The 451181-nt window shown below is 51.5% G+C and overlaps 11 protein-coding genes and 2 long non-coding RNA genes across 34 annotated transcripts; 5 read left to right on the forward strand and 8 right to left on the reverse strand.

The window, feature by feature from the left end:
- Positions 1–2136: 2136 nt before the first annotated feature.
- On the reverse strand, positions 2137–6601 carry LOC310880500 (uncharacterized protein). Its single transcript, XM_083796374.1, is given in 6 exon segments — positions 2137–2583; positions 2664–2753; positions 2914–4497; positions 4499–4903; positions 5035–5124; positions 5482–6601. Coding segments are annotated over 6 exon segments (3414 nt in total). The 5' UTR covers positions 6409–6601; the 3' UTR covers positions 2137–2265.
- Positions 6602–9275: 2674 nt separating this feature from the next.
- LOC310880000 (uncharacterized protein) lies at positions 9276–11219 on the reverse strand. The gene is made up of 2 exons (XM_083795109.1): positions 11080–11219; positions 9276–10200 (listed from the first exon to the last, which is right to left on the reverse strand). Exons 1-2 carry the CDS (start codon positions 11173–11175, stop codon positions 9394–9396), a joined length of 903 nt encoding a protein of 300 aa, XP_083651235.1. The 5' UTR covers positions 11176–11219; the 3' UTR covers positions 9276–9393.
- On the reverse strand, positions 9276–13968 carry TUSC2 (tumor suppressor 2, mitochondrial calcium regulator). Its single transcript, XM_083795114.1, has 3 exons — positions 13622–13968; positions 13132–13252; positions 9276–11530 (listed from the first exon to the last, which is right to left on the reverse strand). The coding sequence occupies exons 1-3, from the start codon at positions 13771–13773 to the stop codon at positions 11465–11467; spliced, it is 339 nt and encodes a 112-aa protein (XP_083651240.1). The 5' UTR covers positions 13774–13968; the 3' UTR covers positions 9276–11464.
- Positions 13969–14135: 167 nt separating this feature from the next.
- On the reverse strand, positions 14136–18551 carry RASSF1 (Ras association domain family member 1). 2 transcript variants are annotated; one of them, XM_083795102.1, is made up of 6 exons: positions 18279–18551; positions 17179–17300; positions 15504–15608; positions 15132–15417; positions 14460–14575; positions 14140–14370 (listed from the first exon to the last, which is right to left on the reverse strand). In XM_083795102.1, the coding sequence occupies exons 1-6, from the start codon at positions 18526–18528 to the stop codon at positions 14224–14226; spliced, it is 1026 nt and encodes a 341-aa protein (XP_083651228.1). In that variant the 5' UTR covers positions 18529–18551; the 3' UTR covers positions 14140–14223. The 2 variants fall into 2 exon arrangements, with proteins under 2 accessions (XP_083651227.1, XP_083651228.1); XM_083795101.1 differs by lacking the exons at positions 17179–17300; positions 18279–18551 and adding an exon at positions 16264–17026 and having other exon boundaries at positions 14136–14370.
- Positions 18552–19425: 874 nt separating this feature from the next.
- Positions 19426–32881, reverse strand: NPRL2 (NPR2 like, GATOR1 complex subunit). Of its 5 annotated transcripts, XM_083795104.1 has the most exons (18): positions 30477–30613; positions 30167–30264; positions 30037–30073; positions 29847–29940; positions 29655–29772; positions 29401–29543; positions 29082–29179; positions 28283–28391; positions 27176–27292; positions 25991–26044; positions 25748–25900; positions 23646–23734; positions 23254–23354; positions 22141–22313; positions 21765–21890; positions 20220–20341; positions 19988–20113; positions 19426–19754 (listed from the first exon to the last, which is right to left on the reverse strand). In XM_083795104.1, exons 7-18 carry the CDS (start codon positions 29156–29158, stop codon positions 19670–19672), a joined length of 1332 nt encoding a protein of 443 aa, XP_083651230.1. In that variant the 5' UTR covers positions 29159–29179; positions 29401–29543; positions 29655–29772; positions 29847–29940; positions 30037–30073; positions 30167–30264; positions 30477–30613; the 3' UTR covers positions 19426–19669. The 5 variants fall into 5 exon arrangements, with proteins under 5 accessions (XP_083651230.1, XP_083651231.1, XP_083651229.1 ...); XM_083795105.1 differs by lacking the exons at positions 29401–29543; positions 29655–29772; positions 29847–29940; ... (1 more) ...; positions 30167–30264; positions 30477–30613 and having other exon boundaries at positions 29084–29180; XM_083795103.1 differs by lacking the exons at positions 29082–29179; positions 29401–29543; positions 29655–29772; ... (2 more) ...; positions 30167–30264; positions 30477–30613 and adding an exon at positions 28836–29075.
- Positions 32882–32929: 48 nt separating this feature from the next.
- On the forward strand, positions 32930–34507 carry CYB561D2 (cytochrome b561 family member D2). Its single transcript, XM_083795110.1, has 3 exons — positions 32930–33134; positions 33226–33263; positions 33343–34507. The coding sequence occupies exons 1-3, from the start codon at positions 32945–32947 to the stop codon at positions 33844–33846; spliced, it is 732 nt and encodes a 243-aa protein (XP_083651236.1). The 5' UTR covers positions 32930–32944; the 3' UTR covers positions 33847–34507.
- A 256-nt stretch (positions 34508–34763) lies between these two features.
- TMEM115 (transmembrane protein 115) lies at positions 34764–37522 on the reverse strand. Its single transcript, XM_083795108.1, has 2 exons — positions 36539–37522; positions 34764–35904 (listed from the first exon to the last, which is right to left on the reverse strand). Exons 1-2 carry the CDS (start codon positions 37390–37392, stop codon positions 35703–35705), a joined length of 1056 nt encoding a protein of 351 aa, XP_083651234.1. The 5' UTR covers positions 37393–37522; the 3' UTR covers positions 34764–35702.
- A 2237-nt stretch (positions 37523–39759) lies between these two features.
- CACNA2D2 (calcium voltage-gated channel auxiliary subunit alpha2delta 2) lies at positions 39760–233451 on the reverse strand. Of its 4 annotated transcripts, none has more exons than XM_083795828.1 (39): positions 233224–233451; positions 207831–207912; positions 151247–151363; positions 80141–80200; positions 69925–69969; positions 63237–63375; positions 60295–60426; positions 60133–60190; positions 58034–58084; positions 57841–57940; positions 56722–56880; positions 56454–56561; positions 55857–55935; positions 55644–55693; positions 55039–55128; positions 54868–54936; positions 54683–54757; positions 54175–54249; positions 53582–53653; positions 53351–53422; positions 53142–53203; positions 51586–51662; positions 50496–50516; positions 48537–48597; positions 43538–43635; positions 43336–43426; positions 43113–43175; positions 42913–43016; positions 42737–42835; positions 42543–42637; positions 42220–42267; positions 42028–42099; positions 41692–41844; positions 41555–41607; positions 41395–41450; positions 41164–41287; positions 40936–41045; positions 40698–40786; positions 39760–40299 (listed from the first exon to the last, which is right to left on the reverse strand). In XM_083795828.1, exons 1-39 carry the CDS (start codon positions 233346–233348, stop codon positions 40171–40173), a joined length of 3363 nt encoding a protein of 1120 aa, XP_083651954.1. In that variant the 5' UTR covers positions 233349–233451; the 3' UTR covers positions 39760–40170. The 4 variants fall into 4 exon arrangements, with proteins under 4 accessions (XP_083651954.1, XP_083651953.1, XP_083651956.1 ...); XM_083795827.1 differs by having other exon boundaries at positions 69916–69969; XM_083795830.1 differs by lacking the exon at positions 50496–50516.
- Positions 233452–233779: 328 nt separating this feature from the next.
- On the forward strand, positions 233780–244118 carry LOC310880253. Its single transcript, XR_014571572.1, has 4 exons — positions 233780–236380; positions 236552–236696; positions 237993–238062; positions 243577–244118. It is a non-coding gene; the product is annotated as an uncharacterized lncRNA (long non-coding RNA).
- Positions 244119–279911: 35793 nt separating this feature from the next.
- On the forward strand, positions 279912–297736 carry LOC310880255. The gene is made up of 3 exons (XR_014571574.1): positions 279912–280477; positions 294975–295090; positions 297346–297736. It is a non-coding gene; the product is annotated as an uncharacterized lncRNA (long non-coding RNA).
- Positions 297737–352017: 54281 nt separating this feature from the next.
- Positions 352018–396148, forward strand: LOC310880246 (uncharacterized protein). Of its 5 annotated transcripts, XM_083795782.1 has the most exons (7): positions 352029–352118; positions 370543–370686; positions 385132–385343; positions 385870–385956; positions 386425–386472; positions 390536–390626; positions 393080–396148. In XM_083795782.1, exons 3-7 carry the CDS (start codon positions 385254–385256, stop codon positions 393163–393165), a joined length of 402 nt encoding a protein of 133 aa, XP_083651908.1. In that variant the 5' UTR covers positions 352029–352118; positions 370543–370686; positions 385132–385253; the 3' UTR covers positions 393166–396148. The 5 variants fall into 5 exon arrangements, with proteins under 5 accessions (XP_083651906.1, XP_083651908.1, XP_083651910.1 ...); XM_083795780.1 differs by lacking the exon at positions 370543–370686 and having other exon boundaries at positions 352018–352118; XM_083795784.1 differs by lacking the exons at positions 352029–352118; positions 370543–370686 and adding an exon at positions 352528–352551.
- Positions 396149–396776: 628 nt separating this feature from the next.
- LOC310880244 (uncharacterized protein C3orf18 homolog) lies at positions 396777–408820 on the reverse strand. Of its 7 annotated transcripts, none has more exons than XM_083795775.1 (6): positions 408725–408820; positions 408259–408428; positions 405474–405876; positions 404031–404056; positions 402237–402366; positions 396777–399824 (listed from the first exon to the last, which is right to left on the reverse strand). In XM_083795775.1, the coding sequence occupies exons 3-6, from the start codon at positions 405705–405707 to the stop codon at positions 399744–399746; spliced, it is 471 nt and encodes a 156-aa protein (XP_083651901.1). In that variant the 5' UTR covers positions 405708–405876; positions 408259–408428; positions 408725–408820; the 3' UTR covers positions 396777–399743. The 7 variants fall into 7 exon arrangements, with proteins under 7 accessions (XP_083651901.1, XP_083651903.1, XP_083651904.1 ...); XM_083795777.1 differs by having other exon boundaries at positions 405474–405880; XM_083795778.1 differs by having other exon boundaries at positions 408219–408428.
- A 15-nt stretch (positions 408821–408835) lies between these two features.
- On the forward strand, positions 408836–440592 carry HEMK1 (HemK methyltransferase 1, mitochondrial release factors N(5)-glutamine). 4 transcript variants are annotated; one of them, XM_083795769.1, is made up of 12 exons: positions 408986–409096; positions 409716–409753; positions 410057–410496; positions 410971–411062; positions 411859–411952; positions 427955–428110; positions 430185–430249; positions 433654–433703; positions 435071–435176; positions 436185–436280; positions 438084–438197; positions 439466–440592. In XM_083795769.1, the coding sequence occupies exons 3-12, from the start codon at positions 410242–410244 to the stop codon at positions 439500–439502; spliced, it is 1065 nt and encodes a 354-aa protein (XP_083651895.1). In that variant the 5' UTR covers positions 408986–409096; positions 409716–409753; positions 410057–410241; the 3' UTR covers positions 439503–440592. The 4 variants fall into 4 exon arrangements, with proteins under 4 accessions (XP_083651892.1, XP_083651893.1, XP_083651895.1 ...); XM_083795766.1 differs by lacking the exons at positions 408986–409096; positions 409716–409753 and adding an exon at positions 408836–408977; XM_083795767.1 differs by lacking the exon at positions 409716–409753 and having other exon boundaries at positions 408983–409096.
- Positions 440593–451181: the final 10589 nt, after the last annotated feature.

Consider the following 451181-nt stretch of genomic DNA (forward strand, 5'->3'; position numbering starts at 1 on the left):
CGGTGCCTGACACCCGTGCGAGCGCTGCGGGCAGCAAAGTGAAGCTCACGGCGCCCGGGTGGATTTGCAGAGCGCTGTGCGTTTACAAAGCGCTGCGCATTTTTCAGACCACCACCCCCTCCCCTTCCCCAAAACCAGCAGTCCAGTAGCTGTTCAGTGCTTCTAAGCTGTCTGTGTACGGTGTACCTACTTGCAGCTGCTCCTTGGAGCCAGAAGCTGGTTTCGGGCCATCCAGTGTCAGGTGTCTCTGGCTACCCCGCAAGCTGTCCTCCAAGGACGGAGGAACAGCTACCGTAAGGATGACTAAAACGAATCCTTTTCAACACACTGAAAACTACTACTTGAAGGTGACAAACCTTGTTGGAGCCCAGGCTTACGTTATTTCAACACCAAGAAAAAGAGCTCGTCCACCTTGCCAGCCTGGCTTTTGCTTCAGGCGAGCCACGAGCCGGCACCTGGAGGCAGGGTTCTCGCGGCGCTCATGCAGCTCCTGGCAGTGTTAAGACACTTCTGCAGCTCGAGAGGCAGCGTCTCATTCCTGGTGCCCTTTTCAGTGGTAATGGGCTGAGTTAGCCTAAACTTCCATGCCCGTGAGACTCCCCAAAGCAGCCCCTAACACCGCACCAGGTATCCAGAAGCCAAACACTTGAAGCACATCGAATGACAAGAAGCTCCAAGCACGGAGCTGTGACACCTTCCAGGCATAACAAGGACATGGACATCACAGTCTTTTTCCTTCTGTGAATAGAAAGGTGAACTTTGAAACAAATATCAAATTCTTAGTAGCTCGGGAAGGACGCATTTGGAGCATTCATTGAGTTGAATCACATTCTGCATACAAAAAATACTAAGATAATATTGTTTCCAATATTTACACACAGCATTTGTCAAGTTCTTGCTGTAAGAATTAGATTAGACAATTCTTTCCGGGCCAAAATCCAATTATGACTAAGTTTTTCGGAGGCAAAGAGCTTGGCAATCAGGTGGTACATGTTTCTGAAGCCTGTGGCTAGGGAACCAAAGGGTCCAATCGCACCTCCATCGTTACCTTGTCCGATTCCTATTCAAACTAATAAGAAGATGTGAGCAGGTTGGATACCTACGCTGTCTCTGCAGGAATCAAATGGTGGTCGTTATTGGGGTGCACACAAGGACGGGGGTATTGGCAGCCAGCCCCAACTTATTTCAGATGGGAGGCTGCTGTCGCCAACTGCTTTGTAAAAGACACTCATGCTCTGGAGAGAGCATCTTGTAAAGGGATGTTTGGAAATGTTTCTATGTCGGTGGTGTTCCGTTGCCAAAATGATGCCTGCTATCCACAGGCGAGCTTTTATCACTGCATTTGAAAGACTTGTAAAGAAAAATTTCTAAACTGTTTCAAAATCTTCCAAAGTACTTCAGTGGGTTTTGAACTCATAAGCTGAAAAATATAAAAATGCAACCCTTTGAGAGTGGGTTGTGAGGCCAAGGAAGGGGCATCAGAGACGCACAGCAGCTTTAGAGCAGGAGGTAATAGGAAAAGGACTCCCCAAGTTGTAGATGTCGCTTCTGTAGCGCATCACCACGGTGCAGCCATGAGCTGATGCCTGACCTGGCCCTGGAGCAAACAGAAGTATCAAGCCCCTGCCTAGCAGTTCTCCTTCCTTCTTTATGTCTGCTTTTAAGAAACCATTGTCATCCTGCATTGCTTTGTAATTCTAGGCCTCTTCAAAATATGCCGATTCAAAATCGAACTAATTCTCTTCCTAACATTCAGCTACAGATTTATTGACTCCTCAACCCTGCAGTCATAACACTCGGCGTGCCCTCTGCCCACGGCGCCCTTGTGCATCGTGTCGTCTCCTGCAGGGACAATTCCCCACGTGGGGAGGTGCCTGGGGAGAGGGGCAGGGAAGTGGCACCCAGCGCTCTCCTGCGCCTGCAGCACTCCGTGTGGGCCGGAGCAAATCAGAGGGGATGGGTGCAGCGTGCCAAGCCTGCTGCGGGGCATGGGGGGGTGCTGCCAGACCCCATGTCCCGATGCCAGGCCTTTTGCAGCATCCTGCAGTGTCACGGGTGGCCCTGGGTGGCCCTCCACCCCCAACCCTGCCACCACCAGCAGCCGGGGCCACAACGGAAGGACGTAGCGACACTGAGTTGTGCAGAGCGGTTTTATTTTCAGCCTGGGCTTTGCTTCCCCTCCTTCCCAGCTGGGAGCGAGGCGGTGCCACCCTCCCCACCTTGTGTGTCCCCAGCACGGGGGTGGGGACAGGATCTGGGCACGGCTCACTCGGAGGCACGCTGGGTGTCGCAGCGCTCTCCCTGCCAGCCGCTGTAGCACTGGCAGCTGAAGCCTTCGGCCAGCTGGGACGCGTCCATGCCAGCAGCCAGGGTGCGCACCATGGGCTGGGGCTTTGTGGCTGTCAGGTCGATGGCGAAGCGGAGGGGGTCGAGTTGCAGGAAGCTCTCCGTGTCCCCGCTGCGCACGCAGCGGCCGTGGCCGGAGCACAGGCTCTGGCTGCACAGCTGGGCGCTGGTCGTCACGTTGACGATGTAGTGGCCCAGGGTCCCGTCCACGTAGTCCTTCAGCTTCAGGCACATCTCCTGCACGGGGAGGCGGCGTCACAGCCCCACTGTGGCGGCAGTGGGGGTCCTGCAGTCCCCGACCCCCCTCCCCAACTCACCTTGGAGGTGCTGTAGTTGGAGCTTCCCCAGAGCACGATGCCCGCAGCACCCTGAGCCGCGCTCTCCCCGATGGTGTTCACCAGGTCCTCCTGCGCCCGAGGGGAGAGGAGAGGTCATCTGGGCACGCTGCCACCCCACACCCCACCGAAAGCCACCTGGCGCCGAGCCATCGGCCACCTTCTCCCGGCACGGTGCCGCAAAGCCCCAGAGCGCCCTCGGTGCCCCGCACCCCGTCCCCACCAGCCCCACCTCGGAGAGGAAGTCAACGGTGTTGTCGAAGGCGATCTGGGCATAGGGCAGGACAGGGACGGCGGTGGCGAGGACGCCGTTCTGGACGGCGAAGGCCTCGGCCACGCGGTAGCGGACGTAGCTGAGCACCTTGCCGGTGCCCTTGAGCTGGGGGGGCAAGTAGATGCTGGGGTAGAGCGCCCGGCTGCTGTTCCAGAGCCACCCCAGCTCCTGGTTGCGCTGGCGCTCCACCGCCGGGCAGGTGCCGTTGTAGTTCGGGCTGCCGAAGTCGTTGTTGTAGCAGTCGGGGAAGCCGTAGAAGCCCCAGTAGCCGCCGGGCCGCAGGCGCTCGCCCAGCTGCAGCGTCTGCTCCATGAAGTCGCGGGCGCCCTCCTCGTACTGCTGCTGGGCCACCTCCTCCACCAGGTCGGAGGGCCACTCCGGGTGCTGCTGCCGCACCAGCTCCTCCGACTTCTCGCGGTAGATGTCCATGGAGCCCCAGTCGCGGGCCCAGAGCGGGCGCCAGCTCTCCCAGTCGACGACGGCCAGCCCGCCGTAGGTGGCGTTGGGCAGGGCGTCCTGCACGTCGCGGGTGGCCTGGCGGAGGTGGGCGGGCAGGCTGGCGTTCTGCGGCAGCCCCCCGTCCACCGGCACCCCCTGCGCGGAGTAGTGCGGGTAGAGCCCCAGGCGCTGGCTGTAGAAGAGCGTGACGTCCTGCCCCACGAAGGCCTGCTGCGCGTTGGCCAGCACGTCGAAGACCCCGAGGGGCAGCGTGACGTTGTGCCACCGGGCGCACGGCTCGCTGGGCACGTTCCACACCGTGACGAAGGGGCGGCCGGTGAGGACGGGGCCGGGGCCGGTGGCGGGGGTCGGGGCGGGCAGGAGCAGCAGGGCCCAGCAGTGCCACCACCGCCACATGGTGCCCGGGGACGGCGGCGTGGGGGCACGCGGGGCTTTTATGGGCAGCCCGCAGGGACGCGGGGCCGCCGCCCGCCGCGGGTCGCAGTCACGGGCGGCCGGGGCCTGGCACGGCGGCGGGCCCTGGTTAATGAGTGACGGGGGGGGGGACGGGACGGGGACAAGGTCGGGCTGCGGATGGGGCCGGCGCCGCCCGGTGCCCTCCGTGCCACCCCCGGGGCCTCCCCCCCCACCGGCCACGCTCGCGGGGCGTGGCCACGGCTGGGTGTGGGCGTGGCCCAATCCGGGCGTGGCCCAATCCGGGCGTGGGCGTGGCCCCGCCCTGGGGCACGCCCCCGGCGCTCCACGTGTGCCGCCCCCCGCCCCCCCCCGGCAAGGAGCCGCTGTCGCTCGGCGCCGCTTCGGCTTTAATCGCGGTGCGGCCGCGGGGGCTCGGCTCGGCGCCACGCCGCGCCCCGTCCCTCCCCTTACAACAGGAGAGGCCCCCCCCCCGTGCCCTCCCCCTCCGTCCCCAGCCCCCCGGTGGGCAGCAGCCCCCAGCACCCGGGGCAGGGGAGGGGTGACCCCCCAGCCCCCCCCCACCCCAAAAAGCTGCCGAGCAGGCGATTTAGGGCCAGTGTCCCACGGGTCCGCTACACCGCTGCAGAAAGGGGGTGCCGGGGGGCCCCGTCGCAGTCCGGCGAGGCTAGAGCCAGCCCAGGAGCAGCAGCAGCAGCAGCACCCCCCCCAGTCCCACGGGCGTCGGGGGGCCGGGGGCTCCCCCACGAGGTCCCACTGGCTGCTGGCAGCCGCTGCCCTGCCAGCCCTGGTAGCAGTGGCAGCGGAAGTTGGTCCGTAGGAAGCGGGTGTCGGCGGGGGACAGGCGGCCCTCGGCCCAGAGGAGGGGGCGCTGGGGTTGCTCCACGTCCCGGCGCCGCAGCTGGAAGCTGGTGGGGTTGAGGTGCAGGAAGACGTCGGCGGCGCTGTCCTGGCGCAGGCAGCGGCCCTGACCCTGGCACAGCACCGTGCTGCAGAGCTGCGCTGCCGTCGTGACATTGACGATGTAGCGGCCCAGGTCCCCCTCCAGGTAGTTCTTGATGGTCTGGCACGACTCCTAGGGGAAAGAAAAGGGGTCATCAGGGGCGTGCTGGGGTGCCCCAGGGTGCATCCCAGGTGGAGAGGACACCCCTGTCCTCGAGCTGTCAGTGCCCCCCCACCCCTCACCCAGGCGGACCCCAAACCTACCCGGTTTTTGGTGTAGTCTGCGTCACCCCAGAAGATGACCCCGGCCGCACCCAGTGCCGCGCTCTCACCGATGGTGGAGATCAGGTCCGGCTGCAGGGACAGAGCCTGGTTAGCGCCCACGGGCCCCATGAAGCACAGGGTGTCCCAAAGAGACCCGTGCCATGGGGCGAGGGGACTGTCCCAGCTCCTCAGAGAGGAGCCTGCTCCCAGACCCTCCTCCCTGGGGCTGGGCCGACCAGCGCAGGAGCTGTGGGCTCTCGCACCTCAGGGTCCCGGCTGCAAGGACCCACGCGTCCAGTGACACCTCCCAGGGGAGGGGACGTGGGGACAGCAGCCAGCACCCTGGCCAGCCCAGAACCTCTTTTCTTCATGGGTTGAGGCCACCCATGGATGGGATGAGGACAGCCCAACAGCACAGCCACAGGGCAGTCCCGCCATCAGCCCTACCTGGCTGAGCACGTCCATCTTGCGGATGTAGGTGGGCCGGGTGTAGACGAAGACAGGCAGGCTGTAGCCGTCGTGGTGCTGCTGCGAGATGCGCATGGCCTCCATCACCCGCGCCCGCACGAACTTGCGGCTGTTGGGGGTGGAGGCCAGGAGGGGGTCGAGGTAGATGGACGGGTAGAGCGCCATGCTCTCCTTCCACAGCCACGCCAGCTGGTCGTTGCGCGTCTTCTCCACGTCCGGGCACTGCCCCGTGTAGCTCTCCTTGTTCTTGCTGTAGTCGTGGTTGTAGCAGTCGGGGAAGAGGTAGAAGCCCCAGAGCTGCTTGGGGCGGAAGCTCTTGGCCGAGCGCAGCGTGCTCACCATGAACTGCCGCGCCGCCGACTCGAACTCGAAGACGGCCTGCTTGTTCACCTCCTCGAGGGACCGGTGGGGCTGCCGCTGCACCACCAGCTGCCGCGACACCTCCTGGTAGACGTCCTTGGGCTTCCAGTTGCGCACCCAGATGGGCCGCCACTCCTCCCAGTCGATGACGGCCAGCCCCTCCTTGGCGGGCGAGCGGATGTACTTGCCGATGCCCTCCTGGAGCCGGGCGAGGTGCTCGGCCAGGCTGCTGCGCTGGGGCACGCCGCCGTTGACGGCCACGCGCTGGCTGGTGTAGTAGGGGTAGAGCCCCAGGCGCTCCTTGTAGAAGATGGTGAGGTTCTGGTCCACGAAGCCCTCGTTGGGCGACGCCTGCAGGTCGAAGATGCTGAAGTCCAGGGCCACCTGGAAGCGGGGCTTGCAGTCCTGCGTGGGCACGTTCCAGGCCACCAGGAACGGCCGCCGGGTCAGCAGCGGGGCCGCCGACGGCTTCTCGGGGGGCTGCCGGGCCAGGGCCAGCAGCGCCAGCCAGGGCAGCGGCAGCGCCGCCGCGCAGCCCCCGCGCATCGTGCGGGCACCGGGCGGGGGGCGAGCCCGGCCCCGCTCCCCTCCCTCCGCCTCCGCCGCCTTTGTCCGGGACAAAGCGACCGGGGCGCGGCCGGCGCGGGGCAGCCACGTGCGGCGGGGCCGCCCGCTCCCGCTCCCGGTGCGGGCCCGGCGCCGGGACCCGCCGCCGCCCCGCGCCCCCTCCCCGCCCGCGGTGCCGGTGCCGGCGCCCGGTCCCCGCCGCCCGCCCGCCGCCGGCCCCGCTCCGGCCCCGCTCCCGCCGCGCTGCCCGGGCGCCGCCCCCCCGCCGCCCGCTTTAAGCCGCCCGGCGCGCACCACGCCCGCCGCCGCGGGGGAGCCGCCCCCCGCCGCCCGCCCGGCCCGGCCCGGCCCGGCCCCGCCCGCGGCCCAGCCCCGGGCCCGGGGGCGCCGCTGACCGGGAGGTGCCGGCGGCGCGGAGCGGGGCGGCCAGGCCGCGGCTGCGGGGGGGCAGCGCCCCGGGAACGGCCCGGCCCCCCCCCCGCACGCCGCGCTTGGTACGGCCCGGCCGGCCTCGCGCGGCGGGGGGCGGGGCCCGGGCGAGGGGCGGGGCCGCCGGCAGGGGGCGCCAGGGGGCGGGGGTGGCCCCGGGGCGGTGTCACCGCGGCGGTGCGGGTGGCCCCGGGGTGGTGGCGGCCCCACAGAGGTGTCCCCAGGGCCGTGGCGTCCCCAGGGCCATGGTGTCCCCAAGGCGGTGGTGTCCCCACGGTGGTGTCCCCAGGGCCGTGGTGTCCCCAGGGCCATGGTGTCCCCCCATAGCGGTGTCCCCAGGGAGGCGGTGTCCCCACAGAGGTGTCCCCACAGAGGTGTCCCCACAGAGGTGTCCCCAGGGCGGGGACCTGTGTGCCCAGCAGGAGCCAGGCCGCCCTGAGCAGGCCACTCGGTGCTGGGGACGGGGACAGGGAGCGGCGGACGCGGCGGTGGCTGTCCCCACGTCCTGCCCGCGCCCGGCGAGCGAGGGTGGCAGGAGGGAAGGCAGCGCCCGAGCGTCACCGCCAGCGGGGATGAAGTCAGCCCCAAGGCAGCTGGGGAGAGGCTGGGCCACCGCAGCCCCGCCGCCATCTGCTCCCGGAGCGACACGGCGGGGACAAACAGTCCTGTGCCGGGACCCTCCCTGCCCCGGTGTCCCCTCGGCAGGCAGCAGGGACAGCGCCCGACCGGCCTCGGCGCCCTCCAAGAGCCCTGGCTGCTGGGGACACGGGGACGGCCGCTCCCCGCGGTGTCCCCGTCCCTGCCGGTGCCAGCTCACCCCCTGTCCCCGTCCCCGGGAATGAATGCGCCACGAGGACAGGAACGTCACCCAGCAGTAGCGGTGGCCCCCACCCGCCCGCCGCCGCCAGGACGGGGACTGCGGGGACAGGAGCCACCCAGCCCGGACAAGGGTGGGGAGCCCAGGGCGAGCCCGGCCGGCGCGGGGAAGGAAGCGGGGCTGAATCTCCGGAAGCGCTCCCCGGGGACGGGAGCGCCATCGTGTCACCACCCCGAGGCCGTCCCCGTTCCCTCTGTGGGGTCCAGCCCGGGCTGTCTCCCGCGGGTGGCTTTGGGGCTCCGTCCGCGTCTGGCCTGGGATCCCGCAGCGCCCACGGTGCCGCCGGGGCTGCCAGCAGAGCTGCCGCTGCCCTGCCAAAGAACCTCCGCCAAGAGCCAAGAACTCTGCGCGCCGGCGGGCACTGCCCTTCCCCTCCGTGCCGCCTGCTGGGGCCGTAAACAGGCGCAAGGAACGCCTCAAATTTTCCATCCCCGTGTGCCGGAGGCCGGGTGGCACCCGTGGTGGCCGCGGGGTCAGGGCCGGGCGGGCTGCGGGGGCTCAGGAGCGGGGCCCGGCCGCGCGTCGCAGCGGGACGCGGAGCTGCCCGGGGCCGAGCCAGGGCGGCCGCATTGTTCTGCCGCGCCCGGCCGTGACGCCCGCCGCTGGGACGCCGCGAGCCGTCCCCGCCGGGGTCGGTCCCCACGGGACAGCAGGCAGAGCCGGTGCTCCGGGGCCCGGCCCGGTGGCAGCATCCCCACGAGCCGCGCCGGCTGCTCTCATTAAACCCTTCGTCAGCGGCTCGTTTTGCAGCCGGCCGGCGTGGAGGAAATGATGCGAGGCACATGCGGTGGCAGGAAAACGCTCGCGGGGCTGCGGGGTCGAGCAGGATGCAGGGCTGCGCTGAGATCATGCTCGCTCCGTCCGGCGGGGCCGGGACAGCAGGCGGCATCCCGGCGTGGGGTCACGGCGGCGATGAGAAACTCGTCAGCTGGGCGCAACTGACGAGGCCCCGATTTGTCAGGCGGGTGATTAAGGAGCGGACGCACAGATCCTGTCCCCGCGGGGCTCCAGCGCAGGGGTGGGAAGAGGTCGGCCTGAGTCAGCGCGGCCCGGCCGCACGCAGCTCAGGGCAGGATTTTCACTCGGTTTGGGAAGAGGAGCTGGCTCCAGCAGCTCGTTAAGCGGCAGGTCCCAAATCCCAAGCAGGGGCACCAAAGGTGTCGCCACTAACGGCCCCGGCGTGTGCGGCACGGTGGCAGGACCCTCCCTGCTGGCGCTCGCGCTCGCCCGAGCGGCCTTCTCCGAGCGCTCCTGCCCACTTGGGAAAAAATCCGCGAGCAGGCAGAGAGCCCAGCAGCTCGGACTCACCGAGCACCGCGTTACCGAGCCCCCACCCGCCCGTGTCCCCGCGGCCCCCCCCAGGCACGGCACCGTGCCGGAGGACGCCGGGAGCCGCTGGGTTTCGCCACCGCTTTGGCGCCAGGCAGCGGGAGGCGGCTGCGGTTTCGCAGAGGAGAAGCCGAGATCCCTCGGGTCCCTGAAACCTCCCTCCTCACGCGGGCTCCCGGCCCCAGCCCTCCCCAGTGAGCCGCTCCCAACCTTGCGGGATCTACAAACAATTTTATTGAAATTTAACAAAAGTAGACAGATGCACTCGGAGGCAGAGGAAGGACCACGAATAGTGTACGTTTCTCAACCCCCCGCTTCCTATCCACACGCTAGAGGAGCAGGAACCCTGGTGTCGGTGAGGACGCTTCGGCTGCACATCCACACGGGAAAGCACAAAGTTGCACAGAGGTGGTAAAAAAAAAAAAAAAACAACACACGGCAAGGAAACCTTCCTTTTTTTCGCTTGCTCCAACGACACAGGGGACACAGGTACTATTTACAGCGATCTTCACATTTTTCCGGGTGCCTTCAGACGCTCCCGAGGACCCTCCAGGCCGGGGAGGAGAAGCAGGGCGAGGCAGATCGGCGCCTGCCCACGCGGCTTCGCCGCCGAGACTCTCCTCGGCGGGGAGAAGAGGGTGGGAGAAGGCGAGTTTCTGGGGGAAGCGCGGCTCGCTGCCCTGGGGGGAGGGAGGAGGGGCAGGGCAGCCTCTCAGCGAGAACAAAGCGGCCCCAGAGAGGCGGTTTTCGAGGAGATTGCGGTCTGAGCCCGACTCGGAGCAGGTGGCGTGAATAAAAAACTCTTCGGGGGGGGGGATTGTCTGAAGACAGACCCTTTCAAGCAAGCGGGAGAACAAAAGATGTCGAGAGAGGCGCCCAGCATCACAGTGTAGACCAGCTCCCCGCTGGAGCCCTGCCCGGCACAGCCGCCTCGCCCTCCGTGCCCGCCCTGTCACTGGAACAGCGGGTGGGGGACGCGGAGGGAAGAGGTGGTGACAGGAAGACGGCAACAGCCACGCCGCGGTTATCTCCCCGAAGCCAGGAATGTGGCCCCGCGCCCGGGCCGCCCCGGCTGGGCACGGGGATGGATACATCCAACGCAGACGCCGATAGGGCCGGCAGCCAAGCGCCAGCAGCTTAAATCAAAAAAAAATCGAGGTAGCGAACGTCTGAAGTGCTCAGAAAGTAAATAAGTTCTGGGACGAAAGAGCGGGGAAGCCGGGCGGGCTGCTGCCGGGCGGGCTGCTGCGGGAGCGGGCTCGGGGCAGGCTGACACGCGGCTCCTGGGGCCACCGCTGGTCCCGCAGCAGCCGGCCCGGAGCCCCGGGGCCCGCTGGCAGGGGCGGGAGATTTTCGGGTGCGGCTGAGGGGCCCCCGGCCTCGAGCAGGAAGGGAGAGGAGAAGAGAGCAGGACCTTCCGGAATGGAGCAGAGAGCCTCCCGTTAAAGTGCATCGCGTTTCTCCTCCTGCCGCCAGCTGGGGCGCGGGGGGAACCGTAGTTCACATCGCCAGGGAGATTTCCAAGCCGGGGCAGGCCCAGCGGCCGATTGTTTGTGAGGGACGGGGAGGGAAGCGATGATTTCCTTCCTGCCGGGCTCTGCCGAGGCCGATCCCATCGGGAGGTACCGGCGAGAGGGAGGGCGAAGCTGAGGCGATGCCTGGCCCCGCGGCAGCGAGGGGCCGTGCCCTGCAGGAGCCAACTTGCTCCCGCGGCGCAGGCGGCGCTGCCGGGGAGGAACCCGGGGGGCCCCGCGGCGCTGGCAGCGGCGGGGCCCAGCTCCCCAGGGCCAGCGGGCAGCGCGAGCGGGGAACGCGTGCGTGGAAGGGACGGGGGTCCGAGGGAACGGCACCCGATCTCCGCCCTGCGAGGAGCGCAGCACCCACCGGGCGTGCGGCCAGCCCGGCTCCCGGTCACCCTCCGTCAGAGCCAGCGGGGAGCTCCGCGCAGCGCCGCGGCGCCGGCCACCGGGCCACCGGGCAGCGGGTCACCTTGCCCTGGCTCTCCCGGGGCATACCTGAGAAGCAGGGGGCTTTGTCTGGTGAGAAGTGCAGGCTCGCTCTCCCTCCGACAGCTCAAACGCAGCAGCTCGCGCGCAGTTCCAGTTACCCATCCAACCGTCGGCTAGAGGCTACAAAAGAGATTTCAAGTCTTCTGACTCAAGCAGGGATGTTTGTAAGCAGTCGTTGCGCAAGGCCACCCATCTCCTGCGAGGAGCAGCAGCCGAGCACAGCCCGGCCGAGCCCGCTCCGTCCCGCCTTGCCCCCGGGCGAGGGGAGAGCCACAATCCACGCCTGAGCGTCCTCCTTCGTCCGAGCGCCCTCCGCTTCGCCGGGAACTCGGGGCAGCCTCGTGCGGTGACACTCGGGGCAGTCCCGCCCGTGGGCAGCAGCACCCGGCGGTCACACCTCGCAGATGATCACGGGGAAATCCACATGGATGCGAGGGTGCTCCAGTTTCACTATACCCTGAAAGAAGAGGCAGGGTGGTGGGCAAGGGGCAGCACGGGGACACAGCAAGCGCTCCGGAGGCAGGCAAAGCTCCGCGAGTCGCCCCGCGCGGTGTCGGCAGCACGGAGGCCATCGTGCCCCCGAGGAGCCGGGCCAGGAACCGGTCCCCGAAGCCGCCGCGGCACCGGGTACCCGCGAGCGGCCGCGCGCGACGCAGAAGCGCTCTGCCCTTTGCCCTCATCCCTGGGGAGCCAACGAGGCGCGGCCGCTGCCGCCCACGGCGGGTCTGGAGCGCAGCCGGGCGCGGGAGGAGGGAGCCGCTCCGCCAGGCACTGCCCGTGCGGCAGCTGAGGCGTGACTGGCAGAGAGCGGCTGCCTGGGCTGCTGCCCCGGCACCTCGCATCCACGGGATTTAAAAGACTGAAAAGAGCTCTCTGAGAGAATGCAGCGAGGGCAGCTGGCACGCAAGAAAAGCGGCTTTCTGTCCAGAGGGGGTGCTGCTGAATGCACGCTCCGTCCGCGCCAGCTACAGGCGCCTTTCCCATGCTCCGGGGCAAGCGTCCTCCTGTCCCGGCACCGCCAGGACCCAGTCGCCGGGCGGCAGCGGGAGCGGGGCTCCATGCCCGCCGGGGCGAGAAGCGCGTGCCTGCTTGGCAGGAGCAGGATAAAGGCCCACAGAAAAACCTGGCCCAGCGAAGAGCCGCTCTGTGCCCTCTCCAGCTGGGCCAAGCTCTCCCACTGGGCGGGTTTTAACCCGCACCGAGGAGGGCTGGGACGCAGCTCCCCATTCCACGCCCCGCCGCTGTCCTGAGGACAGCAGAGCCTGTCCTGCCGGGGGCTGCCCACCCCTGGAGCACACCAACAGCTCCCCCTGGGCTCACGCTCGAGCCCTGCCTTTCTGTGTACCTCAGAGAGACTCCTGCAGGGTGCTCTGCAGCCAGGCTTCCTCCTCCCTTCTTGCCACTTACGCCCCGGAGAAGCTTCCCTACACTTCAGTCATCTTTCTCCCGCACCCCGATTAGCGTCCCACCCCCTGCCTGGCTTCACCACATTCCCTTATTTTGAGGGAGCGCTGAATCCTGAGCACCTCCGAGGAGGGAAAAACATCACTGGCAGCACCGTTGTCACCACCGAGCTGCAAGGGGGATGGGCACGCTCGTGTCAGCATGTGACTGGCTTCGGCTGCTGCGCCCAAACCCTCCGCAGCGATGTGACAGCTGCGCGAACACCTGCGCCTCAGGGAAGGTGTTTGGTGATGGGATGCCACGGCCTGGCGTTGCACCCTGCCGCGCACGCCTACGTGAGCCACCTCCCGGCCTGGTGGCTCTGAAGGACTGGGGCTCTGCTCCTCCCTGGAAAGGGAGCCTGGAGGGTGTTACTGTCTCCCCCTCCTCTGCCACAGCCTGGCAAGGTGCCGTGGGGGAGCTGGGACACCCAGCAGCCACACCTCGGGAGTAGGAGCTGTGGGAATAGCAGAAAGCCAACGCTCCCCCTGCAGTAGGGTGCCCCGAGGTTTCCCCCTAACCCCGAGGCGTGCAGGAGCTGCTGCAAGGCCAGGACCGCGGGCGCAAGCAGGACGTTTTGGCACCTGCCTTCCCCCAGCCCTCTGCTCAGGCTACCTGAGGTATCAGGTTCTTGTGGATCCTCTTCAGCTTGGCACGCTTCCTCCCGTTCTTGGTAACGATTGTCTCCTCATAGAACTCGTGGGCAAGGTCCCCGTCCTCGTCGTAGTACATGGAGCTGCGGGAAGGCACAGGGCGGGGGGGGGGCATCAGAGAGGCAGCAGCGCCAACGGCCCCAGCGCTCGGTGGCTGCTCCGGGCCGGCCGCGGGGCCCGGCGGGGAGGCGGTGGCAGGGGCGGCCCCTCCCGTTCCGTCCAGCCCGCTCCCGGCTCCAGGCGCTGCTGGCGGGCCTGGGGCCGCCGCGTCCCGGCCACTGCCGCGGGGATGCGCCGCGGGCCCGCTCCGGGAGGGACACAGCGGCGGCCGCGTTGCCACGGCAACGGCCCCATAGCAACGGCCCCATAGCAACCGCCCCATGGCAACCCCCCCCCGCCCACTCACTCCCCCGTTGCCACGGCAACGCCCCCCCTCCCCTCCCCTCTCTCACCCGCGGCGCGTGAAGACGAAGGGGGTGGCGGCGCGCGCTCCCCGCGGCCGGGCCAGGGCCTGCTGCCCGCCGGGGCCCTCGGCGCCGCCGCCGCCCGCCGCCGAGGAGGCGAAGGGCCACAGCCCCCGCGACTTGGAGCCGCTGGCGCCCATGGCGGCGGCGGCGGCGGCGGGGCCCCGAGGCGGCGAGGGGAAGGGGCGGGGCGGGGCGGGGCGGGGCGGGGCGGGCGGCGGCACCGACGAGCTCCCGGCCGCCTCCTGCCTGCGCCGCCGCCGCTGCGTTGCGACACTTCCGGCGCGCGGCGGCGCCCCCCGCACGTGACAGGGAGGCCACGTGACAGCGAGGCCACGTGACAGCGGAGCCCGCCCCCCCACCCCACCCCACCCCTTCCCTCCCCGTCGCACCGCGAAGCGCGAGGCCGCGGGTTCGAGTCCCGGCGCCGCCCCTCCCCCGCTCGCACAGAGACGCCTCAGGCGGGTGGATCCAGGCGCTTTATTCCTGCCCCAGCCCCAGCCCCGCGCCCGGCCCCCCCCCCCGCCCAGCCCCAACGACGTCCCCCCGCCGGCAGGCGTCAGTCGTGGTGGCGGCGGCGGCGGCGGCGGTCACCGCGGCGTGCGCGTGGCCAGGGCCTCCTGCATCTCGCGGCGGCAGCGGGCGTAGCGGTGGCGGACGCGTCGCACCTGCTCGTCCTCCTCGCGCTGCAGGATGCGCAGGAAGTTGTGCAGCTCGGGCAGCGTGAAGGCGTCCCACTGCGGGGCACAGCACGCCTCGCACCGGGCACGGCACGGAGCGGGGTGCCCCGCAGCGCCCCGCAGCGCCCCGCCGGCCCCGCACTCACGTTCACCTCCCCGGTGTCGTTCTCCTTCAGCACGAAGCTCAGCGCCTTCTCGCTGGGGCCGGCCAGCAGGCGCAGCCGCAGCGGCTGCTCCTCGTCGGACAGCTTGCGCAGGTACACTGCGGGCGGGCGGCCGCGGGTCACCACCGCGGGGACGCCACCGCCACCACGGGGATGCCACCACCATGGGGACACAGTCACCATCATGGGGACACCACCACCATGGGGACGCAGCCACCATCATGGGGATACAATCACCACTATGGGGACACTGCCACCACCATCACGGGGACACCACCACCATGGGGACACAGTCACCATCATGGGGACACAGTCACTACCATGAGGACACCACCACCACAGGGACACAATCACCACGGGGACACAATCACCTTGGGGACACAATCACCACCATGGACGGGGACACCACCACCACCACCATGGGGACACCGCCACCATCATGGGGACACCGCCACCACTAGAGGGACACACCACCCACCACCACTGGGGACACTGCCACTGTGGGGACGCTGATGCAATGGGGCCACCACTGGCAGGGGGGCCACCACCGTACAGGGACGCTGCTGCCAGGGGAGTGCTGCCACCACAGGGCCACCACCACCACCACAAGGCCGGTGCCGCTATGGGGACACCACCGGGACCCCCAGGCACTACCTTGCTCATCCTTCTCGGACCTCTCGAAGAGGGCGAACTTGCGGGGGTCGTCCACCACGGTGAACTTCCTGAGCAGGGCGCTGATGACCTCGCTGGCACGGGTGTGCGAGAGGACGTGCAGGTGCTTGACGGTGCCGCGGGGCAGGTAGAAGGAGGTGCGGCGCTTCACCCCCGGGCCGCGCTGCCCCGGCCGCCCCCCGGGACCCCGCTTGACAGCTGGCACGGAGACGGGGCGCACCAGCTTCAGCTGCACCTTGATGAAGCCGGTGTAGGAGCCGTCCTTGTTCTGCCGCGGGGGAGATGCAGGGGTGGTGAGTGGGGGACCCAGGGCAGGGCGCCGCGGTCCCCGACGTCCCCCCGATGTCCCCGTACCAGGCTCATGAAGAGGTTGCTGTTGATCTGGCTGTTGTACTCCTTGATGCGCTGCTCCACCTGCGCCGGGTCCAGCTCCGCCGTGTCCCAGCCGCTGGGCTCATCCTGCGGGAGGGCAGCAGGGCTGAGCAGCCACGCCGGGGGGACACCGCACGCACAGACACGGCCCTGCCCCGTGAAGTGCGGACGGGGCGTGCGGGGTTGCATCAGCCCCGGCGCTCAGCCGCCGGCTGGGTGTCCCCTCCCGGCGCCCCAGATCACGGCGGTGTCCCCGAGGCAGCCGCCAGCCCGGCACCGGGGCGGGCTGGGCGCCCGATGGGGACGCCCCGGGGGTTTGGGGCAGCCCGCCTGGAGCTGCTAATGAGTATTTGCGGGGTGCCGCTGGGCTGGGGCGCAGCCGGGGGGGGGGCTGCTGGGGGTGCTGACGGACCCTGCTTGGGCATGGGGACAGCTCGCCGCCGTGCTCGGCGTGCGGCAAGCCACGCGCACCCCGTGGGCGCCCCGCAGCCAGCCGTGGGCACCCCGCGGGCACCCCGCAGACACCCCCGCGGGCACCCCGCAGACACCCCCGTGGGCACCCCGTGGGCACCCCGCCCCGAGCCATGCGCCCCCCCCCCCGCGCTGCCCCGGCACGCAGCCAGCTGCCCCAGGACCAACCCCCCCCGACACCCCTCGCCGTGCCCCCCCCGTGACGTCACCCCCGTGACGTCACCCCCGTGACGTCACCCCCCCGTGACGTCAGAGGCGGCCCGGGACCGACCTGGCGGCGGCGCGGGCGGCGGCCGAGGGAGGTGCGGGCGGTGTAGAAGAGCTCGGGCTCGGAGTCGGAGTCCTCCTGGCTGCAGTAGCCGCTGCTGGCCGCGCTGCCCCCCGTGCCCCCCGCGCCGCCCCAGCGCAGCGCCAGCGCCGCCGCCGCCGCCCCGCAGCCCCCGGCCGCCGCCCCCGGCCCGGCCCCGGCCCCGGCCACGGCCCCGGCCACGGCTGCGGCCCCGGCCCGGGCACAGGGGCTCGCCCGGCCCCGCGCCAGCCCGGCCGCTCCGGCTCGGCTCCGCACGGCCCCGCTGCGCCCCGAGCGCTTCGGCTGCGGCTCGGCGCGGCTCGGTGCCGCCGCTCGGCCCGGCGCGGCGCGGCTCGGCTCGGTCCCCGCTCGGCGCGGCACCGTGGCCCGGTCCCGGCGCGGCTCGGCTCGGCCCGGTCCCTGTCGCAGCCCCAGCCTCGGCTCGGCGCTCCCCGCTGCCCGCTGCCCGGCTCGGCGCGGCCCCGCTCGCTGTCCCGGCTCGGCTCGGCCCGGCCCCGCCCCGCCGCGGCCGTTGGGCTGACGCGGGCCGGGGGCGGCGCGGCGCGGCCCCGTTTCCGGCGGTGATTTCACCCGGGCCGGGCGCCCGCGGGGTCCGGGGCTGCGGGGGGGGCACGGCACGGCACGGCATTGTACAGCATAGCATCCCGTGGCACGGCACGGCACGCCTTGGCACGGCACGGCACGGCATGGCACGGCATTGTACAGCATAGCATCCCGTGGCACGGCACGGCACCGCACTGTACAGCACACCTTGGCATGGCACGGCACAGCACAGCACAGCGTGCCTCGGCACGGCACGGCACGGCACGGCACGGCATGGCATGGCACAGCCCAGCCTGGGCTGCCTCCCCCCCCCCGTGCGCCCGCGTCCCCTACCACATTCGTGTCCTTCTCCAGCTCCTGCTCGGTGCCATCGTCCTCGTCCCCGGTGCCCAGGGGGCCGCTGCAGTCCAGCCGCACCAGGGCCCGGCACCGGTAGTGGCAGGTGAAGCTGCAGTCTGGGGACAGGGACAGGGCCACACTGGGGACACCGGCACCGCCAGACCCCCAGCACCGGCCGGGGGATTTGGGGGTGCTGCCCGCCCGCGCTGCGCTGGGGCACCCAGGGCCAGCACCCATGCGGAACCCGGTGCTGTGCCGCGCTGCCCGCAGGGACCGGGGTGCCCCTGTCCCCTCCTCGGGCTGCCTGGGGGGGATGCTCGGGACCAGGACCCTCGGTTTGGGGGTGCTTGGTGCCGGGACACCCATGCCCAGGGAGGATGCTCAGTGCAGGGACTCCCGGTGCCCAAGGGGGGGGATGCTCTGTGTCAGGATGCCCGTGCCCTGGAGGAGTGCCCAGTACTGGGACACCCACTGCCCGGGGGGGGGGGGGTCACTACTGGGATGCTCGATATGGGGAGGCTCAGTACCGGGGTGCCCACTGCCCGGGGTGGTGCTTGGTACAGGGACCCTTGGTACTGGGATACTCGGTACGGGGATGGTCGGTACCGGGATGCTCGGTACCGGGACGCCCGCTGCCCCGGGGGATGCTCAGTACCGGGATGCCCACTGCCCAGGGGGACACTCGGTGCTGGGATGCTCGGTACCGGGATGCTCGGTCCCAGGGTGCCCGCTGCCCTGAGGGATGCTCAGTACCGGGATGCTCGGTATGGGGACGCCCGCTGCCTGGGGGAATGCTCGGTCCCGGGGTGCCCGCTGCCCAGGGTGCCCGCTGCCCGGGGGATGCTCGGTACGGGGACGTTCGGTATGGGGTTGCTTGGTACCGGGATGCTCGGTACCGGGACGCCCGCTGCCTGGGGGGATGCTCAGTACGGGGATGCTTGGTCCCATCGTGCCCGCTGCCCAGGGTGCCCCCTGCCCGGGGGGACTCTCGGTACCGGGACGCTCGGTCCCGGGGTGCCCGCTGCCCGGGGGATGCTCGGTCCCGGGACGCCGTGCCCGGCGGCGGGCGGCCGGGCTGGGGAAGCGCTACTCACGGCGGCACTGGAGGCTCTTCCTGCCGCCCCCCCAGACGAAGTCCCCGCAGAGGTCGCACCAGGTGTGGAGCCCGCGGCGCCGCGGCTCGAAGCGGTGCCCGGTGCCCGGTGCCGCCGCCAGCCGGGGCTCGGGCCGCGCCGCGGGGCCGTGCCGGCGGGCCGGGCTGATGCGCAGCGCGTTGGCCCGCTCCAGGCGGCCCCGGCCCGGCCGCGGCTCCGGCTGCAGCTCCCGCAGCTCGATCAGCTCCATGGCCCCGGGCGGCACCGCGGGGGAAACTGAGGCACGGCCGGGCCCCCGCCCACCCCCCTCCCCCGGCCCCGGCGAGCGGCGGCTGAACCGGCGGCGGCTCCGCTGGCTGCGGCCGGCGGGGCGGGCTGGAGGCGGGGTCGGGGCGGGGGGCCCGGGGCGGCCCCGTTCCCTGCGGCCCCGGGACCGGAGCGGCCCCGCTCCGTGCCTCGGTTTCCCCGACGGGCGCCGTGGGGCAGCCCCGAAGCTGCCGCGGTCGGCCCGGGGCCAACTCCTCACCCCGCCGCCCCACGGAGCGGCCCCGGGAGCACCCCCGGGGGCAACCCCGGGAGCACCCCCCGGGTCCTGGCTGCAGCGGCACCCCCGAGCCATGCCCGGGGGCTGCCAGGTGGCACCGCTCCGGGGCCACCCGGTGAGCAAACGCGGCCCGTGGCACTGTGGCACCGCCACCTCCGCCACCGTGGCCGCGGGGGAGCAAAGCCAAGCTCCCAGCCGAGCTGCTGCAGGCCCCAGTGACACCAGTGACACCACTGGGATCCCCCCCCCAGTGCTCTGGGGCCCACGGCGCCCTGGGACCAAGCCCTTGGTGCTGACGTCCCAGGAGAGGGAGCGTCTTCCTCGGAGCCTGGGAGATGGCAGGCGCTGAACACCCCAGAAACTCGACTGCTCGCTCAGGTCCTCGTGCTAACCACATCCTCTGCCTCCTGCCCCTGCTGCTCTAACGACACGAGGTGGCCTGGGGGCCTCTTCGCCCCGCTCACCGCAGGGACGGGCCCACGCCCTGCCTGCCTGGGGGGGGGCTTGACTTTTTTGGTAACCACACAGCTATCAGCTCTTTTTCGGGTTTTCCAGGATTTCTGGTGTTGCACGGAGTAAAAAAATAACACACGAACCTGCCCCTGGGTGCAAGGGAGGGGAGGAAGTGGTTTATTACATTCAGCGAGGAGAAAAGAGGGGGTGCCGAGCCCCGGCGGGGTGCCGAAGGAGGGGGGGTGGTTAGCAGTGGGGAGAGGGAGGCTGAGGCTGCCGGGGGCTCGGAGAGCAGCAGGGGGGTTGGTGCTGCTGTCAGCCCTCCCAGGCGGTACCGAGGGGCTTCTCCTCCCTGGCGGCTGGGCTGCAGGCTGCAGGCCGGGCCCTGCCCCGCTCACGGGGCACCCGCTGTCCCCGGCGCCTGTGCCAGCAGGCCGCAGGCCGTGCGGTGCTTCTGCCAGTGCTGGACCTGGCACGCCCTGCGAGGGGGAGCCGCGGCTCAGGGCTGCGCCCGCTCTGCCGAACCGAGCAGGGACGCAGCCCGTCCCCGTGAGCCGAGCGGTGCCACCGCCAACCCGCAGCGCTGCCGGGACACGCCGACCCCGCGGCAGTAGCACAGCGCTCGCCAGCATCCCCTCCGCCAGCGCTTCGGTGCCGCGTTCCCCCCGCAGGGCGCAGAGCGGGGTGAGCAGGGGGCTCCGGGCTGCCTTACCGCGTGCAGTACCACTCGTTCCGGCAGCGAGAGCACCGCTTGGCCGCCTCCGCGCCGCACACCCGGCATCGGGGCTTGTCGGGGGCGAGAGCCTCCAGCATGTCCAGGCTGTATGTCTGCGCCCACCTGCAGCGGGGTGCAAAGGGGAGAGGCGGCAAGCAGCGAGCTGCCCTGGTGCCGGTCCCTGCTTACTGGGACAACTGGTCACGCCGGGCACGGAGCAGGGCCTCACCTGCGTGCCTGGTGCTTCAGCTCCTCCTCGGTGGGGCTGAAGGCGTGCTTCACCTGGTGCTTGGCGAGGGCTTCCCACTTGCCCGCGTTTTTCCTGAGGAGGTGGTCCCAGATGACGGGCACCTGGCGGGAGAGGCAGAGCTGGAGGGTGGCAGCACAGGGACGGGCAGGGGACAGGAGGGCAGCTGGCCCAGGGGGCAAGGAGCAGAGTGAGCAGAGGCAGCACGCAGAGGTGCAGGCACAGCGCGTGTTTTCGGTTACCCGGAGGGGACGGATCCCCTTTCCCAACAGAGGTGAGGGGCGTTAGGTGAAACGGGCGCAACCTTCGGGAGCAGGAGCTCGGCTGCGAGGCCGCGGCTCCCAAACGGAGCCCCGTGCTCTCAGCGCTGTGAACCCAGCGCTCCGGAGCCGTTTGCCTGAGCAGATTTTTCCACTCGTCACTTCCCCGAATGCGAACACCAGGGGAAGGGCTGGTTTTTGCAAAAGGGAAAGCGCCAGCCCAGAGCGGCGCTCGGAGAGGAGGAGGATGCTTCAAATGGCGCTGGCATCTCCAGCCAAGTAAAAATAGCCAGGCCTGGGAGGGGAGGAGGCTGCTCTGGGAGAAACCAAATGGAAAAGACTTTTCTCAGCTTGGCTCGGTGACAGGGAGTGAGTTCATTGCTTGCTGGGCAGAGCGGGGAGCCCGTGCGTGCGCTTCCAGCTGGCTCCCCCTGGCTGCCCTTGGCAGAGGCAGGAGCAACACAAGCCCAAAAGCGGAGCTGTGGTGAAGAGCAGCAGCCCGGACAAGGGCTGGACGAGGTCCCCAGCGTGACAGATGCCTGTCTCTGCCCCACTGACACGTTGGCAGTTAAGCTAGGGTGCACAGAGATGCTTTAGAGATCTGCCCTCCTCTTCACACACAGAGTTTCTCCCCCTCAGCTCACGAGAAGGCATCAGAAACACTTTTATCCAGGAGTTACCACTGCCCAGACTGGGAGACCCAAGGACCCCACGATGTCTGAAGACCCTCAGCGCCCATCTGCCAAGCCCCAGGCACCAGCAGGGAATCGGGCTGACTCCAGCCTCTCTCCTCAGACCACTGCCTTGGCGTTTTTCCGTAGGCAGCGTGCCAAGCAGCCCTCGGCCAGGGCTGTAGAAGGGGCTCTTCCTAGGGAAGGCCAGAATCCAGCAGGAAAACAACGATAAATGTCAAACAAAGAGTTAATTGTTAAAATGAGCCGGTGGTTGTCTCTGCCCCGTGGAGCCACCACCCCGACGATTCAGTGCAGTCTCGATAGCTGTTTATAGCCCAGCATTTACGCCTTTAGGAGTGACTGCTTGGCCACAGCTGTGGCAGACGAAGGGCAGGAGAAGCAGATGAAGTGGGAGCCAACTGAGCCGGCAGTAATGGTGTCACAGTGAAACGGGTGCTTGACTGCTCCCCTGTGCCACCACCTCTCCAGAGCCGAGTTTGGCAGCAGGAAAAAAGGGGAAGGGAGCGACAAAGTTCAAAGCGGAGCAGCTGGAGAGAAGAGCTGGGAGAAGAGCTGGAAGAGCCACCCGATACCTGCTCCAGCACGAGATCCTTCTTTGGGGGAGCCGGCTCTGTCACCGCGAGGTGGCTCAGAAATCTCTGCATCTCCACCAGGTTGGGCAGCTGGTCCAGGAGGACGTCTGTCAGGAACGCCCGGAGCTGCGGCCACGCAGGGGGTGAGAAGAGTGAAGGGAGAGAGGTCAGGAAAAGGGAGCCAGAGCCGGGTTATGGGGCTGAGGAGTCAGAGGGCTCCGGCTGTGTGCTGGGCATCGGCGGGGAAGGTCTACGGGGCACCGTCAGAGCGACTCACGGGGGCCCCAAGCGGTGCCCCAGCAAACGCAGCCCTCGCTGCCGCTGGCACGGTGTCGGACCCCGCCGCTCTCACACCGCTGTGCCCTAGAGAGCCTACCTTGAGGAGCTGGCTCTTGTTGAAGCTGTCGAAGTGGTATTTGCGCTGGCATTCGGGGCTGAGCAGAAGGTTGAGGAGGGCAAGCCACACCTGCCCATCGAGCTTGGTCATCTTCACCTGATCCTCAGGGGGCACCACGTGCCACGCACCGTTCTCAAACTTCTTGAGCTTGCCTGAGGGAGAGATAAACATGGGGCTCCAGGGAGAGAGCTGCCTCGGGAAAGACAGCTCGGAGGTGGGGCGCTGCCCTGCGCTCACCTCCTGGCTCTGGCTCAGGCGAGCCCCTCAGTTTCTGCCTGCCTCAGCTTCCCCACCCCTTTGCTTGGCACAGCGGCCTTCTTGGTACAAAACTAATATACTTGAGATCATGAAAAGCACAAAGAACACATCTTAAAGCAATAGGGCTGTGGCAGGAACTAAAAGATCCCTGTGGTATCACCTTCTGTACTCGGCCAGGTGCTGAAGAACACCAGCAGATGGTGGGGGAGCCCACCAGCGCGGCTGCAGAGGCACGTTGTGGGGTATCAGCAGGGCCAGTACCTGCTCTTCCTGAGGTTCTTCTGCCAGTGAAAGCCAGAAGAAGCACGACCATAAGTGATGTGACAGGACAAGCGACCGTGCTGCTCTGGGGGGGTGGAGGAGGATGTAACCCTGCATCTGCACAGCCTGGAAATGCCTTTGCGCTCTGGTTCTTTCCCATCCCTCCCTCGGGGCCCTGGATCAAAGCTCCTCTGACACCCCAAGCTTGCAGGCGGAGAGAAGGGACGCGTTTCCTGTCCGGAGGAAGGAGGAAAGCTCCCGCATCCAGCTGGGCTCCTCTCAGCAGGCCTGGAGCCACGTGCTTCCCCCAATCTCTTCCTCTCTTGCCCTCGCTGTGAACCCCTGCTGAGGCACCTTCCCCTCGCAGGGCCGCAGCGGGGAGCGCCGCTTCCCACAGGCTGTGCCCGCTCAGAGGGAGGCGGCGAGGAAGCTGGGGGGCGGCGGGGGGCGGCGGGGGGCCGTGCCTGGCTGCAGAGCTGCAGGGCTGCGAGGGCTCCCGCAGAAGACCCGTCACAGACGCAGGTCTCAGCAAGACACCACGGCGCCCCAGGTGCCGCGGGGCACGCTCTGTACCTGCTTCGTGGCAGCTCCACGGGCAGTGCTCCACCAGCTCGACGAGGAGGCAGGGCAGGTTGTGGGTGTTCAGCATCCGTGTCAGCGCGCTCAGGGGCAAACTGGAGATAGAACGGGTGAAATGGTGCGCTCAGACAAAGGCCAGAACAGATACAAACGCTCCCGGAGGCGACTGGGAGAGGCAGCAGAAAAACAATGACAGTCAGACAGAGCAGCTCCTGTTCCCACAAGTACCACAGAGCAGGGTGGAGTGCTGCTGTATTCGCCTCCCGGGGCGTAGTGCTGCCGCCACCACCGAGGCAGCCAGCTGCTGAAGGGGGCCCAGGCCGCCAACCCGCAGGAACCTCCAAAGGACCGCTCAGGGCACGTCCTCTGCCGCCCTGGGCACCCACCTGTCCACCTGGTCAGTGATGAACCGCAGCACGGACAGGGCTTTCAGGGAAATTTCAAACTCCATCGCCTCCGCCTGCTTCTGCAGCTCCTGCGGAGGGGCAAGCACAGACTCAGGATTTCAGGCCCCATTTCCCAGGAGCTACGAGGAGGCAGCTTGTTGGCTGCACATCAGCAACCACGGGCTGGGGAGGAAACCGAAACCCTGTGAAACGAACTCTGGTTCTCATCTGGACTGCAGCAGCGCTGCCTGTTTGCCAGAGCTGGGACAGGAGTGCCTGCAGCCTGCTGTAGCTCGTCCCTCATCTCCCTGCCCGTTACAGGCCACGGGGGGGTACCGGTGGTGTCAGGAGTGCCACCCCCTGGAAGCAGACAGTCCCAGACTGCTGCTCTCCCTCCCTGGCATCACCTCGTGGCCCGGCAGAGACACGCGAGGCTGCAGGAGAGGGGAGCTGCATCATCACGAGGACGAGGAGGAGAATCTTGGCCCAGGCACGGCAGCAGTCCTGATCTGACCCTTTTCTGGGGCTGCCTTTCCCCTCCAGCTCGCTTAGGGCCAGCAGAGTATGTCCCTGTGGCTAACCCAGCCCACAGCTACGCAACCCGGCCTCCAGTCAGCGGGGACACCACCTCCATCCTCCACGCGCCCAGGCTAGCAGCCTGAACGTCCTCTGAGTCAGCCTCTTTTGAGACCATTGCGATGTCAGGGCTGAGAGGTGCCAATTCCTTCTCTGCTCCCGTCCCAGACGCTCGCCAGCTCACGGCCGTGCGTGCAGAGCACTGACCTCAGCAGCTCCCATCGGACACCGCTCGCGTTCCTCTAAAGCTTCCAGGAGAGCATTTTGGGCTCTCCCCCTCGCACAGGTCACCACCTCCCTCTCCAAACTCTCCCGGCAGAGTGGCAGAGCTCGTGGGGCTGCCCACAGGAGCCCCGCTTCCCCACGGCTCCCGCTGGTGGCTGGACCTCATCCCTGCTACCGCGGCGCAGGGACCATCGGTGCTGCTGGGTGCCAGCGGAGCGGAGTGCCCCAGGGTCACCGCAGCACGCAGCCCTAACAGACAGCAGGCCCCGCGATGCAGGAGAGGGCAGGAACTGCTTTTTTAGCACGGGGTTGCTGTATGCAGAGTCAGGAGAGGCTGGGATAAATCGGAGGAAGCCAGGCTTCTTGGGAGGCGAGCGCTTTTCAGAACCCAAGTAGCTAGAGAGGACTGTTCTTCCTCGAGTTGTGTCAAAGCACAAACTGAGAGCCCTTGCCCCCCACCCCAGCTCAAGCTGGGAAAGCATTTCCTGGAAAACATCCCTATTGTGCTCAGGAGCCCTCCACTTCCTTCCCCTTTCTGGGAGAGGAGCACGTGCTCAGGCAGCAAGCCAAACGATGGACGCAGAGGGGAGGTGCCGCCAAGTTTGCAGGCTATCGCTTTAACTCCATTTCTCCAGACGCTCCTCGTGATCTGCACAGCTCAAGGAAAAGATTTAGGTGCTGGGAAGCAAAAAGAGCTCCCACCGCAGAAAGCTGTGCGCAGCCACCCTGAAACACCCCACCGGCAACAGCCCTGGACTCGCCGCTGGCCCAGACCAGCGAGGAGAGGAGGTGTTTTCTCGGAGAGCAGAGGAAGTTAGAGGGAAATGCATTAGGGCAATCCCTAGTTGTGTCATACGTGGATTTACGGATGGGATTTCTCTCACGGTTAACCCTGGCTGGCTCCAGTGGCAGCCTGAGATCAGGTGGTTTCGTAAGCTCCATGGAGACGTACCCACACAGCTTTCAAGAGCAGCAGCAAATGGCCGAACCCCCTGCACTGATTACTTTGCCTAATTATCAACTCCCCAGGTGCCCCCCAACTCAAAAATCTGTCCTGCTGGCAGCCTGAAGCTGGCACTGTCACGAGACAGGGAGGAAGCGCAGCTGTGGGGTGGAGGGAGGAGCATGCAGCCTGTCCGAGCTGGGCGCAGATGATCTCTAACACCAGACCGCCTCGGAAAGGGCAGGAGGTGCCAGTGCTGCAGCCGAGGCTTTCTCTGTAAGACCTCTCTGGGCTCCTTCAGGCTGCCTGCTGCCTCTGTCACTTGTGTCCCCAGCAAGCTACAGGACTTTCTCCTCACCTGCATGGACGACAGGCTGGCCAGGTCCTTGGGATCAAGTTCTTTCTGGGTCACTGCCTGTCCGCTGGTGCTTCGAGCTGCAAGCAGGGTCAGTTTTCGGTGGCAGTAATCGATTAAATCCAGAATGCTGTCCTCTGCCGACTCGCAGATCTCCTTCGCAACGACAAGAGGTTCACAGCGAGCCTGCCCCCACAGCCGTGACCTCCCACCTTCACGCTACAGAAAGCCGAACGCGCCGCTCACCTTGTAAAAAAACACCGTCTCCAAGAGGTTGATGATGGAGGCTTCGTGATGCAGCTGTGGGGGGAAAACAGCAAGTGGGAGTTAACGGAGCGGGGGGCTGCCAGCCCCGGGGACACCGGCAATGGGATGAGGCGCAGCGCTCCTCTCCCGAGAAGCTGCTTCTACAGCTGTGGCCAAACGCCAGCATGGACAGCGCTGTCCTGAGACCAGGACCCATGAGATAACTGCCTTAAGGCAACGCTGCAGACAAGCAGCTGCTCAGGGAAGACACCGCCTTTCCCCAGCAAGGTGTCACTCTGGAATGAAAATTGGCTAAAACTTCAGAGTTTTGGGGCAGATTTGCCTTAGAGCAAGGGCTGCGTCCCTCCACAGGGAAGCCAAGTTGCCCAGATCACTCTCTTGCCAAGAGTGGCCCGAGGGATGTCTGCTCTCAGTAAGAAAAGCTACTTTTTCTGTTTTTTTTTAACGAGGAGGCACGTAAGCTGTGGTTAGAAACACCAGAGAAAAAACAGTGCTCAAAGAGGGGCAAATATCCCCGGGGCATAGCTGCTCAGGAGCCAGGGTGGGAAAAAGGGTCTAGAAGGGTGTGTGTGGGGGAGCACTTCTGACGGTTTTCCAGGCACTGATCTGCTCCTGGTCACAGAAAAGGCAAGGACATCACAGGGACTGCCAAAATCCCAGGGGCTGTGTTTTTCTTTACCAGACAAAACGCAGTCCTGCAGGGTCTGTTAACCAGCAGGTACAGAACCTGCTGTCAGGAGTGACTTCTCAGCCTGCTGAGAGGTAAAATCACAGCTCTGAGACCTTCAGCGCAGGATTTATTTTTAAATATAGCAGTGTCGGCCCAATTTCCAGGCTGGTCAACTAACTCTGCTGCTTGCCCAGCTCTCCTGCAGCTTCAGGAAATGGGTGATTCCTCGGTTTCTGTTCCGAGCCGAGGTGCTGTTTCACGACGCAGCCCCAGCACTGCGTGCCAGAGCTGGCAGGGGCAACCCGAGCACCTGCCTGGGTTTCTCAGGATGGCTGCGACTGGCCGAGGCTGTCACTGACCGAGGCTGTCACTGACAAAGGCTGTCACGCCACGGGTGACAGGCTGAGCGAGCACTTTGCCACCAGCCCCTCCTGCCTGCCCGGGGCTGCCCCATCACACCCCCGGTTCCTATCCCTGCTGCTCCCTCCACTCACCACCACGTAGATGGGAAAGGTGCTTCTCGGGTGGAAGTCCTCCAGCCGGCACAGCACGGGGAAGACCTTGTGCTTCCAGACCTCCGCTGAGATCAGCTCCCCAATGAGAACGGGAATCTGGACGGGAGTGGAGCCTTTCAGACCGGCGCGAGGCAGAGGGGCCAGGCTGGTGCCCAGCGCCCCGCGGCCATTTCGGTCCTGGGGCACGCCACGCAGCACCAATTTGCTTTCTTACACCACCAGTTTTTGAGCCTTCCCTTCGCAGCAGATATTGCACGAGTGGGAAAGCCTGGGAAGCCAGGGGACCAGGCAGAACCGCTATTTCCCAACACAACTGCCACGGTTCGAAAAGGAAGAGCACTTTTATCACCCGTGTTCAGTTGGACAGACTTTGGAGAGGCATCACAAACCAACAGCTTTTCAGCGAGCCTCTGGCCTCAGAGACCAGAGGGCAGAGAGTGCTGCTGGGGTTACAAAGGGGAAAACGTCCCTGAGGTCTGGGCAGAGCCAGGGCCCCACACGTCCCCATGCAGCCCAGGCTGTTCTGTGGCTGAGCCACCGCGGGTACGGGGCAGGGACCTGCAGCCAGAGGGGCCAGCGCAAACCAGCACCTAGAGAGGAACCGGAGACCAACAGGCAGGAGTACCGCAGCTTGGCTTTTAATTTTTTTTTTTTAAAAAAAAAGCAACAATGGCAAACCACCAGTCAAATATCTTTGCCAGCAGATTCTTCGCCATCGACAGTTTATCCCCAAACTGGACCTTGTCCAAAAGCCGACCCCAGCTGGAGGCTGAGGGCCTGGCACAGGGATCGCTGCTGCCCCCACCCACTGCCCTGCCTTACACCGTCCCTCCCGACCACGCAGTTCGTGATTTTGTCACAGACCAAGAAACCCGGGGAGGAGTACCAGGGCCACAGCACCTGCGTGGGGCAAGCCACGAGCACCCGCACTCCTCCGGCGGGGAACACCCGGCTCCTGCAGCCGGGCGCAGGACGAAGCGGGTTGCTCGCCACCACCTTTCCTGACAGACCGGGGACGGGCGAGAGCTCGGGGAGCAGGGACGGGGCTGGGCAGAGCCGGGTGCCCCCCGGACACCCAGGGCTCACCTTGCCGTGGGTGACGAGCAGCTCGGTGAGGAGCTGCTCCTGGCCGGCGGCGGCGCTCAGGATGGCGTGCATGTTGAGCTTCTCCACGCTCTCGTGCTGCCGAAGCCACCTGCGGGGCAGCCGGGTCATCCCGCAGCTGGGGCCCTTTCTCACCCCCTCTCCCCAGTCCTCAGGGGACACCTCAGAGCCATCCCCCCTCGGGGGCGACACCCCAAATTTACAGCCCCCCCAGTCCCACCACCCTCTGCCCCCCCCCCCCCCGACAGGGGCAGCCCCAGACCTGGTGCCCCCTGCTACCCCTCTCCCAGACCCTCTGGAGACCCCCTAAAACTGCTGGGGGGGACACACCCCACATTTACAGCCCCTGTTCACCCCCCTCCCAGAGCCCCTGGGGACCCCAAACCCCACCGACCCGCAGAGGGGACACCGCAAGCTTACACCCCTCAGACCCCCTGGGCCCCCTCCCCATCCCCTCAGGAGACTCCCAATGCCCCCCAAATTGGAGACACCCCAAATTTTCACCCCCCCCTCACCCCTAGGGACCCCCCCGCACCCCTGCCCGCCGGCGTCCCGCAGCTCGGTGCCCCGCAGGGCCTGCACCAGCGCCTCGGCCTCGGCGGGCAGCAGCGGCCCCGCGGCGGCCATGGCGGTGTCGGCGTCGCTATGGCAACGGCGGCCATGATGGCGGCTGGGGCCTCCGCCGCACCCTGGAGGCGCCCAGGACCGTGTGGGGACACAACGGGGGGCACCGGGGGGGACAGGGGGCACCGGGACAAGGGGGGACAACTTGGGAACACACACGGCGCACGCCCCGGCCGGCCCGGCTCCGTCACTTCCAGCACACGATGATGTTGGGGTCGTTCTCCAGGCGCTCATCCAGCTCCTTGTAACTCATGCCTGGGGGGAAAAACGGGGTGCCCGGCGTCAGTGCTGCGTGTTCCCTCCTCACACCTCATAAACCATCCCCCCCCGACCTCCTCCATCCCCGCCTGGCCGCCCTGCTGCGACTGGACCCCGTGCGCTGCTCCTCTGGGGTTTAATGGCTCCCGAAAGGTGAGGGGGGAACACCCCAAAACCACCCCCGGGCACGCAGCACCCCCTGCCCCACGGCTCCTCACCCGTCTTGCAGCAGATCTCGTCGTAGCTGTGGCAGCCCGTGTAGAGCCGCGCCGGGTGGCTGCGCTCGTCCCGGGCCACCTTGACGGGGTATTTCTGGAGCCGCCGGATGAGCCCCTTCATCAAACCGAACTGGATGAGCCTCCTGGGGGGGGCAGGGGAGAGAGGGACGCGATGCTCAGCCCCCAGATGTCCCCTCCACCCCCTGCCTGTTGCCCCAGCCCTCCCGCATCACGCCCCCGGATGGGGCTCCGACCTCTCGTCCACCCGCTGCAGCTGCAGGGTGTAGCGGGAGATGAGGTCTCGCACCGTCGTGCCAGGGCTGAGGCCGCAGTACAGCTGGAAAACGTCACGGAGGCTGGCTCGTTTGTGCCCTGCGGGGACGAGACGCTGTCAGCTGCCACGGATGGGTCCCCGGGCACCAGGACGCCACACGGGAGCAGCGTACCCGGCTTGGTGACGTAGGACAGGCACTCCTCCTGGAGGCACTTGTCGTCCACCAGGTCCTGGACCTTCGGTGTGGTGCAGTAGACGTTGGAGTACTGGGGAGCAAGGGACGAGCAGCTTGGTTTTGCCGCGACTCAGGAGGACGACGGGTGTCCCCCGTGTGGCCACGCCACCTGTGGCTGCCACCTCACCTGGAGGATGGAGACGAGCGTGACGACCCCGTAGTACCTGCAGGGCAAGGGGAAAGGTGAGAGGGGCAGAAGTCCTGGCCAGTCCCTTCCACCCCGAGTCGGGGCCGGCCTCATCCCCCCGCGCACTCACAGCAGGTTCTGCACAGCGATGCGCACCAGGTTCAGCTCCACGTCGGCTTCAGCGGAAATCTTCTGGACGTGCCGAAATCCGTCGATGTAGGGCAGGATCTGGGAGGGGGAACAGGAGGTAATGGGTAGCGGGGGGCAAAATCCTGAAGGAACCGCCCATAGCATCACCCCACTGCCCACGAGACTCCCTGGCGTGCTGAGCGAACAGGTCACCTGCAGCACCGAGCACAAAAGGTGGGGAGCACTGAGCTGTGCTGGGGACCATGGAGCTCTGGGGCAGCTCATGCCCTAAGCACCCTCCCCGTGCGGACCTGCTGCGTGGTGAGGTCCCACTGGGAGTTGAAGAAGTCGTCCTTGTCCTGGGTGAAGACGGGCACGTCGTACTCCTGCACAATGGGGGGGTCTGGCCGCTGCTCGATCACCTTCAGGTGGATGGTGTTCGACTCATCTGGAGGGGAAGAAGGAGCCTGAGTTCTCACAGGAGCCTCCGGAGCTTGCAGTCAGCAGTCCCAGAACGCCTCAAAGCTACGTGGAGGAAGGTGTCTGTGGCCAAAAACCTCACCCCTTTGAGCCAGGCTGGCTCAGGCAGGCCCCAGCGGCGAGCACAAAGTGCCAGAAGCAGCGCAGGGACGGCTGCTGCCCCTCAGCCCCGCTCCGCCCTCACTGCCTGGCTGGGCGAGCAGAGCTGCAGTACCTACCTATGGGCAGGGTGCACTTTCCTTTGGCGTTCAGCTCCTCCAGCAGGATGGTCATGATGGGCACCAGCTTCTGTTTGCTCTCCTCGTTGGAGATGAAGCCACTTTCCAGCTAAAGAAGGCAGGAAGGAGGTCGAGTCAGCTCCTCCCAGAGGGGTCACTGACTGACTAAGGAGCCGCACGGCCCAGATGCTGCCTTCTGTCAGCCTCAGTGAGCCTTCCTTCTAGCAGAGCAGCAAACTGAGCCGGGCTGCCACTGGAATGCGCTGTAGCAACAGCGAAGACCCCGTACCACCACCAAAGCAAGAATCTTCCCGAGAAAAAAACAAAACAAAACTGCAGAGCAAGAAAGAAGCAGGAGGCTGGGGAGTCCCCTGCTTGATTCAAGATCCACAAGAGGAGAGGCCTGCTGAATGCTCAGGGAGAAGTTTGGGGACATGTGTAACCCTTACAATTCAGAATGGAACAGAACAGAACAGAATAGAACACAGTAGTTCAGTTGGAGGGGACCTACATCAAGTCCATGTGTGTGAGCACCTCAGGGCTAACCCAAAGTGAAAGCACATTACTGAGGGCATTATCCAAATGCCTCTTGAGCACTGACAGCCATGGGGCATCCAGCACCTCTCCAGGAAGCCTGTCCCAGTGTTCGGCCACCCTCATGGTAAAGAATTTTTCCTAATGTCCAGTTTGAGCCTCCCCTGCTGCAGCTTTGTGCCGTTCCCATGCGTCCTGACATCCGTTACTGGGGGGAAGAGACCGGCGCCTGCCTCTGCGTTTCCCCTCCCCAGGGAGCTGCAGAGAGCCATGAGGTCGCCCCCGGCCTCCTTTTCCCCAAACCAGACAACCGGAGTGTCCTCAGCCTCTCCTCACAGGACATGCCCTCCAGCCCTTCTACCACTTTCATTGCCTCTTCTGGATGCTTTCATGCCCCTTTACATCCCTGGAGCCCAGAACTGCATGCAATATGCAAGGTGAGGTTGCGCCAGCACTAAACATAACGGGACAATCACCTCTTTTGACCGTCCGGCCATGCTGCGTTTAACACGCCCCAAGACGCGGTGTGCACTCCTGGCTGCCAGGGCACGCCGCTGGCTCACGGCGAGCCTGCTGCCACCAGCACCCCCAGGCCCCTCTCTGCGGAACTGTGCGTGGGTGACAGCCCCACGACGCCCTCCTCGGCCGCAAACCTGCCCCTGGCCCCGCGGGGCAGGCCGGGGAGGAGGCGCCGTGGGGCTCACCTCCAGGGTGGTGAGGTAGCCGGCCAGCTTCTTGACGATGGGCTCCAGGGCGCAGGCCTTGGCCCGCGCGTCGCAGACGAAGCCGAGGTTGAAGAGCAGGGCGTTGCGGCTGTACTTCTTGTGCTCGATGCAGACGGGGCAGCCGATCAGCTTCTTCTCCATGGCCGTCCTGCGGGGAGGCAGCGGAGCCTGCGCCCGGGGCCGGCGGGGAGCGGGTGGGCGCCGCGCCCCCCGCGCCGCGGGCACTCACACGGTGATGAGCTTGTTCTGCAGCTCGGGCTTGGTGATGACGTACACCTGCACCGTGTCGAACAGCTCCCGGGAGATGAAGTCCTCGGGCACCTGCGGCGACACCGCCATGGCCGCCGCGGAACCGCCGCGCCCCGGCACCGTTCCCGCGCGGCGCGCGTTTCCCCCCGGCGACATTTCTCCGCGGCACCGGGGTCCGGCCCCGCCGCCGGCCCCCCTGCGGCACCGGCGTCCCCTCGCCGCGGGTCCCCCCCCGGTGCCGCTGCCCCGCAGAACCGTTCCGCCCCGCTGCCGTTCCCCCCCTCGGCGCCGCTCTACCTCCCCGCCCGCTGCCGCCGCCCCCGGTGCCGGTACCGCCGCCGCCGCCCCGCCGCACCTGGTAGGTGATCTTGGGCCCCAGCGTGGGGTGGAACTCGCTGAAGAACACGCACTCGATCCTGCCCCCCATGGCCGCCCGCTCCCGTTCCGCACCGCGCGCACCCCCCGCCCCCCGCCGGCCCCGGCCGCGTCACGGGGGGCGGGCCTCAGCGGCGGGCGGCACCCCTCGCAGCCAATCGGCGCGGCGGGCGGGCGGACGGACGGCCGCTCGGACCAATGGCGGCCCGCCGCTCGCCCTCCGCTCCGGCTCCCGCAGCGGCGCGCCCGCCCGGCGCCGCCATGTCGCTGCCGGCCGAGGGGGAGCCGCGGCTGCTCCGCTCGCTGCGCGCCGCCGCCGCCGCCGCCGCTCACGCCGCGTCCCTGGGGCTGCCGGCGGGGGTGGCCGCGCTGGCCCGGCCGGGCTCCAGTGAGTGCGGGCGGGGGGGGGTGGGGCCGCGGGGCCGCACCGTGCCCCCCCCCCGCTCCCCTCCCTCACCCCCCCCCCCCGCTCCCCGCAGGCCTCTTCTCGTGGCACCCGGTGCTGATGGCGCTGGCGGTGAGTGCGGGGCCGCGGGGCCGGGCGCCGCCGGGTGCCGCCGGACCCCCGCTGAGCGCCCGGTGCCGCCCGCCCGCAGTTCTCGCTGCTGCTGACCCAGGCGCTGCTCGTCTTCTCGCCCGAGGCCTCGCCGCTGCGCGCCCTGTCCCGCAAGGCCAAGGTGCGGGCGCACTGGGCCCTGCAGGTGCTGGCGCTGCTCTGCGCCCTGCTGGGGCTGGCGCTGGTGGCCTACAACAAGCACCTGCAGGGCAAGGGGCACTTCCACACCTGGCACGGCCGCGCCGGGCTGCTGGCCGTGCTCTACGCCGGCGGGCAGAGCCTGGGCGGGCTGCTGCTGCTCTACCCGAAGCTGGCCAGGGGCTGGCCGCCGGGCAAGCTGCGGCTGTACCACGCCACGGCGGGGCTGGTGGGCTACCTGCTGGGCTGCGCCAGCCTGGTGCTGGGCATGTGCTCGCTCTGGTTCACCGCCGCCGTCAGCGGCGCCGCCTGGTACCTCGCCGTGCTCTGCCCGCTCCTCAGCAGCCTGGTGGTGATGAACCAGGTGAGCAACGCCTACCTGTACCGCAAGCGGAGCCAGCACTGAGCGCCCGCACGACGGCCCGCCGCCGGGGGAAGCTCCGCGGAGCCGCGCTCCCGCCCGCTCGCCTCTCTCGTGAGTCCCGGAGCGCCTGCGGCGGCGGCCCCGCGGGCTGTGCGCCGGCTGGGACGCGCCCCGGTGCCGGGGATGCCGCCGGTCCCCGGCCCTGGGAAGGGGAGGGTGGGGGATCCCTGCCCCTTCCCGCTCCCTTCCCATCTGCGCGCAAATTCCCGTGCCGCCGGGTTAACGGCGGCGAGGTTTCAGCCTGGCGGGGGCCAGGGGGTGTTTTGCAGCCTGCCGGGGGCCGGTTCGTCCTCCGAGGGGTGCACGGAACAGCGCGAGCGCAGGAGGAACCTCGGCGGGCAGCCGCACGGGCTCCTGTCCTCAGCACGGCCCTGGCCGGGAGCTGGCGGCAGGGCCCGGGGACGGTTCCTGGAGCAGAGCGACCCTCGGGACGGCTGGAAGCCGCCGCAGCACCTCTCCTCGCGCCGCAGCCTGCCGCCTTCCCGGCCCCGGCGTCGCGGGGCTCCGCGGGCCGCGCCGGGATGGCCCTGGGGCTGCTCCCCATCGTGCTCCTGGCAGGGCCGGAGAGCTGGGAACAGCGCCCGAGCTGGGAAACTCTTCTGTATCCAGAGCTTTTATTCAATAAAGTTTTCAGGCAGCTACAGCATGGCACGGCCTCCTTACTGCCCGGGGCTGGGTCTGGCCCCGGAGAACGCGGACCTCCTGAAGCCACCGAAGGTTTGGTTTTCCAGCCAAGGACCTGAAGCGGCACCAGCCCCGGGCAGGCGGTCGGCAGGGCCCCTCAGCCCCCGGGGACCTCCGTGGCTCCCTGGCACCGAGCAGCCCCCCGTTCGGGGGGAATACTCCTCCTCGTGGCACGGCTCGGTGCCCTGGCTGCGGCGCGGAGAAGCCACCGAGCGCTCTTTCAAAGAACTGTTTATTGATACCGAAACGTCTGTGTTTTCCCTGGGTGACAAAACCTTCCCGCGTGGGCCTTTAGAAAAATAAACTCACGACGCCACGGGCTGCGTCCCAGAGCCCAGGGGCGAGGAGCTCTGGGGAGCAGCCTCTCCCTCCCTCGCAAAGGACGGCCCGGCCACGCAGAGGGAGCAGGACAGAAGGGGGAGCCCGTTTCTACTTGAAGGAGAGGAACCCGGTGCCAGAGGAAGCAGCTTGTGCCCCGCTGTAAAAATTAATTCCAGCTTCTAGGATAATCTGGCAAACGGATTAGCTGAGCGGCAGCTGAGGGCACCAGCCCCTTCTGGGGCGCTGCTGCAGCAGGAGAGGAAAAAAAAAGAGAGCCAACGCCACGGAATGAAGCCCGGGGGGGTCCGGGCGCTCGTGGCAGAGCCGGAAGCGGGCGCTGGCCCCACGCCGGAGCTCCGTCGGCCTCCTGCTGGGGCAGAGGGAGGGAGGGCGGGAACGGGCAGAGGGCGCTGAAAAGACCCACGAGCCTTCCCGTTCCCGAGATCGGAAACAAAACTAAGTCGAGAAAGGAGAAAACGGAGTTTCGAGTGCAGAGAAGCGAGGAAGCGCGGTGCCACTCGCTGACTTGGCTCCCGGGGTGCCGTGAGGTCCCTTCGTGGCCTCGGAGCAGGGGGCCAGCCTGCGCGGACCAGCCCAAGGTCTCCCTCCGGAGCAAAGCTCCCGGCGCAGGCATCCACCTCCCCGCGGGAGCCCCCGTCCGCGCCGGGGGGGCCGCGAGAGGCAGAGCCCCGCAGTGGTCAGGCCCTCGGTGCCGGGCTGAGGCAGCCCCTGTCCCCGGGCCAGGAGCGTCCCTGCAGGCAGTGTCCCCGTGCGGGCGTTGGCGGCTCTCCCGCGGAGCTGGGCAGGGAGGACGGGGCCGGCACGGCCGCAGCTCACGGCTGGGACGGGGCGTCCTCAAAGGTGATCAGGCTGCTCTCGTGGCCGGCCGCCTTCCCCGCTGCGGCAGCGGCGGCCTCGGTGGGCACCACCTCGCTCTTCACCACCACCTCCTCCTCCTCATCCTCCATGCTGGGCCACGCCGTCTGGTCCTCCACGCGCTTCAGCCGCTCGTTCAGCGCCTTCAGGGCCAGCTGCCTGCGGGGCAAAGGCAGGTGGACAGCGGGGTGAGGGGATGGATGCGGAGCCCGTTACCTGCTCTTCCTCTCTGCTCTCACCCCGCGCACAGCCCCGTGGCAGGAGGGCCAGCGACCAGCACCCACGGGCTGCCCGAGCGGGGGCTATGGCAGAGGCGGTGAAGCCAAACGGAGCCACCGAGACATGACGTGCAGAGCTCCCTCGCCACGTGGTGTGCTCGGATGCCGCTGGTTAGCACGGGGGCCGCTCCAGAAGTGGAGGGCAGCGAGGCGAGCAGCGAGCTGGCGCCTCGCCCCGTGACCGAGCCGCTGCCGCACGTGCGGGAGGGCCGGGTCGGGTCGCGGCGCTGACTCAGCTCGCCTCCCGCTGCGCCACGGTGGCGGGGAGGACACGGCAGCAGGAACCGCGCCCCGCTCCCCGACACACCCCTTCCCCGGGACCCCCCACTCGGCCCCAGCCCCGTGATTTCGGCTTGGGAAGCGGGCGGGCAGCCTGCAGCGGGTGTGCGCCAGCTGGAGGCCCCGTGGAGGAGGCTCCCCTCAGCGCCCTGACCCCACATCCCCCCCAGACGGAGAGCGGCGGGTTTACAAGCCGCCCGCAAATGTGCCCTGCAGCGGCGCGGGGCGGGTGGTACCTTCTCCTCTCGGCGTCCTGGGGGTCCGTTCCCGGCAGGCTGATGGTGATGGACGAGGGGGCGCCCACGTCGTAGCGCTTCACCGTCTTCCGGCAGACCCTCACCTTCACCAGCAGGCCGTACACCAGGTTGGCCGCCAGCCCCACCACCGGCTGCAGGATCTCGGGGAAGAACGTGGCGAAGGCGAAGTGGTCGGACATATCCCCGCGGCCCCTGCTGTGCCGCTGGTAGAAGCGCAGGTAGACCCAGCTGGAGAGCAGCCCGAAGCCGTAGGAGACCAGCACGTTGCTCTCGACGAGGGCGGCGAGCCGCAGCGCGGCCAGCACCAGCAGCAGCAGCATGGGCACGGCCTTCACCCTCACCTGCGGCACCCGCAGCACCGTGCTGTCGCCCATCGTCTGCTTGAGGGCCACCAGCACGCCCGCCAGGAAGCCCAGCGTGCCGTGGATGCGCACCTCGAACAGGTAGGCGAGGCGGAAGGTGGCGGCGTAGGCCAGGCAGTAGGCGCAGGCCCCCAGCAGCCCCACGGCCGCGTTCACGGCCGCGAAGAAGACCAGCAGCTCCAGGGCCCCCCAGAGCGGCTCCAGCAGCCGCCCGGCCGCCGCCACCGTGCCCAGGCTGAGCGCCACGGCGGCCGCACGCTGCTCCACCAGCCCGTGGGTCAGCAGCGTCCAGAGCCAGCAGCCGGGCGGCAGCAGGAAGCCGGGCGTCACGGCCAGCCCGTAGGCCGTGTCCAGGCCGAAGGACAGCGCGTACAGCAGCACCACGGCGCCGCTCAGCGCCTTCACCACCACGCTGCTGCCGCCCAGCGCCCGCGCCAGCTGCTGCCGGGACACCGGCACGTACCGCCGCATGGCGGGGCCGCCCCGAAGCGGCTCCGGGCCCCCGGGCACCGGCCGCGGCCCCCCGGCCCCGGCCCCGGCCCTGCCCCGCTCCGCTCCGCCCCGGCCCGGCCCCGGCGCCGCTCGGCCCCCGTCAGGCCCCGCCGCTGGGCCCAGGCCGGGCGCGGACAAACAGCGGCGCTGCGCATGCGCGGCGGGGGGAGGGGCGGGGCGGGGCGAAAGGGGGCGGGGCGAGCGGGGAGGGGAGGGGCGGGGCCACGCCCACTGGTGCCGCTGGGGGGGGGGGCGGGGGGGGGCGTGTGAGGTGCGGGGACGTGGGGGGGGCACGGGCACGGGGACAGCACACGGGCACGGGGACGTGGGCACGGGGACATGGACACGGGGGACACGGACACGGGGGGCATGGACGTATGGGGGATGCAGGCGTGGGGGACACGGGGGATGTGGACACGGGGGATGTGGACACGGGGGATGTGGACACGGGGGATGTGGACACGGGGGACACGGACACGGGGGACACGGGACAAGTACGACATGAACATGGGGGACACGGGACGTAGACACGGGGGATGTGGATATGGGGGACACGGACACAGGACACGGACACGGGACCCAGGGGACACGGGACAAGCATGACACGGACATGGGGGCACGGGACGCAGATACGGGGGGTGCGGACACAGGGGACGTGGATGTGGGGGACATGAGGGACACAGGGGACACGGACACGGGGGACATGGGGGGGTCACAAGGGACGTGGGCATGGGACGGGGAGAGGGGACAGACAGGGGACATGGACACGGCGGGGCACAAACCCCAGGGCACGCGGACACAGGCATGAGGGTGGCATATGGGGACACGGACTGGGGGACGCGCTCACCACGGGACACGGCCCCACGGGACACGGGGACGAGGGGACACAGGGCTGGGGGGAGCCCGGGGGCCCTGCCCACGGCCGCACGAACCCACCCGTGCCCTGCCCGTGTCCCAGCTGTGTCCCCCAGGCCCCCGGCACAGCGAGGGGACACGCCGGGGTCCTTGTCCCCAACCCCCCCCCCCCCCCCGGGAAATGACGCAGCCACCGCCTGTGAAGTGAAAATATGAACATTATTTAATAACTGAGTCTCTGTAATAAACCATTCGAAAATATTTTACAAGGAGTCACACACACGATATCTTACAAATTGTCTTTTTGTTGGTTTTTGGAGTTTTCCAACTCTTCTGTACAAAAAAAAAAAAGAAAGAAAGAAAAAAAAAGAACAAATTAAAAATAAATTAAAGGAAACCAATTAAAAACCCAAAGCCTTTGAATGAGCAGAGAGAAGCTTTCGGGGTGGGGAAGGGGCAGGCCACGACCCCGGTGGCGGGGCAGGGGCCGCGCCGTCCCTCCGTCTCCTTGGTTTTAACGCAAAATAGACTATATATGTATATATTTATAGGTATGTATAGTGGCGGTATTCTCGCGGAGCACCTAACTAGACTACAGCAGTACACACACTCCCGGTAACACAGAGCCATCTGTTCAAACACGGGTCCCAGAGACAGTAACCAAACACACACTGAGAAAGCTACAAGCAGAATGACCATTAATTAACCCCAGCGCTAATTAGCGCCTCCCCAGCCCCCTCCCCACCGTCCCGGGTGGCCGCGGGTCTGCTCCTGTGTCCCCCCCCGAAAAAAAAACCGCCCGTGGGGCTGGAGCTTGGGGCACCCAGCAGGGACCTGGCGGCACCCGGCACGGCCCCGCTGGGGACACGGGCGGCTCGGGGACAGGCGGCGTGTCCCGTCGGGGGACACAGCGTGTCCCTTTGGGGACAGGCAGTGCACCCCATGTGGGGACACACAGCTTGTCCCATCTGGGGACACACGGCGCGTCCTGTTTGGGGACACACAGCACATCCCATGTGGGGTCACATAGCTTGTCCCATCTGGGGACACACGGCGCGTCCCGTTTGGGGACACACAGCGCATCCCTCTGGGGACACACAGCGCATCCCATTTGGGGACAGGTCCCGCTGGCCGGCACGCGGTTTCTTTGGCAGGGCGGGACGGAGGGGCCGAGCAGGGCTGGGGCGGGCAGACGGGAAGGGTTTCACAGTGATCTGCAGAACGGAAAAGAAAAAAAAAATATTTTTTTTCTGTTTTTTTTTTTTTTTTTTCCTCCTTTTTCACCCCAATTTCTGTGCCCAAGGATGAATGAGAGCAGATGAGCTGAGAGCGGGGACCGTGGGCTCGGTCCCGTCCTGGCAAAGGCGATGCCTGGCTCCCCGCGCCCGCAGGGACGCTGCCACCCGCCGCTGTCCTCCCGCACGCCCAGGGGGCCAGGCCCCCCCCCGACAAATCATACCGACCGTCTCCATCACCTTCCCTATCTTCATGTTGTGTTTTTCCCCCCCCTCCTCTTTTTTTTTTTTCCCCACACGTCCTTGTCGCTGACAACAAATACCGTCGTTCTCCAGGCTAAACTAAACGTAGAAAGATCTGGTTTAAAATCTTCAGGCTAAAAAAATAGGCGAGGGACTGGGGGGGGGGGCTGCGGTGGGGGGCACAAGGCGGGGGGGCGGCCGGCGGGGGCTTTCGGAGTCCGAGCGGCCGGGGCGGCTGGACGCCGTCCTGGTTTGGGGGGCCCCTGCCCGCACCCCGGCTCTTCTTTGGATGCGGCCGTGGGGAGCGCGGGGGGGGCGGCCCCGGGGCTGGGGGGGGTCCCCGAGGGGGGTCGCTCCCGTCCCGCTGGGCCTCGGGAGGGGTTGGAGATGGAGGCTGAGAGAACAGGAGGGCGGCAGGCGTGGGTTAAAGGCAGGCGGCCGGGGGCAGCGGGTGCCGGCTGGCGCTGGAGTAGAGGAGCAGCAGCTGCAGGGAGAGCAGGACCCCGAGGGAGGGGGCGAAGGAAGCCCCTCGGCCGCAGTCTGAGGTATCTTCCTGGGGGGGCAAAGGGAGAGCGGCCGTGGGGCACCCCCAGAGCTGCTGCCGAGCCCCAGGGGCACCCGATGTGACCCCGCTGTGCCTCGTCCCTGGGGACCCCCGTGGCGCTGCCCCCACCCCCCAGACCCCCATGGTGCACCCCCCAGACCCCCATGGTGCTGCCCACCAAGACCCCCATGGCTCCGCTCCCCCAGGGTCCCCCCAGGGCTCTGATCTCCCCCAGGGGGTCCCCCCAAAGCTCCATTCCCCCCCCCCCAGCAGGTCACCCCATGGCTCCGTCCCCCCCGGGGATCCCCCAGAGCTCTGCTCCCCTCCCCACGGGGAGCCCCCCGCTCCGATCCCTTCCCGGGGGCCCCCCACGGCTCTGTGCCCCCCCGCCCCCCCCCCCCACGTACGGTTGCATTGTAGTCGAAGCAGATGTGGGGGCCTTTCCGGTAGCGGGGCCTGTCCACCAGCTCGCACTGGTTCGGGTCTCTCGGGGGAGCTTCGCAGGTCAAGGAAACGACGGGGACCAGGGTGGCGGTGGTGGGGACGACAGTGGGGTGCCCCACGGTCCCCACGGCCATGGGGCAGCCCTCCCACCCCTGACCCCACAGCCCCCTGTGCTCCCTCCCCTGGCCCACCAAAGGATACCCCTGACCTCCGCCTGCAGCAGCTTGACGGACTCGCACTGGCTGCAGAGGGGCTTGTCGGCCACCACGAAGAGCAGGTTGGTGTTGGCCAGCCTCTGCGCGTGGAAGAGCCTGGGGGACGCAAGGCTGGTCACCGTCCTGTCCCGTCCCGTCCCTTCCCACCCCGTCCTGCCCCCCCCCACAAAGCCCACGGGGTCACGCAGCCCCCCACCCGTGGGGACAGACCCACCTGGAGCAGTTCCCGCAGTCGATGATGGCGTTGTAGGTGGCGTTGACGGTGCTGAAGTAGTACTGCGTCTGCTTCATGATGCAGCTCGTCTCCCGGGCCTCCATGCTGTCCGCCGTCACGTCCTCTGCGCCCGCACAGTGCCGTGGGACGGGGGCGCGGGCCCCGGGGCCGCGTGTCCCCAGCCAGGGGGATGTCACCCGCCCGCCCCCCCGTGCCCGTCCCTGCACTCACCCGTCTGGAACCAGCTACTGTAGGTGAGGCCGTAGAGGAACTGCTGGAAGAGGGACCTAGGGATGCAGCGTGCGGCCGCGTGAGCTGCGCCGGCCCTGGGGACGCACCGGTGTCCCCCAGCAGCGTCCCGGGGAGGGGACGCGGCACGGACGGCACTCACCAGGCCGCGGCTGAGGTCCACCAGGCGAGGTTCAGCAGGTCGGCCACGGTGGGCTGTGAGCAAAGAGGGGGGCGAAAGTGAGGCAGCGGGTCCCCGCGTGGCGCCGGGGCACCCTGCGGGTCCCGGGGGGCACTCACCACAAAGACGCCGCGGGGCGCAGCGCCCGTGTTGCTCTGGGCCTCGGGGGCGCAGACGGACTGGAAGTCGTAGGACTCCTTGCGGGCGTAGAAGGAGTTGTTGTAGAGGGCGGACATCAGGTTGGCGTCCACCTCGCTGAAGAACTTGCCCACCTGGATGGGGACACCGAAACCGAGTCTGCACCCAGCGGGGACGGCGGGACCGCGCCTCTGGGTCTCCCACGGCAGGGGCTTGCGGGGGTGCGTAACGTCACACGTGGCACGAGGTTAGAGTCCTCAGCTCCCTGCCGGCATCATGCACACCAGGAGGAGCGTTTTGGGGGCTGCAGTGCTCACCTGGTACCAGTGATCCTCCTGGTTGGAGAGCACCAGGAAGCCTCCGTCGTCAATGAGGACACAGATGAGGTCCTGGGGAAGGAGGACAGCGTCACCTACCCGCCACGGCCCCCCGGGGGGGAAGAAGGGGGACAGGGGCCAGCAGGGCCCCCCCAGACCTCCGCTGCGCCCCCAGCCCTGCCCACCACCCACCTTGTTGTTGGCCTCGCAGTCCATCTCGCAGCTGCTCGAGGGGTCGCACTGTCAACCGAAATGGCCGCACACGGAGGGGTTAGGGGCGCCGTCCTCCCCTGCCAGGGCCATCCGTCCCCAGCGGGATGGGGACCGGCGCCACGTGCAGGGTGATGGCTCTGGGGCCGTGAGCCAGAGGGAACACGGGCAGCACAGCCTGGGAGTGCTCCCCAGCCACCTCCCCGGTGAGCAGAGCCCTGCCCCTGCCCCTGTCCCTGCCCCTGTCCCTTCCCCTGCCCCTGTCCCTGCCCCTGTCCCTGTCCCTGTCTCTGTCCCCAGCATACCCGGCGGGTGCCCAGCTGGTCGCGGTCTGTCCGGTTGCTTGCCAGCACCTTGAACTTCTCCGCCCAGGCCTCCAGGTCCAGCTTCACCCCCACCACTGGGGAAGAGCAAGGGGAGCCGCAGGCAGCGGGGGGGGGGACGGGGTCAGCCCCGGCTCAGGGGGGACAGGGATGTCCCCAGCCCAGCCACTGCTCACCTGCTGGCTTCAGCGTCTTGCCCCCGATGCTGAGCTCCACGGCGGTGCTCACCAGGATCCCGATGGTGTTGTTCTCCAGATCCAGCCCCCGGTATCCGGCTGCAGAGGGCAGGGGTGGCATGAGGGGACACGCAGGGCCAGCCTGGGCCACCTCACGGCGCCCCGCTGGCACTCACCGTCCCGGTAGGGCGGTTTGAAGATGTAGCCCTTGTTATCCAGGCTCCTGCGGTAGAAGCTGGCATTGAAGGGCTCCGGTTCCTCCTCCCAGTCATCCGCAGCCCTGGAAGGGAGCAGACATGGTCATGGATATCACTTGTTCCCAGCTCTGCCATCAGATGTGTGGGGCCGGGCACGCAAACCCCGCCAGGACACTCACTTGTTTGGGAAGACGCGGGTGATGCCCCCATCAGTGGCTGCGAAGACAGCCAGGAGACTGTACCTGCAGGGAGAGGGTACAGGGATGCCGGGCGTTGGCAGGGTTTTGCTCACTCCCCTGGCTCTGTCCCTGTCCCCTGTCCCACCCCACAATGTCCCTGAGCCCCTCTGCCCTTGCGTCCCCAGGGGCGGCTGCGGGGAAGGGTCCCCTCGCCCCTGCCTACGTGTTGAGGTCCTGGTCCTTCCAGACGCGCTCCACCAGCTGCTGCGTGATGCCCGTGTCGAGGATCAGGTTGTGCAGGAGGAAATTGTCACCTTGGGAGAGGAGGAGCAGGAGGTGAGGGCCAGTGCCCGCAGGGCCACCCGCGCCCCCGCGCTGCCACCCCACGCCCTGCGATCCCCTGCGAGCCGGCCCTGGCTACTCACACTGCTTGGAGTCTGGGGTCACCTTTTCCATGAGGGCAATAAAGTTCTCCAGGAACTCGGTGTTGTTATCCGACAAGTCGAGGTCTTTGCAATACTCTCTGGGGTTTGGGTGACAACGTTTGTGGTTCGCAAGGATGGAAAAGGTAAGGTCAGTTTTCCCCCCGCGCTGGTCGTGCTCGTGTCCCCTCTCCTGCCGGGCTCCGGCCAGGTGCCCACGGGCCCCGTGTCACCTCCTCGCCCCGTGGAGAGCCACGCCGGGCTGCGGGCAGCTCTGCCGCCCGCGGTGCCCCTGGCTCTGTCACCTCTGTGGGCACTGCGGTGCCACCAAAGTGCTGTCACCTCCCTGGAGGTGCGCGAGCCCCAGGGCTGCCCTCGCAGGTGCTGGATGATGTCTGAAGGCATCCCAGTTTGCCCACTTTGGTACAAACTGATGCACCCCTGCCCCTGGTCTCCCCGTACTGGGAGAGTGCCACCACTTCTGCCACCGCGCCCCGTGTCCCCGCTTGTACCCACCGGCAGCAGTACTTACCTTGGGCGCACGCTGGGGACCCTGGGGACGGGGGGCAGCGACACCATGCCCACCCGGCCCTTTGCTCCCCAGGGCCAGCTGCTGGCACGTCCGGGGCAATTTTGGGGAGGGGGCTGCCTTGGGACCCCCTCCCTGGGTCGCCGCATCCCCGCTCTGGGGGGAGCAGCCACCTGCACGGCCACGCGGACGCGCACGGATACAGGGACTTGCACACCCACGGAGAGAACACGGGATATACGGTTTCTGAAAATGACCACGGCAGCGCCGGCGGCATGTTGTAGGGCACCCACCGGGCCGTGCCGGCGGGGAGGGGGCTCATGGAGCTGCTCCCAGGATGTGGAGCGCTCACCCTGAGTTCCAGACCCTTTTTTTTTTTTGCTCCCAAAGCTCTGCAGATCTAGCTGCAAAAGCCATGCCTGCCCCTGCTGCACCCTGACACAATGCCTTCCTAACTAAACAGCCCCGGGGGGCAGTGTGGGGCAGAGACACTGCTTCCTGCCCCACCTCCGGCACCATCCTGACTGCATCGATGGGCTGGTTTCATAAAAATAGCATTTTTATGTTTCTCGTTAAGATTCCGCTTTGGCTCCCACATTTCTCAGACCTCACTGTCCCGGTGCATTGCACCTGAGACAACCCCAAAGCCACCTCTGACACTGGGGCTGCGATTCAGCTGCACATTTTGAGTGATTTTTGTAATGAATCAGTAAACTGAGCCATGACCTCTGTGGACCCCGAGGGTATGGGGCACCCGTGGGTGCTGCAAGCAGCTGTGCGCTGTAGGATCGACCCGCTGATGTCCCCGCAAATTGCAGTGACAAAGTACCCACCAGGCCACCCGGCTGCTGTGCTGGTGCATAAATGTGAGGCTGGTGCCGTGCCCAAGGTTTGGGGTTCTGCGACTTTGGACGCACTTTTGAGGGAGCAGGCATGTCGGTGCCGGACGGGGCACAGCTGTCCGGGTGGAGAGTGTTCTGGGCAGCAAGCTGGCTGGGCTTATCTGCAGGGCTTTAAACTAGCTGTGGTGGGGAAGGGGATGCACCTCTGAGTGAAGGAAGCGTACCTGAGAACACTGTCACTCTAAGTAACAGCTGGGAAATACTTGTGACCTGTCCCAGTGCGATCAGGAATAGTTCTGGAAACGTGGTGTGACCAATTGCCCCGCTGAAGTGCCTCGACACCAACGCACGCAGCACGGAAAGCAGCCAAGAGGAAGTGCAAACCATGGTGCAGTTAGACAAATCTGACCTGATTGCTATCACGGAAATGTGGTGGGATGGATCACGTAACTGGAGCACTGGGAGAGAGGGCTGCAAACTCTTCAGAAGGGATAGACAGGGAAGGGAGGGGGCGTTGCCCTCTACATTAGGGAAGGGATTGTTTGTGAAGAGATGCCTCTGAGAAACAGCCAGGGGCAGGTGGAGAGCTTGTGGGTGAGAGTAAAGGACCGCACCAATAAAGGACAGCTTGTGGTTGGGGCCTACTCCAGGCCGCCTGATCCATGGAGCCTGTGGACGAGGCCTTCGTGCTCCAACTACAAGAAGCGTCGCGCTCGCACGCCCTCATCCCGACAGGGGACTTCAACCTCCTGGATGTCTGCTGGGAAAGCTGCACAGCAGGCTGTGAGCAACCCAGGAGACTCGAGGATAAGTGCCTGGTCCAGGTACTGGACAAACCACCCAGAGGAGAAGCGTTACTGGACCTGGTGCTCACCAGCGTGGAAGAGCTCACTAAAGGGGTCGAGATTGGAGGCAGTCTGGGCTGCAGTGACCATGCCCTGGTTGAGTTTGTGATCTCGAGGAATACAGGCCTCGCAAAGAGCAAAGTCAGGGCCCTGAACTTCCGGAGGGCAAACTTCAAGCTATTTAAAGATCTAGTAGCTGAGATCCCCTGGAACACCGTCCTTAGGGACAAAGGAGCTGAGCAGAGCTGGAGACTCTTTAAGGATGTTTTCCTTAGCGCACAAGAACTCTCCATCCCCCTGCGTAAAAAAGCAGGCGGGGAGGGCAGATAACTGGGATGGCTGAGCAAGGACCTGCTGGTGGGACTGAGGCACGAGAAGGAAACGCACAGGCAGTGGAAGCAGGGACACGTGGCCTGGGAAGAGTACAGGGATGTGGTACGGATGTGCAGGGACGGGATCAGGAAAGCCAAGGCACAGATGGAACTGAGCTTGGCAAGGGACAACAGGAAGGGATTCTACAGATACATTGCTCTGAAAAGAAAGGCCAGGGCGAGTGTAACCCCCTCTGCTGGATGAGAAGGGTGAACTGGTAACGACAGACATGGAGAAGGCTGAGGGACTCAACAACGTCTTTGCCTCAGTCTTCGCTGCCAGTCAGGCTTCCCAAATCTTTTGTTTACCTGAACCCGTAGACGGAGGCTGGGGGAGCAGAGTCCCACCTGCTGGAAGTGAAGAGCGGGTTCGAGACCACCTGATGAAACTAAACACGTACAAGTCTATGGGGCCTGATAACATTCCCAGTGTCCTGAGGGAACTGGCTAATGTAGCTGTCAAGCCTCTCTCCATCATATTTGAAACGTCCTGGCAGTCGGGTGAAGTCCCTGGTGACTGGAAAACGGGAAACATCACTCCCATTTTTAAAAAGGGTAGACAGGAAAACCCAGAGAACTACAGACGGGTGAGCCTCACCTCTGTGCCTGGCAAGATCATGGAACAGATCCTCCTGGAAACTATGTCGAGGCACATGCAAGACAAAGAGGTGATCTGAGACAGCCAGCACGGCTTCACCAAGGGCAAATCGTGCCTGACCAGTCTGGTGGCCTTCTGTGATGGAGCGACTGCATCAGTCGACAAGCTAAGACCAACCAATGTCATCTGCCTGGACTTCTGCAAGGCCTTTGGCATGGTCCCACATGACACCCTGGCCTCCAAACTGGAGAGGGATGGATTTGGTGGGTGGACCATTCAGTGGATAAGGAGTTGGCTTGAAGGTGGCACCCAGAGCGTGGTGGTCAATGGCTCTGTGTCCAGGTGGAGGCTGGTGACGAGTGGTGTCCCTCAGGGGTCTGTCCTGGGACCGGTACCGTTTAATACCCTTATCAACAGCATGGAAGTGGGATTGAGTGCACTCTCAGCATGTTTGCAGCTGACACCAAGCTGAGTGGTGTGGTTGGTACACCAGAAGGAAGGGATGACATCCAAAGGGACCAGGATAAGCTTGAGAATTGGGCCCGCGTGAACCTACTGAGGTTCAACAAGTCCAAGTGTAAGGTGCTGAACCTGGGCCAGGGCAATCCCAGACAGGAGGACAGACTGGGAGAAGAGCTCATTGAGAACAGCCCTGCAGAGAAGGACTTGGGGGCTCTGGTGGATGAGAAGCTCGACATGAGCCAGCAGTGCGCGCTTGCAGCCCAGAAATCCAACCGTGTCCTGGGCTGTGTCAAAAGCAGTGGCCAGCAGGGGAGGGAGGTGATTGTCCCCCTCTGCTCTGCCCTCATGAGACCCCACCTGGAGTGCTGCATCCACGTCTGGGGCCCCCAGCACAAGAAGGATGTGGGGCTGTTAGAGCGGGTCCAGAGGAGGGCCACAAAGCTGATCAGAGGCTGGATCAGCTCTCCTATGAAGAAAGGCTGAGAGAGCTGGGGATGTTCAGCCTGCAGAAGAGAAGGCTCCGGGGTGACCTCACTGCAACCTTTCAGTACTTGAAGGGGACTGAAAAAGAAGTTGGGGAGCAACTCTTTGCTCAATCGGATAATGACAGGACAAGGGGGAATGGTTTTAAACTAAAGGAGGGGAGATTTAGATTGGATGTTAGGAGGAAATTCTTCACTCAGAGGGTGGTGAGGCACTGGCACAGGTTGCCCAGAGAAGCTGTGGATGCCCCATCCCTGGAGGTGTTCAAGGCCAGGTTGGACGAGACCCTGAGCAACCTGATCTAGTGGGTGGCCTACGGCAGGGGGTTGGAACTGGGGGAACTTTGAGGTCCCTCCCAACCCAAGCCGTTCTGTGATTCTATGATTCTATAAACACACATGTGATTAGCTGGCAGCATTAATTAGGGCTGCTCACGGGTTGTACCATCTCCCCCTGCAGTGGCGTGAGGGACGGGGTGCCGGGGAGCCTGTACACCCCGCGGGGGGACGGGCACTCATCCCCTTGGGGCGACAATCCCGCTCCTGAACGGGTGGCGTGGTGAGGTGGGGGGGGGGTGTGTCTGTCTGTCTGTCTGTCTGTCTGGGATTTTCAGAAACTATACCTATATATGCACGCGCATAGGCGGGGCTACGCCGCGTCCATATATACCGCGTCCATATAAACCGCACCGCACGCGACCGGGTGGGCACGGGCGAGCGCCGCCGCCGCCGTGGGGGACCGGTGCCTCCGTCACCGCGCGGCACGCGGGCACACGACACAGACAGCAGCAGGAGACAGGCACGACATGGCGGGGGGGGGCAGCGGGGCCGGGGAGGGGATGCACACCTCGGCAAGCGCACACACAGAGCTACCTGGGAGCAATGAACACATGTCCCTCCGACTCAAAGCTGTTTGGCAGCAGGTATTCAAAATCTGCAACAGAAAGGCAACGTTATCCGGCGGGGGCTGCAAACGGGGGCGCCGGGGGGCGTAGGAGGGAGAGAGACAGACAGAGAGAGAGGGCAGGGAAAGAGACTGGCTGCGTCGGTAACAAGAGAGAAAGGAGAGGCCGTCGTGCCGGCCGGCCGCCCCCACGTTGGGAGGATTTGGATCGAATTGGCTGGTTGGCGGCGCGAGCGCGCTCGGCTCGGCTGGGCGGCACGCTGGGACACGCGTGCACGCGCACGCACACATATATATGCACGCGTTCACATGTATATATATGCGTGGTTGGTGGCGTCTCTCTCTTATTAGGGTCATCGACAACGGGAGGGAACCGCATGCTGTGCTCGTGGGCGCAGGAGAACCACCGAAACACTTGGTCGTCAGAGAGAAAAGGAGATTTCAGGCATCGGCATGGCCAAACCGGGCACCTTGACGAGGACAGTCCAACCAGCGGCTCGTCCTGGGGCGAGGGGACGTGCAATGCACCGCGGGGTCCTGCTGCAGGCCCCCCCTCCCGTCCCCGGGGCGGCGGGACCCCCGTGGGGACGCAGCCTCCGGCCCTGGGCCACCCCGCTCCATCCCCGTTGGGGCTCAGCTCCAGCGGGGCTCGGGGCTGCGCTGTGCGTGGGGACGTGCTACGGGACATCCCGGGGTCCCCACGGTGTCGCCCCCCCACCTCGGCGGGCACCGCCGCCCCCCAGTGCATTGCGCGGCCCGGCGGGGCGGCACAGCCGGAGGTTGGACTGTTGCTCTCCGAGGGCTGTAGGCAGGGGCTGGGTACAAGCCGATGAGAGGAGGAGGAGGAGAGGAGTACAAAACACTCGTACTGAGCCCATCCGCATCGCCATCGCAGGGGCGCCGGGAGGAGGCAACTCAAGGCTGATGGGACAGGGCTGAGGGGGACGCTCGCGCCTCCGCCTGCTGCCGCCCCCCGCTCTCCTGTCCCCGCTGTCCCCTCCCCGTCCTCCCCCCGGAGCCACGCGGGTGCCGTGCGGGTGGCATCGCGCCGGCTGACCCGGGCCAGGGGATGCACCCCGCTGCTGCGGGCACGGGGACGCGGGCCACGTCCCGCCATGGGCGGCATCGGTGACAACCGCGGGGTGACCGCCCCGAGCCCCCCCCACGCTGGGGGGCTCCAAGTCCCGGGGTGAGAGCTGGTGCCGGGACGGGGCCGCTGCCCTCCCTGTGGAGCAGGGGACACGGGGCCGCCAGCCACGCGGCAGGGTGGCATCGCCCCGCGCTGGGGGGCTGCCCCAAAAAGCCCGTCCCAGAGGATGAAGGTGGTGGCGGGAGCGATGGCAAGGGCACCGCCGGGGTCCCTGGGCCCCGTCCCCCCACCCCGCACCCCCAGCCCCGCTCTGCACAGCCCTATCCCGTTCAGGTTGAGTTGTCTTGGGGGGGAAGCGGAGGAGCCGGGGTTGGGGGGGGAGAAGAGAGCTGGAGGGGTGAGAGCAGGGAGAGGGCGGCAAGAAGAGGGATCGGCGGAGGAGGAAGAGCAGGATCCAGGGCTGGCTACGAAAAACCTCATCAATCAGAAAGGGTTTCGGATGAGACCGGCTCTTGAGCGGTGTCAGGTCGGATTTCGGAGCGATGCACGGGAAGGGAGTGGGGGTAACCGTGGGAAAGCTCTCATGAACATAACAAGACATGTTGCTTCCAAATAAAGGGGGGGGCTGGAGGAGTGGAGGAAGAGGAGGAGGAGGAGGAGGAAGAGGAGGAGGAGGCAGGGGGTCGGTGGTGGTTTGCAGGTTCGGCAAACGGGCAGGGAGATGGGCAAGCAGGGGGGGGGAGAGGTGGGGGAGCCGTGGAGGCAGGGCTGGGGGGGGCCGGACACGGGGCAGGGACGGGGTGGTGAAGGTGAGTGGTCTGAGACTGAAAATACTTGCCCTTCATTTTGATGTTTGGTACTGTGTGAATCCACCATAGAGAGAAAGCAAGAAAAACAACAAACAAAAAAACAACAAACAAAAAAAAAAGGGGTTGGGTGGAAAGGGGGAAGGGGGCACAAACAATATTTTATTCAATCGCCGTTTGAATAAAAATATTGTGTATCATAATCATACCAAAAGGAAACCTCTTGCAAAAAAACGACGTGAAAAGGAAAAGGAAAGAAAAAATAAAACGGTAAAGAAATAAAAAGGCCACAGTGAAATAATAAAAGATGCCAAGATATCACTAGAGAAATATATATATATATATTCAGTACTCCAAAGGAAAATGAGAGTCAGTAGCAAACACTTGCAACAGTCTTGATACAGCAATGCTCTCACTGCGTCATGCAGAAAGTCGAGGCTGGGGGAGGCGGGGGGGGAGCGGGATGTGGGGACCCCCCTCCCGGGACGGGCCCAGCCCGGTCCCCGCGGGGCGCACGGCGGCCGGAGGGGCCGGGGGCGGAGGGCGCCGCTGGGGGCTCCGCGTCAGCCCCGCGACGGGGGGAGAGGGTTCGGGGTCCGGGGTGGGGTGGGGGGGGGAGAGAGAGGGGGGGGCCAGGCTAACACACAAGTACACGGATTAATTCGAAAGGAAAGGAAAAATCGAAACCAACCGAAACCGAACTCATCGAAACAATAAGAATGGTCGAAAGCAAAGAAGAATCGTAATAAAACGAAGGAAATAAAATAAAAAAAAAGACCCATGCAGACTTTCACAGGCTTGCAAGTTCTCTGGCTGCTGCAGCGCTCCCTGACCCCAGCAGGCGCCTGCCCCTCCGGTGCTGGGGGCGCATCGTGCCGGGGTGCAGCCCTGGCACCCCCAGGCGCAGCTGGCCCCTGCCTCAGCGTGTGTGCGCTCACCTCCTCACGCCTCTTTTTCTTTTTTTTTTAACTTCTTTAATTTTTTATTTTGCTTTCCTCTCACAGCTATTCTCATCCCTTTTCTCATCGGGCTTCGCTTCGTTCTGTCCCCCCCGACAGCCGTTTCTGGGGGGGCCGGGGCAGAGGGTGTGCGGGGGGCAGGGGGAGGGCAGGGGCTACTTACACTTCACTTGCAGGATCTGGTCGCTGAGGTTGGCCTGGATGTAGTAGGTGCTGTAGGGCGGCAGGACCAGCCCCAGGCTGCGGAGGGGAAAGCAGACGGGCGGCGTGAGGCTCTGCGCCCGCCCAGCGCCGTCGCGCGTGGGCGCCCACCGACGCCACGCGGCACCCAGGGACAGCCCTGCGGCACCCACGGGTGTCCTGGAGTGCCCGAGGACATCCTGGGCCGTCCATGGACATCCCAGGGCACCCAGGGCTATCCTGGGGCACTCAGGGACATCCTGGGGCTACCCACAGACATCGTGGAGCACCCAGGGATGTTCTGGAGCACCCAGGACCACCATGGGGCACCCAGGAAAATCCCAGAGCACCTAGGGACATCCTCGAGCACTCAGGGACATCCTGGAGCACCCAGGACCACCATGGGGCACGTGGAGCCCCCCCAGGACCATTCCTGGAGCTCCCACAGACATCCTGGAGCTGCCAGTGCCATCCTGAAGCATCCAGGGATGTCCTGGGGCACCCACGGCCACCCCCTGAGCACAGGGAGGTGACAAGCCTGCCCAGCCAAGGCTGAGATGGGTACCAAGGGTACCGAGTGCCTGCCGGGTACCAAGGGAGATGCACGTGGAGGAGGGACCAGCCGTCCCCAAAAGGGAGGAAGCCAGGAAGAGCTGCAGCCCTCGAAGGAAGAGTCAGAAGCTGCCCGGTTTGGGGAGAAAGAAGAAAACTGTTACATGGGCACCAGCTCCGGGTGAATTCGTGCACCAGGAGCGTCTGGTGCATCGGATGCTGGGGTTGGGGTGGGAAAGGAGGAGCCGGGAGGTGGTCCTGGGGCTGCCAAATCCATGGGAGGTGCCGGAGGGAGCCGGGCTGCCAGATGCTGTCTGCTGTGGCGTGGTGGCTTTTGGTGGCAGCGTCTGGTGACAGCACCGAGCTAAGCGAGCATCGGCTCCTGGGGACCGTGCGCTCGCGGGGAGCCCCCAGGCACCGCGTGTCTGACCCTCATCAAACGTCACGCGTGCACTCGCCTCCGTGGTGTGGTGGGGCAGGAGCAGGGCACCGTGGGGGCACCATGGGACGAGCCCCGAGCTTGGGGAGGGGGCTCCAGCGTGCGCCAGTGAGGTGAGGAGGAGGAGGAGGAGGAGGAGGAGGAGAGGACGGACAGGGTGGTGGGGGGGTCATGCATCTGCCAGCCCAAACTGGTGCGAACTTGGCTGAGCTCGGGGCAGTGGTGGAGTCCCCATCCCTGGAGGTATTTGAGCCGTGTGGACGTGGCACTAAGGGATGTGGCCTGGTGACGGGACTTGGCAGGGCAGGTCGGCGGTTGGACGTGGTGATCCTGAAGGTCTCTCCCAACCTAGATGGTTCTGGGGTTCTGTAAATGCGGAGGGAGCTCTGCTCTCCACCTCCAAAGCAACCTCCTGCGCAGTGACCTGCAGCGTGTGTCTGCCAGCCCCCAGTCCGTGGGACACGCTCGTGGTGGCCTCGGGGACCTCCGGAGCTTCGGGCATGAGGCCACGTCCCCCTGCCAGCGCGGGTCCCGCCGAAGCCGCTCACCTGTAGTTGGTGCTTTTGATGGGGGCCCACGTGTAGGTCCTGAACACCTCGTCGATGTATTGCTGCGGACCAGAGGCAGCGAGTCAGGGCTCTGCGGTGCCGGGACCGTGCCGGGGTGGTGGCACGGGACCCGGCTCCGTGCCGGCGGGGTGGCAGTGCCACTCTGCACGGGGGTGGCTCCGGCTGTGACCCCCTCCCCTGCTAATTACCTCGTCCAGGGACTTGATCAGGGTCTTGATGAACCTCTGCCCGTCGTTTCCATCAATCATGCTTCTCCGGATCTGGGGGACACGGAGGAGGTGACTGAGGGCAGCCCGGCTGGGGCGCGCGGGCCACCCAGCATCACTCAGGGGACAGTGACCCAGCTGAGGCTGGCGGGGATCGGCGCCGGAGCAGCGGGTGCCAGCCGTGCCCCGCCACCTGCCCCAGGCTCTGCCCACCTCCTCCTTGTTCTCGTCCTCCAGCTCGGCGTCCAGGAAGTCCAGCGTCACCGGCTCGCGGAAATTGATGATCTGCAGGCAGAGAGGGAGGGACGGGAAGGACTCAGGGTTCCCACAGCCGCCGCTGAGCCCAGACAAACTCATCACAGCCTGCTCGGGGCGGCTCCGCTCCTCCCTGTCCCAGGGTGGGAGAGACCCCGGGGCACGGTGTCCCCTGAAGCCGGATGGGGACAGAAATTCCCCCGTTCCCGCTGACGGGCAGCCCATGAACACCGGTGATGAGCTAAGTGGGACGTTGCTGCCAGCGAGACAGAGCCACCCTGGTCGCTGCTGCTGCCTCGCTCCCCGCTCGTTGCCCAGTGATGAACCCCCGCCATTAGCCGCTCCGTGAGCCGGCTGCCCCAGACAAACAAGCCCTTCTCCGTTTGCCTGACATCCCCAGCAATTCCCATTTCTCGTGGCGCCCGGTAACTCCCGCGTGCTGCCAGCAGCGGGGCACTACCTGCCACGTCGCGCCGCTTCTCCCTGTCTCAGTTTCCCCCCCTCGGGGGCAGAGGCGAGGACCCAGCGGGGGGCAGCGCGCCCCTCCTCACCTGGGGCTGCAGGTTGGGGTGCAGCAGCACGTAGCCGTTCAGGTCGATGGCGAAGACGTAGCCGTTCGCCCCCAGCTGCGGGAGGACAGGAGGGGTGAGCGCAGCCAGGCAGCTCTGCGGCGTGCCGAGCCGTGCCGAGCCCACGCCACCCACCAGCTCTGCAGGCTCGTTTTTTTTTTTTCCTCTCCAACCTCCAAAACTCAGCTCCAAACCCCCTTTTGCAGAGCACTGTGATGGGAACACAGGGGCAAAGAAACCCGGAGCTTTTTCCTCTCTCCCCGCCTATGGATTTTGTCCTCTGGGGCTCTGGGCAGCTCCCACTGACTCTGCTCTGCGTCCCCAAGGGCCACCCAGCCGGATCCCTGCTGCCACCCGCCTGCCACCACGGTCACTGCCCGCAAAGGCTGCTGCTGCAGCTCTGCCGGAGGTGCCGACGCCGCAGCGGGGCCGTGGGGCACCTGGGGAGCCGTGGGGCAGGGATGGATGGGGAACAGCCCCCCCCACGCACGTTGTAACGCGGCGTCAGCTTCTTGATGTCGTTCAGCGCCACGTCGATCCCCATCACGCCCAGGATGAGCTGGTTCTGGAAGGAAGCGTCAGGGCGGCAGCGTCAGGGCTTGGGCTCTGCTCAGAACCCAGCAGGCAGCACCCAAGGGTGCCAGTGCCCCCCCTAGGGCGCGGGGCGGCTCCTACCTTCCTGTCGCTGCTGTCCTCCGTCAGGTTGAACACCGGCAGCGTGCCCGTCACCACCAGCCCCAGCCCCTGCGCGAGCACAGAAGGGTGTCACCCAGCCCCTCGGTGGCGTCGTGCCCCTTTGTAGGGCGTCGTGCCCCTGCGGGGGCTGCGCGGGGCTGGGGTCCTCACCAGGGCGTCCTGGTAGACGTTGGTCCACTGAACCTGCTTGGCTCGGTTCCCGGCCAGCACCATGGGTCTGCCCAGCACGTCCAGGTACTCCTGCGGGGACAGAGGGGACGGCGTGACACAGGGGCCCTGCACCCGGCGGTGACATCTGTGCTCCGTAACACCCCGCTCCCAAATCTCAGCTCAACACCGGGCGCCCCGTGCCCGCCACCCGTGGGTGCTACCACCACGAGCTGCCCCGGGAGCAGCGGCTGCTGCTGGCAATATCCGGGGGGAATTGCTGCAGCAGGAGTCCCCAAGTGGGGGTGCTGATGTGCCAACAAGGCGCTGCTCGCTCTGCTCTATGCTGGGAAAGCAGCAGGGGCAGGGAAGGGGCCTCCAGCCCTGAGTGGCCCCAGGGTCACATCTGTCCCTGAGGGGAGCACGGGGACCCCGCTGGGAACCCCACGCAGTAGCGCCTGCTAAGGGAAAGGGGCAGGGGGTGCTGCAGAGGATGACTTATCCCAGTGGCATCATGCTCTTCGCCAGCATTTTGGGGCTGTGCAGCATTTTGGGGTGCCTGGGGAGGGCGGCTCTGCCTGCTGCCACATGCCGGCACCCTGCCTCACCTGTGTGTTGATGCGGATGGCGCCGATGGAGGGGATTTCGAAGTAGTAACCTTGGAAAAGAAAGAGAAATGCAGGTAGGGAGCCCGCCATCCCGCGGTCCATCTGTCCTGCTGTCCATCCTGCTGTGCACATTGCCTGCACCGTGCTGGGTGGCCCCGCACGCCCCTGGGCACGCTGCCACCCGTGCCCCCCCCGGCGCCAGCCCCCGCTCACCTTTGTTGGCACACGCCATCCACTGCAGAGGGGTCACGTCGTAGTTGTGCTGCCCGACGGAGAAGGTGAAGACACGCACCTGCGGCACAGCGCGGCCGTGAGCTCTCCTGAGTACACCTGGGCAGCACCGGGGGCCCTGCAGGGGTCCCTGGGCCCATCCAGCAGCGCACAGCCCCGTCCCTGCACCCTGGGGTGCGCCCCCACGGGGGCAGGCGCTCAGGGAGCCCGCCGGCCCCATCCCTCCCCGCACACCAAGGTCGGTGCCGGCAGCGGCGCAGCAGCCGCCCCATTACGGGGGCAGTGGCTCGGCGCAGGAGCAGGCGGGCTGGGGAAATAGCTCCTGGCAAATGAGGCGGAAGCCGGCAATAAAGCTGGAGGCAGCCGGCTGCCGGTGAGCGATCCCAGCCGGTCCTGCTGCACGATGCCACGTCCCAGCCGGAGCCAAGCCGGGCTCCGTGCTCAGCGGTGCCAGGTACCTCTGGGTGCATCCCCAGCTGCTGCTGCAGCCCCCCGACGTCTCCTCGGGTGCGCACACGCGTGTGCCCGGCTGTGTGCTGCACACAGGCGTGGCGGGCGGGCGCAGCCGGGGGCGCTCACCGTTTTGTTGGGCCAGTTGTACTTCTCGAAGACGTCCTGCACCCGGTCCTCGCCGCCGTCCGTGAACATCATGATCATCTTGTTGCAGTTGGCCCGCGTGATGTTGGACTGCGAGGCAGGGGGACGGCGCGTGAGGCAAGCTGGGCCGGGTGGGCAGGGGGCAGGAGGGAGGCTGGCTGCTGGGGGCTGCAGCGGCACCCATGGGTGCAGCCTGCCCTCCCCTGCGAGCCCACAGCCCCGCTGCCCTCCCCGCCGGGCCCCAGCTCACGTTCTGCAGCTGGTCGAAGGCGTACTCGAAGCCGGCCTTGTAGTCGGTCGTGCCCTTGGCCACCATCCCCTGCACGTCCTCCTTGAAGACCTTCTTGTTACGGATGTTGGCCTGCACCAGGTGCTTGAAGCACGACACCGGCTTTGCCTTCTCGTTGAACTGGGAGGGAGAAGAGAGGGCGGCGGGTCTCGGAAAGGGGATGGGGACCCAAAGGCAGCCCCGGTGGGCACAAAGCACCTGCGGGCTGGAGCACCCCACGTGCAGTGTCCTGGTGGCACAGGGACAGTGGGACGAGTGGGGACACCGGGGTGACCTCAACCTGCTGCAGTCACTGCAGTCACAGAAGCCAAAGCCATCAGCCACCGATGCCATCGTGCCTCCCTGGCTTTGCTTGTGGCCAGGCTGCACCCAGGGGTGCGGTGTCCCCGGGGTGATGGCCACCACATGCCCAGCGCTCCCCAAACCTCCTGAGACCCCTCGGGGGCATGTGGGGTGAGGGGCAGGGGTCAGCCCAGCACGTCTCCCCCAGCCCTGGAGCCTGGGGCTGCCCTGGCTGGGTTCAGGATCCGACCTCCAGCGCGCCAGGGCTGCGGCTGCTGCTGGGCTGTGGCTCTCCTTGAGCTGCCCTTGAGCTGAAAAGCATCCAGCAGCAGGTTTTGGAGGATTTCTTGTAAAAGGCATCAAAAGAAACAGCACTCGCCAGATCTTCAAGGGATAATTGTGGCAGGGACTGCTCAGCGCAGCCCTCCTCTCCCCCTTGCCCATCAAAAGCCCCTGCAATTCATCCTGCCTGGATTTTGAGGCCAGAAAGGACTTTTCTGATTGTCTTATCTGCCGCGCAGCGCCGGCCCGGCCCTCCCGAAGCCGCGGGCAGCCGACGCCATGTCTCGGCCGCCCGACACCACCGGGGTACCTCCGCCAGGCGCCCTGCGAGCGCGGCGGTTTTTGCCCACCGCCACGTACGGACGAGCCCCTGGGTTCGTCTCGCGGCCGCTCCTGAGCTGGCGAGCGGGCTCTGGGGGTGCTGGCGAAGGAATTGCGCTCCCCTGCCCAGCCCCTGGCGGGGCGCCGGGCTGCAGGCACGGGGCCGCCGGGGGCCCCGCGGGGCGCAGCGCTCACCGAGGCCACGTTGACGTAGTCGTCGTCCGAAAGGGTGTCCAGCATCTCGTACACTGAGGTCTTCATCAGCTTGAGGGTGAGGCCGCTCACGCTGCCGCTCCTGGCCGCAGAGAGGGGAGGTGGGGGCTCGGCAGTGCGGGGTGGAGGGGGCACGGGGGTCCCCGCAGCCCCGCCGCCCGCCCGCCGTACTCACACGTCCACGATGATGACCATGTCCTTCGGGGAGGAGGCGCCTTGGATGTACCTGCGGGGCGCAGAGGGGTCAGTATTGGGGGGGGGGGTCCCGACCCCGCTGCGTGCAGCCCCGAGTGCAGCCGTGCCGCGACCCCGCCGGGGCGAGGACGTGGAGCGGTGCTGCCAACCCGCTGCTCGCTGCCGCGCCAGCCTAACGAGCTCTAAATGCTAAACTCCTCCATCATCGCGGGCCCTTTTCTGCACGCTGATTATGCTGACACACGCATCCATATTAAGATGCTATTTAAACCCCCCCCCAGTAGCTTCAAAGGCCAGGCTGATGAGGTTATTTTTAGCTACGAGGAGGAAAAATAATAATAACACGTACATCATCCCCCCTGCAAACCATGAGGGAAACCTTCCTCGCCCCTCAAAGGCGGCCGGGCGGCTCCCTGCCATGCGGAGGGGTCCTGGGGCTGCCCCCAGCCCGGCGGTGCCACCCGGCACGGGATGGGGACGGGCTCTGCTGCTCGCCCCCGCTCCTGCTGCCCCCGAACCCCAGGCCCTCCCCGCTGGCACTGGTGTCACTGCCGGGTGGCTGCAGCCGGGCTGGGGGCTTGGCGCCCGCCCGCTCCCCCCGCTGGGCTCCCCGCAAACTAAGATGCTGTTCGTAATGGGTTGTGGCAGCGCATTTATCTCCGGGTGCCCCGCTCAGATTAATACCCAGGGCTCCGCAGGAAAAGGCTTTATTTAATGGGGCCATTTATCAAGGGAGGGGAAGGAAAGTGAGCGGCGCTGGCGGTCCTGGGCGATGCGACGGCTCTGCGGTCCCACAGGGGCTGGAGGCAGGCCTGGGGACATGGGGACCTGGGGACCAAGACCTGGGGACCCGCTGTGCCCCACAGAGGGCTCTCGGGGTGGATGCCCACGGGTGTGGTGTGGGCTGCGTGGTGCACCGGAGCCCTGAGCAATGGTGGGGAGCAAAGGGGTGCCCCCACCCCGAGGGGTGCTGCCACTGCTCCGCGGCCAGGCGGGCGAGCACGGCGCCAGCCGGGCAGCTCGTTAGCCCCCACCCTCATCAGCAGCCCCCAGAACACCCAGCCCTCCTCTAACAGCCCCCACGGCTGCCACAGCAGAGAGCAGTTAATATTAATGCCGAGAAATCACAGATAATTAACCTGAATAATGGGACCATTAATTTTCTGACAAGGAGGGGGCCTGGCCAGGGCTGCACCCTGTGCGGAGCCGGGTGCCAGGGCTGCGGGCACCCCCCCGTCCCCAAAGCCCAGCACTGGGCAGGGACCCAGGCGCGGCACGACGGGGCCGTGGGATGCTCCGGCCGGGACGTGCCAGCTCCGTGCTCTGCCCACATCGAGGAGCTGCCGGGGACACGTGGTGGAAACGGGGCGCAGATGAGCACTGAGGGGGACGGATGTTTTTTGGGGAGCAGGGGGACCCCTGGCATCGCTGAGCCCCCAGCCGCAGGCGGGCAGAGCAACAAGTTTTTGGGTGGCCCTTCGGGAGCCCAGGAGTTGGACTCGATGGCCCCGTGGGTCCCTCCGCCTCGGCTGTTCTACGAGCCCGTGGTGCTTGGCGCTGCCAGGCGGGCACGTCCGCCTGGGCTGACGGCGAGTGGCTCCGGCACGCTCAGCTCGGTGCGCAGCTGAATCGGAGCTCGCAGCTATCGCTTCAGCGCCGGCTGGCTCTGTCTCTGCGTTTATCGCGCCGTCCCTTCTGGCTCGGCTCTTCGCGAGCCGCTCGCCTCCCCGTTTAAATGGGTCGCTGCGGGAACGCTCACACCGCGGCGGCGGGGGGCCCCGGGGGTGCAGGGCAGGGGGCAGCTCTACCTGCTTCATCTGGATCTAAGGATTTATCTCTCCATCTCCCTCTGCCTTCCCGGCGCTGGAAGAGGGGAGGGGAGCGGGAGATGAAAGCTGCAGCTTGGATGCCCCTGCCTGTGTTATTGTATCCATTTTCCAATGCCAACGATGTGTGAAATGAAAATTGGACAGAGCTGGCTGCTCCCGGAGCCGGAGTCTGGCGTGCCGGGGGGTGGCAGGGAGGGGGGATTGGGGGGCGGGGGGCCCTTCCTGCCCCCCCTGGCCCTTGTCCCCTTACCAGGGCCGTCTGCGCACATCGTAGAGGTCGATCTTGTTGGGGGCTCTCCACGGGGTGGCTGCGGGCGAAAGGCGGGCGGTGAGCGAGGCGCTGCCATCTCCCCAGGGACGCCGTCCCCGCGCGGGGGGACCCTGGGGACAGAGGGACGCCCCCGCCACGCACCGGGGTAGTAGCGGGTGACGCCGGTGGCGCTGCCGAAAACCTGCCAGAGCAGGGAGGGGTCCTCCTTGCGGTTCTCGATGAAGACGTCCTCCAGCGCCTGCGTCCAGTTCAGCTCGTTGAGGATGACGGTGGCTGCAAGGCACAGAGCGGGCGGCTGGGGGACGGGGACTGCGGCGTGTCCCTTCTGCCCCTTCCCGAGGAGGAGCCCAGAGGGGCCTGGCAGCCGTCACCGCGTCCCCCCTGTCCCCTGCGGGGCTCAGCACCGGTGGCACCAGCCCGCTGCCTTGGTGTCACCCTCCTTCCAGCAAATGCCTCCTGGGACCGTGCCAGCCCAGTGCCAGGGACAGCCACCCATGGGACACGGACGGGCCCTGCTCTGCATTCCCGCTGGCCCCCGCACCTGACGCAAAAGCAATTAAGATGCCAGCAAACAGAGGCTTTAAATTATTCAGCTATTAAAGCAGAAGATAAGCTGCCGGCAGCCTCCGCCCGTGGTTAATTAAACGGGGCCGGTGGAGCGCGGGGAGGCTGCCGGGCAGCACGTGGGGACAGCAGGACGTCCCCGTGGGCACGGGGACCCTCCTGGCACCCCCAGCTCTTGGGGAGCCCCACGGCGTCCCCACATCCCGCTGACCACCCCAGCCAGACGTGCCTCCTGCCACGAGCTCCCAAGCCATTTCCGAGCCCAGGGCCGTGCAGCGCTGGGTTCCCTGGAGCCGCTCCATGGCTCGGGGCCGGCCCTGCCACGGGACGTGCTTTGTGCCACCGGGAGGCTGCCGCGTCCTCCCGGCACGGGGCTGGGCACGGCCACCACAGCTGGGACACGGCCACAGCCCAGGGACTTCTGCGGAGGAGGGCAGCCACCAAGGCTCACGCATTCCTATATATATGTATAGATATATATACACCCTCCCGATATATGCATATTATGTATATACGTACCCTCCCTGTGCACACACAACCCCTATTATCATCCCTGTGCACAAACACAGCCCCTACGTGGGATCTGTGTGCATACTCAGTCTTTACACGGGGACATGGCCACAGCCCCTGTATGCCCTGTCTCCCACACACGGCCCCTGCACCCCTCCGTGCACACACGGCCCCTACACCTCTGTCCATGAGCGCTGCCCCTCTACGCTCCCTGTGCAGGGACGCAGCCCCCACACACACAGACGCAGCCCTCCCGGTGTGTGGACCAACGAGCCTGGGACACCTCCTGTCCCTGTGGGTGAGGGCCGGAGCTGCCACCCCAGGTGACACAGGGTGCAGGGCGCAGGGCTCGGGCGGCTGGAGGTGCTCCGTGGTGCGGCTGCTCTGCGCCCTCCTGTCCCCGTCCCCACCTCGTCCCCGTGCCCAGCAGCGTGAGCCCAGCCCCGCCCCGCCAGAGAGAGATTGCGGCTTTAATTAAAAGTGGCACAGTAAATAAAGCACATATAGGATGTAATTTGTGTGTGTAGCCAGGGGTGACGGCGGAGGGCGTCTCCGCAGGGTTTTCAGCAGCGTGCCAGGCAGCGATAGCGCCTCTCCAGCGGGCCCCACGAGGACGTGTCCCCGGTGTCCCCAGCCCACCCGCCGTCCCTGCAGACCAGTGGCCCTGTGCTGCTCTCCGAGTCGTGTCCCAGCCAGGCAGGGGGGTGGCGTGGCTCTGCCCGGGCATCGGCACCGCACCGGCCGGCGAGCGGGGGGCTCGGGGTAATGGCTAGTTCTTCCCAGCCCTGCCTCCCCCTGCTCTCAGGATTTGCTTCATTAGCTGCCCAGCCTGTGCCGGCTAGCTAATAAAACTAATTGCAATTTCTCATCCGGTGATGCCGACGCGGTGAAACCGTTCCACCCGACGCGGCTCCGAGCGTGCAGGACAGAAGCACGAGCTCGGCCCCTGTCACCTCACCAAGTGTCACCGAGAGGGGCCGGGCGGAGGTGAGGGGGTGCGGAGATGTGTGGGGGTACAGGGGGGGCCCCCCCCGGCAGCAGCAGGGTCTGTGCCTGGGCGCAGGATGCGGGCAGGGGCTGCGGGAGGCCGGGGTCCGGCCGGGAGCGGTGCCCGGCTCTGTGCGGAGCAGCCGCTAGAGGGAAATGCAGACCGACCGTCACCGCGTGCCAGCGCAGCACGGAGAGGCGGCAGAGCTCTAGAAGCTCGGGGACCGTCACCTCCCGGTGGGGACACGCCAGCCCGGCCCGGGACCACAAGGTGGTGTGGCACGTCCGTGTCGTCCTGCACAAGCCCCTCATCCAGCCATCCGTCTGTCCGTGCATCCATCCACGCCCCCGCCACCCTGGTGCACGCCGCTCCCCCCGTCTTGCCCAGCTCCAGGGCTGGACCGCCAACCTCAGCACGGTCTCTGGGGTCCCCAGGGAGCCGCAGGGGCGCTGCCGTGGGACTGCAGACCCCCACCCCATTCTACAATAGCCCTTCTTGCAGGATTTCACCTGCCCTTCCTACCCTTCCAAAGCCTCAGCCCAAAGCAGCCTGAACCCAGCGAGCACCCGTACCTGCTTCTCCCAGTTCCCCCTGCTCAGCCCCGTTTCGCCCCCTTTTAGGAGCTGGGAGCCCCCGCCTCGGGAGCTGCTCCCAGCACGGAGCTGCTCTGTCCCTCTGATCGTCTCAGCTACTGCTCTGAGCCTCCTCCTACGGGGAGGATCACAGCCACGCGTCGGCCGTGTGGGCGCAGCGGGATTTACACCATAATTACCGTTTCTCCTTTGCTTTCCACCCCTTCCCCAAAAACCCCTAACACCTGATGCACCTCTTTGGTCCGCACTGAGCTGCTGCAGCGCAGGGACCCAGCGGGTCCCTAACACTGGGGGACGGCGGCTGAGAGCCACTGGGCCTGGCAGGGACCCCGGGGACACGGTCCCCAGGACTGTGGCACCGAGAGCCGGCCATGTGGAGGCCGTGCCCGGCCTCGCAGCACAGAGCCGAGCGGGTCAAGGGCACTCACAGCCTTTGTAGATGTCCGTGGGGATCTGCACTGCGGCGTACGAGTAGTTAACCTTGGTCTTGAAGTTGGCGTCATCGGTGAACTCCAGCTTCAGGGAGTTGGACTTCTCCCGCTCGATCTCTTCTCCATCAGGATCGTCCTGGGGAAGGAGCAGAGCGCGTGGGGACACCGGGGACGTGTGCGGGGTGCCCCCACCCGAAGCCAGCGCCAGCCCACCCCGCGCAGACCGGCAGCGCTGGCTGGGGCGGCTGAGCTCGCCTTAGCCTTGGCACCGAGCTTGGTAGCACGGCAGGTCTGAAACCAGAAAAAAAACCCACCCGGGCAAAAAAAAAAAAAAAAAAAAAAAGCCTTGAAAATCAATTAGCAGCAAAAGGCAACTATCAAAGAACAAATTAAAACGGAGTGCAGCTTAACGCTCTGTCAATAAGCAATGCAAACAATATTTAATTATGGTGGAGAGATGGCAAATTCCCCACTGCTGGCGCTGGAGCGCGCTCCCTCCGTCACGGCCGCTCCTCTCCCCCGGCACCGAGCGGAGGGGCCCTGGGCTGCCGCATGGGGACGTCCCCTGCCCAAGCCACGAGTGCCCCCGAGGACACAGGGCGGACCTCGGCCCGCGCCTGCAGGACACGGCAATGGGTGGGAGGGGGGGAGAAGAGACGGAGCAACCTCGCTACAGAGCTGCAGAAATCACCTCTGCCATCGTGCCAGGGGCGAGGAAAGCCAGGGGGAGGTGACGGCAGGGGAAGGAGGGCACAGCGGCTGGGACAGCTGCTGGCAACCAGCTGTGAGAGGCTCAGGGCAGGAGGAGGCTGAGGCTGAGGATGCTGCCCCTCATGCTCCCCGGAGCCATCAGCTCTCCCACCAGCGTCTTCCCAAAAAGAGCCGGAGTCACAGGAGGACGCGCAGAGATGCCACCTCCCCCGTGACAGCTTGGGACAGACGCCCAGGCGGTGACATTCCCCTGACATTGTGAGGGTGGCAAAACCATTCGCCACAGCTCGGGTGAATAACAGGATTGATATGCAAGGTTTGGTTTTTAATTCCAGCAGATGCATCGGCAGTGTCAGCACGCCGCAGAGCCGATGCGACCGCGGGGCCGCCGGCCGCCCGGAAAGATGCTGAACTCAATTACGGCTGAGGGAGCCCAGCAGCAGGCAGGGGACGGCTCTGCCTCCCCAGAGCGACGTCGCTGAGATTGAAATCCAGATTACACTCTCCATTTCACGTAAATCCTGAGAAAAAGAATGAACTTGGCTGCCTGACCCACCACAAAGCCCCAGAAGAGTTCGCCTGGTGCCCTCGGCTGAAAAAAGGCCGCGGCCGTGCCGCGTGATACCCAGAGAGCGGGTCCAGCCAAAAACGTGCTCCTGACGTGGGGCTCAGCTCTCTGCTGCGAGCACCGGACTGTCCCTGCCCGCCCGCGAGCACCGGGCCTCATTCAGGGGCTGAGAACGGGCTTTGGAGGGATGCGGCAAATGCTGGACAATGCCATTGCCCCGGGGCGCCTGCAGCACCCGAACCTCTGCTTGGCCACCCAAACATCTCCTCCTGAGCCCTGGCGACCCCCAGCCTCACCCCCGCCAGCAGGAACATCAATTCCCCACTATTCCCCCCTCACTGTCGAGTTTATTCACAACGTCACCAGAGCCGGAACCACTGGATATAATTCCCGGTCCCGTGTTTATCATTATTCCCTTATATCACCCACATCCGAGGGGCTAATTTGTATTCTCCGAGGTTCGGTGCCGTCTGGCTGCTCTCATTCATGTAGCTGTAAAGAGGCATATGTATAGATCTCGGAGACAAATACGCAGCTATCTGTACATAGGACACTTCATGCATCACTGACACCCATACAGCAAGCAGACCCACGGCGAGCTGATGCTATCCGAGCTACATGTACCCTTTATCCATAAATCTCCTGACCCCAACTGAGATATCCCTGTTGAAGCCAGGCGGAATTTGGCTCCTGGGACGGGGACATCGCTGCCCAGATGAAGCTGCCCGAAGCCATCGCCAGCCCAGGCAGGGACAGCAGCACCTCGGTGCTGGATTGGGCTGAAGGAACCACATGAATGGGGCCAGGAGAAGAAATCCCGCACTAAATTGGTATATTAGAACAAAGGAGAAAACGATTCAAGCTCTCCTGGATTTACATCGCTTTAACTGAGAGCACCTCGGCGGGTCCCTAGCCGGATTTTGCAGCATTTCTCATCATTACCTTTCACAAGGACTGCAAAACATCTATTTTATCTTTGAAATGTTACGATACGTCCAACAGAACATAAATAGATGATACGGATCTGAATACCTTATTTGATACACCCCGCTAGAAGCCTTTTCTTTGGCCATGCATCAGTATTACACGTATTTATTGCTTCAGCGAGGAGCCGTCGCGCTGGGAACTTTCACCACCTCCAGCGCTTTAGGAGCTGGGTGGAAAGCCACAGTCTGTTTCTAGTTTTTCTCCCCTATGTTCCCCAGATCAGCGAGGAACACCCGGGAGCCAGCACTTTGTGCAGGTTTTACCCCACATTTTACCGCTGGCGATTCCCTTTCCGTCTGCTCCCGATGGATGGGGGGCACAGAGGAGCGGAGCCCCGGCACTGCCCGAAGCTTTCCCGGGGCTGGGCGGGAGGAAGGGCTGTCGGGGTTGCGGTTACGGCTCTAGGTGTGCCGTGCCGTGCCGTGCTGGCCCTCGGAGGACACCACTGGCCCTCGCTGCAGTTTGGGGTTCGGGGCGCATGACCTGGCACAGCCCCGCCATGCCTCGGCGAGGCAGCTCCAGCGGATGCGAACGCCCCCGTGCATCTCCATGGGAACGAGCCACCGCCGCTAATGATGGCTGTTCAAATGTCAGTGCCGATGACAAACGCCCGGCTGACGCGGCCAGTGGGTTCGGCCCTGCAGCCTCGTCCCTCCTCGCCCTGCCGGGTACCCCGGCACCCCGATCCTATCCGCAGGCTCCCAGCCCCTAGCAAGGGCGGATCACCCCGAAATATCATCTGTGGATATTTCCCACCGATCCGCGTTAAAAGCCAGCGAAATGCGGATCTCCAGGTGCCGTGACTGCTCCGGCTGATGAACACGCCGAGCACGCGGCCGCGGGTCGCCTGCAGGCCCCGCAGCTCCGCGCGGGCCGGGGGCACAGCCGGCCCCGAGCAGCGCCAAGGTCGCGCAAGGTGGCGGGGAGGAGAGGCACGGTGACAGCACGCGCCTCTCCCCCTGGGGCCTGGGAGCGTTTCAGCCTCAGCTAGAAAATGAAGCGGTGTTTTTTTTTTTTTACTTTTGCCAGAAAGGACGGATTCTGGGAGGTGAGATGGGGTGGGGAGGGAGCGAGGTGGGGGCTGCGGGGCTGCCCTCTGGTCCCACAGCAAGGCCTAAGGCACCGGCTGAGGGACCCCAGGCAAGTGCAGAAGCGCCCTTCTCCATCTTAAATTCCTCAGCTTTCCCTGAAATCCAGCTATTTAATGCCAGGGAGAGAGGCAGCGTGTTCTCCAGCCACGTTCCTGCTTTTACAGCAGCACAGGTTATAAATAACAATCAGCCTCTCCTGCTAGCCGGCTCCCCTATCCCCCTTCTCTCTTTTTTTTTTTTTAATCTTTGCCAAAGGTACTGTTTAGAGATCTTTCTAGACCATTTATTTTTAAATTACCAGCCAGAGGAGAGAAGAAGGGGGGGGGGGGGGAGGAAAAAAAAAGAAAAAAAGGCAAAAGAAAGAAACTTCTCGGGCTGATAGCTTATCGGGAGGAAATCCAAATGTCACATGAGTCGAGGAAGTTGGAAGATTAAATTTTCCAACACCCTTCATCTGCTGCTGACATTTCAGGGCTCGTTCCCCCTCCTCCCTCCCCCCTGTGCAGCCGAGGAGCGGTGCCGCGGTGCCGGGGCTGGCAAGGGGCGAGGGAGGAAGGCGGGCAGGGGGTGCTCCGGGTGCCAGGGCAGCAGCCCCACGGTGGAGCAGGCTGACCCCTGCAGCCCCCGGGCACCCCGCGGAGCAGATCCCCACGGCGTGGCCGTGGAGGAGCCCACGCAGGAGCAGGAGGCCCGGGGGGAGCCGTCCCCAGGGGGGGACCCGTGCTGGGGCCGTTTGCTCCCGACAGACAGACCCCGCGGTGCGGGCCCACACCGAGCGGTGCTCGAAGAGCTGCGGGCTGTGGGCAGCCCACGCGGGACCGGCTCGGGAAGGGACCCCACGTGGAGCAGGGCAGGCGGTGAGCGTGAAGGAGCGGCGGGGACGCGGCGCTGGGGACTGAGCGCAGCCCCGCTCCCTGCTGCTGGGGGGAGGCAGCAGAGGGAGGACGAGGGAGGTGGTTTGGGTTGGCCTTCAGCCCTCACTGCTCTCGTCCGTTCGCAACTGGCAATAAATTCCATCGGTCTCCCTACGCTGAGTCTGTTTTGCCCGTGACAGTAACTGGTGAGCGACCTCCCTGTCCTCACCTCAACCCACGAGATTTTTCATCCCATCTTCTCCCCACATCCCACTGAGGAAGGGGAGCAGGAGCGCGGCGTGGTGGAGCCGAGCCCCAGTGCAGCCACCGCACGGACATGGGGCAGTGCTCAGGGTCGTTCTGCAGCAGGGCTGCTGCAGGAAGAGCTGCCTGGAAAACCCAGCTTTAGCTCCCGACTGGCAAAAAACAGTTTTTAGCTTGCTTTTTATCCCTGCCTGTTTATCCCTGCTGTTTATCCCTGCCTAAAAAAAATAAAGTTTTTTTTTTTTTTTTTTTTTTTTTTTCTTAACAAAACAGGAACAAAACGTTTTGGGTCAAGAAGCCCTATCTCCTCTCTTTTTGCAGCCCTCCATCCCCCTGCACCAGCAGACCGGATTGCTGCCTTGGAGAAGTGAAAATATTCTGTTCAGAGGGTGGCAAAAGGAAAACATCCGACTTCTAATTGCTTTAAGCGCTGAATTCTGCTCCCCCCCCAAGGGCATGTTCAGCTGGCACAAATCTGCATTTCCCAGCACAGAAATGACTCCGAGCCCTCTGCGCGGCCGCAGCAAAGACCCCCTCCAGCCCTGCCACCTCTCAGTGCCGCAGGGTCAGCAGAGCCACCCGGCACGAAGCCCAGGTTTGCTCCCAGAGGCACCGCAGGGGGACCGGTCCTGCAGGGGACAGGGATGGGGACGAGGGCTGGGGCTTGCACAGATGTCCCCCCAAGGGCGGACGCCAGGCCCCGATGGGTGCTGCTGTGCCATGGGGACAACTCTGCAACTGCAGCAGCGAAACCCCACTTTACAGCCTGGGAAACCCTTCCAGCAGAGAACGGCACATCCCCGAGGACGCTGGCCTGATTTCAGCATCATCCCCTGCCATACGCGGAATAATAAAAACTGAAAATCGCTTCATTTCTGCGTTGTTCTGCCTGTGATACCCAACGGAGAGTGGCTGCTGATTTCAACGCTTCTCCGTGGATAAATTTTGCATCCCTTGCTAGCAGGAAACGGTGAAAACTTTGCTTCTGTAAACATGTGGAGAGCCTTGTGGTCCCCCAGGAAAATTTTCTGCTATCCCAGTTGTTAAAAACCACTACGAAATCCCAAATCTGTTTAGGAAGATAGTGGAGCCGAGTGCGAGCAAAATGAATAGGAAGCTCATTTCTTCCTCCCCCTTGTTAAACGTGCCATAAGGCTCGTGAATAAGTCCCAGTTACATTGAATAGGCATTGTCTATCAGAACTAACTTCATTTCAGCAAGATCCTACTCAATTTAAATATAAGAATTGAGGCAAAATAAAGAAAAGATGGAAAGACCGCTATTTAGCTCGATTCAGACCTTCTGCTATCATCTCCCTCCTTTTTTTATTTCAGCATCATCTCCTTTTCTCTCCGTTACCTTTGCTGGAAGTAAACTGGCTGGGGTTTCACTGGGCAGCAGCAATGGCACCAGCAGGGAGCTGGTGCCGGGTGACAGCGGCCAGCTGTGGGCAGCGGGGACGTCCAGGTCCCCTGTCCCCTGCCCTGCAGTGACAGCAGAAGCCCTGCCCAGCCTGACAGATGGCTCAGTCCTGCTCTGTGTCTCCTGGGCTCGGAGCTGCCGCCCTCCCTGCTCCCTCCCTCTCCTCGAGTGCCAGCCATTTTTTTCTCCACTTTGACCCAAAATCTGCTTTAATGCACGGGACAGTCGCGGTGGGATGGAGCAAGGATGCAAGACCCCCTGGGCTTGCCCAAGGCCAGGTCAGACATTGCTCCTGGCAGGGCCCGTACAACAGAAGTCAGGATCTGGCCCTGCTGACCCCCACCTGCGAGCCCTGCGACGATGTCCCCAGCGTGCCACCAGCGCGGGCGACGCGGGCAAACGCCAGCCCCCTCGGGAGCATGGGCAGAGCGGAGCTGTCGGGTGTGGATTTAAAGCCCTGATTGCCAGAAATCACAGGACGGCTGTGCCGGGAGGGGGGCAGAGAATTAGCTTCGGTCTCTAATTAAAGATTTGCTCTTCATTTGAATTTCAGATGCCAGCTTTAATTTTAGAAACTTTCGCAGCAGCAGAGGGACCTGCCCACCTGGCTGCTCCTGGGCCCAGCGCCGGGGGTACAGATGGATGAGGACAGCCACGCTGTGCCCATCGTGGAGCTTGGGACCCCCGGGCAGCCCCGCCAGCGGCGTGGGACAGCCCCAGCGAGGGTCACAGGGAGGAGCCCGTGCCCGCGGCGCAGCAGGGGTACTCACGGTACTCACGGTACTCACGTATTCCGTGTCTGCCTTGGAGTCGTAGTACTCGATGTCTTCCTCCTGCAGAGAGAGGGGGCAGCTGGGTTAGTGCCCATCGTGGATGGACCCATGGGGGTCTCCATCACCGCCCCCGTTCCCCCTTACCCATCCCTCTGTGCCTCCACCAGCCACCGCACCGCTGGGGACGCCGCCCTGCCTGCCCCAGGCTGCCATGGGGACAGTGCCGGGACCCTCCATGTCCCGTGCCTGCCCTCCGAGGACCTGGCCGCCTCCTGCGTGGCCAAACAGCCCCGGGACAGTGCCACCGGTGTGACACACGGCTGCGCGTGTCCCCGCACCCGGGGTGCTCCGGTCCCGCTGCGGGAGCTGCGGCAGAGCCGGGCAGAGGAGCGCAGCGGGGTGGCCGTCCCTCCCCTCCTTCCCGTGTGCCTGAAACGGGCGAGCAGCATCCTCGCTTCCACGCAAATGCGCGTCGTTAATTTGGGGTATTTAGAAGCTATTTAGGCAGAAAGGCCTGCTCAGACTCCTCTTCCCTGCCTGCTAGGACGTGAGGCAGCTGATAACATTCATAAAGAGGCAGGCAATTCAGAGAGCAGTAATACTGTCAAAACAGAATTTCATCTCCCATCAAAAGGGGTAATTAAAGGGCACTTGGGGGCTCTCTTCTGCGTGCAGGGATGCGAGCACGAAGGCAGGCGGCGATGGCGGGGTGACATGTCTGCCTGCTGCTCCAGCAGCCCGCAGCGGCCGCCGTGCACAACCACCCCTCTCCCCTGCGCCGCAGAGCCCAGGCAGCGGTCTGCGATGCTCCGTGCTGCTATTATTTAAAGAGGCAAGGCAGCCGCGCTCAGAGCAGCCAAGGAGGGTGGAAACCCAGCTTCAGGAGATCGGGGCAAATCGCTGAGCCACCCAGGAGGGGAGTGAGGCCGGGGCGAAGTCCCTAGTGGCTGCTGGACGAAAGCCTGGGGCGGCCGTGCCACCAGAGCTGGGGACTGGGGACAGCGTGGCCGAGTGGCTGTCCCCAGCACACTCAGCACCCTGGCTCACTGCTCCTGGTGACGCCCCAGCAGGATGGGGACTGCCAACGGTGGCTTCAGCATCCTCCTCTGCAGCCCCTCCGGCTCCGACTGCCGCAATAAGGAAGAGCCGAGAGGGGAAAGTGAAAAAAAAACCACGAAGCAGCATCTTCCAATTTCTGCTATTAAAAAGCCTAGTCATTAAGGGAATGTACTTATTAATTATCTGTGATTTGTTGTGAAATGCTGAGGGGTTTACAACAACAAGAAGAGGGAAAAAATTAATTTCTCTCCGGATGGCCTCCCGGCACCCTCCTCGCACCGCCGCGGCCCCGCGCACGCCCCTGCCCCTTGCCTGCGCCGCGTCCCCCCAGGTCTGCGGCCATCTGCACGCCGTAATTAAAGGAACCCCTGGGAGACCCGTAACACAAACGAGCTAATTTCATGTCTAATGATCTTTAATCAGAAGTGAGTGTGACTAACAACAGCCATCCAGAAGGTGCTTTGTTACTCATTTTATCTCCCACCGGCTCCTCCGAAAAGCTCCGTTCCCCGCTGGCACGCGGTGGCCCCGCTCCTGTGGTGGTGAGGGGAAGAACCGGCCGGTGTCACTGGTACATGGGGAGCAGGGACCTCCTCCATGGCTGGGGAGTCCGAAACCATGGCACTGATGACTCCAGGAGCAGTCGGGTGCCCTCCTGTCCCCGCTCCATGCCTCGGGCGAGGTCTGTGCAGGTGACACAGCACGTGCGGGACAGCCAGCGTCACCGCAACCCCATCCTGGTGCCCCTCGCAGCCATCCCAGGGATGCTGGCGTCTCCCGAGGGGAAGCAGGGAGCCCCACAATTTCCTCTCCCTCATATTTGCCTTTAAAGCCATGCTCTTCTTCACCTAATTCTCTCTTCCTCCTCCTCTGGTCCACGTTAAATCAAGCGCACGGCCTGTGTAAATAGCACTGGTATTTCTGGAGTCTTTCAGAATAAATACCAATAAAGAAAACAAGTGGGTGAAGATATTGAGGGATTTCGGGGCGAGAGCCCCCAAGCAGAGCCCTCGCCTCTTGCAGATGAGCCTGTGCAGGAGCATGTTGCTGGTTTGAACTGGTGGAAGGGAGGCAGGCACTGGGTTAACCACTGCCCCTGTGCTCCCCCGTCATCCCCCCGCAGCAGCTGCGTGACGGCACTGCGAGCATCGCTACAGGAGAAGCACGGGGTAATTTTAGCCTTCAGGTACGTGGAAATCACCTTGGGAGTTAAGTGCAATCACGGAGCAATCTGCAAAAGCTGGTGAAGCCACCCAGGAAGCAGGGTGCCGGCACCAAGCCCTCACATTTTGGGGTCCCCTCCTGGACGGGGCTGTGGGGCTGCCCCGGGCCAGCGCCTCGCTGGGGACCCCAGGCCCCGTGTGTCTCCCCTGGGTCCTCCCGAACAGCCCCAGTGCTCCCGCTCCTCCAGCTCAGCCCCTACACGAGAAGCTAATTAATTAAAGCAGCCTGTGAGCTGCTTGAGAGCTACAAGCCGATTCCTCTCCAGCTGCTCAAGAGGATGCTGTTCCAGCACCGTGATCCATGCTATGCGCTCGGAGATGAGGTTTGAGCTCCGGAACACAAGGACAAGGACCAGGGCTGGAAAGGCTCCGGTGCCAGCACAGTGGAGAGCCCATGGGGAGCAGGCACCATCTCCTCCCCAGCTTCCACAGGCACTGAAATAGGACTTTTTTTTTCACAATTCCAGCAACTAAAAATAACATTAGAAAGGTCAGCGCTCTGATGATGGCAGCGCTGCAGCCCGGCAGGGTTGAAGCCGCGGTGTTACCAGCCCGACGAGGTGGCAAGTGGCGCACGTCCCACGCAGCGCTGCCGCAGCCCCGCAGAAACCTTGGATGGAGGCTGCAGCTGCGGGGCTCGTGTTCGTGGGACGGCTGGCACCGCCCCGGCAGGGACGAGACGTTTTGGACACTTTGCAGCGCGTGCCATGGGCTCCGCCTGCTCCCCAGGGCAGCGGTGCCTGGTCAAAGCGGGTACACTGGGCACCCCACGCTCACTAGGGCAAACTACAGCCTCCACCGTCACTTCTGCAGCAGCTGAGAGCGCGGTCGAAGCCTTTGACACCTGCGCTAATGCTGGGCTCCGTAGCTCTTTTTCTCTCGCTTTTCTCTAAGATCACCTGAGCTGGCTAATCCTTCTCCCGTGGATCTGTTGTCCTCCTCTGGATTTCTTGCTGGTGTCTCGTAAGGGTCATTCTGCTAATCATAAGCCCTAGGGGCACTGCGGCTCCTAAGCGAGACTGTGCAGGTAGCTCCCGCTGCACTGCATTGATTCTGGTCCCTCTCAGCCCCCCAGCCGCGGGTTTCATTTTGCTGAGCAGCACGGGTGACCCCTGCGGCCATGAAATCTCTTTCCAGACTTAATTAGCTTGGGAAGAACCAAATCCTGCAGCGGTTTTCCTCCGAGGCCACTAGGAGCAACTCGGAGGGCGGTGGGGAAGACGGAGCCGGGGGACGGGGATGGGTGGTGCCGTGACCCAGGACACGCCGGGGCCTCACGGGCCCTGTGGCGGCGCGTGGTGGCTGCTCAGACCCGGGCACAGCCCGGCCCTCCTGGCCTGGGGCTGGTGCCACCAGCGCCTGGGGAGAGCAAAAAGGGAGCCGGCGCGCCCGCAAAGCGCCAGCCGCTCTGCTCACACGCAGGTCTTTCCACTGCCATCAGCATTTATAACGGGCAGTAAATATTTACAGAGTTCTTCGTGTCCCTGACCCATTAAGCACACAGAAATAACAACAGAATTTGCTTATAGATGCGCCTTTCCTTTGCAAGCCAGCCCCTGGTGCTTGGCGCAGCTCTCGCCGGTGTGCAGGGCAAGGTAGGGACAGGGGATTATTCAGAGCTGCCACTCATTTTCCACGCTGCGATGAACCTTTCCCTGGCACAGCCACCACAGGCTGTTGGATGCGCCAGAACACGTCTCCCCTCGCAGGCCCCTCCGTGCAGGCCCCCTTAGCGCACTCAGCAGCGCAGACCATACGCACTCCCAAGGACAGGTGGAAACAGTCTTCACAATCCGCCTTGGCATCTTTTTTTTTTTTTTTTTTTTAAAGCAATTTCCTCCCTCTGCCTCTCCGACAGAGCTGGGGAAATATTTAAGTGACCCGTCAACACTTCTCTCATCTCCCCAAGAAGACGCTTTATCTGATCACGCCTCGCCGACCATCCTTCACCACGCGGCGCCTCCCGTCCGCCCGCGCTCGCCCAGGACACGCCTGCCTCTCCCCTCCTGGGCACCACGGGGATGGCAGCGCCCGTGGGTACCAGGACACCCTGCCCCGTGGGGCACAGCAGGGGAAGGCACAGCATGGCACGGCACGGCACGGCACGGCACGGCACGGCACGGCACAGTGTGGTGCAGAGGAGAGCCGGCAGCTGGCGTGCCCCTGGCACCAGCACGGGTCACCCGGTCCATCCCACGCCGACGGGGTGAGAGGAGCCCCTCGAGGCACGTCCACTTCTTTCAAGAGTGAGCAGCACGGCCCCGCGTTTTTTGTGAATGATTTTTCTTGTTCTACTTTCGGCCAGAATGGCTCTACAGCAAGGTTGGTGCTTTAACACAGTAATTCTCAGAGCGTAATGAAAGCTGACATTATATCAAACACAATAAAGACTCTCAGTTGATGGAGATCATTCCTGAACACACAAACCCATTAAACTGAAAAAAAAAATATCAATTCTACACACTCGCCAGCCAAAAGAAAATGTGATTTGTTATCTAAAAGGGGGTTATAAACACAGCTTCAATGCACTTTCTGTGCTGTAATGAAAACTGGGTTTGAAATGGCAAGACGACTGCAAATTAGAGTATTTGATTTTATTTTCTAACTTTTTAGGTAAACCTTCTACAAGGGCAAGTGCAAGGTTACGGCGACGATCTTTCTGTTCTCAGCCGATAAGTAGGATCTGTAATTAAAGGAGGAGAAAAATGAAACGGGGATAAGGAACTTGCATTTGCCCTTCTAAGGATGCTTTGAACGCCAAGCCTGGTGCGGCCCTGTAAAACAGCAAACCGGGGGAGAGAGAAATAGCCAGCAGCATCTCGGCACGGCGCGGCACGGCCGCTGCTCGTGGCGCCGGCACGGAGCGGGGCACCCAGCCGCGCTCCCCCATCACTGTGCTGGGCTCTTCTGCAGTCCCCACCGAGAGCCTGGGAGAGAAATCTCTGTTATTCATCCTGTCCTTCCCCATTTGGCAAACAGTGATCCTGTTTTCCCCTGAGTTTCGTTTCTAATGGAGCTTGAAATTATCTGGGCTTTGTTATTTGCTTCCTTGTTTGCACGTGGGAATTATTGATGGAGGGAGCACCGCGGGGCTGGAGGGAGGCCTGGGCTCCCTCTGCTGCCTCTGTGGCACGGCACGGCACAGCACTGCTTGGCTACCCCAAACCTACCCCGAGCAGAAAGCGCCGTGCTTCACCCCGTGCTTAAAGCCTGCTTTTTGGTTGCCCAAAACCTGGCGTGCCTTTCTGTGGCTGAGCTGCGTGGCGGCTCCTAGCGGGACCATTTTGGGCAGCCCCGTGCTGAGCGCACGTGGCTCCGGAGCTGGTTGAAAGCGGGAAGAAATATTTCCCAAAGCGCGCAGCGTTTCGCCCCCAAACGAGCACCGTGTTCAATCACCCTAACGGCCTCCGCTGCCTTTCAGCTGCAAGACGCGGGCTGTAACGCCGCACCTCCCGCGTCCTCCCACACCGCACGGGGTGTAAATCCTGTGTCATTCCTCTTTCGGCCATCCTGGCACTCCTGCCCGTGGGGACCCGCACGAGGAGATGCTCGGCACCCGCGCCACCTGGGCGAGGACACGTCCCTCCGCACTATCGGCTGGATTCGTTCTCGGGCGAAGCACGTGAGCAGGGAAGCTGCTCTGCGAGGGACCGCCCGGGATCACGGCACCGGACACGCGTCTTGCTCCTTGCAAAGCCCAGAGAAGAAAAACACTGCCGGAAAAATAAAAACGGCATTTCCCGGAGTGACGTTTCTGACAGCCCCTTCTTGCAGCCCGCTCTACCTGCAGCTCAGCGGGTGGCGATTGCTTTTAAATGAGGAAGGGTCTGCAGGGTGCCGACCCTTCAAGCGCCCCGATCGAGGTGGCTGGAGCAGCCCCAGCGTCTCTGTGCCGGCTGCTCCCTGGGCAAGGTGCATGCGGCACAAACCCCCACGTCCCCACCCGCAGCATGTAAATCACTGGGTGTAAATTACGCCATCAAGTCAGCCCAGTGCAGCTCGGTGAGCGTGCTACATGGGAATCTGCTTGGGAAATACGTCCGTCATAAAGGGGTGGCATGTGGGCTTGTTACGGGGAAGCTGCCCCATAAATCGCACGCTCGGAGAAGCAGGTACAAAACAGCAAAGCAGACGTCGTGCTGAAATGTGCCGAGCCCTGGGAGGGGAGTTAAATCCTGAGACGATTTCCCTGCCACTGGGACGGGACCCAAAGAGAAGCACTTTGCATCTGAAACATACGGAGAGAGGGGAGGCAGAGGGGCAGCAGGAGGAAGAGGAGAGCTTTCTGGTGTAGCAATGAAAAAATGAAGTGAGGAAGAAGAACTGGGAGAAAAGCAACAGTAATAAACATTTTATGAAGCAGAAAATGGCTTATAAAGAAGTCAACTTTTAAAGGCAATTTATATAATCCTGCCAAGTGCACATAAATGTGGGCTTGGCTTTCTGCAGTGTCTAAGTGTCCCTTAAAGGGCCAAATAGCTCCGGCCGCCCAGAAAACCGACACGCAGCCACGATGACGCCCTGAGATCTGGCCACGGTCCCCGTGCCCACCGGCTCGGCTGCCACCACTGGCCAGTGGTCACTGCCCTGCGCTCAGGCTGGGGACCCCGAGGCGTGGGCAAGCACCGGCCTTGCATGGTAAAGTGAGAGGAAGAGGCAGATGAGGGAGCAGCGAAAATCAGTCCCAAGCTGTGACTCGTTTTGGGGGGCATCTCCCGCAGGGATGGTGCCGAGCCCTGCCTGCTCCTGTGTGCCGTGGCACGCGCACAGCCGAGATGGGGCTGCCGGTGCTGGGACAGGTTTGAAGGGCTGGAAAAACATCCGAGCCCCGAGGGAAAGCCCTGAGGGAAAGCTGAGTGCGGGGTCGGAGAGGAGGTGGCTGAGCAGGGAGCTGAGGGGCAGCACGCACGGCGGCGTGCTGCAGGGCAGGGTGGGTTGGCACCGCTGCTCCCACGCCTGCTGCCGAGGTCTGGGAGTGGCGCGCAGGGGGGAAAACCGAAAAGCCCAGCAACAGCGAGGAAAAGAAACTTTCCATGCAGAGATCGGTTCTGAGCGACTGCTGGAAACAGCCTAGCAGCCGTTTTCGCTCCTGCTCTTGTTTCATTTTCCCCTGAACTTCCATAGCAACCCATCTGCAGCGAGCGACTCTAATGTTTAATGGTCCTGCCATTAGCACTAATGCATTGCAAACACTCAGCATCTGCCGTCACGCATTCAGATGGAAACACAAAAATAACCACACTCGGTGCAATCTGTCATAAACTCCGGCTTGAGGTTATAAAATGACACGCCGCGAGAGGAAGGGAGAGCTACGGCCAAAGCCAGCAAGCCGCTCGGTGGGGAGGCAGGAGAGCTGCGACGAGCGGTGACGCCGCGGGCGCTGCCGCGGCCCTTGTCACCCGCGGGCGTCCCCGCGGGGCTGCTCCCGCAGCAGGGGCCCGGCACAGCCCCGGCGTGCAGCACGGCAGGAGGCGGAGGGCCAGGAGGTGGCACGCTCTACCTGGTGGCTCGCAAACCGCAACGCAGCCCCTCCACCCGCCAGTCCATCAAGCGTCCCAGCTCTGGGCTGTCCTGATAAAGCCGCGGCAAGCTCCGCGGTGACGCATCGCCGCACATTGTTTCTGGGTGACTCGCTCCTAATTACCTTGATTAAGTGGTAGCAAGCAGTGCTATTAAAAATATTTTTCTGCGAAAGTGGATTTCTGAAAGGTTTGTGCCGCGAATGGCAAAATGAGCCAAGAGCTCCCCAGCGCTGCGGCTGCTCCTGGCGTGGTTTCCATCACCAAGGGCGCCCTGGAAGGAGAGGGAGCGATCTGGGGCTGCGGAGGGGGACCTGCGGCACGGCGGCCGCCCATGGCTCCCGTGGGGATGAGCAGAAGCACCCGGGTGTCCTTGCTCCGGCTCTGCCTGCCCTGAGCACGGGTGGCTCAGGGGACAAACGACCCGACAGAAGGAGCGGCGCCAAATCTTTGTTTCCCAGCAGCCGAGCATCCACCTCGCCTGGACCTGAAGCATCGCGACTCCAAGCCAGCTGTTTCTGTGCAAGATGGGAGGAAATTTGGGCTAAAACCTGCGTAACTGCTGAGGAACAGACCCAGGGGAGGTTTTCTTCCAGGGCTCATGGTCCTGCTGAGCTTGGAGGGGCATCTAACCCCAGCTGCGGTGCTCACCCAACTCTTAATGTCTCCTCCACTTGTCTTCAGGCAAGAAGTGCCAGTAATTCGGCAGCACTTTCACGCAGAAAAGCCTTGGTGAGCGGGGTACCAGTTGTCTGCTGGACAGGACAGCCAGTGGGGACACCTCACCTTTTGTAAGCGAGGCAAGAGACGTTGATGTGGCTGCCTTCACCCAGTTCACCTCCCCTGCCTGCTGCTGTCCTGATGCTCTGCTGCTCTCCGTGGCTCTGCCGAGGACCCGGCGCACCCAGCCAGCCTGCGGCAACCCCGCGCGTTTCACCCTGCAAGTGGCATGGCACGCTCCCTGAAGGCCCTGAGAGATCAGTGTCTGCAGGTGTCTGCAGGACACAGCTCCTGGTGGGACAGGGACTGGCTGTGGGTGCCCATCGCTAGCCAGCCACGTGGCAATCACAAACTGAACAGCTCGACACCTTGCCTTGTTTTCTGCTCGTCCTTTGTCTTCCTCTCCACGTTCAATCTTGTGCTTGGTGATCATCACCAATGGCAGGAGAGTCTACTAGAGCAGGATTTGGCTTCAGGTCCTATTCTCTTCTCCTCCACAACTTCTCTTTCCACCTTTGGTTCTGTTTGCAAGTCCAGTGGAGACATCTGACCACCCTCATTTGGCAACCAAGCACTGCAAAGTAGCCACATCCCCTTTGCTGGTGGACAGGACGGACTAGAAGCACGGGCAGGCGCAAAGCCCCAGCAACACGCAGGGACCGGCGCAATGAAGGAGAAGAGGTTCCTCCTCTGACAAATGCCACTGCTGACCAAGCGCGGGGCTCGTTACACAAAGAAACGTGTTCCGGGAGCCCGGTGGTGACAGCCGTGTCCTTCCCAGGGGCATCACTCACCCCGAGGGCTGGGCTTGCCCCCTGAGCCACGCCACTGCCTCGGACACCGGGGATGGCGAGGGACGGGACAGAGGCCACCGCTGTGGGGATGTCACCGGGGGTACAGCACCGCCTGCACGCAGAGACCTGCCTGTGCTGCAGCCCCGGGCGGATGAGGAATGGCACCCCGGCACCCCGGCACCCCGGCACCCGGCACCCCGCAAGGGCCCAGCAGCAGGGCTGGCCCTGGGCCGGCCCCTCGGCTACTGCAGGGGGGTCCCGCGGCAGGGCAGGATCTGGCCCGGCCTGGAGGAAGGGGTGGGTGGCTCAGACTTTTTTTATTGTAGGCTCCGTTTGCGCCGAAAGGAAAACAATCTTTCCTTCCTTTTGTATTACTGCTAGAATTTGAGAGCATTTCCAGGCAGAATACTTCAGATTCCCGCTGAGCGTTATCACTGCCATAATTACAAAGTCAAATGCAATCATTAAAACAACATCTTCCCTCTCCCAGCCGAGATTGCTCCTTCCCCCAGCAGCAGCCCTGCCTGGCACTGCTGTTGGGTGCTGCAGGCGGGGCTGGCACGTGAGCCGCTGCCCTCCGCCAGCGCCAGGCCGGCTGCTCCCGCCCTGAAAACCCCTCCCTGGAACCCAACGCCAAAATGCTTGACTTTGCTCGACCTTCACCTTCTGCCTGCTCCCACCAGAACTGCTTTGTCGGCTTTCGTTAGGGCTGGGGCTGGGGATGGCAGGGGCGTCCAGGTGGCACGGGCAGCACCCGCCTTAAAAATCATGGGGAGCAAGGTGGGAAGAGCTGAGGGACAGGGAGCAGGAAGGGGACATGGAGAGCGTCACCGTGAGTGTCCCCAGCACCTCGGGGGGTTCAGCGGCCAGGAGGGCAAGCGGAAGGAAGGTTGGGGCGAGCGAGCCGGAGCCTTACCCGGATGTTGTCCTGCCAGTGGTGGGCTTTCTGGAACTTCTCCGCGGCGTTGGCCAGCCTCTGCAAAGCAAGAGAGAGAGGAAAAGTGAGTGTGGAGAGCGTGACACGAGTCGGGCAGTGCCCGTGCCGAGCTGGGGCACCAGTGGCACCAGGGGACGTGGCTGGGGCAGGAGGAGACGGCGTGGGCAGCAGTGCCTGGAGAAGGGCTGCCTGGCACAAGGGGCTGCGCGGCTCCATGTACCCCGGCCCTTCTCGGAGCAAGCCGGCATCCCCGGCAGGACCGCTGCCACTTGAACTCGCTCAGGGCTGTGCCACCTCAGCTCGGCGGCTGCTGGCAACGGTCAGGATCTCATTGGACCGCAGGGGCTGAGCGGCTGATCTGTACGGCATTAATTAGCCAGGAGGCTAGCAAGGCTGTCGCATCGTCCCAGGAAGGCTCCCGAGAGAGCTCATGGGTCGTGGGGAGGCGCAGCCAGCCAAGACGCGCCGTGCTGCCGGCGCTGCTGCAGCGCTAATCCCTCGCTCCCCGGGCACCGCTGTCATCGGCAGGTCCCTGGCTAACGGCTCGCCGTGCTCACACGTCTGCACGTGCTGCCGTGCTCTGTGCTGTGCAAGCCATGCCGGAGCATGGGGAGCAGGGAGCCCAGGTCACCTCCAGCCCCCCGAGTCAGATATGAGGAGGAGGAAGGGGCAGCGGTAGAGCAGAGCACGCACAACCCAGCCCCGCTGGGACCTCTCTTCAACCCCGTCCCCAAGTTACAGACACCCCCTGAGCCCCAGGACCCCACAAGAGCAGGGCAGCAGCCCCGACCCAAGGAGCTCCTGGCACAGCCCTGGGGCTCAGTTGCAGAAACAGCCGAGCCAGACCCAAGCGCGGTGGAGGAGAGAAGCCCCTGGCGTTGCTAATTCATCGTGCCCACAACCAACACCAGGTGCGGCAGCGCCCGCAGCTCAACGCCCCCGCCAGGCACCAAGAGGGCAGCGAAGCGCAGGGAACGAGCGGGCAGAGACGTGAATCTTGCCACGTGCAGAACACGGCTCGTTCTTATCAGGTGCAAGGGAACGCATATTCCATCACAGCGCAATCTCGGCCCAGGCTGGCCAGAACTTCCTCATTTCATCTCTTCTTTTTCCATCTTGATTTCCAAAGCGCCTGCTTTCAACAGCTAGCGGCCACGGGGGGAGAGCAGCTATGGGCTGGGTGCTGAAGTTAAACACCTCCAGCTCGGGGCGCTGAGAGAAGAGGATCGGGGACATCGTGGCCAAACAGAAAAGCCAAGGAATCGCTCCCTTTCGGGGCGGTTTTGCCCCAGGGGGCTGGTGCGTGGTGTGCAAGACACCCTGCAGCTCCAGCTAGCAAAAGCTGCGGCCCAAATCCCACATCCCCTCCCCAGCAGCTTTTGTGCTCTGTTTATACACTGAGATGGCTGATTAAGGGCGAGCATTTATTCCGAGTCGCATTTAAGGCAGCAGTGATGAAATATGCATTTTTCTATACTTGATAAGAGCATGTTTGTTTATTGCGGGCCCGGGGAAGATTTATGGACATCTTTAACTATTCATTGCCTCGTGCGAAGTGCCTGCAGTGTTGCAAATGGTGCACTAAGTGACTGCTGCACCCGCTACAGGCACTTCAGCGGAATATATTTTTCCTCTGGAAAATGTCAATTTGTCAAGTCGATCTGGACAAAACTTTGTTTACGAAAAAAAAATAAATCCAGATGTTCTTTTTTTTGATAACCAGCACATTATAGGGACAGGGGAGCTGGCAGTAGGGTGGCACGGCCATACCAGGGTGCTGTGCCAGCCCTGCACGGGCTCCTTTGGCTCCAGGGGGAGACGAGCACGGTGCTGGAGACCGAGAGCTCGAGGAGGGAAGGGGGAGGCCGGCACTGCCGCTCTGCTGCCCGCTGCCGTCCCCCTCTGGCTCTCCCTCCTGCGAAGGGTGCCCGGTGGGGCCAGCCACGACAGCAGGCTCGGGGAATGGTTCATCGTGAATAATGTGATCGTGATCGATAAAGCTCAAGGATTATTTCTAATCCTTAATAACAATTAAACCATTATTTGTCAAGTGCTGCGGATCAATCAGTCCATCTCCAGCCGCACTGCGTGCAGGGACTGCCAGATGCCCGGGGCGCACGGGCCACCACAAGCTGCTCGCTCGCAGGCACGAAGCGCTGCTGCAGCAAGTGCCATGTGCCCTGGGCTCCCGCGTGGGCTCCCAGCCAGCCCGAGCGCAGCCCTGCCTGCAGACACGGCCAGCGGGCGAATGGAAACTGGCTCCCGAAACAGCAGCAGGGCTCCGGCACCCTGGTGGCACCGCTGCTCCCTGTTGGTGCTCATCCCATGTCCTCCACGGCCAGAAACGTGGCTGTCGATTTTGCGGTTCAAGCAGCAGGAACGATTAGAGGAATTACCAAAAATACCACTCCGGTGCGAAACACCTGCCGGCTTGGCCAGAGGACAGGGCCACACTCCCAGCAGGCTGTACTGCCCTGGCCGTCGCGCTCCGAGGAGCGCGGTTCGTCTCCAAGGACCCACTGAGGGCTAAGGAGAGGAGATTTAGAGACTAAAAACACTGAACCGAAACAACTCTGCCGGTCAGAAAAGGCTAGCAGGAGATTTGCAAGGGATTGCTTTCTCAAGATCCCGACAGTGACTGTCCGTGGGGGGGCCTGCGGGGAGAAGGTGCCGCAGGGTCTCCATCGTGCCCCGGCCGCCTTCGCGCTCGGTGCGGCGCTCCTCCTGCCAGGGCCCCGCTCCCTGTGTCCGAGTGCAGGGCTGCTGCTCGCCCTGTGGTTTTCCAAAGGAGGACGGCCCGATGCTCTCTGCTACATCTCTCTTCCCAGCCCAGACGTGGCACATAAGTATGCCCTGGATGTTCCCGACTCGCTCAGCTCAGCGGATTTAACTCGGGAGGCAGCCGAGCAGAGACTGGAGAGCTATACAGAGAGCCCAAAGGCCAAGGCTGGATTTATAAAACAGGATTACGGCAAACCCTCTGCAATGGGTGGCCAAGCAGCGTAACAGCAGGAGTGCCACCCCGGTGCCCCAAGCGTCCCCAAGGAAATAGAGCACCCACACCTGTGCTGATGCTCCTGGGGAGCTGCGGAGCTGGGGTAGAGCAGGGGGGCTCAGGATGTTTGCTCATTTTGCTGTGCCCTACAAAAATACATCAACTGGAGGCTTAAACAGATTAATATACCCACGCTGTGATCTGCTGTCCAGGGGAAGGGAATGAAACACACTCCAAGCCGGATTTCCTGCTGTTCCAGCTCAGCACCAGCTTAAAGGTGAGCAGAGACTGGGAAATGCGACTTCGCACCCTCTTTACCTCCCCGCCGTGCACGAGGGAGCCTGGTGTGCTTTTCCCAGCTCTGACTTCTCCCCAGAGCCACCGAGGGCGTGCGCAGCGGCTGGTTTTGCTGCGGTGGGGAGCTGCTCCTGCTAAGCCTTCATTTTCCCTTCCGCTCTCTGTTATCACCCTCATCTCAGCGCCTCCCGAGCGGCACGAAGTGCATTAACCTCCAGCACCTGAGCAAACAGCTGGCAGGAGACATCCGTGCTGAGGACGCAAACAGCCCCTCGCTACGGGGCCGCACAGGTCCACACCGCGTCGCGTCATCCCAGTCCTCCTCCAAAAGCGACAAAACACAGGTAAAAGGTTAAAAAGAGAAGGCTCAAAGTAAACAAGCAGGAGGACGCCAAGCAACACACAACCCAGGCAGGAATGTATCCCAGGAACTGGCCTGGCAGCCCTTTCTCCTCCAGGACGGAGGAACAAGCACGGCACAAGCCTCTCCTCCAGCACCAAGCCTCTCCTCCACGCGTGGGACACCCCAAATTGTGACTGTCACCACAACCCCGAGTGACCCATAGCGGCACGGTATGTGCACCATCAGAAATCACCAACCGGCAGAGAAAGACAACCCCCTTATATACACATAGGGAATATAAATCTTCAGTAAACACTGTAAAGCAGCGAAGCATCTCATCCTGTAATAATCTCCGAGACAGTTGATCCCAGGGCTCTTATTACCCCAGCAGCCATCATCTGAAATCCAGTCGGCAGCCGGCTTAGCCATGGCCGAGTATTGATCAAGGAGGCGGCTTCACAAAGCGCTGCAGCATTTCTCTTTCACAGCACTAACTTGTTTGTCAATAACTCTTTCCTCCGCACAGCACGGGCTGCGTTGGTAGGGAACGGGGTGGCTGGAGCCCGTCTCTCCTCCTCTCGCGCCCGGATCCTGCCCACCCCCGCGGGAGGCTGGGGCTGGGGCTGGCTGCCAACGCTCTCCTGCCCATCGGAGGGCGAAGAAAGCCACGGAGCTTAGCAAAGAGCAGGTGGCGAACACCTCAAGGACTTCCAGACCTTGACCCCCAGCCCAGCTGATGCTCACTGCTGGGGCCTGGTGCAGCGGTGAGCCCCTCCTCAGAGCCCACCCGGGCTGGCAGAGAGCCTCCTCGTGCTGCTGCAAGGTCCACAAGCCCAAACCCGGGGCACTGCCAGCCTCGGAGCCGCTGCAGACCTGGCACAGGCAGTCCATGGCACCGGGAGCCCTGAAGACACCGCTGCAGCCACTGCGCTGATCGCCTCAGTACCTCACAAGGCTCCTGCTCCCCTGCTCCCCTTCCTCTAGTGGCACCAAACACCAGCACCGGCCTCACCGGAGCACTGCAGCATCTGGAGCGAGGAGCTGGGCACGGACACCTGCGTGTTTGCAGGGAGCCTGGGGAGGGATGCAAAGGCGCAGTCGTCTCTGTGCTCGTGCCGTGCCGAGGGTGCGGAGCAGGACCCCAGCGCTGGGAAGGAGGAAAGGGAGAGCATCACTGCCCAGTTTTTCCTACCCCAAAAACATCTTCCAGGACTCCAGAACAGAGCTGAACTTCCTGCCAATGGAAAAGCACCAAGGGCAAAGGGGCAGTGCTGCCACACTGCTGTCCCGTGCAGCCGGAGCCTGGCCCACCTTCTCTTTTTTGGCTCTGTCTCCCCTCAAAAGCACCTCTGCTTTATTGCCCTCCTGGTGCTTCCATCCTCCATCAGTGCAGATGTTTGCTTTCCAAAACCAAGGACAGGGAGCAGCCCTGCCTCTGCCCCATCGCCCTGCTTGCTCCCCCTGGAGCTGTGCCCGTGTCCCCGCGGGGATGCACCCGAGCAGGGCAATGTGCCCTGGGGACTGGCAATAGCAGCTGCTATGGATGGATGGACAGACAGGGCCAGGCACAGGCAGGCTTGGACACTGCTCGTCGTCCCAATCCCCTGTGTGGGGGCCAGGGTTTTAGCCCAGGCCATGCTCCAGGTGAGCTGGAGAGGGTCTGCATTAGTGATGCTGGCAGATCTGCTCCATCTCTGTCCCTACGAGCCCTGGAAGAGGAGAGGCCATGCCCAGGAGCTGACACACTAGAAAGGTAGGGGCTAGAAAGCCCTAGCTCTGGGGCTAGAAAGCGATAGAGCTGCTGCAGCAAGCTGCCATGGGGATCCTCGTGTCACTTCAGTGGTGTCCCAAAAAGGAACAGGACTCAGGACTGCAAATTGGGCATCCTTGTTGCCTAAGCCTTGGGGAGTACTTGACGGAGAGAAGGAAACAAAGTTCCCTCGGAAGCTCACCCTCTTCCTTGTAGAGTGCACAGTAATGTGGAGCCCTGGTCCCATTTGCTCCGTGCGCCTGATGGCTGAGCAAGAGCATCGTGAGCCCTGTGCGGCTCTGCAGAGGGGAGAGGGGCTGCAGGAGAGGGTGGCTTATGGCCCGAGGTCCCGCGGTGCCAGTCAGTGTTTCACCCCAGTGCCAGCCCCAGCCCTTCCTTGCTCCAGCTCCAGACCATTCAATCCAGCAATGCTCCCTAAATCACATTCAAATAATCCGCGGAGCTCCAGTTCCTATCATCAAGTAGGACTTGTCACAGTTCAAAATCCATTACAAGAACCACAAGGCATTTCACTGGCAATTATAAAAGATAGTTTCACTTAAAAATCGATTTTACTTAGAGCTCGGGGGAACGGCTGTTTGGGAAAAAAAAAAAAGAAAAGAAAAGGAGGCGATCCAGCTCGCCACTTGGGCAGGAGCACAAGGCGTTCGCCTGGCCGGGTTGCAGCAGACACAAGGAGTCTCAGCAGCCAGCGTTTCCCATGAAAAAACCATCAGTCCTTCCCAGTCTGGGGAAATGCATTTTGTGCTGCGGGTTCCAAGGCTGGTAGGAAGTTTGCACTGGGAGCCATCGACAACGGATCTGCTTTAAGGTATCGCCTCTCGCTGCGCCGTGCTGTGCGGGCTGCAGAAAGCCCCTCTTCTAACGTCTGCTTCTGCACTGGGATTTCCGCACACCACCTCAGGCAGCAGCGCCAGTCCCTCCGTTAGTAAGTTTTTACTGGAGGGCAGATTTCAGCGCGCAGAGATCTCCCCAGGACGCACCAAACCGGCACAGGGCCCTGCAGTTCAGCAGGGCACCAGCCAAAGGGAACCGGCACCAAAACCAGCCCTTCTGACCCCAAATCCCACAGCCGCTTCTGCTTTGCCTGGAGCTGGATGCCAGCCTCGGGATTGCTTTTCGGAATGCAGCACGGCTACGGTGGCCTGTGCTGCTGTGGATTAGCCGAGCTCTGTCTGAAATGACGCTGGTGGCTCCCCTTCGGCGGACTCTGATTGCCAGAACCAGGTTGTACTGCGAACAACGGGAAATATTTGGCCTGGCGCGCGAGATAACAGTCAACAAACCGCCTGTAGCTACGATCAGCCTGCTGACACCCCGCATCTGCTTAAAGCGCGCCGAGGAATATTTTGAGGCATTTTCAAAATAATTGCGAGAGTTTTCTGTCTGTGCCGAGCGGCTAATTAAGTGGTTTGCAAACAAAGCGAAATGGCGAAAATGTGCGGGCTGCGGAAAGCCGGGGCACCCAGCACATGCACGGCTGCCTGCTCGCCACGGGCTGCCCACGGCCGTATCGCGAACATCGCTGGCCTTGCCCTCCACTTGCCCATCCTCTCACCTGCAGCCTAGAACTGAGGTTCTTTGGGTTAACTCTGCCTTTTTACAGCGCAGTGAGTGCAGCCCACGACCAGCTCCTTCGGGGTGCCAGGCCAAGCAGGAGCCAGGCAGGAGCAAACCCCACCGCGGACGGGGCCGGGCCTGACGCGAACACGCAGCCAACACCAAGCAGGGAGCTGCGAGCTCGTGGCTTCGCGCCGGGCCTCTCCATGTTCTGGCTTCCACCGAGCCCTGATGCTCCTCGAATATCATTTCCCCAACAAGCCTCAACACAGACCCACTTCAGAACCTGCGGGGCCCTCCCCTCGGTCCCGCTTCGGGAGCGCGTTTCTGCCTTACTGCTAAGCCTAAAAACACAGGCACCCTGACACTTTTTGCTTTAAAGACCAGGCTGGGGGAGGAGAAAAGAGCAGGAGAGCTCCCCTAGGGGAAAAGCCATCAGCCGGAACAAGATTTCAACAACTACACGTTTCCTGACCTTTTCCACAGCCGTATCTTTAATGTTGCACGGCCGAATGTGATAAAAAGAAAAAATTAATAAAAATGGATTTCATTTTTAAAAAAAGGTCAGGACATGTGTTACAGGGAAAAACTCATTTGGGTGCGTGCCTTCCACCTTGCTGATCCCGGGCCCTCCCCTGCCTCCCACCCGGGCAGCTCTGCGCGGGCCAGCCGGCTCCCTCTGCTTATTGCCATAAATTCATTTTTTTTCTTCCCCTGACAGATGTAAATTTGGGAACCGTAAGCTCAGAGGTGCTGGCAAACGCTTGGGAGCCGCTCATACCTGGTGGGGTTCTGCGTGTCCGACCCAGAGAGGCAGTGGCCCGTTCCTGGAAGCAAAAGCAGCCCAGGCGCAGGCTGCAGACGTTGGTATTATTGAACCTGCTCGGCAATTAGAGCAGACTTCTGTCTAACTTCTTCCTCCTTTCACCATTCCCTGATTTTTTTTTTATACTATTCGTTAAGAACAAAATATAATTCATCAAAGTTAGCAAAAAAAAATGTAACAATTACTGCGATAACATCATACTAAGTTATTAAGTGGTGACAATGGGGGACAATTACAGTGTATAGTCCATTATACAGCACCGCCGTCGGGATGAATCGAGGCAGAACACACGGTGAATGGAGAGGAGCTTATTAACGGGAGCATCGGTGTGCCAGAGCACAATACCTGCCTTTCAGCCGGGGAGTTAGCGCCGTGGGTGCTGGTGGGGACTGGAGAGGGAAGGTGGAAAGGCAGAAAGGAGAGGTGAGGAGCAGCAGAGACCCGGCTCCTTTGTGCCTGACACAAGCACGCTGTGTTTTCTCGGGTCTCTTATCTCAGGTGGCAACTGACAGGATGCGAGGAAATGGCCCCAAGTTGCACCAGAGAGGTTTAGATTGGGTACCAGGATGAATTTGGGCACAGAAGAGCTGCTTAGGCACTGGAAGCGGGTCAGGACAGAGGCACTGTCCCTGCAGGTGTTTAAGGGGTGTGTGGATGTGGTGCTAAGGGACGTGGTTTAGTGGTGGACTTGGCAGCGTTGGGTGATAGCTGGACCCGATGGTCTTACGGGTCTTTTCCAGACTAAATGCTTCTATCCATGATGCAGCGTCCCCACCTAATTCTGCTTCTGCAATGCCCTAAAGATTTTTGCAATGGCTCAGCCAAGCACGAGTGGCCTGAAGAGGACTAGGATTTCCTCCAGCTCCCTCCAGCATCCTGGGGAAGATGTCCTCTGTGCTCAACACCCCGGAGAGCATCTCAGCCCCGTGCCCAGCCTGCAGCCTGCTTTGCAGGGCACAGCCTCGCCTGGCTTCTGAGGGAGCTGCTCCAGAGCATGCAGCAGCTTTCTGCAGGTGGGCCCAGGGGTCCCCATGGGCCAGCACCCAAAAAAGCTGCCCCAGATGTGAGCAGGGAGTGCAGGACACAGCTACCAACTGTGGCGCTTGGGGTCTGCATGAGCTGTGCTGCTGGGGACTGACAGGGGATGCTTGCAAAGCTACGGGCCGGGTCTTCGGCTGGCACTGAGCATCCTGTGCGGCTCAGAAAGGAGTGTGGGTGAGCTCCCTGCACAGGCTCAGCCTGCCCAGTCCTGCCAGCCACTGCTGCCGGCAGCTGGGGACATCGGGGAGCAGCACAGGGACACTGAGCAGTGGAAAGCTCAGAAATGGGTGGCCAGACTGCACAGCTTGGCACACCTGTGAAACCAGTAAGAAAAGGGGCAGCAATGATGGTGCTGAGCAGCACCGAGCACTACCCACTCCCGTGTCCCTTTCAGCGTGCCTGGTGACAGATCCTGCCCGTCCCTTCCCTCCCTGCCGGCCCAGATTTCTCCCCAGCGGTGAAACGCCGCTCTCCTTCGCTGGAGCCAGCGCTGGATTCCCTGCTGCTCCAGCGGCTCCGACTCTCTCCTAAGACGTTATTTTTACACTTCTCTTAAAATACAACACTAAGAGAGGCTTCTTGACTATATTAACATTAGGAATCTAATCAGCAATCAGACAGCTCATAATTTTCTGATTAGCTCTGATTATACTCAATCTTTACGAAAGAAAAAAAAAAAAGAGGAAAGAGAAAGAAAAAAAGAAGGAAAAATATAAAAATATTCTCTGCTCCATTTCCCCACCCCAATTCCCTTGCCAAGGCACAAAGCCATCGCAGCAGCAGGGCTGCGGTCTCTGCCCTGGCCCGACAGTGCCACAGGCACCCACTGAGCTGGAGCTGCCCAGGTGCCACCACGCACCTGCCCTCTGTCCCCCAGGCTCGGGAACCAGCACGTCGCCCCCGGGAAGGGGCCGCTGATGGAGAAAACACCAAGAGCATCAGAGCCCCTGACAGGCATGCAGAGAACTCTGCTCCATGGCCTAACATCTTGGCCAACGCGCTAAAACTCAGTGGGGAAGGATGGCAGGGGGAAGGAGATGATCTGCCTGTGGGGAGCTGGCCTCGGCCGAAGGGAAGAGCTGCAAGGAGGAGCTTCTCCAGGAGCTGAGGAGGAGGAGGAGGAGGCTGAAGTTCGCTGCAGGAGGAGGCGGTGGCCAGGCGCCGGCTTGGTGGGAAATGACAAATGCTTTGAGGCGGCCCACAAAAAAGACCCCAAGGACCCAGGGTATGGGGATGGCCAGAAGGCGGGAGGCAAACGAATGAGAGGCCAGAGGACCTGGCCGGGGGCACACGATGCCACCTGAGCGGATCCACCTGCGGGGCTGCCATCGCGGAGCAGGCTGCTCCTCTGGCACCTCCCGCCTCCAAAAACAGCAGCGGGGAGGACTGGGGAAAGTTGGAGAGGTGTCAGGGCCCCGGGATCAGCTGGCTGGGCTGTCAGGGATGCGCCGGGCAGGCACTGATGGAGAGCACGAGGCAGGCTCATGTGGGCCTGCCTCCGGCCGCACCAGTCCCTGCCGAGGGGCCTCTGCAGCGACCTCTCTCGCTGTGCTTTTGTGAAGGACGAGAGCAGGATCCCTGGGGCTCACTCACGACTGCAGCCAGGAGAAAGGAAGGTGAGGAAGGAGCCCCGAGGGAGGGGAGTGCAGAGCAAGCCCCACGCCTGGAGTTAACCAGGCGCGCACACTCCACGTCGGAGATTCGCTCCCGACTGCAGCAAGTGATCAGCTGACGCCGTGAAGCATGAGATTTAATTATTTGTATCATAGTCATGGCCGGCATAACTACAAATGATATTAATGGTCATAAAATTGTCCAGCTGGCTCTTCAAACCCGCCGCTGCGCTGAAGCCGCCTTACAGGGGCTGCGCAATGCAGGGCAGAGCGTCGCGGCCCCGTCAGACAGACGCCAGCTGGAGGGGCCACCCGACGCCTGCCCGGGATCACTGAGCACCAAACGCGTGCTTCATGTCTTGAAGACAGGCCCGATAATGAGAGTCGCTCCGTAAAAGCTGTGGCCGGCCAGGCGTTTGCATCGGCCTCGCTAAAGCTGCTCGCTCGCAGGCCGGGAAGCCACTTTGCTGGGGGAGAGCGGCAGCCGCAGCTCCCTCCAGCACGGCTGCTCGCTCTCCTTCGCTCAGAGTCGTTGCTCAGATCTGCTGGCACGGCTGCCCAGAGGAAGCCCTACTCCTCGCCCTGCTTGTAGCGACCTGGGTTAGCAAACATCTACACCCAGTGGGCATCGGCCCAGCCTGAGCCCAAAATGGCCCCCGCAGAATTCAGCTGCAAAGCCAATTGCCCCGCCTGCACCAGCCTGCCGCGACAGCAGGCCCAGGCCTTCCCCTGGCTGAGCGCGGTGCTGGTGACTTCCCGGCCCACGTTTACATGGGCTGAGCAGAAAACACCTCGAAACCCCCGCTTGGGCTCAACTGTGGTGAAGGAAAAGGCGCAAACGCCAGGATTTGGCTCCTCCAGCCCTCGCTCACCACACGCCCCAGGTGTCCGCTGCCAGCCCCAAACTTGCCAAGACGAAGCCAGGCAGGAGGTTGTGCCTTCGCTGGAGGGGACGAGGGAGGGGACGGACCCCTTCTGGGTGCTCGTGCTCCAGCCCTGCTGCTCTCGCCTCCCATGGCAGCCGCTGCGCTCCGGCACCCACACAGACCCGACGGCGGTGAGCGGGGCTCTGTTATTAACTGGCCTCAGAGCATGCACGAAAAGCTGCCCGAGTTCACGTGGACGGGGCCTCCCCCCCTCCCCCTGCCAGGAAAGTCTCCTCCTTACACTCCAAACCCTGTAATCACATCCACAGAGCCCTCTTTTGTAAAGCAGCCTCGGAGATGTAATTAGTTTGAGGTGACCTCTGGAAAAAAAAAAAGTTCAAGTTTAAAAAGAAAATCTCTCCGGTTAATGCTATGCAAATTGCCAGAGAGGCAATCAGGCTGACTTTTAAACACTGGCCCCCGTCGGAACGGCTCACAAGACAGCCTTATTGTCTCTCTATCAATTTGCATCTCATTACCCACAATGCGCCGCTCGCTGGAGGTAACCTTTTGGGGAACGCGCCGCAGCGGTGCGGAGGCTGGGGACAATATGGGGACTCGTGTTTACATGGCCTGCGTGTGCCCGGGCAGCTGCCAGGAGGCTGCTGGAAGGCTCAGGCCGTGTCCTCCCTCGGCCTCGCTCCTTCCCGAGGCTGCTGGGGCTCCAGCCCTGCCTGGCAGCATCGCGGGCTTGAGCAGGGGCGCAGAGCAACCATCTCGCAGCGCCAAGAAGCTGGCACATCCTCAGCAAGGGCGTCACCAAGCAGCAGCGGCCAGGGCAGGTTTCTTCTTTCCGATGGAGCCACGCTGTCCTGAGCTCCGTGGCCTCCTCCCCACGGCCCCCACCTGCGGTGCGTGGCCCGACGGGTGCTCGCACGCTGCTGGCGCTCCCCGCGTGCCCGCCAGCCCCTCCTGCACAAGCCCGCGTGGTCCCGCACGCAGCAGCCGCCCGCCTCCGCCCGCCTGCAGAAGATGCTTCTGAGCATCTTCCCGCACTTCCTAACGTCTCTGCCAAGCCTCACCGCCTTGGGGAGATGGGACAAAAATAGCATTTTTCTATAGGAAAGAAATTAAGGAGATGTCGCAAGCACCGCGTGCCAGCAGCAGAACCCAGCCTTTCCTAACCGCTGCGCGGGGGGAACCGCTGCTGCGCGGCACCAGCAAAATGGAGCCGGCCAGCTGCTGCTATTTTAAGCACTCACTGCAACGTTCCCAGCGACAGCTGTATTCCCTGAACACCCACGAGCAGGAACTTTTGCAGGTCTCCTTCGGTGCGTTTGCACGCTGGCACCCTGTGCCAGAAGAGCAGGCGGGCGGCAGCAGCAGGGCAGGCCAGCGGCACCGCTTCCTCCTCCCCGCGGCGAGGAGCCCCGCGGCGGCACAGCACCTTCCTTCGCCGCTCCGCGAAGCTGGGGGCTGCCGAGTTGCTAAGAGCTCGCCAGGGCCCTCCACCAACGTGCCACGCCACCCCCGCCGCCCCGGCCGGAGGTGCCGAGGCAACAAAGGGACTTCTAATAGGCAGGAGAGCACCACTGCGCCGAAGAAAACCCGATCATTTAAAACCCTTCTGAATAATGGTGCTGCATCCCTGCTGCTCAAATCAGCCTCGGCATTTTGTTATTATGATAACTAAATACAGAAGATTTTAACAGCTGGAAATGCAGCAACAATATTTAAAAGAGTTTTTTAAATTGTTGGTATTTTATTCAATAATGGTAATGGGCTTTTTTTCGTTTTTTTCTTTTAAAGGCACAAGGTTTCCCGCTCCGTTGTTTTTGCACGGTGCCGGTCAGGCTGCGAAGCCAGCTCCTGCCTGCTGATGGCAGGCACTTAATACACGGCAGGCCAAGGCTGGGTGAGGGAGCTGCTGGCGGACAGATGCGCAGAAATTGCGGCTCGCTGCTCGGACACCTCGCTCACGCTTCAGCGCTGCCTCCCGAGCCTTGCTGGGAGCTGAGGAAGTGCCAAATGGGGAACTGCTGCCTGGGAGCGGCACAGCCGAAACCACTGCAGCGGCTGCAGCCGCAGAGTCAGCCCGAAGGCGGCTGCAGGCAGGGCAGACCTCCTGATGTCCCCGTGGAGCCTCCCTGCTCCCTCCGGTCCTGAGCGGCCCGTCCCAGGGCGGCTCATCCCACCAGGGGTTCCTGATGCACCGCAATCCACTCGTGGCATCTTACCAAGGAAGTAAAAGAATGCTGGCAGTGTAAATAAAAAGGGATGGTTTGCGCTGTGGTATTTTGGGTTGTTTTGCGGCACTGCATTGTGACAATTTAGGAGACTCGATTGCCAGTGGCTCTCCCAGTCGTCACCACGTGGCACGGCAAATCCGGCTGTGCCCGCGGCGTGCCGTGGCTCTGCCATCCTCCCTCCGCCTCATCCCCCAGTACAGGGCACCGTCACAGGGCTGGGTTTAGCAACCCACGTCAAACCCTTCACCGTGGGAGGAATGGAGGCAGGTAAAGGCATGGAGCCTGGCTCCATCCCACAGCCATGGCCACCCCCTTGGCATCAGCTGAAGCGTCACACCGGAGCAAGGAGAGCGAAGGCTCTCGGGACCCCGAGAGCACCGGGACCAGCCAGAGCCCTTCCCAACCCACTGTAAAATGTGTCCATGCCCTCGCCGTGCCTGGATAAACCCTTTTTCTTGCTTTATACTCATCTCTAAATGTTAATGCCTCCTCCCTCTGAGCCGGGTGGACATGGCAGCTCCTTCCCCAGCTCCCTGGGACAGAGCCACTTGTGTCACCCTGATTTTGGGAACGGTGACCCGTCAGCTCCAGCCAGAGATGGGTGAATCCATGCCGCAGGCAGCCCGGCAGCACCCAGCGGTAAGGTGGGTGCGCCGGGGCCAGCGCTGCACCGTGCCTGGGATGGGGATGGCAGCGGGAGACAGGGCACAGGCAGCTGGGGGAGAGGGCAGAGAGCTGGGATGGGGAGGATTTGGGGGACTACAGGAGAGCGGGGAGTGAGGAACGGGACAAAGAGCAAGGGCAGGGGAAAGCGGAGAGGAGGGGCTGCTGCTGGCGGGGAGGAAAGCACTATTTTAATCCTTCATTCAGAGCCCCAGTGCCCTTCACCCTGATGCCTATTTAATGTCATCCCATTCAGCGAGTGTTCCCATGATCTGGTAATTATCTTTTACTTACAAAAGAGCATCTCTGTGTCACAAATACTCCCCTCTCCGGCTCTGCCACAGATCAATATCTCCTCAAGGCCTTTGCCTTTGTTTGGGGGAATGGAATTGATTTCTCCGAGAAGTGAGGGGAGGAAAAATATATAAATAAGTGCTGCAGATGTGGCTCTGGCCGAGCCCTGCTGAAGGCTGTGCTGGGCAAGTAGCTAAGCAAAAAGAAAGCGCAGGGACCCCACCTCCCGCCGCAGGGATTGCGTCCTGCCTGCTCTGTCTGCCGCTGCTGGACTGACTGCGGGGCCACTCGTGTGTTTCTCGCTCAGAGTGCAAGCATCTGGAAAGCTGGAGCCAGAAGAAACCTCCAGGTCAAGATAGCTCAAAGGTTTCACAGCAAGAGAGGCGTGGGGGTGCCGATTTGACACCACACATGAGGATGTGCGTGTGTCCCACCTTCACGTGGCTGAAAATCTTGGCAGAAAGGAGCACGCATTTATCCAGGTGAAAGCTGAGACCCTCAGACACGGGTGCAGACAGAAAACTGTCCTGCTGGCTGACGCTTAGCAAGTGGAGGATGGAATGAACGTAAAGGAAAACACCAAAAGGTTTAGTGCCACGCAGGAGACACGGCCCATGGAAGCTACAAGACGGTGCTACACGGCAGGACTGACTGTGGCCATGGGCTGCCTGCAGGAACCTCTAACACAGGGCAGGAAGGGCCCTCTGGGGTCCATCCACTGGGCCACAACGTGCCCGAGCGGGACCAAACCCTCCCGGGTATTTTTCCAACCTATTTTCAAGAGACTGCTGGTGATGGAGTTCCCACGGCCTCCCCAGGCAATCTATCCCGGTGCTTAACTACTCTTACAGTTGGCAAGTTTTTCTTAATATCTAAGGCAAATCTCTCCCACTGCAATTTAAGCCTATTACTTCCCATCCCATCTCCAGCGGGCATGGAGAACGGTTCATTACTTTCTCCTTCCCTGCAACAGGAACCTTTTATGTATTTGAAGGCTGTTACCGTGTTTTACCTCAGCCTTCGCCCGACAAAACAAACCTATTATTCTAATATCTGCAAACAGGCCCTTGCTTTCTAATCCTCTGGTTGCTCTCTCTGTCCCTTTGTCATTTCTCCGAGTCCGTCTGGAAGCACGCTGCCAGGAACTGGGCCCAGAGCCAGCAGCAAGGAAGAGCAAGGTTTATGCCACCTCGCCTGGACAAGACACCATCAGGTTGGTGTTCTTCTCTTAAAACACCACAGCAGTGTTGGGCCATGCTGAGTTCACAGTCTTTAGAACCACTTTGATCTATTTCAACCTTCCCCATCATATCCTAATTTGTTGTTGTCCAAATGGGAGGAAAGGAAAAAAAAAAGGCCAAGAATGTGGGGAAGAGTGAAGATTTTCCATGAGGAAACCTGTGGCAATGCCTTTCTTCCAAGGACCTCTAAAACTGCATTTGTTCAGCTCCTCGGACCCAGATTCTTACGGTTATAAAGCACCACTCCGCTGCTGGGGTCTCCTCGTGCCCTGGAGCACGAACGAACCTCGAACCACGCTCTTCCCTGCAGCAGGATGAAATGCAGGGCAAGCACATCCAAGGGAGTGCTTTTTGGGAACAACAATTAGGAGCCATCACGCATGCTGATGGAGCTCAAAATTAACTGCAACCTTTCAAGGAAGAGATCGAGGCACTCTGGAGCACAAAAATCTCAATGGAAGTGATGGTCTAAAGATACTAGCTTGTGCTCAGCAACAGGCGGTAAATAAAAGTGTCATATTAGCCTGTAGGCCTATAAATCAGTGGGTCCCTCATCTGTGACAGCGCGTGGCTCTGCTCGCGCCGAGCAGGGAGAAGAGGCAGACGCGGGGCAAAGAAGAACAACAGCGGTTGCTCGGAGCATGGGGGAACTCAGGTAGCAACAGACAGAAAAGATTCAGGGGATTTGATTCTCTTAAAGGAAAAAGTGATTTTAAAGAGAGGTATAAACCCCCACATAACAGAGAAGATACCTCTGAGCGCAGTTATTGAAACGCTCAAATCTGATGACAAGAAACACAGTTCCCTGTGGAACCCAATGCCTCGAGATGTCAAGGACACGAGACTTTTTTTAAGGAACAAAAATCAGATTAATCAGAGAGCATCATCGGTTATGCGAGCTGAGATCAAAGTACAGAGGAATGTAAGTGCTATCACTCAAGGATTTATACCTCCCAAGTAACTGCTTAGGATTAGAAAGAAATTTCAATAATCTGCCAGCTAAGTATGCATTGCGAGAGTAATAATCCTTCTCTCTCCAAACATCTGCTATCAGCTACTAATGGAGATAGTAATAAGCTAGGTGGATCATAAACCTGACCTGATCTGATTGCTACCTTATAAACTGGAACACGAGGGTGTTATCATTTATCCCGGGGTAACCTGTCACCATCCAGGACCATGCCAAGCAGGAAGCTGCAGGAGCAGAGCACCGGGATGCCTTCTCCTGGAGCTCCTGACCTGCAGAAAGGGTCTTGCAAGCTCTTGCAAGCTCCCGTGCTATTGATTTTTATATTATTTGTTGTAGACGCTTCTACTTGTATCCGAAAATCAGGCAGACAATGTATATACAAAGCAACAGGAGGACGGGAGCTTAAATGTGTGCAGTGTCTCTGTGGTAGGTCTACAATTTCCTACCATGAATTTGAGCTGTTGCTTGATGTAGCGTCAAACCCAAGCAAGCAGAATTAACTCGTGTCTTCGGTTTATCTAAGATAAACCAAACCTCACCATTGCTCTTATCTGCTTTCTCTTTCTCTCTCCGCTTCTTTGAAATGTTCCTCTGGCTCCTGACACCACCTGGATGGGCTGGCCAAAGAGAGAACGTGTGGAAATAACAGCAGAAAGGAGAGACACAAAATGCATGAACAGAGGAAACAGAGGGAGGAGAATTTTAATATCAAAGCATCCAATAAAACTGTTTTCCTCCAACAAGCTTACACTGAAAGGTTACTTCTGTCATTAGAGATGGGTGAGAAATGTCAGTAGTTTTCAGAGAAAAGTGAGTAACATTTTTATTCCCTATCACCTCCCCAGAAAGTAAAACAAGGTTAAACAGGAGCTGAGACCAGCACCTGGCTTGTTTCACCCCCTGTTCTACATCTGCAGTATCAGCACAAAACACATAGGAAAGAAAAAAACATCACAGTATTACTTCCTTCCAAATTCACTACGGTTTGGAATATAATAGCTGCAAAAAATAGCCTTTGCTGAGCCTCTTAGTGGCTCGCCTACCCCAGCAGCTGGTCTGGAGGCAATGCCCTGTCCCCCGACCCTCAGGTCTCGGCAGGGCTGGGACATGTCGGCGGCACGCTCAGCCCCTCGGGAGGTGGCACCCTGGGTGACAGGCAAGGCTGCTCCCTGGTGATCAAGCCGGGCTGCGCCACCTCCAAGGTCACCTGCCTCGTGCCTCCTTGGGGTGATGGCCTCTTTCAGTTCCAGTTTTCAGTTTTACAGGGCCTAAAACGCAGTTTCAGGGAAAGGACGGAAAACAGCTCTTTCTCCAAACTCCGCTCTGGAGGAGCAGGACACGAGCCCAAGCCCCACCACGTGCTCGGCCGCAGGAGCCCTGCTCTCCAGGCGCACCATGGCCAAGCCCGATGAAGCCATCTTCCTCAGCAGAAGAGGAGCATGAGCCACCACAACAGCATCCAACGCAAGCGCTCTGCTATCAGCAGGAAAACACTTGGTCTGTAGCTTAAACAGACCAAGCAGAACCTCCTAGACAGTGGGAAATCCTCCACAAGACACCAACAGTGGCACCGCTCCCAGCTCCCCACCGCTCTCCCTATTCCCCCACGCTGCTGTCATTGGATTTTGATGGCCTCTGGTGGCCGAGTGCTGGAGGGTGACGTGAATGAAGCATTTGCCAGTCATCCCCGTGTCCCATCCGTCGCTATCCCACCAAGCCCTCCCTTTGTAGCCCACATTTCTCTCAACACAAATTAATCCCCTATCGATTGCCGGCTTAGGTGGAGCTGAGCTGCTTATCGCTGCCTGCTGCAACCACCGATGCTTGCGCACCTCCTGGGCCAGCACAGGAAAGCTCAGCCCCGGGGACACCGGGCTCGGCTTCTTCCCACCGACACCTCTCCGTGCACCTGTGTTAGGTTGCCACCTCACCAAGAATCGCCCTGGTGGGTGCCTCCACTGCCGGAGCTGCCCCGGGGGCCGATCCTGTACAAGATGTCGGAGCGTCACTGTCCCTGCCCTGCCTGTCACAGCCAGGCGGCATCAAGGACATCGCCGGAGCTCGTCACGCGTTTCCTCCGCGCATGCTGGGCGCAAGCAGTGGAGGGGAAGCATTGCTATGGGAACAGGATATCTGAGCTGACAGGAGGTGGCCTTTGTGGGGTCCTACGAGGACAGAGACACGGCGGGCGCTGCCTCCTGGTTTAGGAGGCTGCTGTTTGAGCTGTGTTGGGAAAATGTGCTCCGGAGGGGTAAGGAGATGTCTCAAGAGCTGCACCCGGAGCCGCTGCCACATGCACCCAGGACTGCTGGGTTCTGCCTCCCGTGTCTCGTGCTTCATGTCCTGCTCGGAACTAGGCATCAATTCTGGCCGTGGCAGAGTGGAAAAAGCAAGGAGGGAAAAGAAAGAGTTCTGTGAATGGGGAGAGTGAGAAATGGAGCCGAGCAGAGTCCAAATAAGGGGGCTGGGGAAGGCAGAGGCAGGAGCAAGCAGAATGTGGTGTCCTGTCTTTGCTGAGATGGGAAGCCTTGTTCATCAGACAGCTCAGGTTGCCCTACAGCCAGGGGAAAAGCGATAACTGAGGATGCAGCTTGCATCATTTTTCCACCAAAACACCTGGTTTTACGTGAAAGATTTGTGGTCGCCTACCAAACTGCGGGGTACTCGGAGCTGGGTACTTCCAGGTCCAGCCCTGCAAGCTGTGTTCAAGCATGTGAAAACCCTTCTCGGTCATGAGCTTCCAAGACTCACATCCAAAAGCTTTAACATGGCACATGTAGCCCAGAATTAGCAATGAAGCTGCTTGAGCCCCGAGGAAAACGGGCAACAGAAAAAAGCCACTGAGCCCAGCTGGCCGGTTGCCAGTTTGGGGGTTCAAAGCTGTGGCTTCCCATGACCTTCAGCACATCATTTAGTCTCTGTATGTCCCAGCTGGTTTCAAACGAGAACTGCAGAGAGTGCTGCAAGGCACAAGCGGAGATAAGAAGGACAGCACCAATAAGGGGTTTTTGTTACAGAAGTTGACCCAGAAAGTTAGAAAAACAACAAGCAAGCCAAGTCTGCAGTGTGTCAACCTGAACATTTCACTTCATGTTTCCTTCTCCATAAAACACAGTATCATTTCAGAATTATCACAAAGGACACCCGCTGCTTTTTCTTGCCTTATTCTGCTCTTTTTCCTTTTAACGGTGAAATCTGTGCTCTTTTGGAAAACAAAAACATCTGATAAAACATTCCCCCAGCCTGGTAAAAAATACATCAGATAAAACAAAAACATCAGGCTCTAGTGCTGCAGAACTGATGCCAGAGACCTGAACGATGCTCTGGTCAGCTGCACTGGTGAGACCCCAATACCAGAAGGCGTCTGACTTGGGCAGAGAAGATGCAATTGCTTTTTAATTTGCAAATTGTGCATATTTTCCTTATGATGTTTACGATGAGCTACAGATTGGTGCTATGCCAGTGATCAGATAATTGCAGAAGAGTTAGCTCCTGTCTAGGGTACTTTAACCTTGCTGCTCATATGCAGCAGCGCAATGGTTTGAAGTCCGACTCAGAAGCACTTGAGGGTAATAAACGGGAAGGGGGGGAGGGGGTATACACTGCACTGTTATGATTCTGCAAAGGTTTCTGTTTTCTTTCTTGTTATCCTAATAACCCTTTTATAGAGCATGTTGTTGGCAAAGCCCTCTGCTGAGGCAGCCGGTTCTGTGTAGGCACAAGACTATTTGCAAAAGCAATAAACTGACATTCAGCTGAAAAAGCCTGCTAGAAAGATGAGCCATCAGCAAATCCCCCTACACATGCATGGCCTTAAAGACACATTGGGTTTATATTGCGGTTAAAAAAATAAAGCAAAACCAAAAACAAACAGGCGCTGCACTGCAGCGGCACCTGCAAGCTGCACGGGCTCTGCCCTCGCAGCCACAGCGCCTGCTGCTGCGCTCACGGACGGAGGCACGGTGGCCTGGGACGTGCTCCAGCATCACCGAGCACCGGCACCCCTTCAGAAACTGCTAACGAAGCGTCCTGCAGACAGGCTGGTTGCCTCTGCTGCTGCTGCGAGGGCTGCTTTCCAGGTTCTCCTTCCCTGGGTGGTCAGAAGCCTTCAGGTTTCCAGCCTGCAGTGATGCCTTGGAATTTCTCACTTACTCCAGGGCTGACGCTGTGCTTGGGACCCAACATCCCTCTTCCCCTCTGCGCACGTACCATCTTGCAGACGTCCCAGGTGAAGTGGGCACAGCCAGCACCGCGCACTCCCTCCCGGTGCCCACATCTCCTCGTCCCGGCAGCCGCCACCCCATCGCCGGGACGGCTGAGGAGGACAGGCAGCTGCTCCCAAGCTGTTGCAGTTTCCAGGGCACCACACTAACAAATCGCCGCTGCAACCTGCAGCTCACCAGAGCCCCGTGTGATGGCATTTCCACCTAGGGAGCCTCCAGCCCCTGCGAGCCGCATCGTGTCAGCAGCTCGCGGCCATCCTGCAGCCGGCGGTTACAGCTCAGACTGCCTCACCTCTTGTTGGCCAGTCCGCAGCTTGCAGGAGAAGCTCTTGTGCTCACCCTGCTCTTGTCCTTCCACCGAGCCCCTTCATGGCTGTCCAGTCCTCAAGGTCATGGGGCTCCTTGGTGACAGCCAGCTCCCCCACATGCACGCTGCACGTGGCACCCCAATAGATGTGACTAGCACATCCCCTTGTGTGGCCAGGCCGTTAATTAAAAATGAAAAAAAAAAAAAAAAAAGATCGATTTGGAGAATGGAGGACAGCACCAGAACATCCTTCAGTCTTAATAGCGGCACGCATGCTAGTACTTTCTGTAAGGACTTCATTGGCTTCAGAGGAGGCACGCACAAATTTAGCTTTAAAGGGTCTCTGGATAGCCAAGGACACAGGGTTCCAAAGAATAACTCATCAGCTGAGGTGTAAAGAAGAGCAAAATTTATTGCATTCGGAGCCAGGCTGGCTGCAGAAATCAAGTCGGAGAAAATAGAGACATATTACCAGGGCAAAGCCTACCGAAGCCTTCAGCCTGTACTTTTGCACACAGCTAATCCTGCTAACATTTAAGCGGGAGCTGAGCTTTTTTTAATGGGAGAGCTATTCATGGAGAGCTCGCCTAACCGCTTGTCATCTCCCTAAGGTCCTGTTGGAGGAAAAAGCCTCGTGACCCGGAGGCCTGCTGGGCGCGCACGGCAAGCAGATGTCAGCGCGAGCGGGGAGAGGATGGGGCTGGACCTAGCGGCACCTCTGACAGCCCCGCCGATGGCCCCGCTCGCGTGCAGCAAGCACGCTGGGCACGCAGCGTCTCTGCTCCTGCTTTGGTGGTCGCGTTCACAAAGTGCCCGGCTCAAACAGCTCGCTGTGCTGTCACCGTCCTTCCCCATCCCTCCGCAGGGCCTCGTCCCCGAGATCATCAGGGAAGCCTTGCACCGCAGCCAGCCCTCCACGTGAGCAACGAGCAAGGCACCGGCCTCCTTTCTGCACCCACCTTCTCCCCCGGGATCTCCTCCACGCGCTGTGGACCTTTAGAGACAACCACCTGGGATGGGGCCTGTGGCCCGGCCATGCCCAGTGGGCACGGGGGAGCGGTCATTTTTTGGGAAGGCGGGTGGGGAGGGGGAGAGCAGCAGCTTGCTGCATGCTGGAGGCCTGGCAGCCCCACTCAACGGGTTGTCAGCACTCCCTCTGCTTAATCCTCTTTACAGAAGAGCATCTTCTTTAAATAGGATGATTCTTATTAAGATAATTAAATCCTCCAGCGAGAGCCGAACTGACCTCCCTTTCCCTGCTCTCCGCAGCCCGTTCCACCAGAGCCAGGCTGCCTCGTCCCGCGCTGCTCCGTCCTTCCCACGCGCCCCCCGTCCTGACTCAACGCTGCCCCGGCGGTAGACAACCCCCCTCCCCTACGCAGGGACCTGCTGCCCATTTAACCCCCTTTCGGGGCACCTCACTGCCATCCCCAAACAGCCCCGCTCTCCTCCTGCCCCCCTGCCTCCCCGTACGCCCAGTCCCACTTTCCTCGCCAGCATCCCCAGCCTCCCAGCCCCAGCCGCCCCAGCTCCCCATCCTGCTGTCTTCCCACCTTGGCACGGGCTCTTTGCCATCGCCTCCCCAAAAGCACTCTGCTCCTGAAGACACCCACCACGTCTGAGCCTGGGCAAGCAAGGTGTTTTGCTGCTTTAGCTGCTGTGCAGCTCCCAGCAAAGTTTTAATTTCTGTCACCAACCTCAGGAAAAGGGAGAAACCAAATCCCGTCTCACACCACAGCTGCAGGTACACTCGCGCTCCCCCTCCCCACCCACTTCTCAAAATAAGGGCATCTTTCTAGAGCCAAAACTTCAGGGGAAGGGGAGGGTTGAGATTCTTTTCCATGTTTCATGTCCCTTTTATTTAAGAAACGCTTTATGCAGCTGTCAGAAACCAAAATGAGAATTTCTTCTTTTTTTCTTTTTTTTTTTTTTTTAGCAGTCTTTGAAATAAGGATGCTATGTGGGATCAATTTTTTATGGCAGTAAAGTAAAGGGGGAAAATAGCAGCAATTTTCTCTTTTGAACATGGCCTATTTAATGGCATGGATGTCACGGTGCAGCTTTACCCAGAGAGAGGGAGAAAAAGCCACAAAATGGTACTGTGGTCAATCAAAGACTTCTACACTACAATCTGCTTCTCCATCTCTCCTGCAGCCAGCTGAGATTTCCATCACTTCTCCTCTTAGCCTTTATTCCCAGCTCTCCCCTCCCCGCAGCCCTGACAGAAGTTAAAATCAAGCACTCCGGGCCAAGATCCAGGGGCCTCTCCGCGGAAAGCACCGGCACAGCTCTTCAGAAATCACAGAGAAACGCGCCGGCTGCGTGCAGGGGAGCCGGGCAAACGCGGCTGCTCCGTCGGTATTTTGGGTTCTGGAACCCCGGGTACGGGTTTAGTCGCAGCCAAACCTGCCACCCGCCGCAGCCGTGCCAGCAGGCCCCCGGGGGAGCGGGGCAGGGACGGGGGCTGCCGCGGGGAGAAGCCTCCCCCAAACCCGCGGGCTGCCCGCAGCCGCGTCCCGCTCCTCGCGCAGCACCGAGCCTCGGAAATAATTAGCAATTCCGAACTACAAAACGTTGTCCCAGTGGGATAATAAACACCAACATCTGTCAGGAGAGCTGCGCCTATCAAATTGCCAAGAGAAACATTTTTCTTCTCATTCAATTCACAGCTAAATTGAAAACAACCCCGGAAAGTATCCAGTGGCGGCGGCTCGCTATCCATCTCTGCGAGCGCGCAAGCTGTTCGCCATTGCAGGAGCAGCATCGCGGCCACGCAGCGATCGCTCACTCAAATTAACAAATCATTTTATTTAGATATGGAAAGAATGCGTAATTGACTGATGGTGTGCTCCCATATGGCACCATACACCGGAAAAGAAGGAAAATATTCAATCCAGCCCCCGCCCTGGAGCAGGCATGATGCTCGCCGCTTGCTGGGGAGCGCTGGTGGGCTCGCGGGGTCCCCCCAAGGGACGTGACGGAGGGGCCTGGGGACACTCCACCTGAGCGTGCCTCCTGCGGGGTATTTCCGCCCGCGATGTAGGAGCGGTGGTGGTGGGCAACGAGCTCCTAGCTGCTCTAAAGCCAGGTCTTCCTTCTGACAGTGACCTGGAGGCGGTCAGCTCGCGTGTGCGACGGGGGGAATCACCGAAGCGGTACATGTGGAGCCCAGCGGTGCCCCCGTAACCCTGCGGTAATTTAGGGCACCGACACAAAGGGTCGCTCCCGGGGGTCGCCAAGGATGAAACAGTCCCAGGGACGCTCAGAGAGATGGAAACTGGAGTGCAGCGCTCCTCAGCCCGCTTCCCCCTGCGCAGGGCAAATCCACCCGCGGATCCAAGGCGCAGGGGGCGAAGGGCAGGGTCGGAGCGGCCGCCCGGCGGGCAGCGCGCAGCCTGGCAGCCTAGCGGGGCGTCAGGCAGCGGGGGGCTCGCAGCAGCCGCTTTGCTCCCGGGGACGGATGCCCCAGAGCAGCGCGAGACATAAGCGTGATTACGGTCGAGTACACCACCGAATGGAAAGAGGGGAAGCAAAGAGGCGGTCTCTCTGCCAAATCTGGGAAGATTTGGAAAAGCTTTGCTTCAAAACTGATGCCCAGGGTTCCCTCCCCACTTGGACCCGGCAGCACGCGGGGGTGCGCAGGGCCCAAATCCCCGCTGCCACCGCAGCCCCCGAGGCTCTTGGCAAATCCGGGCATGTGCTGTGTTTGTGGGGCAGGAAACAAGCAGTTGCCGAATCCCCAAAAGAGAGCGGTGATGCCGGCAATAATCCCTGTGGGCCGAGGAGGTACCTCACCTTCCTGCTCTGCAGCACACCCAACGCACAGCAACAAGACCCAAATGCCGCTGTAGCTCAGACACGGCTTAATGCGCACAGCCGATTCCCCAAACTGATCTAAGGTTTGCCTACAAGGAACGTGAAAAAGAAATAAATAACCAAGAGAAGCTGACGGAGAGCCGTACACCTTTAGGCACTTTGTCAGTGAGTTTTGCCAACCACGCACAATGCCGGGCAAAACGTCTCTCTTCCCCAAAACGTCGAAACCGTTCTGACCATGTGGTCGGAAGTGTTTCAGCAGCGGAGCAGCAGGGCCACGGGTGCCGGCAGCCCAGCGTGCCCCGGGAGGACGAGCAGAGCAGGGGGAGCTGCTCGCTGCCCCCTCTCCCTCGCTGCCAGCCCCAGGAAGGCCGGCGTCAGAAAGCAGCATGGGCAGCAGAATGGGGTATAGGAAGGAAACGGGTCGGGGACACGCTGCGGAGCGGCCGTCCCCATTCCCCTCACGCAATCCCCTGCGGCTGCTGGCAGTGACAGCAGCCCCAGTGCCCGTCCCGTCCCCTTCTGCCACCCCCCGGTCACAGCGGGGCGGCAGCGGGTGGGATGCGCCTTGTTACCGAGGCGCCTCGCGGAGCGTTTCGGGCTCAGCAGGTACAAAAGACCTTGCAGCCAAAGCCTTGCTCAGGTTTGCAGCAGTCTCGAGAGCATCCTTGTGCTGCGGAATCCGGCGCAGCTGGCAGCCGCGTCACCTCCTGTCACGTTAAACAGGCACTGGTGCAAAGCCTGCGGTTCTGCAGGGGCTGCTCCTCCTGAGCGGCCGCGAAACGGCAGGGAAGCTCACCCTGCGCGCAGAGAGATGGCTCGGGGAGCCGGGTGACATTTTAAGACCTTTGCAGCAAATAAATGAGACAGCGAGACGATTTCATGGAAAGGGAGCCCGCAGCCTTGCCTCTCCTCCAGCACACGCTGCCGGCTGCGGCTCAGCCAGCGCCGGAGCTGTCGCTTCGCACGGCCAGGAGCCTCCAGCAGCACAAACCTGGCGCGAGCTGCCCAGAGGGCGCTTCTGCGAGCGGGCCGACAGCAGGAAGGGGAGCGGGTTCAGGACATTCTCCCTCCTCGTCTCACCCGGCTCACAGCAGGCTGGAAGGCCACGCTGAAAATAACCAAAGCACAAACCCACGTACACCACGCTGCAGGAGGCGTGGAGACATCGCCATCAGGGCCACCTACTGGTGCTCCCCAGCTCCAAGAGAAGGCATGGGCTTGGGGCAAGAATTACTGAGGGAAGTTGGCAGGTCAGACTTGGCAGCTCTAGCTGTCCCTCCTGGCCTTTGTGCCTATGAATCTCTGAGAACCGGGAAAGAAGCAGGGAGAAGCCGCTCCCCGTGTGCTTACCGGAGGGGCGGAGAATGGAGGCAGCTTTGGCACGGCGAGGGAGCTGGCAGGGACGGCGTGTCAGACAGCACGCTGCTACGGAGGGTTCATTGGCCAGCAGGGCAAGGTGGCATCAAGAGGAAAAGGAAAAAAGGAAGAATATGCACAGCCTTGTCCAGCACCAGGATTTCGGAGGGTGCAGACTGATGCTGCAGGTACACCCGTGGGTAACGCAGCCCAAGTCCCGGGTTGGCTCAGGAACCCCGCTGCCCGGGCTGCTCCGCACACCTCCGAGCGCGCTTTGGCACCAACGCTGCGTCTCGCCAATTCTGGCTGACTTAGAAACCCTGGAGATTAATGACCAGAAGAAGGAGTCTGTCTGTCAGATAAAAGCATTATGTTAAAAGCATGACAGCAATTACGCTAGTATTAGTCACAAAACACTGCACACTCGGAGATTTTAAGTTGGGCTCCTTGTTTATTTGCTTTTCTTTTCCCCTCTCTGCCCAGATTCAACGTTCACACTCTCCCCGAAATGGCAGCAGCACGCCAGCCGTGGTGAGAACCTGGCTGCCCACATGCCTGCTTAACGCCCAACGGGATTTCAGGGGCAGGTAACACCCACAGCCACAAAAGGAAGATGCTAATGCGATTTTTTTTCGTTTCCCACCTCTTTTAGCAACTCTACAGGTCCTTCTCGTGAACACAGCAGTCTGACACACCTTCGTGAAGGCAGGAAAGCAGAGCAACGCGACCCGCCTTTCTTCTTGCCCTGAAACTCAGCCAGTGCCTAACAGAGGCGCCGGTGCTGCCCTGGGGAAAGGCAGACCTATCCTTTCCACCCGCCTCAAGCGATGCCTCCAGCCTGGAGCCCAACCCCGTCCCCAGCCCCATGCCCCTAACCCCTACCCTTGCACCCATCCAGCACTGGGATTTTAGGGCCACCATCACCCTGGCCCCAGCGGGACTTGCATGCAGCAACCCGCTGCTCTGCTTCGTGCTCGTGCAATGTGCCCAAATGTCCCCGGCAGAGCAGGGTGAAGCCACCCAAAGAAGAGACGGACCAGTTTCGACCAAAGGCTCCCCCAGCCCAGCACCACCTCCCTGACAGCAGACGCTGGGGATGCCCACGCTGGCATGTGGCAATGCTCCTGCATCCTCCTGCCCTCCGACATCCCATGAGTCAGAGACTGAGTTCATCAACGGCAGTGCCAGCGACAGTCTTGATGGTGTTTTCCTCTTATAAATTTGCCTAATTACTTCTGGAGCCTTTCTAAACTCATCTGGCAGCAAGTTCCACCGTTCTCCTCCCTCATGCCATAGGGGAGCCACTGTTCGTTTGCGCCACTCCTGCCATCTGTTAATTTATTTTGATGCCCCAGCATCTGATTAGCAGAAATGAGACGAGTCATTTCGCGGTGCCCATCCCTGATGCATGGCCCTGTGCTGTGCTCCCCTGGGCCGCCCCCTGCAGCTCAGGACCCGCACCTCCTGCAGACCTCGTCGCCCTTGTCACCTCCTCTGCCCCTGCTCCGGTTCCTTGCTCCTCTCTGCAGCAGGGAGTCGGGGCTGCACGCAGCATTTCTGATGCAGACACTTGGTAAACTTGTGCAATGTCCTGTAACGGTGTCCTGGGTTTTGTTCTCTTTCTTTCCTAAAAATTTGTTATGTCCAATTTGCTTTTTTGATCAGGCACCGTTGCTGTGTTCTCAGCCTCCTTTCCCAGGTTATAAGTGCAGACACCAAACAGCGCCGATCCTCTGGGGAATTCAACAGCAACTTTCCTGCACCAAGAAAACTTACTCCATCCCTTTCAATCTCTCATTTACCCCGTCACCCATCTCCCCCCTTATTCTCGCACAGCAGGTTAATTCCTTAAAAGCCTGCGGGGAGGTACCGTAGCGGTGCTCTCGCAACCCAAGCAGGAACACCCCACCCTGAGCATCCGGCTCCCCCAGCGCACTTCTGCTTGCAGGCACCGTGCGAGCTGCTCCTCGCCGCACCCCGAGCACACGTCCGCCGGCGTCTGCCGGCACTCGCCCTGCGTGGTGCCTGGGGACAACACTGGTGTCCCCAACCCTGGTCCAAGGCAGAGACCTCCAGTGCAGACAGCCTTCCTGGCACGGTAGTGGTGACGCGGAAAATTTGGGAGAGAAAAGAAGGGAGAGGGACCCACGGCCTCCAACAACGAGGCTTTGGGGCGCTGCCTGCGAAACGACCCCAGCCCCGAGGGCGAGGGGGCCAGGAAACGGGGACATCGAATGGGGGCACCACCACGGGGGCACCACCATGGGGGCACCACTGCTGCCGCCTCGCCGCTCTGCAGCAGGTGCAGACCGGCAGCGCCTGCGCCGGGGCTTGCTGTCCGTCCGTTTGCTCCTCGTTAGCGATCTCCAAGGTTACGGTGACTTTAAGTGAAAGCAGCCATCAGGTCTCATTGCAGCCCCAGATGTCAGGCCAGAAAGCAGGTACGCCGCAGGAGTCATCCCCTAATGCTCGCGAACAAGCTGCTGGGCTCATTTCGCTGCTCACTCTTCTATGCCAGCTAATTACTGGATTGTCAGGAACACTGATGCATGCTCCAGTCATGGCAATTCAATTGTCCTCTGCACTCCTTGTGCCTTATCAATATATGTGCAGCTAGATGTTCACTAAAATCTCACAGAGGAGGTGCAAAGAGCTGCCGGCAGGAGATGGATCCTCCCGTAGCACGGAGAAGACAGCGGCCACGGTCCGCGGGAGCCACCCCGGCGCCCTGCCGGTGCTTTGGGGGCTGCTGCAGCCACGTGAGACAAGACGGAGAAGTGCACTTCAGGGAGAGCAGAGGGAGCAGGACAAAAGGTGACGGCAAGTGGCAGGCAGCCTCGGAGAGGCTGGTTGTTAAAGCGAGGGAAGCAGAGATGACAATTTGCAGAGGGAGAGGAGGAAACAGGCAGCAGCCCCAAGGAGCATCACTCCAAAGGGCAATGCCTTGGAGACGTGGGAGAAGCATGGGAAGGGCCCGGGGAGGAGCTCGCAGAATTCAGGCAGGTGAAACGGGGCAGGAACAAGCAGGCAGGGTCTGGAGGTAAACCGGAGAGAAGGTGGAAAGTGAGAACAAAGGAAAACATTTCTTACCACGGGCACGACCGTGCTGCACCGTGGGAAGGAGGCGGAAGACACAGGCAGGGAGGATGCGGTGACCTGCAGGGTGCCCGGTGGCACGTCCCCAGGGGGTGCAGCACCTCGTGCCCCGTGCCGGAGGAGCCCCGCGGCGCGGCAGCCCCGCGATGCAACCGGCAGAGCCTGGCCGGCTTTGCAGCCGCTGGCTCAGCAGTCCCAGAGGCCCATCGCTGCTGCGGAGGCGACTAGTGACCCACCCCAGGTGCTGCAAGGGCACCTCCGTGTGCCCCCACGCCAGGCATGCAACCTGTGAACTCTGCTTCAAGCGTCCCCAGCCAGCCCTCGCGGTGTTACTGCGGCGCTAGAGGCGGCTGCTCACCCCCCGGCGCCCTTCGCAGCGCGGGGTCGGCAGCGGTACGTGAACTTCGCCCAAGTTCAGAGTGCTAAGTCAACACATCCGATGCGTTTGCAGGGCAACGCTTGGGCTGCAGGGAAATTTCACGGCCCTCTCTAAACAGCTCAGTGTTTTGAAAGTGCACAGTCACTAATTTTAGCGTCATGGTTTGCAGCATGCCGAGCGCATCCCGTGAGAACATAAAGCCAGAGCTGCTAGTTTTGCATAATTCTCCCCAGAATTCAAATGCCTGGAAAATCTTTACGCGGAATACATATGAAACAGGAGCAAAAAGTCACCTAAGGAACATTTTTAATTTATGAACTGTCAGACAAAAATGTCTCCGAATTAAAAGATAAGGGGGTTTAGAAGATAAAGGGCTCTGCATCTGACACCCTGCGCAGCCTGGAAGTATCCATGTGATCCCGTTCTTAAATACAGATTTTCACACTGTGCTAGCACGCGGGAGCGATGGGTTGGAAGGCACGGGCAGATGTGCTCCAAGACAGAAGACAGATGTGCTCCCAGACAGAAGTATGGCAGGAGTTTGAAACTGCGGTACTTATTTAAAAGGCAGCAATGCATTATCCCTTGAGGGGAAAAAGAATTTAAATAGTTTAAAGAAAGAAAACAGGATGATTAATTAAACCTGCTATTTCTGGAAAAGACCTGCCAGAGCAGATGCGCTCTGGTCCTTCCCTGGGGACGGTTTACAAAAAGGGAGCCCTGTGGTTCTTTATTCCCCAAAGCTTCACGTTCCTACGGACGGCTGCATGTTCATTTTTTCATTTTAAGACGCGCGTTGCTCGGGGAGCACGGAGGGGCCCTACCCCACGCTGCACAGGCTGCCCACCTCCAGCGCCGGGTCGGCACCACCTCCACCCGTCCTGCAAGCAGCCAGGGAGCCTCCCGGCTCCTGCTCTGGGGAGGCCTGAGAGCTGTTTCCCAGAGGCACAATTCCCCCCGGATTCAGCGGCGGTGCTGGCACCAAGCCCCACACGTGGAGCGAGGTCGGCGTGGACCAGCTCCGCTTTCCATCCGCACCGGGAACTGCGCGGGGAAACGGGATCAGAGCAGCAATCGTGGTGGGGAAATAAACAATCGACCAAACCACAAACCTTCCAAAAAAACCCAAAACACACCACAAAACCACAGCGCACGTTTCCTGCTTGAGGCCACCTCCTCCTGGCCGCCCGCCCGGGCCACCCGCGGTGACGGGGACCAGGGAGGCGACGCCGCTTTGGCAGCACCAGAGCGGCTACAAGCCGGCACCGCGCCGATTGTCACTCCTGTGCCATTCCTGCTCCCTCCTCCCGCAGCTTCTCTGCTCCCCTCTCTCCCTCACCCTCCCTCTGCTCCAAAAGTGGGGAGGGAGAATGACAGATGCAATATTTTACAAAATGAGATAATTATACAGCAGCCACATGGGGAGATTAGATTAGCAAGAGATTTCAATGTGAGGATATTTAATAAGAACGAGACACAGGTACACGGAAACGCAGACAGCAAAAGGTCATCATCATCATCACCACGTTGAGATTATGGAACAAAACGCGTATGACCTACACAGGCTTTGATGCCTACCACAGTAATTCTATTCTTATTGCAACACAAATAGGATTATTCTGAACAGGAGATGTATAGCTGCATGCAGCCGAGAAGAATTAAAAAATAACACTACGGTGACTACAGCAAAGTAACTCGGGCGCAGGGCAGGATCTCTGTCCTATTTCCAGCCCACCCCGCCTCCCCTGGGGTTTGGGTGCTGCCTTCCCATTGCTCGGCTGAACAGCAGGGAACGGCCGAGAGCTGGGGCCCTCAGCCCTGCGGCCGGCAGAAAGGCAGCTCGGCGCCTCGCTGCAGCAGGACGAGAGGCTCCAGAGGCTCGCTGCCATCGCCGCCCAGCACGCAGCTCTCCGCCTCGGAGCAGAGCGTGCACACGCGGGGACGGCTCTGCCGCCAGCGCAGCAAGCCCCAGCGTTGGCACTGCCTTCGTTTATCAGCGCCCCGGCCTTTGTTAGGCTAATGCGAATCCATCTTCACGGATTACCATCTCGTGTCTGTCGAAAAATTCCCTCAATGTTATCCGAAGCGCGAGGGGGGCGCGGGGGGGGCCGGGGGAGCCGGTCCCGGCCGCGCGGCGGAGCTGACACGGCAGTCGCGCTGCTCGGAGGGGTCCGATACGCGCGCGGAGATCGATCGCACAGATGAAGCGATAATTTCACAGCGATTAAGCCACACTCCGTAGGAGCCTTCATTACAGTCTGCTGGGGAGAAGAAGCAAGGCCTTTTTACTCTTTATTTTTTTTCCCTAAGACAGCAGATTATTAACTCTCCGAGCATGTTCCAGACGTGCCTTAAAGAGGGCCCTTCCCCGCGGGAAGGTCTCAGACCCCTCAAGCTCATCCCGGCACACGCAGAAGCTCCTTTCAGGACCGCAGAGAAGAGCTCCCACCTCCCTCCACCACCGGCCTGAGGTCCTCCCGTGCTGCACAGCCCCATCGCAGCGGGCTCCCACCGGGCTCCGGCACAGCCTTTGGGAGCTAAGAGCGCCTGCTGCTCCTTCTTGTGGTCCCCACGGGGCCAGCACCGACTGAACCGGGACGGCCGTGGCTCGCTGCTGCACGCCCGGCCCCGGGAGGAGGTGGCTGGCTGGGAGCTGGCCCCAGAAAGCAGGAGATGGAGGAAGGACGGGCTGCGGGCAGCTCTGTCCCAGCACAGCGCGATGGGCTTGGGCTGAGGGAGCGAGTGGTCTGGAGCCGGGAGCAGCCCCCTGGGAGGGCAGCGCGTGGCTGCAGACACCACGGGATGAGGGATGCACGAGCTCATCTTCTCCATCCCTGGGCAGGGAGAGATTGATTGCACGTGCAGGCTTCACCTCCTCTGCTCTGGGCTCATCCGTGTCGTCGGCCCATCCTCCGTCCCGGCCAGCCACCAGAAGGCTGCCACGAGGGGCACGGGGCTTCACGCGGGCAGCACGGATGCAAGACCTTACGTTTACAGCCCAAGAAATCAGAGACCCAAAATACAGAGGCACGGTTAAATGCAGGCACGGTTAAATGTTCGTCTTCTACAAGACAAATTGCCTTCAATAATCTGGAATTATTTCTCTTGGGCTTTTTAAAGATTTCTCAAACATATTAGGACAGCCAGGAGCACAGATGAACTATTTAGTTTCCTTGATAGGAAAATATTCTCTGCACACACTCGGTGAGACTTACTAGAAGCCCGATGGGGAAATCTGTGCTATCTTCACACAGAGATGCACAGAAATGATTAATCTAAACTTAACTATGATTTATCGTCCCATCCCAGGCAAAAGGCCCCAAACGCTGATAACACCGCTGCGTCCAAAGCTAATCCAGGGAGCGGAACTGCCTCGTGAAAACTGTGCCTTCGCCAGCTCTGCCCACCGCTCGCACCAGCCACCAGCAGGGTGCTCTGCGGGTCGAAGAGGTGGGACCTGGGAGCCCAGGACTTGGTTCTCAGCTGGGTGACCCACCCGCTTCTCTGGGACCTTGCTCCCCTTCTGTGCCAGGGGAAAAGCCGTCCTCCCTCCCTGAGGTTCCCGCCTATGGGAGGATTTGTGTCTGCATAACTTGTGTCTGAGGGAGCTCTGCATTTGGTACCTCATCGCGACTTTACAGCTAGACATTGAAATTTTGTCATTTTTCCCTTTTTAAGCTGTGTAGAAAGGCTGAAATTTGGGATTGGGATCATTTCATCCGAACACCTCAGTAAGCCATTAAAAAAAAAGAAAAAAAAAAACACAAAAAAGCTAAGGCACAGCAACGTACCAACAACAGTGTCTGGTGAGGCTGTACCAGCAGGATTTGGATGGCTTTTTCAGCCCCAGGAGAGTGTGTCAGCATGGCAAACCAGTGCACGCGTACCCCCAGCCTGACAACAGCTGGGAGATTTAATAAGTCCGGGGGCTGCAGTTTGAAAACAAAGCCATTCCCCTCGCGGTCCCGGGTCTTGGCTGGGAGCACCTCCTTGTCCCTCGGGAGGAGGCGACGGAGGGGCGGGTGAGGCTGGAGGACGGACAGGCTGGAGGACAGACGTCCTCCTCCGGCAGCGGCGCCGGCGGCTCCGGCGCTTTCTCCCGGTGCCTCGCGCTCTCCCGGGCGCAGGCGTTGCGGCTCCATCACGTGGATTTGTCGCACGCTGCCGGCGCTGAAACAGATGAGGAGAAGCTCAGGCTGCCGGGGTGATGAACGTGCAGCCGGCACGCCACGATTCCTGCGTGTCACAGCTCTGTTTAAGCCGAACGCAATTATTTTAATTATGACCTGGATCTACATTTCAGCTGGCCACCTAAGGGTGGGTGTTTGTCTGCACGCGGTGATGCCGGAGGGAGTCTCTGCGGGCGCACGCAGGAGTTAGCACGTGCTTCTCCCCGCGGCGGGGAAGCCGACCTTCCTCCGGCTGGAGGAGCCGCGAGATTTCCTCGGGACAGCGCTGAGGGTTTTTCCTTACCGGCTCCTGAAGGGAGAGGGGCTGACGAGCACACGTCTGTGCTAGTGGCCGTGGCAAAACAGTCACCCATCTGCTAGAGTGCTTTGATACTATTACCAGGCTAATGCCAGCCTGCAAAATGATTAAAAATGCTAAGGCTGGCAAAATGTACAAGGCTTTGAAGAGCGTGCATCAGAACAGACTCCGCCGCGCTGAAACAGCCTCGGGCTCTGCAAATCCATTTCTTCCTACAATTGTGTTGGAGCACTAGTTTATCTCCCTTGTTAAGTAACCTGTATCAAAACGATCAGAGGAATATTTTTGAAGTTTCTGGTGACCCAGTTCAAAGTAACGATGTGAAATTTATTTGCCTTCGCCAGGCACATGATGTGGGGAGGCGATGCTTCTCATCTGCACAGGGGCCTATAAATACCCTTATGCAAACCACGGTCAGTCTCTCTCATTAATGCCAACAGGACCTGGAAATAATGTTAAATACCGAAGGGAAAGGGAAATTCAATTACTCTCATTCGGTGCTGAGCAAGAGAGCGCCCTTTAGCAATTCAGCAGCTTATGAACCGCAAGCGGCAGCAAGGTGCTGGGGACACGGAGGGACACGGCCTCGCCGAGCTGGGAGCGGGCACGCCACAGGGACCCTGCGGCCAGGATCTGCTCAGCTCTCACACAGCACGGGTGCCAAACCATCACCTCCGTCGTCCGAAGTTAGAGAGCCTGAGAGCAATCCCGCGCCACCGTCCCCAAAGTGTGCGGGCGCTTCGCTCCCCTCTCGCAGGGCCGGAGCTGCGTTCGGCCCGGTGAGCCCCGCCACCCGCCTGCAAATCCCCCGGGGTTAACAGGAGTTGCGAGGATTGTTCCTGCCTGGGAACGATTCACTGCCAGTAACAGCGGGTGTGCGTTAATCCTCCCCCAACACCCCTCCAAGGCCTCACTGCACGAAATTACAGCCGTCACGGCGCTGTCGGCGGTGGCAGACACCCATCAGAGCAGAGCCGGGCGCCTGCCTCCCCTCTCCCGGGCTGCAGCTCGTCCAGAGATGAGAAGCTGGGGTCTGAGGGAAAGCACAGCAGCAGGTCTGGCTCAGGGCACCCTCCTGGGGCAGAAACTGGGGCCAAACACACTCACTCAGCCCCTGAGCAGTGGAGGGACAGACCCCACCACGTCCTTTAGCACAGCCCGTTTCTGATGTCCTCTCCATGTGCCCTCTGCAAGCAAACCTGTTCGACTCAGGGCCGTAGCTCCAAGGACGGAGGTACCGTCCCTTTGGCGTGCCTTTATATCCCTGTTTGCCTTCCGAGGCAGAAGTAACACAGCAGCACGGCACAGCCAGGATCAGAGCTGGAGGAACGGCACCAGAGCCACAACAACTCATGGGAAGAGGCGAGCGCGCGGTGCCGCCAACGCCTCTCTCACATTAAACCTTTCGGAACGACTCTCATTTCCAATCTTGATGCACCCTATGGAAAAATATGATAGGTTGTTCCTCATCTCTCTAATGTACTTTAAATAGATGATGTTCCAGATGGTATTGACATTGCTAAACAAATTGTGAAACCCACATGCCAAAAATACTGTGGGTAAACATACTAAACCACCCTGTGCAACAAAGGAGGCTAAAAGAACCGCAATCATCATCAACTTTAAATGCTACTCACATCGCGGAACAGGGACTGGGCTTCAATTTTTGTTACTTTTAACAAAAATAAGATAGTACAACACTAATCAGGGATGAGGCTTGCAGCACGCTGCAGCCCGGGCCGGGGGCAGAGCCGCCAGCTGCGGCGCCTTCCACCCTCCGCCGAGGGGCCGGGTGCAGCTCAGGTCAGCGAGCACAACGCCAGGGACACTCGCCCGGGTTTGTGCCTGGCTGAAAAGCTGGCGAGACTCAGTGCAGCTCCTAGCACGCCACCCCCACCAGCACGGCTCATCCTTCCTGCCCCGCTTGTCCCAGCACGGCCAGTTGGGGTTGCGGAGGGAGAAAGGGGGCGCGGGGAGGCTTGGCACAGAGCAGCGCGGTCCCCCCGACTCCATTTCTGTTGTGAGAGCAGTTCTTGTCAAGAAATATGGCTGACTTTAGCATAAAAGAGGGAAATTGAGTTTCAAACCAGAACAGCTGCTTGTAGTTAACTCCAGAAAGAACCACAGAAAGAACCTCTTTGTGCTGTTAATGCTGGCAATAAAACCATACACAGAGTACAAACGGCATTTGGAAAATTATTTGGAGGAACGGCACTTAGCAAAATCCTTTGGGAACTACCTCTGCAAGATCCTCGGAGTGCGTTCTGCCGCTCTGGTGGTGTTCAGACAGGGACTGGCAGAAGAGCAGCGCCCTCCCTGTGTCGCCAGGCACAGGTCATGCTTTGGGCACAAGCTACTTGCCATTAAATACCTTCTCTAGAAAGGGACCGGGGCTTGTTCTCCCAGCAAGAACGATTCCGGCCTCAGGATCAGCTGCTCTCAAGCAGCCAAACGTTTCGGAAAGGAGCTCAGCCACTGCGAGCATGCAGCCCGCGAGGCACGGCCACGCGTGGCACGGAGGCGAGAGCTGCACGGCCGCCCTCCGAGCGCTCTGCTGGCCTGGCTCTCCAGCACAGCCTTGCTATCACGGAATGAAAATAAGGCAGTGAAGAAACGCTGCCATTCCTCGCCCCGACTCTCCCCCACCAAAGCGCCCGTGACTCCCAGATGAGTAGCGGTGCGCGTGCCGCAGTCACAAAAACACAGCGCCAGGCAGGAAGACACTGGTTTAGTAACGAAAGCGGAGGGGAAGGAGAAGCTGTTGTATAAAACCAAACCAAAGTGCCATGGAGCAAAGGCACTTCAGGCTGGATGCTGAGGACCAGACACACCTCCCGCCTCTCCCTGAGGCTGCACGCTGCTTTCTGGCGCTGCTCCAGCTCGGCTCTGTCACCCGGTGCCTTCTGCTGCGGGGAGGGGACAAGCGGCCCTTCGACGGCGATGCATTTGGAGACAACGAGGAATAAGAGGCTCCAGAGAAACGCAGCAGCCACACCACTGCCGCAGAAGTACTGACGGCTCGCCTCTTACAGGGCTGCTCCCAACCTCAGCACCAGCAGCTTCGGCACAGCAAGGGCGTTGGGTTTATGCCGGATGTTGCAGCACGGCTCAGTTGTCATTTATTATTATTGTTACCATTAATTTGTTTCACCTAGCTGCAGAGAGAAGTCCAGAGGAGCTTCTCGAGCAGTTGCCTCACCGGGGGCTGCAGCTGGGCAGCCACGAGCCGCCGGTACCCTGCTGCCGTGCAGCACCAGGGCCGTTTGGGGCTGCCGGGCTTCCCCTGCAATGGGAAGAGGCTGATCTGGCAGCAGCTCCCTCCCAAAACGCTGCTGCTGCTCCATCCCCTTGTGAAAGCATGCTGCTGGCTCGGACACATGTCATCGCACCATTTACACTTGAGCCATGGAGACCAGGACAATTAAGGACAGCTTATATTTCACGTTTATAAACCATGGTCGCACGTTTCTTCCTTTTGGGAGGACACCGAGGTTTGGCGCCAGGTCCCACGGGCTCTGCAGGGGCTGGCGTGCCTCTGACCACGTGCAGCGCGGGTGCAGCTCTCCGGAGACCCCGGCAAGCTCGGAGGAGAGCTGCACTGCTGCAGGGCCGCCTCTCACCGCCCGCTCACGCAGCCCCAGCTGCAGAGCTCTGGCCTTGACAGCTTCTGGCCATGCTCGTGAATGCCCGATGAAAATTCTCCCTCCCAAACCGCAGCAGGGATCTCTCCTTCCCCAAATGGGTTACATGCAGTTTAGGAATCCAGCTGGTCTGTTATCCCGTACTGAGAATAGCAACAAATACAGGGAAAAAAAAAAAAAAAAGGCAGGAAAGGAAAATGCAATCTGTGGAAAGCAACAGCCTGGTGACCTTGAGCTGCACACTGAAGCTGTGGCAAGAAGCAGGAGACACTTCTTCCCTTTCCCTCGCACCAACGGCACCTTGGGTGCCCGAGGAACCGGGGGCAGCACCAGGACCTCAGGTTGGGTTCTCCCCAAAACTCCGGGGAGCATCAGCGTCCCCAGGGAGGATTCGTGGCAGCAAGTCGGTCCAGGAGGCCGCACCTAATGGCAGGGAAGGTCTGGTCTGAGCCACCTCCTGCAGCCCGGAGCTCTTGGATATCTGCCCCAGGAGACCCCCTGGCTGCCAGCAACAGCTCCTCCTCGCTCCCATTCCTGCCCCATGGAGAGGGCAGGGAGGAGGCGGCAGGATTTGGGGAAAGGGCCCTCCCTATAGCCCACCCAGGTGCCTCTGGGGCACAGAGCAGGATCCCAAGGGTCCCTGGCCATCGGTAGCCCCAAACACCACGTGTGATGGGAGAAAAATACAAGAAAGCCTCAAGCGAGCAGACCTGGAACAGCTGCATCCTGCAGTAGCCTATTTCCAGGCTCCAGACAGCACAAAACTTGCCCACACAGAGGATCAGGAAAGGATGACGTGTCTCATCGAGTGGTCTCAGCCCTCCCCACCGCTCTGCTTGTGTCCCCCCGAGGCCACGATCCGCAGCCCCCCCCCTCCCTTTGAGCCTTCTGCCCTCAGCCACAGCAGCTCTGCAGCCAGTGCCGTGCCCCGCACGTAAAAAGCACCAAAACGCTTCCTGTCACCAGCCCGAGCCCCGCTTCCTTCCCGTTTCGCTGCCCACCCTTTGCTCTCGTAGCAAATCAGATTTTCGTATAAAAATTGAATTCTCATAAAAAATTAAATCGTCACGCGGCCGTTTCCTGTAGGTTTGCTGCCGGCCTGCCCACCTCACCCGGCAGCAGGCTCCCTCCCCAGCTGCTGACCCGCTCACGTCAGCGCTGCTTGCGGTGCCCTTGCACGGTGCTGCCCATGTCCAGCACATCAGGGCAGGAGCAGGAGTTTTAAAGAAGGCAGTGATTTTACAAAAATTCAAGAAATGACCAACTCTCCTGGTTCATTGGTCCACAGCCATCCGGGAGAGACTTAAAGAAAAAAAAATATATATATTTTCTGTTGCTCTGCTCTTAACTCAGGTGCGAGGCTAGGATTTTTCTAGGGACCTTTGGTCAGCCAAGTGACTCAGGCACCTGGACTCATCTTATGCTGAAGCTTCAAACAACCCAGGCTTCACGATCACCAGCACCTCTCAGAAATCACCCCAAACCCACGCTCCTCACAGCTCAGGGACCCCAGTAGAGGCGGGTTTGGGGCGGGTGGGCAGGCAGCTCGTTCCCCTCCCGTGCCGGCAGCCCGGTGGCAAGGCTGGCTCCCAGCTCCCCGCGACCCGGTGGCAGCTCCACGTGTGCCGAGGACAGCGGGCTCGCTGCAGCCAGCCAAGCGCGCCGCAAGCACTATAAAAAGCAAGAGATTCCTATTATTTCCTCTTCCACGACGGCTCTTCCAGCGAAGTGCTGGCTGGGGTTCAGGAATCTGTCACGGCAACCAGCAGGCTGGAAATAAATTCCCTAATTGCCGTATGTTAGCAGCCCCACACGCAACCGGCGCTCTCCTCCCGTCCCGTCGCGGCGGGGCGGCATCTCCCTGCCCGCCGGGGCCGGGGCAGCCCCTCGCCCGCCCCACGGCGTGAGGCCCAGCTGCTGCTTCAGGACAGCACGTCTGTGACTCTGACGGCTGCGGTACGGAGCTTTAACACGCGATTCCTGCAACTCGCAAGCCAGCGACGTGGGGCAGGGCCGTATGCAGAAAGCCAGCGGGTTTTGTCTGGGGTCGCGTTGGGACTGCCACGGTCACAGAGACCGAGCTAAGCTGAGCACAGCAGGCCACGCAGCGGCCTCAGGCAGCCTTCCAGCAGGACAAGTGGTAAAGCCAACCCGCTTGACTCATCCAGGCCAAATTACGGGCGTCTCTTGACAGCCCCCCTACCCGGAGGCACTCCCAGCAACCCAGGGATCTCCTAACGTGCTGCTCCATCTCTCCTTCACGGCCAGGGAACGGAGGCACCGGACCACCTGTGGGCGTTTTGTTCAAGGTCACGGGGATGCCATGCAGCCAGGACATAGAGACAAGCACCCGGGGCCACCACGCCACCCACAGGGCCACCTCCTCGTGCCCCGTCCCGGTGGCATGCCGGCCTGGCCCCGCTGCGTGCAGAAGGAGCGAAGGGGCACGGGGCCACGCAGGGCAGCGAACAGACACAGGCTGCTTTTTTATCTTTTCTAAAACAAATTGCTTTTCAGCAGAACGGAGCATCATTCGGAATAAGCAAATAAAAGCGGCAGCAGCTCGTTTAATGAAATATATAGTGACTTATTTTCAGATTAGATACAGATGCCAAGCCTGGATGTGGATGCTGAGAGCCATGCCCTGCAATTACCGCAGCGAGCTTCCGAGAGGTCTCCGCCAGGCAGCGGCTGCTTGTCGCGGACCAGCAGTCCATCCGACTGCAGCGAATCCGAAGAGACAGCATTTTTCCTTTTTTTTTTTTTTCTTTTCAAAATTTATTTTTTACTTTTTAAAGATGCTAACGAATTCTGCCCTCTCCAACCCCGCTCCTGGTTTGAGGCAGCACGCAGCGCTGGAGCCGGGGAGCACGGCCCGCACGCCACGAGCTGTACAGGGAAGCGTGGCGCAAGCCCCGTGGCTTCGCGGCGCGTCCTGCCTCCAGCTGAGCTCCGGAACGAGAGCTCACATGCGGCTCCCACGCACGCACCGGGGCGCGGGGGGGGCTCTGCTGCCTCTGCTCCGCTACATTAGATGTCATCAACAGCACCGCGAGCAGCTCTGCCTCTCGCCTCTGCTCCTTCCCCCGCCTCGAGCAACGCTGCTCCTTCCGTGGCGAGGAGGAACGCGGGCCTGCCGCCCCCGCAGCGCTCGCTGGCCAAGGGAAAGGGCAGGACGCCGGGGTGGGGTGGTGGGACAGGGAAGGGGCCAGAGCTGTGGGCACCCGCCTGTCCCCAGCAGCTCACACGGGCTCACTGGAAGCAGGAGGAGAAATAAAACAGATAATGAATAAATAAAGGACCTTAAAGAGCCATAAAATGTTGTCTCACGTGAACCAGGGGCCGCCACCTCCGGCAGCCTGCAGGGCAGCTCCACGGCTGCGGCTGCGCCAGGCAGAGGGCGAGGGGGCCGAGGGGCCGGGAGGCAGAGCGGGGCGCAGGGCGCGCTCCTCGCCTGCTTCCCAGGGCCGTGACCTGCCTGTCACTGCTCATCGCCGTCGCCTTCGTGGACAGCAAGAAGAAACCGCAGCCGCTGAACGTCCCCGCGTGCAGACAGCGGAGCCAGGGAAGGAGCTCGGGGCGAGGGGGGAAGGCGGGCTCCTGATCCGAGGCTCCCGGGGAGCCTGGGCGACTGAGGACACGCCACCGCCGGTTAGCAGGAAGGATGCTTGCAGACAGACAGCCCCCCCACCCCGCCACCCACCCAAGCGCAGGGGAAAGGCAACGTGCATCCCAGAGACCGTCCTCCAGCACCCGGGCACCCGCACAGGCCTGCTATTCATCGGGACATCCAATTCCTAACGAGTGGAAAGCCACAAAAGAAAGACAAGGAATGAAGTGAAAGAACCGGAGCCGATACAAATAAGATGCTCTAGAAGCCAGCAACACAAATAGCATCCATTGTTTGTGCAGCAGGCTGGAATAATAACGTTTGCTCGCCCAGCCTCACTTGTCACCCTCTCACTGTTGTACCTCCGCAAAGCTAGAGCGAGGCACGGAGGCAGGCTGCTATTGTAACTGGAGTGGGCTGAATACTATTCACAAAATTCAGCAAATTGGGGCTATTTTGGGATTTACTAGGCATTTGCAAACAACTCCAGTTGGTATTTGAAAACATGCACCGAGTACCACAAGCCAACAGCAGTGACAGCCCATGGGCTGTGATCCAAGGAGCATCCCGTAGCGAGAGCCTGCGTTGGAGCTTCCGAACCGGCTGCTCACCCAAAGCATCCAGGGTCATCGAAAAGAGCGGGGCAAGGCTTCCAGGTCCCCGTCACTGGCTCACAACCATCAAAAAGCTCCCGTGTGGCAGAGGGGAACCTCGGCCCCGCAGAACCGTGGCCCCCCCACCCAGCAGCGGGGCTGCTGCACCTCTCGCTCCGTTCCGCTCCTGCCCAGGGCGTGCAGAGCCTGGGCGCTGGGCTCCCACGTGGCCGGATCCCAATCCTGGCTCAGACACCCTATGCCTCAGTTTCCCCACCTGCGAATAAGCCATCACGGTGGGTTTGACCAGCACTGTGAGCCAGGGGAATGAGCTAGGGCCCGATTCGATGCCCGGAACATCTGCTGGAAATCTTCGTCTTGACTTTCACAGACTTTGGGTCAGGTGCCAAATTATCTACTTCCCTCCCCACCTCCCCTTTTATTTATTTATGTCTTTATTTTAAGTGGGCGGCTTTACCAGACTTATTCCAGTATTTCTGGAAGCAGGACTGGTGGGAAAGGTCAGCTGTGATAAAACTTTAGACCAAAATAGGAGAAAAGTCAGAAAATTCACCGAGACAATCAACCCTGTGCTGGTCTGCTGAGGAAGGGCTTGGCAAGCACCACATCTCTGCGCCCTGAGGGTCAGGAGCCCGGTCATGCCAGGCCAGAAATATGAGCTGATTTCCGCCACAACCTGGATGCTGCTTCGAGGTCCTCCAGGAGCAAATCGCACATCCAAACCCTGCCTGATTCCGCCAAAAGAAGAGCGCTAACAAGAACTTTCCAGGGTAAATAATGCAGTCCGTGGAAGCTGTTATCGGCTCCGCTGAAGTATGAGGACTGAAGCGGCTCCTTCGGCTGCCTCGAGATGCAGCTGAGCCCCGGGAAAGCCATGCAGACAGCAGCTGGTGGGACCACAGTGATTCGCACCACTCGTATTGGGAAATAATCTCCCCGAGGAGCCCCAGCTGGGCACCCACAGCAAAATGCCCACCCGAGGCGGGTCTCACACCCACGGCTCAGCCCCGGCTGTCAGGGTGGCTGCTGGTAGAGCCTTGTAACAGGGAACTTGCACCAGCCTCAGGAGCTGGAGGCAACAGGAGCGTGCGAAGGACGCCGCTTTGACGGAGAAAGGAACGAGCCCGTTGGGAGCGTGGGTACGCGCCGGGGCGGCGGCGCCGGCTGTTGGGTGCACGCGGCTGTTTCCCTCCGCAGAGCTGACGGCTGCAGAGCGACACGGGCTGCCTGATGTGGGGAGAACAAATTATTCATGAAAAACACAGTTGTTAAGCCATGTGGCAGCGCGTGTAGAATGAAAGGCAGACGAGAGAGGAACTCAGACCCGGCGTTGCCAGCAAGGCCGCTCCGCCTGGCAAACTGATCAGCGAAACGCATTAGCTGGAAGAGATGAAAGATTAAAAATGTCACCGGGCGTACAGCATCTCCTATAATACCCTTTCACGTTACAATCCCAGGAGCTGCCTGACACATCGAGTCAAACCTGCAAACTGGAAGCGCCTCCGAAGGGTGAAGCTGCCACCGCAGCACGCTCTGCTTTCCAAGCCAGGTCTGCAGGTGTGAGGCGGCGCTCTCCGAAGCGTGCCGGGGCAGCCGCCACCAGCGAGTTGTACGAGCCTGTCACAGAGGCCGCTGGGGGCAGTTTGGGTGTGCAATGCACACCCCAGGCCTATTTCTACTCCAGCCACTGCTCTTTGGTCTTGGCAGCCTGGGAGACGGATCCAGCTGAGGGCCGCCCCTCTGCCATCGCGGCGAGCGCTCAGCGGATGGACACGGGCCGGAGCATCCCTGCTCCTTAAACCCGCTCCAGGTCCCACCAGAGAGGGCTGTCGCACTCCCGGGGCCAGCAGCCAGAGCTCCCACCAGTTCCCAGGGCTGGGATTGCTGGGGGATGCCGGGGCACCCAGGGGTCGGACATATGGAGCACAGAAACGCGGTCTGAAAGGAGGAGAACAAACCGTCGCCAGCAGAGCGAATGCTGGAGTTGCAAAAGAAGCTGTTTTCCTCGCTGTGCTCTTTGAAGGACAAATGGAAGAGCGACTCCAAACCCACAGCACTGCAGTGCAGAGACCATGGAAACCAGCTTAGGTTAAGCGGTGCTCGCAGCTTGGAAATTTATTGTCCTTTCCAGGTATTTCCAAGGGCCTTCGCAGCAGGGCTGGAAATTTTCACAGTCACTTACGAATTTATCCTCACAGCAGAGGACATGGGAGAGCTTTATCCTCCGGGGCCCCTTTACGTATTCAGAAACCCATCCGAGCTCGCCCAGGAGGCAGCAGCAGAGCCAAGACCCACGCTGTGGCTCCCGTGACCGCCCTGCACAGCAGCTGAGGGCCAGGCAGTCCCCGATTAACGGGGCCACCCCCACTCCCCGTTTAATGGGGCCGTCCCCACTCCCCACTTAATGGGGCTGTCCCCGCGGCCATGGTTTTACCTCCACCAGCACCACGGCAATGCTGGCACATGAGCAGCGGGGTGGGCACGACAGCACAACGAGACCTTCCCAGCCCCGAGCGGCGTGCTCGCACGGGGCTGCCCCTTCCCAAACCCCTGCCAGCGCTGCGAAATGGCAGCTTGCGGCTCCTGAACGGCTTGCTCTCTCAGCAACCAGCAACAGAGGATTGTTTGCAGCACCCTCGGGTTCAGAAGAGCTCTAAGACGCTGCCGTACGATCAGCCAAGCTAACGAGTAACTCGCTGAACCGCAGCAAGGGTGTTACCCACGGAACAGCACATCACAAATCCCATAAATCATCGAGCAGCAGCCGGGGGAGAGGGGCCGGGACCCACATCACAACGCTCAGCAGGCTCATAAAAAGCCTCGGAAACTCGCCAGCGGCCAACCCCCCCCGGGGGCTCTGGGTTTCAGGTCTTGCTGCCATCCGAGCCGCCCTGCTCGCTGCACGAGGGCTTTCTGCCCCCGGCCCGGCACTGCCAGCCCCCCGCCTCCTCCGTGCAGCTGCCACGAGGGCACGCTGCTAACGTGGCCCCAGCGCTGTGCCTTGGAGGCTTGCCACGGCTTTGGGTGAAGAATGATTTGTTCTTCCCCATTTACCTGGAAATTGCATTGCACTTGCACAAATTAGGATAAAACAGGCAAAAAAAAAAAGTGGTAATTATTCAAACAGAAGCCACAATTACAAGCATTTATAAAAGATACTGGTGAAGGAATGGAAGATAACCACAATTCATCTCCTGCGACAAAATATGCCTCTCCCTCTACTACACTTATTTGCACTTATCTCCTGTTCTAAGTCGTTTAGGGAGCCTGGAGAGATTTCCTTGCTCTTCCCCAAATTTTTTTCCCTTTTTTCCTCACCCAGGACATAGCCTGGCCTTTCATTATCAGAAGCCTTGTTCACTTCCTTGCGGATGCACATGTGGCTGTTGGAGCAGATGCCATCTCCTTGATTGACCAGTGAAGGGCTCCTTGCTTTAAAAGACAGAGAAAGACTCCTCAAGCCCCTTGGCTGGCCACAGGCACGCGGATGCTTAAAATCTGCTAGGAGGGATGGTCCCGTTCTCTCCCTCCTCTTCTGCTGGCTTCTTCAGGCGATGATCTAGCCAGGGCTACAAGAAAGGCGTCCACACAAAACAGATCGAGGGACTTCTCCGCCTGGTTGGCGAGCCAGGGCTCAGGGAAGGTTCCCCCGGTGCCGAGGAGGGCAGCCCGGTGCCGACCTCACCAGCTCGGGCACGTGGCAAGGGGCAGCCACGAGGTGCCCCGGGCGCAGCTCCCAGCCGTCACTGCCCCAGCCCAGTGACAGACTTCCACAGCTTCCCAGAGCCCAGCTCCCAGCGGGGATTTGCAGGGCTTCGGCGCGCCTGGGAGGATGGAGGCGGCATAAGGGGATGCTGTGTGCGGAGAGCAGGATGCTGAGCGCGCCCCGTGCTGCCCCTCGGCGTTTCATGCAGTCCTTGCTCCGAACACAGCAGCACTCGGGGGCAAAGCGCCTGCCCCCAGACACAAGCGAATGCTCCTAAGAGTGCCCTACTTAGCAGGCAATGCCCCTCGCAAGCCCTCAAGCAGCTCCATTTGTTTTCACAGCGCGGAACACAGATTTATTCAATGTAAATTTGACCTTTTAGCCAAAAAAAAAAAAAAAAAGGCAACAAAAAGGAGGAGACAAAACCACGGGTTCACCCACTCTGGGCTGCCCAGCTGAGCAAACGTTTGACAAACACTCCTCCCGTGCTGTGCAGAGCAGGGCGAGGAGCAGCTCTGGGTGCGGGTCCTGACCCTGGACGGTTCCTCCCGGGCCGCGGCCCCACGCGGGTCGGAGGGCTCCGGCGGCGCTCCGCGACCCCGCACCAGGAGCCAGCCCTCGGAGGGGGGACGCGGGGCTGACACCAGGGACCCCGGAGGTGCAGAGCTGCCAGCGGCGTTGGGCTCGCTCATTTGGGGCCGTGTAGGGATGCTGCCAGAATATTTCTGCCCCAGCCTTTTCCAGACTTTTTTTTTTCTCCCCGATTTACAGACTCCCACCAATTTTCCAGCAGATCCATTTGGTCCAGGTAGGGAATTTAGGCTTAGTAAGACAAGGCATTGACAGGTGAGCGGAAAGGGACTTGGCTGGCACACGGCGTTGCCAGCTCTCCCCCCAGGCTCGCAGCAAAGCAGGGCGCAGCGCTCTTTGTCAGCGCACACCCCACTGCCCGTGGCCGCGTGGCACGTGGCAATGCCTGTGCACATCCAGGAGCCCCCGCCCTGAGCCGCCTGCTCCTGGGGACAGACCCCTCGTGGTGGAAACGCTGCTCTCATTTGTCCTCTTACCCTGCAATGGCAGGATGTGGGCTTTCCGTAGCACGTGTAATCAAAATATTCCCACGCATAATAGCTGAAGGCATTATTGCAGGATATTTTTCATATCTCAATTAGAAACAAACTATTCTCTAGTCTCAGTTTAGCTTCAGTCTCGGATTGGCAGGGATGTGGCATTTTAATTTCCAGAAAAGAAAGAACAAATCTCAATATAAAGAGAGGGGAAAAAGGCAGACATGCTGAAAAACAAGAGCATAAAAGGAAGAAAATCCGGCACAACAGCCCTGCACAAAACTAGCAGCACACAAGGAGAAAAAACAAAACACAAACCCGGCACCAACCATTTTTCTTTGTAATTTGCTTAAGAGATTGAGAGCACAGCCCTAAAACGGCAGCAGCCAGGACGAGCAGAGCCCCGGGCGCAGCTGCCCAGGAGCCTCGCCGCTGCACCAGCGCTGCGGTAGCCGGGGGCCCGCGGCAGCACCCCGAGGTCCCCGCACTGGCCGTGCAGCACAAATACATTTGCACGCGTGTGGGAGAGCTCCTGACTCAGAAACCTGAGCTTCTGCGGCTGTCCCCTTGCTCTCCGCCACACGCCCACGAAAAGCCAGGAGCTGAGCAAGAAGCTGCCAGGGAGCGCTGGGGGCTACGCCTGCCCCTAGCTCCTGAGGAGAGGGCGAAGGCTTTGCTATTGCCCTGCAGCGGTGCTGGCAGCAAAGAAAATCCACAACTGGCACATAACTGGTGCAGTTTGGGAAAGGGGGGGAGGATACTGGGACAAGGAGGCTGAAGGAGCCCCAGGTAACTCCTGGACCCAAGGCATGTTACCGTGATGGGATGTTTACACTGCAAACTGGTTGTGATGGGACCTGTGGTTTTGGGGGGGATTTTATTTTATTTTAGATACTACAAAAAAGAGGCCACCAAGCCAAGACAAGAGCAGGAGGAGGATGCCAGAGACATTGCCCCATGACTTCGTGCATCTGTGAGCTCGTCTCCCCCTGGCACGTGCAGGGGGGCAGAGGCACAGGCAGCCAGGGCAGGGCAAGGGGCGAAGCGGAGGAGCTCCGGCCTCCCGCGGCACGTTCCCAGCTGGCTGGGCTAGCCCTGCTTCCCAGAGCATTAAGCCCACGAGCGCTCACAATGTTGGCAGGTCGTCAGGCCCCCGGGTCCCAGAGGTGAGGCTCCAAGGCACCCACCTTTCGGAGACCTCCAAGCTTCAGTGCTTGTAAAGCAGCACCACGGCGCTCGGCTCGGTGCTGCTCCCCCGACGGCTGGCAGCCTGCAAAGCCCATGTGTACAACTCTTTGGGTTCCACCAAAGACTAAAGAGTTGTTTCTCCTTCGCTCTGTCTGCCTCTGATGACAGATCATTATACTTCCCATAGCACTTTGTGATGTTTGGGTGATTTGAACATAATCAGGCTTAAATGCAGGCAATCAAAGAGAATATGCATTCGTAGACACACTGATTTCCACACACTGACTACCAAATTGACATAACTTACTACTTTTATTCCAGAAAATGGAAATAGAGGGGTCAGGTTCTTTTAATTGACAGGAGGGGTAAAGTGCATGAAAAAAACCCCTACTGTCTACTTAAAAAAAAAAAAAAAAGGTTTCTTTTTAAATGGAGAAGGCTTAGAAAGCAATAATGAAGTGCAGGGAGGGAAGCAATAGCGAAGATGCGCACACACCTCTCGTGCCCAAAATTCCCATTGGAGCAGTGGGCTGATTCATCCTCCCATTACTAATTCAAAAACCTATATTTTATATTCAAACAGCCGACAGAGTTGAAAAAAGCGGAGTAGCTGCTCCTCCTCCCTACAAATCGTACTCTGTAGATACCGGGCAGCTCAGAGCAGCGCAGGAGGTGCCCGCTCGGGAGGCTCTCCCGGCAGCCCCAGTGCTCAGGTCGTCTCAGCCTGCGCTGCACTTGTAAGGCATGACCAGAAAGTTTTCTTTCTGGAAAAACGAAGGGACTGCTGTAGTGGAAGTGGAATGCCACCAACTTTTGCATGCTGCGAACGGCCTGAAGGCAGACCCAGCTCTCCTCTCCACAGCCTGAAAGTTTGCAAATACACGTCTTACAAAATCCACCTGCTGGAAGGGAAATCATTTTCCTGCCCTCACTAATTATCGGCTTAAATCTTCCTAAAGCAAGGAAGAGAGCAACCCTGGTCATTTATCTTCTCCTCAGCTCAATTTACAGATGCTCAAATTGATCTTGAAAACCTCCATCATTCAAGTAAACCCACCGATTACAACGGCAGCATTACACGAGCGAGGATTATTACAGCTACACAATCAGAGCTACCGGTCGCATTCATAGCAAGCTTCCTCTCTTTTTTGCATCTTGCTACATTTCTTGCTCTGACAGCATCTCTGAGCAACAAGTCCCGCACCAGTTATAAGCCGTATTAAAAAAAAACATTACCTTTAACGTGCAGTAGACCCGCTCGCCTTTTAATTACACCACATACCCTGTGCTTTTGCTTCAGAAGCAGGGGCTAACAGGACCACGCGGATGGTCTCTTTCAGCACATTAACACTTCTACCTTATTGTCTTTTTGATTTTCAGGACTCAATAATCTTAATCTGTTTCATCTAAATTTTAAAACTGGAAGAAGAGTGATCTGGGGAATTAGTCTAATTTCAAGCCTTTCTAAAACAGTGGAACAGATATTAAGAGAAAAGCCTAAAAGGATAATGGAATTGAACAATGAGCACCGATAAAATGAGACAAACTTGATTGCTTTCTTTTATAAAATTACAAAATCAGTGATCAGGAGAAAGAGGTAGATGCCACATTCAGATCTTCACGGAGCTTTGATACAGCACCTCAAAACCGTGTTCTCAAGAATAAATTACTGCTGTTTTCAGCAAAAGTGCTGTTACTTTAACTGAAGGACCAGAAACAAAGCACACTGGGTCACTGTTGAGAGCAGAGTCCTATTAATTAACCCTTTATAAATAATCAGCAGAGGTTACGAGCATGCCACAGAAATGAGCGGTATGTATTACAGACGGCTAGCGACACCTCAGCACACCACGTCGCAGACGATAATAAGATACGGCCGCAGGCGACCCGCTGACCCTCCGCTGTGAGGCGGCGCTGAATCATTCATCGCCCCTCGCTCCTACCAGGACCACAACCACAAAGGCGTCGGGGCCGAGGACCGGGCCCTACGAGCCGCAGCCCCTCCGCCACCGCACCAGGAAGAGCGGGAGGTGGGGAGCCCGGCAGGTTGTCCTTAAGGAGCTACCTGGCCTGTCGGAAAGGCTGCCGCTGCAGGGAAAAAGGAAGATCTCATTTTGAAGTTTGCTTAAGCAGGTAACGTAGATGGGAAAGGGCTATCCTGCGCTTCAGTGCTTACAGAGGAGTGAATGCAGCAACGCGATGAGGAGTCTACAGCAAGGAAAGAGAGCCGAAAGCCCTCTTCAGCTGCAGACTCTGTGCAGAGGAACCCTGTCAGGAAACAGGAAAACTCCTCTCTTTACCACCGATCAGGTGCGGCTGCTCCTGGTGTACTCCAGCTTGTGCACAATCCAATTTTACAACCTTTTAAAAAAAATATTAAGTGCCCTTCCTCACTACAGCAAAGGCAGATTTATAAAAGCAGTAAAGGAATCTTAAAAAAATGCCCATGCCTAAAGTGCAGACACTGCCACGGGGGAAAATACCCCAAAATCCCCACCCAGAAGGCCAGGTGAATATCCTACAGGTGTGAAGTTTCAGGCTCCTATGCCCTGCAGGCAGATGTCAAATTTACCCGAAAAGCAAGCCGGATTGATTCTTTCACTTCTCTTACACGCTGTTCTACACACGTTACTGCCCTCGGTTCGGCAGTCCCCGTGCTCCTGTTTAGGTACCCTGCGCTCCCTGTTTTGGCTGCTGGGCGCAGCCCTGCGTGACGTGGTTTCACTGCTCCTGCTCCTCCATCTCCAGCAGCCTGCACAGAGGTGACGTCTGGGCAGAGGCCGGCGCAGCCCACACCGTGGCTGCGGATCTGTGCTCTCTGCCGCTCCAGCTGAACGGCTGGATCGTTTCCTACGACCGTGAAAAAAGCCAGTTTAAGAAATCATGTATTATTTTCGCTCTGGCACATGAAATCCGCACAAGGCCTATAAAAAAAAAAAAAGTGCCGGAGATGTGCTGTTCTCCTGATGACTGCAACAAAGTCATCTGCAAGACTCCCTCCTCCAGCTCGGCTTGGCTAGAGGTCAGGAGCAGGCGTGCTACCTGCGGTGCCCTCGCCTCGCACCGCTCCTGCAGCGCCGGCAGCCCTCCCTGCCCGGTTCCCTGTGAGCAAACCCACCTTGGTTCCTCCCTGACAAAAAGACCATCGTATGTCCGAGCCCGGGTCCCCGTGCTCTAGGTGGCCCTGCTTGGCAGGCGGGCGGGACTGGGTGTTCTCCAGAGGCCCCTTCCCACCCCGGCCGTTCCCCGACTGCGACCCAGCCGCAGCCGCCAGGGACACGAGGCAGGGACGTGTCCCCCCGGCATCAGCAGCGGGCAGGAGCGCCCTGCGCTTGGCTGGCCCGAGCCACCACCCAGGCTCAGAAGGGGTTTGTTCATTCTGGGCTCAAACGGGATTTTGTTACGACAGAGGCTGGGCAAATCCTGCTCGAGGACGTTAGCCTGCCGGTTTCTCCTGAACAAGAGGACGCTGACACGAAGTCTCTGTGGAGCAGAACGGTCGAAGTAAGGGGAGGCACCGCCTACAAAGGCTGTGGGTCCAGGACATGCCAGGAGTGGAAGTACCTGGGCAGAGGGTTATGTTGGCTGCTGTTTCGAAACTGGATGCTTAATGGGGTGAAGGAGGCAAAGAACAAAGGAAGAGGCACCAAGCACGAGATGACCCAAGAGAAAGTCTCCAGCCAGACGATCAGACAGGCTCTGGTACTCACAGAAGCTTTACCCGCTCCTGCACCTGCTGGAAGGGAGATATGGCAGGGTGCAAGCAGTTCAACACGTTGCTAGAGCCTGCTGAAAACAAACTCTTTTTGAAGGCGCAAAGCAGTAGGATGAGAGCCCGTGGGCACAACAGGGCCAATTCTGATTGCATAGCAGAAGAAAAAAAAATCATGGTAAGGTTGGTCAAGACTGGGACAGGGGCCCAGGGGCAGAATCTTCACCCTTGGAGATCTCCAGCACCCAGCAGACCAGGCCGTGAGGAACACAATCCAACTGGCTCTGCTCTGTGTGGGACTGCAACCAGGCTCCTACCGCAACAGCCGGGGCTTTAAGAAGTTTGCTGAGCACTGTTCCAGCACGAATTTCACGTGACTGTGAGCAACGATGTCGTGCCATCAAAACCAGTCTTGGTGTGCCATCCTGGAGGAGAGGAACGCATTACTGGCTGCGCTGTCAGTTCCTCCTTCAAATAAGGCAACCCACAAGCGGCAAGCACTAGCTAAGCAGCTAGCCCAGAGCGATGGCAGTGCCAAGGCCGCTCAGATGCAGGCTGTCGGGAAGCTTTGCCTAGGAGCTGCTCCGCAGCACCGAGTCGCTCCCGTCCCAGCCACCAGCCACAGCACGAAGCTGAAGTCACCATGAGGAAAGGACTGCAGGGACCGACTCCCAGCTCACAAGCTCTGTTTCCAGAGGCGCAGCAAAACTCGGTTTGTTCTGGTTTTCACCACACTCCTCTCTTTCATGAGACGCAGGAGAAGTTGTTAATCTGCCACTGATCAACTGAACAACCCCCAGAGAGCAGATTTCTCAGGCACTTCCACAAGAAGCACAGCAGGGGACTTTGCTTGAGGGAGTCAAATCCAGGCTACAAAAACCTTCCAGGTCCACAGAGGAGGAGGAACACTGGGAATTAGGACACTTGCTTTAAAAAATACCTATGTCCTAAGAGAGAAAGGGTCCTTTAGGAGTGGCTACTGCCACTGAAATTAATTTTCCTGGGAGCCTGCGAATGACGGTCTTACTTGCTAGGAAGTCACTGGTGTCCCTGGAGGTTAATGCTACCCACCCTCAGCAGGGAGAGAAGGAAGAAAACCAGGAGAAAATAGAGCAGAATGCGACACTGCCATTTCTTTTACACCCCCGGTAGGAGGGGAGACCACTGATCCAGGCAGCAAAAAGGAGCCCGCTTCTCCCTGGCGGTGCGCTCCCCCCTTTTCTCTCCCAATGCAAATTGCAGCTGCGGCATGATGAGAGCCGGCACTTCTGCATTTCGGCTGAGCGCTACGGATTAGGTAAATTAGGCAGCAGCCTTCTGCAGTGCCTCCGCCAATCAGCCCCGCGCTCCCTGCCTCATCGCCGCAGCCATCAGGAGGGAGTCTCATCTGGAAGAGGACCCGCGGCTCTCAGACAGATGCAGGAGTTCAGAAGCAAGTGCCTTGCGGTCATTACCTCTTCCCAATGAAAGGGGATGGTTGAAATCCTGCCACGAAAGATTAACCACACACTTCAGATGCTGTCCAGCTGTTTTTAGGACAGAGCTGCCCAGAGGAGCTGTGGCTGCCCCAGCCCTGGCAGTGCCCAAGGCCAGGCTGGATGGGGCTGGGGGCAGCCTGGGCTGGGGGCAGGGGGCCCTGCCCATGGCAGGGATTGGGACTGGGTGGGCTCTGAGGTCCCTTCCAACCCAAACCATCCTGCGATACCCCGGTGGGACACTCATTCCGTACCTGGGGGGAAGAAAACATGGTTAGGCCAGCTTCTAATAGGGTGCCTGGCTATTTGCCTGATTTTTCTGAGTAACCTTGTGGCAGGAGCTGCAGAAGATCTCCGTGGGCAAGGCAGCATGGGCCACGAAGCCAAGCACTCATCAGGGTCTGTGTAACCACCACCAAAGGCTTAACCTCAGCGGAACGCCGGTGGTCTTCCACGTACCAGGAGTCCATGTCACAGGAAATCATGGCAGGAAGGTGACTTCCTCCGGCGACCAGACGGCCAAGGACTCTAGAAGCAGAGTTCGCGGCCTCGTATCCCTCCCTGATCCTTGTTTTCCACTCATCCCTGTACAAAAACATCCAACGGCAAAGGAACCATAGAAAACACGACACACCTCTCAGACGCACGCATGTCCTGGTCCTAAACCTCTCCAAGTTTCATGGAGCCGCAGACGTTCCCTGTGCTGCACCGGCACGCCAGCGCCTGTCCCGCCTGCGGCACGTCGGGGGCAGCTGCACATGTGGGACAGGGCTGGCTCCTCCAGGCTCCGCACCAAAAACCCAGCACCAGAAGCACGGTGGCGCTGATCCGGGCTGCGCAGCACAGAGCTGCCAAACCCGCGTGCACAGCCGTCATTTCCAGCCCGAGACTGAAGCAGCAGAACTCTACCTAATTTGCCTTCATCGAGGATGAATTTTAGATAAAATTCAAACTGATTAATGAAGAGGAGGTTAAGCACTTCCAATCAAGGTGGTGCTAGAACAGTAGAATTGAATCCCATGCTGTCTCCTTTTACACTTCACGGAGGTGCACCGGCAGGGACGGCTCCTGGAGGCAGCACCCCGCACCTCTGCGGTGCGGCTGGATGAGGCCGTCCCTCGGCCAGTGGGGGCTGCAGCACGATCAGGGCACGCTGCCCTGCAGGACGGCAGATGCTGAAGAGCAGGCATTGTCCGCAACGCAGAGAGCTCCCTTTCCAATGATTCCCACTTACATTCCCTGTTCTGAAGAGTTCACGTTCCGATCAGCCGACTGCCAGGACTGTTAATGGCGACAGCACTGCATGACGGGACATCGGTAGAAATGGCTGGGTTTATGCTGGTTGCTGCCTGCAAAGCTTTGCAGCAGCCACATTTTCCAAACCGTGGTGAAAGGGGACGTCACCAGCAGAGGCGCGCTGCCCGGCGGGATGTGGCAGCGCCGAGCAGGTTAACCAACTTGGTAACCCTCTCACCAAGCACACCCGGCAGGGCAGCACCGCTGTTCGTGCAACAGCCTCCACTCCCGGCACCAAGGGCACGCTGGAAGCATTCGTGACAGTGCCACCAGATGCACTAGGGACATCATGGTTGAGAGCAGGGAGCTCAAGGCTGACTCGGCAGCCAGCAAGCACCAAGGTGCCCGCCTCCGTGCCACGCACTGGTTGCGCTCGGGTCCCTCCCTCGGGCACGTGCTGTCCCCCTCCCAGGAGCAGGGACACCACGCTGCTCTGGCCTTTCTGGAGCACAAGGAGGACAGGCATCAGCAGCAGCACTCGCTGCCCTGGCCCCCTTCCCACTCGTGCTGGGGAGCACGGATGGCAGCTCCGCAAACAAGAGAATATTCAACCTGCCTGGGAGGACTCCAGTTCTCCAGGGAGATCACTGAGCCTCTACATCAAGGCTGGAGAAGATCCACTTCTCTGTCTCCCCTCTGGGGGATTCAGTGTCCGCACGTGCACATGGGAGCAGCCACAGCCTTTCCCCTCGCTGCTCTGACACCACTTACTCACCCGACGGTACTGAAGAAGGAAGGAGTGCCGGGAACAGAGCCAAAATCTTCCCATCACTGCTGGCTAAATCCTGCAGCTCAGTTCTGGAAGAATTTACAACCCAGAACTCCAATAGGGTCCCCCTTGCCAAATCATCCTCAAACACAGCTCCAGACACTCCCAAGATTTACGGTGTAATAGCTTAACACAGCAATCTCGGGGGGAGGGGGGGGGTGGAGGATGAAGAAAAGAAAGAGAGAGAGAGAAGACATTTATGGAAGGAGCAAGGAGGAAAAACTTTCAGTAAAGGAAAATGTAGCTACAATACACTGGGCAAAAGTATACTGCCAGCAATCAGATCACAAAGAAATACCATTATTAATGATACACCGAACAGCAGAAAGCTAGTGAGCTTCTGTGCATATCCTGTTCCTTTAGCTCCTATTAAAACTCTGGTGGCAGCAAAGTCCTTCTGAAAATTCTGGTCCTGCCTCTCTGCCTCAACAAGATCTTAAAGGTATGAACAACGGAGTGCACACCCTCAATGCACTATTCCTATTCCCATGCCCTTGGTGAGCAGGCACACATAAAAGAGGTGGTGGGTTTTGTACTGGAGGAGCCAGAAGAATTTCAAAGCCTACAAGATATTTTCTTCTGGATGGATCTCCAAGAAAAAATCACACAACACAACCATCCTCTGTGTCAGGAGAATATCAGTATAAGACACTTCAGTGTCATCTCTACCTCTCCCTTAATCCATGCGAGCAGTCCTAATTCTCCATCTAAGTCCTAGAAGGAACTATAGCGCCAAACATCTGCACCCACAGACAAACAGCAGCAGATGACTTCTACTGGATATTTTAGCAGAACCACCGGGCATCGCGAAATATCCTCTCAAATGTACAAAACAAAAATTTTGAGTCTTCAGGGAAACAACAACGCCTACATGCCACAGCGTGATTCATCTCAAGAGAGTGCCCGTGGTGAAACGAGGACAAAGGCACGGAGCAGCGTCCGGCCCAGGCTCAGCCGTACCCGCCTGTCTGTACGCACCGACACCACGTGCCAACAACTGCGTTTCCAAAAGGTAGCAGTGCCTCCTGCACCGAGAAGACGTGCAGATTCTGAGCGCCCCTGAGCCTGGTGATGTTTTCTGGACAGGTGAGGCAGGTCCCGGGCTTGCAGGCAGCAAAGGGGCAGAAGCCAAGCCGAAACGACGCACGTCCACTCGCCCCGAGGCAGAGCTGGCAGGGATCCTGCCCAGCATCCCCCGACTGCTCTGGTGCTGGATCAGGGAGCCTGTGTCCTCTTTGTTAAGAGATATAATAAGGCAAAATTGCTGTCCTAAATATTACTAAAGCACTGGCTGGCATGTTTAATAAACCTTTCCATTTGGGTAAATTAGCACTCATCTGGACAAGTGCTGAAGTGCTGTTACTTGAAGAAAAAAATCTCAATGCTTGGAGTCTAATTTAAATAATTATCAGCGTATTTCTGCTCTGACTGTTTTGCTGAAATTACCAGGAGACTTGATGCAGTCTGCGTGTAAGTGCCTTTTGTCTGCACATAATTTATTGACCCCATTTCAGTCAAGCTTTTGGCCCGCTCGCTCCCGTGCTGGAGCACTGCTCACCGTAACCAAACAGGACGTTACAGCCAGACACAGTAAAATCGATAACAACTGATCTGCTTTTATGGATTCTGAAAGGGACCTTGATAAGTTACCGCCTCGCCTCCTCCACATCAGCTACGTCTCAGGTCTGAAATCTTCCCTAGGTGGCCGGCTGAGGGCCACCGGGATGCTCGGTGCCCTGCTGTCCCAGCAGGTCAACAAACCTGCGTGGTATCTGGACGTGTTCTGAAATATTGTAATAAATGCAGCAGAAATCCTCCGGAGGGTGGCTATCGGGTCTCCGGCACCAGCCGCCTCCCATCCCGGAGGTGGATGCAGCACCGAGCAGCGGCGAGCCCGGCACACAGGGACAGAACGGCCCTGGAGATCTGGCACCCACCTCCAGCCACGCTCTTAGCACGATGTCTCGGGGTCCAGCACGCCAGCCGCAGAATTTGGTTTCCGGCTAAGAAAACAGAGAAAACGCTCTTTTCCCCCATTTGTTGTTAAAAAGCAGCACCGCCACTTTGTGTTGGCTGCTGCTCGGAGCCCGGGAGGGGGCGAGGGCTGCCCTGCGGAGATAAAGGTGACGCTCCCGACTCGCTCCCCGCTTCCCAGGCTGCATAAGCATTCAGGCAGCGCTCCTGCCATCTGCACCTTATGGCTGCTGTGACTCGGCAAGCTTCCCTCCAGGGCACAGTCTGCGAACCTCACATCCACCAGCTCATCAATCCTCGGCTCTCATCAAAAGGCAAAACTTATAAACAGGCCCAGACGCTTCTCCCAGCTTTAATGGAGGCAGCTAAGGAGCTGTGATCATTCGATGTTTTCCAATGATAGCGGTGATGCCCGAGGCCAGCAATAATATTACCATGAAATAAATCTGCAGTGATATAATTAGCAGGGATGCTATTACTGCGCAGGTTTTAGGGATGCTCAGCACAGAAGGAGCAAAGCAGCTACTCAAATTGGGACCCTGCAGAGGTTCTGGGTTTGAGTGGGAGACGGAGGGTGCGGGAGAAGAACCACCTCAAACAGCGCGACAGTGGGGACTGTCCCCAATAATCCGTACACAAACGAACCCGTCTCTTCAGAGGCCAGACGTTATGGCAAGCATGGTTCCCTGCAAATCTAAGGGTTAAATCCAGCTGACTTTCTCCTCACCACTCCAGACACCGAGTGACTTTGAAGTCCTTGTGCAATGTTCAAGAAAGCCAGGTCCTGATCAAAACCACAAAGAAGCGAGGAGACAGTGGCTTTGTTGCATCCGAACATCCCTGCCAGGCGCAGGCTGCCAGGCTGTTTGCCCCTCCGTGCCGCGCTCACCCTGCGCGCCGCTGGGGACTGCAGCGTTAAGACCACGTTTGCGAATCGCTGCTTCTTACAACCTCTGGCCTGTGGTGCGCTTTGTGGGTGTCTAAACGAGGACAGTAGATGGAGCAGATGGATGTAAAACAACGCAACTCTGAAGTCGGTCTGGTGGGAGGAGGAGATTGCTGTTTTCTCTGGTACGCTGCAGGACAGCCCTGCATCAAACAAACAGCTGAGAGCAACATCCTGCTCGCGCTTCCACTGCTACCTACCAAAGGTAGACAAATACCACCAGAAAAAACTAGGAGGAAAAGACGGAAGCGTCTCAGACAGAGCGACGTTACTGATAACTGCTAAGAGCTGACACCAACCTGGCGGTTTCTCTGCTTTCAGACGCAGCACTAGAAGTAAGAGCATAAAGGATACGACTAAAGCAAAAATGTTTTAGGAGCAATGCTCGTGGAGGAGGGGAAGGGAAAGAAGAAAGGCAACACATGGCTAGGATCGATCCTCGGGACTGACGAGACCTCCCCCGGGCGGTGGTGCTAGAGCAGCACGCGGGCAGTGGGGTGTTCTGCAGAGCTCCCGGAGGGCAGGGACACCCTGGAAGGGTTTCTGTCCCTGAGCAGGACGCAAACTTGGCAGCTGGACCTTCTCTGCCAGTGTCCACACGGCACCGCATTGCTTGGTTTAAAAAGTGACTTGCTGGGGGAGACTGTGCACCGACATCGTCCTTTAAATCAGCTGGGCAGGAGCCGCCAGGGAGGAAAATCCTGAGGCAGGAAGTGTGTCCTCAGCTAAGGCTCGAAGACACTTCATAATTTTCAAGTGTGTTTCCAAATCTGCAGTCAAATCCTAAACCTTCCCTCTTTTTTTGCTACAATAAACTTTATCTTAGAACGTAATCTAGTAATAAAAAATGGTTTTAAAGTGATCTGACAAGCACTGGAAACCCCATTTCTTTTAGAGTGACAACTCTATTTACAGGAGTGCATACATATACTGTTTTATATTCAACATGCACTCCAGGCCCTCAAGGCTCGAGACATATCCATTCCATCCACTTGCAAGAAGCTGCTTCAGCAGTGAGGAGTTCCTCAGCATGCGCAAACTAGGGACAAAGACTGCTTCCAACCTGGGGTCCGTGTGTCTTCCAGGACACGCTGGGGGAGCTCCTGCGTGGGAAAGCTGGCAAAAGCAAACCCCCACAGGGCACTCTTAACCAAAACGCACAAGGAAGTTTCAAGGTGACACAAAACCAGACCTTCTCACTACAGCTGTGGTCTCCGTGGGACACAGAGGTCTTGCAAAGAAAGTTAAAGCAGGTCCCAAACTGGCCAAGTTTTCTTTGAAATTGAATTGAATGATAGGGGAAAGGTTGCACCGCAACCTCGGGGCTCGGAAAAAATCTCGTGGGAGAGAGAAGGGGACCAAGCGAAGCCCAGCCCTGGCAGCCCAGTGCCGAGCTGCAGCAGGCTGGGAGAGGGGCACGGAGGCACGGGCAGGCTCCTTCTGTTCACAGCCACCTTGCTGCACTCGAGTAAGCACCCCAGCTTCAGTCCCCACCTTCCACAAGCTGCAAATGCAACTCCCGAATGGGCCAGAGCACTGTTCTGGTTTAGGGGAGGTACGGAACAGCTGGGCAGCATCCTCCAGAGAGAAGATACAAGAATGAATTCAACTTGCCCTATTTCAGTAGGGCGTATTTCACGTTTTCTGTCAAGAAGTTTCACATTCAAAGCCTGCATGGGCCAGGAAACAATGGTGCCAAACCCAAACAGAGCACGGAGAAAGAGCTTGGAGCTCCAGGGAGATTTTATTGTAGCAACTCAGCATGAAGGACACCTTGTAGCTGACGTCCCAGAAGTTAATTAGGAAGCACAGCTCCTGTTCCCAGCGGAATCAAGGACAAAGCGTGGTATCTCTAGGCCTCAGTTTCCCCGTGCATAAAGCTGGAGCAGTCAAACGTCCTAAGGGAACACACCACTTGCCGCAATGAGCTTGGGAAGCTGAACTACCACCACCTGGAGGTTTGCTTACCTGCCTCCATGCACCTCTAACTGCACAGCCATCTACCTTCCCTTCCCCATCATGGTTTCCCACTGCCCCCCCGGATGTTGCAAAGCTCAGTATCTTCTGCAATCTCACCCGACCTCCTCAATCGGCAGAGACGTCTTCACTTGTGTGAGGAGAGGCAGGCATGGCTAAGACTAGCCACAGAAACCGTTCAGACCCGAGTTTTCTCCCTATATAATTAGCTCATATAAAAGCTGTGCCATCTACTGGTGCGCAACAAGAAGCACTGCTCGCAGCACAACTTGAATAAAGTTGTTGTTGCTACTACCTACCACTTACTCTTCCGAAAAGCAGCAGCACGCAGGATGCAGCAACGGCCAAAGGCGAGCAGCCGCGCTGCAGCGCTGCCCACCAGGGCCTGGAGGAGTCGGTCGGTCCCAGCCCTCGCAGCCCCCTCGAGCTGGGGACCTACCACCTTCTGCTTAAGGAAGTCAGTTAATTCTCGTGTTTGCGGGGAAGAAAAAAAAGCCAGGAATTTAAAATCTGTATTTTTCAATGTTTGGGAAGACGTTTGGGGCAGGTGACAATACCGACCCACGACCGGCAGCCCCGCAGAGAGCTGAGAGCAGTGGAGCCGCCCCCTGCCCACAGCCCCGCCGCGGCCGCCCGCAGCGCTGCCAACACCGGCTGGTTTCTCGCACCAAGGGCTGCCGTGCTGCTTTTACAGGGACCCAAAGGCCGGCAGGCAGGGGCACGTCACTTTTTCAGGGCACGTTATTTTTATGGCAGCGGCAGGAAAGGCTTTCGTTGATGCCAGGAAGCAGACAGCCTTCAGAGCGCTGCGCTGGGCACGGCTCGCACAGGGGGCCCGGGCGCGTTAAGCACTCTGCCTGCTGCTGCAGTCCCACCGGCCCCCGACGGCTGCTCGGCAAAGAGCAGACCACAGACGTTGGCACCAAACCCGCATTAAATTGATACCATCTCTTTAGCGTTATCTCTGGCTCTTTATCACAGTTGTACGTGCAATTTAGGTTCTTGCTGCTTTTTTTTTTTTTTTCATTAAGATTTGCTAGATGCCTGTCACAGCTGTTCTACGCATTGCCACAGCATCACTCGAACACTTGATGGACATCAGCTGCTCTGGGAATCTTACGGCAGCTCCTTGCTGTGGGGCAGGGCCGGACACCGACGTATTTTAGGCTCGCACGGCTGCGCAGAGGGAAAGCCACCCGGGTGCTCGGCAAGTGTCCCCAGCCTGTGCGAGCCGTAGGACACCCGCCGAGATGAGCCACGCCAATGCTGGTCTGTGTTTTGTGGGCTGCAGAAAGGGGCTTTGCCAAATCCGCTTTCTTTAGGAAAAGAAGGTGGGATTTGAAGAGAGCTTTTGAGAGAAAAAAGCCTCACGCAAGCCCATTAACCTGCAGGACCAAGCCTCCGCCCCCTCAGTCATCAGAGCCTTTAACTTCCCTACTTGTCCGTAAACAGAGCCATACAAATAATTGATTTTTTGGTTCAACTAGGGATGAAACCCTTAAAAATCCTCATTCAGCTGGAATTGAATTCAAAATGATTCAGTTTTTCTTCCCAGGTCAATTATTCCCACTCAATACAAGAGCCTTCCATCCCAGATGACGCATTTCAAGCATTCGGGGGAGAAGACATGAGAAGAAACAAGAGAACAAACGGGTGGGAGCCTTTTCTGGCCAAGACCTTGGCTTCAGTGAGCTCTCCAAGGACATGAGCAGCACAGGGGCAGGGGCTGAGCTCCCTGGCACGGGGACCAGACCCACAAATGTGGGGCTGCATGCTCCCGGTAACACTGCCGGTAACCCCAGGGGAACAAAGACCCCCTTGCCCTCTCCAACCACACACAACCTAGTCATGAGGCCACAGGACAGGACACAGAAGCCACTCCAGCTACCAATCCGCCATGGAAATGACTTTTCTCATGCCAAAACTAACCAAGGAAATTCAAATAAATCCCCTTCTCAGTGGCATGGCTTCCTTTACTTTGCTACCATTGCAATCATTTCTTCCCAACTGTGTTCAAAATTTGCTTCACAAAGAATTAAACGATAATTTCCTTCCCTAGCACCAGCAAAAGAGACCCGCTCCTCTATCGCCTCACTCACCATTTTGGCATCTGTCTATAAACCGGTAAGTTTTAGTCATCATCTTTTATCCTTTCAACAACCCTCTCGTGCATGGAATAAGCCAGCCCCAAGGAGCTCGAGGCTCAGGACCAAGCCGATGGATCCGAGCTTTGAGACGGCCAAGGACTGCAAACACTTTGAATTTCCTTGCCAACATCAATGGCTTTGGTTACCTTCACCTCTGCAGAGAGTGCTTCAGAAACCAGGAGAAACTGGAAAACAACACGCGAGCTGCTGTCAGAGACACAACACGGTGTTTTAGGACGGAAAGTAAAACACTCTTTAAGCACAACTCATCGTCACCCGGCCTCGGAGGGCTCCGGGACCTCGATTTCTTCACTGCTTTGGAGAGGTATGCGAGCCGGGCGAGGTGAGGCAAGGCACACGCAGCGATGAAAGCCAGGCAGGAAGGTCCCTTCCCATTGCAGGGAGCTCATGGCCTTCCTCCTCCTCCTCCTCCTCCTCCTCCTCCTGGCTGCAGGAGCTCCCCGCTTGGAGCAGCCCTGCAGTGACCCCACAGCCCCACGTGCAGCTCCCTTCCCTCTGCAGGTAGCGTGTGCCCGAGGGGAGATTTAGCAGGAGTCACGGGGAAGCTCTGCTCTGGGTCGGACAGCTGTGCTAAGAGACGTGAGCCCATTTACGGCCCTGGTTTTGGCTCCCCCACTGCTCCAGCGCTGGGAGGGCGCTGCAAACCCCTGCCCGAGGAGGCCTGAGCTGCAGCTGTGCGAACTTCGCAAAGCGAATACCCAGGGCGGAGGTGAGCGGCAGCCTCAATCTGCCACGGGCAGGGGAGGACAAAAGTTGCTCCGTTCACTCCTTGCCAGCAGCCCAGGGAGCCTGAAGGCTCGCAGCACACACGCAGGGCTCGGACCCGGTGGGGAGACTCGCTGAAGGCTTCAGCAGGAGAGAAGCGCTGCTTTTCAGCCCCCCGCCCGCGGCTCGGGGTGCGTTTGCGCTGCTGAGACCCCGACGGGGTCGGGGTCGTCCCAGCGGGATCGCAGCAGCAGCAGCAGCCCCGGTGCCCCGCGGAGCCCCGCAGCCGCAGAGCGCACCCGGAGCTGTAAGGCACGTGGGGCTGGGCTGCTGCCAGGCACTCGGGGAGGGGAAGAAAGGGAAACGCTCAACATAATCTGCATGAAAGTGCAGGAAGCCCTAAATCGTGTTAGCGCTATTAAGAAAGCTGGTTACGTTGCTCAGCAAACTGGCCCAATACAGTTTTGATAGACTCGTTACAAACATCTGATTGTCCCTGATTAGATTAGACAATAAACCACCATCCTGGTGTGCGGGCATTGTTCGGCTCCCCTCTGCAATCTGTAAATTAGAATTCCAGACCTGGGAGATTGGATTCAAATTGGATTATTGGAGCAGGTCCAGCCCAAGAACAATCATGCGGCAGGAGATGACCCCCCCCCCCAACACACACACACATGTGCAGGAACGAGCGAACAAATAAATACACAAACGGGGACAGTCGGCCAGGATTTGATTAGGAGGGAATTAAAAATAGAATTGGAACAAAAGCCACCACCCAGCAATCAGCAAAGTGGGAAGAGCGAGGGATTTGTCGCTATTAATTACCAAGGTGAAGAGACTACATCTGTGAATGGTTGGTACTTCAGCCGAAGCAAGGTGGATGTCGGTCCTGGTCCCTCCTCCACGAGTGCCAAAGGGACGCAGGACGAAGCCAGGCTCGTGCCCGTCGCTGTGCAGCCGGAACAGCGTGCACGCGTGCCAAGTGTGCATGGTGCAGCCCCCACACCCCCCCAGAACCACAGGCAGCCTCCAGAATGATGGAGGAAGAGAAAGCCAGGGTGCTTCCCACACCACGACAAGGGCAGAGCCTCCTCCGCTGACAGAGGCAGGAGCCGCTCGGAAGAGGGCTGAGAAATGCTTCATTGCATGCCAATTTTTGCAGCTCTTTAGACAAGTGAAACCTTTTATTGTCCCTATCAGGAAGCAGAAGAGCTGATAAAGACTCTGTTCACCACATACCTGCAAGGGAAATCTCAGGGCTATCAGAATTGTTACAGGGATAAACCTGTCCAATTAAATCCCCTCTGCACTTTTGATATATGCTTGTGCCAGCTGTAAATGGAGCTTGGAACCCGTCCCAGCTGAGCAGCAGCGCACCGAGCGCTCAGCTGGGACTGAAACACAACTGCGTGGCCCCGCGGACCGGCTCTCGCCCCGAGAAGCCGCCTCGGGAAGCGCTTTGCAGCCACGCGCCCAGCTCCCTCTTGCCTGCCATCAGAGGATCCTGAAGCACGGCCAAGAGCTGCCTACACCCCCACATCGGAAGGAATAAGCAAGGAAAAAATGCCAGGAAGCGGGAAAACCCAAAACGTGAGGGCGGTAGGTGGAAATCGGAGACTAAACTGAGAGATTAGCTTAAGGCCCTCAGAAAACCCCAGCCTTACTCATCTCCAGATCAACGTCTTCACTGCGCACCGAGTCCCGGCTCTTCCAGCCACCCCTCCTCAGGGTCCCAGGCAAAGGAAGGGGGGAACGCCACAGCCTCCTAAAGCAGTGATCACTCAGACTCCCCAGCCCCAGGAAACCCATCCAGCCACTCCTGCAACATGCTTGCAGAAAAACAGAAAACCCCCAGATTTTTCCCTTGTACTCCTTTGTCCCTGGGGGTGTTTAAGGAAAGGTTGGATGCGGTGCTTAGGGGCATGGTTTAGTGGGTGATAGGTGGACGGTTGGACCAGATGATCTCGGAGGTCTTTTCCAACCTTAATGATTCTGTGATTCATTTCTCTGCAAAAGAAAATCCCAATTGCAGGTTTTCCTACTCTTCTTGCAAGAAAATCTCAAAGCCTCCAGTGAAAAACATTGTGAGCTCTCACACCTCAGCTGAAGGAACAGGAGCGGTGAACCCTCCTACCAAAGCCCTCCTGTTCCCCAAGTGCTCAGCCCACACTGGAGCTAAATACATAGCAACAAAAATAGGCAGTTAAATTCCACAACAACAGAATAAACAAGAGCCGCAAACTTTTCCCCTAACCACTGGTAAGTGCTGTTAGCTCTCCCGTCAGCACGGAGCCACGCTGGGTGTGCCAGACCTGCTGCACGTACACACGTGAGCCATATATACGCACAGACACCATAAATTCTGGGACGTGAAAGGCCACTTTGCTGCCGTTATGCTCAACACGTAGCACAGGTACCTGGATCCTACAGCGAGTCCCTGAATTCTTCTCCAGCCGACGCAAGAGCAGTTACATCCTCAGGCCCTGCAGGTCGGCCCCGGCTCTGCCACGTGCACCGCAGCGGGATGAAGACCTGCTCGCGGCTGCTCCGCTCTCCGGGAGGACGAGGAGTTATTTCCAGTCGTGCCCGGGCACCGCTCCCAAGCGCAGACGCTCACGCAGCCTCCGCAGTGCGAGGAGCGCCGCCGTTCTGCCCAGGGCTGCGGCGCAGGAGGGAAGGGATTGCGGCACCCAGAGCCGGTGAGCTGCACTGCTGGGAGAAATGCCGGCACCGCCAGCCTCACCGCCAGCACCGTGCCGCCAAAAGGCTCTTTGGGAAAAAAGCCGGCACTGCCTCGCCACCCGCGGCACCCGACAAAGGCTTCGACAGGACATCTCGGTTACCAAACGCCAGTGGTAATTGCACTCCCCGCACCCAGGCTGGTGCCCAGGACCGAAGAGCAGTGACAGATGCCACCCGCACGGAGGGACGTGGGGGTCCCCGAGAGCCAGGGCTGGGCCACCCCGAGCCCCTCTGCGGCTCCATCTCTGCCCCAGCGCCCTGCGGTGCCCGACGCCAGAGCGTGCAGGTGTTTGTGCCATGCTTTATGGAGAGGGAGGTCTCCTTCTGGAGATGGGGGAAGAACGCCAACATAGACAGCAGTCTTCAGGCAGGTCACAGCGTATAAATAGCTCGCTTCAGGGCATAACCCACTCGGTAAACTGTGGGATGTGCCGTTCTCAGGAGGCAAGCAAATTGTCTGTGTTTAAATATGTGCAGAATGAAGCAGTCATCATCCCAAGCAGCCTTCACAAGAACTGTATAAAAAGTAGAAACAAGCCTAAAACATAGCCTAGGATCTAAAATTTCCATCTCTCAGCCGCCTCCTCCATCAAATCACTACTCCCTTCTCCCCCAGTCTGCAGAGCTTTGGGAAGGGACAGACTCTGCGGCACAGCTCGTGCACTTCACCTATTTAGACAGACCCGGGGTGTCCCCAGACCTGAAGGAGAGGGGGAGCACTCCGAGATGGCGTGTCATGAACAATGACCTCCTCCTGGGGTTGCTTCCCACCACCAACCTTTTACTGCAGAGATGCTTTTGTAGCAACAGAATTATCTGAGGCATTCAGCTTGTACAGCAGAAATAACGTCAAGCAACTCCTCAGCCACTTGCACTGACACTTTCCGAAGTCTTTCATCACCTCTGTAGCCCCGCTGCCACCCTCTCGCTTTGATCCAAGCCGTGTGAGTTTTCAGGTACGGCGACGAAGCGGGTCCGGGCTGCGGAGATCTCCTCGGTGGTCACGAGCAGCCGATGGAGCTGGGGCCTGCGGGGACACGGTGTGGCACCGAGGAGCCACCTGGGCCCAGGCCCCAGCAGAGCACGAAGCGAGAAGGGCAGCAGCACGCCCTCAGAGGGAGGGAGGGATGGTGGGAAGTGCAGGGAAGGAGAGAGGCACTCGTTCCGGGCATGCGGAGGAGACAAGTGGCTGGATACAGTGGCATGGGAAGCTGGAGAATTGGGGAAAACTAGAAAGGCTGCGCTGAGAGAAGGTAACCAAAGGGCTTGAAGAATGCCCTTCAGGTTTGGGAACACAGAGGTGGCACCCACCCCATGCACCCCCCAAGTGACAGCTTTGCCCTGGCTCAGTCGTGCCCTGCCAGCAGCACACTCCAACGGGGCAGGAGGCACTCCTGCCTCTCCCATGCTCCAAGAGCCATCCGAGCCCACAGTGTTGCTGAAAGCAGGACTCCAGAAAGACAAAAACTAAGGTGGTGGGACTCCTAAAGGAGTTCAGAGAAGTCCTAGCCTGTAGGTACATATCTTTCAGGACACGTAGAAAAGCCAGGATGGCTCCAATACACTGAGAAACCAAAGAAGAGAGAGAAAAATTAAGTTGGAAAAGAGTGGCAAAAGAGCGCGTTTGGCAAACAAACAGCCTGTTGAATTCTAGTCTCAGATGATGTCGAGCCGTGAGCCAGCCAGCTGTGATTCCCAGCACAAGGAAAACACAACAGGGATGACACACAGGCATTAACTCCCCAGTAGTCATTTGGCAATCTGCCACCTCGCTCCTTTCCACAGGGTAAAAGAAGATGCTTTTCTTGGCCCTAACGAGCGCAAACTCATCAGCATGGACAGGAGGAGCCCGTTGAGCTTGTACCCAGGCAGGTACCTACCTGCTCTGCTCTTTCCTTATCCCTCAACCCTGGAACTTCCTCATAATGCAATACTCTGGGTATATTTAACATCGTCTCCTTCAGGAGTTACTCCATTTTAGCAGTACCTTTTATTTCTGTTTCGAAGGAGAGGAGCTGTACTTTTGGCATTGAAGACCACCTCTTCTACCTCCTCTCCTGCTAATGCATGGGAGTAAGGGGGAGCTGGAAGCAGAGACCCTAAAGCAGACTGTGAGGGCAGGCTCAGAGCAATAAAGTCGTTGTGGAGAAAGGACACTGGAGGACATTGGAGAAAAGGAAAGCTAGAGCTGATGCAAATCCCCATTAAGCAGAGGCTGCTGCACGGGACACAAGCTGGTTGTACCCTGGAAACCAGCTGTAGATGCTGTTCTGGAACGGGTGGGAATTGCAAAAAGATCTTCCTAGGAATTTTTCTGTCCTATGATGAGGCCGACATCAGGTACGATGGTCTGGAACAAAAAGGGAAGGGCAGAATCCAAACAACCAGCTCCTCGCAGATGACTTATTTTTTGGAAGCAATCACCCTCGCTGCCACACACGCCTGGCTCCAGCACTCCTCTGAAACGTAGGTGGGAAGGCAGAGGTCCTGCAGTGCCAGACCCACGCCACGGCGCGGCACCACGGCCACCCAGCCGTCACCAAGCGTCGTGGTGTAGTGGCCTTGTGCTTGACTTCTGGTTCTAGAAACGCAACACACAAGGTAAGAAACCAAGTGTTATTAATAAATGCTCTGCACACAGCTGAACTTTCATAATGACGCGTTAATATTTTCACTAAGAAACCGAGGAAAGTGAGCTCTTTGATGGCTGGACTGAATCACCACATAAATCAGAATGCCACTCCTGCACTGAACATCCCTTGTGTGTGCCCAAAGGCTAGCTAGCACTGTCCTACAGAGCCTCATCAAAGCGCAGGAAACATCCCTTCCCTCTTCTGCAGAAAAGGAAGCAGGAAGGCAACTTTTCAGCAGAGCAAGTACACAAGTGACGTGGCAATTTGTACTTGAAGGAGAGGCTCCGTTTCTCCCTCCTCACCTGCCCTCTCTGATACATGGAGTCTCACCTGATTCAGATGCTGAAAAACATATTTCAAGAAGTCATCATCACTTTCATGAGTCATGAGAGAAGGCGAGGAAATGACTCCGTGAGAGATGAATCAACTAAGGGGAGAGTTCAGACAGAGGAAAACACAGGCTGGAGAGGGGAATAAGCTGTGGGAGCCCCTCTCCTTTGGAGAAGCTTAGCACAATGTGGAGGATATTCAGAAGGTCCAAATTCTCACCCATCAACTTCTCCATTTCCAGATGTTGTCAGCACCACCAACCCAAGACACCAAGTATGCACATGCGAGCTGGATGTAAGAGACCGCCCCATCCAGCAGCCGCGCTCTGAAGGAGTCCTCTTGAAAGAACTAATTCAGGTCAAAGGATTCCAACAGCACCGAGTGTGAATTACCCAACAAGTGCTGCCAGAGTCACTCCTTTCGGTTAGGTCCAGCAGCAGGCGAGCCCTTAGCAATGCACCAACCTCTCCTGGCCAAAAACCCAAAGGAAAAGGAAGTCCAACTAGGAGACAAACGAGATTATTTGTAGGCACAGGTCCTAGCACCAGAAGATGCACAAACTCTCTTTAAATCTGTGAGTCATAGCAAAGGGTAAGAAAAAACAGCTGGAATTCAGATGCCACAGGGGAAACCACTCAGCACGGTCGCGCTGCACAGCTCTGCCTTGTTGCCCTGTCCATCACGCCGGAGCCACACGCTGCCCAGGGGCACACCAAGTTTGCAGGCACCTTCAGTCACCCCTGTCTTCCTTGAGTTGGGAAGGGGGTTGGGGACGGGGTTGGGGCTGGGTGGGCTTTGGGGTCCCTTCCAACCCAAAGCATTTTCTGATACTATGAATCCCACGTAGGCCTCATCGTTACCTCCCAAACTCCAGAATTAAACGCACGACAATCTTCACCCGAATCTGTGTGTCAGTCGCTGTGGGCATCCCCGCACCGCCCTGCCAGGCTGGCCTCTGACCGCCTGCGACTCGGACACCGCCAGGGCTCGGCACTCCCCTGGCCTACGCAGGTGTCCTGCGATTCCTCCCGCGTACCCCCTGTGAGCAACCTCTTCTTACCCAAAACACGGCGGGTCACTTACAGCCCCTCACCGCCCTACCTCCGGCTCAGCTGTCGCACCGTTCCTCCCCTCGCCACGGGGCTTTTTCCTCTGCTCCCACTCCTGCCTGTCAGGCCGAAGGGTGACCAGGAGTCTTTCTGGCCGTACCCCATATGCAGACAACAGCCACGCTACCTGCTCCAAGGCCTCCCCGTGTCCCTCACCCCACACAAGCACTTCCAGTTGGCCGCGCTGCCAGACATGCCCTGCACAGCTCCATCCTGCTCGCTGCAGGCAGGTATTTGAGAGGCCACTACGGCTCCTGGATGTGAAAATCCCACGGCTCCCGCACCCCACGGCAGCGGCGAGGGTATCTCCGTTTCTCCAGCAAGGCAATGGCTTGTCTCTGCCCGGCGGTAGAGCAGAACCCTGCTGCTGCCTTGTTACAGCCACTGCCGGGTTTTACTGCGCCGGCACCACGAGCAGATTACCTTGCTCCACTACAGATAAAGTGAACTCATTTTAAAAGGAGTATTACAAAATAGGACAGTAGATTGGAATTGTACGTAGGCACCCATAAGGGCAACTCACACATGCAGTCAATCACAGGATTCAAGTGCCAGGCACCAGCACAAACATTTCAGTTCATGCTCTCCTAAACAGGAAAAAAAAAAAACCCTACTTGTCTGAAACGCTTTCATAAGCATTGTAGGCACACTGGAAGCACCTTTGCTCCCACTTACCACATACCCAGTTAAATGACTGGGTAGAATTTGCTTTTGCTGTCACTCGTATTCTTGTGGCAGCACATTCAGGTGTTAACATGACACTGGGAGAAGATAAAAATCCAGAAAATAAAAATCCAGAAGATGCCTACAGTAGGCCCACACTTCCTCGCATGACAGCTGAGACATATTCCAGAAAACATCCATATGAATAAGTGCAATTGCAGGATGCAGTTCCCAGAAAAGGCCACACAACCATAGAAATTACTTTGAAGCCGAGATCATAACGCTACAACAGCATCAAACACCTTTCTTAAAACTGAATATGTCAGATCAGAGCATTATCACACAGGCCCATCGTCTTACCTTTAAAGCACGGACTTTCTTGGCCAGTAGGCTCTCGATGTCTCCTGCAACCTTCTCCACTAACTTCCTGGGCACATTCTCCTTGACTTCAAAGAGGTTTCTGTTCTCGTTGTAGATCTAAGAAGGAAAATAAAAGGCAGTCAGTATTACAGGGATGTACAGCAGCCTTGCCACAGAAAAGCCAGACCTCTACCACAGAAGAACTTCAGCCACATGGATTAGGCAACAATGCAAGCTGTGGGAATGGCGGTGGAAGGCGGTGGAAGGCTTTGCAACCAACAAAATACAAGGCACCTGCTTTATAGCTTCTCTCCTTCACACGTGCTGGCCACAAGCATCCCCTCGCGGAAAGCCGAGCTGCCCACCTCGCTGCCCTCACCCAGCTCTGCCGGGCCGAACCAGCAGTCCCGCAGAGCCACCACGCTTCCTCCTGTGCTCTTCCACATCTACACACACCCCTAAAGCCACTGACAGCTCCCACGTCCCCTTCCCAAGGGCACTTTCAGCATTTTGCAAATGCAAGTCCAAGGGCACTGAGCCTGCTGGAGTTCAAGAAGTGTTTGGACAACGCCGTCAGACACAGGGTTTGATTTTTGGGTTGTCCTCTGTGGAGCCAGGAGTTGTACTCAGTGATCCTTGAGGGTCCCTTCCCACTCGGGATATTCTGGGGTTCGATGAGCCCCCTGACTGCTGGACCTTTGCACCGCCCGCACGGTTCGGTAGGTACCGATACGGAGCCTGGCAGCCCCGACACAGGCAGCAGCGGGTACCAGGAACTGCAGCAAGGGGAGCACGTGACGTGGGGTAAAACCTCAGCCCTAAGCAAGCCATAATGATGTGGCACCCTCAGAAAGCCAGGATTTTGCCAACTAGTCTAGAACCCAGCCATGCTGTGGTGGGGAAGGCGGGGAGAGGCACGGACACATCTGGGGCAGGTGCAGTTACCCAGATGTGAGTGTTTGCACTCAAAGCCCGCAGCTGAGACCCAGGGGCCTGCCCTCCCAAGCCACGTCCCTCAGCTAGAGGACAGAGTCAGCCCCATAGGAAGCGCGGTGGGCATCAGCACTGCCCCAGCGAGAAGGGATCAGTCCCAGCACAAGACTTCTGAATCACCAAGCTCTCGGTCACCTCCTCTGAGCATTTTCGGATCTGTTAACTCTCCGTCTGCACAATCAGGTGCCACCAATACAGGGAGGAAGAGAAGAGCTTTTTGCAATCATCTGAGATTAGAAAGAAGTCCTCATGATTTATCTTTTCTTAAATAAGATGCATGAAGAAAATCATGCGGCACACATCACAGACCTTCTGCTTCTCTCCGAATATTCCCGGGCTACTTGCAAATATCGGGACTTACAGACATGAAGATGTCCAGCAGCAGAAAGCCCTCCAAGGGGACCTGGGCCTCCCCAGGGACACAGCTGACTCCACACTTCACTGCAACTTCCACGCCACGCACGCCTAGCCCCGGCCCGAGCCTGCATGCTCCTTGGGAGTTGAACCCTTGCGTCCCACCTGCCCGGGGGACACGACGACATTCTTCGCTGGAGCTTCTTTAGAAGGCAAAGGAAGAGACCAGCTGGTACAGAAACCATCCCAGCTCACAAAGCACCTGCCTGACCCTTCCGTGCTCTGCCTCGTCTCTCAGAGCAGCACCAAAATGCAAACAGCTTCCATGAGACCGAGGCCAGCCTTGGAAATCTCCACGGTCAGCCCAGCTGCGAGAAGGAAGGAGCAGGCTCAGGTTTGGCTGGGACCCCAGCAGGTTGGTGCCACCACAGCTGTGTCCCTTGGCTATGGCAGAGGTGAAAGGGACCAAGGTGGTGAGACGGGGTGCTTCATGGGCACGCAGGTGCCCGGGCCCAGGCGGCGGCACAGCACGCAGCTCAGGAACAGGATGGAAACATTACAGAAGATACCGTCCTGATACGTTGTGGAATTACTTATTCCACCCTTTTTTCTTTTCCAGAAAGTAATGCGCTGAGCAGGAAGCAGCCCTGCTCCCTGAAAAGCAAGTGAGTAGGGGTCTGCGCCCCCCCCCCCAGCCTCCACTTGCCTTTTGTGGTTAAACAAAGCGGTTTCAGAGGTTGAAGCCACAGGAGAATGCTCTGAACAAAGCAAAAGGATGCTCTTTTGGCTTTGCATGGTCCCTCCAGACCCGCAGGGTTAATCTGCTGGCTTCAACTGCTTTCTGCAAGTCTTGCTGCAGTCCCTGCTCTGCCCAAGCTCCTCCTTTCTTCTACACCACCACGAAATTCCTAACAAGACTCCTCCCTCATCAGCCTGGTACCCAGGCATACCATCCCTCCATCCTAGCTCAACTCCAGGCACCCAGTTTTCCAAAACCCAAAACCCAACCAAACCCTGCGGGACTCAAGCGATGTCCCCATGCTGCTGGGACCGGTAACCCGGCGCTCCTCCATCAGTGGGACCGCACGCAAAAGGCTCAGGACTGCTCACTTCTGAAGCTGCTGGAGAAAACCGCACTGCCGTAAATTCTCCTGTGGTGACTGACCTGCGGGAGCATCGACGCAGCAAGTCAAACACCCGCGGTCCTCGGCCGACTCCCAGGCCCCCGGGGAGCACTGCTGCGACGCCCCTGGAGGCTCTGCAGGCTTCAGCCCCGGCAGTTCCCCAGGACGGGTCACTCCAAGCACGTTTTTCAGCCAGCCCGACCGCAAGGGCTGCACTCAAACCATTCTGGTCCCCAATCCACCCATGCTCCGCGTCAGTTCGGCACCTCCTGCCTTGTACTGCAGGCGGTCGCTGCGTGAGAGCATCGCCCTGCAGGCGATGCCTTAGCAAGAGGCCACGGCGCAGAGGCACCCGCAGGCTCCAGCAGGGATGGGTTTTAGGTGTCCCACCCCAGCCAAAGCTGCAGGCTGCACAGCACGTCCTGCCAGCAGCAACAGCTCCTGCCCCACAGAAAAGCATCTCGCGTCAGCACACAAAAGGTTAAAGCGGGGAAAACTCCGCACAAAGCAATATTCTCTCATATTCTTTTTTCCCCTTGGTAAGTAACAACACAACAAAATAATGTGTTTGGAAGGCGTGCGCTACCTCCAGCTGAGCCGCGGCAATTAGGAAAGCAAAGAGGAGCAATCTTCAAGGAGAACGCTTTGGGTAAGGAGGGCGTCCTGACATTAGTGCTTTCCTATTATGAAACAGAAAATTGGCTCCTATTGGTTACGGACAGAAATGGTGCCTGTCCGCAAGGGAGGAGAAACAGAAAAAGAAACCAGGAGATGTTCCTCCACGCTCCCTGCAGCTGCGGAGCTCTGCAGTCGTCTTGGCCGAGCAGTTCATCGGCGCTAATTAGAGCAATCCGGCACGAATTAACGGTGACCATACGTGCACAAGAACGTACGGGGCAGGCAGGGGGATGAATGGTGGCGCTCCAGGCAATTAGGGTAGGATGGAAATGCTGCAGTGGAGCAATTTGCTTTGGGTCGCTCGGAACCCGGCCACACTTTACTTATGCAAGGTGACATTTCCCATACTGGGTTTTTCCTCAAGCTGAACGTGAGGGAGAATTTACTGGCCAAAGAAAGCTCAGCTACGAAGGAATCTTTGCTGAGTTGTTTTTGCACCTAGTTTCGTCCATACCAGACAGCCATTCTCATTGAAATTCTCCTCTGACCCGGTGCTCTGGGACACGGGTTTGAAATCTGTACCAGCAGTGACCTTGGGGTCGCGACACCGCCGCTGCTGGCTGCACGCAGAGGGCTCCAACGCAGCCATACCGGAGCTCGTGGGGAGAAGGGCTGGCGGCCCTTCCCCTGAAGTACCCAGGGGAGCCTCAGCACTCGGCTGGCACAGCGGGGATGGGGACCCAGAGCGAGGTCACGGCTGCAGACCTCGGACAGGAGCGTGGGGGGCACTGGGGCTGGATGCGGGAGGCAGGGGGCCAGGCACGGCCGTGGGAAGGGGCCCAGCAGGGGAAGCAGGCTGAGCTGGGACCCGGCAGGACCCGGGGAAATATTAACGTGGGCAAAACAACAGAAACTACTGAGCTGAAATAAAAAAAAAAAAAAAAGAAAAAACAGAAAGAAATGGTGGCAGGTGAGGGGGGCAGGAAAATCAAACACCTCGAGACAACCCATTTTCATTCAAAACGCTTCAAAGTGTAGTGCAATTGTAAGCAGATGAGAAGATCTACAACAGCAAAGTGCTAAGTAGCCTTACTAAAAGGCAGAGCTGGTAACACAACCAATTATCAATACACATTCACAGCAGCAACAGTGTAATCGAAGAAGCAGATCTGATACTGCCTCAGAACATTCATTCTCTAAATTCACTTGTTTGCCTTGCTCCCGAGGCACAACAAACGATGCTCATCTCTGCTATTAATTCCCTCTGAGCCTATACATCCAGCGAGCTGTCAGGGCTTAGAGAAAGCATTTGCCACTTCCCAATTCCCTGCGCGCGCACCCAGCACCGCGACGCCCCGCAGCCCGAGGAAGGCAGCACCGGGCGCAGACACACTCCGTTCCCCCTGGGGCTCCATCGCCGCTCGCTCGGCTGCCGCGAGGGAGACCCAGCGCCTCCCCGCGGGTCGGGGTACCGGATGGTGGAGCATGAAGGCAAGTGAGTTCTGGGGGAGCTCCCTGCACGGCACCGTTACCACGGGTGCCTTTGGGCAGCTCTAGACAGGAAATATTTTGTCTCCAGCCCCAGCCTCCAGCCTCCTTGGCCAGGGCAATGGGGGCGCCAACGGAGAGGCTGATGTGGGAGGGACAGCCTCCATCCAAACCAGACCCCTTCTCCTTCCCTCTCCCGCCCAGCTCCATTTCGCATCCCCCAAGAGGAAGAGGCCCTTCCTCAAATGCAAGCAGAGGGGCAGCACCCTCCTCTACGTGCTCAGCACCACCTCCGTGCCAAGAGCCCCCCTCTGCCCCTCTGAAAGAAGCCACCAACACACAAAAAGCCGAGCCGTGCCAAGGCACCAGGCACAGCCGCTCTGCCAGCACCTCTCAGCCCTGCTGGCCCAGGACACGGGACGTGCCCACGGCTCGAGCCCCGGCCGGGGTCTGCTCAGGGCCAAGCCCGCAGCCCCACCAGGAGAGGCTGCAGTGCTCTGCCTTGTGCTCTGCTGAACAGTCATCTTCCAGATTTTTTTTCCCCTGTATGAGTCCAATACACCTGGTTGGGACAGCTGCAGTCCATACACTGACATTTCATCACAGTGCAAAGCTGGCATGTCGCAAAAAAGCAGAGCACTACATGCAGCAGAGGAGCAGGATGCTCTGCTGCCCCTGGCACGACACACCTACAAGGATGGGTCCTTCAGGGGAGGGAGGCCACAGACCAAAGTGCACCCCTCAAGGCACGACAGCCCTGTCCTCTGCACCCTGCCTGCACCAGAAGTGGGGCTGTGCCATGTCACACCCTACAAAGGCCATATGCCAGAAAAATAAAAGGTTTTTCCCCTGGACATTATTACGGGGGAGCAGGGGACAGCGATATTCTCCTGCTCACAGGGATATTTCAAACTTCTGCAGCCAGACCTGCGCTGATCAGCTTCATGTAGTGACCCAGATACAGTCTCTGCAAAGGGAATTGGTTGCTGCAGCAAAGACTGCAGCAGGACACCCTCCCTTGGAGGCCCTGCCTGCTCGGGCACTCATCCAGTGCCTCTCCTGGGGCTTTGGGATCTGGTGGTCCCCACCAGACAAGCGGCAGCCTGGCCCTTTCCAAGTTTCACCCCACTTCCCGTGGGGTCCTGCCATTTCCTCGCAGTTCGAGGTATTACTGAACAGCAGCAGCGGGAGCCCTGCAGCAAACTGGCTCATGCTTGGGTGCACAGAGCTGACCCCTCCAACAAAGAGCAGCCTAGGGGAGAATTATCCGGCAAGGTAAATGACTGGCAAGAGCAGTTACGTGAGAGCACCGCGAGATGGTCCATGCTGAGCAGGGAGCACTGAGGCTAAGCAAGAGGTGGGGAAAAGGAGCACAAAACCCCACAGATCCTGCTGGAAGAAAAGGACTGCCTGGGGCTGCAGGTAGAGAGCTGAGACAGCACGATTCCCATCTCGCCCCTAGTCCCCTGCTGCACCCACTTCGTTAAATTTCATCGTCTGGTGCTTATATTTCTTGCCCTGATGGTAATCATTGTGGTGTCTATATTGCATTAGCAGGATGTCAGTCTCGGCGTAGCGTCAGGGACGATCAAGCAGGCGGCGATAAGAGTGATGCTGGCCTGGCTGGCAGCCCGCCGGGACGAGTGGTGCTGCCTGCAGCAGGTTAGAGGGGAAGGCGGAGAAGGGGAAGCAGCGGCAGTGAGCAGCGGGGCCGCAGCCCAGCAGGGGCTCTGGGAGCCCACCCCAGCCTCTCCCCGAGGACACCCCGAGGACACAGCTCCGCCAGCACTGTCCCGAGCCCAGGGGCTCCCTGTGCCGCCATCCACGGGCAGCTGGATCCTGCAGAGGCCGCGCTGCCCCTTGCCACCCCCTCTGCCTTGTCCTCAGCGCGAGCCGCTGCTCCCAGCCTGCGGATGTGCTTGAGAGGGAGAGCAGGAAGCAAACAGCTTGACATTTACTAACCCCATCTCCCTCTCCTCGCGCAATGCCACTTCCCTGCTGCGCTCCTTCCTTCCACACACCTAATGAAAAGAAAGCGCCAGCCGAGCAGCTCTTCACTGCTCTCCCGCAGAAGCGGGACAGGGAAACGTGCAGTTAGGCTGCTCCTCAGGGATGGCCGGCTATAATTGGAGCAAACAAACCATAGAACCAATGTCTCCATCCTTCACTAAAGAGCCTGCTAACAGGCAGCGGCAGCACAGAGGAAACCGGGGACAGACGGGAGGGCAGCCACCCACCCAGGGACAAAGGTGGCACCTGCTCCAGCGCTCCCGTCCTGCTTCACGTGGCTCCGGCACCCACAGCTCCCGTCCTCTGCTGGGCTGCTGCTCCCTCCCTCCAGGATCACAAGCCTCTGTGGATGAGACTTCAGGCCTGCCAGCCCCAAAGCGGGCCTGAGACTGCTATGCACAATTTAGCAGCTAGACAGGGATAAAGGGCTACGCGTGGTTAGCCTGGATTATATAAAACCTCTCCTGGCCGGGGAAGCTGCTTTCAGCCTTCAGCAGCCCAAACCCCTGTACAGGGAGCACTCGGACTGACAGACCTGCCTGGGCATCCGCAAAGACTGAAACTTCTGCTGGGTTATTCAGCAACGCTCAACTCCAAATTCGGTCTTCTCCTTTCAGACGAAGCGCCTTGAAAATAAATCATGGTGTCGCTGAGAACGCCAGGTCTCAGTCAGGATGCCCGCTCTGCCCAGGCGTTCCTTGCACACCCAAAGCTGCTCGGATGGCGTGGGTCTGGCTGCCAGGCCAGGGCTCGAGCCCACCGCAGCCTGCTGTGCTAATAGATAAGAGGGACAAAGCAGCTACAGGATCTCCGAGCCATACCCAAATGCGTTCAGAGATCACATGATCTCTAAAAATACACACACGTACAGTAAACCAAAATGTAACAAACAAGCCAAAACAAAAAATAACCTGATCTTTGACTCTAGCTGTTCTCTTGGTGAACCAGCACATAAAAACAAGCTTTAGAAAGGAAAATAAAGTATTTTTAAAATACATCTGAACCGCTTTCCTTCAGGATATATGCAGACGAGTTTAACCGGTTTCATTAAACCACGTCTATACAGAACAGCTGTAAATCTTCAGATCAGCATCACTAAAATTGTACCTAGAATACCCCAGGGGGGACGCTCTCGTGGATAAAGATGTACTGCTCTGCTGTATTTCATCTTTATACTGTTCCTATCAGGACTGGTGCCTCTGCACTATGGATCATACCCCATTTACCCAATTGTCACCATGAGAATAAAATTATGTTGTACCAAAGCAAGGGATATATCAGATCAAAAGGTACATTGATAAAGCAGTGCAAATCCTTCCACGTGAAGCTCTTCCACAAATGCACGCTTGATTTATATCGGTTCGACTCAACTCAATTTCCTGCCGGTTTACCTATAAGCAAGGATTAAAATCAATTTCAGAATGGGTCATCAGTTTAACCAAAAAAAAGTCAAAGAGCTCCTTTGGGCAGGCAGCACACGCCCTGCTGAAGCACCACGCTGGACCCACCAGGACAAGGGGCTCAGGAGGAAGGGGACACCAAAGGAGGGCCAGGAGGAGACGGGGGAACGGGGCAGGAAGCGGGGTTGGGCAGGGGCTGCGCTGGGAACGATGGCTCTGCAGGGCACGAGGATGAGATGAACCAGAGATGAGGAAGATTAGGGAAAGACTGAGCAAGAAACCCCTCTGCTTCTCAGGTGGCCCCCAGGCTCTGCGTGTGGCTGCACCTCTACCTGTCCCCCAGTTGCTGGGCCTTTTACAACTTCTGTTTTCCTTTTTGTTTCTTCTTCATTTCCAAGGTTGTTTAGGACACTGAAATTGCAAAAGCCAATCCACGGCTGAAAAGGGAACTGGCCTGACAGAGTTCCCTGGCAGCAAGAAGGATGAGGAAGGGACCACGCTGCTACAGGAGAAAGCCAGAGGGCACCTTCCCCAGCTGCCCCTCCCGCAGCGCCCTGCGGCCGTGCAGCGGGACGAAGGCTGCTCCTCCTTTCCCGGGAGCACCCCGAATACGTGCAGCTTCCTCGCTTTGCACCGGGCGATCCCAGCCCCGAAGAGCCTCAGATCCTCGGAGACGTGACTTGAAATCAATAACCAGGCCTCTTTCCCAAAACAGCTTCATCTTCTGTGCCAGAGAAGCCGCCGCCTCTCGGAGGGAGGGCTGTGGAAAAAGGCTGTGCAGGCCCCCTCTGCACGAAGGCTCTGGGCCGTATCTTGTAGGCTTTTCTTCTACCTAAACACAAATGAAAGTAACATTCACCCCACATCGCCTTGTCTTCCTAGTGATGGCTACCACAGGCCGAACGCGGCTCTCAGCTGCAGTGATGTAAACTCAGGATAACTCCACTGACATGGAATTAAACTAAATCTCTTATTAGAGGTACAGCGATTGAAATCTAGGCCAGCATACATCAGCAAATAGCAACAGTTACCCCTACAGTTTTCTGCAGTGTAATGATGTATAAAAAAAAAAAAGGCAAAAAAAAAAAAACCAGCACTTTTAAAAATAGCAACTTTGCAATTCTCTTTATTTACCTTTTGATGTAGGTTTTGGGGCTCTCTCTGATCTTCAGGGATTCATGTTTACAAGCTTTTCTCCCTAATCTCCAGCACTAGAAGCATTTCTGTAAATCCACAGACATTTGGGAGCTGGGCTGGAAGAGACCCGTGCCTAATCCATCCCTCCAGCTCATGCAGGACCGACCCAGCCCATGCTGCTCCAAAGCCCTTCTCTTACCCACTGCGAGGCAGAGCCCAGCGACCCAGCTGATCTCCTCCAGCATTTTCCTAGCCGGCCTGTTGGAAAGTTGTTAGCAATGTCTAATATGAAGTCCTCTCTGCTGGGGCAGAGGCTCGTTAAGTTTTGTCGTATCCCCACGGGAAATGGAGAGTATATTTGCAGACAGTTTTCTTCCACGCATTTCCAAGTTTATCCCTTCTCCTGTTGGTGCTCCCTGAGCTAGTGGGGTGGGACGAGAAACTGAGACTTTAACAAAAATACACCAAACACCTAGAGATTACTTAACAAGGTGACCACCTGCTTCAGTTTTCAGCACAGTCATTGGAGAGGTGTGGGGCAGGACGGGCATACACCCACATAGATCCCACAGGATCTCTCTTCTGAAGTCAACCTCCAGGGAGCCAACACCTGAATGGAGAAACTCCATGAAAAGACTTAGAAACCTCCGCAGCATCACAGAAAAGAGGGCTGGAAGGGATCACATCAACCTGCGTAGTCCCAAGCTCCTCACACACCCCAGCTGAAGGCAGTATGGATGTGTCATTTCTAACGTAACTATCACTGTTACTCCTAACATGTTTCTCCGATCTGTTCTTTAGGTCACCCAGTGATGGAGATTCCATCGCTCCACGAGATAAAATGCTCTCCGATGTCCCACGATCTTACTCGAAAACTTCCTATAATGCCTAATTTGAAAATCCCTTGCTGCAATTTAAAACAACGTTCTTGGTGGAAAGATCCAGAATTAATGAAGAGCAGGCACTTCTGCCTCATGCTGCTGTGCCCCATTACATACACAAGGATTTATGTCCCACTTTAGTTCCTACTCTTGCAGGCTAAAAACCTCGATCGCTTTTGTTCTTCCCCCGTAAGGTAGTGTTTTCCATTCAAGTGTCTTGGGTTAAAACAACAGTTAAGGCACAAAGTAGGAAATGCAGCTGATTGATTCTTCGCCAGGGTGCTGTTCAGAGCAGCCCACCGAAACATTATCCAGGCACCCACCGAAGCTGGGCACCTTTGACCAGACGCCCAAGAACAAGACCCTGGGGAAAAGACAGCACAGAGCAGGAGCAAGGTGAAGGGATGAAACAGAGCAGGAGCCCAGGTCATGAGCAGAACAAGGTACAGTACTTTTCGATGGACGGGCAGAGGTGGTACAAGAGCGCTCTGAGCAGGTTTGGGGAATCCGGAGATCCCCGGTCTGGATGTGACTGCTGGCGAGAGCAGCCTGCCGCCTGCCCTGGAGTAACGGAGCGGCAGGTAAGTATCAGCTCTGACTGCATCCCTCTCTGCCATGTCCCACCCTTTCCTGCCCCTCCATCTTCCTCATCTTCACACCCAAAATACGTGACTCTGGCAGTGAAAAACTGCAGTGGTCAGCCAGGGGCAGCTGTGAGCCCCAGCCTGCTGCTGCCGCCCCCTGCTCCAGGCTCGGCCAGCACACGGCCCCGCAGAGCCGTGCGGGTGCAGCTGTCACTTCCCTTCTTTTGAGGAGCCCTTCGAATTAAAGAGAAAATACAGCGGGGACCTCCCAGCCGAGCAGCAGCTCGCCCTCCCCCTGCACCAGCCGCCTTCTCCATGCGCTGCTCGTTTAGCTGCGGCGGTGACAAACCAGTGAGGCCGGGGGCAGGCCCTTCCCCACCGTCACTGCGGCAAGGGCCAGCGGGGGCTCCCCCTCGGTGGCGAGCAGCGGGGTCCCGCGGACCCACCTTTCACAGACCCCAGGTTTCTGGCACACAGGGGCTCAGGCTGCGGGCAAGAAAGTAAGCTGTGCTCGGCTGTGCCGCCTCCTGCCAACGCCGTGCCGAGAGCCCTCCCTCCCAAAGCAGCTGCCACTTGCCTGATCAGCATCTGGGGGGGGTAACGATGGTGCAGGCAAATCCTCCTCCACCAGCCCCGAATGGTGTGGCAGTGGCTCGAGGGCTCTCCCGTCCTCACCCCAGCTCCAGCCAGGTTTCCTCAGTACGAGAGAGGACCGGGCCAGAGGAGAAAACTGTCCCGCTGCCAGCTGTACCCGGTGCACGCAACCAGCGCGGGTGAGCCGCTCACCGGGAGCCACGCTGCGGGGTCGGGACGGGGAACCGAGGGTGGGCTGAGCTTTTCTCCCCGGCGGGGCCGCACGTCCGGGCTTTGCCCTCGGGTACGTGCAGGCTGCGAGGCCAGAGGGGAGGCAGCAGGACGACCCGTAACCCCAGCACCACTCCCGGCGGTCAGTAACTCTGCCTGCGTTTGGTACCAGGATTGCAAGAGGTGGGCAAGGGCTTGGCCCCCAGGTCCCGCTGCAGGCCAGGAGCAGCAGGGTGCAGGGAGGTGCCCGGGGTGCAAAAGGCAGAGCCGGGCCGGGGGCAGCCGGGCTCGCTGACCTACCTGATGGCCTCACATGGGCCCATGTATGCACGTGCATCCTCGCTTGCCTCGTCCTCTCCATCTCCAGTCCCCTCCCAGCACTCGAGGGCTCTGCTCCCCGCTGTCCCAGCCCTCTCCCCCTGCACCCACAGGTGAATACACAGCTGCAGATCTACCTGTTAGCACAGGACGGGCTCCCCACACAGCTCTGCCCGTGCACTTCGCTGCCAACACAACACGCTGTTTTGGCTCCACACCTGCACTCTCCCTACCACGGTGCCGTCTTAATTGAGATTTAGACACAGGCGGGGAGCAATTGTCTGACACTTAGGGAAGAGAGGGGACCCGGTCTGCCTTCCCTTCGCCACGCGCGCAGTACCGCCTTGTCTGTATTATCTCGGGCAAATCATCTTCTTGTGTCTGAACTTCTCAGTGACAACAATCCTGACCTCCCTCTTTGAAAATATCTATCATTAATTTTTGCAAAGCATTGCGGAAGCCTTAGAGGAAAGGCAGCGTATGAACGCAGAGTATTATTATTCCATAGGGAGCCTCCAGGGACCGAAAGGCACAATAAAGCTACGAGCAGAAACAAGGCTCTTGGACGTCTCCAGCCAGACCCACAAAATACCGGCAGATCTTTTCAGTTCTCTCCATCAGCATTAGGGAACGCGCACGTGGCCTCTCATTATGCACCCAGAGCGATGGCCCTGCCACTCGGATCTAAGATAACACGACCAGGGGAGAGCAAGACGGAGGATGGATTCAGATCCACCCTGCGCAGGAAAACGTTTTGGAACTGCATCGGGCAGCATGTACAGAGAAGTATTAGTCTCCTGCTGTTCCAACAGAAAGTTAATCAGGGACAGAAATTAATCCCTCCTGACAGCATGCTGCCAATTTCTGATTTCATCCCCATTTGCTTGTGGCTTATCATCAGGGGAATGGGAAACTTGTAGCACAGACAAGCCTGCCACATGCCTCCTCCTCTGGTAAAGGCTCACGCACGCCAGCCACGGCTTCCCTTGCACTCGAAGCAACACGTACGTGCTCTGTGCGTGCGCTCCCTCGCACCCGTGCAGACTCACCCGCCGCCACGCAGGCAGACACAGGAGGAGAGTTATGTTTGTGCCGCGGGTAACGTGCGTGCCCAGCCATCAGCTTTACTCCAGGACGGTGGGAGGGAGGGGGGAGAACAAGAACCAGAAGAAAGAAATCCTCTCCCTGGAGGGACAGTGCCAGAAGAGCAAAGTGGCATTTACAGATCGTAAGCATTTCCCTCTCCCACTCTCTGCTCCCTTGCCCAGAATGTTAATTAGCGTTACTTAAACAGCAGCAGCGAAAGCTGCAACACAAGCAGCTCCAACCGCTTTAAAGGCAACCTGGTTGTGAATTCTTCCAGACGAGACATTTAAACTAAAACGGGGAGACAGCTGATAGCGATGCAGCAGGTGCCTTTCAATGCCACCTTATAACTTTCCTCCCAAAGCGAAGGAGCGAGCCCTACAACAGACACCGCTGTTTCCCAGGGCCGTGGGACTCAGCCTCCTGCTCACGATGCTTTACCCTACAGCAGCTTCTCCCAAGTCAGCGGATCCTGGATGGGGCCCCGCAGCATGGCACCAGCACCGTGCTCACCCCTGCGCACCCCGAAACGTCGCCGCTGCCGGGCCAGCCCGAGGGCTGCTCTGTAGCAGAGTTTAGCCAAGCACGTAGAGAAAAGCAGGTTGGCAACTCTACTCCTAAACAATAGCGCTGACTGCTTTCGTGTCATAAAACTAGACATTGATATAGACCACAAATATCTTTGTGTGTTCGGATGATCAATAGACATCTTAAAGGATCGCCAAATTTTCACCACAAACATTGCAATGGGAAACGTGCCTCACAATTCACGTCTCCGCTTAATGCCACTCCCTTCTCCACCATTTATAACTCTCCTCACCCAGCTTATCAAAACTACCGTCTCCATCAGAAAAATCCTCTGCCTCGAGCGATCGGCCCCACATCGCAGCACACCCAGGGCCACAGGTTACAAAGGCAGGAGGAACCTTTACAACCGCCAGGACTCTTCTCATCAACAGTGCCTGCGACAGGACTGCTTGAATTAATTTCTGCCAAAATGAGAAACTCGGAAACATCACAGCGCGCCGAATCGGTTCTCAGGCTGCCCAGCAGCAAGCACGGGCGCGTTCGCTGCATGCGCTCGTGGTGGCGCGGTCCTGCAGCCGCAGCACACCCGAGCGATGTGCCCAGGCTCTGTGGCGATGGGCTTAACCTGAGCACCTGGACACACAGACACACGGACAGCACACATGTCGCCATCTCCAAAAAAGGGTGCTGGTACAACCCCGTATCTCAAAAAAAACCCACCATCGGGCTGAGGAATTTCACAAGTAAGTGGTTTTGCATGAGGCTGGCTCGATAGGACATAATTGACTCTTGTTGCAAAGAATTAAGTGCTCTCAGAAGAGATGTCCATTTTTAATGCCACTTCTTTTTTTTTTTCTTTTGTTTCTTTTTTTTTTTTTTTATTCTTGCTAATGAAGTAAGCCAAGATAACACCAAGCAGTTCCCAGATGAGACTGATTGTCAAGCGGATGAGGATTTTATCGATACATTTCTTCCACTTTTCTTTTATGCTCAACTTGGAAAAATAATAATAAAAAAATGCAAGCAACCAGAAATGCCTTTTCCTCCTTGAAAAAGCATAGAGCAATCTCTCCAGGAGATTCCTTTCCCAGCTATATTCATTATTACTGCCTCTGCATGGCTTCTAGTTACGTGTGCATTGGAAGAAAAAGGGGGAAAAACGCCCAAATTCACAGAACTCCTTTATTACAACCTCAGGATGCTTCTGTGAATGTTTTAAGTAAAATGACCCGTAAACCTTTAAAGCGATTAACTTGAAGGGCAAGTCAGAACGACACAGAAAAGCAATGCAGGGTACTCCTAGACAAACCGGGGAGCTCGCTCACAGACACAACGCACTCACGGTTTCCTTTTTCTTTCTCCCCTTCCCTAAACAGAGGAACACCTCCACTTTGTCCTCACCTCCCTGCAAGCCCACCACCCTTCCACTTCATGGACTCATATCCGAGCCTGCCACGGACCTTGCTTCCTGAAGCTCATTTCTCTGAATTGCAGAGAACACGTGCTCTGTATCTCGACTTGCTCCAAAAATCCCTCACGCGCAGCCTGGAAACGTCAGGCTCTGCGGCTCCTACCATCGCTTCGCTGGCTTCCTAACGTTTTTTCAGATCCTCCCGTGCCCTCCTGCTCGAGGGCTCCCTTCTCGTCTCTTCAGCTCGTGGTGCAGAGACCCCAGTGGCTCTGGGGGTGACTGTGCTGGCCCACAGGCTCCTCTCGCTCCCCGGGGAAGGGAAGAAGGGCAGGGGACGTGCTTGCTCCTGAACCATTTGACAGGCCAAGCTCTGCAGCACGTAGGTAGGGAAAGGACAGGAGAACGCAGGGAGAAGGAACGCGGGCTGGGAGGCAGGGCGGAGCTGCTCAGGAATTCAGCACAGTGTGCAGGGCCAGGCTGGACAGATGCTGGGGCCGAGCTGAGGAGCCTCACACAGCAGATGGTCAAGGAGCTGTGATTTGCGGGTAATCTAATAATCAAGTCGTGATAGCAGCGCGGATATGAGCCGCAGGGTCACCAGGGGTTGGCACGCTTCCTCCGTTTCTGTAGGAGTCATTGGACACGGCGAAGCAAGGACGTTAACTGCCCAGCTCTCGGCTCCGGCCGGCAGCAGCTTCTTAAGGAAGAAATTACTGCGGGGCACAACCCGCAGCAGGAGCCACGCCGGTGCCCGTGGACCGAGAGGCGGTGGGACCGCTGCCACCGAGGGGTCGGTCACGTCCTCCCCCTCCCCATCGCCACGGCTCCTCGTGCCCGGGCAAGCCACGGCGCAGCTCTGCAATAAGGCTGCTCAAGCCGCTGATCCAAATAAACAACCCCATAAAAATTGCCAGCTGGACATAAATCACACCACAGTGAGCACGTTGTGCCAGCCCGAATCCCTCACAACAGGGTCAGCTTCTCCAGCCTGCGCCACTGCTCCAGGTACAGGAGACGTGAGGTACCAGAGAGGGAGGAGGCGAGAAGGAAAAAAAACAAAACAAAACAAAAAAAAAAGGGACAAAAGCCCTCCAGTGAAAACAGAAACCACTTTTCTAGAAGTGATGAAATGCCAGCGCTCACTCACTGCAGCCCCAAACAACAAAAAACCCTGTTCAGATATTTTTTTTTATTAACTGTCACAAAATGATGTAATGCATATAGTGTAATTATGCTTAAGTGCTTTCCATGTTAAATGTCATTTCAGTTATCACTTTTTAAATGCAATTTTTATTGAGTGCACAATAATAATTTAGCAAGTAAACAGGCAAGTTACAAGAAAAGAGTGGAAGTGCAGGGGGAGGTGGGAAAGCCTCAAGTGTGACAATGAAATGCACTGGGGTACATGGAGCTGTTACTTCTGAAAGCTTGGAAAGAATTATAAAAAAACCATAAATTACAAGGTTGCAAAATGCAATAAATTACAGCCTCTACAAAAGGCAGATAATGGAAATGAGAAAGGATAGTGGGAAGGGGGAGGAAGCTACATAATTTGTCACCACTGACCCCAGACATCTGCACAGCCTGCACAGCAAAGAGCACCAGCAATATTTTGGTATTTCAGACTCCTCGCACACAACAGTCCTCAGAGGCCAGCAGGGGGTCAGATTTAGGGACGATTCCCTCAACTGGCATAAACGCAGGAGTCTTCCCCACGGAAGATGCGTTTTCCCCAAAACCCGTGCTCTTCCCGGCACCAAACGCACCTAAGGTAAACCAGGAGAACTCCGGGCAGAAGACCACCAGCCCCAGGCTTTGTCGAAGCTAAAAGCAAGCTGTTTGCCCAGCCGACGGGAAGGGGTGCAAGTGCGGAGGTGCTGAGCTGCGAGAGGCAGAAACGCGCTTCATCCAGCTACTGAGCGCGGGCTTTCAGAGACGTGACTCCTTCCCCTCCCTCTTCTAGGCCCCCCCGCCGCTCTCTTTGTAGCAAAGGTCCTGCCGGCCACCGGGCTGTCCCTAAAGCAGCAGCACACCCGAGATGCGGCAGAGGGTGCGCGAGGCACAGCGGGGCCAGCAGGGCGAGGTGACCCTTCCCTGCACACACTGCTGGTGAGGCTGCGTCTAGTGCTGGGCTCCCCGGGGCAACGGAGCCATGGACAGACCAGAGAGAGCCCAAGGAAGGGCCACAAAGATGCTGAAGGCACCGAACACCTCTCCTGGGAGGAGAGGCTGGGAGAGCTGGGACCGAGCCTGGAGAAGAGGCTCAGGGGGATCTCGTCCATGTCTCAAATCACCCGAAGGGAGGGTGCGGGGAGGATGGAGCCAGGCTCTTGGCCCCGGGTGGCCCTGCTGGAGCAGGGGTGGCACCAGGTGGCCCCCAGGGGTCCCTGCCAGCCTTGGCCACGCTGTGAGCCTGCGACCAGCGATTCAACCACCTTCCAAATCCGTACGGCTGACCGCAGCTTTGGCATAAAAGGGTGAAGCCAAGGCAGCAGCAAGCGGAGAAGGCCGACTGCATGGCAAGCCGCGCCGACAACGCCAAAGCCGTTTGGAAGACAACGCCAAGCCACGCTCCAGGAGCGGAGGGCGCGTGCGGGCGCCGCGACGCCAGGTGCACGGAGGCACAGCTCCCTGTCGATTTCACGGCCGGCTGTGTCCCCGGGAATCAACGCGGTTGGGGTTTCAGGCTCTTTGAAAGAAAACCGCTGACAGAAAGGAAAACCCGCCAGAGTAAAACCAACAAACAAAATGAAGGCAGCCAAGTTCTGAGAGTGGAGATGAGCAGGATCTTAATCTCTGGAAAATTAAGTCAGAAGAAAATGGAATAGGCACAGATTTTGGCTGACACAGAGCATCCTCCTTTCAGGACTGCATGTGCCAGGTTTGTTTGATTAGAACTTTTCAGGATGGAGAGATACGGCTGGGAAGGGGAGTGTGTTCATTACCGAAGTGAGAGTGAGGAGGAGGAGGTAGCCCGCTGTTGCTGTAGGACTGTTTTTAGTACTAATGCAAGCAAAGAGTCCCAGCGGATGGGTGTAAAGTGAATTTGCACTATTATTTCACTCCCCAGGGACTGTGCTTTTTTTTTTTTTGCAGGAACTTGATGCAGGGTCCATGGTGTCCATCTGAGCTCTGGGCTTACACCACAAGCTCTGAATAGTGCGGCAGTTGATTGTACCACCTCCAGACGCCAGGGGAGAGGCACTTGGAAGGGCTCACTGAGCCTAAGATGAGGTTTTACAACTGCAGTGGCAAGCCCTGGACGCTCCTCAGCCAACGCTGAAGGGGTAGGACAGGCTGAACGCTGCCAATGGCTCCTCAAGGGCCTTCTTGAAATGAGATTGGCAGGGCTCTGCCTCACTCCCAATCTGTCCACTCTTTTCGCTCCGTCTGATCCAAGCACCACCACCTGAACACCAGCAGCAGAATCGCCCGGGCAGCATCGCGAGCGGCAGCCGGGGGGAAGCGGCTTCTCGCCCCACGCGGACGGAGCGGGCAGCCCGCGTCGTGCCCCCTGTCCAGGAGCAGCGGCTGAAGCAAGCCCCACAGCAGAGCTGGACCCGAAGGCACGCGGAGGCGAGCCGGCAGGGCACGGGCATGCACGCCAAGTGCAGCGAGCGCTGCAGCGCTGACCGCCTCGGCAGCAGCAGTACGCCGGGCAGCAGCCTGCTCGAGACGAGGGCTGCGGGCCCCGCCGTGTGCTGGATGCGAGCCCCTGCCGTGCCCGTGTGCTGGGTGCGAGCCGCTGATCGGGGCAGGGCGAGCAGGTGCCAGGCTCCAGCACTTTTTTCCCCAGCAGGAGCCGAGCACCAGCAGTTGCCCTGAATTTAAAAAAAATATAAAATATGAAAAAAGATGTGTTTCAGAAGAACAGGGGGGAAAAAGGCTTTAAAGGTTTCCAAAAGAAGCAGCAGAAGGTTGAAGGGAACGCAGTTTCCAAGAGAAGGACTGAACCCCGGGGTCTGAGCCGTCCTGCCACCCTCTCCTCCGTCAGAGCGACTCGCTGCCCGCCCCAGTGCCCCTGCCGCAGGGCCCCGCTCCGCTCCTCTGCGCCAGCCCTCCCTCGGCCCTGCTTCCAGGAGAGCAGCGAACAAGGACAGTGCTTTTAGTGTCCCCTCGGCTTGTCGAGTTCATCGGCTCTGTGACGCCAAGTGGAACAGAGTCACTGAACTTTACTGCAGACGCCCAGGGGCGATGCCAGCGCACGCCAGCCTCTCCTGTGGGCAGCCCCGCTGTTGACGCTGGCGGCCACAAGGTCGGGATGCTCCTCTGCTCACAAGTCCCACCAGCGACTGCCTTGAGGCTAACGGGAGCCAAAATGCCAGCCAGGATCCCCCCAGCAGGACCAGTGCCCAAACCCGCCCTGGTCCCTCCACCCCCCACATCTCTGCGCCATCCTTGCCTTCGCCCTCGTGCGCCAAGCACCACGAGATGTCCTGCAGTCCTCCCGGCAATCGACTCCAGCGCTGCTGAAGACACACGGGTTTCTCCCAGGCCTAATGGGCCGGGATAAAGCAAAGCCTGTCTGTTTCCCTCTTGCCCTGCTCTTTGCCTCCATAGCACAGAGACCTCTCTGCGCATGGCCAGAAGACCCCAAGCCTGTCGGAGAAATGTGCTCTGCACCCCTCAGCCTCCAGCTGTAACCCTCAGCCTCCGACCTGTATGGGCAGAAAAAGGAACTGACCGTTTCATTTCAGGGTTCGGCCAGCAGCTACAACAGGGAAAAGAGGAAGACTGGTCTCTGCCGCAGCCTATAAATGCCCTTAATTCCTTCGACTTGCTTTGGTCAAGCTCACGTGCCTGGCACCGCTGCCAGCACCACACTGCCCTCCCAAAGCACTCCTGTACCTCCAGGGAGAGGTTTCCAAGGCTTTGGTACCCACTCTGGGATGGGATTTTTACAAGGTTTCCACATGGACGATGAATCCTAAATAAGGAACAGGGCACAGACAGGTAGAAAACCCACCACATCCCGATAACCCTAAATCTGGCCCCTACCTCATGTCTTCGACCATGACTCGATCCCACAGTGTTACATCAACTAGAAAATGAGGCCAGTTTTGGTTTCTTGTAGGCCTGGCACTACAAATTCCTACCAGCCTCCCCCCAAAGCTGCTAAATTCCTCTCCCCTCTCTTTTTTTCCCTGCCTGTGTCCAACTCTCCCTGAAACATCAAGGAGACAGAATCACCCTAGAGCTCCTGATTTTGGGAGACAGTGAGTGACGGCCCAAAAGCACTCAAAACCGAGGGCACAGGGCAGGAGAGCAGGCGAGTCCCAGTCAGACCGAACAAGGGGCGCCCGCTTCCCAACCGCCCCTCCTGGGACACGCTGCCCCCAGCCGCGGCCGTCGCCTCCGAGCGCCTCCCCAGCACGGGTACAGATTAGGGCTGCCGAACGTCCCCATCAAAGCGAGCAGAAATCAATGATGGGCCATTCGAGCCCTTGAGATAATCCTATCTAATCAAACAGACCCAGAGAAAACAGCATCTTACGGGCCATAAAACACCAGAGGCTTATTCCCCTCATAAATACTGCGCTGACACCACCACTGCAACGGCCCCCGTGGCTCTTCCTTCCTCCTCTCCCATCCTTCCACTTGAACGCTCGGCTGCTGACAGCTCCTAATGACTTGCACTCGGACGTGGCCCCTAACTGCCTAATCAGGGTTACGCTAACGAAGCAGCTGTCCCCCCAGCCTGACCCCCCCCCAGCACCTTCAGCAGAGTGCGCCGGGGAGGCGGGTACCGCCGGTTCTCCTCCGCAGCCCAAACCAGGGCCTTGGGTTTGTACGGCTGGGGGCTGCACCCCGTCCCCAGCCCTCCTCTTGGCAGGATGAGGCCCTGTGAGGATGCAAAGCGACTGCAGCCCCGGCTGCTGGACACCGACACCCTGGTGCCAGCGGGTTTTCTCCACCTGGGAGCATCCTGCGTGGCGCGGGCACAGCAGCTCTCCGACACCCGGGGCCGATCTCATCCTGGCCTCAGACGCTGCAGCTCTCTTCCACACTACTGCAGCTCCTGAAATTAACTTAGGCTGGTGAAGCGGAGCAAAGGGTTAGGCCAAAAGCATCCCGCGGGGCTGAGCTCTTGCTCCCCATGCTGCTGACTTCACCTACAAATTCCCAGGAGCCTCCCAGCGGTGCCCAGTCTTTCACCTGAAGAAAAACCCCCGTACTAAAAAGAAACACAGGTGGCAGTCAGGGGCCTGGGGACCCCTCTGCTCCTCCTGCGGAGCTTCCCCGTGCCCGGACAAGGCGAGGAGGGTGGGAACAGCAAAGCCGAGGGGAAAAACAAACCAACAAAGCAGGGCGTAATCTGCATACTTCGCCATTTGGCGGAGGGGATTTTTTAATCACTTAATAGTTTTAATCCTTTATCAGATGCTCATCTAAGAGGATTTTGCTGCACATACAAGATTTGGTACAAATTCATTTGCAGTAAATATACTCATTTAGGAAGTTTATTTCCCGCCTGGGCATCGAGCGGGGCGAGTTGGCTGCTACTTGACAAATGCGGCGAGACCTTGCTGGAACCCCTCCGTGCCGACTTTCTCCTCGTTTTTCCCAGCCAGCATCTCTGCTAGAGAAGAAAAGCGACATCTGCCAGTGCTGGCCAAAGGCCCCGCAGGTAGCAGGCAGACCCTTGAGCAGCCCCCGTCGCTCGCCCCGTGCCCCAGCCACGGGATCATCTCCTGCCGAGGGGTGGGCGCCCGCCCTGCCCGCCTGGGACCGGGGTAGCCCGGGCTGACTGCAACAGGCTGCGATATTTGGCTGTGAGGGACACCCAGGAAGGCAGCTGAGGCACGGGCTGCCCCTCCAGAACGCTGCCCGAGCCCCTCTAGCCGGTCGCCTGAGGGATAAAAGCAGAGGTGGCACTTGCCAAACAGCTTCGCCTTTCCCCAGAGCAGCAGCAGCGGTGCCCAGCGAGCGGCAGTGGGAGGGGAGCGGGGCCAGGGAGCACCACCTCACCCGCTGCGTGCCAGCAGCAGCACGCACCAGGGACTGTAAGTCTGCTTCCCCGAAGCCAAAGGAGAACAGCAGCACCTAAAACGTCCTCTCTTGTCCACAAAATCTGCTGTGAAAGTAGTTGCCCAGTAACAACCGCGTTCATTACAGCTCAACACCCGAGAGCAAACCACGCAGCTGAAATCTCCGATTCTCAAGCTATCTTTTGGGAAGGAAATGGGAACAAATACTAGGGTGAATTTACACCTTTCTGAGGCTCTTTTAATTTACGAGTGGCCAGAAGATATCGTCTGCGTTATCAGAGCTATGTGCTCCACACACACACAAGGCAATTGTCGCGGTGCAGTAAAGGTTCTCCGACCGGAATACAATTCATGGGATATAATGATGATGCTTTGAGATGGCTTAAAGGTACAGCCTGAGCCTGCTGCAGGGCAGATGGCTTCTGCTTTTCTTTTTTTCCTTTTTCTCCCACCTCAACACCTTTTGCCACTGAGCATCTCAGCCACACAAGGGTTGAGAGCCAAGGGGCAGAGGGGGCGTCCTCGGCTCCTGCAGAGCTGTCGGCAAACCCCAAATCCAAAACATGGGAGCAATTCTGGATGGATTTACGCCAGGAGCTGCCACTCAGCAAGCTACTTTCCCTTCTCTGGGACACTGCTGACACAGTCCCGGATGCACAGTCAGCTTTCCAGACAAATCTCAGAGCAGCTTTTTGTCTCCACAGTACGCAAAGCCTGCTGCAAGCACTGCGGGGCAGAGTACTCCTCCCTGGGCAGCAGAGAGCACCACACATGCTGCAGCCATGCACGGCTCCTACTGGAGCATAAGTAAGTCATAAAAATATTGTGCCCAGTTCGAGCCATAGTTAATTCAAACAAGCCCACCAGTTTTGACAGCTCAGTTCGAGTGCTCTGGTGCTTGAAATGCAAAATACAATATAGTCCATTACCCTGTGTCTGCAGAGAATTATATCTTGGTTTTGTAGTTTATTCAACAAATCCAATAGACTGATCCTATCCTATTCCCTGCGCCTTTAAGACAATCCAAGAATCTATTTACTTTCCTCTTTCCACTTGGATGAGAGCAGTGATAAGTGCTTTGGGAGAGAGTGCCCACTAACATTTATTCACCGTCCAGCCGTGGCTGCAGCGTGCGAGTGCTGCCTGGGGCTCAGCAACACCCCCTGCCCTGCGTGCTCACCCTCCCTAACATTTTCTTAACCTTTACCTTTGCCTTTGGAATGACGAGGGCGTAAGGAGAGATCCCCAGGGGTCGTTACCTTCTGTGCCTCTCCAGCACGTCTCACATTGGCCCTCTGCAAAGCCCAGGCACTGACCCAGGCTGGTGCACCCCAGTGCGGGCAATTCCTACGCTGCATTCTGCAGAAGGCTCATCTCGGGCACCAAAACATGCAAAGCAAGGCCCGTGCTGTCTTAGCCTTTAAAGTACAATTTCTTCCAGAAGCAGATGGACGGATTCAGGTCTCCAGACTCACACTTGACAGCACCCAGGAAGAGGCTGCCCCCAGCACCTGACCAGAACCAGACCCAAGGCACTGTTCTGCTCTTCCCCTGCTGTCCAGCTCCAAACTGCTCGAGGGGCCAAACACTCCTCAGCAACTGGGCTGCCTTTAACCGGCGGCCAGACTGGGACCAGAAGTTGGGAAACCACCGCTGCCCAGGGCAGGCCAAGCCCCAGCCCAGGCTCCAGCCCTGCTCACACGGGCCCTGCAGGTCCAGAAGGCTGACACGAAATCTGCAGTTTGGGGCTTTTACTTCCCTGCACAGATATACCTGATGCATTCCGGTAGCAATGTGCACGTGCCACCTCCAGGGAATTTATTTTCCCCATATTTGCCAAGATAAACAGCATACCAAGCATGAAGGGGGGAGGAGACAAGGCTGATTTAAGTGATTTCACTTTGCAATTTTCTGTGTTCTTTTTAAGTCGCTTATCCATTTCAGTGCTCAATATTCGGCTCTTTCCCTAATTAGAAAATCGCTAATCTGCTCTGAAAAATGTAAAAGTGAGCCTTGCTTACGTGCATTGCTTGGAATATGCGAGTGTGTTGGGTTTTGTGTTGCTTTCAAGCTCTTTTTAAAAAGCTTCTGGTGTCTCCAGCTGGCATCACTTGCTCAGGTTGATCCCTCCCCCGGTCCACACGCACCTAGAGCATCCAAGAAACGACTCCTGCTCTGCTCCTCATGCCCGCACCAAGGCCTTGCATCCTCATCCTCTTCTCTGCCTGGGAGACGACTCCCAAGCAGAACACGACCGGTTTTTCACAGCAGAACCCAAGCACCAGCAGCCCAGCAGCTCTGGGCATGTACAAGGGAGGGCTGTGAAGAGGCACAAGACCAGCAAAGCAGCCTGGCTGACAGCTAAGGATCCAAGCACAGAATTATTGAATTTGCATGCTGTTACACCCTCAGGACCACGTCTGGTGCCGGGCAGCAGTACAAACGGGGCTGCTCTGTGCAGAGCCAGGACCTGGGGGTGCCTGCAGCACAGCAGGGCTGTTGGGGGCAGGTCCCACAAACAGCCTGAGGCACGGTGACAAGTCAGGGGCAGGATGCCCAGCCAAGAAGAGAGAGAGAGAGCTGCAGAGACTACCTGCAACGTGGCTCCAAGGTCCAGGATTTACGCCAGGAGCCCCAGCCAGGGCCTGGTCACCGTCCACCACCTCCTCTCCTGGTGTGCTGCTGCAGGAGGTCCCAGCCTGTGTAAGCAGCGGTGGAGGCAGAGGCAGCCAGATAATTCAATCTAGCATAGGACAGAGAGCAAACTGGGTCTGAGCGATCCCAGCTCAGCACGGCCCCATGCATCAGGAATTCAACGCCTGCTCGGCGGTATAAATCTGGCTGTCCTGAAGGTCAGCATCTGGTGGCCTTAGAGAGCACCGTCTAGCCTGGGTGATCCATCACTACCCTTTCGCAGAAGAAATCCCATTAGCAGGTAACATCGGAAGCCGCGAGGGCCAGGCGCTGGTCAGGAGCAGTTCATCCCGAGCGGCAGCCGAGGGACCAGACCGCGGCCAGCGAGCACGCCCTGACAGCGGCTGCTCCCCAGGGGCCTCCCGGGCAGAAATGGCACCACCCCATCAGAGCACGCAACCCCGAAACAAAACAGATCCACAGCGCTGCTCGGCCAGCAGCTGACATCGTACTGAAGAAAAAACAAAACACCCACGTGCTGCATAACCAGCAATCGGGGAACAAAAAGCCCAAAGAGCTGGGAGTAGCTGGCCTGCAGAGCTCCACGCAGGCACCCCCGGCCCAGAGGAGTGCCCCCAGAAACCTCTTGGTTAGCAACGTGCCTGTGTACGGACCGCTATCTTCTGTCCTTTATCTTGGTTTAATTTTTAATCACTAGCCCGCCAAAGCAAGAAAATTCTGCTGCCTGTGTGTGTATGCAGCACAGAAGAGGAATTAGATGGCCAGGCGCTGTCCTTGCCGGGACACCTGCGCGCCGCTCAGGCACGGCAGCTTCTCCTCGCCCTCTGCACCGCTCCTCCTAGCGCTGTCGCTGCGGTCTGTCATCCTCGGCTGCCTGCACATTAACTCCGGCTTGCCCTGCTCCAGCTTCCTGCTGCCAGCACCGGAGATCTTACGCTGGGCATCTTCAGCTTTTCCCAATGAGCTTCTCGCCGCTCTTCTGCCCAAACCCGCCCTCGTGCTGCAGGAGCTACCCCGGCAGCAGAAGTCATTCAGATACGCTACCAACAGTGCATCCGAGCAACTCGGAGCTACCGTGTCACGCTGTTTTCCTGGGGTGCTACCTGCCCACAAGCTCTTCACAACCCGCTGCTTTGCTGGGAGGATGAGAGCGACTTAAACAGCAGGTAAACAGTCACCCGTCCTGGTGACAGGGTCACCTGAGACATTTTGGGGAAAAGGATGGGAAAGCTAAAATCCAGGCCCAGCGTACACGCGCAGCTACACGGGCAGTTTTCCATGAGTCCTCTCCTGCCCATATTGCTTGCAGGAGAGGAAGGGAACGCAGCTGCTGTCATAAACCTTTCTAGCCAAACCACCCTGCTTCATTATACTTTGTCACCTGCTCAGGGAAATCACTTGTCACAAAAATTTTCTTTTCCACTTAAAGACTTCAAACTCAATTTGTGGGCTGGCTCAGCAGGCTGCCGCCGAGGCGCCTTCCCAGCGCGTTTCCCTTCGGAGCGGAGGGGCCGGGCGCCGAACCGCCGGGTGCAGCTGAAGGCCCGACTCGGCAGGCACGTCAGCCCCACGGCTGCGAGCCCACGCTCAGAGTTCGGCAGGGATGAGGTCTGGTGAGCGGGGCCCGATGAGTCCCGACCGAAGCAAGGGCTGGTCAGGACAAGCGATCTGGAGAGGAGGCGTTTGCACAGCGGGGGCTGCTGCTGGGCTAGGCCGCAGCTACGGCGAGGCTGCAGAGCCTCTCTTGTAGAAGCTGCCCTAAAAAGCAACGCTTCCCCAGCAGAAAGCAGAGGGAGCTCCTTGTCGCAGCCCCGTACTTGACCTGTGCAGCAGAGCCGCAGCGAGGGAACGCCGGTACAGCCGGCGCTGCCACCGCGCTCAGATTAGGACAAGATAGCAGCAGTGGGCACGACAGGCTCGTGGGCCCAGTCACTGTAGCTGTGAAATAAAGCAAATACAGCTCTTGAGAAACAGCAGAAAAACAAATAACATCGTGAGATGAGGGGAGCCATGAGCACAGAGAAGTTTCATGTCTTCCCCACGGTCACCAAGCGAGCTTCAGAGCCAAAGGCAGAAGTCAGAGCACCCGGTGCCCTTCCCACCTCCCCATCCCGCCTTTCAAATGCGACACGCTGTAAACGCCAAGTCTCCCTACCACAGATCTACTCTAAAATTGCTCCTGCTTACTGGAATTGCAAAGAGGGATTAGCAACAGCTACCTCGCTCGGTATCGAGCGGTCTGGTAACACCACACACGTCGGTGCTGCTCAGCCACACGTCAACGTCACGATAGCACAGAGGCAAAATCATCACTAAGACTCAAGAACAGTCCTGATTTATCTAGGCTGCCTTTGCTCTAACTAGCTGCACACGGTGTATTAGGTAAAATTAAACATAAATCTCGTTATTTTGGCATTCCAACAAACTCTTCCTCGAAGACACCACGGGCTCGAAGGCACTGAGTCCTGTGGCAGGGTGAGCTCCACCTCAGCACCCTGCGGCGCTCTGCGTGGCCGGGCACAGACCCCCCCCACCTCCGGGCACCAGCCAGCACCGTCTTTCTCCTCTTCTCCAGAAATCCGGCAAAGGTTTCAGGAAAAAAGGAATTTTAAAAGCACTTCATCATCAAGAGTTAAAACCACTTTCTCCAGCCAAGTGCTCTAGCCAGGCAAGCAGAGGGGACAGCGTTTACTGCAACGTATGGCTGCAAACGAAAGATTCCTCTTTTAGAAGAAGATCTGGTGCTCCCATGGTTCCAACACGTTCTTTAAATCCCCGTAACAGAGACTTACTCCAGCTCCTCTCTCCACAATGGATCTTTAACTTGCTAGTAACCCCACTAAATTAGTTACACAAGCAACCAGTTCCCTTTTAATTGCTTTGTAAGACAGCAGGTCTTCCTTTTAAATGGCTGATTAATTGCCACACTGCCCAATGCAAGGCTGTGATTCACTTGTCTCTGCAGAGATTTCGCAGAGAAGCCCGAGGCTTCCACATAAAGGAAGGGATTGACACCAAAGAAAGTTGACTTGCGATCCAGCCAGGAGTAAAGCAGCCAGCAGCCTTGCCAGGTAGCCCTCCCTCCACCTCCCCCCTGCAAAAGCTAGCAGAAATAACAATAACAACTCTCATTTTTCAGGCAAAATGCACCATCCATCAGGGAGATAGGGCTCATTTAGTTTTTAATTCTTAATTTACCCACAGGTTAAATCCAGGCAGGGAGCCTGATGTTGGAATGAATTGAAACAACTGTTTTAACACAATCCAGCTTCCTCCACAAAACTCTTCCATCTCCTCACCCACTGCCTAGGAGAGGGACCAAACTGGACAAGAATAGGGAGATTAAACAGAAACAAAAGTTGAAGTCAGCACGAGGCTGGGTTAATGCAGGCATGGCTTTCTGCCGTTGTCAGTTTTCTGTTTGTTGTCCACAATCCTTTTAAGGTGGCTGCATCGTGGAGCCAGCATAATCCTGACTTTGTAAGGGTTGTGTTTTTTTTTTCCCCCTCCTTTTTTCACATTGCCAGCAATTGATTTCATTTAACATTTTCATTCCTCTGCCCGCTGTAAATAACCACTTGGCAGTTGAATTTCTCAAGTAGAACAGGCAGCGGCTGCTTACTCTCTTCCTGGCAGCTGGGGGGGAATCTGGCAAGCATTAAAGCAAGAAGCCGTTTCAAGTAGCTCTGCAATGTGCAGGAGATTACACGGGTAGTACTTGGAGTGGAAGAAGTCACAGTATGGAAAGGCCGAGAACTTGGGGCTGAAACGCTTACCCCGCGAGCCTTGCGGCTCAGCCCCCCAGCGAGCAGCGAGCATTTCGCCCCCGGGCACGGCTGCGCCCCACGACCCCAGCACGGGGGCTCCCGGTGCAGGAGCTGCAGAGCCGCGTGTGCCCCCCCAGCCTTTTTATTGCCGCAGCGGTCAGGCGAGGGAATCGGTATTTTCCACCCTGGATGGCTGCGTGCACAGCTAAGTGAGCGCAAAGTATTAACAACGATTAATTTGTAAGGGTGGCTTTTTTGCTTTTGTTCAGGAAGTCAGCATATTCTGAGCGGAGCCATTAACAATACCAACAAGCAGAGCCTGTACCACAGGCTACATGGCCTAATTCCACCCTGCTTATTTTTTTTTTTTTTGCAGGGATGCTGCAAAAAGGGGGGGCAGCGCCGAGCCTGGCCCTCCCCTTCCCTCTACACCCCGCCGGGAGTAGCACAGAGGCAGGCAGGGCTGACCCCCCCCTCCCAGCCTGCAATGCTGAGTACACGGCAGAGGCTGTTCTCCTCTTCTTCTCTTTTATTATATTTATTTTAGCAACTTCACGCCACCCCTTCCTTCCCCCCAGTAGACAAAAAGCGGCGCAGAGCAAGCATGGATAATTCTCATCCCATTTTATTTTATTTCTCTGTGGCGTTTCTGTTTGCTTTGGAGAGGAGGGGGCTGTTGGAGCATGTGTATTGCTTTGCAATTACAAATTAGCTTTTTAAATGAAGTGTGCTGCAAGAGACCTGATATGCCATGTGCAAGCGTGCAACGCAGCCTCTGATGAGACACAGAAGTGGAAAAAAACCCAAACCTACAAACAAGTACCTTGGCACTGCTCGCGCAGCCCGATGCGGCTGGGGAGCTGTGTGCCAGCGCCTGCGCAGGGCAAGACGTGGTCGCAGACACGGGCCCCTCAGGGCCAGCAAGGCAGATTTTTTCACCGAGTAAATAGAAGCAGCTCTTGACAGCAGGAACCAGGTCAAAGCACGGCCCCATGGCCCTCAGGCTTTTGGGGAGAGGCTGAGGGGAGCGGAGCTATGTGCCAAGGGATCGCGTGCAGAGACAAACGTTACCATGGGTGGGTGCTGGGAAGACCTGCCCTTTCCCACCTCCCTCCAGCAGAAACCCAGAATGGCTGCGGCAGCAAGGCCGGGTGCCGCATGCAGCTCCCGAGGACACCAGCACAGCGGGTCACCCCCGGCTGAAATCACGCAGGTCTGTGCTGGATCTGCCGCGGGAAGCACACCTCCGAGAGCAGCTCCGTGGCGGCGATTCAATGTGCTTCGAGTCTGCCCACAGATTCAGGGAACTAGTAATTGCGTATGAAAACTGGAACCACCTCCTCCCCGATGTCTGTTATTAGCAAGCCGAGCCAGTACCTTATTGTTGACAAATGCTCAGTTGCGGATGTGCAGTAGCCATGTCCCAGCCTCTCTTCTTTCATCACCTGCAATTGTTGCCGCAGCTAGTCGAACCAGCATAAGCAGCACGAGTTTTCAGCAAACGCTATCAGATATTCAGCACAAAAGGAAAAGTTGACAAATGATCAAATACGGTTGCATCTACAGTCTGCTGCTCACAGACAACTGACAAACAGAACACAAATGGCGACATTCGCTCTCTGAATTAAAAGGCACTCCGAGAGCAGTCATTCAGCTCAAGAGCTGTAAAAAAAAAAAAAAAAAAAAGGAAAAACAGCAAAACTTAAAAAACCTTGTTTGTTGCTCCCAAAGCTCAGTAAGCTTCAATCCAGAAGTGGTTCCTGAGAACAAGAACACAGCTCGCTCAGATCCCCAGTGTGAACCTTTTGGTACCACTTCAGGGTTTCCCTGCAGCTGATGCTTTATAGACACAAGTGGGCTTTTAGCGTATTTTGGTTTAGGACTGAGCAAAAATCTACTTCAAGCATCTTAACGATAGCTCCTGAGCCCTCCCTCCCAGGTCCTGACCACTGTGCCCTGTCCTAACCCCTTATCTTTTCGTTTCACTGACCTCTGCCTAACTCAACCACCAGGGAACGTTTCAGAGCGCTACCCCGCCATCCGTGGCCTCACGCTGCTGGCGTGCTCCCCTCCGTCCCTCGCCCCGTGCGGGCCCCTGGCTGCTCAGCCCCACGCAGCAGGACGGGCGTTTCTGCCACGTGCCCCCGTTCTGCCCCGCAGAGCCGGGTGCATTTTTAAGGCCCCCTCCTGTCCCTGTTACTGCTGCCAAACTTTTTTCTTAGAGCTGTTAAATCACAAGCCTCTGAACGACCCAGCATTGTGATTTAAGAAAATCAAACTCATGTTTTATGAAATAGTGATGAAGCCCTTCCCCCTGTCCTTCACTAAGCCCGTTTGTTTCAGGTGCCACGTCCCGTCCCCCCATGCAGACTGTAGCAGCAGCTGCGAGCAAGTTCAATGTCGGATGAAAAAAGCTACCTTGAGAGTCACAGCATATTAAAATTAACAGCCACTGCAGTCAAACGCTGTATCTCTCTCCAATCTCATTACGAACAGCTTGTAACATAAAACAGGATCCACTTCACAATATTTCATAGAGAGATCCACAAGGAAATACAGAAGAGACAAATGCATGTCAGAGTTTGCTTTAGCGAAGAACAGGAACATGAAGGAGAGGGGGGGAACCAGGTGGCCCAGCAAACACGAGCCCAGCCCGGCCCTGGTGCGCCGCTCGCTGCCTGGCCTACCACAGACTTCTCGGTCACAAGGAGAGCTCAGATCTGGGCTTTCTGCTCCTAAACCAGAGCAAAACTATGAAAATCAAAGGTAAAATGAATGAAGACACTGAGCCTAGAGCCAACCGAGCAGGCTGCAGCCTCACCTTAGCCAAAAAGCTCACGCTGCCAGTGCCCTAGTTTGTCCTGGTCAACCGTGGTTAATTGAATTCCTCGGGGTGCCCTGACCTCGTTTCAGCAGCTGAGCCACGGCACGCAGCTCCACGCTTGCTGGGCACTGCGCTTCGAGCAGCCCCGCGACCCGCAGGTGTGGCGCACGTGCCCGCCACCCCGCTGCACAGCTCACCACGCCAGCCCCGCCAGACAAAACTACAACGGTATTTTCACTGAATTCGGCGATGGAGGAGGCTGCGGAGGAGGTCAGAGCACCGGAGGGGAGCCACAGCCATGCAGGGATGCGCATCTGAGCCCTCCGGCCCCATACCTGCACCGAGGAGAAGAGGAGCCAAAGCCCACCCAGGCTGCCCACCTCAGCCCAAATCCCCAAGCTACACCTCTGGCATTCCTCTGCTCGAGAGCGTGACTCTCCAAAGCATCCATTTTACGACCTCCTACGCCGTCCTGACCGGCAGCCCACCTCTCCTTTGGCAGCGACTATTTGGAGAACGGAGGAGCGGGCTCGTCCCATCCATCCAGGCCAATTGAGCTTGCTAGACACTCAGCAGCCCAATGCTTCTCGGAGAGAAAGCGGTGCTGTCAGGAACGGCAACAGGGGAAATTGCTCCAGCGGAGCAGCCTGGCAGCACACAGTGCCTGCAAGCCCCCAGAGCCAAGCTGGGAGCAAAAACTGAGAAACCGGGGAGCTCTAGGGAAAAGCTTTCACCCCCATTTCCTCACTGGACACCCATGCCAACAGCAGAGCTCCCCCAGACGCTGCTTTATGGGGGGACGGAACCTGGGGGAACAAAGCAGCTTGCAGAAGGGGAAGCACAGGCATGCAGGGCTCAGTATGCTCCTCTCCCGAAAAAACTCCTGCAAAGCCCCTTGCTAGCGGCACAGACTTTGCAGCACCGTGCTGGGGACGCCAGCTCCCTGCACAGCCCCTCCCTGACCCGACCTCTGCAGGCAGGGGCACCCAGGGGAGCAGCCAGCCACACGCGATTTCTCACAGCTGCCCACCAAAATCTCTGTCCCCTTTTATTCTCAGCTCCTCCCTGCAGCCAGTTTCCTGGGGAAACGCAGAGCTGAAACCCCCCAGCGCGGTTTCCAGCATCCCCAAGTGCTCCGCGCAGCAGCGGCGTTCATCAGGCTGGTAGGCACAGCGTCAGGCCGCCGGGTAGCTGGATGTGCTCGGCCTGGATTCGCTCTCTCCCAGGAAATGATTGTGATTGTCAGAGGAGATTGGTATATGATTATTAATAACAACACCACAAGGAAAAATAGAAGGCAATCAGCTGAGCTGGGCTGGGAGGGGAAACGGGAGGCTTGCAGCGTGAGCACTGGATTCTGCTCCAGGCCCAGCAGGCTGCGAGTACCTGGCTACATGTGTTACGCTGTAATGCAACTTCATTTTGCTTTTCCAATGAACAAATTCCCCAGGTGCCACACAGAGAGCTAATAAACAGCAGCAGAAGCACTGAGGGATAAAGAAATGCAAGCAACAGAGAGAGGTTTTGAACAGGTGATTTGCAGGGAGCAAACACTGGTAGAAGTTGCTCAAGGGAAGTTCTTGCACCAAGATCAGACATGGGAGGCACACAAAGTGATGAAAAGGAGCCCAAAGCTGTATTTTAGGGTATCGTCCATTGCTTGCATGGAAATAAAAAAACAACTATCATACTGCCTCGTCAAGCCCTAAAAGCCCTTTCAGAGCTGTGTTTTTATAGGGACTGCAAGGGTTTCTAGGGCACAAGGCAATGCCTGGTTCGTGGTCAGGCACCTAACAGAAGAGAAAGGTGCATTTGCAGGTACCTAGAGAGCCCCGAGCACCCCCGCAGCCACCCAAAGCCATTCTGCTTCTCTCTGAGGGATGGGGCCGGGTCTCTCCCCACTGCAGAGGTTCACAAGCCTGCGGCACTCACCCCTGCTCCAAAACCCACAGATGGAGGTCCCAGCCACGGCACAGGCTAAATCAGCTGCCCAGGGTCAGGCACGGGGCTGAGCGCACACGAAGGCGATACGCAGCACACGTCAGGTCCCTGCTCAGCGCCTTCACCCCAAAACACCCCCCATACCCTGTTCCCAGCTGATCGTCCCGCCAGGTGACGGAGGCACCCGAGTCCCAACTGCGCGCTGCATGGGGGAGAACGTGTTCCAACAGCGGCAGGAGGGCCAGCGACACCACAAATTAAACCCTCCCCTAAGCGGGTGCAAACCTCTCCCCTCCGCTCCCCTCACACCAGCAGGGTGGCTGCGAGGCGGCAGGAGGAGGAGGAGGAGGAGGAGGAGGAGGAAGGCTCTCCCGCCTATGGGCTCCCTAGGGAAGGAGGCAGGCTGCCAGCCGGGCAGGGGGATGCAGCTCCTGAAGCTGTGGCTGTGCAAACGCTAATACTGCAAAAGCTAATTTTACAGAGTTCCACTCTGCAGACTCCTCTTTGTCCCAGGATTCCTCAGCCTGGGAGATTAGCAGTTTAGAGAAGGAGGAAAAAAGAAAAAGTTATTTTAAAATTTAGCATAAAGTCGCTCAGACTCAATGAGCGAGTCAGCTTGGGAGGGTGGGCTTGGGTGCAGGAGGAAGGGCGCAAATGAACGAGAAATAATTGAAAGACTGGGAAGAAGAAAGAGCCTATCTGCCACCCCAGAAACCTCAATACTCGCTTTCATTTTTATTCTCCCCTTCATGCCCCTCCGCTGCTTACTTTCTATCCTTCCCAAGATTTCTCTGAGCTCTAAACTGTGCTCCTGTCTCTGGCTGCCTTCACCTCCCTCCCCACAGACCCCAAACCGCACTGAGGACCTGCTGCCGTGCCACAGGCCCCCAGGGGGTTGTCCTGAGCCCACCACCGGGATGGGGCCTGCACAAGAAAGGTCAGCAGTGAGCAGAGCCTTGTGCAGCCCCCCAGTGCCCCCAGCCTCACTGGTGCCTGCTCGGACCTCACAGCCACGGCCCCCAGCCGTGTCCCTCTCCAGCGCATTTGTCCTTGCAGCACACGCGAGAGGGATGGAGGAAACTGCTCTTAAAGATAAGAGGCGGAGACACTGCCTGAATTGAAGAGCGCCTGAGAAATCCAGGCCAGCTGGAAAAATTTGCAGAGGCAGCTAAATGGACACGGAGGGGGATGCGGGGCGGAGGAGCCAGGGGTGGGAGCGAGGTTACGAGGCAAGAAGCAGGGCTCCCTGCAGGAAGCCGGGCACGAGCCCTGCGCCTGCGCCCTCCCTCCCACCACCACAGCCAAGCCCCAGGAGCGCAGCACGCTCGGAGCCCGGATCCTGCAAACGAGGTGCCAGCAGCACTTCGCCCCCCCCAGCCTGCACGAAGGAGGCTGTATCCACACACACTTGCAGCAAGGAAAAGACAACAGCGAAACGGCTTCGGCAGGAGTTCATTACACTTGTTTATCTTCATTTTGCCTCTAACAGATGAGCAGCATAATGGCTCTGGCTTTCCTGGATGCCACAAACCCAGAAACATCCTAATGAAAAATAAATGTATTTACAGGGAGACGTCAAAACAGCCCAAGACAAGTCAAAGTAATGTGCCTGTGCCGGGAACGAGTGCTTTTATTTCATCGCCCCTCCATGGCCTTCAAGCAGATCACGCAGCGGAGAGAGATAAATATTTTAAACAGCAACACTTCAGCGATGCACGGTTGTGCAAGACAGGGAATAATTAGAAAATAAATTACATTTTTTTTTTTTAGCATGGTAATTCCAAATGTTGAATGAATTAGATTACTTGACAAACTCCAGACCCACGCAGGGATTCTGTGAATAGCAAGAGTCCTATCCAAGGAGGTAGAGAGAGCTTGGCCTTCAAAAAGAAGCCAAAGTACAGATAAACACAGGTTAGAGAAAGCGTTCAAGATCTGCCTGGCAGCCTTCATACATCTCAAAGATGCAAGGTTTCTTCTGGCCTCACACTGACAGTCTGGTCTAAAGGCAGGCAAATCCTCTCGGGGTGCAGGAGCAACCAGCAGCACGAGGCACCCACCTCCTGCCCCCCCAGCGCAGGCCCACGCAGGCTCTGGACTGACGGGGCTGAGGAGCCAAGCCCCGGCCTCTTCCCATCCCCTAAACATTCCCAGCGCCGTTCGCTGCTGGAACGAGGGAACGGAGGGGTTGGGATTACCTGGGGCTGCTTCTCCTTGCTTCACATGCATAGATGCAAACATTTCCCTCAAATCCTGACGAATTATACAAACGTTGCGGTGATTATACAGGTTGCGGTGAATGTGCGCGTGCACAGTTTATTGTTGTGCTGACAGAGCATATTGCTCATTTGGGGGAAGTAGTGAGATTTTCACTTGTTCCAGTAAGGAGGACTATGACGGCTCTTCCCCAGTCGCTCTCTGAGCCAGGCACCAGAGCGACCAAGGAGCCACGCCAGGCGACAGCCAGCTCTGCATTAAGTGACTTTAAATATATATTGCATATCCGTATTGTACGGTAAGAGCCCAAACTGTGCAGGCATACACGGAGAGGCCTTTAGGCACCTAAAGCTTGGAGGCGGCAGGGACATTTTACTCTCCTGAACCTTGGAGTTACATTAAGTTTATCCTAAGACAGAGCTCAGTGGGAAGAGTACTAACCAATTGCAACATGGAAAAAAAAAAAACAGAAGTCCTAATGAGTTGCCATTAGTCCCACATAAAAGCATTATAAAGTAGAACAGGCATATTAGTAACTCTGAAATATTTAAAAGGCACCACGCAAAAACATGCATGATGAAGTCAGGAAGTTTCATGTTTTACGACTAAACTGGAAACAAATGCCAGCAGTACCTGCAAGCCGAAATGAACAATGAAACCACCCAGAAATTCAATTGCGTGGTGGATATATGATTTGAGACTTTTTAAAATGCATTGTGTTTTAACGTGAATTTAAGTAATATATTTTAAGAACCCAAAGTATCTTAATCATGACTGTTATGTTTTTGCTTAATATTATTAAAAGAACAAGGCAGAAGAGGAACTTTTATGAAGAATATGAAGAATGATGGTTATGAAGAGTAATAATGAAATTTATGAAGAATAATAATGAAATAACCACAGTTTAAAAACCAAACTCACATGATTCAATGAATTTAACAAGTAGATAAATCATACCAGTTTGTTGGAGGGCGGAACTAAGACTTTTGTTTTTACTCTGAGAACTCCTTAGCCTAACAGAACTACACATCATAGCACGCCTTCAAAAAATCAGGCAAACTCAGAGTTCAGAGCTCTAAGTTGGAACTGTAATGCTTCTGCTCAAATTCCGCTGATGCATGCTCCAAAGCATTATTCACCTTAGCACAGTTTTTCTCCCTCAAGGAATTTCCTTTGTTTTCAAAATTGCTAAAAAGTAATCAAGTAGCCCAAGGAGGAATTTGCAATGCAAGATTTGTTAGCACTTTGAAGTTAAGCATCAATCTCTAACCATTTAAAAATGCTTTTAAAGGCAAAGCTACTAACACATAAAAGCCGAATTTGCAGCTGTTTTGTACCGCTAGAGCAGCTGAAGCGAACTCATGAATCTGGCCTTTAATTTGTAATTGATTTTGTGACTTGGCAGTGAGCTCAGGAACACAGGTCGCTGTGTAGGAGATGAGGGAGAGATCAGTCCTCCAGGAGCATCACCCCTGTGTTTGCAGAGCTCCCTGCAAAACCTCTCCCCCAGGGTCACAGCAGCAGCAAGGCAGTGGAGTAACCTCGGAGGATGGTGGACATTTGGTCTACCACTGTAGAAGCGGTCGTGGCCCACACCTCGTCTGCATCAGAACAAGCGCACTTCACGCAAATTGCCTGCAAAGAGGTCTAGTGCGACATTAGACCCCACTTTGTTGGTGCTGTGCAGCTGACTTAACTTTGTATCTAATTACTGGGATACGACAATCATTAATAATTTACGCAAAGTATGACCTGGTTGCCTCCAATACCGCCTGTATCAGGATTGCAATTACATCAATGGAAAACTTGGTCTTCATTATCTTCTTGTTATTATCAACTGGAATGTAGAAAGAACTGTCCGAGATAAATACCTGAAAGGACCTGATAATTAATAGACAAGCTTGTTCAGATTTGCTTGTAGACCTTCAGAAAATTCCTCCACCCGTAATCCTAAGTGCTACAAACGTGGCGAGGTTGCGATGCACACTAAAAACTACGAGCTTAGATTTCAAATGAAAGACTCCATCTACCCCTACAGAAACGATTAGTGTCAGGACAGTGTCCCTTGAAAATAAGCTCACAAAGCAAGTCGGTCACAGGGGCGACCCCCCAGCCCCGCCACGCCAGCTTCCAGGCCCGCAGGCTGGTACATAGACTTGCTGCCTCCCACATGAGGTGAACGCAGGGCTCCTGCGTTCACCCACCGAACGTGGCCGGGAAGCCAGGTGACCTGCCTGTTCCCTTCTCAAACCCAACGCCGCTGGGCTGGACGCCAAAACTGACCATCACATGGCTTCTAACTTCCCGTGGTTTTGGTACAAGCGATCACCACCTGTAGCTGCCCCTAAGGACAGGATGAAGTTCATCTGCACAGCTGGGAGCCCCAGCACTGAGCACGCTTTTAAGTCTTCATGCACTGTCGCCAGCAGCCTGCTGTCCCTGGTGCTAGGTGTGGGGCATACCATGCAGAGCCGGTCGGCAGGATGGTCCTGTCGGTGCCCAGCAGCTACCCCAGGTTTGTCTGAGCCTGCAGCGTGCTTTCTTGGGATGCAGGGAAAGCCTAAGAAAAGCTGCTCTGCTCCTTTTGCTTTAAACAAGTGAGGTATAAATATAGAAGCCTTGGAAAGGTGCCTCGGGTTTGCTGCATTTCAATTGCCACAACAATTGGATTATGATCCTCATTTATCCTCATTGACAAAGTAATCGAGTTTGGTCAGCGGGATCTCTTCCCTTCCTCCTGGAGACCACAGACGGGCGACGCGGCCCCAGGTCTGCGGGAAGGCAGCAGGGCCCGGCTCTGGCTGGCACCCAGCACCTCCAGGGCACCCCAGGACAGCCTGGGCAACCCCGCTGACCCACCACGTCCCTCCGGCTGCAGGAGTTATGGCTGTGAGCAGCTTCTAAGGGAGCGGGGCAGAAACATCTGCCATGGCATAGGGTGCCATGTTTGACCCAAACGTGCCTTTTCCTTTTTCCAGTCGCTTAGGTTGGAAAAGAACTTCAAGATCATTAAGTCCAACATCTTCACATAAATCCAAAGCATGGAAGAAGTATGCAGGAAACAGCAACGACCTATGTGATCAAGCAGTATTAGTCATAAGAAAAACCAGCTGTCTCCTCCCTGAGGTGTTACTCCATTAGGGTATCACCTATATGGCAAATGAGATGCAAAGAAAGAAGTAGGGTCAACAAGATGCCTAAGGTGCCTCCAGACACCTCAAAGCAGCAAGGCACCACTTGCTAGCAGCCAGTGTCGGGACAGGAGAAAAAGTAAATGGGAAGGACTCGCTGGGATGACCCAGGAGGGAAGGAGGTGCTCCGGGACCAAATGCAACAAGCTCAAGTCTGCAGTTACAGCAGTCAAGTTCCCAAGCTTGGACAACAGAAATACCTAAACAGCAGCCACCAGGGAGATTCAGAGGTTACTGAGGCTGTGCCGCTCCTCTCCCCTCCGCTCCTGATGCTGCCAATACCTGCAGCAGGATCTGTAATTGCAATTTGAAGTACCCTCAGCTCAGAGATGCAATGTTCAGAGAAGGACATCTGAGGGAGAAGGCATACAAAAACCTGCTCTAAGGGATAAGGGAGGAACACCACGCATTTAAAAGAGAACAGGTCTGCAATAGATATGTCCTATAAGACCATTACAAAACAGAAAGAAAAAAAACATGGTAAATATTCTACAGCATATAAAAGCAGCCCTAGAGATGTCCCAGAACAAATACAGGGGAAGAAATTATTACATATAGCTAACAGAGATCCACATTAGCAATAGCATTACAAGAAAGATTACCTCCGTCAAAGCCAACCCCTGGAGACCTTCTTAGGCTAATGTTTGTCCTCAACAGCTGCTCCTAAAGTCCTTATGAAACAGGGCCACCTCATATTGCAGCACCAATTTCACTTCTGCTCACTCTTCCAAGGGAGAAGGAACAAGAACTGAGGCAGACCACAACAACCAGAAGCAGCCTGAGCCCTAACCCACCCCATTCAGAAGCTTGGGGAAAAAAATAAGATTTAAGTGAGTTCACGTGTGATTTCTCCAAGGCTTGCTGGTTCTCCATACAGAGGGCTGTAATAGCAGACAAAGAAGCTGAAACCAGACATCTGCCAAAATTCACTTTTCTATGAATCTTAGCAAAGCAGAGCAAAGCCCTGTAGTGCCCGCCTGAAATGATGTGCCCAAAGTTTTTCGTTACATTCAGTTCAGGTTAATTGCTACCTATTGAGTGTCAGCTTCCAAACACAATTACAAAACAATCAGTGTGCTTATTTTTCCTTTGTTTTTTACTTAAAAACAACAAACAGCGGGCAATTTGCCCCTAGATTTTTCTGAGACAGGTGTTGCCAGCTGTCATCAGCTGTGAATTTGGAAGTGCTCACCGCCGGGGGGAAGCTCACCAACCTACTTCTATGGCGGGGAAGCCGCGCAGAGGTGAGGGGCCTTGCCAGGCTCGCAGAACAGGCTCACGGCAGGGACGGGCTCCAAGCACAGATGCCCCGACTGACTGCTTGCTACCTGTGCCACAAAAGCTCTTCTTCCAAGAACATCCTTCCTTCGCCAGCATCCCAGCTCAAGTTTGTGCTCTAGCTGAATTATGTGACTAATTGAAGTTTAGCAGACCTCCCTACCGATCCAGAAATTAGCTTTCACTTTGTCTTGAAACCTGAAACAAAATGCCAAGCTAGGAAAGAAAAAAAGGTCAAAACCCACGTGGTATGTGATTCTCCCAGCCAGAAGCGGCTTACTTGGATAACAACCAGCCTAGAAAGCCTTACACCACACTCACCCCAACTCCAGATCACACCAGAAGTGACTTAACAGATTCCATTTCTGTGCCAAAGAAGTTGGGTTTGGTACACTCGTGGCCTTTACAATTGCCAGTGAGGTCTGCAGAACAACTCCTGGTGATTTCAACAAGAGCTGGGCCTGGCAGACTTTAGTTCCACACCAAGAAACATGGCCTCTCGATCAAAGAGTGAGGGGAAAAACAGCTTTACTGCAAGAAAGTTAAAAAAACAAAAAAGAACAAAAAACACATAACATGCCCCCCCCCAGCCACCATCCTCATGCATTTCACTACTCATCTAGGTAATGTGAATTTAAGCGATCTTAATTATTAAATGTGTGGTCTATGCTTCCTTAAAGCATAGAAACATTCAGATAAACATTACTTCTGATCTAGCTCGCTGCAACAACAATGGGAGAGTTGCTACATGATTTTTTCTTCAGTCTACTGCTAAATATTGGTTAAAGCTAGCCACAAGGTTTAGACAGGGGTGCTCAGGGCTGCTCAGCTAACAAAGGTTTTGTTCGTTTCAGAGTTGGACTTGAGCACACATATTATACACTATAACAGAAGACATTTAATTATAATTTTTTTCTGTATAATCGTTTCCCTTTAAAAACAAAGTTTGCTTTCTGACGAAATATGCAGACATGCACTATAACTATTACTGGTTTCATAAAAAAATAATCCAGCATGGAATATAGAATTTGCAATTTTACAGGGCTTCTTTAAGTTTTTGGTTTTTCCTTTTTAAAAAAAAATCAGTCAACAAGCCATTTCTTAATGAAACAAATCTTGTTAATGAGAAACTCGTGTCAGGGAAGAAAAATTCTACCCTTCTGGATTTTAATATGAGCCTGTTTCTCTTTTGTGCGTGTGCCCCACAATTTTCCCTTGTCCATTTTCAAAAGGATTCATGCACACTCTTGCACTCTGGAAATGGTAGGATGGCATTTAAGTGGAGGATGGACAGTTATTATCACCATCAATATCCACACAACCAGTAATTTTGGTAAATCAGACCTCCAGCCCCACAGCATTGCTTTTTAATCACAGGAACTACCAAGTATTTTTATACTGTCCAACACAGAGGTGACAAACGACTTCTCTGGCTGTTCTCTTTCCTTTGAGGCACAGGACATAAAATATACGCCAGTTGAGAGAGGACTGCATGGATTATCAGACCAGACTGCTTACGTTCTTTTCTCAGCTTCTCTTCCTGCTTTATTTTGGACACGGTCAAGGGACTGCGGGAGATCCTGTGAGCATAGAGCGAGCAACCTGAGACACCACAAAGAGGCTCCTGCATATATGGCATTACAGTGCATTGCCAGAGCAAGCCAGCTGCTGAAGTGAAGAATTTAGCTTTGCCCCAGCACATATTCAAGATTTGCAGATGGATTTTTTGCAGACCGATTTTTTTTTACATGTTTATTTGTTAATCCTATTCATCCAGTAATCTGCTTTTGCCTACGCTTCAGCATACCCCTATCACAAAATACAGTTCTCAGGTGGTTGTGGACCAAGTGGTGAAGGTTTGGAGGTGCCCCAAGGTGTCACACCAGCTCACCTCCACCCCCTTGCTGGAGAAGACCAGCACCCAGCAGCTGACATGCTGGACTCAGCAGAAAATGGACAAACCAACAACGAACCAACCCACCCATGCTGCAGGAAGCAACCGCACCTGGACGCTGATACAGTTGACTTGCAGCTTTAATTCAGGCAGGCGGAGCTTGTTCAAACACCGGGACACACAGATTTGAGCATCTAACTTTCACCACTTCCTGCACAGCAGTGGCACTTGGGAGAAAGCTCATAGTCAAATAGAAATACAGTATCTGCAGTAAAATACATACAAAATCACCAGGAAAGTAATTGCTTTTGGTATAAATGGTCTTTAAAATTTCCTCCAGCATAGCAGTCCCTTCAAAAAGAAAAAGAATAAATTTACTGCATGTGAATTTATTCAAAGCCAGTAGATTCAGTATAATGAAATCCTCCTAAGCAAATATCTGATAAAGAAGCAAACACTTAGCACTTGACCCCAGGAGCTGGGGTTTCGTGACACATGGCTCTAATGCGAAGCAGCAAGAGCCTCGGGACTGCGGGCACAGGGCAGCGGAGCAAGGAGCCTCCAACAGAGGCTCAACTCCAGGGAGGTGCGCAGGGGAGTGCCACCAGAGGTGTTCTTTGTTCTCTTCAGGGGACTGTGAAAGCCCCCTACCTCACCATCTGTGCTGTACCCTTCCTTTTCCAAGAGCCGGGAGACCCAACACAGCTACATCTAGAACAACAGATTTCTGAGATCCCTCCCAATTTGTTTGTCCTGCTGCCCCAGGTGTGAGTGGCAGCACACTTGGGTTTTTCCCTGTGCAGTCAGATGATCCTCGTGAGAACTTTATTAGACGGTTAAACAAGACAAGGAAAAGAAAGTGCCATTCAGTTGCATCAAAAGCTCTCCATTCCCATGACACTCCAAGCTTGCCCAGAGCATTGCCTCTGCTACCACATCCCACCAGCAGCTCCGGAGCTGAAGGCCCTCGTGCCCCACAAGGCTGAGCACGCTGCCAGCCAGCGGACCACCCTCCTGGGGATGGGATCCTCCTAGACCCCAGCTTCAGCGTTTTGTTGCTCACGTAGAGCACCGCAGGAGTCCCACTGGTTCTGAGCGACAGCTGGGTGGCAAACCCTGCTCCTGTAGCAGTAACTGAGGCCAAGGTCAAGCCCGCTGCGAGCACCACCATTATAAGTATGTCGTAGAAGACGTAATGACAAACTGCCCTGAATTCATGCCATCACTGTATACAGCACATCACTTGATTTCCCAGAAAAGCCTGTTGGAGAAGCGTATGGGAAGTTTTTCCATGAAAAACGACAGCGCTCGAAGTCTTTCCTAGCTAGAAACCACTCAACAGTATCTGTCACTACTGGCATCTGGGATACAAGCTTCGAAGCAGTTAATCTACAATTTCAGCTGGAACCAGTTTCCTACAGACACTGATATCCAAAGCAGATAGTTGTTATTCCAGAATGCAGAATTATTAGACAAGGAAAAAAGGAAAGAAGAAGCCCTTGCAGCAGGTCCAAAGAACAGCACTGCCATGCCGCGCATCAGCTCCGAGCACTAGTCCCAGCCGCTCCTCCTGCGAGCCTTCCACACGCTGACCCACCTGCACGACTGCTGGTTCTCCTGCAGCACCCGTCCAGACCTGCCACAGCTGCATTTAGGATCACTGATCACCCCTTCTGTGGCCTCCCTCAATAGCGGACTTTTAAGGGAACAGATAATGCAATGCTTCACAGCCTGCTCATAAACCACCAAGACAAGCCCCAAGCTGGAAAAAAACCACCAAGGCCAGAAGTTTTCACCTGAAAAAAGCCCATCTTTCATTTCTTTTGGGAGGGGGCGGGGGAGGGCAATGACTCCTTGTCTCCTTGAAATTGGAGCTAAGAAGGATGGAGAAAAATAGCATGAACTAGAGAGGAGGAAAGCCAGCCTTTCTGTGCAAGGCCACCAAGATGCCGACTGCGTGACCGTGCCCGCGGAGCAGCAGCATGTAAGCAGGCGGCAGGTATCACACCTGCTGACCCCTCAGCTTCTGCCCTCCGGCAGCAGGCACGAGGCAGAACAGGGTCTGTAAGAGCCCACATCCCCCTCGGGCACCGAGGAGCAGAAGCCACCAGCTCTCTCCCCTGGCGGCAGCTAATGGGCAGGCGGGGACCCAGCGCTGGACACCGCTCCCGCAGCATGGCCAGCAGCCTGCCAGGGCAGCACGTCCCCCAGGTGTGTGTGCAAGCCATGTGTGCAGGTCTGAGTTGGTACAGCTGTACCGTTAGCACTGGGCTCAGGCTTCTCAGCTGCGCTAATTAATTGTTCAAGGAGTTCTCCCCATCTCACCATGGTGCAGAGCGAGCAGCTGCCCGCTGCTCTACCCACTGCCACAGTCATGTTACCTGCGTTGTCTTGAGGAGCTGCTAAAGCTGGTCTCCCCTTCCGTCCCCTTGGCATTCACCACATGCTCCTGCTCTGTCCTTCCAAGTGCTAAGTGAAGAAAGCCAATTCGGGGCGAGACTTGAGAAGCTAGCGCTTCCTTCCTCTGTCCTCATCACCTCCCCATCTCCATCACCCCAACCACCAGCAGGGGCCTCAGCCAGCCTGCAGGGTTTCTGAGAGCAAGGCTGGCTCCTCATCCTGACATCCCAGCACACTGCTGCCAAGAACATGCACGAACCACCTCCCTAACACAGCTTTCCCCTGTACTCAGGTACACCTTAAAGTCCGATAGGGACAGCCCACATAATAATGAAACCAACTGTATTTGGGGACCACAACTGGACAGGAGCTACCTGTTGTTTGAATGAGTGCTTCTTATCTTCCAGGCTTGCCTTCAGAGTCCTGAAGACCACTGCTGGTTATTTTCCAGGGTGAACCACCAGCCTGTGCAGAGCGGACCAGGGAGCTCATGCCTGCATCTGGCAGAAGGGCGCCCAGGTGGCTGTGGGTGCAGGCACCGCAGCACGCCTCTCATGACTGCCGTCTCCTGCAACAAGAACGGTCGCAACTCGCTCTGGGTACCAGCATATGGTTTAGAGATGAATCATATTGTAACCCATATGTTAGGAAGACAGGCCAGACTCCTGAAAGAGTGGGGCTAGGAGATGGTTTCTGCTAGCAGAGGGCTTTCAGTTGGAGGTTTGCATTGAAGTTGTTATATCTACAGCTGCGATGAAAAAAAAAAAATCCTTTCTTAATGCTGTTTTGCAATAGCAGGAGTCTGAGTCCTTACTGAGTTGTATAAGCAGAGAGGCCAAGCTGAGAAGTGCTGAAAAACTGCAATTCCCTTCCCTCCTTTGCGGTGCTGCAGGTCAAGGCAGAAGCACGACAGCAAGGAAGTTTGCCCTGATGCTGCATTTGCTCTGTGGGGTATGCAGAGATCATCTAGTCCCTGGGCCATCATTCTGGCATCTTTTATGACCACTAAACTCTCTTCTAAAAGAAAAAGGTTTTATTAAAAGAGTTAGCAGACAATCCAAATGTCGGAGTGAAAATCCGGAACAAGGTTAAGGATTCCTTTTTTTCCCTTCCATACAGCTGCACTAGAGGTGAATGAACACCAGAGCGTTTTGATTTCCTGCCTGGTTTCAATAAATGTTGCACTCCCAGGCACCCAAGGGACTGCTGTGGTTTGTCAAAACCAATTAATTTTCTTCCACAGAATGCTTCGGGCACCTCAAAATGTCGTTCGAGAGCTAGCACACATCTAAGGAGGAGGGAAAACTAGCAATCGAGCGCTGCTCAGGCACTGCATCAGGAGCACAGCCCTGCAAGCTCTCACTCACCAACAGCAGAGGCGAGGCAAGAACCAAGGCACATCACCTGCTGACGGGAGGGAGCTGAGCGCAGAGTCGCAGAGAAAACACCACGTTATAAACCCCATGAATATAAAAAAGAAGCTGCCACTTGTGAAACATGCCAGAAATAAGTTTCCTAAGGGAGAATTCAAAGCTGAAGGTTTGTCTTTCTCACTTGTATTTACTAGGATCCATTGCTCAGTGCTGATAGATGTAGTAATGAGCCAGAGGTGACAAATTGAACAGTTATTAAGGAAGACAAGTCTTTGAGTCAGGATTCCCAGGTTCCCTTCCCAGCCCTCCATCAGACTCGGTGTGCAGAGTAGGGATTTCCCTCGTCTAAGCCTCAATTTACCTACTTACAGCGTACAGACTGTAATGTTTTCCTTTCCTATATTGGGAAGCGAGAGCAAACTTGTTTGCAAGTAATTTTAATAATCAGCCATGAAATGCACTAGATGTAAGCATGGTATTATCATGCTATGATTTCTTTTTCAATGAACAAGAAGACTCAGAGTATAAGAATATATTGGAGCTATCATTTATGCTCAGAATCAGACATACGCTGTTTTGATGCTGTGAATGCTCTCTATGTATATACCTCATGTCTGTTATCACCAGATGTAAAGCAGCCATCTCTTCCCCCACTACAAAAGGAAGGAAGGAAGAAGGTTATTTTCCAAAATGCTAGTGCTCTGCAGAAGGGGCACAGAACAAAAGACAGGTTGAATTTTAAACACGTTGTCTTGAACACCCCAGGTTCACCCTGCGAGGGCAAGAAACAAGCAGCTGTTGATGCTCCCCACAAGCAGTACCATAAGGCCCAGCCTAATCAGTGCCAGGGGAACCTGGAACTGAGGCTTCTTAGAAGATCCCAGGTCCAGTGTCATTCTTGATGACAGAAACAGAATGAAAGAACTTTCAGAATTTAAAATGACAGCATGCAGAGCAGTGAAGCGAGTTTTTCAGTGTAACTGATCTTTAGAAGAACCAGGAACAAATCCACCTTTCTTTCCTTCTGTTCACCAGCCACAGTATGTTCAACGGCCTATTTGTTTTAAAGAGTAATCCAACATTTATTGTTACAATATTGTGTGCTCCTCAAGCCACATAACCCCCTGCTGTCTCCTCCCTCTCTATTTACCTGGCCTTACAGTCCCAGCAGGGAACAGAAAACCTGCTTCCTTCCTCCTAGCGACAAGCGGAGGCTTTGCTTGGGCATCCAACAGATGAGAATTAATGCTACTGCTTACACAGTCCCTATAGTGGCTTCTCTGACACGTACAAGCACCTACGTCCTGCCACCCATCGTCCAAGGAATCACCTGGGCATTTAGGGAACTGCCCCGGTAGAAACAGCCGTACCTCTAATTCACAGCATCTCTTTGCACAGAGAAATCCCATCATTCAGACCAGGTTTTTCTCAGCACTCTTATTTAATGTGTATACTATGGTCAGTGCCCCCAGAACACGACGCTGTTGGTTGTGGTAGGTGCTGAACAAAGACATCTGTCCCAGATGCTTACAGGTATGAAAGGTCAATTAAGAAACAAAAAGAGTAAAACCAGAAGCCCCATAAGTAACTGAATCAAAAGCATCAGACAAATAAAAATCCGCAAAGGCAAAACAGAACCCTCCCCCCCAAAAAAATGTATCAGAACAAGGAGATGCTGCACTTGTGTCAGTTGGAGCTGCTCAGCCCAAGAGAGCAACAGAAAGAAAACAAGAATCCATAACCTCAGCATCGCCTTCCTGCTTCATCTCCTTCCTTCACCTGCTCACCTTCCTGACATCCTCAGCCTTTGAGTAAAGCTCTCCGATGTAAGCAGATCACCAGGATTTTCAGTGAGAACAGGCTGGTCTAATATCACACTCCACTATCTCTCTCCCCCCTTCTAGCAGTATTTTGACTCTAAATAATTAGAAGGAAATAAGTAACAAAACCAGCAGAATCACTGCGGGCCAATAGGCCAGCACAGCTGGGTGTTTGAAATAAGGGTGCCAGTCAAGTTATTCACATCAGGTGTCAAAGGTAATCTGTTGTAATGAGAAACAGTAAACATGATCACTTAACATGCAAGCCTGCAGCTGCAGTTTACCAGGCTTAAGCCACACTAAAACAAAAACCACAAATGTGCCTTTGAAAGCTCACCTCTGCTGTGTTCTCCCTCACCTTTCCAGCCCTCCTTCATTGCTTCGTACAGAATGACAGAGAAATGACATTGTATTGCTTCCCACATACAGTAACCCCGAATATCTAACAAGTTTCCTTCCCTAAAGCTTTTAGTGCAGCTGCACATTTCAACACAGGCTGCTCTGCAGTCCAGCAGTTGGAAGTGCCAGATCAGCTGCAAGGAGCATGGGATTCGGCAGGGTCTGATCCCAAGTGTTGGCCCCACCAACCTATCAGGGAGAGAACCGCAGGACCACCCGCAGCCTATAAATAATGTCTAAAACCTGAAACTATGATGGAACACACATGCATATTTTCTTTTTATTTTTTATCTTGACCTGTGATGGAGTTACATTTTTGGTTACCAGCTCCACTGAATCCCAGGCTACATCAATTCCCCTGGGAATGAAAGGGAAAAGAACCATCTGGAGAGAACAATAAAACAATTAACTTTCCATTAAAGAATAATCTATGTCTGTTTGTAAAGCAGCAAACTTTGATGATCTCCACCTAATTATTCATTTTCCATTCCAGTAGGGCTGGTCTGGATTTTGCCTGTTGGTTTTGAACAGGTAAGGGTGTGAGGACCACACAGCCTCCTCCGGCTAGGGGCAGGACAACCAGGCCAAGACATCTCTGGAAGTGTTAACCAAGGTCTCATCGTCCCCAAGGCTTCACACGGCTGCATAATGGCAACACCACCAACTGCAGCAGTTTGCTGAATATTCATGAGGATCGCACCCACGTGGCTGCGGACTGGAGAAGTACGTCAGGTGCGTTTTTGGACGCGACGTGCAGAGAAGCACACTCAGGAGCGTGCGCACCTGAACATCAGTCTGTTGAATACTGGGCTCGTTTCACTTGTCGCTGACAGCAGTATAAATCAGAAATGACTCCATAAAACTCAGCAGCAATCCCCTCTGCTTTTGCTAACTCACCAACTAACTGCAAGTATATTATCTTTCCAGAGTAATTCTGTAGAGTGAAAAGGTTCAAAGCGAGGGCTTTAAGGACTGTTTCTGTGCCTGTTACCCCTCCACACGCATCCCCCTCAGGACACATGCTGTACACCTGATGGAGAGCGGTCTGGGCCACACCACACGTTTGTTACGCGGCCTTGGGCAGCTTGACCACCTGCCTCAGTTTCCCGGTGGGTAACACCGACGAGCTAGTACGCATGCGTGCCTGCACCTCCTTCCCCTTTGCACTCTGCTTTCCAGCCAAAGGTTTCAAACAATTGGGAAGGACCAAGTATAGTTTAAACTAAAATTCACTAGAGCATAAATACCCCTTTTCGACCACCCAGGTCGCTCCTTTAGAAAACCCACCTGGCGCTCTCAGCTTTCCAGTCTGAGAACTCGCGCACCTAAGAGCTGGCGAACAGCGGGACGGTGCCTGGGCAATGGTTTGCTGCTGCTACTGACTGCCAGGGTCAGGCTCCATGAAACAGCGTGGGTGAGACTAGCCTGAAGGCCTTTTAGCCTCAGACTTCTAGCCTGCCCTTCCCCTACAACCATAAGCCTCATTTTCCTCTGCCAAGTATGCTTGCTCTCTCAAAACAGGGCTCCCGCATCGGCAGCAGCCCGGCCACGCACAGCACGGGCACGGCGGCTCGGGGCAGGGCCACGTGCAGCTATAAATTATTCATGCACGTTACTCAAATTATGCAAATGTACAAAAAGCTGCAGCATATGTTTCCCTGACATCTTCCCTTCCAGTATGGATGCGACGTGGTTCTCGCAGAGAGGAAGAGGGGAAAAGTAAGACGATGGGTGCATGGGGCTGGCAGTGGAAGGCACCAGCCTGCACAAAGGGTGAGCGAGGATCTCCCTTCCCGAACCGAGCTGCCGCACGGACGAGCACGTTGAAATGCCCCTCCTTGCATGGCCGGTGCTGAGCAGTGCTGAGGCTGCTGAACGGCCCAGGCAGATTAAAATAAACCCAAGCTGTTTGGAACGGGAACGCGTTTATCTGGCATCGCGCACTTCCTCTTATCAAACACGGGGAGAGCACAGCAACAGCGTGCAGAAGTGGGCTGGGGGGAGACGGGGAGAAGAACAGCGAGCACCAGGCAGACACATGCGGGTCCTGCCCTCAGACCCCTCCTCTCTGCCCCAAGCACACAACACAGGCGTGAGGCTCTGCTTCTCCCCAGCCTGCAGCAGGAGGTGGACATCTCAAAAGGAAACAGCCGGGTGTGCTCTGCTGCAGAGTCCTGAAGTCCAGTCTGCACATCGTGGTGCTGGACTGAGTCTCGGGAGGCTGGCATCCCACTCCCAACTCTGCCACGAGGCTCACATGTCCAAGGAGCAGAGCTCTGCCCTCCTCTCAGGGCCTGCCCTACCCAGCAGCTGCACAGAACAGACGCATTCCTCAGTGCATGCAGAGCACAGTGCAGTGACTCTCTAACAGGGTTCATTTAAAAGGTACCATTAACACTGCCCAAATTCTCCATGCCTACTGAACAACTGGGTAACTGTTTCTATACCCAGGGATAACAAGAGTGAGCAGAACAGGCATTACACATCTCCTAGGAAGACCTAGGCTACATTACTATTATGCCAATAGTTAGCCAAGACCAAAAAGGTGAAGAGAAAAGCTTTGCAGCCCCTTTGATAGAAGCATCTTACCTCCCAGTGCTGGCATTAAGACAACGCTAGCTCTGTACCAGCAGTCTTATAGGGGCTGTGCTCCCGCAGCCACGTGAAACACTCGGCACTGCAGAGACCCCATCACAGGAGGGGAGCTACTGCAAGCGACTGCAGCAGTGTTTGGGGTGGATGCTGCTTCAGCTCTTCAGATCCAAGCCAGAACTCTGCTCGTATGTGGTGGGGTTGTGCTTTTGTTTTTTTTTTTTAAACCAAGTTCTTGTTTTTGCAGGGCTCAACCACAGTTCCTCACCTGTGGCTGCCTCAACTCAAAGATGGCCACATATTGAAAACTAGAGGTGAAACATCAGAGGAGCGCTGAGCAGAAGGGACAGGCAGCCGCTGTGAGGCAGACAATGCTGTGGGGACACCTGCACAGATCCTGGTCTCTGTGCCCCCAGCCCCAGCCAGCAGGATTTGTCCTCCCCTTTCACAAGAGACCAGATCAATGAACTGCAGCACTGCTGCCAGGCAGAGATGCCAAACTGGCAAAAACAAAGCTGAGAAAACAGCATAAGGTAGCAAGCGAGAACAGAAGATAGAGAAATGAAAATGCACTCAAGTAAAATGAGATGTTGATTACAAGGACAAAGTCCATCTACTTCTGCCATAGCACTTGCAGCAGAGCCCTGGAGGGCCATCTGGACTTTTACGGACCGGGTGCTCCCTCAGTGCCATCAGAAGCTAAGCCCAGCAACATCCGCACCCCCCTGCCAGCACCCACTCATATGCGGGTAAGGCGGATCCAAGCACTGCCTCTGACCTCCCTAGGGAAAAGGGAACGTGGTTACAGAAACAGCTGGTTGGACTTCAAAGTGGCCCATTAGCTCTGCTCATCCAAGCCACAGACAGACCCAGCTCTGCTACCCACTTGCCCCTGCTAACGCCTTCCTGCAAAACTGGGAAAGGCATAGAAAAGTGGAGAAAGGGAGCTCAGCACTTACACAGCTTAGTTTTTTCCCCGGCTATTGTGAAGTCTTTGGTTTCCTCAGTAATTTTCAAAGAAACTAGCCCATTAACAGGCAGCCACGGATAAAAGATGCTGAGGAGGAGGAGGAGGTCTGACGAGCTAGCTGCTCACTTCAGAAGACAGGATCTAACAATTTAGGTAACGAGCAAGAGGAGACTGGCAGCCTCAGCCCACTCTGCACCAAAGGAAGCTCACAACAACCCCAGGTGGTGGCTCTGGCTGGTCCCACCACAAGCACCAGCACAGTAGGACGCACCAGTAAGTCAGGACATGCTGCACCAGCACAGGATGGAAGCAGCAGAGCTCCAGCATCAGGCCTGTGGATGGATTTGCAAAGGGACAGAGAGAGGCATGGCAACAGCAGTGCAGAGACCCATGCCCAGCACCAGCCCCAAATCTGCACTGCATGTTGTTCATCCCACCTCAGCGCTCTCAAACACAGAGTCTGCCCTGCAGTGGGTTTTAGAATCACAGAATCGTTCAGGTTGGAAAAGACCTCCAAGGTCATCTGGTCTAATCATCACCCTACCACCAGTGTCACCCACTAAATCATGTCCCCACGCACCACGTCCAACCTTTCCTTAAACACCCCCAGGGACAGTGATGCCACCACCTCCCTGGGCAACCCATCCCAATGCCTGACCGCTCTTTCTGAGAAGAAATGTCTCCTCATTTCCAACCTGAACCTCCCCTGACACAATTTGAGGCCAGTCCCTCTAGTGATAGGACTAGTTATCTGTGAGAAGAGGCCGACCAACAGCTCCCCACACCTTCCTTTCAGGTAGCTGCAGAGAGCAATAAGGTCTCCCCTGAGCCTCCTCTTCTCCAGACTAAACGCTCCCAGTGCCCTCAGCCGCTCCCCATAGGACTTGTGTCCCAGGCCCTTCACCAGCTTCGTAGCCCTTCTCTGGACACGCTCCAGGGCCTCGATGTCCTCCTTGTAGCAAGGGGCCCAAAGCTGAACACAGCACTTGAGGTGCGGCCTCACCAGAGCAGAGTAGAGGGGGACAATCACCTCCCTGGCCCTGCTGGCTGCACTATTCCTGACACAAACCAGGATGCCGTTGGCCTTCTTGGCCCCCTGGGCACACTGCCGCCTCATGTCCAGGTGAGCATCAACCAGCACCCCCAGATCCTTTTCCTCTGCACAGCTTTCCAGCCACTCTGCCCCCAGCCTGTAGCACCGCATGGGGTTGTTGTGGCCAAAGTGCAGGACCCGGCACTTGGCCTTGTTGAACCTCATCCCATTGCCCTCTGCCCATCGACCCATCCTGTCCAGGTCCCTCTGCAGGGCCTTCCTACCCTGCGGCAGATCGACACTTCCCCCAGCTTGGTGTTGTCTGCTAACTTACTGAGGGTGCACTCAATTCCCTCATCCAAATCATTAATAAAGATATTAAAGAGGACAGGCCCCAACACCGACCCCTGGGGAACACCACTGGTGACCGGTCACCAGCTGGATTTCACTCTGTTCACCACCACTCTCTGAGCCCGGCCGTGCAGCCAGTTTTTAACCCAGCAAAGCGTGTACCTGTCCAAGCCACGGGCTGCCAGCTTCTCCAGGAGAATGCTGTGGGGAGACCATGCCAAAGGCCTTGCTGAAGTGTAGGTAGACTATGTCAACAGCCTTTCCCTCATCCACCAGGCGAGTCACCTGGTCAAAGAAGGAGACGAGGTTGGTCAGACAGGACTTGCCTTTCATGAACCTATGATGGCTGGGCCTGATCCCCAGGTTGTCCTGAATATGCTGGATGATTACATTCAAGATGACCTGTTCCATCACCTTTCCTGGCACCGAGGTCAGGCTGACAGGCCTGTAGCTCCCCCAGGTCCTCCTTACAACCCTTCTTATAGATGCTGCGTTTTGCAGCATAAGCACTGGAAAAAATAGCAAATTCATTGACTTTGGTCAAAAGTGAACAACATTTACTTGTGCCAAAATACTGGAAGAAACAGAAATTTGGTGCACTGTAGCAGGAAATGCCAAAACCAAACATTTTTTGTCCTACAAAGTAATGAAGAGTCCTCCGCAGCCATGGAGAAGGTCACTAAGAAAAAGATAGAAGTCGGGGAACTGGGTTTTTAGCGTAATATTCTTTACCGTAGAATAAAATTATTTGAAGAATTTCATCCTCTTTAGATAGTAGTTTATGGTTCCACATATCATTGTGCCAGCCAGTTATATTTGTACAGATTTCTGCTCTCTATTTCTGGTGATCCACGAGGGCGGCGAGGACAGGGAGGAAAGGCAGCACGCCCTCATCTCTCCACATGCTGGGATTTGCTTTGAGGCACGCCTGGAGGAACCGGCCAGCCAACGAACACAATGCTGTACCACAAGCACCAACTCCACTGTGCAGGGAATCATTTCAGCAAGGTCACAGTCCTCCCTACAGCATTCAGATGTACGTGTGGCGACATTTGCACTTACACGTTTTCAAGGTCTGGACTTCAAGGAGAGAAGCAAGGAGGTGTCTCACACCTGAAAGGCAAGCCCCCTGGCATGACCCTGTTGCATCTCAGAGCTTCTCACCCTCCTCTAATTGCCACAGAAAAGCACTCTGCTCCAGCAGAGAAATATCTGAAAGGAGTAAGCTTGGATAATCTCCCCAGAAGCACGGGATGACTGCCTCTTCAACCTGCACGAGGGGAGCGAAGCAGTGACATCTGACACTTAGTACCCCAACGCTAAGAAATTACTTCAGAGTTAAAATAAAAACCCTTCCTGGGTGGGCAGCACTCCAGCAAGATAAAATATTCAGCACCATTATGTTCCCGGACACCATATTTCTGACAATAAATTTCATGCCTCATATGCCACAACAGTTATACGATTTCAGTCAATAACCGAAGAACAGGGCCACATCCACTCACAGCAACTCAAGAAAAAGTATAAGTACACCCGAGAAAACCCTAAGGAGGGTATTTCATTATCGTTCACCAGTCTGTCACCATGCCAGCCGGGCCCCAGCTGAGCAGGGAAGCTCCATGCCTGGCACAGCACCATCCCCAGTGCTCCCAGGCTGCCCGAGCGTGTCCCGCTGCCAGCGCCACAGGCTCCTGGCTTCAGAAGGACCAGTTTGGTCTTCTGCGACACCAGAGCTCTGCCCCACTTTTAATACCCCTCCCTATGCACTGCGTACCCCAAGAGACTCTGCAGACACTTAGGATGTCCCAGACTAATGCAGCAAACCAAACAACATGAGCAAGCTTTGGCTAAAATCAGGCTCTGCTTCCAGGATCTACCTGCCCCATTTGCCTTACTCCTCCTTGCCCCAAACAGAGCTATTCCTCCTTTATCATAAACCTTCCTGAGCAATCCCAGTGGGTGCTTCCAGCTAGATCGTTCTTCCAGCTCTTGCTGTTTCTCAGAAAGCAGCTTTGCAGCTTGGTACCCTTCATCCTGCTTGCACGCCTCCACGTCGGTGAAGCTCGTCCAGGTCATGCCCACGCAGTGCCCTTAACAAACACAGACTGAGTTCCAACCCTACAAATTCATTGCCACCCACTAGATTTCCACCATGGTTGCAGCAGAATAGGGATTTATTTTTTTAAATGCATGCCCCCAAGCGGGTTACAGTGCCGCTATGACATTAAGCACTTCCCATACTGCAACCCAGGCACACCTGTGCGGTAAGAGGACTTGCTGTGAGTACAGCTCTGAGTTCTTCAGGATGAAGCACTCCGTGTAATTTCACATTAGCATTAGCAAGTAACGTGGTCTTTATGAGAAGTGTAATTCACTCAATATTCCATTTACGAATCAAACCTGAACTCCACATCCCAAGTTCCCCCGAAGAGACCCACAGAAAGCCTCCACTAGGCTTTACTGGTGTTTTAACAGCTGCATGTTAGAATTTTCAGTAGCTTATTTCTTGGCTTCTGGTGGTTTATGCATTCAACAGGTACAGTAACTGTGCACAGCTCCTCACTTCAGAGGAAGGTTCCAAAAAAAGTTAAAAGAGAAAAAACCAAAAACTTCAGTCCTTCTGATGTCAGTTTATCTTGTGTTAATCCACTACAGTGATGCACTATGTTCTACCAGAAGAATTAAGCAGAAAAAGTGGGAAGCTCTCTTACCTGTAATTGACTGACTGGCCAATAGGAGTCAAGTGCTGGCAAATTGGAGGTGTAATTTCTATTTAATTACAGCATTAAAAAAATTACATGATACACCTATTTAACATGCAAAGGAGCAAAATCAAAGCTAATAAGAATAAATTGTAAGAGAGGACATTTACAAAGTGTAGTAGCTTTTTCTTTTTTTTTAATGTGCTCTGCTAAAGAGTATGGTGCCTGTTGTGCCTATGCACTGCCTGGAAAATTTGCATCCTCGGCTCTGATTCTAACACCTTGCCAACATGCAAACTGCGCTGCGCAAATGCACAAATACAATCAAAAAGATTTGGTAAAACCAAAATGGTGTACATGCTCTCCACGCTGCACATGAAGTTTGTATCAGTTCCAGGGAAACGAATGCAAGCGAAACCCAGATAAACCATTCTGAAGCTCAAATATGAATGTAAATGAACGGATGAATTATGAAGAGTTTTGCAAGCCTTCAATTAAACTCATTTTAAAATGCATTTAAAAGAAACCAGTGCAACTTCTGTGTTTAGACAATGGATTACAACCAACAGTATAGAACATGAACAACTCTCTTGAAACCAGTACAGCTACTGGTGTAAGAAAGCGAGAGGCCCACAAACCACTGGCTTTTAAGAAGAATGTGCCACTGCCATGAGAAAATACAAGTGCCCTCCATGTTTTTTCACCCTAATTTCAACTAATTTTAGTGTTGTCACCCTAATTTCAATTTACTCCATTTCAAAATAGCTAAGCTTGACAACAGTGCTGGGAAGGGGAACCCAGTGGTGGGATCCTAAAGACCCTTTGCACCACAAGTCTCACAGAGCACAACAGAATCCTTCTGTCACTGCCCCAGCCCAGCTCCGAGCCATCACTGCCAGGACGTGCGACAGATCCGGCTCCTGCCACCTGCTGCAGCCAGGCCCCGCGCTAAGCCAGAGGTGGGAGCAGGAGGCAGGGGACGGCATCCATTCTGTTCTGTGGCGCCTGAAGACAGAAGCCAGGAGCTACAGCTTTACCTGCAATCTATATTCAAAAATGCAGAACTTTCAACGGCTAGTCAAAATTATCCTTTGAACGCTTCCTTCTTTGTCAACAAAGTTTGGAACTAAAACACAAATTAAACTACCTTCAGTCCCTGGAGAATGGCTGGGTGGAAGATGCAGTTAGTGTGCCATATAGAAACACAGGTACATGCTCAGATAGCGGTGACATGCAGCCTTAGAGAAACAGACAGATGCAAAACACACGCACAGCCACACGCTTGATGAAGGCGTCGAATCAACTTGCAACCAGAAGCACAGCCAGCCATGCCCCTGCACACGGAGTGAGCTGAGAGGTGACTTGCTGCAAGTATTCACACAGGTGATTTCTGCAGATGAGAATGTTCATTGCTATGAGGAAGGCAGCACAGGTAAAAGACGGACAGCTTACCCCTCTGAGCTGCTGGACTCCACCAAATATCCTCATCACTCCATCAATCTCCTGCTCCAGCCTTCTGGCCCAGTACTGCATACTGCAAGAGACAGAGAGAACGAGAGGAGGAAAGGGAGAGAAAGAAAGAAAGAGAAAGTCAGAGCCCTGACACTCAGTAGATAAGCAAGGTAATTAAAGGGAGAGGGAGGAAATCAGTGCCCTCAGCTAAGGTAACTGCTCTGTTCCTGCAGCACCGGCTGCGGGCAGAATACCAAGAACACGCGGCTTCTGAGAGCTACGGCTGGGGCAGGTTATAAGCTTCAGGACTCCAAAACAACGTATGCAGAAGGCACCGCAGAGAGAAGAGGGAAGAAGCAGTACAACAAAAATTGCAAAGCGTATTTTTTTTCCTTCGTATATTAACGGTTGCAGTAGCTAATTACTTAAGCCCGGAGCGATGAAGGAGGTCAAAGTGCTGCGGCGCCCGCTGCAGAAGACAGCTCGCTGCTGCAGCAGGGATGCGGGACGAGAGGCGCCCGTCCCAGCGCAGCAACAGATCACTGCTGCGGCACGTGGGGGCTGCTTCGGGCCTCGGTGCAGCGCCAGCTGAGCCGGGCAGTGACTGCCAGATCCCCTGTGGGGACCTCCTCGGTCCCTCCACCCCGACCCCTGCACAGCAATCCTTCCGACACGCACGACACCCCCGCGTAGTCGGCCACACAGATTTTCGCTTACAGCAGTGACATCAAGTTAAAGCAACAGCAAACCCACTCTCCTAAAGCCCCAGAACTCGATAACCCTCCTCCTTTTAATGAGATTTCCAGACTCCAGCCCCTGGCCACACAAATGTCAAATCTCCCATCTGGCCTGGAAGAGCGATGCTGGATTGCCTCTACCCTACTTGTTACCACAGCCGGCGCTTTCTCCACAGCAACATTCATCCCTAAACACAGCAACGGACAAAGTAGCGAAGGAATTACAGGGACAGAAGGTAAGGTCAGCATCATGGCAAAGGGATTACATGGGCAAGGAGAAGCTGGGAGGGAGCAGAGCAGCAATTTCCATCGGTTCACAGAATGTTTTCACTCTCCACACCAAGAGAAGTTCCCCAGACAGTGTACGTGCACTCCTCAGCCCTGCGAAGCCACTGGAGAGGCTTTCCTGGAGGTCAAGAAGCAAAGAAACAACTAAGAAGTGAGGACACAGAGGACTCCTAATTACACAGCGTTGTCCCGAAATGGAGCAAGCTAGGCAAAAATACCAGAGCAGAAACAACCGTCAACTTGACACTCGAAGCAGGGCTGAAGCATCACTGGTGGGAAGCGAGGAGACAAAAGGCAGACAGGAGGGACCAGCAGACCGCTACACAGGCCAGTTAATAACAACGGAGGCTACGGATGAAACCAAAATTTAACCGCACGCTCCAAAACTTCAGCATTTACCAGCATAACTTACTTCATTTCTAACATTTCTGCAGAGGTGACGTTGTCTTTTTCCGTTGGAGCTTTACTGGGGAGGAGAGGAAATGCACACAGGATGACGGGTATAGAAGCCAGCTAGCCCACCTTTCATCCAAAGGAGAGAAAGCAAAGCCCAGGGACTGTCAGTGTAAAGACGAAGGGTCACAAACAGAGCTGGGTGAGGTGGATTTTTTTCCCCCTCTCCAGTCAAACATTTTATTTGCTATCCAAGGTTTATTCAGGTTGGCCAAAGTTACTCATAAATCTCCTGAAGTATTTTTCCCCCATATTATTTATTTCTATATAAGTCATTCATTTTAAAATATGCCTTGAAGCACCACAAGTGATTTTATGAGCTCTTTTTTTCCCCAGTTTATCCAGTAAGCCAAAAAAAAAATAAATCAATTATATGCCCACACTCAGCCATGGGTCAAAGAAGCCCTGCTGAGGACTTACGGAGCTGACGCCTTCCCTTCGCTTCCAGCTCTGGGTACGATCCTGCCACTCGGTGACACTTGCCTGTGCCAGCTCCCTCCAGGAACCTACACCACCACGTCACACTACAACTGCAGCCCATCTCGACCTGTATCCATCAACACTAACAACTGCTCACATCCCCACAAGTATCGTGTCCAGCCAAGCCTTCAGAGAAGGTTATGGATGCAGGAAGACAGAGGCATCAGCATTATTCTGCTGGCATATGCAAGACAGACACCGAGTGCTCAACCAGACTGAGATTTAAAATTAAACTTAGTCAGCAGATTTGTTCAAAAATAACGTTACAACTTATTCCGCCCCCTGCCCCCAAAAAAGTAGCACTATTTTAGGGAAAATCCACCAGATTTTTCATTCATGAGAAAGACTGGAACTTGCTTTAACTGTGCAGCCTTACGTTACCTGGCTCTCAGCCTTACTGACCCGTGGTTTCTCAGAGTCCTGGTAAGCCTTTAGAAGCCACTAACCATAAATAAATGTGTACCACCCTGTGAAAAGCATGGGATTTCTGCATGCCAGATTTCTAGAAGCATGGTTATATGACAGCTTTTCAGGTAGGGAGCATTTTTTCCCAGCTAGCACACCCCTTTACCCACACCACTTGCCAAAGGTTTTGCACGTATCTGACCCATTGCCATATCCCCGTAGCCCAAGCAATGTCCATGACTGGAATTCTTCAGGCCACATCCTGAGTTTGCGTTTTCACCTCACTTGCCATATATTGGGTTGAAAACCGCCTTTGCAAAGAAAATAAATACGTAAACCCCGTTATTATTCTGTCGTCGTTGACCTTCTGCCTCTTGTTTCTGTCCCACAGCGTCCGCACTTCAAATTTTATGGAAGAAGACTGTAGCAAGGATGAAGAGGGTAAAGAAATTGATAGCCTATTATGAACATGGAGATTTCGCTTTGAAGCGTGTCTCATATGGAAGCTGTAAGCAATAAGACATGACAGTCATTGCATTCCTGGGCCATTATTGCACGCCTCAGGTGGCATTACAGGGCTCGAGGAGCGATAACTCCTCAGAACACGCAGCCTGGAGTCCCCTACCGCTCCCGTGAAGTGGCATTTACAATAAAGCACCAAGAAAACAGCTGATGCACGTGCTGGGAAGCCGCTGGCCTGGATGCAGTTCCGCTCACAGGAAGCCACGAGGCCCCCTGCATGAGCCACGTGCTCCATCTCCCCTTTAAACTGACAGGTCTTCCAGGTCCCCAGTAGTGAGGAGAGGGTCTCTGAGCTGGAGCCCGTGGCAGGAATGGCGGGCAAGGTGGCCGGGCAGCCCCCCAACCCATCCCCTCCGCAGCGGGGGCCCACACAGCTGATCCATGACCCCATCACACTGTCTGGCTCTGCCTTCGACCAGGCTCTCCAGAGGTCTCCTCCAACCTAGTGCCTCTCCATATGGATAAGCGTGACCACGCACATTCAGGACACACGCTATTATCTCTTGCATTTAAAAAAACTAATAATTGTTTCCTTCCCCTGTATATTTTACAACCTCTTCTGCAACATGTAACAAGGGACAGAAATGATTTCTGGAAACACAACACCATTTATCTCTGTCTCTCCAAAGAGAACTACAAAAATGCTAATTGATTTCATAATTTGCATATTTGATTTTTCCTAAAGATGAGATAAAATGGGCTTAAAAAAAAAAAAGGCAGCAGAGCTTCAAAAATACTTACTGCGGCAAGCATCGCGCAGGAGACACGTCCAGCAGGCAGGAAGCAGTGCATCGCACCCACGGCGCCCGCACCTCACCGCTGCTCACAGAGCCCCTTACTTGTGCTGGGGGTGCCCTGGGTGAGACAAGCGGCTGCGGGGACCCCTGCACGGGGCTCCGCGATCCCCCCATCATCCCGCTGCTGCCGGGGCTGCGTGTGTGGCAGGCCCACAGGTAGGGCCCCTGGAGCAGCGCCTGGCCCCTCACAGGTGCTTCCTGCAGAGGCGCAGGGAAAGGGGAATGGGAGGAAAGAAAACAAGGTATGGGCTCGGAGATTTTTTTTTTTTGTATTTTATTGGAGCAGCCTAAGGAGAGCTTGGCTGTGGGCAAGAGAGAATGTTAAAAAAAAGTCAAATAATAGGAGACACCATCCTTTTCTCTTGCTGCCTTCCTGGCCCAAAGAAGAGACGGATTCATACAAACATGAAAGGACCAGAGGAAAAAGCTACCTGCTCAGTAGATACACTGCCCCAAAGCTTCTCCAGTTATACTCAGAGGGTGTTCTGTGCAAGTGTCTACACTTCACGCAGCGTGTTCAGCCAAGAATGTTTCACTCTGATTCATACATACACTTTGGTTCAGTGCCCAAATATTGCTATCTAATACAGTTATTAATTACTGTGTTGTCTAATTTTTGCTGTGCAGGAACTTCTTATAATGGGCTTAGCCCTTCAAGATGCTTAATCCTTACCTATAACAGCACACGTGTCAGCGCACACAGGTGCACGCGTGTATGTGCACACTTCCTGCCCCCTGTGTTTCCTTCATTTCTTACATACCTAGGCTGTAAAGCCCCCCAGCAGCTAATATTTACGTGATGAGCAAAAACAAGCTTTGTTTTATTTGTATTTTTTTTTAAGATACAACTTCCAGAGACTACCCACTGCCTACAAAACAACCAAATAAATTACCGACCATGCTTCCAGACATTGTCAAGCCACGCACACTGTTATTTTATGACTCCTTTTTAATTTAAAGTATGTGCACAGGTGTTTCTATAAAGGAGAGGTTGGAAAGACAAGACCAGCAGGCAAATTTTCTTAAAATTTGTCAAGATGTTATTCACCCCTGCCATCTGGCCTACCCTGTAATAAGAAAGGATCTTTGGTATTATTATAGGAGGGAAGGAAAGGACATATTAGTATCAAAACTATATCCAAAGGCAGATCTTTAAGAAACACGAAGGGAAAAGACAATAAGAATGTTTTCCACACTCAGCTCTATCACCAAATTACTTTGTTTTCCTCAACTCTGACACGAACCTCTGTGCCTGCTTCTTTGTGCTGTCTGTTGTCTTCCCAATTCTTATAGCAAGGCATGTTTCTAAAACAGTGGCAAACCTCCTACCAGATCCATCCTGATCCCAGTTTGATGCCCCCCAAAGTACTCCAATATAATAAGAAGGGTAACTGGGGAGTTTTCTCAGCCTGAAGGATAGACAGAACTGGGCAAAAAGGGAAGGGAAAGCAGTCTGACAACTGTACAGAAAATTTTTCATCAACAATTTTCGAGCACGAATATTCATGCAGGTACCTGTGACAAAAACAACAGCAACCACCAGCTTGCCACCTATGAGACTTCAGGCAACAGGAAAACCGTTCCTTAAACAGGATTTCTGTATTGGGAAGCAGAAGTATTAAACTTCTAAGGCCAAACTCCCTCTGGAAACAGAACACATGGTCGGTGTTCAGTCAGACACATATGGGATGGCAGGGCCCTTGGGAATTCCTCTTCCACAGTTAGCTGCACTGGGACACGAAGCACTGTCTAGCCTGTTCTTTAAATCCTCCACTGAAGGTGAGCCCAGGATTCCCAGAGTACCTTATTCCAGTTCCATTCTTCACTTTCTCCATCCTAAATCTCAATTCCCTCTTCCACTTACCCCACCTACAGCAGACAGAAAACAATTTTCTTCTGACAAGCTCCTAAGAACTGCAAAGTCATTGTTCTGTTGCATCCTTTGCCCTTTAATTCTCTCCTCCTCCGAACTCAGTTTCCCCCCCCCCCCCCAACTTTCCCTCCTTTGCACTGCTTTATAGACCTCATCCTTTTTGTTGCCCAGCTCTGGATTCCCTACGGCTTGTGCCTATCTCCAAAAGCTCAGGCCAAAAACTGAGATCAGGCACTCTGAGAGGTCCAGCGTGGTGCCACATGGGGAGTCACCCATCGCCTCCCCAGTCCTGTCCGGGAAAGTGCTTTACGCTGCAGAATAAACGTGCCCTGCTGCTGCAGCAGCGCTTTGTCGACTCAGTTTGTGACCCCCTATAACTCTCCAGATCTTTTCTGCCACACTGCTACCCAGACAGATATTTTTTAGTCTGTATTTGTACATTGGATTTCTCCTTAAGTGCAGCACTTTGCATTTGTTTTCACTGAATTTCATTTTTGCTGATATCAGGCTCTCCGTTCAATTTTTCTAAATCATTTTGAATTCTGATAATGCCTTCCGAAGTAGATCCAAACCCTCCCAGCTCAGTGTCGCCTGCAAATTTTATAAGCATATCGCCCATTCCATTGCCTAAGTTATTAGGGAAAATATTGACTAAAACTAGGTCCAAGGCAGATCCCTGCAGGAGCCCACTTGAAATGTCCTCCCAGCAGGAGAGAGAACCACAGTAACCATACTTCGAGAGCTACATGCCCAATTAAAGTATCTTGAATGTTAAACTTTACAAAAAGCTGGTTTTTGAGTACTTGATATGCAAAGAAGCTGTAGGCCAAAGGATAATTCGGTGAATAATTTAAAGCGTAAGAGCAGGATTGAGGAAAATCACAATCTGTTTGTAGATGATTTGCCAAGAGAAAGAGGAAGAAGTCGCTGGATGTGTCAGCTGGCACACGTGCCCCGCAGTGCTGCGTAGGGCCACCACGCAGCCGCTGGATCCTTTTGATCCAACACTTGTGCACGTGCCTCTCATCGACACTGCAATAAAAAGAACAAACAGCAACGCAGTGACAGCAAACACCTCCTGCAGCCAGTGAGGCACACTGCTTTCCCAAGAAGCTCTTTCAGCCACGGACCACCCAGTTCCTCCCACCCGCCCCACGACACAGCCACCCCGTGACGGGCACTCGGGAGGTCAGAGCATCGCACGGCAGCACCTCCGTATCAGGGTCCCCGAGCACGGGAGGATGTGCACGAATCAGTCTTCGCAGTCTCAGGGGGATGAATCTGGTCTCAGCACGTTGCCACCGAGTCCTCCTCCTCTAGGAAGAGGCGGAACCGAGCACCCTGACACGGCTGACTGGTTTGCTGTTTTCAGTCAGGGCAGAGAACAGCCTCAGCAAGAAGTCCTCTGCCGTGCCCGGAGGATGCTCCAGCTGCTTCCCAGCAGCATAAGAAATACTCAATTTGGTGGCCTTACAGCAGGAGTAAATTAGCCATTCGTGGCTGGAGATCCAGACCAGCTGCTCTTGCTGCTGTGAGGATAGTCCTGCGAACAGACACTCCACCGGGCAGTCCAGGTGCTTTGACATTCAGTATGACAGTGGCAAAAGCAGCACGGCCAAGCTGCGGGGCCGTGCCATGAGCAAAGTAAGCCAGAGGCCGTGACTGCCATTGCTGGAGTTGAACTGCTGATACCACCAACGTGCTACCCCGACCAACGGGCAGTTTTCTTTGGAGCCAAAGCAAACCTAAAGTCTTAGTACCCCTGCTTTTTTGAAAGCTATGTTTTCTTGCTCCTCTTTTACATCTGAAACCAGATTTCTATCACTTGCTGATTGTCCTGGTTCCAGTTAGGACAGAGTTAAGTAGCTCATAGTAGCTGGTAGGGTGCTATGTTTTGGATTAGGATGAGAAGAGCGCTGATAACATGCTGATGTTTTAATTGTTGCAGAGCAGTGTTTACACCAGGCCAAGGACTTTTCGGCTTCTTGCTCTGTCCTGCCAGCGAGCAGGCTGGGGGTGCAGCAAGAGCTGGGAGGGGACAGACCCAGGACAGCTGACCCAAACTGGCCAAAGGGGTATTCCATACCATCTGACGTCATGCTAAACAATATATAGGGGTGGCTGGCCGGGGTGGGGGGGCCGGCTGCTCGGGAATAGGCTGGGCATCGGTCAGCGGGTGGTGAGCAATTGCATTGTGCATCACTTGTTTTCTTACACATTATTATTGTTAATACTATTACCATTATCACTATTATTATTATTATTGTTATTATTATTTTCCTGTCTTAATAAACTGTCTTTATCTCAACTCACAGGCTTCACTTTCCCGTTTCTCTCCCCCCATCCCAGAGAGGGAGGGGGGAGGGTGAGCGAACGGCTGTGTGGTGTTTAGCTGCCAGCCGGGTTAAACCACAACACTGATGCACATCAGGAGCACCAGAAGCCCATGGGTTCCACCACAGCTGCACTCTCACCGCACAGGATTAGGACTGGGCTCCTGATCTCAAAGCCTGTCACAAATCTGGACTTGAAACACGATGAATTAATAAAGAAGTGAATAGGTGTCAGTTTTATTAAGCATGCTATCTGCATAAATTTCACCCAGTGCAGCCACTTGTCATTTTCAGAACCCCTTGAGACCCCCCCCATGGCTGATAACTCTGGCACATTTCTTTGCAACCCATTACACAGATGAAGTTTTATCACTAAAACTTTCTCCTCACCGACTCCCTCCCTGTTTTACAGATGCAATCCGAGTAGAGGCTGAAGAGATCCCATCCCCCACTGCAAAGATAAGGTTACAGAGGGTAGGTCTTAGTAAGGATTTTGCAAGCTGCATGAATTATTAAAGTCCTTTATGATATAATGACAGACATATCAGGTTATTTGTTTATTCCGTGTATAATTCATGACTCTCTTGGGAGCTAGACAGAAGTAGGATAGACCGTTGCATCTTCTTGCTCATTCCAGTAAATCCTCATCACCAGATGGGAGGCTGAACCACCCCACAAGACAAAACAGCCGCACCTAGCGGGATTCGCACTTTCAGCTGGGGATAGCAGAGCTTTTTGCACAGCCTGGAGATATAGCGCAGCTGTCAGCTGAGCACATCAGGGACGGCTGGAACAAAAGTCCAGGCGACGTTTCTGTACCGTGCCACCAGAGCACTGTCACCTAAGGCACACGCACACACCTTTGTGAGGAGATGCTACGGGTCATCCCGTGCTCCTCTCTCATTGCTCAGCCACAGGACGACTATCTGAGCTGACCCAGGCCCCTCAGGACTTGAGGATACTTTACAACAACCACCTCCTGGCAAAGCAAATACAAAAAGAGTGGAAAAAGCAAGATGGTTGCCCTCGCTTAGGCCATTTGTTTAAAAGAGTCTGGTCAAGCTACGAAGCTAAGCATGATACAGAAGTGCCATGCCCTGGTTGCTGGAAAGGAGCTTCGAGTACACACATTGTAGTCATCCCATTCTCCAGTGTGCTGCTTAAAGGGTGAGGGAGAGACTGTATGCCACAGCGACAGTCAGGGAATAAAGGACGGACCACAGCCGCTGCCAAGAGCTTCCCAGAGAGCTTTTACTCGCTCGAGGTGCTCCACCCAAAGATGCTGCCAGCAAGAGTCACACTTCTAGGAAGAGCTGCAGCAGAATATAAGTAGGCTGAAAACAGCAAGCTGGGTAACTCTCACTAGCCGCAGGACACTGGAGGACTGCTTTCAGCATCCACCCTTCCCGTCAGATTGCAGCTGCTCAGAAGCAGATTAAGCAGGCGATGATTAATCAGATCACTAAAACACAAGCCACGTTAGGGAGTCTGAACTACTACTGACTTGCCAGACCTATGCCAAATTTGTCTACAACCTCTCTTTATCAAGCAAAGATACTGTTAGCCTCTGCCCCAAGAGCCTCTACTACAAGACAAAAGACAAACTTCCCCTGGGTCTGCCTGGGTGTCACTGTCACTAGATGGCTAGCTAGTTAAATCCCCCACCTTAAACAACCCTCTCCACACCATTCCCCTACCTGAGAGATGCCTGGCTCCTAAGAGAGCGCTGTAATCATTGTTATTATAAAGCACTTAGCGATGCTCACTCATTGCATCCCTCACCAGCCAAACACGCAGAACCCTGTTATTTCACATGCAGTCGCCTTCACTTCCAGAAGCTGTTCATTGTACTGCTTCCTTTCAGCGGTGAAAGGAAAGAAGGGGTGGGGGTGGAAAGCATTAAAAAAATAATAATTTACTGCATTTTATGCCATTACCTCACTACTTTGTGATACACATCTAAAAGCTGTCTGCAGGACCTCCCCGCTTGTAAGGCAGCACCCAGACGTGCTGTGCAGCGGGGACGCTGGAAGCACGAAGCCCAGTTTTGTCCCAGTGCTGCCGCGTCCTTCCAAGCACTACAGCAGCAGGGGGGGACCTGGCAGCTTTCACAGGTCACCTCCTAGCTGGGACAAACGCTCCTCCCTCCATGGGGAAAAGCAAATACAACCTCTCCTTTGTAAAGGCCACAAGTCTATTGAAATTGCAGTTGTGGAAGCACACTGGACTACTCAGAAAGTACTCCCAGGCCTTGCTGTACACGCTCAGGACATTGGTCCACCAGGACCATTTTCCCCATCGCCAGCAGCAGCTAGCTTTTTGTGCCAAAAGGGATGCACCCCCTATCCTGGAGAGCTCTGTGGATGAGGGATGCAGCGCTGGAGCACTTTCGGGCACAAGGATGCTGTGCCAAGCACCTTAGGGGTTCCCACCCCAGCAAGAAAACTCTGCTGTGTGACAAGCTGTCTTCCCTTTGAAAAGGAAAGGGTATCCAGGAAATTCTGCTGGAGCCTAGGCACTGCTGTGTCCCTTTCCTCACCAGATGCCTCAAGCTAATGAAGAAGCAGTGCACCCACGACCGAGCTCCAGTGATCATGGTTACTGCCCACATGCCCTCCCCTCATCACCGCGGTATCACGCTTACAGCGTGGATGGTGCAAGAGCCCAAACGTCACTGTGAGGGGACTGACCAACATCGAACCGTCTAATCCTCCCAACGTGTCTTCCTTTTTTCGGAAAGGGAGAACTGAGCTACAGGGTGAAGCAGTAGTCCCAAAGCCAGACACTTTCAGCAGCAGAGCCAGACGTGAAACTCAACCTCCTGACGCTAAGTGTGATGTCTGTGCTTTGACGATGGCCCTCGAGCACCAGAGCTGGCAGCTCGTCTGCCCATCGGCGTTCCAGAGCCCGTCTCCTCCTGGCCCACATAAACACCAAAACCTAGGACTACGAGATAATTCTCTTCTGCTTTATAAGTGAGTATTGACATTAAAACCCAAACCACCTGACATCCCACCACCCTACTGCCCTGGACTCTTTTCTGTGAGAGACAAAGCCCAGTTGTTACTGCGGTCCTCTCGATAGGGCTTACGACATCACCAACCCCTTTCTATTTAGAATAATGACTTCTGCCACACACCAAGAGATTTGAAATTACCTGTGAAATATATTTCCCTAGACACAGGCTCAAGAAGCATGTAAATTACCCAGCTTAATGGCCTCGAGAATTTCTGAGACACACACGGAGCAGGAAACGTTCAGATGGTCTCTCAGGTACCAAGCAAGGGGATGAATGTCCCAGGGGTGGTCAGGAGCCACTGCCCTACAGTTCCTCCAATACCCAGCTCCACCAGTGAGCATTTGCCTCAAGGAGGCAACAAGCACAAGAGATCCAATCTTAAGTGAGTGCATCATCAGCACAAAAATGCAATTTTAAGGAGAGCATTTCTTGGGAAAGGTGCCTGACCGTAACTCAGATGGGACGTGCAGCCAGCACAGGGCTTATGCAGCAGAGGGCACCCATTTAATTCGCAGAAGCCCAGCGCTGCGGCACAAGGAGCACTCTGCAGCAGGCCCTCTCACCCTCCTGCTAACTATGGAGAACAGCACCATCCAAGCTTCAATTCCCAGGCATCTGCCAGAGAATACTGTCCTTCAGAAGGAAGCCCTTCTGATCCCCAGGGACAGCTCCCACTACCCCAAAACCAAAGAAACGGACAGATGCTCGCTCCCTGGAGTGCAAATCCCCCTGGCCATGTTTCTGTTCTTGTACTTGAACTTGATGTCTTGTTAGTACATTACAGAAGAAACATTTATCCAAAAAAAAAAAAAAGAGCATGGATTCATTTGGAGGAGCAGAAGAGAAGGAATTACGTGATCTGGGTTCCATTTACTGCTCCACTGCTGACATATTTGAGCCTTCGAAGCCTTAGTTTCATCAGCAAGATGAGCAATAGGGAAATGGAAGTGCTATTGCAAAGTGCACGTAAAGACCATTATCAGGAGTGGAAGACAGACAGGACAAGGTGCTCGTGCTGTGGTGGGGAGTGGATGGGGGACAACCCCAAGGGCATCAGGACAGACTTATTGGTCTCCCCAGGGCACAACCCTGAGGCACACAAGCTTTGCTCCTGATGCTAGCCAAGACTGACGGCTGGTCACCTTTTAACGTGTCACGGATGGAAAGTAGGCCAGAAGAGCAACCGGGGATAAGAGAACACCTGGAAGATAGGCCTGGCAATGGAAAAAATGGGACAAATTTGTCTGGTGTAAATCCTCAAAGCAAAGGTGTAAGAGAAGGTCTTTGCTGAGACTCCTCCGAAGGCAGAACCTGCCCTCATTCTCAGCCGAAGCGTCTTGCTAACCCACATGCCAGCAGAAGCCACGGTATCACTAAGATTAACACGGCAGCAATTTTAACAAATACCAGTTTCTGAGATCATTTTGTCGCTCACAAGCACTGCACCAAAGGCTGAAGCCTGTCTGGGCTCCCCGAAGCGACCCGTGCTGCAGGTTACTGACAGCACAGCCCGCTGGGGCTTCACCCGGCAGGTAGCTCGGCTCCGGCCAGCCGCTCGCTCCCCGTCCTGCTGCAGGCTCGGGGGAGAAGCACAAAGGTAGAAGTGTGAGAACCTGGGGCCTGAGGTAAGGACGGCCTGATAGGCAGAGCAAGAGCTGTGCCCAAGCGGAGCAAAACAAGGAATTCATTGCTGCTTCCCATCAGCAGGCAGCGGTTCAGCCCCTTCCAGGACAGCACGGCTCATCACACAACAGCTCCTCGGGAAGACAAACGCCAGCACTCTGAATGCCCTCCCTCCTCCTTTCCCCAGCTTTTTTTGCTGAGCCTGACATCGTATGGTATGGAATAGCTCCTTGGTCAGCCTGGGCCAGCTGTCCTGGCTGTGCCTCCTCCCAGCTCCTGGAGCCTCCTCGCTGGCAGGGCGGCGTGAGGAGCAGAAACGTCCTTGGCTGCGCCCGCACTGCTCTGCAGCAGCTGAACCCCTGGTGTTAATACCACTGATGTTCATCGAAAACCCCAAACATTGCACCGTACCAGCCTCTATGAAGAAAACCTCCATTCCAGCCAAAACCAGGACAATGTCATTGACAGTAATGTAAGTACTCAGCTATTCAGAAACTGTAAGAAGATAAGTATTAAACTAATACTAAAATTTCCCCATCCCTGGAAGTGTTTAAGGCCAGGCTGGATGGGGCTTTGAGCAACCTGTCAGGTGGGAGGTGTCCCTGCACGTAGCGACCAGGTGGAATTAGATGGGCTTTAAGGTCCCGCACAACCCAAACCATTTCAGCGATTCTATGAAACCTGAACAGCATAGCAGAAAAAAAAAAGTGAGGAAGGAATGACATTGTAATAAATAGAGTCAAGCCAAATGAGGAAGCAAGATTAGCTTCATGTTTTTGTCTAATTTTCCACATATTATATACTTGGAACATTGGTTGCTTTGATCATGGGATCTGGAGTTTAGTGCAACGCACCTTGCAAACTTCAGAACATTTCAACAAATTGCGGTTTACCCAGCATTGCAAATTGGCTGCTCTGGTGCAGGACGAAACTTCTCTTTCACCACCTTTCCCAGCCAGCCCCTAGAGCAGTGGGCTGTGAACAGGAGCCTTCCACCCGCCACGGAGCACATTAGGCAGAGGGGTAGCAGTTCTGCCACGCTGCCCCGACAAAGCACGGCCTCAGGTAACGCCTCAGCTGGAGCATCTCACCCGCAGCCCATTCAGCCCCCCACCGCCACGCGGGAACACACAGCACGCCTCTGCAAAGGGACAGATACCATCTGCTAAACCTTCCCCTTCCGCAGCTGCCTGGTTTTCTCCAGAGGAAACTTCTCTTACAAGAACCCTCGTCCTACGTTGTGGGATCCAATAATAACTTCGAAATGGTACAAACACAGCAATAAGTAGATGTAACTAAGAATGAAAGTCAAGTATTACACAAGCTACCACTAAAACACTGCAGCATCTTGTTTTGGCAAGTGGCAAACCTGCTCTTCCATCACACAGCTGTGACTCCAGAACACGGCGGGGGCTGGCAGCCACTTCCTAATGAGAAGAAGGCCACGCATTCAATAGTCACCAAATAAGTGACATTTATTAAGTGGCTCTTATAGAATAAAAAGGGCCGCTTTCAGTACACATAATCACATCCACGAACCAGCACTGCTTTCAGTGCAAGGCTCCACTTGGAGCGGCGCAAAGAGACAAAAGGCAGGAGAAGCAGCTCCGACACGCAGAGCGCCGGCCTCGGGGCGCAGCCTCGCCTGTGCCTCCGTGCCTCCCGGGAAGCGAGGCACAAGCACGGCTGTCAAAGAGGTCCCGTGCGAGAGGGCACGGGGCTCACAGGGAAAAGGGCATAAGCTGGCTCAGCAGCCACAGGGGCAGAACAAGGCCCTGCAGCAAGATGCGCCTTCCAGCCCCAGCCACACCACCCACCTTGTCCTCTCCGTGCCTGGGCACGGGGAAGCGGCGGGACACAGAGCTGCACCCTCTGTGCACACCTCTCGGCTCAGCTGCAGCACCTGAGGACGTGGAAGGAGCCACATCTCACGCCGAGGGCCCCAGCCCACGCAGGCGGTAATGAGAGAGACAGAGACACAGAGCTGGTTCGATTTTTCTCTGAAGACTAGACGAAAACAAATAAACATAGCAAGGAACAGGTGACACAGGAGGCTTCAATTTAGCCGGAAGATGACGGGTAAAAAGGCAGTATTGGTGTCAGAAATGCCAACGCATCATTTTTGTTGCCAGGTCAAACAGGCGGGCACGTGCTAAATGGGGTTATTTAGGAACTGGGACCAAAGCACGAGCAGACAGTAGATGTGTTAGATAAATTTCTTTTCTCCACCTCGCAATAACAATCAAGTCAGAAGCGACCACTACCACCGCCATATGTACAAACTAAGAGACAAAGACCTGAAAGCTATCCCCAGCATAATCCCACAGCACTTGGCACGGTTACATCAGGGGATGAATCTGTCCTGGTATCTCAGAAACGAATGTGATGTTTCACAGTTTTTAAGCCTACCATGGCTGTAACAGGGTACAGCATGCAAGACTGACAATGGCAAATTCTTCAGCATCGTAATAAATCCTGCGTCAGGAAGAATGGCTCAATCATGAGCAGTCCCACAGCACGCAGCCAAGGAGGTGCAGGAAAACATTCATGGCTGTGCACAGAGAGCCCATTTGGGGCTGATGCTCTTTTGGTCTGTGCTCCTGAAAGTGCTGTCATTCTGTAGGAGGCAAAGTAACATCATCAGTTTGGTCACTGATCAACACTTACGATCTCCCAGCAAACAAAAACAGAATAAATAAAAATGAAGAACTGCATGAAGAGAAAATATTGATTTATTTTTTCCCCCCATACTCATGTAATCTACCCTTCTCCCCAGAGCAGGCAGTAGGGGAAAGCAGAGTGCCCACAAAGCTGTGACACTCCTGGCTGGCTGGCAGCTCACCATCCTGAAACTCTTTTCAGCTTGCAGGTCTTGAATAATTAAATACTGTTTCTTCCACCCTTTTTCCCCTGCTACATGTGACACAGTGTTGCAGGTTTATTTTTACATGGGCAGCGAGCTTCCCCTGGCCCCTGCAATGGTCCTAGAAGCACATGAGCCCACACGTTGCCCTTTTTTTTTTTTTTTTTTTACCCTGCCAATCCCGAGAATGAGACATTACAGTGAATGCTCAGAACAGACCTCTAATTTATAAGACTACCTCAGACATGACCAAATGGTACTTCGGCTTCTCCTGGGTCTACTGAGTTTGTTATGGAGCAATAAAAAGATGTTCAACCACTCACAGCCCAGAATCTGACTCAATGTTCAACACTGATAAAGTTGAATATTAGGTGCTTCGCTTGGCTTAAGTCCGTCTCTTTTAGTGTCCGTGTTACAGCTGCCAAAAATTTGACTGAAACCCACTATGTGCTAGCAATGCAAACAGGGCTCTGCATTCACGACCCTCACTGCATCATACTGTTGACAAGTGGCAATACTTGTCTCAATGAAGATACTATTACATAAAATCTAATAGATATGAGAATTCAAATACAAGAATACTTCTGATTCAACAGAAACAAGATCAGTGAGAGATTTAGAATTTACATCTTTTAGGCTGTAAATGGCATATACAAGGTAGGCTCTGAAAAAATATTTACAAATATGCACCTTGTTTTTGTTTCTTATTTGGAAGATGTACAAAGAATGCCGGCCGGGCTGACCAGTGACCTTCTACTGGAGCTTAAGCGCAAAAAAAAATGTACGGCTGCTGGAAGCAGGGTCAGGCAACATGGAAGGAATACAGGAACACTGTTCGTGTTTGTAGGGGAAAAATCCGTGTGGCCACAGCCCAATTAGAGTTGAAACTGGCCAGGTCTGTGGGAGACAATAAAAAGTTCTGTGTTTTTATTTATTTATATTTTATTTTAAGATATGTGAACAGAAAAAGGAGGACCAAAGAAAACATAGGTCCACTACTTGATGGGGAAGGTCACCTCACAGACAAGGACATAGGCAAAGCAGAGACATTTCATGCCTTCTTTGCCTCCGTCTTCAACGCTGATGATGGACTTCAGGACCCGGGGTGCCCTGAGCTGGGGGACCATGACAGTGGGAATGACAAACTCCCAACCAACCCTGAACGTGTGCGGGATTTGCTGCTCCACCTGGATCCATACAAGTCCATGGATCCGGATGGCATTCATCTCAGGGTGCTTAGAGAGCTGGCTCACGTCATCGCAGGACCTCTCTCAATTATTTTTCAAACAGTCTTGGGAATCTGGAGAGGTCCCAATAGACTGGAAGCTGGCAAACGTTGTACCAATTTTCAAGAAGGGCAAGAAAGAAGGCCCTGGCAATTACAGGCCTGTCAGTCTCATGTCAGTGCCTGATAAAATTATGGAGAAGATTATCCTTGAAGTTATTGAAGCACACCTGGGGGACAATGCAGTCATTGGTCCCAGCCAACATGGGTTCCCGAGGGGTAGGTCCTGTTTAACAAATTTGATTTCCTTTTATGATAAGATCACCCATCTAGTCAATCAAGGAAAACTAGCTGATGTGATCTTTTTGGACTTCAGTAAAGCTTTTGACACAGTTTCCCATAGGATCCTACTGGACAAAATGTCCAGCATACAGCGAAACAAAAACATAACATGATGGGTGAGCAATTGGCTGACGGGCAGGGCTCAAAAGGTTGTGGTAAATGGGGCCACATCTGGCTGGCGGATGGTCACTAGTGGGGTCCCTCAAGGCTCCATTTTAGGGCCAGTCCTCTTCAATGTTTTTATAAACGATTTGGATGTAGGACTAGAAGGTGTTTTGAGCAAATTTGCTGAGGACACCAAACTTGGAGTTGTGTGGACTCTGTTGAGGGTGGAAAGGCCTTGCAGAGAGATCTGGGCAATCACCAACCGCATGAAGCTTAACAAGAGCAAGTGCCAGGTCCTGCACCTGGGACGGGGCAACCCTGGCTATACGTACAGACTGGGCGACGAGACGCTGGAGAGCAGCCCCGCAGAGAGGGATCTGGGGGTTGTGGTTGACAGCAAGCTGAATGTGAGCCAGCAGTGTGCCCTGGCAGCCAGGAGGGCCAACCGTATCCTGGGGTGCACCAAGCATGGCATTGCCAGTCGGTCGAGGGAAGGGATTGTCCCACTCTGCTCTGCGCTGTGCGGCCTCACCTCGAGCACTGTGTGCAGTTCTGGGCACCACAGTACAAAAAGGACGTGAAACTGTTGGAGAGTGTCCAGAGGAGGGCTACGAAGATGGTGAAGGGCCTAGACGGGAAGACGAAGAGCGGTTGAGGTCACTGGGCCTGTTCAGCCTGGAGAAGAGGAGGCTGAGGGGAGACCTCATCGCGGCCTACAGCTTCCTCGCGACGGGAGTGGAGGGGCAGGCGCCGATCTATTCTCTTTAGTCACCAGTGATAGGACCTGTGGGAATGGTGTCAAGCTGAGGCAGGGGAGGTTCAGGCTGGACATCAGGAAGAGGTTCTTCACTGAGTGGGTGGTCACACACTGGAACAGGCTCCCCAGGAAAGCAGTCACTGTACCAAGCCTGTCGGAGTTTAAGAAGCGTTTGGACTGTGCACTTAGTCACATGGTCTAAAATTTTGGGTAGACCTGTGTGGTGCTAGAAGTTGGACTCAATGACACTTATGGGTCCCTTCCAACTTGGGATATTCTATGATTCAAACTCGACTCTAGATGATGGATTCTTCTGGACTGCAGAGTACTAAGCACCCACGGCAGAAGAAACAAGAGTCTGGCAGCTTGCTTCAAGAGGAAAGTAGCAGGACCCAGCCCCGTTACAAGCTGAAAGGGGCTAGTATTTATACGGAAAATCATGGTCCTCATTTGTCCATTCAATGGAGATTCAATACTTTCCCAATTCTTTCCACCAATTGAACAGTTTAAGGGTAACTTCATGCTTGGAAGGCCAAGAACTCTGACTGTTACAGCTGGACCGAGGCCAGCCAGCACCCCGACCCTTACTGCCCTCACCTTCCCTGCTTGGAGAACACAGCCTTCATGTTCCCGGGGCCACAGGTCTTCCCAGTCATCCTCTGGCCCACAGCCTCTGCTTGCAGATGGTCAGCAAACATGGGATCTCAAGAAGCAACCCATCACACTAGCATCCCAGACTGAGTTTGGGTCACAGAAGCAGCAACTTTTGTCAGGGCAGCCTGAGCAGCAGACATGGCTGCAACAGCCCCCAGCTCTCGCCTTGCAGGGGCGGCACGCTTGCAAGCCTTTCAGCCACACAGAAAAACTAGGAAATTCTGGTTTGGTCCTTCATTTGGAAGGATTCAGATAAGAAAACCTCACAGAAATGAGCATGTGCTTAAAGGAAGCCACTCCTGTGACTAACATTCCCATGGATGGGAAGCTGACTACTTTGCTTGTGAGATTTCCACCTTCTCTGCCCTTGTGCCTGTACTCCCCATCCTCCCCCCAACCCTTCCCTAAAACACTGACACTGCATCACAGCAAAAACCTGTGTGAAGTATGACCAGTTAATTGGCATTTCATTGCTCTGCACACCCCAATGTGAAAACAGCAGCCTCGCTCCATCCCTCCATCCTTTCCCTATCCCTTCCTCCACCCCCCACCTCCCGCACCTTCTCAGCAAAGCACAGGAAGCTGCAGCAAAGAGGCTCATATTACAGGGACTTCATCGCTTTTACAAAATTTACTAGCATGCTGTGAAGCCTCATAAATAATTCAAGATAGACAACCTTCGTCAGGTAAATGAATGTGCCTTTTGTAATCCATCCCTCAGTCTATCTCAGGGATACACATACTGATGCCTCGGGAATTCCCAAAGCGTCAGCGCAGGACAGGGCAGCAGACCAGCTTCTGGCACCAGCAGTACCCAAGGAAATCCAAAGTCTGCCCAGTGGCTTCAGCAGATTCATAACAGACACCCCCACCACAAGAGCAGCTCCAGCCTAGTGCATGGAAAGCAGCTCCACTCCCACCCCTAATGAGCAGACACAGACCATGGCAGGGGGCAGGAGGCTCCTCCGTTGTAAAGATCTCCTCTTCACTGCAAGAAGTTCAGGAACTTTGACACAAATCAGAGCCAAAAGTGCATTGCATCCCATCCTTCTTGGGTTTAGCTCCACGTGTGCCATTGGTGTTACTGCACAAAAGCACTCGACTCATTAGAGATATGCAAACTCAACTTCTGCTTTGGCAGCTGTGCCCAAGGCTTTATCATCATCATCAGAGCTATTGCTCTAAATGGCTTATATCCCTGCTCATCCCAATCCGATCGCTAGCTGCGCTTACTTCCTCTGGCGCTCTCAGCCTCACCTGGCAGCGCAGGGACGAGGCGTGCTGCTTGTGCCTCCGCACCTGGCTGGCACGTGGCTCCTGAGCAGGCTGCGTGCTTGCCCCACGGTGGGCAAGAATAACAGCTTTGCACAGAGTTAAAGAATAGATACGGAAGCCACAGCCCGTGGAATCTTTGTCTGGCCTGACTTCCATACAGATCCTCATGTTTCCTGCCCTGCGGCCCTTTCACCCACCACCAGCTGATCTGGCTGAACACACTGACCGCTCACACATCGGCCAATATGAGAAACTCTTTGCTTTACAGCTGAAAAACTAATCCTTCGCTCTGGGTAAACGCCTTTTATTCTTGATATTTATGACCAAAAGATAACAACAGACTGAATTTAGATTTGCGGGACTACTGAAAGTTATGAGAAAAATCCACATGCATTCTCCAAAACATCAAATGATTCAGCCTAAAGAAAGCCATGCCAATAGCTTGTTGATACAAAGCAACTCTCCAGTAACAACAGTTCGTACAACCCCACTCCTAATGCAACGCAGCAATAACAAACTTGAGGATGAAGGCTAGATTACAGGAACAGTTCTGAAACAAAGTACTATCAGCACCCCAGACAGGAAAAAATAATTCTGCTAACAAAACACATTTTGCTTTCGAGAGGCTCCTGGAAAAGTAAATATCGAAACATTCAGATACTGTTCTTTCTTGCCGAATATTTCACTTGGTAATGACTTTTTCTTTTATTTCATCCACTTGAATATTTCATCGGCGGAAAAAAAAGTCTAAATTCTACGGTTTGTGCACATGTACAATGTTACAGTGTGCAGATGCCCCAGCACTTCAGCCCTCAAGAGCCTTTCTGATGGCTTTTGAAGCAAAACACCAGGGGGGTTGTTCAAGGATAAACTCAGGTTTCCATTTAGCCTCTACATAACCACCTTCAGCTTTCAAGGGGCTGTTGCACACACACACCCACCCCCCACAGGCACAGCTTCTTTACAACGAAGCTTCTGAACTATGCCTGCCAAGCACTATGCATCAGCCCATTTCTACCCTCAGGTCTACGTGCAGGAGCCTTATTGATTTCAGTAGGAACCCACATGCTCTCCTAAGAATTTATATCAACTATTTTTCGATGTGTACACTGGGTTGAAAAACTCAAATTCCTGAAGCCACAATCTCGAAGGGGATTCTTGCAGGCAGGGTGCAGGGCTGGGGTGTCACAAGGCCAGGAAGAGCGTTGCTGTGCCCAGCTCTGTGCGATGCTCACCTGTGCTGATGGAGCAGGCTTCCTGCCCTGCTGCCCCGGAGAAGTTATCGTGCTGAGGAAAGGACAGGAAGAAAGAAAGCATGGGACCACCTTAAGAATGTCTGAAGTAAGTTGTTAGGCCTCGTTAGCCAGTTATCTCAAGGAATAAGCTTAATAATTGAGCCAGGCTGGTGACAGTGTGCACATTGATATGTTGTGCCATAGCTGCCCACTTCTCCTCAAGGACGCTGTCCCTATTTCCTTCCTTACGCCCAAAAGGGAATTCATATACAGCTGTTCCCAATGTGAGCCCTGAGTAGGAAGCATTCAGAATTGGTAACAGGAGGGGAGAGAAAATGTTTATAATGCCAAAAAAAAAATATTGCAAATTACTTCAAAAGCGGCACACGGCCCTCTCCCAGCTGCTGCCCAGTTCTCTCTGGGCAGCTCTGGGTGCCTCCGTGCACCCCAAAGCAGCCTGCACCACCGAGGCACGGCCTGCAGCGGGTGGCTGCGCCTCCACGGAGGCCGCCCGGCCCTCAGAGAAGGAGCGAGGCTGTCTGTCTGTCTGTCAGTCAGTCCCGCGGGCAGGCCGCCCTCCCTGGGAGCTGTCTCTCTGCTCAGCAGAGTGGAGCTGAAGACAAGCAGGGCCATCTCCCCACTTCCTCTCCGCTCCTTTCCAGACAAGTTCCCTTCCCAAGCATCAAAACCATAATTGGAAGAGATTTTCTGGCTGCACAGCAGGCGGGCAGCAGAACAAGAGACGGGGCTCCCCCTACACAGCATCCTGCAAACCCTGAAACATCCAGTCCTAATAGAGTTATTTATTTCAAGCCCTGCTAGCCCAGATGTGCCATCACTACCAGCATCATTAACCTCATTTGGGGTGAAGTGGCAAGCACAAATCAAAGCCTGCTGAAAGGAAGTGATTAATTTGGTAGAGGCAACCTCAAGCTCACCCTCCAGTGGTGACGGGCGCCCATCAGGCCTCACAGATCTCAGCAGCAGCCTCTGTGGCTCCGCATCTGGCAGAGCACTGGTACCACTTCGAGCTCGCTGCCCAGAACTGCTGTCCGCATCTGACAAGCCCTAACCTCATGCTGGAGGGGCAGGGCTGGACACTAGTCCCCAGGCCAAGGCTTCGCCCCGCAGACACCCCATCGTCCTCGCACCGAGCAGCCAGAGATGTGGCACCGAAGCCAGGCCTCGCCAGCGAGCACGCAGCAATTCTGCGCACGCCTACTTCCTCAGGAGAGGCAAACGGCTCACCACCCTACAGCAGACGGTGATTTTCTTTCAAGTCCAAGTGACAAAAAGCCTTTCTGCAAAGTGAGGAGGGGGTCCTTCCCTCCCCAGGCAGCGACTGCATTCTCTGCCACTTGCTAATATGAGGAGACGGCAATACAGGTGCGTGACTCCCCCAGTTGACCAGGCTTTCGGTCTCCTAACACCAAACCTTTCAAATTCGAGCAGAGGTTGTCGCTGTGCTGCCATGAGAATCCCTCCGTGCAGTATTTACAAGAAAAATTAACAGCCACCACCAGCTTTTCTTTCCACAGCCACTAATCCCATTGACCACACAAAATGTGTATTCTCCTACGTGACCATTCCTAAAAAGAGCCTCGTCAGTCACTGGACATCACCTAACATGCCCGCCCAAGTGGTTTTGTTCCAATCTGGGATTTTGCTTTTTAAATCTCAATGAGAAATTCCCCTTCAGACAACTGGCTGAGCCAAGCCTTCCTTAGCTCGGCATAAGATGATTAAAACCATGCTACCCAGGAGGAGATAATGTGGAACACCAGAGATTTATTGAGGACAAAACCAAGAATCAACGCTCAGACATCACTGACAACAATTAATACAAATGTGGCAAAGCAAAAAAAAAAAAAAATTCCATTAACCCCCCAGCTCCCCCCTAGCAAAATACCCTAATCATTCATTCAGTCAGCAAACTGGCTCCGACGCTGCTCAAAAAAGCAGCCTCATTTTTGAGAGCCCTACAGTAAAACATGACTTAAGTGATTCACATAGAAAAACTCCAAAGACAAACAAGGTTTCTAATCAACGCTCTGTCATTTGCTGTTGTTGCAAGGGTGCATTGTCTAAAGAAGAAGAAAATGGGCTTGTAACTGGAAGATTTTAGCAGCCTATTTCACCAGCACAACTCGGCTTCTGACCGAAAAACCTTTCAAAAATGACTTAAGCTGTATCCAACACTTTTAAAAATAAGTGCACAGAAAGGGAACTACTCAGAGGGGAACAGCCTATTAGAGTGTTATCTGAGCGCTGGTGCCAGCTACCATTGCACTTCTTTCTCCCATTAAATATTTCTTTCCCGAGAAACAATCACTGAAGCCCTAGGGCACAGCGCGCAAGGCATCTCAGCCCACATGTTACAGGCATTAACCTACTGCCCAGCAATTGTGCATCATCATCAAATATCCATTCGTGACTCTTCTTTTTTCTGGGTTCACAAAGCAGGTCACAAGGAGAATAAAGCAAGCAAGAAGATACCAGGTCAAGCTGAGGTCTCACGTCCCTTCTGTGCCTCTTCTCCGCACGCAGTCCGTCAGCATCGCTTCCCACCGAAGGTACACGCAAAATTTGTGGCCTTTTTAGGACCTTTCCTTCCCGTTTGCAAGAAGCTACCAACAGCACATCTTCGCCACCAAGTTTGGTTTTCACGCATCTCGCCTCTCTTAGTACAGGACCAGGCCCGTTTGGACAGCACCACTGATACCAGAGAGCACAACATCTTTTCCTAGTAAGCCCCACCAAATTATCTGAAATAAAACTGCTTTGGCTATAAAGCTGGCACAGTTTATTAGAACAATACAGATAATAATCAGTCTGGGTGAGGGGAAGGCCAATGCATTATTTACAAATTACACGTCTCCTAAGGATGTCTCTCCTGGCACAAGAACCTTCTTTAAAAAAAACTTTCTGCACTTAGAAAAAAAAACACACAACACATTTCTGCTTTGTAAACTGGTACCCAGAAGAGATTTATTCCGCAATATGATTCTGCACTCAGAATTCAAGAGGAAAAAGCAACAGCTTACAACCCCTGAGAAAGCTGCTGAAATATTAAAAGCATCCCACCAACTTCATCTGTGCTTCATCACATACATAATCCCTTCTACTTCTATAGGAATTCTCTTAGAAGTAAGGATTATTCGTATGAGAGACACTGGATCGGGCTGTAAGGCTGTGGTACTTGGCAGAGCACTGGCACGTCCCCTTCCCTTCTCTCCCCCTGTAGGTAGACATTTCTCAGGGTCTTATTCTGAAGAATTTCTGTATTTACCTGACAGCAAGAAAAGGGACCCCATCAGCTCTCAAAGGTCAAAGATATTTAGAAATACGGATATGAGACCCAAAAGAATTCAGAAAGAATCCGATCGAAGGGGAGCTATTTCTGAAGAAAGGAGCGCCAACAACCATGCCTTCCGTGAAGCCAGATACTAACACGGTAAGCTACAGCCCTCCCGGATAAACAACGCCGGTTCTTCTGCTGATAAGCCTTCTTTTCAGAAGGCCTCAATACATGCCTGTAGAGACGCACTTTGCGACGAAAGACGTTCATCTAAAAGGCTCTGGAAAACACTTTTTATGACATACGCACGCATAACATTTCTATTCTCAAGCAAATCAAAACTGACGAGAAAATTGTGACACAAAGCAGCAACTACCCACTGGGGCAGCACGAAGTTAAGGGCGACACCGCTATGATTAACTCCATGTCATTGAAATCTTCCTCCACCTTCAGAAACGCAGCCTGTAAGGACACAGTGTCAGCCTTCACTCGCAATCGGCTGCGTGGTTTGTCCCCCCCCCCCAGTTTTGGGTCAACAAGCGGCATTTCGTAACGGGGCTGACAGCCTCCCGGAACGCACCTCGCCGAGATCCCGCCCGGACGCGCGGCGGGGGCACGGGGCTCCGGGCTCAGCGCCGGCTGCGAGGCGGCAGCGGACCGACTTCCCAAAGGCTCCTTTTCTCCCCAAAGCTATTTATAGCCTCCCCGCAGCGGCTCCCAGCCCGCCGCCCCTCGCCCCGGCGCCGCCGCCTCCCCGCCGGCCGATCCCCGCGGCGGCGAGGGGCAGGGGCAGGGGCCGCGGCTCCGGCCGGGGCACCGCGGGCACGGCGCGGCCGCCCCCCGGCTCTCCCGGCCGGCACTCCGCCGGGCTGCCAACGGCCTGAGGCCGGCGGCCGGCTCCCCCCACCCCCTACACACACACACCCCACGCCGCAACAGCGGCCCGGCGGGGAAGTTTGCGCTCCCCGGCAACTTTGGGAGCCCGGGGCCGAGCCGAGCCGGGCAGCGCCGAGCCGGTCCCGCAGCGGGGCGGCCCCGCTCCCCGTCGGCAGGGCCCCGGGGCGGCCCCCGCGCGGCTCCGGGCCGGGGGTCCCGGGGGCGGCACTTACGTGTGCTGCTGCGGGAAGCTGTAGCCGTGCGCGGCGGGGGCGGCGAGGAGCAGCAGCAGGGCCAGGTGGCCGCAGAGCGCCGGGGCGCCGGGCGCCGCGCTGCCGGTCGGAGCCGCCATCGCCATGTTGCCATGAAAAGCGCGGCGGGGAAGGGGAAGGGGCAGAGGCGGCCCCGCGGGGCGGCTCCCCCCGCCGCCGCCACCCGTGCGGCGAGCGCGGCGGTGCTCCGGGGGGGGGGGGGGGGGGGGCGGGGGGGGAGGGAGGAGGAGGAGGAGGAGGAGGAAAGAGGAGGAGGAGGAGGGACGGGGGGAGGAGGAGGAGGGGAGGGAGGGACGGAGGCGGGCACCGACCGGCGGCCGCTCGCCCGCTGCCTCTCGGCGGCGGCCGGCACTGAGCGCCCGCGCCCCGCTACTTTCCCTCAAATAGGCGGGCGGCCCGGCCCGGCACCGCACGGCCCCGCCGCCGCCCCGCCCCGCTCCGGCCCCGCCGCCAGAGCGCCTGCGCCGCGTCCCCCCCCGAACACCCCCCCCCCGCCCCCCCCGGGCCCTCCCTCAAGCCCCGGGCCCGCTCCCGCAGCCCCCGGGCCGCCGCCGGTACCGGGAGCCCCGGGCGGGCCCGTGTGGGAGGGAGCCCCGCTCCGCCGGGGGCAGCCCCCGGGGGCCGGGCGGCGGGCGGCGGGCTGCCTCCGGGTCGGCGAAGCCCGAGGCTGCTCGGCCTCGCCGGGGCTGGGTGATGCCCCGGAGGCTGCCGCCCCGAAGGCTGCTCGGTCCTGCAGGTTGTGTCCCGGCAGGCGTTCAGAAGCCTTCGGGTTTGGCAAGGGGGCAGCATCCTGATGGGGAGAAGTTGCCTCTCCGAAGGGCTCCGTGCCCTGGTTTAATTTCTGCTGGTGGGTGGGATTGCCTCCATCCCTTCTCTCAGAGGGGCAAAAGAAACGTTTTGCAGTGACAGACGCAGGCTCGGCTTCCCAGTATCCAGGAAGCACCGGGAGTGCTGCCGAAACACATGTGGCCACATCCAGACATGCTACAAATGCCATGCAGCGAGCAGCGCCAGTACAAAAATGGAAACGGGGAGGACCTGATGCAATGACTCCAGCTCGAGCTGGTTCACAGAGCCAATTCTTTTTTAATGAGGTAGAGAAACACTATCGTTTTCCCAAGTTGTGTTGGAAGCCGACAGTAAAACCCACGCTTGAATCCAGAAAACTGAACTTCCAAAAAAGTCAGACACTGACCTGACGTGTTCAACACAGAGATGGATGCGCACAGTAACTTAATGCTTCAATAAAATATTAGCAAATGCTTTGGTATTCCCTCTCCAGCTCCTGCACCGTGTGCAGGCTATGGCTATTCTTTGCACGCCCTTCAGGACATGGCATGTTTTTGCATCCTATATTTCTACTGCAACAGCCACATGTAGCTGAAACATGGCTTGTGTGGGTCATTACAGTTGAAATCACGGTTACCAGAATGTCCAATATACAATCTCCAAGTATGTTTCAGCAGGGGTAAGGTGATCTCTAGTGTATACATGGGAAACAGAGCAACAATATGGTAAACAGTTTGTCCATAGCTGACAGAGTTAGCAGCAGTAAATGCTCTTCATCACACAGAATTTGGATTTCCAAACTTTTGAAAAATAAATTCTGTTGTCTGTCGCACTGGTATTTTCTTTCCCAGATGACCTGAGTTACTATCTGTCCAAAAGATAAAATTTAATTCAAGGTATGGGCCCACAGGGTCCAGATTTCAGGTTCCTGTTCTAACGGGATACCCAAGGTCTACGAGGCAGCACAGCAATTGCCAGACCACCCTTTATAAAATGGGATTTTCTGCACAATGCAATCTGATCCTTTGTCCTGCAGGAAAAGCCCAGGGACACAGCTTGTATTGCCATGGCTATCAGCTGCTTTTCCAAATGCCTGCCATTCGGCAGTTGGCTGCTCTATGACTGCAAATGCATCGCATGCACGCAGCAGCCCCGGTGCTGGGTGCTCCAGCCTGCTGTGCTTAAACGGCATGTGTACAGAGCAACTCTCAATCACAGGCATGGTAATCTGGCACATTCTGAACTGCGTGGGTGATTTATTTCTCTGGGATGTGGCTCTCCAAAATCCTCACAATTGTTTTGTTGTAATCCAGATATCAGTATCCTTCAGAGCAAAATCTGACCTTGCAGTCTTACAGTAGGAACAGACCTCTAGATGACAAGTATTTACTTTCAAATGTTGCTGCATGGGGTTATTAACAGGAAAGCCTCGCCTGAAATGTCCCTTAAGAAAACAAAACAAACAAACAAAAAAAAACTGTCCTGCACTGCTGAGATGGACATTTTGTTTTAGTTTTCTTGCAGTTGTTTTTTGCTGTTATTTCAAATGCTTTTTACTACTTTGTACTTGTTGCTGTGATCTCTGCAGTCCATAACCACGTAGGCTGGGTAGTAGCAAGCTGCTTGAAAACAGTCCTAAATGTAAAGGTGGAATGATGGAGTTAGCCAGGACACAGCAGGAAGAGGTGTTGGTTTACACCTGCATGCGGCTGCATTAACCCTGTCACCTCACAACCACGGCCCATTTCTCAGGGCACAAATGTGTATGAATTTATCAGGGGGCTCCTTTTACTACCACCTGGAAAAATGCTGTAAATTTATTTTCCAAGCTGTGCACCCAAGAGAGGAACATCCAGGACCCGCATAGAACTCTACGTATTATAAACACCTTATGCCAACAACCTTCAAAATCAACATTGCCCTAGAACGGAGGGAGCGGATCAGTGGAGTTATCTTCCGCCCTGTAGTGAATGACAGGAAAAACAGCCTTGCTACATTATCCTTCACATTTTCTGCAGCTTGTGCTGCTGCGCTGCAGCTTCTTTGAAGCCCTGTCCAAGCTGCAGCCCCAAGCAACACCGAGGCACGCAAACCGGGCCTGCGGCTGCCACGTGGGCTTCATTCGCCCTGACCCATCACCTCTGGAGCTGGTTTTAAGCCAGTGTAGGCTCCCAGAGCAAATGTGAATCAGCCTAAAGTTGCAATGAAAGCACTGTAATCTGTACAGGATCCTGTGAAATTCAGTGTGATACCTGAAATGCTGACAGAAGTTGCAGAAAAACAGGCAGCACCACTGCCGTTCTCCCACGTCTTTTAGTGGAGAAGCCAGGTAGGTGGAGGCTGTCTAAGTTGTTCTTATGGCTGATTTATTTGCAAATGCAGGTGAATGCTAGAGAGATGTGAGTTTAACTCTACCCTGACTGATTCTTTCACAGGAAAAATGTGAGTCTTTGCACTCAGTAACCGCTGCATGGGCACGTCTCTTTCCTTACTCTTTCAGGTAAACCAAGCGTGGAGAGGCCCCGGACCTCCCCTGGCTGCGCTTTCATGCAGGACCTGTGTGAGAAGGGAGGGTCATCCACACCGTCCTCAGAGAGCACATCCCCTTTGTGCAGAGTGAATGAGAGGAATGAGGCAGCGAGCAGGTAGCTATTCATTTCCCCCCCTCGGTAATTTACAGTGAAATGATGCCACTTGCGTACTTCTGGTGGGCACCTGCAGGGCAGATGACGGCACACCTCGGGGTAGCACGGCTCTGCGCAGGACCCTCCCATGAAGGTGATTCAGTGTCCCCGCACACAGGCTTCAACTTCAGGCAGTTTGGCACAAGCACCCAGCTTGGTACGTTGAAGGCAGTCGAGCAGACAACTGTATCAGTTGAAACCTGAAGCATTTTCATGGAGTTAGCCCAGGTCCACACTTGTGTAACTGCCAGCACAATTCTGCCCACCATGGCAAACGTGTGCCTGTACCTACATTCCTGGCAAATCAGCTGCTGAGTGAGAGGCTGGAAAATGTTGGTTGACATACCATTAAAGGGAGACAAATAGCAGGAATGGGTAATTAAGAGTGAGCAACAGATAATAGCTAATACACATCCTGACTTTAGAGGTTCATTCTTCTCATTCAGGGTTCTTGAACCTGAACTACTCAGCTAATGCATGGGTTTGCATGGTGCCAGATATTAGTGTTTCAGAAAGAGGAGAAAAGAAGGCACTTAATGTTGATAAAAACATAAGTAACTGTTGCCCTTACCACAAGTCATGGAAATACACATTGATGGAAGTAAACAGCATCCCAGGGGGCTGTAGAGTTTCTGAGCAGAAACGAGTAAGAATCTGCAAGTAAAAGCAAAGAGGAGTCCTGAGGATACCACCACGGATGGAAAAGAAGCAGTATGGGGATCAGAGAAAAACTATTCCAGCTGGGACAGCTGAAGACCGTGTTTTCCTCCAGCTTTTATCCGTACCTGTGCTCCAGGTGCAGATGTGGTGTGAAAAAAAGTAGGGGAGCATTTGGTCGGTCATTTCAGTTCAAACCCAAGTCATCTGCCACTGAATCATTTAACTTTGGGATCCGAACAACATTTCTGCACGATGTGAGGGAGAAACAGCTGAGGTCAGCACTAGATCGAGTCACACAGCATTGCAATCAGTTACCTAATGTAGTCATGCCTCACTGTTGCTTTAATTTAAAACACGGTTACTTCACAACAGTAATCAGCACTTGTTTTAGAGCTCAGTACAGGAGACACTCAACCTCGACCCATATCTAACATGCAGATGGTATTTTTTTCGGTTAGTTAGACAATGATTAAGGATTGCCGTCTTGTTAAGTGCTTCTACTGTGCGCAGTGCAGTGACTAACATTGTTCCCCCAGCACTTGGCAGTTGTAAATATATATATGCTGTAGAGGAAATCTTGGTATTCGCATGCTATAGGTGAGCAGCCCAGAACCCGAGGAGCAGAGTGACGTGCCCAAGGACACTCTGGAAATCCATGACAGAGAAGGTAAGTGAACGTGAGTTTCCTAAAAACCAAGCTCTAAATGCTGTCAGTTCCTCAGGGCCTTGCTCTGTGACTGGGGTCTCTAAGTGCTTCTATAAAATAAATAGATTTTTCTAATTATTAAATTCATAAGATGACCTAACGGTGATTTGATTGGATCATATAAGTACCTTTATCATGAGAACACAGCAGTTTTTAAAGGGCTTCTTAATCTAGTGGAAAAAGACATATTACAAGAACCAATGGCTGGAGTTTAAAGCCAGAAAATTCAAATTAGAAACAAGCTGCAGGACTGAGGTTTTCTAACAATAAGGATGTTTAAATATTGGAAGAACTATCCAGGAATTATTTGCCTTTTGAATTCTTCATGTCAAGAAAAGATGTCTCTCCAGAAGATCCAGTTTCATCAAACCCAACTTACTGGGCTCAACAGAGGAGTAACTGGATGAAATGTCTGGCCTGTGCTAAGCAGGAGGTGGGATTAGATCATCTAATCGTCCTTTACAATCGTAAATTCTATGAATCTATGAATAATAACGACCATCATTGTAAGTTACAGTTTGTAAAACAGCAAAGAGCGCTCTGCTACATAGCTGGGAGACAGAATAAAGCATGTTAAAAAATATTAATCAATAAGCCCTTTAACACGTGACTGGGAATTATTTGAAATCCATCCATGTGGCTCACAATTCTTCCCCAAAACAGTATTTTAATTGGGTTTTGATTATAGGGCAAAAAATAACAATCCATGAATCAAACAGGCATTACCACACCCGGAACAGCATTATCAACATTCCTGCATAATTTTTAAATGCCCAATTGATATAGAAATAGCTGCTGATTTGAAGGAATTATATGTAGGAAATATCATAATTGGTGCTCTTCTGTAAGAGGGCTTATAGGCCTGAGCCTGGGATTCCTTTATTGTATTTGAGTAGCTATAAAAACTTTTGTGCTAGATCATAACATTCTGTAGTTGTGAATGCAACAGATTTTACAGAAAATCTGTCTTAGAAACGTCTCTGGGAGTTTTTCAAATAAAGACATTGGCACCGTTTTGTGCTTCTTTGCCTTTGAAGTAAAATTCTGTTGCTGTCATGCTGTAGCCTTGATCTTAAACTTCCACAACGGTTTAAAGCCCACCCAAAAATCAGGACTTGTGTGTCACCTCCTGGGGTTACAAATGGGATACTTGTTCGTCAAGGAACTGAGTAAAATCCATGGAAAGGGATCTCTGAGGCCTTCTGTTTGTATATTTGTCTAACATTCATCTCCACATCACAGCATTTGAGCATCTCACAGTCTTTAACAGATTTATCTTCCCACCACTTCCGAAACAAGAAGTGTAATTCCCACGTTACCGTTAGGAAACTGAGATAGGGGGCACACAGAGTGGTTTTCCTAACATCAAACTAGACGTTTGTAGCACAGCAGGGGGCTGAAGGAAGGCCTTCCAATTCCATAGGGGTGTGCCTCATATTTTAGATTGTCTTCCACCTTCTGCCTTTGGCTATAATACAAATGTCAGAAAGAAAAGTGGCATTAAAAAATCGAGTTACACAAGCAAATTTTCCCTACAAAGTGCTGCATTTTTGATGGGGAGTGTGGGGTGGGGTGAGAGGGCTATTAAGCTTCAGGAGCTTCTGAAAATTGCAGCAAAATTTCAGTCATTAGTTTCACATGCCAATTTTGGAAGGAAACACACACACACACATGCACAGAAGTCCTTCTCTTGGAACAAGAGCTAAAACTATAAAAGCAAGAAAATGTGGAAAGCAGGCCTGCAGCAGTGTGGGTTGATATTCTGTCTTTAAATCATTCTGGCACTTGTTTTTTCCCCTCGAGGTGGAAGTGGTAAGCATCAAGGCAGAACTGCAGTAGCCCTAAATCAGGACATGCCTCTCTTTCTGGGTTTACAAACCAGAGTCTTTGCATTCCCAAATAGTTGTCTTTGTGGTTCTCTACAGTGTTAAGACGATGGTTTCTGCACAGCTGTTCCCTACCTACAAGACTTCCTTTCATCCTCACCCTACATATTTTCGTACCGTTGGCATCTGATTTTACCATTGCCCTCTTTCCTGGCCATGTACAGGTGGCCCCTACAGCCCTGGTATTTGAAGGATATGAATCTACCAAGCCACTTATTCTGGAGAAGTGAGAACTGTATAATCCTCCCGATTTTATGATATAAGATACACTTTGTGAATTCTTTGCTGTTCTAAGATTTTTTTTTCCTTCCTCTCTTTTCCCTAAAACTGTATCCTATCCTTCTGTATCCTCCCTCACATTAATCACCTTTCCTTCCACTTTCTTACTTGCCCTACTGAGCTCCTCATCCAAGGATGGGTTGACAGTGCTGTCTTCCCTCAAATCCCCCGGCTCTTTTCCCTCAGTCTCCCTGGCTCTACCAAGCCAAATTCTCTCCTTTTTTCTCTCTCCTCCCCAGTGTTATATCTTCACTTCTCTCTGTTCCCACATCTGAAATGCTCCTTTAAAGCAAGAGTCTCTGTCTTCTTGTGTCATTTTGATCTTCTCAGTACTACCGATCAGGCTATTCCAAAATGACAGAAAAATATCTCTGGCCTGTTCATCCCAGTTAGCGTTACAGAAAAGGCAGGCAGCTACAGCAAGTGTTGCAAAATCAAAGAGAGAAGGATGTGTGCAAAGTGCACCCCGCTTCCAAGCTAAAGGACGGTGAATCACAGTGCATGCAGCTCACCAGGCAGCGACAACATATTGTCATGATGCCACATGTTAATATTCCGTGGTGAGCACTGAAAACTGGTCGCATCACCCCCGAAGCAGCCCTTGTAACGTGGACTAAATAAGGAGGACCCCGAGGTACTGCCCAGAAGGTGTGCTCTCCCAAGGAGACACTCGGCATTGCTACAGCTGGAGGAGATGCACTGCAGGCATCTCTAGTGCAACTGCATGCGTCTCCCAAGGTTAATTCCTCTATGAGCTGTGGGTGGCTGTGGCATTTGTCCAGAAGACAGACATCTGCCACAGTTCCCTGAATTATGGCCAAGGTAGTTTGTGATTCATACATGCCCAGGGGCTGAATGTAGCAAGTGCTTGGCAGGGCTGAAGTGTCAACCGCAGATAGAAGACCAGCGAGGATGGCAGTGGGTCAGGCCCCACCATGTCTGGAAGGTGCCGGGGGGGGGCATAAAAGCAACACAAGAAGATAAAGCTGAATCCGGGTTATCCACACGCAGCAGTGAGTGTGTTCCATATGTAACCATCCCAGTCACTGCCCTGGACACCAGACACGTTCCACCTTGCAGTGTCACCCTCTCGCTGCAAGCAGGGCACTCAAGAAGCGATAGGCACGGAGAAGCGGACGCAGCCCAGCCACGCTTTCCCCTTCGTGCTCAGCCGTGCTGCAGCACCGTGTGTGCACAGCGTGCCCGCCTGCTGGACACAGGCAAAATTATGTAACAGTTACTGATGAAAGCAAAGGTCACGGCTGTGAAAAAATTTGAACAACAGATAAACATTTGAATGACAATATATTTATTACTTTCCTCTAGATAACTAATTATTTTCTTGCTTGATGTCTTCCACCTTGCTAAAATGGCTCCCATCACTTCCCTGCAGAGATAGCCAACTGCTTTGTATAATCCTTGACAATTTGGATTTTAGTGAAGGCTGCAAGGTTTTCTGTTCAGATGACAACCTTTTTTTGTAGAATCCAGCCCCTCTGCCTGTGCCATGTGCCAAATCATTTCTGCAACAGGCCAGCAATATCCTGTCCAACCTAGGGTTCAGGAAAGCAGAGTGGCGATGTCAGAACCATTTTTGTATTTTTGCCTTCACACTGTACTACTGGCCCGAACTCCCTTTGCTTCTTATGCAATAAGTGGGAGAAAAGAAGGATTTGAAAAAGAGGAGGGATCACAGTTTCTGTTCTGTCCTTGATCCTGCAGAGGAGGAACTGGAAGAGAGTCTCCAGATAGGTGCAGAAGGGCATTGGGCTCTGGCAGTGTTGTTTTAGGAAGAAAAGGTGCAGCAATTCTGCCATGCTATTTTCTCTGTATTAGGCTATGAGAAATAATAGGTCTAATGGTTAAACTAAGAGTATCAAGAGACCTTATTTCTAGCCCTAATTATATCAGAAATTATCTCTTTCCTTAGGCAAATCCCTTGATTATGTAGTGCCACAGTTTTCCAGTCAGTAAAATGTTTAGACACCTCTACAGTACTGAGGTGCACAGATGAAAAACATTACTGTCTTTACATAGCATGATTTGCTCACAAAGATTCATGCATGCTAAAGTTCTGACCAAAGTTGATGGCCAAACAAAGTTTGCAATGTTTTATTATGTTCTAATTGCCTCTTTATTAGTTCAACAACAATATTTCTGAGCACTCTATTTACAAGCCCCATGATACTTTCTGTTGCTATTGGCTCACAGTTTCTCAAGTCCATCTAAGTTTGTAACTATGTTCATTGCAAAATGAAAATCAATAACAAGGGCTTAAAAAAAAAAAAAGAAAAAAAAAGATAGCATTGTATGTTGAAATAGAAGGGCAAGGAATCCTGTGCATCTGTGCTGCTTTAAAAGCTACCTGACAATAAGTTCTTGTCTTTGGCATAGAAATAAAGCTGTTCCATGGATGCATTGTTTGGGCTACATACAGCGTGCGTCTGTTTTCCCCAATCAACCCTCGCTCCAGGGTTGTTTGCTGACTCTGGCTACCACCATACTGTTGCAAAGAAAAGAGGTATCCAGATATCAACATGATTCAAGGGCCTAGGAGACCGCGAGGGAGAAAAAGGGTATTTTCCGAATCAGTTCCCCATGAAATCGCTGGAACTAGCGTTGTCCTGGGGGATAATAGAATGGATCATTAGGTGCCTTAAAAAGTTCACATTGGATTTTGAAGCCACCCTGCAAGATGAAAAATCAGTAGTTTAGGCAAATAAATAAAAGCCAGTGAATCCTCTTTAAGCTGTTGAACACAGGGGCAAAAGGGTTGTAAGAAGAAAGAGATTCCATTCTTCAAAAATGATACAGTTTTAAAGTCATTTCCCACCCCCCCACCCCCCCCCACCCCCCATCTCAAATCCTTCCTTCTCTTCCCTGGTGATTTAATCACATAAGATACTGTAAATCAGATTTCTTCTTTTTCTCCTCAGGTATGAGTTAGCTCTTAATTAGGCTATTGGGCAAAAATAAAATGCATCCTATTAATAGCTTGGGATATCCTTTGTGTTAACGTAAAGGTTAAAACGTACCTTTTACCAGCATTTCAAGAGTGTGATTCTGGTCTCACAGACAGATGCTTTACCTATTGCTGAATTAATTGGAATTCATTCTGACTTATGCACACATACATGAAAGAGTAATCATGCCCACAGTATTTAAATTTTCTATTTCAAGCTTTTGTTCAGGTAAGAACACGGAACTGAATGCCTAGCTGCCTGACCACATCATTTGGACTGGATTATTTTATTTCTATGCTTCCTTTATGTACATCGCAGGGTATATACAATCTAACATCCCTTTCCAGGTGACAGGCGAACATGGCAGGAGGAAATCAACATGTTTATGGAAGTCACTGGACACTCTCCTGAGATGCTGCTCCGTCACGCTAAACTGGCATTGCTCCACGGCAAGATGATTTAACGTCATCGTGCTGTGATGGCATCGAGTGACGTGATGGCACTACATCACGTTGTGACGGCACCCACCCACCAGGAGAAGCTACCCTGCTCGCATGATCCGTCAGAGGAAGGGAGCCTACTGCAGCTTCCAGTTGCCACCACGCCTGTGGCATCTCGCTTAGCTTTGCACGGTCTCGGATCAAAGCCCTGGCACACCTGTAGCGCAGCTGTGGGACTGGTGGGAGCTGACTTGGTTTGACAAAACCAGCATCTGAGTGGAACGGTTCCCAGGTTGGCCTGGGATAATGATAATATATATCTTCATTCTGCAGCTGATGAAATAAATGCACAGAATTACTGTCAACATCTGGAAATACAGCCTAAGAATTCTGGTGCCTCCAGACAATGCCGACAAATATTTACTGCTAAGCTTATTCTTTTCTGGGAGGTATTTACCACGACTCATATAAGCCTCAGTTATGAAAACTTTCCAGTCAGGATTTTTCATAGGATGATTGAAGACGTCCAAGGGAAAGGTATAAACTTTGCAGATTCCTTCCCCTGCACAGATTTGGATTGCTTAGTGTCTTAGATCCTGTTTTAAATCAATCGCTGCAGTTTAGGATAGCTCTTTGGAATGAAAAGTAGAGCCCTATCCAAGGTACTATGCTACTACAAACTCCCAACAGAGCAGAGCATGCCTAACATTTATGCTCAGGAATAGGTCCTTTTCCACTGCTAGCTATTCTTCATGTGAGCAGTATAAAGCAAAATGGAAATGATTCCTGCGCTAGCTAGTGTGACTCGGCTTATAACATCAAACAGGAACCCGGAGAACAAAACATTAGTTTCATGCTAGCTACAGTAAACAACATTAGACTGGCTGAGAGCTCTAGTCGGGTCCCAGGCAAAACAAGGTCTTTTCTAAACAACATCAACATAGTAACTAAAATGTGAATAACTAAATCATACACTGTGCAAACTGAACCACCAAATGAAAGTAAAGCACTGAATTATTTGAATGTTCTTCAAACCCAATTTAAATTTCACCCACTACTGAGAGCTCCATTTACAGGCATCATAACTAATAATGGGAATGCTGCTGAAACGTCAGTTTTAGTGAGAAGCCCATTAAGAGAATGAGGGAAAAAAAGAGACATCATACAAGAAAACCAGCCGTTTACAACATGGCATATAAGCTCCTTGCATAGAAATACAAAATAGCTGGAAATAAAAGCCAGGCAGTAAACTGTCCTTTTTTCCAGCACATTCAGTAATCACATCCATCCAGAGCTTCACACAGGAAGTCCTGAATATAAATATTCTACAGCAGATGCTGCACTGGCATTAACGTTCCCTGTTGGGGGACTGGATGATTCAAAGGGTAGTAGAAAATCTGTACGCCTTTAAGATATTGGTCTGAAACCAGCCCAGGTTAATTTTGGTATGAAAGTCATTTCCATCTGAGAGGATTTTTTAGCCAGCTGGAAATGAACTGGAGGTCTACTATGCCCCATTCTCAGCTGGCAACTCTACAGAGATGCTGATAGATCAGGGAGACTGATCTGTTCCTAAATCCTGCTGAGATTTCTGGCTTGTGTAAGCATGGAGCTGCTTAGGAGGCAGGCATTCCTGTGCAATGCTGTGCATGCACACTCTGACTCCAAATTAAAGGCTATGGAGACTGAACAAATCCTTGCGTGCCAGCTGAGCTGTGTGCACATTCCTGTCCCCTGCCCCCAGCTGCAGGGTAGAGTATGCCAGTGCAAACCACCAGCAAAGGAGAGGCCGGTGCCATGGGCTCAGGTGGCACGCAGGTGATGGCACATACCCTGCTGCCAAGGGGGAACTGCCCCTTCAGCGTGTGTGCAAGTTTGCTCTACTATTTAACTGCAGCGAGCATGAGAGGTTGCACACAGGGTAAAGATTAGGCTTCACGACTGGCTGAACATTTGTAGAAACATGCTTTCCTCTTCCCTTGCTCTGCTCTAGTTACTGCCAACTAGGATCCCAAAGCTCCGGAGAGTGCTAGTACACTCTGCGTCTTCTCTAAACACCTCCAGCTGTGGGATCTGGGGATCTGGGGATTTTCACATTTTCCCGTGTTGCTTCCCATCAACCATTTGTTAGCCCATTCCCCGGGCATATTGTGTACTTTTTGAAGGAATTGTCTATCAGATTCTCTGAAATCAACAGCATTTCTGATGTGTCATAGAAAGCACTGATACCCTGCATGCAGCCTTGCTCTTAGTCACTGGGAAGCTGGGAAACTATGTTGAGGGTCTTGGAAGCAACCTACCCCTACAAGCACCTGGTGGCCCCAAGGATGACCTCCTCCTCTGTTCTGGAGTCAGCACACAGGGCCTCCTCGTGCAGCCTGAGCCGCCTATGAGTTGTCCAAACCTGTGAGAGGAGCTTTTTATCAACATTTTTCCTGAAGTCTAACAGTATAAGTAACATACACATTCATTTTATCAGCCCTTTTACTGTTCTCACTCACCATAGAGAGTAATTGTGTTAGTTTGGTATGGTGTTTTCTTTTCTTTTTTTTTTCTTTTTTTTTTTTTTTAAAAAGTACAGTTCTCTTGATCTTCTGTTATTTATCAATCTTGCTATTTCAGCCCATTCCATCAAACTGGGTTTTATAATAGGCTCTGAAGGGCTTAGCTCTCCTCTCTGGGAGGGTAAGTCAGGAACGTTTGTATGTAGTGAATGCCACCACCCTGGTTTGAAATCAGGGCCCTCATGATTAGAGTCAGTCCTCATAATTTCGTCAAAGATTGAAGCTAAACTAAATGAGTGAATTTACATGGCTGACAACTTTTTTAAGCTGGGTTAACATGAGATATCTTCTAACACGAACAAATTGCTAGCAACACGAAACATTACACTCACACTGGCTGGTCTGTTACCCCTCGTCTACTATGTCCCTAAAATATCCCAAGGCAGATATGCCACATTGCACACAATATGCTTATTAGCACAGTTAGGAGCCATTAGGGAGAACTAGCAGAAGTGTTGTTAAAAGGGCTGATAATGAGGAAAAAAAATTCTGGTGCCACTCAAGAAATGCAAATATTATATTGTAGAAGGCAGAAGCAGACTGGGCTTACTCCCATTACTGGTGCTGCAGAAAGGAAGAATTTGGTGCCAGCATTCAGCAAGTTGTCCGGCAAGGGAGTTGGAAACCCCCTCACTCCATGAAATGCAAATTCTTTGAACCTGGTATTTCATTAGGTCCACATTTTTTAAAAAGTCAGCATGAATCTGATTTCTCAGCTTGTACACTCATCAGGACAAGGACAGCCTGCAGAGCTGAGTTCAGGGGAGCCTGATCCCAACTGGTGCTTCCGAAGAGTGATAATGAAAAGCCAGTGACACCTTCATCCACTGTTCTTGCTTGTGGCTTGTTTATTTACTCACCATCGCCATCCTACTTAAGTAGACTTTTCTCAGTTCCTGTCTCTCACAGATGGATCTTTCTTGCACCAGTGAACTTCACTCAAAGATTCCCTCCAAAATGGAGGTGGCATCTTTCTGTACATTTGCAGTTACTGTGTTTTCATTGATTAACTGCACTTTCACAATTCTACACTTCTGAATGGCTGACGAGAGTAGGCTACCAGACCACTCCACTGCAGTTGTCTAAGGAGCATGGCTGGAGACGAACAAAGAGATTTGCTTAAAGGTGGGCAGGAAAACACATCCTGACAAGAGCACTACTCCCAGTATGCAACTTCTGTCTGGATGTGACTTGTCGGGCTGAGAATAAGGTACAAAGCTCTTGCTGGTGTTGCCTCCAGGGCAGGAAGATGTCCCTCTCCAGAGCTCTACGAATGTTGTGTAGCCCACAGAGAAGAGCTGTCCCATTTCTGCAGATCGCTCAACCCAATTCCTTGTCTCCTACTCCCTACAATGTCTAATGTGCCCCAAACCCTCAAGGTCCTTTGGGAGTTGTTGGGTACTATAACCTATGCCTCTTTACTACCTCAGAGTGATCTTAAAAGCTTTGCTTTATGCACAAACAGTGGTGGCAATTCCTGCTATATTTTGAGTACTCTCTGGAGATTCTGTTAGGGAAAAGAGGAATTTTCTAGTCCTCGTGGTTCCCATGCAACTGTGCCAACTAGACATGTTTGGAACTCAGAAGGCAAACACAGAGAACTGGGAACTTACCTTTTTTAAGCCAACCTAGTGACATTCAGAGAATTAACATTTTTCTGAATATCAAGGCTTGATGATATTACATTGAGCTTCATTGAGATACACCTGGGAAATGAAAATATTATTATGCCAGCTTCACTGCTGTAGGAACTCAAGAAGTATCCCATTGTAAGGTCAGTGACATCACAGAGTCTTGGAAAGTAAGACTGGAAGAGACCTTGAGAGAGCATCCAGCATGCACCCTGGCCCAAGCACAGGAGTAGTTATGTCTAAGCCTAAACCTCTACAGTCACTACCTCTAACTGGGACTTACTCAGCCATAACTTGAAAATACTAATTTTTAACAGCAGTTTTATCAGTATTTTCCTTATGTAAAAGAAGCCCGTATTTATAATCAGCAGTTTTGACACGCATAATATCTGCTACAAAATGTTCAGTGGTTAATAGGATCCACATTGCCCAGCTACTGATGTCCTGACCTAGCCTTAGACCATGCTTTATCCTTTCAGTATTTATTAGAGTTTCTTTTGTTAGCAAATGTGCTCCTTTTTTATTTCCCTTGGAGATATAGGAGCCTTAGTTTGTCACTTCTGCGTGCTTTCCTGGCTCTGGGGACGAGTCTGTCCTTTCTCAAGTGAGAACCAACATGAATATATCCCAATGCCTGCCCTGTGCTCTGTCCACTGCAGTTAAATCTCAAATAGTAACTTGAAGCAAAAAGAAATAGATAAATTTTGGATAGACCCAGCTGCAAACAATTTAATGAAAATTGTACTGTGTTTGGATGGCTTTGTATGACAGTTTTATGTGCCCTGTATAGTGTAGCTCAGTCTGCAGTAACCAGAAATTCACTTCCAAAAATTCTCTTTGATCTGGTATCCCTACTGGCTTTTTTACAGGAAATTAAAGAAAGCACACAGACAAAACTGGTTCTTGTGCTCTTCAAGGTCTCTCCAACTTTATAGAAGCAGCACTTGCAAAGTTTATGTTATTTATACCCATTCAGTGAACTACCAAGAGTGTAAATCCCATGTCTTTCATCAATATAAAACTGGGCATGACTTTAGTCAAAAAAACAAACCAAACCAAACCAACTAACCAAACAAAAAAAGTATCACTGGCCTGGTGGCTTGTATTCTCCCACTGAGAACAAGCTTTTAATTCAGCCCTTGCTCCTGCATTCCTAAGAACAAGAGGCTTCAGAGAGCTCAGAAATCTGGCCCACTAGTTACAACACTACCTTAAGACATAAGAAAGCTACAATCTACACTTTCTTTGCTATCATCTTCTCCATGACACTTCCTCTCCCTGGAATCGTTTCAGCTGCGCCTTATTTTTTATCTGGTCACCAAGGCTCTAATGTAGTAATCCTAATAAAAGCAACACAGTAGGTACAGGGACTGCAGGCTCATCTTTGCTCAGCAGTGCAATAGCTTCTTAGAAGCAAGCAGAGGTGCAAAATATAACTAACTACCTTTCCTATCAAAATCAGCAGGAGCAGCCAAAGCTATAGTATCATCCTATTTAACATGAACTGGGTCCTGGTGCAATACCCTTTCACAGTAGTTTGATCAGTACTGCCATCTCTGTCTAAGAAAATTGAAGAAGCTGAAGATGCTGAAACTAGGTGACTAGTCCAGGATGCAGGGAGTCCATTTCAGAGCAAGGTTAGAAGAGAGCTCCCAGAACCTGGTCCTTTGGTCAGACCACATCTCATTCTTCCTGAATTTCTGACACAAAATACTGAGGGAAAAACAAATAACTTGCAGAATCCCAGAACAGAAGTCACAAATAGAAAGAACAATTAGAAGCAATATCTGGAAGAAACCAAGTACTATCTACCTGTCAAATAAGGGGCCCAGAATATGGCTCTTGGATAGGACTATCCAAAGATAGCATTCAGTAAGCCTATGTTGTGCTGTAGTTTGTTTACTGCCTTTGATGACATTTTTGCTATAGCATTTGTCTCCTTTTCTACAGCATTTGTCTTTTATTCAATCCACCTTCTATTTTCTTATTATCAAATTAAATTATTTTGGTCATTTAACTTCCTATAATCCTTAGATCTCATTTTTCTGAAGGAATATCATATGTCTAAATAAAATAAAAATATGTATTACTGTAAGGCCTACAGTTAAGGTTTCTCAGCTTTCTCACATACGATGCTGTTTGGGAATAGGAATCTGTCTTTCTTAGTTCTGTGGAAGGAGAGAAAATACAGTGAGATGAAGAAAGGGGACCTGGAGCAAGAAGGTAGGGAGTAGTAAAAGAGAGGCATTGGAAGCATCGGAAGGAGCAGTATGGGGGAAGGTAATAGCAGGCAGCAGAGTTCGAGTGGGAGCAAAAAAGATACAAAGAGGTTGGGGAGAAAGAGCCCCAGGACTGGCTGGGACAGAGGGAAGACAGTTTATGGGTCAAGTGGATGGCAGAGAATGCAGTGTGCAGGATCAAAAGAAAGCTCAGAAGGAAAGAAAGCACAGGGTAACTATAAATTTTAGTTTAGGAAGGGAAACAGAAATTCAGACAATGAGTTGGAACTGATGGAATTCTACTTGTTGATGGAATGAGAAAAGTTAGGTTAAAGTGGAGAGCAGCAGAGAAGAGCAAACTGACTGAGAGCAAGGGAAGTACTGCAAAGGTCTGAAGCTGAAACCATTCTTCCCGCTTTATCTGTTGTCAGCCAGGGTTGTGAAATTTCCTGACGGTGTGCATCTGATAATTTCTTTATTCTGCATCCTTTAATGTCAGGATCACATGACATACTGCAGTATAACAGTGTACCCTGGTAGCTCAAGTGATAGAAATCTGTGCTATAGATTAGAAAAAAGCAGCTTGTGATGCAACAATTGCTACAAGCCTTCCTCCACCATGGATCTAAACATCAAAACCTTAATGATCTGGGAAATCCGTCTCTTTGCTCTAGTGAAAACAATTACACTATAAAAGATTTTAAAGACTTCTAATGTTGCAACAACAGTGATCAAGAAGGCATGCATCAACTAGGTCACAAAGATCAAAAAAAAAGAAAGTTTGTAAAGAGATTTTGCAGGTAGGGCTTGAACATCTGTGTGTGTCAATAAAACTAGAGACAGCAGGCATGGGTGCTGTTCTTAAGTCTGCCAAAAGAACTGTATGACCTCAGGCAATCTATTAACCTCTCCACACCTCAACTTCCCCATCTATATAAAAGAATGAAGATGACATATTTTGTACTTGACAGCTTTGTAGATCACTAAGACCTATGAGATACACCCAAGGGTAGCTCATATTAACCAGCTAGTCCCGCATCTCTACGTGGGAGAGTTGCTGTTTCCATTTTATGCACCGCCCAATGCAGTCAGAATTATGGTCAGAAGTCAGCTCCTGTGGTCCATTAATATACACCCTGGCATCTCTCAATGCTGCGTTCAAGAACTAATCTGCCTCCAGTCTCGGCTAATTGGAAAAGGTTTTTTTCTTTGTTATGTGGATTTCCAAAGTTAAATCTTGAGTGATAGACAGTGCTGTCACAGCAGCATTAAGTGTTTAGAGAGTGATTATTCTTGAAAGACTTTCATTTTTCAAACTTCTGCTTTTAGAAAAAGCTGTGGAAATAAATGGGAACACCAAAGGCTAAACAATACTTTGAGCTTTACAACAATGGTCTCCAGAAAGTGGATGCAACAGCCCAAAGCCTTGCCTGTTGCATTTACAATTACAAGAATCTGCAGGTTTCCTCATATTGCTGTTGACATTTAGGAGCTTGGCATCATGTAAAATCCTATTCATAACAGTCAATGTGCTCCTGAGAGAAATCACTCTCAAAACGTCAACATACTTTTTGTAACCTTTCTATTTAATAAAAAAGAGACAGCTTCAATTAGTGAGGAGTATTCCATATAAATTAGATTATTTTAAAAGTTCCAGCAATATTATAAGATATTTTTAGTAAATGAACAGCTGTCACTTTGGCAACATTTGTAGCCTTTACTCTTTTTTTTCTTTTTCTTTTTTCTTTTTTAATTTTGATACGTGGTCACTTATTCTATCTGAGTCAAACCTAAACACATAATTTCCCACTACAACTAACATAAACCATGCCTGTTAAGAAAATGAATATGGAATATTCAGTATTTATGATCCCACTGCTGTAAGCAGCTAAACACACAGCTATGTGGAAGATGAGACTTGTCCCATAAATCTGTATGTTCTTAAGCCATGGATCAGTGTGAATGGGATTGACTATGTGGAAGGACAAAAATGGGCCCCGTTAAGAAGAGCAGTCCACCTCATTGTCCTGCTGAAGGAAATCAGCATGTCATGCCCTGGTGATACATTGACAGTCCAGGCTGCAAGCGCTGAACAGGCAGCCCTGCCGATGTGCCTCCCTAGGCAAACACGCTGGCTGTTAGGAGATTAAATCCCAGACCTTGCTATCAGCAGAGATGGAGAAGCAGGTTCTCTCCTAGCAGCGCAGCCTTGACGCATCTTCCTCCTCCTCCATTGTCCTGGCCTTCACTCAGTATCGGGGCTTGAACACTTCCTTTTCTCTTATTCCCTAAAGGAATACTTAACTTGCATTTTAGCAAAAAAGCTTTTATTATTAATATTATTGTTATTATATACAGATTTATCAGTGAAACTCTTCAGGGGGAAAGCTTTTGTCATCCGTGAAAGTGCAGCACAAAGAAACCTGGCCTTATCTTACTAATTACTCCAGTGCTTCCCCAAATCCTATCAAGCTGCTTGTTATTAATCAGTTAGAACAGTGTTGCCTGTATGGTAATATAACATATGCCAGGATGAAATCTGTTTGCAGAACTCTGGCTTTGGCAATGAGCAGGGAGATGCTGGTGCCAACAGGACCAGTCCTGCTGCAGCCTGTCAGCTGGGTCAGGGGCCAGCAGACACGTGAGATCTCAGCTGTTAGACCCAGGGAACTGTGGATGCCGTGCCCACATCCACCTTCTCCATGTTGTCCGTAAAAAAATAGCACATCTGCAGTTCACCTTAAGACCAGAAACAAATTTACTGGGATAGATGATGTGGATATAACTATTGGGGGCATCAAACACTATGGTGCACGTCTGATGTCCCATGAAAAGAAAGGTTGTTACAGCTCTTTTACCTTTCTACCTACCCACAGACTTTACAATCTGTGTCCCAGCAGAGCAGAGGAACCAAGAAAATCTTATCACAATGTTGTTTTTACTGTCATCGCCCCAAAGGTTCTCAGTGGTAATACATGGATTATGTATGGGACAAAAGTTATTCTGACAGTTCTAGCCAACCAGCATCTTCTCCAGTGGAGGCAAGCTTGAAACTGCTGTGAAATTTACTAAGAAATGAACGGATCCAAGCCCCAAGGTGCTAAATCCTTATGTGAACACTGGCAAGCTCTCTCTTGTGAGAGGAGTGTGTGCAAGTTCCTCTCGGATGAGTTAGTGCCGGAGCTCATCAAGCAGATTCCTGCTTAAGGCAAGTGAGAATTTTGCTCCAAGAGAGGTTACTGCGATGAAGGCAGAGAACAAAGCAAATGTGAAACATTCCTTCAAAAGACAAGGTGAATGTCTGCTGAGGAAAGAGCTGCACAAGTTGATGAAGGAAGTTGGACAATAGGATTTCGCTAGAAAGTGGCGGAGTTTTGTGCCAAGTGTAGAATGAAGGGTCTAGAACAGAATTGCTTCCATGGGGATACCAGTGGAGAAATATATAGGAAACAAGAGAAGTATCATGTGATCTTTTTCTTGAGACCTCCTTCCACTTTCTGGCAATCAGCAACTCAGAGTGAAGATGCAGCTGAACTCATCCCTCTTCCACTTCAGAATGTCAAAACATTTTGTTAACAGTGGCAGGTCAAGTTTCACAGCCAGATAGAAAATGAGCAAATTATTACTATTGCTATTTACAGGTCATGAAATGGAGACACAGAGAGATGAAAGAACTTGCAATACTGAGGAAAGAATCCAGGAAATCTTGTGGCTGATCATCTGCTTTGTGCATCATCCCATTTTGTTTTCTCAATAGGCAATGCACTGTTTGAGGTATACTACACTCAGTAAATACTGTCCAAGCATTAGCATGCAGTAATCTCACCACGGTGTTTTTCTGTATTTTCTTCCATGATCAGCATATAATATACCCTCTTGCATTTTACACATTGCTCCTTTAACATTCTAGTTTCATTATTTCCACAGTCTGGAGCTATTTAATATACTGTTTTTGCAAGAAAACAGAAATCATTCTGACTTCAAATACAAGCTTCTCTGAATCTTTTGTAATGAAGGAAGAACTGCTGGCTAGATATATAGGGTTATCCTGCTTTCAAGATGTGCTGTGGGATCGTAAATATCCATCTGGTCAGGACACAGAGAGAGCAGACGGGACTTCAGTTTAGCATTTACCCTAGTAGCAGCACTAGAAATTCAATAAGACAGCAAGTCTCTGAGCCCGGGCTCTAGGTTAGTGAAACCTAAGTTTACTTCCTAGCCAAGGAGTAAGAGTACTGAGTCAGCTGTACAACAGTGCAGGGGGAGATGAGAATGTCTCATAAATTTGTTTTGTATTTTAGCATGCCATTAATCTACTCATAATTAGGACAAAGCACAGGATGAAACCCTAGGCAGGCGTTCAGGCTGCTCTTGCTACCTGTGGATTGATTCTCCTCCCAGTCATGCTGGTGTTACATCAGTGATTTGCTGGTGTTTCTCTGGTTTACTTTGCTGCGGTGAGGATATGAATCTGGCCCTGAACTCTAATATCTGTTCTAATTTAATTCGTGTCTCAGTCTCCACGTGGGAATTCTCATCTAGACACGGCCCCTTTTGGGCCGCGTGCTACTTCCAAATATAGGACTTTTTCCCAGTAGTGCCAGATTTTGTGGGAAGACCAACTAGCTCTAGTTCATTCACATGACTTGCTCCATGTTTTAAGGTTTGATTTAAGATGTTTCTCTCCTTCTGCCCGCAGCCCCTTTTAAGGAGATTGTATGTTTTATTGTTTTGCTTATTTTTTTTTTTGCACGTAAAATATAATGAAACTAAGCACTTTTACACTTGCCAAGACACTGTGCAGATATTAATTCTCCTAACCACCTGGGAGGTAAGTAAAATAAAGAGCTTTATTAACCTCTCTATCTATGTTTTCCAATGCATTCAGCAGCAGAGTAGGGACATGTCAGATTCTACAAACAGACAAAATGAGACTGGGAGATTAAGGAGTGAACAGTGCTAGGACAAGGAGAAATGCGACCCAGAGAAATCAGCATGAGCTGACTGCAGCTGGAACATACAGAGAACCCACGCCCCTGTGTACCGTGAAGGTTTTCTTTCAGCAACGGACTTTGGATGCAAGTTAGATGCGTAGCCAAGGCTGGTGAATTTACACAGACATGATGATCACTTTCTAATTCTACCCCACAAGGGATATGTCTTCAGAAAGCAGACAGCTCCAAAGATTTATGGAGAAGATTGCTTTTCTTTGGGGACCGCCATGAATGTTCCGGTGTAATAGGCTAGAGGTGTGGCTGCAGCGATTTGCCCAAGGTAATGCAACAGAACGGGCAAAAGAATTGGAATCACAGAGAACCTGGCTCTCGGCTCCAAGTGCAGACCTGCACAGCGTTATTATCTCAGTGGTTTTCTCTTCTCCTGCATTGATTGACAGATTCACATTTAATATATGTACGTCCTTAAACACTTGAAAGGACAAACCTGTGAAATGAACGGTTTTCCTATTTCAACAAACCGAAATGTCACAGATGACACCCCAGAGCAACACCTTTCCATGAGTAAACACCCAGGAAAATGCAAGGAACAAACCTGTGGGGGAAAAAGGAAACAAAATGTCATGGTGTAACCTACAACTGAGCATTTGTTACAAGACCTCTCTGTGCTGAACCACAGAATATGGGCTTGCTAGAGCCTGAAGCTCACACAATAGCAGTTCGCTGGTGTTATTTCTGGAGAGCCAAGCTCAAAACCTGATGTGTTGGCCAAGGTGGAGGCCAATCACAATAAGACACAAATCCTTTTATTATATTGCATGTCATTGCAGTAATCCGAGACAAATCTCAGAAAAGACTATGACTTTTGCAAGAGTATTTTAGTTACTGTGAAAATTATTCTAGTGAAGAAAAGGCAAAATGGTCTCAGCATCATTCAAGTTGCCTGTCAGCCTTTGAACAAGAATCCCCGGAAAGAAGTCGGAGAGGCCAGGTGTCCCAGCACCAGGAGGACACCAGGAAATGCTGCAGTTCCTGCTGACCCCTTTGCACAAAGGCAAACACAGTTGTACAAAACAAAGCGGAGAACACAACTACATCATACAGCAGTAGTACAGAGTTTAATTTTATCTTCTGGGGCAGCAACTCTATCCATTGTAAAATTGCTATTTGTGTGTGTGCACACATCGTAGCTTCTTTGTAGTGCTTCCCAACTTCCCAGGTCTAATGGCGCATGTTGAACACATTTGCAAGCTTCCCATTTTGCTGTCACCAGGTTTAGAAATACACTTTATCAAAAAAATACAAGCTGAATTTCAAATGACTCCAGACTATAGCGATTTAAGAAAAACATTAAGTATTTCCAGGTTTATAATAAAATTATGATAAGTGCCAATAACAATCACTGCTAAAAATGTAACTCAATTCCTGCCTCAGTTGCCAAGAAAGTATTACAAATCTAATCAGAAATTTCCACTTCTGTAGTGAAGCCAGGAAAATCAGCCCTCTTTCACCTGTGGTAATCCATACTATTCTCAGAGTTTCTCTATTGCCATTACACAGGAGGGAACTGTTCAGATGGAATAGGTTGATTCTGGCTCCTTTAACTACGTTTCAAAGAATAAAAATTCAGAAGCTGCAAAAAGTGATTTTTTAAAATACTAAATAAGATGCTGATTGTGAAAGTCTCTGAATTAGAAGAACGTCTTACACAATGAAAAGATGCAGAAGAAATCTATAATGAACAAAAAAAGTAATTTAGGACAGTTCCCCAAGGAAAATAACCCAAAGCATATCTCCCCAAAGCAGTGGAGAAATTCACAGAAACAAAGACTAACTTGCTTTTTTTTTGTTTTGTTTGAAAACGTCACTCCAATTCATGCACTACAGACACACAATTAGAATACTTTACTTTGTAAGTCATTCTGAAAAATGAAAAAGTGCTTGATACTGGATCTGAAGTTATCAGTACAGTTTTAATTTCTAATATCTAAATTCTTTTGGCTTTTAATTTTAAATGAAAATCCTGAACACCTTTCATAATATCTAATACTTCTACAACACTTTTTACCACTAAGTCTCAAAAAGCTTTATGAAGATTAGAGACATTTTCCCCATTTTACAGAAAGAGAAACAACCATGGGGGGCTGATTTACCTGGACCAGAAAGCAGATCGGGAGCAGACAGGGAGCTACAATCCATCCTCCTGTGTGCTCTAGTCCTGAGGAAATTAGCATTCCTTTTAATTGCATTTTTATTTCCTTTTAGAGTACACATAGGAATATCTGGAAATTTAGTAGGAATTTTTAAAAGTGCTTTTGGGGAAAAGGAAGATTTTAGTCACTCATTATGTGACTAAATTAATGCACATAGAAAAACACTCTTATGAATATAAAACATGGCATATACTTCACTTTCTAGGCTATTTAATGTTTGCTCTGAACCTCTGAATCAAATCAAATCCCTCAACTCAGTATTGTTTACAATTTATTTCAACTTCAATTGATGAGACAACACAGAGGTTCTTTTTGGTTCATAAGTGGCTGTACTCTGCTGATGTCACCTTCAACAATACTCGATTGGGTCTTTTGTAGTCCTCTGTCACATTCTGCTCCTGATACTCTTTGAATATTGACACCTATCAGTCTCAGCTCTGATGGGAGGTTTGAATCAGTTCCAGTGAATGTTCTGAAAATTCTTTAGCACTTATGCTGAACAATAATTTCTGAGCTTTTCCTTATAGTCCTAATTCTATCTCAAGCTTAACTCAATAACTCAACAACATCCATTGATTATTTAGTTACAGAGTCACTCTCCATATATTCAGATATGCAGGCATTATTATATAGATTAACTACAAAATCAATTTCACAAACATTTCTAGGCTCAAAACATAAACTCCCCTGCAAATTAGAGACAAATTTGGGCATCTTGACGAGACAACACTGAAGCAGGAGACATTCATCATGCAAGTTAAAATCGCCAGCATCTAATTGACCATCCTATTTTCCTTTGAGTCAGAAAGAGACTGATACGAAACACATGCTCCCTGAAACTTTTCCAGCTGTTCTGACACACTCCAGACATGGGAAATAGCTAAACTGAGTATTAGTCTCTGGGGCAATAGGATGTTTAACGCTGCGCACCAGAAGAAAACAAAAACATTTTATTGGATAAAGTTGGTGGGAAAGCTGGAGTAGGTAGAAGAGGTATAATTATAATCACTGGAATTTGGCCAGAACATTGGATCAAATTCATCTAACAGCCACGTTAAAACCTGCAGCATTTGAGGATAGTTTAGTTTTCTATCCTACCTAAAAGACAGCACGTTGTCTATATGCGTAATAATACACCAGCTGTGTCACAGTGGCATGCATGCAAGTTTGAAGTGTGTATTATATGTATTAGTGCATACCTACCAATATTTGAAACCAGAGCACCAGTAGAATCTACTTAACACACATTTGCATAAATATACATCAATTTGCATAAGATTATATAAACACATGGTCAATTCCTCCCTGACACCCACTCTGTGCATTTAGTGCTCACTCACACTGTGCACCCCATCGCTCTGACAGATTCCTCCTTGCTCTCTGGCTTCCCACCCGCATGCTCTCTCCTCAGCACCACTCATGCCTCACCTGTACCTCTCTACTTCACATTTATCCATCCCTGCACTCTGCAGGCCGTGTGGTCCCGGCTGGTGGAGGGTTTCTCCCCCCAACCTCATGGATGAACAGCTTTGCCAGGGGAGCCGTGTGGGCTGGAAGAGGAGCTGCTCCTGTACCCCTTCTCATGAGGGGCAATGGGTGGCTTCCCAAAAGTTGCACCCCACTGCCAGCACCCACAACAGCACCAGCGCTGCCTGCATTAGTGCTCCAGGGGCAAGCTGGGAGGGGGCCACCAGCACCCTCACCCCTCGTAGAGCTGCTGCTGATCCCCACTTCACGCCCCGGGCCTGACTCTGGCCATCTCCCAGCTCTTCCCCTGCCTCAACGCTTGGCTAGCAGCTCCGCGCCATGCAGCAAATGCCTGTGGACCTGGGTGGGCGTCCAGGCCTTGCAGCAAGAGACCGGGATCCCGGAGAAGGAAGAGGGGAAGCCCCGAGGCCGTGAGGAGCGTGGGTGTCAGGCACTGCGTAGGACAGCGACCGAGTTTCAACCACCTGTGAAAAAGGCAGAGGGGAGGGAGACTGCAGAGACAGTAGGGGAATCGCCAGGCTTGGTTACTGTTATGGCAGCGCGGGAGTAAGAAGGGTCAGGGCTGAGGGAGTGAACGTGGCTGGAGGTGGGCTCTGCAGGGGCAGTCCTGCGTCCTCCTTACACAGGCTGGGGAGTCCTGGTGAAGGCTTTTGAAGGGAGAAGGGGCAGCGTTCTCCCTGAGGGGACAAATGAGACCAGGCTGCCCCTCGTGAGGGTTAGCGTTATCTGCTCTTCCATTGGAAATGGGACAATAATCACACCGGATGCTATGGGGAGGGTTCCCCATTAGACCTTGTAGAAAAGTCAGGTGCTCGCTCAGCCCTGTCCTGTCCTAGGCTGTCCCTGTTGCCCAGGCAGCCAAGGCCACGCTCTGTTCCGGCCTGCCTGAGCATCTGGGTCTGACCCTTGCCTTGCAGCGCAGGTGGGAGCTCAAAGGAGTCCAGCAGGAGCTCAGGTCCAGCGCCTGTCCCTGAGAGGTGCTTCTGTGTGCAACACGGGCAGCGAGCAGGCCCAGCACTCTGTTCCTGAGCTGTTCTGGAGGTCAGTGTATGGGGAATGCCACGACCAGGATGGAAACGGATGTTGGCTGTGGTCATCAGGAGACAGATCATTCTGAGCAAAATGGTAATTAGGGTTACACTGGCATCTCTAGGGATGCTATACTGGGAACGGTAAAGTAATTCTGGGTTTGTTCCAGTGTGGTTATGATCAAAGCCTATTCAAAACAATGGTTTTGTGGTTAAGGCATTGGACAGTGGCTCAGAAGACTGTGGCCACAATCCCCTTCTCCCTGGCTGGCATGTTAGATAAGCTGGAGTAAGGCTATTCATTTATCTGCCTCACACATCTGCAAAACTTTTACAGTACCAATTAAATCAGGGATGTCCCTTACTGTGTAAAAGTACAGCATTACAGCAGTACAGCAGTACAGAGATGATTTGACATTCTGAATGGGTTTCCAAGGCTAAAATTTTTTGAGGAGAATAAGTCACTTGATCAAGCAAGTCTTTATAAGTAATGATCTTGTTTAACTGTGAATGTTTATCATCTAAGAGACAAAGGGGAGAAAATGGAAATAATATTAATATAGAGAGATTCTTTAAATTGAAGGATTCCCAAAACCTTGTACTGTGGGGCAGGAGATATTTAAAGGGCACTGTTGAGTAATATTAAAAATAGTTTCAATGCTCATTGCTTGTAGAAGTCTCTCATGACCCTGCAAATGATTTCTCTCTGTACTGATTTTGTCTTTTCCCATTCAGTGAGCAATGATTATTTCCCATGCTTTTAAATGAAGCTGAAATTAGCTTAGTTATTTTTGTTTAACAACAACAACCTCAATGCATGTTGTGCTTTTATCCAGCAAAAAGGGCTTTGTTTGTTCCCTGGCATTGGAGATGATGTCAGCAAAGCTCCCGGAAGAGCAACTGCTGTTAGTTAATAGCTGTCTGCTTCACAACCAGCAAAAACAGGATTGAAACCAAGGTACCTTTGTAGGCCCCACTGAACATATCTATGTTTACATGCCCTGGCATAACATTTTTCATCACAATACAGTAGTATGAAATAGTTGATATATAACTGCTACGTGTTAAGATAGTCTTCAGAATTTCAGTTATTCTTCTATTCAGTAAGAGTGATGTGTAGTCGGTTTCTGCTACTTGCATTTAGGGATGCAACTTCTGAATAAAATGTTTGAGATTGAAATATCTGAAACACTTAGCCCATTTATACAAGCTGGCAAGGGTTTGCATGTGGGGTTGATTTTTGTCACTTCACATAAGAGCAAGGAGCTATGTATTTTTTTGTTTTGTTGGGAGCATCACTTGTCCATCTAGGACATTATCCATCTAACACATGCACCCTGTTCCCACTAAAATCAGTGAGACAGACTCTGAGAAATAAGGGCAGATGATGAATACTGTGAAGATAGAAGAAAATGTCTTCCTTAATTCCATCTGGCAGCAGTTCACTGTGTCACGCAGAGTGCTAAGGTCTAATTGCATAGAGATGGCCAGCCCTCACACAGGAGTTTATCTCTTTTGGCAGACCAGTAACTAGGAGAATGGTGACTCTGCAACCCTGCAGTCTCATGAGCCAAAGGGTTAATTTTTATTCCTGCTATGGTTTCTCAGACTCTCTCCTTTGATGGAATCCGTATTCAGATTCTCCAGCAGTGAAGAAGAGGGCAGGTTTTTCCCTTCCAGGCTTTCATTATGTTGCAGTTTTCATGATTTTCTAGGGCTGCTGGGTTCATGAAAATTAATGCAATTCTGCCAGACTGTTTCCTTCGCTTCTGATGTGCCCTGATGCATTATGAAACCATTCAAGGGACTGAAATTTCCCTTCCACTGAGTTCAAACCAACAGGGCTTGATTTGTGCTGATTCTGAATATGACTTTGACTCTGATATTGTTCTAAGTAACCAAGTGAATAAATCGGAGCAGCCTTGTATGCTTGAGACCCTTACCTCCAGTGATTCTTCCCATATGATGGCATCAGATCACTTTGCTGGGAAGCATTACATCTACTCAACAGGCAGATTTTGCAAATGTCTGTTCTGTAGAATTTGCAAAACATTTTTTGTCCTTTCTCTTCTTAATTCCTGGGCAAGGAGAGGGAAACAGATGGTGGGCAGGAAATGTTTAACAGGTTGGAATTTTCAAAGGCAACAAGAGACTGATGCAACTGGTGTAATGACAACTAAATAGTTTCTTCTCTGATGTATATTGTGCAGTCCTCCAGTGATGGCATCTGAGCTGATGGTAAGCTGAATTTCAGCTAGGGGAATTTCCACTCCAGGCTTCGGTTTACTGTAGTGCATTATTGATTGCTATAGAGTAATTCTGCATTTTAGAGAAAATCTTCTGACAGGCACTCTTAGTTTGGATTTCTTGATCATCATGCCTGTGTCTCACAGCAGAAAAGGTGAACCTTGAAAAAGAGAACTTCATTTTGAATGTAAAAACATGAAAAATGAGGGCTGATCTTGAACATGTGCTCTACAGAGGAAGAAAGGTTTCACAAAGAGCTGTCAAGTAAACCCATGTGAGGAGATGTTCATCATGAGTGTGGAGGATTGGGAGCTATATGAGCTACGCTCACAATGAGCCAAGATGTACCTTTTGGCACGCCATGATGGCACAGCCTGGTAGGTCAAATGAGCACAGTAACAGGTTTGGTATTTTTTTTTTTTTCTATCTGTGCTGTGAATATATAGGACCCATGCAGAGCTTTTTCCCTGCCATTTGACAGTGATGCATAGGTGTAACCAAGAAGTCTTCAACCAGACAGCAGTCAAAATGGGGGCACAATGCAGGCTTTTCACTGAAGGCTCCTATTTTAACAAGTAGGAAATGCTGTGCTTCCGTGTCAGCACTGCTCTTGCTATGTATGCTGTCGAAATTTGAACTAGCTGAAAGGTGCCACTGTGTGCTGCAATCACATTCCTGATTGTGCTATAGACAAACCTGCAGAGAGGAACCAGCTCAAGAGCCTCCCAGCCCCAACCCCATCATTCACATGGCAACATCACGTGGAGGAAGGGCTCTTCCAAGGAGCTTTCCACTGCCTTACTTTTCTGCATTATTTCCTCCATCTTGTGGTTCACCTGCAAAAAATGGCCAGAGGGCAACTTAACTCTCTTCCCTCTCCAATCCTCTCCTAAACTTTTGCTGAAAGGACAAATAAATATTCCAGAGAGTAACTCTGGATAACACACAGATAAAGATTACACCGGATAAGGATCCTCTTCAGTTCCTTCCTCATTTCTTAGTGGTTTCCTCAACAGCCCCAGAACATCCTTGTGATTTTTCAAGAATGTAAACAAGCCAATTCCTGTCTCTTCAGGTATTTCCAGGTAGGAATCAGGCAAGCACCCCCTATTCCAATGATTATATGCCTATTGTACTGTGATCCCCTTCTCCTTTCCGCTGGGACACCTCATATAGTTTAGCAGTGTGTGAATAGCAGGGTGCTTATGACATGCTGACATCTACTTACATCTTGCTGCTGAAAATCCTGGTTCTACAGAGAAAATTGCTGTAATTTCAGGTGTAAAGGTATGAAAATTCTTGGTGTCAATACTGTACTGTCTTTATAATGGTGCCTGATGCTTTTTCTGGAGGAGTGGGGTAAAAATGTGTAAGTAGGAAGTCGGAGGGGTTATTTGGTGGTTGAGTAAGTAGCCATTGGGTAAACTGCAAATAAAACATCTAGAACATTAGCTGCATGCACAAATACAAGTATCTCGGTACAGCAGGCAGAAAGTGAATGGCTAGCTGAAAGTGCAGTTGTGATGGATAGCCTTAGCCTTCTCTCTGTTGTGGGATGAAGAAGCCATGTCACAGCGGGCTGCTCTGAGGATGAGCTCTGCCTCCATCAGCTGCTCTGGTGAATCTGCTGAAGAACATTGCCCACGGTAGGGCATTACCCTGCCGTTAGGCGGCAACTCGAGCACCAGCGAGCTGCAGCTGCCTGTTGTTCTGACTCAGTGGTGTAACACTGGCATCCTGGTATGTTAGCACAACGTCTTAATGGCAAAATCTGAACTTGAACAAAAAAGCCCTTCAGCAGTATCCCTTCTTTCCTCTTCCTCACTGTTCCTGCAATTTGTGACAAGGCTCACTGCTTCATACTTTTTACTTTCTTTGTAGCTTGAACCTATGAATAGGGAACCATCAAAGAAATGGTGTAAAGACTTATTCATTTACAAACTTTTTTTTTGTTGTTGTTATTGTTAATTGGATTGCTCATAGCCAGTGGGCTTTTAATCTGCTTAACTGCCCCCACAGCAGGGGAATGAGAGAAAAGGAGAAAGTATTTTAAATGTTACAAATCACACAGAGATGCTGAATGATTTATAATCAATAAAACAAATAATTATCCTGTCATTACCCAATACACTGTCATGATGGCTTCAAGCACAGGCAAGGAAAATATAAATAATAATAACGTGCATAAAAAGGAAAAAATCAAGAGCCTCATCAGTACCTGTAAAATCCACAGCCCAGTAAAATGGGGGTCCAAGCTCAGAGCAACGTCTGAGGTGACAGGTGGCAGAAGACACATGCAATTATTTAATACAGTTTATACTTACGTTCCAACAGCACCTTAGGTCTAAGGTGAGATCAGGGCTCCTGGTCCATCACTGTGGAGACTGAGAGACAAACCTTGCTCTGGAGAGTTTCAGCTCAAGTAGAAGCAACAACAGTCAGCATTCTTCCAGGGACTAGATTTTCCTCACTATGGGAGGCACTGATGATTGAGGACTACAGTTAGCATCTGTTTCCACTGAATGCATAAGCTGAGGCTGAGATTTTCCTCTTTTTTTGGCTCAGAAAAGAGAATCCATGGAAGAAGTGTCTGTACCAAATTTAAATTGGTGGCAAAACTTTCACTGGTTTCAAATAGTGCAGATCTAATTCTCTGTTTTATAGACACTGCTTGAACTGACACACCCAAAATAGAAGAGCAAAGATCTCTCTTAATACAAACATCACTGAAAACACGGAGATTGCCAAGTAAGGACACTGTCTCAGGGCAAGCTCTTCCCAGTCCCTGGAATTGCAGCACTGCTGCCTCTTCCCCTGCCCTGCCCCACCTATAGATGCCCTAAAAACTGACTAAATGAAAGATTCCCAGTGGGATAAAGTGCATCAATGAGAAGTTGAATAGGGCATTGAGGTGCAGTTATAGCCAACAGTCGTAGCACCAGCCCTTACATCTGCAGTTAGGGAGCAGCTATACCAGTGACTGCCTCGTCCCAGCTTACGGCACCAGATGGATTCAGTCTCTACAATTCCACTGCTCATCGCCCCGGATCCAACTAGATAGCATGCACCTGCCATGTTGGCAAACAAACCAGATGCATCCTTTTAGTAAAAGTTCACCGCCACTGGACATCTCTCATGGTTAAATAGATGCTTTTGTACCAACAAACAGCCTGCATGCATCTGAATGTTCCACTGGTTTCTGTGGAAATCTGCCAGCCCAGCAGTGGGTCTGGGAGACCAGCAGGGAAAAAGTTAACGCAATTGAATGCAGAGAAGAAAAAGCATTGAACTTTTCAGTGGTATTTTTGTTTCATTTTTTTTTTTAAATGCAAGTGCTCAAAACGATATATTTATAACAGCTGGAGGAGTTTTATAGCACTGTAAAATGCAGAGTTTTACAGACTTATAACCTGTTCTGTAAGGGGTGTGGGGGGATGTTGCTATGGAACAAAAATAATGATGTCACATTATTAGTGCTTTTGCCTTCAATGTAGCTGGCTGCTGGAAAATTACAGTGTTTGCAATAGACATTACAAAGATAAACACCCAAAATTTGGAGCAAGAACCACATGGTAACATGTTAAAAAATTAAGCCCACCCACAGGAGCCATTTCTTTGTTCTTGCATCTCCCACAGTAGAGGAATAGGAATGGCTTGATGCTGATGATCAACCCTCTGTTCACACAGGATGTGTTTCAAGCTTCAGTTACCTTCTTTTCATGCAGCCCATCACAAGGAAGTAGGTGGGCCTAATCTTCTTGAATCCACTGTGCAGGCAGAGCTCCTTGCTTCTACGTGGTCTCAAACAAACACATCTTACTTGGGCACTGCTACCTCTTCCTTAGAGAGGAGAGGGATCTGGAAAGGAGTCTCCTGGAGAGAGAAGAAGGGTGAGAACATGGTACTTGGATGGCATCTGTCTCCGCACTGTCATCAAACTAGGATTAACCCCAGGGGGGAGCATTCTCTGTTGTTGTTATATTTACTTTGAGACCTCCTGGATATCCTGGCTGGGATCAAGGCTAGCTCTACACATATGCAATCACATCCCCATTTGGAGAAGCAGGAGAGGGCTAGAACACTCCATAGATTTGAAATAATACTTTTGCTTCCAGATATAAGCTGACTTTCACAGAGCTGGCGCCAGCATTGCTCCACTGTGCTCTCAAGTACACCTGTATCAAAGGGATCTCATTTAAATCTGCAAAGCTCTACACAAACATACCGGGGCAATCTGCTGCTGAAGTAGTCTTGCTTTCTCAATACAATGCTGTGCCTCAACTACTTGAGCCCATGACTGGGCCCAGCAGAGCTTGTGGTCTGTGCGCAGTGCATGTGGCAATTCTGGACCCAGGCTAGATTGTTTACAAATCTGTAATGTTCTGCATTTATAATGCAGTTTTCTGCAATTCAGAGAAACATTTCATGGCTGATGTAGAGCTGTCAACAATAAGTGGAATCCTCAGCCCCTGGGAGCTTACACTTTAAATAGAAAGCAAGGGCAAAGGAATGATTATTCATCCTCAATTTGCAGATGAGTAGCTGGTGTATACAGAAGCTAAATGTCTCACCTAAGATCATGCAGCAAATCTGTGAATGAGATGAGAACTGAACTCAGGCCTCCACTGTCCCAGCCTAGTATTGTCTTTCCTCAGTTTGCCACTTGCAGCTTGTTATTTTGCTTTCTTGATGTAACTACCTTGTTCTATGTTTAAAGCTGTCAGTGACTGAGATTGTCCTTACATTTTAAGTTATGTTATGGGAAGGGCAAAATGCAAATGAGAAACCTAGCAGATGACACCACCCATTCTTTGTCAGGGTTTCAACCACTGCCTGCTGAAATCCATGGCGGACTATTTATTGTTTTAATCAGATGCTTAGCAAAACTTTTATTGGCCTGTCTAAGGTGCTTAACCTAGGTCACATCCATGTAGGATAGAACATATGAGTACTTCCATTGTTTAACGTACTTACGATACTTCATTTGTCAGGACAGTCTTGCTGTTTCGTTTAACAGAGAGAGAACCGAGGCACAGAGAGACTAGATGTCTTCTCCCAAAGTATGCAAAACGCCAGTGGTAGAGGAGAGAGTTGGATCTGGCATTCTGAAGTCCCAGGCTTGTACCCTCAGCAGTCATTGCCCTTCCCAGCCCACCTGTCTGCCTCTCTGAGCGGTTCCACTTCGCTGGGGAATTGCTCAGAGACACCAGAGCAGGTAGTTATCCAAAGAGGGAGGGAGGGACAACCTGCAAATGTGGCCGCTTGGATATATTCTCTGGGATGTTTATAGCCTGGCACAACACAGAGAGTCAATTTTTCTGGCATCTGGTTTCAATGTTATCTTCACTAGTATCAAGGCTTTTACACAGGTGTATAGATTTTGTGGAGGAAGGCAGGCACTGGTTTTGTGTCCTGAGAATAGGCTAGCTCCTCTTACATGCCTGGCAATTCCTCGGCCTGCATGCTCTGTAATTTATCATTTCTTTTGACTGCTGAAGAGATGTCAGTTTTTATGAACCGTATGTGTTGGGTGATACATGAATACAATCCATTTGACACATTACTGCATAATTTTGCCTTTTGTGCAATGTAGGTGTGACTTGTCATACATGTTATGTGGTAATTTTCCTGTGACACTGATTGTGACAACTTGAGAATAGTTACCAAGAGCTGGGAACAGCTTAAAGAGTAATCAGGTCCAAGACTGGGCCAGAAGTGTCCCCCATTGGGACAGAGGAAGAAAACTAAGCTGGGAGTCTTTCAAAGTGAAGGAGACATTCTGAAAAACCTATCCCAACCACTGCATTTCGTGATGGACATTTTAATACCATAAAACAGGTTACTACTCTCTTGGGCACTGGAAAGCTGTGAAGATGCTCTATACCATGAGTTGCAGAGGGGCAGCACAAATAAAGCCCCAACCTGCTGTTGCAGAAGCACCCTGTCCAGAGTGTACAGCACCTTTGACACACAGTTTATCCATTGGTTTTATCCAGCTGAGGGAGGTGTTGTATCCTAACCTAGCAAAGGTATTTGTTCCTAGGTGGTATGATCGTTACACAGTTCCCATTCTCCTTTCCCTTTGTGGCATTCCAAAGTAAGTGATAGTTTGTTGACAGAGGTCTCATGATTAGATTACTGTGCCGGTTATTCGTAGAGGCAACCTGTTGATGATGATTACTAGTGCTGTTTGTAGTGATTGTACCCCTTTCAGCTGTAAATCCCAGATGACCCAGAAAATGGGAAAGGTTTGGTCTGGAGCACACCAAGACTGAGGGAGAAATAGTGCAATATGGGGTAATTGGGGGTAATAATGTAGGATTACTAAACCTATACTCCATATGCTGGAGTGATTCTGTATTTTATTGAATAGAAAACAAATCTTTAAAGGGTGGTCTATTACTGGATAGACGTCTTATAGCTAAGAGATAACACATCTGTAATCATTCTTACAGCAGTGTATACATGGGTATGCTGTGAAGTATGTCTACTTCAAATCACACTTTAGTTTTGGTAAGGTGGCTCATTTCTTTCTCTTTCTAGTCCTGAACTGTTGTGTCTTGCTACTATGTACTGCTATACAGATGTCATGTTTCACCACAGAGTGAGTTTCATACCAGATCTAGGTAAAGTCATTCTTTCCTGCATATTGTTTCTTAAAGAATCTGCAAAAGTATTGTGGTGTAAAAGCAAAGGTATAACTGATGTTGTCATATTTCTTTGGTTTTAGAACTTCCTGAGCATCACCACTGATTGCATAGAGCACACTAAAACCTCATGAAATGGGAGGGTCCTCAGATGCCAGCCTGTAAGGAGAAAGAACTGGAGACCATCTACCATCACAAAGTAAAAAATAAATGTACCTTGACCTGTGCCTCAGAGAAGTCAGCAAGAATTGTGTAAGACTCCTGGACTTTCCATATGAACTGAGTCATATTGGCATTTGAATGCAACAGCTCAGCTCCTTACATCTGACTGTATTGCAGATCACTTGCTCTGTGGGACTGCCTCCAAACAGGACATAATCAAAGGTACTTTTCCAATTTCTTGTCTTTTCTGCCATCTTTTTGGTCTCAAGAGTATTCCAAAGAAGGGGAGCAGAAGACAGGATTTAAAAAAAAAGGTCTTTGTGCAAGTATTGACTAAACCCATAGAGACAGTTTCTGGGGTGGTTTGGCAAAGTAAATTAGAATAAAATCCCTTGCCATAAAAGGAGTCAGACTAAGTTATGTCCCTGGAGCCAAGTCAAAATGGAATCAGCAGAGATTTTCTTCTAGCAGCAGGCAATGAGCACAGGGTGATAATGCCCAGCACCAAGACTGTTTTGGGCACCTTACGAATATACCAGTAGAAGAGTCAAGATACTAACCTCCATGCTTTCATTCTGGTTCCTTTCCTAGAAGGAAGCCAGAGAAAAGCAAGTAAAACTCCAACTTAAAACAAGTAAAACAGCTGTAGCTGCTGGAGTATCCCACTTCCTCCTGAGATCTGTGAGTTATTCCTTGCAATTTAATTAAGAGGGCTTTGGGTTAAATCTGTTGGCAGTGAACTCGATTCTGATCTAAGCTCAGGCAGCTACCTGTCACATGGCCTTGGCCATGACAATATATCTCCCTGTACCTTGGCTTATCCAAAGTGCGGATTACGCTGCCCAAGTGAGAAAGGCATGGAACAGGCCCACTCGGTTCATTAGTGTTTCTAAGACACCAACAGAGATGGAAGAAAAGGGTAAAGTATAACTCCATAAGTGCATGGGTCTATTGAAACAAATGGGAGGGCTGCCATGGAGGATACAGAATCAGAGCTTTAGGGGCCAACATACTTTGGCAAATTTTAATCCTAAGAGGGGGCTAGTTTTTGTGTGATAATTCCTTGGACCTATCCCTGAAGCTTTGTCACAAGATGAAACACTGCTTTATAACGCACAGCTGGAAATACCTTATCCCCTTATAGATTTCTTCTATTGCCTGATACTTCCTACAGCATCATGTGCTGTACTGTATAGTAAATCTTTCCTCCATCAGACAGACAGATACAAAACAGAAAGTGATTTATTATTCTGTCCTATTATGCCTGTTTTCATAGAAACTAATTATTCTGCATTGTTGTATTAGATACTTTAAGAAAGATTACATTTTCTTACTTTTGGCTGATAAAAAAAATTAAATCCATCAGTTTTCCTAAACACATTAGAGTAAAGACAGAATTTCTGTTTCTAATTATTAATCAGTCGGATTTGAGGACACAGAATATTTGACTTAAGCTCAATATATGCACGAACAATGTCCCAATATCACATTTTGTATTGAAACAATTTTTCACTTTATTAAAGTCTTTAGGAGAGGAACCCAAGCTGCAGCTCTTGCTCAAGGTCGTGGGAGCTTAATGCAGTCTCGTCGGTGTAACAAAGCTTAAACGTTATCTTCAACTTTACAGACACTACAGACATCTTCTTCCCTCCCCTCCAAACCCCACGTTATGTCTTAGTGTTGTAGGGATGAGATAAGGGAGCGGGAAGCTATCCATCATGCCTGGAGCCAGGGTGGGAATACTTCTGTAGAAAGAGAAACCAGGGCCATGGGGCAGAGTTGAGGTGGGTCCTGGAAATTTTAATAGAACTTTCCCTGATAGATACACTTCATTCTTGAATTCAGCCATGATGTAGCAAACAACGCCTGTGTGATCTTCTACCTGGATACCTAAATCATCATACTGCATGAACGAGAATAGGCAAAGTAAAGCATGGGTCTGAATATATTCCTGAATCTGATCTGCTGGCAAGGGCAAGCAGGGCTACCATAACCATCTCACCACATCCCGGCGGAGCACAGGAGAGCTGCTGGGGTGTGAGCTGGCACCTCTGCACTGGTGGAGACTGATGGAGCCATCCCACTAGGCTTCTGCTCATGGGATTGAAAGCTCAGCTTGGCTAGAAGGGCATAGCACTTAGCACTTAGATTTCTTCTTCATGCAATAGCAGTGCGTTAGGTTTGTTGTTGCCTTTTGCTGTGTAAGCAGATCAGACACAGGCCTTAATCTAAACCTGGATGAGTTCTAGCTACTCCAGTTTAGCAGTGGATGATAGATAACCTCTTCACTAAAGGATTTCTGAGCTTGTAAAATATCTGTTCCTCCCCAAATGTTTTTTTATGATGTTATCCCAGGAAAGGGACTTTCAACAGAACCTCCTTTCAAGAAGGAAGTAGACCAGCGAAGAGAGGATCTGCTCTTGGCTTGACTTTGGGGCTTAGCTGTAAGTCAGTGGGTGGGCACTGTCAAAAGGAGTTAACAGGGCTTGTGTCATTGCTGTAGCATTCCCCAGGGACCCAAGGATATTCAGTGTGAGTCAGCCCTTCCATAGGCTTGGAACAATGCGCCATTGAATGCATACCTTTTCCTGAAGACGAGCTTCTCCTTTCAGCCACTCCACTGAAGTTAGGAAGAATCTTATCTCTTAGGTCTTATATTCTAATTAACCATGCTGTTTTTGTGAACATCACTTGTGCACACAATTATGGTTCAGTCAGTAACAGCGTAAGGCAGGCATTTGATTTGCAGGCACCTGCATCAAATATTTGACTAAACTCATGATAATGTTACATCAAGTTGCTGTAAAAATTTACTGCAAGCACAGTCATGGAAGTATTTTGTGAAGCTGGGCTCTCAGTGTCCCATGAGTGGCAGTACAAAGATCTTGTCTTCTGTCCGAGATACAAAGAGGCTTGTAATTCACTGTTCTGCTCCTGTTCAGAACCACATATGCTTCTATAATAACTGAAAACAAATAATAATAAAATAAAATAATAAAAAAAAACCACGTGTCTCTTCAGGCTCCCCCCGCAAAAGCCCACTGTCAACCTAAAGCGTTGGGCATCAAGATTAATGGCAGAGCAATGCACACAGGATGTCGTTTCCATTTTAATTCTAATCAGCACTTAGCATGGCAAGTGTCACTGTAACACAGGCCGTGGAGGCCGGCGCTCTGTCACGGCTGTCAGCGCGAGGGCTCCTGGGTAATAGTCCCAAAGCTGGGGCCTTGCTCTGTTATTTTCTTCTGGTAAAATATCACATTGCAGCAAATTAACTTTCATTTCATTGTCACATGCTCCTCTCTAGCTGCTTTCTTAACACTGCTGACTCTGCAAGCTTGAGTGAGTAAGTGCTGGTGGTTGGAGGGGGTGGTTTCAGCCTCCCTCAGCTTGCCGATGGCACTCAGACGTGTGTCGTGGGCATGCCGAGCAGGGAGCAGAAGCAGGGACAGAACCGAGAAATGTTTACTACCCCTCCCTCTCCAAATTTGTGCAAAATATTTTTCTGTTTCCTTTTTTTTTTTTTATCAGCATTGCAGTGACTCAGAAACATGCCGTGAAGCAGCCAGACTCTAGCCTTTTTCCTCGGAGGCACTCTGCAGTGAGTGCCTCAGCCTGAACCAGGCTCTTCGAGGAGCCTCGTCTGTGACAGGCTCGTCCCCCTGGCTAAACCTATGTCTGTTGTTTCCCTAAAACACTGCACTGAACAAATGTCCAGTTGCACATGTGCGTGTCACTCATTTGGCCTCATAATGCTGCTGCCATTGAACCTGCACCTCCTTCCCCTGCAGCACACCTCCTTTTTGTCTCTCCTGCACTGTGGCAGGTCTGTGTACTGACAAACAGTTGAAGTTCTTCACTGAGGTCTCAGAGAGGACGAGGTGGTGTGCTGATTTTGGGGTGTGCAGTCCAAGGGCGCCCTGCTGAAAATCCCACATCTCAGCTGAGAGTTGGGCGAAGATTTTTCCTCAGCATTGTTTTTCCGAATCCTCCCATCCTTTAACATTCAGGACTTTGTTCTTGTAAATACAAGCAACTGCAGGAGAGATGATTGTATCTCTGATTTTTCTTCCTTTCCGCAGGCTCCTAGTTTTGACTAACTGTTCTTTTTAGAGGAATAAATAGCCCTTGGGAACATGTGGACTGGAATCCAGGATCTCATTGCAGTGAAATGTGCCTGTGTAGCTTATATACACTTCCTTGAAAATCCTTTTCTTGACTGCTGTTCTCCAGGGCAGATAATGATTTTATCTGTAGATGTCACCCCTAGAATGTCCAGAAGTTGTATTCTTGAATGAGTTTTCAAAATAATCCTATGGTCTCGTTTGGCTCTGCAAAGTTCTTGACCTTAGTCTGTCATTTCATGCTTTGGACAGTCCTTCTCAAAGTGGAAAGGGAAAGGGCAGCCACTGGTCTCTAGGCAGGATTGCCAAGATGGGGGAAGGCTCCACAAGGACCATTCTTCCATAGTTATTTAGGACTTTTTGTCATATTTACATTGGGACTGCTACAGCAAAATCACCACCCCTCGGGCTTGCTCTGTTCTCCATCAGGAGCCTGACCCAGCATGACTAAGTCAGGGTTGACAGTTGTGATGAGTCCCTGTCATGATGTACAGTGTTGACTGCTGGCAGCACTGCTCTGCCTGCCTCTCACTACGCATCCCATACAAGTCCTGTGGTTCTCATAGGCCCAGGAAGGGGACGGGGAGGTCAGACGTTGTGTCTGGTGTGTGGACAGAGCTCACATGATTTGTCCTCTTTTTTATTTTACTATTCCAGAGGAGACAGCCTAATCTTTCTGGTTAAAAAAAAAAATAAAAAATAAAAATAAAATACAACAGAATCCTCTCCAGGCCACAAAGCAGCATATCGAAGAGATTATATTTTCCACTTTGTCATCGCTGTTGTAAAAACCTTATCAACTGTATGTTTGCACTACCCTTAGATTACAAGCAATGTGTTCTAATAGATGGAACTTGGACTTAGGAGGCTTGAATTTTCACCCAAACACTGCTACTGGCTTGCTACATGCCCTTGCAAAAAAACATTGCGTGCTGTTTCCTGTCCATACGTTAAGGTTATGCCTTTCTAGAGAAAAGCCTGGTCTTTTCAATATATGCAATATACAGTACCTTGGAGCTGCCCCACTCTCCATTAAAAACTGCTCAGCAACTCTGCAAGTGCCTGTTCTTTCCAGATATCGCGTCTGCTTTCTGGTCTCTTGGAGGTTGTCCTAGGCCTGAGGGCACTCAGCAAGGAAGTTTCCTGAAGGCTGTGACAGAACTGTGATGCTAGAAGATCAGACAACTTTAAATGGTTACTTCCCCTGGCTTTCTTTCCTTCTTCTCTGAAACTGCTGCCTCCAAGGCGTAGATGCTTCATGTGCTTGTGAATCAGCTACTGAACCACTGCCTAATGTGTTAAGGGTCAAATGACTGCAGTCAGGTGAGGATGATAACCATTCCAGTAACCTGATTTAAATTTGTCATTTGATGAATGAAGGAAGAGTTCCCAGAATGAATGTGTACCATATAGCATCAAATGTAATTTTTTTAACATTGAATACTGCTTTTAGTACTGCCATTCCTCACAGCATTAGTGACCAGGTTCAGTAGAATTGCATCATTGTTGCTTTGCTGGCACAAAATAAATATCAGCAAGCTTAGACATCACAAAATCTGAAAATAAGAACACAAATTCACAATGTGAGCTGAACAGCCCTCTTCCCTGCCCTTTCTCAGTCCAGAACTGCCTTGTTATTAAGACTAGATTGTAGAGATCACTTCGTTTAGACAGATTTCCTGCTCCCTTCAGTGTGAATGAGGCTTTGCCGAAGCAACCTTTGGTTTCTGTGGCTTGCTTAGATGGCTGGTGCATCAATGTTAGATGGTATAAAAATAAACTATGCCTTTGAGTCTTTATGTAGAAGCCTAATGGAAAGATACAGAGATGAGTTTAAAGCTGAAGATGGAGTCTTTTATATATGAGCTTTCAGACATATTCCTGTTTTTCTTGACAAGGATAGAAGAGCACCGTCAAAAGCTTCTAAGAAACATTTCTACAGCACACATCTATCTGTCTATCTTCTCCCTTTCTTCTACTCCCTTTCTCCCTATACATGCGTGTCTACTATATATAGACTCATCGCTCTCATGATTTATATTGCTACTTGACATCTTCAATAGAAGTGCAGGCTTGTAGCATGCACGGCTTGAGATGCGTTTTAGAAAGACCGAATCTGAAAGCAAGGCTGGAGCAGCAGCTTCCACTCTTGCAGCTCTCCCTGAGCTTCCTGTGTTTCTTGTGTTTTGTACAGGGCAACTACTGTGGGGACAGGTTTCTATTGCCCAGTGCCACCCTACAGCTGAGGGGATGCATAGGGGAGATTGAGGGGAGCTGAGTCTTCATGGCTGAGGTGTTTCTTGGCATCTCTGCTGAGGCTGACATCAAGGCGCGCTGGTTTGGCTGGGACTATTCTGAATTTTGATGTACTTCACTAGAAGACTGCTGCTTTGGCCAGTGTCCCAGACCTGCATGTTAGAGTCCTTTCCTCAGCTCCCTGCTTGGCCGCTTCTTTCCCTGGAGACTCCCGTATTTGTCTCTGTAAATAGGCACAGTTCTGTCTGCATACTGGGAGTCAAGAAAAAATAAAATGAAAACCTGACAGAAGGGCAGCTGGAGAAGAGAGGTGCAACCTGCAGGAAAGAGCACGGCTTGCTTCCAGAAAGAAGCACAGATCCCTCTTCAGGGTTGGTGCTGGGGAAAAGAAAGGGATATAGGAAGATGACAGGTGAGGAGGAACTGTGGAGGTGGATGGATAATGCAAAACACGGAGATTCATGGAAAAGTACCCGTATAGTGGTGGCTGAAGCACTGTCAATAGGCAGGAGGCAGTAGGAGAGCCTGCGCTTGCTTACATCATGGAGATTAGAAGAAACGTGCACAGCTTGCTCTTCCCCCTTACCAGCAATGCTGAAGTAGCAAAGCAACGTTGCTTCCCCACAACAGGAAAGGAACTGAGGCAGCAGCCTCATCAGTATACCACACAAGACAATTGGTATAAAACATTCCCCATTTAGTACCATTCTAAAGAATCTGCAAAAGATATTTGTCTTCTGTTTTATAGCAATCTCTTCAGCTCTTGCTGATCCCTACAGAAGAAAAAAAATAGCTCTAATAACAAAAACAAAAAAATAACCCCCAGCAGACATCACAGGACTGGGATCAAGAGATAACAGCAGAGAATTCCTCTCCTGCATGCAGGTTAATTAAATGACACAGATAACCTTGTGCATGCCCAGAGAAAGTGTGTTTTCTTTCTGAAATCATATCAATCATTTAATTATCCCACTTCTCACGCTGCCATTATCTAGAGCTAAAGGCTGCACAATTATTTCTTGATTTAATTTTTTAAACTCACCTTTTTTCTTTCAAAGTCTGAATTATCACTCAGTTAATGTACTCCCATGGCTGCACGTAGGCACTCTAGCCCACATCTGACCTCCCAGCTCATTTTTTCAAAGTTCTTGCATTCCATTTCTCATCACAGTATATGCTAACAACTTCTTAGTGGCGTATGCAGCAAATTAATTGGTATTTGTCACGCATGGTAACGTAAGATGCTCAAAGTCATAGAGTAGGTCAGTGTCAGAGGAGGGGTTCATTCCAAAGCTAATGATCTTTTCCTATGGCCTGCTTCTGTCTCACCTCGTTGGCTTCAAGAAACAAAGATGGTCTTTAGGAGAGAATGACAGAAGGCTTTGAACGCACTCTATATCTGTGTAAAGTAAGTTTAATTAATGTCTCAAATAAAAGGGAAAAAAATTCTCATCTTCTCTGGTGATAAATACACAGTGAATGCATTAGCACAGGTGTACCGCAAACTGCACACCGCAGAGTTTGGCCATAGCTGACTGACTCTGATCAAAATAAAATGACTTCTACAACACCTGAGGGTGTTTCAGGGAAGAACTGGGTTTGCATCATCTGTGTGGTGCAGGACTGAAAAACGGGAAGCTTCAGGGCAGGACTGAATGAAGTCAGCTGAGCTCCGTCGGATCACAGGACGTTTCTGTGACATGGCGGGTGGAGCTGTGAGTGTGAAATACGGTGGCAGAGCTGGATGAGAGCCCGGGGGTCTGCAGGACAGGACCATCTACATTTTCCTGCTCTACAAGCTGTTTTATGAGGATACTGGCTCTAGCATAGTCCCAAGCCTTGCACAAACGACCAAACTTGCAAACCTGCAATGCGTGCCTGAGCCCACTCACCACTCCTCACCCCAGGATTGTATTCCAGGGAAGTGGGTGTCTGGGTAGCATGGGCAGCATGTCTCCCAGGATTTTCAGTGCCAAAGGTATATGTCACTTTTGCAATACCAAAAGCAGGATGGTGGGAGGCCAGGAAGGAGTGTGTGGGGAAGCTGGAATGATGTAGAGAACTTCCTGTGAATTAGGAGGAAATTCTTATTGGCTTTGACTGCAATTTGTGCCTTGACAGCCTGGGTCCCTCGCCAGCTGTTTTTCCTGCGCTGAGTGCTCTGCTTGCTCTTGTTCACATTGCATTCTCCAGGACTGTATTATTTTTTTTCTTAACCAAAGAGCTGCCAGCTGGTGTTGTTGATCACACCCCCAGCAGCAGGCACAAAGGCCAGCACACACTTTACACAACACTCCTTCTCTTTCCCATTCTATTTTAGCACTAATAAAAACATTGTCATTTTAAACAAGCAGCTGGGAGTGTCACTAATTTCAGTCTTTTCATTAAGGTGGTTTGGCAGCGCTTCTCTCGTGTAGCTCTTCTTGCCCCAGAGCTGTGGCTGGCAAGGGGCTGGCCAGAGTCCAGCCCCGCTCCACACACCAGGTGCCAAGCCCTCAGTCTGCAGCAGTTCGTGACTCTGGCCTATCCACGCTGAAGAAGCATCCGGCGTCAGCTGTGTGCTCCCTTCCTTCAGCCCCACGTGATCCTCTGCCGAGAACTGTCCCCAGCCACTGTGGACATTCAGCCGAGCTTCTGAGCCCTTCCTCCCTCCGCTGGCAGTCGTCGCTGCCCCTCCACTAAGGGCACAAGTCCTCAGCCTGCCCACTCTTCCCTGTACAGCGTTAGTCAACAGCAGGCACCCCATTCCAGCAACCTAACCTGCCTGACAACCTGGATTTTGAAAAGAAGAAATATGACAGAAAATGATAATGTGCTTTTTTGGACACGTATGGAGAATTACTCCCAAGCTTAAGGAACATGAAGGAGCTTGCTTGTATTTATAGCAAATGAGCAGTGGACTTTGGTACTGTGGGCTAACCAGAGGGGAGAATGTGGGTGTCAGAAGTGATGGAAAGATGGTAGCCTGCAGGGAAAAGTTAGAGAATACTGATCTAGATTGATCCTAACATTATGTACTAACATTATGTACTTACCTATGGTGCTTCAACTGGAAATGTAATTGTCCTGGGTTCTTTCTAGGGTCCATGGAAAGCAAGAGGCTATTGAGGATCTGCTTTACACTCTGGAGGTGTTTCTTTCTCCACTTACATAGAGGGAACTCTGTATGGTGAGGTTTCTATTTCAGATGCCAAATTTAAGTAGCCGAAGTTGGATGTGATGAATCTGGGCTTTGGAAATTATGGGTGTCCTGTACCTGTCTTATAGAAGATACCTTGTTTTCCTGCAGTACCTGTGTCTAATACAAAGAAGGTGAGTGTGTGACTGGTCTAGGAGTGGACCACAGTGACCTCCTGAAGCACTGACATCTAAATACCCGAAGTAAACACACCTGCCACTGACTCAAGGTACAAAATTAACCTGAGTCACTTGCCTTTTCCTCTCCTTGATGGATATCCTTTCCCTACCCTTTCCATTTCCGTTACATCTATATCAGCATGCATGAGAGAGAGAAAGTGTAAATAGAGTCCGGGCACATGATAAAGAGCAGGGTAATACATTTTTTATTCCCACCAGTTAGGGATGACAGCATCACATATTTACTCTCAGTGAGTTGTGGATGTTTGCTTCTAACAAATGTAAATCAGCAGTGTGGTACTGTGCCATCCATCACTCAGTATTTTCAGACCATTCCAGAGTTGCTGAGGTTGTACCTGAACTCACTGATGTTATTAATAGGGGTGGCAGTGATAACAAGTTGCTTTGATGCCTTATTTCCCAGTGGGGTTCTGTCCTGCACAGTGTCTGTATTTTTCCAGCCTTGACTTGTCTTTTTGCCCCTCTGGCGTTTGTGACAGTCTTCACTGTAAACACCTTGGGGAAATAATGATCATTTTCGTCGCTGGCACTTGGAGCTGCCCACTTTGTCTGTCAGCCTTCCTAAGGGTCCTCGTGGCCCGTCATGTCCCCTCAAATGGCTCCAAACAAGAGCAGCACACCTGGCTAACCTTCAGTAATACAGGAGAGGAAAGCCAGCATCCGAGGATCTCTTCTGTCAGCCGGTGTGCTGGGCACTGCTGCGTAATAGCAGGAGGTGGGAGGGGAATAAAGAACAAGAAAGCAAATGATTGATTTAGAGAGATGACTGTCTGCTGTCAGAAGCCCATCACCACAGAGCAGGTACAGGGTGATGAAAGCAGCCTTTAGGACCGCTCAGTCACCCTCTCTTCGTTCCCCCCGCTTGGAGGGCAGGGGCAATAGGGTGCATGGCTGTGCAATCAGCCTCTCATGGGATTCACAGCTAGTTGCACTTCAGCACGAGAAATGAAGGTGGAATGCCTCCATATTTGCTCATATTTTACAACAGACTAGAAAAACCCCACCCTAGACAATTACCGGTCTCTCCACCTATTCTCCCACTCTCCTTTGTTCCTGCACAGAACTTGTCAGCCTTCCATCCGTAAGAGACGAACTGCAGGCAGGGAGGAGGGGTGAGGGAAGGCTGGGGGCTGGAGCCATTTAAGCTGTCACCAACTCTATCAGTGCATTTAAATCACTGACACAGAATTACAATGCCACATATTGCAGTTCAAAAACAACCAGCCCCATAATTCCCACCAGTGTAGCGTCCTTCCTCCAAGATAATGCGTTTTCTAACTTTATAGTCTATTGGTATACAAAGAGCAGGCAGACTCGTGGTTTGGATAGTGTAGCAAGGATCTGTACATGGAACTTTTTTCCGCTGCTGGGTAAATCAAATTCAAACAGCACAAGTCATTTATGCTCTCCTCTTTCTTTCTATTTAAATGGTTACTGCTGGTAAGCACCATAATAGTTAAGGATCTGTCAGCAATTCCAATACAAAGAAGAGCAATCACATCTTTAAGCAGACTCCCAGTGATGGGCTATAGACTATCAAAGTTAAATAGATTCTTAAAATCCTAGCCGTTAGGGCTGGGAAATCTTTCAGCACTAATAGTGCATGACTGTTCCCAGCAGTGAAGCCATCAGGATAAGTGGCTTAGCCGGTGCTTCTCATCCTGCCCTTGTGGCCACCCCCTTCAGGTCAGGTGTCCCCGCACCCAGCCGCCCCAGTTTTAAAACTTGTCCCCTCAAGGCACCTTCAGGCAGAGAGAAGGCCCTGCTCTTTTGGGGCCATGGTCCTGGCGGGGCGGGCTGATGCTGGCCTGTCTGTCTCAATGCTTAGTTCTGCAGTTTTTGCCCTGCCAGTGCTCTGGCTGTGCCTGCCATCACAGCGGCCGACCCTCAGAGAAGGTAAGGGACTGTGGTTAGTGCCGGCTGGTAGAGGCCTCCTTTAACTGTGATTTATGGAGTAATTGCCTGTCTGCAGCACATGGATACACCGTTGCCCATGCCTTTGTTCCCCTTGGTTCCTCTTGAATGCACTATATACTAACCATTATCCTCTCTCCCTGGGTTGCCCTTCTCAGAGATACATTCTTCCATTCCCTGAGAGCCACATCAAAGCCAGTAGCTCTGAATTTTTCCATCGATTGTTCTGCACCTTTTCTGGATTTTCTGCAGTTTATTTACAACTCCCTTGTGTTACCTAACGCGACTTCTGTATGTGCTTGGTAGTGGTTCTTCTCTGACGGTCCGCAGCAAATGGTCAGGGAATAACAGTAAACAGGGCGCGTGCAGAGTGACCTTTCTCTTGGTATATTTGCCCAGCTCTCGGACGTTTGTGGTGAGAGGACTTCTTGAGACAGAGTTTGGGCTGGGAACAGTAAGGCTGGAGAAAGCGTCTTGCTCATCTGCGTTGCTTGACAGCCACTTCCAAGGCGGGACAGAGACATTTTTTTCCTGATAATCATTTGACAAGATGCTGTAGGAGGACAGTGTGTTCTGATCTGTAAAACTGTTTTCTCTATAAATTCCTGTGCGAATATAAAAAGGAAAATCCAAGAAGACGCTTGATTTTAGATCATATTCTATTTGATTAAAAAAGGGAGACAAAGTGAATAGACTTTATCTTCTTAGTGGGACACTGATTAAAAAGCATGGCATTTCCCTGCTAGTTTTGGAGAATTGCAAATGAAGATTCAAAGACTTTGGTTTCATGGAGAAAAAAATATTTGCATCAAGAGAGTCCGGAGCGTGTAAGCAGAAACTACACCCAAATTTGGTACAGCCCCATTTTGAGACAAGTTGACTTAGTAAACGAGTGGAGAAAAATAAGATATTCGAGTTGTTTCAGCTTGTCATTATAATTCCCTTTCTGAGGACTGCTGCTACCACAGCACAGCTGGCTGAAAGGAACGTGTGAGCATTGCTTCAGTGCAAAGTCCAGCAGTTTTGCCTAAGAGCAGCCTGAAGTGTACAGAGCTGTTGGCTTTGCTCTAAAATACGCTAAGCAGCTCTCACAACTCATCCCACCAGTTCTGCTACAGACAAGAAAAGTCTTTGACTTGTGTAAGCGCTGCTCTGCAACAACTAAAACACCAGCGTGTTATCAGCATTAATTTTCTCCTAAATCCAAGACATGGCACATACCAGACACTATGAAGAAAATTAACTCTATCCCAGCTGAAACCAGGACAGTACGTGTAAACCACCCTCATGCTGTGCCCTGATGTTCCTTTTGGTCTCATCTTTTAAAAGAGTCCCACCATTGGTACTCTTCATTCCACAACTGGTTGAATAACTGTCGCTGCAGCAGCAGATTGACTATCTCTGTCCTAGTGGAAAGTAAGGAATCAGATTGCTTCCTCCACTTTCCCCCTATACTCCTTTACTTCTGGCTGCTTTGCATATTGCATTTTACTTGACAGGTGCCACATTCTGGTCAGTTTCATTTAGGGTAGGTAACTGTCCTCCAACAAAGTTGTTGGAAGTATGGAAAGAGTTTAAGAGAGAGCAATTCAGAACGGAATGTATCGCTGCCGTAACGTACCCAGATTCCTCTCACCAAAACTGAAAGCTCAGCCCTCCCATCCTCTGCAACAGCGCTGAGACACAGTAACGGCCTTGCACACATACCTGTATGTTTTAGGGATGTCTCAGCACATGAGTTTGAAGTTCTGTGTGCCGTTCATCCACGTCTTAGGACAGATTCCTCTGGGTTCCTCTCACTTCCACAAAAGGTCACAGTGCTTGTCGTTTATTTGATTCCTGCAGAATCACCTCAAACCAAAGTACATCTAACCTGATTTCTCTGCTTTTGTTTTCTTTAAGTCAAAGGTGTTTTGTGGCACTGATCTCCTGAGTGTGGAAATACAGCAGGAAGTACACTTGATATCACCACACTGCTGGGCATAACGATTACTCAGCAGACTGTGAGACATGAGTTTAGTCATCTCGCATCAGTTCCTAGCAAGGCAGGGCCTCAGGGAAGTCATCACACGGCTGGTCTTTGTCACAGAACAGTGCTGGAAGTGGCCTCGCACACCCAGAGGTATCCTGGCTGAGCACAAATGACACACAGAAACGCAGTACGGGCTAGGCTGCGCCCAGCTGGGGAATCTTCATTTCTCATGGTGCCTTTCCCAAGGGGTGGTTAGACTTTAAGTAGCCATGTCCTTCTGAGCAAAGAGAAGCATAGATTTTCCTAATTCTATTCACCTTTAAAATACTAAGCTGCATGTGTTTGTGGGAACAGGTATTCACTGTTCCTTGAGCAGGATTGTAATTCTTCTGTAGAACATGAGAGCCATGATTAGGAAGCCAGGATTGCTCTGTTCACAGGAATCCTGCCATTGTCTTTGATTGCATGGTATTAACTGTAAATTATACCCTTTTGGAGACCGCATGTAAAAATAAAATAAAAAAAATTGTCAAAAGACAGAGAAAATATTGATTCCGGAGGTAGCGGAAACTATGGCTTGGTTAAATTAGAACCTTAAAAAATAATAACAAATGAGCCTTTGTGAGGGTGAAATAGGGACTAGGAGAAGAGGGCTGTGATTCTTCTCATAGGCTCATGCAAATTTTAAGTAGCACCATTGCAGGCAATGAAATGTCACCAGTTTAAGTAAGAATCCGGCTCAAGTTATCAGTACAGGGTAACAGGATTATTATTAAGGTGCTGGTAAACTGGATTCCTCTTTAATTGAAAGCATAATATATAAATAAAAATGGAAAAATAACAGCTAAAACCTTAGACTGCTGTTAAGACCTCTCAGATTTCATATGCCATTTCAACCTACTAGTGACACAAGCTTCCATGTCAGCTTGTTCTCAGGAGTCAGCTCTGTCTGTTCTACGCTGATGACAGATACCATTGCAATCAGCCACCCTACAATTTAACTGGTAAACTGGAATTGCAACTGGACTTTGTCTCACTCCAGTCTCTGGAGGCCTCCCTGTGGAAGCTTTGGAGGTGCAAAATGGTGGTAGAATTATAATCACTAAAACTCTTTAAGCTTGAGGCTGCTGAAAGCTGAGGGTAGATAGCCTGGAGAGATAATGGGCTTGCAGAAAAAGCAAAGCATAGAACAGATGGCTTTTTTTCATGGATTCATAGATTTTAAAGCCAGAAGTGTCTATTAGATCACCAAGTCTGGCTTGTTGCATGGCATAGGACAGAGAATTTCACCCAGAAATTCCTGTTTCAAGCCCATAACTTCTGGCTGAGCTAAAGTGTGTATCTTTAGAGCACACATGCTGTGGATGCAATTCAGACCTAACAATTCTATGAATCTATTTATCTTTACCAGTTATGGGATATGTGCCTGGCTGTCCCAGCCTTGCCTGTTAAAGAGGCTAAATGAAGGTCACTGGGCAAAGACTGAAAAGGAAAAGGAAAAGAGCTTAGCAAAGCTTTGAACAAATATCCAGGACAATGGCTGCAATTTAATACCTATTGGTGGACTGCTTTATCTACTGCGTGGTGCACTGAATGAACACAATGTACGTTCAGTAGGCTTCTACTCCCTCATCCCTGGCAGAGTTTGGTTTTCTTGTAAGCTCAGCACACAAACACGACCCGAAACCTACACTTTCTCTCCCGAATTTCTCTGTTCTTAAGAGTTCACCCCTAAGATTCCCACAGTCCTAGATCTTTGACCAAATCAACCATTTTTTGCACCCTTACAAAGTAGTCTGGAAGCCCTTTTTCCACCCAGACCAACTCACTTCAGCTCTGCAGTGATTACTCAGAATTCTTATGCGGAGTTCTAGCAGGAGAGCATTTCTTTCTTCTGTGCAGCATCTGCCACCACTTCAGTCCAAGGCAGATTGGCACTTGCATCCTCTTGCCTTGCAAATCCATGAGTAAATCTGTATATCTGCTACTGTCCTTTGTGCCCCAAGCACGTATTTATTGCATGAAGATTATTTTCTTTTTACCTTTCTGAGTCTTACTGTACCAGTACAAAGCCTGGATTAGCTATCCTATTATCCTGATTTTTTCCCATCCATGTCTTCTTAGCTGCCTGATTATTGTGTTGATATTTCAGGAAAGGGACACTACAGAGATCATAACAGGGGGAAAATGCAGTGGCTTCTGAGGTGGTAACCAAAGGATTTTAAGTAGATTTTTATGACATATTATTTGCATTTTGAAGAAATGGATTTCATGACCTAGGAAATCCATATGTTGTTCATATCACCCTTTTCTCTCTCTCTCTGTCCCCTCTCTCTTTTTTTTTTTTTTTTCGTGGGGAGAAATAGGCCACAGATCTTTGCAGACTTCCTCTCCTCTGTTTCAGTGATGTTCACTGCTTTTCCAGAGCCTAACTCACTGGAAATCATTATGTATCGATGTAAGACAGACCAGACTGGGGCTTCCTTTAGCACTTTATCCCAATACTCCTTGAAAAGCAAGAGGGTCTCTGTAGACTGGGGGAGCAAGGCTGTGAGATTATCTGGTCCAGGGGATAAAAGCCAGCCTGTTATCTCACTTCTCGTCACAGGCATAAAAACCATTTTTTTATGTGACAGTTTAGCCAAATCACCTCACTATCAGCAGTTATCTCCTGTATGTTTCTGTTAATAGGTATTCTCATGGAAAGGTTATGATAAAAGAGCTGGGAAGGAAGTGAAGGAGTTACAGTGGGTGGTGAGAAAGAAGGAAGCACAAGTAACCTGAGCATGACACATTCTCATGAAGCCTGTCTTTTATTTCCTATGTTTAGAGAAAACAGTTCTCAGTTTATGGCTTTTGTTCAATCAGAGAGAAAATGAACTATAAAAGCAGAGACAGGAAGGAGTTAAACAATTTCCAATTCAGTGTGTTACAATTTGCTTTAGTAATAATAATAAAAAAAAGAACAATACTGCGAAACATAATTTTTAAAATGAAGACTACTAAATCAATAGGCACTACATGACTAATCATTTTCTATTTTCTTAGTGGAGGAAGGTAGAGCTGTGATCAGAAATCAAAAGCACAGGTCTCCAGCTTCTCCGCAATTCTGACAAATTCTGCTTTACTGTAATCCACAAGAAAGGAGATTTTCACATGAGCATAAACTAATGCTGGTAAATGGCATTAGAATCGCTGCCCACTAGCATCATCTCATTTTGTGGAAAGATAATGAAATCCATTTGATGCTAGATGAGTTAATTCCCAAAATACCCACATTTGTTGGCAACTGAGTGTTTCAGCCTGAGACACAGAGGTCAGGGGTGATTTCATCACTTACACAATCTTCAGTTGTGGTGGGACTTCGCATAATAGCTACTTAAGCATGTGTTTGACTTGAAGCATGTGAATACTCCTGTCAGCTTCAGTGAGGCTGCAGGCTCTGTAAAAAAGACAGGTGCTTCAGTGCTTCTTGAACCTGCCACTCCAGTAGTAATTTGGAAAATCCTATTTGTACAAATAGTTCTCAAAGTAGCAAACAAAGGTGAGCAAATACTCTCTCTAGACATTGAATGTCCCAGAAGCACACAGCATTGGTAGAAGATGGGAAGAAGGCACTCAAGAATGAGATTTTATTGTGCATTGCTGTTCCTCAAATCACTCAGAAAATTTCAACCCAGATTTCACATCTACCCAGGGCCTTCATAGCCCTCTGGCACTTAACTGCCCCTTTGCTCTTAATGGGTTTGATAGTAGATGTCTTTGATACTGTACCTTCTTAGAAATAAATGAAAGTGTGCTGGCTAATGGTGGTAGCATTTTTCTGTGCAGTTTCTTACACCCTAAAGGTCTCAGCACAGCTTTCATAGTCGAATGCATCCTAGTACCAGGTAGAGTGCAATAGCTGTTTGTCAGGACAAAGCAACCGACCCAAAAGTTTTCACCATTTAACAGTTTTACCATTGCATCCTGCCCGCTCACCCAGCCCATTTGGCATGTGGACAGTGTCGTGCACAGAGCGGGGGGCGTTATGCACGACTGGCTCATTGCTGATGGGGCCTGGGGAAGGAAGGGACGAATGCATCCAGGAAATTGTCACTAAGCATAGTGTCCATCGTGCTGAGGATTTTCTATGCCGATTCCTGCTACTGTTCCGTGTTGGACAAGGTAAATGCCATTCACATCTGAAATCTCTGTGTTCCCAGCTGGCTCCACTTGCACAGCTCCTGTCTTGTTGTACGCTCAGGGTTCTGGTTCCCCAGTAACAGGGCAATGTGGATGCTTCTCTCTCTCTTCCAACAGGGAGACATTCTGACCTGCATTTAAAATGCAGCACCGCTTGGTAACATGCCTCCAAGTAGACAACCTGAAGAGTGCAGAATATTAACTACTAAGCAATCAGGTAACATTTAAATAAACACACATTTTTTGCGTGTGAGCAGCTACAATTACTCGCATAAAAACCACAGAGAAGAAAGGAAACAGATACACTTCCAGTAACTAGCCTCCTGGAGCAGAAAGCAGCCAATCCATCTGCTTGAGCTGAAGCGTTTGCATGAGCTTGGCCTTCCCCACAGAGGGGATGGCTCAGCAGAGTGGTGAGCATGCAGAAGCTTGAAATGCCCATTTGGAAAACAGCCTCTGAAAAAGAGGCTGCTTTCCAAACGGGCATTTTGAAGACTTCACTGAGGAGGAAACAGCCCTTCCCAGTGATGCTCAGTGTTGTTGTGGGGCTCACAGATGAGGAAGGGTTAGAGTCAGTCATAAATAACATGCAGATCTTTTCCTCTGTAAACATTAGAGCATCTTACGTGGTATGGGGAACAGACTTTGTCCCCGTTATGCCAATACAGAGAATGAGGCAGGGAACATAACTTCTCCAAGGGAGCAAAACCAGTTATTGTCTCTCCTGCATGCCTGTGACTAGTCTTCATGTGCTCCCATGAGCTCTTGTGTGCTGCAGTCCACAGTCCCCTGTGCTTTTCCAGCACAGTTTTTGAAAGGTCCATAGTGTAAAACATATCACTGAAAAGATACAGCTTAGTTTTTTTAAAGAGGTTTATTTTTAACATGGTCCAGTTTACAACATGGCTCCCAGAATGACAACATGCTGAAATGCTCTGTTGGACATGTACAAGAGAGTGACTTGCAGCACGTAACATTCTGGTACAGGAACTGCTTAAGCTGTGTTCTCTGCCAAAGTCTATGTAAGAGGAAAACTGCACCCGGCAAACCGAGCAGTAGTAACTGCGAGTGATGTTATCTAAGCAGATCAAAACCCACTGTTGCTTCTGAACAGTGATGGATAAATTGACATAAACAAAAGGAGTTTTCATTCGGCAGAAAGTTCTTGGGTACCTTTTCTAGCACATACTCAGATACCCACTGAAAATTACTGGGCAATATGCAAGAACAAACACACTGGTTTAGCAAAATTCCTTTTGCAGTCGAGCCTGTGTTTTGAAGGTTCCTGTTTTAGTATACAAGTGTTTGTGGGAGATTAGTACTTATTAACTAATAACCTTTGATTATATTTACTCCCACAGCTGATTTTCTCAGGTGTTTGTCACATAAAAGCAGAAATAAGCTTCAGTGACACAGATTGTTCATGGTTCAGTCTGCAGAGTTTTGTAATTTCTTGGCAACTAAGTGATGGATTACTATTTTCTGTAAAAATCTCTTTCCTGAAAGGTCTTTCATGCAAGGACTCTGGGGTAATTAGAAAAATAATAACCTTGCAATACCCTCTTGATCTGTTTTTAATGAAATGAAGTGTGGGGAGGGTAGGTGCTTTGTCCATAGTCAAATAGTGAGTAAGTAGCAGAAGTGAAAATAGAGCCCAGGAGTCCTAGTTTCTACTCCTTCCCTCTAACAAGCAGTCAACTTCCAGTGCCCGCTTGGTTATTGGATGCTTAAAGGCTGTCGTCTGTCTTTTTTTTTTTTAATACAGAACAGAAAAAAAAAAAACTAACAACATATCGTATGGGGAAATCTTGCACTGGTACAAGCTTGATCAGATTAATTAGCAGACTTGTGCTGGGTCCTCAGTTAGTTTTCTGTGACTCAATCGTGATTTATTGAGCACATCCCAGACATTCATAAATGACGCCTTTAAAACAGATTTGTGAAGTATCACCTCCATTCTGAAGACAGGGAAATATAAGCACAGAGTGGATGAGGTTGGATGAAGTTACTTATCCAAATTCATAGAGGGAATCTTGGACACACCTGTGAATTATACTAACAAATTTTGTTTTTCCTCAGAAAAGTCTCGTCTCAGTTAGACTGCATTGTTTCTAGAATTAAGAATGAGCATTCCCGGCTGGGCAGTAAATCCCAAATGGGGGTTCTGGACAGTGGACTGAGTAGTTTCCAGGACCTCAGCCTTGAATTCAGAAGATTCAAGTTTCTAAAACTATAGTATAAACCTAACAAATGCCAAAGGCTGCCAATCTGACACCAGTCTTCACAAGTCAGTGGAGGTGCCGTGCCACTGCAAAATTGTGCTGTCCATGTGCGTCAGAATATATGAGGAAGGAAAGGTAATATGGGAACAGAAAATGTTGCACCAACACACCTAAGTTTCTAGAGAAGCTAGTGAGATCAGAGTGACTGTTCTAGAGAAGATTGTAATAGTCGCCCTTGTAGAAGGGCAGGAAGTTCTGTGCAACAGGATGTGCAACCATGTAATTGCCTTTGGCTTAGCTGCAGGGGTTTGCCTTTAAAAAGGGGCTGGGGGAATTCTGTAGCTCTTGAAAGACAGCACTAGATCTCCATTCTTACCTTTCATTTCTAAATCCTCTAAACCCCTGTTTTTTTTATTTCCTGGGCTATAACTATAAGCTGCCTGAATTGCTGGTTTTCAATCCAATTTCCACTAGTCCTGTCACAAAATCTGATAGACAAAATACCCTTTTCTCAGTAGAGTTGGCACCAGGTTGAAAGCAGTGAAGACTGAAGTCCTGCCTGTGTGCTTTGAGGTGGCATTCCTCAGGTAATGTCACTGCAAGCTCTCCAAACTTCGCTGCACCACCTTGTCTCACTGTCCTAGAGGAGTCACCCCTAGGATTCACTCTTTGTGGTCCATTTGCAGTAACATTCCCTGGTCAGGTCATCACCTGAGGAGAATGAAACCAGAACCCCTGGTTTAAAAATGAAAGAGTTGGTTGGAATCAAAGACCAGTTAATGTACTAACAGACTCATGTTCTTGTACAGGACCCGACTTCAATGCCTTTCACAGAATATTTAATGTATGTTTAATGGAAAGATCTGTCTGTCAGTTCTTTGAATCATAAACCAGGTACAGTAATTACAGAGTCATGCTGGTCAGTGTTGATTTTCTACCAAATAGTAAAGACTCTTCATCCCATTCCCAATTCCATGTCATCTGTCTCTAATTAGATCAAACGTGGGTAACTTTGCTTCTTTTCTGGAGGGAAAACCATGTCTTCACAGATAGCTTGATGCCATCTGTCAAAGGCAAATGAGAATGTCCATCTTTACATTTGTGAGTGAAATTGTATTCAGGATGTTGGAGAGACATGTAATGTTACTGGGCAATGAAGTGAAGAGACTGTTATGATACCTCCGTATATTAAGATCCTTGTGGCTGAAACAGGGAGGAGCAACACTGCTCTAGGCTGAGCAAAAATGCTTTCTTATGTCACCATCGTGGCATGCAGCAGCTCCTATGCATAGCCTTGTCTCTGCCTGTTACAGGCACATGCAGGCGTGTGCACAGTCACACAGTCATACACAAACATTGTGACACAGCAAAAACTGTCTGCAAGAAGAGAGAGCTAAAAAAGGCTGATAGAATGATAACACCATCCAAACTTCCTGCCAGGGTGTGCCGTGGGTGGCAGAATAAATCTACTGCTCTCTGGGAACAGCTGCCTGCTGGAAAGAGCCAGGCGGTGTCTTAGCTTTGCATTGCATTTTATTAGCAAAGGGTTTCTGGACAGTGGTGTTTCTCACTAGACCGATCAGTGTGATAGATCAGCCATTCCAGGGCTGGAGGCAGAGGAGTTGCAGAACAGTTCCTTGCTCGTGGAGACTTGGCAGAAGAGGAAGCAGCTAAGGGATACGCTTTAGCTGTAGGAGGAAGAAGGACGGGGAGATGCATCCCAGTTAGTTCATGAGGAACATTAGTTGCTCACAGGAAAAGGAATGTTCTCTGGAAAACAGTTCTTCATTATTTTATGTGTTGCAGCTCCAGGGAAAAGGGAAGGACCACTCTGCTGTTCATTTGCCAGGGTGTCTAAGCCTGTGCTTGTTAATACAGAGAAGTTGATCGCATCCTTTTGGTATATTCAGACCAGAGCTGGCAGTTGCATGGGCTGTCTGCCCAGACAAACCTTGTTTCTCCACTGCCCAGAGCCTCGCCATTTCCACCTTACAAAACCTGTGTCTGCTTTGGCCGTAACAAGGCCATCCTCACTCATGCCTAAATCTGTTACCACTCTGACTGAGCAGCACGTCTTGCTTGCAGCTCTGGATATGTTGCCTAATAACCAGCTACACATAATGGTCTGTCACCTAACAAAATGAACTTCTGACTACAAACAAACAAGCAAGCAAACAGGAATTTACTTTGCTCATAGAAATCCGCACTTATATGGGGAAAGTCTAATGACGTTTGAAGGGCCAGAGGACTGAGCATTTATCAGAGGGCTCGCTCTGCCCCAGTCCTACAAAGCAGCTCAGCAGAGCCCAGCATTCTGCAGGAACCTCACAAGGATTGCAAGTATCAATCAGCCCGTGCTGGCCCATGGATAAGGCTGAGTCAAGCTCTGACAATCACTTTCACAGGGATTTTACCTCAGTAGAGTGGGTTAAGAGTACCTTGTGCAAAGGTCTCCCAGTCCAAATGGCATATAGGAAAAGAAGAGCCATCTACAAACACTGCGCCATCCAGATTTTCTGAGCTTTCTATTTGTTATGAGCATTTCCATGTCATTTCAGTTAACTTCATAAAAATTAAAATATTTACAAAAATAATATCAAAAATCATTATCAAGTATTCTCTGCACTGAGAATATGTTTCAGTAAACAAAATACTTGATAACTCTCTGCATCACTGTTTCTTTACTAAACGTGGTATTCAGCAAGTAAAAGTTCAGATGTGTTTCGAGACAAAAAGTGGTAGAAAAATATTGACAAAAATGTCATGGGTTCCTGACAAAGAAGAAATGGGTCTATTTCAAACCGTGTGAAAAGGAAAGAGAGTTGAAATATCATTCAAGATGGGTTTATGTGCCTGAAAGCTTTTCTCATTTTTTTTTTCCCCAGCTATACTGATTGGTCTTTTAGAAGATATTAGCCTTATTGACATCCTTAGATAATCACAGCACAACATTGCTGCCACAATCTTCTCTCTAAATTTCAGCCAGTGTGATTGGAGTGCACCTGGCCGGAGGCTCTGAGCCGGTGCCACGTCCTGAGGCCGGCTGCCAGAGATTCGGAGCCCAGCCCTGCTTGCTCCGTAGCACTCCAGCGGTCCAGGGGCAGCTCTCTTCACGCCCTAAGGATTCTCAGCTTCCTCCGTCCTTCCCTCAGCTTCCTCGCACGCGCCGTGACCTTAGGTCTTGTGCTGTGGGGAAAGAGCCCAGATGGCCTCTGTGAGGAGCATGTGAAACGGGCAGGATGGCTTTTCTGGGGAGAGGCCTTCCTCCTCCTGCTCTCCCTCCTTCCCTGTGTGCTGTGGCTGAGGACGCTCAGTCCCATCAGACATTTATTTGGGTAAAGGCCGCCTCTGGTGCACAGTGCTCTGTGCTCTGGGTGCCCTGTGCGTGAGGACTTGATGTCTTCCTTACGGTGTGGTGGGCCTTTAACGACGTTAGCATTTCTTGTGACCCTTAGAGTAAAACCTGGTTGATAACCAGATTTTATACAAAGCGATGCTAATTCCTGTTTAATTTTCTCCCTTTTATTACTAATCATATCACTGCAAAATGTAGTTTACAGCAATATAAATAGGATCCATTGCTGGAGGGAATTGTGCAGCTTCTGTCAATTTTTCAGCACCCAAATGTGAAACAGAAGCAATTAAACTCTGAGGGGAAAAAAGTAACAGTGTGGAACACATCAGAAATCGGGTCATGAATTCACACAGATGGGAAAGCCAGGAAGCAGTGGGAAAGCAGGATTTTGATTGACTCACCGTCAACAGTAAATGAGCCATTGGCAGTTTACTGTCAATTTTTTGCCTTTTAATCTGCAAGTTCCAGAGGTGATGGCAGCCTCCCCGACCCACTGCTTGGGGATGGGAGGGGAGGGAAAGTGGGGCAGCAAGAGCCACGGCTGGAGTTCGGGTGAGAACAGGGGATGGGGTCAGCATCACAGAGGGAGGAAGGCGATTTTATTGTTCCCTAAATATGATGTGTGGAGCTAAATTTAAACAATATCCAGGCAATACAGTCGTGGGTGTTAAAAATATGACACCCAGAAGGGATCATGAGGTCTCTGCAGATTAAATAATAATAGCGTTGTGGTAGTAATTAGAGGCATTGACCAGATCCAAACCCCACTGTGGGAATTGCTATACAAATATAGCTAAGGATAATTATGGCTCCAAATGGTTTATAAAGCAAAGGGGAGAGAGGAAGGAGCAGAAGCCTCCCAGCTGAAGGAAGGAGCAATGGGACCCTCACAGGGCTTCAGCATCATTTGGGAACATGCATGGCACAGCCGGTGCACTTCTGTTTGCCCTAAGAGAGCATCCGCTGAAGAGGCTGTGAGGAAAAGGGAAGTGATGAGCAAATCACTCCTCTCCTGTGGCAATCCAGTTTTCTCCACTGGAAATCCACGACAGGGGCACAAGCCTACGGGGCACACCAGAGTCGGACCCACCACGAGCTGCCAGAAACCTATCATCTGCCTTGCTTGCTAGGATGTGCCTGGGGTCTGGCCCAGGCTCAGAGGGACTTGTGGGATTTTCACACCACACAAGAAACTACGAGACTTGGCAAACCATGGGAGGTTAGCATGCAGAAGCTCAGTATATATTTTCTTTTCAAGCAGCAGCACAGCACTTCTGAGAATGAAAGAATCATTTATAAAAGTAACCTTGCAGCAAAGCTTCAAGGGGGAGTTATACATGCCAGCAAATTTTCACTGTTTATTCATTCTAGACATACTTATAGACTAATTCTCCTCTTACTCTGATTTTATATCAATTATTCGCCATTGATTGAGTGGAGTTAATTTAAATTTACAGCAGCGTAAGTGAGGAAAAGCAGCTCATAATCAGTAGCAAGTTGATTCTGCCACCTTTACTCACCATGAATAGTACCTTACTCATTGAATAATCCTATAAATTCCTCTTGGGGTTTCTTGCAGAATGGGATAATATGTGATCTCAGTAAGGATGGTGAATACTTTTCATACTTTTCAAATCAATTACTCCAGTGGACTGGACTTGGTGATATAGCACCAGATTCTATGTGTACACCCAAAATTGTAGAGAAAAATGACCTGGTATTATTGTGTGTTCTGTAAAAAAATAGCAAGGCCACACCATGATTTATACCCTTGAGTCACAAAGAATTCAAACTTAATCTGAGAGCCCCAGATGTTCAGCTGTACATTCTTAATAATTTTCTTATGTGTATATTTTAGTGACATTGCTGCGTACTGTGTGGTTTGGGGGTTGGGACAGGTGTGATGTAAGAAAGGAGCAAAAAAGCTGTCACAGCACTATTTGGACAGACACCATTGGAACACTCTTTCCCATGAGAGACAATCACTTCTTTCAGTTGCTTATTTTGTTGTACTTCTGAAGTGACTTCTTGATTGCCTTTTACTGGTAGATAATGAACATGAAATGGCATTACACCAGGGTAGACTCCTCTAAAAATTTTGTCACTAAGAAACTACGTTGACTATTGCAGTCCTTGTGCAGCCTATATGTGTGCAGAAGGGATTTGTTTAATCAGGACTTGCCTTGCTAAGTGTGGCCTAGACATATTCCGGACTATGATAAAAAATTAAAGAGATTAAACTTGGCGAGCACAAGAGGGTGACTTAATTTAAAAGATTTCTATTTTTTTTTAAACCTGAAACAGTCATTTATAACACTGTCAAAGATGAACTCAGGATGCCTCAGTGGTGGCTCTGCATTCCCATTTTAGCACAGCTGTTAAATCAAAGCTCAGAAACTTAAGAAATAACTATTTTAAATGATATGTTTTATTTTTCATACCAAAAACAATTGAATCTTGTTATCACTCAGAAGGCATAGATAAAGTTATAAAATAATTAACTATATATTTATTAATCTTTTGAGAATTATTTATCTCGGAGACGAGCACTCAGCAAAAATTACATTAAATTTTTCTGCAGACAAAACAGAGGCTTAGAATGAAAGTCCTTCTGCAGGGTTATCTGCAGATCTATGCTAGGAGGTGGGATCCGTGCCTCTGCAGAGGAATGTTGAGCCAACCATTTTGCCAGGGGATAGGCCTGTGCCTAAAATTATGTGCTTTTCTTATTTTGCCAATTAAAAGGGACAGGAGAGGAAACAAAGATTAGGAACCATCAGAGAAGATATCAAGGACAAGCTCAAGAGCCATGCATTTCCTTAACTCCTTAGTCCTTAAGCAAGGCAGACTCCAAAAAGAAGGTACGTTGAAGTTGTAATGCACTGTGGATACATGCCCATGCACTTAAATATATTTTTGCTGTATTAAAGGAGCAAGCTCTTACTCGCATGTGCTTTGCCAGTTTTGCTGAAATGATTTGGGTCTAAGAGGTGCTTTCTAAGGAGGTGGAGAGGGAATCTCCTCCAGCGCAGATGGAAGGGGTGGCAGCCAAGCATAGTGCAGAAAGCGCCCCTGGCCCAGTCCTTGAGGGCAGAAAGGGGCCAAGATGCTGGCCAGGGTCTCGCAGCCTGCGCCTGGTCTGGATGTTGTGTGACAAACGGAAATTGCTTGTCTCTACCTGGCTGCATGCGTTTCCACTTGGTGGGTTTTATATTTACGTGGCTTCAATGGCGGAACACGCAAGTGTGGAAGTGCAGAAATTTTCAGGACATCAAAGTAACCGGGCTTTTTTTTTTTTTTTAAGAAATTTGCAATTCATTTTATGACAGCAAAAGTATACTCTTTCACCAAATGAAAGTCTGTCCATGAATAAGAGAGATGCAAAGATGTTTCACTAACTGAGATGGCTACATATCGATGAAACCACTGGTGCCTCATTCGTCTCCTGGTAATACTGATAACAGCACGTGTTTGGCACTGAGATGCAGAGTCAACCTTAATTTTGTACCAAATCCAGGTAGTCCTTGAAAATGGTAGGGCAATTTCTGTGTGTGCAAGCCAAAGCATGGGTTTTGTGTGTGGACAAGACAATGGATATGATCAACACATATATCCATACATGTTTGTGTGGTTTGTGGTGGGTAAGTTGAGAAAATGCAAATATGAATGTGTTTAGATTTGGAAGTACTGTAAATGCAGTGGATGCTGGGAACCTGACAGCAAACCAGGGGTTTCTGGCACTGCTATTGATCTGTTATATGATTTATTTGACCTTCTGCTTCGCTTCAATGCCACTCATTCTCCTGCCTACTTAGACTGTAAAACTTTCAGGAAAAAGGATTATTCCTAGCCTGGAGGATCTTTGATATTATTTGAATCTCTAGATGATTCTGTGATAACCATCATGGTAAAGAACACAGAAAATCTGTTTTAAATACATGGTGGTGGATATATGGGAGGGAAAAGCTATGGAAACACCAGAAGTAATGGCATAATCTTGCTATGGATACTTTAAAGATGGAAACTAAAAGAGTATGAGAGAAGGGTTGGGGAATGACTGTATATGTAACAGAGGCAAACAGTCTGACTGTATTTAAGGTGGTCCTTTTTAAAAGCAAGTTTATGAAAAGGTGTTTTTCTCTGGCTGTGGGCAGCAGTGGGAACTGGACTCAATGGCCAGTGAATTCCTGTCCTCTGTTCTTGTGTTCAGTGTACAGAGGGAAAGGACACAGAGTCAATGACTTGCATAATAGCATCCAGAATTATTTTTATGTAACTCTGTATTATTGCATTCTGCCTTAGTTGAGAATGAAGTAAATTGTCTGAAGCAATAAATAAAAGAAGCATTATAAATTTCATCAGGGAGAGCAGTTTGACAGAGACGAAGCAACTCCACCATGCAAAGAAAAATTGTGCTTCACTAACCAACCCCATTTTGATTTTCCTGTCTGCAAAAATGAGGCAAGGGGTAAACAAGTAACAAAATTTTCTGGTGTATTCAAAAAACCAAGGTGTAGGAAATGGAGGGGTCAGCATAAAATGCATAAACATAAGAAGAGTTTTCCAGAAGCAGGGAGCTGCTAGATTGCATAATCGAAACGATGTTAATCTGCGTTTCCTGGTGAGCTGCTGGCCGAGTGATCTGCAGAGTCCAAATCTGCAAAAAGAGATTCAGGGTTGAGAAGACCACAGATGATAAAAAGGAATGTTAAAGACGTGGAACCAAACAAATACATAAGCAGCCCAACAGTGGCTGAAATTTACCCAAAAATATGTTTCACAGTAGTGAATGATTAAAGTTACTACCAGATATTACTGTCTATAATGCTGTATGTAACACAACCTGTAAACCTGGATTATTATAAATTCAAATTCCATTGAGTAAGATCCATGTTGTGTATAATTGGTACATATGAGGTATAAATCTGTGTGTTTCAAAACATGGGGCAGACCTACTTATTGAAGGTGAAGAGTGCTTAGGTTATCTAGCTATATAACTCACCGTGGTTTCTAGGCACAAGAAAAGTTATTTCTTTATTATTAAAAAAAAAAAAAAGGACACTAATTTCTTCAGATCCATGGCTTCATTCAGAAGATACTTCTGCTTCGTTCACAGCTTCCTGTTCAGGACAATTTACCTGCTCTTCCCAGTTGATACTTCAGCCTGGTTCAGAGGCCTCCCTTCCCTTTTTTGTTGAGAACAATTCAGTTCCATTGACTTTTAAAGCCAGCATTTTATGTCTTCCTTCTCTTGACAGAAAACATAGTCATTTCAGAGCTGATTAACATTTTTCACAGAAATGTTTTCCCATCAGAAAATGTAGTTTCACCTAAACTGAAATTTTCAATGAGAAAATGTCACTTATGACAAAAATAAATAAATAAATAAAAAGGTTTTCCAGCTGGGAGAAACATAATAAAATATTTTGTTTGGGGTTGACACTTCAATGTAAAAATACTTTTTTTGTTGTTGCAAAATGTTGATTCAAAATTAAAAGTGCTATAACTGAATGACATGTTGGATCATTCTGTTTTGATACAAAATGTCTGGATCTTAACATCTATACTTTATCCCAGATTTTTGACTTTCTGTTCCAGTTTGAAATGAAGAATCATTTTGAAATTCCCCATGGAAGGAAAATTCTATTTTCTCCTCTGCCCTCACATTAGGGGAGAGATCATCACAAAACCGAAGGAGCAGGTAGGAGAGTTGGGCAGCCTCTGTTGTACATTCTGCTTTGTATGTCATGGCTGAGCTGCATGCATTTGGCCAAACTGCTTCTCCTGAGGGACCCCTAGTTGGTTGGGTGGTGGTTTTTTTCCTTAAAATAGATGCAGAACTCTTGACTATATCCCCAGCAGTGCTTTGGAAAATCCTTAAATCCTGCTTGTAAATTAGGAATAACAGTCCTTGCCTGTCTCACATGAGAGGGCTGTGAGTCTTAATTAATTGGTGTTTATAAAATTCTCTCAGATTCTTGAAAGGTGCTGCAGAAATCTAAAATTGTATTTACTGAAATGAATGATTCAGGTGACGTAGGTACAAACACTGAGCAAACCCAGCTGCTACTGTCAACAAGTGCAAATCAGTTGGGTTGAACATCGCCTCTAATCCTCTCTGCCATGTTCTGATCTCCCTTCCTTGGGTTCTTTTTCTCACCCCCATTTTTATGCATAAATGTAAAGCAGTACTTTTCAGTAGGCTGAACAGTAGTAGTAATTAAAAACATAGTTTCTTCTGCTGTTTATGATGCACAGAGTTCCACAGAAAGCTTCCCCAGTGTTTCAGTTGCAGCCAGATAATCGTGCCTCTCTCCCCTTGTTTTCTCTATCTGCACAGTTGACATCATCTCTAGCTCAGGCACATAGACATGGGGCTGCAAAAGTTGTGTGATCAGGATAGAAAATGTTGCAAACCAAAGTGGATAAGGAAGGAGGCTTTATCTAAGCTTTAGCCAAGACTCCGTCTTACATTGCCTGGCATTCAGACACTTCAGGTATATTTCCACAGAGAGTTGAAGTGCAGACCGTATCAACGGTGCAAGAGGAAGAAGACGGGCCAGGGTTCTCAACCACATCGCATGGCAGTTTCTTGTTCTCTCCTTTTCATGGTTCTTCAGGCCAGCAGCTTGCACTGGCACCAAGCCAGTCGTCTACTTGCCCATGTCAGGAGTGCTGCTCTGCTCCATGCTTGCATGGACATCAAAAAATAAAAGCATAAACATCAGTTGTATCAAATTCAGCAGGGTTTGAATGAAGTCTTTTGTTTTCAGTAATCCTCTTTTTTCCTCTTCTCCTTTCTGTCTCTCCTCCTCCATCTCCCTCAGCATCTCTCCCCCTTTCCACATTTGCATCTGGATTTTGTCATTCAATGGTCAAACATGGTTCTGCAGGCACCTGCCATTTAGCCGTACCAGCAAATATCAGTCCTCTCAAAACATCTCTGCCTCTCCCAGCTGAAAATGAACCTCTTGTCTTTCATATCCCTGGCTCTTTTAGGCTGCTGTTTTTCAGGTAAGCTTCTGTCTGCCTGCTGTTTAATCTGTTTATAGCTCTGTCTGATCCTCACCAGCTGCATCCTTATTTTCCATACTCTCCTGAGACTTTGAATTCCTTTACTGCCAGGTCCAGAAGTTCAGCAGTGTGTTTCTTCTTGTACCATGGGCTTTAGCTACTGTAGGAAAACATGCCAGGATGTTGTGCCAGCATACCCGTGATTACATAGACACAGGCCAAAGAGTGCTTTTCCCAAGAGACCTTTCAACTCTTTCCCAAGTGAAATTAATTATATGAAAGAAGGCACAAGATTTTTGTTCAATTCTTTGTTTATATTGTTTCATTTCTCGCTAGTATAATGGCCTCCATACATGGGCTTAAACTAGTACTAAAAAAATCAAACTACTTACTAATATTATTCATGCAAATAGTTTCTAACATAGAAAGCAGCAGTCTTTGGTTTAAGTGGTCATCTGGCAATTGCGTCTCCAGTAGGGTATGAGTTGAGCTCACACTTGCTCTTATTTGCACTCTGCTTTTCCCCTGCTGACTGGTAGCTTTACTGTTGCTGGTAGCTGCTCTTTGCTTTCCTGGTGATTAGGTTAACACAGTAACTAGCCTTGATGATGGAGACACTTCAGCCATGGCTGTTGTTGCACAAAGAATGAGAAGACGGGCTTACATGCTCCAGTTTTCAGCAGGGTCCATAGCTGATGGTCTACATCACCTCTAACACACCTATGTTAGGAGTAAAATAAAAAACAGAGGGAGAAAAAGGAAGGGGAAAACCCTCCAGAGGCCAGCCAGGAAAAGCTGCAGTGGGATCCCAGATACTCAAAGAAGGTGCAAGGCCACAAGAGAAACAGTACGAGTATAACAGCATAAGAACAACGAGGGGAAAGAGTACGACAATAACTGTGTGGGAATGGTATGGAAAAATACTGCCTCTGATGCTCTGGGAAAGCACAGCCTCGATGGCTTAAGTGAAGGGTTATGGAGCTGTAGATAGCAGGCCTTTGGCATTACTAAGGCTAAAGCAGTAATGCATCTCAGACCCTCTGTAGCACTGTAGGTGCTCTGCTTTGTTTCCCCTTCCTCTTGCCACCTAGTCTATAATCCATTTATTTTGATTTCTTGGTTGGGAATCACCAGATAAGAAGAGCGAGGTGCAGCATTCCTGTAAATCTGATGTCTGGGCAGCTTCAGTCTTCTGCTAAGGGCTTCGGTTTAGCTGTATCAAAATAATTGGTTGCCTTGGTTTTAAGATGGTGCATCCCAGATTTATCCAAGTCAGGTAGCTATCTGCATTTCTGAAGTACCAAGTGTGTCATGCTGCATCGTTAATAATCACTGCTGGGTAATGGAACCTGGTCAGCTATTCATTTCCTTTATTACGTTTCAATGGGTTAGTCCTTCTGCTGGCATTCACAGTGAAAATGTCCCTATTATACATTACATGCAGATGTGGGGGAGTGAAGATTTGTAGCCAGAATTTTCAAAGGGAACTAAGGGGATTAGGTACTCAAATACCCTTGAATTTCAGTGGCTTAGGCACTTTTTAAAACTCCAGACAAAGCTATTGAGGAACAACTGGTGGATTCTTGAGATAATCATATTTAACATGACTCATTCTCGTTATGTTCTTGTCTCTGAGTCTACAAGTCCCAAGAACTGGTTTCTCTGTCTGTATCTCCTTCCATACAGCTTCCTGCAGAAGCCTTGTGTCTGGTCACATTTGTCTCCCTGTACCTGATGTAGTCTCTCCAGAGACTGATTTTCTCTCCCAGGCTCTCCCCCTGCACGCTCACCTTTATGTAGGAAGGCCAGAAATGTTTATCTGCACATGGCATCCACGGTGCATGCACTGGGTTCGTCCTTTGCATTGTTGTATCTTTGTTTCCCCATCAAGAGGCATAATATCCTTCTTGCATTCAGTCGAGGAAGAAAGGCAAAACCAGTAAACAGGCACGGTAATTAGATCTGATGCCTGGGCTCTGGAGAGGAAATTGGGAGATAAATTAAAATTTGGTCCCATTGGAAGATTCCCCAATGGATATTGATCAGGCTCAGGTGAACTAGAAACAGTCCACTGAGAATTTATTAATTAGAAGCTGACAACCAATTGCCTCTTCCTCTTTCTGTTTTGAGGTTGTAGTTTTTGTTTGCCTGCTTCCCTGATAGAGGCAGCAGGTAAATTCCTTTAACCGTGCTCCTTTGTCTATGTCCAAGAGGCAGCGGAGTGGAAGCACAAAGGCTGGCAAAGCTCGTTAAAGTCCAGAGATCAGAAATGGAGTGCAGGTCTTGCCATCGCTTTCCCCAGAGATGCTGAGGATTGCTCTGTGTTCCTTTCTGAGACACCGACCTCTTGTCCTTCAGATTACACAGCTGGTTAGCTAAAACCTCTCTGGCACAGGCAGCATTCCTAAGGAATACACACATATCTTTGCTGGGGAAAAGAGGGAGGCAAAGAGGCACAGATAGCCCTTTGGAGGCTTTTATCTGCCTCGTCAGCAGATCTGACTAGGAATCCAGAAAGAGCAGGTATTTTTCCCTGGTTGCAGAAGCAAACTGTGATTGTTTAATAGGTTGTTTCTGTTAGTAGGTTCCAATATAGCAGAAATCTAAAGGAATTCTGGACCCAGTTCTGACTATAATCCTGCTCAGGGTAACAAAGAAACTCTCCTGCACATAGCCACATGTTCTTCTATGGATCTTTTAAAAACTGCAAAGGAAGCTTCAAAACTTAGGACATGTCAAATGCAAAGTTAGGAAACCCAAGCTTGAGTCTTCTCTTGGGTGAACAGTGAAATCTTTAAATTCGTCTCCTCGTACTGCTTTTTACCCAGCAGCTCTGTCTTGGGACAGTGCACAGAATAGACAGAGCTTTATGAATAAACAGCTAGTCAATATTTTATTTCCTTCTCATTGTTCGGCATATGGCTGCAGGCTTTATTTGCTGGACACAATTCAAACCCTACTCTGGAGAGAAAATTACTAATTTTCTCACGGACTTTTTTGTGGCACACATCATTATAACAGCTAGCTGCTGTTCGAACAGTAACTAACTCAGTCCCACGACATCTCTGGTTGGTGAAGACATACAATTGCTTGGGGTTTCTGTTTGGGAAGCTTTTACTGGGTTTGTGGTACTCATGTCTAATTTTTAGCTGTAATTTAATGCTGCCTTAGCATTATGAAGCATTGCCCACATTTAAACAACAGCCCCCATTATCTTCAGTAGTGGGCAAGTATCCCCAGGATGTCTGTGAGCAAGCAGTCCAGGCCTCCAGTCAGGAATCAAGACAACAGGGCATACTCACTTGGTGAGTGACCTCCCATGGTACTTGGTTTAAGTGTTTTCCTTAGCACTGGGACATTTGTTTTAGCAGGCAGGAGAAAGTCCATCCCTCTAGACATCTGACTACATTAATCTTGAGATCCTCCTCTTCTTTCCTGCCAGTTCTTGCCTCATTTTCTGTACACCTTCCATCTCTGCAATAAATGTGTGGAGATCCTATATCCACCCTCTTTCAGTCTAACCTCTGGTTCTTCTGAAGAACAGGGCTGCCTTGTGCAATATGTGAATCAGGCTTCTATGGACAAATAGTATGTGATAGGATAAGAAAGGTCCAGAGCACTAGAAATACGTTCAAAGGAGCTGGATTTGCTAGGTCTTCATGTTAAATTTGCACCTGCTATTTTCCACCTTCTAAATACATGACATTTCAGTATCAGCATTTGTTTCAATGCCTTTCTTCTCATATATGTTTCTGCATGTGCATGTGTATAAATTCATAGCTTAAAAAAAAAAAAAGCAAACTGAAACTTCAGTAATTCCATCATGTGAGTTCAGATTCATCCCTAGGTGATTCATCAGTAACGAGGGAACATTTATGTGTGCTGTATAGAGCTCTACTGCCCGGGCTGCAGGAGTACCAGAGAGCAGAAGTGCGGTTATCTTCCTTGTAAGTCAGCGTACAGGTGGGAAGGGGGCAGACATTTTGCATCTGGATTTTACAAATGCTCACTACCAACAAGAGATGGTGAGAGTCTTGAATCCTGGATTATGCCCTGGGTTCTGAAAGGGAATTTAAGCTCCTGGGCACAGACTTCATCTGCCTTTTCTCCCCAGAGTGGTCCTGGGTGCCCTCATCTCTACAGCTTATCTGCATGCTCTAGCTTCTCTGACTTTGCTAAGCTCAAACCCTAAGGATGTGTGAATGCAAACCCAGACAATATGAGGTTGCTATTGAAATGTCAAAATTCTGAAACAGCTTTACAGTTTAATGTAAGGGATATGATAATTTATTTGTGTTTTATTGATGTAGGGAAAGGTGTATTGTATAGATAGCAAAATACTGATTATGATGTTTGCTGCAGAATTTGAGAAAAAACCCTGCACATAAGCGGCTTTCCCCTCTTTCTTCTCTCTTAAAATAAAATCTGCAAAACTCCAGGAAAGTTTTTCCTAGATTTATCTCCAATGGGTTAGTAGCCGCCAGGCCAAGATGTTTCCCTATGTGATTTATACGTCTTTTCACTGGGACTGGGATTTAATGTTCCCCCCTAGGTGTTGGCCATTTGTAGCACAGCTTGGAAGAATGAAATAGCCTTTTAAACTCTCGTTTCCATCTCAAAGTTGGGCTTTCAACTTTAAAAATGGATTGACTTCGGGTGAAAGGTCCTGGCTTGAAGGGTTCTGGGGAATGAGGTTCTTTATTTAGAGACAGAGCTGGTGCATCACGAACAGAAACAGCAGACAGCTCCGATTGGCATCCCTCCTCCCATTGTGACTTGCTCCTGAGCTAGGGGTATCTGCTGTGGGGGTGAACGGAGCGGTATGAAGGTTTTAAAGGTCTGGCCAGCCTCCCTGACTGCCAGCTGGTAACAGTTCTGATGGGGCTTTCTGTGGAATTGGTCCTTGTCTAGGAAGAGCTAGGTGGGGATTGCTGCCTCATTGCCCGTGAACCATTCTGCCTCCATGACATGTGATGAAGTTGAGCTGAGGTCACAGGGATGCACAGACCCAGGATGAAATGGGCTTGTACCCCATTGCCAGCTCTTTGGCAGACGACTTCTCTTAGGAATTTGTTTTGCAGCATGACAAAACATAAAGCTTGATGAAATGCAATTTTGAAATATATGTATTTGGTAAATTAATGAACTAACACTGACTAAATGAAATTATCAAGAGCAATCAAAACTCAGAAGAGAATTTTTTCAGGTGATTATAATGAGCTTCTCTCTCCACATGGACCTAAATTTCTATGTGAAATCAGTGTTTCAAGGTAGAAAGGCTCACTTTTAGCATCTGCAATAAGAGAAACAAACATGTATATAAAAGTAAATAAGAAACTCCTAAGTGTTCACTTCCATTTCACTTGTTTCAAGCTTGTTGTCTTCAGGTTAATATTAGAAGAACAGGATCAGAACAGAAGAGCTTTATTGATGTTCCCACACTCCTTTTGCAGAAAGGACGGACTGCTCCTATGGGTTCATCTTATCTGCAGCAACTTTCTATTCTGTAAAAAGCTTCCCACCCCATGCACCTTGACAGCAAGAAACAGTGAGGAACAGAAATCATGTGGGATGCATGAAATCCTGGCATAATTGCAACCAGCAACAAAGCTTCCACTGGCTTCAGTAGAAAGTTTCTCCCTGGGAGTTTAGCATAAGCCAGTGTGTATTGGCAAGAATCACTATGGTAAAGGAGTTCATCCCACTGGTGACTGCCCTGGGTGGGTGTTGAGCATGTGCTGAGTTTCAGTAAGCTGGGCTCTGACTTGTGGAAACCGGGCCTCTGCTCATGGGAAACGGTGAGCTGGGGTGTCTTTGGCATGTAGGCTGTTAATCTTGTGTTTCCCAAATTTCTGGTGCAAGCTTAGATGCCTTGCCTTACAGTGAGGAAGGTGTCTTCATCCTTTACTGCAGACGATTCTTCATGTTCTGTTTTCTCTTGAATTGGGCATAGTAAGGGCATATCAGACAGACAGGCTGACCCAAAATGCATGGTCATGAAAGGGTGGCAGGTGTTTGACTTCACTCTGCTCATGGCCTCATGTTCTCAGCATGAAAACACACCTGAGAGTGTGTCTGAGTTCCTGCTGTAAAGCTCAGTAAAATGAGAGTGCCAAATTCATCTCTGATATAAGCCCTGTTTGACTTCAGCAAGCTTACTCTGGGGAGAGATTTGGTCCTGTGTACTTGCTGTGTACTAAATGGCAAAGTGAGGTTTGCTGTTAATGTGGTCGTGCTCTGCTGTGGTTAGGCTTGGAAAGATGCTGTAGCACTGCTTATCCAATGCAACAAGAATACATGCTTATCCATCTATATCTCTACAGCTGTCCCTATCTCTATTTATTTGTAAAATTAAATTATTACGTATTGAAAGTGGTGCTAGATCCTCAGGCAATTAGTACGCTGGGTTTTTACTTCTGTTGTTTACGTTCAGCGTGAAGGCAGGAGGCTCGCAGAAGCGGGGCGGGTGTCTGCAGCCTGGGAGCAGAGGAGCAGCCGTGGGCTGCTGGGGGTCTGGGTGGGCCCAGGGCGCGATGCTGCAGCCCAGGTCTGAGGAGCACGGGCGGGAGTTGCAGGTGCCTGCCTGTGCGGAGCTGTTCTGGGCAAAGTCGTCAGGTCCTTCTTTTCAGAGGCAGCAAAGCTAACCTAAGGGAGCAATTTCAATGCCGAAGGGGAAACTATTCATGATTTTAAAAAGAGCTGGAGGAATTGAAATGGAAGCTGACACCCAGCTTCGTTTTCTTTCTCTGTGACTTCTCTCCTCAGGAAGACCTCAGGAGCAGAGGGAGGGCTGCCAGCCTCACCCAGCGCAGTTTGCCCCATGGGACATGAATTATGTGGGTGGCCCCCAGCACCATCCTGCATATGTTCAGCTCTCGGAGCCTGCAGAGCAGTGAGACTGCCCAAGCCATCCCCTCCCCAGGGAAGACAAGAGCAAAGATGGATATCTTTGCTTGTATCTCTCTCGTTTGAGTTAGCGTGTCCCTACCCCAGTGGAACAGCAGTAGACCAACAAGGGCTTTAATCACTCACACCAGGGTTCACAAGGAGTGACAGCATTATGGCTCTCCTGGGCTGCTTCTCTGCAAAGCCAGCCACCAAGAAAAAGGGAAGAAAGGAAGGAACATGGACAAGTTCAGTCTCCTCTGTGTAGCATCCTGCTAGTCTGTATAATGATGTTTACTAATGCTTCCCACATATTTATGTCTCAAAGGAGTCTGGAATAGAGGTTAGGCTATGTAGGTCACCATTAAAAAAAAAAAGAAAGTCCTGCTCCAGAGCTTTCCACTGACTGTTTGTGATGGTGGGCAGAAAACTTTCTACCCCTCTGGGTCTCATTCTGCCCTGGTGGTGCCAGCTCCTCTCCAGGAGGGTTTGGAGGGCTGAGAGCCATTACGTTCCTGTGGGATAAGGGCATCTTGGGTTTGCTGAGTGGCTGCTCTGAGTCAGTCCAGAATATCATGGATGAAACTAGGCTGAGCTCTTACTCTAAAACCCCCTATGCCCATCACAAACGATCTTGCTCGTGCTTGTGTGCTTCCTGGTAAAAACACAAGGTGGCACTGAGTCAGCAGGACCTTGGCTGACTGTTGCCTCTGCTTTTCTTTCTATTTATACACAATCATGGCAATTTGCAAGACCTCCTCTGCGTAGGCTGAGATCTCCCAGTTCTCCCATCTTCTTGTGAGGACAGTGCCGGTGACCATACTGACTCATTTCCTACGGGAGTTATTGTATAGTCCCTTCAAGTAATGTACTGACCATTTTACTAGGAAATACAGTGCCAAAGTAACCCAGCAAATTGACAAGTCTCAGGGACTAAATTCTTACATCACAGTCTCTGTGAGAAAAAAAATAACGGTATGAGAAAAACCAAAGGAAACAAGAAGCTGGCTCAAGGAACCCAGGGAAACTTGAATGGTAATCTAACCTCAGGCTCCTCATCCCTGAAGATATTTCTGCTGGAGAGGGAGCCCTAAATTGCAAGGCTCCATCTCAGCTCCCTGCAGGATGTATGTGCCTTATAAGTTCTACTCTTTCCTAGGAGCAAGCAGCAAGTAATTATCAAATGAGAAATAGCAGTTTCATGATTACGGGCTATATGAAAATACAGCCTTGCCCAATCCTGTACAACAGGAGTGTCAAAGAGTCTGCTACGCGGTGCCCTGTTCATCTTTACTGCCCAGCTGAAGGTACCTGGTTGATAACATGGTTAAAACTGGGTTTTGCTTTCCTATAGGATCTGGGCCTGTTAAACAGAGATAAGTGTAGTGTTTACAATGGAAGAACATCTCTGATGCTTAGAGGTGGGAACTGGGCAGGCAGAAAACCCTAAGGTCCGTTCCCAGATTCTTTATAGCAGGCCACAGCAACACGCTTACTCCCTCAGGAGTTTCCTTATGTGAGGACGATAAGCGCTCCTTGCTGCGGACAGTGAGGAGGTGACATAGTACTGGATGATAAAAAGTTCTAGTAGATGTGGCATGCAAATAGGTAAAATATGTAATTCCATTTTATTTGGACTGTGTGATTGAAAGGGTTTGTTTGCCTGCCTGCAGGGTGAATGTCATTTTGTGTGACAGAGCTTGTGCAATATGTTACAGAGAAGACATCCCCTCATACTGAAATTTCACTCTTTTTCTTTTCTTGGCATCTCCCATAATTTACAGGGAGATCACTGAGATGACAGAACTAAAGCACAGAAAAAGTTTTCTGACTGGAAGGTGCTATAAAAGTGTAAAAATATTTTTTATCATCAGCATTATTTAATTTACCTTTCACTTATTTTAATACTGCCCAGCCAGCAGTCTTTTTCTGTTTTCCCGTATACAGAGAACAACAGCAACCATGAAAATAGTGTGGTATTTGTTCGCAGTGGCCTCAAAAAAATCTTGGTGGGTTCAGGGAGGTGTTTGTATCCAGCCCCTTCCCCACTGCCTGCACTTCTCCACCTCACCCCGTGGCTCTCCACAGATCCTTTCCCAAGCCTCTGCCCACAGAGTGGTTTGTTTAACCTTGAAGTCCTCTTATCAGCTGCATCACCCTGCTGTAGCTTCGTGACCTAAATTGTTTTCCATTGTCCGTGAGCTGAATGGGGCCAGGCCTTCAGAGAGCACAGGCTTGGAAGCATTTTAAATTAGGCAATCTGAGATGGAAATGCTGCAGGTAAGGGAAAAGAAGACAAGCCCTATCCTTATCCCAAGGTCTTCTGCTCCTTAATTGCCCAGTGGCCATCCAGGAGCCCTGGCCCAGCTCTCAGAGGAGCTGTATGCTGCGCACCACTCTTAATTAAATCCACATCTGTGTGCGATGTGGAGTGGGAGGAGGAGGCCGTGACCAGTGCAGACCAGCAAGCGCCTCATCTGTGACATGGAGTGCCCACGTTCTCTCCCCACCGGCAGGCCATTACTCTGAAGCATCCCTTCCTCTTAAACTCCTGTGTCCCAGGCTTGGAACCGCATGTGTGACATGGGCAGAGTCCCACAGCACCCCCAGGTCTTGCAGGTTTCCCCCGGTCTGGGCTTGCTGGGGATCAGCCCTTGCCAGCTCCCGCTGGGACCACGCGTGCTGCCAGCAATGGGCTGCGGCGGGAGGGCAGGGGATGGGCTGAAGGAGGAGCGCACCGACTCCTCGAAAGAGCACGAAACGGAAGGGATTGCCATGGGTCCTGGCAATTTCCCTGAACTTTCTGGGCTCTGCTCCCACAGGAGCATGTACCTGCACCTTCAAGAGGAGCTGCATGCCTTTACTCACACGTTGTGTTGTATTTGACTGGCTGGGATCCCCTGGGATTGCAGATTGACTGCCAAGAGAGATTATGTCCTTGATTATCTTTCTGGCATTTGCATTTCAAGTTTATGTTCATTTGCAAGTGGCTTTTGTGCACAAGTGTGCTCACGGTGCCATTTAGCACCGAGTTCGGCGTGTTCACTAAGAAACCAGGATGAATTAGGTGAGAAAGGATTAATTTACCTGGCTGCACAATTATTGTGGGACACCAGGAGCTGCCCTCCATCTTCACACCTGCCCCAACAGGTTCATTCAACGTGTGAGTTGCAAATGAAAATTGGTTGCTTAACATTGGAAAATATTAATTTTCCTGTCCTTACAGCAGAGGAGGGCCAATAAAAAGCTGGTGGCAGAACTGTGCACATGGAGAATGGTCCAAGCACAGCGGTGTCACTTGGGATACAACATACGACAGGATGCAGAGCTGATAATGCTGGTCTCTGATGGAGAGCACGTGGCTTAAAATGGTCAGGAGAGCCAGGAAAAAGATGAATTTATCGGTTCTGTGGCTCAAATGAAAAACCCTGAAATTGAGTTTTTGGATTTGTGGGAGCCAAATAATATTTTTCTTTAGTTTCCAGGTTACTTGTCAATCCCTCCTGTTTTTCTTTTTCTCTTTCTTTTCTACTTTAAGTCAATTTCTTAAGCAAAAAAAAAAAAAATATTTTAAAGCAATGAGGAAACATTTTGTAGAAAAAGATATAAAAATGAACTGTTTTGACATTTTCAACTCTCCCCTGATTTTCTGCAAATACTGCTCAACAAATTCAGTGCAGTCTCATCAATAGCTTTATTCTCTTAATCTGCTGCTAAAATACTATTATGTGCAAATTTACTGCCTGACTGGAAGAATAGTGACATATTTCTTTTGGGAAAGCAGAAATGGGGTGTATTAAGGAGGACTTTGGACCCCTTGGCCCCTTCCCCTGTCTGGCATGCTGTGTGGCCCTACAAGATCACTGCACTACTCGGCTTCTTTCCTCTTTCTCTGGATGGCAAGCTCTTAGTCAAGTAATGCTGCTCAGCATACATCTATCCCATCAGATTCGGGAGGGGAACTGGTGCTGTTTGTGACTCTGGGTGTTATTTTGATAACAATTCCTATTACAACTTCTGTTCATGCAGTGTACAGGTTGTGGCGTGTGGTTCCGGGTCGAGGAAATGGATTTCACTTTACAAAATGTAATGGGAACTTCATCTGCATGAAATCCTAATTGCATCCTTTGGCTTTAAGCAAGCGAAGCAAATTGCAAGCAAAGCAAATGCTGTATATATTTAGAAATTGCAAATACCTTTCCATTTTAAGCCAAACACTGGGAAGTGTTTATTAATCTTTTATTACTGTGTCTCATAAGACATAAAGATACCGTATTTGACCTCGCACCTTCAGACCAACCCAGCTTTCCTCTTCAGACTGGTTGAGGGTAGGTGGGCAGTTTGGGCTCCAGGTTTGGCACAAGTGCAGCAGTCTTTTCTGAGGATCTGTAAGCACTGGATAATGAAGGGCAATACCATCAGCCCTATTGCACACAGAGTGCCTTGACTCCGGAGGTGAGTGGTTTGTGGAAGGTCACGCTGTGAGTCAGAGGCAAAACGAGACTCCTGGACTCAGTCCGCTGTAGCACAGCTGCCCTTCATTGACAGCACCATGAGTCAGAAAGTGCCTGTGCATATGGTTCCTAAAATAACCAGTAATCAGCAAAATTCACAGCCCTTTTACTCAGTCACTTCTCTTGAAAGACTCTCGTTAGGCCAAATTCCCTTTTTTCCCTCCACTATACAAGTGCTGCTCCATTGAAGCTAATGGCTTTGTTTGGGTGTAAGAGAGAACAAGATAAGCATTTTTGTGTTCAGGTGGCATTTTATCAGTGTAAGAATTTGGCCAATTACTATTATTTATTTACAGGAATGCTGGTGTTTTGCAAACCATAAAGTAAATCTTTTTCGTTCAACTTAGACCTAATCAATGCATCAAATCAGTTTAAAAGACCTACAAGAAGAGAACCAGTTTCAAGCTGAAAGTGCAGTGTGGGAACCTTTGGATATTTATTCCTGGAGCTACAGCATGCCAAGGAACGAGCCCTGAGCTGGCTTGGAGCAAGCCATCTTACAGAGCACAAGCAGGGCACCTATGATAACTCTGCAGAGACTCACAGCCCTGCTGAGATGCTGTGTTTGGCACAAGCAGCCCATAAGCTTCCAGTATTAACAGAGATTTCTGTTCTTTGTAACACCTCAACAAAACCAAATACGATTCTGGTATTTTTATCTTTTTCCTCCTACTGCTCACTATTTGTAACAAGTTACAGGTTTTATTGACGCAGTTTGAAAAGAATGGTCAAATAGGCAAACTGAATTTATGAAGGAAGTAGTAAAATTTGATGGTTTTAAAACATATTTTTTTTAAGGTTCATAAATGCTTTCTTCATTACGGAAGGAAACCAAATCAAGAACACAAGTTGTACCACAAGGTTCAAAAACCTGAAGCCTCCTGGCATCAGCCAAGGCTGTCTTGGGCCATTCCTTTACCCTGTACAAAATGTTGGTTTGTGAAGTTGCTGCTTTGGTCTTTGTCACACTGTGTTGACCTCTTGATTTCACGTGGGAGTTGTTTAGGGAGCTTTCTACCTAGCATCCTCAAAACATGGCAAGGGAAGTCCACCTTCTATCTAGCATTTGTGCAGCTCTGAGCAAGCTGCTCCTGCTCCAGCACTTCTCCTGGGTTACCAATTTGCTCTGAGTATTGTGTGCATCATCTATTACCTTGACGTGCTGCATCGTGACTGACTGCTGCTGTGGCAGCACAGGAGATTTACAGCTCCGTGCTGACACAGAGGTACCAGACACCCCAGGAGCACAAATTGTGGCACCCTAGTTCAGTTTCTGACCTCAGCAAAGATGCTGCTTCCCAGAGGTCGACTTATTGACAGGCCCCCATCTTCCGTTTCTGGAGACATCACTATATGCCCTTCGTAACCTTTGCTTTTGATTTATTAATAAAATACTATTTGTTTGCCCTTTTTTTTTAGTATTTGTTATTATATATCAGTCTTTAGCCACTCTACCTTTAGTAAAAGTGTCAGAGAAAATGCTGAAGAAAAGATCCTCTGTGAAGTTTACTGTTAAAAAGGAGGTATTTCTTACTTTAATTTCATTAAGATGCTGTTCTATGCTAGGAATGACAGACATGCTTTTAATCTATTTTTTCCATCTGGTGGTCAGCCAGAACGCAGAGCCACTTGGTGCATATGGCTAGCCCCATGGCCAGGAAGTGTTGGTGTTTGTCATGGCAGGAACTAAAACCCAGAAGTGTCTCGCCCGTGCCCTCCCTGTAACAGACAGAACTTGCATGGGGAGATTCCCCTCAGACTTGCCAGCAGTGGAGGGATCCTGGTGCTGTTGGAAGTGCCATTTCCCCAGAGATCCCCAGGCTCATGAGCACGGCATGGTTGAGAGAGGCAGTCAGCAACGAAGCTTCTGCCAGAGCACCCGCCAGTATCCCCAGGAGACCAGCCTCCTTTCTCTCTAGTTACACTTTCAGACTGCCATCTCCCTGTTTTCTCCTCTGCTGCTCATCACATCCATCAAGCCTTCCTGTAAGCTCCCAGAAAGCCCCATTATTATCATCCTCCATTCCCCACCTTACAGTTATTTTTCATCTCTTGCAAGAAATGCTGGTGATACCACGGGTGATGCAGCTGACACTTTTGCCTGCCTTGCTGACCAGTGTTTTATCCCATCACTGTATGTCATTGGCCAGCTTTTGCCTTTCACCTTTAGACTAAAAGTTCTTTGGGGCAGGGAATGGTGTCTTGCTTGGTAGGGGATAGTGGGATCTATGGTTAAAGTTCCTATATAATGTATATGATATTACAGTAAACAATGCTAGATGTTTTTAGCACCTATTGGTCTGCTCCACCTGAGTAATAAAAGCTATGAGCTGCCTTACAAAACAAGCAGAATACCTAATGTTTGAGTAATGCAAACCGCATGCTCATCACCCAGGGAGCATGGGCATTGTTAGCAGGGAAGGGGTTAATCCAGTCCTTTTTCTTCCTGCAGTCCCTGCCGGGTGGATGAAAATGAATCACATTTCATTCTGCTCTCAGTCAGCCGAGATTGCTCTATAATTTTGTTTTTAGTCATTCGTGACTGAGACCTTCTCTGGCAAATTTAGTCACCGAATGTTTTTGCTGTTTAGCCCCAGTCGTTTGAAATCTCGGGGGAGAGTGGGTTTCATATTGCGACAGCTGAGAGATGAGCAAGGGGAAAGCTGATGGATGTTGATAGTTCAGGCTGATGATATTCAGTATCGTTTCCATATCCCACATGGCCGGGCAGTGATACTCAATTCATTTATTCATGATCATATACAAAGGATTTTAGTCTTCAACATCATAATAGCTTGTGACCTTAAAGGGACACAGTCAAGTACTTTTTGGGCCAGGATTTAACCTACTCTAGAAATCGCTATCACTGAGAGTGATATATAATAATACCTGTGCCCATTACCATTCATCCTGCCGCCTCCACATACTACACACACATTACTAGTGAAATGAATTTCATGACCGTTAAGAGGGATGAAGCATCACTTTCCCTGTTTGCTAAAGGAGAAACTGAGGCACAAAGGGGTTAAGCCACACACCATATACAGAGTAAGGGACAATTATCTGTAGGATCGAGGTCTTCTGTTCCTGTAATGAATACGCAAGCAAAGTTTTACACCTGCTAAAGAGTTCATTAATTTCATTAATCCAGACTTAGCTCTTGAAGGAAAGTTTCAGAAGGAACTCTGAAGAAAGAATAAAAAAGAATTTCCTAAAATGCAAAACCTCCCTTTGTTGGCTGTGCTTTAGCAACAGTTAGCAAAGAACTATTTCCACTGCTTCCTGTGTTTTCTCAATGGCATTGACAATGCTTCTGGTGCAGGAACAGGAAACCAAATAAAGCTGAGACATGCTAATATTTCTGCTTCACTCAGGGAAAGACGGATGGGACAAGACTCAGCTGGGATGAACCTGGAAGGCAGGGGGCAGGCAGAGGCATGTGCTGCTGCCCTTGGGCTGGTGAGTGCAGGACACAATGGCAATCAGTCTGATGAGAGATATTTTCTTCTCCATTCTCCAAGGGGAAGGTACGAGCACCGGAGAGCCATGCAGCCTCTCTAAATGGGGTCCCAGTTCCCTCGTTGTGATCAGGAAATAAGCCTGTAGCAGGATTGCAAAGGGCTGGGGCACAGCTGAGACATCCAGTAGTGTTAGTGTGGTGAGACCCTATGGTTTCTGTGGAATGGTGCTGACTGTTGACAATAGGGGCTGATGGAGAAGGCATTTCCATGAAGTTAATGGCTGGCTGGTGGAGCCTAGGGCCTGAGGCCATTATTACCATTGTAAGTTCTGGAAATATAAAAATGCAGAGAGAAAAAAAAAATAAAGAAAATTGCCTTTTTATATATCAGAGAGTTTAAAGTTGAGCTGCCTGTTGCCATGGCTACAATATTCAGTTTGCAGTCTTTAGTTATTTAAGACCAAGGGCCTGATCTTGCTGAATCAGGGAACTCAACGGAAACACGTGCCCCGGCCTCAGCAGGGGAAGACCGACACCGGAGCCGAGCAGGAGGAGAGGCGAGCCCATCACTGTCCCTTGGAAGCCCAGGAGGCTCTCCCGGGAGCTGCCAGCATGGGCAGCGAGTGCTGGTGGCTGCTGCAGGGGGATGCCACAGGCCAGGACGCTCGGTGCCCGCAGTGCTCCCCGCAGCTCAGCACCCTGCCTCGGGAACACAGGCGGCTGGGAGCGAGACTGATTGCCCACAGCGCCTCGTGTTGGGGAGCCCTGTCTTACAAAAGAGTGGGCCCTGGCTGCGTGCCTTGAAGCCTTTGTTCCACCTCTCCATTTGCCAAAGAAGAACCAGAAAGATTTCACAGCCTCTGGAGAAGGATGCTACAAAAGAAAGCATAAAATCAAGTTCTGCAGGCCGGAGGCAGCGGTGTGCACATCCTCTGTATCTGACTGCCCCACCTCTGCCTCACAAAAAAGCTGCCTTTGTCTATAGACAGCAGCATGCTATAGGTTTAGAAGCAACATTGAGAAGCACAAATACCTTATAGTTGCAGAACTGACTTTAGCACATCAGAATCTGAGGTGAAAATGTTTGGATATGATTTTCCGAGTTGTGCCTGTCTCCTGAAGTATATCTATCTCTCCGTCTGTCTGTCTCTGTCAACACATTATCTTTTAAATGAACACAGTAACATAGTATTTCCTATAATGCTGGCATGTCCCCAAGCTGCACTGCATTGCCCAGGATTTGTCTGTGGATCTCTGTCCCGAGAATTCATCTTGCAGGCTGATCCTAGGGATATTCAAACAGTTCCCTACAGCTGTATGTTGGCTGGTTCCCTGGCTTTCTGATATATTATGTGCATTCCTTATTGCCTCAAGAATAATGATGGTTGTATGTCCCCTTTGAGAAATCTCCTTTTTATGTGCTGTGGTCGCTGGCTTTTCCTCCTCAGCAGAGGGGAGCAGAGCCCTCCCCAGCTTGGCCTCAGAGCTTCTGCTGCCCCCGAGTGAGACTAGATAAGGGTGCCCCATATTGAGACACAGACAGGAGGGTTTTATCAGGGAGGAACATGAACCAAATGAAAGCTTTGGGATTTCACTTCAAAAGCAAGATGCCATTAGCAGCCCTCTTTGTGTTTGGTTGCATGGGTGGGCAGGCATTTTATCAATGTCCTGAGCGAGCAATGGGGAATGGCTGCCTGCATGTGGTTAGTAAACAGCACAGGGATACTACATCAGCGTGAGGTTAAAGGATGCAGGAGGGAAAAGGGAGGTTGCCAGGAAAGCTAAACACAGCCAGATGACCAGGAGAGAGGTCTTGTCTCCTTAGGAAAAGCTACTCCGGTGCCATCAAAAACTCTGGAAGATGAAGATGAAGAGGCCTCTCCGAGGGCTGGCCCCGTCCTGTTCATCACCAGCATCACCCCGTGCTTCCCCCACTCCTCTCCCAGCCACCGAGCCCTCACACACCTCGAGCTCCAGCTCTGACCCAGTTCAAACTGTGTGGAGTCTCCCCTTCGGTGATAACATGAAACATCACCAAACATCAGTTCAGAGCTGAAAGGCAGGCTCAGACTGCAAGCAGAGGGCCCCACACCCTGTGCAATGACAAGGGGCTCCTCCCAATTCCTCTCTGCTGCCCCGACTCTGCCTTCCCAGCTGCATTAGCAGCAATTCCCAGCATTTCTGATAATGCTTCTCTGCTTTTCAGTGGCTCAAGATCCATTTGAACAAATAAGTTTGCTAGGAAGTATGGAAGGGATGATTTCCCCATTCATTAAATCAGAACAACTTCTATTGAGAAATATTGAATTTTTACTGAAGATGGATGATGCAATTGAATTTCCTTTTATAAATGAGTTATTTTTTGTTGACTGCTGCTGCCATTGTGTATGAATCTTAAGACTCACAAACTGCAAAATAATATTGTGTAGACCCACATCTAGTGCTGACAAAGGTTGTCCGGGGTCTCTGGGAGAGGTCTTTTTCCTGATTCAGCTCTGTCCCTCTCCTAGAGGCTGAGAGGGAAGCCAAGCATCAGTATGGATCACTGTGCTGTGTGCTGTGTGGACTGATGTTTGCTGGAGGCCTCTCAACTGTTTTCTGAGAAACGAGCACAGGCACAGCCATCCTTTCATCACCGTTGTCTGCACTGTGTAAAACTGGATCTGCTATACCAAGGTCACCTCCAAAGAGCAGAGCAAGGCTCAGGGCATTGGCCGAAGCCAACGATTTTCAGCCACAGGGAATATAGAAGCAGACTGTGCTCCCCATGGACACCCACCTGTGTGGTTCCTTCTGGTGGATCCAGAGGGGCAAGCCCTCACACTTGTCAGGAGTGTTGTACATGCCAGCAAGAGGATGGCTGGCCCATTCAAGAGCTCAAAAGCTTCTGGTGAACCAGCTCTGCACAAACAACTCTCAGATGCATTAGGACGTGAGCGAGGTTCCCCAAAGGCTGATGGAGCAGCAGCAGCCAAGGTTCCTGCAGGAGGTCCTGAAGCAGGACAGTTGAAGGGAGATGGAGAAGTGCAGCACAGGGTGATCAAAGGAGATGTTCTGGGGGACATGCCCAGCAGATCCTAAGGAAATAAGATGCTCCCTGCAAACTTACCTCTGCTTCCCTTAAATTAACTTACTGTCACAGACCAGCTGCATGGCCTTGGCCAGGCATTTATTGCCCCAGGACTGTGCTCCTTTGCACTCCTTGTTTGTACTGTAAGTCTTTTTGAAAGAAAGCTGCCCATTCCTAGCTAGAGAACACCTAAGACACAGAGACATTATGTCATTTGAGCTTCTAAGGTCCACTATAACACAATGAATAATTAAATAATGATAGTCAGTGATAGTTCAGGAGGTTTAGGGGACTTCCTGTCAATCTTTGGAGCATAATATTTTGGCCTCTCCCTCCTGATGCAGGCAACAAATATGTTATTACCCCAAACAAACATTATTCCCTGTCCTTAATGTATAACTTAATACACTGCATTAGTATAGCTCATCTCATCTGTACAGGAATTTTATACAATTTACATATTGATAGGTAATCTCTTTTCTCCTCATGTCCCAATCCCAAATTTCCTTTTCCTCCCTCTCTCCCTTCTTACCTCCTTTCTTCTTTTTCCCTGAGCTGTCAGTACTGATGAACACAGAAACATCTTTATCTAACCTCTCACGACATCTTCTGCATCTGAACTCCCTGCTAATGGCTTATGGGAACCTTCCATTGATTGGGTTAATAGAGAATAAAATTGCCTCGTAACTGTGTTTCACTTTGATTTTTAAATTATGCCCCCTGTCCCCATCTCTGGGGAGGAGTTGTTAACTCTTGCATTGTTCCAGTCCTGATGTGGCTACTATTGTCTTGTCTAGTTGCTACCCAGTTTGGAGATGGGGAGAGAGGAGTAGAAATTAATCAAATCCCCAAAGAAATTATGTGGTATTTTTGTGAAGATAGAGAAAATCAAGTGAATAGAAGAAATATCATGAAGGGAATTATGCATACATTGTAAACGTTACTGAGAGTGAGAGCATGCATTACTGGGTTGCTGTATTCAACTACTCATATTAAGAACTCATCCATTTTTCCATCAGACACATATTCTTCATGTCTTAAAGCAAATGAAGACCATCATCTTCATATGACTTCTCTATTATCTCATTTTTGTCAAAATGTTCAAGAAATGTAAAATGTTGCCTGGCTCTGCTGCCACCCATTGGAATTATGCTTTTCTGTGTGCAAGGTTTAGGCAGCATTTGTGTGGATATATATCTTGGTCTGAACTTTTTTCAAGGTCTTTTTAATGTCCACAGTGAGCTTTTCCTTCCTTATCTGTACTGCCAGTGGCCATTGCAACAGTGGCTGAATATGGACTTATTCTCATCACCAAAACAAACTGTCAAAGTGTGTCCAGCTGGCAAAAATAGTCTTTAGCACATGTGTAAGGTTTTAGATACCTTTGAAATCTGTTTGTTCTACCTGACTTCATTGCTGCCCTCACATCTGGTCTTTAGTAGCTTTTCATGATGGTGGATGATAACAATACCATCATTTCTTTTAGTAAACATTTGTTCTTTCACCCCAAAGAGTCCAAGGATGCTTTGCCAATGTGTGTACCAACAACCAGTACTCCTTGGCTGTGGGACACCTATTTGGAAGGATGGGGGGGGGGAAAGGTGCAAGTATGAAGACAGGAACAGCAATGTGTTGTACAGATGAGGCAAAGGAGGGATATTTTGTAGTGGTGGGAAGTAATTCTCAAATGCAAATTTTTATCAGGCAAACAGGATAAATACCCCATCATGGCACAAGGGTCTTCAGTGGCAGCAGTAATTAAGGATATCGGCATTTTAATTTCTTTTGAAGCATTGCTAGAAGGACAGCTCCCTTTAATTTTGTCGAGGCACTGGTTCAGCACCAGTGCTGGGGGAAGAGATCTCCCCAGGAATAATAAAAACTATATTCTGAGGCTTTGCCTCTTCTGCTGTTCCCTCTTCCACAGACCAGCAAAGCCTGCTTCTAATTAGGAGATGAGATTTGACAAGATCTCAACACAGAGGGATATGGCTGCAGGTTTCAATTATTATTTATCTGAGCAAAACAGCTCCTCTGCTACATTGTAGCTGTTCACAGGATAATTTTTCAAATGGGCATCTTAGCTAATATGCCATAATGGTCCAGATATGCAGACTGAGCCTCCCAAAAGATTTAGATGTTTATGGTAGTTACCTGTAGCAGCTCCAGCTCTTGGACACATTCCACAGCAATGCCTCTTTCCAGGCTGGTTCGGGGCGGACTGTGACAACCACCACAACACCCACCCTTTCTTTCTCAGGAGTGGGTTCCCACAGTCAATACAGATGCTTTGCCTGTGCTATTGACTTGCTGCAGGTGGAGACCCTTCCTAGACAGCAGAGAGCCTGCCCTACTGACAGCATTCATACTCTGAGCAGCACAGTGCCGTTGTGAAAACAAGCTGTGACATCTTTTGTCATTATTGATTGTACCCAGACTCTCCCAAAAGCACGTCTCAAAAGCGTCTCAAGCCTTTTCCCTGCAGGTGAGCATCCTGCAGCCTGGGACATCCACACCTCCCGCTGTGAGGGAGAACAGAGGCTGGGATCAGATGACTGCTTTCCCGTGTAAGCTTGGCATAGATGTCAATACAAACACTAAAGAATATACCATTACAGTCCCGATTTGGGCTACACTGCTCCTGATTTTCTCATACATGTCATTTACACTCTTCGTATCTGTTGCTGGCGCTGATGGGGGTATGAATCACGTTACTGCAGCCAGTAATTTTAGAAACACTGCCTTGGAATGGCGCTAAATATAGAGGGGTGAGTAAAAGGCCTTCTTCTTATCAGGCATCAGTATAGGTTCTCGGCATCTCACGGATACAGGTTGCATCATTCCTGATTTCAGGCACTGGAGAACCTTTGATGAAGACATGTCTGTCCATCAGGAAGCAGAAAGCTGCCCAGAGCCAGCAACAGGTTAAACAGAATGAGAGGTTTCCCATGGCCAGGCAGCACACTGACAGTTTGTCAGGTAGGACTCTGCCGATGAGCACCACCACTGAAGATTTGAGACCTGCTCCAAGTTATTTACAGGGGGTCTTGGGGCTAAGCAGGGAGGAAGAAATACTTGTGTATTGTATCCACATGCTGAGGGGTAAAAAACACAAGCTGCAGTGGGTGGAGAGGGGTAGAAGAAGTAGAGACAGTGCAGACCTCTAGGCAGAAAACAGGAGTACAAGCCTCCCTGGAAGGAAGAAGTAAAAAAGCCATTCAAGGCCATGCAAGTAAGATGACCATGTAGCTTATGCATGACAGCTCACCCATGAGGCCTTTGGTCGCTGTATAAGAGATGCTGGTGCAAAGATCCTTTAGGATGTCAGCAGTGAGTGAAGACACCAGGACTCTCTCCTTGACTGAGATGGCACATGTGAAGAGTTTCCTGCCTGGCTAGCAAACTGAGATGCCTTTCTGAGCAGCCAGCTGTGCACCAACGCCAGCATGAAGGTAAAGGCAGGAGCTTGCAGTTAGTAGGACTGAACTGAGTAGGAGTGGGAGTACGAATAAATTTCCAAGCATCCCTGCAGTGCCAAAGTAATGCAGCTTTACTGATGTGAAGCCACAGCCCACTCTTGCTGGCAATGGGAGAGATTATGAAGTTTCCCTGTTTACAAGATTTGGGTTCTTCCAGGATCAAGAAGTCACCCTGGAGTATGTTCCTGCAAGTGTTTCATCTGTCTAGAAGTGAAGCTGGTTGGGGAATTATTGTATCCCCACAATTTGTGGTTTTCCCTAGATTTTTTATTTTCATTTTTCAGATTTTTCTCACTAATACCCAAAATACATTATTTGCCAAGAACAACTAAGCAAGTGTCAGCATTTTACATTAAAAGTACAAAGAAATTTTACAAAACATCAATTTTCCTAAAAGATGACCATTTCCAAAATGGCTTTCTGCCCCCAGAGTGTCAATGGGAGTATCTCAACCAGTTTCATTCATGCTGGCAGAAAAAAACCACACACAAACCCCAAGATTCCCGTATACACCTCCATGCAAATGACATCTTGCAGCCCTGTGATAACCAAGGCTTGGAACCTTCTTGTACATGGAAAAGGAAAAGAAATGGTGTGTGTTTTTGTATATGGTGGGTGACAGAAAGGAGAGCCCGTACAGAAAAGACCTTGCAAGCCAGAGCAGAAGAGAGCTTTCATCATCTTCCAAATTGAAAAGAGTTCGCATATCAACTGTAGAACAGAGGTTCAATTTCCATGCCAATACCATAGGAATCCTTCATGCCAATGCATGAGGAAATTTACAGGTCAATACAAGAGAGCTTTTCTATGAATCACACTACAAAAAAAGGTGCTCGTACTGACCTAAAAGCAAGCTCTTTTTTTTTTGCCCAAATTAGCCTAGAAGAGATCTTGCCTGCCAATGGAAAAGCACCTGCTCAAAAATTCTTTGTAGCTCTCCTAGGAGAAAAAGAATGACAGAACTAGTCTTTTCAATCCTAGACCAATTAGTAAGGTAAAAAAAAATCCTATGATAATTAAAAATTAAAACCAACAGGACAACAGTGTAAAAAATGAAAGAAATGAATGAAAACAATTAGCAGGGATGGGAATGATATAAATTGAACCTATTATAAGGCAGTAATGACATTCAAAAACCTAATTTTTACATTGTCAAACCATTTTGATTAAGTGTTAAACGCTGCTCTTATGAACTTGGCATATACTGTGCAAGAGCAGTAATTTCTGCCTTTATCTTTTTCTCTTTCTCTGAAAAGGTGCTTGTGTGCTGAAAGAAACAGCAAGCACTCACGAGTTATCAGTACTCTCTTCCCTCCCCCTGTATGTGCCAGGAACCCCAGCCCTGCCTAATAATGGCAATTTTCATGTTCACAGGGAGTGGGAACTGAGTAGGGTTGGGGCAATGAGCAGAGATGAGAAACGATGAGGACATTGGGTGCTGATGAGAAAAACAGACGTCTTTATAACTAGGAAACTTTTCTCCTTTTTTCTTTTTTTTTTTCCCCCCACTTTTTTTTCGAAAATGGAATAAGCAAAATAATTGAAAGAGAGAAAATTGACTTTTTATTGCTTTTTAAGTGCTTAACATGAAGTTTCATCTAGTAAAATTATTGTTATTTTTATCTTTAGCTGCGTCGTTCATGCTTCTCCTTAAAGAAGATATTTCTCCAGTTCAGGATGCCAGCTGCAAGGAGCCGCGCAGAGAATGACAATGGCCTATGCAAACACAATGCATCAGCTATAAAGCCTATTCCAGAGCACCCGCCCCTGCTGAAGCAGAGCCTCGTGGCACAGACTGCGGCAGGCAGGGAGGTGCACCAAGGCTCTCAGTCTCCATTTGCTGCATCTGCGAGGTGCGAGCGTGCGGAGCCTGTCTGGAGGTGGTCAGAGTCAGCAGCACCACGCAGCGGGGGAAGAGAGGGCTGGAGCCACTTATGCAGTGTCGGGAAGACTCATGGTGGCCAGTTGTCGTTATCAATTAGGGAATTTGTGCCTCCAAATCACCGTGATCGTGGTTTTCTGTACTTTGAAAGAGTCACTCCACTACCCTAGTCTCCCATCTCTTCAGCCGTCGGGAAGCTGAATGCCTGTATAGCTGTCAGCTGCATTATTTCAGAGCACGGGGTTGTCTTTTCTGCCCAAGTCTCCTCTGCAAACTATTACTGATCAAGATTCAGCAAGACAACATACCAGGCCAAGGTAGGCTGGTGCAAGGGCTTGCTACTCTGTAACTGTTTAGAAAGTTGAGAATGAAGGAAGGCCATGGGCAATAGGACTCTTCAGCAAGAATAGTAGTGAAAACGAATTATTTTTTCTTGAAAACTGAGAAATGGACTACTTTGTAGGCAGGAATAAGTATATAGCAATTTGAACTCTTCCTGGGTCCCTTGCACTCAGCTCCAGATATTGACAGAGTTTTAAATGCTAGGTCTGGGCTAGGTGGCCAACCACAAGAACCCTGATCCAGCATAATGGTCCACATGCAGCAGCAGGTAACAGCATGCACCTGTAGATCAGCAAGACACCATAACTAAGGTCAGGGACATATAGGTATTGAGACCAAGGGCAACAAACATGAAAGGTGATAACACAAAAACTAAATTGGGCTCAAGAGGGTGGCACATCTGGAAATTATAGTGCAGAGAGAATCCCTCTCCTTTGGCAGGGTGCAAAGTCTTTTTACAGAAACATTACATCCCTCAGGATAAAAGATTTGATCGCATCTCAGTTGGTGCCAACCTGACATAGAAGAGAAATTATACATTACAAAATGCTAAAAGACAGCTAAAGGGAAGGAATCAGAAGAGGGGACAGAGAAACAAAAATAAATCAGAATCACTGTACAGAAAAGAGATTGAAGGTGAAGTGAAAATATAGTAGAACTTTTGGAAGTTAAAGATTTTAGAAAGAAACAAATATTGAAGAAAAAAAAGTGGGGGAAATAAAAAGCCAGGACATAAAGCCAGGCAACATGGTCAGTGTCCTTTACATCAATTTTTTACTGCCCCTTTTCAGCTGCCCTAGGAATACTTCATAAACCACAGCATTTATTATAGGGGTGGTGTGACACGCTGCAAACCTATTTTGTGAATGCTACCACTGGGGGATCACATGTTGAATTGGCCTCCATTGCAGCTGACAGGTTCAATAAATTCAGAAAGATCAAGAAGAACGCAGGTGACAGAATGTATTTGGAATGTGCATGTTCTTCTCTCACCCATCCACAAAGAAAGCAATGTGAATCCCCCATGCTACCAGCCACCACATTTTTATTGTAAGCCTTGTAAAGTTTGATGTTAAAGCCCAAGCTCTTGGGTCATGCAATTATGAAAGTCTCTGCTTTCATTTTTTAAAACATCAGTTTCAAGCCTGTCTAGCTGTGGAGAAAACACTTGGGAGCACATATTTATGTGCTTATTTATCTGTACATATTTATGTATGTAGTCAAAGCCAACTAATTATTGATTTTTTTAAATATGTTTTGAGCTGGGATTCCTAATTTTGAATTGCCAGAATACACACAATGGGCAAAATGGCCTTCTTGCTGCCAGCACCAAGATAGATATAAAGCTCTTACCATAGAATCGCAGAAACTTCTAGGTTGGAAAAGACCTTCAAGATCAAGTCCAACTGTCAACCTGACCAACAAGTCCCGTCACTAAACCAGGTCCCTTAGTGCCGCATCCACATGCCTCTTCAATACCTCCAGGGATGGGGATACCACCACTGCCCTGGTCAGTCCATTCCAGTTCTTGACAACCCACTCCACAAACAAATTCTTCCTCATGTCTAATCTAAACCTCCCTAAACTTAAGACCCATTCCTTGTGTCCTATCACTTGTCACCTGATAAAAGAGACCAAAACCCACCTTGCTGCAACCTCCTTTCAGGTAGTTAGCATGAGTGATGAGGTCTCCTCCAAGCCTCCCCTTCTGCAGACTAAACAGTCCCAGTTCCCTTAGCTGTTCCTCATATATTGTGTTTTCTAGTCTCTTCACCAGCTTTGTTGCTCTTCTCTGCACATTTTCGAGGAACTCAATATCATTCTTGTGAGGGGCCCAAAACTGAACACAGTATTTGAGGTGCATTCTCACCAGTGCTGAGTACGGGGGCACAGTCACTTCCCTTGTCCTAGCCACACTCTTTCTGTCCAGGATACCACTGGCCTTCTGGGTCACCTGGGCACACTGACAGCTCATGTTCAGAGCCATACTAGCCCCATTAGAAATCTGGTATCTCAGTGAACTACACTTTAAAAAATTTGTACATCTTGATGTGAGTTGTGTGGTCTTGACCAACCTTTAATTTGTAGTAAGTGCTCACAGAAGTGAGCTAATACAATTGAATTCTACAAAGCTTAGCCAGCTTTTATTTACATGTAAATATATTCTTCATGTTTAATATTTATCACATTTATCTGCGCCTGTTTTTTAATGTGGCAGATTGCTGGGAGAGAGCATCCATTAAATCCCTTCAAAACTGGATACAACTCCGCAGTGCTAAGAAGGACCATGATGTCAAGGATTCTGGATTTAAAAAGCCAGGCTGGGGTTCCATTTGATAATTCATTTCATAACGCAAGTGAAAGAAGGAGCAGCAATTTAGTAAGTCAGAAGGAAGGAATGCAGTCAGCTGGATCATACATTGTGGGAAAAATAGTAGCCAGATATTGTTAGTAGTGAAAGCAAAACCTTTGTGATATGTTTCCAGGTGCTGTAGCCACCCTTGATGGCAGTGTAGACACAGTAAAATGCACGATTTGAAACAAGAGGAGAACTTACATCAGGAGGAGTTGATGCTTTTGAACAAGGCAACTAAAGCATAGCTGGGCATGGCTCTGTTAGCCTTCTCTGCAGGTGCCAGGTAGCCCTGTGGGTTCGTGGCAAAGAACAGTGGAAGCGGATTCACTGAGAGTTAGGAGGACTTCACCTCCCTTCTCTGGTTATCTCCTGCTCCAGTATTTCTGCCTTGCTTCAGAAGATTGCTGTTTGTTTCTCCAGTGCTGTGCTACAGTTTGTCTCCAGCTATGCACTAGGAATACAAATCAAACGGGTGCTGCAGCAGGGCAGAAGACATGGGAGCATTTGGTGTGCTGAGGTTTTCCGGGTGCTGGTACAGATTCTCCACTCCGGTGCTAGGAGAGGCTTTGCTCTTCCACCACAGCCGCTGACGCAGTGGTGCTGCTCCCTTCAGGGCTGTGCTCGGGACGGGGCTGGGACGCAGAGCTGTGGCAGCACAACCACTGCTCAGCCTGGTCTCCATGAAGCATGTGGCATTTAATCCATCTTTGGTTTCTGTTCGCAAAGAAACCGGGAAGAGAGGTTGCAGCTTCTTCTGCCAGTGTGCCCTTTCACACTGAGAGTATAAGTACTGTGGAAGGTTTAGAAGGACAGACAAGCAGAGGCCGAAAGGCTGAGTTATTTACAGAGCCAAGCTTTGGGAAGAAGATTTCAGATAGTTATTCAGGTCTGTGTCAGCCACATAAGGTCTTAATTTGTTGCAGGATCTGGTAGCCAAAAAGCCCATAGTGAGGAGGGATGTAGAGTTAGCCATACAAACTGGCAGAAGTGCAGATGCCCAGATTCAGCGTGCAGGAGGACTGTGCGTACGTGTGCACATGTGCCTCTGCGTGTGTGCCTGCAGCACAGAGAGCAAGCCAACTGACCAGATGTTCCATCTTCTACCACTCTCCTGGCTCCTGTTAACTTAGTTTAAAATTTTCTGCTTCCCTCTTCAGCCTCCCAGTTGTGTGATTACGACCCTCCCCACTGTACTGCAGGATATCTAACTCCATTCAGTGCTTTAGCAATGGAGATCACTGGCCTGAGGCCAGAGAGCGTGAAGTGGCTGCTGGCTGCTATTCTCATCCTCTGTCCCTCCATGGCAGCTACCTGTGGACCCTGGTAGTGCCAGTCACTGATGCCCCTCAGCTCCCAGATCTCCCATTACCTCCTCTTCAGAGTGCAGAGCGTGGGCCTTGTGGCCTGGTACAGCTGAGGAACGACATTTGTCAGAAATGTGTTGGACTAAAATAATTTGTCATCAACTGAAGAGACAATGCAAGTTTTGGATGTGGGTTGTAAAAGGAAGAGGGAACAAGACTTAGGAAAGAGAAAAAGAAAACTAAATGAGTATCATGATCAGATTCCACCTTGTAGGACAAACTTTTGCTAGACATTCTGAGACTCAGCAGCTTCATTCTTCTCATGGCAAGAGAAAAATCAAAGATAGTAGAAAAAAATTACTTCCAATATGCTGGCCTTAAGGTGTGCATCAGTCAGGTGTAGGACTTCCCAGTTTGGTTGCCTATTGCCTAGTCATCCCTAGTGCTGGATTTAATGTTCTTGGCTCCTCTGCCTAAGCAGAAACTGGAAGATTAGCTCTTTGTAGCTTTACTTTTCAAAGTCTGTCAAGTGCCAGCTGAAGAGATCAGAAGAAAGGCAGTGTGGTCTACCTAATAAGAAGAAAAAGGCAGCAAGGAGTCTGGGTTTCTTCGCATTTCTGCCACTGACTCATTGCACGGTTTGGTATGGTTTTGTCTTTTGCTTCTTCACAGCACTCTTGTAAATACAGTGGGTGTATGTAAATAGCCTTGATTTGCTTGGATGGAAGCCATGCAAGAAAGGAATTTATAGGAACGTAGCATGATACTACAGAGCCTTAGCCAAAGAACTGGGGAGACATGGCTTCCCTAGAGTCACTGTGAGATAAATTCATTTGTCCTTTGGCACAGCAGCTTCAAGTCCTGACATTTAGATGTCCCTCCCATGGCTGGCTCCTGCAGTGCTGTAAGAGGAATGTGAGAAGCACACCCCTAGGGTAGGGGCAGAGTCCTGCAGAGCAGGCAGCTGCAGGGCTGGAAACAGGGAGGGAGATGTTTTCACCGTACCCAACTAAGGGAGGCATACTGCATGATCACTTTTTTGAAAGGGACTTGGATGGGATGAAGGTCACACAGTGAAAGGTCCCTTTGTGTCGCTGCCTTTCAAACTTTCTCTGGGTTATAGTGTTCTTAAGGTTCCCTCTCCCAAAGTCAGGTGACAATTGTGAAGTTCATCTTTCCTTTAAATATGGAATTACATTTGTAGTATCTCTGTTGCAGACAAAAATAAATAAATAATAAATAAATAAATAAATCCCAGATTCTCTTTCTAAAAAATGGAAAAATAAGAATAATCTGATTTTTTGAAAGAAAAGTCTCTCAGGATTTTGGTACTATATCAACGACACTTGAAGTCCTGAGCCTAGCATTACTAAGTGGGCTAGTACTACCATTATCTCAGATTAATAAAGATAGAAACTGAAAACTAATTAGGAGTTCATGTTGATTTTTTTCCCTAATGTTCCACTCAGCTGGTCAGAGCGATACCAGCCTGTTTAATTTCCTTTCCTACTGCCTGTCAGTTCCACTGTCTGTTCTTCATATTGGTAGCAGAAAGCTCCTGGGTTCATGACATACTTCAGGGAGGGAGGTCCTCTGCCAACAGCCAGTGGTTCTCCACCTTAGTTTAAATAAAATGAAGAGGATATTACAAATGTATTTTTTTGCTGATGGCTCCAACTTTATAAAGCTTACATTTGTGCAGGTGTAAAAACATTTATATGGGACCCATTATAGTTGAGATCCAGGTAGCCAGTTGGGGCTATTCTCTACAGTTGCTGTATTTATTATCCCACTCTTTCTAGTCTTTTTTTTTTCTCTCTGTGTCTTGTTCTTACCATCCCTTAGATATGCTCTCTTTTCCCTGCAGTGCTGTCTTTCTCATGCTGCCTATGCTTGCCATGCCCTTTCTCCCCTGAGTGTGTCCTCCCCCTAAGTTGTGGCTCTACACAACATTGTGCACACCGCTTTCTGCCTGCTGTGTATCCATCTTTGCTCCTCTGCTCTTCTCCTTCTCTCCTGTACCTCCCATTTTTTTTCTCTGCCTTTGTCTCTTTCTGTCTTATTCTTCTGTCTCCCAAGGGCTGCTTTCCCAGGAGAAGTTAAGTCGAATTGATCTGCCATTTAATTACCTGATGTGTTCATTGCCTGTGCTTGCTGTTTGCAAATAGGCCTGCCTGCAAATCCCTGGGGGAGGTGAGGTTGTGTGGCGATGGGGGAGGCGGGTAGATGGGCTGGCAGCAGCTCAGCCAGAAGGCAGCTTCCTCAGGAACAAAACACCTGCCAGTAACACCTGTGCTCGTAAATGTTTGCTGCCGTCCTTGGTCGGGCCCCAGCACTCAGAGAATGAACGTGTCTATTCCATGGCATCAAACCAAGGCAGCTTTCTGGCACTTGCGAAAGCCTCTAACTAGCACTTATACCCAGTACACCATGCTCAGTGGAGAAATGGAAGCCAGGAGGCACACACCTCTGTAATTAAGGATGGGGATGTGCTGCGAGCCTTCCTTTGGCCCTGTAGTTTCTGCTCCCATGGGCCGTGTCATTGCACCACCCCACGGGATGGGTTGGTTGCACAGTGGTGTGGATGAAGGAGGATTGTGACTTTGTTTGTTCTGAAACCTTTCACTCCCAAATTTCAAAGCACTCGACCAGAAGCGGAGCTGGCTCCAACCTGTATGCAGGCAAGTAAGGTTTACTCTTCCCCATCTAACAGGCACCGAGAGGTCACTGACTCATCCAAGGTTACTGCTACAACTTCTAGGTGCATTCAAGATGAAGTCCATATCTTCTGCTTCTAGACTGCAAACTCAGTCTTCTTTTCGCAAAGGGATTTAAAGAGGGACTACGACAGGAATAGACCCACTTAAGACCACTTAAGGGGTGGATGTCTTTGCAGAACTGCTCCTATAAATTCTGCTGATTTGGATTTGACAGCACTGAGCTGACAAAACAATATGAAAAGATCAAACATAAAGACAGTTGGTCTTGCCAAGGTGGCATAACTAAGGATTTTTGCACTGAGCACTGAAAAGATGTCCTTCTCTTTCCCCATGTTTGTGTATGCTTACCTAACTTGTTTGTCACAGAAGGAAAATCGTGGGCTCCGTCCCCCTACAAACACCCTGGCGGCTTTGCTTCACCTCAGTGTAACAGCTGGATGCAAGCTCTAGGCTCCAAAAGCTTTGCCAATTAATAGGCATTTTCTTCACTCTTTAAACGCCCCGTGTGACAAGCTTTAGGCAGCAAACCGTTTATGGAAAGAGCAGCCATTCACTAGCACCAGTCACACTGATTTTTGCTGCTTTCCTAACCACTGTCCACACTGACCCTTGCTGCTAACAGACCGACACAAATTGTTGTTCAGGGAATAGAAACAGATTATAGCATGTGTATAAAAGAGAATATTATGTCGGCTTCATCTGATCAGACATAAGAAATAAAATAAATAATTTAAAACTGAATAATAATACATTAAAAACAACACAGAGGCAATCTGAATTAGCCATAGCAAGAGCTGGCCAGTTGTCTTCATTGCTTTTGTGAAGCAATTTCATTATTTTCTGTGCAGCATCTAGCTAATGGCATTGCAGACATACCCAATTAATATGGGTTTGGGCCCTTCTGGTGAGCAGGGCTGCACACACAAAATCGTATCTGTATTGTTTCTGCTGGGTTTTAGGTGTGTGTATTCAACAAGAGAAATACTATCTGTCCGTTTTTTACTATCTCCCTTTCTCAGACTCCATTTCTGTCCTTAAAGGCCTTGAGCTCTCCGCTTTATTCCTCTGTTCTCTTTCTCTCAGCATTCATTAAGTCAGCAAGCTCTTTGAGAAAGAAGCTAGTTTTTCACTCTGCATGTGAAATGTGGCCCCGGTTCTATTTGGATCCTAGAACTGCTGCTAATCCCCTCCAACTGTGCATGTGCTGCGCAGCAGGGAGCACACTGGGGCCGTGTGCTGATGTGTCTGCGAGCTGTGCCCATGCACGAAACAAGTCAGGGAGTGTTCGTGGTCCTTGGAAGCTCTGAGGATGCCTTTCCATTTTCCTCCGTGTGCTGAGGAGAAAAAAGAGCAGTGTGTGGCACAGACAAGTAGACAAAGGCTAACTTAGCAGAAGCATCTTAGGATTCTCAGGCCACAGATGAAACACAGAGACATGACTCCCTCTCCCTAGTGTCTGGGATAGTATGGCGATGGCATGTGCAGGGCTGGACAGCCCTGTCCTCCCAGCCCTTCTTGCTTCTGACTTGGAGCTTTATGCACAGAACAATCTTCAGTTCAGTAATACACCTTTATTCAAAAGCGCATTGAAGCTTGTACCTCAGTCTCACTGAAATCAGTGGGATTTAAACATACTCTTAACCTTAGTTCTCGAGTATTCTTCTGAACTGAGTCTTTTATAAGGATACCAGTCCCTTGGAACTTGCGTGAGTTTTGCCTTCTTGCATGCTGCTCCTCATATACTATTGATGGAGCAATCTGCTACCCATTAATGCTGCAGATTAAGCCATTTTGCCTGAATCTGTGTTTTCAGTAGACATTTTAACTGCTCGTCTTATATGATCTATTTATTTGATTTCCAGTGCCTAGTTACAACATGACAGCAAATCTAGAGCAAATCTATTTATTCTGTCTCCTCAGGCACACATTGACTGCAGGAGGTGGCATGACTTCAGTGTTGGCATTAAAGTACAGCAGTGATGGCCACCCTACAACACAAAACACAGAGACAAAGAAATCTTAGGTCACATGGATGTGAAAGACATGGATCACCTCCACTGAAGTTTCAAGGATGGGACCACAGAAACCTGTCAGCCTTCAGCTGGTAAGTGGACCGTTCTTTATGTCTTTCTAGAGAAGAATGAGTACCACCTCGTGATTAAGGTAATTAGTTTATCACTGAGAACCACCAATAGGGGCCCCAGCTGTAGCAGAGATTTACTCCAAGCAACTCGGGTGATGTCTGTATGCACACCATTACCCCAGAGTTACCAGCCTACCAGCCCGGGCTGTGGCTGTGCATTGGGCTGGTGGAAAGGATATTGAATCCTTTGTGGGTGATGGCTTAGGTGGAGGCTGTTTGTCCTTCCTCCCCACTGCAGAGGATAGGGGTTTTCTGAGCATTACCACCAGATCAGTTCCTGTGGTGAGGCACTCCACATTTGTCACTCCACACCTGTCACTCCTTGTTTGTCACTCTGTCTGTCATGTTGTCATTCCTTTTCACCCCCTGGCAGGAAGCTGGGAGGTTCTCCTTTGGCAGCTGCTTTTCATACTGGCTCCCTGGAGAGCAGTGATCCTTCTGTGCATCTGCACACAGCTCAACTCCTGTTGTCCAGAGCAGTCCTGTCCTCACAAAGGTTGGACTTTCATGTGCAACCGAGGACACCAACTGTACTCTGGCGTACATGTCAAGTGCACTATGGAAAGTGCATATATTAGACCAAGGCCTGCAAAAGCAAGGGTCAGAGAAAGATGTCTGATTGACAGAGAAAGATGTCTGTACAGGTGGTTCAGAGAAGCTCTGGTGCTGGACAAAGAGTAGCGGGACACTGGAAGGTTTTCAGAGGAGGTTAGCTGGGAGATCACAAGGAAAACCAAACAGCATAAACAAATTCACCATCCGAGTACAGCTTTTACTCGGAGTGTCGTTTAGCAAACCAGTGTGAAAGCACAACATTCCCAGGTCCTTCCCACTATTCTAGTGCATTCAGACCTTGGTGCCTGAGAGCTAGGGAGCTCTGACAGTCCCATGGCAATGCCTGCCCTTTCCAGAACATCTCTCGCAAGGTATTTAAAAGCAGCCATGCAACTATTAACCCACCTGTAAATCCCCTGTTGCACTGCATGCCAAGTGAGCCTCTTCCGAGGCAGGTGTCTTCCTGATTCTAATCAGCCAAGAGGAAACAGGTTTGGCTGAAAGCTAAAAGGAGATAACCTTTCCTTCCAATCACAGATGGCAAGGACTGCCTTTCACCATTGTGGCTTAGGCAAAACCATCCCTCTGGATGCTCAGGAACAGTTATGGGAACAGCTGCCCTGGGCACTGCATGAGATGAAGGCCCAGAGCTATTTCAAGTGTTTTATCATGCTCTTACCATGCCTGACTCCTCATGGAGTCAGAGCCCTGACAGTTTTGTATTTATTTTCTTGCAGAAAGAGGTTAACAACAGGAAGGTGGATGTTTGAAAAGGCTCAAGAATCAATTAGTGGCTTTCTTAGCACTGTTTGGATGCTGAAAGGAATTAAGTTTAGGGCAAGAGTTGCCTTGTGAAAGGACTGCCAGCTATTTCGTTAAGCAGTGACACTATATATTCTCAGTATTCTTTCTCTGTTGGTGAGCATTGGTATGGTACAGGAGGGAATGAAGAATTCGAACAACATCAGCAATTTCTTGACTGTGCAGTAAGACACAAAACAGAGATGTAAAACTGCCCCATGGCAAGCTCATCTTCACTTTGCTTTAGTCATGGTGTTGATTTTGCTTCGCCTAGCTCTGAGGCTAACTGGGAGACTGTTTCAGCACCAGGTGCTCCTGTCCTGGTGTATATGGTATGGAAAGTTTTAGGAGACAGGCACCATCAAACCTCACATTATTCTTCATCTGGATTGAAATTCTCATAGCCACACACGCACACACAAAAATCCAGTCACTTCTGATCCTGAATAAAGATGAGAAGAATTTAATCTGCCACTTTGCTCTGTGTCTTAAGATATCCACAATTCCAATGTTGTGAGCTCTCATTTGGATTTCTGGCAGCACAACACATGAATTAGATAACTTGTTCTTCTTCCTAATACAATTAGATAATTTTGTGCTGTTTCACCAACCTCTTCTTGTGTGACTTAGGTGACGAGTCTGTGTGTCTGGGACAGGTTTAATGCCTGCCCGCCCACAGGTTCCTCTTAAGCTGTCATTCTACACTGTCATTTTATCAGAGTTCCCACCTGAGACTGTGACTGCAGTGGTGTGCACTTAGTCTGACTTTCAGCTTGAACTGCTTCCAGCATTGCTGCTTTCCCCTTTTTTTTTTTTTTCTGATAACTTACAGGTGATCTCACAAATGTTAAGGTAGACTAAAAAGAGGTTCAAAGAGCAGCTGGCCCTGACTGACTATGTTTAACCTTAAAGGAATCTGTCCGTGACAAATGTGCTTGTACAGTGTGGGAGGGATGTTTTACCAAAGACAAGAGCTGTTCCCGTGCTGTCAGCTCCCGAACAACTCAAAATCTATGCTTAACACCACAGAGGGAAGAGGGAGGAAATTTCCTTTGGCCTAGTTGTGTCATTGTTTCAAAACACCCAAAAGTCATGTCCGCCAGTGACCCACCAAATTCTCAATATATACATTTTAGAAGCAGTAATTTGCTAAGCTCTGTTTTCCTGAAGGTCATGCGGTTATCAAAGCAGAAATATCACTGGGAGATACAGTTCTACTTGGACACGAAGGCGGTTTGATTAATTGAATTAAAAAGAGTTTTCCAGTCTAAAAAGTAATGGTAGTCACTCTTAAATGGACTGTATAATTTTGCATTTCCTGTAATGATTCTGTTGGATAATTGACACTTTCTCTGAGGATTAGCCTAGATGATTTGCAGGACTTTACACTTGGGGCAGGAGGGGAATTACCTTAGCTTCAGAATGGAGCTGTGCCATAGTGCTCTTAGTTAGCTGTTTTTTCCATAAAGCACCAGTTTTGGAAGAGCATTTGCTACGATGCTATCTCTCACATTTTGCCACAGTGCTGAGCAGGCCTCCTCGTTTTATGAGGATGTCACGTTGTCTGGGAAGATGGGTTGCTCTGCACTTAATTTTGTGTCTGAGGCCAAAGTCCTAGGGAAAATTTTTCAAATGGGCTTAAAGTGATGTAGCCACATAAGCTCTGCTGCTGCACCGTGTTGTTTGCTGAGCAGCCACCTCTGTTCTCCCAGCAGGAGCTCTGGGGGTGTAAGTGGGCTGTAGCTCACAGACAAGACAGCTAATGCTAGTTTCTTTGAGAAGTAACTGGAACATGTAGCATTGTTTCCATCCTTATTAACAAGGATAAAAATCTATTATTTCTTTTTGATCTTTTCCTGCACGCATAGCTTGAAATGCTCTTTTCTGAGTACTTGCCAAGGAACTCAATCGTTTTCTCTCTGAAGAAGCTCTTACTCCTATTATCTGTTGTAATGGAGGCTCTGTATGGGACTGCCTTAAAAGACCACTCAACAGTGTCAGGTACTACAATTCTCCATAGATAGTATTAGCTGCTGGTTTCCTTTTGAGTGCAGTTCAAAGCAGCATATTTGGTGTAAACAGCAGCACCTGACCTGAGACCATGTTCTGTCGGAGACTGTCTTTCATGCCATGTATTTCCCTGATGCTTAGAGCTGACTGTGCAGCTTTGCTTCAGGCTGTTAGCAAAGCACCTTACAGGTGCCCTTATGATTCTGCTCCTCACTTTTACCATGAAATTTTGAGTTTTAACAATTACCCAGCTGTAGGCTTTATCTTAGAGGGGAGTCTGAACAAGATACAGTACAGTGGGATTGGCTATTGGAAGTTTGGGCTAGAAAGAAACTGGCTGTAGTCAAAGAGTAATGGTTTATAACCTCAGAAGTAATCCTCCATTTTTTTCTGTATCCAGGGAATTGATGATGTGACAAGAGAGTCCTATTTCTGTCCCAGTTTCCAGATCTAAGAGGTTCTGGACAAGTATCCAGGCCTACTCTGGGTATTTGTGTAAGTAGCTTACATGAGACTTATTAAAATTCCTTGTTTTATTCCAAACTGGAAGGATTGATCATCAGTGATATTGCTGGAAACTTCCTATCTTGCAGCTCTCCTCACACATGAACTTACTTTTATTTGGATTTACTTTGAGTACAACCATTTGGTGATCTCTTTCATTTCTATCACCCATTTCAAGGGGGAAGGTGCAGTCCTACACAACTGCTTAAGTTGCAGTCACAGCCATACGTTGTTGTCCCAAGTTAACAATGCTGTCCCAAGTTAACAACCCCTTCAATGCTAACCTTGTGCTAGTACAACCAGTAAATCCACCTGACTTCCCTCTGTTCCTGAAGTTGTTATCTAGGATATGACCTGCTGTGTCTGTTCCCCCAGTGACCTTTTGCTAACCTGGCTATTTAAAGAAACTGTTCCAGAGTTCTGACTTTTACAAATTTTTTTACGAAATTTTAGTACCTGGAAAATATGCCAGACTGACAGACATAGAACTGTGAGTCCTTTTTTTTTATTTGGACAGGCACAACATAACCAACCTACCAAAAGCCCCTTCTCCTCTCTATATATTGCCAGCTTGCCTCAGTCTTGAACCAGCGAGGTCTGGGCAAGACACTTCAGCCCTCCATGTCAATTTAAAGTACTGGCCTGAATGCCCACAGGTTTGGAAAAATGAGCTGTTTCTTTAGTGGTGTAGGTGGCTATCCGGTAGGAGGTGGACTGAGACCATCAGCCAGTTTCCAGTAATAAACATCCATCAGAGCCATAGTCCACCACTCTGTCAGCTTAAAATCAGGAACAGACATGCAAGACTTTATATCGCAGTCCTCCGAGACTTCAGTCACAGCCAGCCTTGGGGCTTTTACAGAGCTCCCTAATCGTCTTTTGCTGTCTTGGAAATCTGTATTTCTACTAATTAGCCAATTATTGGAAAACATGGCTGGACACTGCTTTTGGCAGAATTAGGCTGGCTTTCACCAATTTGTCTCTGTCCTGCATGGCTCTCGAGATGGCAATTTGCTGTTGCCTGCTTAAGTGGTAGCAAAATGCTGAGGAACTTACAGCTCATCTTTTATACACTTAGAAAGGACTGTCAAGATGATGCAGTGTTGTCTTTCACTCTCCCTTTTCTTGTTTTATGTAGAATTAGAGCCCACAAATGTGAGGAAAAACAGCCATGGCTGCAGTCAAGGCATTGTGCAAGTTTTCCTCCCACAACTCTGCTGGTGTTACTCAGTCTGGTTTTTTTTTTGTGTGTGTGTGTGTGTGTGTGTGTGGTTTTTCTTTTCTTTTCTTTTCTTTTCTTTTCTTTTCTTTTCTTTTCTTTTCTTTTCTTTTCTTTTCTTTTCTTTTCTTTTCTTTTCTTTTCTTTTCTTTTCTTTTCTTTTCTTTTCTTTTCTTTTCTTTTCTTTTCTTTTCTTTTCTTTTCTTTTCTTTTCTTTTCTTTTCTTTTCTTTCTTTTCTTTCCAAATGTGGGCTCCCACACTGTGCTACAGCCCCTTTATCAAACCAGTTTTCAAACAGCTCCTTCTAGGTACTGACCTGTAACAGCACCACCTGAGATGTGTTCTCGCAGGCTCCCGCTGTGGCAGCCCTCTCACAGCAGCAATCCAGGTTAGTATCCATCCTTGCGAGTGCACCTCCATACCTTGTCGTCCCTAGACCTGGATCTTTCCTAACAGACAGTTATAACCCTAACAAGGTGTGTAACAGCAACAGTGTGTAACAGCTTGGTTTATTGAACCAGAATGGCAGATTGAAGAAACCAGCCTAGTTTATAGCTGTACTGAAGGGTTAGCGTAGAAAGGGCAGCCTTTGTTCTCCAACTATCTTACTAGTGACTAACCTGCTATTGCCCTTTGGTGCTTTCTCCTGCCTGCTTGGGAAGTCATCCTGCAGACACATTACCTGCAGAGAGACCACAGAGAGGTAATCTTACTAAAGGCATATAGTGTGCTTCTGGAAGTGTCAGAAAGCAGCAACAGCAACAAGCATTTCAGAGCTCCTTATTAGAGTGACCTTGCTGCATGTTAAAATGTACATGTAAAATGGAGATGGACTAAAGCGATACCACAGTTACGGGTATCTCATCTGTCTTTGTCTAGCCAAGCCTTGTCAATCTTCTTTGTTAACTAGCTATAACCAGATAAAATACAAGGACCTCTGTGAAAAACAGTTACTGTAGCAGACAAGATGACTTATGGAGGGCCAGTTTCAGCTGTATTATTAAAGACATACTTTTTTGCATTGTTCTGATGTGAAAACATGGACACTACAACATAAATCCTTTGGTTTGCTGAAACTGTAGGCATGGTGACATCTGCATGTAATAATGATCATTTAACACCTTGTTAGTCCCAAGAGACCCAGGCAGGACTAAAGTTGTGTTTTAGGGGATACGTACAAGAGTCAGTGGTGTGAACAACTTACAAGATAAAGTTTGTACCACTAGTTCTGTCTTTAAACGCTAAGGGAATTGTGTATCTCTATTTAGGTGTATATTGAGTATCTATCACAGTGGCATTTCTGGAATTACAGTCTGTGTTAATCAGGAGGCCATTATTAAACTACAAATCACAGCACAAGTAAGCAACCTTTCACTCAGCTTTGCTTCCAGCTTAGTTTCCTGTATTTACCAAGGCTTATACTCTGTCTGAACGTGCACAAACAGAAGCATCTAGTGCAGAATCGCAAGCAGAAGCTCAACATGTCATTTCAATATCTAAGGACTACCGCTTCCTAAACAGCAAGCTGAGAGATTGAGAGAACAAACAGTAACAGAGAGAGAGAGAGAGAGATGAAAGGATGGAAAAGAGAAAAAACTAAAGAGAGGTACCAGTTAAAAGAGAATAGATAATCACATAGAGGAAGAACCAAAACAGAAGCATGAATGTTTAAATGAGGCAGGGAGAGAAGGATGGATGAAGAAAGATTAGAAGGTGAAAAATGAGAATGAAAAATTTCCAGATGTAAAATTGAAATAGAAAAGCATACAACAAAAGGAGATTTTTACTAAAAAGAGACGAAGAAATTATTGCAAGGCAGGTATAGAAATGATTGTCTGCTGTAAAGAAAGCCCATGACTGGAATACTGCAAAAAGAACAATGACGTGACCCATGGCTAGCAATTTGCACTGTTTCTCATTAACGCTGAGATGCTAATGGCTACCTTCCCCAAATCCCCTCTTTCCTGGGGTACCTTTTCTTTTTGAAATGTTCAGCATCAAATACAAAAGTCGGCCAGTTTCACCAAGAGGGACTACATCCCTGCTGTGTTGAGCTTTCATGTTGAGTTGGCTGTTCCAGTCAAGTCTGAGTCTTTATCAGTCAACACCAGGCTTTGCCTTTAACGTATGCTACCTGCTTTCTTGTTATTGTTATTACTACCACCACTTTGTTCTATAAGTTCATTTAGACCTTGATCATGGTCAAATTCAACTGTGACAGTCAATCATTGTCAGAAAAACCATGAAGTAATAATAAGCAAATGAAGGAATGTTATTCCTCATTCCACACACACACACACACCAAAAAAAAAAAAAAAGTTTGAAAAATGTACTTTTCATCAGGAAATTTCCATTTACTGAAGCCGTTCCCGGAAATTTTAAAATCAGCCAAGAAGCAGAGATGGGCACATAGCAATTCCCTAAAGCTGAGCATTATCTGGAAGACTGTTGTTGACATCACCACAGTGTAAGCACGCAGTCTAATGGCTACAGGCAAAAAGTAATTTGTGTTTTTATCCGTTAAGAAGGATCACCTCGGGTAGCACAGCGCTTTCTAATATATTGTTGAGGTGTTAAAGGAAGAGTGCCTCCTACGGACTTGCCACCTCCACAGCTGCAGGGGTTTTTGAGCAACCATACTCAGAACCCATCTTGCAAAGGCCGATCTGCCCTGCCCCTATGCTCATAAAATCACAGTCGGCATTACGTGGCTGCAGCCCAGGACCAGAACAGACAGTTGTTTGCATGCTAGCAGATGGAGAGCCCTGAACCCACAAAAATACATGTGTACATATTTTAGAAGGGATGTGCTCTCTGGGAGTATGTGTTGTCTGCCTCTGATGTGAACTTTCTATTTCTGCTGTGTTTTCTATTAGTCTTCATGATTGTTAGGCCTCTGCTCTCTTCTGTTTTTATTGTTGCGACCCTGACATAGCCAAACAACGCCTCGGGTTCAGTACTTCCAAATCAGCCTCCACAAACTTGACTAGCTAGATCTCCACAGGGAACAAAGTCACATAGATTTCTGTGACAATACCCATTGGTCTGACAGGGACTGAGATAAATGTGCCTCCAAAAGTTAAAGCAATAGAAATCCGGATCCGCAATGCAAGATTTCAGTGACAAAAACAGGGAGCTGACAGGGACTCAGACAAATCCATCCATGCCGAATGACTGTGCATCCCTTCCACACACAACTGCCTGCTTAAAGAGATAGCGGTGAGAGATCCCCACACAGCATCTAGCACAGCATCGGCATTTGTTAGGAGATTAGTGTCGGGCAAGAGAAATACCCAATTAAAGAGGTATTACACTGCCATTGGGGGATTGAGAGTAAGTAGCAATAATCATGCCAGCCACTGCCACAATAGCAGTGCTGTGAAGGAAAAAAAAAAAAAAAAAAGAATGCAAAAGAGGTTGAAAAAGAAAAAGAAAGAGAAAGCAGAGCATATTCTTGGGTTTGGGTTGGTGGCAATGAAATAGCTCAAAAGAAGATAACGAGCTCAGATGCCAATTAAAAAAATGCATGGGATCAGGACAGAAAGCAGCCTACACAACAAAATAGCTACTGTACCATTTAAGGTCCACGAGTTCTCATCCAGCTGGGAGAGGAGCTGGAGAAGCAGTGACTGCAAAAAGTGATAGAAGCTGGAGCTTAAAGGAGGCTGTCGGTGCATTTACACTGCCACGTAGCACAGACTGCTTAAGACAAAAAAAACATCAGGGCATGAGGGATGCCTTTCTGGAGCAGACCAGGGGTCCATTTGGCCTAGTGTCCCATCTCCCACAGCAACCAAAGAACACAGGGAACCTGTGAGCACTTCCTGCTGTTGTCACCCCACATTCACTAATGTTGGATCGGGGGTGCCAGAGGATACACCACTGCCTGGGTTTCAGTGTCCATTTGTGAATCTGTTTGTGAGTTTTTCCAGTGCCTTTTGAACCTGGTGGCACCATCTACCTCCCTTGAAGACTGGCTAGAGAGCAAGGTGATTCCTATTAAAAAAAGGCAAGGATTAAGAAGGTGTATGTGGCTCAAGTGGTAGCCTTATGCTCAGGAAACTCAGGCTCCATTCCCTGCTCTGTTATAGACAAGGTGCTGAGAGTGAGGCTTTTAGGTACTTAAAGATGACAATTTTCAGAAACAGTGTCTAATTCCCATTAAAATCAATCAAAAGCAAATAGACTCCTCAGGGCTTTTCAATTCAATGGTTTCAATTGCAGTTATGCATTTCATGTTTTTGAAAAGTGTATCAGTCAACTCTGCATCCATAGGCTACCTAAGGACCTTTAAAAACTTGCCTTTGGTCTCTGTGCCCCAGCTTCCAGTTGTAAGGGGAGGATTACAGCACTGCTTCCCTCACGGGGGCCGTGTGATGACAAGGAGAAACACGTTAGACTGTGAGGGGTTCACCTGCTAAGGCAAAGGAAGGACATGTAAGGGCCTGAACCATCTAACAAAGACAGAAAAGAGCTGTCAGAGGCTCACATTTGCCAGAGGCACCCAACTGAATATAAACCAGCAAAGTGGGCAACTGACCTTCCCACGTGCGCAGAGCAGCCCTGCACACGTGGCAGTGTAACCATGGTAGAGCTGGAGGAGAAAGGAGGTTTGGACGTGAACAGTAAAGAGCAGACCCAAGGATGCTGCAGACAGCGCTCTCTCTGTTTCTATGTCTTTGAGCCTGAAATGTACCAGCCATGCTGAATCCAATGAATGAAAACCCCCTGAAGTGCGGTCATCTGTTTTGCCCCAAAATGCTCCCTAGCTAAACAGAGGGCCTGACTCCTCTGTGGTCCTGGCAAACTTCTGTACGACCTACATCAGCTTCTGTGCTCACGCTGGCTGACGTGGGATTGCTGGGGTTGAGTGGAGGCACCAGGCTGCCGTGTTAGTCCAGGTGCTGGCTCCACGTCCTCCAATGGTAAAGCACTGGCAGCTCTCCCAAGGTTGCAGGTGGCATTCCAGTTTCTAATGTCAGTCATCACAAAACTTGTCAATGACTAGAAAATCATTGCACATGCTTGCTGTGGAACATGTGAAGGCAATGCTGCCTGTGTGGCAGCAGGAGAATCTACTGCTGCATTTCCCTGTCCTTACCAGAGGCACAGGGATTTATCTTGCTTGCTTCCCCACTTTCTGCACTACCTGCTAACCATTCCAACCGCATGTCTAGTTTCAGGTTGCTTATCAGTTTTCTTTCCTAGGAACATGAAATAACAAAAGCCCTTCATGCACTGAAGTCAGTTTTCTGGAAGGGATAAAACACTGCTGCTGCCAGCCACTCTATTTACAGCTTAGAGCTCAGCGTCCTGTTGTTGTTACTGTGAGCACCAGTCTTCTCAGATGCACTGCACACGATGGCAAAATAGGAACTCTTCGATGTAGTGATTTGCCTTTTAGGGAGCATACGGTATTGGTTAAGGCAGCATAACCCACAGACCAGAAAGCTCTTGTGGGATGAGCATTAACCTTTTGGCTTGCCAGATGCTGGCTGAGTCTGGGCCAACTCGCTGAATGAGCTGTAGTTTTTCACTTTTGTCTTCCTGACTGGTTTCAGTGCTAACTGCTTTAAGCAACTTGTTGACCTTAGATCTAATGACTGTACAGAAATGCAATGGATGCACATGTAACTGAGAGGTGGTGCCATCATGTGCCAGGAAAGGACGTCCTGCTAATGCCAGCTACAGGTGATTCCCCCTTTGGCTTAGAGGGCCAGGGTCTGTCTTTTAATATGTACAGGAAGTGTGTGTGATTTACCTGTTAATAGCATCCATCTCTCGTACATTTCCTTGCAGTGCCATTTAATGCTTTAAAAAGAGCAGTCTCATCATGGAGTCATTCTGCTGCTGCAGCCCATCAACTAAAATGACTGTGGGTTCAGGCTGTTCGTGTACTGGGTGAGCAGCACTCCGGGAAGCTCCTGTGCTGCAAACAAGCTGTAAGACCTAGGGTGTGCTGCAGCTTGGTGATGCCCTTCTTGGACACCACACTCAGGTGAGCAGTGCCTTCCCTAGGAAGACTGCCTTCCCTCTGCAGAGCCCTCCCGAGGACGGGCGTGCTGCGTTACCCTGTACACCCCTCTGGGGCTGCCCCTTGGCATTTGGCTGAGCAAGGGAGCTGGAGGCCTGGGGTAGCCATCTAGCCACTGGCTCCTGCATGCCGTGTGGCCTCTGCACTGCCAGTAAGTGATTTCAGCTGCATTGACACTCTCCTCAACATGCTCTGGTGCTTTTTGTTTTGTATGAGGGTTTGGGCTTGCATCAGAAATAGAACAGAACAAAAATAGGTTGCAGAGTGGAGCTTTGAATTTCCCCAGCCTAGAGGTTCCTGCCTTGTGGTGATGTGCAGGACAAAAGTGACAAGGGGGGAAAAAGGTGTGTGTGCTTTAACCCAATGTGTCTCCTGGGTTTATAGGGGTCTAATTAATGTTACATGTGTTATTATGGCAATGTATCTTCCCCTTACGCAGTTTAAAGTGGAAAAACTCCCTAAAACCCTAGTACTTGCAACATTTATAATGCCCTTTATTAATGATGTTCTTCACAGTTGCATCATATTTGTCTTGTATCACCCAGTTTCTTAATCAGTGATAGCTGCACCTCTATAATGAGAAGAACACAAAAATGTTTCACAGAGTTGGGCACCCCAGCAGACAGAAGCTCTAAACCGGAGTCTTAGCTCTGCCACAAATGAGGCGTTTCATCTTCTGCTCCCTCTCTCTACAGTGGAAATGCCAGTACTACTTCAGCTATGAGACAGAGGTGTTAAGTGTCTTGAAAGGGCTGTGAGGTTCCAGAGGTGTGTAAAGCATCATTATTATTGCTATTTTTATAGATAAGAAAAAGCATGTTTGTGGCAAACAACAAAAAAGTGTTTCCCAGCTTTGAATGTGATGTATAGAAAGAGCTATATTGTTCAGCTATTATGGTACCTCATAACAATGAAATATAGGGTGTTCCTCAAGTTGTGTTAGAGCTGCAAAATGTATCTCCTGAAATATTAGGTATGCCAGACAGCTGGGGTGTAAATAATAAGCATGTGCATAGTTAGCATTTTAGAGGCACAGCGAAGCCATTCATTCAAAGGCCATCTTGAGCCTTTGCTTCCTAGAAGTACTGTTGTCTCTCCAAATGCTCTGGAAACACTCATTATTTAATATACCTGTGAACAGGTTTCCTTCACCTGACTCAGGACTATTTTCTCAAGAGAGGTTAAGCTGTACTTCAGGTAGCAATGTGCCCTCAAACCAGAAAACAATTTAGTGAGGGTTTCATAGCAATATTAATCTGGAGTAGGTGTTTGCATCAAAACACTTTAAGCTAGGTCTCTGACTTTAAAAATCTCTGATATTTATAAGTATACACATTTACAGAAACCACAGATGTATGTATATTAGGGGTTTGAGCATAATGGTCATACACATTCCATTTTTGTTTTTCATGCTTTCCTGTTTAAGTATTCTAGAAAATTTATTTTAAAGTGAAATTCCCTTTTAATTATGTAATTCAGACAGTGGAGCTTTAGCTCCACTTTCATTTAGTGAAAGCCTTAGATATGGTTAGGTCCCTGATAAAATAGGTGAGAATTGACAGCGCCATTTTAGGAAATTTGCTTGGATTATTTTTGTATGCTCCTTTCCTCCCCACTGAACTTCTTGTAATTAAGAACCAATGCAATGGGTGCACAGCCTGTTAGACTGATGCCACTAGTTTAGCTGTACCCTAAAAATAAGCCCATGCAGAAGTGTATTATTCCGACTGGCAGGCTGTTTGGTCCGAGGGAGGAAGCAGACTTTGGGGGACAGCAGATGAGCTGTATTATTTTAATGGGGCTGTGTTTTTCTAAGATCTGTAAGAGTCTGGAGGCCACTGTCATATGCAGTATCCTCTCCACTCCATTGTAAAGGAGGTTTTTTTTTTACACAGGAAACAGTGCCTTTTTCAGCAAGCAAAGGAGACACTTTTTCATTCCACACACGTGAGACCTGCAGCACTCAGGAACACGAGTTAATTGCACAGCGGTCAAGAAATAAGGCAAATATTGAAATGTATAGTACTGTGCAATCTGCAGTCTTCTCACTTCATCTACCCACTTTCCTCAAGTCTGAGCACTGATCACAGCAAAGCACTGTTTTCTTTTCTTTTTTTTTTTCTTTCCTCCTTTGTTTATCCTGTCAAACCTTCTGTATCCCAAATGCTGGGTGTGTAAAGCAACACCCTGCTGGAATCAGTGAAAAGCATCAGTGCACACAGCCACAAGAGACACTCAGCAACATCTCCATTGTATGCTCCGTTATGCAAGATGAAGAGACAAAAGTAAAAACTCAAGGGAGCAAAAAGCCTTGGATTCATTTCTGTATCGTGGTGCTGGTGTGGCTGTCAGTGTTTCCTGGAATTTGTACACATTAGAAAATGTGATCTCTGTAAGTTTTTATTGATCTTGTCTCAGAGGCAGTGATTAATAGTACTTTAATCCCAAAAATGTCAGATCTGCTCACAAACCTGAATTTTCCCTCCCATGCTAGCATTCCTCCAATCACTGGAAGGATGTGAGAGGAAACTGAAGCCGAGGGGGAATGGTCGCAAGGACCACACCACCACCATATGTGAATCCATTAACCCCCTCATGTTCATTTATTACTTCTTATTACAGTAGCATTTTGCATCAGCTAAGTGATGGGCATCTGTATTAGATTTTGTACTGATGATATAACGGGGTTTCTCATCTCAAAGAATTTAGTGCCTAATGAGCTGTACATGGCGATAGTATCAAACTATATACAAATACTATTAGGACTACACTGCCTGGAGACAAGAATATATGTAAATGGTGTGTTTATTTCAGTAGGACTCCACTGGATTTCGTTTCTTGGGCAGGGAGGCTATTACTTTCTAATCACTAATCAAACAAAAGGTGATGCGGCAGGAATCCATCAGCTGCATACCTAGTGCTGGTCCCTGCTAATTTGTGTGTTGAGGTTTTAGTCTTTGTAAGACTGTTCCTTAGTGCTGAAGCTGAGGGCAGCTACAGTTCATCGGTACTTTTTAACTCAAAGCCAGATGCTCATCAGAACTGGAAGAGTTGTTGTTTGCCAAAACTAGAAAAAAAATATCTTTTTTCTAAAGTTCAGGCTCAGAGATGTGTGGTATTAAACTGACTACCTGATTTTGGGGCTCAAGGTATGCTGAAGTACCTAAATACCTGTGGAGCTGTCTTAAACACCCACTAGAGGGGAAAAACAAAGATAATGTGCATTGCTGCTCTGCTTGCGAGTCTGTGAGCGGTCAGAAGTGTTGCAGCTAAATTGCTGTTAAAGGTGAATGAAGACTGCTAAGGGTCGGGCTGGTTTTGGAGTGAGTGATTTTTCCAAACACCAGGTGGGATGACAAGAAATTGAAACCAACTGTTACCAAAAGAAATTATTTCCCTCCAATTTTTCCTGTAAGACAGGAAAAAAAATCCAGGAGCTTCTGAAGTTGAGAGAACTTCTGGGATAGAGGTCGAGGGAACCAATCAATAACTAAAAGGATTAAAAATGAAATTGAATGCTTTTCTCCGTTGCTCATCAGAAAATGGGAGTGGGCTAAGGCTCAGTTTGCTTGCCACTGACACAGTTATTGCTGCCTACCAGCAGGTCAGTAGCATTGGATTATATATATGTATATATAATATGTTGCCAGCGTTGACAGCATCACAGCCAAGTCCCTCTCCCCACAGTCGCACTCAGATGCATTCCTCTCGAGCACAGCCTGCTGCTTTATCACTGTGTTCTGCATATGGGTGTTAGCAAGTGATCCTGAGGTGCTGAGGCTGGAGCTAACAGCCTGCATCTGGGGCTATGTCTCTAGCAGAGATGTTAGCTTATTAACTGGTGATAAACTTATCTTTCCTAGTAGTTCTGCTAGTGTGCTTTCTCTATGGATCCATTATGTGTGGATCCACAAAGGATGTACATGTGCTGCTGCAAAAACTGTGCTTCCAATTTCCTACAAAATCATTCAGTTCAGATACATTTTGTGAGACTGAAGACACAATGCAGGAAATATTTGTGTAGTAATTACTTGTGGAAGGCCAGTATCTGAACGAGTCAGAAATTAATTTGGAGGAATGTGTATGTGATTAGTCTGAGTGCTGATGCTATCTTGATGAGTACTTTCCTTCACTTGTACTGGTTCTTCTTCATACAGAATATAGAAAAGCAACTGTAATGCTGAGTTAATGAAGATTTTTTTTTTTTTTTTTTTGTGGAAGGCATATATATAATTGCAGGGAAATAAAACATCTGTGCAATGTATATTACATATCTGTATCTGTCCTTAATTGTTACATTTTTTCCCCTTGGATTCTAGAACTGCAGACTGTGGAGGGTTATTGAATCTTTATTGCTTCTAAGTTCCTGGATTGATATTTGGAAATAGCAGCTATGTAACATCACTGATCTGATTTTGCTTTCTGCGCACAGCAGCTTTAAATTTCTAAAAAGTTGAAGCAGCATGTTAAAATAAGAAGCGGGTGCAGTCTCCACTTCCTGGAGATTTCGCTTTTGTTCTTTCTTGGTTTTAGTCTAAAATAAGTCATTCAGAATAAAGCCTATTTTTGTTCTTTGTGGGTGGAAAAAACTTACCTCCCTCAGTTCTCATACTGTGCACATCACCGTGATATATGTACACCGAGTGTTAGTATCTGGGAGATAGCAGATAAAGCCTTCAGGTACTTTGATCTACTAGGCAAGTGTTAGAAGTAGGAATAAAGTTTCCTCTTTAAAAATGGAGATGCTGAGGTATTTACAGCCCTGTGCTTTCCACCCCCCAGCATGTTGTAAACATAGGAAACGTGTGACACGAAAACTTGCACCGCTGCATGAGGAAAGCCACCCTTAGAGTGGAATGGAGCTTTTGGAAGTCATGGACATGAAACACAAGGGCTTAGGAGAAGGTGTACTGTGGTCAGCCGAGAGGGCAAGCATTATTGCTAGAGCCTACATAGGAGGTCCTTAAATCACAGAAGTAGAAAATAGAGTTTAAGAGGTCATTTATTCCTTTCCCTCTGCTCCCCAAGGCAGGATCTTTAATACCCAAACCATTTTTGACAGATGACTGTTTAGCCCGTTCAGAAAAATTCAAGTGACGGAGACTTCACAACTTCCCAAGGCAATCTGTTCCAGTGCTCAACTGTCCTAACCATTATTCACATTTAATTTGTGTAGGACACAAAGGCTGACACAGCTTCTGTACTAAAAGAAAGGGAATTTTATAAAAAATCAGATCTTTACTTTCAACGGGTTGGTTCTGTGATATGAAAGGTGGTTCCTTCCCAGCACACGGTGCTTTGTGACCAAACTTGGGTAGATGCAAAATCGCCATTTCCAGAGCTGCTTTCCAGCCTGAGGACCCAGGAACTCACCTCTCCTTAGGATGTGAGACTGGAGCGTGGCTGCCAGCACATTCCTTGTTCTACAGAAAATTTTGTATGATTAGTACTTAAGAATTTCATATTTTTTCTGGGATTTCTGGACATGTGCAGTAGGTAAACAAACATGAGATCTACAGAAGGGTGGGACAGCAGCATGTGAAGAGCAACTGTGGGGATATTTAGCACCCATCAGTGATGTATGCAGGGACGGAAGGAAGAACAGAGGGGAGGGAATAGAATAATATGTGAGAAGGTCTGAAGGATATTAAAAATGCTCACATAAAGGAGAGGGGCAAAGACACATAGAAAGAGACTTAGAGTACTGGTAGCTGTATGCTGTTGTCAAAGTGAAAATGCAGGCACTCGTGTACAATTTGTGTCTGTGTCAGTTCTCCTCTGCAGACGCGCTGCTACGTGGACTGGAAGTGCTGATGTGGTAAGCTGTCATGCAGGGCATGTTTCAGCCATGAGTTGTAATTCATGTTACATTTGTGTAGGATTCTTAAAAAGTGGTCCAACACGGTTCTTCTGGACCAGCAGCTGATAGTTTGTTCTGCAGGGCAGGAGCTGTCTCTTACCTTGTGCCACACCGGATCAGCACCCTGCGCTGCCACTGAACAAACCCTGAGAGCAATGATACATTTTTCTTCAGTGAAATCAGTTCAGAGAGAAAACCTGTGGGCCTAAGAGGGTGTCCTGCTAGCGACCGCACCCTCACAATCGCAGCTGAGGGGTGGTGAGAGTTACTGGCACAGCTTGGATGGAAAAAAAACACAGCACGGCTTTGCTCTTGTTATGATAGTTTGGTGTCTCAAAGAAGCGTCTCTGGTAGACAAAGGGCAGCTGGATTTATTCAGATTTTGGACTAGAGAAAATTTCCAGTCTTGCTTAGCAAGCCCTTACTGGAGATTTGGAATCTCAAGGAGACAAAGCCACCGAAGACCCTGGTTGCGTGTGCACTGCTAATGATTTTTCTAGGTGCCTGCAGGGTGGCTGAGGTGCTCCCCAAATACCTGTCGTGCACAGCATATGTCCCAAAACATCCTTTCTTAGATGGCCTTAGAGCTCTCCCCAGCCCATACCTTTGTTTCTCTTGCTGGAGAACAGCGTATGTGGACATCCACACCTTCTGTCCCTCTCATAGCCTGTGCAAGGTGGATACTGCATGGGGAGCAGCTCAGAGCTGTGACAGCACCCTCTGTGACAGGTAGCTGGTTTTGTATTGCTTTCCTGGCATCTTGGACTAACAAGCCATTCTCAGCCCTCAGAACTCTACTGTCAAAATTTTAACCGATGACTGTTAAATTTTACTGTTGCGTTTGGTTTGGATCTGCCTCAAATTAAATCTGCCCTCAACAGCTCTTTGCAATGCCATCTGCCGGCAGGGATCCGGTGAGCCAGGAGCTCTACCTTAGCCGACCTCGGGATCGGGCAGCTTTCCCTGAGCTCTTTGTGGCTGAAGCAGATAAGATCTTCCCTCAGCTCTCATTCTGACAGGTATTTCAGTGCATCAGTAATATTTTAATTAAGGTGGCCAAGTGGAGTAAATCTAATAGATACCTCTAGGCTATACATATACTTTAGATCTGAGCACTTTTTTTGGTATGAAAGTGTTAACTGTACATGGTTTCATACTTGTGTGGAAAAAGAACGACACCCTTTTCTTTATCAGCCATTTCGGTACTGTCTTTTTTAATCATTTCAGGCTTTGAACTCCTGCTCTGAAAGAGAGTCTCTGTCTCTTCATCTTCAGCAGCTGCCAGGTCTGGAGGCCTAATCAATGCAGGTTATTGATAGCAAATCAATTAATGCATACAAAGGATCAAAATTAAGCAGCTTTCACTAAATTAATAAGCGATTCCAAGTCTTTTAACAGAGTGCCTCAGATAAGGGCAGCTTAGTCTTCTGGGACAGCAGCCTCCAGTACTGTGTTTCCAAAGACAATCAGCTGGAGAGAGAGCTCTGCTTTTACTTCTTTTGCCATTTAAATAACCTGGTTTTCTCAATAGGAAGTGCTTAAAATCTGAGTCTGGAAAGGCTGCCAGGAACCAAGTCCGAACTGAAAAGAGCAGATTTATCTGCATAAGGATGTCATGGCCTTGCTCAGCTGAGTTAGGGAGGGCTGGTTATTTCAAAAGCCAGATTTATATAAGATACCAGCCAATACCAGAATCAAGGTTTGCTTCAATAGCAGATATATCTAAAATTGGACTAGAGACGTACTCGGAAGCAACTAGATGCTGGAGAGCCTGGAATAACTCGAAGCTCCTACCAGAGCCAGCCCTTCTGCCTTATGGTTTGCCCTCCTGGGGGAAGGTGCCCTGGGCTCTGTACTAACTTCTTGCAGTTAACTTCCCTGCCCTGGGCCCTGCCAGAAAGTGCCAGACAATGCTCCTAGTACAGCCAGCACCCCTGCCCTGCTGCCATCAGCCTCTCCTGAGGGGCTGGGTTACTGGGAGCTCCCAGGTGGCTACTGCAGCTTTTCCAGCTTCCCTCCTGCTTCGACCAAGGGAGAATCACCAACAGTGCCATGCAGGAAAAGAGAACATCTCTGGCAGTTTCTCTTCATGTAGTGCTGCCTGCCATCTCCTCCTATTTTCCTGCTTAGTAAGAAGGGCCATTCTTTGAAATGCCAGGAACTCTCCTGCTGTGACAGTAATTAACAGGGATGGAGATGCAGCTGGGAAGTAGGTTACAGGAGTACAAATACAGCGTGTAGCCCACTGAAGATGAAGAATGGTTTGGGTCACTCCATGAGTCCCTCTTGCAGAGCTGTGGAGATGCTGTCTCCCTCTTTGTGCCTAACTGTGTGGTGTCGGGTCCAGGTCCCAACAGTGCTTGGTGCAGGCTGCACGGGTCTGGGCACTGTCCCTGGGTGCTGTGTGGGCAAGCACAGAGCACCATGGGCTGAGCAGCAGAGGTGAGAGTGGTCTGCTGGCACCTCCCAAGGGACCACGAGAAGGGGTCCGGTGGCCTGGCCTTGTTGGCATGCTTGATCTCCTGATGCCAGGGTGAACTCTGAGCCAGATTCCTGTAAGTTTTTTGCTGTAAGCTTACTTGCAAGCCATTTTGTGCTAAAGAATAGTATTTTTATATGCTGTGTGAATGATTCCTTGTGACTGAAATGGCTGCAGCTTCCAAAGCTAGAAAATTATGCCAGAGGTGCTAATATTCAGATGAATATACTGAGATTTACAAACATAGCTCATGTCACTGCTGATAGCAGAATTGTATCTGAATTCCAGGCTTACTGGGTCAAACTTCATGTAATCAAAGGATTGTCTTCTTTCTGCTATAGTTTCTACTGATCTCTGCCTGGCTCTCTATCGCAACCCATTGCCTGTTCTATTGCTGGCACTGAAATGCAGTCTGTTATCTTCATCTGCCTGCCTTTGGACTTGAAATGGCAACACAGCTGATGTTTGTTGATCTAATCCACTGGCGATGATCTGCTCTTGCCAAAGAGTTATGAAGCTGGACACATGGCATTGTGGCCAGTGGACGTTACAGATGGCATTGCAGGCCAAAGCGTGGGTCGCATCTGAGAGAAGGACGAGGTGAGTTCATCACCCCGGACCGGAGCAATGAGCTGTAACACTGCAAGTTAGCAAAGTGGTTCTCTGAGGGTGCAGCGCTGCTGGTCTCTGCTTCTGTGCCTGTTGGGAATTGCTATACTGCATCTTGCTTACTTCAGGCAGGATTTGCATCCCTTAGATGTGGTCTGCTTTGCCTTTCTTCCACCACTTTCAGTTCCCTCCTACAAATGCCTGCTCTGACTGCAGTTCTCTGCAGCCACATGTCTCAGTAACTGCTTAACCTAGAAATCCATTGCTAAAAAGATCTGACACCATAACACCCTGGAAAAGACTCCTCTCTCCTCCCTCCCCCTACTCTGCTCCTTCTCTTTTCTTTTCCCAGGATATATGAAAAGCTGTAACTACCAAATCAAAATCTATTTGATTTTTGTATTCCCTTGATAACCGGGCAGCTGATCTCTATCACCTGGCTAAGGCTTATCTGCTGCCTCCAGCCTCCCTGCTGCAGCAATTGGTTCCTGCAGGGACAGTGCTGGGTTATAAAGTGAGACTGATATCATGGTCAGGGCCCTTTGCTTTCTGACTGTGACCATTGTTGCAGAGATGTTCCTGAGCAGGCAGCTTTTTCTGGGAAGACTAGAAGGAAGAACTGGGCCTCTGGGATTTAGAGGCTCAAAGGTATATTTTTAATCTTGATCTTTTTTTCCAATTTAAGCTGTGAAGTGACGCTAGGGAACATACAGGGTCAACAGCATGAGCTAGAGCCAAGGTAAGGGGTTGGTAGTTTTGCGTTAGCTCTTAAACTTTCCAGGTGAGAGCCTGTTCTGAAAACAGTTTTTGTGGAGGGCAAAATGACAGCTGCTGTACTTAAGTATAATTCTGTCCATTTTTAACTCTAATTGTATTTTTTTTCTGTTACTCAAGGGTGAGATTAGCAGGGTGGTGAAGAGGCTATAGGTCCTTATCTGCACAGCTGGATTCAGGCAGCTAATCCCCAGCCATGTAAAACTAGTAGGATGTGGGAATGAGAGTGATCCCATCCCTTCTGGCTAAATCATGTCCTAACTGTAGTAATTTGGTTGTCTGGAGCCACTGGTAAGGCTGCACCCAGGTAAGCACCTTTTAATACCCAAGATGGGAGATGAGGAAGCAGAGTCCAGCACAACTGTGTTAGTCTTATGGTTCAGCTGTTGGGTGTAATTATATTTCCTTTGACAGAGCACTAGCTCAGGGTGAGAGGGATTAGAGTTAAAACAGATTGTCTTTCTTCCCTAGAACTGAGCAGTCTGGAGAGCACATACAGCTTTTTGGCAGTTTGGTTGAAGATCTTTTGGCAGTACAGCTGCAAGAGCATTTTGCTGCCCCAAGGACAAGGGTGCTGCAGGGCAGCCCTTGCAATGTGTGGTGCAAGAAACAAGCTGGGCTAGCTGAGGTGGGGCAGCTGATAAGCCTCAGCCAAGCCCCAGAGATGAGCTGCAAGGAGTATGAAAATGAAAACATGAGGTAGTAATTATAGCTGCTTCGGAGAAGGGCCTTCCCTCCACATGCTCCTTCCTAGGAGAAGCCACTCAGGGTTTATAGGGCTCCAAGAGAAAACAGAGTGGGTCCGCTGCCTGCCGGCTCTCCTGTATGGCTGCAGCTCTGCTGAAGCGTAAAGCCATCCCTTCACCCCTTGTTCTGCAATGCTGTCTTTAACGCTAGCACAGCCAAGCTGGCAGTGGCTGTGCTCAGGGAGGAAGCTCAGGTGGAGGCTTAACTCCTCTCTGCTCAGCTTTGCCTTCTTTAGATCTGTTCTAGTTGCAATACTGTCACCCATTGCTACCAATACTCTGGCGCAGCAATGGCCAGGCACTGGTTAGTTGGCTCCATTTAGTGGCATCTGCGTTATGTGACTCCTCTCTTTGCTAGGTTGGCCTGCCATGGGCACACCCCTAAATGTTTAGGTCACAAAGCAGCTCATTTTTGAAGCTATTTTGAATATATCTAATAAGTAATAGAAACAAAATGGTGTACGAACTAGCATGTTGAGTATTCCCAGACTGGCTGCTTGGTGTATCAGGGTGTTCACCCTGATGTGAACGCACTCAGCTGAGTTACGAACCCTTCAGCCAGGCTGAGAAATACTGCTTTGGCATTGCTCCCAAACACTCACATTGACCACTGAGATAAATGTAGGATTTCTTTGCTTTCAAGTGAGCAAAACTGTTCTGGTTAGTGGTCTTCATTTGCAACAGCCTAAAGCGAGCCAAAGTCCTAATGCACTGTAGGATGCCATAGCTTGGCTCCGATGCAGCACTTGGACACCCGACAGCATCAGCTGGATGCACCTGAAATGCTGCCTGCTGCTGAGCGTGTTACTGCGCCTCTTCTTTGCACCTGGCAGCTGGACACGGAGCCCTTGTGGCCATGGTTTGGTAAAGGCTGGCAGTTTTATGGGATGAAATGAATTCAGGCGTAGGTGTTTGAAGCAGTACTGTATGCAGGAAAAAAACAAAAACAAACAAAAAAAAACTTCATAGGAGTGGTTGTCCATAGTCTGGGTGGATTATTTTACACTCTAAGGCTGTATTACTACGAGTGGTCAAGATACCAGAGCTCAGCTGCAGGCAGTGGATGGCCCCGGGCAGTTATCCTCACTGAGCAGTGAAGTGCCGTTGTTCGAACCACCAGAATGAAGAGCAACTACCTTCACACTGAGTGAAGGTAAAATGTTCTGTTCTACATTAGAGTTGAACTAAAAGAGTATGTATAACATGTTACCTCAGCCCAGTGGACATACACTAGCTTGCTAGCCAAGGAAACGGCACTGTTTGCAACTACACAGCCATGCCCTGCTTCTCCCCTGCTTGAATTAAAGTGGTTTGAGCACAGCTGCATAAAACTCAAGTCTAAAAAGGCTTTTAAAATGTGGATGCTTGTATTTATTTGCATATATCAGACCTTAACAATTAAAATAAATAAAAGTGGTGATAGAATCACTCTTCTCTGTGTGAATATTTCATATTGACTGAGAGGAGCAAGAGAACAAGCACTCTTATGGCTTTGACACAAGGAATTCCCCATTATAAATCTTGCTTTCTGTGCAGTAATGCTTCTTAAAATACCACTTTCCTTCTCTTCCCACTCCTAGCAGAAACAATATTCCTTTATTCCTTGTAGAATACATGCACACAATTTTTCTTGCAAAGTGTGCAATCTCTCCTTCCCCTTACTAAATTGAAATTCAAAATTTCAGCCTGGCTTCCCAGAAAAGGTGGTGATGCTCAGTATAAGACAGTTTATTCCATCTGATGGCTTATTATCATTATTCACGTCATTTTTTTCCTTTATATGAAAGCAGTTGTTAAAGGAACCAGTACACACTTATCACCAGTTAGCAAGAAAACTCGAGTCTCTTCTTGAGAGACTTCTTTGGCCACACAGGCTTTGCTAAGACTCATTCCGGGGCTGTGTTTAGCAGAACTGAACATGCCATTGGTTTTGGATACTAACCAAAATGTATTTAGATACAGCCTGAATGGATGCAAGAACTGTCAAGTGTGTGTGCTCAGAACAGCTGTGCAGGGACATCCAGGTGAAGAGGAAAAGACTGGGATGGTGATAAAAGATCTGTAGTGTGACCCAGTCAGTGGTGGGTGCAGAGTTGCAGCTCCTGACAGAAATAGAGGGGAGCTAAAGCCTGGCAAGGTGACACCCTGCTTCTTGTCCAGATGAAAACATTCAGGACACTACTGTTTTCTTTTCATGCTGTATGTGTGTTCTTTCCTGCCTCCTTCAGTAGGATGAAATGCTCAGATAGTTTCCTAGATAGAGGCTTACTCTGTGTGTCTGCGTGTGCATGTGTGTAAATGCATTATCAGTGCATGAACACTTCCAGTGTTCAAGAAATAAAATAAAATTAAAAAATGTTACTCAGGTAGCAATGATGGATTCTGGATTGCATGAATAAAGCTCAGTAGAGCCTGCTGCAGCATAACCTTCCCCTCAGCAGGGGGGAAAGCTGAGCAATGAAGATGAGGTGACTTGCCTGAGACAATGTGAGGCAGAGTTAGGAACAGAAATCAGGAGGTTTGTACTTAAGTCTGGCTTTCTGACAAGGTCACCCATATTTCATCAATGAACTGGAAATGTGCGAGCTGTGCTTTTGTCTTTAGGAAGAAGAGATTTAATCCAAGTGGGTAATTTCAGTTTGGTCTGAAAGGCTCAGTGGCAGGTGAGAACTTTCTGCTTCCCATCATCCAGCTCTTAATTGCAGTTTTTTTGTTGTTGTTGTTAGTTCGATGCTGTATTCTGAATCTCAATGGCATGGTGACAGCAAGACCATATAAATATTGCCCTGCTGCTGTCTGGTACCAAATTTATTTTTCAGGATGGGTCCATCACAGTGTGAACTGCTGAGCCTGACAAAGTGTCAGGGCTTGACTGCAAGTGCTTGGGGACGTGCCATAGCCAGAGGTGTGTCATGCCAGGACTCTTCCTGCGTGCAGAATGGGTGGCTTTAGGCATGTGTGGCTACTGCCCTGTTTTTTCAAAGAGACAGGAGGTCACATCCCTTTCCTTCCCTCCCCACAAGTGAAAGGAAGGTTGAAATACAGGTCCAGGTTTGCAGTACAGTCTGTCTTGCTGATTCAGGTCCTCTCTGACAGAAAGGTATAATGAGGAAGAGCAGAAGGCAAGCACACTTCATTGATGATTTGGGGAAAGGAGAAGTAAGGGAGAATGAAACAAGCTGTTCTTACAGCTACAGGGTCTGTGCAGGTACCACCACTGCCTAATGTGAGCAGTTGCTTTGGATGCGTTTGCTGCCTTATACTCCCTGAAAAAACAGGAGTAATCCAAACAGCAGCATTCTCTACGCCTAAGAAATACTGAATTCTTTTTGATCCTGCAGCCTTTGTCTTCTCCATTCCTCATATGTTCTGTGTTGCTCAGTGGGACAACTTTTCTGGTCGGTAAAAAATGGGGTGCTCCTTGATAACGCTGCTTTTGAGGAGAGGGATGCTGAAGCTAGGTGCCCCACCGGTGGCTGTGTCCCTGCTGGCTGCTCAGGATCCCTCTGTGTTCCTAATCTAGAGCATCCCACAGTGAGACGGGGCTAATCTCCACATGAAACAGGTTTTAGGGTTGAGGCAGCTCGCTAAGGGAGCCTGAAGCAGCAGCAGGGGCCCTGACTCCCTGCCCTGCCCCAGCAGAAGCTGGTGAAATGTGCAGTGGCTTCAGGGGAGCTGGCCTGGCCCCAAGGACCGCCAGGACGCTGCTGTAGCCTGAGGCGTACAGCTACAAAGGAAGGGGGAGAAAAGCTGTGATAGAGTGAACGGGAGGAAAAAGGGTAGGAACAGGGATTGAATCCAGCTCCTTCTTCTACAGGGGAAAAATTAACATTTCTTTTAAGCCAACGAGATGGCAGAGCCTGGCTGCACAGAGATAAGTGTGTACAGCAGCTGCCCAGTGGGACTGTACAGGCTGACAGTGTTTAGCATGCTGCACGGAACAGCCTCGGAGCCAACTCTTCTCAGCGAGATGTCCCGGGGTGCAAAACCCACGGCTGACGGGGGCCGGGGGGGGGTGGATGCAGGTGCTGAGGCCTACAAGAAGTGGCTTCTCCACTCCGGCCTGATGAGCGCCTGCATGACAGAAGAGGTGAAGCAAGTGTGTGTGAAGGGGACACGTAGCTCGTATCACTGCTGCCTGGTGAGGTGACAAGGAGTTTAACGAGGACACCCTGACCACCGAGTGTGGCTGTGCTGCCTGTGCAGGCGGGCCGGTGCTGTCGGGGTGGCTGCTGTGAGTATGGTGGGGCCAGTCTCTGAGGAGGAGAAAGAAGCACATGGTGTGCAGTGGTGAAGTCAGCTTATGTGTTCCTGCCTTATTCCTGGCCACGTCTCGCATTGCCACACTGCAAGCTGGGATGCTGGCACGGTCTGGCTTAAAACAATGCTTTTCTTGGGGGGCTAAGAGCAGAGTTATTCTGTGTTCTCTGTAACATCTGGAAACTGGGCTTTTGTCTTGGTGCATCTGAGGCGGTTCTTCAGCAAGGAGCTGGCACAGACCACTTTGAGCACATCTCCAGGAATGGCCAAGAATTTATCATGGAAGCTTTCAGGAGAAAGATGTTTAATACTGAGCTGTAGTTTAAACCTGTTTTATCGCTACTAGCTTGCTGTGTAAGGAAATTACCAGATGAGGAACTACCTGCTCAAAGTAAAATAAGAATATTTTGCATGTGCTTTTTTTATACAGAACTGCAGGGCAATATTGACAATACGAAGTTAGTCTGGGCAGAGGAAATGAACCATCAAATCTCTGCAGAGAGGATGAGGACTGTAATGCTTGCTGCTGAGAGCAGTACAAAATCCCTCTTGAATATCAGTGGAAAATGAGATATTTTCACAGGGTGGGTATGCAAGACAAAATAGACACATGGTTCACGGTGAAACACTGGCAGGACTACCTTGGAATGAGGAAATCATCTTCATATCTTCTGGGATTCTCCTGAATTAAATGGCTGATGTTTTAGAAAATTGACACGAGTTATTTCAGGGATGTATCCCCCAAGTTCTTATTACCATGCTGTTAGGAGAATGTCCTGATTTTCTGCAATTAAACAAAGATAGGTAACTGTTTAACATTCTGTGACTGCAGCCAGTAGCTGTATTAAATTACCGTGTGTGCAGAACAGATAGCATCCGTAGGAATGGAGTTGGCCAAAATAAGATAACAAGGAGGAATGGAGCGGCTTACTACCTCTGCTAGATTAGCAGCCGAAATATTTGAGGAAGGAAAAGACCAAATGGCATTTTTTTGCTTTAACGTTTATAATTGTAGTACTCTTTCTTAGCATCTATTCCATCTCAACTCTTTTGTCTCTTCTTTCAAATTCTCTTTATGTGTAAAAATGCCTTGTATAGTCAACAACTACACTGTTCTTTAAAAACAGGTACCATGTAAAAGGGACTTGTTAGTCTGTTCTCCTGGTGCAGTTGTTAGTGCTGAAAATGTGGAATTGTGTTTCTGGAGGTAACAGGCAGTCTGGATATTTCCCTGAGCCAATTGCTCCCCGAGTCGATGTTCGTTGCCTCTCTGCGTAGCTAAAAACAGATCTTAGCAGAACTTAGTAGTATTCTTCCAGTGTTGGTCTGCCTGCATACATGATCACCAATAATCAGCTGCACAGTAGCAGCTTGTTTTCTGCTATCTGGCTTGTTGGAGGTGATATATGAAGTATAAAGAATACTGTGAGATGTTTTTCTTAAGCTACGTTAAGCCCACTGTGCTGACAGCAGCAAAACAGAACTTGTTTTGACAGGGAGTTGAGCTCATGTGACACATAAGCTAAATGCAGGAAAGATGAGGATCTCTATCAGACCCTGGTGATTTTTTCTTTTGTGGGTCATTTTAAAAAGCCTTTCCCCAGTGCTTTCCTAGCCTCCCAGCACTTATTTTCTGAGCTGTCACCTTCTCCACAATGTGAAAGACACTTTTTTTCCCCCCGTTGGTCTTTATAGCTTGTAGCACAATTCAAAGGCTCAAGATTTGTTTTAAGATTTATGGATCATTACAATATTGGTAGTGTTGCATCTTTATGTGGTGGTGATATGTCACCATGAGTTGTTGCTTCCAAGGAAACTGATGCAGTTCGACAGCAGGAAGACAGTGTCGTGTCTCATGACGTGGTTCTTCTGCACCAGGGGGCACTTATGTGGAGTTAGGACCCCAACACAGATGGCGTAAGCCTGTAATCACTCTGTCTTCTCTGAGGCAAGCACGGGGAATTCAAATCATCTTCAGGGCATGGATCAGATGGATTTTTTTTCTGTAACCATCAAGGGGCAATTGCTACCCCAACAGGTCATCGAGCCAGCTCACTCTGCCACAGTCTGAAAGATAGATTGCTTTAGGTCTGGCGTTTATTCATGCCAAGATGGATATGAATAAATCCTGTGCTCCAGTATGTAAGCTGTTTGCATAGCACGGGTCGGAAAGGTCCCATTCCTCTTTTCCCCTCTGTACAATGTTGTATTATGAGGGCTTTGCATTCTTCTGAAGGATGAAATATTTGAGGTTGCAAGAATCAGAGTGCTGAAGGTTAATGGGCCCTAAGAGTCTGATAAATATCATTAATGCTCTTCCATTAATCACCTAGACTGGGGGAACCTACTGGTCTGTGCTGGGTTTCCCCCTGGGCCTGCCCTAGTTCCCTTACTAAAGGAGGGGTGCATGTGCTCAAGGTCTCTTCCAAGCATGATGCCAGGAGGCAGCACCCTGTAACCAGCATTACAACGTTTACCTATCCCATGGTTTAGATCTAGTGAGTTCATTCATCCAATAACTGGATTTCTTGTTTCAATGGGTATTTCCTGCTGGGTTGTCCTCTGGATAATGGGCTTGCTGCTGCTGTGAATATAGCAGAGAAACCACAATGGTACGTGGAGCTTGCCTTAACAATAAGCAACTGCTCAGATGTTTTCTGGTAGGTGAAGGTGACTTGGAAAACTGCTCACTCATAGAAGTGTGCTGCCAGAAGTCTTCCCCCTGTACTCGTTGTTCTGTGACCAGTCACCAACATGCAATAACTAAAAACCAACATTACCTGATAACTGCGGGGTCAGATGACAGTCCAATTTCCAGGGGCCCGGTAACAAGTGGGTGTTACATCAGGAACTGGAGCCCTTCTCCAGGGCTGCATGAGCCATGGAGGCCTTGTGGAGGCCATCCTGGCTGTATTGCAGTGAAGTGGGATGAGCTGGCAAAGTTCCTTCATGTGCTGCATCTCTTCTCAAAGTGCTGGTCCAACAAAATACTGAATAAAGTAAAGCTATGAGCATTGGTAAAGTACTCTGGGACTGGGAGTTGGGAGCAGCATTAGGGTCATCAGAAGAATTTAGAAAACTCTTTGACCTACCTAATGCCAAGCCTCTGCTTTCACTGAAGTCAGCAGCAGAGCTCGCAGTGACCTCATCTGTGCAGGACAGAGTCGAGAAACACAGCACTTGTCTTGCTGCCTTGCCCATGGCAATGTCAACAGCTATCACCAGCAGTGAACCTGGTCCTGGCAGGTAGATGAAGGATGAAGGAGTCCCTTAATATGTAGGAGAAATGATTAATAAGTTTTCTAATGTGTTGTTATAACAACCAGCTGTTTGCTTTTGCCTCTGCTTGTCTACATGCTAGTGTTGAGCAAGGGGCGGAAGTGAACAGCACAGTGCATGCAGCCCACAAGGTGTTGGTGCAAACCCCTTTTGTTCGCTGTCACCACCATAAGTAGGATCTAGGGAGAAGCTGAAGCCTTGGGGAGCCAGGAGTAGGGTGGCTGCAGAGAACTGAAGGGCTGTGGCAGTTGCACTGGGATGTGGCTTAAATGGTACAAGGAAATGCTCTGCTCCTGCAAGTGGGGCCAGCTCTGTAGATCAGTGAAGTGCTAGCGATTTACTGTAAATTAGATATAATATGCTGCAGTGAGTGTGTAGCCTGAATGCTACCCATTACTCCCCTTGAGAACCTCAGAAGGCATCACAGTCTCAACTGAAGAGCTAAAACAGGGAGTGTCAAATAGCCCTCAATGGTAAGTCTTGCTGCTGGTGGAAGAGCCAGCCTCTTGTGCAAAGCAATGTGTGTGTACTCCATTCGGCTGGAGTCGGTCTATTATTTTTCATTTTGTACCATTTACTCTGCAGTCGTACTTTGTAACACATCATTCCGGTACAGTTTTTATTACAGAGTATAGGAAGTGCAGAAAGTAGTTTATCTACTTCTCTCCATCTCTAGCAGTGATAGCATAAACAGAGATGTTTCTCTCACACAGGAGCTCTGGGGACAGGACTGTTCCCTCACGCAGGGGCAGGGCTCAGGGCCATGGCAGTATTGCTCTAGGCTTTGCACAAGCACCTGGATATGCTGTTTTTGGGTAAAAGAAAACATGTTCAATAAGACAGAGATCCTACTGGCCATCACTTCTGAATGCAGGAGAGCAGCTAATGTTGCCATAATGGCTCGAGTCGGGGTAACGTCTCCTCTCAAGCTGCGGATGTAATGGAGACGAGTGTCAGGCACTGACACTCGTTGTTACAGGCGAGGGACCTGCATCATTTGAGGCGGCTGACTTTGAACGTCCTCTGTATGTGTCTGAGGAACTAGATCTGCTCTGTAGACTTCTGAAGGACTGCTGCACCCATCTGGTGTTGCCCTGCATGGCACGTAGCTTACGTGAGTGGCCGAGGCTTATCTCTACCCCTTGCTTCCCAGAGTGGTAAGGGAGTGCATGAGATTCAGGGCACTGGATCTCCCTGTCAGACCCTCGTGTGTTGCTCTGTGAAGGATCTCAAGCCCAGGCTAGAGATGGATTATTTCTCCTTTGTGGCTATCATAAACCCATCAATGACCAGCATAGTCTTATGTTTGATAGTTGCTACAGTATCGCGCCCAGGCTCAGTGCTCCAGCCAGCCAAAAGCCAGGTGAAAAGATAAGATGCTCTTGGCCTCTCTTTCAAAGAGACTTCTGCCCCTGTCAGAATCACTTCAATCTCCCAAGGCACTTTCAAACAGCACCTGTGTGCATGAACACAGGTGCTGAGCCACATCTCCAGTCTTGCTGAGGGCTACTAGCTACACACCGGAGTTTGACACTGTAATAATAAATTTCTTTTGTCAGATGAAATTAATCTTGGATTATCTGCTTCACCAATCCAAATACAGGCTTCTACATTAGCATCCACTTTCCTTAGGCTTGAATCTTTCAGGAAATAGATGCAAATTGGAAAGCCTACGTAAGTTAACCAAGGTTGTAAATCCAGCCACATCACACGTGAGCCCGGGAGGTAGAGAACAGCTTTCAAACCACTTCCCACAAATTGGGAGTGAGTGCTGCACTCTCATACATCTTATTAAAGCTGTGGTGAGAAACAGGCTGGCTAATACAGTGACCCTGTGCTTGAAGCAACCACTGCCATCTAAGGAACAAAAAATACTGTCACCTACCTCCAGCCAATGCAATCCAGATTAATTTCTGCCCCCTGAATTAATACACCAAAACCTTGCAATGAGCCCCTCAGGGCTGTGCTCAATAGATCTGCCCCAAGCCTGCTGTGTGAAGAGCTCTGTGGTAAATCAGAGGAGCCCCCTGCCATCACCTGCCTCGTTTGGGTCCCTGCATGCGTCACCTTCACTTGTGATATTTGGGTGTCAGATTTGGCTAGTAGGTTACTCCCAGGGAAAAGGTGCGAGAGGGTGCACAGCAGCAGCGCTGCGCAGTGAGGAGGTGTCTGAGCTGGCAAAGACCCCTTTGCTTTAGGCCTGGAAGCAGGATTGCCAAGGGGAGACAATTATGTCAGAGCATCCTACATCTGAGGGGCTCAAGCACAAAACTTTCTGGACCAAGCCAATATATGGAGCTGTCCTTTGCTGTGCTGTGTGGATGTTAACCCCTTTGTCCTTACCCCAGTTTTTTGACAGTTCATTTCAGGAAACACTTCTGTTTTCTTGTTTGTTTTGTTTCAGGGTTTTTAGGTATTTTGATTATTTTTTTTCTTCCCAGAGTACATGCCTACAACTGAAGTATTAGAAACCTCAGAATTGTAGTCAAAGCATAATTTAAAAACATGCTAGGAGTGGAAATGCAATTAAGATGCCTTAACCGCCTTTACTCTGCCCTGCAGCAATGCAAAGGAAAACAATTTGTTTTTAAAGGTTATTGTAATCTAGAGCTTTAAAACCTAACATGCCTTAATCATTACTAAATGGTTATTGGAGAAGTTTACCTTCTTCAGCCATAAACAACTGCTAAGTAAAATGTACCTTTTACATCTTTACTAGGGAAATAGCACAAGAACAATTGTCACTGTGGCCATTTCATAACAGACTGAGCCAAGTATCAGCAAATGAAGCCATGTCAGATCTCAGCTGACTACTGAATAGCAAGGGTCATACCAAGCACAGGTGTGGGCCTCCCTACCTTTTTTGGCTTCATGTGAAGAAGAAAAATCTATTTATCAAAGCCATATTTCCATACAAACGGCATGTTTCTGTCTGGTCCTGCAATCACCCACTCTGGTGCTTAGCTTGATATTCCTGGGGACTACTCACACATTTCATGTCAGACTGACATTTGGTTTTCTAGCATGAGGGCCGGTTCTGTCTTCTCAAAGCTTCAGTCTCCTTGCATCTTGAAGCACCAAGATGAGGGGCAAAAGAATGACCTTTGTCAGGCATGCAGCACAAATGACTTGCTCTGGCCAGCAGGACTGTGCTCTGGGTGACTGCTACCAGCCTGTCCTCACCTGGTCTTCCACCATTTTGCCCCCACGATTTGGTAGGTCATAGGGACCACAAAAGAGAAGTAATCTGCTCCTTAGGCTGATTTATCTTAAGGTGATGGAGAGCTTGGAGTACTTGTTTTTTCCATTTTTAAGATCTCTCAAAATGAAAAATCTGCTGCTTTTCTCAAAGGACACTTGCAATTTTTGGTTGAGCAAAGTAAAATTCTTCATACTGTGTGAAGGTTTTTAACTCTTTGTGCGTCTTTGCCATTATATATCCTCCTGTAAGCCACAGGACGAGGATTTCAAAAGCTGTAACTTTTGTCTTTTCCTCACGTCAGAAACTACAGTACGGTTGAACCAATCAGGTATTTTGAAATTTTCCACTTTCCTGGGAAGGGATTGGCAGGATTCTGTGTAGACATGCATAGTAGCAAACCCTTCTGGCTGTGCTTGAGATGGACTTGTACATTTGTAGCTCAGCTGTGCTGGGCAAGGGGGTTCATTACACACTGCCCGGCTTATCAGGTGCAGTTTTGAGTTGCCGTAATCTGACATTACATTTGGAAAGCTTTCGCTGTCCTCTCCTGACAGCAGTCTGTGATCCGTATTTTTTTACGGCTGGTATAATCTGAAAATCAAGTACTTCTGGCAGTTTTTGTAGCTCCATATAGTACACTACATTCATCTGAACAACTGTCATTTGCCTTTAATCTGTCCAGATCCAATTATTTTAAGTATTCACAGGTGAAGCATTAGAGACCACATGTCCCTTTTTAAATAATAATGATAATTTAAAAAAAAAAAAAGGAACTTTGTTTTCTCTGCTATGGCTGAAGGTGGGAGCTCTGTACCTGGTCACACACTGGCCTGTGATGTGACAAACACTTCGCTGTGCCTCAGTTCTCTTGTAGGTGCAGTAATCCTGCACTACTCCTCCCCACTCCTCCATTTAAAATATGGTTTGAAGTCTACAATGTGTTTAATGTGAGCAGGAGAGACTTGTTCAGTCCAGTTTCATTGGAGAACAAGCATTTACTTGGTATTATCTTCCTCTTGAAAGTAAAAGCAGTGATACTGGAGTCTTCTGTAGCAGGAATGGTCTGAGCTGGGACAATGCATGAAAGTGGGGAAAACAACAGGAAAAAAATGGTTGTGTTTGTTAGCTCAGTGTTTCTCAAATGTTTCATGTTTCCAACGCTATCTGAAGTGATAATAAAGTCTAAGTTTTCCCCCCTTACGCTTGCTGTGCAAGTGCACAAAGGTACTAGTGGTAACAGTGTTATGCCAGTGTAATTACTTTATGTTGTGTTTTAAGAGGCTGGCAAAGAGCTCTTGGCTGTAAAGGGTTAGGGTGTGCAAGGAATGCAAGAGCAAGATTTCTTTAGCCTGAGATCATAGCTGCATGTTCAGCATGCCACTAATCCTCTTTTCCTCCCTGGACTGTGTTTCTTGAGCTCCTTGGGGGATTTTGATCCATCAGTTGAAACCCCCAATCTATTACTGAGCCATAACTGCCTGTGGAAATACACCAAACCCAAACTTGATTGCCAGCACCTCTAAAACCTTAGGGCAGTCAGGATTTGAGAGGTGGGTTAGTATGTGCTGGGGCTCAGTGGGATGGGGATGCGGTGCTCACGGCGCAGAGGAGGCATCAGGCTCACTGTCAGGCAGGGAAGCAGCTCCCTGCTGTGCTCTGGGACAGCTCTGCAGTGGTGCTGGGGCAGTGATGCCCCTTAGAAAACACTGGCGCTTCTCTGTGAAAGTGGAGCGAGGTCTGGAGAGTGACACCCAAGCAACGGACTTCGTGGCATGGGCCTCCTCACCAAGAGTCACTGCTTACTCTTGGCTGGTAAAGGATTCCTCTCTGTAATGCCTGAGCTAGTAGCAGTTAGTTCTGTCTCTTTGGGGAATATTTGGTGATGTTTAGCAAAAAGGTTTGTGTTCTCAGATCAAGCCAAATAGGCCATTTACCCCGTCGCAGTACTGCTACCACAGCTTCTGGCACCGGCAGAGCTCTCAGCCAGCACCTCTCCCCTTTCTAGCAGCAAGGAGCCGCCTGCAGGAGCTGGAGGATGGCGAGGCAGCTGCTGGACACGCTGCTGCCTCCCTGGCTGCCCATGGGTGGGCCCAGCAAGTCCCCAGTGTGGGCTCTGGGCTAGCTGAGGGCAGCACCCTCCTGCCCGGAACAGACAAGGCCCATTAAGAGTTAATACCTGCAATTAGAAATGAGCCGCGCGAGTTGGAGGTTTCAGAAAGATGACAGTGGGTGTGAAACGCTGTAACGTTCCCATTAATTTGAAATGTCTCCTTTCTGGCCAGAAAGAAATGCCCAGATTTTTTAGTCAATATTAATTTTACACTTGGCACCACAGGAGAGTGTGAACTGCTGAGTTCACAAAGGGTCCATCTAATAAACAGACAATAGAAAATCAGAAAAGCGAAGATTGAGTTCACTTGCCCAGGCGATGAGAGTATAATAACCATGAGGGCTGCAGAGGGCAATGGAAAATTCTGAGCAGTAATGAGGAGCCGCAGCGAGCGCCTGCGCCTTGGGTCAGTGGTGGACACAGGTGGGAACGGCGGGAGAAGGTGGGATGGCGTGGTGCTGTGTGGGAGGGAGGGGGCCTCGGATCGGCAACGGGAGACGGAGGAGGAGGAGGAGATCGCATCACCGGGGTGCTGGACGTATGGAAGGGCCAGAGAAGGAATGCCAATTGTTCCCCTGCAAATGGATCCCATGCCTGATCTCCACGTGATTTCCTTTAGAAGAGTTTGAAATTTTAGATGGGCTCCCACATGCACACCTGCAGCCTGTCAGGTCGGCTCTGCCCCTCCCTGTTTTGATCGCCTCTCCTGCTAGATTACTTCGTTAAGCAAGCCATCCCACCTCCTGACAGCCTGCAGGATGTGAGGCATCAGGCTCTGGAAGGTGTGGTGACCAGCCAAGTCAGTACTGCAGGAGTAAGAGATGAACTTGGTTCCAAAGAGCCAGATGCTACCGGCTTCCTAATAAACCCAGAGGAAACTCCGTGAACAGGAGATAAATATCAGAAAAACAGATTGCTTTGAGGGATATGTTTGCCTGCTTTCTTCGGCTTTCAAGCAGTCTGATAAGCAGGTTTCTTTTATTGTCTTGATACCAGCGCAGGACTTTCCAAAGCCAGAATTGCTTAATTTCACTCATTCATAGGCACTTGGAGCTTACAGACATCCTTGTGCTTCATGCCTTGACCTCTGCTTTCTTCATGAGACAGCAGGGTCCAGACCTGGTTAACATCCTGAAGACTCCATTCCCTGCTTTAGCTGAGATGATGTTTCAAAATAGACTGATTTTTCTGCAGGATTGTTCTTTTAGTCCCCTTCCCTTTTCTTATTAATGAACACTTTTGATATATGTGGAACCTGAATTCTACCTCGATTGAAACTGTACCCCAGTATCAAAATTCAAAGTTGAGGTGAGCCTCGGTATCACCCCAAGCACTGAAATCACTCAGAAGCCTGGCACTTAGTTAATGCAAACATCTCGGGGAGCCCAAATGCTTTATTTTAATTCCTGTAACACTGTTAACATTTTTGATCTGGCCATTAAAGAAGCAAGGTGAAAGAGTAAGGAAGCACCTGCCTCTGCATTATCTGTCTGTGACAAGCCAGCAGTGGATGCTGCATCTGATTATCTGTAATGCTCAGGAATGGTTTCTGGACGGAAAACTACAGATTTTGTTGAAGAGGAAAAAGAGGTTCAGCCTTCTCAGCATAGGATGCAGATGTAATCCAGGCACTGAGATTAAAAAAAAAAAAAAAAAGATGGACGTATCAATTCCTTGTCAAGGGGGTAACTTCAAAGCCCAGGTGAGAAACTGCAGAGAACAAAGTGCACTTGCACTAAGTGTAGTAAGGGGAATATGTGTGAAGTGTGAAGTGCATGTGTTGAGAGAGGAGAGAAATGGAGCAAACAGAGTCCTTTGGGGGAATGAAGAATTCCCAGAGCCCCTGGTGTGAAAAAGGGACAGGAAGGTTTGCAGAGAATCCGCAAAATACAAGCCAGCTAGGGATGGGAGATGAAGGAGGCCTATGGGGGTGTGGGAGTAGAGTAGCTGAATGCAGAGACCACCTGCAGAATGAGAGGTTGCCTTCTCTCAGGGGTGGCACAGCACCAGACACAGGAGAGGAGGCCTGCAGGTGGGCAACGCCAGCAGCCTGTGTGAATACCACGGACAGATGGCAGAGTAAACCATCAGGCCCAGGTCTGTGGGCTTAGCTGACATTGCAGCTTCTCAAATCTGTTTGTTTTCAAGGCCACGGGTGTGTTGCTGAAGTTTTCTAACCTACAAATCAGAGGTGAAAAAATCTCATGCAATCCAGAGGTATTATTGGGGTTTTGCTAAAGCTGTAAATATTTTAATCACATCTTATAAGCCTTTAACATTAAGCTCAGTGTTTTCTGTTCCTTTGGCACCCAAATCTGCAACACCGGATACAAGCAAAATGCAACATCTGTTCTGAGGTATGCATGAGTTTATGCATCCCTCTGCAGGTGTCCTGCAGTGGGTGTGTGCCCTTCCCCTGCTTTCTGCAACCCAGGAAACTCATCCTGTAGCCCTTGGGGTGTGACAAGGGCTTGGACCTACAGCGTTGTGATCAGGAGAACTGGGGGTGCAAGCCATTTTGCCATTGGCGTACCAGCAGGGAGTCCCAGTGTCAGGAGCAGAGCGCAGCACAGTGAGACTATATTTTACCTTCTTTCATTTCCTATTAATAAAATATCTGCATAAAGGTGACTATTTTGTACCATTTGACTGTGGTGCTAGCTGTGTTGATAGCATCCATATCAGGGGGTGATGGAGGGGTAAGGAAGGCCAGCAGAGCTCAGTCATTGCAACTCCTGTCCCAGCCTTCTTGATATCTAAGTGGAAAAGGTCTTCCCATCCATATTTCTGCATTGAAGTACCTCCTCCTCTTTCAGCCCTTCATAATGTGAATGCTTCATAAACACAGCCTCTGTTATCTTCTCTTTTTTTGGAACATGCTCCTTTATTCATTCATCCAAGCACCCCAGTTTAGCGGTTAGCAAAGACCCCACCAGGGCTCTGCTCTCCAATGGTCAGTTGTCTTTGATCAGGCTAAATGGGTTAACCTGAGTGATATGCATCCATTCCAAGATAACCAACCAATTAGTAAAACGCTCTGTTTGGTCAAATGGATGGACAATGAAACTACTTGAAAACACATTCATTTCCTGATTCATGAGTATGTAGCAGTTACTAGTGCAAGACGGTCAGAACAGGAGCTCTTGGTATGGATTGGTACTGGAGAAATGTAATTCAGCTTCACTGTTACTTCTTGAGTACAGTGATCATTGGTATGTTTGTAACGAGGCCACCCTCCCATGTAGGTTTGTGAGAGGGGTTGGTGTGGGAGGATGTGCATGTGGCTCTATATCCAGCTCTCATAAGCCTCCTTTCCTTGAGCTCTCTCCCCTGGCTGCTTGGTGAGGGTGTTGATAGCTCCTTCTTGCTCCTCTACTCTGTCATAGAACATAAAATCTTGGCAAAACAGATTTGTGATTTGGATCCAGAATTGAACATTTAAGCAGTCTTGAATGCTAATGAATTGCCAGGACTGGAAGGTTTCACCTGAGGTCTGAGGAACTCAAGGATGAAATAGCTGAATTGCCAAAGGCAGTGTGTAACATTTCTCTTAAAATTTCTTGGCACCTGAAGCATGCAGGGTAGGTAAATATAACATCAATCTTTAAAAAATTGTTTGGGGAGGATCCAGGAAACCGAAGGCTTGTAAGCTTGGCATATATAGTATATAAACTAGTAAAAGGTATAATAGAAAAAATAGTCAACAAAAGGATAAATAAAATCGGTTTGGGGAAAGTCAACATCCCTTCTGTAGAGGCAAGAGGCTTGACTTGCAAACCTCTTGGAGTTCTTTGAAAAGTACATAGATAAGGTCAATCCAGATGATATTGGATTTCTATAAGAACAATTTGCCAGAAGCCTTAACAAATCAAGAACTTGAGCAGGCATTGCCTAGGAGAGACAGTTCTAAGATGTATAAGTAATTGGCAAAGAGTCTGGAAGCAGAGGGTAGGAGAAAATGCAAGAAAAGTTACCTGAGTTCTGAGTGGAAGGATGTTTCCAGGGGAGTTTCAGGCACCTGTGCTCAGATCTGTACTGTAGAACATGTTCAGAAATGAACAGTGGGCTTCAGATTTTGCTGATAAAATTGTTATTCAAGACTGCAAAGATAATGGCCAACAGTGAAAAACTGTTGAAAAACTTTGAGATTGAATGACCAGGCAATAAAATGGCAGATGAAATTTCATGTGAATAACTGAAGTGAGGCATGCAGAGAAAAACAGTCCTTGTGCGTATAAAGTGATGGGCTTTGAGTTTCTGGAATGGCTTCTGTATAGGACTGAATGAGAAGTTATTTTCAGCTTGGAAGAGACATGACTGAGAGACTATGCTAAGGATGGAAGAGTATGGGTAGGGGTTGACTGTCCACTGCGTCTCTCAATAAAAATGGAAAGTTTTCCAAAGAAAACCACAGCCTGAGCTAACATGAATGTGCTTCTCTCATATGTTCTGGAGTGATTCTTCTCATATAGAATGGAATTGCCTCTCCTAAGGAATGTTGCTCTCCTACCCAAGCTTCTTTCCTGAAAAGGGTAGGCAAAGTCACCTGAGGTAAAATCCTATGTGATAATTGTTGGAGTCACTGTTCTAGCCCGGCCTCCAAACAGAGGTTTGGCTCTGGAGAGAGCTTCCTCACCCAGCTGAATCGCTGTCACTGGTGTTTATAGAGTATATGCATGATAATCTTTTTGATCTCTGTAGGCATCTGGAATTCTTCTGCTTGGGTAACTGGCAGCTAGCCTAGCTCATCTGAACTGGCAGCTGCAAAGGTGGAGACTGATCAGAAATAGCTGGAAATTGATAGGACCCTTTCTGAAGACCCCCTCTTCCCTCTGCACCTTGAAGGTACTGCATGCTTTACTGCCACAATTCACTGTCACTTACAGACTCACCTTTGGCATTGCTGTCATCAGGGCACAAGGCCTTTCATAAGGGCTGGGCAAACGGAGGAGTGAGGGTGGAAGCGGGAAAGGGCAGGGCTCAAGGCTAACTTCCAGGCATTGCTTGGGCTACAGGTATTCAGCTGTTGTCAACCTTACTGGAGGATAAATATACCTGAGTTGCTATCTGCAGCCACCCAAAAATACGATCTATGACTTAGAGTTGGGGTAGAGTGATGGGTAGACAGCTTTCATCATGAGCAGGCAGGTTCCCACCTGCTGTAGCACATGGCCCCGTCCTGAGATCAAGCAGGAGGGCAGAACAAGATTTTTCACATCATGTAGGACTCATCTCGTTTGTGTGCATCAATACAAATACCAGCCTTGACACCTTGTCTCTGTGCAGTGTGTGCAGTGGTTAGGTCATAAAGATCAAAGCCTGTGTTTGTCCCTGGACTTCCACCAATTAAGAAGAAAAAAAACAATGCCAATCAGGAAAGCCAGGATGAAGGGTACTTTTCCAACTCATCCCTGCTTCTCCCTCACTCTGCCTTGCCCAGTGCAATTTTCTGCCACAGTCCTATCCACGCACCATTCTCACCTTGAATAAATCCACGTGTGAAGTGTGTCTAGCAGCGGTGATTGATTTGATGGGTGTGTATTCGCTTGGGAGTCTCTGGGGCTCTTCCTTGGGGGAGGGCAGGGCGAATAAATGGTTTGCCAGAGTTTATTGTGGTGCTGCCACAGTTGCAGAGGACAGAAGTGCCATGAAGTGCCTGAGATCTTGAAATGGTGAAGCCAGACAATTGAAATGCAAGGGAAGGGTGTGTAGAGAAGAGGGTGGGAGGAGAGAAAATATATATAAAAAAAAAAAAATCCCAAGAGCAGATTTGCCAGCAATTTTTAAATCCAATTTTCCTACTATTTGGTTTCTAACAGCTTGTAATCAGCTAATATTTGTTTTGTCAATGCAGGTGTTTGACCATCTCCGCTGATTCCGAGCTGCATGTGTTTCTGTTACTAGTGCTTTCTGAAACCCGTCTGCTCAGCGGCATTTACACTCACAGATACCTTGTTAATGGGGTGGGGGGGAAATGCAGTTTACCTCTGGGAAATGTATGGGGAGAGTGCCACTGTGTGGTAACACAGAGAATTTCACCTGCCCTCCTCGGTGTAAAGAGCATCTCTGAGGTTAACAGCATTCCTGATTTCTCCCTAGGACATGGGTTGTTCCTCATAAAGGAACAGGAGCAACCCTTCAGGCACTTCCATTTTGCTGTCTTTTTCCTCCCCTTCTCTCTCTCAGTAGCTTTTTGACATCGGTAAGACAAAATGTGTTCTTCTGTCATATGTTAACATGCCTTTCCTTGAGGGAGAGTGAAATAACGGGTAAAAACAGGACATACGTGGAAAATAGGCAGTGCCCTGCAATTCTTTCTAAACAATCTGCTGCAAGCTGTGTCTCAGCCATGGACAACACAAGTTGCTTTCTCCATCTGTTCAGGGACTTAGGGCTGTGCTGTCTTGCACCCATTACGACGATGGGGTCGCACTGTAATCATCCTTCAAATACAGAATGCATTCTGCACCCAACAGTTGTAATACTGAGACTAAAGTCTTAGTCCCCTGCCCTGGCATCCTCTTAATCTGGTCATTTGGCTTTACTCAGTAATTCTCACACCTTAGTGATTGCTTCTCAATGCCTTTTAGCTCTAGGTCCTTACATATTACACCCGTGGCTAGCAAATTTGCTTTGGTTCTGTTCTGGGGAAGGGAATGCTTCCTTCTGAAGCTCGGTTGTTTGTCGTAAGATTGAATGGAAAAAAAACAACAGCAAGGACCTTGCCAGTGGCATAGCCTGCAGGCTGTACCTGTGCTGTGCGCCTGGCACTGGCTCAGCAGCCAATCCATCAGTATGCTCATTGGTTCTTTGCAGACATCTTTTCAAAGGAGCCTGACTTCATGAACACTTCAGCCTGATCATAAGAAAGTTGGTGGCATTCAGAAGTGTATGTGAGCTTTAACTTCTTTCAGTCATTTAAGACCTAGAAGGATTCCAGTAAATGTCTTGGAGCAGCACACAGGATCCACGCTGCAAAGGGAAGGGAGCGTGGTGCACACTGCTGTTCTCCTTTGGCGTGAATGTGCTTGACATAGTGTCTGGGACACACATCTGCTTCTCTTGCTGGGACATGCAAGAGAACTTCCTGATAATTTTCTACAGAAACCTTGGAAGAAGGACACAATCACTCCGGGAGTCCTCCTAAGATGCATGTTGCAATCTTCTGGCTGGCCCTTATTCAGTCATGGAGGAGATGGACTTGTCCATATTACACCCCATCTCTCTTAGAGGAACCCAACCCTTTAAACTGGAAAACTAGTAAAATCCTCGTTTCTTTCAAACATTCTGTGTTGCTCCTTAGGATGGGCACCAATGGGATAATCTTGGGCCTGAGCTGTCTCCCACACAAACATGCATTCTTCTGCCATATGTACGCCTGCCCCCCAGTATTTGGGACACTGCTTGCTATGCCTGCCAGCCTGCTCCTCAGCCATAGCCTTTCTACTCTACCTCTTAGCCAGGGGGTGGTCCTCTGATACAGACAGCTTGCTGTGGAGCCCTCTGGTGATGCTCTTGGTTCCCTTTGGTCACAAATGAGAATTATATAGCCTTTACTTTCTCATTGTGGTCTGGTCTTCATTCATACTCAGCTATCTATGTTCTATGATTCTGGGATCTACTGGTAGAAGGTCGATTTTTACAAAGGTCCTTTGAGGCCATCTCCAGGCCATCCTTCACAATGTCTCCACGTGGCTGTACAGAGCAAGGTGGGAGCTCTTTCTAATTCCACCTGTACCTTTCTTGCCTGCGGCAAAGCTGCTCTCTCTTCACTTCCCATGCTCACCTCTCATTTCTAGGCCTCTGGTTTTTGGAGGCTTTCCAGCAAGTCCACAATTTTCTCAAAGTCAGATTTTGCAACCCTGCATCATCCAGAGAGTTGGAATTGCTGTTGAACATAATATAAAAGAATTATGAAATATAACATTATGAGGCACACTTCCATTACAATGATAAAATAGGGCATAGCAAATCTATTTATTATCTTGTGGAAATCACAGCTCAGCCTAATCTCCAGTTAAAATATTCATTAATACAACCTGAATAATAAGCATATATAGAACAATTACCGTGAAACTAGTTTTCATTATGTTTATAAGATACAGGTTTGTGCACATGAGAGGTTTTGACAAGATCAGGACAGCAGTGAATGAAACTCTTTATATACGCCTGTCTAACAGAAAAGAATTATACACAAATGAATCTACAGCTGGTGTTAGTCTACGTATATCGTGCTATACCATGGTGACCAGTCTGGTTTCTGGAAGAGTGAAGATAAGGAATAGGAAGGCAGGCAGAGACTTGCACTGCATTGTGGTGAAATCTGGATGGCTCCTAGAGGAAACTGGGAGCTATCTCACAGACACAAGCTAGCCCTCATTTAGGGCAAGTGTCACTGCAAATGCACAAATCCATTTCAGGACATACATCTCTTAGCAAGTCACTCAAGAGTAGAAACCTTGCTGATTTTGTTTTGTTTCATTTTACCTCTACGGAGAGGGAATTTGAAGGATTCTTGTCCTCTAGATTTGGCAGCTGCTGTTTTTCTGCTGATTGGTTCAGCTCACATTTGTTCTTCCTTCATGGGGCCTCTGCAAGAGAAATTTCCTCAGAAGGTGCTGTTGTGACCGTGCCTCAGCCCTCGGCCAGAAGCTGCACCGCTCTGTAGCAGCTCCTACAAGGAGTTCCAGGTGAAGCAGGGTGGACAATGCCCCAGCAGTTCTGTGCTGCGTCTGGCGACCAGGATCCAGGTCTCTGTTTTAGCTGCTTGTTTGATGTACACTGAAGATAGGGAGTGCCAGTTTTGTGTTTCAGAGCTCACCTCCTGGCACTGAGGCTGCCCAGGGGAAGATATCCTGGGATTTGAAGGCAGGGGTAGAGGGAACAGGGACGTGATCTGCCAGTCTGCCCGGGGGAAGCTTTGATGGGATCCTCACGTACCTAGCTGGATGGAATCAGCACGTGGTAAAACTGTTTTACTGGCAACTTCCTACTTAGCTACTGATACCTAAAATACTGATCTTAATTCCCCTGCCCCTAAAATATACGACTACTATCATATCATATGGCAGTGATGAACACAGCAGTTAATTGTTTGGAAAGCAGTTAAATGGTGGGATAAGGATTGCCACTAAAAAGTCCAGGTCAAAACAGATAATTCTGCCTTCTGAAAAAGGGTTGCACAGTGTAATAAAGAACTGGCCAACAAGGGCAGAAAGAAACAGCAATGTAACTGGGTGGAAGGGACAACTTGTGAAATGGATGGAAATGCTGCAGAAAAAAATCATGCTTTATGTTGCTTAAAGGGCTTGTATGATCGTTGGCTGTTAAGCCACAGGAGTGGTAAAGGGAAATTAATTTTACCTCTGGTTTAATGGGGGTCAAGACAGCTACCGAAGCAGGGCATTCTGCTTTGGTGTCCCCCTTCTTAAAAGGTATTAATATTCGAAGTTGAGGTAAGGGACACAAAAATGATTTTAGGAAAAAAAAAATGAGAGAAAGAAAGCTTTACAACGTGACACTTGAGAAGCTCATTCTATTTAATTTTTTTTTTTTGGAAGAATAGTGAGTGGACTTGATAACAGTGTAGGAGTATCGCTGAGTAGGGGAGGTAGGGAATAGGTAGGCTGGGTGCTTATCTGAGGAAAGTATGATAAGAACCAGCACCTGCAATCTGAAAGCACAGGAATCGAATTGTAAATTAGGCATCCTTTTTAAAGGGGATTAACCACTGGAACACATGTCCAAGAGTAGTGGCACATTCTTCATCCCATGCTGTCTTTAAATCAAGAAGACATAATTTTCTGGGAGAGATGCTTCAGTCAAATACAAAAGTTTTGGACTCAGGCCAAGGTAATGATGAAATGACAGTCATTTATATACAGAATGATCTAATTGTTTCTCTTGGCCTTAAGTGCTAATGAAATTATGAAGTGTGGATATGAAATTAAAGATGCTATCATCCAATATATGCTCAATAAGGATGAAGTAGAACTGCATGTGCCAATTTAGTTACCTGACACTTTCTAACTAGAGATTTAATCGCTACAATATTAATAACATTCTTTAGCACTGTTAAAAGTGGATGGTCAACTGTCTCTGGTTTAGTGCTGTAGGATCAAGTTCTATATTTCCTTGCCACATAAAGATTTCTTCATTTCATACAATGGATAACAATTCAGGTTCTGGCCTAGTCCTTGTGGTTGCACTACATTCATGCAGTAGGCATACAGCTTTGTCTCTAGTGATATATATATTTAAATAAATAAATAATATTAAAATTTAAAAATAAAATAATATGTATATTTCAATAACAATACAGTAGTGTGTATGCAGTAAGATTTTTGGTAGATTTAAGCATATAAAATAATAATTTTCAGGTACATGAATATGTATACTAGTTTGATTTTTGGATTTAACATTGTTGCAAGGGGGTGATCAAAGGCTTTTCTTAACATCTGTGTTGACTTGGTTTTATGAGTGGCTAGGAACTACGACTGAAGTCTTGAGCCACTTTTCCTAAGACCTGTGTAACTGCATCTCTTCCCAAACAAAATGTTGTCTAATTAAGCAAAATGCTACCTGGCTTGTGTATTATCCCTGCTTTGTGTGGAAAATTGAGTACACAAAAAGAAGGTGACTTTGCTGAGGTCACGTAGGAAGCATGGGGCAGCCCCAAGAACTGGACACATTTCCATGGCCTCTGTGTCCGTCGTTAACCAGGACATGAGCATTCCTGTGTCAGTAAGGTCGAGACTGATATTTTCCAGACTACAGTAAGTGACATAGGTGCCTTACATTTTCAGAAGTTACTTAGGAACTCAAGTCATTGCATTTTTTTTATATGGGTGGCTCTGAGAGGGGAAAAAAAAAAAAAAAAAAAACTCTTCAGTTTATTTAATTTTACTGTCAGTATAAGCAATTTACTCTTTGACATGAAGAATCTCAGACTTTTGTCTCTAAGATACTGTAATGGATTTTACACAGGCAGAGACTGAGATATTTTAATTCTTTGTTTTTGCTAATAACTATATGCTGAAACCCCCCATATGTGCATCTGAAAGATATTGAGTCAGTCATATGAAAAGTCTGTGTTCTCTGCAAAATAGTTTTGGGGACTTTTGCCAGCTCTAATGGTTGTTCGTGTAATTAGTATAGAATACCTAACTCGGAGCCATGCAGCATCTCCTTTCTAAATGTGCTTAATCTCAGCTGAAGTCAGCTTCCATTTTCATTTGTGGCTTATAGTAAATGCCCCAAGCATACTTTGCACTCACATTAATAACCACTTTGTCATCACAAGCCTTCCTGATGCTACCTGTTTCTGTGGGTTTTGTTCGTGCAATTGTTTTCACAAAACAGAGCCAAGCGTGATTCTTGCTAGCCTCTGTAAATAGGGAAAGCTATGAAATGATCTGTCCCCTTTATTCAGATCATTCATTTCACATTCGGAAACCGGTTTTATTTTTAGTAAGCAGGGCAGTGGTACAGCCTGCCTGTTGTAAGTGGTCTGGTTTGGGACTTTTCTTTTTGTTCTTGCCGGTTCGGTCTGAGATTCCAGGCAGGCTGAAGTGTGCTGGGTTTCACTTGCTGTCACTACTCAGGACTGCCATCAGAAGGAGAGCGCTGGCAGTGCTCACGCTGCTTTCCATATCACTAACTGGGAGCGCAATAAATAGCGTTCGGCTCGTTGTACGGCTCCTGAAATGAATGCGTGCAGAGGCTTCGGTTAGCTGCTTCTCTCCCGTGCAGAAGGGGTGTCCCTGCTGGATACCTCTGTCTTTCTCTCCTGTCTTCATTGCCAGGTCTGCTGGGGCCAGGTCAAGTGGCGCTGCCCAACTTCTCACCAGGTAATCGTGTTCCTTTCCTACTGCATCAGCAAGCCTGTGTTTCAAACGTGTATGCAGAGCTCCTCTGCAAGACACTGGGGTTTGTTCAGGCACAGGGATTAATAATCTTGCTAATTGAGACCTTGTTTGAAAGTAGGTTAAGGCACGACACTTGCTTGCCTCGTGTATCCCTGTTTTGGGTTGCCGAAACGCCTGTCCTTGCCAGGAAACGCAGAGGGCTATTTCCTGGTTTTGTGCATGTGGACAGTGTTTTTTGGCTGTCAGTAGCTGAGCTGAACATGATAGTAATTCTGCAGAGTAGTGAGGCTTGATGCTATCTCAAATAAGACATGACTGTGATTTGATTTTTATTTCAGGAACCACGCTTTTCTCCTTACCCTCCTACTTCCCTGTAAATGCTGCTATTTTTCTCCACTGTTTTGACCCTGAATTTCTGGGGAGCTTTTTGTTTGTTTGTTTTGGTGCTAGGGTCTGGACAGAGACTTTAAGAGACAGGAGAGTGCTTTAGTGAACATTTGGGGCTTTGGACAAATTCTCTAAGGCAGCGTCTTTACGTGTTCCTAGTGTGTAGTGTTAGGGGGTCTACAATCAGCGCAGAGTCATTAAGTGTCACTGTAGCTGGATAGCTTTGGGAGAAGTGCTGGAGGTGCATTTAAGACTTTAGGCCTGGCCTCAAGACTTAGGGTCTTGATTTTGGTACGTTTCCTTCAATGGAGACAGCAAGCTGGGTCCTGTACACCCCTATCTGCCTGGTTTGGGACTGGGTGAGAGCAGAGTGCAGCACCTCTGCAGAGCCCCAGCTCACGCTCAGGTGCTGCTCTGTGCCAGGGTCCTGGGGCAGGGAACTGCAGCTTGGGGCCAGATCAGTCCCACGAGCCTTCAGCTTCCTGGGGGAAGAGGGTGGAGGTCTGTTTTGGTGCTCAGCAGGATGTGGCTAGTCCTGGGCTGTATTTCTTCAGTTGTGACGCCTTCTCCCTTGTGCTCCTGAACACCACGACATTAGGGAGTCAATAGTGCCGTGCTCTGCTCTCTCCTGCTGGAGGTTCTTAGTGTTGTTCTACAAATGGGAAGGTCCTCAGTCCTTCCACCTCAGGCTGAGGGCAAGCACTAATACTTCACGTTTTCTGTCTGTAAGATTATGGAATCACACTGGAAGTATGGGAAGATGACATGACTTGCTCAGGATCAGAGGCAGGACTGGGTTCCAGGCCACTCGTTCTTGTCTGCTCTTGGTATCCAGCTGTGCTTTCCGTGTCCTCTCTGGGCCGGTTTATCTGCCTCCTAGCTCTGCCTGCCGTGCCCATGGGAAGCCTGTTTCTTGCCAGGGCTTTGAGGCCGATGGCACTGAGGCAGGGCTGACGCCAGGCCCTCCACTATGGAGCTGTGCGGCAACCCTCAGGGAAAGTCCTGCGCCTACTGAGTGGACGGGCCCGCAGTGCAGCTGGGTTTCACATGTGGCCTGACTCATTCCACAGGCCTCACTTTTCAGAGGAAGGAATGGGATTTTTTAGGCTAGCTACGACAGAGCTTGGTGGTATTTCTGTGATCTGTTGTGGTATGGATTAGAGCAATCGAGGTGCCTCTCAGGGTAGTATCTGGCTCAAGTTATCTGGACAGAGAAGACAGGCACTGCAGCAAGCACAGGTTCTTTACGAACACCCTCTTGCAGTGTGCTGACACTGTGCTGAGGATGGATACTTCGGATCTGGGAAATGGGGAACAGAGACTGTTCATGTCTGCATCATTGCTTGAAACTCGGTTATCAACAACCCTCTTCTCATGTGGCTATGCATGCCTCTAATATGAAAAAAGCTTCTGATATTGTCTCATAGTAAGTAGGTCTTAAGCCCACAAGCTTTTATTCCAGCTGGAAGCACCTGCCTCGCTTGCTGGCTGTCCCAGAAGAACAGGCACCGGGTGGCCTCTTCCTGCATTGCTCAGGTTTTTCCCTTCATCCTCATTGCCAGCATATCTAGCAGGCAGGGAACTACGCACCATTTTGTGGGTGCGGAACTGAAACACACGAAGGCACTTTCATTAGGGTTGCACAGAGAAATCTGTAATGAAGTCGGAAATGTAACTTTAGACAGAAATACACAAGTTCCCGTTCATGCCTTGAGCTGGTCTCTAGCACTGATGTGAAGCATGGAAGCCTGTATGGTTCCTGTATTTGTTGTCGTCTGTAAGCTTAAATACTTTCTGTCTTCTGAGCTGGATATTTTAGCAGTCAAGATATGCTGGAGGTGGTGGAATGGCTTGCTGGTCAAGTCAGTTTGGAAATTCATACTAATAATATTACACAGGAACTGATTTTTCTTTTCCTTCCACTGAACTGTCCTGCCCATGCTTCTCAGATAGGTGAGTGGTTAAGTTAGTCAGGCTGTCCTCAGTGGAAATATTTTTGAGTAAAAATCTTTTCACATTCAGAAGTGTTGAGCTCAGGTTGGAAAAGATGTAAATGACAACCAAAATTATCAGGAGAAACAATCACATGCACAGAAACTGGAAGATTTTACTTGTTCAGCCTCACAAGATGGAGGAGATCTGGTTCATCTGTGAAAATACATCTGGTCGAGTGGGCTTAAAAATGGAGGAGAGAGAAATACTGCTGCTGAAGGACTGTTGATGCAAGAATAAATGACACTAAATTGGCCATTAAAATGGAAAATAGGGGGCTTTAAAGCATAAGACCAAAGAAGGCTTAGACCAGCCACCCAAAACAGTTAGGGAAATCACCTAGAGAGGTTATTTGTGTTTTAGATGTGATTTATGCGACTATGACAGTTACCTGCTGTTGCCACAAGCTTGATTTAGTAGCTCAGAAGTTCCTCATTTCCACAGAAAAATCTGCCAGATAAGGTTTGCTTGCCAGCGCGTTATTGCCACTGCCCTTTCCCCAGGGAGATGCTGCAGCACTTGGCTGTCCTGCCTGCCTGGTAGAAAAGTCCATGGGGAAACATGACAAGCTGTGGTATTTCTTGATCTGCTGTGAGATCTGAAAAGACGTGAGCATTTGATTTCTCGGAAGGTGAAAGTAATTTCTCATAATGCGAGTACAGATCGTTACTGCTACGGTTATGGGAATGAAAGGTTTCTCTCCGCCCTGCCTTCTTAGTCCCCTTCTTCAGATGTCTTTGCTAACAGTCTGTTATCCTCCTCTGCTTGATGTGGGGCTCAGGCCAAATTCTTCCCTCCCTCCTGCACCAGAGGGACCAAAGAGTGGCCACGCTGCTGTCAGTGAAGTTACCCTGGCTTCGCTTCGTCACATGTGACAGCAGAACAATAGCACTGTGCCACTAAGTGGGAGCCGTGCTTTGTGGATGTTTTTTCCTATTATTTTAGAGACAGCAGCAGTGTTAAGCTACAATGAAGGGTCTCATAATCACACTCCCATTACGCTTTGAAAAAGGCTTTAAGCTTTGTGTTTTGTATGTGGGCACTGCAGCTAGACGCTCATTCGCTGGCAGCATTTGCCGTGAATCATGCGCACAGCTTGAGGCATCGCCCTAAAACCCCCAAGCATCCCCGTGTCATATGGCATTTCTCCCAAGGACATAGCCAACAGTTTATCATCCCCAAGGAATCAAGAGGAAGGGGATCTGCCATTTAATTTTCCTGTCGAAGTCAGCAGGCCAGCTCCCTAGGCTCCCTCTGTAGTCTGTAGAAAGGGAAAAGACCCTCGGGAACATTGCTCAGTACTCTGTGTTAGTCTACAATTGCATTGCCATCAGGAGGAACTTTTCTCTCCTGAGAACGTGGGTATGGTAGAAAAAATGGATTCCTACAACTTAGCACATAAGTCGGGTGCAAAGCATTAGGCCATCAGAATCCCCAGTCCTCTGCCAGGTGCCGGGGAATGCTTCTGGGCCATGAGGTGCTTCGTTTCAGGAGAGGGCTCCACAGCTTATGGGTCTGAATACTGCCAACACTGTGTTTTTACATATCTGCATCATTTTCAAAGCTGCATACACAGCTGACATGAAGGAAACCTAAGGCACACAGACACTTGGATGGCTTCCTTTTAGTTTTTTTTTAGATTCTTTTTTTTTTTTTTGATTTATACATCATCCTTCATGGATGGTGTATAGGACGGATTTCAGCCTTGCTGGCTGCACTCTAGTAGTGAGCACAGTGACCCTAGAAACATGCTTGATTTTTGGTCAGTGGGAGTCAATATTGATTTGTTTACACACACACAGAGATATATGTAAAGCTATCGTTGAAAAGTTTGAAGTAGAACTGCAGTAGAAGTGCTTTTCATTTGTACGTTCCTCTACATTGAGTCACGTAAAGCATACAAAAGCTAAAAGGACTGATACTAGTATAGTCTTGCTTGCATTTTTCTCCTTCTGCACCAGGCTCCAAGAAGTGTGTACCTGGTGGGTGATAGAAGGGAGACCTATGCAAAGACACTGATATTTCCCATAGCCTCTATATGCTTGTGTCCAGTCTGTGGAAGGCTTGCCAGGTATAGGAAAAGCATTGCAGAGTTCATCAGTCTAGTGTGGTTTAGAAAATGATCATCATGCAAGAACTTACTTTCTTTGCACCTGGGGAACAAATAATTCTGTACACAGTTGTTGCTCCCACTTGAATATTGTTACGTAAAACTTTGATTTAATGCAGGCTTCAGTTAGAGCAAACTCTGGAGAGAGGCTGTGTCACTAAGAGCGATGGCTTTAGTGTCTGTCATGACCACATATGTTTTGTTAGAACATAGCACAAAGGCTGGAAGTTTTCTTGCTGCCTCTGCCAGTGATGTTTCCAGATTCTGCAGCGTGAAGTGACCAAGCAGACAGTGCAGAAAAATAAACAACCAAAACACTTAAGTGTCCTATCAGCACAGCGCAGTTAGATCATCCAGATGCAACTCCATGTGTTATCTTAGACAATACCCGCCATACCCCATCATTCATCCTGCCCCTTATGCTTTGGCAATATCTGAATAAATGGGGGCAAAAATGCACATATGATATTTCTCAAGGATGTGTTTGTTTCCTGCATAACTTTTCCACACATTAGGATTACAACCTGAATTCAAAGAGGCACTGAGCCTGCTTTCAAATGACTATGATCCGGAGGTAGAAGCCGTGTCAGAGCAGCCTAATCCCCTCTCAGAGCACTGGCGAGGATGGCACTTCCATGCTTGTCTGTTCTCATGGCAGTGTCTGCTCCCTTTCTGCAGACAGCAGGGGAAGACGGGCTCAGGAGGCATCAAACCACCCATGCAGCACCCTGGGCTGCTCCAGCAGCAGGTGTGCGCAGCACCAGCCAGGGCCACCTCTGAGCTGCCCTTGGGAGGAGGTGCTGAGGGTCCTCAGCTCCTCGGGCAGTGTGGGGTCCCTGTACCGCTGCGACTCCCTCCCAGGTGCCAGCACCAGCACAAGGCCGTTTGAGGCCTAGGTCTGACTAGCACAAGCTGGCAAAGCAGAAAACAGTAGGACCAGAACGCAGAATGTTTGTTGTACCTTTGTAACATGAACATCTGATCAAACTACAAAGCTCCAGTAGCGGTTTCTAAAAGCACAGCTCCTCTCTGAAAGAGACTGCAGAAGTGTTTCATGTTTGTCTCAGAGACTTGATGGTAACTGTGCATGGCTTGCAAGTACAAAGAAATGTTTTTTTCCTAACTGTCTACCCTCCAGATGCAGCCTGAACTCAGAACTGAGCTACGGTCTTTCCATCACCCTCTGATCAGAGGTTTTGATAGAAAAGCTGAGTGCAGCAGCCTCTATAAGCTGGGTCCCAGCAGCATACCTGAAAGGACTTCCAGGGGTTCACTAGCTCGTGTGTGAACTGGAACTGAAGGCAGCTCTTGCCCTCCACCATTAATTTTGAAATAGCCACACTCTTCTACATGGGGTTGCTGTGCCCGTACTTGCCATGCTGCCTTTACCGCCTCAGGCGGAGCCTGCTGGAGGGACTTGGGCACCTAGTAGTACTCAAGGCCAATGGGACAAAGCCCCATGCATCATTACAGAGCTATTTAAGGATGTTGTTAAAGTGAGGAAGGAGAAATGAACCAGGTGGAAGAAACAGCTGCAAAAATGGTTCTCAGGTGGGAGTAGAAGAGCTTCTACAGGCAAGTCAGATTAGACTTGCAACCTCTAGATGAGAGGAGAAGACACGTGCTTCACACAGAAGGTAGAAATGCATTGTTCATGCTTATATCCCTGCTTTCCTAAGCAGGCAATGATGTTGCTTTCCCAACCGCACTGTTCTCAGATACTTGTTTTGTGGTAAGAATTACAGACAAAAGAGAATTCCGCCAGCACTGCCAAGCCCTGTCTAGCCAGGCTCAGTTCCCTCAGTGCCTCACACATTCTTGAGCCCTCCCTCCTTCTGTACAAGAAGGAAGGGAAGCCCAAGGTCTGGTGGAGGTTGTACATTTTCCAAGCAGATCAGCAAAATGGGAGCTGTACACAGATTGCTGGCTAGGGTTTACTTCAAATGCAAGGAAGACAAATGACCCCACATCCTGTAATGTGCCAGCTGAGCTTTTGGTCAAGATCTCTTCCCTCCTGTTCCTGCTCTGGGATGTGAGGCTGTAAAGCCTTACAGTCAGACTGCCACCTTCTCTGGCAGCAACACCAGAGGAACTTGCAACCTCAAGCAGAAGCAAGGAAAGCCATTGGTTTCCTATGTACCCTCAACAGCTCATGATCTTGGTTATTTCTTAAAGCAAACAAGTCAGATCAGGGCTTGTTCCAACCACAGCAGGCACTAAATAGAGCATGGGGACTGGTGATCCTGCTGATACGGAACTTGTGTTAGACAAACCAGTGCTCAGGAGCAAGCAAAATCCATGTCTGGGTGACTTCTTCCACCCTATAGGAAATAGTGAGTCTTGTGCAGGACCAGAGGCTGTGTGCTGAAATAGAGTCAGGCCACCAGTCCTGTGGTCCAGACGGTGCCTGTTCAATTGGTGATGGGGAACAAACTCTAGAGGGACAGCTCCAGGGCCAAATTCACCTATACATAATCTCAGTTATTCTGGTATAAGGCTCTCTTTGCTGTGGATTTGGGTCTCAGGATTAGCTTTGGTATCTGATGATACAGGAGCTCTAACTGAAGCTTTACCCTTGACTGTGGTATTTATAACTCACTACCACCATTTTGTCTCCCACCTCCTTCCTCCTCAGACAAGGGAAGCCTCTAAAGAGAGGATTTCAGGGAGCTGAAGACATCATCTTTGTCAGCTTGGATAAAGCTGGCTAATGAGAGGAAGGTGGATGCAGATATCAACATGTTTATGCACCTGGAGCAATCAGCTCCTTCAACCAAGAACCTCAGAAAGCTGAGGAATGGGCTGTGTAAGAGAATGGTCCATTAATGTTTATAAAACATAATTATGCTTCTGGCTGTCTGCTGGGTCCCAGACTCTCCCAGCTGATAAAAACAATAGCAAGCTGTCACACCTGATTCTTTCTCATCATTCCAGCCTTGCAGGTGGAAGAGAATCTGTAACAAGATTGGGAAAGAAAGAGGAGAAAAAATTTCTTTTCCATTCCATGGGAAAATAACGTGTTGAATTATCATCTGGAAACTGTGGGAAGAGCCAACATGAGCAACGAGAGGCCGGTGAACCCTGGTTCATCTCCACTGACTGAAGGCCTGAAGAGAAAGAGAGGAAGACCAAAGAAGCAGACACAGGTAAGTGTGCATCATCCAAAGAGTCTGCCTGAGGATGCTCTGATATTAGCCTGATGGGATTTGCAGGCAGTAAAGAGCAAGGGAAGGGAAGGCATGCTGTGGTAAATACTAAAGCTATTCAGGAAAGCAGCAGCATGTGCACCCCGGGGCATATCAGCCCCCGCCTTCAAAGGTGCCTTGAGTGTGGCATGCTGCACTTGTTCAGGCTGGGAAGTGGCATGAGAGGAGCTACCCAGATACCTGTGGCAGTCTGGAGAATTTCAGGTGCCACAGCCCTCTGCTTCTGCACCAGTAGCTGGATAGATGGAAGATGCCCAAGGCCTTTTCTCTCCCCATTCCAGGCACTATGGTCAGAGCTTTGGGAACTCACTCATTTTCCCAGGCCAAAATGTAAACATGATAAAGGGGTAGTGCTGCCCATCTTCTAGTTTGTTTCAGCATCTGGAAAAGCAGAGACAACCTAATAAGTTGTTCCAGGGACCATCCTGCTAAATTTTCTCCTTTTTTTTTCTTCTTTTTTTTTCAGGTGGAGGCTGGGGGACAATTGCTGGTGAAGAAACCACGAGGAAGGCCAAAAGGAAGCAAGAAAGTGAGCACTGTAATTGGACAAATGGTAAGAGTAAATGGCTTACATGCTTTTATGAGGGGGAAGAGAGAAGCTGGCTGTCCTTTCTACAAGCGTTACTAGAGGGACAAGCAGGGAGGGTTCTCTTAGATTAAGGATAGGCAATGAAATTTGCCCCTCATTCAGTTCAGTTTTAGTTGCCACTGTTGTTTAGTTGCCACAGTTATCGTGGTCTTAGTCCTAATTCACTTTCTGGCCTTCCTGTGCTGTCGTTGCCTGTTCAGCAGCTTCCTTCTGGAGTTTCTCCTCTGCCATTGCAACATAATCACAACCAACACAGTCTGGCAGGCGTTTCCTCCTCAACTGTCTTCCATCCCCAGCTTTAGTCACCTTCTGCTATTTGGCTCACAAAAACTTTATGCAGAGGTCACTTTGGGCAGGTTCAGTGTATTTAGTCACAGTGCGCAGCAGATATGAGAATTGAAAATACTTTTTTTTGTATCGCTTTCAATATAGGTAGGACCTCCTGCTGGAAAAAGGCCAAGAGGGAGGCCCCGCAAGTGGGTGAGTACAGTGTTCAGTCCTTTTCTTCTCCTCCAGCCACAGAGCCCAGGCTGGGAGGGAGGCTTCTGTTGCATTTGTTCTTCTCAGGCTCTGTCAGCAACGACATTCAGCCTAGCTGACCCAGGAATCCAACACATTAGGGAAGCTCTGACTGCCCTTCCAGTACCTCATTCCCAAGATTCAGTTCCTGAAACCTCCTGGGAGCCCGGGAGAGCTGCTACACTTAATTTAAGACATACTAGTCTTCTACAGTCCTTCCCAGACTGGGAGGTCAGACCAGAGATCCTATCCATTCTCAAGCAGAGAGGTTGTCTTCCCAAGAATCCCAACAAACTGGAGTGAGTGCTTAGCATGTCAGTTTGCCTCAAAAGAAGAAACTTAGAGTTTAAAAAAAAAAAAAAATTAGTGAATGACAAAACTTTGAATCCTGCCAGCAGGAGGCTCTTATATGCAGCAAACAAAGGATTAGTAAGAATCACTAGTTAGAAGATGAATATTTCAGTCGTAAAAAAAAAAAAAAAAGTTTTAAATCAATAAGGATATTCACTCCTGCAAGTAATTAATGGCATGTTATATATCATTAGGGGTGATTAAAAACAAGCAAACAACCAAAACAAACAAACTAACAAAAACACAAAGCAGACAAACCACAAACTGTTATTTAGTGTGTATTTGTTGACACAAAGAATTCTAGACCAAACCTAAGCTTTGCACTTGCTGCAGGAATACAAAGGTTTGTTCTACAGCTGCAGTGCTGCAGGAACACTTGGGATGGAGCTGGATCAGCAGAAACAGAGGGATAGTGCAGTCTGTGAGGGATACAGAGGAGGCTTGGAAGGAAATCTTCACTAGGGAGGGAGTACCAGCATGTGAGAGAGATGAAAAGACTTTTCTGACATGGTAATGACCTTGACAGACAAACGTTTCTTGGATGGAAATGGAGGGCAACTGCAAACCCTCTGCAGAACTGAATCTCCCTAAACGGTTTTGGGGTGGTGGGAGAAATATCTCAGGGCTGAAAAGGAGAAAAAAAAGTGTGTTGTTGTTTTTTTGCAGCATTTGTCTTTGTTTTTTAGGGAGGGGGGAAATGAAATGAGGGAAAAATATGAACCAGCAGCAAATTAAGAGAAGATTCTTTTATATAAATTGATTAGATACAAACAAGAAAGAAAAATATCTGTATATAGCTCAGAGAGCTATACAGCTCAGATAGATATGTACTAGAATGATATCTCACCATGGACAATGGAGCGATACCAGAAAGTGGTGACGAAGAGGGACAGCCAGTCCCAGGACTTGGTTCTCTTTCAAGGGCAGAGTGGGTCAGAAGGATCTCAGATTCTGTGGGGAAGATGTTATTTTCCTGCCTGAAGACTCATAGATTGCCCACTGGACCAGCTGAGGAGCACGGTGCTGTTGAAGTAGGGCATCCAGGACAAAAGGGACTGGGAGAAGGGAGGCGTCTTACCTGCTGCTAGAGAACAGAGCTGAACATTGCTGAGCTGAAATGGAAATGCAAGGGTGAGCTGGAGACATACCATCAAGCCTGAACTAGGGACAGGGAGGGAGCTGTACAGCCATGTGACAGTGCCAGTAGAGTCCGAAATCATGCCTCTTATTCCCCAGGTAACACAAATTGAAAATCTCTTCATAAAAATAAAGTAAGAGGTAGTAAAGGTGTTCCTGGAAGTCTTGTGATTGCAGGGTTCTCCCCAGTCTGAGGATTTGTCCTGGATCAGCGGGTTTCTTACTCCTTCACAGAAGGACTGGGCACTGGCAGTGTACTCTTATCAGAGTTCAAGCAATCTCCAACACATCTGAAGTTATTAATTGCTTTACAACAGAACTTCATACTCCTTCGGCAAACAGATGGAGATCTCAGGGAGTGCAAAAGCTGACCGTTAGTAGGTGCTCCAAAGTTGCAACTCAGCTAGAAGGAAATAGCTAGCAAACAAATGAATATTCGTGCTAAAAAGAGGGACTGAGGAGAACAGAGCAACTTCAGGCAGCGTACTCACCATGTAAAAGCAAGGTCAGGGACTGGCATCCAGGTGGTTGCATGCGGGCTAGCAGACTAAGACTGGTGTTAGTTGTCCCTGGGGACCAGTGAAAGTCAGGGTTTGGCAAGTAGCTTGGAAACAGTCTGGATATTGCTGAACTTGAGACTAGTATGAGGGATATTCATCTGCAGGTATGGTTTGACCTGGCCAGGTGCTTGAGGGGAGGCAGAAACTCAGAGAGGAGGAAGGAGGCCTCAGCTGATCCAGGATTGAGCCTTAGTGGAAAGTGTCTGGTCACCAGGAGAAGGCAGAGTGAATCTATGCATGTGACTACACAGGGCTCTGAATTTCCAAGGGGATGCAAGATAGAGTAATTTAAATAAATTATTTCTTAAACTGGTGGAGCCTACAGCTAGCGCCTGGGTGGTGCCACAGCTAGCCAGTGGGTGAATGCAAATGCAGAGGCCAAAGGACTCCAACTGTCATGGAGTTTCTGGTATTGATTTATGCATTCTTCATACAATCTGAAACAGGCAAGTTTAACCTTCAGGAGTGCTACAGTGCCTTTCAGCTGCCAGCCTGGTAAGGGAAAGCAGGCAAGGAAGTTCTGGGGGAGGAATAAATTCAGTCACAGCTTCTGCTGTTACCGTGATGCAGTCTGAACCGTGGCAGGGAAGCCTTGGCTGTGAAGCGCTGTTATTGTAGGGTTTACAGTGGAGGAGGCAGCAGGAGCAGCCAGGCAGCGTTATGCACGTGCTGCCCAACATCCTTCAGGGCACAAAGACCCGCATGTGCGTTGTCAGAAGCTAATACCTGAAATAAAGCTAGCTGGAGTAGGTTTCCTCTCCAAGCTTCCCTTCTTTTGTTGAAAGAAGATTCATTTTTTAAAAAAAATCTTTTTTTTCCATGGAAATTCTTATTTTTCAATAATAATAGTCTAAGTGAAACATTTCCTTATAAGTTCAGTTGGCAGTTTATTCTTCCTTGAGACCTTTTTGATGCACAGAAGCAAGCCAACAGATTGGAGCATCCTGATGGTTCTCAGGACATACTAATAGTCGTGTCGGATGTCCAGTATTCCTCGGTTTTGTGTGCGCCTATGCTCCTTTCCATTTTTAGAACCACAGAATAATTCAGGTTGGAAGGGACCACCAGAGGTCCTTTAGTGCAAACCTCTGCTCAAAGCAGGTCTAATTAGATCAGAGTGCTCAGGGATTTGTCCAGCCTGTAAACATCTATAGCATTCTAGAAATCATTTACAGCTATCTGTCATCGCTGACAGGGTACAAATGAGGTCAGGAAAGACTCTTCCGGCCATTCTCTGCTGGTACAGATTGCAGTAGCTGCCATTCTAAGGCTAGGATAGGGGCTTTGTGGTTAAATTAATTGAGTTGTGTGCCAGAGCTGTAACTTAGGTGTTTATTGTTATAAACAAAAGAGATACGTAGCAATTTGTAAGAAAAATCTTTCTGCTTTGTTACTGCCAGTTTACTGAAGCTAAAGCTTTTTGCACACTGACTTTTTTGTTTTAGTGATTCAAAATATTTCGTCCTCACTTTGGTTAATGAAGCATTGTGATGCTTCAGTTCAAAATTCATTTAACATCTGAAGAGTTTCTGGGGGGCAAAGACAAAACAGAAGAAACAGAGCAGACACTGGGATTTGAATTTTCAATGGACAAAACGTTTTGCTTTTCAGGACAGAAAACTGTTCTTAAGGATGAAAAAATTCTCTGTAGCTGCGTAATGGGGAGGTTTTTCAAGGTGTGGGGCTCGTGTCTCATAAAAGACTGAAAATGTGGGGACTTATTATGTTCTCTGACAGCCACTCAGAGACTCTTGTGAATACACATAGGTACTATATGCACCGGCACATGCTCTTGAATGCAGTTGGACACAGGAAGTGGTGGCAAGTCGGCACGCTTTCAGCACTGCATAGTCTCATGTAAATAACATAGATGCCAAGCCAAAAGCTTTTAATCAACTTTGCACATTTGCAATTTTGTCTCCTGATACTGATTCCATGTGGGGGATTTTGTTTGTTTCTGGTGTTTCTCTTCATAGCCCCAGCTAGCGATCCAAGAAGGAACGTCTGAGGAAGGAAGTCCTCAGGGAAGCAGTGACTTGAATTTGAACTCGGCGCCTGCCACACAAGGTTTGAAATTAGATAATTGTAATTACACAGGGCTAAACTGTGGAACCATGCTCCTAGCAAACCATGCATGTACCCCCAAGGCTGTAGCACTGGCTGCAATCTTTCTGGTAAACCCTACAAATAGAGGAGTGTTTGGAAGGCTTCCAGAAACACAAGGAGGGGTAGCACATTGCTTCCATCTAATTTGGTGGTGGCTACTTGAGTAGAAGCAGTGGCAGAAAAGAGGGGATGGGAGAAGAGTCTATATATTTATCTTTATAAGATGTCTTTTATCGGAGGTGATAGTTGCTGTTACAGTATGAGTGAAACTCATACAGTATGAGCGAAACTGCCTGGCTGTGTTATGATAGTGTATATTCACTTTCTGCGTATAGGTCTTACTTAAAACTGTGAAGAGCCCCTAACATTTGGGACATGCTAGTTTTGATTCCAGCCTGCCCCCGTGATAGCCTTGCTGTCTCCTCCCTGGTGGCACCCGACGGCAACACTCCTTGTTAGCGGCTCGCACCCTAGCAGAGTGAATGACGACACTGGCAAGTTTCTATATAGGGCTGCAAAGCTATCTAAGCTTCTCTGAGATGAGATAACGAATAGCAGTTATCACTCACGAGAGCATGCAGATGCACCACCCACAGCTCCAGTCGCACTGCAGATGTGGGAAAGTGCAAGTTCTATGCCACGTAGGGCTGTTCCTGAGGTAGACGCCAGCCAAACTTGTGTGCAGTCGAGCCTGACCTTCAGTGAGTGTTGCAGGAAGCAATTCATTACAAAGATTCCCTTGAGCGGGAGGTAGAAGGGGGCCAGCAGCCCCAGAGAGGCAGATGTTGCCTTGTTTTGCCGTGTGGTCAACACAGCTGCTCCCTCGTCCCGCTGCCGTTAGCGCTGTGGAGCGTGGTGTGCGAAGCGACCTAACTGACGCCGGGCAGCCGAACCCAACCTCGGGTTCTTAGAAAGTCCCTGGAAATGCCACATGATAAAACGCCGGAGCAGTTAACCTCAGCTGCTCGATTCAGTTTCCTCTCGGGCCCCTGCTCCCGTATCACTTCCTGCCACCAAGCTGCGCGATCATCTCAGCAGAGCCGCAGGCCCGCGGGTGACGAGCTCACCTCCAGCCCCCCGCTGCCTCCAGCAGTGCTCACGAGCATCGCCCAAACCACAGCCCACGTGGGTACTTTCTTCTTCCTTTCGCTCTGAGTGGGACCCGGGGCAGTGGCATGAGGAATGTTTCCCTCGTGTCGCAATGAGGTAGACCCAGACGTGACAGGAACAGCGGATGCTGCGGCTGGCAGGAGACAGCTGTGCGGCACACGATAGTGTGGCGTCAACCGCCCTGCTCCTGCACCAAGCAGTGCCAGGACAGAGAGGGCAGTTTTATCTGTGGGGAAGGTGCGTACTGCTCTAAAGGAGAAAAGCAGCTGAAAATCAGTAGGGATAGCAAGCACGGTATGAAACCTGGCAATCCTCTGGAAAACTTCATAGCAGTTGTTATTCACTCAGGTGCTTGAGGCTGGGTAGTGATCTTGTCTTAGTAACCCCTGGCTGAAAAGGGGAAACCTATTATTCTGAGTTCCTGGAAACAAGAGGTCCTGTGGCTTGTTTGGAAGTGAGATGCAGCTGTGGCAGCTTTCAGATGGGAAGTTTGTGGATGAACCCGTTCTATGGGTCTGGGTTTAATTTATATATTATGGCTTTTGTGCTACTCATGTAGGAGGCTACTGCTCTGAGATTTGTTAGCAGGAGTCCGCAGTCACATAATGATCTTCTGCTATGGGCACAGCCAGAGCTTTTGATTATTGTGGGATTGGTTAGTTTGCTTTTTCCTTTCAGGTGAGGATTTTTGAGATGCTGTGCTAGTGGGAGGGCATAGGAGGATGCATGTGCTTGCTCATGCTGCAGGTTATATCCGCTACAGCTCTGAGTGGGAAAGGCGTCTGCACTGGACTTCATGTCTGCAACATTAAGAAAACTGCTGAAACAGACAGTGACTGCTTCCTTGCTTTTCTGTCAGTCCTCTTTGGGGGTAATAAAGAACCAGCAAGAACTGAAGGAGAAATGTGCCAGACTTGCAAGCCTGCCATGGCGCAGAGAAGAGAGGAGAGCTTCTTGAAAGCTACCTGTATATTTTTCCCATGGCCTTTGTAGCTGGGGATCCAGCTCTGATTTTCCCTTGTATGTTTGCATTAGCAGAAGCCAGAAAAATTCACACAGACTATAGCTTCTGGGCCCTCAATAGCCCCATTCTGAGGCATACTGCCAGGGGAAGCCGTTCATGTTGGCTTTAGTCTGGAAGCCAGTACAAGAACAACAGGAATGTTGCTGTGAAGATCTTTGAGTGTCTGGGAACGGACCTATGCCTTCTTTTAACCTTGCACTGACTGTGTAACAGGGCATTTGGGCAGCAAGGCTCCTGGACGCAGAGCTCTAACTCTGTCTCCCATGATCTCTCCCTTTAGGCATCACTGGAAAAGACGGTTCCAGGCCCAGCAAAACTACTGGTCTTAGGAAGTCTCTGAGTAACATCCCTGCCACAGCTCAGTAGTATGCCACCTGCTCATGTCTTGCTGAAGCCAGAGGACTGGAAAGCAAATAGCATTCTTATTGTTATATTTTGAATTCTCCTTTTGTGATAATCTTGCCCAATCTTTCTCTCCTGCTGTCTGCTGGCTTACCCCAGCCATCCAAGCAGGGACTTAAAGGACAAAAAGAAAAATGTTTTCTCAGGGAGATGCCTTTCACAGTTTGTAGTAGATTTTTTGATAAGGATATTATCTTTTGTAATGATCCTTCGATAACACGGTGCCTCGTGCTGCCACAGATAGCAATAGTTCAATAGAAAAACAGTGTTGACTCAGTAATACAGATACAGGAAAGGAAATCCATTTACATAGCTAAATTCTGAATTTATGTCATACCACCTCTGGTAGATGACGGAGTGGTCCCAAGAGTTAAATTTTGCTCATTTGCTCACAGGGACTGTATCTGAAAGACACTTTGAGTCCTTCCCTCCCTGTATCGGAAAGAAAAAAACCTTAATGGCATTTCCAGCTTGCGTAATGTTGCTCCAGCGGTCAGTAATTTGGATGCTTCAGAGGAAAGCTCACGCCCTGGCATCCTGAGGACTGACTCTGAAATTTTTATCCTAGCGCTATCAGCTCAGGCCATCTTCCATTAACTAGCTTTTGGCCTGATGGCACTCCCCATGAATTTGATAGCAACTCTTGAGTGAACAATCTTTACAAGCTTAGTCACAACCACTGGATTTCATCACTTCCAAGGAGTGTCTCTAAAGAACCACAGCAACCAAAGGTTGCTTCCTTGCAGAGCTGCAGGATTCAACTTAAATCACTGTTGTACCTTCATCCATAATGTGCGTTTGTGGGGTCCTCTAGTGTTGCAGCTATGCAAATAAAAGCTTGCTGATACAGTTTAGTTTTGGGAGACAGCAGTATCCTGTTGCTCTGGGAAAGAGACTGAGAGCAGCACATTGTATGTCAACTCTGCTTTCAGTGTTGGAGCTGATCTCGCTAAATTCTGAGGAATGAGGATATTTCCATTACCCACTTACAAACAATGAAATCTTGTGGTTAATTTCCATCTGGTGGATGCTCTGCCTGCCTATTAAAGGGACAAAGTGGGTATTTCAATTATCTTTGACAAGATGTAAAATTGGCTAGCTTTACAGTGTTAAATATTTAAACAGAACATAATTGGCTTTAAATTTATGGCAGCGCATAGCAGAAACCCGTGAAATGTCAGAATATATTGAGCTCATTTATTATCCTTTCATCAGAGGTCTGTTTCCTTAGCAGGTATGTATTTAACACAAGAAAATGTCTGCAGGATTAAGAGGAAGGACTGACTGGAGAAAGAAAACAGAAAAACTGCTTTTTTCTTTTCTAGATCATTTTGTCCAGTCTGCCGTGTAGTAATGACCAGGGTTCTGATTATGTTAATTCTGTGTTGTCAGGTTTGCCCTAACAGTAGTTTCTTGTATATGGACTTTGGTGGTCTCAGCAGAAAAACTGCATCACGGTAACCTTTCTTGCCTCCTCTACCACGTATCGGAGAAATCAAGGATTAAATGGATTGGGTCACAGGGTCTGACCTAAACCTTATGTGAGGCATGCTGCTGTATGTGGGAAGTCTGACCTCCTCCTGCTGCATGGATAAATCCAGGTGGGACACCATGCATTCAAGTCTGTAACTATCATTAGTTACATGAGAAGATCCAACTGGTGTTCCTCCAAGTTCAGGCTAGGGCAAGACGCAAGATTTCCTCTGCATCATTTTTTTAGACGCAAAATTTCATCTGCAGTTCACGTCTGCATTCAAAGGGCACCCCGGTGATACACTAAGATATTTTACCAACTTCTATACCTGATTTGTGAGTGGATTGGCAAATTTAACATTTTCCTTCAAGACTGTACTATGTATTTAATTGAGCCCTACTGCCTGAGAGTAATAGCTCTAACCATGTGAAACTGGAATTTCAGCTTCTCCTAAATGGATTAGGCATGGCATCTGTAAGAGACTTGAGCTTTTCTTATGACACTAGTCAGTCCTTTCTCAGCTGGTAACATGCAGGAGGGATGGAAACTGCCTCAGTTCAATAGTAAATCCATTTGATTCAGGTCAGCAGTGGTCTTCTGGGATATGCACTCAAAGTATTCCTCTTAGGGAAAAAAAAAAAAACTAGTCTTTGCTACCTCTTAATATTCTATTGAGAAACCACAGCAGAAAACAGATTTCTCTAAAAAATGTAACTGCTTGGGAACAACCAGAATTCCACACTATTAGGAGCCACTCTTCATGTAGTTGAAATCCCAGTCCATAACTTCAGCTTCCACTTTTATGCAGAGACTTGGAATGAAAGTCAATGTCTACTAAAAGCAGGCAAAATTCCAGTTGTCTTCAGAGAGCTAGGCTGGCTCTCATGCTAGTTTTTCTTATTTGAAAGATAAACACTTTTTATTCCCCTGTGTAGCCAAATCCTACCTCTAAACAAATGCATTTCAAATGTTTCTAAGCTTAGACAGTGGGTCTGAGTCAAAAAACAGGTCACTGCAGTGGGATCGGAACAGTGGAGATGACAAGGTGTGTTTTCTAGCAAAGTTTGGAAGATTCCCATAAATGGTTCTCATTTTGGTGTAGGCATAAAGAGTTTTGACTATTTGAAATTAGCCTCAGAGTTTGTTTTTAATAAAGGTATAAAACGTAGCACCTCAGGCTTCTGCTTTGCCTCCTCCATGTGCAACAACCTCAGCTCTCACACATCTCTAGGCAAACATGTTTCTCTTTCTTTACTGGAGTTTAAAAAAAAAAAAAAGTTTTGGACATTCTAACACACAATTTGGTCACTCAGGAGCACCTGCAGACCTATGTGAAAACAAGGAATAAGGAGCATGAGGAATCATGAGGAAAAAAACCCAAGTGTTGGTACCTAATTCTAGCCTCTTGTGTATCTTACAGTACCTTGGAATTGGCTTGACTCCAATACAGGCTAATTCTGCTTCATGTCTATACCTAGAAGTCTCCACAGCGCAGTCTGTATATGCCACATAGTGTATATGCCACAGCTTTTTGTACAATTAATTCTGTTCCTCTGTATAGCCTCTTCAGGTCATCTGACAGCTTTCCTAACCAGTCCCAAGTTATGAGTTTGTGGGCCAAAAAGTGAGGTAGAAAGCAAATTTGTTCTCTGAAACACACTAAAAATATCACCATGGAGCTGCCAATGGTGCTGCCCACAATGTTCACCCAATGTGGGTGAAGCTGTCCTGGACAGAACTGCAGGTAACCCAATAAATCCAGAGTTTGTCTCAGAATTCAGCTGGTTTAAGGAAAATATGGCCAACAGACAAGTTGGAATTTGTCCTCCTGCACTCTGGGTGCCTGGGATGTGCTAGGCTGGAAGCGCCTGCCTTCCTGACTTCTCCACTAAGCCTTCCCATAGGGGTCTGAGTTTCCACACAGAGGAATACTAAACTTTTAACTCTGCAGAGCTTGTCGTTTGAAGTTTTTGATGCTTACTTCACACTTTGAAAGATTAGGGGAATTCACTGTGTACAAAGTTACCAACAGGTACCAAGGGTATACTCCAGTTTTCCCTGGAAAATGTAAATAGTAGGGAAAAAAGAAAATCACACAACATTTCATGTAAATACTTTAATTATATTTAAATGCTTAAGACACAGAAACACTTGAATTAAATTACATCATAATGCTTCTGCTAAGTTGTACATATACGTCCAAGAACTGTGAGTGAAGGCGCTATTGAACTAAAAGAATACTCCAGTAGAAGCCCAGCAAATACCCGTAATATTCTTTTAGTCTTATTTTCTGTACTTCTTTAATCTAAGGGCAGTCATCACAGGACAAAGCCTACCATTGCAGGAAGAATGGTTAAAGAGAATTCCTCTGCAGGTGTGTTTGTTATATGAGATATCTCAGCATTAACGTGGAATAAGGTGCCTGTTTTTGTACCCGAGCTGGCAGATGCACTGCTTGGCAGCTGCCTGTGCAATACATGGAGTGGTCTGAGGCAACAGCCAGCTTATGGTTGCCTTTTATAGAGTGTAAAATGACAACAACAAAGTTCCAGTCCTATGAGTTCTAGGGGTTGAACGCTTGCAGGTTAGGGCATGCACCATTGCCACCGCTTGAGTCCCCATCCTGCTGCAAAGCACAGGAGCGTGACAGGCAATGATGTGCCAGCTGCTGAAGGAAAAAATCTGACATCTCTGTGGCTGGCCGTCCTCAGGGAGCACTCGGAGGAGATAAAGAGATGGTAAGTTGAGGCAGGGGTGGGGTGGGGGTTGCTTTTTTTAGCTGGTCATGTAAGCATAACCTCGGGGAAGACCCACAGATGGTGGCCTCCAAATGCTAAGGACCTACACCAGATTACACCAAGTATTTGTACCCACACTCCCTTCCAGCAATCTCCCTGGCACGCAAACCTCGGCAAGCTGGGAATGCCTCCTGCCATATCTACCAGTTATAAAGGATGGGCCATTTTCTACACATGCTGATGCTCCTAGACTTACTACACTTTCAGAACTCTCTGGTTTTAAAAAGGAAGGGGGATACTGAAAAAATAAAGCAACACTGTCCCACAAAAATGCCATGAGGGAAGCTGTGTAGTGAAGAAGGTAGAGCTGGTGAGAAACTGTTCGCTGCGGCAGAGGTCAGTGGCATGTGCACAGGAAAGCGTTTGCATCTGTGAATAGCAAAGGAAAATCACAGTGGGAAGCAAAAAAACAGGATCTGGGAGAACAGAAACTAGCTAGCAGGCCCAAACTTGCAACAAAGCACGTGATACCTGAATTGCCACTCAGTGAAACGCCTCCTTGCAGAAAGCTCACCTTTAGATCTGCATTCAAATTTTGGCTGGCCCTGATTCCCTCTTAACTGGTGCTGCGGATGGAATAGGATCTGACAAACGCATGTGCTGCAGAAAAATCAGTAGGCGAGTAGTATATGGCCAGGGACCGACGCTTGTGCACCACTAACACAGCAGTGAGACAGTTTGATTTGTGCGTTCACCTCCAGGGATCTAAAGCCACCACCCAACCAGGAGTGAGGGTCGATCTCTGGCAGCAAAAAGGAACATCCCTTCCCCCGGATCACGATGTCCAAACAGGGTGGACAGACGCACATCCCTTCTTTTGAATTTCCCTGCAGTTTCATGACTAAGGAACTGGGCAGGGAGGATGGGGCATATGCCTGATGCTCTGGTTGTACTGGACCCTCCTCTTGTCCTTTCTGCCATGCTCTTTGCAGTGTGAGAGCCCAGCCTGGACCCTGCTGCCAGCCCCTGGCCACTGTGCTGGCCAGCAGCACTCTAGGCTGGTGGCCACCAGAGGCTCTGAGGAGGACAGCCCTCATGCTGCACTGCAGCATGCCAAGGTGGCCAGAGACCCCTTCACACTCTCTCTCCTGCAGCCCTGAGGGACATGCAGGCAGCAGGGTGCTTCAGGGTTACAGGGGAACTGCTGGCTTACCTGCCTGGACCCACCTTCTGCACTAGCAGGTAACACGAGCAAAGGCTAACACAAAACTCTGTTTCCTTCAGCAGGGAGAAGACTGACTGCAGGTCCTAGCAGGTAAGAAAGCAACCAGATGTTCAGCCACCTCTAGGCACACCTGTTGTAATGTGGAGCCAATACCTGTTAATCCTCATTCAAAAGAAGAAAAATCAAGGCTTAATCTTCTCTCTGCACTGTAAAAACTTCCCTGAGCTGAAGCCCTGGGGATACATGGTATCAGGGCCCCAGTTCTCTTCAGTGTTCAATTCCTCTCTCTGGCTCAGGCACTGGCGTTCCCAGGTCAGTGGCAGCGAGTCATGTAGCTAGATGTGACAGCCCCTGCCTCTAGCTGTGTGAAATCCCCTCTCTACATATGGCAGCCCTGATTTGGGATATTCACAGATCATCTCCTCAGTTAAGAAGTTATCAGCCAAATGTTCACCATTTCACTTCTTAGAGCTAGTGAATTCCCCATGCTGCAACATCAGCCCAGGCTCACATTTATCAGCATCACACATGCCACAATGGGATAAGCCCATGGTACGTGTTTTCCCTCGTGTGCCCCAGATTACCACTCAGCTAGGAGAGTCAGCTTTCCCAGCTCAAAGAGGCTTTGCCACCCGTCAGCCCTCCAGGGTCTGCCAAAGCTGCACAGGGAGGCTCATTCATCACTTTCCCGGGGATCTGGTGGCACAAAGCCAACAGGGAAGCTGTGTGAAACATGCACCTCTCCTCTCTCCCTGACCCAGAGCGCTCACACGTGTGCTCCGATAAGTTACGCTACAACAAAGTGGGCACTGTTCCTAAGCATGCGGCCTGGTAGATGGTGTCTGTCAGCACCAGCCCAGAACCCAGAGCAAGGCAGCTCAGAACCCTTTAGTAGTAACGGAGGCATCAAAAAATGCTACTGCCATCACAAAGGGTTTTCTTCCCAAAGTGACGACTGTTCCCAGTGCTTGTGCCCATCTGTACCACAAACCAGCAGAGTGACGAGCTGGGCTCCGGGACTCAGCCATGCTCGTGAGAAGTCAATGGTTTGTTGGCTCCATCCTCCCCAGTCTCGGCACAATCCCAGAGCAGGGGCAGGTATTGTTCATGCATTGATGGCATTGGCAACGTCTGTGAACACAAGACGGCTGGGTCTTTGGAGGGCTCCTTGATTCGTCAGCAGAATCTGCATTGAAGCAGTGAAAGATGAGACCCAGCAAGTCTGCTTTTTCTCGTGTGCATGACCCTGTGCACAGACTGCACAGTATCATAACTACATTCAGCCTCTTACTAAGGGCAGCAAAGCTGGTAGAAGGGCTGGAAGGCATGTCCTGCGAGGACACTTGGCTTGTCTGGTTTGGGGAAAAAGAGGCCAGGGGGCGACCTCATGGCTCTCTGCAGCTCCTTGAGGAGGGGAAATGCAGAGGCAGGCACCAGTCTCTTCCCCCCAGTAACGGATGTCAGGATGCATGGGAGCGGCACAAAGCTGCCGCAGGGGAGGCTCAGGCTGGTTGTTAAGAAACATTTCTTTATGGTGAGGGTGGCCAAACACTGGGACAGGCTTCCTGGAGAGATGCTGGATGCCCCATGGCTGTCGGTGCTCAAGAGGCATTTGGATAATGCCCTCATTAATATGCTTTAATTTTTGGTTAGATCTGAAGCGCTCAGGAAATTGGACTTTATGAACTTTGTAGTCTCTTCCAAGTGAACTATTCTATTCTGCTCTATTCTATTCTACTCAAGGTGGGGCTGATAGACTAACATGATACTACCAAGGCTGCAACAGAAAAATACAACAAGCCACAGAGCAAGTCAGCACAACCATGCCAATTCAAAATCTCCACATCATTGGATTACAGGGTGTAGCTTATCCAGGACTCCACAGATTTGCCATGAACTCACTGTTTTATACACTCAAGGCAGCATAAAAAGACTTGAAACCTCAAGAAGGCCTGGAAACATGCCACAAACTGATCCTTGGCTGCTGGTTTAGACTCCCTCTCATGTTCCATAAAATCTTTAAACTCACGTACTTTCCAAGCAGAGGTGTCTGTGCATTAGCAAGCTCTGGAGGGATCTAAGGTATCCTGCTGGCCAGTCACTATACAGAGAGCATGCACTTTTACTGTGCTAAGTTTAACTCTGGCCTTGTCATTTCCCCTCTTTATTACCTGAAGGGAAGTACTCTGTGTGCACTGATAGAGGGCTCTGATGTTTGTGCTGCTCAGAGAACAAGATCCTTTGCTTTTATACGGCATTATTTCTCTACTTTCCCAAACCAGTGTATAGAACATGCTGATTATCATCCATATTGCAACACATCTGCTGTGTGCTCTTTGTCAGGCTGGGAAGCATCCTTCAAGGTAAGTATTTTATAATTGCAGTTGTATTTATTTTCTTCTTTCTTCCTTTCTCCCCACACCAAGCTTGCTACAGGTTATCTGAAGCTATAAAGAGTGTGGAAACCAAGACATGTTTGGGAGAATTCATGCTCCTAGAACTGGAAAAGCAAGGGCGATATGGAACAGCTGGAGAGGAATTCGGGAAAGGAGAGATGTCTACTCTAAGGGGAGGTTGCATCACTGGCTAAGAGACGTACCTGTTCCAACCATCCTTGCTGGCTCTGTATTACAGAAAGGCTTTTTGTGTGCGATAGTGGTGACAAAGGAAACAAAGAACACTATGAAACTGGCTGCAATGGTGAGAAGCTCTTCTTCCCTATTTCTCCTTCCTCTTGGTACAATGGGGAAGGAGACAGCCTCTTGACAAAGACCCATCTGGACCATTAACCAAAAACACCTGGCATCAAGCTCTCTCCTAACTCACAAATGTAGGAAGCCAGTGGTCTCTGATGACCTTATCATTTCTCAGTACACTCCATGCCTTTGAACACTCAGAAGTGGTCAAAGCAAAGCCTTCCTCCATTTTCCCCAAATTCAAATAGAAAACTCTCCTCCCTTTTCTCTTTTTGAGCCTTGCCTGCTCTGTGCCCAGCCGGGTTGGCCTGGAGGTGCTGACAGGATCAGATGTGCCAAGCCACAGCAATGCACAGGCTTTCTGCCTGCCTTCCTCAGGGCTTGCAATACAGTTCAGTGTTCACAACTACAGGCTTTCCCTTCACAAGACCTTGTTTCACACTCATAGCGTTAGGCAAAACAGAGATACCTTAAAACTGGGTGGAAATGTTTTTATTTTCAGGGGCAGGACAAGGGAGCCTCAGCACCTTGTGAGCATTGAAGCCCCTTCTCCCAGAAAATGGCATTGATCCTGCTGTTCCCCTGTGGTGCCCTAGGTGGTAAACTGTAATAAACTCACCCTTAATTGCTGAAATTCCCCTGTTCTCTCTCATAGCTGAGTAGTGACAGCACTTACCCTCCCCAGGCTCTTTGTCCTAGTTGCCTTACTCTTCAAATCATCCTAAGCACTCCAAAATGCTCAAGGTGCCTGTTTCCAGGGCTGGCTGAGATGGGGAAAGCCCTCGCGGAGTCTCATATGGTTTAATTACAGTACAACCCTACAAAAACTCCTTAGCCCTGTAACAAAAGCAGTGCAGGTGCCAGTGGCTGTGATAACAGACTGGCTGGCCACTGCTGCCTACCTTGCTCTGTGATGCCTGGGAAGATGCTGCATCTCGCCCATGTTCAAGCAGCTCCTGCTCCAGTTCATCCTGCTCTTCAGTGGGATCAAAGTTGTACATTGGCATGAGCTGGTGCCGTAGCTTCTCCAACCTGCCGCAGGAGGGAAGGCAAAGGGTTGGTAAAAAGAAAATCAAAAGACAGGACAGACGCTCAGGCTGCCTTCCCCGCTCCACAGATAAAGCCTTCTGCATACTGTTTCTCATTCTGCGTGAGGATTCAGCTCTTGTTGCTGCTTTCTGGATAATGGTCACAACCTTGTCCTGTGGGGAGGAGGATAAGAACCTACTACACACAACTGGAAGATGCCCCAAGTGCAGCTCCAGGGATTAATTGCCTTCACTAATCTATGTTGGCAGGCATTACGCACGGAGGAATCAAATGGGGATTTTAAGTATCTGCAGACCTAATAAAGCTCAGAAAAAGCTTTATTTCATGGAAGAAACAAGAGGGTGGAATATACTGACTAGGCATTTTGCAACTCCTCTCCCTGCCCCTCTGCCATGACAGCCAGTCCTGCCACGTCACAGTATGCCTGCCAGCACAAGTCTGCTTTTAGCTCCAGCGGCCTAAGAGCAGTACTTCAACTATACTTGTCAAACTATATACTTGACTGGAAGTATATAATAATAAATAGAAAATAATAAAAAGAAATATAATAAACAGAAAATAGGAAAGAGAGACTCGTGGGAGGCTGATGCATGTGGACAGGTTGTTCTTACTCTTGTATCATTACTTCAAGTAACAGAGCTATAAAGCATTACTGCAAAGGGTCTCCCTAAATAGCAGGCAGGTCAGTGATGGAGGATGGATGGGTGGCCATGCTCCTGTGAAAACACTTAGGCTGTAGCTGAGTTTTGGGGGTTGGGGAAAGGAAACACCCAAGCTCTTATTGGCAGTGTCACCACAAATACCTATTTTGGCAAGTGTTAGGATGACACATTCCCTCCCTGCCTCCGCACAGGTTTGCCAACACAGCCATTATCTCCAGCAGCGCTGTTTACAGGCCAAGCATTAGCTTCTCTTGCGGCAGTACCCAGACCTGGGCTGCACGGGTAGGCTTGGAAATTTCATAGTGGGCAGCGGCACTTCTAGAAGGTCTGTGGCCCTGCCACAAGGAATCAGACAGGGATTACCACAGCTAGCAGATCTTCACTGGCTCTGCTGTCAGAGATGGAAAAATCAAGAAGTGCGTCTCCTTGCATGCTGCTGTCTTCTCCACTTTCAGATGGGAGCTTAACAAGGAAATTAAGACACTAAGTCTCAGGCTAGAAAGCTGCATCTCTGCACTAAGCTGCTGGCATTGCTGTGACTGCAGCTAAAGAGGCACTTGCAAGGCCACTGTCATTGGCTTGGGCTGTTGGGAAGCACAGAGATCTGGGAACAGTTGAAATGTGAGACCCATGCCTCTCACATCAGAGTTTCCAGCTTCTTTATACACTCCTGATCCTTTCCTCTTTTTTAGTGCATTTCACAGATGAAGCATGAAGAGCTCACAGGATCCCCAACCTCCTCCTGCTCAACAATGTTGTCCTTCCCAAAACTGCAAAGGAGCCTTGGAAGCTCTGGTTTTAGAAGACGGAGTGCTGAGTCCCTGCTCCTGCCTCATTCACATGCAGCTGGCTGCCCGTATGCTTGCTCTCAGACAACCGTTCCTTACACTCTCCCCATCTCCTGCTCTACTTCCTAGCTCTGCCTGGATTTTGAAACACCTGTTTTTTTTGAGTTTCCTTCAGCTACCAAGAGATGTTACTCACCTCTTCCTCTTCCTGATATACAGAACCTGAAGGAGAAAGAAAACCATCATTACAACAGTCCCAGTAGGATGGAGATCAGCTGGGGCGAGAAAATTTCGGTACAGGACACACAGAAAGGAGGCGTAGCAAGTCCAATGTCACTGCGCACCAAAGCAGAGGGAAGGGAGAAGTGACAACTGAAACTGACATTTCATATACATCAGTGTAAGCTTGATAGTACATCCAGTCTGACACTGAGTGCTCGAGTGGCCTTTTATTAGGTGTGTTAGTAGTAGTCAGAGTATTAGGTGTATATTAAGTGTAGCTTAGCACATTTCTGGTGGCTGCAGGCCATATATTGCAATTTAAGAGTGAATGAAGAACCTTCCATTTGTGGTTTTCAACTGCAGAGTCCTACAGCATAGAAGCATCGTTACCCCCTCCCCAGTACAAAGGGAAGAAGCAAAGAGGGCATGCTCAGTGACTTGCCTCATGTCAGCCAGTAAGAGTGGTTGGGCTGGGAGGAAAGCGAGGCTTTTGGCCTCCAAAGCCTTGTTCTGAGAACTACGAACGCTGGCTGCTGCTCTCGGGAACTTAAGACCGTTTCCAGGATAATGTTTCCAGGTTCTCTTTAGGGGCTTTTGGAGAAACTCCTCCTTGGGCCCGCAATGAAATTTTGCAGTAGTCCCTTTCCATAGGCTCCTCTGCTGGTTGTGTTAGTGAAGCTCTTCCTCATACGAGGAATGGGAGCTTGCTGCTACCTTCGTTCTCTGTTGGCAGGTAAACGATCTGGTTATATATTGAAAGAAAACTGCAGCACTTGTATTGTCCCTGTCAGGCCTAGAACTAGTTTCTGAAAGCTTCTATCTAAAGCATTAATAGCAACATTAGTTACATGCAGCAAATCCTGGAGGACTCTGCTGATACCCAGCAAGTAGAACCTCAGAAATGCGGTCTAGAATGAGTCAAGCTAAAATGAATTTAGGCTGCCTTACTTTATAAAGCCATGCCCACAGAGGAGATTAACATGGTTCAACGGTCTGCTTTAAAAGTTAAGTTGGATGAACTTCCTTGTGGGCCCCTGGTGTTGACAAGGTTTAAATCAATGCAGCTGTTCCAGTTAACAAGTCAGAACAGACTGACTTGTTTGTCAGTCTGCTGCTGCTTTGTGTTCTTTTAATTGAACTTCCTCTTGCTATTAAAAATAAAAACCGATGCTATATATGGATTCCTCTAGGCCTGCTGAGCAGCCTGCTCGGACTAGACCCCAGGGAGACTGCAGAAGTGTTGGAGCACTGGATAAAGGCCTTAAAAAGAAAAGGATCTTGGGAACTATCAGTTCCCACCAGTTCTGGGTGAGCCTTTAATATAACACACAGAAGTTATTCAACCCAAATCGGTCCTAGAGCCCCTTTGATACCCCCACCCTCGACAGACAGAGAACTATTTAGCAGGGTCTCTTACCATAGCTACAGCCAACCCAATCACAGTAATGATCCCAAAGGACAGCAGCATTGTGCTCATGCTGGGTCCACTGCTGGCCACATCTGGGATTTTGGTGCTGTTGAAACTAGTAGTCTCAGGGCTTACGGTAGCTGTTTCTGGTACAGTCACATCCAGAGTTGTTCCTGGGTCTGGCTTGGCCGTTGCAGTGGGGCTGTGATACAAGTCATGTACAGAGGGTGAGCTGTAACTCATCCTGCCAGCTCCTGGTAGCTTCTTTTACCAAGCTGTTGTCTCCAGCCGCTCAAGAGACGAGTTCCAGCTACAGTAGTGGAGAGCTGCCCCTCATTTCAAGGACCCTCATGTGAGACCTATCTTGTAGCATCATCGCTGATGGCTTTTCTTCATGGAACCACACTGGTTTCTGCCTTGGAAAGGAAGAGAGCAGACACATAGTGCAAATAGAGACAGGCACCTTTCCCAAAGCCTCCCAATTAACTAGCACAATTTTTGAGAGCAGCTCAGAGATGCCCACTCAAAATAAGGAAAAAAAAATAAATAAACAAATCATTTTTCCCCTGAAAGAGCCTCCAAAGTCCTGCCTGATTCAGCTGAAGTCAGTGATTTGCTCTCCCCTCACTACTTCAGCTCAGCTCCTTGCAGGCACTTGGCAGATCTGTGTGGGGCCAGCCTCAGAGCCCCTGCCTTTGTCTGCTCCAGGCTGAGCCAGGTGGCCTCCATCCATACCAGAAAAATAGCATCTTCCTGCTTCTCTTCTGTCTGAATTGCTTTCAATTTACAGAAAGTTACAGAGATCCCCTCAAGTTTACCAGTGAGAACAGATCCAGTAAAACAGCAATCACCTCTGAGGCATCCATAATTCGAGGTGTTTTTCTATTGAATGAATCCGAAGCAGGACTGCCCTCCGAAGCAGTCACTGCTGACTGGCAAGTCACTGCCCTGTCCATCCACCCACTGCCCCTCGGCCCACGCACTCTGGAAGGCAGCTTTCTTAAAGCAGCGGGTTGCACTGGTCCCCCATCTGCTGCTAAAGACGGTATTTCTCAAGTCCCCCGTGAAAGCACCCACTCAGGCTTAGTCATGCACTGCTAATTATTGGTATTAATTTTAAAACGGGTCCCATTTTGGATTGCAGTTGTGAAATTTGACAGATCTATTCATGCTGAAAACATGAAAGGCTTTAATTGTTTTCATGCTTCTATTGTGGAAATGATCAGGAGTTGCAAAACACCATGGGATGATCCTATGGGAAGTATCTGCACAACTTTGTTTATAAAAATCACTGTATATAGCCTTAGTTCAGCAATTGCTTCAGTGAAAACACAGCTACCTCTGGAGCAGAGTAATACAGATCCCAAGAACTACAGCAGCAGTCCTCTGATAATTTCTCTGTACTTTAGCAGATGTTACATCTCTGAACTGGAATGCAACCAGGACACAGGGGTTAATGAGCTCTGAATAGAAAAAGATGTGCTTGCAAAGAGAAATGAGCCATTGTTCAGCTCTACTGTTCTATTCTGGGCAAGGTTATTGCGCAGTTCCCATTATTGCGATGCCTTACTGCTGTCCGTAACTGCGTTAAGCAGCATGATCAACATCTGTCACTAACAACTGAAGCAGAGAAATCACACCAGGCAAACAGCTCCAGGCCTCCGCGTGGTCTGCCAGCAGCCTGACTAGCTATCGCGACTTGCACAGCACTTGTCCTGCATCTCCCCGAGCATGCAGACCTCTCACCACACACGCAGACCCTGTCTCACAATTCCCAGTGAACAACTTTGTGAAGCAGGAGCTGCCGGGAGATTTCGAAGTGCCTGGGAGACTTGTGGAACATGTCAAACTCCCGTGAGTTTCTAGAGAAACGTGAAAGTAGATAGCACTTCTGGCCTGGTGCCACCTACCATCACACTGAGACACGGGTTCCTTGTGGCTGAATGGGAAAGCGTCCTTCACTGACCACCAAACCAGACAGCACCTGGATTCCACCACTGACTACAGTGGAGCTCAGTGGTGGTGGACACCCAGGCCCAGAGATGATGAATTTGAAAGCCGAGTGCCACAGCAGCAGCCATGGCCCAGCAGGGGAAGGGAAGGAACTGTTACACAGGTATGGGGCAGGGCAGGCAGAGCAGCTGCTCGGAGAGAACCATCGATTTCTGCTATTCAGAGAAACCCTCCATGACGATACTTGATGTTTTATAAAAAGCCACAACCAAGGAAACAAAAATTGGAAAAGGAACCTCAGTGAAAGCAGTGAAGCAGGCCTCAGGGCTGCTCAAAGCATAGCTCTAGATCCCAAAGAGCTGCTGAATTTTGGAAGCATAACAGATTAGCCTCCATCTCAATTCAGTGTCAGTTTTGGAAAACCACCTGGATGCTGAAGCTGATTTCAAGCCTTTGGGTAAGGCCCCCTTCCATATGGGCCAGATATTGTGCTGCTGTGCATTGCTTCTCTGAAAAAAGTTAGGTTAAAATCAGCTGGCTGAAAATCTGGCCAACTGGGCATGGAGGGAGGGGGGGGGAGAGGGGTTATGCCCTCAGCATCCTGCCCATGCTGAAGGGTTCCCAAGCCCAACTCTGGCTGAAAGGTTCCCAGCAGAGCTCAGACACCCAGTCCCTGGGCCAGCCGAGAGTATTTCTGCTCCCAAGCCCCTCCTGGCCCGCGCTGCAGGGGGCCAGCCTGGGAGGCCGAGCGCCCAGGGCCCACGGCTTACGCAGGGGGCGCGTGACCTCTCCCACCACCACCTTCCTTTCCCAGCTGTCATCGTGGCGCCGGAGCCTCGACCTGCGGGCTGGGCGCTGCTCCGGGTCTCCGACGGCTGCTCCAGGGCCAGGCACGGCCGCCGCCCGGCCGCGGGTCCGACGCGAGGCGCAGCGGGTCCGGGCGCTCGGCTGCGGCGAGCTGGCGGTGCTCCACCAGCCGCTCCTCGCACGGCCACGACCTCGGCGCCGGGGCTGCGGAGAAGGAGAACGCAAGGCGCTGGTCGCTGCCTCACACCGCCGCCTCCCCGCCGCTCCGTGAGGCCGCCGCGCCGGGCGCTGCCGGCACCCCCGGCCCCGGAGCGCGGCGGGGTCCCCCCGGGCAGCGGGCGCGGAGCCGCGGCTCGAGGGAGGCCAGCGCCGAGCGGCGCCTCCCCGCCGCTGCCGGCCCGGCTGAAGCGGCCCCGGGCGGGCGGGCGGCCGCGGCCCGCAGCGCCCCTCACGGCCCGGCCCGGCCCGGCGCGTTCCACCCCCGCGGGGCCGCCACTTACTGAGCGCTGCCCGCGGGGCGCCGCCGCTGGGGCCGGGCCGGGGCCGCGCTGCCCGCAGGAGGGGAGGGGGCCGCGCCGCGCCCGGTAAGCCCCGCCCCTCCGCTCCCAGTCCCAACGCGATTGGCCGACGGCCTCAGGGCTCGGCTCGCGGTTGGACGGCGCTCCGTCAATCAGACGCGCGGCGGCTGAGGCGGCCGCTCTCCCGTACGGCCGCCCCCCGGGAGGCCGCGCTCGCCTCTGAGGGGCCGCTGAGGTAACGGCGGGGGGGGCGCGGCGAGCCGCAGCCTGCCCCGGTGCGGGCCCTTCGTCCTCGCCTGCTCCCGCGGCGGAGCCCTGCAAAGAAAGGGGGCGGGGAGCCGCGGGCTGCCGGCGGTGCGAGGGCGTGCGGGGGGAGCAGGCGAGGGGAGCTGCGGGGGTCCCCCCGGTGTCGCCCCGGGCTCCGCTCCCTTTGGGTTTCCCGCGGGAGCGCGGCTCCGCCCCGCAGCACGGGCACGGCAGGCCCCGGGCTGCGCCCCGTGGAGCTCGGTGCCGGCCTGGCTGGGAGCTGACCCTGCCCAGCACCGCTGCGTGCGGTGGCCGGGAGGCGTCTCGGGGTCGGCGCGGTGCTCGGCCGGGGGAAGCGGAGGAGGGGAGGCTGGGGGCTCGCTGAGGCAGGAGCGGGCGCTGAGGGGAGCCCGCGGGGCTGTGAGTCAGGGGCCGAGGGGCCTCGTTCCTCGCGGGTCGCAGCGGGAAGATGGGCTGGCTGCGCTGTCCTCCGTTAAAAGGCAGCTTCAAGTGTGATGTTTAGCAGCTGTTCTATAAAGTTTGGTCTCCCAGTGTCTCAGTGGTTGTCGTCTTTTTGTGTGCGCGTGTGTGTTTTTTCCTCTCTGGCAATGCTTATTTTCTCTGAGAGACTGACTGCCCTTAGGCTGGGTTTGCCTTCGTGTCTTTCAAGTGTTTCTCTTCCCTCTGATTGCACCTTGTGAGCTTTTCTCCTTCCCTTGCTCTGTAGCCCCCTTGGATGGAAACAACGTGGAAAAAACACAACCTGTGAGCTCAAAGTCTTCTGTGTGAAGCTTGGGACTTGGGGGCTTTGAATAGGAGAGGGGGAAAAGAGCTAGGAGAGACTGGAGGCCTTTGTGCAGGGTGACCTGTCCTGGGGATGGAGCTGAGGGAAGGCAGGCCTGTGGCTTTCTGTAGGCACGCTTGCTGCTGTCTTGCCATGGGCACAGACTGGCCTCCTCGTAGCTCTGGTCTGTGGAGATGGGCAGATCTGCTAGGAAATGGGTTCCAGTGGCAGAGCTGTTCAGCTGCCACCTGACTTTCCTGTCCTCTTTTATGTCCTCTTTCTAGGCAAGCAAATCTGCAAGCCAGTGCCCTTTTCACTGTGCCCTGAGGAGAATCCATTGACTGTGACCAGCTGATGCTTAGCCATGGGGGCTTGTGCAACACCAGGTGTCCTGTGAGTCACCTCAGTGATTAGATCAGCAGACAGAAAGGAGGAACCCAGGTGGAAGTCAGGAGCTGACTTTGCAAGAATGAGATGCCTCACTCAGCCACTGCTCAGGAGGTTCTCGGGTCTTTTGCCTCAGTGTGTGCCAGTGGGATTGAGTCAAAGTCCTGTCCGTGGCCCCAAGCAGTCATCTTTGAGGCAGAGCTGCAGTGCAAGACCTGGGCTGGTGACTGCCATTGATGTGGTCGGCTACTGGCAAAAGGTGTTTGAGACAAATGGGATCCCTGAGGCACGAGAATCCAGTGAATACATCGTGTCATTTGTCCTGGGAGCAAAAACAGTTAAGTAATGGAAAAGGGTTAAGGTCTGTGTGGGCTCTTGCCTTGTTATTTTGATCAAATCCCTTGCCCTTCTTTTTATCTCACAAATAGGAGGTGGAACAACTTTTTCCTCCTTCAGATGGCAGTGCGGGGTATAGTTTATTAATGCCAATAAAGTACTTGGGATCTCTTAAATGCTTTCTTTGTAGGGAATGAAATGTAACCCATTACATATACACTAGCACTGTGCTCTGACTTCTTTGGTGGAATGAATCTTGATTTTGCCTATACTTCTGACCCCAAAAAGTAGCAGAACAGTTGTACAGGTTTGTTTTTAAATATATAGGTAGGCTCTCCTTAGTTGTTCAGGGTTTCCAAGAGTCCCAGCCGTGTGTGCTTGTCAGTGTGCTGGGTCTGCCAGGAAGATGCCATTGCATCAATGTAGATAATGCCTAAGCTGCACAGATGGGCTGGTTTTAAAGTGATGTCTTCAGTTTCAGAGCTTGAACTCCGAAAAACTCCATACTCCGCTTACAGCAGTGCAACAGGAGCAGATCCAGCAGCTGTGTCACAGGCGACTAGAAAGGTAGGGGAATCCTCTTGCAGTCATTCCTTTGGAGAGTTTCCCTCAGGCTTAATGCAGCCAGAAGAATGGTAGCAGAGGGAAGGCTGAAGACCATCAGTAGCGGACAGGTCATGTTACAGCTAGTGCTGCATCAGTTTCTCATGGTAACTCAAGTGATAGGCATTTGCTGTTGCTGTCAGGTAGCAAGTCATCTGTCTGTCCTGGGAGCACAGAGGATTTAAGAGATGTTACAGAGGAGCAGGAAACTGGCAATACTGACGCTGATGCCGGTATGTTTTCATTAAGCCCTTCTGTGCTTACAGAATTTAACCATGGATTTCTCAGTCTCTCCTTGTATGTCAGATGCTCCAATCCCTTAATCATCTTAATGGCTCTTTGCTGGACTTGCTCCAGTGCATCCATGTCTATCCTCTGCTGGGAGTCCAGCACTGGACACAGACAGGGCTCCAGTTGGCCAGGAGTGACTTTCCCTTTGTAAATCCATGCTGTCCTTAACATATTTGGAAACGATCTCCAGGATTATTTGCTCCATGAGCTTCCCCATCATTGAGGTGAGGCTAACTAGCCTGTAGTTCCCCAGGTCTGCTGCTTCATGGCAAACTGATCTGTGGAAATGGAGCTCCTACAACTCCCTTAGAGAGAGGGCATGTACATGTTGTACATGCAGTTGAGGGCCTCAGGGCTGTCTAGATAGCCATTCTCACAGGGATTACTAATGAGGTAAGCACAGTACTGAGAACTTTTCGGTGTTACAGAGCATAGTCGTAAAGTGTTTGTTTGCTTTTGCCTGCCACAGAATGCCAGTGCAATATGTGCTTGGTGAGTGGGACTTCCGGGACCTGACTCTGAAGATGAGACCCCCAGTATTTATTCCTCGGCCTGAGACAGAGGTATGACTGTAGGCAACATAGGGGGGACTTGAATCTGGGCACCTTGTTGCTACAGATGTGCTTGGTGGGGTTACATTGTGATAAAGAGGTCAGGTTGCTCCTAAAACAGGGGCATCCTAAGCTCGTGACCTAGAACTTTTGCCATCTGGCTCAGAGCAAGAGATGTTGCAAGCTAGCATATCCCTTGATTACATCCACTGATGGAAGGACTTGGCTTGCTTTCCTTATTTCTGTTATGGGAATGACTCCTAGAAGTTCAAGAACTTTCCTACTATATCCCAGTGGCTTAGTACTTCGATATGATGTCAAGAATCTCAGAGTTGCCCAAAGTTTGTTAACAAAACCCTGCAGAAGTAGAGGGGTACTATTGGAAAAAGATATTGGGCTCCAGAGAGCTTCTTTGTCCACATGCAGATTAAGATGGTGCAGGCTGGTAGGAAATGGCACCTGCTGCTTGTCTGATGACTCCCCAGTGGTTTCTGGACAAGCACTGGACATTGAGCTGTACTTTCCTTTCATAGGCTGGCACACGGTAAGTTCTGACCTGGGCTGGAGTTAAATGTGAATGTCAATTGTAAAAACACAAAGGACAGCCATATATGCTCAAGCTAAAACTTCGTTTTACCCGATGTCCTTGCTACTAGGGAAAAGCATAGGAAGTACATGGTGACATATTCCCTGATATTAGCCTAGCTTTCAGCTCATGAACATCCTAGTGACAAAGTCTTTGTTTACTACTCTTCAAGAGTTGTTGTTTTTTTTTGTTGTTGTCATTGTTTGATGTTTTTTTTGGTTTTGTTCTGAGAATTGGTTTTATTTTTGCAGTGCACATTAACTTTTGGAGATGGAGTAATTTCTGTACTCTGTCCAATAAGGAGTCCCAGAAGCTTAAGGCTGTGTCAGTCTAATTGTCATTTCTCTGATCATTTGACTGCTGTTTGGTGACTGTTGCAATGTACTGGTAGCCTTTTGCTTAGGGGACAGTGCAGTAAAAAGAATGCTGTGGTGGGTGTGTTAAACACAGAACAACCAGGTGGTCAAAGGAGGTGATTTACTCCCGCTGTATTTAGGGTTGGTGCGGCCTCACCTTGCATACGGTTCTGGGCTCCATGATCTAAAAGGGATGTTAAGGTACATAAAAGCATCCAGAGGAGGCAGCAAAGCTGGTAGAAGGGCTGGAGGGCATGTCCTGCGAGGAGAGGCTGAGGACACTCCGGTTGTCTGGTCTGGGGAAAAGGAGGCCGGGGGCGACCTCATGGCTCTCTGCAGCTCCCTGAGGAGGGGAAACGCAGAGGCAGGCGCCGGTCTCTTCCCCCCAGTAACGGATGTCAGGACGCATGGGAACGGCACAAAGCTGCAGCAGGGGAGGCTCAAACTGGACAGTAGGAAAAATTCTTTACCATGAGGGTGGCCAAACACTGGGACAGGCTTCCTGGAGAGGTGCTGGATGCCCCATGGCTGTCAGTGCTCAAGAGGCATTTGGATAATGCCCTCAGTAATGTGCTTTCACTTTGGGTTAGCCCTGAAGTGCTCACACACGTGGACTTGATGATCCGTGTAGGTCCCTTCCAACTGAACTATTGTATTCTTAAATTAAAAACAGTAAAGGGATCGTTCAGACAGAATGTCCTCTACTGACAATGTCAGAGGAGATGCCAAGGACTGAGTGGACTTTGGAGACACGAGGGCCCCACTCTGCTTTTTCTGGGGAAGCAGGAAAAAGGTATTGAGGAAGTTTGAAGAAAGGAGCAGCTCAGTAAAGAGATGATGCAGTCTGCAGGGTCCTTCAACTGGCACCTCTAGTTATATAAAAGTAAAAGGCAAAGAAAACCAGTGCTTCTGTTATGCTCTTTGAGGAAGAGGTTGCTGTTGAAATCTGTGAGTGGGTTCCAGACAAAACCACTGAAATTCAGAACCTGAGTCTTGATTTGGTGTGGGGTATCAGCAGCATCTCACTGAGAGGCTGCTGGGCCCTGAATCGTGGTAGTGACACCTTGTGCCCAGAGGAGGTGTGAGCTCTCTGTGGCTGCGTTTGGTCACTGTGCTGATGACGTTTGGAGCTAGGGCTCTGAGGAACCTTTTTGCTGGTCGGAGCCCAAGATGGTTAGTTTTGTTCTTACTGATGGTATTTCTGCTCCGGTTGATTCAAGAGTGCGTTTCCAACCTCTAGCTCCCCATTAATTCCTGAATGCAATATGAGCACTAAAAGCAAAGAGAACTTGCATGTTGTGCAAGTCGAACCATCTGCTGACAAGGCTTCCCCTGGTGCTGCGCTCTAATTCTCGCAACACAGTGCCAGGCTTCAAACAAAGGCTTATTGTGTACCATGGAAGCCAGGGTTACTAATGCCTGTGAACATGGCTAATGGTGCCCACATGTGGGATTTTGGTAGAAGCATCTCTGCTGGCACAAACTGAAATGCAGTTCTGCAGCACGCTGCGTTTGAAACCACTTAACGTACCCCGGGGCAAACATCCAGCGTAAACAGCTTAACCCAAACCTTGTGTTTGTGGGAAAACTTTATTTGACGTGTCATGATACTTACCATGAAGGCACATTTTTAGCTCATGTATTATGAAAAGCCAGAAGCGTATGATGATAGCTCAGGAATGAAGCTTCACTGTCCATTGACTTGACAAACAGAGTAGTTCTGCCTCAGCAAACACTCTCAGCAGGCAAGGCACTGGAAGCAGGAGGTTAGCAGATGTATTACACCTTGGCCTTTTTCATGGGGAGCAGAGGAGGGCTGCTCAGTCGGGAAGAAATTAGCCATGTAGCAAGAGAGAAGGAATGGGAAAAAAAGCCAGGTGAAAGAAGAGCTCATCTAGAGTAAAAGAGATGAAAGGGGTGAGGGCTTGGAAGGGCTGGAACAAGCAGCCCTGCAGTCTAGGCCTGGGAGCCCAGGCCAGAATGGCTGCAGGTCCTGCACCTGGTGGCTTCTCTTCTGCTGAACTCTCAGCCAATTCCTGCTCCTGCCTTCCCTTGAGATTATATAGCACGTCAGGAAAGAGTCACCTGGTCTTGAGACCTGTGAAGTAGAGAAGGTATTCTGCATTAGGATTCCAGCGGGCTTTTGAGCAAATGGCTAAATGTGCTTGGGTTCCTGCGTCGCTGAAGTGCTTTTGCTTTGGCTACTTGTGCCCTTCTTCTGGTGTCCGAGGACCTTTTCATGGAAGCACAGGTGGTTGAGGCTGGCAGCAGTCTCTGGAGATCCTCCAGTCCTTTGTATGTGTAAAGCAATGGGTCAGCTGGAGTGTAAAAAGTGGGGCAGGGTCTTAGGTTCCACTGGGATGTTTTAAACTTTCCAGGTGATACAGATGTAACTAAAATCAGCCACTCTTAAACTAAGCTACAAACTTTTCTGAGAGGATGGCGTGAAGTAATGGAGATGTGAATTCAAGAGATGACCACTCTCGCACTGGCTGCCTGCAGTTCCTAGTGCTTTTATCAGGGTTAGGGAAACTAACTGTGCAAGTTCGCAGCCAGGATGATTCCCTGATGTAGCACCATGCAGGTGAACACAGTCTTATTCCAACAGAACTGTTAAATTCAGACTTCTAGGTAACATTAAGAACATTTTATATGCCGCTAGCGCCCCAGATGCTTTGGCACATGCCTTCTCAGCAGCCCAAACTTGGCTGCATTCCTTCTTACACTGATGAAAAATACCTCCCACCTAACCTTTTCCTAGGGCCACTTTTCTACTGACACAGTTCATCAAGTTTCTGAAGCTTTTGTTGCATTTCCTGCGAACATCAGTGAATTCCTCTGTGGAGAGATGTGTTGTGCACTGGTGCCAAAAAAACTGATCTCAATTTCCCAGACTTACGTGGAAGGCACAAGCAGTCACTGGCATTTGTCAGAGCTGGAGGTGAGGGATGTAGAAAGCTCTGTTGTTGGTTTGAGAGAGGGCTGCAGAGTTGTTTGTTTGTTTTTTCCACTGCGTTGTTTAATCTGAAAGTAGATGTGGATGCAGCTGATGAAGCCTGTTTATGATCATACTAGGGAAAGGAGTAGAAGAAGGACCAGACTTTTGCTTTTTTCTGGACTTCATCATCATGGAGGCACAGTGAAGAATTCTGTGCTCTCCTCCATATTTCATGGGTGTGTTTTGCTTTAGGGACATACCTGTGATGTCTGCAACAGCAGGTAATGTCTGCAGCTGGCTATCGCAAAGCTGTTACACTGATCTTCATCCTATTTAGGAAAAAATATCCACAGCACAGTAAACCCTGGGGCTTGGGATGAGTCGTTGTCACCACACAGGGAGCGTTTGTGTGATCTGGTGTTGGGGAATTTTCTTGGACAGGAGGAGCGTGGGGACAAGATCCAGCTATCCAGCAGCACCTGGGGGGACACTGCTTTAGGCACGTGGTGCTTCCGGGAACTATGTACTGTGCATAACCAGTTGCACAAAACCGAGCTGGTGTCCAGATCCTTTCCCTCTGCTGCATTGGTCATCTCTGACTCAGAGCGTTTTGTGATTCTTTGGGTTGGGGTTTGCTTGTGCTTTGTTTAGTAAGAGTAATTTTTTCAGATTTCCCTGGACTTTAAAACTGTAATAGAAATAACTTCATTATTTTGCAGAGGAGAAAGTTTCATCTGTTGCTTTCTTTCTATTTAAGATCTGTTTGCAGCATTCTTAGGGCCACTAGTGCTGAAGCTCTTAATCAAATAGTAACTGTAAGTAATCCACGTTCTTTAGGAAACAGTTCATTACCAACATTGATATCTCAGGTTCAAGTTGCTTATCCGTGACTGCACACACGAGCCACATGGAACATTTTGTCCTTGGCTGAGTAAATGGAGCTCCCTACGTTGACTTTTCTAGTGCAGGTACACAAGCGGCTGCAACATTTGCCTTCTAGTTATATTTTTGTAGCTTCTACAAATGCTCCTGTCTGCTAATTCAAAGACTAAAATGATGAGGAGGCATCTTTATCACGCATTTTTTATTCTGCGGTTACAGCAGAGGGGTTCTGGCTCTTGCTATGAGCTCCTAGGCATATGGGTAATGCTATGAAGGCAAACGCAGTATGGCACAAACCACCACCATTGTTCCTCAGGACAAAGAGACACAAGCAGAGAGAGAAGCTCGGTTGTCTGCTTTAGTTTTGCCCTGTGTGGAATTTGCCCCTTTGCAGTCTGTTTAGCTCGCTCTGGCAGCGGAGCCCTCTGCCATTTGCTCCCTCTGGGGATATCTGTTTCAGCACATGTGGCTCTGTTCTTCTGTTCCGTGGGAATCGGGGTGGGGATGGGACAGGGAGCCCAGGGTGCGAAACTAGCAGGTCTGTTTAAGAGCGGGATGACAAAGCTGTGCAGCCCTGGAGGAGAATTGTTGCACTGTCCCCAGGCTCGCCTTCCTCCAGTTACCCGGCCCTCTGTGAGCAGAGCTTTGGGCTCGCTGCTGCAAGCGCTGGGGGTTCGCAGGGGTGTGTGGAGCCCAGTGTGTGCCATCTCCCAAGGCCATCAGTGACGGCTGCGGGGGACTCTTGGGGTAACTTCTGTGATGCACCCAGAGTCGCTGGAGCCGGGCTTTTGCTGTGCGTGTGTTCAGGACAAAGTTTTTGGTTGTGCTCCATCTTGTGAGTTATCTTGGTTATGTGCTTATTGTTGTAATGTCAAGGGATGCATGTCTCAATGCTGTTCAGTCACTATTAATGCGGAAGAAAGCCCTTTTTCCAAAGCAACACCACCTAAAATCCAGGCCAAATTACCGTCACAGCAGCCTTGTGGATCAGAGAAAAATAGGACAAAGAAGAGAACTCAGCCAACCGCGGGTAGATAATTCCTTTTTTTAAATCCAAGTAAATAACAGCTAAATCAATCCTCACCATGACTTCATTAAGGAAAGGTTTATTTTGGTCCAGGATTTCTCCCAAGGAAGTAGTTTGGGTTATGCGGCTTATCTGCTTTATTACCCCTAGAGGGCACTCCAGGCTCAGTCTCACAGCATTCCTGTCGGTTCTGTGCGTTATTGCAGTGTGATTTCTGGTGTCTCCTGATCCCCTCCTCTCTCAGATGTTGTTTTTTAAAGCAAATGAAAGCTTATTCATTCAGTGGAAACAGAAATGGTCTCCTTTTATCCCCTGCCGCTACCGTGTGGGTAGAGTCAGGTTCTTGAACGTTGTGGTGTTTTATTTGCTGGGAGGAGAGCTCTTGTCACAGCCCCGCCGCCCCTTCTGCCCCTCAGGCCACCCGGGAGTCCCCTGGTGACACCTCCCTGACCCGTTGTGATCTCAGCATGAGCTCAGGCTGCGCAGATTTTTCCGTCCAGGTTTTGTTGTGGTGACTGCCGTGAGAACAGCGTGTTGCCCTGCAAAGGGAAGGGGGAAAGCATACTGTAGGGTGAAGAGGTGTGTTTAGCCTGGTTGACGTCCTGGGGACAGAAACGCCGACTCTGTACCATGCTGAACACTTTTCTTACTAATCATGCAAAACAGACTGTGGCTTCAGCCTCCTGTGAGATCATGGAAGGTCATATTAAAAACATGAAAAAAGGCTTACTGGGTCAGATTATACTGGTCTGTGTAATTGAATATACTGTGTCTTACTGGGGGTTGTAGCAGATGGTAGGAACAAAATTATAAGGGAAAAAAAAAACAGGCAGAGAAAGATCCTCCCTTCTTTTGACAGGCAGCAGTGAAGGGCTGTTCTTAGCCAAAGCTGGATTTGGGGCCATTCTGCTTCATAATCACTAATGGATCTGTCCTCCATTAATTTGTTTAATCCTCTTTTGAGCCTGTCTGTCTCTGTAGCCTCCATGACATCGTTTGACAGTGAATCTTTCTAATTTTGTACTGTAAATGGGAAAAGTATTTTCCTTGTTTCAGACGCTGCCTGTTCTTTTAACAGGAAAGAGCTTTGAACTATGTAACACGTGCAATGACCATTCAAGCTCTCCATAACACTTGGAATTTTTAGTCCTGTCATGTCTTAATCCTTTTTCCACCTGCGATTTTTAAATTTTTTAACTTGCTTCTCAAGATAGATTGTTTCCTTTCTATGCCAACGTGCTCAGCGCACTGAAACCTCTAGTGTTTACCTGCCTCGGTCAGCTGAATGGCAGGCGTTGTGCTGGGGTGTTCTGTGAAAGCACTTGAAGCAAAGGTTTGCTCAGAAAAACCTTTCATGAAGTTGAACCTGACTTCTAGCTAAGCATAATCATTAACCTTTCAAGAAGGTCAAGCGTACAGAGAAGGGAGGATTTTTGCTTCCTGACATGTATCTGCAAATACAGCGATCCCCAAGGGGGGGCTTCCACCAGTCCTATGTGTCAAAGCAGTGCGCACGTCAGCTGGCTTAATCAGTGCTAAAGGAAGCTTCTGATGCAGAATCACCTTTCATTTCCCTAATTTCAGTGCCACAGATGGTTCTGTTTCAGAAAGTTCAAAAGGTCACAGGGTCTTGTGAGTACAGCCATGGATCAGGAGTCAGGAGATTGGGGGGTGTTTTGGGGGGTTTTTTGTTTTCATGGTTTTGCCTCTGACTAGTGTTCTCTTCAAAGGAAAGCCACTTCTCTCTGTATCTCTGGCTTTCCAGTTTGGGAAATGAAAAGGATGATAGTGCTCTCACACATGATTTAGGGTCCTTTCCTGAAATACCATTAGACTCCTATAAGGTGTATTAAACAGAAATGCAATAGAGCATTATTTAATGGGTCAAAAATTAAATGCCATCTGTCAAAACATAGTTATAAACAAACGTGCTGAAGTTGTAGCGTTTCTCTTGTGGCCTCCTGGAGAGCAGATTTTGCCCACAGGTAATATTTTATCAGTATGTTTGAGGGAAAACAATATTTTCTGAAAAAGTGGACTGTGGCCCAGAGGCCGAGGAATGGGAATTACAAAGGCAGCCTGTTATTGTTGTAAAGTAATCAGAACTGCCCTTTGAGCTATCATCGTAGCAGCTTATATACAAAGAGAGAAATAATGCAGCCTGTGCCTTGCGGCAGAGGGGCTTCATCTGGCAGAAGAGCGTGGAGAAAGATGTGGGGAGGTGCTGGGGAACGGCTCACCATAAGCATCCGTTCTCAGTGGGCTGCCCAGCAGGCTAATGTGATCCTCGCGTGTGTTACTGGGGGGCTGCCATGTACAAGTAACAGGGTTAAATAATCTCTGTGAACTGCAATAAAGGAATAGTTGGTGAAATAATATGTCCAGTTTTCTTTCTCAACCAGTCAGTAAGATATGGAAAACTAGGTCAGGAGAAGAAACAGAAGGTGGATCGGCAACTGAAAAAAATCTGCCTTGTTGTGAAAGACTGTTTAGCTCATCAAAGACAAGCTCAAGGGTTAATTACTTAGCAAAGAGAGCAGAAATTTGTTAGCAGAAGTCTCATTGGTTTCACGGACAAGTGTATAAGCACTATAAATGCCAAGAGAAGAAAAGGTGTATGTCATTAACAGAGAGTATAATTAACTCCTAAGACAGCATAGCTGGTGCCTCTCTTGCTGGCTTTTTTTAAAATCAGGACAAGGTGTTTTGCCACAGCAGATTTATTCTCGTTCAAACAGAAGCGTAGAAAGAAACAGTTGTTCCTGGCTTAACTGGCCAAGAAGGACTATGGTGGTAGCTTCTCCTGGGTTCCTGTGCAAGAAAAAAAGGCTGTGACAGTGCAGAGTATTGCTTCTAAGCTAGTGAGTTCCACAACAGACTCAGAAATGTAAATGTAATGCTAAAATCCATGGGGAGAATCAGCGGCTTTTTTTTTTACCCCTCTAGCTTATGCACAAACCTGTTCCTCAGGCTAACTTATATAGGCTTTCCTACCACGTTCTCACAGATGTGTGCTGTTAAGGCCTTTATTGCCCTGAAAGAACTCCACAAAGTCTTCAGCTTTCTGATCTACCTGTTCTGACTGAAAAAGGGCCTCAGTTCCCGAGGGTTTCAGCTGAGTAGCTCATCAGTGGTTAGAGCAAGATCTAGGACTAGAACTGGGAAAACAAACTCTGGGATGGCTGGAACAGGATGGCTGGGACTCGAGAGGTTTCCCACATGGACAAGGAAAAAAATCCGTTTTGCTCCCCCCTAGCCCCTGCCATGCCTTTCTGACACCCACATAAATGGGATTTCAAAGCTAGGGACAGCAAGCTGGACCTGAGCATCTGTCCAGATGCTGCGTCTGTCGGCAGTCAGTACCAGTAGCTGCAGGGAAAGAAAACATCTCAGTTCTGCAGGGCTGCGCCTGGTTAGAGAGGCTTGTGGTGGAGGCGTGAGGAGCAGCGTTTGGCAGCGCCCCGACCCTCTCCTTGCCCCTGTGGGGCATGGCTGAGTTTAGACGTGGCAGCTGCAGCAATTTCTGTTGGGTTCTAGCACAAATGGATTGCAAAGGCTGGTGCCTTTCGGTGAACTCGTTTCTGGGTGCTGTCCTGGCCTCTCCTCCAACAGGCAGAAGAGTGCTCGGCATGTGCCCTGGCACATCAGGAGCTTTTTCTGTTGCGTGGCAGAAGCCAGCCCCCTTCCTCAGTATGAGATGTGCGTTTAGCTGTTTGCTATCGCTTCCGCCTAAAGCCGCCTTTTCTTTCAGGATCGATGACTTCTTCACGAGTTATTCCAGTGTTTCACTTCCTATACACGTACCTGTCCAGCGGAGTTCTGCAGCGCCCCGAGGGGAGTTTGACAGGTTTTGTGCCATGTTTTCTTTTTACTGCTGCAGTGCCAGGCAGAAGAGCCCAGGACATGCACGCTGTAGCCACAAGCCTGCCCCTGAATCCCTGGGCTGGCTTGGTGGCCTGGTTTTGGAAAGAGGGCATGTGGCAGTGATCTTCTGTGGCCATTGCCATGGAGGTACGTTTTCAGCTTGGCTTCCTGGTGTTTTGTCATGTGCTGGTTGGCAGCCAAGTGGACAAACAGGAGGGGAGGGGTGATTTGGTTAATATCAGATCAGGCTCTATGGAAAGTCCTGAATTCTGAGAACAGAAGTTTCTGGAAAGCACACAAATAAGGAAAACATTCCCAGGAAGTGTGCGAGAGCAGAGAGAAGGTTAGCCAGGTTTTCATGGGTCTCTTGCTTTCCTTGTGCCCTCTGCTAACCTTGCAAGTCAGAGCCTCTCACCCCGCCCAGGCTCCCACCCATGGGACCTTGTCTTCCCCGCTTTCACCAGTGTGCGGGGCAGGAAAAAAGGGTGCCGGTAGGGAACACAGTGTGAATTTGTGAGCTCCATCCTTGCCTTTTGCCCTCCCTCCCATCCTCTTGCTTTTGTTAGCCCTGTACTTCTAATCACAGAAACATCAGATGTCTCGTTTGCTGAAGCTGGACCGCAGCACGTGATTGCCTCGCCTCGGGACCTCCACGCAGCTCTGTAGCCACTGCTGTGCAGTGAGAATCTCTGCTGTTTCCTCCTGACTGCCTCGGTGCTGAAAGCTGCCTGACCCTGTGCTGTCTGCTGGTTGGAGCTGTGCAGCTGTGGAGCTTGTGGTTTGGGTGCTGGCAGACGCTGTCCTCACGCTGTCTTTGTGCAGCTGCGGTTCCAAGAAATACAGCGAGCTAGAGACCTGGCCGCAGGGAGGGGGAGGCAATACCAAGAACCTGTCAGAACAGGAGCGTGTGCTGGGGGGGTGGGCAGGAATAGGAGCTGTGGGTGGAGGGGTGAGGCAGAGGCTCATGGGAAGCTGGAGGTGTTTGCAAAGTTTTGCATTTATTTCACTCATCAGAAAAAATGGGGGGGGGAACAAATAAATGACGGTGTGAACTTAGGGCAAATCTGGCAGTGAAGCAAGGCTTCCTGGAATAGCAAGGTGAGAGCAGGCTGTGAGTGGCTTGGCTGAGAGACAAAAGCTTGAGAATCTCTGAGGGCTGGAAATCAAGTAGTATGGGAAGCAAATATTTGTGTCCCCTGAGTGGAACTGCAGGTAATGGGTCTCTTCTAGCCTTTGCAAGCTCCTCTTCTGCTCTTCAGGAACAGAAATGCCCTCTCACTCACAAGGATGCCCTGCCTTTCCCCCTTCCCCCCATAGATTTTTAACTACTCTTCTGGGAAAGGTACAGAAGGCCTAAATAGCTGCCACCTTGTCCCCACTCTGTTAGTGCTAAGCAACAGTATTTATGTCCCTGAAAAACAAATCATTTGATGTCTGCATCACCTCCAGCTCAGTGCAATGTAAAAACCCTTCCAGATATTTTGCTTTGCACCTAGCTTACCACCCTTGTGCATGCACAGTTTTGAAGGTAGCTGGTGCTCTTGATGTCCTCCTGAATATTTGTGTAAAATCCTATAAAATGGGGGAGAAGGGGAAGTTCTTTTTGCTGTATGAGGAAATTTGCAGCATGCAGATTGGGTTTTATTCACACCAGTCTCTACAGAGCTGTGAGCTGGCCTCGTTCCTGAGCCTAGCCTGTTGCTCAGGCTGTCCTGATGTCTACCTGTAGCAGATGACAAACGGGCCCTGGAGCACACCAAGACTTGCTGGTGTACCCTGGAAAGGTGTGTGGCAGCCCTGCAAGCTGTAGGGGAGAGGACAGCTGAGGGGCAGCTCTAGCTATGGCTAAGCTTTGCTGCAAGGGAAAGCAGTGGCTCCTGAGCTCACCTTTCCTCGTGACTTTTGGCTTCTCCTCTCTGCTACCTGAGCATCTGTATGCAGCCACCTATTGAATGAGATGTGCAGTCTGCCCCTGGAAGCAGGTGCCAACACTCTGGGGCTTTTGGGGGCTGTCCCAACCACGTCCAGTCCATTCCTTCCCTTCTACCTTTGTGCCATTGCTAGTAAAAAGAGATGATTTTAATTTCTCTGGTTTTGTCTGGCTGGCATTCAGTCCCGTCAATCCTTCCAAAGCTAGCTAGTTGGGGAAGGAGCTTATTGCACAGACTAGGGAAGGAGATCTTCAAAATCTTCCATTTCCCCAATCTAACACACGTATCACGTTTATACCCTCGTTCGTATGCACCAGGCTCCAGGGCAGAAGTAGTTCTGCCAGTACCTGTAGCACTGGTTAGCAAAACTTTCAGTGTGGGCTGTGTTGTTACTGACAATAATGACACATACTGTAAGCAGCAATCTGAATTTTAATAACCCCACAGTTGAACATTCATCCTATCCAGTGGTTAGCGTGCTGTGGGTAAACGTGAAATCAGGTCACGTTTCTGAAATAATTTCTTATTTTATAATTTTACTTGTTCCTCAAAATGGGACTTTGTTGGTGTTTTAATTATTTTTTACAGTCTTTATATACAACATTAAGAACAAAAAGGCAATTCAAGAGCAGCCAAGCACTGGTTGTTTAGGTGACGTAGGAATCTGATTCTGACTTCTTTTTCTGACTTCTGCTTTTAAGCAGAAGGTGAGCTGCCCTCACACTAGACATGCCAACTATAGATCTGTCTGCCCCTATCTGGAGCTTGGGGGACCCACTTCCATCATCTAAAGCAGTGTCAGTGGCAAAGGTGCAGATGAGGCTTCATTGCTCCACTCTGCCATAGTCCTCCTTTGGGAATTTGGGATGGTGAGGATGAATGTTAGAGGTACTGAGGTGCTCAGCATGTTTCAGGGATGAGGCACCTCAGCAACCAACTCATTTTTCTGTTTTTTAGACACTGTAAAGCCTCAATGATCGTCAAGTCTTTGTTTTATCAAAAATAGCATTTTTCTGTAGCGAAGGCCATTTCTTTCTGGTGTATCGAATCCTGTAAATGGTGTCTGAAAGTAAGCCCTTTTGAAAGGCCTGCCATTTCAGTTTACGGTGACACGTTGTGGAGAATTTACCCAGGGTGTTCCAAAGGTTAATTATCTAGGCTGTCAAAATGTTTTCTCTTATTTCCCATTAGAATTTCTTTAATTTCATCGTAATCTTTAGGGCTGGTAGCTAAACTGAGGGTTAAGATTGCTTTCAGCAATGATGGCGTTCTGTTCGCAGATGCTTGCTGTCTGAAACTCATCAGTCTGAGATGAGGTAGGGTGTCCTACACAATAAAGACCACAGCCTTTGGACATCTGCTGTTGTCCCAGTTTCTCTGTGTCTGGGACTGGCATCTCTTTCTAGCACCTTCTGCCCCTGTTGCTCTTTGCTAGCTGTGGCGCCGGTCAGATTCTTCTACAGAGGTAGGGACTGCCTGTCTTTCAGGGGAAGACTGTTTTGTGCTCTGTGTATGAGCACTGTAATGCATGGCCAGAAATAATTCATCTCCCAAGATGAGGTTTGGAAGTGGTTCTGCTGTATTCTGCAAAGTGCCGTAATCTGCCAGTTTGCAGTGGTGACATCTTCAGAGAACTGGGGAAGCACAATTTTTCACTGGATTGCTTCAGAAAAGATGGAAAAATACCAAGACTATCTGAAGAACACTTTCAAAACAACTTTGGGTATCTCAGTCACTCCTGACTTCTGGGAGGGAAAACTCGTGGCCATGGCAGTGGGCTTACGGGACCCACTCTGCGTTGTGGCTGCTGGGGTTTCCCGGTTCTTTTACAGATGTCGGGGAAGTTTGGTTTTCATGGGAAAGCTGTAAATGAAGGAAAGGACAGCTAATATCACAGCCAGTTAATGCAGATTTATAAAATGTCTTATTCCTGTGCATTGTTTTGTGTTTTCTTATAGTTTTTAATACACACATAGTTACAAATTTAATTAAATGTCCGATTTATACCAGTAATTTCTCTTTTCCTAATCTGCTGGTTAGGATATACATTCTATTTTGCTTGTCAATGAAATTTACTTCCAAAAAGAACTTAGTTTCATAATTATAGATCTCTCTGATTGTAGAGATATACTAATATCTGGAAGAGGAATTAGTTTCTCCAGGTCATCACATTATTTTTAATGCTCTTTTAATTTTGAACTGTTACGATAAACGTGCTTATTATGGGAGAAATAGTCTTTGTCTCCAAAAGAGGTATATGCAGTAACCAAGGCAATGTGGCAAGGGAGTCAGGAAGTAGGATATAAAGCTGAAGTAATATCAACGTCTCTTATTTAATATACCTGTGGAAAAAACTGAAATCAGGCGTACTTAAACAAGAGCTTTGGCAAGCACTCTCAAAACACTTTCAATGTGGAGCGTATAAAGTAGAACTTCTCTAATAACTCCAAGCTTGAACTTGCTGGTGATAAACGTTAATGAAGTTAATAAATGCTGACAGGAGTTCTGCTTTAAGGAAATTGCATGTGGACGTTTGTAATCAGTAACTTGTGTCCCTCTGTGACCAGCCCTGGAGATGGATGGTTCTTCTGAGCTAGCACAGAGATTTCCTGGAAATATTTATACGTGACCAGAAATGGCCAGCATTTAAGAGAGCAATTTAATGTCCAAGCAGAATTTTTTGGGTGGTTCTTCTCCTGTGGTCTTGGAATCATCAGCACCTGTTGTGGTTGCAGTTTCTCTCTGTCTTTGTTGCAGAAGTATTTTCAAACTGAGTCATCCATTTGAAATGCAAAAGCCACTTTCACGCAAGTGGGTAGATACGGTGTTTATTTTTCCATGTTGTTATCTGAATGCTGGTGGTCCTCTAATGGTTTCCCACAGTCTTGTTTGGGAGCCTATGAGAATGTTTTCCACCATGGTTCTCTAGGAAAGCAATCCCGGAGCAGCAGCACGGAGGAGGCGATTTTTGTTAACAAAACTCCCTTGCGAGTGCCGTGCCACTAACAAATCAGCCCATGTCTCTCAGGGACTCTGGGGATGTTTCCACAGAAGCTCCTCTAACCCAGCTCTTCATTTTTACACCTGTTTGCAGCCTCTCTTCCTACTTCCTGCAGATGCAAATCAGCCTAGCATGAAGGAAGACCAACAGCGACAAAGATCTTCATAAAAACTCCCCAGCTTTGCACAAACCATCTGTTACTTTGTACCCCAGTTTGGTTGATATATCCAAGGAAGGGTTTATGCCCTTATGTGTAAGCATGCCTGGTTTAGGCTCCTGGAAAAGGCCATTACTTTACTAAAGAGAACCTGACCTGCCTGCCAGGTTGCATTGCTTTTAGATATTCCTGCTTATGCCAAGAACATGCAAAATGTCTTGTAAAAATTGTAAGACTGGTAATTTTCCTGGTAATGTCTTTCATTTGCACCTGTTGGTAAAATCAAGTCAATTCTTCTTTGTGAATTTTGTTAAGCTTTTTAGATTTGCAGGAGAGATTCAAGAGCAGATCTCTCAAGTGAAATAACCTAGCCGCTGTGGGAGCGCCTTGGGCAGTAAGGCCTTGTTTCTGTACAGTTGTGCCATGAAAAGAACAGGGATCTCAGGGAGTTGGGAGCACCTGCTGAAGCAAGGTAATAAGGATTTTCTCTGGTGAATAGCAAGGGAAGTTCATGCTGCAGTCTGAGGGAGTCATATGTGTGTGTTCTGTAGCAACTAATCTCTCATTTTCACAAACCTTGGAACTGTGTATCTTTAAGACCTCTCCTGCTGTGTTGGATTTTAAATGAAATTGCCAAGGGATTTCAAAACTAGATTGATGGGAGGGGGGAAGCAGTGGCAGCAGAGATGCATACGGCTCAAGAAGCATGGATGAAAGCCTTTCCCATGTGACTTTATACCAACAAAACACAGTAGGAGTCCACAATCTGAAAGCCATGCAGGGACGTTTGGGTCATTTAGTAATTCACTGCTTTTGCTTTTCATCTGCAGGTTGGATTATTGGTTTAGTTGTTGTTCAGAGCCATATGGCTGTCTCCAGATTATTTAAAAGTTTAGAATTCTTAAGTTTTGTAGCACACAAATGCTAAAGGCTAGAATTTTGGGGTAAATAATATGGTGTTACAGAAGATAATGTGCTCCAGCTGTTTGGTTATTGTTTTTGCCAGTGCTGGAAGACCTCAGAGGATCCCTGGGAAACTGCATCCTGAGGATTTGGTTACTAGTCATAGCACCCTGTGGGGGAGATGGAGCTGAAATGACTTCTTGTGTGTCAGCTCCATTGCTGTCATTTATGTTTTAAAAATAAGCAACAGAAATTCATTTTACTGGGCTACAAACCCAATAAATTTAAATTCTTTAAGTCCTCAGAACACAAAGTTGAGAATCAAAATAGCTTAGAAAGATGTTGATATGATTTCTTTTGTTTTGGTAGGATCTCATCTCCTTAGTTCTGGAGGAAGAATCTCAGAAACATGAGGAGAAGAATTCAGGCCTCTGCTTCCCAGCTGCTGTCCCACATCCTGTTATCCTGGAGATTGGCTGTGGCTCTGGAGCAATTGCTCTGAGTCTCCTGTGCAAACTGCCTCAGGTGAGCTTTATTTTAGTGCCCATGGTACAAGAGATGTCTGTATTACAGGACAATCCCACTCCACCAGACTTCATTGAGACTTCCCAGGCAAACTTCTTTGACTTGATGGGACTTAGCTGCTGCTTTAGCAGCTAAGGTCTTTGACAATCAGACTGTGTAAGTTCATGCTGGGTAGAGGGAGGGTATTTAGGAATTGCTCTCCTTAACTGTCTGAAGGAGTAACAAAGGTAGTCAGAATGAAAGAAGCAAATGTGCTCATTCTTCAGCTGTCACAGCTCACTATTAATCACCTTATCTTGAAGCTGTGGTGTTAAACTAATATCCTGGGTCGTGGACAAGATTGACTGAGGCGTGAGCATACACTCTATTAGTCAAACATGTGGGACAGTCATCTTTAAAATCACCTTGCTGTGAATCAATAGACCTCATCTCTAAGAGTCCGAAGAGACCAAATGAATATGGGAGAGGGATTCCCACGGAAGTATCAGTAGTTAGGATCAATATGACAAGCAGATGTCACACTGCCACAACTGCCAAACCACTTTTTAAAAGCCTTGTGTTGCGTGATAACAACCCCCACCTTTTGGACAGAATGGAAAGAGCAGGAAGGAAACTGAGATCTGGCTGACCAAAGCCCTTCTTGCCCCTGATCATTATGGCATGAGTCAAGGTTAGTGAGATACTGTTGGTAAACGAGAAAAAAAAAAAAAGAGAAATGAAGCCAAGATCTCATCACACACAGATTTCAGCAAGTCCCTTCTTGTGAGCAAGAAGCGCTGTGGCCAGCTCTTCCTCTCAGAGAGAAGAGTGTGAGGCATGGTGTGTTAGAGTTATGGAGGTCAATGCCTGTGTTCCTCCTCCCATTGACCTGATAAGGTTAATACTTGGGCTTCATGACTTCCAAGTATAGTTACTCTGATTTCCTGAGCTGTGCTTCATGCCCTTTTCCTTTCCTGTCAAGTTAAACAACTGTGCCAGTCTGTCCCTGTAACTGATAATAGTCCTTTCCCTGCTGGCTAACACAAACTGCTGTGCCCGGAGACATACAGAGCCTTGACTGAAGAGAGTGAACAGTAGCCACACTGACACCTAACTCGAGTTTACATTGTGTGTGATCTCTTTCAGTGCTTGAGGCAGAATTTGGCAGTAGGGTATCAAGGAAAAACACCAGCAGCTTTTCATTTATGGTTTCAGATGTGTCCTTTACCTTAAGGGTCTGCTTTGTGCGTGGGGGTGCCGGTCTCAGGCTGTGAAATGAATCCCCCTAGGAGTGATGGTTAATCGCACCACATACCTCCGTCATCTCCAGATGCAAAGTAATTTCTTTGAGCATGTTTCCTCTGTGTAAATACTTAGCCACATCTATGTTTAAAAAACAAAGCAAAGCAAAAACAAGTCAGGCCTTTGCCTGCACTTTTCCTAAGGCGGGATGGAAGGACAAACATATCTCTAACCATCCTATCACAGGCTGTTACACCGGAGGACTCGCAAATACTTGACACGCTGTCAAGTACAAGCAGTCAATACGTATGGTGAATGTAGTGTAAGCACTGTGAGGACTGCAGTGGTGTAAGTAGGCAAAAAGTGTCTGCCCAACATATGGAAAATGCCAGAACCTCTATCCAAGCTGTTGTGTTAATGCTGGGAGGGATTCCATCCACACTAGAGAAGAGAAGCCTAGGATGTGATCTTCTTTAACCTGTGCCCACCTCAGCCTTTGGCTTGCTGAAGCGTTGAGTCTCACACTGCTTAGGAGCTATGAACCTATCAAGAGATGTGAGTCAGTGTGACTCGGTTCTTGTGAGCTGAGCTGGTTTGGTCAGAAGCCTGTCTGTTTTGGTAGAATGCTGGCAGTGTTGCAGATTGCCTTCTGTCATGTTAGTTGCCGTACCAGAAGTGAATTGTGATTCCATCAGTGCCCTGAGAGGCATTCATCATGAGCTGTTCCTTTTAGGAGCTGAGAGGGAAGAATCAATTGGCAGGTTTTATCTTGCATGTCTTTTCTGGCAGAGCTTGTCTGTTCAGGAACCCTGATGTTGTAATACTTTTGTTTGTTGTTGTTTTTCTGTCCTAGAGCTGCGTGATAGCTGTGGATAAAGAGGAGGCTGCTGTGGATCTCACCAAGGAGAATGTGCATAGGTATGAGTGCACGTATTACCTATTTTTTGTAAATCATTGCTTGAGGAACACCAGGAGTCATCAATATTTGGATGTATTTATCACCACTAGAAACTAGGGAATTTTTAATTGTTTGAGCTCCCAAAGTGTGTAAGAATTTGGGGAAAAAAAAAGTTTATATTTACCAGGATTTTTTTTCCTCTCACTTGTGAATGCGCTTTGCACAGACAGCAGCCTGAATGCTGTCTTCCAAGGGTTTTCAAAGTGTTTCATGGTCACTGCTCTTGTTCTTTTCTATAGACTTCGTAAACTTAGGCAGCTGGTAGTAAGAATGTATATGTCACTTAACAGGTTAAGGACAGGTATAGCCTGAATCTTACTCTGTCTGGCTACCTACATCATTACTGCCGTGCTTGCTTCTCTCATTGCCCCTCTGGATATAAGCTTTCACACTTCACTTCGTTTTGGTTTGGTATCCCTCAGTGTCCTCCTTGCAGTCTGGGGTTTGCTGAGGACAGAGCTGCTGAGTCCTTGTGCCTGAAGGCAGAGCAGCTCTCAGGAAAACCTTGTCCTTCCTAGCAGCTCTGCTTCCTCAGCTGGTTCTGCTCGACCCCGGCTCTTCTGGATTGTCATGAGCATAGTGAGCACCAGAGGTAAATCTCAGGATGATTTTGAGTCTAGGAGCCCAGTCTTTGTAGACACTGTGAAGCACACAGAGCTCTAGTATGTATTCATATCCTCTGAAACCTCTGGGCCCTGGGCATGAGTTAGAGCAGTCTGGGGAGGGATTCCTGTTGCTACCTCTTGTGGGGTCTCTTACAGCCGCGAGTTGTAAAAATGATGCTCGTTAACTGACATTACTGTTCTCAGGGCCCACATACCCTTTCTGCTGCCAGCACAGGGGTTACAGAGACAGGCTACTCCTGTTTCTGGCTGCGCTGAGTGGCATCTCTCCACTTCTTGCAACCTGGTCCCAGATCTTATGAGAGTCTGAAGTGATGGGTAGAAACACAAACCCTTCCTGCACTTTTACCTCATCAGTAGCCTATGCCTCCTATTCCAGCTATGGGGAACAGGCAGTAGAGATTTCCTCCTGATGTGTGAGTATCAAACCAAGTTCTCTTGCAGTTTTACAGAAACATAATAAAAGCAAGCAAGATCTTTGCCTCCTTGGTAGAGTAGCACTCTGGCATGTGGGAAAAATTGTCGTATTATCCTTGCTGGTTGGCTCAAGAATGGCTATGGGGAGTGTAAATGCATTGCCAGAGAACCTCATGTTTCTTCATGGATATTTTCATTAAGGGATCTTGTCCGTGGTGCCCTGTAGCTCTTGGGAGAGAAGCCAGTAGAATAAGCTGTATTACTGCCTGACTAAAGCCAGCTTGGTTCTTGCCTTCTTTTCAGAGCTCCCTTATCACAGCTCTGTTCCCTGGGGGGAGGATGCCTAGGTGAGTCTTGGCTGCACCAAATCAATAGCAGTGCCAGATTACTCGTCCGTGCACACTGCAGATAGATGCAGGAATCTCTCCTTTTCTTGATGCCTGTGTGTGGTGACCAGGTAGTACCATAGGCCCTCAGCAAAGGCAAACACTATTTGAGTATAAGGGCTTTCCTGCAGCATGCTCTGTGAACCCCATCAGGTAGCCCCTAGAGCGTTACACTAAAGAGCTGGAAATAAAAATCTGCCTTTGTGGTGCGTCTCTCCTGGAAGGAAAGAGCATACTGGGAAGAGCTCCAGTTTTGTCGGAGGTTTCTCTAGACACTTGCTGCGGCAGGGGACAGGGCAGATCCTGTCTGCCACAGTGTGCTGTTGGTGGTCAGGGAATGGCACCTCCTGTAGGAGGCTTGGAGTCTTTCTCCATCAGCAGTTCTTGACCAACCTTGTCTCTCTGGCTCTGCAAAGTACCTTCTCTGTTGTTGCTCAAATGTCTTCTCAAAAGCCAGAGGCAAAGCTCGTGCAAAGAGGTATTGTGATGGGTGGATCATATAGCTGAGGAATTAGGGCTTGTGTTCCTCCCTTGCTGTCTCGTGCTCTCTGCTTCTGTGCCCTCTCCTCTAATATTAGGCTGTAACCAAGTACCAAGGCAGCTTTTAAACTGGCATCTCTTTACTGCCCCAGGAGCATCAAGGGAGCTTTTCCTAGGATCCCAAAGGTTTAGGGGGATCTCTGCCTACTTCCCCCTAGCAGGGAGTGTAATCTGGAGCAAGCGGGGAGGGTAAGGATGGATTGCGCCAGGTTGAGCCAGCCTGGAGTATCATGCAACAGCAGCCTGGCTGTCTCAGGCTGTTCTACTTGGGATTGAGTCAGCAAATAAGAGAGATCAGAATCTTGGCCAAGATTTCTCCCTAAGAAATACCAAGGTGTTTAAAGACACGTTTCTTAAAAATAACAAACCACTCTGCTTACTTGTCACAGGTAAAGGGAGAGGTATTTGTGTATTCTTGTACCTTTGGGGACTGCTGGTGGGTACCCTGGGGAGGTCTGGTTACAGATGAAAGGCACTGAGCAAAACATTTCCTGATTAATGTGCACAGACATGTCAGGGATGAGAAGGATCAAGAGTTAGAGAGTCGCGTCTGAGAAAACCTAGTGTGCTTTAAACACATTTTACTGAACAGTCTGTGCATGTCCCTAAAGGGGACAGCTCCCCTCCCTACAACTACCTCAAAGAAGGCTGTAGTGGGGTAAGGGTTTGTCTCTTTTCCCAAGCGACAAGTGATAGGACTATAGGGAATGGCCTCAAGTTGTGCCAGGGGAGGTTTAGTTTGGATATGAGGAGAAATTTCTTCTTCACTAAAAGGGTTGCGAGGCATTGGAACAAGCTGCCTAGGGAAGTGGTTGAGTCAACATCCCTGAAGGTATGTCAAAGACGTGTAGATGTGGTGCTAAAGGACATGGTTTAGTGGTAGATATGGCAGTGATAGGTTAATGGGTGGACTTGATGATCTTAGAGGACTTTTCCAACCTAAATGGTTCTATTGAGTCTATAAAGGAGTCCCTTCTCCTGGTCTAAATCTGGCACAGGGGTTCAGCTGCACTGCATGTGCTGGCTTCTTGGTGCAGCACGCAGTAAAATCTCGTCACCTTCTCACACTCATGTGGGATGAAACGTGACTCTATAAAGATGCCTAAAAAAATACACTCAGATGACAGAACACTGTTAAGATCCCAACTGTAAAAAAAAAAATAATAAAAAATGGCTGGAGAAAGAATGTGACAAACATGAGCCTGTTGACTTCACTTACAATATCAAGTTTATATATTTGATGCTTTTAATTGTGTTTTTCAGTGGGGTAGTATATACACACATATGATAAAAGGCGTGATTATTCAGTGGTCTGTTTATTAAATATGCTGTTCGTGAATCCACACAGATGATCTTTCTAATCTTCTTTCTATTTCGCATCTGAAATTTTCTCTACAGGCTGCAACTCCAGGACAGGATCCACATCCTCCACCACAACGTTTCATACAGTAATTCTTTTTGATGTTATAATTTTTTGTCCTTCTCCCTTTTTACTTTGCTATTGGGCATGAGAGACATCGGAGGGCCACCCCACAGGGACACGGGTGAGGAGGGTGTTGAAGTAACAGAGGAAAAGGTCAGTAGGAAGTGAGCCCATGAAGCTTTTCCCATTAGAGATTTCCAGGCCAGATTATCAGCTGAGGGAAATCTATGACTTAATCAGAAGATTAATTTTTCCTGATTTTAGGTGTCTAAAGGTTGATTCTGAGCTGATAGTCCAGGTACTGGCTGCTGTTAGTGGGGAGAGGCGTATATACAGAGAGTAACTCATTCCATGCTGACATGGGTGCTCTGGATGGACAGGTATGTGCCTGTCCTTCCACTGATGTTAGAGGGAGCCCAGACATTTAACTTACATTAAGCGCCCAGCCTTTATTCATCTGAAATGAGGTGAACCGAAGCAGAGGATACCTGCTGTTGTTACCCTGGCCTTGGCTGAAACCTCTTAAAACTGCCATTTGGTGAGGTTTATCTAGTTAGGTAGTTACACGCTCGGCTGTGCTTGGCTAGGAGCTCCAGAGCCAGGAACTCCAATGTTGCAGATTCATTAATGCACCTCTCTGACACTGTTGGCTTTGATACTGTTACCTCTTGGGGAATATGTCTGCACAGTCTTCTACCTGCAAATCTGAGCTCATGCTGGCTGTACTCCGGCAGTAAGCCAGCTAGCTGCAGTCCTAAAGCCGCGTGGCTGTGCCTGGCACCTGCAGGGGTAAGCTCCGTTCTGGGAGCCCAGCCTGAGGACAGAGCAACACTCCCAGGGTTGTGGTGTCTGGTCCAGAGCTGGTACAGATCAGTCCAAACAGCAGCACGAGCATAAGCTGAACCTCGTTGGCAGAAAGGCCACCCTTTAGAAGGTTGATACAGATGAGGGCTTAGCTCTTTTGCTTATTAGAGGTCCTTCTGCAGCTTTGATAAGAGGAGGGATATACATCCTGACAGCTAGCCCAAGCTCTCGCTTAGGTCTGCGTGGTCTATCAAGTTCCAGTTGTTGCTTTAGGTTTAGGTGGGCACAGATCTCTCCGGAGCATCCAGGTCCTGTGTACAGTAAGATATTCCACTAAGCAGGGCTTTGGATATTAAAAAAAAAAAATACTTTGCCTGTTCTTAGCTTTGTGTCATTCTTGTGTTCAGGGTGGGAGAGTGACCAGGCTAGGCTATCCCAAAAAGATACGGGATAAAATTCTACCAGAGAAGCAGAACCAAACACACATGCAGCTGTCTGGAAAGACAGTTTTCTGGATAGGATTTTGGTATTGAGCTTAGAGGAAAGGTTGCTGTGGTTGAGAGATGGTTGATTCTTTTTCTTTCCTAGGTTCTGGCGAGCAGCTGCTACTCTGGGGCCCCATGGACTTCATAGTCAGTAACCCCCCATATGTTTTCCATGAAGACATGGCTTCCCTGGATGCAGAGATCCTCTGGTAATCAGATAAATAGATTTTCCTTCTCCCATTCGTTGCTGCAAGGTTTTCTGGCTGCGTCCTTACGTTACACACACACACTTGCACAGAAAGTAGGGAAATGTAGTATACACATACATTCTTACTTGTAGGTGTGTTTATATGTAGTATACAACAGTACAGCATTACTTTGATAATGCTTACAGGTCTGAACCAATATCAAAGTATTTTAAATATTTATGAAAATGGAAGAAGCACACATGTTGAAATTACTAAGTTTCCAATCCAAAACTCTTTTAGAACATTTTTCATGCTAGATTTTTTCATAAGTGGTGTGAGTGTATGAAAGAAAGTATAATTATTCTGGGTAGCTTTTTGTGATTTAAAAAAAAAAGGTGGAAATACTGTGGCCCATTCTTTTCACAAGTCGTCTTTTAAGCAAACAAACCCACACAAACATGAAAAGGCTCTTCTGGAATGTGAAACTGCTTTGTGTGTGCTGGTCTTCCTCCGAATTGATGGTCATGCATGTCAGGACAGAGTCCTATACACACCCCTGTGCAAAATGTGCACAGGAGCAGATTCTGTCCTTGAAAGTGGCAGAGTTCTCTGCATCCTAATTTGCTCTGCTAGGTTAGAAGGCAGTCCAACCTGGCTATTGGCACAGCTGAAATAAAGCAAGTGCTCCATCACTGTACAACCCACTCTTTCCCTGTCCAGCTAGCACAGAGAGAACATACCATGTGTTGGAACTGTGTGACCCTGGCTGCAGTTGACTCAAAATTTTCAGGAAAAGCTCAAGGAATGTATTCTGCTTGTGTTCAATTTGGAGTTTCTCAGCCTAGAGGTGGCAGCCTTCTTACTCCCAGTATTTCTCCTAAAAGCTATGAAAGTGCTCTCACTTGCTGTAGCCAGGCTGGAGTTCAGATGTATTAGTTGCACCTTTCTCCATGGTGTCAGGCAGTGGCTTAATGGCATGGCTTGTGCCACGTGAATTGCTGGTAATGTTGTCTTGTTCCCAATCCCTAGCTATGAGGACCTTGGTGCACTGGATGGAGGAGCTGATGGGATGAGAGTTATCAAAACAATTCTGGCTCTGGCTCCTTCTCTTCTGAAGGATTCTGGGTAAGTACAGTTCTCTTTTTGAATTTCATGTCTTCAGTCCATTTCTGTAACTACCATTTTTGTTTCGTACAGGAAGACGCAGAGGGAAAATAGTTGTGAAAATGCCATCTAGTAATAGCAGTTAAAAAGAAAAAAGGTACATAAGCAAAATCAGCTTAAAATCAGCCGTGTTAATACAGGGCCTTCCTTGACTAGTGATGATGTTTCATAGTCATTAGTGAAGTGAGAATCTTTAAAGGTTAAAGCACTAACAGAAGGAAAATGAAAGAGCAACGGAGTAAGAAGGAGCACAAAAAAGGAAGCTTACTTAAGCAGAAAAATTGATGGAGGGAGAAGCAATACAGAGCTCTGTGAGGATGGATGTAGATCTCTATTTCCCTCCCACCCTTTCTTTAGGGGAAACTTATATGTTGTGTCAGGATGCAATGCCGAATATCCTGGGAGAATGATGGTAATCAGCCAGAGATAACTTCTTAAATGTTAGATTTCTTCACTGTGAATTCTTAAGACTGGTTGTTTCTATTTGTTATGTGGGATCCATTTTGTGCCTTAACATGGACAGGCTGATACCCAAATGTCTTGTGTCGGCGCATTCCCATATCCTGTTGAAAATTCCTCACCTTTTGGTTAGCATAGGAGAGGACATTGAAAATCTGCTGTTTAGAGAAGAGGAACAGGAGTATCGAGAGGCATACTGAGAATAATTCATTGCTTATGGTTTTTATGACCACAAGAGCAGAATATGCTCCCCAGGGCTTCTCAGCAACAGACGGGAACCCCATTTCCTGTGGGGATGGTTGTTAGAATTTTTTTCCTACTTCCTTTTTGCTTGTTTTATAAGGTGGAGCTCCTATTCGAGGGGTCCAAGTTTTTTAAGGTCAAGAATGAGAACCACACCCAGCTGGTAATTAGTTTGGTGAATTTATAGGGAGTGTTCAGTGTGGGACGTTTCAGGAATTCCCGGGAGAGTGTCTGGTTGGGGCTTGGCCTCTGTACTTTGCCTGTTAAACTTGGATCCTGCGGCACTGTCAGAGACTGGAACCCATTTCCGCAGGCCTGTAAGCTAGGGTGATTCTGCCTTGTTGTGGGAGCAGAGACTCATAAATGGCAGTGTCACAAAGCCCAGCTGCAGCAAAACTGGAAATAGCCCTCCAATGTGAAGCCATGTCCTGGTGCGTTATCTGAGGCTGTCTGACAAGTTCCCTCATTCCTGTTGCACTCTCCTTTGTACTGTCCTGTGTGTAGGGCTGTATGGCCTGAATCCTGGTGGTGGTTTCATAACTGATCTATGGAGATATTTACTATGGGGAAAATGTGTATACTGACTTGTGTTTCGACTGTCACTACAGGGACCTAATGTCACCCCGTTTATACAACGAGGTGCTAGTCCAATATTGACTGTTCATGCATTTGCATCATAAAACTTGGTTCTGGCTCTTCCTCAGCAGCCTGCTCCACTTTAAATCTTTGTGGGCCTCAAAAAGACAGAGCTGGTGGTGTTCCCACAAAGGGTTCAAAAGGGATCCTTAGGTCTTAGTACCAGGGTTGAACTGCTCACATAGAGGAGTACCATGAAAGTTTCCCTTAAGATCAACGTTTTGTCCCCCTGAAGGAGGCAGTTGGAATCTGCACCTTACATGGACCGCTTCAATCTGGTCTAAGATTGTTGGTTTGCAGTGTTTTGACCTTCTCATTTCCTGCACTCATATGAGTCTTCCAGGAAAGAAGACCTTAATTTTTATCATCTTAGCAACCTAAATATGTGCATCTCCCCACTTTCTACTCCTACGTGTGTCCTTTCAGAAGCGTGTTTCTAGAAGTTGATCCCAGACACCCAGATATGGTGGAGAACTGGCTACAGGCACACCCAGACTTACTACTCACCCTTCGTGCTGTTCACAAGGACTTCTGTGGCAAGTGAGTTTGTTTTACCTTCAAAGTTTTGATTCAAGTGTTGATCTGTGTCCTGAGTAGATTGGTTTCCTGTACCCTGATATGTTGAGTGGAACACAGCAAGAGAAAGCATGTGAAGCCAGCCTTTAATAAAATCACAAAAACATTAAGGTTGGAACAGACCTCCAAGATCGTCTGGTCCAACCATCCCCCTACTACCAATGTCACCCACTAAACCACGTCCCCACGCACCACGTCCAATCTTTCCTTAAACACCCCCAGGGACGGTGACTCCACCACCTCCCTGGGCAACCCATCCCAATGCCTGACCGCTCTTTCTGAGAAGAAATGTCTCCTCATTTCCAACCTGAACCTCCCCTGGCACAACTTGAGGCCATTCCCTCTAGTCCTGTCACTAGTTACCTGTGAGAAGAGGCCGACCCCCAGCTCCCCACACCTTCCTTTCAGGTAGCTGCAGAGAGCAATAAGGTCTCCCCTGAGCCTCCTCTTCTCCAGACTAAACACTCCCAGTGCCCTCAGCCGCTCCCCATAGGACTTGTGTCCCAGGCCCTTCACCAGCTTCGTAGCCTTTCTCTGGACACTCTCCAGGGCCTCGATGTCCTTCTTGTAGCGAGGGGCCCAAAGCTGAACACAGCACTCGAGGTGCGGCCTCACCAGAGCAGAGCAGAGGGGGACGATCACCTCCCTGGTGTGCTGGCTGCACTATTCCTGACACAAGCCAGGATGCCGTTGGCCTTCTTGGCCACCTGGGCACACTGCCGCCTCATGTCCAGGTGAGCATCAACCAGCACCCCCAGATCCTTTTCCTCTGCACAGCTTTCCAGCCACTCTGCCCCCAGCCTGTAACACCGCATGGGGTTGTTGTGGCCAAAGTGCAGGACCCGGCACTTGGCCTTGTTGAACCTCAACCCATTGCCCTCTGCCCATCAACCCATCCTGTCCAGGTCCCTCTGCGGGGCCTTCCTACGCTGCAGCAGAGCGACACTTCCCCCCAGCTTGGTGTTGTCTGCAAGCTTACTGAGGGTGCACCCAATTCCGTCATCCAAGTCATCAGTAAAGATATTAAAGAGGGTGGGCTCCAAATATCTCCATTTTATGTCCTGAGATAACCTGGCAAGTGTTTGAGTCAGAAATTCTGACACAGGTAAACATTTCTGATAAGGTGACTGGCTCTGGTGAAATTACCACCGTTGGAATGCTTTTATATGATGGAATTGTAACCATATTCTCCCTAGCAAGACTTAAAGTTCTGCTCATTCTTTTCCCCACAGGCCTAGGTTTCTGCACATCCAAAAACAAAGCAGATGACAACAGTGCTGGAGATAACATTCCTTGCAGTGTGCTTTTTGCTGATGAGACCTGCTGAATGGCTTGTTGAAAACAGCATGGCAAAAGGAATCTTCACTTCGTTTTCCAGTGCATTGATCTCTCCATGCAGTGACAGACTCCTCATTTCCTAATACAGGCTTCATCTTGCATTTCAGAGGTTCAACAGAGCATTTAAGTGTTTCATCTTCTTCAGGGATCTACATGTGACTCTTTAGTTTACTCTGCTAAAGTGACTTGCTAATCTCAGAACCAATATGGAAGAGTTCACAGTTCCAGATATTTCGTTGCAAATTTCAAAGAAATACATTAAAAATACAGTTTCTCAACATGTCAGATCACCCACTTCACCTAGAAGGATTTTTTTTCCTTATTTAACCTTGAGGTAAACTTTGAAAGAATATGACCAGATTAGTTGATTGGTCCAACTCTGGCTTTAGTGGCTCATGAATTTGCAGGTATAATGGGACGTGACTAATCTGCAGGTTTGAAATTCAGCTCTCTTTCAGGTTCCTGATGCTCTGGAGTAGCTTTCCAACAGCAAAGCAGCTTTCATTTCTGAGTCCTGCCGAGTGACATAGTGATATGTCATTTGAAGTATCAGTGCACGTATTACACCGTGACTGCTTAGGAGAGACAAAGTTCTGCAGCTCAGATAAAGTGATTTTGATCACGCCTGGGTTGTGATGGATTTGGTGAAGAGTTTAAACAGGAATCTATGGATCAGTCTGCCCCTTCCTTTGGAATATGCTTGTTTGGAGTAGAAGGGAAAAGCCTTGTGTTTGGACAGTTGTGGGCCACAGCTGATAAAGCATCTCTTCCTATCATACATGTTTTCACTCTGTATTTGTGGCTACATAGGTCACTGGCTCTAGAGGAAGGAGCTCTGTTGGTGTTGGCTAAAACCATCTGAATCTACAGCACCTGACGCTTCGTGGATGCTGACAGAAAGAATCAAACCATGGTATTAAAGATAGTGCTGTATGTACGTTAAACTTAGTCTTACAAGAAATGCTGTGCAATCGTGCTTTCAAATGTGCTAGTGGGTCTGAATAAACATCTGGGATCTGCATATTGCTTCTGATAGTAAAGCTTAAATTCCATGTAACGTTTTTAAATGTGAGGCTACAGAGAAGGCCAGAATCACTACTCCAGTTTCAGAGATGAAGTCAAAAAACAGTGAGGTGAAAAGACTTACAAAATCTGACAACAGGCTAAGTTTGGAGTAGGACCCAGTCTCTTGACAGCCATGGGAATAACTGAGGTCTGTTTCTTTGTCTGGGAAGAATGACTCAGAGTAGGGCTGCCTGCAACAACACTGAGAGAAGTCCCTGAAATGAACAGTCAAGATCATGACATTATAAATGCTGAAAGGATTAAATCCAAGCTGCTGCCTGTTGCTATTGTTTCTAGTGTTGCAAGTTCCCTTCTTGACCATAGCTAGCCAGAGAAAGAAGGAAAGAAACCAAATCAAAAGACCTGGATCAGTCTGAATGGAAGCACTTGCTGGACCAGTGGAGGTGAGCATGTGGTAGGGGACAGAAATATCCAGACAGTGACTTTTGCAGTCTGGGTGTGCCAGGGATGTGCTATCAGGCCATCTGTGCATGCTGAACTGGGAGTGCATAGCCAGAAAGGGTAGGTACTGCATCAACAAACTTGGCATCTGTTTGGAAGGTGGCAGCAGATTCAGAGGGCTTTGCAAGCCCCTTTCCCCCCTACCTCTGCTGCACTCACTGTCTCCACTCTTTCATTCACTGTAGAACGCTGGAGCCTTCGCCCTGCTTTTTCACAGGTACATCTTTCTGATGTACCAATGCCTGGGTTTCTACTTAGATCCTCTCCTTGCCCTGTGGATTTTTACCGTTCAGCTCACAGACTGACCTTTCACCCCATCCCACCACTCCGCTCACCCCAGGGGTTTGCCTGTAACACTGTACACTCTTTACTTGAAGTTATAAGCCCTCACTGGACTGCACTACCTGCCCTGGTGAATTGTAGTAGAAGAGATGGAGGAAAGGGGAGAAAGGAAAAGGTTCAGTTAAAGTGCACTTGATCCTTGGTTTGGAAATAAAATTTCAGCACAGATGACCTCTGGCAGCAGCGAGTACTAATTGTAGTCAAAGAGGTATTGTGTTTTTTCATAAATAATAACAATAATGGGTTAGTCTTATTTTTTAGCTCAGTTTGTTGGACTTAGGTCTTTCAATTTGATTCTTAAAACAGTGTACACTGATTTAATCTTGACATTGATATTGTTTCTTTATGAAAAACAGAGCAAAGAAGCACAGGGTGCTTCTGCAGGGTGCTTTTAAAAGCTGGGTAATGTACTGGCTTTATGAGAGCATCAAATGACATCATGTTGCATTCGTCAAGGCGTAGGCTGCTTCCCTGCAGCAGGCCAGAGTTAGGTGCCCCTCTGAGAGCCGGTGGCTGAGCTGCAGAAAGCAGCCTGCCTTTTCTCAGAAGCACTCACTTGTCAGAGCACAGAGCAGGACACTTTCCCTGAGATGGGCTCTTGGTCTAGTCCAGTAGGACAAGTGTTAAATTCCTGTATTTATAGCTAAAACAATAATAAAAATGCTTGCATTTCTGTGGGTTTGCACTGCATAGTGGTTACATGTCTCGGGAAATCACATGGTGCTGCAGACCTTCTCATAAAGGCAAGAATGGAGAAAAATTGTTCTTCCTCCCAAGGGGCGGGATTTATTTGTCAGACTCACATCTGAGGGAATGTGCTGGTGTAGTACAGTGTGTTCTTCAGTGCTTTACACGCATTGGCCCAGGCTCATTTTGGTACAGAAGCTCTGCAAAGCGCCCTGGATGTGGTAGTTTTAAGAAACCACAGGGCTCCCAGTGCCCTTGCACTGACCGTGTCTGTGTCATCTCTGGCTGTGAGCGCGGGGCTCTGCTGCTGCCAGCAGTGCCCTGTGCACGTGAGCGCTCTGCAGCGGTGCGGTCGCTCCCTGAAGCCCCCCAAGGCTGACACTTCTGTCGACATTTTACATAATCCAGTATCAAAATGCATTCAGTTTTCTGGGACATTAGTGGGTCTTTGGAACTGGATCAAGCAAGTGATTTGTTTCTGAAGTGGTGCTTTCAGAGGGACTTTGTTTTCCTGCAGGACCTTGGACAGTGTGGTTGTGTGTGTTCAGGTGCGTATTTCTGGAGCATAACCACTGCCAAGTATCTCCTAGGAAGGGTCCCGCTGGCCTTCCCCGAGGAGGAGTTGGTAGCAGCTGGGTGTTTGGCAGAGCCCTGCAGATGGTGCTGTGGTCCCAGCCAGGCTGTGTCCGTGGTGGATGGAGAGCAGTCTTGCCACCGGCTTCCCCAAGCACAGCGTGTGTCTGTTGGCAGCATGGCAATGTGCAGACCCCAGCGAGAACGTGGGTCAGCAGAGGGCTTCCCTGTAGGTGCAGCTGCAAAGTGGGGCTTTAACCTCCCCGTGCTTCAGCGTGGGGCTGCTGTGGGGAAGTTGGGGGGGGGCCTCGTGGCTGTGACATGGCCCCCTTAGGGCCATATTAATCCATGTTTTTGGACAATCCATGTTTTCGTTCCAGTAATTTCCAAGTACCCTGAAGTGCAAGTGCCACCTGTGTTTTCAGGCTTCCACTCAGAATGAAAGGGACTTTCTGAGGACCTTAGAGCCTAAGAAATGTTTATCCCTGCAGTGCTCCCAGTTGAGAGAAGATGTAGCAGGGATGGGGCTCCCACCTTCCCAGGTGAGGAACTGGTGGACACAGAGTGAGTCAGCCAAGGCAGCACAGGAAATCAGTCTCTGGGGACCCTGGTGACTGAGTGTGTGTGGATTACTGGCAAGCACCCAGATCTCTGACACGGGGCCACATTCCAGAATGGGTTGGAAGAGAGCTTGACAGTCATCTACCATAATTCCTTGTCCAAAAGGATCAACTTGGCTTACATCATTCGGGTTTGCCCAACCTGGTCTAAAAGGCTTCTAATGATGATCTGCACACAAGTCGTTCTCTTGCTTCATTGTTCTTACAGCTGGAAAGGTGTCCTTAGCACGTACTCTTCCTTACTGCCCTTGAAGCTGGGTGCTACTTCTCTTGTCCTGAGGCACAGAACAGCTGTCTCTTTCCTTAGAGCAGCTTCCGTGTGTTAGTCTGTTCTTATGCTTCCTCACAGTTTTTGTTTCTGAGGAAGTACCAACATATTGTTGGTTTTGTGGACCTCTTGCACACCCTTCCCTCCCTGCTTAAGGGATAAAGGGGCACTGGGTGTGCTGAAGGGTAGCTTACTTTGAACATACTGAAGGAGATGCTTGTGCCTGTGGTGACTGGAATAATAGAGCTGCTACAGCTCATGTTATTGAGGGGGAGGAGTTATTTCCCAAGCAGTGAAGACCAGGCCAAAACTTGCATTAACATTTTGTTTGTCTGGGCAAGTTTTCAAAAGCCATATTTAAGTTTATTAAAAAAAAACGTTTCTTTTCTTTTTCTTGCTCAGGGTTGCATCCAGAGGGACAAACACCCAGTGAGAGAAGGCTTCTCTCTCACAGTTGAGATGATGATGAGATACTCAGAGAGACTTTATCAAGTTTCTCCAGCCTATTGCCTCTTCCACAGATGTTTTGATATGCTTTTAGTTAAGTGTCTGAAGCTTCAGCTGTTCCTGCTGCCTGCGGAGGGTCAAGTCACAGCCCTTCTCTGTCTTTTTTGCCTGGCAGCTGCTTGCAAGTCTCAGCATGGTCCATCCAGTCCCTGGTGAGCACAGTAGGCTATTTACACACTACCGCCCCACAGCACTGGGATCACGGCCAAATCACACTTAGCATTCAGCTGCTGAGATTTGGGACAGGTAGCATTAGCTACTGTAACCTCAAGGATGTGCTAACAATGTGCAATAGTTGCAGAATCAGACCTGTAACTGGCTCACTCCTACCTTGCAGTTGCTTCTTTGACTGTGCCAGTTGGGCTTAGGCTGACGAGCCCAGGATTCAGAATGTAACTGCTGGCAGTATTTGCCCTGCAGGCTGGGGGACTTCTGGAAGTGTGCCTGTAAGCAGGTGGTGGTGTCTTGCAGGATGCTGACCTGCATGGTGCAAGGTGCTGCACCTGGATCGGGGCAATCCCACACGAGTACAGGCTGGGAGAAGAACTCACTGAGAGCAGCCCTGCAGAGAAGGACTTGGGGGTTGTGCCTGGAGAAGAGAAGGCTCCCTTAGTGAGGGAGACCTCATTGCGGCCTTTCAATACTTAAAGGGGTGTTATCAAAAGGATGGAGATGGACTCTACTAGGGTAGATAATGATAGGACAAGGGGGAAAGGTTTGAAACTAAAATAGGACAGATTTAGACTAGACATTAGGAGGAAATTCTGTAGGAGCAGTGAGGCAGTGGCACAGGTTGCCCAGAGAAGCTGTGGATGCCCCATCCCTGGAGGTGTTCAAGGCCAGGCTGGATGGGGCCTTGGCCAACCTGATCTAGTGGGTGGCATCCCTGCCCATGGCAGGGGGATTGAGGTTAGATGATCTTTAAGGTCCCTTCCAACCTGAGTCATTCCATAATTCTATGGTCTCTGCCCCTGGTCAATCTGGTCTCACCTGTCACTACCATGATGCGTCTGGCAAAATAGAAGTATGAGCCGTTTGCTATATAGCCTACTCACCTCAGTGTAAGTTTTTGATCCCCTCCAGAGACAGTATGTAAGGTTCGTGTTAATCCCTAGGTAGAGGAATGGAACAGACCAAGGATCATGCTATAAAAGGTGTGATTGTGCTAACCTGTGTGCACTGTGCAGGGCAATGCTGAAATAAATGCTGTGATGGTTTTCCTCCTGGGCTGGGACCTGGGAACAGGCCTTTGGGTGAAAAGGTGTGTGCAAATGCACTGGAGCACTTGCAAAATCAGATGTTCTTTGACAGGTGTCTCTTTTGCGTAAACTGCCATAGATTTCTTTCTCTTACAACTGAAGAAGAAAATGCACCTGCCTGTGGATTTCAGTGTGGGGACAGAGTTGGTTGGGATGACAGTGAAGGAGGAACTTGGTGGCATTGGTTCCTGCCCATAAGCAATGCCCAAGTAATTCCAGCTCTGCCCAAAAGCAGGTGTCATTTGCATTCTCTTCTGCATCCACTGTTACCTGGTCAGACACAAATGAGCTTTTGTTCCACTTTGCTCCCACAGGGAGGTTTACCTCTGTTTGCCAGAAACATGCCAGTGTTTCGGGCCTGTACTGGGATTTGCCAAAACAGGATTCAGATCCCTGCTGTGTGACCTTGGGCATATTATTGCTAACGCTGCTCCCTGCTGTTACGGTTGGCATAATATCGTTTTACTGTCTCAGTGTATTGTAAGGGTGCCTTATATAGAGGCTGTGGGGTAGTCAGTTGCTGTAGAAAGGACTGAGACTGTCCTATGGTACCCTCCTCAATCATACCCAGGCAAAGAATGAGCCAACTTCTATGAAATAAGTCCGTTGCATCTGCTGCTTGGTGGCAGGGCACGTCACCATGCCGCAGCACAATAAATTAGGTTTGTTTCGCTCATTTTCAGTGATGCCAGTGCAAAACCAAAGGGCAAGGAAGTAAGCCAAAGTACCAATGCTAGATTTTTCTGCAACAAGCTCATCTGTGAGCGTAATGAGAGCATGATGCACAGGCAAACAGGCCTGCTGCAGAATGCTAAGAACGTTGGGTCTGCATCCTGTTCGCAAAAGCCAGTGGAGCTTTTTGCATGAGCACTAAATATGTCGTTACTGCTGATGGGTGGAGAGAAGTGCTGCCACATGTTGTGGTCTCCATGGTTCATCTTCCTTACATGGCTGATGTCAGAACTGTAACTTTAGAGCTTGAAGTTGCAATTTAAAGATTTTCTTTTTCTTCTCCCTTCACCAGCAAACCTAAATGGTCTCTTTTGTGTGTCTTGAGTGCTCATACTATCTCAGAGAGAGTGGGCATCAAAAAGAAGTCGTTTCAGTGGCAGCTACCTAGTCAGTGTTATGATGATAAAAGTGGCTACATGAGCAAGGTTACCACAGGATAGAAAGCCTTCAAACAACACCCTGTGAACAAGCTGCTGCTTGGGGAAGAAAGTACCTCATCCCATTAAGGCATCTTCTTTGGTTTCAGCTTCCATGAGTAGTCTTGGGCTTCATACTTTCTTGTGACAGCTGGGATGTTCTGAGATTCTCGCCCATGGCGGGGAGCTTCAGGAGACATTGCGGGGATTCTCAGCTCCCAGGCTGCAATTTACAGCACGATAAAGAAGAGTTTGCCATCCAAGTATCCAGAGCCAACACAAGCGGCAGTAAGCTGAGACACAGCAAAGGAAGAGGAGCCATGGAAGAAAAAGAGCTCAAATGCTCTAATAGTAGTTCTGGCAACCTAGCTGTACTCATTTCTCACTGTACTGGTCCTGGTCCTCTTTTAAACAGTACAGGCATCAGCTGGGAGGGTGATAGTGCCCTGAGAGTAGGAAGCAGTTACTGCTATTCCCTCTCTCTTTGCATGAAGATAGGAGAGTCTGGCCAGAAAAATGTTTGATTTGGAGAGCCTCAGTCTTGAAATATGGCACGAGGGCAATTTTCATGGTTTGTATCACTGGCAGAGCCATTGCTAAATACTGCATGAGCTGGACATGCGTAAATGCTAGATGTGATGGGCGAGGAGGAGGAGGGAGTGGTGACCAAGCCACTGTAGGAGGTTTGTCTAGAGAAGACAAGATTCTTGAGAAAGGGTGTGGTAGAACAAAGCTGGGATTTTTAGGAGGGATGGCCTGTGCTGCCACATTCCTGCTTTACCACTATGAAATGATGAGCAGAAGTGTGGGGCCGAGTGTCTGTAACGTACAAGTTGCGTACAGGAGGCAGACTCTGAGCATCTCTACTTAAATGTATGCGCTGCAGAGTGGATGGAGCGCCTCCTCCAGGGTGGATGGCTTTGTGGTGGACCACAGGGGATGGGCAAGCAACAGTGAACGGAGCAGAGCACTGGGGAGCCTTACTCCATTAAGGCAGAGCTCTGCTTTACGTGATTCATGAAATTGCCACTAGCCTGAGTTTCAGTAAACACCAGTTGCAATGTTAGGTATGAGTGCATGGGAGACAGAACTTCTTAGTGGGATGTCTTGAACAGTTCCTATGTGGGAGATTTTGATTTCCACTTGGTTAGTTGATGTACGTCATTTTAGCTGCTTATCTGCTCTGTCTTTTTTTTTCCTTGATGGTTATCTTGTCTCCTGTGCTTTGAATACAAGCTATAGCATGGGCACTGTGGGGCACACTGTGCCTGCTATCAATCTGGGTCCTGAACCTGGCAGTCTGAGCCGCTACCAAAGCAGCAGTGCTCAGCAGAGCTGGTAGAAGTGTGCCTTCTGATGTCAAAGCCCTCACTTTGTCTGAAGTATTCATCCAAGACTGTCTAGCACATGAGCACAATTGCTTGGGTTATTGAGAAAGGTTTGAAATATTACAAAATTTCTGGCCTGGCGTTTGGCTTATGATTAATTGCTTAGGTCTGTGTAGTGCTTTGGTGTTCCAGCTCTAAATCCAGAGTAGGCAGTTACAGCTGACCTCAGTGAAGTCGTCCCATGTGCTCCACTTGCGTTGAAGTTGGTCACCTGGTGGCATGCAGTATTGGTATTCCGTGAAACAAGTGTCGCCTCATTGATTTAAGCCTTTCCAGGGACTGCAGGCTGTTAAGCTGATAAGTCATTTCTCCACGTTGCTCTGCCACTCATCTGGGGGTGACCTTCTCACTATCCCTTTTGACTTTGAGCTTGCTGCTTCCCTGAAGTCCTCTGAGCCTTGGTTCCTCTGAGCTCACGGTGCGTTTGCATTGCCGTAGTGCTTAAAAGCTTTTCTCACAGGTTGCTCCATCTCTCTAAGTTTTCAGTACTCTTTTCCCCTGCCAGTATCTTCTTGTGTTGTGTAACTCTCCCCCAGCCAACACTGTTGGCTTCCGTGGATAAGTTTCTTTATGCTAGGTAATTTGGAATAGGCTTGTGACAGAAAAATCGTACTCTAAAAGGCAGTTTAGTCCTGCGTTGCCCTTCGTGTGATTTTGCTGCTGATGGGGTTTGCCGGGTTGGGAGTCATGCTGCTGGCATGTGCTTTGTTTGCTTAAGAATAGCAGATTAAGAGAATCCTTGGCTCAAACGAGGCTTCCTCATTTAATGTGTATGGGCAGGGGGCACTCAAGCTGCAAGTGGTTTTTATACTTTAGCTTCCAGGTCGGTGAGTTTTTTGTCTCATTTGTGTCAGCAGACAGTAGCCCTTTGTTCAGTGTCCTAACTTTTTCCGCCTCAGCAATGCGCGTGCATACGCATATGTGATGCGGATCCTGAATTGTGCAATAAACTCCACCGTTAAGCTCCATAAGCCCAGCAAATGTATCATCTGTTTTACTTCAAGGATTGACTGTATTCTTTATTGACCAGCAATGAAGCCAAGATTGTGGAGGTATTTATTCATTTATTTCAGATTTTCCATCCATCATTGCCTATGCGGGAAAGAAAAGGGACATAAATACTTTGAGAGCAAAAATCTTGTCTTTGGACAGGTTGCCTTTGTATCTTTTAAAAATCTGGATAATGAAATTAGTTAAGTATTAAATAAATTACTTAACTTAGTAATTAAGTAACTTTGTTACTAAGTAGGGCCAGGATTGAGGCCAGGAGAGGTCATGAGCATGGAAAGTCATGAGTCACGGGCACGAAAATTAAAAGATGAACGTGTCTGGCTGACGCAGTTATCCTGACTGCAAAGTAACTGCTTGAAATCCCCAGTCTTTGCCATGGCTGGTGCTTGCTAGCACCCTCTTCTGCTCAGGCCAAATTTGGAAAAGCAGGAAGCACCTGGGAGGCACCATCCTGCTGCTGCTGATGCGCCTGTTCCTGAGCACCCCTCTAGGAGGTATCTGCGCGGTGAAGAAATCTGTGTGGGCGCTCAGCGTAAAGCCTTGAGCGTCTGTTTATGGGTGCCAGCGTGCCTCCCCACAGGAGCGTGACGCTTCTCCCTCAAGGGCTGACCTGCTGCTTTTCTGGAGACAGCGGGCAGAAGAGCGAAGGCAGCGCCCTTTTTCCGTGCTCCTCTAATCGGGCAGCGCTGTGCTCCTCCACCAAAGCTCTGCTTAGCCCTGGAGCGCTCACACCCAGCTGTGCCTGACCTCCCGTAACCTCGCTGTTTGTACCGTGGGTCCCTGCAGAATTCCCTCCGTCCTGATCCTCTTGGACTTCGTCCCTAGCAAAAAAATCCTGCTCAGGCTTCTCAGAATTAGCACGCATTACCCTAACTCAGAACTGCCATTTCCTGGGAAGTTCTGACACTGTAAAGCTTGTTTGTTCTTTTTTTTTTTTTTTTTTTCCTCTCTTTAATCAGAATTAAATAGTTTATTTTTAAAATTTCCTGTGAGGACACTGTGTCCCAGATTTTGATTTTAGAAATGTTTTGCTCTGGGATTTCTGAATTTTCATTTTGAATTACATGCTTTTAAAGTTCTTCTACTTATGCTTACTGCTGATTTGCTAAGTAAACACTAGTAGTAGATCACAGTATGTATATTATATAAGAAAACACGGTAGGTAGTTGTGGGTTTTTTTAATCGATAAGATCAGCTGCTACTTAATATGGACTGAAACATCTTATCTTATTCTGTAGAACAGGAAGTCCTTTGTTTGCAATATAATGAAAGTTTGGCAGTGCCATTACAACACCCAGGAATGACTTCCATCTAAGAAAGCAAGTAACGTTTTGTTCTGCAGTACGATGTGATTCATCTTAATCATCTAAAAAATGATGTAATATTTCACCACTACTGTCGTGTTAGGGCAAGGCAGTAAATGATGTATGAGGGATAAAAACCTTTAAGATAAAATACATACAATTTGGAAGTTCTGAAATAAAGCTTCTGGACTGCCAGAAACAAAGCTGTTCCAAGTAGCCTTGGCAGGAACTCTTTATCAAAATCAATGCTCTTTCCAAAACCAAACAAATCTATTGCTAAGAGATTCTCTTCCTAACGATATGTTCGGTGGGGTTTTTTTGCTAGCTGTCTCTCTGTCCCAGCGAGGGCACTGACTGTTGGTTGTGCCTCTTTGCACTGTGAGTACAGAAGACACGGAGCTTTCTTACTAGGACTTAAATCCAAGTTGCTGTATTGGAAGTCCTAAAAACCTCCTTTGCAAGAGCTGCCCTTGCCTGGCTCCCAGGCAGGAGCATGCCGTTCGAACAGCTGCTGTCTGTGCTGCCCCTCGCACAGGGAGAGGACAGCACACTCTGCCTGCTGGGCCTCTGCCATCCCCTGCTCCCTCCCACAGTGGCAAACGGAGTCATGCCTCTTTCTCTTTTCCGAGGTGCTGCCCAAACAAGCAACACAAATGACTTCCAAAGAACCACAAGATGGCCTGAGCAGGGGAGCGCAGTGCACGTGAGCGGGAGGCTGCGAAACTGAGGGATCTGACGTCTCCTTTCCTGCCATGCTTTGTATCATGATTTGGTGCCCAGTGGGTGGCTCTTTGCTGCCCCCGTGGAGGAAAATGTTTCTGGGGCTGGCTGTCAGCAGTCATCGCTGCAGGTAACAGTGGGAAACGACAGGCCAGGGAACCAAACTGGAGCACGGCTCGCAGCACAGGTGAAAACTTTCAAATCCATGCATCTGTTACGCCATACAGTTAAAACAAACTGACACTGTAGCAGCAGC

Source organism: Anser anser, assembly GCF_964211835.1.
Source record: "Anser anser genome assembly, chromosome: 12".
Taxonomy (NCBI): domain Eukaryota; kingdom Metazoa; phylum Chordata; class Aves; order Anseriformes; family Anatidae; genus Anser; species Anser anser.

Excerpts from the sequence above, each read along its gene's own strand:
- HEMK1 (XM_083795766.1), top strand. The coding sequence starts at position 410,242 with ATGAGATGCCTCACTCAGCCACTGCTCAGGAGGTTCTCGGGTCTTTTG. Across the intron at positions 410,497-410,970 it reads TTGTCCTGGGAGCAAAAACA|TTTCAGAGCTTGAACTCCGA; the intron begins GTTAAGTAATGG and ends TGATGTCTTCAG. Across the intron at positions 436,281-438,083 it reads TCTCTTCTGAAGGATTCTGG|AAGCGTGTTTCTAGAAGTTG; the intron begins GTAAGTACAGTT and ends GTGTCCTTTCAG.
- CACNA2D2 (XM_083795827.1), bottom strand. The coding sequence starts at position 233,348 with ATGGCGATGGCGGCTCCGACCGGCAGCGCGGCGCCCGGCGCCCCGGCG. Across the intron at positions 58,085-60,132 it reads GATGTGCGCAGACGGCCCTG|GTACATCCAAGGCGCCTCCT; the intron begins GTAAGGGGACAA and ends TGCGCCCCGCAG. Across the intron at positions 41,845-42,027 it reads AGGAGGATCACTGGTACCAG|GTGGGCAAGTTCTTCAGCGA; the intron begins GTGAGCACTGCA and ends GTCCCCATCCAG.
- CYB561D2 (XM_083795110.1), top strand. The coding sequence starts at position 32,945 with ATGGCGGCCCGCCGCTCGCCCTCCGCTCCGGCTCCCGCAGCGGCGCGC. Across the intron at positions 33,135-33,225 it reads GCTGGCCCGGCCGGGCTCCA|GCCTCTTCTCGTGGCACCCG; the intron begins GTGAGTGCGGGC and ends CGCTCCCCGCAG. Across the intron at positions 33,264-33,342 it reads CGGTGCTGATGGCGCTGGCG|TTCTCGCTGCTGCTGACCCA; the intron begins GTGAGTGCGGGG and ends GCCCGCCCGCAG.
- TUSC2 (XM_083795114.1), bottom strand. The coding sequence starts at position 13,773 with ATGGGCGCCAGCGGCTCCAAGTCGCGGGGGCTGTGGCCCTTCGCCTCC. Across the intron at positions 13,253-13,621 it reads TTCGTCTTCACGCGCCGCGG|CTCCATGTACTACGACGAGG; the intron begins GTGAGAGAGGGG and ends GCCTTCCCGCAG. Across the intron at positions 11,531-13,131 it reads ACAAGAACCTGATACCTCAG|GGTATAGTGAAACTGGAGCA; the intron begins GTAGCCTGAGCA and ends CTCTTCTTTCAG.
- LOC310880000 (XM_083795109.1), bottom strand. The coding sequence starts at position 11,175 with ATGGGTAACTGGAACTGCGCGCGAGCTGCTGCGTTTGAGCTGTCGGAG. Across the intron at positions 10,201-11,079 it reads CAAAGCCCCCTGCTTCTCAG|CTGCTGGCGCTTGGCTGCCG; the intron begins GTATGCCCCGGG and ends TTTTGATTTAAG.
- LOC310880244 (XM_083795775.1), bottom strand. The coding sequence starts at position 405,707 with ATGAGTTACAGCTCACCCTCTGTACATGACTTGTATCACAGCCCCACT. Across the intron at positions 404,057-405,473 it reads TTGGGTTGGCTGTAGCTATG|GTTCTGTATATCAGGAAGAG; the intron begins GTAAGAGACCCT and ends TTTCTCCTTCAG. Across the intron at positions 399,825-402,236 it reads CCCAGGCATCACAGAGCAAG|ATTCTGCTGACGAATCAAGG; the intron begins GTAGGCAGCAGT and ends GCTTCAATGCAG.
- NPRL2 (XM_083795103.1), bottom strand. The coding sequence starts at position 28,927 with ATGGCCGCCGCGGGGCCGCTGCTGCCCGCCGAGGCCGAGGCGCTGGTG. Across the intron at positions 21,891-22,140 it reads ACAAGAGCCAGCTCCTCAAG|CTCCGGGCGTTCCTGACAGA; the intron begins GTAGGCTCTCTA and ends GCGTGGCCGCAG. Across the intron at positions 19,755-19,987 it reads AACGAGTGGTACTGCACGCG|GGCGTGCCAGGTCCAGCACT; the intron begins GTAAGGCAGCCC and ends TCCCCCTCGCAG.
- RASSF1 (XM_083795101.1), bottom strand. The coding sequence starts at position 17,010 with ATGCTGTACAATGCCGTGCCATGCCGTGCCGTGCCGTGCCAAGGCGTG. Across the intron at positions 14,576-15,131 it reads GTCCGAGAAGGATGAGCAAG|TGTACCTGCGCAAGCTGTCC; the intron begins GTAGTGCCTGGG and ends GCCCGCCCGCAG. Across the intron at positions 14,371-14,459 it reads ACGACACCGGGGAGGTGAAC|TGGGACGCCTTCACGCTGCC; the intron begins GTGAGTGCGGGG and ends TGTGCCCCGCAG.
- TMEM115 (XM_083795108.1), bottom strand. The coding sequence starts at position 37,392 with ATGCGGCGGTACGTGCCGGTGTCCCGGCAGCAGCTGGCGCGGGCGCTG. Across the intron at positions 35,905-36,538 it reads CAGGACGCCGAGAGGAGAAG|GCAGCTGGCCCTGAAGGCGC; the intron begins GTACCACCCGCC and ends TTTGCCCCGCAG.
- LOC310880246 (XM_083795780.1), top strand. The coding sequence starts at position 385,254 with ATGAGCAACGAGAGGCCGGTGAACCCTGGTTCATCTCCACTGACTGAA. Across the intron at positions 385,957-386,424 it reads GCACTGTAATTGGACAAATG|GTAGGACCTCCTGCTGGAAA; the intron begins GTAAGAGTAAAT and ends CTTTCAATATAG. Across the intron at positions 390,627-393,079 it reads CTCGGCGCCTGCCACACAAG|GCATCACTGGAAAAGACGGT; the intron begins GTTTGAAATTAG and ends CTCTCCCTTTAG.